The 492,547-nt window shown below is 41.1% G+C and overlaps 5 protein-coding genes, 1 non-coding gene and 1 pseudogene across 20 annotated transcripts; 3 read left to right on the forward strand and 4 right to left on the reverse strand.

The window, feature by feature from the left end:
• Positions 1–4,310: 4,310 nt before the first annotated feature.
• LOC144576602 (uncharacterized) lies at positions 4,311–10,442 on the reverse strand. Of its 2 annotated transcripts, none has more exons than XM_078326897.1 (3): positions 5,440–7,674; positions 5,014–5,164; positions 4,311–4,741 (listed from the first exon to the last, which is right to left on the reverse strand). In XM_078326897.1, exon 1 carries the CDS (start codon positions 7,672–7,674, stop codon positions 7,273–7,275), a length of 402 nt encoding a protein of 133 aa, XP_078183023.1. In that variant the 3' UTR covers positions 4,311–4,741; positions 5,014–5,164; positions 5,440–7,272. The 2 variants fall into 2 exon arrangements, 1 of the variants encoding a protein (XP_078183023.1); XR_013518770.1 differs by lacking the exons at positions 4,311–4,741; positions 5,440–7,674 and adding exons at positions 9,910–10,009; positions 10,217–10,442 and having other exon boundaries at positions 5,026–5,164.
• TM6SF1 (transmembrane 6 superfamily member 1) lies at positions 7,474–38,846 on the forward strand. Of its 5 annotated transcripts, none has more exons than XM_078326894.1 (10): positions 7,474–7,716; positions 12,732–12,835; positions 16,149–16,246; positions 19,890–20,046; positions 22,397–22,479; positions 24,086–24,207; positions 25,995–26,099; positions 28,341–28,433; positions 29,415–29,534; positions 37,162–38,846. In XM_078326894.1, exons 5-10 carry the CDS (start codon positions 22,443–22,445, stop codon positions 37,351–37,353), a joined length of 669 nt encoding a protein of 222 aa, XP_078183020.1. In that variant the 5' UTR covers positions 7,474–7,716; positions 12,732–12,835; positions 16,149–16,246; positions 19,890–20,046; positions 22,397–22,442; the 3' UTR covers positions 37,354–38,846. The 5 variants fall into 5 exon arrangements, with proteins under 5 accessions (XP_078183020.1, XP_002749226.1, XP_035159844.1 ...); XM_002749180.6 differs by having other exon boundaries at positions 19,890–19,993; XM_035303953.3 differs by lacking the exon at positions 37,162–38,846 and adding an exon at positions 31,464–31,741 and having other exon boundaries at positions 19,890–19,993.
• Positions 12,673–113,584, reverse strand: HDGFL3 (HDGF like 3). Of its 2 annotated transcripts, XM_078326896.1 has the most exons (7): positions 112,859–113,584; positions 64,190–64,266; positions 58,095–58,233; positions 57,651–57,809; positions 51,871–52,017; positions 15,943–16,043; positions 12,673–13,720 (listed from the first exon to the last, which is right to left on the reverse strand). In XM_078326896.1, exons 1-6 carry the CDS (start codon positions 112,940–112,942, stop codon positions 16,011–16,013), a joined length of 639 nt encoding a protein of 212 aa, XP_078183022.1. In that variant the 5' UTR covers positions 112,943–113,584; the 3' UTR covers positions 12,673–13,720; positions 15,943–16,010. The 2 variants fall into 2 exon arrangements, with proteins under 2 accessions (XP_078183022.1, XP_002749229.1); XM_002749183.8 differs by lacking the exons at positions 12,673–13,720; positions 15,943–16,043 and adding an exon at positions 34,805–39,912.
• Positions 113,585–158,657: 45,073 nt separating this feature from the next.
• Positions 158,658–158,764, forward strand: LOC118154876 (U6 spliceosomal RNA). The gene has a single exon (XR_004745127.1). It is a non-coding gene; the product is annotated as a U6 spliceosomal RNA (small nuclear RNA).
• Positions 158,765–161,850: 3,086 nt separating this feature from the next.
• BNC1 (basonuclin zinc finger protein 1) lies at positions 161,851–190,816 on the reverse strand. Of its 3 annotated transcripts, XM_035303959.3 has the most exons (5): positions 190,734–190,816; positions 174,363–174,462; positions 173,038–173,273; positions 168,845–170,706; positions 161,851–164,101 (listed from the first exon to the last, which is right to left on the reverse strand). In XM_035303959.3, the coding sequence occupies exons 1-5, from the start codon at positions 190,740–190,742 to the stop codon at positions 163,417–163,419; spliced, it is 2,892 nt and encodes a 963-aa protein (XP_035159850.1). In that variant the 5' UTR covers positions 190,743–190,816; the 3' UTR covers positions 161,851–163,416. The 3 variants fall into 3 exon arrangements, with proteins under 3 accessions (XP_035159850.1, XP_035159851.1, XP_054114265.1); XM_035303960.3 differs by lacking the exon at positions 174,363–174,462; XM_054258290.2 differs by lacking the exons at positions 173,038–173,273; positions 174,363–174,462; positions 190,734–190,816 and adding an exon at positions 171,787–171,921.
• SH3GL3 (SH3 domain containing GRB2 like 3, endophilin A3) lies at positions 190,275–483,888 on the forward strand. 7 transcript variants are annotated; one of them, XM_054258298.2, is made up of 10 exons: positions 190,275–190,339; positions 300,374–300,486; positions 431,480–431,548; positions 437,174–437,246; positions 439,132–439,275; positions 443,782–443,915; positions 446,853–447,011; positions 457,182–457,285; positions 458,816–458,925; positions 483,233–483,888. In XM_054258298.2, the coding sequence occupies exons 3-10, from the start codon at positions 431,540–431,542 to the stop codon at positions 483,436–483,438; spliced, it is 939 nt and encodes a 312-aa protein (XP_054114273.1). In that variant the 5' UTR covers positions 190,275–190,339; positions 300,374–300,486; positions 431,480–431,539; the 3' UTR covers positions 483,439–483,888. The 7 variants fall into 7 exon arrangements, 6 of the variants coding, with proteins under 6 accessions (XP_054114273.1, XP_002749231.1, XP_008996739.1 ...); XR_013518773.1 differs by lacking the exons at positions 190,275–190,339; positions 300,374–300,486 and adding exons at positions 332,964–333,201; positions 475,074–475,270; XM_002749185.6 differs by lacking the exons at positions 190,275–190,339; positions 300,374–300,486 and adding an exon at positions 332,964–333,201.
• Positions 483,889–485,397: 1,509 nt separating this feature from the next.
• Positions 485,398–487,178, reverse strand: LOC103793673 (high affinity 3',5'-cyclic-AMP phosphodiesterase 7A pseudogene; annotated as a pseudogene).
• Positions 487,179–492,547: the final 5,369 nt, after the last annotated feature.

The raw sequence follows: 492,547 nt of genomic DNA on the forward strand, positions 1-492,547 counted from the left end.
TCCAGGAGGCTTGGAGTCAAATTTGATGCTTCGTCACAGCTGCCATATTAGCCTTCATGGCTTTCAAGATCCATGCTCCTTAAAAAGCAGAAAGCAAAAATAAAAAACATCTTTATTGTCTGAATGCCTTTTTTCCTTGTTTTTTGAAATAAAGTCTTGCTCTGTCACCCAGTCTGGTGTGCAGTGGTGCAATCTTGGCTCACTGCAACCTGTGCTTCCAGGGTTCAAGCAATTCTTGTGCCTCAGCCTCCCAAGTAGCTGGGATTACAGGTGTGCACCACCACACCCAGCTAATTTTTGTATTTTTAGTAGAGAAGGGGTTTCACCATGTTGGCCAGGCTGCTCTCAAACTCCTGACCTCAAATGATCTGCCTGCCTCAGCTCCCAAAGTGCTGGGACTACAGGTGTAAGCCACCACACCCAGCCTGAATGCCTTTTTTTCCCCTGCAAGACAGAGTTTCGCTCTAGTTTTCCCCAGCTACCAGACAGAGCTTTAAAGATGCTACTTGTTCAAGTCCATCCCTCCTCCCACTTATACAGTTTATTTTTTCTTTTTCAGGTTTTTCAGCTTGCCCAGGCTAGAATGCAATGGTGCAATCTCAGCTCACTGCAACTTCCACCTCCAGGGTTCAAGCGATTCTCCTGCCTCAGCCTCCCGAGTAGCTGCAATTACAGGCATGCGTCACCACGCCCACCTAATTTTGTATTTTAGTAGAGACAGGGTTTCTCTATGTTGGTCAGGCTGGTCTCGAACTCCCGACCTCAGGTGATCTCCCTGCCTCGGCCTCCCAAAGCGCTGGGATTACAGGAGTTAGCCACTGCACCTGGCCCTGAATGCCTTTTCAAAAAGCCATATACCACCCTTTTCAAACAATAATTTTGAAATTGACCTACACTGAGCAAAACTTCAGACCTTAGTCTCCTGGGCAATGAGTCAAATGATAAAATCAAGGTGTGTCCAAACACCATTGTCTAAGGTGCTGGGCAAGGAGCTTTGCTGAGGGTCAGCTGTGGGATCATGAGTCTAGCTACTTTAAGTCAGAAGACGTGAACTCAAGTTTGCCCTTTGTCTTCTTAGCCATTTGAATTGGGCAAGTCATCTAACTTCTTTCAGCTCCAGTTTCTTCATCCATAAATGGCTCTATGTTCTTCAGACAGCCATTGTGAGGATTACGGGAGACAGAATTGATGACATTACAGTTTACTCTACAGAGTACTATATTGTCACAAAATAGGATTATATTTGTTGGGTTTATGACTCACCCCCAAACCCAGGGAAGGTTTCTGTGAAAACTTCTTCCCAACTAAAGCATTCTGACCATTCATATTTTCAGCATTAAGAGAAACTGTTGTCAACAAAAATCATGTAATCTTCAATATCACAATACCTCAAAGCACTGCCGTGTCACTTGGGTCCCTTGTAGGCTCTGAGGGAGCAGCTGTTTGATATGTTATTGAGTTCAGACGCGCATGGTGCTGTGCTGGTGGCAAGGGTCACCGGCCCCTCTGAAGTGGCTTCTGTTCATCATTTTCTTTGGCTCTCTTTTCTTCTTGGGACATTGAATTCATTTCCTTCATTTTAAGCACCACCTGTATGCTAATGACGCCAAAATTCTCTGTAGCTTGTGCCTCTCTTGGTGCCACAGATGAGTATCCAAACAGTTGACAGCTCTTCTTGGGAGCCTCTGGGTACTGAAAACCCAACATGCTCACAACCATAATCATCTCTAGTGCCCTCCTCCCAGCCGTCTCTAGTGCCCTCCTCCCAGCCGTCTCTAGTGCCCTCCTCCCAGCCGTCGCTAGCGCTCTCCTCCCAGCTGTCTCCAATTCCTACCTAGATCCTTCACACCTGTGTCCTCCTTGTCTCCTCTCCCCTTCTCACTGCCATTGCCTTAGTTCAGGGCCTATCCTCTCTTGCCAGGACAATTGCGGGAGCCTCCTAATTGTTCTTTCTGCCTCCTATCCCTCTTCCTTGTAAACCATGGTCCATACCAGCTACCAGACAGAGCTTTAAATATGCTACTCTGATCAAGTCCATCCCTCCTCCCACTTATACAGTTTATTTTTCCTTTTTCAGAGATGGGGTCTCATTTTGTTGCCCAAGCTGGAATGCAGTAGTAGCACAATCATGGCTCACTGCAGCCTCCACCTCCTGGGATCAAATAATCCTCCCACCTCAGCCTCCAGAGTAACTGGGACTACAGATGTGCACTAATTTTTTGGGGGGTTAGAGGTGGGGGTCTCATTATGTTGCCCTGGCTGGTCTCAAACTCCTGGCCTCAAGCAATCCTCCCACCTTGGCCTCCCAAAATGCTGGGATTACAGGCATGAGCCACCACGCCTGGACTCATATACAAATCATTTAAGACATATAATCCTCTGAGACTGAGCCCCTGATCCCTCTCCATCTTCACCTCCTGCCAGCACCCCCTCACACACGACATCCCAGTATTTCCAACCAGAGCAAATTACTTGCTCTTTATAAAGTGGCAGCTCTCTCATACATTTCTTTCTGCCTTTAACATGTTTTGTTTCTGTTGCCTGGAAAGCCCCACCTCTTCCGTGTCTGCTTGGCCAGCTTCTACTTGTGCTTCAAGGCTGGTCTAAAGCCTCACTTCCCTTTGAGGCTTTTCTTGGATCCTCCAGACCAAATTTACATTTCCTATAGCAATTGGCAGTTGTTTACATGTCTTTCTCTCATACTAGACTGTCGTCATCTTGGGCAATTTGCAATTCATTTTTGTATGTTCACTTCTTTTTTTCTTTTTGAGATGAAGTCTCAGTCTGTCACTCAGGCTGGAGTGCAGTGGGGAATCTCAACTCACTGCAACCTCCGCCCCCTGGGTTCAAGAGATTCTCCTGCCTCAGCCTCCCGAGTAGCTGGGACTACAGGCACACACCATCATGCTCAGCTAATTTTTGTATTTTTAGTAGAGACGGGGTTTCACCATGTTGACCAGGATGGTCTCGAACTCATGACCTTTTGATCCACCCATTTTGGCCTCCCAGAGTGCTGGGATCACAGGTGTGAGCCACCACACTGGGCCACTCACTTCTTTTTGTATGGAAACGTGGCAGACTCTCTGAGGATGTTTGTTGATAAAATGAATTCATTAGTGATGTAATTATCATATCTATTCTTACAATAGTAGAGAGCACAACTGAAGCCAGGTCAGTATGACAGGAGGGATAAGTCTAGAGCTGTCATGTCCAGTACAGAAACCAATAGCCACATGTGGTTGTTGAGCACTTGAAATGTGACTAGTTTAAGATGTGCTATGTCAAACACATGGGATTTTGAAGACTCAGAATGAAAAAAGATTATAAAATATCTAATTAATATATTTCATGTTGATGACTTGTTGAAATGATAATCTTTTGGATATATTAGGCTAAATAAAATATATTATAAATTAATTTCACTGTTTCTTTAAACCTTTTTGATGGCTACAAGAAAATTTAACATTATACATGTGGCTGGACACAGTGGCTCACGACTGTAATCCAAGCACATTGGGAGGCCAAGTTGGGCAGATTACTTGAGATCAGGAGTTCAAGACCAGCCTGGGCAACATGGTAAGACCTTGTCTCTACTAAAAATAGAAAAAATCAGCTGGGCATGGTAGTGCACACCTGTAATCCTAGCTACTTAGGAGGCTGAGGCATGAGAATTGCTTGAACCAGGGAGGTGGAGGCTGCAGTGAGCTGAGATCATGCCACTGCACTCTAGCCTGGGCAACAGAGTGAGACTAGGTCTGGAAAAAAATTAATAAATAAATAAAAATAAAATAAAATTATGCATGTGGCTCGCATTTGTGGCTCACAGTGTATTTCTGTTGAGCAATAATGATCTGGAGCATTCATTCATTGAACAATTTTTTTTTTTGAGCTGGAGTCTTACTCTATCACCCAGGCTGGAGTGCAGTGGCATAATCTCTGCTCATTGTAACCTCCGCCTCCCAGGTTCAGGTGATTCTCGTGTCTTAGCCTCCTGAGTAGCTTAGACTACAGGCCTGCGCCACCATGCCTGGCTAATTTTTGTATTTTTAATAGAGATGGGGTTTTACCATGTTGCCTAGGCTGGCCTCAAACTCTTGACCTCAAGTGATCTGTTTGTCTTGGCCTCTCAAAGTGCTGGGATTATAGACTGAACCACTGCACCTGGACTGCAAATATTTCTTGAGCACCTCCTAAGTACCAGGCATTAATCTAGATGATGGGAATAGAAGAACGAACGAGCCAGAGAAGGTTCCCAACCTGAAGGAGCTTCCATTATCATGGAGGAGAGACCCAGACCAGTAAACAAAGACGTAAGCCAGATAATTTTATATAGTAAATGTACTCTGAGTCAAATAAAGCAGGGCACTTGATACAGAGGTGAAAGTGCAGGAGGGCAGTTAGGTAAGGCCTTCTACAGCAGCTGAGTTAGCTGAGATCAGAGGCAGGAATTGGAGGGAGAAGACTAGAACATGTTTAGATGACAGGCAGTATAGACCAAAATTAAGAGGAGGGGCAGAAGGGGAGGAGCAAACAGACTTCATATGTGGAAAGTAACATTGGTAGAACTGTGTAACCAAAAGAATTCCGGAGCGGTGGGAACTGATGGCTCCCAGGCTTCTGGCTTGGGTGAGTGGGTGAATCGCGGTGCCACCAGATGAGATAAAGTAGGAATGTGTCTTGAGGAATCGAGAAATTCCATTTTGACAGTGTGAGGGGCCACTGGGATGCCCAGGCAGCCACGCTAAGGGAATAAACGGTCAGGGCCTGTTATTTGGATCTAGCAGCATAGATGTAGCCATTAAAACTGAGTGTATCTGAGAAATAAAAGAAGATGGTAGGCAGAAGAGGACACTCAGGGCTTGGTGTGGTGGCTCATGCCTGTAATCCCAGCAGTTTGGAAGGTGGAGGCAGGTAGATCACCTGAGGTCAGGAGGTTGAGAGCAGCCTGGCTAACATGGTGAAACCCCATCTCTACTAAAAAGACAAAAATTAGCTGGGTGTGGTGGCACGCACCTGTAATGCCAGCTCCTCGGGAGGCTGAGGCAGGAGAATTGCTTGAACCCTGGTTGGCAGGGGGGTGGGGTGGGGGAGAGCAGAGGTTGCAGTGCAGTGAGTTGAGACCGTGCCACTTCACTCCAGCCTGAGTGAAAGAGCGAGACTTTGCCTAAAAAAAAAAAGAGAGAAGAAAAGAAAAAGAAAATGAGACACTCAGGACCAGGGAGCACATTTCTAAATTGGAAGATACTTGAGCATGTGTCTAGGTTGAGGGGAAGGATCCAGGGCAGCCGGAGGGGTTCACTTATCCCAAAAGCCTGGGAAAGTTCCTGTGAAAAAGTCTTCCCAACTACAAGCATTCTGACTGCTCACATTTTCAGCATTAAGAGAGAAATTATTGTCAACAGAAAAATCATGTAATCCCCAATATGTATATCACAATACCTTGACACTTTGCCATGTAACTTGGGTCCCTTGTGGGTTCTGAGGGAGCAGTTCTGAGAAGGCGAGACTGATGCAACAAGGTTGGGTGGTGATGGTAGGGATGGGCCAGCTTGAGAGCCTGGCTGGGAGGAGATCAGAGGTGTAGGAAGAGGTATCTCTTGTCAGGGAGGCAGCAGGAATTTAAGGAGAGTGGTCACAGTTAGGGTGGAAGAGGGTGATATCCAGGTAACAGGTGAGGACAACTCTTGAAGAAACTATGAATATGTCACAATGTGGGCCAAGACTGCACTCAGAGTTGGAGAAGGCTTCAAGAAGAACTAGGACAAGGGATTAGGAAAACTGACTTTTGAAAAGTGAAGTGGCCCTGGAGCAGGCCATAGCCTCCTTGTGGCTCATTTTCCTCATGTCCAAAATGAGCCAAATGGTCTTTTAGAGGCTGGATGTGGTGGCTCACTTTGGGAGGCCAGAACTTTCGGAGGCCAAGGAGGGAAGATCACTTGAGCCCAGGAGTTTGAGGCCAGCCTGGGCAACACAGTGAGACCCTGCCTCTACAAAGAAGATGTGGTACTAGACTGTAGTCCCAGAGCTAGGAAGGCTGAGCTGGGAGGATGGCTTGAGCTGGGGAAGTGGGGCTGCAGTGAGCCCTGATATCTCCACTGCCTCCAGCCTGGTTTGCAGAGTGAGACTCTGTCTTAAAAAATTAAAAAATAGCCCGGCATAGTGGCTCATGCCTGTAATCCTGGCACTTTGGGAGGCTGAGGCGGTGAATCACCTAAGGTGAGGAGTTCAAGACCAGCCTGGCTAACATGGTGACACCTCATCTCTACTAAAAATACAAAAAATTAGCCAGGCATGGTAGCGTGCGCCTGTAATCCCAGTTACTCTGGAGGCTGAAGCAGGAAAATTGCTTGAATCCAGGAGGCAGAGGTTGTGGTGAGACGAGATCGCACCACTGCACTCCAGCCTGAGTGACAGAGTGAGACTCCGTCTCAAAATAAATATAAAATAAAATAAAATAAAAATAAATCCCTCAAACAACAATAACAAAAACACGTAAATGGTCTCTTAAATTCCCTGGAAGTTGTAAGGACAGTAAGTACATGCCAGTACCTCCCTCTGTTGCTTGAGCTGTTCTCTGCCTGGAACTCACAGCCCTTCAGAAAGCCAGCTCCAGCGGTCAGCACAACACTTGGCACACTATATTTTCCATACCACTAAGCATCTATCATTTGGAGGGAGATGCTTGTCTTCCAGTCTTTGTACCCTGTAGGGCCCAGTGCAGGCTGGCTGGTGGCAACCTGGCCTCCAGGAATACTTCCTGGAATAGCAATGAATGGCGCTCTAGTCTCTTAGAAAGTCTTGGCATTCATGTCCATTTCAATTAAAAAAAAAAAAAAAAGAATTGCAGGAGATAGTCTAGTGAGCAGTGCAGGATAACGCGGTTCCTAGGTATGAACTCAGTTAACCCCACAGTCACATTATGAAGTGGATTATCCCCATTTCCTAGATAAGGAAAAAGGCAGAGATGTTAAGTAACTTGACCAAGGTCAACAGCTGGTGAGTGGGGAGCCAGGGTTTAGAAACCGGATTCCGGCTCTGTGCCTGGGCTGTGCCTGCTGCCCGCGGATGGCTGCTGGGGCGGAGAGGTTCGGAGGTTTCAGGGGCATTTTGTCCTTTCCCACTTCTGGGGCGTGGGCTCCCTCTGGACGATCCCGTCGGTCCTTCCTGCTCTGACACCCCCGGGTCTGGCTCCACTTCCACCAGCCCGCAGCTCAGCCGCGCGCCTCTCCAGCTCGTCGATGACCGGCTCCCAGCCGTGACCCAGGCCCTCCCTCAGAGCGCGCGCCGCCTGGGGTATCTGTCCCCTCGCGGGGGTGTCGCCGCCCCTCGGCGCCGCCAAACGCTAGCCGCTGAGCCCTGGCGCCCCTGGCAGGAGCACGGCGAGGACGCCTCCCTGGACTGCACCGCGGCCCTGCGCACCCGGGGCGGCGCTGCGGGGCGCGGGGGGCGGCGGGCCGGGCGGGCGCGCTGAGCAGACAGCTGAGGGACGCCGCTGAGGGCGCGGCGCGCGGGGCGCGGCCGGAGCGCCTTGAAGGGCCAGTGGCGAGGGGGCGCGGGCACTGCCGGAAGCTGGGGCGGGGCGCCCGGTGGGATGCGGTGAAGGGCGAGCGGCGAGGCGGCGGCGATGAGTGCCTCTGCGGCCACCGGGGTCTTCGTGCTGTCCCTCTCGGCCATCCCGGTCACCTATGTCTTCAACCACCTGGCAGCCCAGCAAGAGTGAGTGAGCGGGCGCGGCAGGGGTCGCGCCGAGGGGCGGCGGGAATTGGCTCCGCGCGGCGGGAGCCTAGTAACTTTTCCGAGGGGGTTGGGGCCGCCCGCCGCCGGGCAGAGGTTCGCGGTTGCAGGGGCTCCCCGCGCCCGGCCAGACGAGGGGCGCCCCAGGGGTCACACGAGCCGGGTCCTGGAGCCAGGCCCTGACGTGCCCAGGCTGGCGCAGTTCGGGATGTGGTGCCAGCACCGCGCCAGGTGCCCGAGGTCACGGGTCAATACGGCCATGCCCCTGCCCTGGAGGGGCACAGGGGCCGGTGGGGAGCGGAACGCACATGGACACTACGAGCCTGGCCGCCTCAGCTAGTGTGTGCCTTGTTCTTTTTGCATTCACGGGAACGTTTCCATGTATGGACTTTCGCATACTTATCATTTCTCATTAATTTTAGAAACTGTTGTGAATGACTAGCAGAAATAGCCCGAAACCAACAAGCAGAGACGTGGGTTCCAGGCCTGGCTTTGGCACTGACGTTGTGGTCTGGCCTCAGTTTTCCGGTCTGTCAAGTGGACTTTGTGTGCCTCCTATTGTAAGGCTCCACGGAGACCTGCTTGTGAAGGGGCCTTGTGAATGAAGAAATGCTTCCCCAGTGCCTACGCTGGGGTAGGATGGGGACAGGCAGCAGAGGGAGAGCACTTCAATGCAAAGGAAATGGGTGGGGCTGAGGGAGGGGGACAGGGCTTGGGTTCGAAGCCCTGCCTCCCTCTACTCTGCAGGGATCACTGACCAACCTGCAGTGGGCAGCTGGAGGCCTGAGGGTCGGGGGTCGTTGGGACAGGCGCCAGCCTCTGTGCCTGCTGATGCTGGCTGGTGTCTGGAGGGAGGAGGAAGTAACCTGCTATGTTTCTCAGCCGTTGGTGCTAAGGAAATTGCATCAGTTTGTAGGCTGCAAACCCCCTTCGGCTGGTCAGGCCACAGAGTGTCTGTATATAGGGTGGTAACTTCCTCCTCTCTAGCTGCCAGGCCACCTGATCCAGGCAGCACCCACTGAGTGCTCACCAGGAACTGGCAGTGTCTGCCCTTGGTCTGACCCAGTCTCTGGAGGCATCTCCTGGAGGTAGCTGCTCTGGGCCACCGAATATTACATGCCTATCAATATAGTGTATGGGGACCCTATGCTCCTAAAAATAGCATTATGGACAGATCAGTGAATATATACTGAGTGCCTACTGTGTGCTTGGTATTGTTCCAAGTGTTGGTGACAGCTATGAACAAGCCAGAAGAGGTTGTGGAGTTAGGTATTGAGACAGACATCAACAAATATTAATACATAGATAGTAACATGCTATGAAGATAATAAAATAGGGTGACTGGGGAGGCAGCTGGTAGCCAGGGAAGGCTTCTAGGAGGAGGTGACACTTGAGCTTTGGGAAGACTGGGAATGGAGCTTGTCAGGCAGGGAAACGGAGTGGTGCAGGGGAAGGAAGTGGATGGGCGTAGTAGGTATTTTGGAGGGTGAACAGATGGGGCTTACTGAAGGGGGTTGCATGGCAGCAAAGAGAGGATTTGAGGATGAGCCCTAGGTTTTGGCCTCAGCCACTGGGAAGATGGTGATGACATTTACTGAATGCAGACTGAATTATGTATTGCTGTGCACGATGGTGGGCATTGCCAAGCACTACAGCGTTTTGAATCATTAGTGTCAGCCATTCTTCCTGTCTTCTTGCAGGTTAAAACCCCAGTGACCTTTGATTCCTCTCTCTTCTTTCTCCACAAGTCCTGGGGCTCTAGTGTCTATTCCCCACTTTCTGTTCTCCCTGGCATTGGCCCTCTCTGACCTGGACTGTGGTAAAGGCTCCCGTGCGAGTCCCCTCCCCCAGTCCCCTGAGTGTTTCTTGTCCTTGGCCCCTGGCCCCCGGCCCCAGCCCACACACTAGTGCTCCCGCCACACCAGCCTGCCTTTGCTCCATGACCACTCCTCCTCCTCTCCGGCCTCTAGCCCGGACTACTGCTGCTCCCTAACTGGGATGCAGCCTTCCTCCTATCACAGACTACTGAAGCCACACCTGGACTTTATGGCCCACTTGCACCTTTTGCAGACCCTCCCTCTTTGTTGTTCGAGCTCCCTCAGTGCCTTGTTTGTACCTTTCTCCTGAGAGTTACTTCCTTGTGGTCAGAACTTACCTGCCCTGGCTATTACTCACCTCTGTACTATCCTGCCCAGGCCCACGCCGTGTACATCGTAGGTACTCAGGTATGTTTGACGTTGTTGAGTTTCCTTCCCATCAAACCTTTTATGCCACTCTGAAAACCAGAAAAAGCAAATTAGATTGAGAGGTAAGGAAAGGATTGAGCATGTTCTGTCTCCCTGTTTCACTGAGAGACACACACTGCTCACACTAATCCATGCAGGTCCCCTCTCAGTAGGTGTCTGTTCACAGAAGGGTGTCAGCATTCTCTCCCACCCAAGGCTAGCAACTTTCTCATCCTGGGGTTAATGGCAGCCTGTACCTGTCCCCGAGTCCCCGCAGGACCTCTTTCTCCCTGTGGTTAGCAGGTCCTGCCCTTGGCTATTGTAGGAGGGTCTCTGGGGATGGTGCCAAGAGTCAGAGACGATCTGCTGCCCCAGTTTCCTTTCATTCTTCCCTCCCCCCTGGAGCTGAGAGCATGAAAGGATGCTGTGAACCAGATTACACTGCTCTCTCCTGCTCCAGAAGAACATCAGCCACGCAGTCCTGCTGGCAGTGGGTGAGTGCAGGAGTGAGGACAGGAGTTGTCACCTGACCACCATCTGCTTCAGGCTGTTCACCATTAAAATGTCTGTCACCTGACCCAGCATAATCACCTCACGGGATTCTGCAGCCCAGCATCACACTCTTGACTCATAATGGCTTCCTCCTTCTTCAGCTCATCTCCATAGGAGGAGCCTGGAGCATGCACTGATGTACAATCACCAGAAACCTCTTATTTTTCAATTTCTTACCTGGACAATGAAATAGCCACCCTCATTCTTTTTTTTTTATTAAATTAATTTTTTTTTTTTTTTTGAGACAGTCTTGCTCTGTCGCCCAGGCTGGAAGTGGTGCGATCTCGGCTCACTGCAACCATTGATCCCTGGGTTCAAGTGATTCTTCTGCCTCAGCCTCCTGAGTAGCTGGGATTGCAGGCATCTGCCACCTCACCCAACTTATATTTTTAGTAGAAATGGGGCTTGCCATGTTGGCCAGGCTGGTCTCGAACTCCTGACCTCAGGTGATCCGCCCGCCTCAACCTCTCAAAGTGTTGGGATTACAGGTGTGAGCCACTACGCCTGGCCTTCTCATTCTTATCATAGAATGAATCCACCTATCATTTATCCATCCATTCACCCATCATCCATCCAGTCATCCCTGATCCATCTAGTCATGCACTATCTATCCATTCACCCCTTATCCATCCATCCATTCATCTGTCATCCTCCATCATCCATTAGTTCATCTATCACCTATCCATCTATTCACCCATCATCTACCCATTCACTCATCATCCATCCATCCATCCATCATCTATCCATTCATCCATCATTGATCCATCCATTCATCCATCCATCCATCCATCATCCACCCATCCATCCATCATTTATCCATTCATCTGTCCATCATCCATTCATCCACCTTTATCCATTTATCTGTCCATCATCTATCCATTCATCCTTCCATCATCCATCCATACATTTATCCATCATAATCCATCCATCTATCCATCCATTCGTCATCTATTTGTTCCCCATTCCTTCCCTTCTTCTATTCTTCTCTTTCTCTCTCCCAGAGGATGGTGATAGTTATCCAAAGGTCCCAGTATTGGGCTATGGTGATGTTCAGGGGTCTCAGCTGAGGAGTGGTACTTGTAGCTACTTCAAGCTGAAGAGGTCCTGGTGTAGCAGGCCTTCGGAGTGGGCCAGGCAGTGTTTTTTCTAGAATTGGAAGCCCTGTCAGTCCTGGAGGGGTGAGAGCGAGAATATCTCTGCTGGACTGCAGGAGAACTCCTAGGTGGTAGAGCTGAGTCCGTTGAGATAGGTTCCTCCATGGAGGCAGGGACTTCTCTTGTTTCTCCAGTCTCCTAGGGCCTGAAACTGGCTGCCACATAGGGGTGCACAATACATTTTTTCCTTGATATGTTTTTGAATTAATTATTAAACAGATAGATGCAATGCTGTGCCTTTCCTAGGGTGACACAGTTACTCAGCAACAAATTGGGTACCAGGATCCTGGTTTCCTCACTGATAACTCTACCAAGCCTCATGCCCTAGTGCTGCCCCACTGGGTAGTGACCTTGGCCCCTGCTGTCCTTGGTGCCATTCCCTTTTCCTGTAGAACGTCCAGGGGATGTGCAAGCTTCACTTTGGTTCCTGTGGTTTGGGGTTGGATGCTGGTCTGTTGGCCCTGGTTATGGGGTGTTGGGCTGTCTTCATTCTGGCCTCAGCTCTAGCCCAGACTCTTCTCATCCATGGATTTCCTGGCCTCATTCTCTGGCCATTTGATTATACACATAACATAAGGTCACTTCTTTCTTGTCCCTTGGAAGGCATGTTTAGGTGTATGCCTGTATGTTCCTTGGAGCTCAGTTTGAGGGTTTCTGACTGGCCCTGAGAGGGAGGTAGCAGAGTCTGTGGTGCGGCTTGTCAGCTGCTGGGGACCAGGGGTTAGAGGAACGGGTAGGTGGAGGTAGTGGGGCAGCGGCCATCTGTGCAGCAGGGTGGGGTGAGGCAGAAGGAGCTCCAGACACGTCATCTATGCACATGAGACAGGATAAGAGGAAAATGAGGGCCTGATGGCTCTGGTCCCTGAAAGTCATGGGCTGTGACCCAGACAAGCCAAAGAGCTGCAGAGAAGCTTCACTAACTCTCCAGTGCTAGGAGCTGCAGGCGGCGGCAGAATTATGGATGAATTATGCAGCACTAGGAGTGAATGCATTCAACAGTCAGGAAATTCCAGGCACCAATGTGTTTATTTTGTTAGTGACCACCTCCCTGTTCTGGTTGTTGCAGTTCCTGGACTATTGTAGGGGTTGCTGCCCTCATCCTGTTCCTGGTAGCCTTGTTGGCTCGTGTCCTCGTCAAAAGAAAACCACCCCGGGACCCGCTGTTCTATGGTATGTCTCCACAAAGGGAAATCTTTTGTGTCTGATTAATAACACAATACTTTTGGCCCCCAGTCACAAACTCCTCCTTGGTTGTGAATACTCAGAGCCCTTTGATAATGGTGGCTGCAAGTGTAGGGGAGTTTCAGGACAATGTGGCCCTTGACTCTGGCTATTGCTCCTCAGGCTGTGGACCCCACCCTCTTCTGGGTGGCATCCTGGTGGAGGGTTACTGCCAGGCCAGGCAGGGCACCCTGCCAACCCCAGCATGCTTTGACCTCTGATCTCTGACCTCAACTCTCATGCCAGCTCCTTCCTGGACTTCCTGTCTTAAGCCTGTTACTTGCAGTCTGCCCCCTCCCCCAACTTAGTGCAGAACTTAACTGTGTGGTACCTGTGCCTGCACATATGCATGAGGAAAATAACAGAATCTGCCATGGAGACAAGCACCTATAGTGCACCCTGTATGTCCCTGAACACTTTAGCAGCAGGCTTTTACCCCATCCTCACCATCCCTCCACTTGAAAGTGAAGAAGCTGGCTTGGAGATGCTAAGAAATGTGGCAAAGGTCGCATGGCTGTTGACCCCCAAAGCCTATGCCCTTCCATCCTGCATGCTGCTCCAGCCAAGCTGCTATGGGCCTTTGAATGCTTCCTGTGCCAGGCACTTTGCTGGGCATTTTGTTCTGTGGTTTCTCCTTCAGCAATGCCACATATCAAATGCCCCCCAAATCCTACAGCAACAAACATTTATTTTTCTTGCTCACAGGTCTGTGGGTTGGGGCCACTCTGCATCAGGCTGTGGGTTGGTTTCAGGGCTGTTCTCTGTCTCCTTGCTCCTGGACCAGCAGCTCCCAGGGCATGCCCTTCTCATGACAGACACAGAGGCACAGAGGGGCTAATGGGAAGAAAGCGGTGGCTCTTAAGGCCTTGGCTTGGAGCCACCCACTCTTATTCCCACCCATATTCCACTGGCTGAGACAAGGCATAGGGCCAAGCTGGTCATCAAGAGCCTAGGGAGCATTCTTTGCCCACAGTGGGCCTTGGCAAAGGTGGGGTGGGAAAGAAGAATTGTAACTAGTTTCTTCCAATCCACATATAAGAAACTCTGAAGTGGCCGGGCACGGTGGCTCGTGCCTGTAATCTCAGCACTTTGGGAGGCCAAGGCAGGTGGGTCACAAGGTCAAGAGATTGAGACCATCCTGGCCAACATGGTGAGACCCTGTCTTTACTAAAAATACAAAAGTTAGCTGGGCATGATGGCATGCACCTATAGTTCTAGCTACTTGGGAAGCTGAGGCAGGTGAATCACTTGAACCCGGGAGTCAGCGGTTGCAGTGAGCCAAGATCATGCCACTGCACTCCAGCCTGGCAACAGAGCGAGACTCCATCTCAAAAAAAGAAACTCTGAAGCTTATAGAAATGTTGTCACTTGCCTAAATTTTTGTAGGCAGGCAGTAGATGAGCTCGGTCCATCTGATTTGAAGGCCCACACCCCTTTTCCTGGCCCTCTCCACTGGTCTGTGCTCTGGCCCCTATGTACCTTCCCAGACGAGTCTCCTGCTGCTATCTGTCCCTCCTGTTCCTCCCGACTCCATGGAGCCTATACTAACTGTACTGATGTCTCTCCCTATTCTTCAAGGCTGGGCACCCTCAGCCCTCTGTCCTGGTCTGTTACAGCTTTGAGCACACTTCAGCCTCAGGGTCAGGCCCAAGGCCATACTCCTCACCCACTAGAAGGCAGAGACCATGTCCTTGTCATCGCTAACACAGTGTCTGACACTTGTGCTGGCATCAGCAATCATTGGGAGATTATGTGCCAAACACTTCCTTTCATGGGAGACGTACTAGTGAGGCTTCTGAAAAATGAGTATCAGGAAGTGGCACTGTCAGTGACAACTGAGCCAAAGCCCCCCAGTGGAGGCGTGGGGAAGCCACATCTGCAAGAGAGGGCAAATACAGCCTTTTGTTCCTTCTGGGGAGAATGTGAGTGCTGGCCTCCTGGCTGCCAACTCCAGGCAAGGCTGGCTTCCCTTCTCTGTGAATTACCCACCCCCACACTCCTCTCCATTTTTTTTCCACAGCTTTTTCTATATTCACCATCAGATTTTTCTACTGTCCATACCCACCTCATAGTCTAAGGCACCAATTTGTTACAACTTGAAAATGCAGCTTTGACAAACTAACATGCACTACATTTGATCATCTGCTGTTTAAAAAGTACTATTTCTTAGTTACTTATTGCTAGTAGTTTTAAGCCCATTTAGGAGACACTTACAACCTTAGTGAGATTCTCTGACAGGTACAGCTTTCCTTCTGTCACATTCAATTGTACCCTCTTGTATTCGTTTTTAACGTCACTAGTCTTTTTTGTGAAAGTCATTGTCACCTGCACATCAGCCACCTGTCTTTAGGATATGCCGTGTGGAATAGGGTAACCACACTGGACATGCTGAGAGTTAGCCTGCTTGGGAATCATTGAGATGAATCATTCCATATAAGTCATTGTCCTTTTTTTTTTTGAGACAGTGTCTCGTTCTGAATTGCGGTGGCACAACCTTGGCTCACTGCAACCTCCATCTCCTGGGTAGCTGGGACTACAGGTGCGTGCCACCCATGCCCGGCTAATTTTTTGTATTTTTCAGTAGAGATGGGGTTTCACTGTGTTAGCCAGGATGGTCTCCGTTTCCTGACCTCGTGATCCACCTGCCTCGGCCTCCCAAAGTACTGGGATTACAGCCGTGAGCCACGGCTGTAATTAGGCTGTGCCTGGCCTAATTTTTGTATTTTTAGAAGAGACAGGGTTTCACTATGTTGGCCAGGCTGGTCTCAAACTCCTAACCTCAGGTGATCCACCTGCTTCAGCTTCCCAAGTGCTGGGATTACAGGCTTAAGCCCCCGTGCCTGGCCAGAGTCATTGTCTTAAACTTGGTGGTCACTTCTATGCCTCCTTACTGGCTTTGCTCCCATTGCCCAGGTGGGATGTGGGTTTGGCTCTGGGCAGCCACTTGTAGGGGAGTGAAGGATGGGTGGAGCTGGCCTGCCAGAATCTTCTGTGACTGAGTTGGCAGTGACCATTGTTCTCCACTCCCATGATGAGCGTTCCCTTGATGAGAGTACCTAGGCAGGGATGGGAGAGCTGCAAACACAGGTGGAGGTCCAGCTGGGTGTGTAGAAGGGATATTCTGTTAGTCTATCTCGATAACTGTCCACAGCATCTTCTGGAAAACATAAAATTAACATTCCATTATTATTAGCTGATGCTAAGCTTGTAGTCATTGTCTCCTGAGCTATTACTTTTTAAACGGCTGCTTTCTTTGCTCTAGTGTATGCAGTTTTTGGATTTACCAGCGTGGTGAACCTCATCATAGGACTGGAGCAAGATGGAATCATTGACGGGTTCATGACACACTACTTGAGAGAGGTATGGGGGTCACGTAGCAATTATGAGGCTTAAACCAAAGGCCACACCCAGATTACATGACTCAGAGACTGAAGTCCTCTCATTTAGTGTGAACAGGTACGATATGCAGGCTTTCATTTCCTGTAATAGCCGTAGGTCGCTTATTCACATGGAAAGTGGAGCAGAAAGGATGGTTAGATCATGGGAGGCAATTCTCTCCAACCTTCAGCTCTCACGGCTTCTCTCACTCATGACTCCACACATGACCTACTTTTCCTCTTTATTTGTATTTAATATAAATAAGGTACCTTAAATGAATTTAGTATTTGTGTGTCTGTTAATACACGACTATCTCAGAAACCCCAAATCGGTCTTAAATTTGTAAAGTTCCAAACACACAGGCACTTAATGAAGTCATTTGATTGTGATGGTTGGCACTCCCCACCACACTGCTCAAATTGCAGCTTTAGATAGCTGCCTGGGTACTCGAGAGAGCTAATCCTATTTTCTTATTTTATGGTAGGCTGAACCCAGCCCCAGAGAGGTTAAGTGACTTACTCAAGGTCATATAGGAAATGAGGAGCAGGGCTCAAAGCAGATTTTTCCTCTATGTTCAAATAATGGGGAACTTGGTACGCTGTGGGAGTTTGGGTTTTATTCTGTGAGAGAAGATTTTGTCAATGAATAATACAGGCAGCTCTGGGAAGGATGGGCTTGCAGGGAAAGGTCCGTGTGATGAGCTGGGGCACCAGTCAGGAGGCTTCCTCGGGACCAGCAGGGGCATAAACGTGGCCAAGCAGAGGCAGCGCATGGGAAGTAGAGAGAAGGATGAACTTTAGAGAATCGGAGTGGCTAGAATGAGTAAGACTTGGGGACAAGTTGGGGATGATGATAAGGGTGAGGCCTAAGACAATGTCCTGATTCCTACTTTGGAGTTTGGAAGACTGCAGCTGTTTATACACCAGAGAGAGATGAGAGGAGGAATTTAGTTCTGCAGACATTTGTTGAAGGGGACTCTAGGGTCAGAAGACCTGCTCCCAGCAAGCCACAAGATCAGCATGAATTATTAAGACCAGCCACTGGCTCTGGAAAGCAGGATCGCCCCTGGCCACCTCTTTGGTCATTGCCAAGGATCTTTTGTCAAAGATTTGGCTTGGTCTCCATGAGTTTACTGTACAGCCAGGATGCCATCCAGGAGCTCCCTGCTTGATATGGTAGGGAGATGGTATTGTCCCAGTGCAGTGACAGAGACTCACTCCAGGCACAGAAGTACACGGAGGAGAAATTAAGTACACAGAGGAGGCATTCTGGAGAGAAGGGACAGTTTGGGCAAAGGCTTGGAGAGGAGAAAGAGCATGTGCCTCCCCTGGGGCACCAATCTGCAGGGATGAGGCTGAGTTTCTATGGGGAGGTGGAGTTTCAGATGCTGGCAGGGCTTTGCAGGTCTTGAGCTCTAAGTAGCAGTCCTGGCAGACAGAGGAGCCATCTGAGCACAGTTGGTACCTGAAGGTCTGAGAGGAGAGGGGCTTGCCTATGGGAAGGTAGAGAGAGAATAGGGTTGAGGTTGGGACTTTAGAGACCATGGCCAGAAGAAGAAAAGCCTCTGAAGTGGACTATGGGGGACAGGCAAAGAGGCAGAAGGAAAACCTGGAGAGTGGGGGCCACGGAGCCCAGAGGAGGGAGGTTTCAGGAAGGAAGTGATTGACGAGAGGGCTGGAGGCTGAGTTGGCAAGGGTGGTAACCATTGGGACAGATGGGGTACCAGAAGGGGAACTGGTCTGTCACTCTGGTGGCAAGGTCTGCAGGGTCAGGCTCTGGGGACCCAGCTGTAATAAGAGAGGAGATGGGACTTTGTTCAGCAGGCTGTGAGAAGTTTTGGGAGTTTTAGAGTAGGGGAGCGACATGCCAAGAGCCAGGCCTTGAGAATCTTCAGCTGGCAGCAGGAGTGTCATGGGCTGGAAGGAAGGAAGAGAGGTGGGGGGCCATTTGGGAATGTAGCCATGGTCCTCTGAGGGCTAGATCTAATGCTGTGAAGAATAGGGAGAACTGCCAGGGTGACATTGTAGCAATAAAATTGATAGATTTGCTGAAAGACTTGATAGGAGAATGAGGAATGAAAAAACGACCCCGTGGTTTTGACCTTGGTAAGTTGAATGGCATCACCATTAATACAGAGAGACCATGGCTGGCATGGTGGCTCATGCCTGTAATCTCAGTGCTTTGGGAGACAAAAGTGGGAGGATCACTTGAGGCTAGGAGTTTGAGACTGCAGTGAGCAATGATTGCACCACTGCACTCTAGACTAGGTGACAGAGCGAGACCCTGTACACACATACACACACGCAGAGAGAGAGAGAGACAGAGAGACAGAGACAGAGAGAGAGAGAGACAGAGAGAGAGAAAGAGACAGAGAGAGTGGGGGGGGCAAGGTGGACAGCTGGTGAGGGGAGAAGCTGATGAATTAAGAGTTCAGGCAAGTTGAAAGGGCCTGTGGACCATGCAGTTAAAGATGCCCATCAAGCCACCAGGAGAGGATGGCACTGGCTCTGAGAGCCAGGTGTGTTAGCAATGGAAGACTGAAACCATAAATCAGATGTATTCTTCAGTCAGAGCAAGTCTGAGAGAAAGGACGGGGGATGGACATGGGTATAGAAGCAGAACCTTGACTCTGTTTCCTGCTCCTTTGTGATTTTAATTTGATTTGATCTGGGAGAGGTGACGGAGCAGTCCCTGCCCCAGGGGAGCATGAAACTTGAGAGGAAGCCCTGCTTGCTTGGCTGATTGATGGGCTGGTTGACCTGCAGTCTTCCTTGTAGAAAGGACTTAAGGCATCCTACGGCATGAAAAAGCCAGGACAGCATGAGCGTGGGAGAAAAAAGGAAGGAAAACAAGGTGGGGCCAGAACAACAGTAAAAATGCACGGAAAATTGACAGAGACTTTTTAGGAGCCACCTGAAAATGTAACCACCTAGAAAAGGGAAATGTAGTTCATCATATAAGCTTGTGTTCATAACATTAACATTTTCCCAGGAGAAGTATGGCTCTTCTTGGTCTGTTAGATATACTAGATACGTGACCTTAGGCAAGTCTTATAATCCCTCAGGGCCTGTTTCCTCAACCATAAAATGAATTGTTGGGAAGGTGGAATGAGGGGTTGGGTGTGAAGCTCTGAGTGCAGTGCCTGCCTGCCTATGTGTTGGTATGTGGGGAATGAGTGCTGTGCCATGCCTAGCCCAGCAAGCCACAGGATCAGCATGGATTATGAAGGCCAGCCACTGGCTCTGGAAAGCAGGGTCATCCCTGGCCACCCATCTGGTCATTGCCAAGGATATTTTGTCAAAGATTTGGCTTGGTTTTCATGAGTTTGCTATATAGCCAGAATTGCCTATCATCTGCCTTCACATCACAGTACAAACCTATGTTGATGCATCATAGGCCAACTGGCCAGGTGTTCACTAATTCCATCCTCTGTGGCCACCCCTGGTTTTGGTAGCTCCAGTGTAAAGTTGTATTTTCACATTCCTACCAATTCTGTAGAAGTAGTTTCCTCTTAGCAGATGAACACAAGTTAGTTCTGCTGTTTTATTTTACTTGCAATACAGGTCTGATGTTCTGCATTTACATGTCTTATTTAAAGTGGACTTCTTTTTAATACTTTCTTCAGGGTGAACCGTATCTGAACACTGCATATGGGCACATGATCTGCTACTGGGATGGCTCTGCTCATTATCTGATGTACCTGGTGATGGTGGCAGCCATAGCATGGGAGTAAGTCAGTTCACCTGGTGTGTGCCTTTGCCACCTTAGCAACCGATAAGCGGGTATGTAAGGAAACGTTATGCATAGAGGCAAATACACAAGCAGGTATACTGGACATGAATGTAGGTTCCATGGGTACACATCAGACGTGGCTTTATCCTCCTTGTACCACTGCCTTTTGAATATGTCCCTTTGAATTGCTCCCCAACATGGTGACAGTTCAGACAGACCCTTTAAGTTTTCTGATTGCCTTACAAGAATAATTTTATTTTCAGCAATTAAAGCCAAGCACATCTTAACTTCTAAAATGTCAAAATTTCCAAACTGCAATCTCATTTGGGTTCACAGCTTCTGTCCTTCCCCCAGTTCAGGCAGAGCTCTGCGGCTTGGCCTGCACTAAGGCTGGGCTACATGGCCTGTCCTTTCACTCCTCTCAGCTAAGTGCACCTGGTCCCTTGGGAGTGCACATGTATGTACTTGGGATTAAAGGAACAGGGCAGTCTTATGTGAAGGTGCTGGTTTTGGGTATTGGTACCTCCATCATGGTATGCTAGCTTGGTCTTGGGAGGCACACGTGTGGGTTCCTTAGAGACCCAACCACAGGAGTTTTTGCATTGCACTAATCCCTGAAGTGAACATGCTCCTGGGCTGAATTTCTGCCCATGGTGGCACAGCCACAGCTTTTTTCTGCTGGGGTCCTGAAACCCAGAAGGTACACCCTTTGGGGAGGGATCCTTTCAAAACGTTTCAAGTCCAGCTCCATGTTCCAGAAAGTTATGCATTCTTGCCCCATACAAGGTTGAAATGCAGTGTAACCAACTGTCTCCCTCACTCCCACCATGCACTCAAGTTCAGCTCCAGCTCGTTTTTTTTGAGAGTTTCACTCTTGTCTCCCAGGAGGGAGTGCAATAGCACAATCTCAGCTCACTGCAACCTCTGCCTCCCAGGTTCAAGTGATTCTCATGCCTCAGCTGGGACTACATTTTGTATTTTTATACCCGCTAATCTTGTATTTTTAGTAGAAACAGGGTTTTACCATGTTGGCCAGGCTGGTCTCGAACTCCTGACCTTGGGTGATCTGCCCGCGGGTGGACTCCCTGCTGGGATTACAGGCATGAACCACTGCACCCTGGTTCCAACTCATTCTTGTCTGTCTTCCTACAGTCCCAGTCATTGTGAATGGGCCTCTTGGGGTCCCCTTACATTTGGCTTGAAGGCTGGGGTGGGGAAGGAAGCATATAGTATTGTTTTCCTTCAGATAATCTCCTTTTAAATTTCCCCTAGCCTGTTACATAGTGTGGAGTTGGGCTATTGGGGTTGGGGTTATTAATTTAAGTAACTTTTTTTTTTTGAGACGGAGTCTCACTCTGTTGCCCAGGCTGAATCTTGGCTCACTGCAACCTCTGCCTCTGGGATCAAGCATTTCTCTTGCCTCAGCTTGCCGAGTAACTGGGATTACAGGTGCATGCCACCATGCCCAGCTAATTTTTTTTTTTTTGAGACAGAGTTTCGCTCTTGTTACCCAGGCTGGAGTGCAATGGCGTGATCTCGGCTCACCGCAACATCCGCCTCCGGGGTTCAAGCAATTCTCCTGCCTCAGCCTCCTGAGTAGCTGGGATTACAGGCACGCACCACCGTGCCCAGCTAATTTTTTGTATTTTTAGTAGAGACGGGGTTTCACCATGTTGACCAGGATGGTCTCGATCTCTTGACCTTGTGATCCACCCGCCTCGGCCTCCCAAAGTGCTGGGATTACAGGCTTGAGCCACAGCGCCTGGCTTTTTTTCGGTATTTTTAGTAGAGATGGAGTTTCATCAAATTGGTCAGGCTGGTCTTGAACTCTTGACCTCAAGTGATCCGCTTGCCTTGGCTTCTCAAAGTGCTGGGATTACAGGTGTAAGCCACCATGCCCAGCCTGAAGGAACTTTCTGCCAGCATTGAAGATTAGGGGTATATGTCTAGCAGTCACCTTTGGGGCTTTGGCCAAAATTCTGTGATCCCAGGAAAAGTCCATTTAACATCATCATTGTAAGTATGACTGATACTTACAATGATTTAAGATATGGATCCAATTTCCTTTCTTCTTTCAACTTTCTTTTTCCTTTCATGCTGTTTCACACAGAATAGAGAAATGCAGGAGTCCTGTGGCAGGGATGATCATGCTGTAGTTTAACAGAAGACATAGCAGGCACAATTTCCTATTTAAAAGGACACGAAGAAGGTTCTATAATATATCACATGGCAATGAAGTTAGATAACCAGGGTTCCTTGTGTTTGATTTATTCCTCTCGATTCAGCAAGTTTTGATTCATGTACTTTACTAGTTTGAATAAAAAATAATATTGAGGATAATTTTTTTGCTTAATATTCTAAGACAAGCATACCAAGATTTTTTTGTTGTTGTTGTTATAGGGAAAGTTACAGAACCATTGGCCTATATTGGGTTGGATCTATTATTATGAGTGTGGTTGTTTTTGTGCCAGGAAACATTGTAGGTAAGAAACTTTATCTTAAAGTTCACTTTTCTTTTTCTAAAACAATGGGGCTTATTTTTAAATGGAGAAGCTCTCTTGGTTATAGTAGAATCAAGTGATTCCAAGCTTACCAAAAACCAGTTTTGCAGAATAATTCCTTTTTCTCACCTTTTAAAAAATGCCTTTTAAGAAGTGCTTTTCAGCAATTTTCAGAAGCGTGCATTGAACAATTTGGCAGTCAAGTATCAGGGATTCCTGTTTTTAGAACGATCTTCAGGGAGTGAATATGGTGTTTATGGCTATATTTAGCATGCTAGTATGTAACTCCTGACACATTGTGAGAACTCCAAAAATGTACTTGGATATTACCTTTTTTTTTTTTTTTTGAGACGGAGTTTCGATCTTGTTACCCAGGCTGGAGTGCAATGGCACCATCCTGGCTCACCGCAACCTCCGCCATCTGGGTTCAGGCAATTCTCCTGCCTCAGCCTCCTGAGTAGCTGGGATTACAGGCACGCGCCACCATGCCCAGCTAATTTTGTGTATTTTTTAGTAGAGATGGGGTTTCACCATGTTGACCAGGATGGTCTCGATCTCTTGACCTTGTGATCCACCCACCTCGGCCTCCCAAAGTGCTGGGATTACAGGCTTGAGCCACCGTGCCCGGCCAGATATTACATTATTAATGTATGCAGGAAATCAGGATATTATATAGATATATACAAGCATATATAGATACCTATCTAGATGTATTTATTTTTTCTCTGTTGCCCAGACTGGAGTGCAGTAGCATGATCTTGGCTCACTGCAACTTCCACCCCCCCGGGTTCAAACAATTCTGCCTCATCCTCCCAAGCAGCTGGGACTACAGGCACCCACGATCATGCCTGGATACTTTTTTGCATTTTTTTTTAATAGAGATGGGGTTTCACTATATTGGCCAGGCTGGTCTCAAACTCCTGAAATTGTGATTCATTCGCCTTGGCTTCCCAAAGTGCTAGGATTACAGATGTAATTTTTTTTTTTTTTTTTGAGACGGAGTTTCTCTGTTGCCACCCAGACTGGAGTGCAATGGCACGATCTCGGCTCACTGCAACCTCCGCCTCCTGGGTTCAAGCAATTCTCCTACCTCAGCCTCCTGAGTAGCTGGGACTACAGGCGCACACCACCATGCCCAGCTAATTTTTGTATTTTTAGTAGAGACAGCGTTTCACCCTGCTGACCAGGATGGTCTCGATCTCTTGACCTCATGATCCACCTGCCTCAGCCTCCCAAAGTGCTGGGATTACAGGTGTGAGCCACCGCGCCCGCCTTAGATGTATTTTTTGAGACAGGATCTCACTCTGTTGCCCAGACTGGGTTGCAATGGTACAGCCATAGCTCACTGAAGCCTTGACCTCCTGGGCTCAAGCAGAATATTATATTAAATATGCTTTTAAAATACTGTAGATAGGACATGCCTATTAATATATAGTATTTTAAATTAACCTTTTAAATTTGGCCTCATTAAAAATATTGTCTGGCCCATAGCAAAATTTTACATGACTTGAGAAGGGGAGGTATCTTAAATATTACTTGTGTTAGATATGCTTTTGGTAACTTCTTTCTCTTTCTCTCTTTTAAATAGGGAAGTATGGAACACGAATTTGCCCTGCTTTTTTCTTAAGCATACCATATACTTGTCTTCCTGTCTGGGCTGGTTTCAGAATTTATAATCAGCCATCAGAAAATTATAATTACCCCTCAAAGGTGATTTTATTTTTGATGTACCCTGTTTTCAAACTCATAGGGTTTACTCATATCCACTGGCCCATGAACTGTGCCTCTGTGGATTGTAGCATCTGGGGCATCCAAACAGTGTGACTGTTTTGATTATGTAGCATTAATTTACTTACATTTTAGTTAATGTGGGCGAGAAGATCTGTTTCTGTCTGAATATATGTGCTTCTGTTGGCAAGGCCATACTTTGGGGAGCTTCCTGTGCCAGTGCTCACACTGGCTCTAACCATCACATTCTGCATTAGTGTGTTGAGTGAAGTCCATAGCGTGTGGTTTGTCTAGGATTGCTAATGGCCTGGATTTTGAGCACGTGGGGTCCTTTGTGATACCTATTCATTTACTGCCCCAAGAGGACACTGGAGGGACACTGCTCCTCAAGGCAGTCCACATAGCCATACAATCTTGACTCCAGGGATCCAGGCCCACGGAAACTGGCTACAGGACATTGAGACACCTCCCTTCCATTCACGGCCAAGGTGGTCAAGGTGAAACAATACTGGCCTGGCAGATACTCTGTTTAGGTCTTCGTTTCTAAGTTAGTTTCTCTATGTTTCTTTTCCTTTTCTAGGTATTAGGTCATTTAGCAAGATCTTTTAAGCAAAACTGATATATGAAGATACGAATTACTGGAGATACTCAGAATACGACTATTCATTTTACAAAAGATTTTCAATAGAATTCATTGAAATACATTTTAATTGACAAATACTTCATCTGTAAACATTTATACACCTGCTATGTTAACTCAGGCTGACACACCGACAGCTGGTACTGTCTTACATTCTGCTGAGGAAAGAGGTGGCTGTTAAAAAGAAAGCAAACAGTCCATCCTTAGTCCTGGCTCTACCACTTCTGAAGGCTCCATATCAGTGTGTCAACAGAGTAGGTATGCCATGAGGCATGCAGAACTGCTTATCATTATTTTTAATGTGAAAACACAGTGACAGCCAGGGCCAAGCAGGGCACTGTCATACAGTACTGACAGGAAAATAAATTCAGAATTGCTCTGCAAAGCAATTTGACAATGTTATCAACCTTAACAAATTTAACCCTGGAACCCAATAATTCTGCTTCTAGAGCCCTATCCTCAGGAAATCCTCACACAGATACCACCAAAGATTTACATACAAAGTTGTTCATCATTACATTAAGTCTAACAGTAAAAAAATGCCTAAATATCCAACAGTGGGAGAATAGCTAAAGTGTGTTGTTTTCATATGGTATTCAGTTTTAGAAAATTTTTAATCATGTAGGAGAGTTTATAATATAGGTAGATATAGAGGGCAAAAAAGAACAAATACAGATTTGTTTATATACTAAGTCCTGCTTTTGTGAAAAACATGTATGTGTGTATATATGTATGTATGTAGAGAGAGAGTGTGTGTGTGTGTGTGTGTGTATGTATCTACATGTATTACCGGAAAAGTATACCCAACGGTTAATAGTGGTGTGGCAGGTTTATGGTTTATTTTTAAAATTTCTTATCATTAAAATGTCATTTTAAGAAAAAATGTGGACTCATAGAGCTACAGGGGCCCTTCGAGAGATCATTTGGCCCAAACTTTTCATTTCACAGATAAGGAAACTGAGACTTGAGGAGGGAAATGATTTTCCTAAAGTTCCATGGCCAGTAATTTATGATATAAATTGTGAACCTTTAAAATTCTCTTATCCATCATCATGACATTTAATGTTTCAGATTTCAGATTCTTCTTTGACACTTTGGGCCTGCTCTTTAGGTATCAACTCTATTTTAGGTTATTCAAGAAGCCCAAACAAAAGACCTGCTGAGAAGACCATCTGATTTAGTGTTTGTCGTGTGTCTCCTCCTTGCAACTGGATTTTGCCTGTTCAGAGGTTTGGTAAGCATAACAGATCATGATAATGTAACACTGTGAAACTATTCATATTTCCAAATGGAAAAAACTTAGAAATATGTTTTTGTTTTTCCATCAGACTTCTTAGCAAACTGACAAACCATTCCTCTCATCAAAGCCTGAAGCCCCGCACTTGCTTCCTGCTGCTCCCGACCCCAGCCTCCTGCTGTCACCTCCGCCCATCCTTAGATCAAGCTCTACTCAGAAGCATCTTCCTCTAGGTTTTAGGGCATTTAAAAAATCAGCCATCAGAGTTCCCTTCTTTTTTATTCCTTTGATGTTTCTGACCCCAGCCTCCTGCTGTCACCTCCTCCCATCCTTATATCAAGCTCTACTCAGAAGCATCTTCCACCTGGTTTTAGGGCATCTAAAAAATCAGCCATCAGAGTCCCCTTCTTTTTTATCCTTTGATGTTTCTGATCCCAGCCTCCTGCTGTCACCTCCTCCCATCCTTATATCAAGCTCTACTCAGAAGCATCTTCCTCCTGGTTTTAGGGCATCTAAAAAATCAACCATCAGTCTCTCTCTTTTTTTTTTTATTCCTTTGATGTTTCTGATTTAAATGTAAATATCTTTGGTTAACGATGGCACCCTAGGACTGCAGTACAACTGTGGCACAGAGCATCCCTGGGCTCTCAGGAGTAGGGGCGATGGGACTGAGGAAGGCATACCAGATCAACAATTCACATGTATGTAGGGTCGTGAGAATGTCTCAGTGTTAAGAATAGTGTTGAGTAAATTCAGCTCAGGCCTGGAGTCTGCATTGATGTGACTGAAATACATTAAAGGCATGTGAGCATTTCATGTTTTCTATTTTCTCTTTATTAATATTTTACTGCAGAGATTGGGAAAAAGACCCACAGGCTTTGGAGTTAGAATTCTGGCCATTTACTAGCTGTGTGGCCTTGGAAAAACTACTTAATCTCTTTGACTCTGTCTTCCTCTCTGTAAAATAACATTACCTACTACATTATTGTTTTGGAGATTAAATAATGTATATCAAACACTTGGTAGAGGGTCTTATACATAGTAAATGATTACTGTTAGCTATTTTTATTCATTAGTGATCCTTCACAATACCCCAGTTTGATGATTTCTTCTTAGTAGAAATAAATTTAGGAAGTTTAGAATTATATTGTTAATTATATTAAGCTTCAGTGACAATTACTATTCTAAGCCTTTTGGTGTTACATAACAGTTGGGGAGTGGCAAGTGTAAGCCCATGTGGGTGACTTATTATTTCAGGGTCCTTGGGCTATCAGGGGCCTGTGCAGCTGGTTGGGTTCAGGGACAATAAGCTGTTTTAAGAGTTATTTTTATCTGTGGAATGTCAGAAACTTTCTGGAGGAGAGCTGGCTCACAGGAGGAGTACAGGGAAGAGAAGTACAGAAGGCAAGGCCATAGCTTTGCTGAGACCATAGGGCCACTGAAATTGTTCTTTGGTTAGTTTGTTGTAATTCTTAAAGTTCGACAACAAAAAATAGTGGGCCCCACTCATATTCTTGCACAGCCATATCCCCTTCCCTGTGCACATGAGAAAATGTGTGCATGTGTGGGTGTGCATGCATGGTGGGCAGGGCTTTTGCAGATGGGCTTTTGGATTGGGGCTATTTTTACCAACTCTGCCACTGTCCTGTGTTCATATATGCTAACATTTATGGCCAAAGACATGAGGAATGGTGCCTGAGGGGAGGAAGGTGACTCAGAGGGGACATAGTAAGGTGCCAAAGAGACTTCCGGGCAAGAGGACCCTGCTTTCAAATCATTAGCTTTTACTGCCTCCAAAGGCCATAAACTCTATGAGGCTTTGGAGAGAGGAAGGTGCTATTTTCAAATCTTGCAAAGCAGAGTAAGATGAATTTGGTGTAGAAATATAATTTTCTTTCTATAGGGAATAGTGAGCTAGTTATTTCCAGGAAAAGTGAAACTCATAATTTAAAGCAAGCTGTGCTTTGGCTGGCCAAACCTAGATACTTAAACTCTGAAAGGTACCCAAGAATAGAGCATCACTTTCCATTTCCCGCACCATAATGAACCTCAGCTTAACTTCCTTAAGAGTAAATCTGCAAAATATTCCCTTCATTGATGGACCTCTACAATGCATACATTTTGTTAAACAGCAAAGCAACTTGTGACTAAACCTGGCACATTTAGTCTTATCAGCAAACATAAGAACCAGATGTGATTGTATTTTTATAATTTTTTTTTTTTTTTTTTTGTTCTTAGATTGCTTTGGATTGCCCATCTGAGCTCTGCCGATTATATACGCAATTTCAAGAGCCCTATCTAAAGGATCCTGCTGCTTATCCTAAAATTCAGGTCAAGTACTTATGAAGCCTGAGATTTTTCTAAAATTAGTTTTCTTTTAAAAAATGAGTCCCATATAGGACATAGGAATTAATATTTTCAAAGACAAAAATGTAGAGAAATGCAAATCAAAACCACATTGAGATACCATCTCACGCCAGTTAGAGTGGCGTCCATTAAAAAATCTGGAGAAAACATGCTGGAGAGGATGTGGAGAAATAGGAACACTTTTACACTGTTGGTGGGAGTGCAAAGTAGTTCCACCATTGTGGAAGACAGTGTGGTGCTTCCTCAAAGACCTAGAAATAGAAACTCCATTTAACCCAGTAATCCCATTACTGGGTATATACCCAAAGGATTATAAATTGTTCTATTATAAAGACACATGCACACATGTTTACTGCGGCACTGTTTACAATAGCAAAGACCTGGAAACAACCCAAATGCCCATTGATGACAGACTGGACAAGAAAAATGTGGCACATCTACACCATGAAATACTATGCAGCCATAAAAAACGATGAGTTCGTGTCCTTTTTAGGGACATGGATCAATCTAGAAACCATCATTCTCAGCAAACGGACACAAGAACAGAAAATCAAACACCACATGTTCTCACTCATAGGCGGGTATTGAACAATGAGAAAACATGGACACAGGGAGGGGAGCATCACACACTGGGATCTGTTGGGGGGAACAGGGGAAAGACAGCGGTGGGTGGGGAGGTTGGGGAGGGATAACATGGGGAGAAATGCCAGATATAGGTGACGGGGGGATGGAGGCAGCAAACCACATTGCCATGTATGTACCTATGCAACAATCCTGCATGATCTGCACATGTACCCCAGAACCTAAAGCACAATAAAAAATAGGTTTAAAAAGATAATAAGATAAAATAAAATAATCGATGCAAAAAAATGTTTATTTTTTTGTATTTCTTAGGCCAAGTCAACTGCTAATTTGCTGATGATGTTATTTCTCTGTTCAATACAGATGCTGGCATATATGTTCTATTCTGTTCCCTACTTTGTGACTGCACTGTATGGCTTAGTAGTTCCTGGATGTTCCTGGATGCCTGACATCACACTGATACATGCTGGAGGTCTGGCTCAGGTACTAAGACTATTCTGTTGAGATTTACTTGTGGTCTAGCTGTCATTGCTGAATATATGAAAAACTTCTCTGCTCAGTGTTTCAGAGTAGGAAGTAGCTATTAGACATGTCACCTTTTGATCTGCAGTTCTTTGGAAGACATTTCTCCAAGTACATTTTATTTATTTATTTATTTATTTATTTATTTTTTTTTTTTGAGACAGAGTTTTGCTCTTGTTACCCAGGCTGGAGTGCAATAGCGCAATCTCGGCTCACCACAACCTCCACCTCCTGGGTTCAGGCAATTCTCCTGCCTCAGTCTCCTGAGTAGCTGGGATTACAGGCACGTACCACCATGCCCAGCTAATTTTTTGTATTTTTAGTAGAGATGGGGTTTCACCATGTTGACCAGGATGGTCTCGATCTCTTGACCTTGTGATCCACCCGCCTCGGCCTCCCAAAGTGCTGGGATTACAGGCTTGAGCCACCGCGCCTGGCCGTACATTTTATTTAAATCTTACAGTAACTATATGGTAGATGTGCCATCCAGTTGCACAGATGAGGAAACTGAGGTCCAGTGAAGTGTCCAAAGTTTAATGCCCAGCACACGACATTGTTGTTTTATAGGACTATTTCACAATCTCTGAATACCATGGTTACTAAAAAAGTATTGAGAGCTGTCATCTTCAAAATATCCATCCAAATTTAAGACATCAGAATTCCACTATACTATGCTATATAGAACTAGGAAAACTGGTTTAAAAAATATTCTGGGCCTGTCATTCGATTCATTTCCCACTGGCACCTAGCCAAATACTTGGCCCAGAGTAGGTGCTCAGTAAATGTTTACTGCATTGAACTGAAAATGAAATTATCTATGGAGAACTTCACATATAACATAAAGCACATTTTTAAACAAGAGAACTAGGAAAACAAATCAATCTTCTGAACAACGAAGAAAAGTAAGTAATTTCATCATTTTTTCCTACTAGAGATAAAACAAATAAACTTATCATTTAAAAACATTAGCTTCATCTTGGTCTTTTCAAACAGTTTTAAGAATGAGGTTCATCCAGACACTGTAAGCTTGTACAGTCAATTATATGCATGGTATAATAACCACGATCACAAGACATAATAGGATTCACAGGGTTGAAAAATATAGTATTTAAGGGGTCAATGCATAAATCCTTTCAGTTTGAGGTAATTATTTATAAAATTAGAATATTAGTATCAAAAAAGTTGATGTAGCATCCAGAAGTAATCGTTCCTGTTCTTTCCTTGAGGGGCTTAAGGAGGAAGAGAACTAACATTTACTGCCCTTTGCTGGTTGCTTTTCCTTTGCAGCCCTCTGAATACCAGATTTCTCAGTCTTTGGGCTTTATTTCTGTATTTTAGGTCTTTATTTTTGTATCTTTCAATACCAACTATAAGCTGATGACTTCCAATTTTCTACCTTCAGCCCAAACTGCTCCCAGACTCCTGTATTTAATTCCAAACTCAGTGTTTTTACTTGCATGTCTCACTAGCATCTCAGATTTAATGTATAAAGTAGGACCTGATCTCCCCACAAATTCTCTTCCATTTTTTCTTTAGCTGTATAAATAGCCCAATTGCATCTAGCAACTCAAGCCAGAAACTTGGAGTAATCCCGAGTAGCTGGGATTACAGGCATGTGCCACCACGCCCAGCTAATTTCTGTATTTTAAGGGATGGGGTTTCACCATGTTGGTCAGGATGGTCTCGATCTCTTGACCTTGTGATCCGCCCACCTCGGCCTCCCAAAGTGCTGGAATTACAGGCGTGAGCCACTGCGCCAGGCAAAACCAACCAACCAGCCAACCAATCAAAAACTACCTAGAGTACAGGCTAAGGAAAAGAAGTCATGCTGCAACTAAACAATGCATAAGATCTGAATACTGAATTAGTTATGTGATGTTTTGTACTTAGCAAATACTTGCTTATGAAATGGAGTCTCCTCTTAGGGGAGTATCTGACACATTCATCACAGAAAGCACTTTCCAGCCAAGTGTGGTGGCTCATGCCTATAATCCCAGCACTTTAGGAGTCCAAAGTGGGTGGATTGTTTGAGGTCAGGAATTTGAGACCAGCCTGGGCAACATGGTAAAACCCCAGCTCTACAAATACAAAAATTAGGCTGCATGATGGCACGTGCCTGTAGTCCCAACTACTAGGGAGGCTGAGGTGGGAGGATCACTTGAATTCCGGAGGCTGAGGTTGCAGTGAGCCAAGATTGTGTCACTGTACTCTCCGGCCTGGGAGAGACCCTGTCTCTCTCCCCACCCCCAGAAAAAAGGCACTTTCTGTCAACTTCCATCAGCATCTTTGCTTGCTAAAATTGCCATTCTTATTTAGAAGCCTTATGCATTCATGATCCCACTAACTGTACTAAAACGTACTTTTATTGAAACATCTAGTGAACTCTCAAGAGTCTACTTAACTTAGTAAGAAAAAAAACTTTGAAAAGTTCTTCATCAGTATAGGCCAATGGAAGAAATACTGAATAGTGGCCGGGCTCGGTGGCTCATGCCTGTAATCCCTGCATTTTGGGAGGACAAGGTAGGTGGATCACCTGAGATCAGGAGTTTGAGACCAGCCTGGCCAACATGGTGAAACCCTGTTTCCATTAAAATGCAAAAAAATTAGCCAGGTGTGGTGGTAGGCATCTGTAATCTCAGCTACTTGGGAGGTTGAGGCAGAAGAATCGCTTCAACTGAGGAGGTGGAGGTTGCTGCGAGCTGAGATCGCGCCATTGTACTCCAGCCTGGGTAACAAAGCGAGGCTGTCTTAAAAAAAAAAAAAAGAAATAGTGAGTAGTTATTGGGTTCCTGATTTCAGACCATGTAATGCAGGAGTCTGCCAAATCTGCTGCCTTCAGAATCAAAAGATCAAGGAAAGAGTAAAAGACTGAATAAAATGAAACCAGGACACATTTTAGACCAGAGTTCCACTGGGGATTTACTAATAACCCGGCTATCTCTTCATACAAAATGTTAACCATAGGATTAAAGCTGCAAGCGTAATTTGAAAGGCATTATAGGCTGCTTAGATCCACTTATTAGCATTTCCTATCAATTGAAGCATTTTCTCTGCTAAAATATCACTGAAAAAGAAAAAAAAAGTTAGAGCCAGTAGAGTTCATATGGTTAGGAGCATAAGTTCTGGAGGTGGACTGGTTCATATTCTAGCCTGTTTTTGATGAGGATAATGACCAGGGCTACTTTACTTCTCTGATCCTCAGTTTCCTCTTCTGTAAAGCGAGGATAACAACAGTAGCTTTCTCATGGAGCTTCTGTGATGGTTGGATGAGGTAATATATGTAAAGGGCTTAGAACAGTCTGGCACATAACAGCTATGTGCTAACAGCTATCTTTGTTGCTATTACTACTGGTAGAAGACTCCCTGTAAGATTTTGGAGGAGAGATGCCTTATGTTACTCAGAAGATTAATCTGTAGACAAACTAATTAAATTACATGTATTGTATATAATTACCAAGAAAACAAAGAAACTGGGAGAAAGCTTTGGGACAGACTCACCAAGGGCCTGGTAAGGAGCCTGCCATCACACAGCCAGTGAAGCAGGTTCAGTTCCACTTCAGTCAGGTGCTGCCCTCAGGCTCTCTAACTCCCTGGCTATGTAGGTGCCATGCCGTGTCTTTTTCTCACAAAGAGATATGGATGCTTATGTGTGAATAATTTGATTGTGAGGAGTTGACTCTACTGGAAGTAAATTTATTTTTTTTATAATGTTTTAAAAAATTCAGACAGGGTCTTGCTATGTTACCCAGGCTGGTCTTGAACTCCTGGACTCAAGTGACCCTCCTGCCTTGGCCTCCCAAAGTGCTGGGATTACAGGAAGGAGCCATCACGCTTAGCCTGGAAGTAAATTTCATATGGTTTTTCCTTCATGGAGATGTTAAGAAAAATCTCAAAGTAAAGGTTCAGGAAGGACATGGATAGTTGGGATACTAATGCAAATCTCATTTTATTCATTTGTTTCTGGTGTGATTCACTGCTAAACATCTTTATTTAGTATTAAATCATACTGGATTTAACATCTTTATGCGCTTATTATCTTTTCATGGAGAAACTCATAGTAAAAAAGTCAAAAACAAAGAGCCCAGGTTTTCAACAAAGTGGAGCACCAGATCATGAATAGGTATTTTAGTTTTGCATTTGTGCAAGTACTTGGCACTGTCTAAGCATGTCACAAACATCAACTCATTGAACGCTCATAACAACCTATGAGGTGAGTTCCATACCTCATCCAAGGCTATACTGCTGGTTTGTGGTGGAGCTGTGATTTGACTCTGGATGTCCAGTTCCAAAGTCAATGTTCTGAAACCACTAAACTATGTTGCTCAGAAAACGCTAAGAAAAGGTAACAGTTCTGGATTAGCTATTTATACTATATTAGCCAAAGGGCCTAGCTATCGTCCCAGTGGGGGTCATCTTAGAGAATTATTCTGCCTATAACATTCACATGGACATAAAACACTCTTTCAGTTCTTCCTTCTGGAACGAGAATTGACTTTTTTAGTTATCCTTTACAGATTGTCTCTATACATTTAAGAAAACAGCTATTAAAATTTAACCTTCGTTCACCTCATGTCTCATCTGCCATTCCAATCATCTATTCTTAAATAAAAATCAGAGTATATCTCTTAATTATTTCTGTAATGTGAAAATGATTTAGAATGAAGTGGAAGAAAAATTATTAGGGACTCAATCTCACACTACTAAATTCTGGAGAAATATCTAGGATCAACAACTCATACCTATAATACTGGGCCTCCTGTTACTTCAGCAGCACTGAGTTCACTGAGCCTCCTGACCTCAGGCTGAGCCCTTCAGGTCCTGCCATGAGAGGTGCTGCTGGGAACATCACCCAGGAGACAACCTGCAGCCCCTTATTAGCTATGTGCTTGGGAAGGGAAGGAAACCTCCTCAGGTGAGACTGAGGTTTTTCTGAACTTCAGAACCCTGAACACTTAACATCTTATGCCTTAGGAGAAAGCTATGGTCAGGTGCTCGCTCAGCTGGAGGTGTGGCCACCATAAATATACCCATTAGAACTATGAGCAGCACTGGAAGCTGCACACAACTGGCCTCAGAGTTTTTCTCTCACATATAAACGCCTCTTTTGATTAAGAATGTTAAAATCTTTGTGTCTTGTTAAATAATTGTGAATAAAGAGGCCTACTAAAATACATACAAAAATAGAGAAATGCTTTGTAGATCCTTTTTGTATTTTGACAGTCACAAGTCCATTGTTGTTGAATGTTTATTGAGCTCTAACAATGTGATAGGTGCCACACAAAACATTAGACACAGTACCTGCCCAGTGGGCTTACAATCTAATCTAAGGACATGAATCTTTCTTTTTTTTTTTCTTTTTTAGACAGAGTCTCGCTCTGTCACCCAGGCTGCAGTGCAATGGTGTGATCTTGGCTCACTGCAACCTCCACCTCCCGGGTTCAATCAATTCTCCTGCCTCAGCCTCCCAAGTAGATGAGATTACAGGTCCCTGCCACCACGCCTGGCTAATTTTTTGCATTTTTAGTAGAGATGGGGTTTCACTATGTTGGCCAGGCTGGTCTTAAACTCCTGACCTCAGGTGATCCACCCACCTTGACCTCCCAAAGTGCTGGGATTATAGGTGTAAGCCACTGCACCCAGCCATGAATAATTTTTTAATTTTGCCATAAGTTTGCTGTTCACAAAAATGAGGTATTAACTGCACTGCTTAGTGCAGGAAAAGAGTCTATGGAATCACTGACTTTTTATGCAGGCTTCCCTATGCAAGTAGGCACAACTGTTCATGTTGTATTTATTCTCTCAAAGTATGGTTGGCATTTCCCCAAATTTGGTGATTTTGTGATGTGTACAAGCATCTATACAGACAGAACCACCAAACCCACATTTTTGTAAATCAGGGTTCAAATTTGGCCTCTAGTCCAGAAGAAAATGTTTGGTTATATATTCAGAAAAACACTACTATTCAAAATAGGCCCTAAGGAAAAATAGTATGGGAGCTATGCTCCTGCTCAGAGTTCCTAACATGTCCAGAAAGCGCCTCCTCACAGCAGCCCTGGAAGTGCTCTTTACTCTCAAGGTCTTTTGCCTTCAGAGCCTAGAGATGCAAATATATTTGCTGGGTTCTGCCTGGGCATCTACCCAGGGGAGGTGTATCTGAGGGCCAAGTCCTTTCAGTGCCTCATGGATCACAGTGCAGATAATCCACGTGTTGGTCCTTGGCAATACATCATGCTAATTTAATTTCTATCTCAAGTAGCAAAAATGCACCAGAGGTCTCCAGAATATATCAGGAATTTGTAAAAATGCAGCACATTAAAATATGACACTGATAAAAATTCATAAAGATGCTGCTTAAAAAAATTTGTCCTTTTCTTGTCACAGTGAAGTCAAGTGGTAACACCTTTATCTGTGAATCACTCAGCAGAATAAATTGGTTTCATATGGAAGGAAATGTAAACTAACTTACATGTATTTAAAGCAAATTATTTAGTTCTTCATTTTTGTTACTTCTATGCCTTCTTTACAGTACAGTCTTTTGTCTTTCATCCTGATGAACTGATAATTTACTACTTATTACATTTAGATTCCCAATCCTTCATTCATGTATATCTTGAATTTCAACAAGATATAAAAATGCAGACTCCAGAGCTGCATTTTATAATGATACAAGCCTTCTGAGGAAATTCTCTGACAGGAGCTTTTAATCCTGCTGTGGTCTATACTACCCTTTCCAATACAATTTTCCTCCGAGCTTATGAAAAATACAAAAAAAGACCAACTGGCACATTCTGAATGTGTTTTCTGAACAAGTATATAAGTAGAGAGGGAGGCCATTTTGCAAATGCAGATAATGCTGGCAAGTCATACTTCTAAATAAATTATAATTTGATTTGAAAAGGTTGCCTGCATGTACATTTACCATTTAACAAAGAGAAACCGAACTCCTACCTCCACTCAAGTTGGTAACAACCTTATCTTACAAACAATGCTTACTATTTTAAAAGCTGCAGAAAAAATACATGAAAAAATGAATAAACAAAAAATACATAGTGAAAGGGCTATGAACTCTTGCTCCAAGGAGTAGATGAAAGACTGATAAAAGAAGCTGAGGTCCCCAGTGCTTCCCTTTCAATAGTTTGTTAGGCTAAAAATATTTCAGTTTTTAAAAATTCTGTACTTTCTTCATTTTTATTGCAACACAATTTGTGAACCACAACTGAGTCTCTATGTAGGATCCTCAGGATGCAAATAAGAAAAAAACTTGACATTTTATTCAGATTTTTCTATTAGACTGAGCCACTAATGTTTGGTTAGGGGCACTTGGTGGTTATAAAACACAACTGGCATGAAAAAACCACACTAAATAATGTCTACTTTATTTGAACAGTTATATCAAGAATGGCCCTAAATTTAATCAATGACTAAATTTAATGAAAGACTCTGTACTGTTTGAAGGTATTTTGCCTGCAGGTGAGACTGGTTTTGAGGCACAGAAACGTAGCCTGAATGAACCATTCAGAACTCATCGTGCATCCAACTGAACATGTTTCATGCTTACCCGATTTTATTTTATTTTTTAATGCAACAGGCCCAGTTTTCTCACATTGGTGCTTCTCTTCATGCTAGAACTGCTTATGTCTACAGAGTCCCTGAAGAAGCAAAAATCCTTTTTTTAACATTAAACATAGCATATGGAGTTTTTCCTCAGCTCTTGGCCTATCGTTGTATCTACAAACCAGAGTTCTTCATAAAAACAAAGGCAGAAGAAAAAGTGGAATAAAAATATTACTTCATGTTCTTCCTTTCTAAATTACTGACTTTTGTTATACTGGTACTGATATTTTGTCCCATTTCACTCTCTTCCCATATATGAATGCTTAAGAATATGTACATTCTTGCTCTGCACTGTATATGTGAGCTATATGGTATTGTATGAGTACATTTTTTTTGAAGGAAAACTGCAATTCTTGAGAAACAGTTTGTATAAAGAAACAGAATCATTTGTGAATAAACCTGACCATCCATCTCAATATTCTGTTTGACATATGAAATAATTATAAGTGTAAAACATTACAATTTAGTGCCTACAACAGTGAGCATGAAATAAAACTATATTCAAGAGAATATGGCCTGTGCATATTAAAAAATTCAAAAGTTAGTGTAGATTGGAGAAATAACTTTTGCAATATGTATATGTTTCATTATGAACCTCAATATAAAAGGCAAATCAGAATATTTTTAAATGTTGTTTGAAAAATGTTTTCCAAAGGAAGGTTTATTATTTGCTGCTGTTTTAAGAAAATTACTTTTACTAATTTTTTATGTGAATTTAAATAGCTAAATAGCGATCAATAACTTTATCACTACCCTTAATGAACATTTGTTTTATTGGTGGCTGGAAATATTTCTATTGTATTTCAGGTATATTTTTAATAAAATTATTTTTGGCTTCTTATGAAGACAAATCTTACTAAAATTTGAAACATTTCATATATACACATAAAATTGCTTTTTAAAGAAAATCTGTGAGTTGTATATTCCAATTCAAAATGCCAACTACATTCCCCTTATGTTTCAGTGTGGGCAATGAAGAGGCTTTTTGAAGAATTAATTAAATTTCATTAATTTAAAGGTACATTTAAATATTCAAAATTAAAAAGTACCTTTTAAGGAAAAAGTATTAGTTTGACATTCCTACTATCTTTTTATGAACTTTTCACGTTTGGGATTGTATATTGAGTATATTAAAGAAAATCAGTACTTACACAATGAAAGAAACGCACCAAAAGTACAGCCACCTCCTCAGTGTGTCCTGGAATGATAAATGGATTGGTGCTTTCATACCCTTAGCTGCCATCATCATTATTAACGGCCCTAGGCTTTTAGATCTGCTCACATTTTCTCATGTTTTTATTAGCTCTCATCAAGAAAACCAAAAGAAAATGGGATATGGAAGTTACAAAATCTAGGGTCTACTGGGCTGGTAAATATGCATGTGTAAGCAAATCATGTAGTCATTTCCCCATCATCCCCCTCAGTGTTTTCAAATAATCTAAAACCCAGAGAGTGCTTAAAAAAAAGAAAGAAAAAGAAAACCCTCACCTGCACTTGATTCTATTGTCAGCTTGCTGTGAACAACTTTTGCTTTAATATATGAATTACATTAATACCTCACATTACATATATGAAGCCAAATTACACTAACTTAGTTTGCTTACAACCTCAAATCTTACTCCCAGTACACATTCCAATAAATTTATTCTGTAAAAACAATACATTTTTTTGTTTTTGATTTTTTTTTTTACAGTAAACTTTTCAACTACAAACCTTGAATACGCGAAAGATGTTCCAAGGACAAGCATTAACAAGATTGATAAAACTCAAACTGACTAAATGTGTTCTCACAATATAAGCTGGCATAAAAATAAATAAAATTCTCTATTATCACAATAGCAACAATAATGTACACATAATAATGGTTTGTGGATGAATATTAACTATTCTAATTGTGGTTTCAAAAGAACAGTTTATTTTAAAAGTCTACATTTAAAAGTCAATGCTTTGTCTGGTTTCCCATAGGGCTGTTGCGGTTTCTAGCTTTAAAATGTAAAATACCCACCTTGAGTGCTTAGCTCAAAATTGTATTGGCACTGGGAAAAAATAAATCATTGCCTTTATTTTGGAGTAACACAAAAAGACTCACTAACTTCACATATAGAAACTCAGTTTGTGTACATAACAATATGAATTTTGAGAAGTATAAGCTGTCAACTAGCTATTTCTAATACAGAATAGATATTTTACAATATGGTTAAACTTTACACATGGCCTCAAAACTGAAGGACAATTTTAATTTCGTCTTCAATATACCAACATTATGTATTTAGGATTTAGTTCCTGGGTTCTGTCACAGAGAGGAAATTCCATTTTTAAGCATTATCTTGAGTGGTCATCTAAAAATGTTAATTTATATTTAACTGAGTGTTTGGTGATAGTGGGGTAAAGGCAGGAAAATGATGATCATAACTGCCTTGATAAAAGGATCCTAGACATGTATAAGTCTGCGCAAAAATCTTGATAATCCTTAGTGGTTAAGGGCAACTTCATGCAACCAAATAACATGAAATTAAATCAGTAACTTTTAAAAAAGGCTAAAATGTCTTTTCCCCCCGAAACACAACAGAGAGGAATATGAATAATGTACATACAAACTGGGGTTCTGTCAATGACAACAAGGACTATGTGTTGGTTCTTATCAAATCCAAGAATATTAGACAACCAAACATATAACCTTCTTGTGGTTTCTCTTAATATGCAGCATTCATTATGGTAGTTAGGTCTGTAAAAAAAAAAAAAGAAAGAAAACAAGCCTTTAGATGATTTAGGATACTACCAATGAGAGCTATCCATACCTAGATAGTATATAATTGGGTTTTCTGAAATTTTAATATGCACTGCAGCATTAACAATACTTACTGAGCAAGAGCAGCTTCTGTGGCTTTGCTTTAGACCTGTCAGTGCAAAAAGTTAAAGGAAATACTAGGGTATTTTTAGTGCCCATAGAAAAAAAGAATAAACCCTGTCTACTGTCTGCTGGGGCAGAGTGCAGCAGTGTACATTCTGCAATTCTAGGATTATATTTATTGCTGGAATACATCATCAATGGAGAAATTGATATAATCTATCTTTGTGAGGACTGTGCTGTCAGAAAGAAAGGTAAGCTGTGTAAAATTTAAAAAGCACTTAGAGTGTGCATAAATTAGTCCTCAGAATATTTACAACTTAATTACTTATGACAGATGGCTCAAACAAATATAAGATTTAATTAAGATGTACAAAATTTTTGACTTCATGCGTTTGAAAAAAAAACATAAAGGATAAGAGGAAGCCTAGGTTTCTTTTTAAAATTAAGATGGCATCCATGTGACAAAGAGAAAAATAAAATATTTGTTTCATAAAATAATTATATTTCTATTTGGGTCCCACTTTAAATTGTGACTGGTTCTATTTCCCCAAAAGGATGCTATTTTTTTTTCCTCATCATTAACCCAAATATATTAAACTCCCTAGTAACACCCTCATGGGATGAAGGAAAGAGGGAACTCAGGCCTCAAATATTTTTTTCTAAAAACAGCCAACTTCCACTCTTCATTTCACTAAACGAATGAACATGTTTGTAAGCACATGTGCCCACTCATGGGTATGTTCTCATTTAGACAGCCAAAATGTATACTAAATGGTATATATTATAATAAATGATTCCAGTACCTTCAAAGGAGAAGAAGTTTCCAAACCTTTCATCCCCTTAAGATGGCAGAAATACACTTTTTAGCCTTCTGTCCCTACCAAAATTGGGAAGTGAATCTTGAAAAAAAAATTTTTTTTTAATTTATGAACTTGAAAAGTGGAATGCCTGGTGACTCCTAATTATTTCTTAACAAAAACACCAGTTAGAAGATTGTATTCACAGATACTTTGGAGGATCTTCCTCTCTTGTGAAGGAGGAAGACACCCATTAGAACAATGAAACATTGTCAGTCAACCAAAAAACCTTTTTTTTAAAATACAGAGTCTCGCTCTGTTGCTTAGTCTGGAGTGCAATGGCCCAATCTTGGCTCACTGCAACCTCTGCCTCCCGGGTTCAAGTGATTCTCCTGCCTCAGCCTCCTGAGTAGCTGGGATCACAGATGTGCACCACCATGCCCAGCTAATTTTTGTAGTTTTAGTGGAGACAGGGTTTCACCATGTTGGTCAGGCTGAACTCCTGATCTCATGATCTCCCTGCTTCGGCCTCCCAAAGTGCTGGGATTACAGGCATGACCCACCATGTCTGGCCAGAACCTTCTTTAACAATATTTTCTTATGATTACTGTGAAAGGCAATAAACTCTTATGTTTACCTTGGTAGAACACTCATAGTAAAAACTACTCAATTCACATTAAAGAATATTTTTGGGACAGGTGGTCCCATGGCAGCCTCAGAGTAGAATTAATATCCCAAACAAAGTGAAGGGAGCCCCAAGAATGTGACTACAATTTTAAAGACATGCTTTTTTTGGGTCTTTAAACAAGGTGCCGTCAAATGGGTTTGTAAAAGCAAATTACAAAATTTGAGATTAAAAAAATTCTCAAACCATAATCACTCTTTGCATACATGTATTGAAAACTGTATCTTGCTAATTCATCATGGTATATATTCTGGACATGGTACTCTGTCTCCTAGGTCTGAAGTCTCCTCTGAGTAAATTGTCACAAGTGGTTCCTTATGCACTGGTTGCCATTCACCCCTATAGCAGGTAACAGCTGGAGAATCCAATCAGATTTTCTCTGGAGGTATCTAAATGTGAGGCACACTGAGAGGCTGTAGGGTGGCAGCGAAGCTGAAGGATACCCAGAACACTATAAGCAGAAGCTATGAAGCAATAGAAGCCATAAGGATCTTTTCAAGAAGTACCATTTTGACATGAAGGAATGTCAATATGGCTATTCAGATGTGGCAATTTGGCATATTGTAAAAAATAAGTAACTTATTACTTCTAGAAAAACAATTAATTTGAGCATTTAGTGAAAATTAGAATTTTGAATCCTCCATGACTGACAGTTTTCCAATACTTAAAGACTTTATTTTTTTAATAGACAGGGTCTTGCTCTGGTGCCCATGCTGGAGTGTAGCAGTGTGATCACAGCTCACTGTAGTCTTGAACTCCTGGCCTCAAGCTATCCTCCTGCCTCAGTCTACCAAAGTGCTAGAGTTACATGTGTTAGTCACTGCACTTGGCCCAATACTTAAAGACTTTTCTGATGAGAAAGGTAGTGATATTAAAAATGTGATTAAAAATATTTTATACTGAAATGGGTTAATATTTGGAAGACCCAAGTAATTCAGAAAACCTATATTTTCTAAACAGTGGTAAGCTATTCAAAGTACCAGACAGATCAACAAGCGTATGGAGAAAAGCACAGTATCACTGGTCATCAGAGAAATGCAAATCAAAACTGTAATGACATACCAGCTCACACAACTCAATGGCTAGTACTAAAAAGTCAAAAAACAACATGCTGGCAAGGTTGCAGAGAAAAGGGAATGCTTATATGCTGTTGGTAAGTGTAAATTAGTTCAACCGTTGTGGAAATCAATATGGCAATTCCGCAAAGAGCTAAAAACAGAAATACCATTCAACCCAGCAATCCCATTACTAATTATATACCCAAAGGAATATAAATCATTCTACCATAAAGACACATGCATGCAAATGTTCACTGCAGCACTATACAGAATAGCGAAGATAAGGAATCAACCTAAATGCCCATCAATGACAGACTGGATAAAGAAAATGTGGTACATATATACCGTGGAATACTATGTAGCTATAAAAAAGAGTGAGAGCATGTGGGAACACGGATAGAGCTAGGGGCCATTATCCTTAACTAACACAGGAACAGCAAACCAGATACTGCATGTTCTAACTTATAAGTGGAAGCTAGATGATGAGAACTCATGGACACAAAGAGGGGAAGAATGGACACTAGGGCCTACTTGAGGGTAGAGGGGAGGAGGGAGAGGATCAGAAAAAATAACTATGGCATACTAGGCTTAGAATCTGGGGTAATGAAATAATCTGTACAACAAACACCTGTGACATGAGTTTACCTTTATAACAAACCTGTACATGTACCCAAGCCTAAAATAGAAATTTAAAAAAGGCAAGACTATTAAGATACTCATACCTCTATTTTTGAATTACATATCTGTATAATACCAGATTTTCTTCATATACCGTCAACCAAAATTACACATTACAACAAAGAGAATACAGAAACAGATATGAGGATCTAGCTGTCTTCTATCAAATCAGATATTAAAAAGATTTGCAAAAATGTAAAAATGTCATTCTGCAAACTTTTTAATGAAATGTGCTATTTAAGTAATTATTATTATACTAAGTGAATTAAGTATTTTAAAAATTTGTTATTTCTAATTAAATAAATATCATTAGTGATATAACACATATTAACAAAGCTTGTTGAGGCCCTCAATAACTTTTCTTTTTTTTTTTCTGAGACCGAGTCTTGCTTTGTCGCCCAGGCTGGAGTGCAGTGGTGCAATTTCGGCTCACTGAAACCTCCACCTCCCAGGTTCAAGCGATTTTCCTGCCTCAGCCTCCCGAGTAGCTGGGATCATAGGTGTACACCACCATGCCTGGCTAATTTTGTACTTTTAGTAGAGACAGGGGTTTCACCATGGTGGCCAGGCTGGTGTTGAACTCCTGATATCATCTGATCTGCCCGCCTCAGCCTCCCAAAGTGTTGAGATTACATACAGGCCACTAAAAGGGGGCCAGGTGCGGTGGCTCACACCTGTTATTCAAGCACTTTGGGAGGCTGAGGCGGGTGGAACACTTGAGGTCAGGAGTTTAAGACCAGCCTGGCCAACATGGTGAAACCCTATCTCTACTAAAAATACAAAATTAGCCGGGTGTAGTGGCATGTACCTGTAAACCCAGCTACTTGGGAGGCTGAGGCAGAATTGCTTGAACCCAGGAGGTGGAGGTTGTAGTGAGTAAAGATCAAGCCACTGCACTCCAGCCTGGGCGACAGAGTGAGACTTCATCTCAAACAAACAAGTAAACAAGCAAGCAAACAAACAAACTTTTAAGGGTATTAAAGAGGTCATGAGACCGAGAATAAATGATAGTAAATGGAGAGAGGTAAGACTGCAAAGATAAACTGGGGTCCAGGTGTGAAAGGCATTATATAATGGAATAAGAAACTTAGACTTAATCTCGTGGGGCACTGGGGAGACATAAAGAGGCAGCCACTATATTGTAGAAAGAACAGGTTAGGGGTCAGAAGAATGGCCACTGGTAAACAGTTACACTACACATTGTAGCTATCATCCCAATATTCTATCCTCTGTCCTTCCCTCCAATTGTGTGGTAGCTTTTTTTTTTTTAAATGATTTAGTGATTTAAGACTTTATTGTCAATTGAGGGTATGTATTCCAAATAATCCCTAGTAAATATAATGGAATAATTACAAATTATAAGTCCAAATTCACCGATACTGCACAGTTCTCAGATTTTCCCCTCCACTGACTACCAGGCAATCATCAGCACCAGACAAGGCTGCCCACTGCTAGTATCTTTCACTGCAGTCTTCCCAGGCTCAGGCAATTCTCCCACCTCAGCCCTGCAAGTAGTTGGGACTATAGGCGGATGTCACAGTTGTGTGGTACCCTTGTGATTTAGGGACTTGAATCCAGCTACACAGGTGTGGAGAACCTGAATGGTGTGAGCCAGTTCTAATCCCCTTGTATCAGAGGTTGGTTTAGGGATGGGTAGGCTTCTGATATAGTCTCCAACGATTCCTGCCTCCAGAATCTCTACATCACATTCTTGTGTAATTCCTGCCCCTTGAGTATAGGCTGGACCTAGTGACTTGCTTATAATAAACAGAATCAAGCAAAAGTGATGGGATGTCACTTCTGAGATTAGGTTACAAAATACTGACTTTTCTGTTTGCCAGCACTCTCTTTTGCTGACACTTTACTGCTTACTCTGATGAAGCCAGCTGCCATGTTGTGAGCTGCCTCATAGAGAGATCTGTGGGGCAAGGCATCAAGGGAGGCCTCTGGGTAACAACTCATGAGGATCTGAGGCCAACGGTCCAACAACTGTGAAGAGCTGAATCCTGCCAAGAACAATCTGAGTGATCTTAGAGGAGGATCCATTCCCAGTTAAGCCTTACGATGATTTTAGTCCCTGCAAACACCTGGACTGAATTTTGGTATCTCAGTTCCTTTTGGAAGAGATCCAGAGAGAGGATTCAGCAAGTTGCACCTGAATGGACTCTTAATACACAGAGATGAGACAATAAGTGCCACTTCTAAGTCACCAGATTTCAGTTACATGGCAATAGGTAATTAATAAAGCAGGTGTAAGCCAATTAGTGTGCAGTGTCCTCCTGGCCACAGATGAGTAACTTCCACCTTCTAGCCACATCAATCAAAGAAACTCCAAGTATTCTGGATAAGGATGCCTCCTTCTTTCTGTTCCTGCTACTAGTGGCAGGTGGGAGGAAGTACTCAGAGAGCATCTGGGAGCAAAAAGGGACCCCTTGTAAGAATCTCTTCTTTCTTTACCTTAACAATATGCATAACATCAATCCATCACCTACTTTGAGGCCATCAGGCTTTTTATCATTATGCTCTTTATCCCCACTTACTTTGGATACTACAAGATGGGCTCCAGGGCACTCACCACTTCCTGGACTGATATCCCCAGTCAGCTTTGCACAGGTCCTTTTATGGCCTTGTTTCTTAATAGACTCCCCCTCCCCATTCTTTATTCTCGTCTACTGGGCCCCCTGAAAACCACAATTAGCCATTAGCAAAACTCCTATATTCCCAATTTGAATTTCCAAGATACTCCACTCACCAACTTGTTCTAACTAAAACCTGTTTTCTTCTAAGGACAGTGCTGCCTCTTTCCCTGTAACTGTCTGAAATGGTAACTCTGTTCTCTCCCACAGCTCTTGTACTATTACTTGCCCTGGAGATGGGGAAGGTGTCCTCCTTGCTCCTCACTACTATCTATAAGCTATTTGTTCTTTCCCCTGTGCCCTACATTCCCTGAAAATAAAATCCTCCTAATTTTGAATCTCAGTGTAAGCTACTCCCCGCCTTGCTGCAGTCATCTACAGACTCCCTAATTGTCTCCTTACTTTTTAAAGATTTCACTTCTGACCTCTGTTATTTACTGTAATTCCTGTGATTTCAATATTCATGTAGATTATCTTTGTAACATTCTGGTATCTCAGTTCCTTGGTGTCCTCTCTGCCAAAGATCCTGTCTTCGAAGACTCTACCTTTTTCACTCACTCCCATGGTTATTTCTTTTTTCCTTTTCTTTTCCCCTCCGTCCTTCCCTCCTTTCCTTTCTCTCTCTCTCTCTCTCTCTCTCTCTCTCTCTCTCTCTCGTTTTTGAGATGAAGTCTTATGCTGTCGCCCAGGTTGGAATGCAGTGGTGCGATCTTGGCTCACTGCAACCTCTGCCTCCCGGGTTTATGTGATTCTCGTGCCTCAGCCTCCAGAGTAGCTGAGACTACAGGCATGCACCACTGTGCCCTGCTAATTTTTGCATTTTTAGTAGAGATGGGGTTTTGCTATATTGGCTAGGCTGGTCTCGAACTTCTGACCACAGGTGATCCACCTGCCTTGGCCTCCCAAAGTCCATGGTTCTTTCTTAAGACAAGTGATTCACAACCACTGGGAGTAACTGTATATACTGTCTTAAGCCGCTGTTTTGAAAGCAAAATTATCTAGGCATTTTAGGTTATTATTCTGCTGGTATTTAATGCATGGGGGCCACTGTCTTGTGATGTAGACAGTGCTTGTACAATGAAGAATTAACTGTCCCACTCGAAATACTAGTAGCACCTGCACTGTCTCATTAACTACTGCAAACTTTCCACAATTCTATTCAAATATCTCACTCTTCTATCACCATTTATATTTCCAGCTCACTCCTTCTACTTGGTACTTCAACTCCAATAATTCTTTGATACTCAAACTCTGTTGACTCTATCCCTTCCTCCTTTACATCTTTCCTCTTAACATATGTTGGATTCCATGGTTCACTGTTATAATCCTTGTACACATCCTTGATTTCCTGGCCTCTAATCTCCTTTACTTTACTCTCTAGGAAGACCCCAATTCTAGTTAAATTGAATTCTCTGTCCTCTCTGTGACTGCATTATTGAATATGCCTGGAGAAAAACACACAAGTATTATGACTGCTCCCACTTAAAATTCAAGACCACTGGCCTCAAGCAAGCCTTCATTCATTCATTCATTCATTCATGTATTTGACAGAGTCTTGCTCTGTCACCCAGGCTGGAGTGCAGTGGTGGGATCTTGGCTCACTGCAATCTCCACCTCCCAGGTTCAAGTGCTTCTCCTGCCTCAGCCCTCCAAGCAGCTGGTACTACAGGTGCGTGCCACCATGCCCAGCTAATTTTTTGTATTTTTAGTAGAGACGGGGTTTCACCAAATTGGCCAGGCTGGTCTTGAACTCCTGACTTCATGATCTGCCCGCCTCAGCCTCCCAAAGTGCTGGGATTACAGGTGTGCGCCACCATGCCCAGTCAAGCAAGCCTTTATTATTGCCTGGCAATTCAACTTCATTTTCCAAGTTCATTTATTTTCTTATTCTTCTAAATGACTATTTTGTACCTTTCTTCTCTCTTGAATCTTCCAATATTTTTCCTATTCTTACTTTTAAATGCGAACCTTGTTCCCTAAGAAAACAGAAGCAATCAGGTAAGAATTTCTACAAACTCAAGTATCTACTTACCTGTATCTGTGCCCCAATACTCTGCCTTTCCTTCTGATTCAATGGATGAACCATCCATCATTCAATGGATGAACCAACCCCTCCAAATGTGCACTAGATCTTACACTTTCTTGCTTTTTTTTTTTTCAAATGGAGTCTCACCAGGCTGGAGTGCAATGGCCCCTTCTCAGTTCACTGCAACCTTCACCTCCTGGGTTCAAGCGATTCTCCTGCCTCAAACTTCTAAGTAGCTGGAACTATAGGCGTACACCACCATGCCAAGCTAATTTTTATATTTTTAGTAGAGACGGGTTTCACCATGTTGGCCAGGATGGTCTCGAACTCTTGACCTCATGGTCTGCCTGCCTCAGCCTCCCAAAGTGCTGGGATTACAGACGTGAGCCACCATGCCCAGCCCTACCTTCTTGCTTTCTAAAGGACACTGCTTCGGCAATTCTTTCTTACATTAGCATTTTGTGATCATTTCCAACTTGGATCATTCTTACCAGCATATGCAAATTCTCCCATCAAGAAAAAAAGCCCTTCCTTGACCTTCTATCCTAGACTATGACTATTAAATATTTGAAAATTAAAATTAGGCAACTAGCCCTACATGATGTCAGGACTCATTAGAAAGCTACTATAATTAAGAGCGTGTAGTATTGCCCAAAGGAACAGTATTAGAGAACCCAGAGAGAGACCTATGAATATATGACACATGCACTGCAGATCAGAGAGAAAAGGAAGGACTATTCAATAAATTGTGCTGGTTCAAGTGGTTATGCTTAAACAAGACAGAAAAATGCTAGCCATAAAGAGGAAAGTTTGATAACATTGACTACAATACAATAAAGTTTAAAAAGCCTGTTCACTAAAAATGTCAGAAAGAAATTGAATAGACAAGCCATAAACTTGGAGAGGATATCTGCAAGGCATGTGACAATCCATGTGAATTAGAATCCAGAATATGTAAAGAAGTCCTACAAATCAGTAAGAAATAAAATTCAATAGGAAAATGGGCAAAACCCAAAACAAGTACTGTATAGAGAAGGAAACATGGGTGGTCAATAAACATGAAAGAAAGCTCAACCTTATCATTCATCAGAGAATTGTAAATTAACACTATAATGACCATTTTGTACTCATTATATTGGCAAAAATTAAAAAGCCTGACTATGCCAAGTTAATCACAGAGAACTCTTCTACACCACTAGTGAGAATGTCCAACTACTAAGGAAAATAATTTGGCATTATCTTGTAAACTTGAAATCCATCAACTCATGACTCAGTATTTTCAGTTCTAGTTATATATCCTAAATAAATTCTTGTACATGTATACTAGGAGACAGGCATGAGAATGTTCACAACCACACAGTTCATAATAATTGCAAAAAGCTGGAAACAACCCAATTGCCCATCCATAGGAGACTGGATAAATAAGTTGTGGTATACCTATGAAACTGAATATTATACAGTAGTTAAAATAAATAGACCACTGCTACCATAACCACATGACTCTTGGAAAAATAGTGCTGAGTGAGTATCCTAAGTTTTTAAAAAGCTAAAAATAAGCAAAATTAAATAATATACTGTTTAACTATATACCTATATGTTATAGGCTAAAATTTTAAAAAGAAAAGGAAATAATAAATACAACATTAGTGCTCATCTCTGGGTAGGAAGATGGGACTGGAGAGAATATGTAAATAGATACAAGTTAATTGTTATGTTCTAGTTTTTAGGTTCAGTATTAGGGTCACTTTATAACCTTATATTTATATATATTATTTTATATATAACAAATATATCATTAAAAATAGGTTGAAAATAAAAGAATCTCAGGCTCTTGCTTCCCACTTGAGCTCTTACAAGCTGTGTGATCCTAGGCCAATTCTTCCTGCCTCAGTTTCCCCAACTAAAAAGCAGAAGCAATACCTGCACCTATCTCGTGAAGTCTGTGGGAGGATTAAATGAGATAATGCATGCAGAGCATGCACAATATGTGGCATATAGGCTACTGGTGCTAGATAGTAGCAGCTATTATGTTCTAAGGTGCTTTTAAGAAGAAATGGTTTTATTAGTGGCTGGAACAATGAATCTACAAAGCACAGGATATATAGAATGAAAAAAGTCATCAGTAAAGTTGAAATCATGTGAATGGATAAGATGAACACAAGAAGTTTTCAGAGTAGAAGTGTGCCAAGTCAGACTGAAGAAAGGAGCTCTAGAAAGAGACTGAGAAGGAAAAGGGAGAGGAAACAGAAGAGATTGGTAACCTGGAGAAGTCAGGAGAAGAAGTGTCTAATAGAATTAAATTTTGCAGAGGTAAAAATGAAGACTAAAAGAGACACTGGATTGGGCAAGGAGAGGATCACTAGGAACCTTTTCAAGAGTTATTTCAATGAAGTAGTCAAAGAAGAAATAAGAATGCAATGGGTTAAGTCATGAGTTGGAGGTGAGGAAATGGAAACTGGGGGAAAAGATCATTCTTTTTAAGAAGTTTAGAGATAGAAAAGTGAAAAGGGTAGAATATAAGATTAAAGGGAGATATCATCTAGATTAATGGAGACCTTAGGCTGTTTATAGGCAGAGGGGAAGGAGCCAATGGAAAAGATTTGGTATAGAAGAAGGCGACAAATGATTGGGTGTGCTTTGAAGAAAACAGAAGGAGATATTCTAAACCCTGACAATAGAAAGATGTAAATTAGTGCTTCTCAGACTTTCATGTGCATATGCTTTACTTGGAATTGAATTAAAATGCAGATTCTGATTCAGTATCTGGAGTTTGGGGCAGGCCTGAGATTCTGCATTTCTAACAAGCTCCCACATAACGTTGATGCTACTGGTTCACCAACCACATTTTGAGTATTAAGGGGGTAGGACAACTCTTTGTTACAAGAAGTGCATCTAGAAATAAGTTTGATAGTAAAGGGAAGATAAATTATTGGAGTTGTTGTTATTTGCATATTGAAGCTGCCTGACATACAGGTAGCAGGTGGAATTAAAAGAAAATCAAGTGAGCCAGGTGTTCGAGTTCTCAGTGACTGTTTGTTAGCAGGTATATGTCCCTGGGATGGCTGCTGGCAAAAGTAGTAACAGAGGACTACTTATTAGAGAAAAGTCAAGAGGATGAAGATAAGCAGAAGACAGAGCAAGGCTGAGCTGGGTGAGAGGAATAAGAGAACAATCAGAAGCATAATACTTTGTATAGATGACTGGGATGAAGGAGGAAAAGAGTTTAGAGGTAAACAATACTGACGTGAACAGGTAAGAACTCAGGTGAAACCAGATAAATTTCTTAGGTCATTATTTTTAAATGATTTGACATTGTCTAACTAGTCTTCACGCAAAGACTAATGGAAAATGCCTAGGGGCAAAATTTGCCTTCACCATCACTTTTTTACAAAGGTGGACTTACCTGTACTCTGAAGTTTACAAAGGTTAACAAAAGTTATGGAGTCAAAGTAGACAAACTTGTCCCTAGGGGTACTTTTAAATATCAATACTCAAACATAGCTTGCATATTTCAAGTCCTCATGGGTACACTGAATTACATACTGCTTCTGGGAAAGCAGCAGCAGTATGCAATACCCTATTTTGAACATACCATCGATTTTGTAATAAAAGAAATACAACTGTTGAATTTTGAGGTGGCATTTCATAATTTCAGCATTTCACACCGTACTTTAAAAAGACTCTGAAGTTACAGAAGTTAGTATAAAGAAGAATAAACCTGTTCCTAGAGTTTCAAATTGACAGGCAGGTGTAATTCTCACTTGGCTCTTTTGTTCTCAGACTCTAAGAACTTAATAGATTATATTAAAGAGCTGAGTGGATACATATAATAAGGCTGAAACTACTTCTCCATTTATTATCACAATGTTTACTGATGCTTACATATGGATGTTGAATCTGAAGCAAAATGTCTTCTAATACAAGGTAAGAGAAATTATAAGCACATCCTTACCCCTTCACTGGTTTTCTGCAAGTCTGAAGTTGTGTTTCTTGTGTCATTGCCCGCATCTCCACCCTCAGAGCTGCTTTTGTTTTCCTCTTCTTTGCAGTCTTTGTCATCTTCATCTCCTGGAGATTTCCGGGACTGTTTAGAGGATTTCTAAATGTTTAGACAAGTTAAATATTATAGTCAAATGCAGAAATCCAAATGTACAAATAAGAGATGCAGCAGTAGCTGACTTGTGTCTAGTCTTTGTGGTTGATAGAGGATATACTGATGCAACATGTAGTATGCGAAGGCTGTGGTAGGTGACATTGGACAAATCATTTTACCTCATTGGGCCTCAGTTTGATTAGCTGGAAAGAAAGCAGAAGTGGGCTAGGAGGCCTCTTAGTTCTTTCCAGCAATGTGATATTAAAAGCAGAAAATGAAGATTCATGTAGCCAGAACACTGTCAATGAATAATACAGTTGGATGGACAGCACCTCAAGAAGGCTACAGAACTGGAAGGTACCCTAAAGGTCATCCTGTCCTTCCCCATCATTTTATAATAGTGGAAATCAAAAGCAGTGAGAATATATCCTAGAGAATATATAGATATTCATGCTGGAATACCTCTTGAAGCTGTTTGGCTAATGGGATACCCAGAATCATCTTGATAAAACTGTTAGATATAAACTAATCTTTTCAATTATGGAGAATTATTTAAGAATGCAAAGCCATACTGATGAACCAGTCCTTTTTCCTTGTCATCTTGCATTGAAAAACAAGATGAACTCTAGAGGAAGACAAAAATACAATTAGTTTGCCTTAAGAATTGCTTGGGAGTATATTATTAAAATAACAAAAAGCTGGCCCCAGTTGTGCACCTTAAGAAAGTAAAATATAGCCTTTTTTTACACTTCCTCTGAAATATTTAAAAAATCTTCAAGCACATTGTAAATAAGAGGTAAGGCAAAACTGATTTAGCCAAGTTACTTCTGGTATTCCAGAAATGAATGAGCAAACTGAGGCTTCTTCAGATAATCAATTTTTATTTTATTTTATTTCTTATTATTTTTTTGAGACGGAGTTTCGTTCTTGTTACCCAGGCTGGAGTGCAATGGCATGATCTCGGCTCACCGCAACCTCCGCCTCCTGGGTTCAAGTGATTCTCCTGCCTCAGCTTCCCGAGGAGCTGGGACTACAGGCATGCACCACCATTCCCAGCTAAAGATAATCAATTTTTAAAAATGCAACTTTCAAACAGAAAACATAGGCCTGGTGTGGTGGCACACGCCTGTAATCCCAGCACTTTGGGAGGCCGAGGCAGGTGGATCACCTGAGGTCAGGAGTTCAAGATCAGCCAGGCCAACATGGCAAAACCCCATCTCTCTACTAAAAATACAAAAATTAGCTGGGGCTGGGTGCAGTGGCTCAAGCCTGTAATCCCAGCACTTTGTGAGGCTGAGGCAGGCAGATCATCTGAGGTCAGGGGTTCAAGGTCAGCCTAACATGGTGAAACCCTCTCTACTAAAAATACATTAGCTGGGCATGGTGTTGGGCGCCTGTAATCCCAGCTACTTGGGAGGCTGAGCAGGAGAATCGCTTCAACCTGGGAGGTGGAGGCTGCAGTGAGCAGGATTGTGTCACTCACTCCAGCCTGGGCAACAGAGTGAGACTCTGTCTTGAAAAAACAAACAAACAAACAAACAAAAAAATAGAAAACATCATCTAGCTGTGTGACAGAATACATAATTAAACTGTTTCTATTTTACTTAACTGAAACTACCAACCAAGCCCAAAATGTCAGTTTAAAATGTGGTGATTTTTACTTTTTACATGACGGAAAACAGGGATTTAATAACACACATGTGGAGTGTTTCAAGTGAAGATTAAAAATAACAATAATAAAAGTGAAACACTTTTTGTTCTCCTTATAGTACAATTATTAAAATGTAGCAACTACTTCATGTAATCTTCAAATAACAGTTCTCAATCTGCAGTTCTTATAGATAATAATGAACTCCCTGAAATTTATAATTCTTATAAAAGATCTTTATGAATAATCTTATAAACGAGTTTATAACAATTTGGCATATATTTGGGATATACAGAATAGAATGAGGGTATAATAAAGTTTTATAATGAGTTACAAAATTCAGTATTCAATGAAGAAATCTGGCTGCCAAGCTCTGTTTGGTAACCTTGTAAAGTTCTTCAGATTACTGAAATTCCTGTAGTTCTGGAGAAGGACTCTATCTTATAAGTGTGGTCTTAAATTGGTTGTCTGTTTGATTTTTGCTATCTTTGTTTTTTTAACTAAAATTACTGGTGGTTTATCAACATGAGTTTAGTTTGTTTTGAGGCTCTTGTTAGTCCTACTGTATACAGTAAATAATTTGTATGCAAAATATTTTAGACCTATAATTCTCCAGTATCTGTTATGACTCAAATATGAATAATCCATACCCTTACTGCTAAAGAGAGAGATATATAATCTCCCTCAAATCTGCTATAGTATAACTTTTTATTGTGATTATTGAGTCTTTTCCTTAGAAAACTGAAATTAGATTAGGTAAAAGAAACAAATTTGGGGCCTTTCTCTCTACCCAACTGGAATATAGTAAAAAAAAGTTTGTGAGCCACTAGTTTTCCATGCAAAGGCAGACTATTCACCTTTAAGAAACAGACATAAGGCCAGGCGCGATGGCTCACGCCTATAATCCGAGATCATGCCATTGCACTCCAGCCTGGGTAACAAGAGCGAAACTCTCTCTCAAAAAAAAAAAAAAAAAAAAAAATGGCTAGCTCAATGACTCACACCTGTAATCCCAGGACTCTGGGAGGTTGAGGCTGGTGGATTGCTCAAACTCAGGAGTTTGAGACCAGTGTGGGCAAGATGATAAGTGCCTGTCTCTACTAAACAAAACAAAACAAAAGCTGTGTGTGGTGGTGCACGCCCGTGGTCCCAACTACTGGGAAGGCTGAGGTGGGAGGATTGCTTGAGCCCAGGGGGCAGAGGTTACAGTGAGCTGAGATTGCACTGCTCTCCAGCCAGACCCTGTCAAAAAAAAAAAAAAGAAAAAGAAAAAGAAAAAAAAAAGATCATCATAAATTATCATATATATGAAGCATTTGGGAAGCCAAAGAGAACAATGAAGTTATGCTAGGTAGGCGAGTGGTTCTCTAATCAGCAGGATCAGCCTTACCTGGAAATTTGATTCCTAGATCCCACCCTAGACCTTCTGACCTTCTGAGAAATTCCGGGAACGGGGTTCAACAATGTTTCTATTTTACTTAACTGAAACTACCAACCAAGCCTAAAATGTCATGTTAAAATGTAGTGTTTTAACTTTTTATATGAAGGGAAAACAGGGATTTAATGATACAAATGTGCAGTGTTTCCAGTTAAGATCAAGAATGAGAGCAGTAAATGTGAAACACTTTTTGTTCTGCTAATAAATATAGTATAACTATTAAATGTGGCAAGCTTGTCAAAAAAATGTAAGCTTGTCTTCACAAGCCTTCCATGTAATTGTAAGGCATGTAACAGTTTGAGAACCATTATGCTAGGTTACTTCATTAATATTAAAAATAAAAAGTCATTCTTTCTTTGTTTTTTGCCTTTTGAGATAAGGTCTCACTGTGTTTCCCAGGCTGGAGGGCAGTGGCATAATCATAGCTCACTCACCTGGACCTTTTGGGCTCGTGTGATCCTTCTAACTCTGCCTCCTAAGTAGCTGGACTACAGCCAAGAGCAACCATGCCTGGCTAATTTTGTTTATCATTTGCAGAGATGAGGTCTTACTATATTGCCCAGGATGGTCTTAAACTCCTGGGCTCAAGCGATCCACTTGCCTCAGCCACTCTAAGTGTTGGGATTACAGGTATGAGCCACTGAGCCCAGCCAAAAAGCCACTAAGTGATCAAGAAGTTGCAATATTGAAGGAATGCAAAGGAAATGATCCCTTAATTTAAAATAAACATTACTAAACTAAGTGTGTCTTTACCCCTTCTCTGCTTTAAATTTTAAGTCCACCCAGGTGGAGCCTCATTACTTCTGGTCTTTGTAACAGGCAATAAAATAACAGCATTTAAAAGCCACATATCCACACTCTTAAATGCCTAGGCAACATTGAGTAGTTTAAATAATTTAGGGTTACATAACACATTATGTAGAAGCTCAGCAGGCAATCATAAATTAAGTAAAATCAATTCAAGTGGGTGTTTAAATAAAGTCCAAAATGCTAAAAGAAATTCAGCTTAAAAAAATAATTGTAATAGAAGATATAGTCTGACAAGGAGAATCTAATTCTTTGTTGTCATTTTGCAAACTTTATCCCCATCCAAGGCATTACATGTTTTTCATTAGGTACACAGGAAATAATGCTTCATTCACGAAATTCTGCCTGTATGCCAGTTGGGTAAGATTTTAACACTGCCAAAATAAAATTATGATAATCTAATACACTCTTAGTACTTGTTTTCAGAATTTCCTAAGTATATCCAGCCACTAAATACCAGACTTTAAATAGAAGTAATTTATCCAGGTATTCAATCATGTAACAGACCAAATACAGTAAAACCTGTACTAATCTTTGGTCTTCAAGGATCCATTTATCTTGCTTTCAGTTTCTAAAAGGTGAATAATTTTCATAATCTCAGAGTTCTTTCAATTATATTTCTGAATTACCATATGAAGAAACCTAGACTTTCAATTTATAAATCTAGGATCATGTCATTCCTCTGTTTAAAACCTTCAAGTTCTGTTAGATTTAGAATGAAATCCAAATTCCTCATTACCGCCTACAAGGCTGCCTTTGCTAGCCTCTTCCTCTTGGTCATGATTCTCCAGCCACACCTTCTTTCAATACAGGAACATGCTAAACTCCTTGCCTCAGAGTTTTGCTGCTATATTCCTTTCCCTCTGCCATATATGGCTTCTCTTCCCACTCTCTTCTTTTAGGTCTCAGCATAAACTACACGTTTTCAGAAAGTCCTGGCCACTCTATCTAAAACTGGTCCCCCTGCTCCCATTCAATTCCTTCACAGACATTTCATAATTTATTATTTATGTGATTACTGTGTGCTACCTCCGACTCTCTACTGTACTAAAATTTATGTGAAGATAGGAATGGAGTTGCTCATCACTGTATACCTGGTCTAGTGTCTGGAATAGACTAGGTGATTAGGAAATAAAAGAACTGAATAAATAAAGAGCCAAAGTGCATTCTTTGAAGCAGAATGACAAGTAAAAATACATCTTTTTACAGTCATGTCACATAGTAATATTTTGGTTAGTAACAGACTACATATAAAAAGCCCAGATGTGTGGGATGCTGTACCACCTAGATTTGTGTAAGTACACTCTACAATGTTTACACAATGACAAAATTGCCTAATGATGCATTTCTCAAAAGAACCTCATGGTTAAGTGACATGTGTGCATTTACACATATAGTACATAGACACAGTCTTGAATTGTGTCTCCTACATATCTCAATTCTTCAGAGCTCGTCTGGGGGTTACTGTAGGAAGCATACAAATATATCCTTAACTAAAGAACAGTCCTCCTCCAACTAAAAAGGTGGTTATTTTCAGGACCAAATCAGCCCTGAAGAGGCAACAGTCAGACTGCCCTAGTATCTAAGGTTACCTGACTTCCCTCTGCTGTTCTGTTGTCTCTAAAGGCAGAGGCTCCACAGAATATGGTAAATTTCTATGTACCCAATAAACACATGGAAAATAATCTAAAAATGTTTAATGAATATGCACATAACATTAATAACAATGGGAAGTTTCTTAGTAACCTTTGAAGTATATGACTTTTTCCGTTTTGAGCCTGCTTTTTCATTCTTTCTTTTGCCTTTTCCATCTTCTTCTACTCTATCACCTTCTTCCTCACTGCTTGCATCTGCAGTATTTCCACCTTCTCCCTCAGTTTCTGAAGAGCTCTGTTGCTGAATTGCCTAAGAAATAATATTAGCTGATTACATTTTTGAACAAATAGCAAAAAACAAACACTGAAAAGAACTACTGCTTTAATTTGAAAGGGTTCTGCTTACTCTGAAATATTTCAAAAACAAAGGGCTGTCAAACTCAATTTTCCAATGGACACTTGATTTGAACCCTTCTGAGTAAAAATTATATTTAATCGAAAATGCAACTGAAGAAAAGACATATAAGAAAGATCTGAAAAAAAGTTAAAACCAAAGAAATGAGATATAGTAAGTGACAAGGAAGTAAACCATTACCTGGTATCCAGTAAACTTTACTCCTGGGTTATTTTCTATTTCCCACAATCCTTCGTTAAATCCTTTCCGTTTATTTGACTTTCCAAACTTGTCTTTGTACTCTTTATATGGAAAAAGGTCTTTGGGACCTAGAAATGCACTGCAGAGATATATTAGAAAGAGACTTGACACACTGATCTTCAAAGGTAAGATATTTAAAATATCAGTATCAATGAAGGTGTCAGAGCATATTATAGCAAACAAATTTAAAGTACATATAAGCCCTTTGAGTTAGGCACATATTATAAGATGTTTTAGACACATATTTTAAGACAGAAAAAAATGGATAGCTGAGAATACAAGCCAGCCACCTGGATTGTGCTACTTTAATTTTATTTTAAATTAGCAATATCTTCATTTAAAACCAATTTTTAGTTACATAAGTAGAATTAAAGATGTCTACTTTGGCCACTTAAATTGTCATCTCAAACTAAGATTTACCTGTGTTAATCTTACTACAGGTAAGGGTTTTGTGAAATTCATAGTAAAAATATAAATACTAGAATTAAAAAAAAAGGTTTTAATTCTCTATATAGTACTTCCCCACTTGCCTGTGGTTTTGCCTTCTGTGGTTTTAGTTACCCATGGTCAACTGTGGTCCAAATATATTAAATGGAAAAATAAACAATTTATATGTTTTAAATATCACACCCCTCCGAGTAGTGTGATAAGAGCTCATGCCCACTCCATTCCGCCTGGAACATGCATCACCCCTTTGTCCAGTATATCCATGATGTTTGCACTACCTGCCCACTAGTTACTTAGTAGCTCTCTGTTATCAGATTGAAAAATCACAGTATATACGGGGTTCATACTATCCACGGTTTCAGGCATCCACTGGAGGTCTTGAAACATATCCCCTACAGATAAGAGTGGCATTACTGTACCACATTAGTATATTTATTCACTATTCTTTCTTCTTTCTTTCTTTTTTTTTGAGGTAGAGTTTTACTCTTGTTGCCCAGGCTGGAATGAAATGGTGTGATCTTGGCTCACTGCAACCTCTGCCTCCCTGGTTCAAATGATTCTCCTGCCTCAGTCTCCAGAGTAGCTGGGATTACAGGCATGGACTACCACACCCATTTCTTTTTTTTTTTTTTTTTTTAGACGGAGTCTCACTCTATTGCCCAGGCTAGAGTGCCCTGGCTTGATCTCGGCTCACTGCAAACTCTGCCGCCTGGATTCAAGTGATTTTCCTGCCTTAGCCTCCTAAGTAGCCTGCTACCGTGCATGGCTAATTGTATTTTTAGTAGAGATGGGGTTTCACCATCTTAGCCAGGCTAGCCTTGAACTTCTGACATCATATTCCACCTGCCTCAGCCTCCCAAAGTGCTGGGATTATGGGCGTGAGCCACCATGCCCGGCCCCAATTTTGAATTTTTAGTAGAGACGGAGTTTCGCCATATTGGTCAGACTGGTGTTGAACTCCTGACTTCAGGTGATCCGCCCGCCCTGGCCTCCCAAAGTGCTAGGATTACAGGCATGAGCCACTGTGCCCGGCCTATTCTTTCTATACATTAAAAAATCATGTTAGATGAAGCACTAAGCAAGAAAAAAATTTGAAGTGACAAAGCAGGTAGATGCTCATCCAATTTAAACCACATCCTAAATTAATCATAACCAAGGAAAAAAAAGACGTTAGAACAAATTCTGAGCCTAGTTAATAGATCTAAGCATTCAAACAAGAGTCTTTAGCATTAGGCCCCAGTTCTGGCTGACACTCCTAGAGCTTACATTTCAAACTGAGATTCACATATTCCTTCATTCAACAAACATTAAATGAACATTTGTTAATATCATGTGTCAGGCACTATTCCAGAGGAGCTACAGGGAACAAAGAGAAACATCTCTGTTTTCTTGGAGCATATGTTCTAGTGGCATAGGTGGGGGTTTGGATAACAAAAAAATAAATAAAGTATCTAGTGTGTGTGCTAAAAAAAAAGCAGAGAAGGATGAGAAGAATAGGTGGTAGATTTTATAATTACAGATATACAGATCAAGGAAGGCAAAGGGAATAGTTAAGAACAAAGTAAAAAAGGAATGACTCATGCAGTTACCTGGGGAAGAAAAGAACAGGTTGAAGAAAGAGCAAGTACAAAGGCCCTGAAGTGGGAGAGGAAGAGTGCCTCATATGTTTGAGAAAGAGAAGAGGCCAGTTTGGCTAGAGTGAAATTAGTGAAGGAACACCAGTATGAGAGAGGTTAACAGAATGGGATCACAGATTATTTAGGGCCTTGAAGGCCACTGTAAAGGCTTTGAGTGAGATGGGAAGCCTCTAAAGGTTTTGAGAAGAGAAGTGGCAATTTATGTTTTAATTGCCACTTCTCTTCAGGAAAACAGACTGAAGATTTAGTTGCTATAGCGGAAGAAAGGAGACTAATTAGATGGCTTCTGAAGTATTCATGATGACTTGAACCAGGGTGTAAGTAGTACAGTTGGTAAGAAGTGGTCACATCCTGAATTCATTCTCAAGAAAGAGCCTCAAGATTTGTTGATGGGCTAGACATGGCATGTGCAAGAAAGGGTGGAGTTGGGGATATCTCCAAGGTTTTAGACTGAAAAATAAGAATGGAGTTGATATTTACTGAAATTGACATATTTTTTTGTGGGGACAATGTTTGGGGGCAAAAACCTCAGTTTTGAATGTTAAATTTAAAATTCTGTTAAGACATCCAAGTGAAGATGTCAGGCAGGTGGAGAGAGAACTCTAACGCAGAGGGGAAAGGTGTAAGCTGAAGATGTAAATTTGGAAATTATCAGTAAAGAGAAGATACTGAAAACTTTCAAACAAGAGGTTAACAGTTTACTACTGATCTCTGTAAATTACATTTTCTGACTGGGTTTCAGTGTTCAGCTAACCAAAAACTTCAAGTTTATAAAAACGCCTGGGTAAGCCTTCTGACCCCAGAGTTGTTTAAGAAGCACCAAACCTTTCCTTACTGTTCACCTTAACTGCTTAGTCAGCATGATTCCACCTCAATGAACTCAGAAATAATTTGTTAATAGACATTTTAATTTAAAAAAGTCAAAGTCTTGCTTGATAAACTGAATACAATAAATGGACTTTATGTATGGCAACTTCACTTTTGGAGGAATTTGTCATGAATTATTAAACTCTAGCTTTTGACCTTCCTCAGTCTTTGACTCTATGCTTAAGAAATAACTGTGGGCTAAGCTGCCTGGTATTCACATCAGCTACTGATGCTAACCAGAGCCTGCCTATACTTATTTTTTTGGGCAGAGGAGAAAGGATCTCTCACTGCAGCTTTGGCTTCTAGGCTAAAGTGATCTTCGCACTTTAGCCTCCTGAGTAGCTAGAAATACAGCCATCCTGCCCGGCTAATTTTATTTTTTGTAGAGACAGGGTCTCACTATGTTGCCCAGGCTAGTATCAAGCTCCTGAGCTAATGTGATCCTCCCGCTTTGGCCTCCCAAAGTGCTGGTATTATGGGCATGATCCACTGCTCTCAGCTGCCTATACTGTATTAATGCCACAAGAGTAAGGGCTAATGGTCATTATTTTTTGATGAAAGAGTTAATAAGTTTTGCCTTCTTTATCTTGTTCCACTTTTGGATGTATGAGATGGACATCTTTCTGCTACAGAGAATGGAAAGCATTCTTTTATAAATAAATGATACATTTTCACTAGCATACCACAGGAATATTAACTAACAACTGGCCATGTTAGCTACTGCAGGCAAGAGACAGTCTGAATCAACTATTCTAAAACAAGCTGTAAGTTTTTGATAGGCCTGTTTTTTTCTGGATTACAGATAACTATATAACTCAAATCCCCTCTCAATTTATTAACTGCTGTATATATTTTTAAATTTTTTAAGTGTAGAAAAGAAAATGAATTTTTTTCAAAGCTAAATACACTGAGGATGATATATTTTTCCTTGTTAAGGATTCCTTGAAAATTGTCTAAACTGAAACTCCTGGGGTTATGTTATATGAAGCAGAAGAACTAGGGACTCCAGTCACCTATCAGAAAATTAGAACAGATTCAAAGTCAGGTTCTGAGGAAAATTCTGTTCCTGCCTAGGGTACTCCTTTAGCTGAACCAAACACAGACTTTTTGTTAAGCTCACCTCACTTTTCACATACCTCCCCTGCATCATTTAATTAATTTTAATTTAATCAATAATTATGTTTTAAACACCACCATGGGCCAGGCACTGTGTTAAGCACTGTGTATGTAAGAGTAAACAACACTGACATCATTTCTGCCTTCAGAGAGGGTGAATATTCATACTTGCCAGGGCAAGTATAATCTCAGGTCCAGGGACATCCAATACTTAGTAAAAGTTGAGCAGAACCAATGTTATGACAGGTTATTTGAAGTTCATTCTCCCCCAGGTGTTTTAAAATCTGCCTCTGGATGATCAAACCAGCAAAAAAAATCACATATGGATTATAGTACAACCAGATCACTTGGAGATGGGTTCTAAAAAAAGCAAACCAATGATAAAAAAAAAAAAAGAGGGGAAAGAATAAGGAAAATGCAAAAATATACATCACAAAGCCCTATGCACTTATTATAGGTAAAACTTATTTTCTCCTTCATGTTTTTCTAGAGGTTACTAGAAAGCAACCTCTCAAAGGAGAAAAACATGATCAGTTGCATAGTCTACAGTGTCTTTTACATAAAAATAATACAAAATAAAATAAAACTAACTTCCTGAAATAAATTATAATTATTCTCACAAGAAAAAAAATCTGTCTTGAGAGGCTTCCCCTGTCTCTTTTTCAAGACAAGAATGAGAAAGATGTCAGGTGGCAAAGGCAACAAGCTAATAAAGTTCATGCTAGGCTCTACTAACATTCAATTAATATAAGTGATGACCCTGAATTTGAAGACTTTTAAAGATTTTTGTGATAGTTGTTAGCTTTTCTCCACATTTCCAATTTGTTCCATTTGTTTTCTTGAAAATAACCATATATGTTTCTAGTGTGTCAAAGATTGCCAACAATTCCACAGTATTCATGCTCTACTTTTTTCCTATAATGGATATTTCTCCCAATTTTTAAAGCAGGGTACAGAGTTGCCTAACTAGAGACTGTTTCTCAGCTTCCCTTGTAGCTAGATGTGGCCACACGACCAAGTTCTTGTCACTGGAATGAATGGAAGTATAAATGATATACAGTAAGTCCGCATTTAATGTCGATAGGTTTTTGGAAACTGTGACAATGCTGAGCAAAAGATGTTATTTGACAGCCTGCTGTCTGATGTTTCCTTTAAAGTCACAGTTTCCAGGAACCTATCAACTTAAGTGAAGACCTAATGTATGTAACTTCCTTGTCACTTCCTTACAAGGAACACTTGTTCTTTACCTCTTCTCTTTCCTCCTTCTACTGCCTGCAGGATGCACATGTGCTGCTGAGCCAGTTTTTTTGTTTTAGTATTGAATGTCAGGACAACAGAAGCAGCTTGGGTCCCTAGAGCAGAGTAGTCACTCCAATCTACCTCCCTACCTCTGAATTATTTCAAAAGAAAGAAGTAAACTTCTATATTTTTGAGACACTGTATTTTTAGAATCCTTTATTACATCAAGCATAGTCTGTACACCAACAAATACAGCTATAAAACCTAAAAAAGGTCGTATGCTTCCTTCAGGGCCCAACAAGGTGAAAGAGCCTAAGAGAACATAACTTTGTTCTGTGAAATATGAATGGAAAAAAATTTCCCTGGAAGGGAAATATATAAATAAAAGAAATTTTAAAAAAGAAATTATAAATAAAAGCAATAAAAGAAACTACTGGGAGTGGTAAAGAAACCACTTTAGGACTTAAAAGTGTCCTAGAGGACACTTCTAGGTGACCAATATTTACACAGAAACACAAATGACATTCAAAAGCAAAGATATGCTTTTAGTCGTAAAGGCTTCTATCATAAAAAGTATTTACATTAAGAAAAATACATTATTAAGTTTGGCAATTTTATATAATTGATTATAATGATTTTAACAAGATATAAGATGTCACAGATCATCCAAAAACAATGTAGCATAGCAGAATCAAGTTAGAGCTGTTGAAACTATTTTTGCTAACTTACGTTTCATGGGTGCCAAAAAAGAAGATAGGATACTTGTTTGCTGGAGGCTTCACAGCTCCCTCTGGGAGTTCATCAATCTATGAAAGATAAATTTAGTTACTGAGTGAGTGGTTACCATAAATACAATGTAAGCATTATTTCAATAATTTACTGCTAATTTCAAAATAAAATCAATCAAAATCCAAATTGTTGCTCTTTTTAGAACTTTACAAAATGATTCTAAAATTCCTATTTGGCCCACCACATGGAAGTTAACTCTAGGAATGGATTACAACCATTATAACAATTTATAAGCAGGAGCCAAAACTACTCATTTCCATTGACTCAGTAGAATTACTCCTGGGAATCTGTCCTAGTGAAAAATTAGAACAAAAGAAACAAAAAGATGTACTTTTTTTGAGTAACAGTGAATACATATACATCCCTAGAAACATAAATAATATATAAACAATTAACTCGATGAACTATTATGCAGTCATTAAAAGACATCATCTCTTGTCTGGACTACTGCAAGTCTCTTTTCCCACCTATTTAAAAAGTAGAATTCCCTTTGAAAATGCACATCTGATTATGTTGCTTCCTTACTTCAAATCTGTCTACAGCTTCTCATTGCTTACAGCATTCCTAGCTGTGCATCTGACTCATTTAGGAAGCTTTAAAAAAATAAAAATATTTCAGCCCTTCCTCAGATCTACCAATTCTTATTTATAGCTGAGGCTGAGAATCTCTGATAGGATAAAGTCAAAATTCCTTAGAATACTATATAATTACACAAACATTATTTCTTAGGTTTCAATAAAGGGTCTAAACTCCCGTCACTTTTCTCTCCTCATGCCATGGTTTGGCAGTGTGAAACTACATGGAGTTATTAATAAGCATGCTATTTTCTTTCATGTAGCCTTCTCTGATGGTTGCACTTCTCCATCTTTCAGACATATAATGTTCAATTACAAAAGTGAGTATTTACAAAAAGAAAATAAACCACAAGAAAACCGCCAGATGTTTTCTTCTGAGATGTCGTCAGACAAGTTCCCAGAAATGCTTACATAGAAATGCTTTCTGGTTATAACGCAGCTTTCCCTCTCTACCTCAAACATGACAACTCCCAGCATTCATAGGTGTCCAGCAAGTGAAGAACCCTGAAATTTAAGTTTCATTAGCTTCATGGTAAATCCACCTCTATATGTGACTCTCTCGAAGCGAGATCTAGGTACAAGTCTTGGGTTCAACATTGTCACTTATTGGCTATGTGATCTTAGGCCAGTAACTCAACTGCAGTTTCTTTCTCTCCTCACATGTAACTACTGAAACTCATCATGTAGGGTTGCTGTGAGCAAATGAATGGTGGTTTAGAATCTCTGGCACATGCCAGCTGCTTAATAAATGACGAGTAGTTGTTAACTGTTATTATTAACTATCAGAGCCCCTAGAGAAAGAGCAGCTCTCCCCATGTGGCTTACAAAACCCTTCACTGACCACCTCTTATTGACTGACTTCTCTGACTTTCCCCCATTGTTCCTGTCTGCCCTGTAAAGCCACATGACATGGTTGTGTGCAGACACATTTTAAAAATCATTTCTTTTGGAAAGCCTTACCAGACTGCCCATTGCAGAACTTAACGTTTCCCTGCTGTTAACTGCTGAATTCTGTATATGCTTCTATTGCTGAACTTTTTACCTTTACGACTGTATTTTCAATTTATTCTCCTTCATTAGACTATGCAATTCTTGAATGCGGGAGCCATGTCTTATTAAAAATTGTATCCCTGCTAGCGAGCACAGTATCTGGCACATAGTGATTCTTAATAATCTTTGTTTTCATAATGATAAAAGTCACTCTGGGTGAGTCAGTGCATGCGTAGTAAGTGGATGTGAATGCCTAGAACAGTATCGTATACCACTGTAGACTTATAAGAACTTCGTACTTAGGCTACACTAAATTTATAAAAATTTTTCCTGCTTGAATAAAAAAATAACCTTGTCTTACTGATTTTTTATAATACCATACACACATACATGCTTGTTGACTTGGAAATAATCTATGTGTGCCACTGCTGGGTCCCCCGCCCTGTTCCCCTGAGATCTTGGTGCAGCAGGACTCTCTCTGTTCCACGCTCAGGCAGATCTCTAGGCAATCAGAGAATCAGCTTGCCTGGATCAGCAACCTGAGTCACTCTATCCCTCCTGTGCAGAGATCTTGGTGCAGGAGGGCCCTCTACTCTACACCCAGGCTGATCTCCAGGTATCTGGAGCACCCATTCACCTGGATCAGCAGTCTGACCCATTCTTCCATTCCTGAGAAGAGATCCTGGTGCAGGGAGGCTTTGTTCTACGCCCAGGCAGATCTCTAGGCACTCGAAGCAGCAGCTCACCTGGATTAGCAGCCTGAGTTGCCCCATTCCCCCAGTACAGTTTGTGGTGCACGGGGACACCTCTCTGCTTCAAACCCAGGCAGATCTCCAGGAATCTGGAGTACCTATTCTACTGGATTAGGAGTTTAGGCCACCCTCAATTCCTGGGCAGAGAACATGGGACTGAAGAGGTTCCCTAGCTCCATACCTAGGTACACCTCCGGGTGCTTTGTGGCTGCGCACTGGATTCTCCCTCTGCACTGGTGCTTGTGCTGGCAATTAGGGGACCCATCTGGTCCAGCCCACCCTTCATGCACCTCCCCAAGCCAGGCTCAGAACAATGTGCAGTCCACAACTCAGTTGATTGCCTGAGGCAATAGAAAGCTTCCACCAGCAAACAAGGATCAAGTATATACCCAGGCACATTGACTGCAGTCGACTCTTACTTATAAGTGCCATCTACAGGCTTGTAAGTCAAACTGCATAGCCCAATGTAAAACCCACCAAAAGAAGTGCATACGGCTATAAAAACAAAGCCAAAAAAACCCGACCCAGCATTCTCTACAGTCATACTCCCTAGAGAGGGGATAAAAAATGGTAACGGAAAAAAATAGTAACATCATCAAGAAAGAAAGAAATAGAAAAAAATCCTACTCACACAAAAATAATTACAAAAACTAGAAGTGCCAGTATCCCCAGATGAGAAAGAGCCAGTGCAAGAATTCTGGCAGCAGGAGAAAGCTGAATGTAATGAGACTACCACAGGATTACACTAGATCTCCAGCAATGGTCTCTAACCAAAATGGAAACTCAGGAATGACAGATAAAGAATTCAAAGCATGGATTGTAAAGAAGCTCAAGGAGATCCAAGACAAGGCTGAAAATTAACATAAAGAAACTTCTAAAACAATCCAGGAAATGAAGGAAGAGATAACTTTGAAATCAGAGCTTCCGGAATTAGAAAAAAACTCAAGGAATTTCAAAATACAATTGAAAGCTTTAGAAATAGACTGGACCAAGCAGAAGAAAGAATTTCAGAGCTTGAAGACTGGTTTTTTGAACTAGCTTAGCCAGACAGAAATAAGGAAAAAAGATTTATAAAAAATGAACAATGTTTGAGAAATATTGAATTATATAAAATGACAAAACCTGTGAATTACGGACATTCCTAAGAGAGAAGAAAAAGAACAAAGAGGAAAATATCTTTGAGGGAGTAATTCAAGAAAATTTCCCAAATATTAGTAAAGAAGTAGATTCTTCAACACTGGCAAGAAAAAACACTGGTGAGATATTATACAAAATGAACATCACCAAGGCATACAGTCACTAGACTGTCCAATGTCAACTCTAAAGAAAACAATATTGGCTAGGGCTCACGCCAATAATCCCAGCACTTTGGGAGGCTGAGGCAGGTGGGTCATTCGAAACCAGCCTGGCCAAGATGGTGAAACCCCATCTCTACTAAAAATACAAAAATTAGCTGGGTACAGTGGCACACACCTGTAATGCCAGCTACTCAGGAGGCTGAGGCAGGAGAATCTCTTGAACCTGGGAGGCGGAGGTTGCAGTGAGTCAAGACTGCGCCGTTGCATTCCAGCCTGGGCGACAGAGTGTGACTCCGTCTCAAAAAAAAAAAAAAAAAAAAAAGAAAAGAAAAGAACAGAAAAAAATATTGAAGGCAGCTACAGAAAAAGGGCAGATTACATAAAAAGGGAACCCCATCAGGCTAACAGCAGATGTCTCAGCAGAAACCTTACATGACAGGAGAGACTGGTGGCCTATTTCCAGCATTCTTAAAGAAATGCCAACCAAGAATTTCATATCCTGCCAAATTAAGTTTCATGGGCAGAAATAAAGGAGAAAGAAAATCTTTCCCAGACTAGCGAATGCTAAAGGAATTCGTTACTACTAGACCAGTCTTAGAAGAGTTTTTAAGGAAGTTCTTAACATGGAAACAAAGAATAACACGTGTTACCAGAAAAACACACTTGGGTACAAAGCCTGCAGACCCTATAAAGTAACCATACAATAGAAAGTACAAAACAACTATATTCGTCTGTTCCCGCATTGCTATCAAGAACCACCTGAGATATGGTAATTTATAAAGAAAAGAGGTTTAATTGGCTCATGGTTCTGCAGGCTGTACAGGTAGCATGGCTAGGGAGGTCTCAGGAAACTTATAATCATGGTGGAAGGTGAAGAGGAAGAAGGCACATCATACATGGTCAGAGCAGGAGAAAGAGAGAAAACGGGGGGAGGTGCTACACACTTTTAAACAAGATCTCATGAGAACTCACTATCACAAGAACAGCAAGGAGGAAATCTGTCCCTGTGATCCAGTTACCTCCCACCAGGCCTCTCCTTCAACACTGGGATTACAATTTGACATGAGATATGAGCAGAGACACAAATCAAACCATATCAGCAACCAATAACTTCATGATAGAATAAAAACCTTGCATATCAATATTAACCTTGACTGTAAATGGTCTAAATGCACCACTTAAAAGGCACAGAGTCGCAAACTGGATAAGAAAACAAGACTTATCTGTCACCTGTCTTCAAGAGACCCATCTTGGATATAATGACACTCATAAGCTCAAAGTAAAGGTTTGGAAAAAGATCTACCATGTAAATGGAAAACATAAAAGAATAGGAGTTGCTATACTTAGATAAAACAGATTTTACATCAAAAACAGTAAAAAAAAAAACAAAGAAGGCTGAATGTGGTGGCTCACGCCTGTAATCCCAGCATTTTGGGAGGCTGAGGCAGGCGGATCACTTAGGTCAGGAGTTCAAGACAAGCCTGGCAAACATGGTGAAAACCCATCTCTACTAAAAATACAAAAAAATTAGCTGAGCATAGTGGCAGATGCCTGTAATCCCAGATACCTGCGAGGCTGAGGCAGGAGAATTGCTTGAGGCCAGGAGGCGGAGCTTGCAGTGAGCCGAGATCACGCCACTGAACCTCCAGCCTGGGTGGCAAAGTGAGACTCCATCTCAAGGAAAAAGGAAAAAAAAGGACAAAGAAGGGCAGTACATCATCATGAAGAGTTCAATTCAACAAGAAGGTTTAATCACTCTAAATATATACACATTCAACACTGGGGCACCCAGATTCATAAAATCAGTACTTCTAGACCAATGAAAGACTTAGCCACACAACAATAGTGAGGGACTTTAGCACCCCACTGACAGCATGCCAGCATTAGACAGATCATCAAAGTAGAAAACAAAAAAATTCTGGATTTAAACTCAACACTTGGATCTAATAACAACCACAGAATGCTCCACCCAACAACCACAGAGTATTCATTCTTCTCATCTGCACACAGAACATACTCCAAGACAGACCACAAGCTTGGCCATAAAGCAAATCTCAGTAAACTAAAAGATAAAAAATCATACCAATCATACTCTTAGGCCACGGTGGAATAAAAACAGAAATGAACACCAAGAAGATCTCTCAAAACCACACAATCACATGGAAATTAAACAACTTGCTCCTGAATGACTTCTAGGTAAACAATGAAATCAAGGCAGAAATAAAAGAATTCTTTTAAATAAATAAAAACAGAGATGTAACATACCAAAATCTCAGGGATGCAGCAAAAGCAGTGTTAAGAGGAAAGTTCATAGTGCTAAACACCAACCTCAAAATACTAGAAATATCTCAACATAATGATCTAACATTTTCCCCAGAGGAACTAGAAAAACAAGAACAATGAGCCACAAAGCTAAAAAAGATATAATAAAATCAGAATGGAATTGAACGAAATGGGACCCAAAATTCCATGCAAGGATCAATGAAACCAAAAGTTGGTTCTTTGGATAAACAAGATTGATAGACCATTAACAAGATTAACAAAGAAAAGAAAAGATCCACATAAGCACAATCAGAAGTGACAAAGGTGATATTACAACCAATTCCACAGAAATGCAAAAGATCCTAAGACTATTATGAATACCTGTATGCACACAAACAAGAAAATCTAGAAACAGGTACATTCCTGGAAAGGTTCAATCAGAAAGAAATCAAAACACTGAACAGATCAATATTGAATCCTTAAGGTGAATCAGTAATAAAAAATCTACTCCAAAAAAGTCTCAGACCAGATGGATTCGCAGTCAAATTCTACCAGATGTACAAAGAAGAATGGTACCAATTCTATTGAAACTATTCACAGAAATTGAGGAGGGATGCCTTCCCAATTCATTGTACAAAGCCAACATCATCCTAATACCAAAACCTGGCAAAGACACAACAAAAGGAAAAAGGTATGAAAACTGATGCAAAAATCCTTAACAAAATACTAGCAAACTGAATTCAAAAGCACACCAAAAAGTTAATTCACTATGATCAAGCGTGTTTCATTTCTGGAATGCAAGGTTGGTTCAACATATAGAAATCAATAAATGTGATTCACCATATAAACAAAATGAAAAACAAAAGCCACATGATCGTCTCAACAGACTCAGAAAAGGCTTTTGATAAAATTCCTTCATGATCAAAACCATTAAAAAACTAGGTATTGAAGGAACATACCTCAAAATAATAAGAGCCATATATGATAAACCCACAGGTAATATCATACCAAACATGCAAAAACTGGAAGCATGCCCCTCGAGAACTGGAACAAGACAAGGATGCCCACCCTCATCACTCCTATTCAACATAGTACTGGAATGCCAGCCAGAGCAATCAGGCAAGAGAAAGAAATTAAATAAATAATATAAATAAAAAAAAGAAGTCAAAACTATCTCTCTCTGCTGATGATATGATTCCAGATCTTAAAAACCCTAGGCCAGGCATGGTGGCTCATACCTGTAATCCCAGTACTCTGGGAGCTTGAGGAGGGCAGATAACTTGAGGTCAGGAATTCAAGACCAGTGCAGCCAACATGCTGAAACCCCATCTGTGCTAAAAATACCAAAATTAGCCAGGTGTGGTGGCATGCACCTGCAATCCCAGCTACTTGAGAGACCGAGACACGAAAATCGCTTGAACGTGGGAGGCGAGGTTGCAGTCAGCTGAGACTGTGCCACTGCACTCTAGCCTGGGCAGCAGAACAAGAGTCCATCTCAAAACAAACAAACAAACATCCCTAAACACTGTGTCAAAAGCCTCCTGGTAACTGATAAATGACTTCAGTAAAGTTTCTGGATACACAATCAATGTACAAAATCAGTAGCATTTCTATACACCAGTAACATTCAAGCTGAGAGCCAAATCAGGAATGCAATCCTGTTTAAAATAGCAGCACAAAAAACAAAACACCTAGGAATACATCTAACCGAGGAGGTGAAAGATCTCTACAAGGAGAACTACAAAGCACTGCTAAAAGAAATCACAGATGACACAAACAAATGGAAAAACATTCCATGTTCCTGCATTAGAATAATCAATATTGTTCAAATGGCCAGACTGCCCAAAGCAATCTAAAGAGTCAATGCTGTTCCTATCAAACTACCAAGGTCATTTTTCACAGAACTAGAAAAAACTATTCTAAAATTCACATGGAACCAAAAAAGAACCTGAATAGCCAAAGCAACGCTAAGCAAAAAGAACGAAGCTGCAGACATCACATTACCTGACTTTAAACTATACTATAAGACCACATTAACCAAAACAGCATGGTACTGGTATAAAAACACACACAGAGACCAATAGAACATAATAGAGAACCCAGAAATAAAGCCACATATCTAGAGCCATCTGATTTTTGACAAAGTGGACAAAAATAAGTAACGGAGAAAGAACACCCTATTTGATAAGTGGTGCTGGGATAGCTGGCTAGCCAAATGCAGAAGAATGAAACTGGACTTGTAACTTTCACCATATAAAAAACCATAACTCGGCTGGCCATGGTGGCTCAAGCCTGTAATCCCAGCACTTTGGGAGGCCAAGGTGGGCAGATCATGAGGTCAAGAGATCGAGACCATGCTGGCCAACATGGTGAAACCCCGTCTCTACTAAAAATACAAAAAAATTAGCTAGGCATAGTGGTGTGTGCCTGTAGTCCTAGCTACTTGGGAGGCTGAGGCAGAATTGCTTGAACCCGGGAGGCGGAGGTTGCAGTGAGCTGAGATCTCACCTCTACACACTCCAGCCTGGCGCCTGGCACCAGAGTGAGACGAGACTCTGTCTCAAAAAAAAAAAAAACAAAACAAAAAACACTGTAACTCAAGATGGATTAAAGTTCTAAATGTAAGACCTCAAACTAGAAGAAAACCTAAGAAGCGCCATTTTGGACATATGCCTTGGGAAAGAATTTATGACTAAGTCCTTAAAAGCAATGCAACTCAAACAAAAACTGACTAGTTGGACCTAACGAATCTAAGCAAATTAATGTAGGAACAGAAAACAAAGTACTGCATGTTCTTACTGATAAGTGGGAGCTATATAACATGCATGGATGCAAAAATGAGAACAGAAGACACTGGGGCAAAAGGGGATGGCAGGGAGGGGGACAAGGGTTGAAAAACTAACTGTTAAGTACCTGGGTGATGGCATCATTCATACCTAATACCTCAGTATCATGCAATACACCCAGATAACAAATCTGCACGTTTCCCTGAACCTAAAATAAAAGTTGAAAACACATTTAAAATAAAAAAAGAACATGGTATGAACATGGTTTCCTCTTTTTACCTCCCCTTTTCTTTCTTTCTGTCTTTGTTTTTGAGATGGAGTCTTGCTCTGTTACCAGGCTGGAGTGCAGCGGCACGATCTCAGCTCACTGCATCCTCTGTCTCCTGGGTTCAAGCAATTCCCTTGCCTCAGCTTCCTGAGTAGTTGGGACTACAGGTGCAAGCCACCACGCCCAGCTAATTTTTTGTATTTTAGCAGAGATGGGGATTCACTACGTTGGGTAGGATGGTCTCAATCTCCTGACCTCATGATCTGCCTGCTTCGGGCTCCCAAAATGCTGGGATTACAGGCGTGAGCCATCCAGCCTTATCTCCTTTTTTCCCTCACCCTTGCAATTTATCACCAAAATACTGAAGTAATTCTCTCAAAGGTCACCATCAACATTCCCCTTCCCAATCTATATCTTCTTGTCCTCTCTAAGGCTCTGCTATAGCTTAAAGGGCTCCCCTCCATTGTTAAGGTAGTAGTATTAAGAGGTGGGACTTTTCAGAGGTGATTAGGTCTTGAGGGCCCCTCTGTCATGAATGGAATTTAATGCTTATAAATAAAGGAGCTAAGAGAAGTTGGTTCTCTTTTGCCCTTCTGCCTTTGGCCATGTAAAAATACACCAAGAAGGCCCTCACAAGATGCCGGTGCCTTCCTCTTGGACTTCTCAGCCTCCAGCACTGTGAAGAATAAATTTCACAATTCACCCTTGAAAAACAGGGATTGGGGCACTGACCTCCTGCAGAGCTGAAAATCCATATATAATTTTTGACTCCCCGAAACTTAAATTACTAATAGTCTACGAAGCCTTACCAATAACATAAACAGTAGTAGATTAACACATATTTTGTATATGTATTATATACTGTATTATTAAAGTAAGCTAGAGAATGAATGTTATTAAGAAAATCATAGGCCAGGTTCAGTGGCTCATGCCTATAATCCCAGCACCTTGGGAGGCCGAGGTGGGTGGATCACCTGAGCTCAGGAGTTCAACACCAGCCTGGTCAACACAGTGAAACTCCGTCACTACTAAAAATACAAAAATTAGCCAGGTGCAGTGGTGCATGCCTATAATCCCAGCTACTCAGAAGGCTGAGGCAGGAGAATCACTTGAACCTGGGTGGTGGAGGTTACAGAGAGCTGAGATTGTGCCACTGCACACCAGCCTGGATGACGGAGCAAGAGACTCCATCTCAGAAAAAGAAAAAGAAAAAAAAAAAAAAACAAAGAAAAAGAAACTATATTTACTATTCATCAGCTGGCAGTGGATCACCATAAAGGTACTCAACTCTGTAGTCTTCACAATGAGTATACTGAGGAGGAATAAAAGGGGTTGGTCTTGCTGTCTTAGAAGTGACAGAGGTGGAAGAAAATTCACGTAGAAGTAGACTCACAAACTTCAATCCCATGTTGCTCAAGGGTCAACTGCATTCAGTTTCATGTATTTTTTTGTAGTAAAACAAAACAGACTAAAACAAACCCTTATCATTCTTGACAACCTTCTCCTCTATTGGTTTCCACAATACTACAGATGGTTTCTGACTTACAATGGTTGGACTTAAAAATTTTCAACTTTATAATGTTGCTAAATTCATACAAATTCAGTAGAAACCACACTTCTAGTACTCATACAACCATTCTATTTCTTGCTTTCAGCACAGTATGCAATAAATTAGATGAGATACTCAACACTGTTATAAAATAGGCTTTGTGTTAGAGAATTTTGCCCAGTTGTATGTAGGCTAAGGTTAAGTGTTCTCAGCATGTTTAAGGCAGGCTAGGATAAGCTATGAAGTTTGGTAGTTTAGGTGTATTAAAAGCATTTTTGACTTAAAATATTTTCAACTTAAGATGGGTTTATTGGGACACACTGCCTTGAAAGTTGTGTATTCGTCTGGTTCTCTTACTTTCTAACTACTTTACCAATATGTTTCTCTGGTTTTTCTCCTTCTAATCTAGTGATTTTAGATGTTTCTCTAAGTTTCATTCCAGGATCTCATCTACTTTGAAATTATGTTCTCTTTCCAAGCAACCCCATTCACTTAAATGATTTTAATTTTTGTCTTTATTTTTTATGGGCTCCCAAATTTCCACCTCTAGCCTCAAATTTTCCTTTGAACTCCAGGGATGAAATTACAAACATCTACAAACCATTTCCTTTATAGGTCCTATAAGTAGCTTAAACTCAAGAAAAGACTACAAATAGGAAAAAAGCATACTCACAGTTTAAAGAATAAGAAAAAGGCTCTGGTATCCATTCTCTTGAAGTCTGCAGGCCTTCTTAACTAACATATGGCAACAGCCTTAGGATTACTATACCATCCCAAATTCATCTTTGAACTGCATGAACCATCTGTCACAGAGCAAAGATGCTCTGATGTACAAAGAAAAGATCGACTCTGAGTCTAGAAACTTTCATTAACATTTAAGTAAGCCTGCTTTTGATTTAAATTGTGATACGGAAGGTATCACTCAATCTCTTGAGGCCTTGACTTTCAAATCTATAAAATGAGATGGCTGGGTTAGGGAACCTCTAGATTTCCTTCAAGTCCTGAAATTCCATGGCTTGTCTACAACTGAATTAATGTCCTCTGAATCTATTTTCCTTCCTACTTTAATTATTGTCATACTCTGATCTTTTGAGTGTTTTCTTAAGCACCACATTCAGCCGCTCACTGAATCCTGTCACAGTTTAACCCCTGAAATATCTCTCAAAGTGAGCTCCATTTCCATTACTAAATTTAGTTATCTAAATCAAGTTCTTATCTTTTGGCAAGGCCATTATAGCAGTTTTTCAAAATATCTCCTTGTTCCCAGGATTTCCCATTACCTACTGTAAAACTTCTGTAAAAACCCTGTACATGTTACACTGAGTATCACCCCCCCAAAAAAAACCTCAAAATGAATCTTAATATATATAACATATAGTAAAAAAACACGACATAAAATGTATCAACTTAACCATTTTTAAATATATAGTTTAGTAGTCTCTTAAGTATATTCACATTACTGTGTTCTTCAGAAAATGAATAATTATGTTCTAAATGGCCAGAATACAATTTAAAATGCAAATGTATATGGTTATGTATGTGATAGGCACTGAATTACTAGGTGATAAAACATTATCACATCATATACTTTTTTTACTTTTGTGAGAAACAAAGGGAAAGGTTTAAAAAAATCTTTTAAAACTTCTTTCAAACAAAAACGACTTTTTGTTAAGTTCTTCCTTTGCTATAAAGTAGTTATCTAATAATATCTACTGCAGAGGTTGCAAACTGGTGGCCCTTAAGCCATTTATGGCCTGAAGATGTTTTGTTTGGCTCATACAGTGTTTTCAAAATTTGAGTTAGTTATAAACACTTAAAAACTAGAAGACTCACATTAAAATCCAGATTCATGACTTCTGTGAAAAAAATATGAAAATTAAGAAATCTAGCAACACTAAGCTTGCATTCCCTCATGGAAACAATTAGCTGAAGATGGTCAACCAGAGTTGCCCACTTTAGACAACGTATGTTCTCTAAGTCTGTCACACTTTCTACCACTCTCTCTATAACATTGTCAATGCCTTCTTTCCTTATTGACATGGCTTGCTTAGCCCCTTTGCGTATTTGAGTTTGGACTCCCTGGAACCAATACTGAAAAAAACAGAAGTGGTGGGTAGACCACAAGAGACCAACTTGGCCAATATGGTGAAACCCCGTCTACTAAAAATACAAAAAAATTAGCTGGGCTTGGTAGCACATGCCTATAATCCTAGTTACTCAGGAGGCTGAGGCAGGAGAACTGCTTGAACCTGAAAGGCGGAGGCTGCAGTGAGCAGAGATTGAGCCACTGCATTCTAGCCTGGGCAACAGCGCGAGACTGTCTCAAAAAATAAAAATAAATTAAAACTCTGTTTTAAATTGGTTTACAGACATCAGTAAGACTTAAGAAATCTAACATAAAAGGAATATAAGAATTCTTAAGAAATAAAAAGCTGAATTTTGAAATCTTAAAATGTGGCAGCATTTTTGTTGTTTGCTTGCTTTGCTCACTGCAGAGACATTAAGGGGATATATAGATTAGGAACTTAGGTTCTTCCTTTAAAGCCTGCTAATCTGCAGCCCCATGGACTGGGGCCCAGCAGGAGATAGCCTCATTTTCCGTAGAAAATTTATTTTCACAGTTTCATCCCTGGACCAAACATCAGTGTCACTGGGACTCATTAGAAATGCTTATTCTCAGTCCCAAACAAAGGCTTATAGACTCCGGGGAAATCAGTGTTTTTAGGCGCCTCCAGGTGACTTTGATGCATATTGTAAGACATTTCACCCTCTTTCTTTAGTTCCTGTGCACAGGTTGCTTTCCTTTCTTATAATTAACATGCATCTCCTCTAACTCGGCAGGATTTTTGCACTTAGATTGCAAAAATGCACTGGTGCAAGTTGGTTTCCCCAATTCTTTGAAAAAAGTACAAAATGTTAAATTTCCTATTTTTTATTAAAGGAGAACTATACTATATTAACTGTGGTATCTTTTTAAGAAAAAGCCCTTCTCACAAAAAATACTAGCTTAGAAACTTTTTTTTTTGAGACAGAGTCTCACTCTGTTGCCCAGGCTTGAATGCAGTGGCGCGATCTCAGCTCACTGCAACCTCTGCCTCCTGGGTCCAAGAGATTCTCCTGCCTCAGCCTCCTATGTAGCTGGGATTATAGGCACGTGCCACTATGCTCAGCTAATTTTTTGTATTTTTAGTAGAGAGAGGGTTTCACCATGTTGGCCAGGCTGATCTTGAACTCCTGACCTGAAGTGATCCGTCTGCCTCAGCCTCCCAAAGTGCTGGGATTACAGATGTGAGCCATTTTGCATTTTAATATAAGAATCGAAATTCAAATAATCAAAGTGAATCCTTGAACAAATCAGACTGGTTTGATCATTTTGGTTGTAAAACACGTATTCATCCTTGTCTGAATTTAATTGCCACAGAGTACATAATATAAGCAAATGTTTTATTTTTTAAAATAAGATTTGGGTTGTTTGCTCATAAAGACAAAAATAACATTTTTGAACTCATATAAGGTCCACTGTTAAGCTAGTATTACTCCATATAATGATTTAAAAATATATAAACTTGAATTATAAAATAAAAATTTTGAATTCTGACACACTTAAAAAAATTTCAACAGTATGTTCTGTAGTTTGCTAGATTAAAAATAATTTCTAATATTCCTGGCAAACTTCAAGACCCTATACTAACATTAAGTCATGTTAATTTATGGATAATCTTTGCATATTTGAATTTTTGGGACAGAAATATAAAAACACTGGTCACCAAGTCGAGTGTATGTGTGTGTGAATGTGTGTGTGTATGTATCTGTTTTTCATTTTTATATGTTAAGCAGTATTTTTACACTTTAGGAAGATATAGAAAAAATGTGTAACATGTATATTATGTGTGTCCATGAACTTTACTGGTTTGCTACAAAAATTTCATATGACATAATTTCTCAATTGCTTAACTCTGTGAAACAGAAACTAGTTGCTTTGGCTGTTATAATTAACGTGAAGATTGAGATGATATTAAAAACAATAGTGGTACAGAAGTACAACTGCATATGCAAGATGGATGGTATTTTTGTTTATTAATGGGAAAAGATTGGTTTTGTTCATAAAGTATAAGGGCTTCTTTCAAAATGCGCCACGAGAATAATGAAGGACAAAACCTGGATGAATACTGAAAGCTGTGAAGGTTTGTAGAAAGGGAAATGTATTTGCTTTGAACTGTAATAACTCCAAATAACAGTCCAAAAACATAAAATGAAACACTAAAATTGCTGAAGTTGGTTCAGTTTTAATGAATTCCTTCAGAAGATTAAAAAAGGAAAGCTTCTGAATCCATTAATGTCAAATATTTGTTAATACGAACCTAAAATCTTGTTTTGTATTAAAACAACAAACTGGTCTTGGATAATTCTGTCTGATCTTAAAAAGATATAAGAGTTATTCTTCACCCTCTAAATAATCTAAATAGCAGAGATGATATATTTCACTAGAATAATCTACTGAACTTCGTGTTGACTCTTGTCATACTCTTAAGTTTATTTTTAAATAAACAAAAGTTCCTCACTTCTAACCTGGGCAACATAGGCAGACCCTATTCTCTACAACAACAATAAAATTAGCCAGGTGTGGTGGTGCATGCCTGCAGTCCCAGATACACAGGAGGCTTTAGAGAGAGGACTGCTTAAGCCCAGGAGGTTGAGGCTGCAGTGAGCCATGACTCCATTCCAGCCTGGGTGACAGAGTGAGACCCTGTCTCAAAAAATAAAAAATAATTAAAAAGTAAAAAATAAGTTCCTCACTTCTGATAGAGCTAAGATTATTTCAGAAAAACTGGGTTACCATTTTCTATGTCTATTTAAAACATTATATTGTTGTTTTGATTAATTCATTATTATTCCTCAGATGGCTAGGCTCCTATCTTAAATCAGTGATCAAATCTTCCACTGTCACTGAGTTCACAGCAATCAATGGGAAATTGATCAGGCTTAGACTGTGATGTAAGACCTAAAGCTTGATATTAGTGTTGCCTTCCTTGTCTGTAGAGCCTATCTGCAAATTCTCCTCCTTACTCTTATCTACCTCCCATAGATAAAGACTCCTAGCCAAAAACCTTCCTTATCAAAGAGAACAGGCACAGGCACTTATCCCCAAGTAGCAGGCTTCAGTTTTCTGCTAGTCTATAGAATTATTCAAATAAGCCAATCACATCCTCCTGTAGGAACCAGGTGGTACCTTACCCTCTTGATACTACAAAACCTGCCTCCCACTGGCCCTGGTAAGGCATTCTGTAATCCCAGCTACTTGAGAGTTTGAGGTGGGAGAATTGTTGGAACCCGGGAGGTGGAGGTCGCAGTGAGCCGTGATCGCGCCATTGCACTCCAGCCTGGGCAAAAAGAGCAAAACTCTACCTTAAAATAAAAAAAGTATCAAGGACAAGTAACAAGAGCCAACAGCAGAATAAAAAATGATAAATCCATGGCTCACGCCTGTAATCCCAGCACTTTGGGAGGCCGAGGCAAGCGGATCATGAGGTCAAGAGATCAAGATCATCCTGGCCAACATAATGAAACCCCGTCTATATTAAAATTTTTAAAAAAAATTAGCTACGTGTGGTGGCGTGCACCTGTAGTTCCAGCTACTTGGGAGGCTGAGGCAGGAGAACTGCTTAAAACCGGGAGGTGGAGGTTGCAGTGAGCCGAGATTGTGCCCCTGCACTCCACTCCAGCCTGGCGACCGAGACTCAGCCTAAAAAAAAAAGTTTCCATAAAACCATGTAAATATGTGTGTTTATACAAGCATAGAAAAACATCAGGAAAGGTACACACCAGGTTATCCATATCAGTTACCTCAGTGGAGAGGAATGGTAGTGTTATAAAACCACATTTTCTTCTGAAAATTAAAAAAAAAATCATAAAAAAAACCCAGATAATAATATACATGTACAGGGCCTGCCCCAGAGAACGTGTGATTAAAAAAAAAAAAACAAAAAAAAACTGTAGAGTGAAATTCTTGCTAAGTAATTGGACAGTTACATTTATTGTGCCCTGCTATCTACAACTTTTCCTTTAAACAGGACCTCAGGCTGGGCAAGGTGGTTCATGGCTGTAATCCCAGCACTTTGGGAGGCCAAGGTGGGCGGATCACGAGGTCAGGAGTTTGAGACCAGCCTGGCCAGTATGGTGAACCCCATCTCTACTAGAAATACAAAAATTAGCTGGGCATGGTGGCACATGCGCCTGTAGTCCCAGTTACTTGGGAGGCTGAGGCAGGAGAATTGCTTGAACCTGGGAGCAGAGGTTGCAGTGAGCCGAGATCACACCACTGCACTCTAGCCTGGGCAATGGAGCGAAACTCTAAAAACAGTAACAACAACAACAAAAACAAAAAAACAGGCCCTCAAAAACTGAACTAATGAGAACCTTGTCTGACTAAATATAAAGAGCACCTCTGCAAGGCATGGTGGCTCATGCCTGTAACCTCAGCACTTTGGCAGGCCAAGGCAGGCTGATCACTAGAGGTCAGGAGTTCAATATCAGCCTGGCCAACATAATGAAACCTCACCTCCACTAAAAATACAAAAATCAGTTGGCCGTGGAGGCACACACCTATGATCAGAAGCTGAGGCAGGAGAATTGCTTGAACCTAGGAGGTGCAGGCGGAGGCAGAGGTGGAGGTTGCAGTAAGCAGAGATCACAGCAGTGCACTCAAGCCTGAGCAACAGAGTGAGACTCCATTTCAAAAAAAAAAGTAGCTTTTCCCACTGTAAAGGGAGTTTGGTAGGGGTTTCCAGTTCTAAACCTGGTTTAAATTTCTTGGAACCTTTATTTGCAGAACTTTAACCTTACCTTTGCCATCTCCCCAATAAAATGACTCTTAGCTGGCCCTCCTCCAGCAAAATTTCCTGAGTTATTTGCAAGATTTTGTATGTTTCATTTTACTGGGAAAAGAATTCACTGATTTACTCAGACCTTCCAAGCCTTGCCTTTCTCACCAACAAATTTAAAGCAAGATAATCATGTACAGAGAGCTAAATTCAGATACTTGTGAACCCAGTTCATAAGAGTTGTGCCAATTTGGGCACATCTTTTATTTCTGGTGTCAATTTCAGAGGGCTTTGAGTTGTTAACATAAAAATGATATGTAATATCGACTTTATCTCCTTGAATTCTGTTTTCTCTTACATAAATACTGCCAGCTCTTTGTTTTATTCAAGTCTGATAAATAGGGCTTTACAATTTGGGGGTAATTTTTGCCTTCTACTATCTGTATTAAGTCAGTCTTTTATAAGCATCATATTGTTGGATTTATCAGTCCAAATGGAAACCATTTATGCTTGTGCTATGATGTCTGACATTTTACGCTTGTTTTCTCTCTTCATGTTTACCTTTATTCTATGAATAAGGTATTCGGACACCTCATTCTTAATTCTATAATCAGATATTTCAAGAATACTATTAAAGCAATATTTATGCAATATAACCAACAATAATAAATATTATACAATGTTTTATCTGTTCTAATCTGAAATAAGATATTTAGTATTTTCCTCTCTCTCTTCCTTTCCCTTTCCCATTCTTTATGAATCTTTCCTCTATCTTTTCTATTAGGTTCCACTATTTGGTTTAATAAATTAGGTAGTACTATTATCGCTACGATGACTTCAGGAAACTACCCAGGGCAGAGCAGGAAGAAGGCAAATGGCAGATGAAATGGGATGTCAATATGGAACTACTCGAGCATAAGTTGCAGGTGAAGATCCAAGACAACAGATAATACATTTCCAAAAAGAGGTAGGTAACCATTGCCAGACTTGCAAAGAATGTGGTCAAGATCCTTGTAAACTTTTGCTCTCAAACAACAACAACAACAAGAACAAAGGGTTTTGGAGAAGGCAAGAGGAGAGTTGAGAGTTGGAGGTTATTAGGAGATAATTTTTAGAAAAAGCTATGTTATGCTGTGGGTCTCAGCATCCCTTTTCCCCAAGGGCCTTGACCTATGGAGAGAAGCTCTTTTTTTTTGAAATGGAGTCTTGCTCTGTCACCCAGGCTGGTGTGCAGTGGCACCATCTCAGGTCTCTGCAACCTCTGCCCCCCAGGTTCAAACGATTCTACTGCCTCAGCTTCCAAAGTAGCTGGGATTACAGGTGCCCGCCACCACGCCTGGCTAATTTTTGTACTTTTAGTAGAGATAGGTTTTCACTGTGTGAAATTCCTGACCTCAGGTGATCTGCCCACCTTGGCCTCCCAAAGGGCTGGTATTACAGGCGTGAGCCACCACACCAGGCCTAAAAGCTTTAAGAAGGCTGCTTGGAGAGCTTAAGGTATGTCTTGTCTTCAAGAGCCTAGAAGTCATAGAATGCTGGTGTTTGACTCAAGCTTGAGAAATCTGGAGAAAGAGTACAGAAATTGCTGGTTAATTGGTTGGATGGCAGTGTAAAATGGATAACTACATTGGGATTGGCTTGCACTTTCAGAGTTTCTTGTGGTAAAGGATTTAAGTTTTTCACAGACCATCAGCTAGAGATGGTGTGAGGTTGTCTTAAATCCTGTCAAAGAGGCTGCCTGGAGGTGAGGGGACAATAGCAGAAAAAAGCTGAAAATATCCCAGATGTCCTGGGAAGAGGGAGTTGATAAGTGACCACTTCCAAGAGAGATGCATTTTTCTGTATTAAGAAGTAAAGATGAGATAATCCCAGGAACACTGGTGATGGAGGTGGCAGGTTGTTTCTGAAATGGCTCCCAGTGATTCCCCACTCTTGATATTCATGGTTTTGCATAAAATCCCTTCTTCCTGACTATGTAGATCCCTCCTGGATCTAGTTACTTACTTATTATGAATGGAACGTGGCAAAGGGGATTGGATGCCAATTCTAAGATTAAGTTACAAAAAAATTATGACTTCTATCTTGCTGACTCTTGCCCTCTTGCCTGTTTGCTCTGGGGAAGCTGGCTGCCATGTTGTGAATTATTCTATGAAGTCTACACAGCAAGGAGTCTAAGGTAGGCTCTGGCCAACATCTCATGAAGAAATGAGGGCCGTAAGCCAACAACCCATGAGGAACTGAATCCCATCAACAACTACTTAAGTGAGCTTAAAGGTGGATTTACCCCCTTGTCAAGCCTTAAGATGACTGCCCTTGTGGGAGACCCAGAACCAGAGTATCCAGGTCAGCCATGCCTGGATTCCAGAACCAGATAAATCATGAAAAAATGTATATTGTTTTAAGCCATTAAGTTATAGAGCAACTTGTTACACAGCAAATTATAATTAATACGGTGTGGCTCTGAAGAAACTATAAAAAGAGTTAATGAAAAAAGCAGTAGTTATTAGACAAGTGTGTTCATAATTCAGATACTTAGGCTTATCACTCAACTGAACACTACTAGCTGCTTATGGATTTGATATTAACCTACTCTAATTTCCATTCTAAGTCTCAGTTAGTTTATACTCAAACTACTGGTTAAAGATGGAAAGCTAAGACAGCAAAAGAACATGGACATTCAAATAGTAGTTAATGAAGAGCATAAAATAGTAACCCTGCAAATTTATTTCAAAATTTTTCTGTATTTTGAAATGATGTCTTCTACAGCAACCTGGATGAAATTGAAGGCCATTGTTTTAAGTAACTCAAGAATCAAAAACCAGGGGAATGATACAAGATGGCCGATCGCTAACATCCCGGGATTGCAGCTCTCAGTGAAGGCGCAGAGAACTAGAGGACGCCACACTTTCAGACAAATTCTGGTCGCTCACGGAGCAGAAGATCCCCAGTGGAGGAAACACACGGGTCGCCAGCACGACTCTCCTGGCCAGCACAGCGGTTCCGCTGGCACCCCGGCGCCGCAGCTCTTGGAGCAGAGTAAACAGGTTTGGAGGACCCACACGGGCCCCCAGCACAACACCAGAGCCCGGGCGCAGCGGCTGTGACGGCACCTCCGCCCGGCAGCGCTTGGCGCAGAGTAAACGCGACCAGTTCCGCTTCTGACTGAGGTTTGGAGCCCCGGGAAGGCAGGGTCGCCTACTACGGACACAAGAAAGAAGCCCGACAGGAGAATCCTGGGAAGAAAAGCACCATCAGTTTTAACGCTGCTGCTCTGACCCTGGGAACTAACAACTCAAGAGACCTAATCTGAAAGTTGGTAAATTCAAAGACGACAGGAGGATAAATTTACAATGACGGGAAGAAACCAGCGTAAAAAAGCAGAGAATACTCAAAGTCAGAACGCCTCTCCCTCTAAAGATGATCACAGTTCCACATCGACAATGGAACAAGGCTTGATGGAGAAAGAGTGCATCCCAATGACAGAAGTACTCTTCAAGGAATGGATAATAACAAACTTCAGTGAGTTAAAAGAACATGTTGTAGCCCAACGTAAAGAAACTAGGAACTTTGAAAAAAGGTTTGATGAAATCCTATTGAGAATAGACAACTTAGAGAGGAGTATGAGTGAATTAATGGAACAGAAGAATACAATACAGGAACTCCGAGAAGTATGCACAGGTTTAAACACTTTAATTGTTCAAGCAGAAGAAGGGATATCAGAGGTCAAAGTCCAACTTAAGGAAATAAGACATGAAGAAAAGATTAGAGAAAAAAGGATAAAAAGGAATGAGCAAAGTCTCCAAGAAATGTGGGACTACGTGAAAAGACCAAATTTACGTTTGATAGGTGTACCTAAATACGACGGAGAGAATGAATCCAAGCTGGAAAATACCCTTCAGGATATTATTCAGGAAAATTTTCCTAAACTAGCAAAGCAGGTCAATATTCAACCCCAGGTAATACAGAGAACACCACAAAGATATTCCTCAAGAAGAGCAACCCCAAGGCACATAATCGTTAGATTCACCAGGGTTGAAACAAAGGAGAAAATACTAAGAGCAACCAGAGAGAAAGGTCAGGTTACCCACAAAGGCAAGCCTATCAGACTTACAGCAGATCTCTCAGCAGAAACTCTACAAGCCAGAAGAGAGTAGGGGCCAATATTCAACATCCTCAAAGAACAGAACCTTCAGCCCAGAATTTCATATCCAGCCAAACTAAACTTCACAACTGAAGGAAAAATAGAATCTTTTATGAACAAGCAAGAACTCAGAGATTTTATTACCACCAGGCCTGCTTTACAAGAGCTTCTGAAAGAAGCATTACACACAGAAAGAAACAACCAGTATTAGCCTTTCTAAAAATACACCAAAAAGTAAAGAGCACCAACATAAAGAAGAATTTACACCAATGAATGGATAAAACAGCCAGTTAACATCAAATGGCAGTAACCCTAAATTTAAATCGACTAAATCCCCCAATCAAAAGACACAGCCAAAACCCAAGGGCATGTTACATCCAGACCTGTTTCACATGCAAGGATACACAAAGACTGAAAACAAAGGGATGGAGAAATATTTACCAACCAAATGGAGAGCAAAAATTAATAAATAAATAAAAAGCAGGAGTTGCAAATCTCGTTTCAGATAAAATAGATTTTAAAGCAACAAAGATATAGTGGTAAAAGGATCAATGCAACAACAAGAGCTAACGATCCTAACACCCAGATACATAAAGACTTAGACTCAATGAGACAGAAAATTAATAAGGATATCAAGGACTCCAACTCAGATCCGGAACAAGTAAACTTAATAAATATTTATAGAGCTCCCCACTTCAAATACACAAAATATACATTCTTGTCAATACCACATCACACCTACTCATAAGTTTAAATGAAACATTGATTGGCCATTATTAATACCCAATTATTTTCAGAATAAAGCAATATTTCCGTTTACTCTCTCTCTTTCTCTTCCTCTTTCTTCCTTTCCTTTACTTATTATTATTTTTTTTTCTTTCCTTCTCTCAAAAAAAAGAAATCAACTTGTAAACCTCTAGATCCAGGTCGGCAACGTCTCTCTCATTGCTTGATTTCCTTCCTTTCCTTCCCTTCCCTCCCTCCCTCCCTCCTTCCCTTCCTTCCTTCCTTCCTTCGTCCCTTCCTTCCTCCCTACCGTCCTCCTTCCCTCCCTTCCTCCTGCCTTCCTCCCTAAAAAAAAATAATAATAATAATACTTAAAAAAAAAAAGAATCAAAAACCAAATACCACATGTTCTTACTTATGAGTGAGAGCTAAACTCTGGGTACACAAAGGCATACAGAGTAGTATAATGGACACTGGAGATTCAGACGGGAAAAGGGTGGGAGAGGGTAAGGGATGAAAAACTACCTACTGGGCACAATGTACACTACTCAGGTGATAGGGCACTAAAATCCTAGACTTTACCACAATATAATGCATCCATGTAACCAACAACCAATTGTACCCCATAAAGCTATTGAAAAATAAATAAATACAATATTTTAATAAACAAAATTATCTTTATTCTATCTGTAAATTGGATTTATCTGATCAATGTTAGCATTCTCCATCTGAACCAGCACTGAAAGGAGAAATGGTGATGAGTACATCCCAATTTAGCATTTTATTTTAAAAAATTAATTATACTTTAGGATTCTCATTTTGGTGGTTCTCTTTTCATGTCATATATAAACACATATATTTTACACAAATGGGATATATGTCACAGAAGCTATTTACCTTGGAAATTCTTTATCTTTTTAAACATTGTTTGTTTGTTAATTAAGTGGAGGCTTACCTCTCTATCTTCCCCCCAGACTTAATAGTCCCCAGGTAATCACTACTTATAAAGAAGTATGCTTTTCACCATGTTCACGTACATAATCATATGCAAATGTTTTACACACTGGCAGAGTTTTTTTTTTTTGGTGGGGGAGGAGGACTACTCTGTGTGTGTCTCTCTCACATACTCATTACCACAAATACACACACAGTTACCGTATTTTATAAAATTCTCTGTATCGTGAAAAGTCCTTGAAATCAACTGCCATAAATCTAATTAATTTGTTTTTAATGGCTACATAACAATGCACTGATTGGATAACCTATAATTTATTTAACCTTTCCTTAGGGATGGGCATTTACCTCATTTTCAATGCTTTTCCCCTTAGAAAAAGACTGCAGTAAACAGACTTACATTTTTATGCATTCATGCTTCTATTTACATGGGATAGACTTTTAGGAGATTGTTGGATCATACATTAGAGGTACTTTTCATTTTAACAGATATTACCAAACTACATTTTTTGAAGGCTATAATAATTTACATTTCACCCAAAGTATGAAACTGACTTCCCTCCCAACCTTTGACAGCATTAGACATTACTGCTCTTTGAAATTTGCATTTCCTTAATTAATGATGAGGTCAAGCATCTTTTCATAAGTTTACTGGCCATTAGGATTTGCCTTTCAGTGAAGTGCCTATTAATATCATTTTTGCATTTCTCTACAGGTTAATTTATTTTTATTAATTTATTTTTTTGAGATAGGGTCTCACTCTGTCGCCCAGGTTGGAGGGCAGTGGTAATCTCAGCTCACTGCAATCTCTATCTCCCGGTTCAAGCATTCTTGTGTCTCAGCCTCCTGAGTAGCTGTGACTACAGGTATGTGCCATTATGCCCAGCTAATTTTCATATTTTTTGGTAGAGATAGGGTTTCACCATCGTTGGCCAGGCTGGTCTCAAACTCCTGACCTCAGATATCTGCTTGCCTTGGCCTCCCAAAATGCTGGGATTACAGCATTAAAAAAATAAAAATAAAAACTATTAATTCATAATATACTCATCTGATACGTACAATTTACACTGCATACATACTTCTTCACTATGTAATGTATCCATTGAAACATTTTAGGATGCCATACTCTCCTAATATATATTTTTCCCTATCCTACCATCCACTTCTATGAGTCTCTTTTCATAGCCGCTTTTCTCTTCTCCACTTACCTACCTACACTTATTCCTTTGGTGATTTCATCCAGTTCTATCCAGTTTTAAATGCCACTTGTATGTTGACGAGTCTCATATATCTATCTTTAAACTCCAGACCTCTCATATAAGCTTCAGACTCATATATTGGGTGTCTCATCAGCATTTCTGAAATGAACTCATAATATTTTGTGGCCTAATCTACTTATTTTTCAAGATTCTCCATGTGAGTAATGGGCATCACCAGCCATCGAGTTGCCCCTACCAGAACCTGGAAGTCACTACTGATTTATTCCTCACCCTCACAGACGTATCTCATCCATAACTAAGTCCTTCAATTATACCCTGAAACATGTCACCAACCTAACCACTTCTTTCTATATCCACTGCTACTTTCCCCCATCCCTGTCTATTCCACTATCATCCAAACCTCTTTAAAAGCCTCCCAACTGGGCCCTTTGAATCTATCTTCTCCTGCCCCACCTGTCCCTTTGCCCCTAACAATCAATTCCTCAGTCCCTGAATATAAATCAGAGCATGTAATTCCCATGCTTAAAACTCTCCTATGACTTTCTATTATATTATAAAAATTCTAAATTTATTACTAAACTATAAGGCCTTACGTGATACTGCTTTGCCTACCTCCCTGAATTCATCTTCTGTCCTTCTCCCCCAGGTCCTAGCTCACTCTCTATGAACCTCATTTGCTTCTTGCTCTTCCTTGATTATGCTGAGTTCATTCCTACTTTTCCCTCAGAACATCCAACTCTGCGAAGTGTCACATTTTCACAAAAGTCATCCTTTGTTATCGAGAAACACAAATACTACTTTGCTTCATCTTTTTGTATACCTGTCATGGCTACATTAAATTACATATTACTCTGCTTGCTTATGTATTCTGAATATCTCCCCCTCTAAACTAAAATGTAAGCTTCATAATGACAGAACATGTGTCCATCTTGTTCACTATTAAATCCCTGGCACTCAGAACAGTATCTGGCATACAGCAGGAATTCAATACTTTTTTTTTTAAGGGTAAATATTGCTTTATTTTTTTTTTACACTGATCATTGCAAAAGTACTCTGATTAACTACACTGAAAGCAACTAATGTATAGCTGTAGCTCATTCATATTTAATGCAGTATAATATCCTGTTATGTCAATATACTACAATTTAACTTTTCATCCTCCATCAACAAGCTTGGTTCTATGATTCCACAACTTTGGGAGGCCAATGTGGAATGACTGCTCGAGCCCAGGAGTTTGAGACTAGCCTGAACAACGTAGTAAGACCTCATCTCTACAAAACATAATAAAAAAAATTAGCTGGATGTGGTGGTATGTGCCTATAGTCCCAGCTACTCAGGCAGAGGAGTCTGAGGTAAGAGAACTGTTTGAGCTTGGGAGTTTAAGGCTGCAGTGAGCCATCATTGTGCTACTATACTCCAGCCTGGACAACAGAGCTATACTCTGTCTCAAAAAAATAAAAATAAAAAAAAGCTTGCATCATTTCCAAAATTTTGTTCACCATTATGAATCCTGTTGGTGTAAATTTCTTGTACATATTTTCTGTTATATGTATTTCCCTAGCATGTAAAACTAGGATTAGAAATGCTAAGTCAGAAGGTATGCAAAATTTGACTTTACAACATGAAGTGAAATTGTTTTCCAAAGGGGTTGGACCACTATATTCTCCTTCAGTACTGTGTAAGAGTTCCTGCTCACCCATGTCCTCTTCAACATATGATATGGCAAACCTCTTAATTTTTGGCAGTCTCATATTGATCTTAACTTGCATTTCCTGATTACTTATGAGGCTGAGCATCTTTTCATATACTTATAGGCCTTATGTATTTTTTCTATGAAATGGCTATTCATGTCTTTTGCCCATTTTCCTACTGAGCTTTTGTCTTCTTCTCACTGATTCATTCTGTATACTAAAGCTTTATTGGTTCTATGTATGGTAAGCATCTTCTCCCACTTTGGGGCTTACCTTTTCGATTTTATTATAGTTTCTCAATGAACAAAAGCACTTGATTTTAATGTACACAATTTAATAATCTTTCCTTTTATGGCTAGTTTTTTCTATGTCTTGTCAGAAAATTCTTCCTTACTTCCTATATTAGCGACACTGATATTTTCCCACAGGCCCTAAAAGCTTTCCACACTTTTATCTATGTAGAAAATGATTTTTGCGCATGGTGTGAAATAGGGATCTAATTTCATTAAGATACTATGAAAGTTAAATTGTATGGATACTACGAAAGTTACCCATATGGATAACTAATCATATCAGTGTTTTTAGGAAACAGAGTCCATTAAGAGTCCTTTCCTCTGCTTGATCCGTAATGTCACCTATGTCATATATCATGGATTCCATCTATCTGTGAGCCGATTTCTGAATTCACTTTCTATTCTGCTGGTTAATACATCTCTCCCTGATGTATTAATCAATATTAAGAGCCAAAAGTAGTCTTAATTTACTGTTAATCAGTATTTGAACAATTCGGTGTTTTGATAACTGATAGAACAAGTCTCCCCACCTTATTCTTGTTCAGAAATATCCTGTTTTGGCTGTCTGTCTTTTTATATGCATTTGAAAGAACAGAAAACAAAAAGAAAACATAATCAAACACACATTTACAAAATCAGCAAAAACTAAGATACCTAAGAATACATCTAAAACAGATGTATAGAAAATTACAAAACAGTTTTAAAACATTTAAGAAGGCCTAAATAAATATAAAAATAAGCCAAAGTCATGGATTGGAAGCCTCAATACTGTAAGATGTCAATTCTTCTTATACTAATCCAAAGATATAATTCAAATTCCAACAATTAATTGTGAATCTCAACAAGCTAATTCTGTTTGTCCCAATTTTTGATTGGAAACATATAAAATTATAAGTTTAAAGACTTTCACCAAAATATGTTTTGGAATCTAATGTTATAAGCCTTGTCTATTTCCAACCATGTCTGTTGTTATTAAGGTGAGGGAAACTTTCTTTTATTATACTCTGGATATGTTCCTCAAAGTCTGTCATTTATTTAGCTAATTTATTTTCAGTAACATTGATTCTGCTTGTTATTCTTGGATGTATGCCCTAGACTGATACCTGACAAAAGGCAGAAATCAGTGAATAAAAGCAAAAGTATGGTAATTCATCAAATGCCTCAAAAATTTAACCTATGGTAGCATTAATAACATTGTAAAGATTTAGAACCATCTGTTAAATCCATCCTACTGTTATTTATCTTCTCTTTCTTTTGCCTTTTTTTTTTGAGACAGAATTTTACTCTTGTCGTCCAGGCTGGAGTGCAGTGGTGTGATCCCGGCTCACGACAACCTCCACCTCCCAGGTTCAAGTGACTCTCCTGCTTCAGCCTCCCAAGTAGCTGGGGTTAGAGGCACCTGCCACCATGCCCGGCTAATTTTTTTATTTTTGTAGAAATGGGGTTTCACCATGTTGGCCAGGCTTGTGTTGAACTCCTGACCTCAGGTGATGATACACCCACCTGGGCCTCCCAAAATGCTGGGATTACAGGCGGAACCACAGCACCCGGCCTGTAACTTATCTCTTTCTAAGGATAGAGATATGAAGATAGTTTTGTCTTTCTGCCAAAAGTTCCAATCTAAAACTAAGCAATAAAACAAAACAAATTTTGATAGACATGCACTCCTAGTAGGAAGAAAATACTAATATATGCCACAGTTAAGAGGGCAGACGTGGTAAGTACTCTGATTAGGAAGCTAATGTTAATTTTTGATGAGTCAATGTAGTTTCCAATAAAATATGAAAAAAGGCACAATGAATGAGCTAATTTTAATACTTCCATAACTATTACAGGTTAAGACTTGGTTTTGGAAACAAAAATGTCAAGAAAAGACAGCTTTTTTTTTTTTTTTTCCCCAGAAATAGTCTCCTTCAGTTTATGTCTTAGGAACAAAATTAATCACAGGCAAATTGGAAAAATTCTACGCATAAAACACAATCTTAAATTTTGGGTCTTTTGAGTCTTAAGATATGCCTGTTTTAAACAAATAAAACTGTCAGCTCAACCAATCCATCTTGACCACCTTATATGTGCACCTTATACGTATAACAACTGATTCAATCACTTAAATAATCAACACGGGCATTTTCTGAACACCATCTTACTTTCCTTGTTCTCAATCCTACCCAATTGCCTCATTAAGGACAGGCCTGCGCAAACTTCTGAGGTTTGTTTTCAGTTAAACTCTTTAACTTCCTCTGTTGTTTTATTCCACGTATCACAATGTCCCTACAGGACCTTAATTCATTGCTCCTGCCTTTACCACATATGGACTGAGATAAAGACTCATTGTCCTGGGACATCTCTTCTGGAGTCCCGTTCTTTGCTTATTTAAATAAATTACAGTAAGCACCAAAATCAAGAGTGAAAAGGCAATCCATGCAATGGGAGAAGATTTGCAAATCATGTATCTGATAAGAGGTTAACATCCAGAACATATAAATAACTCCTACAACTCAACAACAACTACCATTTTTTTGCTGATTAAAAAATGGGCAAAGGACAACAGACATCATTCCAAAGAAGATATACAAATGGCCAATAAGCACATGAAAAGATGCCCAACATTACTGCTCATTAAGGAAACATAAGTAAAAACCATGAGATACCACTTCACACCCATTAGGATTCCTACTATTGAAAAAAAAGAAAATAAGCATTGGCAAAAAAGAAACTGAAACCCTTGTCACTGATGGTGAGAATGTAAAACGGTACAGTCCCTATGGAAAACAGTATGGTGTTTCCTCAAAATATTAAAAATATAATTACCATATTGAAGTAGAAGGCAGGGATTGGACCCTGGACCAGACTGAAGACTAGCAGAAATAGGAAAAATATGAAAGCAACTCTCCGTAGGACACACCCACCAGTGCCATGTCAATTTACCATTGCCAGCACAACATGTGGAAGTTACTGCCCCCTTCCATGGCAATGACCCAATGACCCAGAAGTTACAATTTACGTATAATCTGTCCCTTATTTTGCACGTAATTAAAAGTGGATATAAATATGACTGCAGAATTGCCCGTGAGCTGCTACTCTGGGTATACTGCCTATAGGGTAGGCCCACTCTGCAAGGGGCAGTAACTCTGTTGCTGTTGCTATACACTGCAACATTAATGTAAGCTGCTGACTAACACCACCACCATACCACCCATGAATTCTTTCCTGGGCAAAGCCAAGAACCCTTCCAAACTAAGCCCCAATTTTGGGCCTCACCTGTCTTGTATCAATATGAACCAGCAATTCCACTTCTGGCTATACTCCAAAGAACAGAAGGTAGGGTCTGAAGAGGTATTTGTACATTCATGTTCATAACAGCATCGTGTCACAATAACCAAAAGGTGAAAAAAACTCAGGTGTCTATCAATGAATGAATAAACAAATGTTTTATATATACACAATGGGATATTATTCAGTCTCAAAAAGGAAGAAAATTTGACATACATTATGACATGAATGAATGATATTATGCTAAGCGAAATAAGCCAGTCACAAAAAAACACATACTATATAATTCCATTAAATGAGAGGAGTCCATTCATAGAAACAAAAAGTGGAGTGGTGATTGCCAGGGACTAGGAGGCAGGGAATGGAGAGTTATTTTGTTAATGGGTATAGAGTTTGTTTTGCAAGATTAAAAGAGTTCTGAAAATAGAGAGTGGTGATGGTTACAAAACAATGTACTTAATATTACTATACACTTAAAATGATTAAGATAGTAAAAATTCCATTCTATGTATTTTACCACATTATACATTTTTTAAAAAATTACAATAAGCACACGAAAAGCTTATTCCAAGTCTTGTTTCCACACTTTCTTTACCTAAAATAAAATCAGGGTTTCTGTCTAATCGTCAAAGTGTTTAGTGTGAATTCCATATTTCCTTTCACTTCCTCCTGTCATCCTATGGAGGTGGGTGCAGACGGTAATGAATTTTAGTACAGCTCCCTTCCACTTACTTGCTCTGTAACTGAGCAAGTCAGTTGGTAAGAAAGATTAATGCATTTTAGCTTTCTCAGCCCCTCCAAAATAACAACACTGAAAATCATCTTAAATCTCATGTTTCAGAAGGTACTAACATTTAACTTTTCATTAACGACTGAAATTGTCTGCAGGGAAGGAAAAGGCAATAGAATAAAATGTAAAGGAGGGTTCTTTCAGTATGCACTGTTAGCTCTTTCTAATAGTAAGACTATATAGTTGTATTACAAATAACGTAGACAGTTCTAAAAACTACATTTCAATGTCTTATGACGTAAAAAGCTGAAATCCAATCTTTTTGTAATAAATTGCCAATTAAAAATATCTCCATGTATTCTCTTTTCCATGTTCTTTCCGAGTTAGTCAGTTTTGGTTCATTCTTGTTTATTTAGTCTAATTGCTTTATTGATAGAAAAATTTTGTCATCATGTTTTAGAACAGTACTGGGCAAAAAACTTGAGGGCTGTATTTGTGACTAATTGTATAACAGGTTATTTTAGTTTCTGTTCTGTGGAAAGTATAAAACATTCCAACAACGGTTTTTAATATAGATTTTTTTTTTGCACCCATTGTTGTTGATTGCTAAATGTAATAGTCTGATCATGATGCTGAATAAAAGTGTCTTTTTAAAAAAAAAAAGAAAAATATTGTCATAGAGATTTACATATATTGCACTTTTCCCTCTATGTACATGTTTCTGTTCCTTAATCTATCCCAAGCTCTTTAGAGGTAAATCATGCCGTATTCATTTTTATAATCCTAAATCTATCACAGTGACTAACCCAGAAGAGATACTCAATAAATAACTAATGAGATTATAATGGTAGAACATTAATGTTACCCAATTCACACAGCCCTACCTTCGCATGGAAATAATTGAAACATTTAAAAGTAAAAGTTTAAATGACAGAAATTAAGAATGTTATATAAGAACCTGCTTAAAACCAGGTTCTTAAAAAATCTAGCAAAGAATGGGAAAAGGAAAAAAATCTCCTAGGAAGAGTTAAAAAAAAACAAAGTAACATATACCTGTATCTTAAAACAAAAGAGAAAAGTTATGAGTAAAAGGCTGGATAAAAATGTATCAGTGAAATATAAACAAAAATCAAAACAGGTTACAAGACTAATCTCCAACAAAGTGCTATAACTTATGTGCTAGAAAGTATGAAATAGCAGATCACTATATTTTGACTCTATCCTAAAGTTACAAGTTATAAATGTTTATGTGCCAAATAGTCTCAAAATTTATTAAACAGTCAAAATAGGGTAAAGATATGTAGATATTCATCTTGGAGAGTGCAGCTGACAAAAAAAAATTAAAAAATTTAAAAAATATATTAGTAAATATCGATATATTTATATTTGTCCATATTTATTGACTTACCAAGTCAATATGCTTATTGACTCCTAAAGCAGCTTTCTTTTCAGGAATACAAAAAACATTTTTTAAAAGTTGATCACATATGAAACGAAAACTAAATGAATTAAAAAATAGTTTAAAAGAATACATATTCTGATTACAAGGTAGCCATATTAAAAAACAATAAAGCATTACATAAAAATTCTGTAGCCAGTTATAATTTATAAAATTCTCTCCTAAATATCTCTTGGGCCAAATTAGAAATGAAAATCAGAAAACCTATTTTGAAAATGACGACAGAACACCAATTATTCAAATCTACATCATGAAGCCAAATCTGACCTGAGGAAAACTAGCTTTAAAAGTTTTCATTTTCAAAAAGATTTCAAAGAAATTAAGTAAGACTTTATTTCATTAAGTTTTAAATAGAAGAAAAAATATACTTGGGGAAAGGTAGTGAAGACGAGATCAGAAATTAATGATTTAGAGAAAAAAATAGAATTGATTAACAAAAAAAGGGGGAAACAATTCAAGAGCTAAAATTTTGGAGAAAAAAATACCATTAAAGTTGCCAAACATTTGGCAAATCAAATTAAATAGAAAAACAGAAATATATAACCTTGAGCTAGACTGATCCCCTCCTCCAAAAAATAGAGAGAGAGAAGACAGGAATGAGAGTGGGAAACATTATTACCAACCTTTTCGAAATAAAGGTTACAAAGGAATACTATGAACAACTGGATGCCAAAATATTAGGTAATCTAAATGAAATAAACAAATTCCTAGAAAGGCACACACTACTAAAACTGACTGAAGAAAGAGAAAATACAAAGAACTACGAGTACAGAAACTGAATGCATAATCAAAAAACTACCTCAAGTAATCAAAAAACTACCCACGAAGAAAAGCCCAGGACCAGATGGCTTCTTTGGTGAATTATACCAAATATTTAAAGAAGAATTAAAACCAGTCTTTCACAAACTCTTTCAAAAAATAGAAGAGGAGGGAACAATTCCCAACTCATTTTTTCAAGTCAGTATTACCTTATTGCTAAAATCAGATACTAAGACATCATAATAAAAATAAAGACCATAATAAAAATAAATTTATTATGATTATAGATGTAAAATCTCCAAAAAAACTACAAGCAAATCAAATCTAGCAACATAGAAAAAGGATTACACACCATGACCAAGAGGCTTTAACCCAAGAATATAAGGTTAGTTTAACACATGAAAATCAATCAATGCAATATACCATATTAACAGAATAAGGACAAAAAGTATATAATCATCTCAATAGATGTAGGAAAACATTTAATAATATCTAATATCCTTTTGTGATTTAAAAACAACTAAACAAACTAGGAATAAAAGAAAACATCCTCAAACTGATAAAGGACGTCTATGTAAAACTGATAGCTAACTTACTATTTAGTGGTGAAAATATATTTAAGGGTGAAAACTGAAAGTTTTTTCTTAAGATCAGGAACAAGACAAGGATGTCTACTCTTATCACTTGTATTCAACATTGTACTGGCAGTTCCAGCCGGGGCAATTAGGCTGTTGGAAACATAAAACGGTGTAGCCACTTTGGAAAAGAGTCTGGCAAGTCCTTTAACAGTTAAACACAGTTACCACATAACCCAGCAATTCTATTCGTAGGTATATACCCAAAAGAACTGAAAATCTGAGTCTACATAAAGAGTTGTACACAAATGTTCAATGTAGCATTATTCAGCCAAATAATGACAAAGTAGAAACAAGTCAAATACCTAACAGCTGATGAAAGGATAAACAAAATGTATGTGATATATACAGGTTCCATAATGTTTGGAAATGTGCACAAATATTAAGAAAGGAGTAAACTTCTTATGTCATAGTGCAATTCTAACCTAATACTATAACCTCACACTATAAAACCAAGACAAAATCTAAATTAAATAGAAACAAAATTATAACACCAATAAAATTCAAATTAATACTATTAATGTAATTTTGTTCTTCTGAAATTATATTGTTTAAAACACAAATATGCTTCAGGTTCTTTTTGAGTTTAGCATCCTTACACTGTCCTGAGCTATACAGTAAATCAAATCTCATACCACTTTTCTCCATCAGAATTACTACCAGACCTCCAATGGAATGGGAATCATGATATCATTAGGTAGTCAATACAACATGGGAGGTATAGTAAAAGAAACATCTAGGATGATTTGAGCTCTGTTTTTTTAGAGTGACTGGTTAGTTATCTTTTAAAACAGGAATACTTGGGTGGGAAAGGGCAGCTAGATGAGTTTTGACAACAAATTCGTGCTACCTGAAGGACAGCTAGATGGAGCTGTCTGGCAAGTAAAAGAATTAAGAGATACAAAGCTCAAAAATCTCAAAAAGTCTAGGCCTGAAACACAGATCTGGAAGATATCATCCTGAAGAGTGGTGGCAGAAGCCAAAGAACCTGCAAAAGCACCATCAGAGAAATGGAAGAATCTTTCGTAGAAAAAGAAACACAGGGTGGGTGCGGTGGCTCACGCCTGTAATCCCAGTACTTTGGGAGGCCGAGGCAGGTGGATCACGAGGTCAAGAGATTGAGACCACCCTGGTCAACATGGTGAAACCCCGTCTCTACTAAAAATACAAAAATTAGCTGGGCATGGTGGTGCGCACCTGTAGTCCCAGCTACTCGGGAGGCTGAGGCAGGAGAATTGCTTGAACCCAGGAGGCGGAGGCTGCGGTGAGCCGAGATCGCGCCATTGCACTCTAGTCTGGGTAACAAGAGTGAAACTCCATCTCAAAAAAAAAAAGAAAGAAACACATGAGGGAAGTCAAAGGAAGAGAAATTTTTAAACGGGGTATTAAATTACACACAGGCAAAAATGAGTGAAATGAGTTCTTTGGCTTGGCAGGTCATGGTGACCTCAGAAAGGGATGAGAAAGAGATGGTAAGGCCAGCCCTTTATGAAGCTTTGCTATCAAGAAAAGCAGAAGAAAGAGCAGTGCCTAAAAGATGAGGGAGATCTGAAGAGAAAGGGCTAGTAGAGGGGAAGAGGCTTAAATTTTATGAAAACAGACTTCGTTTGAGTCACTTATCTACCCCTAACACCTATCAGAGTGCCTGGAACATATCAAACATTCAAAAAATATTTATTAAATGTGGAATAAAAGAAGGAAAAGGGTGGTGACAAGAGAAATAAGGTTTCACTAAGGAGGACAGGAAGGGTGTAAAGGAAAGGAAAACTAACATCTAATCAATTGTTAAACTCCAGGCTCTTTGTCTCCATTATTTTTGAAAAGATCCTGAAAGGAAGGCATTGTCTCCATTTTACAGGTGAGGCCACAGAGGCTAAGAGATTAGGTAATCTGACCAAGGTCACTCATTTGCTGAGGGGTAGAGGCAATATGTAGAAATGACTTCATCTGCCCAGAAAGCTTTTGCTGGCCTACCTTACTGTCATCCAGAAAGGGGGTACAAATGTGATCTATAGCCAGAGAAAAGAAAAGAAGCAGAGAGACAAAGTGGGGAGGAGAAGGAGGATGAGAGAAAGAAAGAGAGACAGACAGAGACAGAGAGAGAGAGGATTTTCATTTATAAGCAAAGGATAGGAATGTGTAGTTCAAGCCTATTGGCATCTATTTTCTCTGTGAAGTATGAAGGTGAAATAATTTGCTGAAAATAAGGGGGAAAAGCTAGAAGAGAATGGTAAAAGTATCTACCAACATCTGAGTAAGATATACAAGGATCTGACCCAGGGCAAGCAAAGGGACTGAAGAGCAGCATTAAGGACCTAGATAAAACGAATCCTGGAGCAGCCCTAGTCTGCATGTCTATGCTAGAACTGAGAAGGCAGACTGCAAGAATGACCAAGGAAGGAGTCTGTAGGGTGAATGTACCAAAATAAAAAGGAAACTTGGTGAGAACTGTTTGAGTTATAATTTGGGGTCTAATTTGGATAAGATAGGAATGAAGCCAGGAGGGGGCTGGAATACCAAGAGAATGAAGAAGTTAAGGGCAGAGTTTATGATCATAATGAATGAAAAGCAATTTTAGTGGGGTAAGGGAAGAGTCCATTTTACTTCAACAAACCTCTCTAACTGCCCACTCTTGTTAACCTGCTCTACTTTCATCATTTGCTTTTACAATATAAAAATAAGGGACACATTTGTTCTGGGTTACCTGCTCCTTTGTAGTTAGATAAATCTTTGTCCCAGGAGTTTACTCAAAACGAAGAATGGAGACCATGATATTTTGTAACTCTACCATGGGCGTTGTCCCTCCCAAGACACCACACATAGCATAATATAGGGCCAGTGCTGGGCTTAGACAACAGCCAGAATTCTTGAACACCTGGCATATAATAAAAATTAATCTAACCTTATTTCTTTTACTTCAAAATATTTCCATTTACAATAGTATAGTGGGTCTGTCTCCCAATAAAATTTTACTTATTTTATGTGAGTCAGTGAGCCAGATATGATATAAAACTGTGCTTACTATAACTTTTCAGAAATGCATCTTTTAAAATTTGAAGAATGCCTTCCTATCATCAACACTAGGTTCTCTACTCAGATTGTTGTATCTCATAATAGCAAGGAAATCTCTTTTTGATGGGATGAAATAATTAAAAAGAAAATGCAAAACCATTAGAAATGTAATTGAAAAGACTTTACATCCACTTTAAAGGGTACCACAAACCTGCCCTAGCTTCATGTTTCTGAACTTCACAAAAGCTCACCATCTTCAGTCATAGATAGCTTGATACCTCCACAGTCTAGTCCCACAAACCAAGAATACCCCACAGCCTCAATATCATCAGCCATGGAACACTAGGTCATCAAACACTGTATATAACCGGGTAGTCAGCAAATGTGTGGAACTTATTACCCTTAAGAAGCCAATTTTATTTATATATATATAATATATATATAGTTGTTGACACATTTGTAGTTCAAATATTAAAAAGAAGATGTGAATCAAAATCTATATATCTAACCTCTTGGGATTAGGGGAAATACTGGCCTGGATAGTTAGATAACCTAATACACTATTGCTTTAATTTATGTTCATGTGACCTTCATGTACAACTGTGGCTACAGCGGAATAAAAGGCTCAGGACTGTTACCAAGTCATTATCTCAAAAATCCAACTTCTGTTCAATATAAATGCATACAACTCAAATAGATTACTTTCCCTTTGGCCTACAAACAGACCAGTGCTTTTTAAACTGTAGGTAATAAAACTAATTTAGTAGGTTGCAACCTGACTTTACACAAAATGAAATATAAAAATATGAGAATGTATGGCATATAGTAAGTTCAACTTAAAAATTTTTTTTGTTATAGGTGCCTCTTAGTCCATTTTGGGTTGCTACAGTAGAATAACTGAGGCTGGGTAATTTATAAAGAAAAGAGGTCTATTTAGCTTATGATTCTGCAGGATGGAAAGTCTAAGCATGGCGCCAGCATCTGCTCAGCTTCTTCTGAGGGCCACATGCTAAGTCAAAACATGGCAAAGAAGGTCAAAGGGAAAGTGTACACGTGAAGAGCAACCAAACAGGAGGAATAAACCTGCTTTATAACTCACTCTTGCAGAACTAACTTACTCCCAGAGAACTAATCTAGTCTCCAGGAAGGGAGAACTCTACCACGGGATCAGCATCAGTACCCAAACATCTCTTGCTGGGTCCCACCTCCCAATACTGCCACAGTGGGGATAAAATTTCAACATGAGTTTTGGTGGGGACAAACAGACCATACACAAACCTCAGAAGAGTGGACACATTGGGATGGGAATTAATATTTCTCACTGTAGGTTATAATAAAAAAATTCTGAAAGCTATTAGACTGCAATCAATCAGCAATAACTCATTTCCAAAGTCTATTTTTTTCAAAATTACTGACTTCATCATCATGTAGTAGTCCAGTGAAGGAGATAAAAAGTTATACCTTGTTTTAAAATAGTTGGTTTCATTTTGAACATCAAAAATAGTGGTCTAGGGGGAATTCATCTTCAATCCATTCAACATATGATAACTCTAAAAAGATTAACTGAGAACTTATACTACTACTCCCTCTGAACAAGCATTTACTCCAAAATCAAAGATGTCATTAATACTAAAGTACTACTTCAGTGTCAAAGGAAAAGAAAATAGAGATCTGAAGCTATGAGTTTATTTTCTGACACATGTGTCTACATAAAAAACCCTTAATCTTCTGTGAAATTCATTTTTATATGTGGGTAACCATTACTGAAACTATCACTTAAAACCACTCTCATCTCACATTTTGCAACAGAAACTGAGAAGTTACTACTATATGATCAGAAATTTTCCAGTCCCTATACAGGCAACCTGGCAGCTACCGCTGACTCCCCTACAATAACACCTCTACTTCTGAGTAGTTGCACAGATTGTATATACAGACTGAGAGAATCTGCTCAGGATATGAGTTTCAATGACCAAATGAGACTTTTTGTATGTTAATGTGGTCCAGTTTATCTTGTCCCCAAATCCTGAAGCTCTGTGGAACTTCTAGAACTGGCCAATCACACTTAGGAATCTAAAGGAGGGTAACAATGGGAAGTCCCCAAATTCCCAGTGTCAAAAGCTAACTCATTATTATAAAGCCACAAAGAAACTGCTGAAAAACATACGAACCAAGCCACAGAAGCATTTACTAGGACTTTACTAAGTTCCCTACATTGTATAAATAAGAAGCTTTGTGTTCTTGGGAGATAATTATTTGGCAACTTAATTGGAACTCTATTAGAAAACAGTCCTTTCATATACATTTTAACATTTGATCCTTAGGAAAAAGAAGGGAAAGAGTAAGAATTATCCTTCCTATTTTACAAAGAGGTTCATAATAAAAAAGATGCCCAACCTAACAAACCAAGATAGTGGTGGAATGAAGTACTTGTCTTTTAACCCCTTGTCTGATTCTTTCCCTTCACTGGAGGGCTTCTCAGAAATCTGGAGGATGTCATTCTGAAGGCTTGCGCTCACCAATCATTAGATTATTCTTTTTTTTTACTTGTGTGTGGCTCTGTGTGACCATACAGATGGTTATTTACAAGACTAATTACAGTAAATCTTATCTAGGTAAAAAGAAGGCAGTAAAAAATAATTTAGAATCTCTATCCTCTATTTTTATGAGGACATTTTTATGCAGAAGAAATTAATATTTAAAACACGAAGGTCAATCCATTCCCCCTTTTACATAGTTGCCAGTAGTTTAAATACACCATATGAGCAAATTGTTTTAGGTACTAGGACCACTATTGACCTTTAAAGATCCTTTACAGTCAGTACTTCTACTTTACCTGTAGTGAATAACTAGTCATTTTTTTAAAAGTTCTAATTAGTTGCAAGCTGACATGTTTATAAAATTATGAGAAAAATAAAAAATACAAAATGAAAGCCTCAATTCTTAGATTCACAAACATAAAGCTACTCCATCAAATTGCTCTAAAAAATTTGTCAAAAAGAAAAAACTAAAAAAAGAAGAAAAAATAAAAACAAAGATAAAAGAAAAAACTAAAATGAAAGAAAAAAGAAAAAAATAAAGACAAAGACAAATTGCTCTAAAAAATTTCTAAACTCTTATTTTCAATTTCTGTACCTATTTTGTTACTGACAAGTAACATTCACAGGCCATGCTTCCAAGCTTTTAGCAGCACTGCTTAAAGTGATTAGGACACATTTTTGCAGTGGACTAATAACTGTATCAAATGGGTTGGATTCTGATCTAACATCTGAGACTTTTGAAACAGAAAACTTTCTCCAATAAATAAAGATATCTGGGCTAGTCTCCTATTATATTTATTATACTTACTAGCCTATAATGCTTTTCTAATGTGAACAGGCTTTTCAATAAAGTTGTACATAATTTTAAGCCATCAGTCATTTTCCAAAAGAATCAAACACAATCTCTAATAGTAGAAAACTTACTTCAGACAATATTATTTTCCAAATCATGGGGGAACAGTAATCATTAGAGCATTCCAAAGGGGATGTGCCAAGAATAGAGACTCACCTGGTTGCAATGAGAGCACTGGAAGAGGTATAAATTGGTATCAAGAGTTTAAAGTTCCTATTAGCTCCCAGATTAAGCAGGAGAAAATGAGACAATCTGCCAATTCCTTGGCAATGTGAAAGCAGTCCCTGGGAAAAACTGAGTGAGCTTGCACCATTCTACCCGAGGACTGAACCACTATAAGGCCAAAGTAACGAAGATTATAAACACCTCACTTTATGCTCAGATTTAAAAGAACTTAAGTCCTAAGTGATTCTCTGTAAATAATGTGGCCTGGTCTCCAGAAATAAATTTATCACCTTCTAGTAGCTCATTGTCAAATGCAAAAAAACCTGAAAGTGCTATGGATCAAAAACCGAAGATTTCCAACAAATACATTAACAAAGGGTATGGAAACACTTCATTATCATGTTTTAGAATTGCTGCAAAATTTAATCCATTGCTAGAGATATGAATAAACTATACCCCTGTGCCTTACATAGAGTAGGTGCTCAACAAAAGTTCAGTAAGAGTTCAGCTCTTGAAGCTGTATAAATAGGAAGGTCAAATGCTTTATTCTTAAGTTTTACAAAGTGAGAGGTTGAAAGCTAGATCAAAAAAAAAAAAAAAAAGAAAGCTAGATCAAAAACATGATAAGCAGTGATTTAGTATTAAAGGAAGAGAAAGACACTGATACAGGTAAACAAATTGAACACGCTGAAACCAGAACTCAAAAACATTCTAAAGAGTACCCTCTAAAATAGTAAATGAAGTTTCTAAAACAAGTCAAAATGGAATAGGAAGATGCAACTTGGTAGGAGTGAGGACTCGAAGGAAAAAACTCACTGAAAGCTAAATAGTGAAATTTAGTCTATGTAGATGCATTAGTTCTTCTTTCTTCCTAACTCATATAAAATGTGTTTAAATTGAGGTATAACTTTCATACAGTACAATGCACAAATCTTAAATGTACAGCTTGAACATTTTTACATATGTATACATCCAGGTAACACCAACTAGATCAAGATAAGGAACATTTCCGGTGCCTTCTCCTATTCAATAACCCCTTTCTACCCACTGCAAACCAGCAACCACCGATTGGTTTTATTTTGGAATGTTATGAAAATAGAATAATAAAGACTCTCAGGTCTGGCTTTTTTCACTCAACCTTACATTTTTGCAATTCATCCATGTTTTTGTGGATACCAGTAATTTATTCCTTTTTATTGTCAAATAGTACTCCACTGTGTGACTATACTACAAATTTGTTTACTCATTCTCCTGTTAACGGACATTTGGGTTGTTTCCTGTTCTATTATGAAGAAAGTTGCTCTGTATGAGCATTCTTGTACAAAGTATTTTGGTGAATATAAACACTCATTTCTCCTGGGTATATGCCTAAAACAGATTGCTAGGTTACAAGGTAGGCATATATAGATCAAATCAGTTTTCTAAAGTAACTGTATCAATATACACTACTAGCAACTTTGATAATTCTCATATAAAGTTTTTAAATGTAAAAAAGCTCTTTAGTTGAAGCACAAGAATTTTGAGGCTTTTTGTTCATATTGTTTTTTCACCTTTTAGAGTAGAAGGTAACATAAGCAGAGTGCTGACATCTCGGGGGATATACAAGATGGTTTAGGCGGGGTATGGGAATAAAATAGAATTTCGATTTCAGTTTCTAAACTCTTTTAGCTAAAAAGTATTACCAATAATTTTATATGTAAATTGACACTATTAATAGTATTCTTATTCAGATCGTTATGTTTATTCACGTTGGGTATACTGTGATTTACTGCCATTTGGTGTGTGCCCGGTTGAGCAGAATTATGGAATATCTACTTCTAACTGAACTAGCTCTCGCCAAGTGAACAGGGGGCTAAAAAAGAATCCTACACAAAAATATTAATAATGTAGATGCAAGCAAACAACAAGGAAATGTCTAAGCTGACACTTCTAGAAAATCTCTTCAGAAGTTAAGAACTATGACCATCCAAATAGTCAAATCTCATAAGTAGCAGGCAGAAAATGTTGCAAAAATTAAGACTTAAAAAAATCTGAACTTGAGAGAGATCCAAGATGGCCTCTAGCAGCAGCTCAGGGTTGCAGCTCCCAGTGAAGGCGCAGGCAAAGAGTGGACGCCAGACTTCCAGATGAATTTTTGTTGCTTACAGACCAGGAGATTCCCAGCGGAGGAGCCCCATGGGTCACCAGCGTGACTCTTTTGGCCCTCGGCTGTTTTGCCGGCATCCTGGCGCAGCAGTTCTCAGTGAGGAGTATGCAGGACTGGGTGCCCTTTTAGTTGGAGTTTGGAGCTCTGAGAAGGCAGAGTCACCCATTCAGCTGATTGGGAGGGAGACTGAGGCCGGGAGCCAGACTGAGAGATTTCCGGGCAGAAAAGTGCCATGAATCTCAGCGCTGATGTTTCAGCCAGCACAGTCACTGCATGGGAAATTGCATAGATCCCGGCGCCTTTTCGGCGGGTGACTGGGGCACCTGGGAGAGAATGGACCGTTCAATTAGGAAAAGAAAAAAAGGGGGCTCTGAGGCGGGGAGTCAGGAGATCGTGCTAGGCTGGTCCCACCCCCACAAAAAAACAGCAATTGGAAACACTGATGGTTTAGAGTTTCACAGCAAGCACAGCTGAACCAGGGAAGGTCTAGCTCTGTCGGGGAGGGGCATCCACGGAAGGAAAACAAAGAAACAGATATAGGTGGCGCATGCCTGTAGTTCCAGCTACTTAGGAGGCTGAGGCAGGAGAATTGCCTGAACCCAGGAGGCAGAGGTTGCAGTGAGCCGATCGTGCCATTGTACTTCAGCCTGGGTAACAAGAGCAAGACTCTGTCTCATTAAAAAAAATAAATAAATAACCTCATCACCAACAAACTGGACGTCCACTCAGAGACCCAATCTGAAAGTCAGCAATTACAAAGATGACAGGTGGATGAAACCACAAAGATGGAAAGAAACCAGCGCAAAAAGGCTGAAAACATCCAAAATTAGAATGTCTCTCCTCCTTCAGGGGATCGTAGCTCCTCATCAGCAAGGGAACAAGGCCTGATGGAGAATGAGTGTGATGAATTGTCAGAATCAGGCTTCAGAAGGTGGATACTAAGAAACTTCTGTGAGCTAAAAGAACATGTTCTAACCCAATGCAAAGAAACTAAGAACCTTGAAAAAAGGTTTGACAAATGCTAACGAGAATAGACAATTTAGAGGGGAGTCTAAGTGAATTAATGGAGCTGAAAAACACAAAAGAGAACTTCATGAAGTATGCACAAGTTTTAACAGTTGAATTGATCAAGCAGAAGAAAGGATATCAGAGGTCGAAGACCAACTCAATGAAATAAAACGAGAAGACAAGATTAGAGAAAAAAGGATAAAAAGGAATGAGCAAAGTCTCCAAGAAATATGGGACTATGTGAAAAGACCTAATCTACATGTGATAGGTGTACCTGAATATGACGAAGAGAATGAATCCAAGCTGGAAAAATACTCTTCAGGATATTATTCAGGAAAACTTTCCCAACGTAGTAAGGCAAGACAACATTCAACTCCAGGTAATACAGAGAACACCACAAAAATATTCAAGAAGAGCAACCCCAAAGCACATAACCGTCAGATTCACCAGGGTTGAAATGAAGGAGAAAATGCTAAGGGCAGCCAGAGAGAAAGGTGGTCGGGTTACCCACAAAGGGAAGCCTATCAGACTCACAGAAGATCTCTCAGCAGAAACCCTACAAGCCAGAAGAGAGTGGGGGACCAATATTCAACATCCTTAAAGAAAAGAACTTTCAACCCAGAATTTCATATCCACCCAAACTAAGCTTCACAAGCGAAGGAAAAATAAAATCTTTTGTGAACAGGCAAGTACTTAGAGATTTCATCACCACCAGGCCCGCTTTACAAGAGCTTCTGAAAGAAGCACTACACATAGAAAGGAACAACCAGTATCAGACTTTACAAAAATATACCAAAAAGTAAAGAGCATCAACATAATGAAGAATTAACATCAACTAATGGGCAAAACAGCCAGCTAGCATCAAATCGCAGTATTAAACTCACATATATTATCATTAATCCTAAATTTAAATCAACTAAATCCCCCAATCAAAAGACACAAACAGGCAAATTGGATAAAAAGCCAAAACCCCTCGGTATCCTGCATCCAGACCCATATCACATGCAAGGATACACAAAGACTCAAAACAAAGGGATGGAGGAAGATTTACCAACCAAATGGAGAGCAAAAATAAATAAATAAATAAAAAGCAGGAGTTGCAATTCTTGCCTCTGATAAAAAGAGGCTTTAGGCCGGGCGCGGTGGCTCAAGCCTGTAATCCCAGCACTTTTGGGAGGCCGAGGCAGGTGGATCACGAGGTCAAGAGATCGAGACCATCCTGGTCAACATGGTGAAACCCCGTCTCTACTAAAAAAAAAAAAAAAAAAAAAAAATTAGCTGGGCATGGTGGTGTGTGCCTGTAATCCCAGCTACTCGGGAGGCTGAGGCAGGAGAATTGCCTGAACCCAGGAGGCGGCAGTTGCAGTGAGCCGAGATTGCGCCATTGCACTCCAGCCTGGGTAACAAGAGTGAAACTCCATCTAAAAAAAAAAGAGACTTTAAAGCAACAAAGATCAAAAGAGGCAAAGAAGGACATTACATAATGGTAAAAGGATCGATGCAACAAGAAGAGCTAATGATCCTAAATATATATGCACCCAATACAGGAGCACCCAGATACATAAGACAAGTTCTTAATGACTTATAAAAAGACTTAGACTCCCACACAATAATAGTGGGAGACTTTAACATCACATTATCAATATTAGATCAACGAGACAGAAAATTAATAAGGATATCCAGGACTTGAACTCAGACCCAGAACAAGTAAACTTAATAAATATTTATAAAACTCTTCACCCCAAATACACAAAACATACATTCTTATCAGTACCACATTACACCTACTCTAAAAGTGACTACATAATTGGAAGTAAATCACTCCTCAGTAATTGCATACCATTTCACAGGTTTAAATGAAATATTGGTTGGCTGCTTGTTTGTTATTTTCCTCCCTTATTCCTTCCTGTCTCTATTGTTAAGCACAATTATTGGCAAAAAAAGGTTTTCAATACCCATTTTTAGACTGCATTCTAGCCTGGGCAATAAAGCAACACTCCCGTTCTCTCTCCCTCTTCCTCTTCCTCTTTCTTCCTCTCTTTCATTTTTTTTTTCTTTCTCTTTTTCTTTTTTTCTCAAAAAGAAAAAATGAACTTAACCTATAAGTAGTATTATTGCTGTTAATGATATTTTACAATAAAAAATGTAAAACATACTGTTTCCATCAACTGTCATCCCTATTAGTTCCTTTTTGTGTTTATTTTATGCTGTATATAGTAGTAGCACAAAGTACACATATATATATAAAGAAAATTTACATATATTAGGGATATATGCTCAAATTATTTTACCAACAGAGTACACAAACAAAAGACTTCAAACTCTTGTTTTACTCTATTTTTTAGTATTAAGCTAGCTAATTCATAACACAGATGAACTTGTAATTTTTAAAACCACACAAAATTAGGCATACTACATGAGAAATAGCCAGCTGCTATATAATGTTAGAATAACACATCTGAACAGCAGGGGAGAAGGAAGGAGGAGGACAGGAATCTACTAGAAAGAGGCCTGAGAGTACGTTCATAGGTACTCTTCTATAATGTATAGCTGTATGTATTTATGTTATATATGATGTATCACATATACTTATATCTAGCGTGTGTCACATATAATTATATATACCATATATTATATATAGAAGTATATTTATATTATATCAATGTTTACATTTGTCAAACTCACTGAATGTTTCAGTTAAGGTAAGTCCGTTCCATTCTATGTAAATTTTATCCAAAAGAGAAAACGATCCATTTAAAGTATTAACCACTAGGTTAATGGCAAGCATGTGTCTAGGAGTAAATTATAGTGATGTCTGCAACTTACTTTGAAATGCATTAAAATAAGAGGAATTATTATGTGGATAGAAGGAGGGCTATATGAACAGATGCATGATAGAGCAAGTAGAATAAAATTTAACTGTAGAATCTAGGTAGTAAATTAATGGGTCTTCACAGTATAATTTTTCAACTTATCCATATGTTTTAAATTTTTCAGGATAAAATATTGGGAAAAATAAATCTGAGATGAAAGTTGACAAATATTAATAATTTAAAATAATGTAGTGATACAAGGGAAAGCTAGAAATTCAAAAAGGAAAAAGGTAGGAACCATCACTTGGTGCTTTTAGATCCTCTGTATTTGTGAAGTGCGAATTATCCTTATTTTACAGAGAAGTAAACTGAAACTTAGATTACAGATCATGCACAAGGTCACAGTGTGAAGCCCAGCCAAGAGCTGAATCCAACCTGTAGGAATGAATCCTCTTGACTTACATTTCTTACAAAGGGCTGCCTAGGACCAAACATCTTCCCTAGATCAGAGAATTTGCTTCTCCATTCCTGCATGAACCAGCTCTGACTAATAGAAAGTTCCTTCCTACAACATGCATTCTGAAATCTGTCTCCTCCTGGTTTTCTTCCTAGGTTTGAGTCCTTGGGGCCATATAGTATCTAATCCCCACATGACTGGCCTTCATATCAAGTGATAGTATTTGAAATTTCAATAAGCAAAGCTTTTTATTTCCAGTTAGTATTTTATAACATTATCATATACAAAGCTATAATCAGGTAAAATGGAAATAATGTCTTACAGAACTAGGATGAAAAAAAATGAAAACATATGTGAAGTATATGCACTGTAGAAAAAGAGCAGGGACTCAAATCTTTTTCTAACCTTTACCTTTCCTTGGAAATCACAGCATGCCACTCACGATAAAACAATACTTTTTAAGAGTCTTAGCTTCTTTCTTTGAGGAGCTCATTAAATGTGAATAGATACAGATTTCTCTTGCTTGTACTTATTTTATCTAAAAACCTAATTTTGTTTCCTCATTTTATTTTCCATTTTGCGTTGATTTGGAATTATCACTTCCAGGAATTTTATGTACCATTAGACAACTAAGACAATTTCTGTAGGACTTTTCTGTTTTACAAATTACTACAGGTGGCCAACCTGTACAAGCAACATGTTAATGAAATGTTAAGTCTATTTTCTTTTTGACTATTAGAAGTTATTTTTAAAAGTTAAGATTTTAAAAGCCATTAAGTTACTAGGAAATGACCAACTAGTAAATGGTAACCTTTAATTGACTTTTGACTGTGTATATATACACATACCCTAAAGCTGTACATTTCTTATTTGGCAAATAGATTCATGGATTTTCTGAAGTCACAAACATATTCAGGGACTCCTAAAATCACAAATCTTGCCTCTCTAAGCAATACTGTATTATAGCATAAAAAATAACCAGTTATTCTACCTTGAAAACTTTGCCTTATTTAAGGACAACTTACAGTTCAGATGTAAAGTTATTTTCAGAGTCTACTGGAACCTGAATAAGACTGTTTTTCCCTCTTGATATCTGAGGTTGTTAGTGTTGGAAAGGATCCTAGAGATGATTTTAGAGTTGCAGAAATGGATATGCAGACAGTTGAAATGATTAGTCCAAAATAGAGCCTGAACCAGACACCAGGTCCCCCAATTCTTGGCCTAGTGTTCTTTCCATTTGACAATCGTGCCAAACCAAACATTAAAAAAGTGATTATGTCCATCCATTACTTCAACTTCACTAAATTTCAGTCTGGACACTCATGATGTCACTTCCTTTTGTGAATGGGTGCATTTTTTTTTTCTTGGTCTTGCTATCTTTACTTAACTACAACACAACATCATAGAGCTCACTCTATATTTATGCCAATTTTCTCCATGACTGTTTCGGTTCCTCAAGGATACCAATATAATCTCTAAGATGGCTTGACCCTCCTTTTCACAAGATTTCTTATTTCAGGCAATCAACTGCCAACCACATGAAAAAAAATTAAAGGGATTTCTTCTACAACACAAAGCATACATGGCAGTGTTGTGTATCTTCCTCAAAGGGCTTAATAAAAATTCTGAATGCTATGTATTACCTGCAGATGCTTTCTAGAAAAAGAGCTCAACGACAATCTTGCTATGGCAGGAAGAGAGCTATTGTGGATTGTAGTGGGAGGCCAAGAATAAGGTTTGAGATTCTACCTAAAACAAATATGGAGGTGGAAAGGCACAAGGAGCTTGCTGGACCCACCAGTCAGAGCTAGCCTTGCAAGCTCTCGGCTATTTGGGGTCGGCTTAAAAGAACGATAGGCACCAGAGAGGCACGTACCCCGGGACAATGATAGGGCAGGCGGGGCACAGGGAATCGCGCTCAGGGAAAACTCAACAAGTCTGGAAGGCGAAGAGATGGATGAATGACTGCCAAGAGGCTCCCGCTGGCCTCTGGATGACCACTACTCCTTTCCAGGATTTACTGCCGCCGGCGCTCGCCAGCTCGCGGACAGCGGTTTGCTCCCCGCTGCCCTACCTGCCCCGACGTTCGCCCAGGACCCAGGGTATCCACCAACGACCCTGCCCGGCGGCGTGGCTTCCTGGTCCGCACCGGCTTTCCAGGAGGAAGGCAGCGTCGGGCCTGCGGGGGCCGGACCCGCCTTCGAAAGTGGGCGGAAGGATGGCCGCCCTGGAGGAGTGCGGGCGCGGCCGGGAGCCCTCTGCCTCAGCTCCGGCCGGGTCTTCTCTGCGCCGCGCTGCGCCGCCCTCAGCCTCGACCGCCGCCGGAGGCGAGCTGCGGGCTCCGGGCTGAGGCGATAGGGAAAAGGGGCGGGCGCGCCATCATGAAGGGGAAAATGGTGGGCGGGCGGGCCCGCGCGCGGCCGCGGTACTCACCCGGGCGGGCCAGTGCGGGTAGCCCTTCATCTTGGCGAAGACCAGGTCGCCCGCTTTGTACTCGCGAGGCCGCGGACGCGCCATCCCAGCCGCTCCCCTTCCTGGTAGTCCTTGGTCGCCGCGAAGATGCCGGGAGGCCGCCCCCCCGCGGGCGGACGGACTGCGCCGCGTTCCTCGCGGGCCTCGAGCCGGGCGGACGAGCGGCCGCTCCGACGAGGGGAAGCGGCGAGGCGGCGGCTGAGAAGAGGGGTGGGCGGGGGGCGCAGCAGGCCCGGCAAATCACGGCCCGGCAGCGGGGGAGGGGAGCCCGCGGCCGCTCGGCGCTCGCCCGCGTCCGGCCGCGCCAAGGTCCCCGCCGCCGCCGCGCGCGCTGCTCACAAGCACCGCGTCGCCTGCCTCATGTCGCCGCCGCCGGCCTCCCTCCCGGGCTCCCGGGCGCGGCGCGAGCGCCGGGCCTCGCGTTTGCTCCGAATTCTTCCTCGGGCAGCGACCGCAAACACGATCTTATTATTGTTCTCGCGCGCGCTCAGCATCCCCCCCCCCACCCCGCTTCCCGCTCCCCTCCCCTCCCGCGCCGGCCGGTTAATTCCTAGGTACACGGCCGGCTTTCGCGTAGAAACCGAGCGCGCCACCCCGGGCTGCTCCGCGGGCGGGCGGGCGGGCAGGCGGTGGGCGCGTCCTCCCCAGCACTGAAGCCCGTGCCGGGCGGGCGGGAGCGCCTACTCCGGAGGACGCCCGCCGCCCGCTCTCTTTTGTTCCTGGCCCAGAGCTGCCTGCCGCAGCCCAGCCAATCACCACCGCTGCCTCCTTCCCCGCCTGTCCGCGCCACTCTGGGGGCTCTCCCTACTCGTGCCCCCCGGTCCCACGCCCACCTGCCACTCGACCCCCGCCAGGCTGCCCCCAGCCGACCACTTACGCGGGTGCTTTCTGGTGAGTCGGGGACAAAGGCGCTCTGGGCTCAGGGGTCACCGGCGCGAGGGGACTCTCTGCCCTGGGCACCAGGCTGCGGGAAAGAGCACCGCTCCGGAGTCAGCGGCCTTGTTGGGTTCTTGCTCTAGGTCTGCCCTTAACAGTGCAGTGGGACCCACCTAAGGCAAGCTATTTAACCGGAGTCATGGGAGGTTTTCTCATTTGCCGAATGGCACAGACAGGATTCGAACCTGGATCCACATGAGTCCAAAGTCCACAAGCGACTATGCTCTCTGTGTGCGTTTCATAGGCCTGCAGTGTTTGTGAAAAGTACTTGCTCTGGCCGGTGACTTGTTTCCAATCCTGGCAACCTTTTGGACAACATTTTGAAATTAGCATCCCGCTCTGGAGATTTATGTACGTATACACTTCATTAGGTCTAGAACAACGTGTTCGTTTACCACTATTTTACTCTAAATTCCCTAGCTGGCTGCTTTCAAAGACATTTTTAGAGTAAGAATCTTCCTAACACCTCTTTTGTGAGGAGTAAGTAGAATAAATAATTCAAGGAGTCGTTTGGGGTCTGCCCAATGAATGAATGCTGCTTCTTTCATCATGCTGTATGTTGCCCGCCTTCCTTAAGGGGTCAGCTGGCACAGCTCCTGAGTGCTGCTGACTCTGTGGCCTTCACCTTGTCACAAGGACAGTTCTCATTTGTGTCAGTATTCTCTACTAGTCGTCTCTGTCCTCTCCCTTTTACAGAAGCTATAGTTTTCCCCACCATCGGGCTGTCTCGCTTGCCCGTAGAATGGTGGTGTATGTTTAAACCCCTGCTCTTGTTCTGTGGTGCTGTGCTTCCTATAATGGGGCTTTAAAGTCTCTAGATTTCTTTTGGATTGTTTACTTTGTTTAGTGCTTTTACATTACTATGCATTTCCTTATTACTTGCATCTCATGATTTCACCCCCCCCTTTTTTTTGGTATTGACTGTACTCACCTATCCTACAGGTTCATTTTTTCCCTCTTTTCTCACTGTGAAAGATAGTCTAGGTCATTTTTGCCTCAGTTGTAATAACCTGAACCTTCTAGAACCTATTATATGCAGCTTCACACACTGCTCATGAAGCTGTAAATGATTTCTGTATCCTTATATGTCAGACTCAGATTCCTCTGACCAGCTTCCAGAGCCCTAGCTATTGCCTGCTTGCCCCTACAATCTAGCCTCCCTGTGGGAATGGGGTGGATATAGGGGAGAGGAGAGAAATGAGAGGGGAAACGTTGTCAGTTGGAAGCCAACCAGGGGAGAGCAATAAGCAGCGGAGGGACATGATCACAGTTTGGGTTTAGACAGATTACTTTGGTGGCCGGCGTAAGACTAGACTTGAGGGTGAGAGGCTGGGGGCAGGACTTCTGTTGATAGGCTCTCACCAGGAGAGAGAAGACAAGGGTTGAGATAACGCTTGCTGATTTTTTGGGTGGCAGATGGGTAGGAAGGAGGAAGAGTAGAAACTGATTCCCTGGTTTCTGGCTGGAGCAACAGGATGATTACTTTTGATACTCACCAAGGTGCAGAAATCCATGAAGAATGAGGAAGTTTGGGAGATGAGATCTTGAGTAGTTTGGGATGTGTTGAGATTTCCATGGGCCATCCAGAGAGATATTTAGTGGGCAGCTAAATATACAGCTTAGAGAAAGTGGTCAAGACAGAATGTAGACTTTTGAGTGATATCAATTATAAATGGTCATTGAAACCATAACGGAGGATGCCCAGGAAAACTGTAGAATGAGAAAAGCAGTGGCCAATTTTGGAGCCACGTAACACCAACATCTAAGGGTCAGGTAGAAGAAGAGTTTAGTGTCATAGAAGCCAAGGAGTAAAAGAATTTCCAGAAGGAAGGAAATGTCCAGGTAGATGCCACAAGGAAGTCAAGTAACATATGGAAGGAGATGAGTCTATTGAACCTGGTGATTGAGAAGTCACTGATGACCTTGTTGGGAACTGTTTCACTGAATGATAGTGAGAAGACACCAGAGAGTGGTGACTTGAGGTGTAAGAGGTGAAAATGTGGAGGCAGGAAGTGTAGATAACTCATTGCTCATTGCTGGCAGTGGAGAAGGAGTAGCAAGAAAGGATGAAGGAGCCAAGCATGGTGGTGTGTGCTTGTAGGATTGCTTGAGCCTGGGAATTCGAAGCTGCTGTGAGCTGTGATCACTCCACTGCACTCCAGCCTGGGCAACAGAGACCTCATCTCTTAAAAAAAAATGAAAAGAGAGTTATTCTATTGTGATTTCTGTCTGGGTTTTAAAGCTAGGAGAAATTTTAGTTTGTAATGAGGAAAAGCAGCCAGTAGAGTACATAATTGATGGAGTTTGATAATTTTGAGAAGGTGAAAATTTCTCCCAGTCTAGGCTTTGATTTCAGGTTTGCTCAGCACATGTCATCTGCCTCTCAATCTCTTATCAAACCAAATCAGACATAATAATATACCCACATGGGCTCCCCCTGGCTGGTCATCAGGAATCTCCTAATGCTCTTGGCTATGAGCCCATCCGTCTCTGCAGCCAGAATGGATGCAGACCACCTTGTCAACACATTGCTACTGGGGATGAAGCATTGCCCTGTGGCTTTCACTGCAGACAGAGCTTTCAGACTGGTTCTTCCACTTTATGCAAAGGACTAAGCTGTGGCTATTCCAGAACAATGCTCTATTCAAATATTTAACAGATAATATGTAACCCTTTAGAGATATCGTTAGGACCATTAAAACAGTCTGATGTATTTTATTTTAGTCAGTGTGGCCCCAGAAGCTGGTCTATTTGCTGTATCAAAATAGCGTATATTAATTTTACTTCTGAAACTTAGAAGGAAATTCATTCACAAATGGTGATAATATCAACTTTCTTTGATCACTTTTGATTTCAGCATTCTCAAATCCCTGTGGGCTAGTACTTCTCCCTGCCTTTGGCTTCTTGATCTATTTTTACCATCCTCTTCTCAATCCCACACACACATATATATACATATTGTTAACATGATCCTGTTATTACCTTCTTCTTTCATATCTTGACTTAGCTTCCTAATAAAACTCTGAACAATTCCTTCAAATCTTGCCCCCAAATTCACCCATTCCATAATGCTTCAATTGCCTAAAATCTATTCCTCTGTCCAAGTTATGTATGAGGTGATACATATAAGACACTTAGAACAGTGCCTGGCATACAGTAAGTGCTCATTAAATGTTAGTTGATATTGTTATCTTTGTTGTTGTTTACATGGTGTGGTGAAAAGAAGTGGAAAGGGATTCAGGAAAAGTTGGTGAATACACACACACACACACTCAGCATGAGCTCCTTGGGCCTTGCATCAGAGTCTATTTCCATTACTTTTGCCACTAGAGGTATTTCTCAAATGTCTTTCAACCCAATCCCAGGGGACTGGTCTCACCTTCCTTGAAAGAGAAGGTGGGTAAGATACTGACACCCTCCTGAGAGTCAAATTAAAAAAAAACTATAATATACTACTTGTAGTGAGAGAGACAACTCCCATCTTGGTGTGAGCATCAGGGGCAGTTCTAGGTTGTAAAGGCACTGTAGAGTCAACATGGGCCATGAAGGGAGGTCCAGGGTTAAATGTTGGCATCAGCCAGTATTGCCTGAGTAGGGATGGGTAACAGCAGCAACTGTACTTACGCTGCCAAGTAGAGACGCAGATAGCATCTCAGTCATAACCCCAGAAATGTTAATGGTCTTGGAAGACACTGCTCAAACTACCTAGGACCTTATTTGGGGATGGAAAGAGGGATTGCTTTAGGTCCTAGGAATTCTCCTGAGACTCTGAGCCCAAAGACTGTTTCCACTTAGGTGGTTTTCATTCTCACCTCTTCACTGCCGTGTTGCAGGATGAGGAGCAAAGTGGGTGATTTCACTGTATTGCTAGCTAATTGGAGAGATGGGGTTTAAGATGTAGAATATATTAAAAGTTTGAAGAGTTTTGCAAGTTTGCCTACTATTTGTGCTAGTATTGTTTCAATGGTAGTGCATATGCTGCAGAAGGGAGTATTAGCTCACAATTATATTATTAGTTAGCATTCATTCATTTATTGAATAAATATTTGTTGAGTGCTGTTCTAGATCTAGGACCCATGGAGGATACTGAAGGAATCAAAACTATGCCAGATGAAGTAGTGTTACAGGAGTCCCAGGAGGCTGGGGTATCTGTATCTAACCATCTGAAGGGCTACTATGTAGAGTGAAGAATGTGGGAGAAATGATGTTTTGATAGTTTGAAGCCTAGACATGAAGAGGCCTAGTAGCTTTTATTTCACCCTCTTGAAGTGCTGAGCTACCGTGTAAAGAATCATAACTACCTTGCTAGTATGGAGAAGTGGGGCACATGGAGAGAGATGGGTCCTGGAGAAAGAGAAGAGAGAGAGGCCCAGCCAGTCCCCAACTCTTCCAGTCCCTCTTGTTGAGGTGCCAGATATATAAGCAAAATGCTCTTGGATCCTCCAACCTCAGTTAAACTATCCTAGCCAACACCATGTGGCAGAGACAAACTATCCCTGCTGAGCCTTACCCAGATCACAGACCATGAGCAAGTAAATAATGGCAGTTGTTTTAAGCCACAAAATTTTGGACTTTTTTTAAATGTGGAAACAAATAACAGAAGCAGGGTTTAATAGCAGATTATATACAGCTGAGATAAGCTAGTGACCTCGAAGATAGATCAAAAGGAAAAGTATTCAGACAGAAGCTCAGAGGGGGAAAAAAAGGAGGAAAAAACAGAAAAGAATGTAGTATACTTACACTAACTTTCTATTAGCTAGTATTTGTAATATTACTAATATTACAATTACTAACAAGTAATATTACTTGTTAGCATTTGTAATACTAACAAATACTAGCTAATAGAATATTAGCTCATCTTCTATGAGATATGGTGAAAAATCTAATATGAAGTCCCAAATGATGTTGAGAGGGAGAGAATGGAATATAAGTAATATTTGAAGCAGTGATGGTCAAGAATTTGCCAAAACTGATCAGCAATACAGCTATGGATTGAATGTTCATGTCCTTCCACCCCCAATTCATATGTTGAAACTCTGATCCCCAATGTGATGGTATTTGGAGGTTGGGCCTTGGGGTGGTAATTAGGTCATGAAAATACAGTTCTCATGATGAGGTTAGTACCTTTATGAGAAGAGATACAAAAAAGCTTGCTTCTTTTCTTTTTCTTCTTCTTCTTTTTCTTTTTTTGAGACAGAGTTTTGCTCTTTTGCCCAGGCTGGAGTGCAATGTGCGATCTCAGCTCACCACAATGTCTGCCTCCTGGGTTCAAGTGATTCTTGAACCTGCCTCAGCCACCCGAGTAGCTGGGATTACAGGCGTGCACCACCATGCCTGGCTAACTTTGTATTTTTAGTAGAGACGGGGTTTCACCATGTTGGCCAGGCTGGTCTCGAACTCCTGACCTCAGGTGATCCTCCCACCTCAGCCTCCCAAAGTGCTGGGATTACAGGCATGAGTCACCACGTGGTGGCTCAGCCAAGAGCCTGCTTCTTTTCTCTGCCTCTACCATATGAGGATACAGTGAGAAGATGGTGATCTGCAAATCAGGAAATGTGCCCTCACCAGATACCAGCTCTGCTAGTGCATTGATCTTGGATTTCCCATCTTCCAGAACTGTTAGAAATAAATGCCTGTATAAACCACCGAGTCTATGATATTTTTGTTATAGCAGCCCAAATTAAATGAGACATATAAAGCCATAGATTAAATGGTATTTTGAACATCAATCATGATATATTTTTAAAAACCACTCCTAAGAACATAATAGTAGGCTGGATGTGGTGGCTCATGATTGTAATCCCAGGATTTTGACAGGCCAAGGCAGGAGGATCACTTGAGCCCAGGAGTTTGAGACCATCCTGGGCACCATAATGAACCCCTATCTCTAACAAGAACAACAACAAAAAATCAAGAGTGGTGGCATGCACCTCCCAGCTACTTGGGAGGCTAAGTCTGGAGGATCACTTTAGCTTGGGAGGTTTTGGCTTACAGTGAGCTGTGATTGTGCTATTGCACTTCAGCTTAGGTGACAGAGTGAGATGGTGTCTCAAAAAAAAAAAAAACAGTAACCCAAAATCAAAACCCAAAACCTGTAACCATAATGAAAAAATTGTTGAAACTCATAGACAATGAGAATATATAAAAAGAAGACAAAGACAAAAACATATTATCTTCAAAGGTGCAGCAAAAAGAATGATAACTGATTAATCAGCAGAAAGAAAACTAGTAACCTAAAATTCAAAGCAAACTACCTTCCAAATAAAACAGAAAGAATTTTTAGACAAATATAAACCTAGAGAATTTATCAGCAGCAGAATTGCACTAACTGAAATACTAAGGTGAGCTCGTCAGGTGGAAAGAAAATGATCTCAGACAAATAGCAAGATGAAGAACAAAATGAACAATAGAATAAATATTTGAGTAAATCTAAAGAAAAATAAACCATAAAATTTCATAATGATCACTTACTTGGGTTATGTATATGGGGAATTAAAAATTTACAATTAGTGAATTGTTATTGTTGTTGTTATTTTTTGAGATGGAGTCTCACTCTGTTGCCCAGGCTGGAGTGCAGTGGCTCTATCTTTACTCCCTGCAACCTCCACCTCCCAGGTTCAAGCAATTCTCCTGCCTTAGCCTCCTGAGTAGCTGGGATTACAGATGCACATCACCACACCTAGCTAATGTGTGTGTGTGTGTGTGTGTGTGTGTGTGTTTGCTTGTTTGAGACAGAGTCTCACTCTGTAGCCCAGGCTGGAGTGCAGTGGTGTGATCAGCTCACTTGAACCTCTGCCTCTCTGGTTCAAGCTATTCTCCTGCCTCAGCCTCCTGAATAGCTGGGATTACAGTCATGTGCCACCATGCTAATTTTTGTATTTTTACTAGAGGCAGGGTTTCACCATGTTGGTCAGGCTGGTCTTGAACTCCTGACCTTGTGATCCACCCACCTCAGCCTCCTAAAGTGTTGGGATTACAGGCATGAGCCACCATGCCTTACCTAATTTTTATATTTTCAGTAGAGATGGGATTTTGCCATGTTGGCCAGGCTGGTCTCGAATTCCTGACCTCAGGTGATCTGCCCACCTGGGCCTCCCAAAGTGCTGGGATTACAGGCTGTCCCGGCTCAAGTAGTAAAATTGAGGTAAGTGATATAAAAAGGTCTAAGGTCCAAAAATAATACAGAAAGTGACAAAAATACAAACATATTACATTTTATTTATTATTATTTTCAACTTTTCTTTTAGGTTCAGGTTTTTGTTACAGGTTTGTTCACATGGGTAAATTGTGTGCTACTAAAGTTTGGTGTATGAATGAGCCACTGCACTTATTCATGTAATAGCTGTTTTGGTTACTGCATATTGCATTTTAATAAATTAAAGATCTATGTTGTGATCTATGTTGTGATCTCTAGGATAACCAGTAAAAGAATAATAAAAGAATGCTCAACTAATGGGGTCTTAACAAAATAAGAAAAAAACACTAAAGTGGCATGAAAGGGGAGAAGAAAGAACATGAAATAATTAATTAAATGTGAAATAAATAGTCACATGATAGGGTTAAACCCAAATAAATCAGTGGCTACATTATAGATAAAAGGAACATATAATCCAATTACAATTAAAAGATTGTCAGACTGATTAAAAAGATAATTAAGTTTATGCCGTTTACAAGAGACACCTTGAGTAACAATATTGAAAAGTTGATAGTAAAATGATAGAAAAAATCTTTGGAAATACTGATAGAAAGTGGATCTGTTAAATAAGATAAAGTAGACTTTATGGTATAAAGCATTACTATAAATCAGTGATTCTGAACCGTGAGCGATTTTGCCCCCCAATGGACATTTGCCAATGTCTAGAGCTATTTTTGATTGTCATGACTTGGGGTGAGGATGCTATTGTCATCTAATGGGTAGAGGACAAGGATGCTGCTAAACATTCTGCAGTGCACAGGACAGACATCCCACCCAACAAAGAATTATCTTGCCCATGTCTCAAATGTTAGTAGTGCACAGTTGCTATAGATGAAGAAAAAAAATTACATAAAAATAAAAGTGTCAATTCACCAGAAAAAAAATACTTAATTTACATATACTAATAACATTACCTCAAAATATATAAAGCAAAAAACTGACAGAACTAAAAGAGGAATAGAAAATTTCACAATTAATGGTGCGAGGTTTCAATACACTTCTCTCAGCAACTGGTAGAACAAGTAGATAAAAAATCAGTAAGAATGTAGATGATTCAATACAAATTATAAATATAATCTTATAGATACATTTAGAATAAAGTACTGAACATCTATAGAATACACATTATTTTCAAATAAACATGGAACATTTGCCAAAATTGACCATATGCTGGGCCATAGGGTAAGTCTTAGTAGCTTTCAATTTATTAAAATTAGGTGTGGTATATTCTGTGACCATGGTGGAATCAAGCTAGAAATTAGTAACAGAACGAAACCAGGGCCGGGTGGGGTGGCTCATGCCTGCAATCCCAGCATTTTGGGAGGCCAAAGCGAGTGGATCACTTGAGGTTACGTTCGTGACCAGCTGGCCAACATGATGAAACCCCATTTCTACTAAAACTATAAAAATTAGCCAGCCATGGTGGCATGTGCTTATAATCCCAGCTACCCAGGAGGCTGAGGCAGGAGAATCACTTGAACCCAGGAGTGAGAGGTTGCAGTGAGCTGAGATCATGCCACTGCACTCCATCTTGGGCAACAGAGGAAGACTCCATCTCAAAAAAAAAAATAGCTAGGAAATACCCAAATATTTGGAAACTAAACAATATATTTATTGCCTACTTAAGATAAACTATGAGTCAAGGAAGAAATCACAATGGAAATTAAAATATATTTTGAATTGAGTAATATTGCAGACAAAGCAATCCTGAGGAAAAAAAGAGCAAAGCCAGAGGCATCACATTATCTGAATTCAAACAATACTACAAGTGACCAAAGCAGCATGGCGCTAGTACAAAAATAGACACATACACCAATGGAACAGAACATAGAACACAGAAATAAGGCCACACACCTACAACTAACTGATCTTTGACAAAGTCAACAAAAATAAACAATGGGGGAAGGACACCCTATTCAATAAATGGTGCTGGGGAAACTGGCTAACCATATGCAGAAGAATGACACTTGACTCCTATTTCTCATTATATACAAAAGTTAATTGAAGATGGATTAAAGACTTAAATGTAAGACCTAAAACTGTAAAAAACCTAGGAGAAAACCTAGGAACTACCTTTCTGGACATTGGCCCAGCAAATAATTTATACCTAAGTCCTCAAAAGCAATGCAATAAAAACAAAGATTGACAAGTGGGACCTAATTAAACTAAACAGCTTCTGCATAGGAAAAGAAACTATCAACAGACTAAACAGACACCTACAAAATGAAAAAGATATTCATAAACTATGCATCTGACAAAGGTCTAATATCCAGAATCTATAAGGAACTTAAGAAAAAAAAACAACCCCATTAAAACATGGGTAAAGGACATGTCTCAAAAAAAGGCATGTGGCCAGAAACGTACGAAACAATGCTTATCACCACTAATCATCAGAGAAATGCAAACCAAAACCACAATGAGACACCATATCATACCACTCAAAATGGCTATTATTAAAAAGTCAAGGCTGGGTCCACACCTGTAATCCAAGCACTTTGAGAGGCTGAGACAGGCGGATCACAAGGTCAGGAGTTTGAGACCAGCATGACCAACATGGTGAAACTCCACCTCTACTAAAAAATACAAAAATTAGCTGGGTGTGGTGGTGTGCGGCCTGTGATCCCAGCTACTCAGGAGGCTGAGGTAGGAGAATTGCTTGAACCTGGGAGGCAGAGGTGGCAGTGAGCTGATATTGCACCACTGCATTCCAGCCTGGGCAACAGAGCAAAACTCCATCTCAAAAAAAAGTAATAATGATAAACTGGACAAGTCTCTGTCAAGTCTGATCAAAAGAAGTACAGAAAACACACATAACAAATATGAAGGGTGAAAAAGGGCATGTCGTTTAAAATCCTACAGATATTTAAAATCACAAAAAGGCCATTGTGGATAATTTTTTTTTCTTATTTTTTTTTAATTGCATTTTAGGTTTTGGGGTACATGTGCAGAGCATGCAATACAGTTGCATAGGTACACACATGGCAGTGTGTTCTGTTTGCTTTCACCCCTTCACCCACATTTGGCGTTTCTCCCCAGGCTATCCCTCCCCACCTCCCCCTTCCACTGGCCCTCCCCTTTTCCCCCCAATAGACCCCAGTGTTTAGTACTCCCCTCTCTGTGTCCATGTGTTCTCATTTTTCATCACCCGCCTATGAGTGAGAATATGCGGTGTTTCATTTTCTGTTCTTGTGTCAGTTTGCTGAGAATGATGTTCTCCAGATTCATCCATGTCCCTACAAACGATACGAACTCATCATTTCTGATTGCTGCATAATATTCCATGGTGTATATGTGCCATATTTTCCCAATCCAGTCTATCATCAATGGGCATTTGGGTTGATTCCAGGTGTTTGCTATTGTAAACAGTGCTGCAATAAACATTCGTGTGCATGTGTCCTTATAGTAGAATGATTTATAGTCCTTTGGGTATATACCCAGTAATGGGATTGCTGGGTCAAACATTGTGGATAATTTTAAGTTTCATTTGAAAATTTACATGAAATGGATGATATCCTAAGAAAACACATCTTAAATAAATTGACATAAGAAGAAAGATAAATGTGAATAGTCCTAAAGCTACTAAAGAAATAGATTTCGGTTGGGTGCAGTGGCTCACACCTGTAATCTCAGCACCCTGGGAGGCCAAGGTAGGAGGATCGCTTGAGCCTAGGAGTTTGAGACCATTTTGGGCAACATAGTGAGACCCTGTCTCTACTAAAAAATAAGAAAAATTTAACCAGGTGTGGTGGTGTACGCCTGTGTTCCCAGCTACTTGGGAAGCTAAGGCAGAAGGATCACTTGAGCTCAGGAAGGAATTTGAGGTTGCAGTGAGTGAGATCCATTCTCAAAAAAAAAGAAAAAAAAAAAGGAACTTCATCTATAATAAAAAAAATTCTCCCAAAGAAAATTCCAGGCCCACATGGCCTCACTAGTAAGTCATGACATTTTAGGAAGAAATAATGCCAATATGACAAAAACTCGTAGAATAGTAAAAGAGACTTGTTTTATGAGGCTAGCACAATCAATAGTAAAACATCATAAGTAAAACACAAGAAGGGAAAATACCAATCTCTCTCATAACATAGATTTAAAAAATCTCAACCAAAATATAAGCAAACCAAATTCTGGTACACATAAAAAAGATAACACGTATGGAAAAATTGAGTATAATCTAGAAGTTAACATTTAGGAAACAATCTGTCTTTTACCACATTAATAGATTAAGGGAAAAAAATCTCACAGTTAGAGATGCAGGAAAAGTGATAAAATTAAGCATACATTAGAAAGAAGACCATTAAATTAGGAATAAATGGGAATTTTCTTAATAAAATAAAGGATATCTACAAAAACATCATACTTAATGGTGAAATGCTGAAATATTTCTTTAGGATTGTGAACAAGACAAGGATATCTGCAATCACCTCTTCTACTCAAGATTGTATTAGAGTTCTTAGCCTGGAAAATAAGATAAGAAAAAGTACTTGGATTGGAAAATAATAAGTACACCATTATTTTCAGATGATATAATTATGTACATAAGACTAAAAGACTCTATAGATAAGCTATTAGAATCAACAGGTAAATTTAGCAAGTTCACAGGACAAAAGGTCAGTATTAAAAAATCAACTGTATTTCTGTATACCAACAACAAACAATTAGAAAGTGAAATTTTAGAAATGGTACCATTTGCAATAGCATCAAAAAACATCAACTATCTAGAAATAAATCTAATGAAAAATTGTAGGAACTTAACACAGAAAACAAAATATTATTTAGAGAAACTAAAGATGACATAAACAGATAAGTGATATATCGTTTTCATAGATTGGAAGATTCAATATTATAAGTATGTTATGCCTTCCCAAGCTGATCTATGGATTCCAGTTAAACCAAATTCAAGTCCCAACAACTTTTTTTTTTTGGTGTGGAAATTGACAAGCTGATTCTAAAATTTATGAAATGCAAAGGGCCAAGAATAGCCAAGATACAATTAAAGAGAACAAAGTTGAAGGATTCATTCTATAAGATGTCAATATTTGTCAAGGTACAATGATGAAAACAATGAAGATTTAACATAAAAACAGACAAATAAACAGTAAGACAGAATTGTAAGATCAGAAACCAACTCACACATATAAGGATACTTGACTTATTGCAAAGATAGCACTTTGGGAAAAGTCTTGTCTCTTTTTTTTGAGACAGAGTCTCACTCTGTCACCAAAGCTGGAGTGTAGTGGCACGATCTTGGCTCACTGCATTCTCTGCCTCCTGGGTTCAAGCAATTCTCCCTGCATTAGCATGCCAAGCTGCTGGGATTACAGGCAACTGCCACCACGCCCAGCTAATTTTTGTATTATTTAGTAGAGATGGGGTTTCACCATGTTGGTCAGGCTGGTCTTGAACTCGTGTCCTCAGGTGATCTGCCCAAAGTGGTTTCCCAAAGTGCTGGGATTATAGGAGTGAGCCACTGCACCTGGCCCAGTCCCGTCTCTTAAATAAATTGGCCTGAGTCAGTAAGATACTCATACCTACCCTCCTGGTGTGTGTGTGTGTGTGTGACACAGTCTTGCTCTGTTGCCGAGGCTGGAGTGTAGTGGTGCAATCTGGGCTCACTGCAACCTCCCCCGCCCAGGTTCAAGTGATTCTCCTGCTTTGGCCACCCAGGTGGCTGGGACTGCAGGCATAAGATGGAGATAATTGAGAAAGGGCACAGGGGAATTTTGGGTGCTGGCAATGCTCTATTTCTCCATCTGGGGAGTGTTTTACAAAGGTGTGTTTAATTCATCAAGCTGCATACAAGATTTTCTTCTTTATAATTATTATACTTGAGTAAAGTATATGAAGTGGTTAGGGTTAGGTTTATTTCAAAATAAAAGTATGTTTTGGGCCATGGCTTAAAAATTCTGAAATCAACACCATTTAAGTGCTTTTATGTCTAATGTTTCTTTCCTTGAAAAAAATTCCTAAAGGAGATTTCTGGCTTTCAAAGTGACTTCAGCAATGGGAGATAATTCTTAGAAGATGTATAGATTCTCATCCACATCATTAAAAGCCACTTACCAGTAAATTTGAAAGTCTCAAGAGGAGAGGCTATTTCATTCACTCATGTGCCTAACACCTATCACAAAACCTGACCCTGCTTTGGACCAGGAATGGCAAATAGGTTTCATTAATCATGCCAACTCCAGACTATTAGTAACGGTGATCTGGAACCCTGTAGAGGAAAAGAATGCATTCTGAAACTGCATCCAGGAATCAGTGGGAAAGATTCTGTGGTCAGTTAGTAATGTATGCCATGGGTACCAAAGACAAAACGGTGGCACATGCAACACATACTCGCCATCTCAGGCCTAAAGATTTCACAATGATGGGACCTTGGCTGATGATGTGAGGACTGATAAGAGCATTGCTTGCCTAGGAACTCATCATAGGACCAAAAGGATTTTAAGATAATAATGGATTACAGAAAAGCCAATGAATCAGTCTGTTAATTACTGTAAAGGAAGTCAGGTTTGATGGAAAGAAAACTAACAGTCAAGAGTGTTTGTAGGAAGTCAATGTGAAATGGGAAGAGAATCCAAAACAATACTTTGACCTCCAGTGTCTAGGTAGCATCTTTTCCCAAACAAATGTTCCATGGGAAGCTGCTCTTCTGGACATTTATAAACAGGCCTGCCCCCAATATTTTTGAGACTTGGGTCAGGAGTATAAATTGAAGCTGCATATTATATGAAAACATTGAAAAGTTTATAAACTGAGCTAACATACTGTTAGACAAAATGTCTTCTAGAACCTACTTTGACAAAAATATCTTCAAAATGATAAAATTGAAAAATTTGTAAATAGCTATCTATAGTCTTTATGTGATTGTAAGATGGCAAAAATCAGCCAGGTGCGGTGGCACACACCTGTGATTCCAGCGCATTGGGAGACCAAGGCAGGTGGATCACGAGATCAGGAGTTCAAGACCAGCCTGACCAATATGGTGAAACCCTGTATCTACTAAAAATACAAAAATCAGCCAGGCATGGTGGTGTGTGCCTGTAACCCCAGCTACTCAGGAAGCCGAAGCAGGAGAAATTGCTTGAACCCAAGAGGCAGAGGTTGCGGTGACCCAAGATCCCACTACTGCACTTTAGCCTGGGCAACAGAACAAGACTGTCAAGAAAGAAAGAAAAGAAAGAAAGAAAGAGAGAGAGAGAGAGAGAGAAAGAAAGAAAGAAAGAGAAAGAAAAGAAAGAATCAAGGATGATTGTTTAATTATTTCATATTTATTCCATAGCATTTACTCCCTTGCCTTCATTTCATCAAAATCAAGATTTATATAAGATGCATTTTACTGACAATAATGCTAATTAGATATAACAAATGTCTGTAATATATAACTGTAGTTCCTGAATGGCTTAAACCATTGTTTCCATTTGGAGAAATGTTGCTCTGCTGGGACACTGGCAACTGTAATTGCCAATAATATTCTCAAAGCAAAACCTCAGCTCATTGCAACCTCCATCTCCCAGGTTCAAACAATTCTCATGCCTCAGCCTCCAGAGTAGCTGGGACTACAGGTGTATATGCCACAACACCCGACTAATTTTTGTATTTTTAGTAGAGATGGAGTTTGACTGTGTTGGCCAGGCTGGTCTTGATCTCCTGACCTCAAGCAATCTACCCACCTCAGCCTCCCAAAGAGCTGGGATTATAGGCCTGAGCCACTGCTCCTGGCCTGAGGGTAACATTTTATCTCTAATTCTTGTGAAGATGTGACCAAGTCTTCTGACTGCACCAGTGCTGGCCCCTCACCAACTGAGCTGGTTGAAGCCACCATTGTTCACACCAAGCCAACAGACAAGGAGCTAAGAGAAGCTTGTAACATGGAAGCCTCTGTTTTTCTATCCCTTCTGCCCTGGAGAGAGGAGACATTACCAGGAAGATGAGGACATGGAGCAGATGTGTCCTGCTGTTCCCATTCTGTGACTCTGTACTCTAGTCATGGCAGGTGTGGAAGAGAGGGATATTTAAATCACATTTGCAACTGTTGCATTTAAAGTGAACTGGACTGAATCTTTTTTTTTTCTCTTGAAACAGAGTCTTGCTCTGTCACCCAGGCTGGAGTGCAGTGGCCTGATCTTGGCTCACTGCAAACTCCACCTGCTGGGCTCAAGCAATTCTCCCACCTCAACCTCCAGAGTAACTGGGACTACAGGCGCCTGCCACCACACCTGGCTAATTTTTTGCATTACAGTAGAGATGAGGTTTCACTGTGTTGCCAGGCTGGTCTCGGACTTGTGAGCTCAGGCAGTCTGCCCACTTTGGCTTCCTCAAGTGCAGGATTATGGGTGTGAGTCATAGCGCCCCCCTGGACTGAATCTTAAATAAAAAGGTGATGGAATTTAGGAAGGTAGTCTGAGAAGTTAAGAGAACCTTCTACTCTGTAGTAAAGGGGTTTTTCTAGAGAAGAAGAAATAAAACTATTTCATAGTGGTGGTTAAAAGCATAGATATTTGAGGTGGAGTACATGCACAGATATGTTGATTTCTCCTCTTACTAGCCGAGTGACCTTTGGTATGTTACTTATTTTTTCTGGGTCTCAGTTACTTGATCTATAAAATGAAAATAGCAAGAGTGTCAATTCTATGTTATTTTGAGGGTTGAATGAGTGACTGTAAATTACTTAGAAACATGCCTGGCAGTTTGTGTCCTTGGAGCCAGTTCTGGACTACCTTGCAGCTCTGCGTCTGGAGGGGTGGGCTTGGTGGGCACCACCCTCGAGGGGCTGAACCCGTAGGGGTGGAGATGAAGATCCCAAGGTTTCTGAGCAAGATGCTTGCATGGAAGATTCACTCTAAGGCCAATGCAAAAATATTGTGAAAGCAGGATCAGCTAGCCTTCCAGTTGGGACATGTTCAAACTCGCTTTTGAGGCTGATAGAAAATAGTTACTGTATGTACCCAGCATTGAGAAATTTTCACTTTCAATTTCTGTGATCAAGTGTAAGGCCTTGCATTCATTAAAAAAATTTGTCCCGAGGAGAGAGGAGAAGATGGCGCTATAGGAGCAACTCAGGATTGCAGCTCCCAGTGAAAATGCAGAGGGTGATTGGATGCCGCATTTCCAGAAAGATCTTTATTGCCCCACAGACCAGGAGATTCCCAGGTGTAGGAACCCCATGGGCCACCAGCGCAGCTGTTTCAGCTGGCGCGGCCGTTTTGGCCGCCTGCAGCGCAGCAGCACTCCATACAAAATACACTGGGCTGGTTGCCCTGTTAAACCGGCAATTTGAGATTTGGGAAGGCAGATTAGCACATTCATCTGATTAAATGGGACTTAAACAGTAAGCCAGACCAGGAGATTCCCGGGCAGCAACGTCGTTTCAGCTGGCGCAGTGGGTCGTGGCATGGGAAATCACAGAGATCCCGGTGCCCTTTCAGCAGGCGAATGAAACACCTGGGAGAGAGTCAACTGTTCAACTTAAAAAAAAAAGGGGCTCTAAGGCAGGGAGCCAGGTGATCAGGCTCGGCAGGTCCCACCCCCACAAAAACAAAGAAAACAACAATTGGAAACTCTCGGGGTTGAGCGTTTCATGGCAAGCACAGCTGAACCCAGGATGGTGCAGCTTGGTGGGGGAGGGGCATCTGCCATTACTGAGGCACTCCACCCCTATGGCGGTACTCTGCCATTGCTGATGCAGCCTGCCATTGCCGAGGCAACCCACCATAACAGAGAAAGTCCGCCATTACAGAGGTGGGCCACCATCACCACGGCAGTTCTAACCACACCCATATAAACAGGACTACAGGGAATTACACACGGCAGCAAGGTGGAGCCCACGGCAGCAGGGTGGAGCCCACGGCAGCAGGGTGGAGCCCACAGCAGCAGGGCGGAGTGCAGAGCTGTTCAGCATAGCCTTCGCAGGCAGGCAGTGACAAGACTGCCTCCTCGCTGGGCAGGACAGTGCAACGGATACTCATAAATAAAGCCCTAACTCCCCGGGACAGAGCACCTGAGGAAAAAAAGGGGCTTTATGAGTTCTGCTGAAGCAGACTTAAACGTACCTGCCTAGCAGCCCTGAATGAACAACAGAGCTCACAGCTCAGTACTTAAGCTCCTATAAGGTACAGACTGTCTCCTCAAGCAGCTCCCTGACCCCTGTATATCCAAAGAGTCTCCTCAAAAAGGACTGATCAGACTGACATTTGGTGGGCATCATTCTGGGGCAAAGATAGCAGAAGAAGAAAGTGGTAGCAACCCTCACTGTTCCGCAGCTGCTACAGGTGTTTCCCAGGCAAGCAGGGCCTGGAGTGGACCTCAGCAGTCCTACAGCAGAGGGGCTAGACTGTTAGAAGGAAAACTAAGAAACAGAAATACTTCATCATCAACAACCTGGACATCCACTCAGAGACCCAATCAGAAAGTCAGCAACTACCCAGACGACAGGTGGATAAATCCATAAAGATGGGAAGAAACCAGCACGAAAAGGAGGAAAACACCTGAAACCAGAACACCTTGCCTCCTACAAGGGACCACAATCTTTCACCAGCAAGGGAACAAAGCTGGATGGAGAATGAGTGTGAAGAAATGACAGAATCAGACTTCAGAAGGTGGGTAATGAGAAACTTTTGTGAGCTAAAAGAACATGTGCTAACTCAATGCAAAGAAACTAAGAACTTTGAAAAAAGATTTCAGGAAATGATAGCAAGAATGGACAACTTAGAGAGGAATATGAGTGAAATGATGGAGCTGAAAAACACAACACGAGAACTGCGCAAAGCATGCACAAGTTTCAACAGCTGAATTGACCAAGCAGAAGAAAGGATATCGATGATCAACTCAATGAAATAAAACGAGAAGGCAAGATTAGAGAGCACAAAAAGGAAGAAAGGAGAGGTCGACGATCAACTCAATGAAATAAAACTAGAAGGCAAGATTAGAGAAAAAAGCACAAAAAGGAAAGAACAAAGTCTCCAAGAAATGTGGGACTATGTGAAGAGACCTAATCTACATTTGAGAGGTGTACCTGAATGTGACGAAGAGAATGAATCCAAGCTGGAAAATACTCTTCAGGATATTATCCAGGAAGATTTCCCCAACCTAGCAAGTCAAACACAGAACACCACTAAGATACTCTGCAAGAAGAGCAACCCCAAGGCACATAATCATCAGATTCACCAGGGTTGAAATGAAGGATAAAATGCTAAGGGCAGCCAGAGAGGAAGGTCGGGTCACCCACAAAGGGAAGCCCATCAGTCTCACAGCAGATCTCTCGGCAGAAACTCTACAAGCCAGAAGAGAGTGGGGGCGAATATTCAACATCCTTAAAGAAAAGAACTTTCAACCCAGAATTTCATATCCAGACAAACTGAGCTTCATAAGTGAAGGAAAAATAAAATCCTTTGCCAACAAGCAAGTACTCAGAGATTTTGTCACCACCAGGCCTGCTTTACAAGAGCTCCTAAAAGAGGCACTATACATAGAAAGGAACAATCAGTACCAGCCATTCCAAAAAACACAGCAAATGCTAAAGAGCATCAACATAATGAAGAATCTACAACAACTAACGGGCAAAACAGCCACCTAGCATCAAAATGGCAGTATCAAATTCACACATAACAATATTAACCCTAAATGTAAATGGACTAAATGCACCAATCAAAAGACACAGACTGGCAAATTGGATAAAAATCCAAAACCCATCAGTGTGCTGTATCCAGGAAACCCATCTCACATGCAAGGATACACAAAGGCTCAAAATAAAGGGATGGAAGAAGATTTACCAAGCAAATGGAGAGCAAAAAAAAGCAGGAGTTGCAATTCTCATCTCTGATAAAATAGACTTTAAAGCAACAAAGATCAAAAGAGACAAAGAAGGCCATTACATAATGGTAAAAGGATCGATACAACAAGAAGAGCTAACGATCCTAAACATATATGGACCCAATACAGGAGCACCCAGATACATAAGGCAAGTTCTTAACCACTTACAAAGAGACTTAGACTCCCACACAATAATAGTGGGAGACTTTAACACTCCACTGTCAATATTAGACAGATCAACCAGACAGAAAATCAACAAGGATATCCAGGGCTTGAACTCAGACCTGGAACAAGCAAACCTGATAGACATTTACAGAACTCTCCACCCCAAATCCACAGAATATACATTCTTCTCAGCACCACATCACACCTACTCTAAAATTGACCACATAATTGGAAGTAAAGCACTGCTCAGCAAATGCAAAACAACTGAAATCATAACAAACAGCCTCTCAGACCATAGTGCAATCAAGTTAGAACTCAGAATTCAGAAACCAACCCAGAACTGCACAGCTTCATGGAAACTGAACAACTGGCTCTTGAATGTTGACTGGATAATGAAATGAAGGCAGAAATAAAGAAGTTCTTCGAAACCAATGAGAACGAAGACACAACGTGCCAGAATCTCTGGGACACATTTAAAGCAGTCTCTAGAGGAAAGTATATAGCAATAAGTGCCCATATGAGAAGAATGGAGAGATCCAAAATTGACACCCTATCGTCAAAATTGAAAGAGCTAGAGGAGCAAGATCAAAAAAACTCAAAACCCAGCAGAAGACAAGAAATAACTAAGATCAAAGCTGAACTGAAGGAGATTGAGACAGGAAACCCCTCCAAAAAATCAATAAACCCAAGAGCTGGTTTTTTTGAAAAGATCAACAAAATAGACAGACCACTAGCCAGATTGATTAAAAATAAAAGAGAGAACAACCAAATAGATGCAATAAAAAATGATAAAGGGGAAATCACCACAGATTCCACAGAAATTCAAACCATCATCAGAGAATATTACAAACAACTCTATGTACATCAACTAGTAAACCTGGAAGAAATGGATAAATTCCTGGACTCCTGTGTCCTCCCAAGCCTAAACCAGGAGGAAGCTGAAACTATGAATAGACCAATAACAAGGGCAGAAGTCAAGGCAGCAATTAAGAGCCTACCACACAAAAAAAGCCCAGGTCCAGATGGGTTCACAGCCAAATTCTACCAGACACACAAAGAGGAGCTGGTACCATTTCTTCTGAAACTTTTCCAAATAATCCAAAAAGAAGGAATCCTTCCCAAATCGTTCTATGAGACCAATATCATCCTGATACCAAAACCCGGCAGAGACCCAACAAGAAAAGAAAACTTCAGGCCAATATCCATGATGAACATAGATGCAAAAATCTTCAATAAAATATTGGCAAGCCGATTGCAACAGCAAATCAAAAAACTTATTCATCATGATCAAGTAGGATTCATCCCGGGGATGCAAGTCTGGTTCAACATACGCAAGTCTATAAACGTAATTCACCACATAAACAGAACCAAAAACAAAAACCACATGATTATCTCAATTGACGCAGAGAAGGCATTTGACAAAATTCAACAGCACTTTATGCTAAAAACCCTCAATAAACTTGGTATCGATGGAACGTATCTCAAAGTAATAAAAGCTATTTATGACAAACCAACAGCCAATATCATACTGAATGGGCAAAAACTGGAAGCATTCCCTTTGAAATCTGGCACTAGACAAGGATGCCCTCTGTCACCACTCCTATTCAATATAGTTCTGGAAGTTCTAGCCACAGCAATCAGGCAAGAAAAAGAAATAAAGGGTATTCAAATAGGAAAGGTGGAAGCCAAATTGTCTCTATTTGCAGACGACATGATAGTATACCTAGAAGACCCCATCGCCTCAGCCCAAAAACTCCTGAAACTGATAAGCAACTTCAGCAAAGTCTCAGGATATAAAATCAATGTGCAAAAGTCACAAGCCTTCCTCTACACCAATAACAGACTTAAAGAAAGCCAAATCAAGAACGAACTGCCATTCACAATTGCTACAAAAAGAATAAAATACCTTGGAATACAACTCACAAGGAACGTAAGGGACCTCTTCAAGGAAGACTATAAACCACTGCTCAACGAAATCAGACAGGATACAAACAGATGGAGAAACATTCCATGTTCATGGTTAGGAAGAATTAATATCGTAAAAATGGCTATACTGCCCAAAGTAATTTACAGAATCAATGCTATACCCATCAAGCTGCCATTGACTTTCTTCACAGAACTGGAAAAAACCACCATGAACTTCATATGGAACCAAAAGAGAGCCCGCATAGCCAAGTCAATTCTAAGCAAAAAGAACACAGCAGGGGGCATCACACTACCGGATTTCAAATTATACTACAAGGCTACAGTAATCAAAACAGCATGGTACTGGTACCAAAACAGAGATAATGGAACAGAACGGAGGCATCAGAGGCAACACAACATATCTACAACCATACAATCTTTGATAAACCTGACAAAAACAAGCAATGGGGAAAGGATTCACTGTTCAACAAATGGTGCTGGGAAAACTGGCTAGCCATGTGCAGAAAGCAGAAACTGGACCCCTTCCTGACACCTTACACTAAAATTAACTCCAGATGGATTAAAGACTTAAACATAAGACCTGGCACCATAAAAACCCTAGAAGGAAATCTAGGCAAAACCATCCAGGACATAGGAGTAGGCAAGGACTTCATGAACAAAACACCAAAAGCATTGGCAACAAAAGCCAAAATAGACAAATGGGACCTAATCAAACTCCAAAGCTTCTGCACAGCAAAAGAAGCAGTCTCTAGAGTGAATCGGCAACCAACAGAATGGGAAATAATTTTTGCAGTTTACCCATCTGACAAAGGGCTGATATCCAGAATTTACAAAGAACTAAAACAGATTTACAGGAAAAAAACAAACAAGCCCATTCAAAATTGGACAAAGGATATGAACAGACACTTTAGAAAAGAAGACATATATGAGGCCAACAATCATATGAAAAAATGCTCATCATCACTGGTCATCAGAGAGATGCAAATCAAAACCACATTGAGATACCATCTCACGCCAGTTAGAATGGTGATCATTAAAAAATCTGGAGACAACAGATGCTGGAGAGGATGTGGAGAAAAAGGAACACTTTTACACTGTTGGTGGGAGTGTAAATTAGTTCAACCATTGTGGAAGACAGTGTGGCGATTCCTCAAGGCCTTAAAAATAGAAATTCCATTTGACCCAGCAATCCCATTACTGGGTATATATCCAAAGGACTATAAATCGTTCTACTATAAGGACACATGCACACGAATGTTCATTGCAGCACTGTTTACAATAGCAAACACCTGGAATCAACCCAAATGCCCATTGATGATAGACTGGATTGGGAAAATGTGGCACATATACACCATGGAATATTATGCAGCAATCAGAAATGATGAGTTTGTGTCGTTTGTAGGGACATGGATGAATCTGGAGAACATCATTCTCAGCAAACTGACACAAGAACAGAAAATGAAACACTGCATATTCTCACTCATAGGCGGGTGTTGAAAAATGAGAACACATGGACACAGAGAGGGGAGTACTAAACACTGGGGTCTATTGGGGGGAAAAGGGGAGGGCCAGTGGGAGGGGGAGGTGGGGAAGGATAGCCTGGGGAGAAACGCCAAATGTGGGTGAAGGGGAGAAAGCAAACAAAACACACTGCCATGTGTGTACCTATACAACTGTATTGCATGCTCTGCACATGTACCCCAAAACCTAAAATGCAATAAAAAATAAAAATAAAATAAAGTAAAGTAAAGTAAAAGGTTGATGAAATTAAAAAAAAAATTACAAAGAGACAAGGAAAGACATTATATAATAATAGAGGGGTCAATTCATCAACAGGATATAACAATTATAAATGTATATGCAGCCAACGTCAGAGTACCTAAATATATTTTTAAAAATTAAAGCAAGCTTGGCCATGCATGGTGGCTCAGCCTGTAATCCTAGCACTTTAGGAGGCCAAAATTGGTGGATAATTTGAGTTCAGGAGTTCAAAACCAGGCTGGTTAACATGGTGAAACCCTGTCTCTACTAAAAATAAAAAATAAATAATAATGTTAAAAAGCCAGGTGTGGTAGCCAGTGCCTGTAATACCAGCTACTCAGGAGGCTGAGGCGAAAGAATTGCTTGAACCTGGTAGGGGACACGGGGCTACAGTGAGCCAAGATTGCACCACTGCACTCCAGCCTGGGTGACAGAGAGAAATTCTGTAAAAGAAAAAAAAAGCATACTTGTCTAACCCACAGCCTGTAGGTCACATGTGCCCAGGACAGCTTTGAATGCTGCCCAATGCAAATTTGTAAATTTTCTTGAAACATTATGAGATCTCTTTGTGATTTTTTTTCCAGTTCATCAGCTAGCATTAGTGTTAGTGTATTTTATGTGGCCTAAGACAATTCTTCCAATATGGCCCAGGAAAGCCAAAAGATTGGATACCCTAAAGGATCTGAAGGGAGAGATAGATTGCAATACAATAATGGTAGGATACTTTAATAGCCCACCTTCAACAATGGACAGTTCATCCAGACAGAAAATATTGAATTTGACACCACTTTAGACCAAATGAACCTAACAGACATAACAGAACGCTCCATCCAATAGCAACAGAATATACATTCTTCTCAAGCACACATGGAACATTTTCTAGGATAGAAATGTTAGGGCACAAAACAAGCCTTAGGAAATTTAAGAAGATTGAAATCATATGAAGTATCTTTTCTGACCACAATCATATGAAACTAGAAATCAATAACAGGAGAAATTTCAGAAAATTCACAAATACATGGAAATTAAACATGCTCCTGAAAAACTAATGGGTCAATAAAGAAATTACAAGAGAAAATGTAAAATATCTTGAGATAGCAATAAAAGCACATCATACCAAAGACTTATAGGATATAGCAAAAGCAGTTCCAAGAGGAAAGTTAATAGCAATAAATGCCCACATCAAAAAATTCAAATAAACAATTTAATGTTACTTCTCAGGGAACTAGAAAAAGAACAAACTAAGCCCAAAGATAGCAGAAGGAAAGAAATACATCCTATGTTCATTCTCAATGAACACAGATGCAAAAATTCTCAGCAAAACACTAGCAAACTGAATTCAATAACACACTAAAAGGATCATCCACCATGATCAAATGGAATTTATTCCTGGGATGCAAGATTGGTTCAATATATGCAAATTAATAAATGCGGTACATCACATTAACAGAATGAAGAACAAAAACTATGTGATCATCTCTTAGATGTAGAAAAAGGCTTCGACAAAATTCAACATCTTTTCATCGATAAAAACTCTCATTAATTAGATATGGAGGAATGTACTAAAAGCCATATACAAGAAACCCACAAACATTATACTCAATGGGGAAAAATTGAAAGTCTTTCCTCTAAAACATGGAATAAGACAAGGATGTCCACTCTTGCCTTTTCTATTTAACATAGTATTAGAAATCCTCGCCAGAGCTATTAGGCAAAAGAAAGAAATGAAAGGCATCCAAATAGCAATGGAGGAAGTGAAATTGTCAGGCTGGGCATGGTGGCTCATGCCTGTAATCTCAGCACTTTGAGAGGCTGAGGCAGGCAGATCACGAGGTCAAGGATTGAGACCACCCTGGCCAACATGGTGAAACCCTGTCTCTACTAAAATATAAAAATTAGCTGGGTGTGGTGTTTGCCTGTAATCCCAGCTACTTGGGAGGCTTAGTCAGGAGAAGTGCTTGAACCTGGGTGGGCAGAGGTTGCAGTGAGCTGAGATTGTGCCACTACACTCCAGCCTGGTGACAGAGTGAGACTCTGCCTCACAAAAAAAATAAAAAATAAAAAAACGGAGTGAAATTGTCACTGCTGACAACATGATCTTATATACAAGAATCCCTAAAAACACCACCAAAAACTGTCAGAACTAATAAACAAATACAATAGTTTCAGGACACAAAATCAACTTATGAGAATCAGTAGCATTTTGGCCAAGCATGGTGGCTCACACCTGTAATCCCAGCACTTTAAGAGGCTGAGTTGAGCAAATCACCTGAGGTCAGGAGTTCAAGACCAGCCTGGCCAACATGGTGAAACCCTGTCTCTACTAACAATACAAAAATTAGCCAGGTGTGGTGGCAGGTACCTGTAACCCCAGCTACTTGAGAGGCTGAGGCAGGAAAATTGCTTGAACTGGGACTCGGGCAGCGGAGGTTGCTGTGGGCTGAGATCGTGCCACTTCACTCCAGCCTCAGCAACAGAGCAAGACTCTGTCTAAAAAAAAAAAAAAAAAAAAAAAAAAGAATTAGTAGCATTTCTATATACTAATAATGAACTATTCAAAAAAAAAATAGAATGATTTCACTTAAATAGTTATAAAAATAAATAAATAAAATACTTAAGAATAAATTTACCAAGAAGGTGAAAAACCTATATACAAAAACACTATAAAATAAACTGAAGAGGAGGAGGACTCAAGATGGCACTGTGAGAACAACCCAGGATTGGAGTTCTCGTTGTGTCTGCGGAGAGGTGAGTCTGAGCTGCATTTCCAGACTGATCTTTGTTGCCCACGGAACGGGGAAATTCCCAAGTGAAGAGGAGACGCGGGACGCCAGGCAGATATTCCGCCTGGCGAAGCCGGCAGCCGGGGTAGCGGCGGCCAGCCCTACCCAGCGCTCCCCACAGGGTGCGCTTGTCCAGGTGCCCTGTTGAACCGGCAACTGGAGACTTGAGAGGGCTGGACTTGAGACTGAGCTAGACTTGGACAGTGGGCCAGCCCAGGGGATTGCAGGAACAGAGCGTTAGGGTTGGCCCAGTGGGACGAACAAAACCGCGATTTCAAACAAGCCCCGTGCAGATGGCCCGAGACGCTCTGAGGGGGAGGGGCGGCCACCATTACCGAGGCAACCCGCCCCAACTGAGATACACGCCCATTGCTGACGCAGCCAGACGTTGCCGAGGTAACCCGTCCCTACTGAGATACACGCCCACTGCTGGCAGCCGGCCATTGCCAAGGCAACCCGCTACAACAGACAGACTCTGCCGCAGGGCGTGGCGGAGGACACAGTAGAACAGCGGAGCCAGGGTGAGCCTCACAACAGCAGGGCGGAGCCTCGGCAGGCAAACAGTGGCTAGTCTGCGTCCTAGCTGAGCAGGACCTCAACGGACATCCAAAAACAAAGCCCAAACCCCTCAACACAGAGCATTAGAGAAAAAAAAGGGTTTTTTTAATGAGCTCTGTTGCAGCAGAATCAAACATAGCAGCCTAACAGCCCTGAATGAACAACGGAGCTCACAGCTCAGCAATTAAGCCCCTATAAAGTACAAACTGTCTCCTCAAGCAGCTCCCTGACCCCTCTATATCCAAAAGACTGACATTAGGCAGGCACCATCCTGGGACAAAGATAGCAGAAAAAGAAACTGGTAGCATCCCTCACTGTGCCACAGCTGCTAGAGGTGCACCCCAGACAAGCAGGGTCTGGAGCGGACCTCAGTAGTCGTACAGCGAAGGGGCTAGACTGGTAGAAGGAAAACCAAGCAACAGAAATACTTCATCATCAACATTCCGGGTGTCCACTCAGAGACCCAATCGAAAAGTCAGCAACTACGCAGACGACCAGCGGACAAATCCACAAATATGGGAAGAAACCAGCGCAAAAAGGAGGAAAACACCCAAAACCAGAACACCTCGCCTCCTAGAAAGGACCAAAACTCCTCACCAGCAAGGGAACAAAGCTGGACGGAGAATGACTGCGACGAAATGACAGAATTCGACTTCAGAAGATGGATAATGAGAAACTTTTGTGAGCTAAAAGATCATGTATTAAATCAATGCAAAGAAACTAAGAACCTTGAAAAAAGATTTGAAAAAAGATTCGAAGAAATGATAACAAGAATGGATAACTTAGAGAGGAATATGAATGAATTAAAGGAGCTGAAAAACACAATACGAGAACTTCGCGAAGCATGCACAAGTTTCAATAGCCGAATTGACCAAGCAGAAGAAAGAATATCTGAAGTCGAAGACCAACTCAATGAAATAAAACGAGAAACCAAGATTAGAGAAAAAAGCACAAAAAGGAATGAACAAAGTCTCCAAGAAATGTGGGACTATGTGAAAAGACCTAACCTACGTTTGATAGGTGTACCAGAAGGGGACGAAGAGAATGAATCCAAGCTGGAAAATACTCTTCAGGACATCATCCAGGAAAATTTCCCCCACCTAGCAAGGCAGGCCAACACTCAAATGCAGGAAATACAGAGAACACCACAAAGATATTCCGAAAGAAGAGCAACCCCAAGGCACATAATTGTCAGATTCAATAGGGTTGAAATAAAGGAGAGAATACTAAGGGCAGCCAGAGAGAAAGGTCGGGTCACCCACAAAGGGAAGCCCATCAGACTCACAGCAGATCTCTCGGCAGAAACACTACAAGCCAGAAGAGAGTGGGGGCCAATATTCAACATTCTTAAAGAAAAGAACTTTCAACCCAGAATTTCATATCCAGCCAAACTGAGCTTCAGAAGTGAAGGAAAAATAAAATCCATTGTGAACAAGCAAGTACTCAGAGATTTTGTCACCACCAGGCCTGCTTTACAAGAGCTCCTCAAAGAGGCACTACACATAGAAAGGATCAACCACTACCAGCCATTCCAAAATCGCACTGAATGCTAAAGAGCATCAACATAATGAAGAATCTACAACAACTAACAGGCAAAACAGCCACTTAGAATCAAAATGGCAGTATCAAATTCACACATAACAATATTAACCCTAAATGTAAATGGACTAAATGCACCAATCAAAAGACACAGACTGGCAAATTGGATAAAAATCCAAAACCCATCAGTGTGCTGTATCCAGGAAACCCATCTCACATGCAAGGATACACAAAGGCTCAAAATAAAGGGATGGAGGAAGATTTACCAAGCAAATGGAGAGCAAAAAAAAGCAGGAGTTGCAATTCTCATCTCTGATAAAATAGACTTTAAAGCAACAAAGATCAAAAGAGACAAAGAAGGCCATTACATAATGGTAAAAGGATCGATACAACAAGAAGAGCTAACGATCCTAAACATATATGGACCCAATGCAGGAGCACCCAGATACATAAGGCAAGTTCTTAAGGACTTACAAAAGGACTTAGACTCCCACACAATAATAGTGGGAGACTTTAACACTCCATTGTCAATACTAGACAGATCAACCAGACAAAAAATCAACAGAGATATCCAGGGCTTGAACTCAGACCTGGAACAAGCAAACCTGATAGACATTTACAGAACTCTCCACCCCAAATCCACAGAATACACATTCTTCTCAGCACCACATCACACCTACTCTAAAATTGACCACATAATTGGAAGTAAAGCACTGCTCAACAAATGCAAAACAACTGAAATTATAACAAACAGCCTCTCAGACCATAGTGCAATCAAGTTAGAACTCAGAATTCAGAAACAGACCCAGAACTGCACAGCTTCATGGAAACTGAACAACTGGCTCTTGAATGTTGACTGGGTAAACAAGGAAATGAAGGCAGAAATAAAGAAGTTCTTCGAAACCAATGAGAACGAAGACACAACGTGCCAGAACCTCTGGGACACATTTAAAGCAGTCTCTAGAGGAAAGTATATAGCAATAAGTGCCCATATGAGGAGGATGGAGAGATCCAAAATTGACACCCTATCGTCAAAATTGAAAGAGCTAGAGGAGCAAGATCAAAAAAACTCAAAACCCAGCAGAAGACAAGAAATAACTAAGATCAGAGCTGAGCTGAAGGAGATTGAGACACGAAAAACCCTTCAAAAAATTAATAAATCCAAGAGCTGGTTATTTGAAAAGATCAACAAAATAGACCACTAGCCAGATTGATTAAAAAGAAAAGAGAGAACAACCAAATAGATGCAATAAAAAATGATAAAGGGGAAATCACCACAGATGCCACAGAAATTCAAACCATCATCAGAGAATATTACAAACAACTCTATGTGCATAAACTAGTAAACCTGGAAGAAATGGATAAATTCCTGGATTCCTGTGTCCTCCCAAGCCTAAACCAGGAGGAAGCTGAAACTATGAATAGACCAATAACAAGGTCTGAAGTTGAGGCAGCAATTAAGAGCCTACCACACAAAAAAAGCCTGGTCCAGACGGGTTCACAGCCGAATTCTACCAGACACACAAGGAAGAGCTGGTACCATTTCTTCTAAAACTATTTCAAACAATCCAAAAAGAGGGAATCCTTCCCAAATCATTTTATGAGACCAACATCATTCTGATACCAAAACCCGGCAGAGACCCAACAAGAAAAGAAAACTTCAGGCCAATATCCATGATGAACATAGATGCAAAAATCTTCAATAAAATATTGGCAAGCCGATTGCAACAGCAAATCAAAAAACTTATTCATCATGATCAAGTAGGATTCATCCCGGGGATGCAAGTCTGGTTCAACATACGCAAGTCTATAAACGTAATTCACCACATAAACAGAACCAAAAACAAAAACCACATGATTATCTCAATTGACGCAGAGGAGGCATTTGACAAAATTCAACAGCACTTTATGCTAAAAACCCTCAATAAACTTGGTATCGATGGAACGTATCTCAAAGTAATAAAAGCTATTTATGACAAACCAACAGCCAATATCATACTGAATGGGCAAAAACTGGAAGCATTCCCTTTGATATCTGGCACTAGACAAGGATGCCCTCTTTCACCACTCCTATTCAATATAGTTCTGGAAGTTCTAGCCACAGCAATCAGGCAAGAAAAAGAAATAAAGGGTATTCAAATAGGAAAGGTGGAAGCCAAATTGTCTCTATTTGCAGACGGCATGATAGTATACCTAGAAGACCCCATTGCCTCAGCCCAAAAACTCCTGAAACTGATAAGCAACTTCAGCAAAGTCTCAGGATATAAAATCAATGTGCAAAAATCACAAGCATTCGTCCACACCAATAACAGACTTAAAGAAAGCCAAATCAAGAGCGAACTGCCATTCACAATTGCTACAAAAAGAATAAAATACCTTGGAATACAACTCACAAGGAACGTAAGAGACCTCTTCAAGGAGAACTACAAACCACTGCTCAACGAAATCGGAGAGGACACAAACAGATGGAGAAACATTCCATGTTCATGGTTAGGAAGAATTAATATCGTGAAAATGGCTATACTGCCCAAAGTAATTTACAGAATCAACGCTATCGCCATCAAGCTACCATTGACTTTCTTCACAGAACTGGAAAAAACCACCATGAACTTCATATGGAACCAAAAGAGAGCCCGCATAGCCAAGTCAATTCTAAGCAAAAAGAACACAGCGGGGGGCATCACACTACCGGATTTCAAACTATACTACAAGGCTACAGTAATCAAAACAGCATGGTACTGGTACCAAAACAGAGATATAGACCAATGGAACAAAACAGAGGCACCAGAGGCAACACAACATACATACAACTATACAATCTTTGATAAACCTGACAAAAACAAGCAATGGGGAAAGAATTCCATGTTTAACAAATGGTGTTGGGAAAACTGGCTAGCCATGTGCAGAAAGCAGAAACTGGACCCCTTCCTGACACCTTACACTAAAATTAACTCCAGATGGATTAAAGACTTAAACATAAGACCTGGCACCATAAAAACCCTAGAAGAAAATCTAGGCAAAACTATCCAGGACATAGGAGTAGGCAAGGACTTCATGAACAAAACACCAAAAGCATTGGCAACAAAAGCCAAAATAGACAAATGGGACCTAATCAAACTCCAAAGCTTCTGCACAGCAAAAGAAACAGTCACTAGAGTGGAATGGCAACCAACAGAATGGGAAAAAATTTTTGCAGTCTACCCATCTGACAAAGGGCTGATATCCAGAATTTACAAAGAACTCAAACGGATTTACAGGAAAAAAACAAACAAGCCCATTCAAAAGTGGGCAAAGGATATGAACAGATACTTTACGAAAGAAGACATATATGAGGCCAACAATCATATGAAAAAATGCTCATCATCACTGGTCATCCGAGAGATGCAAATCAAAGCCACATTGAGATACCATCTCACGCCAGTTAGAATGGCGATCATTAAAAAATCTGGAGACAACAGATGCTGGAGAGGATGTGGAGAAAAAGGAACACTTTTACACTGTTGGTGGGAGTGTAAATTAGTTCAACCATTGTGGAAGACAGTGTGGCGATACCTCAAGGCCTTAGAAATAGAAATTCCATTTGACCCAGCAATCCCATTACTGGGTATATATCCAAAACACTATAAATCGTCCTACTATAAGGACACATGTACACGAATGTTCATTGCAGCACTGTTTACAATAGCAAAGACCTGGAATCAACCCAAATGCCCATTGATAATAGACTGGATTGGAAAAATGTGGCACATATACACCATGGAATATTATGCAGCAATCAGAAATGATGAGTTTGTGTCATTTGTAGGGACATGGATGAATCTGGAGAACGTCATCCTCAGCAAACTGACACAAGAACAGAAAATGAAACACCGCATATTCTCACTCATAGGTGGGTGATGAAAAATGAGAACACATGGACACAGAAAGGGGAGTACTAAACACTGGGGTCTATTGGGGGGAAAAGGGGAGGGCCAGTGGGAGGGGGAGGTGGGGAGGGATAGCCTGGGGAGAAATGCCAAGTGTGGGTGAAGTGGAGAAGAAAAGCAAAGCACACTGCCATGTGTGTACCTACGCAACTGTCTTGCATGCTCTGCTCATGTACCCCAAAACCTATAATCCAATAAAAAATTTAAAAAATAAATAAATAAAATAAAATAAAATAAACTGAAGAATACATAAATAGAAAGATATCCTGTGTTCATTGAGTAGAAGAATTAATATTGTTCAAATATCCATGCTACCCAAAGTAATCTACAGATTCAATTTAATCCCTATCAACGTTCCAATGTCACTTTTTATAGAAACAGAAAAAGCAATCCTAAAATTCATATTGGACCACAAACCCCCCTGAATAGCCAAGAAAATCATGTACTAAAAGAACAATGCTGGAGAGGTATCACACTACCCACCTGAAAATTATACTACAGAGCCATAGCAATTTAAACAGTATTATATTGGCAAAAAGTATGCATTCATTATCAACCAATGCAATAGAATAAACAGCCCAGAAATGAACTCATGCATGTACAGTCAATTGATTTTGAATAAAGTTGCCAAGAATGCACAATTGGAAAAGGATATTCTCTTCAAGAAATGGTGTTTAGAAAACTTGAAATCCATATGCAGAAGAATGAAATTGTATCATTATCTCATACCATATGTGAAAAGTGACTCAAAATGGACTAAAGATTGAAACATAAGATCAGAAATTGTAAAACCACTGGAAGAAAACATAGAGGGAAAACTATACAACATTCGTCTGGCCAATGATTTTTTTGAATTTGGCCTCAAAAGGGCAGGCAACAAAAGTGAAAATAGACAAAGGGATTATATAAAATCGAGAACCTTCTGCATAGCAAAGGAAACAACAGTGTAAAGAGACAACCTACACAGTAGAAGAAAATATTTTCAAGTCATATATCTGATATGGGGTTAATATACAAAATATATAAGGAACTCAAACAACTCAATAGCAAGAAAACAAACAAAATAACTTTAAAATGGGCAAGGGACCTGAACAGGCATTTCTCAAAAGAAGACATACAAATGCCTAACAGAATATGAAAAAATGCTTGATATTGCCAATCACTAGGGAAATGCAAATTAAAACTGCAATGTGATATCTCACACCTGTCAGAATGACTATTATAAAAAAAAAAAAGATAACAAGTGATGGTGAGGATGTGGAGAAAAGGGACTCTTGTATATTGTTGATGGGGATGTAAATTAGTATAGTCATTATGGAAATATGTATATTCTTCAAAAAAACCTGAAAATGGAATTAATATATGATCCAGCAATCTCACTTATGGATATTTACTTAAAAGACTTGAAATCAGTTAGTTGAAGAGATGTCTGCACTTCCATAGTCATTGCAGCCCTGTCCACAATAGCCAAGCTATGAAATCAAGCGTAACTCTAAGTAATGGGGAAAGGGGAAAATATAGAAATGATGGTCAAAGGGTACAAAATCTCAATTAAACAGGAGGAATTATTTTTTTTTGTGATCTATTGCATAGCATGGACCATATAATTAATAACTGTATTGTACATTTCAAAATTATTAGGAGAGTAAATTTCAAATGATTTCACTATAAAACATTATAAGTATTTTGGATGATGAATATGTTAATCAGCCTTATTTAATTATTACACTTTGTATTCATAAATCATAACATCACTTTTTCCCCTATAAATGTATACAAATATAAACTTAATATATACTGAGGTAGGGAGGCAGTGGGGGTCAGGAAATTCTAATTATTGTAAAAGCTTTTTGGTGCCAGTTGACTTTTAAAATTATGTGCATCTATTTATTACTTAGATAAAAATGAAAAGTAGATGATTAAACAAACACTTTTAACAAGAAAAGGAAGAAGATGGAAGGATGCGGCAGGGTGGTAGCATCAGAATGATCTTGATTTTTTTTTTCTTATCTTTGCCTTTTACTGTTTCCATGCACCTCCCCCTGCCCTACCTCCAATTAGTTTGTATTACTTTTGTATTCAGGAAAAACCTCCCCAAATTTAGCAAAAGCTAACACCTCTTCATATCCTTAGATCTCTACTCTGGTGGCTTGGATATTGGGTCAGAGAAGCTCCTTCCTTCTTTAACAGAAGTCATGCTGTCCTATGTATTTATTTTTTTACCCAAGCATCGTGCAATAGTTTTTTTCTTCCTTTCCTTCAAGAAGCTGTTCTGCGTACATCCTACTGCATATCCTTACCACAGGTTGTCCCTGTCAGTGGCCTTCAGAGCCCTAACTTGACTACCTTTGGAAGAACTGATGAGTCTGAGCTGTGGGCAATGAACGTGGAGCTGAGTAAGAGCACCTGGATGGGTTGAATGCCTATGACCCACCAGCCAAGAACTGCTCACCCAGAAACTGAGGCAAGCCTCAATATTTTGGTCCATTGACCAAGCTCAGGAAGAGGGAGAGTGGAGCGTGAAGGAGAAAAGAACCCTAGGGACTGATTCTAAGAGCTGAGAGAGCAGACAGCTGAGGGCTCTCACTTCCTGTGTGTTCTTCTTTCTGAGCCCAGAGAACATGTAGTATATCGGGAGAAATACTGAGCCTGGGAACTGTCCAAATTATGTTCCTTCCTCACCTGTAAAACGGAGCTGCGCTTGCAGGGCTGATGTGAAAATTAACTATGTTAAGTGAACTGCATATAAACTATATGTTGCTTTTCAAGAATACAAAGACTTATTAATCTATAGAGTTTATTATTAATAATGAAACAGTGGGGTTGGCTCAGTTTATCCCTGAACTTTTTGCTTGGAAGCCTCTCAGGTATTTAACATTGAGGTTTGGGTCTTTCATGACTAAGACAATTGGATTTTTCCCAGCAGCTACTATTGATTCAATTAAAGAATTTCAATAGGTATAGAGATAGCTTTCTAAAAAGTTATTGTTTATAAACCCAGCAGACTTAAATTCTCACTTTTTAAAGTAGGAAGAAAAAGATGATGTCTAGAATGGAAGATTAAGGAACAAAAAGTATAGTTGACCCTTAAACAACACAGGGGTTAGAGGCACTGACCCCTCCTACACTGTTGAAAATTCACGTGTAACTTTTGATTCTGAACTTAACTACTAACGGCCTACAATTGACCAGAGGACTTACAGATAACATAAACAGTCGATGAATACATATTTTGCATGTTACATGTATTAGACACTCTATTCTTAAAGTTAGCTAGAGGTACTAAACCTAGTACCCAATAGTTATTTTTTCTGATTCTCTTTCTCCTCCCAACCTCCACCAGCAGATAGGACCAATGTCTGTTATTTTTCCCCTTTGTGTCCACATATTCTCATCATTTAGCTTCCACTTACGAGTGAGAACATGTGGCATTTGATTTTCTGTTTCTGTGTTAGTTTGCCTCCAGCCTCCACGAAAATGGCCTCTAGCTCCATCCATGTTGCTGAAAAGGACATGATCTCATTCTTTTTTATGGCTGATAGTATTATATGGTGTAGAGGTACCATAGTTTCTTTATCCAGTCTACCATTGATGGGCGTTTAGGTTGATTCCATGTCTTTGCTGTTGTGACTAGTGCTGCAATGGGTGCATGTGACTTTATGATAGAACGATTTATATTCCTTTGAGTATATACCCAGTAATAGGATTGTTGGGTCAAATGCTAGTTCTGTTTTTAGCTCTTTGAGGAATCGCCACACTACTTTTTACAATGGTTGAACTAATTCACACTCTTGCCAACAGTGTATAAGTATTCCCTTTTCTCTGCAACTTTGCCAGCATCTGTTATTGTTTGATTTTTAAAAAATAGCCATTCTGACTGGTGTGAGATAGTATCTCATTGTGGTTTTGATTTGCATTTCTCTAATGATCAGTGATGTTTTGCTTTTTTTCATATGCTTGTCAGCCGCATGTATGTCTTCTTTTGAGAAGTGCCTGTTCATGTCCTTTGCCCACTTTTTAATGGGATTGTGTTTTTCTTGCAAATTTGTTTAAATTCCTTATAGAGCTGGATATTAGACCTTTGTCAGAGGCATAGTTTGCAAATACGTTCTCCCATTCTGTAGGTTGTCTGCTTACTCTGTTGATAGTTTCTTTTCTGTGCAGAAATTCCTTAGCTTAATTAGACCCCGTTTGTCAATTTTTGCTTTTGTTGCAACTTGTTTTAGCATCTTTGTCATGAAATCTTTGCCAGTTTCTATGTCCAGAATGGTATTGCTTAGGTTATCTTCCAGGGTTCTTATAGTTTTAGGTTTTACATTTAAGTCTTTAATCCATCTTGAGTTGATTTTGTATATGGTATAAGGAAGGGGTCCAGTTTCAATCTTTTGCTTATGGCTAGGAGTTCTCCCAGCACCATTTGTTCAATAAGGAATCTTCTGTATTGCTTGTTTTTATCAGTTTTGTTGAAGATGAGATGACTGTAGGTATGTGGTCTTATTTTTGAGCTCTCTATTCTGTTCCATTGGTCCTATGTGTCTGGTTTTGTACCAATACCATGCTGGTTACTGTAGCCCTGTAACATAGTTTGAAGTTGGGTAGCATGATGCCTACAGCTTTGTTCTTTTTGCTTAGGATTGCATTGGCTATTCAGGATCTTTTTTAGTTTCATATGAATTTTAAAATAGTTTTTTTCTGGTTGTGTGAATAATGTGATTGGTAGTTTGATAGGGATAGCACCAAATCTGTAAATTGCATTGGACAGCATACTAATTTTAATGATGTTGATTCTTCCTGTCCATGAGCATGGGGTTTATTTCCATTTGTTTGTGTCATTTGTGTTATCTTTGAGCAATGTTTTAGAATTCTCATTGTAGAGATCTTTCATTTCCCTGGTTAGCTGTATTCCCAGGTATTTTATTATTTTAGTGGCAATTGTGAATGGGATTGCATACCTGATTTGGCTCTCAGCTTGACTGTTAGTGTATAGGAATGCTGGTGATTTTTGCACATTGATTTTGTATCCTGAGACTTTGCTGAAGTTGTTTATCAGCTCAAGGAGCTTTTGGGCTGAGTGGAGTTTTCTAGATTTAGAATCATGTTGTGTGCAAATAGGGATAGTTTGACATCCTTTCTTCCTATCTGATGCCCTTTATTTCTTTCTCTTACTGGACTGCTCTGGCCAGGAATTTCAATACTATGTTGAATAGGAATGCAGACAGAAGACATCTTTGTTTTGAGCTGGTTTTCAAGCGGAATGCTTCCAGGTTTTGCCTATTTAGTGTGATGCTGGTTGTGGGTTTGTCATAGATTTATTATTTTGAGGTATGTTTCTTCAATTTCTAATTTGTTGAGAGTTTTTAACATGAAGGGATGTTGAATTTTATCGAGGATTTTCTGCATTAATTGAGACAATCATGTGGTTCTTGTCTATGGTTCTGTTTATGTGATGAATCATATTTATTGATTTGCATATTTTGAACTAAACTTGCATACCAGGGATAAGGCCTACTTGATTGTGGTGGATTAGTTTTTGATGTGCTGCTGGATTCGGTTTGCTAGTATTTTGTTGTTGATTTTTGCATCAACGTTCTTCAAGGATATTGGCCTGAAGTTTCCTTTTTGTTGGGTCTTTACAAGGTTTTGGTATCAGGATGATTCTGGCCTCACAGAATGAGTTAGGAAGGAGTCCTTCCTCCTCAATTTTTTTCAATAGTTTCAACAGGAATGGTTCTAGCTCTTTTTTGTACATCTGGTAGAATTCAGCTGTGAATCTGTCTGGTCCTGGGTTTTTTTTGGTTGGTGGGCTAATTCAACCAAAAATTAGTGATTCAATTTTGGAGCTTATTATTGGTCTATTCAGGGATTCAATTTTTTCCTGGCTCAGCTATGAAGGGTGTATGTGTCCAGGAATTTATCCATTTCTTCTAGATTTTCTAGTTTGTTTGCATTGAAGTGTTCATAGTAGTCTCTGATGGTTATTTGCCCTTCTGTAAATGACCAAGTTTAACTTCGTTCTTCTTTCTTTTTCTTTTTTCTTATTCTAGCTAGCAGTCTGCCATATTAAGTTTTTCAAAAAAACAGCTCCTGGATTCATTGATCTTTTGAATGGTTTTTCATGCCTCAATCTTCAGTCTAGCTCTGTTGGTTATTTCTTGTCTTCTGCTGGCTCTGAGGTTGGTTTGCTCTCACTTCTCTAGTTCTTTCAGTTTTGATGTCAGATTGTTAATTTGAGATTTTTCTAACTTTTTGATGTGGGCATTTAGGGCTATAAATTTGAAGGAGCCATTTTTATCACACATACTGAACATTTACTTTGGGCTGGATGCCCTTCAGGGAGGAGAACACAGAGAACGCCCTTAGCCCTTACCATTCTTAATTTGGCTCAAAAAGCAGGGCGGGGTGGTGCAGATTAGAGCAATTTAACACACAGACACACCTCCTCACTCACCTCCTCACAGATACATGCAGGTTAGGAATCAGAGAAAGTGCTGGAAGAACTTTAGAGGTCACCTACTGCATGGTTTTCAAAAGGAAAGTTCTTTCCTTTCTTTTCTTTTTCTTTCTTTCTTTCTTAGCAGCAGAACACAAAACAAAATATTAAATGTACATAAAACCAGATAGAAGTGGAATGCGCTCCTGTAGTGGTTGAGAGCTGTCCACTCAGCTACTTCTCATCTCCTGTTAAGCTCTCCCTCCAGAACGGTTCTGCCAGGCACCTGTGAGGTTCCCTAGAACCCCTCGAAGTACAGTCTGAAACCATAATTTTACAGATGGAGAAACGAGGGCTCCAGCATTAGAGATGTTTAAGGCCCCACAGCTAGGGGTGTGCAGAGGTGGAAGCTGAAGCCAGGACCCTGGGGTCCCCAGATGTGTTCATTCCACCGCATCAGTCCTCTGCGTGGGTTGGTTGGTGACCCAGAGGGGCTCTGGATTCAGCTTCTTTTCTGGGAAGGCAAACGCTAAACTCGGGAGTTGCAGGGGAAACCCATGGGAAACCTACTCCAAACCAACGTACTAGGCTGAGGCACTCAATTCCTGGAAGCAGGATTAAGAGCATTCAGAAAATGTATCCTCTTTTCATCTAGCCTTTGAACTGGAAGACATACATCGGGTCACCAGGGGACTTTCCATTTCCATGGGACTATACATTTCAGACGTCTGATGGGACTCAGGAGCAGCACACAATGCCCGTTGCAATAACCAGGTAGTTCCAGCAGAGGGCACTACTGTCCAACAATCTGAAATGCTAACCAGACTCAAAAGATTGGAAAGCCAACTATCTTGCATGTTCTGCACATGTACCCCAAAACCTAAAATGCAATAAAAAAAATAATTTTTTTTCAGTAGTCCTAGCTCACTGAAAGGAACATAAGTATAGCAATTCAGACTAATTAAAATTCCCAATCACACAGATTTCTAGGGTGTAGCTTTAAAAGAATCAGGTGACCAATAGGCATTCTTTTCTTGAAACAGTTTGCCTGTGGCTGCTGTTAAAGTTTCTTGACTGATCTGGCTTTAATGATCAGCCAGAGCATATCTTGCAGAATAAAGAGCAAAAGACGTTGAAACACACTGAGTCAACCACACATTTCAATAAATGTGAAGATTTTGAGACACTGAACCAACATGCACACATTTCAGTAGGTAGATAGAACCTTAGGGATGGTGCACCAACCCACATATTTCAATAGATAAACGTGGGGGCACTGTGAACCAACAAATACGTTTAAAAAAGAGTTGTGGGTGAGAGAGGGGGTAGACAGGCTGTGCTACCTGCTCAGGAATGCACAGCTGGTGTCCAGAGACTCGGTCAGACACTTCTAGCCCCACGATTGCCAGGGACCTAGGAACAGGCTCTCATTTCCCCAGATCAGGAAATTCTGGTCCACAGGGGTTTTCCCTCAGGGGCTCAAGCTCCTCTGTAGATGCCCCAGGATCTGAGGGGGTGAAAGGAGAGTCTGAGAGAGGCTGCCCAAGCCAGGGACTGACTGAGTCTATTCTCCCCATGAATTGAATGAGCGGCAGGCCTTTTCTCTTTTAGGAATAGTCTAGACCAGTGATTCTCAACTGGGGGCTTTTTTGTCACCCACTTACATCAGGGAATATTTGACAATGCATGGAGACATTTTTGGTTGTCATGATTTTGGGGGTGTTACGGCATTTAATGGGTAGAGGCCAGGGAAGCAGCTGAACATCCTACAAAACACAGGATAATTCCCTACAAGAAAGAATGATCTGGCCCAAAATGTCAATAGTGCCGAGTTTGAGAAACTGGTCTAGACCAGGGACCAGAAATTCTCAAAGTGTAGTCCCCAGTGTGGCACATCATCAGTGGGGACTTACTACAGATGGAAATTCTTGGTTCCTACCGAAGACCTACTAAATCAGCAGCTCTGGGAGTAACTTGTGTTTTAATAAGCCTTTTGGAGAATCTAAGGCATGCTCAAGTATGAGAACCATTTATGTGGGGACTATACTGCTTGAGATTGGTAGTCTAACACTGTACTTCTAAATTATTAATGTGCTTACAGTCACTGCAGAATTGTTAAAATGCAGATTCTGATTTAGGAGTTGTTAGAATTTGCATTGCTTACAAGTTCCAGATGACACTGATAATACTAATCAGGCCCACATTTTAAGAAGTGAGGAGGATCTAAGATACCGCTTTGAAATTTGCCAGATCATAAAATACATCTGGAGTGTATGTTGAGCCTTCAGATTCTCAGTCCCTTTCTGAGACCCTCGAGGTAGGATATTTCCAGAGGAAGGGGCTAGATTTTTCTTTTTTTGAGACAGGGTCTCACTCTGTTGCCCAGGCTGGTGTGCAGTGGTGTGATCATGGCTCACTGCAGCCTCAACTTCCCAGGCTCAAGTGATTCTCCTGCATCAGCATCCTGAGCAGCTGGGACTACAGGCATTTGCTACCATGCCAAGCTAATTTTGTTTATTATTTGTAGAGATGAGGTCTCACTATGTTGCCCAGGCTGGTCTCAAACTCCTTGGTTCAAGCAGTCCTCCAGCCTTGGCCTCCCAAATTTCTGGGATTACAAGCATGAGCCACTGCACCTGCCCAGAATTTGTATTTTTATTAAGTGTCCTAGAAAATTCTCACAATCAAGCAGATCTAAAAAACGCTGACTTCAGATGGCAGATTCAAGAGTTATTGATGAATACAACATCTCTGAGTCCACTTCATTTATATCAGAAATTCTCAACCCAGGCTGGGGAAAATCACCTGGAGAACTTTGAAACTTCCCCTGCACAGGCCACAGAGTAGACCAATTATATCAGAACCTCTGAGGGTGGAACTTAGGAAACAGCTCTTTCTAAAAGTTGCCCAGGTGATTCCAATGTGCAGCTATGTTTAAGAAATCAGTGATCTTAGAAAAACAGTCTGGCAGTTGCTCAAAAAGTCAAACACACAGTTACCATATGACCCAGCAATTCCACTCCTAGGTATATACCAAAGTGGATTGAAAACATATGTGCACACAAAAACTTGTACATGAATGTTTATAGCAGCATTTTTCATAATAGCCAAAAAAATGGAAGCAATCCAATATCCATTGGCTGATGAATGGGTAAACAAATAAAAATGGATATGTCATATCCACACGATGAAATACTATTTAGCAATAAGAAGGAATGATATATGTTACAACTGGAATGAAGCTTGAAAACATTATACTAGTAAAAGAAGCCAGTTACAAAAGGCCACGTACTGTATGGTTCCACTTACAGGAAATATCAAGAATAAGCAAATCCATAGAAACAGAAAGTAGATTAGTGGTTGCTAGAGGCTGCTGCAAGGGAAAACTGCTTAATGGGTACAGGGTTTTATTTTGGGGTAATGGAATGTTTTTGAAGTAGATAGAAGTGATGGTTGCACAACGTTGTGAATGGACTAAATGCCACTGAACTGTACACCTTAAAATGGTTAAAATAGTAAATTTTATGTTATGCAAATTTTATCACAAAGGAAAAAAAAAGAATCAGTGGCCTATAAAGTTTCCTAATAGAGGTAGATTTCAAGAAATCAGGCAAAATCGGGATGAGTGAATTAGGTAACTCAGGAAAAAGATAACCTAAAATAGACAATCTGCCATATATTTGCTCATATATTCTTGGACCTTTGGTAGGGTAGAGAGTAAATACATTTTCAGAATCTACTTGGAGTAGCAGATAATGAGCAGGTTCCTGTGATTAAGGGAAAATAAGGTATTTCCATCTGCCAGTTGAAATTCTATTGATTGGAAAGTTTGCCCCCACAATTTGGGAGGTTTGCACTTTTTTTTAATGTTCAGAGACTGAGATTGCTGAGATCAATTTCTTAATTTTGTGGGCAGAGGCTAGGGTTATTTAATTTGAATATAAATGGAATCATGACCCCACAGGCTGGAGGTTTAGGGTCATGCAGGCAATTGACATTTAAGTAACACGTAGGTAGCCACATGCCTGGGAGGGGAAACTGAGTGTGCCCAACTTTGAAGAGGGAAGGTCTTAGGGAGGTAATGACCCTATGCCCTCAGTCATTTGCAAATGGGCCTAGCAGAGAGAGACCCTATCAAGAGAAGCTGAAATTAGATATATCTTCCAGAAATTTAGCTTGTATAATTTTAAAATCTTTTCTTCTATTTAATATCTACCTCTCTTGCTAGACTCTATATTCCACAAGGGCAGGGACAGTGTATATTATACTTACCACCATATATTCAGCAGTGCTAGGCACATAGTAGGTGGGTTCTCAATAGATCTGTTGATTGACAACTGGAGGCCATGGGTAAAGCCCCTTGTTGACAGGGGAGTGCTAACAGTAGGACTGCCAGATGAGATTAGGGGGCAGTGGGAAAGTGAGTCTGTAAGGAAACCTCGACCACATGGTGCCATGGGCTTGCCCAGCACTGTGGGGGAAGGAGGGGGAGTGAAAAGAGGCTTCCTGGAAATGATGATACCTGAGCTGAGGCTCAAGGGGAGGCCCAAGGATTATGGGATCAAAGACTGGAAAGGCAGTTCCCGCAGAGCCAGCAATATGTGCATGACCATAGGCAGTTGACCAGCCCTGAGACTGTGGAGCAAGGGTTGGAGTCAGCCTGGCTGAAGCCAGGCATGGTCATGAAGGACAGGCCTGGCCTTGTTGGCAGTTCTACCCTGACGGCAGTGAGAAGCAACTGGAGGAGTGGAGATACAGCCAGGTCTGTGTTACTGTAGAACCCCCTGGGGCTGCCATCCGAAAGATGGATTTGAGAGTAAGTCAGAAGGCTGCTGAGATAGTGTTAGAGAAGGAAGAGAATGGAGAGGATCATCTTGTTGAACTAACATTGATTATGCGCATGAATGGGGGGAATTTTAGAGCATTTTTTGGTAGGTAGATATGTTGGGATTTGGCAACTGATTGCTGGCTATTGGAAATGAAATAAAAGAAGCCTAGGAAGTGATGATGATGATGATGATGATGATGAAGATGCTTGTAGCTAACATCTGTTGAGTGCTTATGTTATGTTATAGGCATTAAGTACTTCATATACACCATGTCTTTTGAGCTTCATCATGAACCACTAGAGACTATTTTGTTATTATTATAAGGGTGTTTTAATTCTGATCAGTACTTTTTCTTTTTGAAAACAGGTGAGACTGTTTTCATTTGTTTGTTTTTTGAGACAGAATCTCACTCTGTTATCCAGGCTGGAGTGCAGTGGTGTGATCTCAGCTCACTGCAGCCTTTGCCTCTGGGGTTCAAGTGATTCTTGCGCCTCAGCCTCCTGAGTAGCTTGGACTACAGGCATGCGCCATCACTCCTGACTAATTTTTGTATTTTTAGTAGAGAAAAGGTTTCATTATGTTGGCCAGGCTGGTCTCCAACTTTTGGCCTCAAGCATTCTACCTGCCTCAGCATCTGAGAGTTCTGGGATTACAGGCATTGCTTTTATCCTTATTACACAGATGAAGAAACTGACACCCAAAAGCTGTGACGTGGACAAGGTCACCCAATGAGTATGTGGAGTAGCCAAGGTTTGACCCTGGCGGGGGGGAGGGTTGGACCTGAAGAGCCTGCTCTTAATCGTACCTGGTATTGACCCCAGGTTTTTAGTTTGGATTGGCTGGGTGGGTGGTGGCACCATTCTTCAATCCAAGGAAACAGGAGAAGGAAAATGGTTGATTGATGGTGAAATGACGTAACGAGTTTGGGACAAGTTGGGCTGGAGATGCAGTGGATTATACTGTGATATTCAGTAGGTATTTGCTAGTCAGGAGTGCGGCTCTGGGTAAAGTCATGGGAATGAATGAGAAAGCATGAGAGTGAGGAGAGGAAAAGGTCAAGAACAAGACTAGGGGACACCAAAGAACCAAATGTGTCCTTTCGGAGGTGGCCATCAGGAAGTCACTGGAAACCTTGGTTCCCTAAATGGTAAGGAGCCCTAAAGGGTAAGGGGAAGAAACAAGAATGCAGTGATTAGGGGAGAGGCAAAACCTGCTATTCTAAGGTCATTGGCTGTAGAAGGAGGAGGAAAGAATATCACTAGAAGGGATCAGTGATCAGGGTCCAGAAGGCTATCTTTTTCTATTAAACATTAAGATGAGAGAGATCTGCAAATACATAGGCTAGACAGATGGAACCAGTGGAAAGGATGAGTTTGATAACGAATGGGACAGAAGGGCTGGCACCACACCCTTGAGTCAGCTAAAGGGGTGAAGTGAGGGCATCAGGCTTCAGAAAGAATAGGGACACTTCTTTTGAGTCCAGTTAAAAGTTAAATATAGGTTTGAATGCACCTTGAACAGCACATAGGGCCTTTTAGAAAGGTAAGATTTTGCCTAGGGCTTCCCCTACTCTACTCTGAAATCCACTGTTACATTTGCTCTGAGGCACCCTTCCCATGGGCTGTTCAAAGCCAATGACTGAGCATGACAGGAATATAATTCCCAGGGAACCCATTCCCCAGAGATACAGGACTGTTCTGATGGTTGACCTTGACTCAAGGGATTCTGATGGCCTTGCTAAACTTACTTAGACTGTGCATCAACTTTGGATACTTTCACCTGACCTTCCCTCCCTCTCCCCTTCACTGAGAGTCAGAACTGTGTTGCATGAACTGGCTCTCTCAGCTCTTCCTGGCTTTCTATTTTATCTCAAAGTAATTTATCTTAATAAAATCCACGCTGTGCCTCCTTCAGCAGCACATATACTAAAATTGGAATGATACAGAGAAGATTAGCATGGCCCCTATGCAAGGATGACATGCAAATTCGTGAAGCATTCCATATTTTTCCAAAAGAGAGCCTGCATAGCCAAGTCAATTCTAAGCAAAAAGAACAAAGCTGGAGGCATCACACTACCTGACTTCAAACTATATTACAAGGCTACAGTAATCAAAACAGCATGGTACTGGTACCAAAACAGAGATATAGACCAATGGAACAGAACAGAGAACTCAGAGGCAACACCACACATCTACAACCATCTGATCTTTGACAAACCTGACAAAAACAAGCAACGAGAAGAGGATTCCCTGTTTAACAAATGGTGTTGGGAAAACTGGCTAGCCATGTGAAGAAAGCAGAAACTGGACCCCTTCCTGACACATTACACTAAAATTAACTCCAGATGGATTAAAGACTTAAACATTAGACCTAACACCATAAAAACCCTAGAAGAAAATCTAGGCAAAACCATTCAGGATATAGGCATAGGCAAGGACTTCATGACTAAAACACCAAAAGCATTGGCAACAAAAGCCAAAACAGACAAATGGGACCTAATCAAACTCCACAGCTTCTGCACAGCAAAAGAAACAGTCATTAGAGCGAATTGGTAACCAACAGAATGGGAAAAAATTTTTGCAATCTACTCATCTGACAAAGGGCTAATATCCAGAATCTACAAAGAACTAAAACAGATTTACAAGAAAAAAACAAACAAGCCCAATCAAAAGTGGGCAAAGGATATGAACAGACACTTTGCTAAAGAAGCCAACAAACATGAAAAAATGCTCATCATCACTGGTCATTAGAGAAATGGAAATCAAAACTACATTGAGATATCATCTCACACCAGTTAGAATGGCGATCATTAAAAAATCTGGAGATAACAGATGCTGGAGAGGATGTGGAGAAATAGGAACACTTTTACACTGTTGGTGGGGGTGTAAATTAGTTCAACCATTGTGAAAGAAAGTGTGGCGATTCCTCAAGAACCTAGAAATAGAAATTCCACTTGACCCAGCAATCCTATTACTGGGTATATATCCAAAGGACTATAAATCATTCTACTATAAGGACACATGCACACAAATGTTCATTGCAGCACTGTTTACAATAGCAAAGACTTGGAACCAACCCAAACGCCCATCAATGATAGACTGGACAGGGAAAATGTGGCACATATACACCATGGAATACTATGCAGCCGTAAAAAACAATGAGTTAATGTTCTTTGTAGGGACATAGATGAACCTGATAACCATCATTCTCAGCAAACTGACACAAGAACAGAAAATCAAACACCGCATGTTCTCACTCATAGGCGGGTGTTGAAAAATGAGAACACGTGGACACAGGGAGGGGAGCATCACACACTGGGGTCTGTAGAGGGGAAGTAGGGGAGGAACAGTGGGAGGTGGGGAGTTGGGGAGGGATAACATGGGGAGAAATGCCAGATATAGGTGATGGGGAGGAAGGCAGCAAACCACACTGCCATGTGTTTACTTATGCAACAATCCTCCATGTTCTTCACATGTACCCCAAAACCTAAAATGCAACAAAATAATAAAAAATTCAAAAATAGAAAATCCTCACATATTTAGCCCTGTTGGTGTCAGCATCATGGAGGACCCAAACATAGCTCACCATAGGCACGAGTGGATAATACTAGAAAGACTGAGCCAGGGAAATTCAGATCCCTCAGTGACAGGTGTTGAGCCTAGGGAGATCATGACGATTCTAAATGTGACAGCAAAATGGGTGGTGGTGGAATCCTGGTAACTTTCTCAAAGAGGTGTCTGCAGTTTACTGTGAGGGCCCACCAGGCATGAGGTGGATTTCAAAAGGCCCTGGCAGATGTGACCACATGAGGATGAATGTGACTATACAGAAACTGAAAAGGAGGTGGTGGGCAATGCAGAAGGTCTCTCCCAATTATCTGAGAGTAGGAAGTGAGGGCAGCTACTGTGAATATGGAGAGTTGGTGGGATAGGATCTCGCTAAGTGGTTTTGGAAGAACTACTGTGGGAGAAGGAAGAGAAACCTGACAACAGATCAAATGTAAAGAGATTAGTGGGAAAAGGGGATGGAGAAGAGAAGTAGCAGGGGTGAGAAGCTTCCAAATGACAAAGCTGCAGGACTTGTAGGCCTTGGGAGACTGGATTTTATACTCATTGTTAAGGGAAACCACTGGATGGTTTTGAGTTGAAGCACACATAATCTGATGTACATCTTAGAAAGACCATTTTGGCCATTGCAGAATGTAAGAAAGAAAACAGATCAGTTAAGAGGCGACTGCAATCATAAAGATGATAGGCCTTAGAATAGGGGGAGAACAGTACAGATGATGGCAGAAGTGTTCAGTTTCTCTCTGATAACTTTTCTCTCGGTTAAGTATAAAGAAAGATGAACTGAGAGTAGGGCTGGATGGGTAGATAGAATCATACTCTTACTATATTGGAAGGGTAGGAAAAAAGGTGAAAAAACTACAAGTTAAAAAATTCATTTTTTTTTTAAAACAACGTGCATTTTTAAGAAGAAGTTTAAATCTTCTCACTGCATTCTATTTGGAGCATTGGCTATACGACTTCTCATTGAAAGCACTGTATTTTTTTTTAAATAACTTTTTTTTTGAGATGGAGTCTTGCTCTGTCACCAGGCTAAAGTGCAGTGAAATGATCTTGGCTCACAGCAACCTCTGCCTCTCAGGTTCAAGTGATTCTCATGCCTCAGCCTCCTAAGCAGCTGGGATTATAGCTACTGTGCCCGGCTTTTTGTAATTTTAGTAGAGTCCAGGTTGGCCAGGGTGATCTTGGACTCCTGACCTCAGGTGATCTGCCTGCCTCGGCCTCCCAAAGTGCTGGGATTACGGGCGTGAGCCACTGTGCCTGGCCTGTATTTTTCTTGGTAAAAGATCAGCACACCCAGATCCTCCTGCCAATGAAGTAACCACTTCGTTTCTTTTTGAATTCATTAATTTCTGCAATTTTTGTTTGAGATGTGGCAGTAGTTGCTACTCCCTGTCCACTAGACCCCCGCCCCCAACCTTTAGGGTTTTCAGCTCTGTCAAATTCATAATGCATCTCTGTGTGTGTGCATAAGCATATGCACTTGTACAAAACACAGCCCATAAGACAAAACCATTTTTACAAATGCTTGCCTTTTTAAACAAAAGGTGTGCCATATATTTTTATTAAATCATAGAAAACATTTGTATACAAATTTTTTCACTTTGGGAAAACTGGAATATTAAACAGTTGGGTAACAAAACAGTTGAAAGATACATCTCACTTTAAATAGAAACAAGTTTTAAGTTGTCACATTTATTAAAACAAAAAAAAAGTTGAAATAATTGGTACAGGTTGTTGGCTTTTCTTCAGCCTTCAGAGGAATAATATCTCTTTTAACCCTCAATTTTCTTTAAGAATGTTTTTTATTACTTACATCAACCACAAGTTTAAAAGGTAGTTAACTTGAATTCTGAATACAAAATCAATGTCCTTGTATCTAAACAGGCTTTTAGAATACTGTAAATGATGAATTTCAGGAGATGGTTTCATTCCACAGGGCTGATTAAACTTCCTTTCTACAATGGAAAATGTGTATAACAGTGTGGAATATACTTCACAATAAGTTAAATATTAAGACATACAATATGGCATAATGTCCTACTTTTTTTTTTCTACCAAGTAAATTCAAAAGTTCATCCTAATCTTATAAATTTATAAAAGGGTGAAGACTGAGAGATCCAGTGATACTGAAAATACACAGCAACCATCAGAACCACATTCTCTATGGCAGAATATGTACAAATGGTCCTGCCAAAATCATGCCTGCATTCATTCCTCAGGTGACCAAAAAGAACAGACTCTGAAGTTCACCACATGAAATGAACGGTGACTCTGACATTTAGGTCATCACTTATTCTGCTTCTGAGCAGAGATTCAGAGGTGATACAGTGCAAAATCTGCACTCACACTAAATACCACATAAGCACAAATTAAATATTATCAAAATATTTTTAAATTAAATTGAAGACTGTTATTTAAGTGCATGAGACATTTTCCCCCAGCTTCTTGAATGCATGTTACAGAACAAGAATTAATAAGGAAAATATCAGAGGCCAACCCAATCCTCTGAACTACCTGGGGTAACATATGAGACCTTTGGCACAGGGCTGAGGGGAGGCACAATTATCCACTGGAAATACATGGATGGTCTCAAAAAGTCAGTCAGTCTTCTAAAGTCAGGTCTGGATCTCAAACTCATTGAAGAAGGAAATGAAAATGCTATCGTTGGGACTGGTATCTTGTCCATGGTGAGTCTTCTTCCCCAGGACACTTCTTATCCAAGACCCTTAACACTGCAAGCCTCATTTAAAGCCACCCCCAGGTCCTGGCCCACTGCTGTTGATCTGCAGACCTGGACCTTTCCCAGGAAATATGTAAACAAATCTGGGAAAAACTGCAATTCTGCAAGTTTTCCTTCTAACAGTGAAAGACCTCTTGGGCTAAGAAAAATAATAGGAAAGGCTTCCCCAGTGTCATCTTCCCACAAGGTTTGTCTTTTGCTCATTCTGCTGTGGAAAACTATAAAGTCAAATCAAATAGTTTTGCCTGACTTGCCCCAAAGGATATTAAACAGTAAGAACCATTTCTTTGGATTACCTTATTCCTGAATTATGACTAAAGCTTATCTGAGCATACTTGGTTTGCCAACTTGTTACTGGAGGTGACTTGGAGACGAGGCCAGGCTTTTGTGCAGGTTGGGATTCTGGCTATGTCTGTTTCGACTGCGAACAGATGAAAACATGGTGTTGCAGCCTGGTACTTTGCATTTGTGGAGCTGGCGAAGGTGCACAGTTTTGTAGTGGGCTCTAAAAGTCCCTTTGTTACTGTATGTCTTTTGGCAGAGATGACAGGTTATGGGCAACCCAGAGGGCAGGCTGGCAAGGCTCTGGTCAGCCTTCTCCATCAGGACACAGATGGGGTACTCATCTTCCCCGGGAACAAGGCTCGGCCCTTCACAGTTCCCATCACTGTCCTCCATAAGCACAATGCCTTCCTCACTCACCCCGTCAGAGTCCCAGGAGGAATGGCTGCTACTCTCTGACTTCATGCTTGAGGTAGTACTCAAATCCAGGATGGTGCCCTCGCTGAAGGGGCCGGAGTTGTAGCTCTCCAGGCTGGCATTGTGGACTTGGGTTATTGGGTAAACCAAACTGCCCATTCGACTTGTTCCTTTGAAAATGACAGATGTCTGGGAGGCTTGCTGTGTAAAAGCCACATCCTGATAGGCTTCCTTAGCCATATCTTTCAGAAAGTAAGCTGCACGGAAGTGGTCTTCACTGCTCTCCAGTGCTTCTTGGCTCAATGCTTTCTGGTGAAGGTTTAGGTTTGAGCTGTGTCTACAAGAGTGAAAAGATGATTAGTAATGTGTTGGTCTATTTTAGAAATAGTCATCATTCTGAGTGGAGAGACTTGGTAGATACAAGGAAAAACGTGTGGTATGGGAGCACTGATGATAAGGGGGTAGGCCTCCATGAGATGTAACACCTGTTTAATGGATACAGGCCCACTGTTGTTCATTGCTTGTCAGAAGTTAGTGTTCACCAGGAAAGCCGACAGTCTGGAAACTGAAAATATGCAGTTCTCTTTGATTTCCACTGTCTGTCTGATGTACTTTTGTATCTCACTGTTTCAGAGCTCATATCTGCTTCTGCATATGAAGAAGCAGACTGGTTTAGACATACCCCTTCTTCCAGGAATCTTTCCTTAATTTCTCACGGTGCCCTCCCATGTGCCCATAGCAACATTCCCCCATTGTAGAAGTCATCACATTCAACTGTAATTGTCTGTTTCTGGTCTGTCTCCCAGAATGGCTAGACTACATCACTAGACCAGTTTAACTGGGATGCTGGAACCAGGAGATCCCAGGAGAAAACTGGTCACAAACTACAAGGAGCTAAGAAGAGGACTTTATTTCAATGAAATCAGGAATTATTACCTTCTGGAGTGCACTGTCCAATATAATAGCCACTAGCCATACATGGGTACTGAGCATCTGAAATATGACTAGTGTCATATGTTGAAAGGATATTTTGGATATACTAAATTAAATGTTATTAAATTTTAATGCATCTGCTTTTTATTTTTTTTACTTTTTTCCAGTGGCTATCAGACTATTTAAAATTTCCTGTGAAGCTTGCATCGTATTTCTATTGGATAGCATTGGTCTAGAGCACTGACATACACTTCATCCTAAAAGTTCTACAAGTTCTACAAGAATCTGATTGGCTAGAATTGTGCATGTAGTTTAGTTCATATTTGTAATGTTTCACTATCCTATACCAGACAGAAGTTTTGCAAATGCAGCAGAATAAGCATACCACCAATCTTCTACCCAATGATTACTCTTGAAGGGCAGATAATGACTATCTATTATGACACATGCCTTTTAGTCATATGTTATCATTTAGAAGTAACCTGTAAATCAATGTTGCTCTTCTTTAGAAATCCTCTGCTAACTTTTGACAAGAAAAAACAATCCTTACGAAGGGGGTTACAATCTTATATGTGATAGGACAATTATTCCAAATAGAGAAAATACTCTCCCAATACATATCAGAATGTATGGCAGGGTCAAGTTGGGGAAAACATCTTCACCAAAATAAGTAAGAATTGAATTTTCTAAATCCCCAAAGACGTGTGTGTGGGAAGCTAATCAAGTTTTATAAAATGTATAAAATTTACTGTTCAATTTTTGTCTTCTATTCCCTTACACGTATTTTCTGGACATAATCAGAATTTTACTCCCAGATAACATACTTTGCAAGCAGCCCTTAACTCCAACTCTGCCCTGTGATTATGTCAGCCTTCTGGGTTGAAGGGGCTGGTATGTGCCAGCAGAAAACCAGACACTGGGTTGACATACAGGTGATTAAAAAGAAAGACAAGCACATTTATTGGAACCTAGTACAGAAAGGTCCCTACTGCAACAAAGCAAACCTCTGGGCCTCATACCCAACTCCTGAGTATTCCATGCATACCAATAGCTAACTTGTGGGTTCTCTCCCCCTTCTCAAGCCTTAGAAGTGCCATGTCCCCTAAGACCAGTAACTACTACAACTCTAAAAACCCTGTGAATCATGTACCAGGCTTTCAGTCTCTAGGGCTTTGCTAATCCTGTACTCACTGCCCACGTCTGCGTCTCTTCCCTTCAACCTCTACCTCTCTCTCTCCAACTCTTCCTCTTGGCTTCTATTTTGGTTAGTTGAGACCAGTGGTTCTCAGAGTGTGATCTGAGCACCCCTAGTGGTTCCTGAGGCCCTTTTGGGGATTTCTGGAAGTCAAAGCCTCATAATTCTAAGATATTGTTTGCCTTTTTCATTTTCATTGTCTCATGAGTGCACAGTGGAGTTTTTCAGAGGCGATGTGACATGATTTTGCAACAGAGCATATGCAGAAGCAGATAGGAGAATCTAGTTGTCTTTACAAAGTCAGACATTAATGAGATTTTACATTTTTATGTAAAACAAAGCCACTCATCTTACTAAATTTTTGCTTTTGGAAAATGTAGTTTTTAAATAAACATATGTTAATATATAAAGTTGAATAACTTTTTAATTTCTAAAATAAATTTTGATAGATATAACCCAAATGGAGAGCAGCTCTTCAGTAACCTTACGTTTAAGTATTTGTAAAGGGGTTATAAAATGAAAATGTTTCAGAGTTACTGCTGTAGACATACCCTTTCTTCCGGGAAGCTTTCCTTAACTTCTCAAGGTGCCCTCTCATGTACCCACAACAGCCTACATTTCCTCCATTGTAGAAGTCATCAAATTCAACTGTAATTGTCTGTTTCTGGTCTGTCTCCCCCACTACAGAAGGCCTCTGTGGGCAGGAGTTATGTCCCCAGCACCTAACATAGAAAGTTCTTAATATTCATGGGGTAAATAAGCATCCAGGGTGCTGTCCTAGTCCCTTCCTGATGGGTCTTGCTAACTGTTGCTGGCAGTAGCAGTGGCTCAAAAAGAAGTTAGCTGTCCCTACAGCAATGTAGTTCTCAATCTCTGACTGAGGGAAATGGTGTTAGGTCTGGGCATGCCCACAAAGTCCTATTTAAAATACTGTCACTTAAATCATAAATTCTAAGTAAAATGCATTTCAAGTTCTAGACTACTGGAATTAGCGGTTTTAATTTAGAATGCAAAATGCTTTCCTGTTGTGGCGATTGGGAAGGGCTCATCTATTAATGCAAATAGGTCAGAACATAAGGAAATATTAAATCTATGAAAAATAAGTATCAAATAAAAAAGTATCTGAATCCAATGTGCCTTCTAATTTAGTAGATACTGTAGGCTAGAACAGTATCATAAATATCAAAGATAATATGACCAATGTAACTGTCTCTTTATAACAGCTTATTCACAAACACTCCTCCTCTTGGAGGCAAAAGGAGAAGGACTGGTTCACTAATTAGGGTACCTTGGTGGTTTGGTTCAATATCCTATCAGTAGAAACACTGATTTAATATAAACATTTAACTAATATCTCCTGTGCTCTATCCTCTTTGCTAAAGACAATGAGTATGTTCTCATGAGCCATGTCCAGGAATGCATGTGGGAGTCTGTACCTTTTCACCGTCTTAACAAATTAGGTAACTATTACAAACTTGGACTAAATGTTCATGTTGAACTGCTTCAAGTCAAGCTTGTTTCTGCAAATGTAGCATTTTAATATTCAGTGCACCATTTAGTATTTATCATATTGCATTTCATAAGGCAGCTGATCTTTTCCATAAGCCTCCTGGGGCCATCTTCTGGTATGCTTGCTCTTCTATTTACAGGCTGGAAGGAAGGTGACCTGAAGAGTGGTTAAGTGACTCAAGTTCATAAAGAAAAGCACAGGCAAGATGGTAACAGCAGTGCTATCCCCACAGTGATGAGATATGCTCTATGGCGAGGCACTTTGTCACCAGAGTTTGCCTCTACGTTTTTGTCATGAAAACTCAGGATCTTTCAACAAGAAATCACAATCCCTAAAACCACCTGCCAATCACCTTTATTCTTTTATATCTTAATATTTAAAAAACCTTCAATAAAGCAGTGATTCTTCCTTTTAAATGTAGCTGAGTAACTAGAAATAAACTGAAATATTTTATTCTATGGATTTCATATTATCAAATGAAACTGGGTTAAGTTTTGGTAAGCTATAATAGTAATTTTAAAAGTTCCCTTCTCACTCTATTCAATTATTTATGCTTTACTCTACCTGCTAATATGACCAGTAGTTCATGATTTCTTTTTTCTCTTTTTTTTTTTTTTGAGACAGAGTCTCACTCATTTGCCAGGCTGGAGTGCAGTAGCGTGATCTCCGCTCACTGCAATGTCCACCTCCCAGGTTCAAACAGTTCTCCTGCCTCAGCGGCTGGGACTACAAGCATGCAAAATCATGCCCAGCTAAGTTTTGTGCTTTTATTAGAGACAGGGTTTTACCATGTTGGCCAGGATGGTCTCGATTTCTTGACCTTGTGATCCCACCCGCCTTGGCCTCCCAAAGTGCTGGGATTACAGGTGTGAGCCACCGCACCAGGCCGAATTTCATGATTTCTTATCCCATTCCCTTGGGGCTGGATGTGTTTCTGAATTCAGAATTTCTCAGACTCCCTATTTACTGGAAACCACTAATTCCAGTAGTCTACTACTAAATGATGCATATAATGAAACATTGTTAATGTCCTATAATAAATCCATTACTATCTGTACTACATATGTATTTATAAATCCACACAAAAGGGAATTACAGAAGATTACAAATAACCTCACATCACTTTAGGTCAGGTTTTGCAGCCAAATTAGGTTAGGTTTTTGGAAGTAAAAATTTATGAATTTTTACTTCCAACATATGGAAATATGAAAATTCATAGAACAGTGTTTCTCAAACTGTGGCCCCCAGAATAGTAACATCAGCATCAACTGGTAGCTTGTTAAAAATGCCAACTCTTGGGCCTCACCCCAGACCTAATGAAATGTAAATTCTAGGGTGGGGCCCAGAAGTCTGTGTTTTAACAACTCTCCAGGTGATTCTGATGCATGTTAAAGTTTAAGAGCCACTGCCTTAGAAAAAATGATTGCCAGCAGATGCCTTACCTGTCTCTGCTCCTGCGGGAGGGAAAGGTAGCATTACAGCCCTCCACTGTGCATGTGTGTGTTTCTTTAACATGCATATTCTTGTAATGCATTTTCACACTGCAAGCATTTTTAAAGGTCTTCTTGCAGATGTCACACTGGAAGCGATTTTCTTCCATCTGCTTTGCTAATGCATGCTGACCCATGTGCTCCAGTTCTTTAGAATCTTCAAGACAAGGAAAAGCCATTCCCCTGTTGGACAAAGCATTGAAGAGTCCCCCAGCCAGCAGGCGCTGCTGCAGTTCCATGTATTCAGAAAAAGGAACTTGGGGCTCCATTCCAGGTGTGAAGTAGTGTTCATGGCCACCATCCTCAACCTCCCTTGGCACCATGATCAACGCTGGTGTCTGCTCAGTCTCCCTCTCTGAGTTGTGTGTGGCCTGCTCAGGGGGTTGGCTGATGGCTCCACTGGACTCAATCACTGATTCACGATGGCAGGGCCTCTCTCCTTCAAGGAGAGGCTTCCCTAAGCTTCCTGACTGTGTGTGCTGCTCCTCAGATACTCTGTGTGACAGAGGACTGAAGGCCTCCTGCTCATCTTCACTGACCACCTGCAGGGGCATGTCTTCATCTGAGCTGAGGTTGTGTCTTTTCTCATTAGCTATTTCCACAGCTTCTTTCTCTATTTTGATAGGCATACTGGACTTCCTAGATTTCTTCTTGGGAAGGGCATCAAATGGCATTTCATTTGAAACCAGCTGTTCTGGGATTGAAGAGGACAACAGTGGGAGGGAAGGCAGCATCCCAGGCGTGTTTGCTACCTCGGCAGGTGTGGCTGGACTGCGGTAAAAAGGAAGGACTGGCTGGACTGTCTTTAGGTTGGGAAAAAGTACACCATTTTGCCCAATGTTTGGGAAAGCTGGTTGGCCTTTGGAATCCTCTCCTGAACCAGGGTAGCTGGGAGGCGGCCTATAGTCTGGGGATGTCACTGTGAAACCTGGGCACTTGTAGTTCTCAGAGCTGGCCAGGTTCAGGCTATTCCTGAGGTCTTTATCCCGGTTATTTCTGTTCATTGGCATGTGCAGCCGAGGGTTGGGGTTGGCGCTATGGCGATTCCGGCTCCTTAGGGAACTGAACACCATGTTACACCCTTCGATGGTGCATTTATGCTTGATCTTCAGGTGGACGGCATTGTAGTGGATTTTGAGGGTGCCTTTGTCATAGAAGGTCTTCTCACATGCAGTGCAGAATACCCGGCCCTTCTTTGTACCAAGGCTATTCCTCTCCGGCTTCACTTTAGCCTCAGGGGATAACTGTGTCCTTTCAAGCTTAGTGACAATGTTATATGAGCTGGAGTCACTTAAATGGGTGCTGTCTTTTTTAGTGATAGCATCTGGACAGTTTAAACACTGATCTTTTTCAACCTGAAATGGTGTGGAACTGGAAGTTAAGAAGCTGCTGTTAGGGAAGGGCCCATGGACTTCCTGTTTGGGGTCCTGACTTTGGTCATGACCCTGCTCCAACATATATTGTTCAGGCAGTGACCCTATCAGTGCAGGAGGCAGAGGGTTGAAGAACTGGAAAGGCAGCATGAAAGTCATGTTGCTTATGAGGTTCTCAAAGGGGTGTATACTGCTGGGGTTTCCTTTGTCCACAGGCGTGGGAAGGCTAGAACTCCTGTGGCTGCAGCTCTCGATGAAAGCCCTGATATCTACATTTGCTGTGGAAGGTGGTATGATGATGGACTGCTCTTCTTTCTCCTGAATTGCCATGAGTTCAACTATGGATTTGGTCTCTCCAAAACGAAGGAACTGCTGCAAGGTGGCCACTTCTTCCTCACTGGTCATGATGCTCCAGTGATCCAACACCTTTCCTGATGCATCCTAAACCCAAACCAGATTTTATTAGTGTGATCAATTTACAACTCTTTATCCTTTTCTCTAAAAATGTAGTACACTAGACTATAGAATACCTTTGTATATATGAGGAAAAGATGAACGCAGGGCTTTGGAGAGTTTAGTCTCTGTACACCCTACTCTCCCAGGCCAGAAGCTTTGTGCAGAACATAAGCTGCACATATATAAGCAGTAGTGTTACAATTAGTGTAAAAGAGAGAAATAAAATATTACTTAAGCTGAAGTAAGGGAAATGTGGTAATTATTTTTCACCTCATTTCAGACCAATTGGTTGTCTTGCATTAGACATAATAATTTTCCCTATTAAATTAAAATATGTATCATTTGAACAATAGCAGCTTCCTTATCTAAAGAGGATAGATGAAACAATCAGGCCTAGATATATTTCAAGTATTCATTTGTTGCAAGTTTAATAATCTTCCTAAGCAACTAACATCAGAAAACAAATGAACCTGTATTGATCTATTGCCCATGTTCACAAAGCAGAGCTGTAATTACACTCGAGTGTTGGAGATCTTTCAAACTGTAGCAAGGCCTAACTTTTCCCAAAACTACAATAAATATTTTATCATAGAACATGTATTTGATGGCCTACTGAGATTTTTCACAGTGCATGTAAGAGTTTTGAACAATGTAACATCATAAATTTTTCATGCACTAGAGGTTCAAGGTAATTGATTCCATATTTTTAATCCTAACACTAGAAAGCAAGATTATTAGGATCATTAAATATTGATCTATGTCATAATGTAAGATCATAATGCTACTCTACATAAATCGTCGTTTCTAGTCTGCTGGGGGTCCTGCACTAGAGGTGAGCAAACATTTTTACAGGGAAAGATTATCGGCTTTTGAGTTAAAAATAAGTGAGTACAAATTCTGGGTTTGCCACATACTAGTGAAATGACTTTCAGCATGATTTTGAGGCACTCTGAGTCTCTGGTTTTTCTGATTGAAAATGGGGATAATATACCTAACTCTTAAGATTATTAGAAGAGGATCTAGGTCTATATTGTTATTAGTGTTCATTTTAATTACATTGCCTACCTCAGTAGACTGACATCTATGATGGTCTTGGAAATATGTCGGCCTCCCATTTCATTGAAATTTTTACCAAAATTTGACACTTTCTAGTGTAATGGCAAGAAAATACAATGCTGTAGCTGTTTCATATCTTAAAGGAATGATGTTTCATTTCAGGAAACATGTTATTTGCTTCTAAAAACACTTTGATGGCCTCTTTGGAAATGAAACATGAGGCCTACACACTCATAGCATGATCTGGGAACAGAGGTAAAATAATCTGCAAAATAAAGAGGACAGAGAGGATTAAGGGCTTGGAATACTCGAGTAAAGAAGAGAATGTATGAAGAGGCCAAAAGAAAACTGGGGTATAGGGAGGGAGGGAGGGAAGGAGGGAGAAGCATATATATACAAATATACATATACAGAGAGAGAGAGAGAGAATAAGCAAATGCATACATGAACACAGAAATATCATAAAAAATAGAGCCTAGGAAGGAAAAACATCAGTGAGATGGCAGAAGGCTTTAAAGAACAGGAAGGTGTGCCATGAAATGATACATTATTTGCTGAGTGGTTCTGTAAGTTCCCTTTCTCACTCCCAAACTCTCAGTAAAATCTAATACAGACATCATCTTTTTTTTTTTTTTTTTTGAGATGGAATTTCACTTTGTCACCAGGCTGGAGTGCAGTGGCATGATCTCGGCTCACTGCAACCTCCGCCTCCTGGGTTCAAGCAATTCTCCTGCCTCGGCTTCCCAAGGAGCTGGGTCTATAGGTATATGCCACCACACCCAGCTAATTTTTGTATTTTTAGTAGAGATGGGGTTTCACTATGTTGGCCAGGATGGTCTCCATTTCTTGACCTTGTGACCCACCCACCTTGGCCTCCCAAAGGGCTGGGATTACAGGCATGAGCCACTACACATGGCCGACAAACAGCATCTTGTGTCAGTAAGTAGTTTGGGACTAATGAAAGACGTGGAGGCAGCACTTGAAATGGGGCAACTGGTTTATAGTGGAAGAGGTAGTTTAGTTAAAGCCAAATCAGAGAATATATAATACTCCCATATTCTAAAGCTTCATAGATATTTTGAGGGAAAGCCTTGGACTCCCCCCAAGAACATGAGGTAGGGGCTTAGGCCATTAGAAAAAGTATTAAAGGGAAAGATGGCCGCCAAGGGCAGTAGTATTGGGAGGTAACAGGGTTATTTCAGATATATGGGCAAAAATTTCAGAAACACCCTAGGAGGACAGTGGTCATGGTTACTGTACCTGCAGCACATAGCCACGGATGTAATCCTGAAGGGTCCAGTCCAAGGCATGGAGGATCTGGAGAACCTCATCTTGCTTCAACACACTGAAGAGCCGGTCCAGTAGGATTTTTAGGCGAACGGGGATGGCCTGGGTCCCATAGAGCATGAGGCTGCTAATATCAAACACCACATTGGACTGGACAATCTCCACTTGGCTTGTTGGATACATGGGGGGAATCCTTAGCTTACTTAGAGCTGAAAAATCAAATTGAGAAAATGACATTTTGAAAAGTTCTAATTGTAAGAGAAGCACTGCAAAAAAAGTAGTTTAGGACTAATTCTTGGTTATTTGTTCCACAGAAAATACATGAATATACAAATGATTAAATACCTTATAGCTACGAAACTTCAAATTATTTATAGGAACTTCTAAGATAAATGAACTGGCCTGAGACTTTAATCCCTTTCTTGTGGCCTTGCTAAGGAGAGAAATAGTCACAAACAAAGAAACAAGGAAAGGGGGAAAAAACTGAGGTGGCACATGCATAATCAAGAGGATGGATAATCAGGAAGCATAGAGTCTTGGGATGAAGAATCTGGGCTTGGGAATCTCAAGAGATCTGGGTTTGAGCATTAGTTGTGGGGCTTGACATTTGCTAGTTTTGGGGCTTGACAAATTAACCCCCCCTAAGGCCATGCTATCCAATGTAATAGCCACTAGTCACATATGGCTATTTAGATTAAAATGAATTAAAATTAAATAAAATTAAAAACTCCATTCCTCAATTACACTAGTTGCATTTCAAGTACTCAGTAGTGGCTACTGCAGAGTTGTCAGATTTGGCAAATAAAAAAATAGGATACCCAGTTAAATCCAAATATAAATTTCAGATAAACAATGAATGGGTAGGATATATGTATACTAAAAATATTCATTGGGACATATCTAGGCTAAAACATTTTCTGTTGTTTATCTGAAATTCAAATTTGACTGAGCATTCCGTATTTTATCTGGCAACCCTAGGCTAGAGGCAGTATTAGACAGAACAGAACATTTCCATCATTACAGAATGATACCACTGAAGCACCAGTTTCTACATCTTTACTTTTTATTTATTTATTTATTTATTTATTTATTTTGGAGGTTAATAAGACACTGACCATATAGAGTAGTTAAGACTCAAGACTCTTTGAATCTTAGCCTATTACCTGGAACATACTAGTAACTTACTAGTTAGTTTACTAGTGAGTTTGTCATTCTTAGATTTTAAATCAGTTCCTGAATAACTGTAAGTTACTTAGAGGTAACACTACAGGCCAAGAGAGGGTGAAAAATAAAGTTACCATGGGCCACCCATCCATGTTTGCATTGCTCACACTGACGGTGGTTTATTTTCCCGGGTTTGAAACTTTGGCAACTACAGTTCAGAGTACAGCTGATAGCCTGAAAAAGAGGAGAACACAGGTATGTGCAGCATGTAAGTGATGTGTGAAACATTCACTGTATTTCAAACAAAACATATGCCTCCATTTGGCAGCATTTATTGAGCAATACGTGCCCACCGTGTGCCAAGCCCAGAGGTGTATATTGTACTCTTGAAAGATGAGCAGCCAGCCCTGCACCTGGAGACCATGAACACATTACACAGATATTCCACATTCAAGAATGAGCTTAAACATCAGAACTTTTTATAAGATTATCAGAAGGAAATATCCTGCACTGTTATTAAGGTCATAGAAAGGGTAAACAGTTATATTTTCACCAAATTTCTAAGTTGACCAAAGCAGCAACACTGAAAGTATACAGAAGCTGTCCTGGAACAGGTAAAAGGGAGAATTATCTGAACTGAGAGTAATCCACATGTGAAATTTGTTTCCCCCTCGCCCACAGATAAGGTAGGAACTGAAAATATAAATAGATTTGAGAACGTGTAATAGCTGACTACACTGAGGAGGATTCCCTGTCTCTACTCACTGAACTACGTGACTGTCAGAGACAGACACGGGCTGAACAAGCCTTGCTTCAATGCTCCTTGCATGTTATGGTGCCATGTTTTATGAGGGGGTGTAGAGTGTACAAAAATATAGCTGAAATTGAAAACAGAGATGTACATGTCCAGCAAAGTCCTAGTATTAAAAACAAAGCTTTGGCCAGGCACAGTGGCTCATGCCTGTAATCCCACTTTGGGAGGCCAAGGTGGGCAGATCATGAGGTCAGAAGTTAAGAGACCAGCCTGGCCAATGTCGTTAAACCCCATCTCTACTAAAAATACAAAAATTAGCTGGTGGTATGTGCCTGTAGTCTCAGCTACTTTGGAGGCTGAGGCAGAGAATTGCTTGACCCTGGGAGGTGGAGGCTGCAGTGAGCCGAGGTCAAGCCACTGAATTCCAGCCTGGGTGACAGAGCAAGACTCTGTATATTAAATAATAACAAAAAGGCTACACACACACACACATATTTTTTGAGACGGAGTTTCGCTCTTGTTACCCAGGCTGGAGTGCAATGGCGCGATCTCGGCTCGCCGCAAGCTCCGCCTCCTGGGTTCAGCCAATTCTCCTGCCTCAGCCTCCTGAGTAGCTGGTATTACAGGCACGCACCACCATGCCCAGTTAATTTTTTGTATTTTTAGTAGAGATGGGGTTTCACCATGTTGACCAGGATGGTCTCAATCTCTTGATCTCGTGATCCACCCGCCTCGGCCTCCCAAAGTGCTGGGATTACAGGCTTGAGCCACCGTGCCTGGCCACATATATTTTTAAAGATGAGTTTCTCAAAGGAGACACAGTCCTGAAGAATATAATCTATTATTACACAGAAAAAGTCCTCAAAGGAGCTTTGTCAGTGAGGTGAGGTTCCTGGGAAGAGCTACTGGGTGGAATTTGATGATTCATGGGAATTTTGAAACTGGGGAGGGAGCGGGGCAGGGGGGGAGGGAGGGAGGGAGGGGGAGGGGGAGGGAGGGAAGGGGGGGGGGAGAGAGAGAGAGAGAGAGCGGTAGCACACGTGCTTGTGCATCTGGAAGGATAACAAAGCCTTACAATTAAGGGTTTAAACCTCTAATCTGCCAATTGAGGGACTATGTGGCCCTGCATGGGGGAGGGGGAAGGGAGAATCTGGCTGAAGAAATTCATTTTAAGGAGTGTATGATCAATCTTCACTTAAAAATTGGTTGCTGGTGGGGACTGTAATGGCACAGCCACTTTGGAAAACATTCTGGCAGTTCCTCAAAAAGTTAAACATAGAGTTACTATATGACCCAGAAATTCCACTCCTAGGTATATATCCAAAATAACCAAAAACATATGCCTACAAAAACTTGCATATGAAAATTCATAACAGCATTATTCACAATAGCCAAAAAGCAGAAACAACCCCAACATCCATTAACTGATGAACAAACAAAATGTGCCATATCCATTCAATGGAATACTACTAAACAATAAAAAGTAATAAAATACTGATATATGCTACAACATGGATGAACTTTGAAAATATTATGTACTGAGAGAAGCCAGGCACAAAAGTCTCAGATTGTATGATTCCATTTACATGAAATGTCAAGAACAGGCCAATTGATAAAGACAGAAAGCAGATTAATAGTGACCTTGGGCTATGGAGAGGGGTATGGATTGAAGTGACTGCTAGTGGGCAGTAGTTGGAGGGAGTGTTCCTTTTGGTTTGTTTTCATCTTTGAAAAAAACAACTTTATTGAGATACCATTCACATATCATATAACTCACCCATTTAAAGTGTACAATTCAGTGATTTTTAGCATATTCACAGAGTTATGCAACCTTCATCACAATCTAATTTTGGAACATTTTCATCTTCCCCAAAAGGAAGAGGTACAAATTTATGGTAGACACATGTTTTCATTTCTTGTGGGTATAGTCCTAGGTGTAGAACTACTGGATTGCATAGTAATTCTTGTTTAACATTTTAAGAAACTGCCAAACTTTCCCAAAGCAGCTGCATTGTTTTACATTCTCACCAGCAATGTATGAGGGTTCCAATTTCTCCACATCCTCGTCAACATTCGTTATTATCTATCTTTTTTATTATAACCATCCTAGTGATTGTGAGTGGGATCTCATTATGGTTTTGATTTGCATTCTCCTGATGGCTAATGGCTCAGCATCTTTTCATGTGCTTACTGGCCATTTGTATGTCTTTGGAGACATGTCTATTCAGATCTTTTGCCTATTTTTAAATTGGGTTGTTTGCCTTTTTAGTATTGAGTTATACAAGACCCTTACATATTTTAGGTACATGTGTATTATCAGACATATGATTTGCATACACTTTCTCCCGTCCTTGGGTTATCTTTGCTTTCTTGATGGTATACTTTGAAGCACAGAAGTTTCAAATTTTGACTATGGTTCTTTTTGAAGTGATGAAAATGTTCTAAAATTAGATAGTAGTGATAGTTGCAGAACCCTATGAATATACTAAAAGTCACTTGACTGTATACTCTATAAGAGTGAATTTTATGGTATGCCAATTACATCTCAATAAAAATGTTATTAAAAAACTGGCCGGGCGCAGTTGCTCATGCCTGTAATCTCAGCATTCTGGGAGGCTGAGGTGTGAGGATCACTTGAGGTCAGGAGTTCAAGACCAGCCTAGCCAACATATTGAAATCCCGTCTCTACTAAAAATATAAATATTAGCCAGGTGTGGTGGCACGCACCTGTAGTCCCAGCTACTCAGGAGGCTGAGGCAGGAGAATTGCTTGAACCTCAGAGGTAGAGGTTGCAACCTGGGCAGCAGAGTGAGACTCTGTCTCAAAAAACAAAACAAAAACCAATGACCCTGCTTAAATACCAGTTAAATTTTTCATGAGTTGTCTTCTACAATTTCTTTTGGACTAGAATGGGTTTGAACACAGCTGCAGCTAGGCATTTTCAAGTGAAGTAATAGGGCGGGCATAGGGCTGTTCATAACTGAGGTGTGCAGTAGATAGCAACAGGATTGCCTAATCCATTCAAGAGGCTACCAAAACACAGGAGATGTGGGAGAAAAGGTGTTGCTCTTGTAAATTATACAGTACAATATGAACAACTCCATGCAATTACACTGCCTTACTTTAATAATGCATGCATTCTTAAGGGTGATTCTATCATCCCTAAAGGAATAAAAATTGGTCTTGGGGAGTGAAAGAATTACTTTATGTATAAACACAACGTATAAACATACATAAACCTGTATCACAATGGTGTGATACTAAAATTTCATTGGAGAGGTACAATTAGGAAAACATCTCTAAAATCTCCTTAGGTGTGGAGGTTAATGACAAGAAGATTGAGAAACACTGTTCTAATGCCAGAAATTATTTTACATTTTGGTTAAAGAGTTTCTACTTGTATATACATATATAAACATATTAAATACATGAACAGTATACATCTATATAAGTATGCCTATACACATAATGATATTGTTAGCTTGAATGTAAGTTAAAGGATAAAAGTGAGTGATAGTTAAATTTACATTACACATTGTGAAAACAAAAATCCCAAAAGGCACCATTAAGTTAGTTTGCAGTACACCTAAAATGTTGTCCAGCATCTCAGACTCAGATGCAACCTTCTGAACATCAGCTCACAGATGAACCAGTTACTGCTACATTCTCAACAGTACCAGTATACCTAGTACTAAACCTCTGAAATTTTTCATAATCTAGATTATATAAATATGGCCATTTAAAAAAATTTTTTTTAAAGAGAGTAAAGTTCTTATTTTGGATTATATCCCTCAAAATGCCATTATTTATTTCTTTATTTATAGAGATGGAGTCTTGCTCTGTTGCCAGACTGAAGTGCAGTGGTGTGATCTTGGCTCACTGCAACCTCCGCCTCCTGGGTTCAAGCAATTCTCCCACCTCAGCCTCCCAAGTAGCTTGCATTACAGGTGTGCACCACCACACCCAGCTAATTTTTTTTTTTTTTGTATTTTAGTAAAGATGGGGTTTCACCATGTCGGCCAGAATGGTCTTGATCTCCTGACCTTGTGATCTGCCCATCTCAGTCTCCAAAAGTGATGGGATTACAGGCGTCAGCCACCGTGCCTGGCCTATTTTTTTGTTTTTATTAATTAATTAATTTATTTATTTTGAGATGGAGTCTCACTCTATTGCCCAGGTTGGAGTGCAGTGGCACAATCTTGGCTCACTGCAACCTCTGCCTCCCAGGTTCAAGTGATTCTTGTGCCTCAGCCTCCCAGTAGTTGGTATTACAGACGTGCACCTCCACACCTGGCTTTTGTTTTTTATATTTTTAGTAGAGACAGGTTTCACCATATAGGCCAGGCTGGTCTCGAACTCCTGACGTCAGGTGATCCACCTGCCTCGGCCTCCCAAAGTGCCGGAATTACAGGTGTAAGCCACCACACCAGGCCCCATTCACTCTTTAAAAACAAGATATTAGAACTATATGAGTAAATTCACATTTTGCTTATCTGGAAAATAAGACCTGCTTTAACCAGAAGTAGAGACGTCCTTAAGCACATGCTTCTTTCGCTCCTTGAAGACTCTGCTCAAAAGGCTCATGAAACCCAGAAAACTAGGTGACTGTCTGAGGTTCAGCACAGCAAAACCACAGAGGGAACAATTCCAAGCACATTTCATAGATTGACTCAAACTTATTTTTTGCCTCTCGTCACCTGACTCAGGTTTTCAACTTTGGCACTACTGACATTTTGACTGGATAATGCTTTGTGGTGGGGGGCTGTTCTGTGCAATGTATGATGTCTGGTCAGCATTCCTGACTGCTACAAACCAGATATCAGTTACACCCTACCCTCCAGTTGTGACCAAAAATGTCTCCAGATACTGCCAAATGCCCCTGGTGGGGGCCTATAGTTTTAGTTTGGGGACAATTTTAACTTTAGTTTCGGGACAATTTTAAATAATTTTGTTTATAATTCAATGAACGAATGCAGCTTTGTAAGAAATATACTTGTGGTTCTCCATGAACCCAATTGAATAAGGCTTAATAAAGCTCATTAAACATCTATGGAAATAAATCTCAGAGGAGTTATTTATGAACTAAAAAAGCTAATTACTGTGTCTAAGAAAACTTCCAATATCAAGGCTCTTGGGTTTTTCCACCCATCTTAGAATTCCACGACATAATAAAATTACAGCACCATTATCTAAAGATAAATAAAAACTTCTAAAGTGAAATCAAACCAAAATATTCTAATTACAGGACAAAAAGTACTCATGTAAATCAAAATGGGAAACTCTTAAAATTATATCCTTTGGAATCCATTCTTGTTCCATTCTTCAGAAACATAAAGCAGATGTTTACAACATTCTGAACTCATCAAGACGTGATTATTTCTTTTCGATGCACTCATCTTAATCAGACTATTTCCAGAATTGTTATTAGTTACTTTGATTTGCTACAAATCAACATTCAAAATTCTGGTTTGCTTTTTTGTAACTATTGTTTGCTCATTCATCTAAAAACCACTGACATACCTAGTATGTAATGGAAGATTAGGTTTTGCAGTCTTGGGATAAAAAGTTATGACCTAGTTTTTAGGCAGGCTGTGGGGACTAAGTTTCTCTTTCAAACATCCTATTCTACCTTCAGCTTGAAGACATGCTACCACAGGTCTCCTGTCAGGAGATGTTGAATTGAATTCCTGGCAATGGTCAGGCTAGGCATATAGTTAGGTTTATATACAGATATTCAGTGCTGGACAGAGTATATCTCTTATAGGATTTGAATAATGAGCTCAGAATAAAAACTATTTAGTTCAAAGCTGTTTTCATCTCTAGCACATGCATATACTTTCATTTCACTGAAGATAAATTGGGGGGATATTCTTGGGGGACTTACTGGAAAGAGAGAGAGGGAAAACAGATCTCTGGGGTTCCTAGACTCACAGCACTGGCTCTTTGAGTGGAGTCATTTGTGTTGATTAAAATCAAATAAAATGTAAAATTCAGTTCCTTGGTCACACTAGCCACATTTCAGGTGCATAGCAGCAACATGTAGGTAGTGGCTACTCTATTGGACAGTGGAGATATGGAACATTTCCATTATCACAGAAAGTTATATTAGACAGGGCTGAGTTTAATGGTGGGTAGATTAGACCCAGCATCTGCTTTTTGACATGGTAAAGTTCATTTTTAATATGTGATCTATTTTTATCCTTACTACAATGCTGTGAAAGGAGAATTATTCTCAGGAAACTTAAATTTGTGAAAGATTTATAACATGCCCAAAGTCACACAGTTGGTGAGCCTTATTGGGCATTTATTACATGTGAGACACTGTATTAATCAGTGTACATGTATTATTTCATTTCTTTCTCACAACTACTCAGGGAGGTTAGGTATTACTATCCCCATTTTATAGATTAGGAAGGTGAAGAACTTACAGGCTACTGGGATGGTATCAAATTTGGATACCAGGGGAGGATTATGCCTGGAAATATCAGTATTTGGAGCTAACTACAGTTATATTTATGGTTCATTTAATCCCTATGACCACTTTTGGAGTTAGGTATTATCATACACATTATGCAGATAAGGACTTTAAAGTTCCACACAATAAGGAAATTTCATTCATTGAATAAGTATTTACTGAGCATTTATGAGCCAGGCATTGTGCTAAATTCTACAGGTTAAAATGTTGAACAAGACTGATGAGGTCCTTACCTTCAAGGAGCTTATGTTCTAGAGGGCAGAGATAGGAAATGAACAACAGTATCATTTCAGAATAAGGCAAGTGTTATGCAAGAACTAAGAAGAGGGTAAATGCAGTGGCTCATGCCTGTAATCCCAGCACTTTGGGAGGCCAAGGCAGGCGGATCACGAGGTCAGGAGTTCCAAGACCAGCCTGGCCAACATAGTGAAACCTTGTCTCTACTAAAAATACATAAACTAGCCAGGCATGGTGGCACATGCCTGTAATCCCATCTGGGAGACTTAGGCAGGAGAATCGTTTCAACCTGGGAGGCAAAGGTTGTAGTGAGCCGAGATTGCGCCATGGCACTCCAGCCTGGGCAACACAGACTACATCTCAAAAAATATAAATAATAATAATAAAAAGAACTAAGAAGAAAGCTATGCTTGTGATTTAACTAGGTAGCATGGAGGGACAGGAACAGGAGCAAGAATCTTTTAGATTGAGTAATCACCAAAAGCCTTTGAGGAGATAACATCTGAATTGAGTCCCAAGGGATACCAAAGAGTTGATCATGTGCAGACTGGAGATGGAGGAGTATTTAAGGCAGAAGGAACAGCAAGTGCAAAGCCTATGAGGCACAAAAGAGACTGGGGTATTTAGGGAACAGTTAAGGGGCCAAGTAGCTGGAGTGAAGATGGTGAGGTTAATAGCAGAAAATGGGAATGAGAGAGGTGACAGAGACCACTCTGCAAAGGACCTTGCAGGGGAGGTGAAAGACTCTGGATTTTGTTTTAACAGAAAACCTCTTTTTTTTTTAAGGTATGAAATAAATATAATCTCCCTGTTAAAAAGATATCTCTGGTTGCAGGGCTTGGGGAGCCTGAGCTCCTTCCCCTTTACCTCACCGGGCACCTTTCACTGAGAGGTAGTAAAACCAAGGATTGGCCTCAACTTATGTCTTACTTGCAGTTAAGCCATGTAAACTTCAGCTCCATGCCTTAGCATCTTTGGCTATAACATGGGCTGGAAACCTGCTCCTGCCTACTTCAGAGGCCTGTTAGGATACCACAGATGGGGAGCTGAAGTGATCAATCAAAAAGTGAGACTGTTACTGCTGTCAGACCCACAACAAGTAAGTTCTTAGGTCTTCTGGGCTCCGGTGGTCCAACTCTGCACCGAGCTACCAAAAATATCTAAGGTAAAAAAGCCACTATAAAAAGCTGCTTCACAATGAATCATTCCTGAAAGAGGCAATGGAAAAACTAAAACTGCAAACCAACATCTAGCACTGTGCCTGATACTTGGTAAGACCTCCATTGGTATTATTTGAGAAAGTATATGTTTACTAATTATTAATCTTTTCCCCCAGTATCTTTTTTTCCAATATGCCTTGGTAAAAGAATCTTAATTTCCAAGTCTCAGTTGGTGGTCAGGTGACTTAAGTACTGACCAATGATATACAATATAAATTATTGGGTGAAGTGATCAATCAAAAAGTGAGACTGTTACTGCTGTCAGACCCACAACAAGTAAGTTCTTAGGTCTTCTGGGCTCCTCATAAATGGCAGCTGATTCTATTGTAAGACCTGTCTACCTTTTCCTCTTCCTCTTTCTTGGAATAAGAACCTGATGGCAGGAGCTCAGATACCATTTTGTGACTATGAGGCAATGCTGAGGTCATACCTGACTATCATTTAGGAATTCTTTTAATTTACAGCTAAATGCAGTTCCTAGTTTACACACTGATCTTCCTGTTTACTGTGGAGAAGGCCATGTAAAAACCATGTGAAAAATGACTCACTAGCAGAGATTACTGAAGTTTAGAGACTATGGTCTTCTCTTATGTGTGAGATTCTAAGGCTATGCCAGATTCTCAGTGGAAAAAATCGTAACTCTTCAACCTGAAATTAAAGAACCCAGTCTGGCAAACCACAAATCACTTTTTAAGAGCCACCAAGCTTTATAACAAACATTCTTCAGGATTTCTTTTTCTGAAACAGGGTCTTGTTCTGTCACCAGGCTGAAGGACAATGATGCAATCACTGCTCACATCAGTCTCCACCTCCTGGGCTCAAGGGGTCCTCCCACCTTAGCCACCCTCCCAAATCCCACAGAGGTATAAGCCACCATAACCAACTAATTTAAAAAAGTGTTTTTCATAGAGACAGGGTCTCACTAATGTTGCTTAGGCTGGTCTCAAACTCCTGATTCAGCTTTTTCTTAGTATTTTTGAAATGTTAAATATAAATAATTGTTGCTAACATGCATATCAAAACCTGTCAATCAGGACACATAAAACAAGAACCACTTAAAGCCACCGTCGGTATCTAGGTAGAGAGCCTAGCTTCTCTTAACCTGCTGTGAAACTGTCATTCTTACTCTTTCTGTGGCTGCAGAGCTAGCCCTCCTAGTTTACGATACTGCATCATTCAAGGGTGGGAGTTAGTTCTCGACCCCACTGCTCTTTGGAGTTGCTCTCCTTCTGTACTTCTCACTTTTCTTATTAGAACTAGATTTGTATTTATTTATTTTTGCTCCCTACCTTCCGGCCTCTGACTTTTCACTCCTTTCACTTTTTAAGTTTCCCATTGTTTTTTTCTTAATATGCATACCCACAAATGTACAACTAGGATTCTGAAAAATAGGTAATAAGGACAACCGAGAAGAAGGGAGGCGAAAACCCATCAAGTCCTTTAATGTGGGGCAGCTTATCTGCAGCTGAGAGCATCAGACTTTAGCTGAACTTGAGAAACACACATGGGGCAGACGCTCAACACATCATGCCATCATCTTCCATTAGTAGTTTAACAAAATAATCATTTACTTAATAAGGTTTTTATTTGTTTGTTTGCTTCAAAAGCATCTACCATGTACTTGGTAACCATGGGGCGCTTCATGGAGATGCAAAGATGAGTAATTCCCAGTGTCTGAGAATAGGGGAGCACATGTTTTCGTCTGCAAGAAAAGTCATACAACTGGGTTGGTCAAGAACAGCAGAGTAGAGAATATGATTTGCCAAATATTAGCATGAGTCATTCACTGTGTTAAAATCTAGGAATTCTAAATATACTCAAAACAAACAAAACTCACTGGCCACCTTTAGAAAATGCTAGGAAACGAACTAACTATTCTCAAAGCTGGTCAACAAAGGAAAAGAATCAAGTATGTATCCTTTTCTATATAACCTATATTTCAAAGTAAAAAAATCATTTATGAGACAAAGATTCTCTTTGAATGTGGATCAAATAAACGAAGAACTAGAATACCACCATTCCATAACTCCTAATGAAAAATATGAAAACTAGGCCATTTGCCTCTGTACTGAAGGATAAATACCACCACACATCTGGTGTTGTTGCCAAAAAGTTCAAACCTGAACTGGATCAAGCCTTTTGCTCAACTCCAATGAAGGAATATACAAGAGACAGAGGAATGTTTAAAGGATAACACAAGGAAATCATCACTGAAATTCAGACCAGGGAACACTCTATAGAACAAATGATTCAGCTTCTTCAACAAATAAATTGCAAGGAAAAAGTACCTATATATTAAAAAAGACAATGTATGGACCTTACTTGAGTCCTGATTTGAAGAAACCATCTGTAATATAAAGTTTATCAGGTAATCAAGGAAATTTAAACACCAATTGTAAGTTTAATGACATTACAGTTATTGATAAGTTTTTAGGTGCTCCATGGTATATTGCTCTGGTTTTTTTAAAAAGAGGCTTTGTATTTCAGAGCTTCATATTATAATGTATGTGACTGAAATTATATAAAGCCTAGGATTTGCTTTAAAGTAATCCAGTGTTGGTTATGATGGGGAGAATGGGTAGGAAATATAGATGAAATGAAATTAGTCCAAAGTTGATAACTGTTGAATTCCCCAAGCACATATTACCAAATTTCATTAAGCAGTTCTAATTTTGATTGTTTGAAATCTTCTGTAACAAAAAGTGAAAAAAATAAGTCAAACTCCTACTGTCCCCCAAATTTAATAGTTTGAGTGAGATAGGAGAAATGGAGAAGTCAAGGTTGTAGAGAGAGGCCAGAGAGACCTTCCTCCAGGTAGAAAGCATGCTCTCATCTGTGCATGCAGGAAATACAACAAGCCTAGGTACAAAGTAAAGCTCACCATGTGCACGTGTGTCAGGACAAGGAGCCTGGGCCACAGATCTCTGTTATGGGCAGTGAGACCTACCTTGAAAGACAACATAAGGTGGGCCTGGGGTGTTCAGATGGGCAGCCAAGAGTCTCTTTATTGGGTTCATAGGATCATTAGCTTTCTAAACAATGGGGAGGCACTGTTTACCACAAACATGGCTAAAAGGGGATGTGGGGAGCCTCAGAAATCAGGTAGTCAGTATTTGCAATATAAATACAACACTAAAGGAGAATGGACAAAATCTGGTTTCTCACTGCAAGTATGAGGATGAAACGAGAGACCAAAGAAGACTGAGGGCATGGAGAAGGGTCTGGCAGAGAAAGGGGAGGTGGGGGGTAGACCTCCTTCAAGTGGCAGATATTGGACTGAGTCTACCTGTGAGTTTAAGGTATGTGCGACACATTTGTAGTGTTTTCTTGCTGCTTAGTTCAAAGACAGTGATGGGGAAAATACTTGTTCTTTTGATGTCTATGAATCAAAGTATAAACCCTGTGCCAAAATAATTTAATGTCTGTGCTTTTTTTTCTTAAAATTATTAGTTTCAAAAACTGAAAATACATAAAATAGCTGAAAAATCTGCAAAGATTACCTTAAAAGCCAAGTCAAACATTTCTTCTTTAAAAAAATTTAAGAACTGTGCAGAAATATAAATTATATGGATATATTTTTTTCCTTTATAACCTAAACTTGGGAAACCTCAGAGGTAATCTTTAGAAACCTTTGATAACAAAAAAGCCAAAAGATGTTACTTGCATGTAAAGGGAACTTTCTGAATGTAGCTTAATTAACCCGAGGAGAAAACAAAATACAATACAAAACACTTACACTTTAGCATAATTTTACCTAAATTACATAAGCAATGCAACTTCACTACTGCTGCTGATATAAAATAAAGACAAAATTGTGAACATTTCTATGTAAAATTTTGTAAAATATTTCTTTTGGGGACTTAGTGGAAACCAGGTTTTCAAAACTAAGTTTTTAAAAAGAAAAGATCAAACTTAGTTAATTATGCCATTATGCCATCCTGATCATGTTCTTCAAATTCAGCATGAAGTAGCATGAAATGTTAGAGTTGACAGTATAAAAATTTTACTTTCATAATGAATAATACAAGAAGCAATTAGAGGACTACAGAACATGGACAACACTTCCGGAAGCTGACGTACAACCAGAAAAAAATTTTGAGGTTTGAGTATTTGGTAGGATCACACAAATAATCTGTAAGTGGAGACAATCAAACTAATCTAACTACATGAAAAAAAAGTTAGAACCCTGAATTAGGGTTTACCTGAAGCAACTATTTCCCTATGGACAGGACTGTTTGGACCTGGTCCTCACATTTTATTTCTACATCTCTCTTTTATTTCATATTAGCTGAATGAAATTATCATTTCCCCAAGGCAGAGTTCTCCTGTGATTTGTTAGCCTGGTTTATAATAATGAGTTCATGTGTGGACGGCAACAGTGACAGTCTGTTTGCCCATAATGATGTGAGGTTTGAGAAGGCCCCAAATTGGACCCCGGAGAAGCAAGTCTGTTCTCTGTTTACACCTACCCTCTTTAGCTAAAATAGGCATGTGTCTGTGTGGAGAAATGGTGCCACACTGGAATCTTGGAATTTCCAGAATTAGGAAAAGGACTTCAAAGAATGACAAGATATGCAGAAATAAGGTTTTCAGGTGGAAACCAGTTTAAAAGGAAAAAGAAACGCTTTCCAGATGCTCCTTTTGAGCAGAATACAGTTATCTTTAACATCTCTCAGAGAAGTCATGAAAGATAAAGAAATAAAACCTCTGCAGTAGAATACTTGGAATTAGGTAATTAAAAAAAAGTACTCACTCCCTAAATCTTGATTTTAGATACCAAAAAGATGGGTGGCTTATCACTGAGATTTCACCTTAGCTAGAGTATTTTCGGTTCTTTCTAAAAAAGGACAGTTTCTGACAAAAGTAACGCACTCTAAATGACATCTGTAGAGGAGAAAATTCACCCTGGGGTGAAACATACTCCTGTAAATAATTTACCCTGTGGAAACTTCAGGACATCCCTTTTAATGGCCACATCAAAATAACTTCTGAAGCCATATACAGAAGCTAAAAGACACTTCTGCCCCCTACCCCATAAGCTGCAGTTCAATTTTAGTGACAAACTGAACTTTTAAAATGTTCCTGTTTATACTTATCCACAGACATTCATAAATGACAAGTGTGTGCTTAGGGACAATTATTTTGTTCCACAAGGAAACCTGTATGGCTTTTCATTCTCATGGGGTTGGATGGTCTTTCCAACCTGATGATCCTGAGGTATAAAAAGTGGGCATGGGCCTGGAATGCAGGCCTAACTGCTATATAGGGAAGATGCAATGAAAAATAAAATGGCCTTCTAGTAAACCTCATGCTTCCAAGGCAATTACTTTATGTTGGTCAATATTTCTAATGTGAATTATAACCATAGCAAATAGATCACTGTTTTACATCCTAGTGGATATCAAAAGCCAAATAAGAACTTTAACCACTTTCTGAAGGAGGAGAATGTCCCTAAATCCTTACTAGTCTGAAGGGACTCTATAGGTACAGATGACATTTAAATTAAATTAAGCAGCCGCCTGAACACAATTATGAGTACCCAAAGTGTGAGCAGCAAGTGTACTAGGTGAAAATTTCACCACATCTTCTCAGCATTTAACTACAAGAACATGTTCAACCAACAGTTGACTTGAAATAGTAAGTTTCTTGGTGAAATTAAAGTTAGCAAACTTATTAGATGAGAAATCAAATGATGACTCATATCTCATTCGTTTTAACCATCTGAAAGTATGCCAAAAAGAATAAAGTTATTTCTCAAAATTCATCATCACAAAAGGGGCAGTTATCTTTTCGCACCTCTTTAAAGCACAAATCAAATCTAGTACAATTTGTAACATCTGAAGTCATGTTCTTTTATATGATGTACAAAATTTTATTTTGACATAAACTATTTTAACAAGGTTTTAATAAGGTGTATAAACGAATTTGGGAAGGGATCATTGAAAAGAGTAATCTATCACGGAACAAAAGTTTTAATACATAAACATCTATTTGCAAACTAAGAGTCTAAGAAGATTCTTAGAATCTTATCAAGCGATCTCATAAAATCAAATAGCAAATTAAAACAATAAACAGCGAATGAAAGGACGCCAGAAAAAAAAATCCGCCAAATGGTGTTTTTCAATTCACTTACTGTCAAGTCAAAGTCTAGTCGCTTTGATGAAAAGAATATATATTTTTAAAACTTGTTGCTACATCTGCTCTGTGGCCCCTTGCAGTAACACATGTTCTCTCTCTCTCTCACACACACACTCTGACAGGGATTCCCAGGACACCGGTGGGGCCCCTTTTAGGCCCCTTAAGTGTTAACAGCAGAGGCCTGGCTGAGACCAGGCGTCTGGGCAGATTTAAATGCCCTGGCCTTCGGAGGAAGCGGCGAGCACGGCCAGAAAACCAGGGGACGTTACTGCACCCCGAGTGTCGGATCCCCCCGAACGCACACCACTTCACTCACACAATTAAGGCTGGGAGATGGCACTGCATTTAACTGTCAGACTCGGAGCGGTGGCAGCCCCGCAGCCACAAAGAGAAGCCTTAAATGAGAACATGTTTCTACACCGCGTTTGAGGAAGTTTGGCTCGGAGCTACGCGCTGATTAGTATCAGATCTCCTTCACTCGCCTCGCCACAATCTTGTCACATCTGGCTGACAAATCCTCAGGAGCGCAGGCAAAGCCAGGCGGCGGCGCGGCTCCGGGTCTGGGCGGCGGCTCCCGGGGAGCAGTGGGGACCCCGCAGTGGCCGCTGCCTCCTCCTCGTCCGCCGCCGCCCGCGGCCCCCAGCCTCCAGCCTCCAGCCCCGCCGCCGCCGCCGCCGCCCGGCTCCCAGCGCTCGACCGACGGGGCGCTCCCGAGACCGGCGAGCGCGGCGCTGGCGGGTCCTGAAGCCGGGCCGGGCCGTGAAGGGGGCTCGAAGTCGGGGGCCGGGGGCTTCCCGTCCGGGCGCTTCCCGGCAAACCCCTGAAGGAAGCGCCGGGCGCAGCCGCGGGTTCCGCAGCCCGGGCCCACTTCCTGTCACTCCAGGGAAACCTCGGAGCGGCGGACGCGGCTCGGCCCGGCTTCCACCCTGGACCCCGAGCGCCCTAGCCCCGTCCCAGCGCCTTCTGAAGGGCGCGCCGCCTGGTGCGGAGCCGGGCGAGGACTCCAAGTCGGCCGCGACGCTGGCCCAATCTGCCCGCCACACGGCCCGCGCTCGCTCTATGTCCCGGACCTGTCTAGCGATTTTTCAGTCGTGGGTTTTATGTTTTTGTTTTGGTGTACAAAAAACTTGTCCCGCAGTGGACGGGAAAGCCCCCTCACGGCCACCCGCCGGTCTCCGCAATTCTCCTGAGTGACCCGAGGCTGCCGCGCGCCCCGCTCTCCAGAGCAACAATCCCCCGGGAGAAGGACGGCCAGCGTGAAGTGTCAGCTCTTTCACAAATTCTGAGGTAAAAGAAAAAAAGACAGAAGGGGTCGACTCCCACAGGTGGGAACAGCAAGTCCCAACGCCCTGGGCGAAGTCTGGGGTGTGGGCGGCGGGGAGGGCGTGTAGGGCACCCGCCGATTCCCACAGCCTCGCCCGCCCGCACCTCCGACGCGCCCGCTGCCGGGGCGCCGAGACCGTTTACCCGCTCCGGGACGCCGGGCGGGGACGGGTCCCAGCGCCCCGCCTGCCCTCCCGGTCCGAGACCGCGCTCCCTCCCGCCGCGCCTCGGGGCCGCGCAGGTGGCCAGCCGGCCCTCTGGAGGTGGCCCTCGGGGGGCGGCCCTCAGGTACTCACGGGAGCCGGAGCCCAGAGGCGTCCAGGCCGCGGCACCGCGCGCAGAGGGTTCCCGCGCTTACCTCAGCCATCCTGCGACCGCTGTGGTACTGGGGCTCCCGGCGCGTCCGCCCCGGCTCGGCGGGCGCCGCCGCATCCGCTCTCTGGCCGTCGGGGCCAGACCCGGCGAAGTGGGCGGCTCCCCCGGCGCCCGGGCTGCGTAGCGCAATGGCCGCCCCCGCCGCGCACCGCGTGTGCCCGCACGCCCGCCCCCTGCGCCCCTCCGCCCCTCCCCCACCGCCCCGTCGCCTCACGCTGCGGGCGCTACTGCGCCGCCGGGGAGGCAGCCTCGCGTCCCGGGGCCCGCTAACGCCCTAAATCAGCGCAGCTGAGATGAGGCCGTGGCCCCCGCAGACCGCGGAGACCTCGCCGGCGGCCGGCGCGGAGGTGTCTGCCCCCGCCGGGCTTGAAGGCACTTGTTGGTAAAAGACACAGACGTGTTGGTGTTTGCCTCTCGCGGGGAAGGGCGAAACGCTCTGAAGTTCTCTGGCGCTTTTCTCAGGAGATGATTCGGTCTCCCCTCCTACCCCGGGGCGCCCTCGGGGTCTCACCGCCGCGGACGAAGAAGGCAGCGCCGCCCTCGCCTGCAGAAACCTCATTCCCGAGAAAGTGCGGGACGAGCGTCCCGGGATGTGGAAAAACGGGGTCTCCAGGAGGTTTTCCTAATAACTTAAGCCCCCATCCCCCACCTTCGCTTGGGTGGTCTAAAGAGTTTAAGTCCCAGCTTAACCACTTTCCCAGGACAGACGGCTTTGCTCTCTGGGCCTCAGTGGCTTCAGTTGTAAAATGGGATTAAGTTTTTCGCGTTTTATTGGATGGTAGGGATGGAATGAAATGAAGTGCCCTGGAGAAGCCCACGGGAGATGCCCCCGAGAGCAGACGCGGCGGGGCTGAAGGCCGCAGGATCCTGGAGCCCAGGAACTGAGGGAGATCGCCCACAGCTGCTGCAGCGGCGCCCGGGATTCTGTTGCCCCGGGGCAGGGCAGGCCCCTCCCAGCCTTTTCAGCTCCTTAAAAGGAGTCTCTAAAGGCTAGACTGGGGGTGGGGGGCGCGGGGGTCCTGCTTCCTCTTCCCTCTGTTTCTTCCACCTGCCTTGCTGCTGGTGAGGATCCTTGAGAAGGAAACAAAGCTCTTTCTTCCCTCTCTGGGAAGAAAGAAGATGAAGTGAGTTGCCCTCAGCCACCCAGAGTGTGCCTGGCTGTGGCTGTGGACGGCAGAGGCAGGTGGAAGGCCTCTGAGGGTAAGGGGAGGGAAAGGAGGGAACAGGGTGCTTGAGGAAGAAAGGTGGGTGTCTGGGCTTCCTGGGATCCAGCGGGTCCTGCTGCCTCTCCCAAAGTGGACACACAGGTGAGTGTCCTGAGTTTGAGGTGCGGTGCCTTTCCTTGCAGGCATGAAGTCTCCTTGTCTCAGGTCATGGACCTTGCCCTGGGGGGAGATTCATTTTTTTTTCCTGTGGCTTCTTGATGTAGCTTTGCTTCATTCATTTTACATCTAAACTGCTTACCTCTCATTCCTTTGTGGCCTAGTATTTAGGCCTTTCTTCTAGTGCCTCCTTCTCTGCTTTTAACACAATGGATCTTTCAAGGACTTTCTGGAATGTCACATCTCAAAAACCTACCCTGATCCACCAAGCCTCCACTCCATATGCTCTTGCCCTGTTGTGACCCCCAAGCACTTTTTTCTGCCTCTTTCATCGTACCTGTTGCATTCTGTAGCCTAGTTGTGATGTGTGCTTGTCTTAACTCCTTTGGTCATTACTCATCTTAGTGGCTTCTGTGCTATGAGATACGGTAGCAGACAAACCTTTGGTTTTGAAGTCAGAGTGACCTAGGGATAGCTCATTCCCAGCAGCTGGAAACTGGCTGAGGAAGTCAGCTTTCTTGGCTCCACTTTCCTCATATATAAAAGCCGATATGAAAGCCTGTCTCAGGCTAGATTGGTAAAACTAAATAAAACAGTCTCTGTTCTGCAAATGCTGCTCTCCTCCTTTCCTTTCTGCTGCACCTAAAACCAATTTTTGGATTAACTTAAATTTGTTACCTACAATTATTTTGTAACCAAGAGGGATCCTTGGTTACAACATTACTGAATGCCACCTATGCTTATTATAAATACACCACAATGTCTATGTTTCAGGCAGTGGCCCACTTAAATAACTTTAATCTGTCCAATTGAAGGTTTTGGTCATTATCTTTCTATTAATTGCAACTGAATTATATTTGTTTTACTAAAACTTTCTGCCAGCAGCAAATATAAGGATCAACTGTGTAACTCTGTTCGTAGCTATAAACACAAGAAGGATTTTGGGAGTACGTAATTTTAAAACATGAAAACAAGCTACCTCTTCTAACATGCTGCGTTGAGATTGATATACATTTTTTTCACATATGACAGTTTGCACCCCCATATAAGGAATCAGTAGTCGAGATAAAAATTACTAATTAATCTTTACAGGTTCATTTAAAATCACGTACCTGATAGTACCAAGTGACCTCTGGAATCAGTCCTCAGATTTATTTCTCAGGTCTGATGGGCTTCTCTGCCATTCCTTGGAAACATGTAAGTGGAAACAAGAACAGAGAAACTACCGGTGCCTGTACACAGAAGTGTGTTACTGGCTGGGTAAAGACTACCCAGACCATTTTCCTATTTTCCTACTGGTTACCAGTAGTAGGGTCTGGCATGGCCTTTCCTTCCTATAGGCCTCAGCTTTTTCATCTGGCAAATGAGAGCATTTCTGAGAGCCCATCCTGCTCTTGCAAAGTCCTCACGTTTTGCTTCTATGTTTCAACCTTTCCATTTCTTTTTGTGGCAATTTCCTTGTCTTGGCAGTGATAAAAACAGATTGTCTTCCCTAACTTTACATTACCATGGACTAAAAGAAACTTTGTTAAAAATTGGAAAGATTGAGAAGATAAAAAATAATGAAATCTTTGTGACTTGATGGCAAGGAGGTAAGAATCAGCTCTTCTGAGAGGCAGGGCTTGGTTGGGTTGCTCTGTCTCTGACTGAGGCATTTCCCAGGGTATGTTGTCACTCCCCATCCTGAGAATCAATAGCAAATGCTGAGGGGCTGGGCAGGTGCGTCGGGGAAGTGGGGGGCCATGTGAACCCAGAGCCAGTGCCTGTCTGAAGTGGCCAGTAGTTACTCTGCTTGTCATCAGCTGGGAATGTCTCGGCTCAGTATTGCCAGATTTCTTGAGTTTTCAAGAGAAGCTGTAAATGTTATGATGTTTAAAAGTTGGCAACTAATTCAAATTTTTTATAAATACAGTATGACTCAAAATGTTTGCACACTGAATCTGGCCAATGTGCTGTTCATTTGCACACTGCTATATAGTGATGTTTTCTTGAGGCCTGGGATTGTAGCGCATAATAGATGTGCAATAAATATTTGTAGCGTGAACATCACTGCTGATGGAGAACAGCTCATAACCCCCCTAAGTTTTGAATGGAATTCGTGAAAAACACACAGAGATTAGATACAACCTTTTGTGTTGGATCCAAAGTCCACAAATGGGCAGGTAAAACTTTCTAACATTTACACACTAGAAGACCCCTGCAGGTTGTTAATAAATAATTCTGTTAAATAGAGAATAGCCTCTTCTTAGGAAACTATTTCTCACAAGAAGTTTTTCCTCAGTGGGGACAGATGAGCTTGGAAAAACTTTTAATTAAAGAATATTTTAAATCATGGGAATCTTTTCTATTAGAAAAAAACAACAAAAACACCTTTTAGCTATGGAGGTTTGGGCACTAACAATGGGAACATCATACTACAGCAGGTCAGGCAAGCAGGTAATCTGCCTGAGGAGGTAGCCGCCTCTCACCTGAGCCCACCAGTGACCTGGAGGAGGAGCCAGCCCTAGGGCCGTTGGCAGAAGGACAGGGCGAGGGCCAAAGGGGCAGGGCAGGCAAAGCCTTTTGACATAGTAGGGTGGGCAGAGAGCAGTGGTCCTGTCGGTGGCCTTCTGTGGTGTTTTCTCCTGAGTCCTCTGCATTCCTCTGAGGTGTCAGGAAACAGCAGGAGGCAAGAATCACATTTGTGCTGTCAGCTCCCTGTCCCAGAGACAGACACCTGGTGGTGGCAGGTCTGGGCACATCTGCAGCTTGGCGAGGTGTTAGAGCCTGACTAAGCAGCACTTGGGCCAAACTGGCCCCCCCACGCAGCTGCCTGCTGGGGGGCAGGCTGGCCTGCCGCAAACCTGGCACAGGTGTCACAATTTCTCCTCTTCAGCTCCAGGGCTGCTCCCTTTTGAGGGAGAGGAGATGAAGCCATTCCAAAGGTAGTCCAGGGTTTTGGTGGCAAAGAATTGTTCCTGTTCCTCAATCTCTCCTACAAGGGAGCAAAATACCCTGCAGTCCTTCTACACAGAGGTGAATGCACTGTGCCTGGCATTTTGGGTTTTGCCAAAGATTGCCAAATCTCAATGGGGTGGTGGGAGGGGGATGTCAGTGAGGAAGTGATAAATACAATAGTAAATTCCAAAGTGAAGACAAACCCAGGCCTGATTCTAACGGCCTGCCTGAATGTGTCTGCCATTGATGCAACTTGTGAGCCTCAGTGGCATCTTCTGCAGCCAGAAAAATACTCATTTCTGAAACAGACGACTTGAAGGCTTACAATTATTTTTTCAAGTGCAATGCTTATTGAAAGTTTGGCTACCATTGTTTTGGTATGTCTGGGTTGTATGAGGTTAGCTTCTCATTTAGGCTGTTCTCCATGGCCTTTAAACAGTCAGCCACAGTCACAAGAAGGCGGTGGTTTGACTTCCAGACAACTCATTCTTTCATCACCAAGGCAGTGGGAAGAAAATACCACAGGTGGACTTATTCCTGGACACTTTATTTAGTAACAAGCTTGTCCAACCTAAGGTCCGTGGGTGACATGTGGTCCAGGACAGCGCTGAATGCAGCCCAAAACAAATTTGTAAACTTTCTTAAAACATTACGAGATTTTTTTTTTTTTTTTTTTTTGGCTCATGATCGATCGTTAGTGTATTTGATGTTTGGACCAAGACAATTCTTCTAATGTGGCCCAGGGAAGCCAAAAGATTGGACATCCCTGGTTTAGTATTACTCATGTGGAAGAAATACTTAGTTGTTGAAAATCCCTTAGACTAGGCACTTTACAGATGGAGTTGGTGAATCTAGGGCGTGTTTCATGAGGACCGGACAGGTCCTGCTTGGATGGGTTTTGGAAGGCTGGTGAACATGTATCAGAAAACTTTTAAATTTCATTATGCCTTGGAACATGGTGTCTTCTGCAAATTTAATGATCCATTATCCAAGATGAAGGAGAATATATTTGGGTTACCATACCTGAGAATTCCAAATTAGGTCATATTGCTTTGGAAATTGGTGATAAAAGGGTTAGGAAAGATGGGCTATAGGGCAAATTTTAAATCATTCTCACTGATATCAAATGGTAAAAACATTTTTAGGGGGAGAATTTTATGTATTCTTAAGGAAAGAGAGAACTATGCAAAAAAACAAAATTTCAGTTACCCGTTTTGTTATGTTTTTGAAAAAGTAAAACCATCTTTAAATGTCTGACTTAGAAAATTTATAGAAAACAGATTCCTCTCTAGGGTTTATGTCTGATATTGAATAAAAATTAACTAGCAATCCAGGCTGTTCATGAAAAAAGTTTATAGCAGGCACTATGATGTGAGATGGGCTGTTCACCTTTCCTTTCATGCCTCCTCCACTGTGTAGCAGCCAGGTACTCTGGGTAGTTAATCATCCCCAGTCCCATAGGTGATTGGCTCAGGTGTCCCATGCCTAAGCCAATCAGCACCAAGGTATTTTCCTGGCCACAGGAATTGGTTCCAGGTGGTCAAATCAGCTTAAAGCACAGAACTTTTGTTTGATGGGCATGAAATGCCAAGTTCCTTTTTTCCCATAGGTGTGAAGAAAGAGAACATGTAATCCCTGTTGTTCCTTGTATCTTGTGAATAATAAAGGGAAATCAGGCTGGGAATAGAGATGACATATGGAGATGAGAGCTGTAGAGAAATTCAGCCGAAGCTCTGATTCATGCCTGAAGCCTTTGGCTTTTATTGATCTTTGAAAAATTAAATCACTTTTATCATTTAAGCCAGTTTGAGATGGTTTTTTCTTATTTTTAAGAGAAAGCTTCTCAACTGATATGGAAACTTACATTCAGTTTTACTGGAAGATTATTGTGGATGAAGGATAAGTGAAATACCAACTGTTCTCTGTCATAACAGTCTTTGTTCATTATTTGCACTTTTAGATGACATTGGTGATAAAGGATTAGGAGAGAACCTCCTGACATAGGCCTTCAATCCACAAACCCTGGATCAAGTGAAGAGAGTTTCCCAGGGAAAGTACATTGATGCTGTAATCATTACTTTTTCCTTAATACTAAGATATTTTCCAGAAATTTGCTGACCACATACTTTGATTTTTAAAATGGCATTTTCTTCATTGGATTATAAGATTTTTAGGGACTTTTTTTTTTTTTTTTTTTTGAGCTGGAGTCTTAGTCTGTTGCCCAGTCTGGAGTGCAATGGCATGATCTTGGCTCACTGCAACCTCAGCCCCCCAGGTTCAAGGGATTCTCTTGCCTCAGCCTCCCAAGTAGCTGGGATTACAGGTGCCTGCCACCACACCTGGCTAATTTTTTTGTATTTTTAGTAGAGACGGGGTCTCACCATTTTAGGCTGGTCATGAACTCCTGACTTCAGGTGATCCACCTGCCTCTGGCTCCCAAAATGCCTGTTTTTTTTTTGTTGTTGTTGTTTGTTTGTTTTTTTTGAGACAGAGTCTTGCTCTGTCACCTAGGCTGAAGTACAGTGAAGTGAAGATCACTGCAACCTCCGCCTCCTGGGTTCAAGTGATTCTCATACCTCAACCTCCTAAGTAGCTGGGATTACAGGCATGTGCCACCACACTCGGCTAATTTTTGTGTTTTTAGTAGAGATGGTGTTTCGCCATGTTGCCCAGGCTGGCCTTTAAACTCCTGGTCTCAAGTGATCTGCCCACCTCAGCTTCCCAAAGTGCTGGGATTACAGGTAGGAGCCACTGCACCCGGTCCAGGAGTGTTGATTTTTGCTGTATCTAGCATAGTGCTTGCTCTTCTATACATAGTAGGTGCTTCTTAAATATGGGCTTTATCTATGCATGTATAAATGAAGAGATTTAAACACATATTCCTGACATGTAGCTCCTTAAAAATGCCTTCTTGTAAATGGTGTAACAGAAGATTTTCTAAAGATGTAATTGCTAACTGTGCTTGGAAATCTACTTTGTCAAACTGTGGCTTCTACACCTTGTCTCCAACACCAAATCAGTTTTGATACTGATATTTCCCAGAGGTGTGGCTTTTAATCCTCAAATTACAGCACAAGTTTTAACAGGCCAGTTTTGTCTGTCACCAGGAGTTTAGTAATTAACAAAATGCTGCAGCTCTAATGGTTTATCAAAAAGTCAGTAAGCAAGTAAGAGACTTTATACAGGAGACAGACTTGGTATGCTCATTGGGAGAATTCATTTACAGAGCACTCCGATTACATGTTATGTTTAATTAGAGCCCAGTTGCTAAAGCTCAATATAAGACTTCCAAAGGGAGGTCCAAAGCAAGCCCTGGCCATGGATCCTCTATATGAACAAAATTGAGTGTCCTGCTGAATGTCCATTCTAGGACTCACATACCTTGGAGTCATTTTCACAGCCATGGGTGTTTTGCAAGAGTCTTTGCTACAAACACATTAATAAAAGTTAGTGGTTTTCTTGCAAGACAGACATATACTAACCATTAAGTAACCTGCAAGTAATGCTTGTTGTGACAATTCTGCTTTGTTCTGTGGGAGAGTTAGTAACTGAATCAGGACACGGATTGCTCTCCATGAGTGTTGGAAAAGTAAGGTCCGCACACTCAAAGCAGGGAGTGTTCTCTTTATCTGAGGTGGCTGCCAAGTTTTAAATACTAAAATATGTAGGTGTACTTGAGTAAAGAGAAGGTACTGACGTTTCAAAGATAACTTGATAGAAGGCAAGAAAGAAGGGAAACTGGGTTTTTTGGCAGAAATGTAAGTTTTCCCCGGAAAGTAACCTTTTTTAGAACCTTGGCGTCCTGAGATTCTGACAGAGGGTTGGCACATCCTCAGGCTGGTGTTTGTGCAGAGCAGGCTTTCTGCCTAAACCTCGCCTCTCACTTTCCTTCATCAGAACACCCCTAATAGATTGCAGATGTCGTATTTGGTTAAAAGCACGTTTTAGATACATCTGTCCTTCTTGCTTTTATGTAAAAAACACCTGCAAATCTTTATCTTTGGTTAGATTTACCACACATTTGAAGCTTTGAAATTTTGGTCCAGTGGGAAAAAGGAGCATGTCACCACCCTCTTTCTTAAGTTGAATTCCATAACTGACAATGGCCTTTGGGGGAAATGTTTCCATTTTTCTTTAAGGATAGTAGTTGGTAAGGTTTTAAAAGCCTCAGTCCTATTCAGCTGAAAGTTCATTAATTTCTTTAATCCTAGGGAGTCTGTGGAAAAAACCATAGTGACTATGAGTAGATAGCTTGTGTGTGTGTGTGTGTGTGGGGGTGTGTGTATTTCTTCCCAGTTTTCTAAGTCTTAAGAAAGAAAATGAGACCACAGTACCAGAAGAGGAGAGAACAATGAGATGTTGGCACACTGGCTGGGATAAGGTTATAGGACCAGATTCCTTGCATGTGCCTTGAAAAGACGTGGTGTATTTCCAATAAGTAAATCCCTCTAGGCCTCAAGGAAGATTTTAACCACTCTCTTTATTCATTCAACTGTATTCATTCAAAGATATTTCATCCCATCAACCAATTCCATTTAAATGGTTGTGAGATAATAAAATAATAAGCCGCCTCTGGGAATGTTGAGAAGGACTTCCACATTGGGTATGGGTTTGTAAGGAAGCAGGAAGCCTTGGCTAGGTGTACACTAGCTTTGTGATTTTGAGCAATATATTTACCCTTTTGGGGCCTCAGTTTTCTCATCTGTAAAATGAGGGAATTAAAGTTATTTGTTTATTCCACAAATTATTACTCGTGTGTGTGTGTGTGTGTGTGTGTGTGTGTATATATATATATTTTAACCAGAGTCTTGCTCTGTCACCCAGGGTGGAGTGCCATGGCACAATCAAAGCTCACTGCAGCCTCTACCTTCCATATTCAAATGATTCTTGTGCCTCAGCCTCCCGAGTAGCTGGGACTACAGGTATGCACCACCATGCCGGCTGATTTTTTTATTTTTGTTTTTATTTTATTTTGAGATGGAGTCTCCCTCTGTCACCCAGGCTGGAGTGCAGTGGTGTAATCTCGGCTCACTGCAGCCACTGCCTTCCGGGTTCAAGCAGTTCTGCCCCAGACTCCCGTGTAGCTGGGACTACAGGTGTGTGCCACCACACCTGGCTAATTCTTTTGTATTTTTAGTAGAGACAGGTTTTCACCATGTTGGCCAGTCTGGTCTCAAACTCCTGACCTCAAATTATTCATCCACCTCCGCCTTTCAAAGTGCTGGTATTACAGACATGAACCACTGTGCCTGGTCCCTAATTTTTGTATTTTTAGTAGAGACGGGGTTTCACCGTGTTGGCCAGGCTGGTCTGGAACTCCTGACCTCAAGTGATCCACCCACCTTAGCCTACCAAAGTGCTGGGATTATAGGTGTGAGCCACCACACCTGGCCTAATATTGAGCATCTTCTATGTGCACTATACTGGCACCTGGAGATATAATAGACCCAGACTTTGAACTCATGAGCAGCCCTTCAGCAGCACTGTCACTTCCTGGTTACTTTCTATCATTCACTGCAGTCATTGAGAATTGGGTTAGAACACTCCATCCCCTTCAACCTTTATTAATTCCTGAATTTTATTTTATTTTTTAACAACATTAGTTTTTGTTTGTTTTTAACAACATTCATTTTTGTTTTGTTTTTAACAACATTCATTCCTCTTAATGGCCTGCACTCAATGCCTAGAGGGATTTACTTACTGAAAATATACCACATGTCTTTTTAAGGCACATCCAAGGAAGCTGGTCCTGTAACCATATCCTAGCCAATTTGCTGACATCTAATTGTTCTCTCCTCTTAGGGTGCTGTGGTCTCATCTTCCTGCCCCTCAGCCTAAGTATCCAGGACTACAGGCACATGCCACTGTGCCCAATTCCTGGATTTTCTATCATTCAAATTACCCTCTACGGTAACCCATGATTCCTGGCACCATTATCCTTCTGCAGCACCCACCAACCAAGTTCTAAACCTGGATCAAAGCTGTAATCAGCCTCTTCAGCCTTAACATGCACACTGAGTGTTGATGGAGAGGCAAAATGATGGCAGAATTGATGTTACCACAAATTCCAAGTCTTTACCCCAGGGCCACATTTCCACGGACAACTCCCTTTTCTGTTCCCCTCAGTAATTGAACCAAAATATATGCATAACCCATTTTAAGTCTCCCTTCCTCCAGGCTCAGAGGATGGCATTTATCCCCCTCCACTCTTCCATCAACCATACCTTTTGGGACCCTTTTAGTAATGACCTCTCTTTATTGTACCTTCAGTATCTCCCTTTCAATTTGTTCCTTAGCCTATAAACATTTTAAATTATCTTCCATATTAAGGAAAAAAAAACACCCTTATATAGTGGACTATTATAAGGATAAACACCCCCCCCCCACAATTTATCCCTTGTGTTCCTTCCTGTGTAGACTCTAGCCATGACCATGTAATTTGCTTTGGCTAAATGGTCATTAGCAAGTGTGCTACACGTAGAGGCTTAGTAATTGCTTGCACACTGAGTTTATCTCTCTTGGATTATTCCCTTTGGAGCCCAGCCACCATATTGTAAGAGGTCCAGGCTGTTGTATTGGAGAGAATGGCCATGTAGAAATAGGCTCCAGAGCATGAGAGACCACTTTGAGAGGAAGATTCTGAGAGCCCATGGAGAGAAACCTCAAGTCCCAACTAGCCCAAACAGTTGGCCTACTAGCTAAAGGTAGCCCAAATAGTGACTAAAGGAGAGACCAGGAGAAAAATTACTTAGTTGATTGGATTCTGAGAAATAATAAATCTTTATTTTAAAAAGTCATATGTTTCAGGGTGGTTTGTTAGGCAGAAGCAGATAACTGAAGCAATCCTAAAAATAAGAAACAGAACATTCCTTTAACCTCAATCCCTCTGTATCTCTTCTTGTCCAAGCTTCTGGAAGTAGTCTCTCTCTCTCTCTTTTTTTTTTCTTTTTTTTTTTTAAGTAGAGTCTTGCTCTGTCACCCAAGCTGGAGTGCAGTGGCGTGATGACTCACTGCAACGTACACCTCCCAGGTTCAAGCAATTTTCCTGCCTCAGCCTCCCGAGTAGCTTGGACTACAGGCACACTCCACCATGCCTGGCTAATTTTTGTATTTTTAGTAGAGACAGGGTCTCACCATGTTGCCCAGACTGGTCCCAAACTCTTGACTTCAAGTGATCCACCCACCTTGGTCTCCCAAAGTGCTGGGATTACAGGTGTTAGCCACCACACCCAACCTGGGTAGTCTATCCTTGACGCCTGAATCCCTCAGTTTCTAATCTAACAGGCCCTCCTCCGTTGTTTGCGCTGCCTCTCTTCACTGTACTAGCCTCTAGGGACTTCTTCCCTAATTTCCATGACTCCTAGGCTCCTGGTTCTCCTTATTCCTCTCTCAACAGACATTTTCCATTTTCTTAATGGCCTCCTCATCCTCCACTTGCCCTTTTCGTGTTCCTTAGGCTCAGGTTCTGTCTTCAGATACCTGCTTTTTCTTTTCTTTTTTTAGAAAAATACTTCATGCTCTGCCTGGGTGATCTCATTTGTTGTATGATTTCAACCATAACTGATGATCCTTAAATCTAGGTGCTGGGTGTTTGGTTTAGATCTTACAAACACAATATGAAAAACAGGCACAGTCCTAGGCCTGTAGTCAGTGAACACATAATAGCTTTCTGTGAGCACTAAACAATTTCTTGCCTCCATGTTTTTACTTCTATCTCCTTTACTGGCAGTAGCCTCACCTGCTGAGGTGGAGCAATGCTCCTTATACCTCCCTTTTAGGTAATTCCTGTTCCTCCTTTAAAGTTAGTTCAAACACACTGTCCTCCAAGAAATCTTTGCTAATAGACCCCTGTTTTGTCATGGACTACATGACTCCAGTCCATGACTGTACTCTGAATAAATTTTATTTGCATTTAACTATTTTAATTTTTCTTTTATGTGTCCCCTCCCCATTAGAATCTGAACTCCTTGAGGGCAAGGACCATATCTTACTAATTTGTTACTTCCCAGGGTTTAACATATTGCTCAGTGTATCATCTGTGCCCAATAATAAGTGTTCAAGAAAAGATTGTTCAAAGACTGAATTGTAAACGTTCCTTCTAATGTCATATGGAATTCTATCCTATTTGAGGTTTACGTATCTGTATTTGTAAGTGAAATTGGTCTATAATCCAGTGTGTATGTAAGTCAAAGAAGTCTGGAGTCCACTGACATACTTAATTTGTAAAATCAGTTGGTATCTCCCATTTTCCCAATGCTATGGCAAAGCATAATATCATACATGGATATTATCTTTCTGTAAGATTTTACACTCACCTGGATTCCTGGTGGTGGGGATAGAGGGTTTTTAACTTTTTTTTTTAATCTTTTTTATTTCTATTGTTTTTCTCCATTACACTTTTCCAAATTTTCTGTTTTTGTACTTTCAATTTTTTTTTTTTTTTTAGGGAGAAATGAACACCTAATTGCTATTTTTAAATTCAAAGCTCAAAATTTATAACTATATAACAACTTAAAAAGACATTGTAGCTACAGTTATATCAATTTTATCAATTCTAGTTTTGCTTCCTTCTTTTCTCTTAATTAGATGGGCCACTATATTGCTTGGTTTATTTGTTCTTTCAACAAGTCTGCTTCTTTTATGTTTATTATTTCCCTGCTTTTATTTTCTTAGAATTTCTTTTGTGTTTTATTTCTAGAAGTTTAAATTGAATGCAAAGTTATTTTAAAAAATCACTTCATAAATTCAACTTTGAGTATATCTTTAACCATATATCCTATATTTGCTTATGTAATGTTCCCATAATCAGTTTTTTCTAAATTATCCTTATTATTATTTTTCTTTGAACCAAATGTCATATAAGGCTTTTCAATCTTTTGATGACTTTTTTTTGTCTTAAACCTTATAATTTCCCACTTTATTACATATGATCAGAAATTATGACTAATATAATTCCTACTTGTTTGAATTTAGTGAGAGGGTCTTATTTAAAAATATAAGTTATTATTCATAAAGTAATAAAGTATAATTTATTGTATCTTAAAATTATTTTGTACATATCCTCTAATTTTTTTTGGTACCTACTCTATTTAATTTGACACAGCCCTATAACAATGAATTAAAATCTTTCACTGCAGTTTTCTGTGTATGTATGTGTGTGCGTGTGTTTTATAGTTAGAACTTAGGAGTCTTAGAAGGCTTCCTGGAAGTGGGGTACTGATACAGACATAATCTAAAACAGGGGTGTCCAATCTTTTGGCTTCCCTGAGCCACATTGGAAGAATTGTCTTGGGCAGCACATAAAACACACTTACATAACGATAGCTGATACACTAAAAACAAAATGGCAAAAATGTCTCATAATGTTTCAGGAAAGTTTATGAATTTGTGTTGGGCCACATTCAAAGCCATCCTGGCCACATGTGAAACAAGCTTGGTCTAAAACAAAAGGAGTTAAAAATACTAAGATAGAAAAAGTTACATTGATCAACTTTTCTTTTGTTCTGTATTTCCCTCTTGTTGCATTTACTATTCTGTGTTACAATTCCTTGTTTGTATTTTCCATCAGATTGAATCAGAATTGTTTATTACAGTTATCTCAGTATCACTCAATAGTTATTTGCTCATCAACTAAGTAAATATCATTGGATCCTCTTTTTAAAACTAACTTGAGATTTCTTGGTACCTGCCCTAATTGTTTCATTTGCTCTGACTTCAGAGATTTTATTATATGTTCTCTCAGTGTTTCTTTTTCTATTTTCATGCTGACATATGCAATATATTCTGTTTAGTTTTAGCTGTTTGGAAGCCAATCACCATATTGGTAACCTAGTAATACTTTTCTTAAAACATCTTAGACATTTTTTGTTCTATGCTTAATCAAAACTGGTATCTTTTGACTCACTTTCATGGAAAAAAGAAATATTGTGCCCTTCAGACCTTCCATCTTCCTTTTCTCCCTTTCCCCATTCTCCTAAAATTTAAAATATAATCAGATAATAGGTATATTAGTTATATGTTGCTATATAACAAATTATCCTAAAACTGAGTGGCTTAAAACAACCATTCATTATCTCTCGGGATGTGGCTTTGCTGGGTCCTCTGGCCCAGGGTTTCTAATAAGTCTGTAATCAAGGTGTTGGCTGGGGCTGAAGTCATGTCAAGGCTCAACAAGGAGAGGATTTGCTTCCAAGCTCACTCATGTGGCTGTTGGCAGCCTCAGAAGATCCACTCACAAGCTCGCTCACATGGCTGTTGGCAGGCATCAGGTTCTGGCTGGCTGTTTGCCAGAGAGATCAGTTTCTTACTACATGGGTCTATCCATGGGGCAGCTCACAACATGGCAGTGCTTAGAGTAAGCAAGAGAGAAAGCAGGAAGAGAGAGAGAGAGAGAGACAGACAGAGCAAGTAAGAGCCCAAGCAAGAGAGTGCAAGAGATGGCGAGCAAGATGGAAACCAGAATATTTTGTAACCAAATCTCAGAAGTGACATTCCATCACTTTTGCTGTATTTTATTGGTTAGAAGAGAGTATAGGTCCAGCCTACCCTGCAGGGGAGATTTCACAAAAGCTGAATATCAAGAGGAAGGAATCATTGGGAGCCTCAGATGCTGCATACCACAATAGGAAACTTCCTGTCTCTGTTCTTTCAAAGTCTTTTTCCTTTTATTCCAGTATTTGTGTTATTTAGACATAAATTATACTCTTTCCTGGTTGCTTGTAAAAACATTATGTAGCATTTTATACTTATTTCCATAACTTAATAACAGTGACAATTACTATTTCTTATCAGTCATAACTTCCCAACTAATAGTTTAACAGTTTCAGAAAAGATATACAGGCCGCAAGACTGATCTTAAATCCTTGCTTACCCTTCCCAAACTCTTATCAACTTATGGGTGTATTTTTATCTCTTGTGCTTAAGAATTCACCAGAATTTATATTAATATTGTTCCCTTTTTATTGCTCTTATCTGGGATAAAGTGAGTCCTCTTGATTTCCAATATCAGGGTTCCCCCTCCAGACCCCTAATTCTGGGAACTTTGATAATCAAGTTTTAACCATTTGTTTTCTCTTTATCAGGAATGTTTTATCCACAGGTTGGCTATCAGATCAGTGTCCTGTTATTCATATCTACTATCATTTTTTTGTTCCCTTTAAAATGTTTTATTGACTTATTTTGTGTTTGGTATAACATTCTTGACACTATAATTTATTTGGATGGAAAGATTTTCCATAGTTTTTATTCTGCTTTTAATGGAGATCCAATTCCAGCTATTATGAATCCTTTTATGCTGGCCAGTTCATTGATTGATGTGATGAATTCCTGCATTTCATTGAAATATAAAGCACATTTATCTTCAAGTTAACCTACTTTAGGAGGAAAATTTTCCTTCGGGGAAGTCTTACATGTTCTTTAATGCTGCAAAATTTTGTCATATATCCCATGCTCCTTTTTCCTTTGCAGATGATTTTTTTCCCTAAAGATCTTTATTTTGTTTGTTTTTTGTTTTTTTGGGACGGAGTTTCGCTCTTGTTACCCAGGCTGGAGTGCAATGGCGCAATCTCGGCTCACCGCAACCTCCGCCCCCTGGGTTCAGGCAATTCTCCTGCCTCAGCCTCCCAAGTACCTGGGATTACAGGCACGCGCCACCATGCCCAGCTAATTTTTTGTAATTTTTAGTAGAGACGGGGTTTCACCATGTTGACCAGGATGGTCTCGATCTCTTGACCTCGTGATCCACCCGCCTCGGCCTCCCAAAGTGCTGGGATTACAGGCTTGAGCCACCGCGCCCGGCCAAGATCTTTAATATGTTTTTCTGGAAGACTTGAGGGACTGAATTGTTTAAAAAAAGAAAAAAAGAACCCAATCCCATGATTCATTTGAACATGGAGCGCTCTCCCTGGGACTAGTGCCAAAGGTTCAATCAAAAGCTGCCAATGACTCCCTTAGGAAGCACTTGGATCTGAAAATGAAGGATAGACCAGGAATAGTTGCAGGTTAGCTAACCTAAATATTTCTGGGAATGAGACTGGGGTATATCAATCAATAAACGCAGGTCACTCATCTCTCTGCTGCACAGCTGAGCAAAGAGAATCAAAAGTGTATCAAGTTCTTTCTTACTAAAGAAATAATGCTGATGAATTATTTCTTTGTTTTGGCTCATGTTTTAATTTTTTATCTTGTTTTCAGGTAACTTCAGGTCCAAATGTAGTCAATAGTTAATATATTTTTTCTTGTTTGGGGCTTTCTGTCTTTCCTTGCATCCTATTCCATTCCTCTGGGCTTATTTTTCTTCTTGTTGAAGTAAATCCTTTAGTAGTCTTTCCAGTGAGGATCTGTGAATGACAAATGCCCTTAGATTTTGTAAATATGAGTAGATTTTTATTTTGTTCTCACACATGAATGACAGTTTAGCTGTGTGAAGAAATCTGAACTGACGGTGTTTTTTCTTCAGCATGCTGATGAATAAAATTCTTTCAGTAAAATTCTTCTGGTTTCTGATATTGTTGATGAGCGCTCTGCTCTTGGTCTAACCATTGTTCTGTTGCCAGTAGTCTGTCTTGACTCTTACATCGCCTTATTGTTTTTCTCTCTATCCTTGGTTTTCTGAGTTTTTATAATGATATGTTTAGGAATGGTTTATTTTTAGTTATTCTGCTTGGCAATTGGTGTGTTCATTTGATATTAGGAAAAATTCTCAGTCAACACTTCTTTAACTATTACTCTCCCTTATTATCTCTATGCTCTTACTCCGGACTATTTTTGACATACGCTGGAACCTCTTTACCCATCACCTGGGTTTCTGAACTGCTCCTAGTTATTTTTTTTATCCTTATCTTTCTGTGCACAATTCTGAACAAATTTCTGGTACTGTCTCCCAATCTGCTACTTTTCTTTTTGTGTTCAGTAGACAGGATTATTTTTTACATCAAGGTATATATTTTTATTTCTAATATTTATAAATTATTTTTCGTATTTCTCTTATATAATTTCTGCCTGTTTTCATAACTTTTTATTTTTTTATAAATGTTACTTATTATGTTGAAGACCTTAAAATGGTATTTTAATATCTTTTTTTTTTTTTTCTTGAGATGGAGTTTCCCTCTTGTTGCCCAGGTTGGAGTGCAATGGCACAATCTTGGCTCACTGCAACCTCTGCCTCCCATGTTCAAGTGATTCTCCTGCCTCAGCCTCCCATGTAGCTGGGATTACAGACATACGCCACCATGCCTGACTTAATTTTGTATTTTTAGTAGAGATGGGGGGTTTCTCCATGTTGGTCAGGCTGATCTCAAACTCCCAACCTCAGGTGATCTGCCTGCCTTGGCCTCCCAAAGTGCTGGGATTACAGGCTTGAGCCATTGCGCCCAGCCTAATGTTATTTTTAGAGAGCTGTATTATTGTCAATTCACTGGAATGAATTCATCTACTTATTATTGATTTAGAACTTCATGCAAGAGTGGGGACCAGACCTAAGATCACCGCATAAAACTGAAATTAAGGTAGGACATTCTTACCCACTAATTAAGCCTGAAAAAAAAAATGCTAAGAGTGCCACTGGAACCTATGGTTTCTTAAAAAGTCTTATACCTAGGGAGATGGGGAAAAGTCTACCTTATATCCAGACCTGAGAAAAATCATCTCATTGCTCAGTGTTTGAATCTGTGCAGTTCTGCAATAATCTTGGCTTCAATTCTCCATCTCTCATGCAGTAATTTTCAACCTACAACACTGCTTACCACTTATAAGCTTGCATTTCTCACAAGTTTCTAGTCAACGGAGGTGCTTATTTTCTTTTGAGCATGGCTATAAATTTTTAGTATTCTATTTTTCCATTTTATCTATCACTGTCATGTGTTTAGAGATGGAGAGGGGCTCAGAGTAGAAATTTAACTCAGTTTTGACTAAGTCCTGCTTCCAAATGCATAATTTATATTAAAATTTCAGTATAAATTCCATATCTTCCGTGTCTCTACATTTCAATAGGATGTTCTGATTTCCAATGACAATTTGAACATTTACTTACAGTAAGCATTAGATACAAGTCTTGAATTTTCACTTTTATTCCATTATCTATATTGAAAATGAGCATAATCATATGACATACTATCCTCCTAACCACTGCTTAGATATAAACTTAAATGCCTTATAAATCTTTGAACTGTGGCTATATGTCCAGGGTTGTGACCATTATATTAAACAACTACCATTGTAAGTTATTTTCAGCTCACAGTTCTTCTTGTTTATACAGAATTGGTTGAGTCTATCAGGCAGAGATGTTTATTGATGATTGCTCCTGGCCCAGTGCAGTACCAGGGCCTGGGGCCAATCAAGTGTGCTAGAAATAGGTTAGCAGGAAGGCTCTGGACCTCAGCGCACATTTATGTTATTCTGTGTCCACTATAATATCTGTGGAACAACTAGAACAAGATGGTAGCATAGGAGTGGGTAGGTAAGAACGATGTCCCTGCTGATGACTAGAAGAAAGATTTGAGGCAATGGTCACTCCTATCTCTTTTTCCCTCCCACAGTCACCAAGGAATAGTTGCGACATCTCCTCTTTGCTTCACAGGCCCCAGGCTATATGTATGTCTGCCTCTGTGTGTGTGTGTGTGTGTGTGTGTGTACACGAATGTGTGTGTCCTCCCTCATGCTTGTATGTTAAATACTTGTAGCTGCAAGGTAAAAACTTTTCAGAGATTTGTCTTAGACCCCTTCCTCTAATGGAAAGATGCCAGTCCCTTGGACACCTTGAACATAAGGGGGCACAGATCAGAAGGTCATTGGAATAGAAAGAACTTTGGGGCTCATATTAGAACTTAAGTCCAGACTTCAGTGGTCAATAAAGCTGAGTAACAGAGAACTACATTCTGGTTCAGAGAGCCTCTAGAGTGATACAGCTAAGAGGACTGGGCCTATCTAGCCAGCCTACACATATTCTGAGATAATGTGACAAAATGAAAAATGCTTGGGAAAACGTGGCCAGGAGAAATAGTACTTTTCACTCCTGAATTCACTTCCATTTTCTACTATGGTCATTTAAGGTGAGAACAGTTAGATATGTAAGTTCATCAATATCTGCTTTGATGCTCACACTAGATACAGGATAGAAAAGGGAATTGGTTTGTGTTCCTAAATTGTGGGTACATGATATAAAATTTGTTTACTATTTTGCAAATCTTATTATATTGGAGTTCTGACAAGTGACTCTCCCTCTCAATATTTATCCCTATTACAAGAAGGTACTCCGATATTTTTATTCTGTTCTGTTCTGTCCTATCCTATCAGTTTGTTAAGAAAAAGTCTGCAGGCTGGGTGTGGTGGCTCCTACCTGTAATTCCAGCACTTTGAGAGGCCAAGGCGGGCAGATCATGAGGTCAAGAGATCAAGACTGTCCTGGGCAACATGGTGAAACCCCGTCTCTACTAAAAATACAAAAATTAGGTGGGCATGGTAGTGTGCACCTGTAGTCACTGCTACTTGGGAGGCTGAGGCAGGAGAATCACTTGAACCTGGGAGGCAGAGGTTGCAGTGAGCTGCGATCGAGCCGCTGCACTCCAGCCTGACGATAGAGTGAAACTCTGTCTCAAAAAAAAAAAAAGTCTGCAAATGTCCAATGACAGATGAATGGATAAAGAAAGTGTATTTTATACCACAAAATAACCTTAAGAAGGAAGGAAATCCTGTCATATGCTAGACATGAATGCACCTTGAGGACATTGAACTATGTGAAATAAGTCACCCACAAAAAAAACAAATGCTCTATGAATCCCTAGAGTAATCAAATTCATATTGAGAGAAAGTAGAATGATGGCTGCCAGAAGCTTAGAGGGAGGGGGAAATGAGATGTTGTGCTTTAATGGGTGTAGATGAAGGAGCTCTGGAGACTGGTTGCACAAAAATGTGAATACTGTTAACACTACTGAACTACACTTAGAAATGTTTAAGATGGTAAGTTTTAGATTGTAATTTTTGTAAACAACAATTAAAACACAAGACAACACAATGGGGCATTATGACAAAGCAAGTGGGCTTCTGTAGGAACATATCTGGGGTCAGTCAGAGAGGGCTTACCTGAGGAAGTGGCATTTCAGCCAAGAGCTAAGGGATGAATGAAGTTAGCCACAGAAGAGTGTAGAGGGCAGGTGGTGAAGGACACACTAGACAGCAAGGGGGACCATGAACAAGTTCAGCAGCCACCGCCCAGCCCTTATCAATTCCTGTGTGGGTTACCACAGTCAGACAGCTTCCTGCTTTCAGTCTCTACCTAATGCCAGATTAATTTTTCTAGAACACCACCTGGATCATGTCACCCTCCCACCTTACTGGCTGGTTCTTCTAGAACTTTTTTTTTTTTGCCTGCTGAATAACCTCTCTGCCTGGCACTTGAGGCCCTTTCACGTGGCCCCACCCTGGCTCCAGAGTTACTCTTCCATTACTCCCCCGTATGAACTCTTGCACCAGCCATATCCCTCTGTTGTTGTTCCCTGAGCACAGCATATTAGTTCCTGCCTCAGCACCTTTGCTTATGTAATTTCTCCTGTCAGGAACACCCCCATTTTCCCCAGGCCTTGATTCCTTTTGTTCCTTCAGTTAGCCCCCTACTCCTCAGGGATCATCCTTTCTGAATTCCACAACACATCATTTCCCATTTGCTACCTTGCCCTTTCACTTCACCACCTCCTCCCCCACCTCCACACACATTACCTGAGAACCGTGTCTTACTCATGTCTGAGTTTCTAGGGCTTAGCGCCACATCCGAGGGGCTAGCTTAACATGTAAGAGTCATCCACTAATCATGATTCCTTGTGGTCAGCAGCTTATCGCTGGTGAAGGGGAGCTGGCAGACCCAAGGCTGATGTCCAGCAGGGAAGCAGCCTGTTTACCCTCAGCACTGCCCCTGGAGCCCACCTCCAGCACCATTCTATCTACTTCTGACATTCTTGAGCTGAACATCTCCTGACCAGGCCTTCCAGATGCTTAACAGGATTATCTGCCTAGCAGCACAGCCCTCCCAGGCGAGTGACTTCATCCAGGGAAATGTAGGAACAGTAACAAGCACCAGGACACATTTTCCTAAAGCTCAGAGGACACACTTCAGGGTGGGGATGGGGATAAGGGGATCAGGTGGAGGCTCTATGCAAGTGGTTTAACTCAGGAGAAAAGCCACTTTCACAGATGGGAGTTTTGCACAGCAACTCACTGCCTAACTATTCTATTGGCAAATGCAGCCGTGGTCTTGGGCTGGAGAGGAGAAGTGGGGGCGGAGAATGAGGAGGGACGGGGGTTGGGAAATCCACCTGGATGCCATCAGTCTTGCCAGAGTAAACAGAGCTGACAGGAGTGCTTGCCGGCAGCCTGGTACAGGTTAGGGGGGGTCACCGAAGCGGCCCGGTGACCTGCCTGCCTTAAGGTAGAGACGCTCTGGAATCTGTCACAAAGGACAGAGCTGAAAGCTCATTCCTCGCAGAATGAACTCGTTTCCTGGCATTCCACACAATTGGGAGTGCATGCACTTTTAGAATGTTTAAATGTAAAGCTGAGCTGGGATCAAATACACACATTTAAAGCAAAACAAACAAAAATTTCCCTCCCCCACCTCAAAGTAGGATCATATTATAGATGTCACCAGCAATAAAAAATATTTTTTAAAAAGCTCCTCAGTTTTCTTGAAGCTTGAGGGATTAGAAAGAAGAGCCATATTTATAAGGTGAAACCTACCACTTAATTATTTAGAACTTTGCAACACAATAGCAGAATAGAACTTAAGCAAAAGTCTTTTATTACAATCCTCTAATAATGTGGGAGATGAAAATCACTCTTCTTAAGAACAAGCATTCCCAAACACTCCATTCTTCTTAGAGAGCCAAATGTGAAAGTGACAGCAGTGGCATACTTAGCATATTTCACAAGAGTCTTCCACAAGCCATACGTAGTAGGAGAGAAATTGCAAATAAAAGAGTTTGAGTAACTAATAAAGATTTTTTTTTTTTTTTTACTTGGAAGCACCAGAAGACTATGGTTTATTCCTCCCTTTGGCAGGCACTGAGGGCCTATTAAGTGCATTGAGGATGGATGAAGGTCATCCAAACCTTGAAAGTCATAGTAGTGGTTCTCTAGCTCAAAAGACACATGAATAGTATCTTGTAAGGGTAAAGAAAAGCAGTCACCACCTAAACCTACCTGTGCCCTCCAAGATGTCCTTTTGATAGGTTATGTGACCTTGGACAAGTCACTTCATCAGCCACTCTTGTTTCTTCACCTATAAAATGAAGATAGTAAAACCCTGGTGCCTTCAGGGTATTCTTGGCACTAATGAAGACTCATAAAGCACTTTGAGATCCTTAGGATGAAAGTCTCTTCAGAACAGTAAAGCTTGATTATTATGCTGCAAACATGACATTCCCATGAAAGTTCCTGGTCAGGCTCTTACCCCACCTCTCAGGAAAGATTTAATAGTGGAGAATTGTAATATGTTCTTAAAGAACGGAGACTTCCATTACTGATAAAAAATATGCCACAGCAAACTAGTATATTAAGGGCTATTATCATGAATAATTTAAGGCCAAGTTTGACTTATAGATTAATGAACCAAGTATATGTTATGATGCAGTAGATTTTCATTGTGGCTTCTCCCAATAGACTAATGTCACAAAAAATTATTTATTCTCAGTGGATCCTTCAGTTTGCATAGATTAGCAGGTTGACTTCACATAATGGGCCATCACTAAACTTCTGAGGGATACCTTTATATATGCTCTAAGAAATAAACCCAATTAGAGGTCTCTTCTTAGTACAGAAGAAGAGGTTCATTAATGATAATGAGAGACTGGGTTACACTTGGCCCTAAGTTTGTAATTAATCTTGTACAGACCTTCCCGCTTGAAAATATTGAAGAATATCAAAGTCATGTACATCGCTCTAGGCTAAAACACATGCACGTGAAAATGGGAGAGCAGACTCCTGCACAGACGTCTTGGCTGATCTTGGACAATGCTACTTCTGATGATATATTCACTTTGGAAGATATAACCATAATTAGATCAAATGAAAGCTTTTAGATTACTCACTAAGTCTGAATATTAAAAAGCCACAATTTCGGCCAGGTGTGGTGGTTTACGCCTATAATCCCAGCACTATGGGAGGCCGAGGCGGGCAGATCACGAGGTCAAAAGATCGAGACCATCCTGGCCGACATGGTAAAACCCTGTCTCTACTACAAATACAAAAATTAGCTGGGCATGGTAGTGCGTGCCTAGTCCCAGCTACTCAGGGGACTGAGGCAGGAGAATTGCCTGAACCCAGGAGGTGGAGGTTGCAGTGAGCTGAGATCATGCCATTGCACTCCAGCCTGGGTAACAAGAATGAAACTCCCATCTCAAAAAAAAAAAAAAAAAGGAAAAAAACCCCCCCACAATTTCTGTATTCCATAACATTAAAAAGATGTCCACAGTAAGGACAAAGGGTGGATTTTAAAAGACATGGTAAGAGGAATTGCAGAGACTAATGTGTCTTTGTTAGTGGAATGACAGATTATAGCTGTCTCAAGATAATTTGAAGGAAATATCCAGGCCAGGTGTGGTGGCTCACGCCCATAATCATAGCACTTTGGGAGGTTGAGACGGGTGGATCATGAGGTCAGGAGTTTGAGACCAGCTTGACAAACATGGTGAAACCCTGTTTCTACTAAAAATACAAAAATTAGCCAGGCATTGTGGGATTACGCTTGTAATCCCAGCTACTCGGGAGGCTGAGGCAGGAGAATTGCTTAAACCCAGGAGGTGGAGGTTGCAGTGAGCCAAGATTGCGCCATTGCACTCCAGTGCAGGTGACAGAGAGAGACTGTGTCTCAAAAAATAAAGAAAAGAAAGAAAAAGAAATATCAAAAGTATTAGTGTTACATTGTGTGTTCCTTTTCTGAGATTTCTATCTCTTGCTGTGATTAAAAAAATAATAATGCTGCCACCATCGGCATCAACTGATATAAGATAATTGGCAATGCTATTGTACTCTTGACTATAGTGAGAGAGAAAAAGAGATTATTTTCTGCTAGAGATAAGGGACACTTTCAGATTTCTGGAATGTTATTTGAAAGGGGAAAGGTGCTGGGTAAAAGACTGGGGATGTTGCCACAGTACTTAGCTCTATCTCTACAGCTGGGAAACTCATCTACAACTGACCTGATGCTCCAAATACTGAAAATATAATTAAGGCCATTCAGAAACATTAGGTTCATAGATAAGAAGGATAAACTAACCTTCAAGGGAATCTGCAGTTCTTTCCTTGACTCCAAGCCAAGTTTCCTAACATGCTGTGCATTGGTGTACCTCCATGCCTTTGCTCAGCAAGTACCTTCACTTACCTACTCACTTCTCTGCCTGAGAAACTCCTACTCATCCTTCAAGATGTAGGTCTAAATATCTCTTCTTTGTGGAGCCTTCTTTGGTGTTGCAGAGGTAGAGGTAGATGCTTCTCCCTTAATGCTCTGATAACACTCAGTTTCCATCTTTCTCTATGGTACATTACATACTATTGCAAGGTTTTCAGTGTCTATTTCCCATTTGATGCTTGTGCCTTGAAGCTCTGGGACCACATCTTATCACTTCAGTTGTAAAAGGCATGATATAGAAACTGCCTGGTGCCTAATACAAGTCCAGTGACTATAAGTTCAAATATTTACTGTCCAGGGTGGCATAGGAACTGACCAGAGCACACGCTGGCTATAAACAATTGTCAGGGCTGTCCTGGGATATAGCTCTCCACAGGCTTCATAACAGGCACCAAATGTTTATTGAAATAAATTCAACCATAGCCTGACTTATTGAGTGTACAATAAAGTTTTTATAGCTCCAGAGCTAAGTGTCACCATTTTCCCATCTATAAAATGGGACAGTAATACCTTCTTCATGACGTTGCTATAAATCTAGTATGAATCAAATGAAAAGGCCTAATACAAGATGATTGACTCTGTGCTTGTGGCCAAATCACCTGTCGACTATTGAAAGCTCTAGAAAATGGCCCTAACCCATCATTTCAAAAGGGATCATTATCTCCCAAATCACTGTGGATGGTTTGGGGAGTTTGGCCTGGAGTTCATCAGGGTAGCTTGAAGGTGAGGTCTTGGTGAGGTAGGTAGCCCTTCCATTGTCTGTGTAGCCTAGTGGCAGGTAAAGGGAAACAGCTAATTTGGAGAAAACTGTACCTTGTGGAACACACCCTGGGGGGTCATAGATTTTCAGCTAGTTTGCTTTCGGACAGTGATTTTCATTCACATTTTGCTGCACGTTAGAATCACCTGGGGGCCAGGCATGGTGGCTCACGCCTGTAATCCCAGGCCAAGGCAGGTGGATCAAAAGTTGGAGACCAGCCTGACCAACATGATGAAACCCCATCTCTACTAAAAATACAAAAATTAGTCAGGCATGGTGGCATGTGCTTGTAATCCCAGCTACTCGGGAGGCTGAGACAGGAGAATCCCTTTGAACCAAGAGGTGGAAGTTGCAGTGAGCTGAAATCACACCACTGCATTCCAGCCTGAGTAACAGAGCGAGACTCTGTCTCAAAAAAAAAAAAAAAAAAAAATCACCTGGGGAGCTTTAAAAATTCCTGCTGCCCCAGGCTGCACTCCTGGTGAGTTATATCAGATTCTCAGGGTTGAGACCCAGACATGGGTATTTCCCACAGGTCCTGTGGATGATTATGGTGGGCAGTCAAGTTTGAGAACCAGAGTCTAGGGCATGGAGGGGTCACAGTCGTTGATGCCCACAGAGGTCTGGCACGTCATGTGGATGAGTTAGTTTCAGACAATTGGGAGCAGGGAGGACTGTGGTAAACTGGAAAGCTCATGTGCTGTTTAAAGATTTTCAGCTTAAAAAAAGTGAATTCACTATATGTACCTCCAAAATATGTAAAATGATTATATCTCAATTAAAAACATTTTTATAAAAAAATGAATTAACTGTTCCAGCCAAATGAAACACAGCTGTGAGCTGGATTTTGCCCATGAGCCATTGGTTTGCAAATGCTGCCTGTGGTAATACTGCCTGAGAGGCCCCGGAAGGTTCTCAGAATAGGTCAAAGCCAAAGCTAAGGAAGTGCTGCTGAAGCTATCAGCTGTGTGCTTCCCAAGGATTTCCCCTACATTCCACTCTCTTTCCCCCAGATGCTATTGTTAATTGGCTTTTGTGTGCTTATTTTACATGCTTTTACATTTCTTTTCAGATACCTAGAAAAAATATTTTTGAATGCTACCACAGCACATGCCTATGAAGGTTCGAATTTTGTCTTGGCAAAAAGTTTTTCACAGTGATTATTGATGACATGGCTCTTGTTGAAGCTATTGTACAAGTTCTTCTGTTTAAAGGAAAGGAAGTAGATCAGGTTAGCTGCTCATTCTTTAAGCAAAACCATCAGATGTTCTTTAGGACAGCCTCTCTTTTCAAGACCATCTTTGCAGCAGCACGGATGTTTCTTACTTGGTAAAGAGGATTACATTTATTCCTCTGCAGGAGCAGGGTGATATTTTTATTTTTAAGCCTCTCGTTTGACTACTTGCCACTTGTCCAAAGTACAGCCTCCATTGTGTTCCTTTAATGTCTTTAGGGTTCAGAAGTCGTTGACTACACTGGGTGTGGCCTGGACAAGGCTGAACGAGTCCTGTCACATTTTCCTCCCAGCTCATCCCCACCCGTTATTAGTAAGTAATTCTCTTAATGCACTGAGGGCTTAACAAAGTCCTTATCACAGGGTCCCAACAGTTCCCATCAGATTTTGCCTCTGGATGAGGATGACCCAAACTCCATTTTCTCCGCAGGTTTCCATAGTTCTTACAGAGTGAATTATTATCATCAACTTCACTTCTGTAATGTCTGAATTTATTTCCAGAAACTTCCTCATTTTGTATTGAATTGCTATTTCTCTATCAGTTTGCAACTTACTATCTTTAACAAATTAAATCACTCAGATCAATAAGAGTAAAAAACAATTTATCATAATGATAGTTACATAAGAAGAAACAAGTATAAGTGGAATACATGAATGAATGAATGAATAAATGATGACTCACTCTGGACCATATTTATGAGCTGATAGCAGGCAGGGTTTCATGGGGAACAATGTATATGATTGCATTTTCTATCCAACTGAACATTTTTGAGCATCTGCTCTGTGTCAGAACCAGGGAACAAAGACGAACAAGTAAGTTCCTGCCCTCAGGGAGCTCCCCGGAGACTGGGGTGATCTAAGAGTGCTCAGTGTGCCCAGTGCTCCAACAAAGGGGTATATGTACAAAGTACTGTGGGAGCAGGAGAAGGAAGTGACTAACTCTGCCTTGGGGCACAGGGAAAGTTTTTAAAAAGCTGGGACATCAGGGCTGGGCCTCAGAGACACTCCCTTTCCCAGCATGAGCCTGACTCCAAGTTTGGGGACAATGTCTGCCCTCAGGGGAAAGGCTGGAGTTGGGCCCCATGCCTGTTTTCCCGGCTCCTCTTTCCCAGACACCTCTGTGGGGAGAAGAGAGGGCAGACATGGGCTTTAAAGATCAATCCTCTTTCTTCCTCCCAAATAAAGACTCGTGTTCTCTTCATTCATCACTTCAGATACCAAGAACCCCAGTGAAGAGTGAGGGTATTGGGGGTTGATGGTCAGACTAACAAAATGGTAGGACAAAAGAAAAGCTAGAAATGAAAGTCATGGTGTACCAAGATGGGAAGGGGGGTCAGTTGAAGTAGCCTAATCTGCATGTTGGAGTCTGTTTTTTTGTTTGTTTGTTTGTTTGTTTGTTTGTTTTTGAGACGGAGTTTCGCTCTTGTTACCCAGGTTGGAGTGCAATGGTGTGATCTCGGCTCACCGCAACCTCTGCCTCCTGGGTTCAGGCAATTCTCCTGCCTCAGCCTCCTGAGTAGCTGGGATTACAGGCATGCGCCACCATGCCCAGCTAATTTTTTATATTTTTAGTAGAGACAGGGTTTCACCATGTTGACCAGGATGGTCTCAATCTCTTGACCTTGTGATCCACCTGCCTCGGCTTCCCAAAGTGCTGGGATTACAGGCATGAGCCACTGCACCCAGTCATGTTGGAGTCTTTTATTGCCAACATTATTCAGAATTGGTGCATGGAGATAATAAGAAGCAGAGAGACTTTTAGTTCTTTTATTGTTTTTAAATTCTCTACGAACAATACAGCCTCTTACTCCCTGCACCCCAGGTGGGCTGCTCCCATGCTTCCCCAGCAGTGTCATGGAATGAATTTACTTTCTGAAACTTCAGACAAAACTAAAAATTTAAGATGAGCTTGGGGTTTATAACGGATTCTTGTTCTGTGTCCAGCATATTGCAAGTGATGAGAGAGACTGGGGACTTTATCTGCAAATTTTGACACCCCCACACTCCCTGTCAGATACCATCCTATGAAGGTTCATCACCCTAAAAGCCCAGTGGTTCCTCAACCCTGTCTTGCTCCTCAGATGTGAACCCATGGAGCAATGGGATTGGGAGACAGTGAAGAAGACAGGGATCCAAGGAATCCCATATTTCCAGGATCAGGAGCAGATAGATTGAAGACGATGCAGGGTATTTCTCTAGGCAATCAGGAAGAGTAATCATAGTCCTTAAAGAAGCAAAGAAGCTTGTTCAAATGATGCTGGCAAGATGTTTGTTTGAACCCAGAAGTCTAGAGTTGTGGTTAAAGAGATCTAAAAAGACTACAGCCAGAATGCTTAGATTTGAATCTTGTGAGCTTGGGCAAGTTACTTAATCTCTTTTGTGTCTCAGTTTCTCATTCTAAGACAGGGATAGTAACAGTACCTAGCTTATAGGTTGTGGTTAATATATGTGAAATATGAATATGTAAATATGAGTTAATATATGTGAAATACTTGGCAAGTAGTAAGTCATGAATAAATGTTAGCTGCTATTGTTAATGGAAATTGAGTCTCATTAAACTGTTCAAATTTGATATTGTTATCCACCCTTTTGCTCAGTGATTTTGGTCTCTAAATTCTATCCAAAGAAACAGAAGTCTCTGTAAGAACACATGGTAACTCTTTAGCATCTTTTCCTTAAAGTTGACAAGCTTCCTCAGGAGCAGAGCATGGAATGAATTTACTTTCTGAAACCTCAGACAAAACTGAAAATTCAAGACCAGCTTGGAGTTTAAAACAGATTCTGATTCTCAGTGTCCAGCATGTTGCAGGTGATGAGAGAGACTGGGGATTTTATGTGCAAATTCTGACATCTCCCCTCCCCCTGCGAGAATAATGATAGTGGCAGAATCGTGGGCTATTACTGTAGGTATAAAGCAGAAGAAATGGGACTCCTAAGGCCATCCCTATTTTCTTGTGTGGTTTGCAGCATTGCTCCTGGTCTCCATTATCTGTGCATCAGTGTCATCTCACAAAATGGAGTATTCACCTCAATTTTATATTCCATTCCTTTAAAAAGTGAAGGTAATTGTTTCTGTATTACAAAAACACTATGTAGTACTTGCAGAAAAAAACAGGTAGCTTAAAAGAAGAAAAACTCATCCTAGTCACCTTATCCAGAGACACCCTCTGTGATGCCTAAACATACTGCCCTCTGGATCTTTTATATCACATTTACAGTTTTTAAGACAAAAGTTGGCTCACACTGAGTTTACTATTTTCTTACCTCTATTTCCACTTAACAGTATATTAATCAACAACATCATTTTTAATGACTAAATAATATTTTATTTACTAGATGGACCATCTTTTAACACACTCTTATTGTTTAACACACAGCTCCTTTCTGATTTTTGAAATCTTAAATGGGGTTGTCCATAAACCCCCTGAAGGATGATTATTGGGACATATCCTTAACAATTTCCTTAGTACAAATTCATGTTAAGTGATATTGCAGAGTTAAAGGCTATATGAACACTATAGGTTTGGGATGCATGTTGCCAGATTGTCTTCCTGGAAGTCTGGATCATTGAACCGCTCATCAATGAAATATATATATATTTTTAATTCTTTGCCAACTTATTAGGCAAAACAGTATCTTAGTTTAACATATTATTTTTTGAGGAAGGGTCTTGCTTTGTTATCCAGGCTAGAGTGCAGTGACTTGCTGCAGCCTCAAACTCATGGACCCACGAGATCCTCATGACTCAGCCCTTCCTAGTAGCTGGGGCTACAGGTACAGGTCATCATGCTTGGCTAATTTGTTTAAAATTTTCTGTAGAGATGGGGTCTTGCTATGTTGCCCAGGCAGATCTCAAACTCCTGGTCTCCAGCAATCCTTCTGCCTCAGTTTCCTAAAGTGCTAGGATTATAGGTAGGAACCACTGCGCCCGGCCCAGTTTAATTTATATTTTGATAGCTATTTAGATTGAATATTTAAAATATGGAGTAGTATAATAGACATTGGAGACTCAGAAGCAGAGATGGTGGGAAGGGAGTGAGGGATGAAAAATTACCTATTGGGTACCAGTGTACACTGTTCAAGTGAAGGATACACTGAAAGCCCAGACTTCACTACTATACACTTTATCCATATAACCAAAAACCACTTGTATCCCTAAAGCTATTGAATTTTTAAAAAATAAAATGCAATATGTTTTCTAGCCATGTATATTTCAGCTTTTAAGAACTACCATTCATAGTTCAGGCTTGATGGCTCATGCCTCTAATCCCAGCACTTTGGGAGGCTGAGGCAGGTGGATCACAAGGAGTTCGAGACTAGCATGACCAACATAGCGAAACCCCATCTCTACTAAAAATACAAAAATTAGCCAGCGTGGTGCTGGGCACCTGTAATCCTGGCTACTCAGGAGGCTGAGGCAGGCGAATGGCTTAAACCTGGGAGGTGGAAGTTGTAGCGAACCGTTATTGCACCACTGCACTCCAGCCTGGGTGACAGAGTGAGACTTTGTCTCAAAAAGAAAAAAAATAAAAGAACTACCATTCATGCCCTTAGTTTGTTTTTTTAGTGTTTTTCTTCTGTACCTATTTGTAAACTCTGAAAGAGTATGGTTATTAATGCTGCCATATTTGTTGCAAATATTGTTTTGTTTACAATTTACATTTTAATTTTGTTCTAAGTTGATTTAAACACATGAAGTCTAATCTATATTATTTTCCTTTTTATTTTATATCTTTAGTTGCACCAAGAATATATAGCAAGCTACCTTACATTTTTTTCTGGAACATTTATTGGTATATTTTAAAATGAGATCTAATTCCTATATCATAAAATTATCCATTTTAGAGTGTAGAATTCAGTAGTTTTTAGTATATTCACAATGTTGTAAAACCATTACAACTATCTAATTCCAAAACATTTTAGTTGCCCCCACAAATAAACCCCATGCCCATTAGTATCACTCCTCATTTCTCCCACCCCCAGCTCTTGAAAACCACAAATCTGCTTTCTGGGATTTGCCTAATCTGGATATTTTGTGTAACCGAAATCATACAATGTGTGGCCTTTTGTGTCTGGCTTCTTTCATTTAATTTTGTTCCTTTTATAGTTTCCATTGTATGAATATATTTTGTTTATCCATTCATCAATTATTAATAGTTTTATAATATATTTTCTTTCTTTTTTTTTTTTTTTGAGATGGAATTTTGCTCTTGTTACCCAGGCTGGAAATGGCGCGATCTTGGCTCACCACAACCTCCGCCTCCTGGGTTCAGGCAATTCTCCTGCCTCAGCCTCCTGAGTAGCTGGGATTACAGGCACGTGCCACCATGCCCAGCTAACTTTTTGTATTTTTAGTAGAGACGGGGTTTCACCATGTTCAACAGGATGGTCTCAATCTCTTGATCTCGTGATCCACCTGCCTCGGCCTCCCAAAGTGCTGGGATTACAGGCGTGAGCCACGGCGCCCTGCCCTATAATACATTTTCAAGTGGGGCGTAGTGTATCTCAGTGATTCTTAAAGTGTGATCTGACCTTTAGCACCACCTAGGAACTTGTTACAACTACAGATTTCAGGTCTCACTCCAGACCTACCGAATTATGACCTGTGGGCCTGGGCTTAGCCATCTGTTTTAATCAGGCTTCTAGGTGACTCTGATGCACAACTTTTTGAGAACCACTGGTATACCTAATTGTACTTCTTTAACATTGTCCTGTTTTTTTCCTAGGTTTATTAATTCTTCTGGCTGAATCCTGGTGTTTTGGGACATATATCCAGGTTCTAATTATATAATTGGTTACAGTCTTCTTTTACCCACACTTTTTTTTTCTTGTTAGGGTCAGTAGCTATTTGATATTTTAAAGTGTCCTTGCCTCTATCTCTCTCATTTACAAACTCAGTGTGGAGTTTTAGATCTAGATTATTATTTTTTAAGACATAAATTCTCTGCTATTTTATTTTATTTGTAAGTTTCTTTATTTTAGCTGGTTTTAGGGCTTATCATAATTTCCCTGTTCTTAGACTCTTAATTTTCTTTCAAACTCTGAATTACTGTAGAGTAAAAAATCTACAATTCGCAGGATGCACTGCTACCAGAGTACTTTTGTCTCCATTGCCTCACTTGTTGAAATCACATCTCCAAACTTAACAGTATGTCATCCTGTGCCTGCACCCTTACTGCCAGGGTTACCCTTATCTGTATGAGTGTGCAGAGATAGTTGTATTGGATAGGGTGTGTGTGTGTGTGTGCACGTGCATGCAGAGGCAGAAGAACCCTTACTGGGCAGTGCCCAATATAGGTGGAGGGCTAGCTTCCTGGTTTTCTGGTGATGATAAAGAAGGTACAGGCTGGGTGGCTCACGCCTGTTATCCCAGCACTTTGGGAGGCTGAGGCGGGCAGATCACGAGGTCAGGAGATAAGACCATCCTGTCTCTACTAAAAATACAAAAACTGGCTGGGTGTGGTGGTGCATGCCAGTAATCCTAGCTACTCAAGAGGCTGAGGCAGGAGAATCACTTGAACCTGGGAAGGGGGGATTGCAGTGATCTGAAACTGCACCACTGCACTCCAGCACTCCAGCCTTGACAGAGCAGCCTCCTCTCAAAAAAAAAAAAAAAAAAGGAAGGTACAAAAATATATCTTCCTTCTCTTTCTGTTAGACTCTGTTTTGAGAAGCAAAGCCAGATCATTCCATGAGTTGAAAACTAAAGTAAGGTTATACAATTTCTTCTCTGCCCATGTCTAATATCTTATCTTCCAAGGTTCTGTCTTTTTTATTATCTTTGTTTTCAACATTGTGAATTTTTTGAAAAAGGTTTTCCTCATGTTTCATGGGCATGTTAGTGACAAGCTGAGAAAGGGTGCATTGCGGTGTGGTGATCAGATGCCATTTTGAAATAGAGTGGCACATTCACATCAGAGGCCGGTGTCTTAGGAGAGAGGCTGCTCCAGCTCAGATTCAGGAGCCATGACATCACCTCTACTGGATTTTGGTTTAAAAATCACACTTGGACTGAAAGGGCAAGAGACAGTATAAAATAAAAAAGAGGATTTAGACTCCAGTAATTCTGTTGGTGAGAAGCAGGCTGAGATAACTATGCAGCTGCAAACATAGGTTACTTTTTATGAAAAAGGAAGGAAAACCAGAGGGTGGGACCCAGAGTCCTGAGGGTGGGGCCAAAAGTAACAAAAATCCCCACTGAGCAGCAATAGAACTGAATCCTAATCAAGGAATTTCTAACATTTGCCCAGCTGGATTTTAGAACTGCTGCAGACCGGTAACTTCTAAATGCCCCCTGTTTTACCCACTTTTGAACAGGAGCATCTCTAGTGGATTTTCATGCTTGTCCCACCATCATATGTTGGGTGTGTGTGGAAGGGGGTGCAGATGGCTGTATCTGTAGTTCACAGGTCTTTGGATTGAGAGGATCTGTACCTAAATAGCTGTACTTAAAGAACTACAACTAAGGACCTTCATCTGCATCTGGACTTGAGGTAGATGATGGGATTTGGATTTCCAGCTGATGCTTGAATGGGATGAGCCTTTTGGTGGCCTTGGAAGATAGTGAATATCTTTTACATATGGGAAGAATGTAAATAATTTGTGGTCAGAGGGTAGATTTGGTGATTTTAAAAAATATGTCCACAAATTCTTTGATATTTTTTCCCCTTCAATAGTTAGACTTTAATTACCTTCCCTTGAGGGTAGGCTAGACTTAGTGACCTGTTTCTAATGAATAGAATATGGCATTAAAGATGGTGTGTAGCTTCTGAGACTAACTCAGAGACAAAGACATTGTGGCTTCTTCCTTGTGCTCCTTCTCACTTGCTCTGAGGAGAGCTGGCTGCCAAGTTGTGAAAGCACTGAAGCAGCCGTATGGAGAGATCCATAGGGCAAACAACTGAGGCCTCCTGCCAATGACCATGTGAATAAGTCCTGTGGGAAGTGGATTCCACAGGCCCTGTTAAGTCTTCAGATGACTGTAGACCTCGTCAATGCCTTGACTGCAAACTCATAAGCGATTCTGAGCCAGAGGTACACAGCTAAGTCACTCCCAAATTCCTGACAGAAACTATGAGATAATAAATGTTTGCTATTTTAAAACACTATGTTTGAGTAATTTGTTAAACAGCAATAGATAACACATGGATACAGTGCCATTTTGGCAGAATTTGAGTCCTGACACCTTTTGATTCTTCAAATCAATCTGGAAAGAAGGACCCAGGCCAAGATCTCTCCAGAGACAGTGCATGTGGCAGAGATCTTCTCAGAGAGATGTATCCGTATCATAAGTGTAACACACAACAAATCTTCAGAAACTGAAAAGTTGTGTAGCCAGCACACAAATCAAGAAAAAATTCACTATCACACCCAGAAACTTCCCACAGACCCCCTTCCAGTCTTTACTCCTTCAAGGGGTATCTTGACCTCTAGCAGCAAAGAGTTTTACCTGTTTTATTCCTTAATGGAATAACTGGAATCATAATCTTTTGAACCTGGCTTCTTTTACTCAACATTTCATTTATGAGATGTATCCAAATTGTTGCATGTAATTGTAGATTGCTCATTATAATTGCCCTGTAGTATTCTATTGTGTGAAATCCCACAATTTACTTATTATCCATTCTACTAGTGATGGGCATTTGAATGGTTTCCAGTTTTGGGCTATTACAAATAGCTCAACTATGAACACATAAAAATAAGTTTTATGATACATATATCCAAAGACTGGCAAAATTATGCAGATTATCTTCTACGGTTTACTTTTCTGACATGGAAAAGAGGAAACAGAAGTTTGTAAAAATAATTTAAATGAATATTACCCGTAGTTAATCTGAATTACTTCTACTAAAAGGCAGCATGAAATGGTTCCCATTGGAGCCACTCATTCTTGCTTGTTCACTGACTGCCCATGGTGTGCAAAGCTCTGAACCTTGCCCTTTTTTCCAGGATCTTTTTCATAGCATAGCAAGTGGATAGGGCAAAGACCCCTGAGGGCTGGGATGTAGGGCAGAATGCCATAAAAGTCAAGGAGATACCTTGATGAGGGGTGTTCAGGGAGATGAAGAAGGATTTCCTGGAGGATGGGTCCTGGATAATAGACAAGTCACAGAGTTTGGCATTATTTATAGACAGCCCTCTTCATTAAAATGATTTGATGAATAGTAGAGGAATTAAAAACAAGTCTTCATTCAGCAGTCTTCCCACCAACATCCCAGTTGTTAAAGAGCATGGCAACTTTTTTCTACAGTAAATAAACCTCACTTCAAATGCAGCTTTATTTTTCACTAACACTGTCTGAAATTGAGACTTGATTTAAGTTAAAAGATGCTAAGTTCATTCATTCATCCATTGAATATCAATTCTATGTATAAGTCACTGTCCCACACCACTGAGGATGAAAGTAAATGAAGGATGGTCCGAATCAAACCAATTCCAAATGATCTTGCATAGTACTGCAGCCCACATAGGGTGGTTGTGAAATGGTTAAGCAATGAATTCCTGGGAATGCTTGCCACAGGAAACTTGGTAAAGCTGATGATATCTGCACGGTGGGGGAGACATTTTCAAGTTGTTCTCAGCCTGGAAATAGTTCCCTTCAGCAAAAAAACAGATGCTGTAAAACCTCCTTCATGATCACAGTGGTGATCAGAGATGTAGACTGCTGAATGAAGAAAGTGTTTATGGGCAAGAAGTGAATGGCACAAACACAAACTACTGATGGAGCCATGTAGTGGATATTTTGCCTTGTGCATACCAGAATTCGTGGCATGTGCACAGTGGCCATTAGATATGGGTCTACCCAGAGCTATATGAATTGTGTTGATGAAGATGTGTTTAGAGTGTAAACTCTGAGAATTGCAGATAGAGAGATAGAGCCCCTTGCTATTGATGTGAAAGCAGTGAACAATCAGGAGGGGGACTTTTTCTTATAATCCATGTGGAATGTGGCATGGCATAGAGCCAGAAGAGGACATGGGGATGATATAAACTCAAGGGGCAAACGGCATGTGAGAGATTTCTCCTTCCATATACAGCTGAGAGCCTCAGTGAGGGCAAAAGTGGATGTGAACATCAGAATCTCCTATGTTGTTAGCATTTGCATTACAGCACACATAAATAAACAGGATTAATCATGCTGGAAGTTGCATGTGGCACATTTTACAAGATGAATTTAATTCTCAGTAATATGAGGTGCTTAGATAAGACTAGCCTGATAGATAAAAAGACCAAATGGAGTAATTCTTTATGCTGCCTTTAAAATTCTGACAAAGTTCTGTCTCAGTAGATTTCTGAACAAGATAGCCCCTGTTCAGTGACCAGAGACCATTATATAGACTGAAGTGCCTGCAAAGGGCCTGGTCTGAGAATAGAAGTCCCATGATACAGCAACAAGGAGTGTCCCCGAATGTTCTCTGTCTGGGATGTTCTTGTCCTACCAAAAAATCAGCCCCTGAAATACTACAAGGCTCTAGAAAGTCATTCTGCTAGCAATTGGTGTGAGTGGACAGTGACTAGCAAGAAGGAAAAGTCTACCCTTCTCACACATGGCAAAGCATGTCCTCTCCCTCCTATTTGTAGGAATTTTCAGTTATGTATGGAGTCCTATGTTGCCCACGTCCTCCTGGAAGTGCTAAGCATGCAGTGGAAGTACAAAGCCTCATACTCCTTACTCTAAGCCAAACAGCTCTGCATTTAGTCTTTTTAGACAACAGCCTGGTCTCACTTCAGTACTGCATTTTACAGACAGAGAACTGGGGGTGGAAAAACTGTGGCCTATCCAAGGTCCAATTGAGCTCAGTGCTGTACTTGAGCAGAACCAGCCCTGGTTCCATGGAGATTCCTTCTTAAGGTCTCTTCCATCAGCACTGCCTCCTTCCTGTGGGTAAGGCCCACTACCCCTGGCCCCCAAAACTCAACCCAAATCCTTCACAGTGGTTGCTTTCACACCTAAAAATAAGAGTGGCATAGAGTCTAATCTTCTAGAAAAGGTGTATCCATGTTGCTGAGGTAGGTATACCTCAAGTCAGTTCCTTACAACAATGGGGATTTCTGAGAGAGAGCAGCTGGTCAGCAAAGTGGGAAGCTGTGCCCACTCAATGTAATGACAACAGCTGCTGAAGTTAGATGTACAGTATCTGAACACTTAGAAGGGTTTAATCCTCTCTCCTGCAGCCTTTTCTCTTGGTATTTCCTGAGGACTGAATGGGGCCTGCAGCAACTAGCTTGGGTCTGACTAAGCGTTTTTTTTTTTTTTTTTAAACTGGAGAGGAGCATGCTGTAACGATGGCCTCAAACCTGGTTGGGTGTAAGACCTGGGAAGAGGCTGAGCAAGGCTGAGAGCTCGGGTTCTTGTACTGGGGCCTGGGTGTCCTTCAACAAGGGGAGATCTAAAGGCATGTGGCTGTACATTTACAAATGCGTGAACACAGCTACAAGATACTTACTGATGGGCTTCAGAAACAAGAACAAATCCAAAATTCTCCCTCATAGCTAAAGACAAAAAAACTTTTCCTCCAGGAGTTCTTCCTCAATTGTGAAATATTGGACATAGGAAGAAAAGATCCCCACATGCTGGAGCATAGGGTGTTACAAAACCTTTTTATCTGAAACTTGACTTTAAAGTCCTTAATGCAAGTGCATGGACATTTACAGAATGTTATGATGAGATATTTGTTAAACCAGTAAGACCCCAAAATAAAAATGCCTCTATGGTGATAGAGACCAGAACAATGGGAACCTTCATGGGTGGGCTGTCCATCATGAAGCAGGGGGAACAAGGGAGTCTCTGGAAAGCTGGAAATGTCCTAAACCTTGGTCTGGGTGGTGGCTCCTTGGGTACATGCACGTGTAAAAATTAAAAAGTCATCAAGGGATACACTTGAGATTTGTGCATTTTATTCTATGTAAGTTATGCCTCAATAAAAAAATAAAAATAAAAATTTTAAATGCTGTTTTCACTGCTTTGCTAAACCAGCAGTGTGGGAAGATGCTTTATTTCCAAAAGTGAAATCAAGTTAAACCATCATTTAAAGCCATATCTGGGTTCTCTCCTATAATAGCTTTTGTGCCCAAGCTCTTACCTCATAAAACGTGACCGACTTTTAAGGGTCAAGGATGATTTTTCTCCATCTGTCATTCTTGTCCGTGGCAAATGTGGACATGTCATTTGGAATGTAGCAAAGAGGCCCTGATGAAATTGGAAAAGCATGTGGAGATAAAATTCACTCTGGGATGAATCCATACACTTCCTGCCACTGACCAGATGTCACAGAGCTGGAAGCCACCCTCCCAGGGGAAACGATTCAATCAGCCTAAGCCAGATGTGTAGGAAGCTGCCTCAGACCCACATGCTAACACTGTCCTGATTGTATAGAGCATATGCTTTCAGTCAAGAGTGAAAAATGTAGGCAGGGGCACATGCCAGGAGTCTTTCAAGCATGGCCCACCAGTCAGCCTACAGCGCGATGCACTGATGCGTCCAGTCAGCAGATGTGTGTCACCACGACGCAGGCTGAGGCTGGTTAAATGGTAACAGAGCTCAGTGACCTAATGCACAGACTCAGCCCTTCCTGAGAACCTCACGCCGCAGTTGTCATGTTATGGGATACGTGTCAGCTTGATTCTGAGGCTGCCTGAAACATCTGTGCTTAAACTACATGGAGTGGCAGAAACACCCCTTTCTGTACCCAGCAGTGTGTCAGAGACCTCAGTGAGCTGCCAGGGACCATGGGTGCAGTGCATTTTTGCTCCGTGTTATTTTGCATAATCTTAAATGCAACTGCATGGCAGGCTGTTTGGGGAAAACTGTTTACTGACTGAGTTTTGTGTCCTGGTGTGGCTTTCTAGGAACCCACACTGCCTGCAGGGATACCCCTCTGTGCCCCTCGGTAAGCCTCCAAGGCCTTCACCTGCCCCTCCCCTTTACAGAAAGCTCTGAGTGTAGAATTTGTCCAAATGTTCTAAACTCACTGAGACAGACTTTGCAATAATCCTGCCTGATCTGATGAAAGAGAAGGTAATGTGTATGCCTACTTGCTCACAAGTGCATGCTCACACATGCACGCATGCACACACACACACACTCCTGTGTATTTGAGAGGAAGTAGGCAACCACACACAATGTCATTGAGAGACACACAGATGCAGAGACAAGGACAGAGACACCCCAGGGCAGCCTATATGTGCACAGAACCCCTTGGTTGGCCAATAGGCAGAAGTCCTGGTACATAGTTTTCATGGGCAAATATGGTTAAGCAGATGTGGAAACATTTCTTAGTATTTGTTTCCACTAATTGCTCAGAAACCAGGCCATGGAGGTCTCTGCTCCACAGTGCTTTCATCTGCAGACCTCCCATCCTCTGGGGAATTCACTGATGCTGCATGAGGACACCCTCGATAGATAGACTGGTCAGGCTGTCATTTTTGGCAGACACACACCTGTTCTCCTACCTAGACTCCAGGAAAGTAGAATCGACTTCAGTCATCACTTCACCTCATCAAAAACTGGTCTTCCTGTCTACCCAAAGATCTTCCTTTATATAATCACAGCTCTGGTTACTTAAAAGCTGATCCTGGCTGGGTGTAGTGGCTCACACCTGTAATCCCAGCACTTTGGAGGCCAAGGCAAGTGGATCATGAGGTCAGGAGATCAAGTCCATCCTGGTTAACACGGACAAACCTTGTCTATATTAAAAATACAAAAAAATTAGCCAGGCATGGTGGCCCGGGTGTGTAATACCAGCTAGACCGGAGGCTGAGGCAGGAGAATTACTTGAACTTGGGAGGCGAAGGTTGCAGTGAGCCGAGCGTGTGCCACTGCACTCCAGTCTGGGCGACAGAGCTTGACTCAGTATCAGAAACAAAACAAAACAAAACAAAACTGATCCTTAAAACAGCAAGTACCAGAGAAACTGTCATCCATAACATCTCCCTTTCCTTTAGGTCATTAGCAGTACGTGTGTTCAAACTGTGTGCATTGAACTATCTGCCAGTCACCATTTCAGTACCAAGCACTAAAAACAGTTACCAAAAAGTTGTTTAAACCTTATATTTATGGGGTGGATTCCCCTCCCTTCACAGAGAAAAATTCACAGGGAAAAGCGATGGTCACGATAATACATACCTGTGGCTCATCACCAGTCATTTACTTGGCTTTAGAATTTGTTTTTATGCTTACACTGGAGTATGAGTCTGCCTAAGGCTGTGGGAATTCACAGCACTTTAGATAAACTAAATGATCTTTCCCTTAAAGACCTGACTCAGGCAGAACCAAAGGTGGTTTAGTCTCCTGTTCTGCCTCCCCACTCAAAACCAGGCTCTGCACACTGGATTCAGACACGTTGGAGCTAGCTGGCAAGATGCCAGCCTAGGAGGCGCTTCCCTGATCAGCTAGGTGCAATAGACTGAACAAAACCTTTTAGAGTTTCAGCTAACCTGCAAAGTGAGGAGCTTATAGTTAACCTTTTCTGATACTCCCCACCTACAAGTTTCTGTTTTTTCACTGTCATCATCCCAAGGCTCCTTTTCATGCTTTTAATACCGATAGGACTTCACTTAATTTTTACACGTGATGATTTAATTTTATGTGTCAACATGGCTAGGCTATGGTGCCCACTTGTTTGGTCAAACACTAGCCTAGATGTTGCTGTGAAGGGAGTTTGTGGATGTGCTTCACATCTACAATTAGTTGACTTTAAGTAGAGGAGATTGCCTTCAATAATCTGGGTATCCTCATTCAATCAGTTGAAAGTCTTGAGTAAAGACTGAGATTTCTCAGAGTTGAAGGAATTCTGCTTCAACACTGTAACATAGAAATCTTACTAGAGTTGCCAGCCTGCCAGCCTACCCTGCAGATTTCAGATTTGCCAGCCCTCACAATCACGTGAGATGATTCCTTAAAAGAAATATCTTAATGTACCCATACAGCCCCAACACACTATCACTGTTTCTCTGGAGAACCCTATTAGAACACAGTTTCTATTCCTGTTTTCTCAAATTGTCTGTTTCCTCCATCTCCACTGCCAGGTCTTCTTTCTGTTCTCCTCCCTAGGCAATACACACAGCCTGTCTTCCCCCTTTCTGTGTGCATATGCATTTTAAGATCTCAGAGTAGTCTTCAAGAAGGTCTGGGTTTTACTTTTAGGAAACTTTCTTCTTTCAGCTCGACCTCACTGCCTGGCTGAACTATGAGTGGCCTCTCAGAGGTCAGCTTCCATCTAGACTGCAGTGAGAGCCCCCTGTCTCCACAGTCCAGGGAGCACAAATTGAGATGTCCAGGCTCTGGAAGCCTGAGCCCTGAAGGACATGGGATGAGGGTGGTGCCTCATTTTTCCTTGGGTGGCTGAAACCATCTTTGTCTGCCACTGTGTCTAATAAGGCGATCAGGGAAGGTCTCACTCACTGTCCTACTGTCCGCTCTTCCTGTACTTCGAGGTTGCTGCCTTCTTCTGACACCCGGTCTCCTGAAAAGCTCCTTGGTTAACAGCATGGATTTTGAAGGGTACTGAAAGGGCAAAAAGGGGAGCCTACTATTTTATATATGTATTTATTTTATAGTTGTACCTTGGTTATTTTTGTTTATTTGGTGGAAACCGGTTAGGTGGTTTGTTGTCTTCAGGAAAAAGGGCTAGAGAGGTAAATATAAGGTAGGAAACTATGGAGGAATGTCAGTACCTGAGAAAGAATACCACCACTAGTATGTTAGCACCCCAAGGGCAGGTTTTTGTCTGTTTTGCTTCCCCAGCACCTAAGACAGTGCCTGGTACATCACAGTAGGTAGAAAAAAATTCACCTAATAAATGAGATGAATGATTTGTTTTAAAACACCCTGCCTATCTCCAGAAATCCTGAGATGTCGTTTTCTTAAAAGCAACAAACAAGCAAAAAAAAAAAAAAAAAATCCCTTGGAGTATTAACTCTTGATTTTTGAGGAAATGGTAAAGAAGGACCATTTGGATTTATTAGTGCATTCAACATACATTTCTTTCTTTTCTTTTTTTTGAGATAGAGTTTCGCTCTTATTACCTAGGCTGGAGTGCAATGGCACGATCTCGGCTCACTGCCACCTCCGCCTCCTGGGTTCAGGCAATTCTCCTGCCTCAGCCTCCTGAGTAGCTGGGATTACAGACGTGCGCCACCATGCTCAGCTAATTTTTTATATTTTTAGTAGAGACGGGGTTTCACCATGTTGACCAGGATGGTCTCCATCTCTTGACCTCGTGATCCACCTGCCTCGGCCTCCCAAAGTGCTGGGATTACAGGCTTGAGCCACCACGCCCGGCCTCAACGTACATTTCTTACACTCCAGTCATGTGCCAAGCACTGGGCCCAGAATCTCTGGGACTTAAGCTGATGAAAGAATGCAGCTCCAGCCTTGAGGAGCTCCCATCCAATGTCAGACAGATGAGGGCCCTGATAATTCCTGCACAATGTGATGAGTGTTCTCAAGTCCTGGAGAGGGTCTCCAGGAGTCAGGGAAGGAGTGACTAACTTCTGACTGCTTGAGGGCCTGAGAGAAGGCTGGGAAGCTGTAACAGGAGTTCACCTGCTTAGGAAGGGGCAAGGTGAGGGAAAGAGTCCAAATTCTACCTTGGACCATGGTTCCATCAGATTATATACTTACTAGAGTTGCCAGATGGACAAGCCAATGTTGGCTCTCCTTTTCTTTTTCTCCTCTACTCCTGGGAGAGATGCTAATGAACAACAGTGGCCAAGTGGCAGGTGAGAGTAAGAAAGAAACTGGATTGGGCCAGTTGGATAGCCATCCCCTCAGAATCATGTGGCTGTGGCTGTACTTGAAGTTACCAATGTGGAGCGAGGCTGATAACCCCATGACTACCCCATGAGGGTGGGCCCTTGGAGGAAGAGGTCCCATTTGTGACATCCACTTGGTTTACCACCTTGCAGAGAGCCAGCCACTGGGGTCTGCTTAATCAGGGCAACTTGATAATATGATAGACAGGAATTCTTAAGACAAAAGGTAGCTGCTCTGAAGAGAGTGGGTGCTGCTAAAAACCTGTTGCCTGTTAATTGCTGTGGAGTAGAATATGCCAAGGTATCTTAATTCAAATCTTACCTCACCATCCTGGGGACCTTTCGTTGCTGTAAGTAAAGTTGGTCGTCGGTTCCAAGAAGAAAATTAAAGGCTGCTCCTGAGATGAGCACAGTCATTTGGATGAAAGAAAACACATGGTTGCATTTAGAGATCAGATCTCAACAAGACAGGGCACCACCTCTTGCCCAGAGAGGAACAGGCCACAGGATGCAAAGCTGGAATTTATATGAGAATAGTTAGCCCTTATTATAGCACCTCTAGCAGAGAATCTTGACACATGTTTCAGGCACTAATTAGTTCTTACATCTATTGCCATGGGTGCACATTGTATTAATATGTGTCCATTTTCCTGATGGAAGAACTTACAAGGAGGAGATGGGCAGAAAAAAATGTTCTTGAAGGATGTGATGCTCTGTCTACTTAAGTGTGTTCATCCAGAGAGAACTATGCCCTATTTCTTTTGCCTAAGGGCATTGTTTTCTGTTGAGCTCAGAGTCTCTGCCCTCCAGGGTTTGGCTTCGTAATCTGCCCCTGAATACGGAATAAAAATGGCAAAGCCCTACCTTGGAAGCTAAATGTTCACTGGGTAACTGCTTCTGAATAGTAGTGTAGCCATTAAGGGCATGATCTCTGAAGCCAGCCTTCCTGGATTTGCACTCACGCTCTGGCACTTACCAGTTGTGTGGCCTTGGCGAGTTTCTTTACTGCTCTTTTCTTTTCTTTCTTTGCTGTTTAAGATTTTATTTAAGATTTTTTGGAAAGAAGGGAATGAGGTTTTTATAAGTAATTTTAAAAGTATAACATGTGGCTGGGCATGCTGACTCATGTCTGTAATCCCAGCGCTTTAGGCAGATCATGAGGTCAGGAGATCAAGACCATCCTGGCCAACATTGTGCAATCTCATCTCTACTAAAAATACATAAAATTAGCTGGGCGTGGTGGCATGCGCCCATAGTCCCAGATACTCAGGAGGCTGAGGCAGGAGAATCATTTGAACCCACAAGATGGAGTTTGCAGTGAGCTGAGATTGTACCACTGCACTCCAGCTTGGGCGACAGAGTGAGACTCAGTCTCAAAAAAAGCAAAAGAAGAAAGTAAAAACTCACTTGGAATCTTAGCTGTCAGAAATAATCACTGTATTACTACTGTATTTTGGTGAATATCCTTTTAATGGTGTGTATGTGAGTATGTGTGTTTTTTTAACTTGAATTTAAAAAATTTGAGAATATGTTCTAGTCTCTTTTTATGTCAGTGGATTTAAGAATATATCATTTTTGATGTAATATTCAAATATATCATAATTTATTTAACCATTCCCCTGTTAGCAAATATTTAATTTTTACAAATAATTTTACAATGTGGTTATGAAACATTCTTTTTTTTGTTTGTTTTTTTTGAGATAGAGTCTTGGTCTGTTGCCCAGGCTGGAGCACAATGGTGTGATCTTGGCTCACTGTAACCTCCCGCTCCTGGGTTCAAGCCATTCTCCTGCCTCAGTCTCCTGAGTAGCTGGGATTACAGGTGTTTGCCACCATGCCCAGCTAATTTTTGTATTTTTAGTAGAGATGAGGTTTCACCATGTTGGTCAGGCTGGTCTTGAACTCTTGACCTCAGGTGATCCACCTGCCTCTGCCTCCCAAAGTGTTGAGATTACAGGGGTGAGCCATTGTTTCTGGCCAACAGTCTTTTATATCTATATTTGTCTACTTATCCAACTATTTCTTCTTGATAAATTCCTAGAAATGAAGTTACAGAAAATGTTTCTTTTGGTGAATGGATACACACATATGTATGTATACACATGTATATACATACATTGACACATACACTCATACATTCATGTGTATATGTACTATATATAGTCATAAAATATATTTTAAATTTTAATGTAACCATTATGTCTTGAGAAGGTATTTGTCTTGGGGATGTAGTCAAAGAGGAATTAGACTAAATTTGTAATGTTGTAGTTTTTTCACAGGGATAAAATAATGTGTAACTTAAAATTAGTTAAAATTAAAGATAACAATAACAAAAAAGGACAAAGTAAGTAGTTATCAACTGACAGCCTCTTATCATTGGACATAAAACTATTTGCTTCTTTGTTGAAAACAAGGTAACTACTGGAAGAATAGAAAGAGGATATATCATTGTTAAACTGCCAAAAGAGAATAAAACAATCAGAATTAATCCAGCAAAAGTAAGGAATGGAAGAAAAGACTAAGAATGCACAGTAAATAAAAAGTACAAGTATATGAACAAAATAAGCCCAAATATACCATATTTAGAATCAATATAATTTGGTTAATATTTTGATTAAAAGATAGCAACTCTCTGGGTAACAAAATAAAATGCAGTTGTATGTTGTTTAAAAGGGACACACATTTTTAAAAAGTGACAGAAAGTTGCAGAATAAAGGAGTGGAAAATACATGTATTGGCCAGGTGTGGTGGCTCATGCCAGTAATCCCAGCACTTTGGGAGGCTAATGCAGGTGGATCACCTGAGGTCAGGAGTTCAAGACAAGCCTGGCCAACTGGCCAACATGGTGAAACCCTGTCTCTACTAAAAGTACAAAAATTAGCCGGGCTTTGTGGTTGGTTCCTGTAATCCCAGCTACTCGGGAGGCTGAGGCAGGAGAATGGCTTGAACCCAGGAGGTGGAGGTTGCAGTGAGCCCAAATCAAGCCACTGCATTCCAACCTGGGCGACAGAGTCAGACTGTGTCAACAACAGCAACAACAACAAAAAATCAGCTAAAAAACCAAACAAACAAACCAAAAGAGAGAGAGAGAGAGAAGAAAAAAAATATATATTAACTCAGGAAATGCTAACACCAAGAAACAATTGTGCCAATATTGATATGAGATAAAATGAATTCAAAGCCAAAAGAATTAATGGTCAAAGAAGAATTTTTTTTGTTTTTTTCTTGTTCATCCATGAACTTTTGTATATAGCTTCAAAATGTAAAAAGAAAAATTATAGCACAAATAGAAAAAAAAAATGAAGGATTTAGAGGTGGACTGTCTAATATAGTAGTCACTAGCCATACAGTAACTAGGTTATTGACCATTCAGATATAGCTAGTTTGAATTGAAATGTGCTCTTAAGTGGAAAACATACTTTGGATTTCAAAGACTTGGTATGAAAAAATTAAGTAAAATATCTCATTAATATTTAAAAATATTGATTACATGTTGAAAACATACTTTCGATATCAGCTAAATCTATTAAAATTAATCTTACCCGTTTCTTTTTATGTATCTTAAAGTATCTACTGGAAAATTCAAAATAACATCTGGTTCTCATATTTTTACTGGACAGCACTGAAGAGGATTAAAATTAATATAAATAAAATATAGACTGATAATTATGTTTTAAAATTGGACTTATCAGAAATTTTTTATTATTTTTTTTTTTTTTGAGAAGGATTTTCGCTCTTGTTAACCAGGCTGGAGTGCAATGGCGCAATCTCGGCTCACCGCAACCTTTACCTCCTGGGTTCAGGCAATTCTCCTTCCTCAGCCTCCTGAGTAGCTGGGATTACAGGCACGCGCCACCATGCCCAGCTAATTTTTTGTATTTTTAGTAGAGACGGGGTTTCACCATATTGACCAAGATGGTCTCGATCTCTTGACCTTATGATCCACCCGCCTCGGCCTCCCAAAGTTCTGGGATTACAGGCGTGAGCCACCGCGCCCGGCCAGAAATTTTTTATTCTTTTCCGTCATGCTACATTTATAAATTCATCAATTCCCTGACTAGAGGAAGATCTCAAAAATGTTTAAAAACTAGCTATTGCAGAAGCTGTGATACTTTTTTTTAAAATTTATTTTTTATTTCAATAGGTATTTGGGGAACCGGTGGTGTTTGGCTACATGAATAAGTTCTTTAATCATGATTTCTGACATTTTGGTGCACCCATCGCCTTAGCAGTGTACACTGTGCCCAATGTGTAGTCTTTTATCCCTCACCCCCTCCCACCCTTTCCCTTGAGTCCCCAAAGTCCATTGTATCATTCTTATCTTGGCGAGTTTCTATTTTTAAAAATTGTGCTTCTGTTTCTTCAGCTGTTACATGGACTTGATAATAATAATTCCTCTCTCAAAGGATAACCATGAAAATTAGCTGAGTATTTATAAAGATTTTGAAATAGTACCGGACCCAAAGTAATAGTTAAGCATTAGGTTGATCCATATGAAATTACCAACATCTGACTGCTTTTGACTTACAGCCAGAAAGTTCATATGGCTCATTCTAATATTCATTTAATAATAAAGGAAAGGGCTTTATTTATTATTTATACAATGATCATATTTGTAATATTTTAGTTCATTATTGTTGTCACTTAATTGATGACTTTATTATTATTATTATATGAGTTTATGATATGCCTGGTTTTCATTCATTTACTCATTCAAATATGCTATGGAAACAATTTGGTGCTGTATGTCATGTACCTAAATTGGTAACCAAAGCCTGCAGCTAAGACCTAAGAAAGGGATCAAGGACTCTTCTTTCTTTTTTGTGTTTTTGAGACAGAATCTCGCTCTGTCGCCCAGGCTGGAGTGCAGTGGCGCGATCTCGGCTCACTGCAACCTCTGCCTCCTGGGTTTAAGGGATTCTCCTGCCTCCGCCTCCCAGAGGAGCTGGGATTACAGGTGTGCCCCACCACGGCCGGGGTATTTTTGTATTTTTAATAGAGATGGGGTTTCACCTTGTTGGTCAGGCTGGTTTTGACACCTGAACTCCTGACCTTGTGATTTGCCCACCTTGGCCTTCCGAAGTGCTGGGATTACATGCATGAGCCGCCGTGCCCAGCCATTTTTTTTTTTTTTTTTTGAGATGGAGTTTCACTCTTGTCGCCCAGACTAGAGTGCAATGGTGGAATCTCAGCTCACTGCAACCTGCTTTTTCTGGATTCAAGCGATTCTCCTGCCTCAGCCTCCCAAGTAGCTGGGATTACAGGCATGCGCCACCACCCCTGGCTGATTTTTGTATTATGAATAGAGATGGGATTTCACCACGTTGGCCAGGCTGGTCTGGAACTCCTGACCTCAGGTGATCCACCCACCTCCACCTCCCAAAGTGCTGGGATTACAGACGTGAGTGACTGCACCAGCCAAGGATCCTACTTTCTAGGGTCAGGGAACTGTGACATGGGGCTACTGGGGGAACCACTTTTTTTAGAATGCGTCACCCCCCCAGTCCCAACCCCACCAGCCCCAACCCCTCAATGCTGGCTATAAGGAAAGGTCTGGAGGAAGACGGATCTGGCTTGTTGGGGGAACCGAGAGAGCTGCTTCCCTTTTTTAAGCCAAGGGAGGCAGGCCTCTGGGAAACTGGGCCCTATATACTCCTGGCTCATTTAAGAACCAGTCTGATGCAGTAGTGTCCAGAGTGTGAGTGAGCAGCCCTGGGGTGAGCTGCATGGTGAGGGCTGTGGGTAGAGAGAGGGCAAAACCCATCTTCCTATCCCCTGGCCTGGAGTTTCAGTCCTAGCTGGGACATAAAATTGATTCTGTATATGCCAGTGGGCCTAATAGTTGGTTACCAAGGATAGGTGAGTTTGGGAGCCCATGACCACTACTAGTGGAACATCTGAGGCATGTAGCAGGATGCTGTGAACTGGGGCAGGAAGATACAAGCCAAGAGTCTAAAGGGACCATCAATGGCTGTGGGAGGTACACAGGAGGGTGCTCTCCTTAGAGGGCCTATTGGAACGACCACTGGTTCATTACTGCTGGCTAGGAGAGAATGTTGCCTTGTTGGGTCCAATGGGACAATAGCTAGCTGTCTTTTACTTCTTTCTCCAAGGCCCCAATACTGGCTTCATTCTGGTAACATTGAGGGAGAAGAAAGGATGATGGGAGAGAACACCAAAACTATAAGCAGACAAAGTCCATGTCTAATCTTGCCTGGGGAAGAGGAGGAGGACTTTGAATTTGGTATAATAATGGCAGCACTTTCATAGTATTTACTTCCTGTGCCTGGCACTCTTCTAAGCACCTTAATCATATCAACTCATTTAACCCTGGGAATCTTCCTATGAGGTAGCTACTATCCTCACCCCATTTTACAGATGAGGAAACTGGGGCACAGAGGTTAAGTAACTTGCCCAAAGCTGTAAGCTAGTAAGTGGTAGAGCTAGGGTTCCAATCCAGGTAGCCAGCTTTTAGAATCTGTAGGTTTTCATTGAATAAGAATTAATCCAAAGAATTAAAATAAGGCTACTCAAAGCAACAACAACAACAATAAAAATGAGAAAACAAAACATGGCCGAGAAGTTATAGAACCATAATAAAATATCATTAAGGGTGCAACTATCTAACAGGAAAGGGGGTTTGATGGAACATAATTAGTGGCAGATTGTAAATAATGATACATGGTTTGGCTGTGTCCCCACCCAAATCTCGAACTGTAGCTCCCATAATTCCCACATGTCGTGGGAGGGACTCTGTGGGAGGTAATTGAATTATGAAGGTGAGTCTTTCCCTGTTGTTCTCATGATAGTGAATAAGTCTCATGAGATCTGATGGTTTTATAAAGGGGAGTTCCCCTGCACATGCTCTCTCTTGGTTGCCTGCTGCCATTCAAGATGTAACTTTGCTCCTCTGCCTTCCACCAAGACTGTGAGGCCTCCCCAGTCATGTGGAACTGAGTCAAGGAAGCCTTTTTCCTTTATGGATTGCCCAGTCTTGGGTATATCTTTATTAGCAGTGTGGAGCAGACTAATTAACACAAATAAAACAATATTCATCCCCAGTGAGTTGAGACTCCTTGGTAAGCCACTTTCTCACAGCATTCTCTGTTTCTTACTATGGCCCTGTGAGGTAAGCACTGTTATTTTCATTTTACAGACAAGGAAACCAAGTTTTAGAGTTTAAATGATATGTCCAAGGTCACCCACCTACAAGTGGTAAAGTTGGGTGTTTGAAGGGAGTTCTTTTGACTTTAGAACCTGAGCTTTTGAATCTCTTCCTCATGGAGGATGTCAATATGAAGCTCACATACGTGTTACCATTTTTGGTCTAGTTGGCCTATGGAAGAATACACAGTGTAGAGCTATGGAAAGAGGGAAAAAGGTAAGAAGATTCATGAAACAGAGGTGCATGTGACATTTTGAGTGGGTGGAGGATAGACAGACTCAAAGTTACAACTCTTCAAAATAATTAAAAAGGACAGGACTAAGGACATTACTAACACACTGCAAGGTGATAATGGTGATGACACCATTTTGAGCCTTTATACAGTACCAGATTCAAAGGAAGCTAGTTAACCTAAGCTTCATGGTAACTTCAGGAGATAGGTGATACTTTCCATTTTGTGGATGAAAACCCAAGGCTCAGAGATGTTAATTGACTTACCCAAGGATGCACAGCTCATAAAGAGATAAGTACAGATTAAAATCGGGTTTGGCTGGTTCTAAGCCTAAACCCTTTCCTCCAACATATGGCTATTTTCAGGGCACCACTATCCTCTTCCCCCATTTGATTCTCAGGGGGATCTGATGCAGAGGAGGCACTGTTATTCCCACTCTACACAGGGCATAGCACTGCAAAGGTGCCCAGAACTTCTCTCCAGAGCTCAGACCTGCAGATACAAAGGTCTCATGAACATTTCTCCACACAGATATCCCACAGATTCCTTAAGCCCACCACATCCAAAACTGAACACATCATCTCTTCTCCATTGAAAATGATTGTCCTTATTTTTCCATTTGTTCATTGATTCATTTAATAAATAGTTCTCAAGGGATGGTTATCGATCTAAAGGGCTTTATTGTCCCATCAAGGTAAACACTTTGATTAACAGTGTAATTGTAAATTGTAATTCCTAATGTCACGAGGTGGTTAACAAAAATTTGAAACATAATTAGTGACAAGTACTCTTACAATGGTTATAAATCAAAACATTGTGCTCTATTTTGTGTTTTAATTGCAGAGGTGCTCAAAATTAGTCACATAGCACAGCAAAGCTTTAATGCTATTTAGGCTATCACCAGAAATATGTATGAAAAATTACAAGGTTATACTGACAGTTTAATTGGTGATTGAGGAAATTTGGGGTGCTACAGTCTCTTCTCAAATATTTTCAGGTATAGTCAACCTTACACGTGAGGTCCAGGTAAGACACTCTCAAGGTTCTGGGGCTTCTATACTGTATAATTTTTGGGATTTGTAATCTTTTCTGAAGTCGAACTGCTGATGTCCCTAGTTTACCAGATATTATATGCTGTGAGAAGTATATTGAGTACCTTATTAAGTCAGGGTTAGTGAAGTATAATTAAAATGTATATATCTAGGCTCCTATCTTAAAATAGAAAAAAAAGCTGTTGAGGTCTTCAAATAATTCTGCCATTTTTATTTCTATTTAAAATGTTTTCGAATTTAGCATCATTATTTTATATCATTAGATTGAGATATTCCCTTTTTGAGAATTTTCATGCCTGTGGTGACTATAGTGATATATCCTTTTTAATTCCTGATATTGATATTGGTTTATTTGTGCCTTCTTTCCTCTTGATCAATGTTGCCACAGATTTATGAATTTTATTGTTCTTTGCATAGATTTAACTTTTGGTTCTATTGCTGTCTCAACTGTCCTTTGTTTCTTTATTTCATTAATTTCTGCTCTTATCTTCATTATTTCCTTCCTTCTACTTTTTTGGGGTTTTACTTTTTCTGACCTTCCAAGATAAACACTTAGATGATTGACCACCTGTTTTTCTAATATATGCATTTAAAGTCATAAATTTCCTTCTAAGCCTAGCTTTAGCTGGATCCCACACATTGTGATGTCATATATTTATTATCGTTTAATTCAAAATATTTTACAATTTCCACTGTGGTTCTTCTTTGACCTATAGGTTATTTAGATGTATATTACTTAATATCCAAACATTTGGGAATTTTTAAAAGTTGTGTTTTTGATACTAATATATAGGTAGTTTTTACTTTGATCTTTGAACATATCCTGTATAATTTCAAAACTCTGGGTAGGGTGTGGTGGCTCATGCCTGTAATCTGAGTACTTTGGGAGGCCCAGGTAGGAGGATCACTTGAGCCCAGGAGCTTGAAACCAACCTAGGCAACATAGGGAGACCCCTGTCTCTACAAAAAATAAAAACAAATTAGCTAGGTGTAGGGTGTAGTGGCATTCACCTGTAGTCCCAACTACTCAGGAGGCTGAGTTAGGAATATTGCTTGAACCTGGGAGGTCAAGGCTGCAGTGAGCCATGACTGTACCATTGTACTCCAACCTGAGTGACAGAGTAAGATCCTAAGATCCTATCTCAAACACACACACACACACACACACACACACACACACCCGAACCCCAAAACTCTGAAATTTGTTGAGACTTAATTTTTGAACCTGCTGGGTGTGGTGGCTCATGTCTGTGATCGAGATGGGGAGATCACTTGAGGTCAGGAGTTCGAGACCAGCCTGGCCAACATGGTGAAACTCTGTCTCTACTAAAAATACAAAACTTAGCCAGGCATGGTAACACACACCTGTAATCCCAGCTACTTGGGAGGCTGAGGCAGGAGAATCACTTGAACCCAGGAGGTGGAGGCTGCAGTGAGCCAAGATTGCACCACTGCACTCCAGCCTGGGTAACAGAGTGAGACTCCATCTCAAAAAGATTGTTGTTTTTTTTAACCAGCATAATATGGTCAATTTTGGAAAAGTGTTCCCATGTACACTTGAAAATAATGTGGATTTTGCTATACACAATAGCAAAGACATGAAATCAACCTAGGTGCTCATTAACAGTGGATTGGATAAAGAGAATGTGGTACATATACATCATGGAATACTAAGCAGCCACCAAAAAGAATGAGATTATGTGCTTTGCAGCAGCATGGATGCAGCTAGAGGTCGTTATCCTAAGCAAATTAACATAGATACTGAAGACCAAATATCACATGCTTTCACTTTTATGTGGGAGGTAAACATTGGGTAAACAGGAACATGAAGATGGAAACAATAGACACTGGAGACTCCAAAAAAGCGGAAGTAGGCAAGTAGGGCAAAGGTTGAAGAACTTTCTATCAGGTACTATGTTCACTATATCGGTGATGAAATCAGTACAGCATAAGTATATACCCTTGTAACACACCTGCGCATGAACTCCCTGAATCTAAAATAAAAATTTTAAAAAGAATGTACATTCTGCATTTATTAAAGTGTGTGTGTAATCAGATCAAGTTTGTTAAAATCTTCCCACATTTTACTTACCTTTTATCTACCTATTCTATCAGTTACTACTACAAGAAGTGTGTTAGATCTCTTATGAGGCAAGGCTGGGCTCTTCGTGAGTGCTAGCCTATTTCCAAGTCTCCTTTATTCCTAGTCTCAGTTCTTCAGGGGCTTCAAATGAAATCCTGAGTGTTTACTATGCATGGCCCTTTCTCCCTGGTGGTCCTGAATATTTATTCCTCCCAGCTGTATGAGACTGCAGTAAGCTCTACCCAGCTTCTCAGCTGTTCCTTCACAGCTTTCTGTGCAGTGTCGAGTGCCCAGTCTCTCAGCCGTTGCCTTAGAGTTGACAAGAGCAAGAGTGGTGTCTCCATTAGGCTCGTTAATCTGTGTCTCCCTCGTCTCTGGGATCTTGGCCCCTCTTAGGTTCACTGCCTGCATGGCTCTTGCATGACTTCAAACAGGTTTTATTTTCCTTACTATTACCCAGTTTTATTTTCCTTACTATTACCCAGTTTTTAGGAGGTCCCCTTGCTGGAAGTGAAAATCCTTTTTGAGAGAATTTTTATCTCTTTTAAAAATATGCAAGAATTTAAAATTCAAAAAAGTAAGAGGAAGTTGACCCCTGGTGGAAAGAAGTACCTTCTTAACAAGGTTCAGTTAAGAGCCCAAACCACAGATATGATTAACTGATAATACGTTTAGTGAGATTTTTCACTTTATGTTCCTTCTCCCATTTTTATTTATTGTACAACCCACAGTAATAAAGAAGCAGTTAACCCATGATCTCATTCTTCTAAATGAAAACGCACCTCTGTTTTTATTTTTATTTTGGGGTATGTACTTTTATAATATGTGCTTTGTTTATGCATAAATTCTATCTATAGTGCCATAATTGATGCATTTTTCCCTTAATTTCACTTCATAAAAATATTCTATTAGGCCAGGCACAGTGTCTCACACCTGTAAGCCCAGCACTTTGGGAGGTAGAGGCAGGCAGATCACTTGAGGTCGGGAGTTTGAGACGAGCTTGTCCAACATGGTGAATCCCTATCTCTACAAAAAATACAAAAAATAGCCAGGCGTGGCAGTGCATGCCTGTAGTCCCAGCTACTCGGGAGGCTGAGGCAGGAAAATTGCTTGAAACTGAAGGTGGAGGTTGCAGTGAGCCAAGCTGAGATCACACCACTGCACTCCTGCCCTGGGTGACAGAGCAAGCCTTTGTCTCAAAAAAAATTATATATATATATATATATATATATATATATATATATATATATATAATGTTCTATCAGTCTATGTAATCCTAATTTTAATAGCTATATTACATAGCCTGAGACATCTTATATACTTGTCTTGAAACTTCTATTTACTCTGTAAATTGCCTGTGTATCTACTTATTTGACCAGTCTTTATTTTTAAAATAGAGTCTATCATAAATACTTAAAAATGACTTTCCTTTTAAATCTATGCTATGTTATTTCTCAAAGCTTTTCCCCCATACAGTTAAATCTGTCATTCTTTTTCCCCTTGTAATTTCTTATATTACAGAAAAACCAAACCATAGCTGGCTCTTTGTATTTGCTGAGAATATATTTTAGAGTGCCCACACAGCAAGAGAGTCTATGATTATTTCACTAAACCACACCAAGCCTCATAAGGAAATGAGGATGAAGATGTGCTCTTGCTGTCAAGTGGCTTGCGTGCTCAAGTGAGTGATGTGTCCCTTGCACATAAGCTACCTGTGTTATTCCAACTGTCATGAGGAGGTAACAGGCATCAAGAAAGGACCCGGGAAACAATGTGGAAAGTCTTTAGGAGAAAAAAAAGTAAGTATTCTCCTTCTTAACTGTCCTTCCTATTTGGGGAAATCAGGCAAGACTTTGCTGAGAAGTGAATAGAAATTGCTAGTAGAGAAGACAGTTCTAGGCAGAAGAAAACACATGTGTCATGATGTGGAAGCTTGTGAGAGCATCAAGTGTCAAGGGACAAAGCCTGCTTAGTATGTAGGGAAATGGAGAGGAATGGAGAACAGTGGCAGCAAAGGTGACCAAGTGATAAGTTGAAGCCTTTCTAACTTCTTTGCCCAGTCAAAATTCCTCTTCTCTAAGTGCTGATATCAGCAAACAACTGCCTGGAATGAGGTTTGACTCTCTCTGAGGGCTTTTGAATTTTCATCTGGATTAATCTAACTGGTGTAGAGCATATGGAAAATCTTTTTTAAGTAGGGGACTTCTGTGCCTATTCCAGACCATCAGCCCCTCCTCTCTGGGGTTCTATTCCTATCCTTTCCTTTCTTTTGCAATTTGGACTTGGTAAAAATGAATATTTATTGCTTAAAATGGCACAGAGAACCATGAACATTTCATCAGGCTGTTAATGAGAACTTCTGAATACCTCTTTATTAAGAGAACTGAAATTAAATATGAACTCAGATCAGCATTCTCAAGTTGCATGTGGCTGTTTCAAGAACTCAAATCTCAGCATTACACCATTATGCTAGATATGGAGCACATAGATGTCATTTGATTACTGTCAATTACAGTTCTCAACTCTTGAGTTATGATAGCAGAATATAATTTATTTGTTCTTTATGGAACAAAATTTAAAAAGAATCAGGCTGGGCATGGTGGCTCATGCCTGTAATCCTAGCACTTTGGGAGGCTGAGGTGGGCAGATCGCCTGAGGTCAGCAGTTCAAGACCAGACTGGCCAACGTGGTGAGACCTTGTCTTTAGTAAAAATACAAAAATTAGCCAGGTGTGGTGGTGCACACCTGTAACCCCAGCTACTTGGGAGGCTGAGGCAGGAGAATGGCTTGAACCTGGGAGGCAAAAGCTGCAGTGAGCCAATATTGCACCATTGCTTTCCAGCCTGGGTGACAGAGTAAGACTCTATCTCAAAAAACAAAAATAAAAATAAAAAATAAATAAAAGGAATCAGGACTGCATATTTCACCCTAAAGATAAACTTTCATCATTCTTAATTCTTGCTTTTTTCCTACGAGTACTGTACTATGTTTGTCATCTCCATTTTTCCTTCCTGTGTCCATGGCAGCAACTACCAGTTGATCTTGGGGACTTTACAGTTGAGCCACAATATGGCCTTTAAGGCTTCCCAACCTGAGTCCCAGGCATCACAATTCACAGATTGTGTTTGTGAGATGAAACCTATTTACTTCCCCAGCATCATTTGTGCATTCTCCTTATTTTTTTCTGACAGAAACCTTATGCTTTGAATGTAAGTCTCCAGCTCTGTGGCAGTCATATATTTCCTCCCAGTTGATGACACATTTACAGTCTTATTTTCCTCCTCAATCTTTAGCAATGGAGGACTCTCTTCACATCTCATAACAAACATTAATGGGAAAATATCCAGGTTGGGAATTCCTATACCATGAACAAATCACCTGTACAGCAGTTTTTTCCAAACCTGAGGAGAATTCTAAAAAGGAACGTAGTGAAAACAACACCTTTCCAAAAATTTGCTTATCTGTGAGATGCCCTGAAAGATTTTTGTGTTGTTAAGTGTAAATGATGGTAAAGAGATGGCCCTGAAATGGCCTCAACCTTCTGGCACAGAAAGCTTTTCTTTGTAGAGGTTCCGTTTGAGCTCACAGCAGACTATTTATCTTACAAAAATAGCATATGCTTGTTTATTGTAAAAACAGTCACAAAATACAAAGCAAAATGTGAAAGTCCCGACTTTCCTTTCCAGCTCCCTAAAGGTAATTACTGTTAAATGATTTTTAAGACAGTCTTTTATGATTATATAAGTCTATCTGTCTCTCCACATATAATGAGAGCATTTTTTAAACAAGAATGAGATTAACTGGGCTTAGTGGCATGTGCCTGTAGTCCCAGCTACTCAGGAGGCTGAAGCAGAGGATTGTTGAGCCCAAGAGTTCGAGTTTAGCCTGGGCAACATAGTGAGACCCCCATCTCTAAAAAAAATATATATATACCAGACTTTATTCTGTGATTTGCTTTATTCCTCATATGACACGTGTGTATAGATATATATCTTTGCATGTTAATACATATAATCATACTCCCTTCTATCAGTTGCTGAATAATTTTTCATTATGTGGATATTACTGAACAATTATGGAACTTTCTACAATTATCTAGGCTTTTGCATTATTAAAATGGCACAGTATATTTAAAAAATATATATATATTTAATATTGCATTTCCCTGATCACTATTGAGGTTAAACATTAACATTTTCCCACACATTTATTAACCATTTGCATTTCTTCTATAAATTGCTTATTTATATGCTTTGCTTATTTTTAATTTTTAATTAATTTTTATTTTTTGAAACAGGGTCTTGCTCTGTTGCCCAGACTGGAGTGCACTGGTGAGATCACAGCTCACTGCAGCCTTGTTCTCCCAGGCTCAGGTGATCCTCTCACTTCAGCCTCACTTGGCTGAGTGTAGTCAGCTGGGACTACAGGTGCACACCACCACACTTGGCTAAGTTTTGTACTTTTTGTAGAGATACGTTCCACTGTGTTGCCCAGGGTGGTCTCAAACTTCTGAGCTCAAGTGATTCTCCTGCCTCAGCCTACCAAAGTGCTGGGGTTACAGCTCTGAGTCACCGCCGCAGCCTCTTTGCCTAATTTTCCATAAGGTTTTCATTTTATTGATTTGAACTTGCTTGAGTGTGTTTGCAATGGTTTTCAATTATGACCACACACTAGAATCACCCAGGGAACTTTTAAACAACAGGCCCCACCCTGTGAAATATTGTGATTCCAATGGGCTGTGGTGAAGTCCAGGTGCTGAGTTTTAGACTTTCTGACTGAGGGATTAAGAGTCCCTGGTCCAGGTGATTTAGATCGCAGTGGGTGATCAGGTAGGATAGAACACAGGGTCCTAGGGAATAAATAAGTCAAGGAGCTAAGAGGCCAGGGTGTTGGAAGAATTGTGTATATGGTTGTATCAGTCTCCTTGTGCTGCCATAAGAAAATACCACAGGTGGAGAGGCTTAAACAACAAAATTAATACCCTACGGTGTTGAAAGCTAGAAAGTCCAAGATCAAAGTCTGGTCGTTTTCCTAGCTTGTAGCCAGACACTTCTGACTGTTTTTTCAAATGGCAGAGAAAGAGGGTGCTCTGTCCTCTCTTCGTTTTCTTCTAAGGACACTAATTCCATCTTTGGGGTCCTACCCTCATGACCTCATCTAAACCTCATTACCTCCCCACAGTCCCACCTGCAAATACACATTGGTGATTAGGGCTTTAGCATAATACATTTTAAGGGGACACACACTTTCAGTCCATAACAGTGGGATCCATTATTTCATTACTCATGTTGTACTATCTTTTTGTCTTGAGACTTGTTGGTTTTGCTATGTTAATCTTTCTGCGATTGTGCTTGGTTCTGACCTCTCTTCTGTATATTCTCCCCATTTTCATTTGCTCCTTTTCACAGTCACATCAAAGTCACAGATTCAGAGGGTAGCCCATTTGTAGGATCTCATTCATCAGTGTTTACCCCCAAATTTGGGGTAGAAAGCCACATCTGGTCATTGGGGAGTAATGGATAAAATGCTTTTATATTGTTTATTTGCAGGCACCATCATTAGACCTGTACTGCACCCAATGTTTTGGAGAATTTTTAGGAGGCTGAGTCAGGTAGGAGCAACTAATTTTGAAATGGAGGTAGGTGTGCATGCCCTGGAAGGACAGGAAATCCTCAAATCTGACAAATATGATCCAAAGTGCCATAGGCTGAAGGCAAGGAGGACAAGTGCAGTGAAAATCAAAGGAAGAAGCAACATGGGGATGTGGTATTTGCTCTACAGGGAAAAGCAGAGGATGGTCCTCGCCCAGCCTTGCCACCAACTTGTCAAGGGGACCTGGGCCAGCACTGCCCCACCCTGAACTCACTTTACCCTATAGTAATAGAAGGGTCTGGAGGAATTTCTGAGGTCTCTTCCAGCCCAACATGCCTTTAACCAGGAGAATAACATCAAACCCCAAACTCTGCGTTTAGAATTTAATTGTCCATGGATACAGTAATGTCTCCATGGGTATCTTCTCTCTGGTTCACAAATTATTTTTTTAATAATTAAATCCTTAAGTCAGGAGAAAAGAATTGAGACAATTGGGTCTAAAGTGTGTAGCTTCCACATCTTTACATTTGCCTGTGGTCCTAGCAGTGGAATATTTGCCAAACAGTAACCACTTTGTTGAAGGACACTTTATCAAGTAATGGTGTTTAAAGTGCAGCATAGTGGCTTTGAAATATGAATATTAAAACATTTATAATATGCACACATGACATATAGTTCTAGAAAATTTCAAGGAAAGGGGGGTTCTATGGTACCAAAACTTTTTCATGAATTTCTTGCCTTCCTTCCTTCCGTCCTTTCCTTTCACAAATATATCAGCATCTTCCATGTGCCAAGCATCTTCCATGTGCCAACCATCTTAGTTTGCCCAGGATTTTCCCAGTTTTAACACTGAAAGTCCCTGGTACTGGGTACCCCTTAGTTCTCAAATAAATGAGGACAGTTTTCAGGCACTGTACAAAGTACTGAATATCTAGGGGTAAACAAACAAAAACCAAATAATTATAATAGCTCATCTGTCCCAGGCATTATTTTAAAGACAAAATTTATGAGGAACATAATAAATCATTCTTTATCATATACTTTTCCACAAAGAGCTCCTAAATTTGACTTCAAATACAAGTTCCCAGATTATCAAAAGGTAGTTCTATTGTATTTGAATAGGGTCAAATTAAAACATTGAGAATTAGGAAGTAATAATTAACAAAATGTGGAGTTGCCTCAGTTCAGTGAAATGGCTAGTTCCCATATAAACTCAATGTCTATTCAAGGCTGTATTAATGACTTAAAGCTAACTTTAAATAATTCTTTCACCTTTTACTTCAGCAATCAGTTTAATAACCACACAATTGGAAATGTCTGTAAAAGTGCTATAAATATAAGTAGTGTACTAAAATATGATACATATCTACATCTTAACTGTACAGCTCAGTGATTTTTATACAATGAAAACATTGCACCATTTGAAAGTACTTGTGTATACACCATCTCACTTAACTTTCACAGCCATTCTGGAGATAGGCAAGACAGATGGCATTATTTACAGTTCAAAAACTGAAGCTCAGGAAAATCAAATGGCATGTGCAGGATCACTCAGCTAGTAAAGGGGATAGCTGGGATTTGATCACTCAGCTACTAAGGGGGATAGCTGGCCTCTGGGCTCTTACTGTCAACTCCTGGTCTCCATTTTCTATGCCGAAATAATATGTAAGTAGCAGAAAGAATGAGGAAGGAGGGAGGGAAGACAGAAAAACATTACCAAGTCTCATTTTCTGGGCTATAGAGCACTAAACAGAATCGTTCTGCTTGTTTGCTTCCAGTAAAGGAAAATGTTTAGATATTCAACACAATCAGACTTAACATTAAGACCTCTTTCACTAAATTTCATCATGTTCTATAAACAGTAATTTGTCCTCAAATATTCTCAGAGTGATATAGACAGAACAAACAAGACCGAGTCCTTCTTCAGTGTTAAGACAAGAGAGAACCAAGAAGATGAAGAATATGCAATCTTTCTCCTGAGGACTTTGCAATATGTAGGTGAGACAGTGCGCAAATGGCTGCATTTCATGAGTTGATGTAGTGCCAGAAAGGAGAAAGAAATAAATTCTACAGAATTACTTCTACTTCTGCTTCTACATTACTTCTACCATAGAGGCAACCCTCATGGAGGTGAGGTAGCATGTGAGCTAGGCTTGAGAGGCATTTCATCCGAGAAGGTAGGGATTGTAGGTTCAGGTGACAGGCCCTGAGTGGGTAAAGGCATGGTAATGGGAGTGAGGATGGGGGAAGAAAGTGAAGGACATTTGTTACAGAACAGTGACTTGTCAATTTAGCTGGGAAGTTGGGCTAAGGAAGACCATGCTTTGGTTGTTTTAGCACATCAAATGCTTTGCCTAGTGCTCCAACTGGAGTTGTCGCTATACACACCTTTGTTTATGCAATCTGCTTTCTCCCAAGAAGCTACCTGAGGGAACCATGGAATTATATACCTGGCAGTTTGAGAACAAAGGTAAACAAAGGGCAGACACAGCCTGAGGTCATAGAGTGAGCTGGTAATAACATCACAAATTCCTAAAGGAAAGGGTAGTCTGGTTGCAGCTGCAAACACCTACAGGAAGGAGGTAGGCACCTACTCCGGTTCCAGCATGCTCCATTTAATATGCTTTTTCTGACTATAGCAGCATATCTGGGTACCCAGTTGGGTCCTTCCATGCATCTAGGTTTGAGTTCTCAGTAAAAATCAAATTTCCTGCAAGGAGATTCCTCTCAGGGACCCAAGGGTACCTACAAATGGTCAAAGTCATGAGCAAATAGGCTTCCTCCTGTTCCTTATCTGTCATTAAACAGTTGCTAATTCTGTCTTCCTTTAGTAGATAACCTTTTTGGGCTAAATTTGAGGGCATCTGTATAGATACAAATTTAAATAGCCACACATGTGAGAGAAATAATGATGATGTACGTGTATGTCAGGCAGTGCGCATTTAGTTAAAAAACAGAAACTAATATAGAACTCAGAGTTCAGTATTGCAGCCCATGATAAAATATTAACAAGTGTAAGTTTTTTATTAGAATCCATAAATAAGGTTTTATTCAGACACAGCCATACTTACTTATTTATATTTTGCCTATGGCTGCTTTTATTTATATATTTTTTATTTTTTTTTAACTTTTAAGTTCAGGGGTACATGTGCAGGTTTGTTACATAGGTAAACTTGTGTCATGGGGGTTTGTTGTACAGTTATTCAACACCCAGGTATTAAACCCAGTACCCATTAGTTATTTTTCCTGATCCTCTCCCTCCCTCCACCCTCTGCTAGGCCCCAGTGTGTCTTGTTCCCCTCTATGTGTCCTTATGTTCTCATCATTTAGCTCTCACTTATAAGGGAGAACATGCTATCGCATAGTTTTCTATTCCTGGGTTAGTTTGCTAAGGGTAATGGTCTCCAGCTCCATCCATGTCCCTGCAAAGGACATGATCTCATTCTTTTTAATGGCTGCATAGTGTTCCATGGCGTATATGTATTATGGCTGCTTTTATGCTGTAACAGTGAAGTTGAATCGTTGAAGCAGGCCTACCAAGTCTAACATATTGACTGTGTGGCCCTTTGCAGGAAAACTGTGGTAACCTTGGTCTAAGTAAACAGTCAGTTACAGTTAGGATCCTGTTTAATCCTCATGATTCGACAGTTAAGTAGTATTAAGAACATTTTGCCAAAGAACAGGATAAATAAATTGTCCATGGTCACATAGCTAGTAAGGGGAAGAGCCAGCCTATCCCCACAGCCTGTTCCCTTTCCAATATATCCCATTATCTAGCATTTATTGGGTTTTGAGGGTGTTACCTTTAAAAAAATTTTAGATTTGGGGGTACATGTGCCTAAGTTTTAATAGAATAGGAAACCAGATGATGAAGGCGTATGTCTGTGTTCATAATAACTCCAAGCTTCATGGGGACATTCCCTGCTGTATTTCCAAAGCTTAATGAATGGTTGAATTACTGAATAATTCTAAGTAGTGGAAATGATTCTAAGTAGTAGAAACACAGGGCTCTAGTCCTTTCCTGACTCTTGAGGCTGGTGAGAACTTTTTTGTTAGATTGGAACACATTCCATTGTTCCTTTCACTCCTGTTTTCACTCAATGGTTCACAGGCTTTTCCATGAGAAAACTAGTGTTTTTGGAATATAATAAAGCATGTGCTGGGTGGGTGGAGTGGCTTATGCTTGTAAGCTCAGCATGTTGGAAGGCCAGGGTGGGAGAATTGCTTAAGCTTAGGAGTTCAAGGCCAGCTTGGGCAATGTAGCAAGACCTTGTCTCTACAAAAAATTTGAAAATTAGTCGGGCATGGTGGCGTGTGCCTGTGGTCCCAGTTATTCAGGAGGCTGAGGTGAACAGATTGCTTCAGCCTGGGAGGTTGAGGCTGTAATAAGCCATAATTCTGCCACTACACTCCAGCCTGGGGGACAGAGTGAGATTCTGTCTCAATTAAAAAAAAAAAAAGCGTGTACACCACAGAGGCATTCAAACACTCTGTCCCAGAAGTGCTTCCAAGACTGGAGATGTTGGAGTCACTACTTAGTGGTTTACATAAGATTCTTGACTGCCCAGCAGGGATGTCTTATTGGGGATTCCTGAGCAAACTAGCTACAGTCAGAGAGCCTGACCTGCATGTTGACAAAGGCTGACTGCTCATTTTCGAGAGCCAGCAGCTCTTCTGTGTTCCACTCAGGGGCATATAGGACCAAGGCTCTAACTCATGCCCCATGGGAGCCGATTCCTCACATTAGTCTCTCCAGACCCAAGAAGATGCCCCCCTGCCCCCAAACTCAATTTAAAAATAGTCTAAAAATGCACTTCTCATTAGATTTATTTTTCTTTCACATAATCCTGCAATTTTAGTTCGTGCACACAGCACAGGATAATTAAAACCAAATTCAGGCCTTGCCTGAAAGTCAGCCCTGTTGCTCTGAGTCATCATCCCCCAGCTCAGCTAATAGACCTTCATCTGATGAGGGTCCACCAGGGAGGGTTGAGGCAGGAAGGCAGGAGGAAGCGTGGATCTGACTGGAGCCTCACAATCAAAGCCTCTGTTCAGTTGTACCTTCCCCTCTTCCCTCCTCCACCATCCTCTTCTCTGGTTGGGACTCTTTTAAAGCAATCATGTCTTCTATGAAAGGCTAGGCCTGTTGGGACATGAAGCAGCCACGGAAGGTCCTCCAGGCAAGACTTCCCATAGATACTTTGGCCAAATTCATAAATTAAGTTGAAAATTCGATCCTGTTTGCTGCCAAATGGGGCTAATTAATTTCTGTAGAGACTGATGAACAGGAAGCACACTATGCACATTATTTCATCAACAATTAATTCACTAAGCTCAGATTCATTAGTTTCCTGGCATTCGCCTTCCTAAACAGTGTTGGGAAGGCATTTGTGGAGGGAGCCTGGCTATTTTAAGCCTCCTGGAGAACACCTTCGGCTCAGCTGCCTCCTTGCAGGTGACTTCACCCTGCCCTGGAGAGGACTCATTAGGGTTTGTTTTGCAGCCCCGGGAGGCAGGCCTGGGTGGTGCCCCATTCCTCCCTGGGACGTTCTGGAACTTTGTGGCCTCCCTGGCAGTAAGAAGCCATGCTTTGGGCCCCACATTAATTGCTACTTTACTAATGAGCTTCATAAATGCCCCAGGGCACTCCCAAGGACAGGAAACTGGAAGGAATGGAGCTCTAGCCAGGTCTCCCCCAGCCCCTCCTACCCTCAGATTTCCTTCAGACCAGAGGCCCTACATTCTAGGGCACAAAGTCCCCAGGTGAGAGCTGTTCATTGGTCAGTCAGCAGGCACCTTATACAATTATGGTGCAGTCAGAGAAGGCTTCCTGGAGGAAGAACAATATAAATGTTTCACAAAGCAGGGACTCTCTTTTGTTACAGTTGTATACCCAGCTCCTAGCACAGGTCCTGGCACAGAGTAGGTGGTCAATAAATGTGAGAGATAGGAAGAAAGAGAGGGAGAGAAGGAAGAAAGGAAGATGGTCAGATGGAAAGGAAAGATAATGACTAAGCTGAAAACTAAGATGAGTATGAGCTACACCCAGATAGGAGAGATGGGGTGGAGGTGGCAGTTGGAGCCATGCTGTGGAGTTGTACAAGTTGTACACTGCACATCTCTGAGGGCACCATATACATTTATGTAAATAGATATAGAATTATGCAGCATGAAACTTGCACAGCTGCATACAGCAGTCCTAGTAACGGGAACAAAGAGAGCATTTCAGGCTGAGGCCACAGCATGTGCAAAGCTTAGAAGTAAACAAGAAAAAGGAGAGCATTGAGTAACTAGAAGAAGCTCAGATTAACTAGAAATCCTGAGGGTGGAGACTGTATTTTCTATATCTCTGTGTCCTCCATGTGGTACCTTCCACACAGTGACAGGTTAGGGGTAGTCCCTGGATCCAAGCGAGCCTCGGATGTTTTGCCAGTACAAGGGGAGCCTAAGGCCTCCATGCTGATGTGCAGTCCCATGCCATGCCCAGCCCCATCGGGGAGGCACTCACTCTATCCTGGGAGACAGATGTCTAGCATTGTGCAGTGGCCCTAGGGGAAGAAAGAGAACCTCCAACGGTGCCATGTTTTCCCATTTCCTCTTAGAATGGTGATTTAGGTAACTGTGACCTGAGTTTTTATGTACTGTCCTTTCTTAGCATGTCAGAATTATACAAGGCCATGAAAATCATCTTGACCATTACCTATTTTACTGTCGAAGAGAATGTGGCCCATAGAGAGAAAGAAAGTCACCCAATGCCACCCATCTAGTTAGCAGAGGATTCAGGGCCCCAAGCTTGTCCTTTGGGTGTTCCTGCATGGCTTCAGCAAACATTTCTTTATTTCAGTGACTGCCTCCCTGTGTTGGTTCATGGTCTGCCTGAAAGTGGGCAAGGTATGATAAGGGATCAGCCTCAGCCAAATTCATAAATTAAGTTGAATTTGGCACAAAAGGAAAAAAAGATGCTCAACTTCCTGAGAAAGTAGCGAAGACCTTCTATTCCATTAGTTTCTCTTCTGTCATATCATGTAAATGGATTCTATCAAGTCTAAGCCCAGAGGTGCTGTTTTTGAGCTTTAAGTGACACCATGTGGCTCCAGCCTCATTATGTGGCCCCTTAGTATCTTCTCCAGCAAGCCTCTTTTCTTGAAAGAGCAGACTGGCTGGAGGGGCATCACAGGAAGAAATAAGGTAAAACAGTTTGGAGAAGGCCATGTCCAGCCTCCATACCCTCCAAGGAAGGCATATGTATCTTCTGCTGTAAACCTGGATGGGCAGGCAGACTCACAGCATCCACACAGCTCTGTGACAATGGGCATCCTCATTCAGGCTGAGGACCCATAAGCAGCCCTTGCAAGTACTCACTTTCCCAAGCCAGCCACAGGCTTGTATACAGAGAGGTGCTCAGGTTGGTTCACCTGGCCAGGCTCCACCCTCGTGAAAGTGGAAAGCCCAAGGAGAAGCCCGACCGGGAGATTCTGGCTCTGTTTCTTGGCAGTGGCCATACCCTTGACATGCTCTCTGTTCATGAATTTCCTTTTTTGTCTGGGCATAGTAAACTACTGTGGCCAAGGCAAGCCTTGGCCCACAGGGCAGGCAAGTCAGAGCCCTTGGCAGCAGCCTCCCTCAGAAGCCCTGACTTGCTTGGACCCTGCATCACCTAGGAGAAACCACTCACACTTCATCTCCTGTGCTCTTTTCCCCAGGAGGGTTTTGCTCATTACTGCTTCCTCCTTTCCCCTAGTGTTGCCAGAAATGAGATTCTACTGAGTCTCCAGTATTTGAAACATTTTGCAAAAAATGTTACATTTCTTGCTGCCTTACAACTGTAAACAGGAAGACAAGCTGCCTTTCGAAGTTGAAGTATTCCAGGTTGAATGAGTGAAAATGGTAGACTCAGTTTTTAGGGTGACATGGCCCTTTCTCCCACTCTAAATGTAATGATAGAAGATACATTAAAAAATTTGGGATTGGTACTGGGAGCTGGGTAATGGTGCCCAGCAAATATCAGAACATCAAGGGAATTCTGTTATGTTGAAAATAAATGGTACAAAATGAAAGGAGGATGCCCACATTCAACTTGTAACTCAGCTTCCTAAGAAAGTAACAACGGCCTATTTGTGAATTTCTCTTCTATCAAGTAATATAAATGGATCCTATCAAAAGTTAGGTTTGAGGTATAGTGATTTTTTTTAGGGGGCAGAACTCTTAGACCTATTTACCTTTCTTCTAAAAAAGCAAAGTTCAATACCTTGCATTTTCTGCAGGGCCCATGCTCCCCCACCCTCAGTTACATGCTCTGGGTGGATCTCCTTCCATCCTTTACCTCCCGGCTCCCAGGGTGGGCACTGGTTCTCTTCAGCTCCCTTTTCACTATGGGATTTAAAGCTGAGCTGCAGCAGCTGCCTTCTGACCCCTAGGGAAGATACTGTCTGAGAACAAAGTCAACACATGGGAAGAACAGAGCTGTGCTGAGTACTAATGATATTGTTTGATCCCCACATTAAGCTGTGCCTGACACTTAACCCTAGCCCAGGACTATCCAGTCACATGAGCCAATAAATTCCCTCTTTGCTTAATCCAACTTGAGTTGGGTTTTCTGTCACTTGTAACCAAAAGAGTTCCAACTGATTTGGTTGGGCAGAGTGCATCAATAATATAGTCTAAAGGTAATCTTACTTAATCTGAGAATCTTCGGTTGTTGGTTACTGATACGGTTTAGCTTTGTGTCCCATCCAAATCTCATCTTGAATTCTAATCCCATAATCCTCAGATGTCATAGGAGGGACTGAGTGGGAGGTATTTGAATCATGGGGGCAGTTTTTATGATAGTAAGCAAGTTCTCATGAGATTCGATGGTTTTATAAGGGGCTTTCCCCTTCACTTGGCTCTCATTCTCTCTCCTGCTGCCCTGTGAAGAGGTGCCTTCTGCCATGACTGCAAGTTTTCTGAGGCCTCCTTAGCCATGCAGTACTGTGAGTCAATTAAACCCCTTTTCTTTATAAATTACCCAGGTTTGTCTCAGGCATGTCCTTTAGCAGCATTAGAACCAACTAATACAAATATAACATTAATATTAACATCTGTGCTCACAATAACATTCTATCTTCACAAGATACTTTTTAAGAACAACCAACAGAAGGGAAATCAATGAGCTGTACATAAATGGCACCTACATAAACAGAACTTCTTCATTCATGTGTGCTTTTAGTATTTTAATTTTCCTGAGAGCTACCTTCATAACCAGGTTACTGACCCTCAGGGCCTCAAAGACCAAAGGAAATAGGAGGCTGAAGGGATTGAAGGTGACATGAAGTGTTCCCCTGCCCCACTGCCAAGCCCAGCCAGTCTGAAGATGAACCTTTTGGTTTCCAAATAGGCAGAAATACTCCATCTCCTACAAGACATTCTATGGCTGTGTTAAGGAGAAAGAAAACAAAAATGAGAAAACTTCTGCTTATTTGACAACATTCTCCTGCTCTCTCATTGTGCACAGCCACTGCCCCCTTCCAGTTCCTTAGATTTGCTATGCTTTTTCCTTCACATCTGTTACCTTCATAGCACCGCCTACCACCATAGGTCATAAAATGCTTGCTGATATGTTTATTTGTGGAATGTCAGACTCTTTTCTCAGCTGTAGGGTTCACAAGGCAGCAGCCAGGTTGATTTTGGCCCCTACTTTATACTCAAGAGGGTGGCCTAACACCAAATAAGTGTTTGTTGAATAAACAAATGAAGGGATGAATGAATGCTCATAACTTTCCTGGGTTAAGAGGGATGCAACAGTGTGTTTCTTCGTAAGTGATTTTTGTCTGCGATGATTCTTTCTTCTTTGATAAAAGGTTGATATTTTGTCAACTGATTCTGATCCTAGTACTTTTTGGAGTGGGAGGCATAGGGGGAGACCAGTGGAGGATGGAAGAAGGGACTTGGTACTACCTAGAAACTGGTTTTGTGCATTTATCTTTCTTTGGATGCAGGAATGGGCTGCCTAGAGGAAGAAATGAAAGCTGTGTTGATTCTACTTCTGGAAGGGAATTTAACAGCTGCTGCCAGGAGTCATGAGGCAGCGGATTCTGGTTGATGGTCCAAATTCTGATATGGGGTAAAAGAGCATGAATATAGCTATCTTGCTTAGAATTTTCCAGTTTTGCCATTACCTGGGGACTATGGAGAACTATAAGGGGAGTGGAATGTAAAGCAAACAAGCTTATGCTATGGTGTTAAGCACAGAATCTAAAACAAAATAAAACCAGAAAGAGTCAGGACCCAAAGTTGTTGCTACACAATATTAATAACTGGGTTGATAAGCTCCCTTCCTGGGGCCTGGGTTACCTCTGAAGCACCACCTTTTATCACCTCTCCTACTGGAGACCCCTGTCCTCTGCCCTCCAGTCACCCCAAAGCCATGTTTCACTCACGCCTTCCCCACATTGCCACCCTTCCCATCTCCTAGACAACTTCCCTTTAGGTTTCAACTTAAATGTCTCTCTCTCTAGAAACGCTTCCCTAAACCCAGAGTCCATGGAAGTGCCCCGAGGTCAAGTCCCTCCAACTTACTTCTTGTACTTCCAGGTCATCACCCTTAACACAAGGTCTGTAGGCTGTAAACTCTGACAGGAGGATGCAGTCATTCATTGCAGTGCCACTAGCACAGTGCCTGGCAAAGTCTCAGTAAGTAAGAATACAGACCTGAAGGAAATAGGCCAGAATGTTACCAATAGTTGCTTGTAAGTGGGGCAACTCATGCAGATTTTTATTCCCTTTTTTCAAGTTTTCCATATTTTCAAGATTTCCACAATAAGCATGTATTACATCATATTGCTATGATAGCAAATAACAATAACCCTTTAATTACAAAATATCTGGAGAAGGGGTGAACATCAAATGTTTTCTATTTAACACAACAGTGGGATTTCACTTGCACCTTTTAGGTGTTTATCTGGGGCAAAATATACAAATGCATCTGAATTACAAACCCACCAAACCCATGAGAGAATGTGGTAAGACCACTGCTATGCAGGGCTGTGTCATGACATTATGCCAGTGAGCTGGATATACTAGGGTACCTCACCCTGTTAGGGACCAGGCTTTTCATCTCTGTGTTTCCAGCAACTCTCCCAGGGCTGGAGCAGAGAAGGTACCTACTTAGTAAATATTTGCTGAATTCCCTGATAGCAGTTTTAGAAAAGAAGCTAACTTAAATTGATGCACAGAAAAATGGTATTTTTGCCATTGTTCTGGAAATTTAGAGATGCACAGTAGGAAAAATTTTCCTGTGCCTCGGAATAGCACAATTGGAAGGTGTATACGTGTACAGTTATATTCCACTAATCTAAAGTTTAAAGTGACCTCAATTTTCCAGACTATGATGAAAGCAAAAACAAGCTAAATAAATAAATAAGAGAGAGAGAGAGAGAGAGAGAGAGAGAGAGAGAGAGAAAGAGAGACAACAACAAAAAAGAAGGCTTCGAGCATCCTAACAAGTTCACAGAGGCTGTCAAGTTCATGACCTGGAAACCTCCAAGAGCTTCGCACAGCCTCCCTCAGAACCTGTTTACAGGTACCTAGACACAATTTTAACAAGCACAGCCTTATCCCGATAGGGTCCCAAGTTGTCACATACTTGGGGTGTTTTCCAAAGGGGCACACTACCTTCCACGTTGTAAAGGCATTGGGACTTTACTGATGGCACAACACAAGCAACACAACATCAAAACCAGAACAGGCCTTTAAGGAACTTCTGGTGAAGTCCATTCCCTCCTTTTACAGATGAAGAAGCACAATTAGTGAGGTTAATGGCCCGAAATCACACAGCAGTATGGATGAAACTGTGACATACAATAAACACACAAGTAAATAAAAACCTCCCAGGCCTTTGACTCTCTGTATCAAAGCAACTGTAGTCAAGGGTCATCAGGACTAAATGAAAGAAAGGCAGAGGAGTAAGTGCTATATTTTAGAGTGATTCCAGCAAACATTCTTTTACAATTTTTTAATTGGTTCTTAAGAATGATTATCCTCAGTTATCTGAAATACTGACTTCTGGCAAAGTTCCACCGTCCGATATTGCTGGACAGAAAAAGAACTCCTTTATATATATTTCTGCCTATTGTTGCAAAATGGACTGAGTACTCTAGCTGGCTACCGTGCGCGCACACACACACACACACTCTCTCTCTCTCTCTCTCTCTTAGTATCATCCCATTGAGCAGATAGCGTGCTTTGTGAAGGCAGGCAGACTTGTTCGTTTCTGTACAGTGCCTGGGGCAGTAGTTTTTCTGGGTGAATGAATAAGTGAACAAATGAATGAACCTCAAGATTCAGTAGTCAAGCTGTCCTATTTAACTTTCAACACAGCACGCCCATGTCTTCAGGCCAATTCTTAAAATCCATATGGTAGATGCATTTGGAATGACAGGAAGTAATTAAAACAAACCTTAAGCATTGAGGGAACGGTTGTCAATGCTTATTTTGATAACCAACAAACAATGTGGAAACTGCATTTTTTCCTGTAAATAGGGGCATGCTGAAAGGTGGAAATGCAAAAAAAAAAAAAAAAAAAAAAAAAAGGCAAAGAAACTTCATCACACTATGTAAATCCTAGGAGGGAAGAAAGAAGTCGCACAAAGCATTGATCTTTTACTTTTTTTGATACAAGATTTACACACATGTAGTTTTGTGTTTCTTTTGCTAGCTCACCTTTTCCTCCATGGATAACTGTTAAAATCATTCTCCCACTCAGTTCTCTTTAGTACCTCCTTAAAATTCAAGCTCTTATTTCTTTTAAGGAGCAAAATTTGTGGATATTATCCTACTCATCTGCATCTTCTCTGAGACTACAAATTATCAGGATGCACCTCATGTCTAGACACCCGCAGGTGTCATTTGAATCCCTGATTTAAGCTGTTTACACCCCAAGTTGTTTTATTTATCCTTCAACATTAGGTCTCTGTTTAATTAAAATTTACTTTGGTCCTCCTGGCTCACTCCCGCACTATTCCCATAGCAGCACAGAAGTGGTTTTGCTCTTATTAATTCCACCTTTGCCTCTGTCTGCTCTAACCCAAGAACCCTCTGCCCGCCCAGATCCCTAGCTTGAGAGTTGGAGTCGAAAACCACAGGCGAGGGCCAAGGATGCCTCCCGTTTACAAGCTGTTCTGCAGGCTAACGCTGATCTTCCCCAGACGCTAAATCATAATCTTCGTGTTTTTCGTATTTCACATTCTAGCCACAATTTCAACATCCCATCCCCGTGACATTAGGGAATGATAAATCAGCAGGCGGGACAGCTCCCCTGTACAGACTGGTACGGGCGGACCGGGCTCTGCCAACGCCCTCGCTTCTGCCAGATGTCGGCGCCCGCGGGGTTAACCCTTTCCGGCAGCGCTGCCTTCCTCTGCGTCCGGAGGCTTCCCCAGGCAGCTGCTTTTAAAAACGTCCGAGGGCTTTTATTTCTTTTCAAACTTTCCTCCTTCCCCACCCTCAGCCCCCTCCCTCCGCTTCTCCCTCCTTTACTTGAAAGCAAATAAAAATGGTATCAAACCACCGGCAATGGGAATATATATACTTTTCTTAAGTGAGTCTGCCTTAAAACCATTTTGCTCCTTCCTCTTCACGGATATTACTAGAAGAGGACGAGGGTGAAAAAACTTATTTTAAGGTGGAGAAATATTTAGTGCTACATTTTTTATTTGCTATTTTTAAGTAGCTTTATTGAGATATAATTTACATTATCAATGAATGCATCTATTTTACCACTACAATTCGATGGTTTTGAATATATTTATAGAATTGTGCCACAATAGGAATAATCTAATTTTAGAACATTTCTATCCTCTTCCCGCACCAAAACCCCTCAGTGTCCATTTGCAGTTATTTCTCTCTCCCACCCCAGGTAACCGCTAATTTACCTTCTGTCTCTATAGATATGCCTTTTCTGGGCATTTTATACAAATGGAATCATACAATAGGTGATCTTTTGTGTCTGGCTTCTTTCACTTAGCCTGATGTCTTTGAAGTTCAGTGCTAATGGCTTTTATTATATGGCAAAGCCTCTCAGAATGGCCAGACTGTCCCAGAAGACTACATAATCTAACTGCACTAAGTGTGCTCTCATAGTACTCATTGTATGGACATGTGCCCTAAAATAGGGTGAGAACTTCGGTTAGGGTCAAATTCTGAGGTGTATGTCTGGGGATGGGGGGGTCTGTTGAGGGCCTCATGCAAATACAAAGCACCTCAATTAGTAGTGGTATTGGTTTTGTTTTAGAGACAGAAATCCAAAATATTCAATTTAACTTGTTATTAAAACGACACATCAAAGTCACACAGCTTTCAGAATACAAGGGCTTTTAGACTCTCTCCTTTTCATATTATCTAATAGGATTCCATATGTTAAAACTAAATACAGTTGACCCTTGAGCAACCTGTGGGTTAGGGACATCTACTCCATGCAGTTGAAAATTCGGGTTTAATCTTTGACTCACCCAAAACTTAACTACTGTTGACCTGAAGCCTGATAACAGAAACAGTTGATTAATACATATGATGTATTTATATTTAATATATACCATATTCTTACAGTAAAGTAAGCTAGAGAAAATGAAATGTTATTAAGAAAATCAAGAAAATATATTTACTGTTCATTAAGTGGAAGTGGATTATCGTAAAGGCCTCCATCCTCATCATCTTCATACTGAACAGGCTAAGGAGGAGGAAGAAGAGGAGGGGTTGGTCTTGCTGTTTCAGGGGTGGCAGAGGCAGAAGAAAATCTGCATCTAAGTGGACATGTTGTTCAAGGGTTGACTGTATACATTTCAGTGTTTTATATACTAAAATGATATGCTCATGTGGAAAATATTTTTATATTTACTATATAACTAATCTATAGTTATATGACAATAACCAATTTTTAAAATAACTAGTATTTTTATATTAACTAATATTATATGTCATTAAGGGAAAGTGAACGAGAAACTAAAAGAATAGGAGGTCAAAGGCAAGCAAAAGGAAGAGAGATTTGTGAGGTGAGAGGGGAGAAGCATGAAAGAGAGTAATCTGCCTGCCCCAGCCCCAGTTCTGCTCTCAGCAGGTAGTGATGGCTTTGCAGCTTTTGGCAGCACTTTCAAACTTCCGTCACCGAATGTTCAAAACAGTGCCCTGATGGAGAACTCTTCTCCTAACTGAGGGTGATACTATAGCAGTGGTTCTCAGCCCTGGCTGCACATTACAATCACCTGGGGAGCTTTGAAACCATACCCATGCCCTGGCTCAATCCTAAATCAATTGCATTACAGTGGGACCTGGGCAGAAGCACTTTTGAAAAGCCTCTCCAGGGGATTCTAATGAGCAGGCCTGGACTGGGACCCAGTGGGCTAGATAGAGCAGGGCTTATCAAACCTTTACACACATAAGGATCACCGGGAGATCTTGTTAAACTGTAGATCTTGAGTCAACAGGTCTGGGGCGGGGGCCTGAGAGTCTGCTTTTATAATAAGCTTCTGGAAATGCTGATGCTGCTGGTCCCTGGAACACATTTTAAAAGGTGAGGAGTTAGAGGAAATCCAAGGGGATTTTTTTTTTGTCATGGTAACATCTACTTCTGTTGGTTCTTAAAGCGGGGTCCCCAAATGAGCAGCATTAGTATCACCTCAGAACTTGTTAGAAATGCAAATCCTCAGGCCCTACCCCAGTTTATTAAATCAGAAACTCTGAGGGTGGGGTCCAGCAATTTGTGTTTTAACAAACCCTGCAGGTGATGTTGATGACTATTTAAGTTTGAGAGCCACTGATCTACTTTTGTTTCTAAGCATGCTATGCCTCTATATATGTATTACTTTTAGCTGGCATCCCTTCTTCTTGCTGCCTACTCCTCCCTCCAATGCTCTCATCAAACTCCTATCCATTCAGCAAAACTCACCTTTTCTCTGACGCCTTCTATTCAGCAGTATGCTGGTGTTTCATAACTGGCTTTCCTAGAGCCCTGATGCATAGCATTTGCTGATTTCTGTGGTGAAAATACTGCCACCATAGCCACATTCAAGCTATGAATGTGAAGATGCTGAAAGCAGAGTTGGGAAGAGATGGACACTGGCTACAGAGATGGGCTCTGGCTAGCTGGTTCCAGCAGACAACTGTTCTGCTAGAGTTATCCCCCTCTTTTACATATTTGGCTGTATGTCTGTCTCCTGGCTAGATGGTGCATTCCTTAAGGTTATTTCCGTGTCACTTCTCCCTCCCTTCCACCATCTCTAGAAGGGGACCAACACATAGGTCTTTCATATCTCTTTATTGAATTGAACGCAATCTCCATTATGATGTCATGAACTCACAACCACATACACAACTGAACTTTTCAAAATGAAAATTGTTCAATCATGAGGCAACTATTTTAGCTTTAAAAAGTAAAAATTTTGATTCAGCATTATAAAATTTACCACCTATATTTTATTTCTAGGATTTGGGAACATGTTAAAGTTAATTCTGATGGTGTCCATTGAAGATCTTAAGAGTGAGAAGCACTGCTTTTGTTCAGTTTAAAAGTGTGCCTGGAGTCCGGGCAGTGGCTAGCGCCTGTAATTCTAAAAGTTTGGGAGGCCAAGGCAGGCAGATTGCCTGAGCTCAGGAGTTCAACAGCAGCCTGACCAACATGGTGAAACCATGTCTCTACTAAAAATAAAAAATTAGCCAGGCATGGTGGCACATGCCTGTAATCCCAGCTACTCAGGAGACTGAGGCAGGAGAATCGCTTGAACCCTGGAGGTGGAGATTGCAGTGAGCCGAGATCGCACCATTGCACTCCATCCTGGGCAACAAGAGCAAAACTCTGTCTCAAAAAAAAAAAAAAAAAAAATTAACTGGGTATGGCGGTACATGCCTGTAATCCCAGTTTCTCAGGAGGCTGAGGTAGAAGAATTGCTTGAACCTGAGAGGTGGAGGTTACAGTGAGCCAAGATCATGCCACTGCACTCCAGCCTGGGCAACAGAGCAAGACTCTGTCTCTAAAAATAAAAAAATGTATGTGTGGAAGTAGAAGGCTCCAGATGATAGCCTCATGTTGGGGAGGCCGCTGGGACCCCAGGGAGGTGCTCCTAGCTCTGCTACAGACCTGGGCTCACTGTTCCCCTATCCCATACTCTTATCTGTAAAGGAAGACCCTGCAATTGATTGCTAGCTCTAATAATCTATCCTATCTCTGGTTATTAAACTGGAATTTAGAACCTCAAATTCTCCTTAAACTGAGAAGAAATTGTGAATTCAGAAATGTTCTTTCCATTTAAAAAAAGTGTTTATATTTTATGATAAAGAGTTGAGTACCCACTTATGCCCTAAAGAGTGAAGGCTTGTCTTGGCTTCTTGTCCTCCTTCTTCCTAATGAATTGCTTGACACTTCCCTGATCCTGCAGCTCTTTTCTTTAGAAAATAACATTTGGTTCTGGTAATGGAGAAGCTTGGGCTTTGCTGATTTAAGGCCATAAGGAATATAACAGCAAATTTAAATCTATAAATTTCATATCTATAAAAGCACGAGTCTTGAAATAACAAATGTTAGTATAAAACACTCAGTGTTGGGTCTTTATAATAGAGTTTTCTTTGATTGTCAGTGGTTCAGTTGCTATTTATTTCTAATTATCTTTTGTAACTTTAAACCTTGTATTGAGTTATAATTTTCTATATTGCTAGACTGTGTTAAGACTGAACTATAATTTTAGGGTTCAGATTTCAAGGGATTAACTTTATAGTATAAGCAATTAGGAAATACACCTTCTCTCTAATCTTGCATTTCAGTGACCATGGCATTGATTCTGTAGAGGTAGACTCTATCAATACATTGTTGTCTTATTTTAAAATACAAACAAACATCTGTGCCAGTACAAGAGATCGTTTTCAAGAGACTCTCCAAGAAGACTTCAATTTTTTTGGCAAGTGGCAGAGAGTTCAGGGGTACCTATTCCTTTTGCAATTCAAAGACATAAATTAGGATAATTGTTTTAGAAATTACTTAGAGAAAGAGATGTGCTGATAAGTTTGAGCTCTAATTAAGCAGCTTCTTTTTCAGCGTATGCTTTTATTTAATTCCAGGTATTCTCCCATTTTGCTAGTCAACACTGACACAGATCTGTCTTCTTCAAGATCATTTGTATTAACCCTTTATTTGGGTTTACAACTTGGGTTTTAAAATTAGATCAAAGAAAGCAATAAAAGATAGTTTTGAATTTACACAGTAATTTCAGAAAGGACCTTGGCACTGTTTATCATTCATTTTCTACTCAGGTCTCTTTAGTGTGGCAAACTGAAGGTAAGACAACCGAATTTAATGTTTTACCCACAAAAAATCATTTCAGGGCTGCTGTAGTTCACTTACTGGTATGTCATTCTCCCAGCCTCAAATTCCAGAGGGCTTCTCTTTCTTCCCTCTCCCTCACATTCTGTATCTAGACAATTGTTAAATCTTGCCCACTGGTGCTTGTAATTCATCTAGAATATATTGTCTCTTTTTTTTCTCTTCTCAACTTGAAAGGGCATTGTCATTACCTGGGGAGCTTCATAAAAATGTACAAACAGGGTCTTCCCTCTCAAAATTTGAAAAGATGTCCGTGGGCCCCCAAGAAATGTTCATTTCTAACAAGGCAACCTGGTAATTTTGAGGGCCTTCACAAGGAGGCCCAAGAGGATGGAAAATAGGAACCAGTTTAAGAGGGAGGAAGCCTGTTCCAGACAGCAGGGGCAGCAGGTGAGGGTCTGGGAGGCTGTGGAGCAGAGAGCAGGAGATAGCCCTGGCATCTCCCAGGCCTTAGGAAAACACCTCTGCTTTGGACAAATGGAATCTGAGGTGCCCTGGGTGTCAGTTGAAAATATCCCTTGGAAGCAGGAAATGAGGGTCAACAGCTGAGAAGAGATATCTGGGCTGGATTTGATGGTGAACTTTTTGGAAAGAGTCTCTCAATTAGGATGAGAAGGGAGTCAAGATGGAAGTCCACTTAAACAGTGACTGGGCAAGATGAACCCGCAGAAGAGATGAGAGGAAGAAAGGAAAGTGTTGTAAAAGTCAAGAGCCAAGGGAATTTTAAGAATGAGGAAGTGGGTAAGGCGCAGTGGCTCACACCTGTAATCCCAGCCCTTTGGGAGGCCGAGGCGGGTGGATCACCTGAGGTTAGGAGTTCAAGACTAGGCTGGCCAACATGGTGAAACCCCGTCTCTACAAAAAAATACAAAAATTAGATGGGCATGATGGCGGGTACCTGTAATCCCAGCTACTCAGGAAGTGTAGGCAGGAGAATTGCTTGAACCTGGGAGGCAGAGGTTGCAATGAGCTAAGGTTGCAATGAGCAGGGATTGTACCACTGCACTCCAGTCTGGGCGACAGAGTGAGACTCCATCTCAAAAAAAAAAAAAAAAAAAAAGGAAAAGAAAAAGAAAGAGGAAGTGATCATTCACATGAGCATTTCCTGTGTCCTGAACAGGGCAGGTATATAATAAATTCTTTCTGAACTGCACAGAAAAACGCCCCAGGTCAGGGAAGGTAAGCAGGATGTATGGAGAGGCTGTGAGTCCCTGTGTGACCTTGGCAAGGGCAGCTTTAGAGTGGGCAGATTGGTTGAGGAGGGACTAAGTGGCAGGTGAGTGTAGACAAAGCATAGATACTGAATAAACATAACTGAAAAGGTAAGGGAAGCGGTGGGAGGGTAGTTAGCTGAGGAAGCAGGGTAGGGGGCAGGTTGGAAGATGGGAGGGTGGCAAAGAAGAAGAAATGTGACGTCCTTCCATCTGTGGGACATGGGCTTTTAATACCTGAGCTGAGAAAATTTCCCACACGACTTTCCTGACTTTGTGCTAATTTGCATTATTCAAAATGTTACTTCCAGGATTTCCTTTTTCAAGAAATATTTTCCCTTAGGTAAATTCACGATTAAGCCTGTGTTTTCTCCAAAGTGTTTGGCGTTCTGCTTTCCTGACCTGAGGGATTTCTGACCTACTGTTGCCGGAGAGTGATAGGTGCTACTGAGCAAGGTGCCTTGTCTGTACAATCTCATCACAGTCCCCAGGGTGGTGTTATTATTCTCCTCCAATGAGGCAACTGAACCCTCACCATCCCTCAAACTGGTCAAGCTGGGATTCAGTCCTAATTATGCTTCACTCAGAAACCTCCTCGACCCAACCCAGGCTGCACTTGCTTCAACTATAAATTCCAAAATGATTCGACTACTTTCTCCCAAAGTTCCTGACCTTTCTACATTCCAGACAGTTCTTTCTAATTGAGGTGTCATTTCTTTAGTTGCTGAAGGCAAAGCCCTTGCAGTTCTGCCCTAGCCTCCCCCTCCTGCCTCAGCCCCTTCACAAACCACATAGAGATCCAAGATTCAGTGAGAGGAGCTGCCTGCTACTCACCCACTAGAACCACGTGTCTGCCCTGCCTTGCCCTGCGCTGTGCCATCTGCCGTCTCTGCCTCACAAATGCAAAAGCATGCCCGAGCCAGCCTCGTGTGTGGTCCAGCACTCCTACAGAACCCCTTCCAGCTTAGAGAGAAATCAATCTACTTAGCACCCTTGTTGACAGCTAGGCACTGTGGTGGGTGTGTAGTGGATTGTGTCTGATTTATCCAGTATTCATCCAGTATTGCAAGCTGGATGCTGTCCTTTTCATCGCACTGTGCCACAGAGCAGGTGGGTAACTTCCAGGGACTCCTACCTGTGGATGTTGAAGCTTGGACTCAGCCAAGGTTAACCTGCCCTTTAAGACCACTTTATGACACTATCTCCCTGCACAAGGGTGAAGTCACAGCAGCAGACCTTTTCAGGCTTAGAGCCAGGCTGTTCCAGAAAGGATCAGGAAAAGTAACTGGTTAACAGAATCTATTGCTGCTTTGCATGTTTTGGTGAGACTTTAATGATTTAATGGTGAATGTATTAAATTCCATATTCCCAGTAGGAAAGGTCCCACTTAGCAGAGTGTCTCTGTGTCTCTCCATATTGGTATTAAATCATTAGGGGATTTAAAAATATACATTTCTAATTCACGATGTTACAGGTAGCTTTTAATGCCAAAAGCATTTATACAGAAGCCTCCAAAAAGCTAACCAAAGACCCAAAAACTTTAGTTTGAAGAGGAGACAGAAGAAAAACAGCTGAGTTCCTGGGCTACCCTCAGCCCAGCTCATGCTAGAATTAGAGCAGAAGTACATGGCCCAAAGCCTTTGCAGGTGCATAGACTCAGTGAAGGTGCAGCTTAGAGAGACTGAAGGTATGCTCATGTCCCCTTCTCCTGGGGGTGCCAGTATAGTTGGTCCTAGGACCCCTGCCTAATGCTGAGTCTGCACCTAGTAGGCATGCGGCTGCCCCAGGACCAGAGCCCTTGTTCCTGGCTTCACTGCCAGCTTAACAGCCTCCTCTCAGCCAGTGGAGCAGACACTATTGAGAGCTGGGGGTCTGGACGGAATCCTCCATCATCTCTACTCATGTTTTGGGGAGATGGGGTGGGGCTGAGCCTAGTCATACCAGTGCCTGATTGAGAACCAGTTCCCAAACTTTTCCCTCCCCTAGGGAGTCCTTATGGATTTAACAATGGAAACAGAGTAAGTTTGTGAATTTGATAAAGCTTCCTTCCATGGGCTTTCTTTGAGCTATGAAGGAGTTTCTTAGGAATCTCCCAGACAATGCGTATTTAAGGCATTCTCTTTATTGCAGTAGTTTGAGAGTCATGATTCCTAGCCCTGAGGTTGGGGATTTGTGTCTGAACTTTCTTTGATAGATGTAATATTCTGTGTATCTGCATATTATAGACAGTTTCCTTTCCATAGCTACCATCAGGTTCTCAAGGGGTCCTTCATATAAAGTATGTGTCTTCATATAAAGTATGATGTTTTGCTATGCTGCCTTCCCTCTATTGGGAGGTCAGATGGGGAGAGGAGGATGGCCCAGGGGGATATTTCTGGGTGCATTTTGATAAACTGACTTCCCTTCTGTTGTTTCAGATGCCAGGTAGGGGAGGGAATGGAAGAGAAGGGCATTAGAAAAATGCCAGATGCCCTGAGAAATCCTGCTCCCTTTCTCCCTTTACAATGAAACTTCTTCAGAGACTTGTCTGTCTGGAGTTCTCTACACTTCTGGTTCCCCATTTGTCTCCCAACCCACAGAGATCTGATCTCCCATCTCAACAGTCCTCCTGAAACTGCCCCCTCCCAGATCAACAGTGACCTCCATCTGAAATATCCTTAAGATGCCTTTCAACTCCTGCCCTACTTGATTGTAGTTCTTTATATGGACTTAAATAATTAATTTCTATTTATCTTAGGCAAAGCATGTTCTAGCTACAACACTATTAGCTATCATTAATATGCTCTCTAGGAAAAGCAAGGGATTTTAACCACAGATTCTGACACTGCTGAATGAGCTTGATGTCAACGTATATACTCCTTAAATATTTATTGAGAACCTACTGGGTGCCAATCACTGTGCTGGGTCCTGATGATGGCCTGTGCCAACAAGGTAGCTTCCTCTTTCTTTTCTTTTCTATTCTTTCCTTTTTTCTTTTCCCTTTTCATTTTTTCCTTTTTTTTTCAGACAGTCGTACTCTGTTGCCCAGGCTGGAGTGCAGTGTTGTGATCCTGGCTCACTGCAATCTTCACCTCCCAAGTTGAAGCCATCCTCCTGCCTCAGCCTCCCAAGTAGCTGGGACTACAGGCATGCACCACCATGCCCAGCTAATTTTTTTGTATTTTTAGTAGAGAAGGGGGTTCACCATGTTGTCCAGGCTGGTCTCAAACTCCTGACCTCAGGTGATTCACCTGCTTTGGCCTCCCAAAGTGCTGGGATTATAGGGTAAGCCACTGCACCAGGCCCACAAGGTAGCTTTCTACATGCTACAGGAAAGGCACAAGTGAGGTCCAGGAGCTCTTAGGAAAATTACTTTGTGGTTAGGATTTCAGATGCTCCCACTAGAACTACATTATTCATCTGGGCTGGTCTAGGGTCCCTGGAGATTTTAGTCCTTCACAAAATTAAGACAGTCCAAAAGTACTTTCCCATTACACACACACACACACACATGCAGTCCACAGCCATTCCAAAGTTAGACTAAAATGATCAGCAGGACAGTAATTTTCTAAAGTGGAGTTAGGAGACCCATAGACATCTATGGAAGAGAAATCTGGCCCCAAAGTACCAAAATGGTCAGAAAGCATTGTATAGTTGTACCTCCAACTTGCAAGTTTTCTATTCTATCAGGGAGAGAAGGCTGAACATGTAGCCAGTGTGATGCTGAATATGTAATCACAGGTACAAAAGATAACTAATCAAGGCAATAAGATGATGAGAGACAGGGATTTTCCTGTTGTCTTGGAATTGCAGTTAATAAGCAGCTCAATCTGAGTGAATCCAGGGAGCTAGTAGAAAGGGTGGCCATTAATCTTAAGATGTGCAAGAACCAATCTACCTCCTCCTTCACCCCTCAGCAGAAGAAGACATGAGAAGGTTGCTGACCACAAGGGGAGTGTGGTCTGCATGAGCTCTGCCTGCTTTTCTCCATGTGGAAGGGGAGGGGTACCTCCCCAAAGTAAATGATGGAGACCCTAGAGAGCTGCTAGTGAAGACTGCAGGTTCTAGGTAAAGGGAGATGATTGACTTCCTGATTCCTTGGCTGAACTGTAGAAACTGTAGGTGGCGAGTGGGCAAGGGAGGGCCCAGGAGTTGAGGTGGTAAAAATCCCCAGGAGAGCATCCTGGGAACCTTGGAGCTTCAGGTGTTGTCTTCTGTGTTCTCAAAAACACACTTTTCAAAGTCCTTAAAACCTTAAGGTCCTATTCCCAGGCTATCAGCCATCACCAGTTGACAAGACGGCATTCTACATGACTCTTAGGGTACTTCCACATAGACTACCACAGGAATTATATAACACGGTGGCCCTGCCCATTGTGCCAGTTAGCATGTTTTCATCTGGAAGTAATAGTTAACTCACCAATGGCTTAATCAGAAATGACATTTATCATTTACTTAACAGAAGTCTAAACCTAGGCGGTGCCAGGACTGGTGCAGCTCAGACATGCCATCGAGGGCTCTTGCTCTTTCTGTTTCTATACTTTCGCATCCCAAGCACATTGGATTTTTGTCTGTTGCTTGTCTCTCTGGGGCTGCAACAAGGCTGCTGAAGCTTCAGATATCATATTTTGACCCTAATGGACCAAGGTGGAAGGAGAGAGCAGACACACACACACACACACACACACACACACACACACCCCTATGTCTTTTGACTGAAGGGCTGGGCTCCGGAATTCCTTTATGTTTCATTAAAACCAAAACAAAGGAGAACAGCATTACTCTAAATGGTTTAGGTCCTGAGGTGGAGGCACTGGGGTCCTTCTACTCAAATACATTGAGTAGACAATGATCAGAGTCCCTTACATCTATCTTCAATGGTTTTCTATACCAAGCTAGAGGACAGAGTGTCTCCTGTATTCCTTCATGCATGCATCAGTAAATATTTATGGGATCACTACTGCATGTGAGGCTTGGTGCCAAGTCCTTGAATTGGTGGTCAATCTCTTTAATAACACACTGAAGACTCTTTCTCTTAGGCCTGTCTCCTCTTCCAGCACCTCCTGATCACCTCCACTTTAGACTAGCCTCATGATTTGCCTTCTTAGCTCTCACTCCTAACTAGAACATTGTTGAGTGGCTCATTAAATATTAAATTTTCAGCTCAATAACTGGGCTCTGGACAGATCCCATTAATTCTTACTCTTTCCCTGGTAGGTTCCTCTCCATCTCACCCCATGAAACCCCAGCCTACTCTTCTCATCAGACATTTTCTGTTTCCCTCCTAGGGCAAAGAGAGGCAATGAATGCAGTTCTCTTAGCTTTTCTCCTTTGACAGGCATGCTTAGTTACCATAACCTCACTTAGAGTCACCAAGTTACTCTCTTTTTGCTCCTTGTCCTCCTTCAAGCTATGTCACCTTCTCCTTAATACCTTAACAAGAATATTCAGTATCTGGCCCTGGCTGAGCATTTAACATGAATTATATCTATTTCATCTCACACTAGATTATGAAGAGGGCATCAGGTCCATTTGGTAGACAAGAAATGAAGTGTAGCTTAAGTAACTGGCCCAGTGTTATACCAGGGTGGAGCTGGCATTCAAGCCTGGATCTGCCTGGAACTCACAAAGTCCTGTTCCTAACCACTGGGTGAGGTCTCCTTGGGCTCACACAGCTCCTGTCACTTGTATTCATCCCCCTGTGCACGAATGCACATCCTCTGCCCACACAATTCACCCCACTGATGACATCTGTCTCTTGTCTGTTTTCCCCACTGGACTGGGAGTGCCCAGAGGGCAGAGATTCTGTCTGACAGTATCTGCCCCACTACCTGCCATTCCTGCTGCATGGCAGCCATCAGTGGAGTTTTATTTATATTTATTTATTTATTTTTGAGATGGAGTCTTGCTCTATTGCCCAGGCTGGAGTGCAGTGGTGCTCACTGCCACCTCCTATTAATGGCCAAGGGGATGAGAAGTCGTGACACCTGATAGAGAACTAGGTTGAGACAAGGACTGGCTCACAGAAAGATGGTGACTTTGCTGAGAGATGAAAACACGTGGATCTGGTGGTTCTCCTCCCTCCCTGATTCATTCATTCATTCATTCAACAAATAGCTATTGGGAGTCTTTTATGTGCCAGGCACGATTCTAGTTACTGAAGATGCAGCGGTGAACAAAGCCTCGGGAAGAGGCAGGCAAGTGCTGGGCCTGTTTGCTTTCTCCAGGCGCTTTGCTCAGATCTCAGTCACTGTTTCCTTCCCTATTTTTCCTCAGTGCTTTTACACACATCACTCAGGTTAAGCATCTGAAGAACCATAAATAAAAGCAAGTATGAAACAGACAAAGTCTGAAGGCTTAAAAGTCACCTCCCACTAACGCCTCTGCCCAAGCATCAACCTCCCCAGGGTTCCTTCTCTAGTCTGAGACACTCCATGCTCCATTTCCCATTTTTCTGTAACTGTAAGTTCTGAGCTGCCTTCCTGTGAGAGCAAAAGTGCTCTCACTCTCTCTGCCAGGTCAGGTCACCTCTGACTTCACCTCCGCCCCTTCTACATACTGCTGCGGGAGTCAGAATTTGCTCCTGGCTCCTCTACCCTTCCAGGACTCCAAGAGATGGGGAGGCTGCTTCACAACCTCCCCAGACCTGGACTGGAGGCAGTGAGGACAATCAGGTCATCAGTCTATCCGTCCATCCTTCGGCCCATCTATCTATTGTTGCATTCATGCCACACACAAGTAGAGATTACAAACACGTAATAGAAGCCCACACCAACTGTAGCTCCCTCTAAGTCCAACTTGAGAAAGGAAGGCTCTTGTTTTGCGCCCTGCCCCGCAATGCACCTCTGATGCTTAGTGCCCAGTGGCTTCTCTCATCTCCCTGGGAAGGGAGGAAGGAGGACTGGGGAACTGGGTGGGGGTGGGGAGGAGGGAGATGCTGTCCTGGACAGGTCTGGGCTAGTATGCACAGAGGCACACAACACACACCACCTGCACCTGGGAGTTGTCGAGTGGGGGTGGTGGGGGGCGAGCCTGAGATGTGACCGCCTCTTCCAGGAGGCTCCCCTACCCCGTGTCGTCCCCACCCCTACCCCCACCCCTTCGCTTACCACTCCGAGGCGATTACAGGAGTACCTGACAACGCCACAGACTGCGCGGCCCAGGCCAAACCAGGCGTGGAGACCGCGCAACCCCGCCCTTCACTCTGGCCCAAGTGTCCAGGCCGCAGCCCCCAGTCTTTCAGACGTTCCCGCGCTGAGCAAGTCCTGATCGCGGACTCCTGAGTTACAGGGAACCGCCTGGTCCAAGGCTAGCACATCAAGCACCGACACGTGCCTAGAGTCCCGGTGGTGTCACCATCCAGACGCCTGTCCCGCCCTCCGGCTCTCCCAGCAGAGGGAGCCCACCCTGTCTCCAAGCCCTGCGCTTGGGCTCCACGGGAAGGAGCTAGTTATACAGCCACGTAGGGTGCGGGATGCGAGTTTCCCTAGACACCGGCAGGATAGCCCAAAAACCTAATACGAGGGCTTGAAAGAAGGGGTTGAATGAGCGGTGGCCTGACTGAACGGGATCTGTACTCTGGAGTCTGCAAGTAATTTAAGCTTCCAGGCCTCCAAAGATTCTCCCTGCACCCTCCTCTGAGGAATCCGCAGGTGGTGGCCTTGGCCCTGTCCTGGGAGAAGGCACTGAGTCTCTGAGATTAACTCTGGTCGGGCACACCCTAGCACTGTCAGCATGAGATCATCCTGCCAATAGGAATTTCCTGTCCCTTCAGCACCGACAGGAGACAGGGCCCCACCCTATGCCCAGTCCTCAGGCTCTGGGCTCCAGAGATTCACCAAATACCTGGGACACTCATTGCCAGGCAGGGCCAGGCTCTACCCTCCAGGCCTCATCGCTGCCACAGATGAGGGACAGGCTTCCTCATCAGTGGCTGAAAGGGAACCTAGGTCAGAGGGCATTCTCTGCCCCAGAGGAGCCTGCTTTCCTGAGCACTGGCCCCACCATGTCCCATCTTGGTTTCACCCTTCCAGTGCTTGGTGGAGTTAGTGTAGGAACCGAGGTCTCTAGGGAAACAGGTCTGTTGGCAACAAGGTGCCCTGAGGGCTCCCTAAGGAGGGCACAGCTTCCTTGGAATGAGGAGGTGCCACCTAGCAAAGCTTGGACAACATTAGAAGATGCAATTAGCAAGTGAATCTTAGGCTAAGAATGTGGGTATTCACCACAAACTGTCTCTCCCTAGTCAGATGATGAATGTGACACAAACCCCTCCCTGCTGGGGTGCGAACTGGGTGGAAGTTCCCGAGGGTGTGCTCATCTTATGTCCAATGTCCTTTGCACACAGTAGGAGTACAATAAACCTTTGTCCCAGTTAAACTGAGAAGAGACTCATCACATGATTTTTTTCTAGCATTGGTGCCCTGTCTTTTCTGGCTACAGGGGAGAGGAGTCTTGAGCCAGTGTAGTAGGAGGTAGGGCTTGTGGGCAAGAGGGAGGATAAGATGGTCTCAGAAACAGCATGCCCTGATGGGGCTGGACTTTAGCACCCTTGTGTGAGGTTCACAAGAAAAGGGCTGAAGACAGGAGTGGGAGGAATGTTTGGGGAGGTGGTAGGGATTCTGGGGAATAGTGGGGTCCAAGTGTCAAAGTGTGACTAGCATGGGACAGAGAGACATCTCCTCACTTCTGGCAAAGGCTTGGCAGGTGAGGACACCAGGTGCCCTTGGCTTTCTATTTGGAGCTCCAGGAGTTAGTGTCCCCAGGCATAAATCCTATCTGGGCAGGTCCCTTTGGTCACAGTGTCAACAGTCACAGTGGGGAAGCACCCTCAAGTGGCTTCACAGCAGCAGACCTGGAGGGGGATGGGGATCAAGAATATGAGTCCCCGTGATACCCTAACTCTCCTCTCAGAAGTAACTCGATGAGGAGGTTTTGAGGGAACCAGGAAGAGTAGCTCAGCAAATAGGTCCAGAGACATTGAAACAGGAATGATGACTGATAATGTGTCTCCATTTATACCCACAAGTTGGAGAGAGCTTAGAGAACTGGAATATTTAAGAATACGACATTTTATTTCTAAAATATTTGATATTTCCAAACAATCATAATTTTTAAAATAGTAGCCAGGTGTGGTGGCTCATACCTATAATCCCAGCACTTTGGGAGGCCAACGTGGGTGGATCACCTGAGGTCAGGAGTTCATGACCAGCCTGGCCAACATGGTGAAACCACGTCTCTACTGAAAATGCAAAAATTAGCTGGGCACAGTGGCATATGTCTGTAATCCCAGCTACTTGGGAGGCTGAAGCAGGAAAATTGCTTGAACCTGGGAGGCGGAGGTTGCAGTGAGCTGAGATCGGGCCATTGCACTCTAGCCAGAACAAGAGTCCATCTCAAAAAAAAAAAAAAGAGCATTTTTTACGTATCTTTTGATGACAAATCAGTGTTTGTTTAGTAAAAAATGGACCATGTAAAGAAAATGCAAAAAGAAGGTAAAAATGACTGGCTCCCCAGAGGTAATCATGCTTACATTTCATGTTACACATATTGTTTTATAATTTACTTTATCCATATAAGAATATATCATGAATCTTTTCACATGGTAGTAAATTTCCTTTTACATTGTTTTTTAGTGGTAATTTAGTATTTCTTCCTGTAGGCCTGTCAAAAATCATTTAACCAATCCTGCTATTGGACATTAAGCTTGCTTGCAACTGTTTTCCATAAACAAATCTACACATGCATACATAATGAATTTCCTAGGATAAGTTCCTAGGAAGATAATTGCTGGTCACAAGTCAAATGGTATGCACATTTTCAAAGTTTTTAAAATATGTTGGCAAATTTCCCTCCGGGAAGATTGTTTAAATCTCTACCTTCATTTACAAATCATGAGAATGCCTATTTCTCTACACCCTCACCCAAATTTGGTATTCTAAATCTTTTTAACTTTTTGTCGATTTGAAAGTAGAAAATGATAATGTTTAATTGTTTTAATTCCTACTTATTTGATTATTGGTAAGGGTAAGCAAAATATCTTTTCACTATTTTCATTTCTTTTTTTTTTTTTGAGAGAGAGTCTCGCTCTGTTTCGAGGCCCCAGGCTGGAATGCAGTGGGGCGATCTCGGCTCACGGCAACCTCCTCCTCCCGGGTTCAAGCAGTTCTCCTGCCTCAGCCTCCCAAGTAGCTGGGACTCAGGCACATGCTACCACACCCAGCTAATTTTTGTATTTTTTTAGTAGAGACGGGGTTTCACCATGTTGGCCAGGATGGTCTCGATCTCTTGACCTCATGATCTGCCCACCTTGGCCTCCCAAAGTGCTGGGATTACAGGCTTGAGCCACCGCGCCTGGCCAAGTCTACCATCTTAATCATTTTTAAGTGTATAGACAGTGATGTTGGGTTCATTCATAATGTTGTGCAACCATCTTTATAATTCTTTTCGTCTTGTAGAACCAAAACTCTATACCCATTAAACAGTAATTCCCCATTCCTCTCTGACCCTAGTTATTGGCAACTACTGTTCTACTTTTTGTCTCTATGATTTTGACTACTCTATGTACCTCATAGAAGTGGAACCCTATAGTTTTTCTCTTTTTTTTGTGTGTGTGACTGGCTTATTTCACTTAGCATAATGTCCTCAGGGTTTATATCCCCCCCTCAGTTTTATAATTTTCTCATTTACATTTAAACTTTTCTTTTTTCTTCTTTTTTTTTTTGAGCCCGAGTCTTGCTCTGTTGCCCAGGCTGGAGTGCAGTGGCACAATCTCAGCTCACTGCAACCTTTGCCTCCCAGGTTCAAGTGATTCTCATGACTCAGCCTCCTGAGTAGCTGGGATTACAGGCACACACCACCACACCCGGCTAATTTTTTGTATTTTTGGTAAAGATGAGGTTTCACCATGTTGGCTAGGCTAGTCTTGCACTCTTGGGCTCAAGTAATCTGTCTGCCTTGGCCTCCCACTGGGCAGAGAGGACACACTATAGAGCAGAGGCTGCATCCTCAGCCAAAACAAGTTTGGGAACTCGGAGACCAACGTGAATTCTCAAACATCTGCCATAGGTATCAACTCTCTTTTATCTGCACTGAGGAAGGGCTGCAGAGGCACAGATGATCCAAAATCGTGGCTAACGAATAGAACTTCTGTGTGGTGATAATATATGTTTGCCCTATGTTGAAATCGTATGTGCCCTGGAAATTCACTTCAGATATAATGTTGGAGCATGGAACCGAGGTCTCCACGTTTTCTATTCAGCCTCCCCATTGCATTCCAAGCAAAGGGACAGAGAAAGGGGATGCTCATTGATCCTTGTGTTCTAAGATGTCTCCACCTGCACTCAAGTTAGAGAAGTTGATTTAGCATCCAAAGTATGTGTCCTACAGGTTTTAGGAGGATTCATAAATCATCTGTCTTATATTTATCAGCTGTGAGAGGAAAATAGGCTCCTCTCACAGCTGAAACAGGTGGATAGAGATTTAACCCATCAGCTTTATTATTAACAGACGAATTGGAGAATGTGTCTTTAGATTCATGGCTGGAAAGGCTTAACAGCACTCCCCATATATACCCCATCCATGTGGCCCCTGTCCAGACTTTGGGATGACCCATGCAGGGAAAGTTCAGGTCAGGAACAGACACCTCATCCAGCATGGCAATCTAGTACCTGTCTTAGGTGAGAAGGAAGGAGACAGGTAACAAACTTTTGATAGATTAGTTCCGCCCCATTGAGAAATGTGGACCAATGAATGTCAGCCTCCAATCAGATAACTCACTGCACCCTCAAGGACAGAGTAGAGGGTGGGGCTAGAGGCTGAGAGTGTCCCTCTATGGCAAGTCCCTGCACCTGAAAACATGGGGCAGGGGAAAGGAGGGCCCTCACCAAACACATGAAAGCCATGTTTCCCTTACGAACTGACAGAGAATCTTAATGATTCTTCTAACAAGAGCTGTTAACATTTAGAAACTCAGAGGAGTCTGTGGTCAAATGCTGTTATTCTGCTATCATATATGGGCAGAGCAGGTCATGGGGCAGAAGAGCTGAGTTACCCCTGGCACTACTGGATACAAAGTTCACCTTTTCCTTGGCATACCTTTCAGCTCCAAGGTCATTACTCAGCCAGGGCTGCTATAACCTAGGTGGGGAGCACAGAGAGGTCTTATCTCTATGAGCACCTGCCTAGGCACCCTCCCAACTCTTCACTAACTGTGCTTGGAGCCCTTAGGCAAGCACTGCCTTTGCCTAATAAACTCGTCCTCTTCCTTTGGTCTCAGCTCATTAGCTCATTGGTTACTTTCTCAGGGAGGCTGTCTCCTGACACCCTTCCCCCACCTTCTCAAGCCTTTGCTGTCCATCCAAAGAACTATGTTCCTCTCCTTTAGAACATTTATTTGGGATGTGGTTTTTTGTTTGCTGGTGTGATTCTTTGGTCAATTTCTGTCAGCTCCAGTAGACTATCAGCTTTGGGAGGACACAAACCATGCTTGGTTTTACATTCTGTTTTATCTCTATCAGAGTTCTTGGCACACACAATAGGCTCAAATATTTGTGGAACAGTTGAAAGTGAAGAAGAGAATGATTTTACTACCATGCCAGAGCATAGAAATTAAAACCAGTCTGTTAAAACACTGCAAGACTGGAAAGAATGACACAGAAGAATGGTCAAGAGTATAGGCTCTCAAGGCACTATCAGGATTCAAATCTGTTTTCAGCCATGATAAGGAGCTTAGGGGAATTCCATAACATGGCCTCAGTTTCCTTTCCTGGTATCTGAGGATAATCACAGGGCCCACTTTATAGGGTTGTGGTGAGGGTGAGGGTTAAAACAGTGCCCGACACAGAGTTAACAGTAAACACTGGTGATTATTGTTCTTCAAGGAGGGAAGCATGATTGTGGGCAGGTGGAAGTTGAGAAATTTCCAATAGAACTTCTGCCTCTGCAGCCCTTCCTCAGTGCAGATAAAAGAGAGTTGATACCTATGGCAGATGTTTGAGAATTCACGTTGGTCTCCAAGTTCCCAAACTTGTTTTGGCTGAGGATGCAGCCTCTGCTCTATAGTGTGTCCTCTCTGCCCAGTGGACCACAGGCATTAGATGGTGGCTCTCTGGAGGGACTGAAGGTGTAAAATGGTTCTTTCCTGGCCACAGGCAGATTCCTATCCCGTCCTGCCTTAGCATTTGGCAGCAGAGCCCCTGAGTTCCTACAGCAGCAGAGTGGTGGCTAGCACTAGAGGCAGCTACTTCCCTGGCATAGCAGCTGCCAGGGAGGAGAACAAGACATGGTCCCTGAAAAAAAGTCTTCTGAGAAGGGAATGAATAGGCACAGGACCCGGGCTTGCAGGGACAAACTGCAGTTCCCTTCCAACAGAGGCACCAGCTCAAGGCAGGGGGGCCTGCTGGCTAGGGGTGGTCAGAGACCTTGGAAAGGGCTTGCTCACATCGTTATCTTTGCATCCTTTTGCAAGTCTGCATTTTGATGATTTGTTGTCTATGGCAGTGAATGTGAAGGGAGTGACACCTGTGACAGATATCAAGGCTGCATGCTTGGGAAAAAACATCAGTGTGGAAGTAGATCCTTGGTGACCTTCAATGTTTTGTGTTGGTACAGCTGGCAAGGACATGTACACAACAGCAACAGTGGCTGGCATTTCTGAGCCCTTCAAAGTGTGCTAAGCATCATTAGATTCCAGATAACTTTGGTTGTAGAACAGGGGAGGAAGATGGGGATGAGGCTGAAGTTTGGCTGAAACGTACTTTCAGGAGGAATAATCCCAGCCTCTGCCAACTTGTCACCATTCTGTATCTATATTCAGATGCCCACCAGTCTGAGGCTATATGAAGAAAGGGGGTCTGGGGGTTGTCAGGCAGGGATGTGTGATTGGAGGCCACAGAGGGGACAGTAAATGCCTTCTCTTGAAGCCTGCCAGCTCTGTGCTGCATCGTTCTTGATGATCTGAGATTCTCCCTCTTTCATCTTCCCAGACAGAACCAAGGGGCCTACAGCTGTGGTTAATGCAGGCTTGTCAGCTCTTTTATTTGGCTTGCTACAGAAACACTCCCATCTCAGAGGAACCTTCTGGAGGCTTCAAGGACCCTCTCCTTGGGTTCCAGTGTGCAAGTATGGATTTAGAAAGTGGAGTTTGCTGAAGTTGTGTTGATAACTTCCCTACTGTTTCTGCTGAAGCCTTCTGTTAATCCCAGGATTCACATAGGACCCCCTGAATTCTTTCTGGTAAGAAAAAATTTGGTCAGGTGTGGTGGCTCATGCCTATAATCCTAGCACTTCGGAAGGCTGAGGCATGAGGATCATTTGAGGCCAGGAGTTCAAGACAGCCTGGACAATATAGTGAGACCTCATCTTTCTCTAAAAAACAAAGAAAGAAAGAAAAAAAGAACAACAACAAGAAGAAAAAGCCTGACATGGTGGTGCACACCTGTAGTCCCAGCTACTCAGGAGCCTGAGGAGGGAGTATTGCTTGAACGCAGGAGGTCAAGGCTGCAGTGAGCCATGATTGTGCCACTGCACTCTAGCCTGGCAACAGAGCACGACCCTGTCTCAAAAAAAAAAGAAAGAAAGAGAGAGAGAGAGAGAAAGAAAGAAGAAAGGAAAGAAGAAAGAATGAAAAAGAAAGAAAAGAGCAGGGAGGGGAAAGGAGGGGAGTGAGGAAGGAAGGAAGGGAGGGAGGGAGAAAAATTCCCCTCCACCTCCATGCTCTGGAAGAAATAGGACCTGGCACCCGCATTTGGGATCTGTAACGAGCATACTTATGTTCAAATTCAGGTTCAGGATTCAGCTTACTCTCTTAGTGAGACAAGATAAAAGAACCAAGATGGAGGGAAAAAATTCATGTGGGCAGTCACATCTTCACTTATCTTTATGTATTTTAAAAATAGGCTGGGCATGGTGGCTCACACTTGTAATCGCAGCACTTTGGGAGGCCAAGGCAGGTGATCAGGATGTCAGAAGATTGAGACCATCCTGGCCAACATGGTGAAACCCTGCCTCACTAAAAATACAAAAAATTAGCCGGGCATGGTGGTGCACTCCTATAGTCCTAGCTACTTGAGAAGCTGAGGCAGGGGAATCGCTTGAACCTGGGAGGCGGAGATTGCAGTGAGCCGAGATTGCGTCACTGCACTCTAGCTTAATGACACAGCAAGACTTTGTCTCAAAAAAAAGGAAAAAGGAAAAAAATAGTTATCTTTGTTTCCAGAACTTACATTCTTTTAGTCTGCTGTAGGGCTCTCGCATGAATCCTGTGTGCAAAATATACATGATGGGGAGACTGCCTACAGCACTAGGAAGTCACCTTAAGAGATTTAAAGGAAAGGTAGACCCTAGGCTTTCTGAGACCTTAATCATCACTTATGGCAGGGGTACTGATGTGTTTGAGAAACAGCAGGCTGCTACTGCCAAACAAGATGAAATTTATAAGCAAATGGGGCATTTCTATGACAGTGTCAAACACTGGGCATATTAAGTGTATTGTTAACCATAGAATCTCAGAGGCCTTAGTCAAGCCTCTTCTTCCTTCTGTCTGCTCCCCAGACTGCACTTAGTCCTTTATGCAATATGTATTTATTTGAGGAGAAAGCACTCCAAAAGCCCACAGAGTCTGGGTATCCATTTTAGCTTCTTGAATTTAGCGTTAAATATGTAATTTGTTTGTTCAGGCATGATCTTTGATGGGGGTATTTACCTTGCCTGTGAAATGTTTGGAGGTAGGAGGTGCCGTCACAGGTCAATTAGCCCCTGTCTCTTTTCCAGTAAAGGAATCCCCTGTGTATAAGGTTTGTTCAAGGTCAAGAAACAAAAAACCTAACTAAACGTAGCCCAAACAATAAAGGGATTATTTGACTTTTGTAACTTGAAGAGCAGTAGTAGTGTGGTGGGCTTCAGGGCTGGTTTGATCCAGTGGCTTGGTGAAGAAAAGAAGAACGGCGTTTCTTGCTATCCTTGTGTTCTGACTCCACCCTCTCTGAAAGCTTTGTCTTAAATCTGGTCTCCCAGGTTTAATTCTTATTGCATTAGAAGAAACTTCCTAAATGGATGACAGTGGTAACTGGTAGACAGCAAACTCCTTGGGAGCAGGCAACATTTTTATATGACTTTGTATCCGAGCACTTAGCATCTGGGAGCTAGCAGATGCTCAATAACTGTTGAAGTGAAGAAGAAAAGAATGAAGAAAGGAAACTGAGAATCTCTGTTTGTTCCTTTGCCTAGAGGGACTATTTCTAGCTTTTTTTTTTTTTTGCCATTTAACATAATGTTGGCTTTTGTTTTAAAGTGGACACTCTTTAAAGTGTTAAAAAAGTGCTATCAATATTTATTTATTTTTCTTTAAAGGCAGTCCCTTGATTTTGTAAGAATGGATGGAGTAAAGTAAAAACACCTGGATTCTCTCTCCCATATTTCTATTAAATATCCATCAAGGTTTATAAATAGAACAAAATCTCTCTCAGCTTCAGGAACTCAGGATAAGAATTAAGCATGTGTCAGAACCTGGGAGGAGTTGGTACTGAATACAACTCCAATGAGGCTGGATTAACAGTGAATTCTTCTGTGCCTTTTAGTGTAAAAAAAAAACCCTGACTAAGTGAGAAACAGCCTTGGCTGGTCCCGCATCAACGGCCCCTAGCTCACTGTTTTGCCAGCAGGACTAACCATTTCTTTCCTAGTGACTTCTTGCCTCTGGCTTCCCTGCAGCACATAAATGGCTGCCCCTGCCAAAGAAAGGGGAGGTGGGAGGATAAGACTCCACTCTTCAGTGGAGGATGCCACAGCTAAGATACAGGACACACCTAAAATCTACCCGTGGAGCTTCCTTGCTGCTTCATGCACAAGCAGGTCTTCGACCCCAGAAGAGCTTTCTGCTTTTTCTCCCCTTATATCTTGAAACAATATTCATACTTGCAAGGGAACATTTCTCCCCAGCCATGCTGGGTTGAGGCTCTTTGAGTTGCTAGGAGAATTGAGATGGGGGTCTGCAGAGAACAAAGAACAGGAAACTTGCCTTCAGTCTCAGGTGTGAAAGGGAGCTGCCGCAGCCAGCACCCATGGGGCATGAAGGAGCTCTCCCCATGGGCCAAGGACAGACAGCTATGCACCCCAGCCACTCTCCACTCTGTGGCACTGTTTGTTAAAAGATGGCCCACCAGGAAACAGAGAGGACACAGAAGCATTAGAAGAGATATGTGACCCTGAAGTCTCAGAGGTTAAAAAAAAAGGCTTTCTCTAAAATACATCAATTATAGTAGAATTGAAGTTCCCCGGGGCAAATTCTTTTACAGTCATTGTTTCATCCCAGCCTCTAGTCCTGGGTTTGACACATATTAGTCATTTTCTAAATATGTTTTGAAAAAAGAATGCCACACAAAAAACAGTTCACAAAATACCTGATTTATATTTATTTTATGTTTTTTAGAGATAGAGTGTCACTCTGTTACCCAGGTTGGGGTGCAATAGTGCCATCGTGGCTCACTGAAGCCTTGACCTTCTGGGCTTAAGAGATCCTCCCACCTTGGCCTCCTAAGTAGCTAGAATTACAGGTGCATACCACCACACCAGCTATTTTTTTTTTTTTTTTTTTGATGTGGTCTTGCTATGTTGCCCAGGCTGATCTTAAACTCCTGGCCTCAAATGATCCTTCTGCTTCTGCCTCCCAAAGTGCTGGGATTGCAGATGGGAGTCACCACATATGGCCATTAGTCACTCTCTAAACATGTTTTGAAAAAAGAGTGGCACACATAAACAGTTCCCAAAGAATTGCTTTGTATTTTTAATAAATGGCAGAAAATCACTTCATCTAATAAAAAAGATCAGGCCATGAAAAGTAAAGAATGTCTGAAAAGGTCCAATCTTGGGACCTACAAAGCTGACCCTTTGTTAAAATGTGGGTTTTGATTCAGTCAGTCTAGGGTGAGGCCCAAGATTCTGCATTTCTAACAAGTTGCCACAGGAAACTTACAACCTCACACTTTGAGTAGAGAGAATTTAGCAGTCCCAAAAGTAGCTCTGTGCAGGAAGCATTATTTCTCTTTTTTGTTTTTTTAGGCGTAGTTTAACTCTTGTAGTCAAGGCTGGAGTGGGGCAGTGGTGTGATCTCAGCTCACTACAACCTCCACCTCCCGGGTTCAAGCAATTCTCCTGCCTCAGCCTCCTGAGTAGCTAGGATTACAGGTGCCTACCACCATGCCTGGCTAATTTTTATATTTTCAGTAGAGACGGGGTTTCAGCTTGTTGGCCAGGCTGGTCTGGAACTCCTGACCTCAGGTGATCTGCCTACCTCGGCCTCTCAAAGTGATGGGATTACCCGTGTGAGCCACTGTGCCCAGCCAGGGAGCATTATTTCTGATCTCATTTCTCAGCACCAAGGTGGACAGCCAACATCCCATGAGATACAGAAAGTGAGAGTGATGGGCCAGTGTGGAAGCCAATTAACTCTAGAAATTAAAAAAAATCGAGAAAATGTATATTTTCTTTAGAATACAAAGGAAATGATGTTCTTGGGCAGCCTTGCTGTTCAGAAACAAAGCTTTTCATCATGCTTTGATTAAAGGTAAGACACTTTCTTAATCTAGATCAATCCGCCAAACAGCTGGACAAACCTCAGTTTGGAAAATTATTGCCAAATGTTGTGGAATCTCCCTTGCCATGCTGGTTCTAGTTTGGTTGGATTTCTGTACCTGGGCCAGATGGATGTTTGGGAAATTGCTTTACTTCACTGAACACTGCAGACCCTGAGACTTGTGGGTGATTATTACCAAAACCATCACTAATAAACATTTTTCCAAATTATGACTCATTCCCCTGAGCTGGCTCTTCACAGCGTCTGCTTAGCCGTACCCATCCTGATCACTCCTTTTGTCATCTGACTTGCAGACGGGTGCCTGATCTCCTTTGATATACTGTACATGACATCCTAACAAACCCTTCTCTTTAATCAAAGGAATCAGACATATGCCACCGTCAGAAGTTGGGGTGGGGTGAACACAGAGCAGATGTGTTCCTGCAGGTCAGATGGAATGAGGGGATTTGGAACATACACTTGGCATAATCTTTAAATTAACCAGAGGATCTAATTTTAAAATAAAATCCCACATTTTTTGTGGGGCAGAGACATCATAGCCAGCAGCTTTTAGCAACAGCAAGAAAGCAAAAGTTCTGAGGCTTTTCATAAATCCGCTTAGAAGTGTAGCATTATGTGTGGAAATTTTTGGGCCACAGGGTCTTAACTTTTTAGATGTCTACAGAAGAAAGAAAACACTTCCACTTTCAAAAACCAAAGGAGATATAGATCTCTGTTTTTTTTTTTTTTTAGGAGTCTTTCTGTCGCCCTGGCTGGAGTGCAGTGGCATGATCTCAGCTTACTGAAACTTCTGCCTCCTGGGTTCAAGTGATTCTTCTGCCTGGTCTCCCGAGTAGCTGGGACTACAGGCACATGCCACCGTGCCCAGGTAACTTTTGTATCTTTAGTAGAGACAGGGTTTCACCATATTGGCCAGGCTGGTCTCAAACTCCTGACCTTGTGATCCACCCGCCTTGGCCTCCCAAAGCGCTGAGATTACAGGTATGAGCCATTGCACCCAGCTGATCTCTTGATTTTAAAGCAGCCTTTGAATAAAGGTAGTATACTACTTGGCTATACATACTCATTTTAAAAAATTATATTGCCAGGTGTACATTCACAGCAGAGTAAAAATAAGTTAGTCTTCTCTGTGTGTGTTTTATTTTTCACAATTCTGGAGGGCTGCTTTCTTTCCAAGGGAGAAAACATGCTCAACAAAGGGCCTGTAATGATGGACATGCTCAAGAAGTGCTGGGATAAGCTGCAGGTGTTGAGCCAGAGGTTGGACTAATTATCTAGGACAGACCTTGTAAGCCTGAGAGTCTGTGTCTGACACATCCAGCTGTCTTCTCCACTCTGACTCAAGGTGCTGCAGGTGGCTGGGGCGAGGCCATGCTGGATGTGGTTCCCTGGGGCCACTGCCCTCCCACACAACCTGCCTGCTCTGGACCCCAGGTGCTGCCTGCCAAGACTGTGCCCAGTAGACTCCCGTCCTGCCCTGTACTGGCTCTTCACCCAACTACCCTTCCTGGCAAACAACATCTGCTTCCTCCCAGTTCTTCCCTTTTGCCTGTCAGTAGCAGTTCTGGGAAGGAAGAGACCAATTGAACTGGTCTCCCAGAATTTCTCTCCTTTATCTGCAAATACATGCCTTATTTTCATTATTTTCATCTCTAGGAGATGGAGTAGGAAAACAGACTATCTTTGTTTATACAGATTTCAATCCTAGTTCTGCCACTTTCTGTCCAGTGACTTGGAGCAGGTCAGGCAGTTTCTCCGTGCCTTTTGGTTAGCCCCATTCTTTATGCATCTGTGCAATGTGTATTGAACTTTCACAGCATGTCAAACACTGTGCTGACTTGAAGGATGTGACGATGAAGAAGATGTCATCCCTGCCCCCAAGGAACTTATAATCTAGTCGGAGAGATTTAAATAAACAGAAGATACCAATGCAGGGTATAGGTGACACAGCACAAAGGAGGGGTACCTGTCCAGCCTCATCTTCCCTGAGGAGGCAGCTTCGGGTGAGGATGAAGGATCACTAAGTGTTAATTGGATCAAAGTTGAGGTGCAATGAACAGAGAGAGCATGGAGAGTCCAGGGACCTGCACAGTGTTCACTGTAGCTGCAGCTTGGATTAGGGTAGCGTGTGTGGAAGGGGAGCAAGGGAAGAGGTGAGAAATGAGGCTTTCTAGGCAATCAGGAGCTGGAAGCTGAAGGCCCACGCAGGGTTTGACATAAAGAGTTTGGACTGAAGGATCTGGAGGGGGAAATAAAAGGTCTTAATTCCTCCCCTTTTCCCTTCCTGCCTCTGTTCCACTTTCAAAATACATGCCAGTTCCTCCAACTTCTCCATAGTCACTGCCCTCTTCCTCTAGTTGATTATAATCCAAACAAGCCAAAGCGTGGCTTCTGTGGCACAAGTGAGAGAAGATTCTGGTCTGAGCTAAAGCAGTGACAGTGGTGTAAGGAAAAGTGGATCTATTTGAGTGCTAAGAAGATACAATCTTCCCATACTGAGTGAGGCACTTGGGATACAGAGAGGAGTAAAAACCGACAGTCTCTGCTGTTACAGAAGTTATCATCCTCTTGGGAGATGGAGATTAACAAAATGATCACAAAAATAAACATAAAGTTGCAACAGGAACAAGTGTTATGAAGGTCTTGCCATGGTACCTGGCATCTGGTCCAATCAGTCTTTAACGGGAAGAGAGATCCTAGTGAAGGTGATAGAAGAATGCTTTCCTGGGACGGTTGTGCTTGAGCTGAAGCCTAAGAATGAGGAATGACTAGCAGTTAATTAAGCAGTGAGCTTAGGTGGGAAGGGGTGCCATTTCTGGTTAGGAGCACCAGGCAGTGAAGAGCACACTGGGCATGGGGTACGAGGAGAGGGGCAGAGAGAGCCAGGAGAGGAGGGATCACTTGGTGCAAGACGAGGCTGGAGAGAAGGGCAAGGGGAGACTGTCAGGCTTCACAGGTCACAGGAGAGAGCTTCATCTTCCCCGCAAGGAGCAACTGGAAGTCCCAAAGGAGGTTCAAGTAGGCAATTTGTTGGAGGTTGGTTTGTATTTTGATAGGCACACTTTGCTCCTGTGTGGAGACTAGGTTAAGTTACTTGAATGAATGACAGAGAAAATGACATAGGAGCTAAAAAATTTCCCAGAGACAGAGGGATAATGCTCACAGCTATGGCCTGGTTGTGAAGACTGGAACACACGGTACATATCATAGAGTTTTAGTAGAAAAACTGGACAGAGAAGTAGTTGGCTCAGAAGGGAAGCCTTTGTAAAATCCACTTAGTGCAATAGGCAAATCAGCTACAAGTATATATTCTTTTTACCTCTCTACGAAAAACCAAGGGGACTCACTTCTATCATATGGCAGCATTTCCAGATTACAAAAATGATTTCAAGAAAACAAAAAATGTTTTTTTGCTAATGGATTAAAATGCAATGTAGACTGCTAGAATCACAAAGTCTATTTGAAATGAAGACAGATCCTAACAATCTAAAAAACAAAACCCGTTTGGAATGGATATGAGAAGGCAGAGAAAGGGTAATAATTTTTTCCTGTTACCTTCAATCCAGAAATCACCTTGCTGCTGCTGTTTCTGTCCTGGAGCTGCAGCATGAGGAGCCATCTGCCCAGCACCTCCATGAGACTAAAATTGCAAATAAGTGAATATAAACTCTCAATGCCCAATTACTTTGTTTGTAGAAAAGATGACACCTGAAACTTTGGAATGGAGTGGGGGACCCAACCATACTCTTGCAAAAGCAACATACGTTTTCCAGAACACCATAGTCAATAGTGGGAAATGCCTGCTGGCAGGAAGCTTTTAAATTACTGAGACCATTAGACACAGAAGACATGATTTGAGCAAACATCTCTTAGAGTCGAAATATGAATGGATAATGGAATCCATGAAAGGAAGGATCAATGAGCATTGTAATTTGCAAATACAGAGAGATGGGTAGATGCCTAGGGAGCCAGTTGAACACTGGGATTACACTTCACCCCCAAGTTTTTACAAAAGCTTTGACTTGGGAGTAAATAGCCTGGCTGTAGAGTGTGTAACAGTTACAAAATACTTAAAATGTTTTGTAAGATTTCAGTTTCAGATGGTGATTCTCAACCAGAGCCAGTTTTGCCCTGAGGGCATATCTGGCACTATCTAGAGATATTTTTGGTTGTCAAAACGAATGGGGTTTGAGGTGCTTCTGGTGTCTAGCGGGTACAACCAGGGATGCTGCTAAAAATCCTGTGATGGACAGAACCTGTTTCACTCCCAGCGACAAAAGATTATCCAGCCCAAGATGTCATTAGTGTCAGGATTAAGAAGCCCTGGCATAAGAAGAAAACTGTATGAAAGATTTTAAAAGGCACCGAAATCCACAACTCCTTGAGATAGGATGTGTACCCCACAGCATAAAGGAGGGCCCTGTTAAAGAAGAGGGAGGAAAGCTGTGTATCAAGCGGGAAGAGAAGCTGGAACCCTGGAACCCTCAGGCAGTCCCTGAGGCTGAATTATGTTACCCTCGGCCCCACTTTTTCTTGCTAGCTGGCTCTGATAAAATCAATTAGTTCTGAGAATCTTGAATGTACAATGAAGTAATAGAGAAAAATGTATTAATAAAACATAAAGAATGTGGTTGTCAGTCTAAACGGGCTACTGCCAATCCCTCGGATTCAGGTTCAAAGGCAGACCGGAAAGTGACAAGAGCTGAGCTACTACATTGTCCTGATTCCAAGACAAGTTGCTTGCTGGGCTGTGATGTTGGAGAGGCTCACTGCTCTACATGGGGTTTGGGAGCCCAGCCAGGACTTGTGACAAGCCCACTCTCCGCCAACAAGTGTCAGGGCCTCACTCCACACCACCTCTGGCATGTCTAGCTCCTTACTGTGTCTTCTGTAGCATGTGAAAGAAACTCACCTATGTTCATAAGTCACAAAATGAACTAGGATTTGGAAAGGCAGAGAATTTTGTCTCAATTCAAACATTTTAAAGTTTTTAGATGTCCATAAGTCCACTGTCTGATTTCCTTGCCTGCTATTTAAAAGTTCTTTATCTTCACTTTCCACTTAGCTTGGAAATGTATCTGCATCTACCTAAGTCTATTCTCACACCTGTTTCTGAGTTGGGTCTCTCTTGAGGATTTATTATAACAATGATTCTGTTTTCTGTAACTTCCCTTGTTCCTTCTCCTGCCTTGGCTTGTTCTTTTCTGTTTACCAACAAACCTAAAACCTCAATCCTAAAATCAAACAGGACAAACAGCTCCCTCTGTCTGGATTAAGGGTATCCACTAGAGTCGTGCAAGATGGCGGTACTGGATCTACCTTACGGAGTTAACGTAAAGAGTAAATGACGTAGTATCCATAGAGCTCAAAACAATGCTTAGCACATCAGTGGTCGATAAACATTAATTAGTTACTATTATGTAAACGATTTCGATGCTCAACATTAATCCTCTCAATGTATTTTTCTATTCTGGGTTGCTTCTTTTGATTCATCTCCTGGGCGTTATAATTCCTAAGTTTTTGCTTGCCTGCTTGAGAATATTGCTCTGTTACTTTTTATTTAGAGGACATTTTGGCTGGTTATAAATTTCATTACTAACTTTTCTTTTTTCTTTTTCTTTTCTTTTTTTTTTTTTTTTTGAGACGGAGTTTTGTTCTTGTTGCCCAGGCTGGAGTGCAATGGCGGATCTCAGCTCACAGCAACCTCCGCCTCCGGGTTCAAGCGATTCTCCTACCTCAGCCTCCCAAGTAGTTGGGATTACAGGCATGTGCCACCACGCCTGGCTAGTTTTTTCTTTTTCTTTTTGAGACAGAGTTTTGCTCTTGTTATTCAGGCTGGAGTGCAATGGCGCCATCTAGGCTCACCGCAACCTCCGCCTCCTGGGTTCAGGCAATTCTCCTGCCTCAGCCTCCTGAGTCTCTGGGATTACAGGCGCGTGCCACCATGCCCAGCTGATTTTTGTATTTTTAGTAGAGACGGGGTTTCACCTTGTTGACCAGGATGGTCTCGATCTCTTGACCTCGTGATCCACCCACCTCAGCCTCCCAAAGTGCTGGGATTACAGGCGTGAGCCACAGCGCCAGCCAACATTTTCTTTTATCTACACTTTTGTAAACATTTCTCAAAAAGTGTTTCTTGGGAAAATAACTTTACAGAAAAAAATGTTGGTAGACACCTTCTTAACAAAGTGATCAAAGTTAACATGATCAATACCGGCAGCCTGATTTCCTATACCCATCCATGTTTACGATTGGCTTTTGCCATCTGGATACCCATAAATTCTTTCTTTATAATTCAAGTTTATTCTCTTCACCAGCGTATGTCTTGGTATTAGTCATTCTGTATCATTTCCTTCCCTTAAACTTATCCACATAAACTCGACCACATTTCAGCCAAAATTACATGGCCCTGTAATTTTTTTTCATTTATTTCCCAAGGTCTGTGGCTCATTTTTCATCTCCTTGGGTTGTCTTATCATCTCTACCTTGAACTCTTCTGTCTGTTGCATCTCCTTTCTTCAGTTTCTTTCTTTTCGGAGAAATCGTGTTGTTCCATACATTTATTGAGCTACTGGAAGACTCTTTGTAGAAAATCTTTTCCTATGTCTTTCGATAATTTCTATTGTGCTTTACTTTGCATTTTTATGCAAATATTGTGTTTATGTTTCATCTTTTTCTTTGAATGTGGTTACCTAACTACAAAAATATAGTAGAAAGCTTTAGGGTCTCCAATTTTCTCTCATTTAATTCTTTATTGCCCTTGGGGCAATACTCCCCTCAGCTATCATCATTCGGGAGTCTGTGGTTGTTAATGGACAGTCCTTTAAGTCCCAGTTTCCCTCTGATGTGATCCGACCATCACTGTCCCGATCTCCCTTCACCCTACTTTCCTCTATTATTCTCCTCTTTCTGTTGGCCATGTCATCAACTTAGGATATAGAAATAGTCCATGGCATTGAACTAGGACCCTCTGGACCTCCACCTCTATCCCAAAGAACCTTTTTACAATGATGACACTTACTTTTGGGAGAATATATACTCTGCTCATTCAGTGGTTCTAAAAAACACATTGTAATGGACATGCCATCCAGATCCCTGCTCAGGACTAAAGGATTTACTTGTCCAGTGGCTAGAAATGCTGCTGGCAAGCAGCCCTCAGCTGTCCCCTTTCTTTGGAATTGCCTTGTCTGGAGAGAGTTGTGATGTCCACGGTCATGCCTTCTTCCTAGGGAAGCTTGTATCCAATGAGTGGTTGATGCAGGGATATAAAAGTCCAGCCTTAGCTGGGCCCAGTGGCTTACACCTGTAATCCCAACACTTTGGGAGGCAGTGGCAGGAGGATCACCTGAGGCCAGGAGTTCAAGATCAGTCTCAGCAATATGGTAAGCACTCCCTAATCCCAGCTTTACAAAAAATAATAATTAAAAAAAACCAAATTGGTCAAGTATGGTGGCATGCACCTGTAGTCTCAGCTACTGGGGAGGCTGAGGTGGGAGAATCCCTTGAACCCAGGAATTTGAGGCTACAGTGAGCTATGATCACCACTGCACTCCAGCCTGGGCGACAGAAAAAGACCCTGTCTCTTAAATAAATAAACAAACAAATAAAAAGTCCAGCCCCCTCACCTGAACTCAGGACATCTCTGACGGGCCATCCCACCTCCAGAGATCCCTATGGAAGGACTGAGGCCTTTGTCAAGAAGGCATTACATTTCAGTTCCCTTCTCTGCCCCATCCTGCTTCCTTTCCTCCCCTTCCCCAGGTGATAATTCCTACAAAACACTTCCCAATACAGGTCCTGTATTTTCAGCCCTGTCTCAGATTCTGCTTCCTGGGAGACCCAGCTGGAGATTCTCATGTGTTGAGATACATGGTGGCTCTCTGCAGAATCTCTTATCTCTATCTAGATTTCACAGAGTTGGACAGCTTGGACTCATCAAAGATAACCTCTTTTCTCTCTTTTTTCCCCCCATGTGTTTGGAGATGGGAATGGAATAAAAAATTCTTTCATTCTTGCTATATGTAGAAGAATCCAGATTTAAATAACTTTTTAAATATTTTCATTTTTATATAATTTAAATAACTTTTCATTTTTATATAATTTCAAATTTTCAGAAAAGTTGCAAAAATAGTACAAAGAACTTCTGTATGCACTTTAGCTTCACCAATTGTACATTGCACCCATTTGCTTAATCACTCTCTCTCATATACGTATTATCCTATATGCTCGTTACTATTATTTGAACCACTTGAGGGTAAGTAGCAGGCACACTGGCTTCTTTATTCCTAAATGCTTCAGTGTGTATTTCCTAAGAACCAGGACATTTTCTTACATGATCATAATATCATGATCACAATAGGGAAGTTTAACAGTGATGCAGAATTATCTGTCAATCCACAGTCCACCTTCACTTCCATCAGTTGTCCCAACTATGTCCTTTGTAGCTATTCTTTTCTGGTCCTGAATCTAATCCAGAATCATTCTTTGCACTTAGTTGTCATGAGTCTTCAGTTTCTGTAATCTGTCACAGTCCCTCTGTCTTTTCCGCCTTTTGTGACTTCGACATTTGTGAAAGGTAGAGGTCAGTTATTTTGCAGAATGTTCCTCCATTGAAGTTTGTTTGCTGTTTCCTCATGATTGGATCTAGGTTTTTATTTTAGGCAGTCACGCCCTAGTGATGCTGTGTTACTGTGTGTCATAGTAGGAGAGACACGATGTTAGTTTGTCCCAGTATTCATGATGTTAACTTTGACCCCTTTGTTAAGAAGGTGTCTGCCAACTTTTTTTCCTGTAAAGTTATTATTTTCCTTTTGTAATTAATAAGTAACTTAGGGGAGATATTTTGAGATTATGTAAATATCCTGTTACTTATCAAACTTACACCCACTAATTCCGGCATCCATTGATAATTTTAAAACTGTTCTTTCTTCCAGGTTTATTATTTCCTCTATGTGTAAGGAAACACTGTCTGTATTTATTTAAATCAGAGTGAATTTGTGGGTTCTTATTTTATTCAGTGGACAATAATTCATTCAATTTGATGCTCAAATTGTTCTCTCATAATTACTTAGTTTGATTCCCAAGTGATTCAAGATTTGGCCAGTGGGAGCCTCTTCGGGCAGGCTCCTGTGTCCTTTAGACATGTTCCCATCATATTTAGAACATATCAGTGTTTTCTGATGCAGCAAGATATTTCAGGTTCATATTGCATTTTCCCTGCCCCATCCCTGGAATCAGCCCTTTCTTCAAGGAGCCATTCTCTCTCTCGTCTCTCTCTCTCTCTCTGTCTCCCTCTCTCTCTCTCTCTCTCTGTCTCCCTCTCTCTCTCTCGTCTACCTGTCTCTAGCTCTATATTTATATCTATAAATTAAAAGGCATATAATATAGATCATTCATACTGATGCCTCTATTCCAGTCCAACACTGTAAGATTTGTTCTAGGATTTCCCTATCCATATTTGTAACTCTCTTCAGCAGTGAGACATTTGGCTTCCATTTTTTTCAATACATTTACTCATTTTCTCCAGCCTAGAATTCAGAAAGTAGCTTCTGAATTGCTAACATATCCCACTGTGAAAAAGCCAGCCTACTAATTAGAATTAAGTATGAGTTCAAGCAACCCTTCTGCCTCAGCCTTCCAAGTAGCTGGGATTGCAGGTGCCCGCCACCACGCCTGGCTAACTTTTGTATTTTTAGTAAAGATGGGTTTTCGCCATGTTGGCCAGGCTGGTCTTGATCAATGGTGTCTTTTGATAAGCAGATTCGTTTGATTTCAATGCTGTCCAGTTTATTAAAATTTCCTTCTGCAATCTCTGCCTCCCAGGTTCAAGCGATTCTCTTGCCTCACCCTCCCGAGTAGCTGGGATTACAGGCCTGCACTACCACGCTGGCTAATTTTTTGTATTTTTAGTAGAAACAGGGTTTCTCCATGTTAGCCAGGCTGGTTTCGAACTCCTGACCTCAGATGATCCACCTGCCTCGTCCTCCCAAAGTGCTGGGATTACAGGCGTGAGCCACTATGCCGGGCCCAAAATTTCCTTTTATGTTTAGTGCTTTCTGTGTCCTTATAAAATCTTTACCTATTTTTTTTAATCCTAAAAGCTTAGTAGCCTTAGCTTTTATATTTAGAGCTATAATCAATCTCAACTTAATTTTGTGTGTGGTATACAATAGGGGTCAAGGCTTATATTCTTTTCTGTACATTTGTCCAAGTATATCAGCTCCATTTATTGAAAGACCTTCTTTGCCCCCCCCCCATTGAATTACCTTGGTGCCTTGGTTGAAAATCAATTGTCTTTATATTTGTGGGCCTATTTATGGACTCTATTCTCTTCCATTAACTTACTTCTCTGTTATTACACAATTACCACATTATCTTGACTCCTGTAGCTTTATAGTAAAATTCGAAATCAGGTAGTGTATATCCTAAAGCTTTGTTCTTTTTTTTTTTTAAGACAGAGTCTTGTGTTGTCCAGGCTGGAGGGCAGTGGTGTAATCTTGGCCCACTGCAACCTCTGTCTCCTGGGTTCAGACCTTTGTTCTTCTTTTTCAAGATTGGTTTGACTACTCTAGATTTTTGCATTTCCACATATGTTTTATAATTAGCCCATCTGTTTCCACAAAAAATGGCCTTTGGGATTTTGATAGATATTAATCTATAGATTAATTTGGGGAGGAATTAAAATCTTAATAATAATGTGTCTTCTATTGTATAAACTTGATGTAAGCTTGAGTTACATCAAGCTTACAGACTGACTTTGATGCTTTGACTTTCTCTCTTGCAGTACATATACACATGTATGTATGTATATGTATATCTCTATATGTTGGACAGCTGTAGTCAGTAGACAGCTCTAGTCAGTAGAAAGTTCTTTGCTCTACTTTCATTGAGCTGAAAATACTCCAACCTCCAGCAGCTGGATAAGAGCAGAGGATCAGAATCAGGGATATTATGTGTCTAAGCTGATTCTGGGAAAAGTTGGCAATAAGGATGATGAGGAGAGAGGCATGGGTTCCTCTGTATTTGGAGGCAGCACAGGACCTGGCTCTCCTAGCTGTTAGTTCAGTGTGGCTCATTGTACTGGTGGGAAAGGGATGGTTAGAAATGGAAAGAAGCCTCCAGAGCTAATATTATGGAATGCTTGGGTGAGGGATCAATGGCCTAAGTTCTGGCTGAAGAGGTTGGTTATTTCAGGAAGCTGATGAGAAAAGTGGCCATCGTAAACAGACCCGTCCCATGGGAACATGTCTTCTCCAGAGTAGCATATGTCCCATTCAGGACTAGGCCAAGTCTTTGGGTCTGAATGCTAAACAGGTCTTCACTTCTCAGGGCTGGCCAATTGTGTGAATATTTCACTACAGTAGAACATATTAACAACAACATAATCTAAAAATAACCCCCATTGATTGGGTAGTCATTCTGTGCCAGACCCAATACTACCATTTTACATATATTTCATTTTCACAACAACCTTTTGAGTTAGGTAACATCAGCTATATGTTACAGATGAAGAAACTAAGGATTTGAATAGTGACATGGACCAGGACCACATGGCTAGCAACCAGGAAAGCCCTTATTCTAACCCCCACGCCTCCCAGTCTCTCTGCATAGCATTGATCTATCGTCACTTTAAATCTCACATTCTTAATGGCCCTGAGACCTTGTCATCCTGGGGGAAGCCCCACTGGTATCTGATTTACCCTCTTGGCAACTTCTCTTCCCCATAAATCTAGACCAAGACCAGGGTGAGCCTCTCTATCAGATTCTGTCTCCACCGGGCCCTAATTAGCCCAATGGAGATGGAACACCATGCCATCAGGGCTGGAAATTGGACTTGGGAAATCCCTGGTGGTGTTTAGGCCATTATTACTCAGCCTGGGCTTGCTTCTGGGCTTTTAAGTGCATTAGAGCACTCTGCATTGACTTGACTGGCTGCTCTGTGCTGGCTGACTTGTCAAATTACCTCTCATTTGTACAGCTCACCTGATGTTGAAGCACTTTCCTGGCATTGGGAGCTGCTGGTTCATCCTGAGGAGTCTGGGGACTGGGCCTAGTTTTACAGATGGAGAAGCTGAGACCTAGCTCTATTGAGTAAGTGTGTGGTTGGTTTCCTTCAAATGCTTAATATTTGCAACTGCAGTGATTTTTTTTTTCATGTAGAAAATCCAAAGTTTCAATTTGGCTACATAATGAGCCTCAGAATAAGGCCATGTTTCAAGGTATCAAAGTGAAGCAGAGAGGGGACCAATTTGTTATTGAATATGGGCCCTGTAAACCACCCCAAAAAATAGCCTGGATCTGGGGGTTGATAGCCATTATCTCCATCATCTGGAGTCACAGGCTGGTGGTCTAAAGTTACACAGCTGTTCATGTTGCCCTAGTGGAAGTGCTTTACCAGAGGCTGCCCAAGAATGACAGCAGAACCAATACAGAGCTGTGGTCTTGTGACTTTACCTTAGATCAATGCCATCTCCCCACTTGGTGGCAAAGGGGCTAGTTAGAAGGGAAAGGGCAACATATCCATCAGTTCATCCATTTATCTGTGCATCTACCCATTCCCGCACCCATCCTTCCCACACATTTTGATTGAGCAACTACTAAGTACTAGGTTTAACACTTGATAGGTGCTTAGGATGAGGCTGGTTGGATAGAGTCTCAAGCAAATATTCATCCAGGCAAAGAATAATCTCCAGACATGGTTCAGGTGAAAAGAATTCCAAAAGGCAGCCATCAAGGCCAGGGCCTCAGTTCCTCTGCACCAGCAGAGATACACACAGAATGGGAGTGAAAATAACTCACTCAACAAGCTGGAGAAAATAGCCAAGGATTGGCCTGGGAATACCTCATCCTGGGCCAGTCTTCCAGGAAGAGTGACCTTGCTCTAAGTCCCTATGTAGTTGTGGGAGGAGGATCTGAGGACTTTCTACCTCATGTCTGGAATGCAGGAGTCAAGCTGAGCCCTGGGTAGGGATACCAGGAGACCAGGAATGGGGAGCTTGGAAGGGCTACGTTTGGGGCATGAGACAGGGGTTCATGGGCAAGATTTTCCCCAGCTCTGCTAAGTTGGAAAAGTATTTCTCTTGATTGCTGTTTTGATATTAAGACGACCCCTCTACCTAGGTACATCTATTTACTTTCTCTGAAGGTACAAACCTCTACTTCAGTAAAGTTCTAAAAATTCACATAAATAAAAATCATTGTAGGGGTGCTGTGACAATGCTTTTTCTTGAGCCCTGACCCTACAGATTTGGATTCAGTGAGTCTGGCTGGGGAAGGTGGCTCTGGATAAGGGATAGCTCAGGAATCTATATTTTAATAGGCCAACCAGGAGAATGAGAAGCCAACAGGGGATCCACGGAGACATTTTTAGAAGCACTGCCAAATCCCATCGGCACTCAACTTTTGCCAGGGCCAGGTGCAGAAGGGAGTCCCTGCCATACCAGCCTAATTTTCTCAAATTCTTAGCCCTGGTTCCTTTGACCTCCTCCCTTGTCCACTTCGTTACCCCCTTTACTATCATTTGCCCTAGTTGCTCTCCTGGGACTTGACCACCATTTAGGTTTAGGTCCATTCTTGGTCTGCTTCCCACAGCTCCATCCTAGTGGATGACCAGGCCACATGAAGTTGGCTGCCACTTATTACAAGTGAAATCTTGAAATCGAGAAACTTCTAAAAGCTGGTGATCGGGGAAAGATAGGGCTTTTGTACCCATCTTTAAATTGGTGATAGGAGATAGAAGCTGTATCTCATGATATTTCTTTGGCTTTTTCTTTTGGGGAACATAGTTAAATTACAGTACCAAGAGAGGCACATTGGAGGTAGTCCAATGAAAGTTTTAAGTTTGTAAAACTCTTGTACTTTACTTCCCTTTTGCTTGGACTTTCCCCATAGTCTCTAGGACTCTCTGATTCTTCTACAAAGGAAAAGGAAGGCAACCAAGAAATTAATAACATAGCAACAATTAGTTCCACCTGTGACCACTACCAGGCATGTGTGTTTTTTAAAAGAAGGTGCATAGCAGGAGATGTTCTAAAAAGCAACATGCCAAGAGTATATTTGAGACAATGCTCAAGAAAAAGCATTGTCACACAGCATTGAGACATAGTGAATGGTTGCGGTCAAGAAGGACATTTTGGTACCTTGTATGTCTTCCTTTATTTCCAGAGTCACTGGTCATTGACTGTTCACATAAGTGGCTCTGCTCAGGGTGACACTTTGGAAGGCCAGAGAGTAGTAAATGTCAGGTGGGAACTCCGGCTTGTTTTAAAGCAGCAAGTTGAGTGTCAGTAGCACCTTTGATTGGTAGATAGTGGGCTTTTTAATCCCATCTGAGTCAATCATTCTACACCACCCTTCAAGTGATTGGTCAATCAATGGAGACTTGACCTACGTTGGACCTATCAGAACCCTTCTTTTGGGACATAAAAGCTGCCAATGCCATGTTTCTAGGAAAGCCAACAATTGGGAGACATGAAGATAGAAGGTGAGAGAGTCTTGTGTGATTCTTTAGGTTAAACAGGGCTGCTTCAGGGCTCTATTTGTGTACCTGGACTGCCATCACAAAGTGCCACAGTGGCCTAAAAACAATGGAAATTTATTTTCTCACAGTTCTTCAGGCTGAGGTCTGCGCTGCACGTGTTGGTAGCGCTGCTTTCTCCTGAGGCCTGTCTCCATGGCTTCCAGAGGGCTGCCTTCTCTCTGTATCTTCACATGGTCTTCCCTCTGTAAATGTGGATGTCCAAATTTATTCGTCTCAGAAGGGCATCAGTCATATTGCATTAGGACACATCCTAGTGACCTCATTTAAACTTAGTTAACTCCTTAAGGACACTATCTCAAATACAGTCATGTTCCGAGGTCCTGAAGGTTAGAACTTCAATATATGAATTTGAGGAGGTGGGCACAGTTCAGCTCAGGACACAGGCCCAGTGATAAAGCATAGTGCACGAATTCTCCCATCTCCATCCATTCCCCAGACTTTCTCTGGTGCGCCAAGGCACCAGTGGCTGCTGCAAGCAGTATTTTTTTCTTAGTATATTACTATTTAGATATTGTCAGTATGTCAAATATTTAGGGTTTTGATATATTAGGTATAGAAACCCATTGTCTGTGATATAAATTGCAAATATTTTTCTAGTTTGTCTTTTTTAAAAACATCATACAATTAAAAAAAGTAATTTTAAAATTGTAGTTAAGTTAAAAATTGTATCTGGATTTTGAGTAATAATTGAGTTCTCTCTTGCGGTAGAAAAAAATTATAAATATAAATAAGATGTCAGAGAGTGTAGGGAGATTGGCATAGCTGGAGCTGAGAATACCAGGTGGCTGGAGGAGACTTGGCTGAAACAAGTAAGCGTCTCTGGGCCTTGTTTCCCTTCCCGCATGATAGAGGCTCTCCACATTCCCTGTCCCCAAGCCCATACTGAGAGTAACCTTTTAAAAAAGCCCTAAACTTTCAGCACCCATAAGTGCTGTTTTCTACCCAGGAACATATAGGAAAGCTGGTGGGTGTGGCTGGTGGGTTATTCATGATGGACCATGAATAACAACGTAGTTAACAACATGTCAAACTTCTCCAGTTTTCCATCCAAGTAAGAGTAGCCCAGAATGCAGATCCTGTAATGGGGAATGGGTTGGAGTGAGGGTGGGAACCAAGCCTGGAAAATCATTTGTTGCCCTCCTGCTTGCTGTCTGGGATTGTCAGATATGAGCAGAACCTGCCAATATGCACTGTTCTCTGAAGTAGGCTCAGCTCGAGGAGAAATATTGATTATGACCACAGTCATCCTTGTTTCAAAAGTTATTTTATGTTTGAAAGAAGCAATACGGTTGATGAAAGAAGACGAAAATATCTCTACGTGATATGACTTTGTGTTCATGAAACTGTGCCCTTAAAAAAATTAACCAGCTGGAGTAGTGGTGACTGCTGTTGCCTCTCAGATAGTCCCTTAGGAGGGGGGTCTAGATGTTTATCCCAAGAGGCCACCTCATTTCTCAAACTGCTCCTTGAGAATGTGTTCACTCTGATGTTAGTTTCTTTTGCTGTACAGAAGCTTTAGTTTAATTAGATCCCATTTGTCATTTTTAGCTTTCGTTGCAATTGCTTTTGGTGTTTTTGTCATGAAGTCTTTGCCCATGCCTGTGTCCTGAATGGTATTGCCTGATTTTCTTCTAGGATTTTTATGGTTTGGGGTTTTACATTTAAGTCTTTAATCCATCATGAGTTAATTTTTGTATAAAGCATAAGGAAGGGGTCTAGTTTCAGTTTTTGGCATATGGCTAGCCAGTTTTCCCAGCACCATTTATTAAATAAGGAATCCTTTCCCCATGGCTTGTTTTTGTCAGGTTTGTCGAAGATAAGATGGTTGTAGATGTGTGATGTTATTTCTGAGGTCTCTGTTATCTTCCATTGGTTTACATGTCTGTTTTGGTACCAGTGCCATACTGTTTTGGTCAACATGTCACCAAGTATTATCAACCTTGTTGCTGACTCTCAACAACCACTGTAGGCCCCTTTCTCTTCTTACTCTGCACCCTCACCCAACCTTGCTCCAAGACACACACACTCTTCTATATAATCTGTGAGTTTATGTGAGTTTCTTGGTACCACAGAAGAGTTTTTAAAGTCTCTTGTGCCTGTACAAACAAATGAAGCTCAGAGACCAATGAGGTACTTGATCAGGGATGGTGCTGGTGCCCTCATAAGGAGGAAGAGTGAGGGGAATTTACCTGAACAAAGAAAAATGTCTCTGAACCTATAGAATGGGAGAAATTTTTTGCAATCTATCCATCTGACAAAGGTCTATTATCCAGAATCTATAAAGAACGTAAACGCATTTACAAGAAAAAACCAAACAAGTTCATCAAAAAGTGGGCAAAGGATGTGAACCGACACTTCTCAAAAGACGACATTAATGCAGCCAACAAACATATGAAAAAAACCTCATTATCACTGATCATTAGAGAAATGGGAATCAAACAACAATGAGATACTCAGAATGGTGATTATTAAAAAGTCAGGAAACAATAAGATGCTGGAGAGGATGTGGAGAAATAGGAACCCTTTTATACTGTTGGTGGGAATGTAAATTAGTTCAACAATTGTGGAAGACAGTGTGGCAATTCCTCAAGGATCTAGAACCAGAAATACCATTTGACCCAGCAATCCCATTACCCAGTAATGGGATATTATGTATATACATTAAAAAAAAATATATATATATATAAAATCTATAATTAGATTATATTCCCAAAGGAATATAGATCATTCTACTATAAAGACACATGTATACATATGTTTATTGGAGCACTATTTACAATAGCAAAGATATGGAACCAACCCAAATGCCCATCAGTGATAGATTATATAAAGAAAACATGGTACATATACTCCACAAAATACTATGCAGCCATAAAAAAGAATGAGATTCATGTCCTTTGCAGGGATATGGATGAAGCTGGAAGCCATAATTCTCAGCAAACTTATACAGAAACAGAAAACCAAACACCACAAGTTCTCACTCATAGTGGGAGTTGAACAATAAGAACACATGGACAAAGGGAGGGGAGCAGCATACATTGGGGCCAGTTGGGCCAGCAAACCACCATGGCACATGTATACCTATGTAACAGACCTGCACATTCTGCACATGTATCCTGGAACTTAAAGTTAAATAAATAAGTAAATAAATCAAGAACACAATATTTAAAAAAAAAGTAATGTGCTTTGAATAATGTCTGCATCCTTTGAGGCTGAAGCAAAATTTTAGAAATTGTCAAAAGGGCTCTGGAGACAAGTGGAAAATCAGTTCTTCTTTTCTGTAGAGGCAGAAGTGAGTTGGTGAAGTTAATGAGGCTTCAGCCTCAAGGCCCCTCACTTGCCAGGGCCCCTTCCCAGGATCAATGTGCTCTCCTCCAGGACAGAGGGGAGAAGGCTGGGCTTGGTGCAGTGCCTGAGCCGGGCTTGCTGTCCACATGTGCCTCATCCCCAGTGACAGCCTGCTTCCCTGCTAGGACAGCATTCCCTTGTCCACACCTCACACACAGTGATAACCCAGGCCTTCACTCCAAGATATTGAAGAGGCTGGGGGTGCAGTTGCAGAAGTGGCAGTGACAGGAGGCTGTGAAGGTGAAAGAAACCATTAATAAAGTCCATAAAAAAATCATTTCCATCAAGATGCTAGACGAGGGACTGAATTACCTTCCTCTTGATGGAAAACAATAGCACAAAATCACTGTCATAAAGAGAAGCATCTGAAGTCAAAGTGTTTGAAGCCAAAAAAAAAAAAAAGGTAGGATAAATGTACAAGAAGGTAGTTAATGAAAGTAATGATGCTGATGATGATGTGATAAGCAATTGTTTTTCCCCCCAGCTTTATTCTGGTATGGTTGACAAATAAAAGTGTAACTCTGAGGTGTAAAATGTAATGTTTTGGCCAGGCGCAGTGGCTCACGCCTGTAATCCCAACACTTTGGGAGGCCGAGGCGGGTGGATCATGAAGTTAAGAGATGGAGACCATCTTGGCCAACATGGTGAAACTCCATCTCTACTAAAAATACAAAAATTAGCTGGATGTGGTAGCAGGCACCTGTAATCCCAGCTACTCAGGAGGCTGAGGCAGGAGAATTGCTTGAACCTAGGAGGCGGAGGTTGCAGTGAGCTGAGATCATGCCATTGCACTCCAGCCCAGTGACAGAGCAAGACTTTGTCTCAAAAAAAAAAGATGTTTTGATATACATATATTATTGTGAAATGATTACCACAGTCAAGCTAATTAACATATCAAGCACCCCACATAGTTACCTTTTTGAGCATGTGGTGAGAACACTTGAGGGTATCCCCTTAGCAAATTTCTTTCTTTTGTTTTCTTTTTCTTTCTTTTTTTTTTTTTGAGATGAGTCTTGTTCTGTCACCAGGATGGAGTGCAGGGATGCGATTTTTGGCTCTCTCTAACCTCTGCCTCCCAGGTTCAACTGATTCTCCTACCTCAGCCTCCTGAGTAGCTGGGATTACAGGTGCCCGCCACAATGCCTGGTTAATTTTTGTATATTTAGTAGAGATGGGGTCTTGCCATGTTGGCCGGGCTGGTCGCAAACTCCTGACCCCAAGTGATCCGCCTGTCTCGGCCTCCCAATTTCTTTATCTGTTCCTCCACTGAGGTACACGTAGGTTGATTCCACATCTTGGGTATTGTGCATAGGGCTGCAATGGACTGGGAAGTGCAGGTATTTTTCAAGATCATGACTTTATTTCCTTTGGATTTATACCTAAAAGTGGGATTGCTGGGTCATATGGTAGCTCCATTTTTAATTTTTGGAGGAGCCTCAATACTGTTTTTCATAATGGCTGTACTCGTTTACATTTCCACTGACAGTGTGCAAGGGTTCCGTTTTCTCCACATCCTCACCAACCACTTGCTGTCTTTATTTTTCTATTTTTTGATAGTAGCCATCCCAACAGGATTGAGGCTATCTCATTGTGGTTTTGGTTTGCATTTGTTTCAATTGTCAGTTTATTGCCTCTCAGCTGTCACCCACCCTTCTTTGTTCTGCCTTATGATGCTGGAATCAGACCCTGTAAACATGGCTCCCTTACCAGCTGGCATAATGTGGAGTTGTGCCAGAGAAGGAAGCTGGAGGGACAGTGGAGGACAAAGGAGCTTCTCTTCCTGTTTCTGGTGCATTTTCTTATTTCTGGGGCTTTTGGCCGTACCCTGTGGTGCTTACCCCAGAAAGTTTCAGGGACACCCCAGTAGTACACTCAGTGAATTCTGACAGGGTTGACAAGGGGTGAACTTAAGATGGTTAATATTGAGTCAATATGGTCACCGTGACTGGATTGAAGGATGCAAGGTATGGCTGTGAGGGTTGGTACTCTGGTACCTGATAGGCAGCCTCCCAGTATCCACTGTGGGTGGCTTCCCAGCAAGTCTAGTCCACACTTTAGCAGGTGGTTTTACTGCTTGCCAGACTGGGCCTGTGACACCTCAGCACACCTTATCAGCAATCCTTGGGCCATACCCACAGCCCTCTCTATTGAGGGGTTCTTCCAAATTTGTGTTTTCCATGAGTACTCTCAGCTCTGGAGGTCATGGCTGTGCCTTTTATCCACGATCCTTGAATTCTTTAGCATTCTCTTTACCCCTTAATCGTTAATCCTGTTACCAGGTAACCACTCTTTATATTAAACTTTACCTGTCCAAATCCCTTTGTGATTGTGCCTTCTGTCTGAACTAGATTAATCCAGATATGTATGAACTCCTGAATTTGAATTGTTGACATTTCTTTTTCCTTTCTAGCTGTTCACTTTTATACCTGATTTTGTATTTGTTCAGTAGTATTCTTTTTCTTAAAGAGAGCCTCTCAAGTTATATAAGCTTTGTGTCCACGAAACTTGGATCTGCCACTGTGAGGCTGGCAGGGGCTCTGGGAACATCAGACTGTATGGAGTGGCTGCCTCAGAGTTTCCACAGAGCCTGATCGGCTTTGGTATCTGGGGTCAGAGCTGGTGGCAGAGACTACAGAACATGGCTCACACAGGGGTCTGACAGATCGTAGGTCACATCACCCCAAACAAACATCACAGTGTACTTGCATCCCACCTCACAACACGAGGCATTGGAAGGAGGTATCACGTGGGGAAACAGGCTCACAGCCAGAGGGGATGCACATGCTCAGGATCATGGGGAAGGTCGGGGAAGGTGAGGGGTAGGGTCTGGGCAAGAATTTGTGTCTCCTGACTCCCAGAGCTCAGTAATTTCTGTAAGGGAGCAGAAGGAGTGGGGGAGATAGAAGTCTCTGAGCTGGACATAGACTGCCTAGAGCATCTTCCATTTCAGGTAAGGACGGGTCAGGCTACTTGGGCCAGGCTACTTAGGCCAAGCCTCCCTCAGAGAACAACTAGAAAAACTGGAATAAGTATAAACTTTTCTTGAGACATCGGAGACCCCCCAAAAAGCAGTGAAAAATGACAGTGCCGAGATCTTGAAGGCAAAGGAACGCCTGAAATATGAGCTTAGCATCTGGGGCTACTTTTCCCTTTGGAGGATCTGTCTGTTCCAGAAAAGGCAGCTGAAAAGGAGAAAAGCTGAGCTAAGCTCTTGGCAGCCTCAGGGGTGAGGCATCATGGCTGACACCCCCTTCCCTTCAGTCAATCCATCACCAAATCCTGTCACTTTCACCTGAGACTGTCTCTGGAATCCGTCCACTTCTCTCTGCCTCCCAGACTGCTCTGGCTCAACTCACCCTCCCCTAATGTCTAAAGCGTTGCCTCCATACCAGCACCCCTCCAATCTGTTCTCCATCCCGGAGTTCCTCCACAGAGGCTGCCAGTAGGATCAGGCCACTCCTCTGCTTACTGCTTTACAATTTTTCAATGATTTCCCTTTATACTTTACGTCCAGACCCAGATCTTTAACAGGACCTACATTGTTTGGCTCCATCTACTGCTCCAGCCTCATTTCACGTCATGCTTCCTCTGATTTTGCAGCCCAGCACACTGACTTTCTCTCAGCCCTGTGCCCTTTCCCACCACAGGGCCTTCATACATGCTCTACTTCTGCCTGCAATGCTTTCCAATCTCCATCTTTCAGATCATTTCATAGCTCTACTGGGAGGCAGGGGCCAGCATACTTGATGGGAAAAATGAATATTCTCACTCATCTAGTCTGCTTCCCATGGATGTGTGAACCATGAAGACAAAACTAGAATACCACCATCCACCTGATGCAGGGGATCTTAAGGGCCCTTAAAGGAGGATTACTCAGAATTGCAGCAAATCTTAATCGGGTACCACAATGAGAGAGTGAATATTTGAAATGGTCCTCTCTTTCCTGAGAGACATCTGGTATTTCCTCTGGAAGCCAATGGTTGTTCACAGAGTGGTTTTCTCTGCCCAAATAATCAGGTTGATCTGCATTGTCCTCATCCCAGCTGCATTAATCAGGCCCCTATCAGGTTGTAGGGTTGCAGGTAGAGCAAAATGTTGCAGAGAAGCCTGATGAGTACATCTGCCATGGAATGTTAAGGAAGAAAATTAGGCAAATCAAACACTCCTGGTTCTTTGTTTGGCTCATGGGATTTGGTTCATTGTTAAGGGATTTGGGACATGTACGACATTGGGAGGAGACTTCATATTGGGCAAAAGTTTATCTAATAAAGTTTTTGTCAATGTTTCCCTTTTTGAGGACTAGCATTTGTGCTGGGACATTGCTCCCTTCTTTAGGAAGAGGCAGCACACTGGCTGGGCATGATGGTTCGTGCCTGTAATCCCAGCACTTTGGGAGCCTAAGCCGGGCAGATCATGAGATCAAGAGATCAGGACCATCCTGGCCGACATAGTGAAACTCTGTCTCTATTAAAAATACAAAAATTGGCTGGGTGTGGTGGTGCATGCCTGTAGCCTCAGTTACTCAGGAGGCTGAGGCAGAAGAATTGCTTGAACCTGGGAGGTGAAGGTTGCAGGGAGCTGAGGTTGCACCACTGCACTCCAGCCTGGTGACAGACAGAGTGAGACTAGGTCTCAAAAAAAAAAAAAAAAGAGGCAGCACACTATGGCCAACAAAATGGACACAATGTAGGGAAAGAACAGTGCCAACTCAGAAAATTAATGTTTCAAGGTGTCAGATTTTTCTATTTCATTCTAAAAATTTTAGTGTCCTCATCATTTTTTCTGAGTCTACTGAGAACTGTTACACATCTGAACGGGAGCATTAAACCAGTGTCTGGCCTTCATACACTCTTCATTTGGGACATCACAGTCAACCTGTTCCTGAACTTTTGATTCAGCTCTCTCCCTCTAGACAACTTCCCATTTCCTAAACATGCCTCTTCCCAATGTTCTAATATCATTTCCACCATCTGAGGCCCCTCACCCAATTTATATGTATGAAAAGCTTCCTACTGTTTATACACATTTACACATGTGTGCATAGGTACGTTGTGTGCACACACACAAAAGCGTAAAAAGTAGGGCAGACCCACTGTAGTTATGGATTTTTATTTGTGGCAGTCATGGCGAAAACCATGATTCTGATTTGGGCAGCCAGGCAGTGACATTTACTGAAATAGAATCAAGTTTGGGGGAGAAGATGATGAGGTCATTAACAGACATGTTGGGTTTGAGGTGCTTCTGAAACATCCAATTAGTGATATGCAGCATTCTCGCACACATAAATTACAGCTCAGGAGACCGCTCAGAGCTACGACAACAACAACATCAGTCATGCCTAACACTATGTAGTACTTATTAAAAGCTAGGTATGGATTTAAATATTTTGTTAATTCTCTTAATTCTTACTATGTCCCCATGAGATAGTACCTCCAATTTACAGACAAACCGGGAACAAGGATTTAAGTAACTTGCCTATTATTACAATCAGACATACAGATTTTGGAGTGAACAGTATATAAATAATAATTAAGGTCCAAGAAATAGATGAGATGTTTCCAAATAATAAAAATATAGAGTGAAAAGAGCCAAGGAAGCACCCTGAGAAATCCCAATATTTTAGGAATGGATAGAGAAAGAGGAGCTTGTGAATGAGATGAAGAAGGAGCAAGCAGAGAAGGAAGAAAAACATGGAACTTCAGAGAAATGAGCACTTCAAGAAACAATGAGGAAGCTTAGCAGGTAAAAAGCAGAGAACAAGATAAGAAAAGTAGTCCGGATGCAGTGGCTCACAACTGTAATCCCAGCACTTTGGGAGGCCAAGGCAGTTCGATCACTTGAAGTCAGGAGTTCGAGACCAGCCTGGCCAACATGATGAAACCCTGCCTCTAATAAAAATACAAAAATTAGCTGGGCGAGGTGGTGGACACCTGTAATCCCAGCTACTTGGGAGGTTGAGTCAGGAGAATTGCTTGAACCCAGGAAATGAAGCTTGCAGTGAGCAGATATCGTGCCATTGCACCCCAGCCTGGACAACAGAGAAAGACTCCATCTCAAATAAATAAATAAAATAAAAGATGATAAAATTGGACCCAGATATGCCAGTTGCAGTAAGTTTAAATGTATAATTAAATGTTAAACTCCTTTATCAAACTATTGATTCAATATATAAAATCCAATTTTGTCCTATGACAAGAGACAATGTAAGGTATAATATATTATGAAACAGTTAATAAAAGGATAGGAGAATATATTAGGCATTAAAAAAAAAAGAATCAGGGCCTATGGTTTCCAGCTACTTGGGAGGCTGAGGTGGGAGGATTGCTGGAGCTTGGGAGGTTGAGGCTGCAGTGACCTGTGATTGCATCACTGCACTCCAGCCTTGGCAACAGAGCAAGATCCTGTCTCCCTCTCTCTCCCTCTCTCGTGTGTGTGTGTGTGTGTGTGTGTGTGTAAAAAAATAATCAGGAAGGTGAATATCAGACAAAATGGCATTAAATGCAAAAAAATTTAAGGAACAAAGGACATAATTGTACATAAGTAAGCAGTGTAATTGCAATGAAGAGGTAAATTATAGAAGTCCGTGCATTAAATAATCATTGGATAGAATAAATTTAAAAACTAATCAGAAATGCAAGGTCGTAACTTACTTTTTCTTTTCTTTTTCTTTTTTTTTTTTTGAGAAGGAGTCTCACTCTGTTACCCAGGCTGAGGTGCAGTGGCAGATTCTCGGCTTACTGCAACCTCCGCCTTCCAGGTTTAAGTGATTCTTTTGCCTCAGCCTCGGAGTAGTTGGAACTACAGGCATGTGCCACCATGCCCAGCTAATTTTTGTATTTTTTTTTAGAGATGGAGTTTTGCCATGTTGGACAGACTGGTCTCAAACTCTTGACCTCAAGTGACCTAACTGCCTTGGCCTCCCAAAGTGCTGGGGTTACTAAAGGCATGAGCCACTGTGCCTGGCTGCAAGATGATAACTTATGGTTCAAAATAAATGTCTGGTCAGCATTTCCCAATGCAGCCTCTCCTGGCTGCTTATGAAAATATTTTGAAAAGGCCAGGCACAGTGGCTTATGCCTATAATCCCAGCACTTTGGGAGTTGCCCTTCAGCCTGGGTGTCAGAGTGGGACTCTGTCTCAAAAAAAAAAAATTGGAAAAAAAAAAAATGGGGAAGGAAAACTCACCACAATATTGAAAAAAAAATAGTGCAGAAAACTCAGTAAACAATTCCAAGAAAAAAATCACTCTAGCTAGAAGACAGACAGAACTGCATTGAGAAGAAGCCTGTGAGAATTGTGTAATAGGAGTTTTGGAAAGGAAGACAGCAAAAAAAAAAAAAAAAAAAAAAAAAAAAAAAAAAGATTTGAAGAAATAATGTCCCTAGTTTTACAAATTTATTTAAAAATATAAACATATACATTCAAGATGTTCCGTTATGCGCCGAACGTGTTACCCTCAAATTTCTATACTGAAGCCCGAACCCCTAATATGATAGGATTTGGAGGTGGAGACCTTTGGGAGATAATTAGGTTTAGATGAGTTCATGAGGGTGGGGCCCTCATGATGGGATTAGTGTCCTTATAAGAAGAGAGATCAGAGTGGGCTTGCTTTCTCTCATGTGTAGTCTCTCTTTCATTCTCTCTCTCTGTCTCTCTCTCTCTTCAATGTGAGAACACAGCAACAAGTTGGCTGTCTGCAAACAAGGGAGAGATTCCTCACCAGGAACCAAATCTACCAGCACCTTCATCTTGAACATCCCAGCCTCCAGAGCAGGGAGAAATAAATGTCTTTTGTTTAAGCCATCAGTCTATGGTATATTGTTGAGCTAATACACTCAGCAAACCCCAAACAGGAAAAAGAAAACTACAGTAAGGAACATAAAAGTAAAATTGCTGAAAACAAGGGATTAAAAAATGTCAAAAGACTGCCAGAAATTAAAGGAACACTAAAAACAAGGGAATGAAGCTAGGAGAAGAAAGATTGCCAACTACTGGTTATAAAATATGCAAGCCAGAAGAAAATGGAATGGCTTGTTTCAAGTGCTGAAAGAAATCTGTCAACCTAGAATTTTATACCTACTGAAGATACCTTTCAAAAATAAGTGTGGAATAAAATTTTTTCCCCACATGAAAAAAGCTGAGATAATTCATTGCCAGTAGACCTGCACCACAAAAGATATAACAGGAAGTTTTTTAGACAGAAGGAAAATGACACCAGATGGAAATTAAGACTTGAATAAAAGAAAAAGAAAAAAGAGCACTGGAAATGGTAAACATGGGTAAATGCAAGATACATTTTTTGTATTAAAAATTTATTTTGAATATAATTGACTGTTTAAAGCAAATACAATGAAGTATATTATGGGGTTATGATATATAGAGACATAAAAACTAAGATAATAATATGAAGGATGGGAGGGAAAAATAGAAGTACACTGTTGTAAGTTTCATACATAGTATGTGAAGTGGTAGAATATTATTCGTAGGTAGACTGCGATGTTGTTAAAATGAATATTGTAAACCTAAAGCAGCTACTAAAACAAAGCACAATAAAAAGCTATAGTTGATAAGCCTATTGTTAAAATAAAATGGAATCCTAAAAAGTAGTAATTAAAGATAGAAAAAGAGGAAAAAGGAATGCAAAACAAATGGGAGAAACAGAAAAAAGATGGAAAGATGGTAGATTTAAACCCAATCATATTAATGATTACATTAAATGTAAATGGCCTTAGCACTCCAACTAAAAGATATTGTCAGATTGAATTTTAAAAAGGAAGAACCAATTATATGTTATCTATAAGAAACTCACTTTAAAACAAAGATACATGGGTTAAAATTAAGGATGAACAAAATACCATGTAAACACTGATTAATCACCCAAGAAGCCCACTAAGTCACTACATCAGCAAATGTGGAAGGCCAGCTCAATTTTGTTTATAGATTTGCCACCCCTCTAGAAGTTGACTCAACTTTTAAAAAAGTGGGTACATCTTCTTTAAAAAGAAGTTTCTATGGGCTACTTTCTCTTGCATGTGTTCTGGAAGGCCTGTGTGGGGAGCACCTTCTATGTTGCAACATAAGGTATGATCCTAGTCCTCAGTTGACACATCCATTTTCAAACCAAGTGCCCTTTCGGTAGCTCTAGCACAGACACCACTGCTGTCTCTAAATAATCTTTTCTCCCTCCATGCAACATTACCACCTGTCCTGGGCTGTTTTCATCCCTGAGAACCAATCTGTTTAGCTTCCAAGGCAGGTACTTCTTAGCTCAGTTCGATGGAATTCAGACGAATGTAGCTAGATCCTGCATCATGGCTCTAGAAATCTAGGCAGCTATGCACTTTAAGTTAGAGGAAAGGATGGAGCAGCTGGCAGACCAAATCAGTCTTACTAGTCTGCTGCTAGGCTGGTCACATGCTGTGGTCTCTTCCAATCCCCATCTTATGTCATGAAGAACTCCGCACATCTGCTGGTGATTAGAGCAGCAAAGTGGTAGTCTAATTCCTTCTCAACCAAAAACACACACGCATGTGCACACACACTCAATTCAAAAAAATGTCTAACAAATTCCCTTTTAAAATGTAATTTAATTCTGACCAGAGCAATATATGTGCATAATTTTAAAAGGCAAATGATACTGCGTGACTCATAGGAAAGTAGGCAGTCCTCCGCTCTAGTCTCCTGGAACCTCAGTTTCTGCTTCCCATCTTTACCACTCAGAAGAAATGCTTTAAACTCTTTTAAGTTTTTATTTTCTCTTTTTAAAATATTATTGATATTTCTATACAACATGTTTTTACTACTGCTTATATTTTTGAAATTTTAGAAATCATCACACATTCCCTCTCCCCATCCTCCCAGCATGGTTATATCACATTTTTTTTTTTTCAGAGATGGAGTCTCACTCTGTTGCTCAGGCTGGAGTGCAGTGGCACTATCTTGGCTCACTGAAACCTCCACCTCCTGAGTTCAAGTGATTTTCCTGCCTCAACCTCCCGAGTAGCTGGGGCTACAGGCACCCACGACCACGCCTGGCTAATTTTTTGTATCTTTAGTAGAGATGGGGTTTCACCGTGTTGGCCAGGCTGGTCTGAAACTCATGACCTCAGGTGATCCACCTGCCTTGACTTCCCAAAGAGCTGGGATTACAGGCATGAGCCACCGTGCCTGGCCTATATCACATTTTTGATTTGTCAAGTGAAGATTTTGTATTATTTTGTATTATCATTATGATTATGAAAATACTGCACAGCTAGAACATGTATTATGATTTTATTCAACTTATACCATTTAAAATAATTGTCTTACTTTTTATTTACTTAGTTTTGTAGACATTAATTATCACTGATTCAGCCTCAAACATTCTGAGAAAACTCTTCCACATTTCTGATGCTGTCAAACACACTCAAGTAACATCTGAGCTTCCTGGTTTTCCTGGAGTGAGTCCTGCTTTTAGGGACTCACTTGCACTGCTTAACCTGTCCTGTCCTCTCACTTTGCAAGCACTTGTGTCTCAATTCCTGAAACTTCCCAGGCTTCTGGGCTGGGGATCAGTTTCTTTTTACTGGTTTCTCTTCCCCTACAGGCCGTCAGATTTCTGCTTTCACAGCTAAGTCAGTATCATTCATACAACTGCTTTATATTTTCCCCAGTTTGATTGACACATCTAGTCTGTCATTTCTCTCTCCTTCTGACTCCTTTGGCGTCCTTCTATGAGGTTTTGGGAAGAGGTGGAGCTAAACATGTGTGTTCCATCTGCCTTGGTTAAGTGAAAACCTCCTTCAATCAATTCTTAACTTCATTGTTTAAGTGATAGAATTGGTCTAAAATCATGCTTAATTAACAGTGGGGATAGGTTCTGAGAAATGCATCATTAGGTGATTTCATCATTATGCAGATTCATAGGGTGTATGTGCACAAACCTAAACAGTCTATCTACTATACACCTAGCCTGTATAGTGTGGCCTATTGTTCCTAGGCTACAGACCTGTACAGCATGTCACTGTACTGAATATTGTAGACAATTATAACACAATGGTAAGTATTCATGTATCTAAACATAGAAGAGGTATAGTAAAAATACAATATTAGGCCTGGTACAGTGACTCATGTATCTAAACATAGATAAGGTACAGTAAAAATACAGTATTAGGCCTGGTGCAGTGACCTATAATCCCAGTGCTTTGGGAGGCCAAGGCAGGAGGATCATTTAAGGCCAGGAGTTTGAGACCAGCCTGGGCAACATACAAAACCCCATCTCTGCAAAAGAAAAGAAAAAAATATATATATATACATACATATATATATTTTTTGAGAATATACACACACACACACACACACACACACACACACACACACACACATATATATATATTTTTTTTTTGAGATGGAATTTTGCTCTTGTCTCCCAGGCTGGAGTGCAGTGATCTGATCTCTGCTTACTGCAACCTCAGCCTCCAGGGTTCAAGTGATTTTCCTGCCTCAGCCTCTCCAGTAGCTGGGATTACAAGCACCTGCAACCATACCCAGATAATTTTTTGGATTTTTAGTAGAGGTGGGCATGTTTTCGCCATGTTGGTCATGCTGGTCTCAAACTCCTGACTTCAGGTGATCCACCCACCTTGGCCTCACAAAGTGCTGGGATTACAGGCATGAGCCACCGCTCCCGGCCTGCAAAAATATTTTTAAAAGTCAGCTGAGTGTGGCGGCATATACTTGTAATCCTAGCTACGTGGGAGGTAAGGCAAGCACGTCGCTGGAGCCCAGGAGTTCGGAGGCTGCAGCGAGCTATGATCACATCACTGCATTCCAGCCTGAGTATCAGCGTGAGATCTTACCTCTAAAAACAAACAAACAAAGAAACAAAACAGGATTAAAATCTTATGGGACCACCGTTGCATAGGTGGTCTGTTGTTAACCAAAATGTTGTTTTGCCATGATTGTATTTGGAGTAAAAGGAGTGGTTAAGGATTAGTCTACTCAGCTCATCCCCATGTACCATTTCTGAGTAGTAGGCCTTATTCCAAGTTTGGGGGCACCCTTTGTAGTCAATCCTGTTTCTCTGTCTTCTCAGTATCTCTTCCACATGTGCCTGCAGTCCATAATGACTCTGTCAGTGCAGAAGCGGAAAGGGAAGCTGTTGGATCTCTCCCGTGCCATCTCTTGCTCCCAGCCCTTTTACCCCTCATCTTTCCCTGGGCCCTGGCCCTGGCCGTGCATTGTCAATCTGTGGATTAGCCCTTTGGAGTGGGTTTTCCTGTTCCACCTAGACCCATTGCTGGAGACAGGGTAGGGGGAGCCTCAGCTCCTGCTGGTGGGGTAGAAAAAGGCCATTATGGTCATCTGGTCTCCAGGTGGATTACCTAAAATATATCAGATATCTGGTGCTGTTGGCATATCTCCTGCATTTTATTATCCTGAAGAGTGTCTGTCTTCTTCCAAGGCTTGGGTTATATTATGAGCATCTTTTTCAATTATCTTAGCCTGAAGGAACTGGGCTCTAGGAAGAAAATAGAGGAGAGAAAAAATATTTTAAAATTTAAGCAAATAATGTTGGATGTATCAATTAGAATTTTGTGATACCTAATTCTTTGTTTTTAAAGCTACACAAATAAATAAAAGTGCAAGGGAGCTGAATGAACTTACGTTATAGTTCTTGCCTCTTTTCATTCTATCAGAGCAGCCCTCATTAATTTGGTATCAACCCTCTATATGCCAAAATTTGCTTAATAGTTCCCTATGGCATACCAAGTTCTGTAAAATCAATTTTTTTTTGAGACGGAGTTTCGCTCTTGTTACCCAGGCTGGAGTGCAATGGCGCGACCTCAGCTCACCACAACCTCCGCCTCCTGGGTTCAGGCAATTCTCTTGCCTCAGCCTCCTGAGTAGCTGGGATTACAGGCACGCGCCACCATGCCCAGCTAATTTTTTGTATTTTTAGTAGAGATGGGGTTTCACCATGTTGACCAGGATGGTCTTGATGTCTTGACCTTGTGATCCACCCGCCTCGGCCTCCCAAAGTGCTGGGATTACAGGCGTGAGCCACCGCGCCCGGCCCTGAAAAATCAATTTTTAGGCAGCAAAGTGTAAATAAGACATTTCAAAGATAAATATGATATATTGGATGTAAATTCTAGGAATTTGTTAAATATGTACTAGAGACATGAAAATAAAGTTGAAGTACCCTTAGAAGGATTGGTTAAAAAATAGTTATTGATATGATCAAAAGTAGAGGAATCAGCAAGACGTTAAAAGTTACCCAAAATCTCCAAAAGAGTGTACAGGGGTACCATGAACAGTTGCACAGGTTGTGCACTGAACAAGGTGCCTACTCAAGGAAGGAAACTTACACTTCATTTCCTAGGTTAAGTGCCTGTGGGAATCTCATGTCATATGTAAGCTAGAATAGATCATGCAACTGTACATTTTACAAAAATGTGTCATTGAGGGACTTGATGCTTTGGCTTTTAGGCAAACTGGGCTTCTCCAGGGCCCTCCAGCAAGTTGGGACCCAGATCAGGTGGCACCTAGTACTTCTCTGCTATGCACTTTATCTGGGTCTTGTGAAGAACAGAAAGACAAGAACTGAACCTTAGACTCTAAGACTGCATAGCCAAATAACCCAGTTTAGAAAGTTAGGAAGTTTCTAGGTATTCAGAGAAACTCGAGTGTTTCACTCCATTCAATCAAATTATTTGCAAGAGCCCGAACATCCAAATATCCAGAGTCACTTAAAATTAGACCCCATATTGGGAAATCAAGAAAATGTAAGACAAAAGTCCAAGGGTCAAGATTGTATAAAAGATGAGGCTGGGCGTGGTGGCTCATGCCTATAATCCCAGCACTTTGGGAGGCCGAGGCGGGTGGATCACGAGGTCAAGAGATCGAGACCATCCTGATCAACAAGGTGAAACCTCGTCTCTACTAAAAATACAAAAATTAGCTGGGCACGGTGGTGTGTGCCTGTAATCCCAGCTACTCAAGAGGCTGAGGCAGGAGAATTGCCTGAACCCAGGAGGCAGAGGTTGCAGTGAGCCAAGATGGTGCCATTGCACCCCAGTCTAGGTAACAAGAGTGAAACTTCGTCTCAAAAAAAAAAAAAAAAAAAAAAAAGATGAACTCACAGATCCCAGGAGAGAATCCTACCAATGTTCTCCAAAGGAAGAGAAGAGGCTCAAATTATTTTCCTGAAATTGAAGAACTTGGGAAATTAGTTGGGACCAGGTCTGGAACCTTCAGCATTTGCTGCCTCAGGGCGGGCATGCTCCCCTCCTGGGGGATGTGTGAGGGTCAAACTCTCCTGGAAGTTAGCTGCAGAGAGAAGAGGAGATGGGGGTCCTTTTCCTCACACTCAGAAGGAAGTCTGAGAGGAAAACTCGGATTCCCAGGATCACATTCAAGTGGAGATGACGGGGCTGGAGGGAACTAACACCAGCTGGACACAATTTTCTATATAGAAATCAGGTGAGGTAATCCAACAAGTGTCAGTGGGGGAAGGGCAAAAGCAGAATGGAACGGGTTGTTTTTGAAGTTTTGAGCCTTAAATGTATTGCACGGGGCCAGGACTAGGTGATTGGTGATTTGTTTTGTTTTTAAACAGAAGTGACGGACCTGCAAAGGAGAAAATTCAGGATATTTGTGCATTGTCATTGATTGAAGCATTATGATTTAATTCCTCTTTTAAAAATTGCTGCTATATATAGTCAAAAGTTATGAACTTAATGTAGTTTCTTTTGCATATAAAAAAGTGCACATATTTTAAGAACAGGACTCAATGGATTTTCACAAAATTAACCCTTGTGTGCATGCAGACTGAGAACTCAAATATTAGTGGCGCCCACGGCTTCATCATGACCCATTCTTGTCATGCCTGCCTTTCCCAAGGATAAACATCTAACGGCTTTCCTCAGTTTTGCCTAAAACTAAATGAACTTCAAAGTCAGTCTGCTCTTGCTCTGCAAACCCATGGGTAAACTTTTTAAGCCATTCAGTGGCTTCTCAAAAATGGTTTTGTGTGTGGGCAGAGTTTGTCAGGTTCTGTACTAGCTGTGGAGCGGGGGTGTGTACAGAGGGGGGCAAGGTAAACTTCATCTTGCAGAAGCTTGATCAAAGGGAGCTTGGCAGCGCACGAGGAGGCTGGGTGCAGGGTATGTGCGTCGGCACCCTGAAAGTCCTCCATCACTTCAGCTGCACTGGCTCTCCTTCCCCAGTGGGAGTGGGCGGGAAAGCGTCAGGGGTCAGGCAAAGTCACAAGGATGGGATGGTGCCAGTGGGTCTAACACAGGGTTACTAAGCCAATTTTTCCAGCTCAGGATCTGGTAGGGAGGAGAATAAAGCCACTCATCACTGCGGTGAAATGAAGATCACATTAAGGCACAAAGTAATCCAGTCTCCATACACACACCATGTAATACCAAAGGAGTAGTCTTGCTTTTTTCTGGTCAGTTGAAAAAGCACCTGAAGGAGTCACAGGCAGGGACTCACAAGACTCCAGCTACTTCTCTAAACTCCTGCTTTTCCTAAGACCACATGGGACACTTTATGAAGACCTGCCATGTGTTTCAAATGTGAGCTTCTATAGAATAAAACCCTTCATCTCTACTGGCCCCCAGCACAAGGCCCCAGCACAAGGCCCCAGCACAAGTCCAGACACTTTTATTTTTACTTTTTTGAAAAAAAATTTTTTTTTATTGTACGTTAGGTTCTGGGGTACATGTGCAGATCATGCAGGATTGTTGCATAGGTACACACGTGGCAATGTGGTTTGCTGCCTCCACCCCCCCATCACCTACATCTGGCTTTTCTCCTCATGTTATCCCTCCCTGACCTCTCCACCCCCCTGCTGTCCCCTCACTCCAGTTATAATGGTGATCATTAAAAAATCTGGAGACAACAGATACTGGAGAGGATGTGGAGAAATAGGAACACTTTTACACTGTTGGTGGGAGTGTAGATTAGTTCAACCATTGTGGAACACAGTGTTCCTCAAGGACCTAGAAATAGAAATTCCATTTGACCCAAAAGGATTATAAATCATTCTATTATAAAGACACATACACATGTATGTTCATAGAGGCACTGTTTACAATAGCAAAGACTTGGAACCAACCCAAATGCCCATTGATGATAGACTGGACAAGGAAAATGTGGCACATATGCGCCACGGAATACTATGCAGCCATGAAAAATGATGGGTTCATGTCCTTTGTTGGGACATGGATGAATCTGGAAACCATCATTCTCGCAAACTGACACAAAAACAGAAAATCAAACACTGCATGTTCTCACTCATAGGCAGGTGTCAAACAATGAGAACACATGGACACAGGGAGGGGAGCATCACACACCGGGGTCTGCTGGTGGGGGGCAAGGGAGGGCCAGACTAGGTGCTCAGTAAATGAATCAGTGAATGAAACCTAGTGTGCTTTAGACAAGGAGTAGTCAAGTGCACCCAGGTCCTGGCTCTCACCAGGCCGATGTTCAGCCTTCTGTCGCCAGAGCCTGTGAGATGGGTCAGTCACATTTTGCTGCGGAATATTTCATCTTTCTGATCTCTGTCTCCTCACCCCTGACTTGCTCATGAACATCTCAAATAGTGGCCACGAGGGTGCACTGTGGGCCTGGCATGTTCTGTGCACACTGAATTCTTTCCCCTCCCATAGCCAGGCTTCCTATGGCTGGGGCCCTGGAAGGTGGCTGCAGGCCACTAGTTCCGTGCTTCATGGGTTGGGGCATATTCTAATCCTTGGGCAGAATCTGGCAAAATCAGGCTCAGAATTGTATACTCACCAGGGCCAGAGTGATGATGATGTTAGCCTCTGAAGTTTACCAGCAAAGATGCTAAGCCAGAAGGAAGAAAAGGCCACCCACACGGCCAAGGGAAAGACATATCTAGAACTCAGCTGTTTTCTGTCCAGTCAATATCTCAAACTCAAGAGCTGTTTGCTGTGCATGTTCACTATTCACATAACGAAGGTATGTTAAGTAGAAAAGCTGCATCCTGGGTCTCTGCGATACTCATAGGGCTTTGTCACGTACAGCCTTGCTACCAGCAGTGGTTCCGGACCAGCAGTATCGTCAGGCCTTGGGCCCTCCTGCAGACCCAGGGAATCAGAACCTGTGTTCTAACCAGTGCCCCAGGGGATCTACGTGCACATTAAAGATGATAAAGCACTGCTTTAGAGAGCGATGGCATCACCCTGGGCGGTGTGCATTTTAAAAGTGCTGTTGTTTCACTTTCAGGTCCCGCACTGCCCCCTATAGACCATAATCCTAACAGCAATAAATTAACTACAAATCAGCCCAGGGATAGACTGTCTAAACTTTTCTTGTATGATTAGAGGCACATATAACACAAGTGGGAGATTCTTAAAATACTGGATGCTAAGTGCATTGGTGCTACCTTTGCAAATGCGGCAGCATCTTACACTAAAAGGGAACCACAATTTATTTCCACAAGGGAAGTTGAAAAGAGAAATATAACGTCAATCTGGGGATTTATTTTTTCTATGACTCAAAGACTCAGTGATAATTGGTGTCTTCAATGCATTCATTTAGCATAGTTTATAAAAAAGAATTTGACATTTTTTTTTCTCAAACGGGAATAGGGACAATGGGCACAGTTAAAGCCTTAGTCCCTGTTGGTGCCTGAAGTAGAGACAGGTAGAGGAGCTTAAGCAAGCTTGGACTGATGGGATCTAGGGCAAGAATCTCCCAAGCCAATGAAAGCCACAGACTTCTATGCAACCCTGACCAGTGACCAGAAAAGGAATCAAGCCATATGTAATAATGCTACTAATTAAATGTCTCGTGCTTTTAACAGAGCTTCCTTGGGTCCTACAACACCTGTGAGGACACTGCTATCAACCTCATGGTGCTCTGAAGGGGCCAGGGCTACCATAAGATCAGGGACAAGGCCACATTGGATGGGAATTTCCTGTGTTCTGTGACAGCTGCTGTGGAAACCTGGCCAGATGTCCCCACGAAAAAATCCTATTTCCTGTGCTCCTTGCCCTCCTGACCATCACAGCTGGATTCCTAGCCATTACTGCAACCTCTGGCTGCAGAGCAAACACACTGTTCCATGGAGGTCAGTGCTAGCAGGGCCACTGCTCCTATCCCCCTGAATGCACAACATGGCAACGACACGCATGTTAACTTGGCCCTTCAGCACCACCTACTTTCACCACCACTCCCCTTTAATCATCACCCCCAACTTCATGTTACATCTGATACATTACTTTAGGCCCTTATCTGCTCTAGTCATGGTTATTTATTTATTCATTAAATGAATATTTATGTTTATTGAGCAGCTCTAGGACTCTAGCTACTCTCTGGTATTTGAAGGCTGCAGTAAAGACAGCAGATTAATTCTCTTGCCCTTCTAAAGCTGCATTGTCCAACACAGCTTTAGCACTAGCCACGTGTAGCTATTTAAATTTTAATTAATTAAAATTAAATTAAAAATGAAAAGCCTCCGTTGTTAACTTTTCAGTGACTGATAGTCACAGTTGGATCTTGGTTGCCAGCGTTGGACAGCACAGATAGAGAACACTTCCATCATCACAGAAAGTTCTCTTGGGCAGCGCTTCCTTAGAACTTTTACTCACTCTGGTAGTGGGAGATAAATGACAATCTATAGATGTACTAAAATATCAGGTAGATAAAGTGCTATGGAAGGGAATAAAGTGAGTAGAGGGGCTAGATAGAAAATGATGGCATTGTGTGCTTTTTGTAGATTTTTAGAGACAGAGTCTCTTGCCGTTGCCCAGGCTGGAGTGCGATGGTGCCATCATAGCTCACGGCTGCCTTGAACTCCTGGGCTCAAGGGATCCTCCTGCCTTGGCCTCCCAAAGTGCTGGGATTATATGTGTGAACCACCTTGCCCAGCCACGGCTGCTATTGTAACCATTGACTCTAGTGGTCACTTCTTTTTTCTCAGAATGCCTCATCTGGTAGCATGACACCGTTCTCTATGTGTTCTTTCTACCCATACGGCTAAATGCCGTAGGGATGGGACAGCCCTTCTTGAGATTCTTCCAGTAAGAACTGAAAATTTCTGTGGCAACATTTTTTGCACGCCACACCACATCTGAAAATGAGCTGTTGTGTCAAGACTCAAGATGCTAGTGTGCTTTTTTAAAAGTTAGAAGTAAATGATATGACACTAACCCACTGTCTTAATATGCTCATGGTTCAGAAAGGCTTACCTCTGTCGCTTCTCGGCACCACCGCAAGGTGGCAGCAGGGGTTTATGAAAGCCATCTGCGTCACTCGGCTAATTCCTCATCCCCAACATAAACTTTATGCATCTCTTTATTAGAAGCGAAAAATAAATCCTCTGTGGTAAAATATGGAAATGTAAAATGGAATCTATGTAATTAACAAAGGCTAGTTGAAATTACAGCATGGCCCATTCCTTTTTAGGCTATGGAATAGCAGAGTCAAATATTGTAGATAAGTATGATATGTATTAGTTCCTTTTTGCCTTTGCTATCGAGATGTTGCCCTTTACCTCATTTTTTTTTTTTCGAGACAGACTTTCACTCTGTCACTCACGCTGGAGTGCAGTGGTGCGATCTTGGCTCACTGCACCCTCTGCCTTCCGGGTTCAAGCGATTCACCTGCCTCAGCCTCCCAAGAAGCTAGGATTACAGGCAAGTGTCACCACGCCCAACTAGTTGTATTTTTAGTAGAGACAGGGTTTTGCTATGTTGGCCAGGGTAGTCTCAAACTCCTAGCCTCAAGTGCTTGGCCCGCCTTGGCCTCCCAAAGCGCTGAGATAACAGGCGTGAGCCAGTGCGCCTGGCCCATCTTCATTTTTAAACAAATAAAAATACTTCAAAAATTTCCTCTACATTTAAAACTGAAAAGTTTTTCTGGCATTTTCCTAACTGTCAATTGATTTTCCCTCAGATTCATGTAAAACAATGAGCAAAGAAAATCTATACATTTGCTCCCAGTTGTGATCTTGTGAGTTCAAGGCAAATTGCCGTGTTCAACATCTGGGATTCATCATGTCTGCTGTGACCTCATCGGTGGGCACACATCTTTCCCAGATGCGGGAAAAACAAAAAACAAAAACCAAAACACCTATGAAGTTACTAGGAAAGCAAAAACAATATCTCTGCTTTCAGGTTTCTGCTGTAGCCAGGCGTGTGAGGGAATTCGATCCAGAGAAATAGTGCTTCTAGATCTGGTTTATGTAAATACTTAGCACACTGCATGCACCATTGCTATGTAATTAGTGGGCCGAAGCCCCACTCTTTCATGCACAAGTAACCCAGGAGGCCTTCCGAGAAGAAAGTCTGGGATTCTTCTTTTTTTTTTTTTTAAAAAAAAAAAAAAAGAAAAGAAAAAAGAGACAGAGAAAGCTAGAAGCAGAGAGGTCATGGTTAAGCTGACATTTTGGGGTTAATTAAAGGCATCAGTATTTGAACTTGGTTCCCCAAGGGCTGCCAGTGCTGCAACCTGGAGTTTGTAATAGGCTTCAGGAAGATGAGGTTTTGTTTGTTTGAGACATATATATAATTTGTATTTCGAATTGTTCAAATCCTTTGATGCAGCAATTTTACATCTCGAAGTGGAGCCCATCCTAAGGAAAGTACATTCCTAAATACAGAAAGACAACCTTAATGGAAAAGATGTTTAATGTAGCATTATTGAAATCATGAAAAATATGGGGGATGGGAACTTTTAAATGTGTATTAATAGAAAATGATCAAATATAATTATCTACATTGGTTTAAGTTGTCATGAAAATGTTGTGTGTGAAGACCAGACAATATAGAAAATGCTCGGTTAACTAAGAGAATAAGGAAGAAAATATAGTACACATAGTCACGACATTGTTGTGCTTAAATTTTGCAAAGGAAGAATACTCTACAAGAAAACTATAGCAAAATATCAAGAATGATTATTTCAAATGTGATTCCAAAGGTAGTTTTTCTTTTTGATAGTTTCTAAATTTTCCTTAAATGTCGTTGTATAATAGAAAATATATACTTATGAAAATATTTTGAATTTAAAACAATTTCACAATTCTTTAACTCAAAACTTCTTTTTAAATTGTCTTCACTCTATCTTTGCCCCCGTGTCTTAAAACCAACACCCTGTACCCTAGTTTCAAACTGGTTCATATGTTGTTTCAGACAAAAGGAACTGGGCCCATTCTGGTCTCTGCGTGAGGGTTCTCATAGGGAGCAGGAGGTAGTCTGAATAGAAGGAGGTGATGATGTGGCCCTAGTGTATGTGCCCTGACCACAGCTCATTCTCATTATGCCATGGCTTCCATAAAGTGTTTAATTATTGATGCTGATAGAGAATATAAATTCAAATATATCCTCTATATATTTGAGAGAATATATATAATCACTCATTGAGTAAAAATTTATTTTTATTTTTTAAAAAAATTTCATTTATTTATTTTTTATTGTTTTTTTTTTTTTTTAAAGACGGGGTTTCACCATGTTGGTCAGGCTGGTCTTGAACTCCTGACCTCAGGTGATCTGCCTGCCTTGGCCTCCAAAGTGCTTGGATTACAGGCGTAGGCCACAGCGCCCAACCATTGTGTAAAAATTATGTGAATAATTTCTAAAAGCAAAGGGGAAGAAAAAGCAAAGAAAATCCGAGTGATAGATAGATAGTAATGATAGAAGAAAGAACTATGGCTGGATATGATGGCTTATGCCTATAATCCCAACATTTTGGGAGGCCAAGGCAGGAGGATTACTTGAGCCCAGGAGTTCGAGACCAGCCTGAGCAACATAGTGAGACCCCATTGTACAAAAAATTAGCTGGGTGTGGTGGCATGTGCCTGTAGTCCCAGCAACTTGGGAGGGAGAGACAGGAGGATTATGTGAGCCCAGATTGAGGCTGCAGTGAACCATGATTGTACCATTGCACTCCACTCCAAAGCCTAGGTGACAGAGAAAGACCCAGTCTCAAAACAAAAACAAAAACAAAGAAGGAACTATGTAGAAGAAAAATAATAACATACTATACAATGACAGTATTTTTCTTTTTGTAATAAATATAAATGCTTAAATCTCTCTAGGAAAAGGCAAAGACATATTTTGGTTCAGAAACAAAATACAATTTTATTCTGTTTATAAGAGCATGTGTCTACAACAAAATGAAGGGCCAAAAATAAAGCACCAATGAAGACATAAGAAGCGCATATACACAAATGGTAAGGATACAAATATGGGTTTGTGGCAGAGTAAAACACAAGTCAAAAAGCTGTAGGTAGGACAAAATATGTTATTTTCTACAGATAAAAGAAAAAATAAACAAGGAAGATATGACAATCATAAATTCCCAGAAGCAGAACACCATAGCACTGAAATATTTAAAGCAAAAGTCTCAAATATAAGATGCAAAAGACATGATCACAATTGTAGCAAGAGACTGTAGAGAAGAATACGGTACCTCTCTATCTTTGACCAATTAAGTCGAAAAATATTGGAACACAGCATTTGAACGTGCTCAGACTTGATTTGTGAGATATACGATGGGATAATATTTTGAACATTAACAAGCATGCTTCCCTCCACTTCTAACTCCTACCCAGAATTCTTCTACCCCCCCGACCCTGCCCCCCAAGAGAGATGTGAGTCACTTACTACAGAGCCACATACAAGGAATGCAAATACTCCTTAGATTCAAAAGCTGACCTAAGCATAAGACAGACAAGTATCAATATATACTAGCATAGCACTCTGTGGACCAGAGAAGAGAAAGGAGATGAGAGTCAAGGGCTACAAGAAAAAGAACATAGGTCAGATGTGGTGACTTACACCTGTAATCTTAGCACTTTGGGAGGCTGAGGCGAGCAGATTGCCTGAGTTCAGGAGTTTGAGACCAGCCTGGGCAACACTGTGAAACCCTGTCTCTACTAAAAATACAAAAATTAGCCAGGCGTGGTGGCGTGCACCTGTTATCCTAGCTATTCGGGAGGCTGAGGCAGGAGAATCACCTGAACCAAGGACACAAATGTTTCGGTGAGCTGAAATCATGCCACTACGCTCCAGTCTGGGCAACAGAGTGAGACTCTGTCTCAGAAAAAACAAAACAAAATGAAACAAAACAACTTTTCTAGATGGTTTGATTTTTAAAAATTTATTCTATATTAAATTCTAGACTTGTGGTACTATTGTCAAATAACATGTCTTGAAAGGTGTTTTTTTTTTTTAAAAAATAGCCTATTATGCTAAATTGTATACACATATCATAGAGGTCTGAAATACTGTGCATTTTCTGTTTCTAGTGTACAGTTTTTTAGTTCATCTGTAACAAGAGTGTATATTCTTTTTTTTTGTTTTTTGAGACGGAGTTTTGCTCTTGTTACCCAGGCTGAAGTGCAATGGCGCAATCTCGGCTCACTGCAACCTCCGCCTCCTGGGTTCAGGCAATTCTCCTGCCTCAGCCTCCTGAGTAGCTGGGATTACAGGCACACACCACCATGCCCAGCTAATTTTTGTATTTTTAGTAGAGATGGAGTTTCACCATGTTGACCAGGATGGTCTCGATCTCTTGACCTTGTGATCCACCCGCCTCGGCCTCCCAAAGTGCTGGGATTACAGGCGTGAGCCACCGCACCCGGCCCACAAGAGTGTATATTCTACATAGCTCAACTATGTCTCAAACGCCTAACCTCAGGGATCCACCTGCCTCGGCTTCTTAAAGTGCTGGGATTACAGGTGTGAGCTACCATGCCTAGCCTAGAAAAGCTTTTTAAAAATTGTCCTGAATAACATTTGGATCAAAGAGGAACTCAAAACTGTAGTGACAAGTTTTATTTAGAAAATAGAAGATCCATATTATTCATGAAAACAAGGTATGAAACCAAAGCCATACTTAGTAGGAAAATTTACAGTTTTATAAAAATAAATAAGAGACATATTCAACTAAAGAGATTAAGGAGACCCAAATACACTTTAGTGGGCATTTGTTGTTGCTGATATATAATATATATTATATACATTTAAAAATATATATTATATATTTTCTAACATATAACATTTATTGAATATACATATGATATATTACACACACACACACACACACACACACACACACATATGTATACAAAATTTGGCTGCTTAACCTCTGAAGCTTCTTCTTATAGAAGAGAAATCTGCCAGGGAGTGAATCCAGCAATCAGATGCTGCCCCTGCTACTTTGCAGCTGAAGTGACTGCTTGAAAGGACAGCCTTTATTCTGGTAGCCACGGCCAGTGTTCAGTGGCAGAGCCAGCATATCCCAATCAGGCTGTTCCTGGATACCCTGTGGATCTCAGCGCTCAGATTCCTAATTCCTGCTCATCCCCTCCACCTAGTTCCCTACACCCCTCTTGTGAATCTCCGGGCTGCCTTACATCCTTCTCCAATACATTATTTTCCAGCTTACATTAGCTAGAGTCAGTTTCTATTATTAAAACCCTCAGGCCGGGTGCAGTGGCTCATGCCTGTGATCCCAGCACTTTGGGAGGCCGAGGTGGGTGGATCACGAGGTCAGGAGTTCGAGACCAGCTTGGCCACTATGGTGAAACCCTATATTTACTAAAAATACAAAAAGTTAGCCGGGTGTGGTGGCATGTGCCTGTAATCCCAGGTACTCTAGAGGCTGAGGCAGGAGAATTGCTTGAACCCAGGAGGCAGAGGTTGCAGTGAGCCGCGGTCATGCCACTGCACTCCAGCTTGGGCCACAGTTAGTCTAAAACAAAACAAAAAACCTCTCAAACTCTCACTATTCTTCTTAATAAAACTGAAGGAAGAAATGTGTAAGAATAAAGAAAGAAAAATCAATGAGAGAAAAATCTATAGCAATGGTAAGTACAATCAAAAATATTTTGAAAGATCAATAAAATCAGCAAACCTCCAATGAATCTATTCACTGAAAAAATTAAGTCACAAAAACTTTTATGGAGGAGAAAATGTACATGAAATATTCTGAAGTTTAAAAATGATGATCTACAGTTCTATACTTGATTAATGAAGGAGATAAATCATCAAGATTAACTGAAGTGGGAAACTTGAATGTACTAACTATTGTGGAGGAAATGCCAATAAGCTGTTTTTTAAAAAAAGCACCCTCCTCCCAAAGGGCATAGAGCCAGACTGGTCTAGGGGGAGTTACCATAGAACCTGTGCTATTTAAACCCCTCTGGAGCATGGAGAAAGAGGCAGCTGAGCAGCTCTGAATAGCCCAGGACAAGAGAGACCTGCCAGTCCTGGACCCCAACTGGCTCTCTGCCTTACATAGTGGTTGGGCTGCGGTGGCGCCTACTGTTGAGAGGCATTTGGACTGTTGTGTGGACAGGTCATCTTGCTATGCCATTCTGACCCAGCTGTCACCACCCTTTTAGTTATCTGTCCGTGGCTGGTGTCAGCCAGGCAAGCCCACGGCACTCACCCAAGTCATACTCATTAACCCTCCAACTAGCTGCCCTTATCCCAGGATTGCCACTAAGTTCAAGCATGTTTTCCCCAGTATCAGAGGAGGAGCACTGCTTATTCCAGTCTGCATGATCCAAGTGGAAGTGAGGAAACCAAGGCTCGGAGAGGTGTGTAGTTACTTGTCCAGTCCTCAAAAGGATAAAGTCAGGGTAAGGACTAGCTCCGACTGGGCGCTGGGAGCTAATGGCTAGGTTAGGAACTGCATGACTTTTGTCCTGGAGAAATGTTATGGCAGGTGGACACCAGGGCACAGGCATACACCCGAAGTATCCAGGGTAGCCAGGGACTACTGGTCACTCCAGATGGAACCTGTTAAGGGCCCAAAAAGAGACTGAAGCTGGGAAATGTTTTTGTTTTCAGTGTGAAGCGTTGTCAAAAGTTTGTTCTAGGTCTTGGGGGAATCCTCAGGACCTTCACAAGTCAGATTCAGCGAAGATGCTGTACCTCTTGAGGACAGCTCTGACACGAGGTCAATACAATGCTTCATGTCCCTGGCTGGGCTTGGCTGTGAGTGCGTAGAACTCTGGACCCCGTGCAAATGGACACTCTAACTGACACCGCTGGTAGGGGTTCCCGAGGGAGCAGGGTCCCTGGTCTGGTGGACTCCCCCGGCTAGGCAACGAGCTGTTTATGACCCCTTGGAGATGGTTGCTTTTAGTGCAGTTGACAGTGGGCTCAGAACACCAAGTAGGCTAGCACCGTATTTATTAGTAAATTGCTCCATAACTCTAGGGCTCCCAGAGGACCAAAATCTTTTGAGCAGATTGCACCCAGAGCACCGCGTGGAGAGAGGAGAAAGCCCGCCACCCACAGACCACTTCCTCCTCCTACAGGTCCCCCATCCAGTTGCATTTCTCTCTCCCTAGGCGCGTTTAAGAGCTTTCCTTTCTTAAACTTACACCTACCGAAAATGCGCCGGAGGGAGGCGATGTTGCCTGTGAACTAAAGCCGGTTTCGCACCAAGACCCAGAAACAGAGAGAACTGAGCTCTCCCCGGGTACCCAGGACAATCTCAGGGCCAGATCGATATCGTCCTGCGCCCAGCAAGAAGCGCTGTGCGCCTGTGCTCCCCAACCCCCGGGACATCCCCACGCCCAGCTTCCCAGGCCGGTCTTCTGCGCGGCTCAAGTCTCCACGCAACAATGCAGCGTGGGCGGCCCCAGCGGCCTCATTTGCATATCGCCGCGGCTCGGCCAATGGGCTGCGCAGGGGCTCTGGAACGCAGTGTTGCCATCGGCGTGCGCGCGTGTGTGCGAGTGTGACAGCGGCAGTGGCTGTGGCCGTGGCCGTGGGAGGCGGGCCCGGCGGAGCCCAGCCGTGCGGGGACCGGCCCGGGCTCCCGCTGCCCAAGCGCGTCGCGGCCGCGTGGCCCGGCAGAGCCCTGAGACCACCCGGCCCCAGCCGGTTGCAGTCGCGATGTCGGTGGCCGGGCTGAAGAAGCAGTTCCACAAAGCCAGCCAGGTAGGGACGGCGCAGAGGAGGGAAGAAGGGAGGGGGACGAGGAAGCTGTGCGCCCCCGCCCCCCGCCCCGAGGCTCCCGGGCCTTTGGGACTCGGGCTCCCTGAAGGGCCTCCCTCGGGGCTTAATTTCTTCCCGCCTAGGAGGGCGCGAGGGTGGGGTGAGGGGCCGCCTGCTCCCTCCTCGGGGTCTTGGCGCCTCCTCCTTCCCATTCCCCAGCCCCCGGCTCTGCCCTGGGCCGCTGTAAATCGGAGAGGTTCTGCGGAGCGGAGGGCTGAGGTGGCGGTCGCGGGGATTCGGGCGCCAGAGACAGAGTGGGCGTGGGGAGGCCCCAACGCGCGTGGGGAGGACGACCCACCGGGAGTACGGTGCCGGCAGGGCCTCCCCCGAGTCCCCAGCCTTTTGGTTGGGAGCGTCTCTTGGGGGGCCCATCCTCCGCCGGCCACCGGCGCCTCCAGAGATGCTGTGTACTTGGCGCTTGGCTGGGCCCCGCCGAGCTCCCCGCGCGCGCCTCGAAATGGCCCCGGCTGGACTGTGCCCGGCTCCCGGACTGGGGCTCTCCACCGCGGTCCTTCCCCTCCCCGCCGTCTTCCCGGTGTCGGCCTGGGGTTGTGCATCACGTTTCTGTTCTCAAAGAGCTGACAGCCTGCTAGGGAGGCACGGAGACAGACACGTAAACAAACAGTGCTAGACACACTTCCACGCACCGAGGTTGGCAAATAACACAGTGCTGGCGTCAGGGAGAGCTTCCCGGAGGAGGAGACATACCATTTGAGAATTAAGTATGAGGAAGAATTATGGTTGAGGGTGAGGGAGGATAGGAGGAAGGGCGTTCTGAGCAGAGAAAACAGGCAGGGAGACATGAAATTGATGTGCGTGTGCGTGTGTGTGTGTGTGCGCGCGCGCGCGTGTGTTTACACGCAAATTTGCTTTTCAACACCAACATTGCAGGCTCTTCCAGCTGTGGCAGAGCTCACGTTGTAAAACCTGCTCCCCACCAGCACCGCCGAATCTGTTGCTTCTCCCACCTCTCTCACCAACGCCAGCCCCAATGCTAGAGCCAGGGTAGACAGATTTCATTCAACGTCCACTAGGTTGGGGTGCATATCCTGACCTGGAAGCTCAGGGGGTGAGGCCGGTACCGGAGCTACAAATTTTTGGTGATTTCCATCCTAAACAGAGATTTAAAAATGTACGTGTAGACAAAAGTGAGAAAATGCACAGTGAGTTAAAGACCGACTCTAGAGAGCATCCACATTTAAGGACAATGTTTAGCCCAGTGTGGGATGAGCAATGACCACTCAGTAAATATTTATTGAATAGATGAAATTTTGGGGTGGCACAACTCAGGAAAGAAAGAACTCGTAGATTACAGGAGAAAGAAGAGCATCATGGAAGGAGGACATTTAAAGGCAGGAGCAATCAGCAAGTGCTTCTGCGAGCTAGGTATTGTGCAGTGCTCTCAGATGGTACAGTGAGGAGGCCGAGTGCCGCTGTGGGCAGGGCAGTGCCAGAGTAATCGCTGACTGTGCTTGTTACACTGGGTCCCTTAGCACTGGCAGGAAATGAGCCTCCTCTTTTGAAAACTTTTCCTTTATTGGGTATGGACTTCATAGGAGCAAATCTCAGAGATAACCAAAACGTGAACCCTTGGGTGATTTAAGCTGGTTTCTGACCAGTAATCAGAATGAATGGTTGAAATCCTTGCAAGTTATTGGCGTTGGAGAAATATTTTGCCGGTGATGGGTAGTTTGGTTTAACTACCTGTAATCAGTCCATTAAAAATAAAATGAGCAGAAGGTCTAATTTAGTCTTTTTTTTTTGCATGAGCTTAAATAATTTATGACTTTATCTGGAAGAAAAGGCATCACAGATTCTCTCTGGGCTTCCTAGCAGTATTCTGTGGTGAAAGTACTCAGTAGATATGTTTTATTAGGTTCTAGAAATCTTTCTAAGAAATCTTGCAGTGCAGCAATTTGGTGGAGAAATCAGACCGGTTTAATATAATATGAGGGGGCACAATAATAAAAAATGCCAGATGTTTTTCTCAGACAACATTTTAGCAGCAGGTTTTAATTCACTAGAACTTTCCTGGGGCCGGGGAAGGGAGCCCCAGATGGTGTCAATGGCTAAAATAATTCCCAGGGATCTAGATCTGGCGCAGCCACTGAGCTGCTCTGTAATCTTGGGAACATAACTTAACCCATCTGGACCTTGGTTTCTGTCTGTATGGTGACTAAGAGAATTTAGAAGCTCTGTTATAAAATTAATTGTGGCAATGGTTGCACAATCTGTGAATATACTTAAAACCATAGGATTGTACACTTTGAGAGAATTGTATGGTATGTGAAATATATCTTGATAAAGTGATACGCCTCTCTCTCTGTGTCTGAGGGTGTGTGTGTGTATACACCTCAGTGCTGAAATTCTTGAGTACATTTACTTTAAGCATTTCAGAGTAAGACAAAGATGACAAAGTGGACCTTTTACAGATAAGGGATCCAGGATCATGGCAAACTGAGATTATTTTTCTGAAAGATAGGTGAGGTAAAATTAACTATAACCTGATTAACTACCATTCCTTTTTTCCTGATACCTTTCCTGTCTCTGGGGAAAAAAACCCTACTTTACAGAGAATGAAGAACCGTAAACCCTGGTGATTATGCATCATTTTGGCAGCATATGGAGACCAACAGGAAAGAGGAAGAAATATGCTAAAATGAGAAGAATATAAGTTAATAACTTATAAGAAGAATATAAGAAATATAACTTATAAGAATATAAGAAATATAACTTATATTATAAGAAGAATATAAGAAATATGCTAAAATGAGAAGAATATAAGTTAAAATTTAATTAATTCTAAGCTTCAACATTTGAGACTAGAACCCAAATTTTTCAAGTGCATAGTTAAATATTTTTTCTCTTGACAAGATTTTTTAATAGAAGCTCTTTACTCTTCTGGTGGAGGTGTAGCTTGAGTTATTATAAGTAAATACAAGTAGCATAGATAGCACATTGTGGTTTCTTGTAAAACATGGTGCCGAACAAATACAAATATAGCTTACAATAATTACATTTGTGTTACTACTCACTGATGTGTATTTGTATGCTTATTTCACAGTAATTTTTCTTGATAGCATTTATTGTTGAAGAAGGAAGTTCAGGCCACACCTGTGTGTTGTCTGACCTGGAAAGTAGTAATAGCCATGTTTTTTCCATTTCTGGACCTTCTTGTCTTCCAGGGGCCTTGCTCTGCATCCCATAAAAGTCCAGGGACCAGTTTCATCTCTTCTCCTCTCCTCGTCTCCCAAGCCTACCACTACTGATGACACTTGTAGACTCCATGTTAAGTTTACTTCTTTATGCCTTTTTACCTCTGCCATGTGACCCAGCAACACATGCCAGAGGTTAAAGGGGACTCCTTACAGGCCAAAAAGAAGGGGAGCCTCTAACACAGTGCTTTTTTGCAACGTTTCCCCCTTCCTCTTTTAATGTGTTAGCCAGAAAGATGATAAGGGGTCATGAGGGGCCTGTATATATTTCCTGTAATCACTGGCTGTACAGGCTGGCCATTTATGGGCAAATGCTTCAGAGAAGGATATTCTTTGTAAATCATGAGATTCCCTAGGGAGGCAATGAATGTCTCTTGTTTCTCTATCTCATTAGAGAGAAAGATAAAAATGCACTTTGCAAAATCCATAATGATTTATTTTTTTCTCTTAAGTGTATCAGAAAATATATTAAAGCTAAAACATTCTTGCTCCTTTCCAAATAGATTGATAAATTAATTGATAAATCTTTTTCTTTTAAAGTCAGGATGTGAAGATAGATGTTTAAAATGAATAATTGATTTTGATTTTTAAAAATATCTTAAGGATACAATATAATCCAAACATTTCTTACCACTGGTGACTTTTTGTTCTATAAAGTAAATGTGACTCATGATATCACTTGGAATTTGATTTAAAAATGCATTTGAAGGCAGAGATGTTTTTTCCTATTGCTTTAGTTAAATTTTTCAGCTTTATTAACAAATTGAATGTAAATTAATTTCCCGAAGTTAAGTGTATGTGGGGGTATCTCATGTGTATTTCAGGAAGCTATTATTGGCATGCTTTATCCAGAAAAGATAACTGTCAATGAACAACTGACACACTGTTTGGCTAAACAATGAATATATTTAGAGAATCTATATCAGTGAAACATGGATAGTTAAATTTTGCTTTTCAATAAAAACCTGGGAAAGTGTTGAGCTGGGGGGAGAGTCTGGGAGAAGTACTATGGATGAGATCAGGGAGGCGTTGTTTCTAGTTCTAACTATTCCAGTTCTTTGAAATGCCTTCCTCATGTGAATTCCATCCCCATTTCCAGGGTCATCCCACTGTTTTTACCACACACAGCACCAGTAGCCAGTGACCTTCCTGAGCCAAGTGTTGTTCCTTCTTACTTCTGAATCCCGTGGATAATGCTGTCTTTTCCCCGTCCCTGGCTACATCTTTCTCAAACAATAATGCTACTAAGTACTTTGCCTGTTCAAATCATCTATCAGTGGTAGAGGCTGCTGCTATTTCAGGCTGGATGACTTGAGTCCTCCCTAGTGAATCTGATACCAGAGTCACATCTTCTCATCCTTGTCCACCTTTCTTTCTTCTGGGCCACATACCAAAATTCTGGAGGGTCTTGTGAGCTCATGTGTAGTGCTTTGCTTGAGCGCTTCTCCAGTGCAACAGTGGCAGACACACCTGGCTAGTTACTCCACTGTGCTTCCAACCCATCTCTTCTCATTTTCTCAGGGACTTTGCTCTTGTTTCGTCTCTTCTCTGCCCTATTGTTTCTTCTCTCCTGGATATTTTCCACTGTAAGACAAAGAAGGGTGTATTGGTCAGGGTTCTCTAGAGGGATAGGACTAATAGGATAGATGTATATATGAAAGACAGTTTATTCAGGAGTATTGACTCACACGATCACAAGATGAAGTCCCACAATAGGCCATCTGCAAGCTGAGGAGCAAGGAAGCCAGTCTGAGTCCCCAAACCTCAAAAGTAGGGAAACTAACAGTGCAGCCTTCAGTCCGTGGCTGAAGGCCTGAGAGCCCCTGGCAAACCACTGGTGTAAGTCCAAGAGTCCAAACTTGGAGTCCAAAGTTCAAGGGCAGGAAATATCAGCATGGGAGAAAGATGAAGGCTGGAAGACTCAGCCAGTCCAGTCTTTCCACATTCTTCTGCCTGTTTTATTCTAGTTGCTCTGTCAACTGATTAGATGGTACCCACCAAGATTGAGGGTAGGTCTGCCTCTCCCAGTCCAGTGGCTCAAATGTTAATCTCCTTTAGCAACACCCTCATGGAGACCCCCAGGAACAATACTTTGCCTCCTTCAATCCGATCAAGTTGACACTCAGTATTAGCCGTCACACTGGGGTTTAAGAAAATGCTGGCAGGTCTAAGCAAAGTCATGGAGAGTTTATGAACTATGAGACTTGTAAAGGAAGTTTAGTGTATAATCAGGTTGGTTGGGATTGGAAGGCAATTTAAGAATTAGCCTTGGCCAGGCACGGTAGCTCAAGCCTGTAATCCCAGCACTTTGGGAGGCTGAGGCGGGTGGATCACGAGGTTGAGAGATCGAGACCAACCTGGTCAACATGGTGAAACCCCGTCTCTACTAAAAATACAAAAAAATTAGCCGGGCATGGTGGTGCGTGCCTGTAATCCCAGCTACTCGGGAGGCTGAGGCAGGAGAATTGCCTGAACCCAGGAGGCAGAGGTTGCAGTGAGCCGAGATTGCGCCATTGCACTCCAACCTGGGTAACAACAGTGAAACTCTGTCTCAAAAAAAAAAAAAAAAAATAAGAATTAGCCTTGGTGTCAGGGATGCTCTGATGCAGGACCAGAGCAACAGGATTTTCTCAGAATGTTGATCTACTCCTAGTAAAAACTTGCAAGAGGGTTTGATTTTAATTCTGAAATTGATTTCTTTACATTTTCAACCTTCTTCTGAGCTACAGCTTTTTCATGTTTTACAGTTTCTGCCTAATTTCAAATTGAAAGTGCTGCCTTCTTCATTTGAAATGATAATTTCATTTCTTGAGGTAGAGTTTTGCTCTTAAAGCTTTTCAGAGTCATATCTCAAGAGTTCGGCTTTTTACTACATCTCACGACGTACAATTTGCAGGTCATGCATTGTTGCTTTCTGCTCTTCTTCCTTCTCTCCTTGAAAAGGTATATGTTCTTGTTTAACTAGAGTGATGACTCTCAACTTTTTCATCAGTTCCTGTGGCTGTTTCCCCCCAGTTCTCACTCTGTCACTCTGTTATTATGGCTCTTCTCCCATCCCCTCTCCTCTCGCCCCCTTCTCCTCCCCTTCTCTCCCCTATCCTCCCTTCTCCCTCCCTTCCCTCTCCCCCTTCCCCTCACCCTCCCTCTTTCTTCCTTTTTTTTTTTTTTTTTGTTGGGGTCTCACTCTGTTGCCCAGGCTGGAGTGCAGTCATGTGTTCATAGTTCACTGCATCCCTGACCTCCTGGGCTTAAATGAACCTCCCACTTTAGTGTCCAAAGTAACTGGGACTAAAGGCGCATGCCACCACGCCTGGCTTTGGCTTTTCTTGATGTGTCTAAATTGTTCCATGTAACCAGGCAATTTCATGTGCTCTTTAATTTTTCTAAAAGCCATGCATTCCACTGGTCAAGGTACTGGTTTCCTTGTTTACATTATTCTTCTATAATATGGTATGTACTCATAACCTTGGACACATACTTTTCCAGGGTCTAATTGAATCCAGATACCATTTCATCAGGTTCTACCTACAGGTTATCTAAATGGGATTCCCAAGGAAGAAGTACTCATATTGCTGGAGGTTTTTCTTTGCCTTTGCCTTTTCATTAAATGGCCTGGGAAACAGCTTTCATGTTTTAGTAGGAGTTTGTTGTGCTTTATGCTGTCTTTATTAGCTTTTTGATTATTTAGAAAAACTGCATTATCTCTAATAAGTGATGTTCATCTTTAAAAAATGATGTGTGTGGATGGGTTATGAATATTCTAAAAATTATGTAAACTGTATAAGGGTCTCATGGTCTTGGTATGACACTGTTAGTCATGATTCTGGTTGTTATCTTAAAATACTGTACACAATAGAAGTAACTAAATTTCCTTGTTGTTACAATAAATTCTCATCAAATTTTAACCACGGCTATTCTAAATTTTTATCATCTACAGTTTTGATTCTTCTCATAAAGTCATCTTCAGTCAAACTTATGGAAAAGACTCTAATAAGTAGTCTTGAATACATGTTTCTGATAACTTAAAAATCAATGGATAAAGTACAAATTTCCAAAACTCTAAAATAACTGACATATTCATGAAACTGCAAACCAAGATCAAACAGAGCAACAATTAATTACATGGGGCTAAACTGATAATGGATTGTGATTTTATGACTTTTATTTGAAATATTCTAATTTATTTAATATTTTATTTTTCAGATTTAAGGAAACTTTTTTTTTGAGGTACCTATAGCAATTTGGTAACATATACTCATGTGAGTAATATTAAAATGTTTGCTTTTGTCTGGGTGCAGTGGCTCACGCCTGTAATCCCAGCACTTTAGGAGGCTGAGGTGGGCAGATCATGAGATCAGGAGTTCGAGACCAGCCTGACCAACAGGAGAACTGATTGAACCCAGGAGGTGGAGGTTGCAGTGAGCCGAGATTGCACCATTGCACTCCAGCCTGGGTGACAGAGCAAGACTCCATCTCAAAAAAAAAAAAAAGTTTGCTTTTTTTTCCATATCTTAAAATTAAAAAGAAAACTATTCATGAGTGTTTTAAATTTTATAACAATGTATGACAATATGCAATGTAAATTGTTAATTATACTAGCAAGGTTTGGCTTAGACATATTCAAAAATCCTTATAGGTACTTCGGATAAAATCTGAAGCCCATCTTGATTTAACCTTCTTGCTTCAAAAGTTAAAAAAAAAAGTTCAATCTGAGATTCAATCACCGTTCTCACTGTACTTATGTAAATACTCAGGACAAATCTGACAAAACTAATTTATTTTACATACAAATTAGTCTTGCTCTGAGTACTTTGGTAAAATTAGTATGACAATGATATACCCGTTATTAGACTGTAGTTCTGTGAGTTTTTCAAGTTTTATTACATACTTGTAGAAGGGACTGGATCTTAAATTCTTCTGGATTCCTCTAATCCAGTTTTCTTCTATGGTATTTTAAAATAGAATTACTAGCAACGGAAACTGCTCTTTTCTAAAGCTCTGTAAGCTAAAACTAAACAACTTAATATAAATTACAAGGGACAAGTCTTGTGCTTGATATGTGGGTCACACAGAAAGTTCACGAAATCTCCTGATGCCATAGCCAGAGGCATTCAGACTGCAAAGTTGCTGACTTCACACTGTGGACAGTGTTTCCCAAGACTGTTGGAACAAGACATCGTAATGAGATTCTCACCCCTTGTAATGCCTACCTTTTTCACTTGACAGCATAATGCCATAATTAAAAATTTCACAATGAGTAACAATTACGGGCAACTTAACAAGACCTGATCTAAGAAATCCTTTACCCCACCTACTGGGTAGCTTTGGCAATATCCCTAACTACTTTTTGTTCATAGTGGTCCCTTTTACAGAGTTAGCACTCTCTGCTTTAATTTAACCCAGTCATGGAATACTACTCAATGGCTATGGCAAGTCTTACACAGTTCTCCATCGTCTTTTGATTTGTTTAGTTTGTTGCCCTTAGGCTTGACAGAACCATTGCATAAACTAGATTTGTCATACTCCTGTTGTTTTTACTTTGTAAAACAACTGGTCTCAAACATGTGTTTGAGGAACAAAATGTGCACCTATTGTCCATCAAATCTCTGCAGAAATGCAACTTCTAATAGAGTGATGTTTGTCCAGTGTTTTAAAATGATCTGTGGAACAGACGAAATCAAACTTGATGACATCCAGAACAGACTAAACCTGAGAGCGTCTCCTTATGGCCTTCTTGTTGCTCAAATATGGCTAAAATGGCTTGATACTGACTTGCAGCTGATAATCACCTCCCTCGATGTTGTCTAAGAATATCTATTCAGGACCAGTCCATCCCAGCACCCAGCACATTCAAAACCTGACTACAGGCTGATTGATCTTTCTCCAAAGAAAGATCTTGATCAAAACAGGGAAATGTGAAAGTTGCAGATACGAAGATAAAATTTTGTCAAACTCAAACAAATTTGAGTCAGGGAAGCATGAAAGAGAAGGGGTCATGCTTGCATACCCCAGATAAGGCTATCTCAAGGACTTTCTAAAATAACTCCACAAGAAATTCCTTCACATCTTTCACATATCTCATTCTTTTCATGACTTAACATTCTGCACATATGCAAACATTTCTATTACCAGATTTACTATTAGACATTCTTTAGAACTGTAGCAATTCAGATAAGATGCTCTTGAAAGAACCCTTGCCTGGTAATGGCATCTCCACCAATGAATTGACGCCAACTCTGGCTTTGAGCTTCTGGAAAAAATGAACTCTTTCCAAGCAGCTTATATGAGCTTATCCTTTTTTGCCAATAAAATCTTCCCCTTACCATTCCCTCTTTACATCTGTGGCTTACTATGGCTGTGCTATAGGAAGATTACATTATAGTAAGGTTATAGTATAGTCTGAGCAGATTGTAATATACTATAATTGGTGCCCAGTTTATAATTCTTTTTTACCTACTTTTGGACAAATACATTAAATTAGGAGATAATTTTCTCTGATGTCTTTTTTAGCTTGATGCCATCAGCATGCAGACATCCTCTCTAATATCTCCTGTCTTGAAAAAAGAAAGGAGGAAACCCTCCCTTGATCTTAGTCCCCTTTTTGCCCCTGTCCTATTTACCTTCTCCCTTTCCCAGAAAGATAATTGAGAAAGTTATTTGTCGTCCCATATCTGCTTTCTTTCTTTTTTTTTTTCGAGACTGAGTCTTGCTCTGGTGCCCAGGCTGGAGTGCAGTGGCACAATCTTGGCTCACTGCAACCTCTGCCTCCCAGGTTCAAGCAATTCTCCAGCCTCAGCCTTTCTAGTAGCTGGGACTACAGGCACGTGCCACCATGTCCAGCTAATTTTTGCATTTTTAGTAGAGATGGGATTTCACCATGTCAGCCAGGCTGGTCTCAAACTCCTGACCCCAGGTGATCCGCCTGCCTGGGCCTCCCAAAGTGCTGGGATTGCAGGCGTCAACCAACACTGCTAGCTTTCTGCTTTCTTACCTGTTGTCTTCTCAACCTATTCAAATTGGCTTTCTTTTTCTGTGCTTTGAGACCATGCTGGCCTAGGTCTTGAGTGAAATTGTCTAATCTCATGATCATTTCTCCATCTGAGCTCTCAACAGCATTTGACCCAGTGGACTAGTCTCTGCTTACAACACCTTCTATACTTGCTCAGATTTCTGGGCTCAGGGGCTATTCTTTCAGGTGTCTGTTAATGGCTCCTTCTCATGCCCTTGCCTCTAAATCCCGTAATACGCCAGGCCCTGACTTGGGTACCTCCTCTTTTCTAACTTTGCACGCTTTCAAGGTAGCTTCCTTAGCTGCACAGATTTACATACAATCCATACATTGATTTCTCTCTAAATTTTCTAGCCCAGATGCTTCTCCTGGATACAGACTGATAAATCTAAGTGCCTGCATCACCTCTCTTCTTGGATATTTTTAAAAATCGCAAATTTAAGATATTCAAATGCCAACTCTTAATTATCTCTACCCCAACCTGTTTTTCTACTTGTGATTGCTCAAGTAAAACAAAACAAAGCAAGGTAAAACAAAAACCAGCACTCAACCTTGACATTTCTTTCTCTTATTCCCAATTCATTAGCAAGTCTTTCCTCTTGGTTCCACTTTCAAAATACAACCATTTGCTTTTCTCCATCTCTGCTACTATCATCCTGGTCCTGACCATCATTTCTTGCCCCCAGGACTGTAGTGGCCTCTTAACCAATTTCCTCACCAGCTACAATTTATTTGCCCATAATGGCCAGGATATTCTTTTTAAAAGTGTACCTCAGGCCGGACGTGGTGGCTCACACTTGTAATCCCAGCACTTTTGGAGGCTGAGGTGGGTGGATCACCTGAGGTCAGGAGTTTGAGACCAGCCTGACCAACATGGCGAAAACCCATCTCTACTAAACATGCAAAAATTATTGGGGCATGGTGGTGCACACCTGTAATCCCAGCTACTTGGGAGGCTGACGTAGGAGTATTGCTTGAAGCCGGGAGGTGGAGGTTGCAGTGAGCCAAGATTGTGCCACTACACTCCAGCCTGGGCAACTCTCAAAAAAAAAAAAAAACAACCATATCTTGGTATATGCTACATTAAAACAATGTGTATCTGCTGTTGTTGAGTGGAGTGTCCCAGATAAATCCTCTAAATATTGATTTGCTCTTGTTGGGTGATAGTGTTACTGCGTTCTTCTATAACCTTACTGACTTTCTGTCTAGTTCTATTAATTGTTTAGGTAAGTCTCTAGCTTTAATTATGGATCTGTTTCTTCTTTCATTGCTATCAGTATTGCTTTATATAATTTGTAGCTCTGCTGTTTGCTGCATACACATTTAGGATTGCTATGTCTACTTAGTGCACTCACTCTTTTATTATCATATAATGTTCCTCCCTGTCTCTGATAATTTTCTTTTCTCTGAAGTCTATTTGATATTAACATAGGCAATCCTACTTCTTTTTCTTTTGTTCTGCTTTCCTTGGATTAATGTTTGCATAACATACATATTTTTCGACTTTCAACTGCCTATATTGTGATATTTGATTTTTTTTTTTTTGAGGCAGAGTCTCACTCTGTCACCCAGGCTGGAGCACAGTGGTGCAATCTCAGCTCACTGCAACCTCCGCCTCCTGGGTTCAAGTGATTATCCTGCCTCAGCCCCCCAAGTAGCTGGGATTAGCCCAGCTAATTTTTGTATTTTAGTAGAGATGGGGTTTTGCCACATTGCCCAGGTTGGTCTTGAAATCCTGACCTCAAGTGATCTGCCCACCTTGGCCTCCCAAAGCGCTGGGATTACAAGCATGAGCCACTGAGCCTGGCCTGAAGTTTGTGTTTTATAGACAACCTATAGTTAGGTTATGCTTTTTAATCTACTGTGCCTGTCTTCCTTTTACTTGGGGTATGTAGAACACTTACATTTAATGTACTTATTTATATATTAGGGCTAAAGGCTGCCATTTTATTTTGTGGGTATTTATTTGCTTGTTTGTTTGTTGGCTCTGTTTTTAATTTCTTTTCTTTTCCTTCCTGTATTGCTGTGTGTTAGGTGAAAGTTTTTAGTCTTCCATTTTGTTTTATATAGTGTTTTTTGAGTATACCTCTTTGTATTACATTTGTTGTGGCTGTTCACGTGTGTGTGTATACGTATGCACACATGTTATCAAAGTCTACTGATGTTATCATTTTACCAGTTCAAGTGAAGTGTAGAAAACTAACCTCCCTTTGTCTTCCATTGCCCTTCCCTATTTATGATATAATTTCATTAAATATTTCTTCTATGTACATTTAGAAACACATTAGGCAGTATTATAATTGGGCTTTAACCATCAAATATAATTTAGAATGCTTATGGAAAGGAGTCTATTATGTTTACCCATACTTTTGCTTATCATGTTCTTCTTTTCTGATGTTCCATGATTCTGTTTTTTATTGTTTCCTTTATTTTAGAGAACCTTCTTTAGCCCTTCTTTCAGGGCAGGTCTGCTGGTAACAGATTCTCTTAGTTTTCCCTCTTCTGAGGCTATGTTGATTTCTCCTTCATTTCTGAGGATATTTACTTAGGATATAAGATTCTGGGTTGATGGTTCTCTTCTTTAAGCAATTGAAAAATATTGTGCCACTTTCTCCTGGTTTTTGTAAAGTTAAATTTTTAAATAAGCAGGAGGCCATTAACTTGAGACTGTTTTCATTGCTAATGAACCACAGCCTAACAGTATGTAAACAAACTAAAAGCTAACTTAGAAGTATAACAAACAGCCAAGTTTCAGCCAATCACAGGCAGCTAGCTGATCAGACTATGCTCAAATAAGGCAAATATCTCATTACACCATACTCAAATAAAGCAGATGCCCAGTTGTTGCCAATCAAGTGATTTCACGACTTTGCTTCTGTGTCTGGCCTATAAAAATTTACTACTCATACTACTGGGCAGAGGTCTCTGAACCTCTCCTGGTTCTGAGTGCTGCCTGATTCATGAATTGCCCTTTGCTGAAATAAACACAATTAAATTTGTCTACAGTGTTTCATTTATCAGTGATTTCTGATGAGAAGCCTGCTGTAATTCCAACTGTTTTTCTCTGTAGGTTAGGTATTATTCTCTCAGTGCTTTCAAGATATTTTTTTGTTTGTCTTTAGATTTTAGAAGTTTGACTATGAGGTGTGTTGGTGTGGATTTCTTTTGCTTTATCCTGTTTGGGATTTACTTAGTTATTTGAATTTGTAGGCTGTCTTTTGCCAGATTTGGAAAATTTTTAGCCACTGTTTCTTTGAGTGCTTTACCAGTCTGGCTTTTTTTCCCCTTCTCTTTTTGGAATGCTAATGACATGAATGTTAGATCTTTTGTTATGGTCCCTCATGTCCCTGCAGCTCTGTTCTTTTTCTTCTTTTTTCCCCCCCGTTTGTTTTCTCTCTGTTGTTCAGATTGGGTAATTGTTATTGTTCTGTCTTCTAGTTCACATTTTTTTTTCTCTGTTTCTGCATTCTGTGGGTGAGATATAGGCTATTTTAAAAAAAATTTGGTTATTATATTTTTCAGTTCTAGAATGTCCATTTAGCTCTTCTTCATATGTTCCACTTATTTGCTAAGACTTTCTGTTTTTCACTGCTTCTAGCATCTTCACAGTTGCTTGTTGGCTTCTTTAGAATCTTCATCAGATAATTTTAATGATTCTGTGATGTTGGTGTTGGCATCTACTGATTTATCTTTTCTCATTCAACTAGAAATCTTCTTGGGTCTTGACATGATGACTTTTTAAATTAAAATCTGGGCATTTGGGGCTATATTATGAGACTCTGGATCTTATTTAAATTGTCTGGTTTTGCTTGTTTTCTTTGACATTGCTCTGGTAGGGGACATGGGGGACACTGCCTTGTTACTTCCAGGTGGGGGAAGTCTCCTCTCAGACTCTGCTGACACTCAAGGTGGCTTATTGTTGCTGAAGGGGGTGAGAGTTTTGGCGATTAAGCCACCACTGATAACAAGGCGCTCCTACCCTTCTCTGGCTGGGAGGAGTAGGAGAGTCTTGTTACTGCTCTGCACTTGGCCTCAACTGACACCATGGGACGGGCAGTCTCAGTGCCACCAGGTAGTTCTGACTCTCCACTAGGCATCCTCTGACATCACCCCAGTGGGGAGGAGGAAGGGCACCTCATTACTGCTGGTGGAGGTGAAAGTTCAGGCTCCCTATATGCTCTCTACTACCACCAAAGTTGGGGGTGGGTGGGCATTGTTACTGCCTTGTGGGGTCTACTTGGCCTTCTCTGACACTACCCAGGGGTGAGGAGGGGGGTGGGTTGTTGGTTACCTCATTTCAGTTAGGCAAGGGTAGAAGTCTAGGCCCCCATTCATCCTTTGCTGGTGGGGATAGGGGTATGGCCACGTTTTGTTTTTCTGTGGTGTGTGGCTGGAGGAGAGCAGTTATTGTCTAAATGTTTTCTGTCTTGCTAGGCTGCCCCTTGCTCAGTCCCTTGGCTGTAGAGAGCAGACCTTTGTTGGGGCTTTTCTTGTACCCATGGCATTTCCATGTTGCTGGCTTCTTTAGCTCCAAATCTTGGACATGTGAGGGAAAAAGAAAACTGAGGGAACCCATGACCATGTCCTTTCTTGGGTCCCAGAGTCCCAAGCTGGTGTGTCTTCTTCTCTCCACCTTGCAGAGTCTTCTTATGTTCGTGTTCTATGTAATGCCCAGGGTTTTTCATTATAGTTAGTGTGAGGAACAGAGAAAAGTATATCTACTCCATCTTCCCTGAAGCAGAAGTCCTCTGTGCTACCCAGTTTTAAATCCCTTCTTAGCAGATGTTACTGTCTGATAATCTCTTGTCCTGTTTATCCCTTTGGTATCCCGAGTCCCTCAAGCACTGCCTAGCACATAGTAGCTATGCAGTAATTACATGCTAAATGTCGAATGGACATTCAGTAGGTGGTGATGATGGTGAACTGGGCCTGGAGGTCCTGCTTCTGTTTACCTGCAGCCTGTTGTTTGCCTAGGTCCTCTTGATTTTTTCTGGAGGGGGGAATGCTCAAAATCAAGATTTCATATGAAATGTTCTAGTTTTGAAATATTGGCCGTTAATTTCAATTTTTAAAAAGCTGTGCAGACCAAAGAAACGTGTGCAATTAATTATTATGATCCACTGCCAAATGGTTGGCAGCTTTTTTTCTCATGGTCTTAGGTAAGCATATATTGCTTGGGTAGTTCGTCTGCAGGTTGCCTTTTTCTCAGTTTTGAATAGTGGAAGGATGTTACCTGCTCACCCATAACATGGCCGGTATTTACTCAGGAGCTGCATGTGGTCTCTGTAGAGACAACTCCTGGCTTTTTGTCTAAGGATGTATCTGGAAACCTTATTGGAAGGCAGATTGGATAGTAATGAACTGAGCACTTGCCCATGTGCTGTCGTGTTTGGCCCTTGAAGGAGCCTGGCTGGCAGAATGTGAGAACTGTGGCATGATTGGGGATAAGTGCAGATAGCTGTCAAGTCATGATACAGATTTGACGATGCTGAATGGGCAGAACTGCAGAAGGCAGGCTTTGAAATGAGTGGGCAGGCAGCCTCACAAGTGGGCTGAGCAAAGGCTGCCGAGAAATGAAGTGGAGGGAGTGCTTTGCTTGTAGTGACCTATTTAGGAATCTTTTCAGAACAGGATGCAAGCATGGATGTTCTCTAGAATGTTATAAGGCAGATATAATCCCCTCCTTAGGTCCCATTGAACCTTACCTCAGTGTAAAAGTGATGCATCTTAAAACCTATTTTAATAAATTTTATATAATTATAATATAACTGCATATATAAAACCATAATTTTATGTATACTTTTATATAAAAATTTGTTTTAAAAAAAGTTAACTAGGCTGGGCATGGTGGCTCATGCCTGTGATCCAGGCACTTTGGGAGGCTGAGGCAGGCAGATCACATGAGGCCAAGAGTTCTAGATCAGCAGGGCCAATGTGGTAAAACCCCATCTGTACTAAATATACAAAAATTAACCAGGCATGGTGTCACAGGCCTGTAATCCCAGCTACTCAGGAGGCTGAGGCAGGAAAATCGCTTCAACCTGGGAGACAGAGGTTTCAATGAGCAGAGATTGCGCCACTGCACTCCAGCCTGGGTGACAGAGAGCTTCTGTCTCAAAATAAAAAGAAAAAAGTTAACCAGCATTCTTGAATTTTACCCCTCCTGGATCTCTGCTATTCACATTGGTGTCTTAAAATCAAGTGCATTTTCCAAGAAAAGACAGTCATTGCCTAAAACAAATGGTCACATGTTGTACTGAAATTATTTCGGTTACTTACTGTGCCTGTCTACCAGGTATTACATGTAGAAGTCTTGAGAAATGCTTGCTGAGTAAATGAATGTTTGCACTCTTTTCTCATGACTTACACTCACGGTGCACAGAAGTCTGAGGTTTGTAGACCACTGATTGCTAAAGAACTGGGATGTTGCACCAAAATTAAAATTTTCTTTATTATATTAGTTTTTGTATTTAACTCGGGCATCTACTTTGTTTGGAGCTTTTGTAATGTTGGGATTCAGGGGCTCAGGGGAGCCCTCAGTTCCTCTGAGAGGATGTTTCTCCAGGTTCTTGGTCTATCACTCCCCAAGAATGGGAGAGGAGACCACAGTGCAGTGCGCAGTAAATGCCGGACTCAAAAGTGTTTGTAGAAAGTGACTTATTTAGGTAGAGAGGGAAAAGGGGGAAGGAGAGAGAAAGAAACAGCTAGCTCCGACACTGAATGAGAGAAAGAAAAGCCGCTCTCACCCTGAGTGAGAAGGGTTCCCAGAGGGAGAAAACCAGAGAAGGCAAACTCCCCTCACACTGAGTGAGAGAATCCGGAAAGATGGAATCCAGGAGAGGAAAGCAGCTTCCACACTGAGTGGAAGGGAATAGAGACAGAGATGGAGTTTAGGAGGGGAAGACAGGCTTTCACGAGAGCGTGGAAGGGGACTCCAGAGGGGAAATCCAGGAGAAAGACTGCTTATGAGAAGGGAGTGTTTGTGGAAGGGGACCCAAACATGGAGTCTAAAGGGGTGTGGAAGAAGGGGACTTTTAATCTGGGAGGAACCCCCACCTTCCCCAAAACCTTTGGCCAATGAAAGGAGTTCCTTGGAACTTCCGCTGGAGTGATTGACTTTTGATTCTAACCGCATCCACGAAATTTAAAACAGAAACTGATAAATCTCCCAGATGGAGAGGGATGGAGAGAGATGGGATGGGGGCTTGGCGCTGGGAAGTTCTTACCCTTAAACCTCCGTCCCTTGTGGACCCGGAAAGAGACCACATTCCCTCTCTTTGTCTTTTATAAATAAGTAATTAGGAGTCAGTGTTTCTAAACATTTTATCTTCATCTCCAGGAAAAATGTTTTGCAATCAGTTAACCAGCCACTATGTGAGTATTGATCATGATACTAATTAGCTTTATTTTGCAGATGTGGTGGATGCTATACAAAGTATTTTAGTGGAAGAGTCTCATTTAATCCTCATAACTATCAAAAATATAATATTTTTATCCTCCTACAAAAGAGGGAATTGAGGCTTGGCAAGGTGCAGTAAAACATGCTCAAGGCTATACTGGTCTTTCCAGGACTCAAGAGCAGGCTTGTGTGATTCCAAGGCAAGTACTGTACAGTGTTTGCTACCATCACGTGAGATAAATATTTATGTTTGTATTTGTCACCATTGCATGAAATAAATCTGTTGCTATTCTCTAGCCTCTTCCCTATGATTCTGAATCCTTGTATAAATTTAAGTTGTTTTCATCATTCATTAGAGCCAGATGTCATCTATTTACACTCTGTATTACAGAGAACACTCTAAAACAAGAGTTGGCAAAACATTTGGCCTGTGGGCCAAATATGACCCACTGCCTTTTTTATTGTACAGCTTGTGAGCTAAGAATGGTTTTTATAGTTTCTGTTAATGGTTGAAAAAAATTGAAAGAATAAAAATATTTTGAGACATAGGATAATTACATGAAAGTCAAATTTTAGTGTTCATACATAAAATTTTATTGGGACACAGCCATGCTCATTTACCTACGTGTTATCTGCGGCTGCTTTTGTGTTACAGAAAAAGTTTGCCAACATTGTTCTAAACTCTTCAGTCTGGGGAATTGAAGTATGGTGGTATGCATGTTTCTGAAGCCCTGGGTAGAACGCTAGCAGTGTTTTGTCTGAATATGCTGTTTGATTGTGCATTTTTGGAGGATCCTCAAAGCTTAACAATTCTTTTTCATCCTGGTGACCTCAGAAGGGCCTCACTCTGGAATGCATTCTTACTTTGTAGTTCAGGAGATACAAGTACCAAAAAGTCACTTCTGCTAATGCCTCACCCGGCTGTCACACACCAAACTCTTCTATCCAGATATTACGGTACTGGGGAAGAATGACCGTGATACGTTTGCTTGGATGGGGGACTCTCATTTACTTGGATGGAAGTTGCAGGTTGTTCGGGACCTTGCTGTGCATTTCATTGTAATTTCTCACCAGGGAAACACTGCTTGCTCTCCTGGCTGGGTTTACTTCATTTCTATCATCTTTCCTTTCTTGTTTTAATAATTCCAACTTTATCTTGCCTTCTCCTTTGCTTCATTTTGAAAGAGTCCCAATTTGCATTTTTTGCCAATTCTCTACTTTCTTTTCCCAGGGCTCAAAAACGATGCTGGGGGGTGATGTCATTTTCATGTTTGTCTTTCTTCTCTTGCATGACTTAATCAAATAAATACATATATTATAATTTGTGAGCTGTGTTCTGAGGGAACTAATTGTTCATCATATTCTTTTAAAAGGACCGTGGCCAGTTTTAGTCTCGGCTAGCTTCAGTCAGTTTGTAAAATAGCAGTGGGATGTTTTGGTGTCTATTGGAGCAGGTGTGGACCATATATATTCTATAGACTTCTTAGAAATTCTATGCAGAAATTATGTGAACCAGATGGTACCCTTTTGATTTGCCAGACATGCATACTTAAAGAAATATGGCGCATTTATTCTCCTTAGGAGACTTAGAGGGGGTTCTTTGGGGATGTAAATCAGCCAAAATTGTCCTAATTGAAAAATTCTTTGGAGTTTGTCATCAATAAAATAAGCAGCGTACTGTCAGAAGACCAGTGTAGACTTTTTGGGAACAGATATTACTGGATTCATTTCATTTACTTCTCTGAGAATGAAAGGCCCCATAGACTTAGGTAAAAGAAGATAAAATACATGATACCCTTTTACTTTGATAGGATTATGGATTTGTTCACTTAGGCCTCTTTGGGGACAGTTTCAACAGTGAGAGTATGTGGATGTGAGGTAGGTGAAGGAGACGGCATGGGTCCCAGCGAATGAACAGAGGGCGAAGTCCAATTCATTAAACCGAAAGCTGAAGGTATTCTGAGAAGATGAGACTTTAGGGGAACTTGGAGATCATGGAAGGGGCTGAACCTATGGGAGGGGAGCTCTTGGGTTTCCTCTGAGCAAGGAGAAGGTGTACATGAGTCGTAATTAAGTCTAGGCACAGAGATTTGGGATTAAGCAAGGATTGCAGAAGAGGAGATAGTATCTTTCTGCAGATAATATGAAGAGCACAGTGGAACTGGGAGCCCCAGCCAGGTGGGGAGAGCTGAGTCTGGTTGGCTGTCTGTACTGGCACTTGCGGGGGATTTTGGGGAAATGTCTTTCAGTTTTCTTCCCTGAAAATTGGGGTAAATAACTCAAAGGGCTAATGGATTTGTGCAGCTTACAGAGTATTTGGCTCCGTTCTAACTTGTAACGTTGTGGTGAGGCTTAGAAGCACTTATGTATCTGAAGTGCTTTATACATGACATATAGTTTAATTAATGGAAGTTTTGGTACAGTAATCATTTAGCATATTGGTTAAGAGTTTGGGTTTAGAATCAGAGATCTGCCTGGAGTCCCAGCTCAGCCATTTTGGTGGCTGTGTGATGGTGAATATGTCACATATCCTATGTAAGCCTCACTCTCCTCTTCTGTATAGTAGGGTAAAGAGCAGCTCCAACATGGTGAACTCAACTTTGGGGATTAAATGAGCTAATGCACGTGAGGTGCTTAGCACAGAGCTTGGCACATAATAAACCTGTAATAAATGCTAGCTGGTAACTTTCTCCACTGACCTCCCTGCCTGGAACAGAAAATGAAATTCTGCTTCTTAAAACCAAATTTTGCCAAGCTTCATCTGTACAAACCAACTGCCTTTAGAAATGTCCTCTTTCTACTCTTCTCTGCTCCCTGGGGAGCAGAATGCTGGAGTGATGACTTATGTCCCTCAAATCCTCTCTACCCTTCCATGATATCACACATTTTCATACTGCATGTACTAAGGTCTGCACTTAATTTATGATGTAAGGGCCAGGTGCATATTTTCAGGACCCTTCAAAGGCTGATTATATTTGGGATTGACTCTGAAGTGGGAATCTCCTGTTGTTTCCTTCCTACAATAGATATAGCCTGATGGTTAGAGTGTGGGGTAGTATAACTGGACTGCATAGTTTGTTTTCTTGGTTTGCACTCCACTGTAAGCAGACCTCATAGTGTGTGTGTGAGTGCGCGCGTGTGTGCATGCATGCGTGTGTGTGTGTGTTAGGTGTTGATGTTGTTGTTCTTGCAGTGATCCCAGGAAAACTAGCAGGGGAGTAGGGAGAGAGACTGGGAGGAGAAGGAAGCCAATAAAGGTGCACTATCAATCAAGTTACTTACCGCTGAGGGTAACTGGAGCTCATTCTTGCTAGGAAACTCTCAGAGACAGCATAGAAGCCACCTGAGAGTTATCCCAGCAAAGGCAGGAGGCTGGGGCATTTATCCACTGCGCTGCCCTGCCCATCATTGGCTGAGGACTGCTTCTGGGACGGTAACTCTCTGGCTCTTCCAATTAGCCTGGCACAGGGGCTAGTCTTGTTCCTTTGGTTAGGGGTAAAAAGCCCTCCAGGCTGAAAGTTGCAGGTATTTGTTTTGATCTTGTAGAAGTGAGTCCTGGGGGCTGTTGGTGGGGCACTTGACAGCATCTGCCCTTCTGTCTAAGGTGGAAGCCTGTCTTTGCCATCTGTCAGCTCTGTGATCTTGGGCACACTACTTATTGTGCCTTAGTTTCCTCATCTGTAAAATGAAGACAATAATAATAACTCCTTCCCAGACTTGTGATGGGAATGAATTGAATTGATACGTGTAAGATACTTAGTAGAATGCTTGCCATGTCATAATTGCTAAATAAATGCTTTTATTATTTTGTGATTATTCATTTGAGTTTTATTCAGGTTCTTTGTCAGTGCAATAAAATTCATCATGTTTGTTGTGATATAAGATGAAGATTCTTTGGATGGAAATTAATTAGCTGTTTCTTTGGGCATCAAATCATTTCCCCAATTTTTATTTATTTGAAAACTATTATGACAAAAATACAGTTTATTTTAAGGTAAAAAAATCTGCTTTAATTCTATCACCCTTTAATTATTACTTTTATCTTTCTGTTCTTTTGGGGTCTGTCGATATAAATTCCTGTTTCTACACTGTAATAATAAATAATGGCAAAACTCCATTTTTATTACTGTTTGTTCTAAAAATAAAACAGCAACCCTGTACCCAGCATAATTTACAGGTTTTATAAAGTTCTCACATTTTATGAAGAAGATGCTGCCACCCCCATTTTATAGATGAGAAAACTGAGGCACACAGAAGTTATGCAATTCTTTTCAAATCACACAGTGTTACCTTGTAGGGCCAGCATGAGCCTGGGAGAACTGCAAGGCTCGGGCCTTGCCTCTGCTCTGTGCTCTCACGGTGGCTGGGATGGAATGCAACTTGGAAGTACAGCCAGCCCTCAGTATCCATGGGTTCCACATTTGTGGAGTCAACCAAAAGCAGGTCAGAAAAATTTGAGAAAAACACCAAAACATCTGAATTGAACATGTGCAGACTTTTTCTCGTCATCGTTCCCTAAACAATATAGCATAGCAACTATTTATATAGCATTTACATTATATTAGGTATTATAAGTAATCTGGAAATGATTTAAAGTGCTGCGTATGCAAAAATGTGCATAGATTATATGCAAATACGACTCCATTTTATATCAGAGGCTTGCCCATTCAAGGATTTGGGTATCCCACAGGAGTCCTGGAACCAATCCCTCACGGATACCAAGAGGCAGCTGCGCATTTATTGGTGTGTGCCTTCCTCCTTGGTGCCTGTTTGTTCTTTGTGGAGTAAGAGAAATAATTCCTGGCTGGGTGTGGTGGCTCATGCCTGTAATCCCAGTAGTTTGGGAGGCTAAGGCAGGTGGATCACCTCAGGACAGGAGTTCGAGACCAGCCTGACCGACATGGTGAAACTCTGTCTCTACTGAAAATATAAAAATTAGCCGGGTGTGGTGGCAGCCACCTGTAATCCTAGCTATTTGGGAGGCCGAGGCAGGAGAACTGCTTGAACCTGGGAGGTGGAGATTGCAGTGAGCCGAGATCCTGCCACTGCACCACTGTACTGGGGAATAGAGAGAGATTCTGTCTCAAGAGAGACAGAGAGATAGAGAGAGAGAGAGAGAGAGAAAGAGAGAGAGAGAGATAGAGAGAGAAATAATTCCTATCCCTATCACAGGGAGTGGAAACATGCTGAAATAATTATTTGCTGAAATTGTTTTTCAACAGATGACTTCGGGAATCAGGAGATTTGACACTAGGACATTCGGTGTGCAATGGATTTCTAGTAATTTGTCAGTTTTGTTTTATTGAAGTGGAGCTGCATTTAAACTGCTACTTCTCCCTGTTGCTTTGGTTTAGTTCTCTTCAGAAATAGCTACTTTTACTGGTATTTGACTTGAGTTACAATAAACCAGGCAAAAATATTTCTTAAGAGCTGAAATTTCAGGTTGGCAAAAGGAACCAACGCAATCTTTAATCATGTATCTGAAAGAGCACAGTGGTGCATTATGATGGCAGAACTTCATTCCCTAACCCTGTACAAAGGTTTTTAGAGACTAAGGATTGATCTTTTGTTTTTTTCTTTGACAAAACACCTCTTTTGACGTGTGCAGAAAACTATGTAATTTGGGTTGCATTGAAAGAAAGCTACTCTTGTTATTTCTCTCTCCAAGAAGCTGTGTTCTTCTTGGATCTAATATTTTCTACAGGAGACAGTTCTATTTGAGAGATAAATATTACAAAAAAACCACTAGAGAGGCATTGAAATCTGTTGTGGGAAGGAGTCATTTTAAATTTTCTTATTAAAAGAAAGAGGGGCACTAAAGAGGGGCCATCATTTCCAATTTATTAGTTAACGGAAAGATAAGCAATTTGTCCTCTTATGCATAGTGTTTCTGTCAGAGTACCTGTTTGTCATTTCCTTGCCAGCACTGGGTCTTGTCATTCTTTTGAAATGTTTGCTCTTGTGATCTATTTTAAAATGTGCGTATATTGATTTTACATATGTGCTGATCATTTGCATTTCTTTTGTGAATTGCCTTTTGATATTTTCCATTTTTAAATTGTCATTTTCAAATTTACCTTTATATATTAAATATATTAATCCATCAGCATATATCTTGTAATGATTTATTTAGCTGATCCTTTGTGGTTGTTGCAAGCTTTTTTGTGTATTGTTTTCTAGTTTGCAGTTTTTATCACAAATTAAATCAATTGTTTTGGATATAAAGTAGGCTTTACTTTTTATATACTGTTATTAATGTATACTGCCTCCCCCAGGGGTTGGTTTCCAAATCTCTCTTCCTTCTACAGACAAATTAATCTGTTGAGCCCTCTTAAGTTTTGAGAGAATTTTTCTCAAGTTTGTCTTCTAAGTCTCTCATTTGGTTTCCTTTGATAGGCAAGCTACTTTTTCTTTGTATGCTATACCATTTTTAATGTGAACAATTCTGTTCTAGGAATAGAAATCTTGATCTCCGTTTGTACTTCTTCCAGGGGACAATGTCATCAAGAATCCAACCTGGAAATGGGAATCAGTGCACTGTTTTGACTTTTCCTTCCCTTGCTTTCTGTGAGTTTGTTTCTTATGGTCATACTTACTTTGATTTCTCCGATTGGTTCTCTTATTTTAAATGACTGAGTTTCTTCATATGTTGGGTTATTTTATCCCATGCTCTTCAAAGAAGGTAGCTTCAGTGTGTCTAGTTTCAGTAGGTGAGATATAGTCTGTTGTCAGCCCAGACAGGGTGAGAAGGGAGAGCTTCAGATTGATATTTGGCAAGGGAGGGCCTTGCTCTAGACCAATTCAGCCCAGTACAGACTTTCTGTGCTGATGGAAATGTTCTTGGATCTGAGCTGCCTGGTATGATAGCCACTCACCACACATGACTACTGAGCATTTGAAATGTGCTTAGTGCAAGTGAGATGGATTTTTAAACTTTTATTTACTTTTAATTAAAGTGTAAATTTAAGCGACCATATGTGGCTAGTGGCTATGTATTAGGTAGCATGGTCATCACGAGGGCAGGCTTCATGTGTGCTTTGTTGACTGTTGTGTTCCCAGCCCCAGTACTTGTCACCCAGTAGGCACTCAATATTCATAAAAATCAATGGATGCAGCCAGAGGAAATCTCTGGTAGGGCTTCTTTCCTTGCTATGCCAGGAGTTCCTATTCTTTTTAATGGGTCTGCCCAAAGTTAGAGAAGTCACGCTACCCTCATCAGTAACTACCACAAGTGCTATTGGTAGGGGCATCTGTAGGATTTCCACTCCTATGGCCCTTTTTATGTCCCACCGTGTGTGCAGTCTGACCAGTGAGATCAATCCATCCTTGCCTTAGGAATTCCTGCCTGCTTTCTGTCTTTCAGAAACTTCTCAAAGCTGCTGCCAGGTAGTTGGGAGTTGCCCTAGATATTTCCCAGTTTTATAGTCCTATAGTCATTGCAGGGAGAATGTTGGTGCTAGAGGGAAAAGAACTGAGATCTCTGTTTTTAATCAAGAGCCTATTGTAATGTTTCTGTGTTTTAATGGCTTACTGTATCTTGATGCAAAAGCTTCAGTGTTCACAAGGCTCCACTACTGATTGTATCTTTCAGCTCTCAAATGACTCCCTTTAATCCCATTTTCTGCCTTCTTTTTATACTCAGAATGATATAAATATTGCTCCCTAGTTTAATTTTTTTCTCACATTTGGCCTCATCTTCTAGTGTAACACTATGGTGTTACTTTAAAGGCTTTTTTGTTGTCATTGTTGTTTTTGTTTTGTTTTGTTTTTAAGACAGAGCCTTACTCTGTTGCCCAGGCTGTAGTGTAGTGGCATGATCTTGACCAAGTGCAACCTCTGCCTCCCGGGTTCAAGCGATTCTCCTGCCTCAGCCTCCTGAGTAGCCAGGATTACAGTCATGCACCACCATGACCACACCTGGCTAATTTTTGTATTTTTAGTAGACATGGGGTTTCACCATATTGGTCAGGCTCCTCTCAAATTCCTGACCTCATGATCCACCCGCCTTGGCCTCCCAACGTGCTGGGATTATAGGCATGAGCCTCTGTGCCTGGCACTTTAAAGGGTTTCTAAAGAACAGGTAATTTATGTTTGAACCAGTTTTGATTGTCTTTGCCTATTATTTAATGAGAAAATCTAAACCATATGTACTGTTGACACAGTGGTATGTCTGGTCATCTCCCATTTTGGTTTCCTTGTTCTTTGCTTTTAGTTCTGTCTTTACATTATCATTACATTTACTTTATCTTGTACTTTTGTCTGTATCATAGTTATGCCATTTCTAATTCTAATAGTGGATCCTATTAACTTTTTAAAAAATCCTTAATAAATCTATATTTATGAAATTGCTGATATCAATAAAAAATGTTTTTTTCACTCTCCCTGATAGACAATCCCACATTTTTTTGTTTTGATTGTTTTTCTGTATCTCTTTTCTTTTCTTCCATTTCCTGAGACTTTTGGCAATCTAATCTAGTACTGTTCAAGTCAGCATTTCGCAAATAACCTCAGTGATTTTCTTTTGTATTTCTCTTCATAATCTTGTTATAAATTATGCATGCATTTATATTAAACTTAGTTGATGTTCACTTTGCCATTTTGAGTTTTTAGGTTTTCCAAACTCTGTCTGACATGAAGCACATTTTCAAGTAAATTCTTCAAGAAGGGTGCACCATATGTTTTCTGAGACTTCACATATTTAGAACATTTTTTTTTGGTTGCCTTCTGTTGTGAACAACAATGTGTCTTAATATAGTAGTTTTAAAGTGAAGAGTGTTTAAATATTAAAATGTAGATATTGCTGAATTATCTTCTAAAACCTCCTGTTGGGGGTAAATATTGAGGCCATCCTGATTTGTATTCCCTTGCAGATAATCTCTCTACCTCCTATTTTCTCACCTTTGAATTCTGATGACTCATTATTTGTCCTTGAGACTAAAAAATGTCACCAGAACATGTGTAACAGTGAATCTCTTTCCATTAATTTTGCTTGATATATGATGGGCCATGCAAACTGACATCTGTTTTCAACTGAAGAAAGTTTTTTTTTCCTGGTAAGTGCTTATTTATTGTTTGGACACTATTTGTGTGGGTTTTATTTTGGGAGGAAATAGTTATACATGGGTTGGATGTTTCTTTGTTCCTTTATCTGTTAATATAGTTGCCTTAACTAATCTGGGGAATAATAATAAAGCGTTGTCTTATTTGTGATAATTTTAGCTTCTAGGTATTTTTTTTGCTCCATTTTTGAAGTATTTCTCCTTTTTCTATTAATTGCAGTTTTTTTTTTAGCATTGTAAAGTATATGAAGTTTATCTATATATTTATTTATTTTTTGAGATGGGGTCTTGCTCTGTTGCCCAGGCTGAAGTACGGTGGCACAATCATGGCTCACTGTAGCCTCCACCTTCTAGGCTCAAGTGATCTTCCTGCGTTAGCCTCCCTAGTAGCTGAAACTACAGGCATGTGCTACCACACCTGACTAGGTTTTTTTTTTTTTTCTTTTTGCATTTTTTTTTTTTTTTTTGTAAAGTTAGTGTCTCCCTACGTTGTCCAGGCTGGTCTTGAACTCCTGGGCTCAAGCCTTTCTCTTGCTTTGGCCTCTCAAAGTGCTGTGATTACAGGTGTGAGCCACCGTGCCAGGCCTGAAGTTTACTGTTTAATGTCTACCCTGTGAATTTATTTTTCACCTTCTATTTTGAGAAATTTTATACATACAGGAAACTAAAGAGAAAAATATGATGAACACCTGTACCCAATCACATAGATTAACAGGTGTTAACATTTTGCCATCTTTGCTTTATCTCGTTTTCTTTTTTCTGAAGCGTTTTAACAGACCGCATAACATTTCATCCCCAAGTACTTCAGTGTGCACATCTGAAAAATAAGGGCCTTTTTCCACTCAACCATGCTACCATTATCACACCTAACAATGATTCTTTATGTCCTCTTAATGCCCAGCCTATATTCAAATTTCCCTAATCTCGCCCAAATGCTTTTTATGGCCAGCCTGTGCGAACCTGGATCTAACCAAAGATCATACCTTGCATTCAGTTGTTCTGGTTCTTAAACTGCCTTTTTTCTTTTGGATTGAAATTTATGTAACATAAAGTTAGCCATTTTAAGATGAATAATTCAGTGGCATTTAGTACAGTCACAGTGTTGTACAATTATCATCTCTATCTAGTTCCAAAACATTTTCATTGCCCCAAAGTAAAATCTCATACCCTTTAAGCAGTTACTCCCCATTTCCCTCTCTACCCAGCTCCTGGCAATCACTAATCTATCCTCTGCCTCTGTGGATTTACTTATTGAATGGAATTGTACAATATGTGACCTTTTGTGTTTTGCTTCTTTTACTTAGCACCTCTGCCTCCTGGGTTCAAGTGATTCTCCTGCCTCAGCCTCCCAAGTAGTTGGGATTACAATGTTTTTGATAGTCATCCATATCGTAACATGTTATCAGTACTTTATCCCTTTTCATGGCTGAATAATATTCCATTGTATAAATATACCATAATTTGTCTATTCATTTATCCATTGTGAACATTTGGGTTTTTATCCCTTTTGGTTTTAGGACTAGTGCTGCAATGAATATTTACCCTAGTCAGCTCAGCTTGCTATAATAAAATACTAGAAACTGGGTGGCTTAAATAATAGATATTTATTTTTCAGTTATGGAGGCTGGGAAGTCCAAGATCAAGGCATTGGCAAATTTGGCTCTTGGTAGGTAGGGGCCCTCTTCCTGGCTTACAGATGACTACCTTCTCCCTGTGTCTTCACATGGCAGAGTGAGAGAGAGTGAGCACTTTGGCCTCTCTCTTCTTTATATGCACACCAGTCCCATCATGGGGTCCCTACCCTTGTTCCTCTTCTAAGCCTAATAACCTCCCCAAAGCCCTGCTTCCAAATACAACCATATTGGGAGTTAAGGCTTCCACAAATGAATTTGGGAGGACATAAACATTCAGTCCATAAAATACTGATTGTATTCGCATCCCGTTTTCAATTATTTGGGGTATACACCCTGAGTGGAATTGCTGGGTTATTCTTCAATATTTTAATCTTGAAGAATTTTTAACCTGTTTGCCTGTTCTTTTTTGTTTCTTTTTCCTTCTTGTTCTTTTCCCACAATGACATCAATTTAATAACATGACTAGTTAAGTCATCTCATCTTTTTGCTTGGCCTGATAGGTTCCTCTTGTTCTTCTTCAGTATGTTCCTCTGTGCCTTGCATGTCTTATAATTTGGGTACCATGTTTTTATTTTCTCTGAGGTCTCTTTTCCCCCCTCAGTTTACTGTTTGACACATTTGCCTCTTCTTTTTGGTATATGGACTATTTTGGGGGAATGTGCCCTCATTTTCTATTGGGAACCCAAAGGAGTTTCTGTACTTTGCTGCAATAAATCTATGTACAAGGATGTTTTTGCTCTTTTTTTTTTTTTTTTTTTTGAGAAACTGCTTTTGTTCTCTTATGCTTCAAATTCTGGTCATAGGCATCAGAATGTTTGTTGTGTTTCTCCTTCCTTATCCATGAATAGACCTAGTGTTGGCACGTAGACGTGATACCCTGGCCATTTGCAGTATACCACTGACGCTGGCACAGTGCCTTCTCATATCTGAGGCCAGAGGCTGAGCTGGCGGCACCACCAATGGGACATTCCTGGTCTGTGGCCCATGTCAGGAAACTCTTTTTGGCTGATGTAGTTTTTCTCTTCTATCACTATCCATTTCTTTCTTTTTTTTTTTGAGACCGAGTCTTACTCTGTCACTCAGGTTGGAGTGCAGTGGTGCAAGCTCGCTGCAACCTCTGCCTCCTGGGTTCAAGTGATTCTCCTGCTTCAGCCTCCCAAGTAGTTGGGATTACAAGCGTGCACCACCATGCCTGGCTAATTTTTATATTTTTAGTAGAGATGGGGTTTCACCATGTTTGTCAGGCTGGTCTCGAACTCCTGACCTCAGGTTATCTGTCTTCTTTGGCCTCCCAAAGTGCTGGGATAACAGGCGTGAGCCACCACGCCTGGCCTCTTCTCTGTCTATCCATTTTTGACAAGTGAAAAAAAAATGGATGTGGGTCTTATGGGACCTGAGGCTGGCTCTGAACAGTCTTTCGTGGATGCACACACCTGCCTGCAGACGCTGCTCCCAGGTGAGGAGGTTGCATGCCTCAGAATGCAGTTAGCCTGGGCATCTGTGCATCAGGCTGAGTTCCTGCCAAGGAGCTGCAGATTTGTGATGAATGTGGAACTAAAGTTATTGAGGAGACCAAGAGACTTGACCTGGGAGTGCTTATGTGGTTTGGATGGGATTCCTTGAGGCTTTTGTGGACGAGCAGTCCATGGGGTCAGGTTGTCCGTGGGTCACTTTAGCCCATATGATGTTCTTTGCATGAGTTAGAAAAAGATGCCTCTTCCTCAACACACTTTACTTCCATGCGTGGGAAAACTCTCCTACCCTGAGTTGGTGATTTGACAGCCACCTGCTGGAAAAGTGTATGATAAGTACACAAGTCTGCTGCAGGAGTGATGTGCTCCCTTCCATGTGGCACAGTTGTCACCCCCTGCTTAGCTACCTCTGGAGCCACTTTGGGTTTTGTGGCTGATGTTCACTAGCCACTGACTATGCATCTGAATTCCTTCCTATCATAGAAGATCCTTCTGGTTTGGGCATATGGTCAACTCTTTATTTGTAAGAGCTGTTGCTACCCCTTCTCTCCACTTTTATTAGTTTTCATGGGGACTTAAGTGAGCATCCAGGCACTGTTGTTGATCTGCATCTCTGATCCAGAAGATCATGTTAACTTTTGGACAAAGTTCCTGGATAGTTCTCAAGCTATGATGCTGTGCACCAGGGTGGAATGGGGGTCCTAAGAGTCCAGCATTGTTTGTCCTAGCAGCTTGTGGCAGCTCAGCTTGAGTAGCAGAATGAGTACCTTGTAATAGATATAGCTGTCTGCCTTTCAGATTATGGAAGGCTTCATTTCTTCTGAGTGCATTCTCATAGGCAGGTGTTACATCTTTTGTGACTCCAGGATCATGAGGCTCATTCTTGGGTTTGACTCTGGGAATCCTGCTCATTGGTCTGCTTTTCCTAATTATGTCAATGAATACCTACCTATGTGTGCAGTAGAGCTAAAGGAAGAAGGTGAAAACCACCTCAGATTTCCATGATCCAGGAGTAACTGCTGTGAACCTCCACTTCTCCATCCTGCTCCCATTTCCTGTTTCCACCCTCATCCAGTTTGCTTTTCCAGGATCTTTACTGCTTCCTTTGATGGGGGTGAGGACTCTCCCTAACCACCCCATCTCCTGAAGGAACTGTTGCCCCATCATAGCCAGCATTTGATAGCCCAAGGGCAAGTTTATGTATTTGAGAACCATGTTTTTCTTCTATAACTAAAAACCTGAAAATCCTTCAGTATTACATAGCCCAGTGTCTGTAGAGCACAATCGTTTTGAATTTCAGTCTGCTTCTGCTGTGTGATCTTGGGAAAGTCATTAACCCTTTTGGGCCACTATCACTATTTGAAATGAAGAGGCTGAACCAAAATGCCCTTTCCAGGGGAAAGCAAGTGGTGAAATTAGGCCTATTTAGGGAATAGAGAATAGCCTGTGGGACAGGTTTGTGCCTGTTTTTTGGTAGAGTTGAGTAAGAATTGTCAGAAGCTGATAGACAGAGGATAGATATATAGATAGGTGATTGATAGGTAAATGACAGCTAGATGATAGGTGATTGATAGATTAGATGATAGATGACAGATGATTGATAGATTAGATGCTAGATAGATAGATAGATAGATGATAGATAAAAGGGAACCAAATACTGTCTCTGTGCCCTGGGCATTTTTGCCAGGCAGGGGAAATTGCATCATTGGGGTCAGAGTTGTATGGCCCACAGAGGTCAGCTCAGAGGTTGGGAGGAGGTTGATGACCTTGTGTGGGAACCAACCTCAGGGGAATGAATGATGTTGGGGCCTCTTAGGGGCCTCCACTCTTGGAGTTTGGACTCCCCTTTCTCTGTGGGTCTAAGCTGGCTTCCTTCCACTGTGGAATTGTGCTAACACTGACCCTTTAGTGATTTTGCCTTTGTTGTTTTTTGTTTTCCGCTATCCTCATTAGCAGAGGTTTTGCTCTTATACACTTCATTGTCCCAGTGACTTCTTATATGCCAGTCACTGGCGGGTAAATGCCAGAGGGACACTGAGGACTCATCAGGAGGGCTCAGCCTTCTCTCAGAGAGGAAGCCAAGGTGGCCAGATTACGATCTGTTTTTTCTGGTAAATGTCCTGGGTAGGAAATGTTATTTGTGAGTTTGAAATATCCACCAAGGGCAGAGGGTGCCCTGAAGACAAACAGGAATCAAGTGGTCATTTTCTTGGCCCTGAAGTGATGCTCTGCCTCTGTGATGTCACAGTTGGCTCCTCACAACCTAGTTCAGCCTAGCACAGTACATGACAGTGGTCACTGGGTTTCTATCTGGGCAGGATAGCACCTGTGCATCAGGGAAAATAGACCAAGCTCTCACAAGGGCAGTATCATCCTTTGGAATTTGTTCATTTTAGTTACATACTCGTCAGGAGCTTTTAAGGGAATATGACCATTTTCCCAGTGAGCAGTGGCATAAACATTGAGGACTCTCTTAAATCAAAAGATGAATGAATGGATGGAATCTTTGCTGGGATAATATGCAAACCAGGTAATATGTGCCTGACCTGGATCTCCCAACAGGTAAGAAATGGGAAAATGTTAAGGGGGAGATGTTGGGGAAGAAGAGTAAACTTTGAAAAGCCATTCTCTTCAGCACAGAAGCACTGAAAGAAGTTGGAGATCTTCATGGTAAAAAGTGGGAAGCCCTATATTAGCAGGGAATGATGATTGACAGGGACCTAATGTGTGCTGGGTGGAGTCTGAGAATCCTGTGGGTAGAGAGGAAAGTGAGACATTAGAAGTCCTCCTGTATGTTTTGGAGACAGAGTCCCTTAGCTCACCCGGTCAGTAAGTTTCTCTTTCTTTCTCTCTCTCTCCCCTTTCCTTTTTTTTATTTTTTTGAGACAGAGTCATGCTCTGTTACCCAGGCTGGAGTGCAGTGGTGCGATCTTGGCTCACTGCAAGTTCTCCCTCCTGGGTTCAAGCGATTTTCCTGCCTCAACCTCGCAAGTAGCTGGCACTACAGGCCTGTGCCACCACACCAGGCTAATTTTTTGTATTTTTAGTAGAGATGGGCTTTCACCGTGTTAGCCAGGATGGTCTTGATCTCCCAACTTTGTGATCTGCCCACCTTGGCCTCCCAAAGTGCTGGGATACAGCTGCGAGCCACTGCTCTGGCCCAGTGTTTCTTGAATAAGTGAATTGGACTCTGTGGACGCCTTTCTGGAGAAAGCTTGATGGAGGGAAGTGGAAAGGACCTTGGAAAATTACCCAAATTCAATGAAGCTTTTTCCTAAATACCGATGGCTAAAGAACTTCAACTTGTCAGTTTCGTATAAAACACTGCATTGGACTCAATCTTCCTCTGAATTTAATGCTAGCGTTCCTTCAAAAGTCTTGACTTACTTTCTTTCTTTCTTCTTTTCTTTCTTTTTGCCTGCACTGTCTGTGCATTACAGTGCTGTAAGGGAAAGTTTTCTTGTGAAGTGATGTAGATAAGATTTAGAGGATCTGAACACCTCTCTGCTTTGGAACTCATGGGAGCTAAAGTGTAAATAGATTCACACATCTGACATTCAAAGTCAAAAATTCATGTGGTCTTGTCCTTTTCTGGTGTGTGAGTTGGTTTCAGAAGGGGCTTGGTGTTTGAAAGGTGCTGTAAGGAGTGGAAGAATCAATGCCATCTTCAGATGTTTGTTTTGAGTCACAGGCAAACCCTGCTTGAAGTCTGCCGGCAAGGCCTTTGAGTGACACAGAGCCTGACTTGTTCACTTCATGTTTGTCCAGCTTCCACGGCATGTGGAAGGAGTTTGTCTGCTTGGGAATATGCTGAATTAAGCAACATAACGAACCAATGAGAGGGGCCTAAAGCTTCTTTCAAGCTGGGCAAACCTTTAGTTGTTAGAAGCCCATACTTCCTATGTGGTGGTGTAGGAAGGACACTGACTTACCTGTAGGTTTCTTGCTAGAAAGTAGAATTGCGATCTGATCAATCTTTCAACTATTTAATTTATAGAAAGTATGGAAGATAGGGGGGCATATCAAATAACACTATGGGAATGTAATCCACTGGATGTGGAAATTCTAAAATACACCACATTTCTTTAGTAAATACATGGAAAGGAAAAAGATGGGGGGAAGTGGTGTTAATGAAAGAAACTTCTAAGGGACTGTGACAGATGCATTTGATGCTCTGCCCACATTCACTCCACTTCGACCTCTACAGCTTGCTGGAGGCTGCGCGCTGGGGACACCTGTGACCCTTTGCCCAAGGGCATTTATTCTGTCCCCAAGATTACACATGGTAAGCAGAGCAGAGTGTCAGAGAATTAATGGCTTAGAGAGTTAATGTCTCAAAGCAGTCCTCAGACAAAGATGGGTGGAGAGCTGGTGTACAAATACCCCAGCTTCCTTTCCTCTACCTCCCAGGGTTGGGGAAACTCTCAGGGGTGTCCTACACTGTTTTCTGGAGTTGCCTAGAAAGACTGAGCTTCCTTTGCCCCCAGCAGCAACACGCCCTTGTTGGTGCTCCTCCCCCACTGGCTCACTTTCCTACTCCCCTACCAGTTTCTATAGGGTCACCTCCCAAATAAACCATTTGCACTGAAATCATTGCCCCAGGGTCTGTTTCTGGGGAAACCAAAGTAGGACAGGGACAAATCAATCCAGTGCAACATGTGAACCTTATTCAAACGAACCATCTGTAAAAAGGCATTTATGAGTCTAATGTGGAAACATGATGGTAGATGGGATAATAGACTATTTTAAAGAATTATTCTTTAATTTCTTTCTTTCTTTTTTTTTTTTTGAGACAGAGTTCTCAGGGAGAGAGGGTTGGAGTGCAATGACATGATCTCAGCTTACTGCAACCTCCACCTCCTAGGTTCAAGTGATTCTCTTGCCTCAACCTCCTGAGTAGCTGAGATAAAAGGCATTTGCCACCACATCCAGCTTATTTTGTATTTTTAGTAGAGACGGGGTTTCTCCCTGTTGGTCAGGCTGGTCTCGAACTCCCAACCGTGGGTGATCTGCCTGCCTTGGCCTCCCAAAGTGCTGGGATTACAGATATTCTTTAATTTCTTTAGGTGTGATGTTGTTTCTTGTTTTTTTTTAAAAGAGTGCTTCTCTGCTGGAGAGCCACGTTGCAGTATTTACGATGAAATGATAGGATGTCTAGGATTTGCTTTAAAATAATCCAGTGGTGGTGGTGGAGGGGCACGGTGTGGGAGGAACCAGGGGATATAAGGTGGGCAAAACTTTAATAACTGTTGAAGCTGGGTGCTGGGGACATGGCAGTTCATTACACAGGTTTTGTAGTATATTTAAAATCCTTCATAGTAAAATGTTAAAGAAAACAAAAAATCACATATATACCTTTCTGGTCTCCCTCCTCTTAGGCAAGATTAAATGATCTTTTCCTGGCTATGTCATTGTGACACACCAGGTCTGTCTTAGGGTATCAGTGGCTCAGCAAGTGAATCCTTAGTGTCTCAGCTCATGGCCCTCGTCCATGCTGCTAGCCCTCACTTCTTCCGTCCCATCCACCCATCCCATAGCCAGACTGGAGCCTTTGGCATCACCCAGACCTGCTTTACCCTGAGATCTTAAATTCCATCCTGTAAGCTCCTGCCTTGAGCAATTCCTCTGGTTCTGCTGCAGCAACTTTCCAATCTGTAACCCCCCATACAATCATAACCCATGTGGTCTTGACTGTTAAGTACCAGAATTGCTGGGGAGGGTGAGCCTGGAAACCAGAGGTCAGGCCAGGTTGTGGGGCTTCTCCTGCACAGAGTCTTCAGCAATTCTAGTGGGATATACAAGAGGATGTTGTGACTTTGGCCTTGGCCAAACACCCCAGGGGTGTTGTAACTGGGGGGCCTCTGGGAGAGGAAGTGCCACCATGGCTCTAAGAGGAAGAATAGAAACTTCAGTCCAGAGGGATCCAATAAGGGAAGAGTTCAGTTCTCAGGGATAGAGTGTTGGAGAGAGCTTGAGTTGTTAGGGCATTAGCCAAATGGCCAGGGCTTTTCCAGAGGGAAGCTGGGATATCATCAGGAAATTAAGGCAGAAGCCTAATCCTGCGTACTGGATGCATGGGCCAGGTTTGGGTGGGTCTTCTGCCCAAGGCTTGCCACAGGTATTCCAGGCTTTGGGTAGCAGGAGGAATGGCAGAGCTCAGCCACTGGAAGGAATGGGCCTGTGCCCCCTGGGGCTGGTTTGTGATGAGCTTGGTCACTGGAACCGGTTGGGTGAGGGTGGTAATGGACAACCTGCAGGTTGAAGATCTTTTATATTTGGCTTATTTATTGAGAGGTCTCAGCTTTGCACATACATAGGAATCGGTTTTATTTTTGCTAATCACTGCTTTCCGCTGTGCTGAAGCAAATTCTTCTCTCCCTCTGGGCAGTAGGACTCTTGAGGATCCTTTGACTAGGGCCATATCTTTCCTGCCATGTTTAATAAAAACCTTTTTATTTCTGTATGACTTACTCTTTTTTTTTTTTTTGAGACGAGTCTTGCTTTGTTGCCCAGGATGGAGTACAATGGCACCATCTCAGCTCACTGCAACCTCTGCCTCCCGGGTTCAAGCTATTTTCCTGCTTCAGCCTCCCAAGTAGCTGGGACTACAGGTGTGTACCACCTTGTCTGGCTAATTTTTTTACTTTTTAGTAGAGACAGGGTTTTGCCATGTTGGCCAGGCTGGTCTCGAACTCCTGGCCTCAAGTGATTCGCCTGCCTCAGCCTCCCAAAGTGCTGGGATTACGGCTGTGAGCCATTGCACCTGGCCCCTTTTTGTTTTTAAAACATCAGTTTCCTCTCTCATTGACAGTTTGTCCTCAACAGCATTTGCAGAGATGGGATCCTGGCTGCTGGTAGAGGAAGAGGGTGCTGTGGTCAGGCTCTGCACACCTCCTCCCTCTCCCTCTTCTAGATGCTCCTTCCTTTGGTGCTGAGCACAGGAAGGACAGCTGGGGAGGCGAGTTCTATGTGTCTCCCACTTGTGGAGGGTGTGTGGGGATTCCTGGTCTTGCTCTGGTCCCCCCAGTTCTGTCTGACGCTGGTGTGGCATCTGTGTCTTCCTGTGTCCCGTCTGTGTCTTCCTGTGTCCCGTCTGTAATCCATCCTCTTTTCCCGATGCTGTTTCCCTTACCTGTGAAGCTGGCTGAACAGGCCATGGCTCCTTTCCTGCCTCTCTCCCAACCTGCACCTTCTTGTTGAATCAGGGAAACCGCTGGAGTCTTCTTTCATACCCTCTGAGGGCCATGGAGAATGGTATTCTTTCCCTGAAGGCAACTCTAGTTTTTGCAAGTGGTTTTCTTGGAGTCCTCTGAATTGGCTTTGGGGAAGGGAAAACATCCTCATCAGTTTCCCATGAGAATGGGAGGAAATAAGAACAGTAGCTAATTGGCGGGGCGCAGTAACTCACGCCTATAATCTCAGCACTTTGGGAGGCCAAAGCAGGTGGATCACTTGAGGTCAGGAGTTCAAAACCAGGCTGGCCAAAATGGTAAAACCCCATCTCTACTAAAAATACAAAGAAATTAGCTGGGTATGGTGGTGTGCACCTGTAGTCCCAGCAACTTGGGAGGCTGAGGCAGGAGAATCACTTGAACCCAGGAGGTGGAGGTTACAGTGAGCCAAGATTGTGCCACTGCACTCCAACCTGGGTGACAGACTGAGATTGGGTCTCAGAAAAAAAAGTTGCGTTAAACACATCTTTTTCCAAATTAAGGTTGTCTTTCTGTATTTAGGAATGGACTTTCCTCAGGATAGACTATATTCTGAGATGTAAAATTAGTGCTTCAAAGGATTTGAACAATTCTAAGTGCGAATTTTTTTTTTTTGTGTGTGTGTGTGTGTGTTGGGGGAGGGGTACAGTTTTCTTTGCTTCCATGATACATAGTCATTAGAGAAAAGCTTTGTAAAAAAAAAAAAAAAAAAAGAGGAGGGAGGAGAAAGGAAGTAAAGAAACATGAGTATGGATTTGTGTCTTCCATTTGCCTTGAATTGAATTTAATGTCATTAAAAAACTCATTGGCCAGCACAGCAGCTCATACCTATAGTCCTAGCACTTTGGGAGGCCAGGGAGCATGGACCACCTGAAGCCAGGAGTTGGAGACCAGCTTGGCCAACATCACAAAACCCTGTCTCTACTAAAAATACAAAAATTAGCTGGGTGTGGTAGTGGTGTGTGCCTGTAGTCTCAGCAGCTCAGGAGGCTGAGGCAGGAGAATTGTTTGAACCTGGGAAGTGGGGGTTGCAAGGAGCTGAGATTGTGCCACTGCACTCAGCCTGGGCAACAGAGCAATATTATATCTCAAGAAAAAAAAAATAAAAAGAAAAATAACTAATACAAACATAGCACAGTTCTAAGCATGTTAAATATTTTAATTGATTTAATCCTTGTGATAACCATTTGGAGTAGGCATTATCCTCATTTTATAAATGAGGAGTCTGAGGACCAGAGTGGATATATATGCCCTACATCACACAGTTTATGAGTTGGCAGATATGGGACTTGAACCTTGTCTTTTTGGCTTCGGTGTTACATGTCACTCCTGTCATCCTGAAGGGCCCTTCTTTTCCTCTCTTTATATTGATTTCCTCTCTTTATATTGATTGAGTGGGAGGCAGAGGAGTGGAAAGGGCAGGGGACCAGTTCTGACACCTTTTGGAAAGTGGTGCTATAGTAGCAGGCATCATGGCTGGAAACTTTTTGGTGACTCTGACTGTGGACTATTGTGACCTTTCAGTCATTAGCTTTGGACCTTAGCTGTGATTCCAGGTCAGGAGGAAAGTTCCATTCAACTTGCTATTTCTCATCTAGCTCAGCAGTGTTGATAGGCCTGGCTCTTTTCCTGAAGCTCTTTTCGCCAAGCTGTTTATCTTAGGACTTCTCTTTCTTTTCTGCCTGCCCAGATCCCATGCAGGGCAGCTCCCTTTCTCACAGACCCTGGCAAACCCCTCCCCTCCACTGTCTTTTCTGTGTCTTCTGCCAACCTCAGCCCTGAACCCCTCTGACAGTTGTCTTCTATCCAGGGACTGCCAGGAACTACCGGAGAAAATCTTATAATTGTGCTGTTATATATTTATGGCTTCAGCTTTAAGATAAGTGACTAATCACGTTAAGATAAGTGACTAAGAGAAGTACTGGAATGGCTTCTTCTTCTGCTCTTTGTTATGACTCTTGCAGACCCATTACAGCCCCAAGACTCCATGGTATTAGTCCTATCTTCTTGCCCCTCATCTTCATGCTCTCTTTTACTGACACTAATTTATGCAAGTTGGCCTCTTGTTTAAATCCTCCCCTTGACTCTGTCTCCTTTTAGGCCTCCCCTATCTCACTCTTTTCTTCACTGCTGGACTTTTATATCTCTACCCATTGCTTTTACTTCCTGATCACGTATCACTGTCAACCAATGTAATCTACTGTCCCCTCCATCACACTGTGGATCTACTTAGTTAAGTTACAAATGTCTTCCTAAAAGATGAATCCAATAGGCATTTGTGTCTTTATTTTTGACAACTCGGCTCTGTTGTGCATTTGACCACCTCCTTCTTAAAACATCTACTGTGATTCCTACCACACCACTGCTGGTTAAACTCTTAACTCTCTGTTCACTGTATTGTATTTTCTGGCCTCTCTTTCTCTGTCCACCTTTCTAAAATCAGTGATCACGATGAGTTTGCTTCTAGTCATCTTGTCTTTTCACTTAGTCCATGTTTCATGTATGATACCATGACTCTCATGACAACCCATGTGATCACCTCTTGATAATTCCTGTTCTGACATTTCTCTTGAGCTTTAGACAGCCTATCTGGACACCTCTACTTGGACACCCCCACACACCTCAAATTAGTTTTCAAAAAAAAATTTTTTTAATCCATCCAAACATTTTCATCACTCCAATTTGCTAGAAACTGTAAAACCAACCTTCATCTTTGGGCATGATGGCACTCTGGAGCGGATTACCTCAGCTTCAATCCTGACTCCTCTCTTCAGTAGCTGGGTGAGCTTGGGCAAGTAAGCCAACTTCCCTGTATTTTAGTTTCTGGAAATTAAGCATATCCTTCTTAAAGGATGGACATGAAGATGAAATTAGATAATAAAATCAAAGCTCTTGACAAAGGACTCAATATGTGGTAACTTCCACCAAATGCTGTGTTTTGTTATTGTTGCCATTATTCTATTCATCATTCATTCAACAGTGATTCACTTGGCATTATGTTAGGGACTCACTCCACACGCATCTTTCTACCTTCTGTAGATTTTTACTTCCTAAGTGCTCTAAGATCTGTCAGTCTCTCTGCACCACCGTCACTCCTCAGGGTGGGGCCATATTACTTAACATCTACATTGCCATCTCTCCCACCTATTTTCTCTCCCACTCCAGGCCATCTTCCTCACTGTGGCCAGAGGGATCTTCTTAAAACAAGGATGGTCACCCCCTGCTGAAAATCCTTCAATGGCCCTTCAATATGAACTTGCACTGCTTCCCATGGTCCATCTGTGTCTGCTGTCCTAGCTCTAGCCATCTGGAGCTGCTTGACAGTATCCACATCATGCCCTGTTGGATTATCCCTTTGGACCAGGCCCATGTTCTTCCCTCTGCTGAAATAAGCTTCTCCTCCACCTCCCTCTGTTGTCCTCCTGGTGTTTTGCTTTCTCCTGCTTTAAGATACTGTTGAAGTATCACCTGCTGCTTTAGAAATTTTAGGAATTTTTACCTCTGTTTCATTCCTTTTCTCCCCACCTGCTCAGGGTGGGGGATTGGTTGCTTCACTCTCCATGTTTTTATAGCATTTTGTACATGTCTTGTCTCTCATGATCTATCTTTCTTATTTCTAGGTTTTTTAATATCTAAGGCCCAGAAAGGGAGATTTACAGTTAGCAGTATTTAATTCACTGCTTAACTTGTTAAAGTCATAAATGTAAAACCTGATTCTACCTTAAACTTTAAAAAATAACTTATGACTCTTATAAATTAATTGGTAAATCTGATATTTATGTTAAAATGAAAAACACTTATCTTTGAATGATGTTTAATTTATAAATTTAACCAATTAAATCCCTCAGTTAATAATATTTATAAATTCTGTTAATTTCCTTTAAACATTTTAAAGTGTAGTCATACATGTAATCATATGTTCAATTAGTCATCCAGTTCTCACAAAGATCTAAATCCAATCAAGGAAACAAATGTCATTCACTAAATAAATGTTTACTCAGTGCCTAGCATGTGTGCTAACTGCCCCAGACTTGGAGACTTAGTGATTAATAGTCAATGAAATGGCTACCAAATGGTAAATACCAAGAATCATGCCAACCGTAAACCTTAGTAAATAATTATTAGTGTTTTAACTAATGTCACTGCAACCTGAGTAAAAGCATATAAAATCCTGTCAGTACATAGGATCTTAGAACAAACAAATACACAACAATTACATAGCAGGGCCTGGCCACAGTATGAGGAGATCTGAATAAAATCCTAGAAGATGACACTAGAACCCAAGAGCCTTGCAACTCCCTGATATTTAAAAGCTGCATTATTTCAGGGAAAGGTACCAGTCTACTGAAAAATGGACACAGATCATCTGAAAGGGTCTGCTGATGTTGCAGCGACTTGCCAGCTGAGATGAACTTATTCTGGAAGGTGCACCCACAGGCTGAGTCCAGGCCATAATCTCCAGTCAGTAACATGGAGCTTGACTTTACTGTGGTTCCCAATATTTCGTCGGGTAACCACAGCTGGCCTGAGGTGTCATTGTGCTGTCCTTGATTGGGCGAGTTACTTGGAAATGTGAGATAAGGAAATAAGTCCCTGGTGTCAATGCTTCTGTACTGGATATAATGATAGTAATAAGGATATATTGATAGTAATAAGCTTTGCAGGCATTTTTAGGTGTTTTGTGCTGCCTCCTTTTGAGTGCTTCCTCCCTGATCACACTTTTGCTGGAGTTTACAGAGCAAGCTAGCGTTCATAGATGAAAACCAGGACCAACGTGGCCTTCAGGCCCCATGTGCTGAGCCCTGTCAAATACCACATCTCTCTCCACTATTGGTCTTGGATGAAATGCCGCACCAGGGGCCTAGAACCTTGCTTCTCGAGTGGCTGTCCAAGGACTGGAGGTTGAAATCTGGAAGTGTTCGGTCTTTGGCTTCTATGGTGAGCCTTAACCAATGGGAGAGGATAGGATGGCACTGGGCGGATCAATTTCCCTTCCTTTCTCCCTTCCAAGGACTAGTGTGAAGTGCAGTTTCTTCAGCTTTTTCTGAGAAAGTCCCATGTCCTGATGGACACACTTGCCTAGTGGCCTGGCTTGTTTTGAAGGTGGCTAGTGCAAGTCACACCCTTTATCACACAATCCTTGCACTCTTCCCTGGCCTTGCACTCTCTTTCTTCACTCTTACCGTCCTGGGCTAGTAGCTCACACAATAAATTGTCGTCACCTTAATCCTTGTCTTGGGCTCTGCTTTCTAGAAGACGGGGACTAAGAAAGGCCCTTTGAAGAGAGTTATACTCATGGATTTTGGAATATTTTTCCTTGTCCTCTGTGTATCCCTGAAACTTAGTACTTTTTGGAATTGGCTTATGCTGTTAATGACCTTTAGACCAGAAAATATTACATTTTAAAATTGCTTTTACCTTTTTTAAGTGTTCCAAAGTTGTATGCTTATCAAATAAACAAGAACTCTGCAATTCTTTGAAGGGCAACAGTTTTGTAACACCGTTTTTAGCAAAATTAACAACTTTATGACATTTATAAAAGTAAATGGATTAAATTTGTAATTATTGTCTGGAAAAACTGTTTTTACATTTTATGAAACTTAAGCAACTCAAGTTATGCAATATTTCATACATAAGCTGAACTTTAATTTTAGATTTGTAAAGCATTAATACATCATAAAAGTACTTTCTGTGCTAACATTTTATTCTCTTCCTGACTTACATATTTTTTTAAAAAATTCACTTTGCTAATCATGATCCTGTTTAATATTCTTGGGAAGGTTAGAGGTGGAATTCAGAGTGGGATTATTGGTATCACAAGATGAACAGACATTGAAATGTCAATTTATTCAATTTCACGTTTGGGTGCAAGATCTTAGTTACTCATCCTACACATGAGAAAACCCGTCTTGTATTTAAGACTTATTAGGGCTCTGGCTGGGTGCAGTGGCTCATGTGTATAATCCCAGCACTTTGGGAGGCCCAGGTGGGCAGATCACCTAAGGTTGAGGAGTTCATGACCAGCCTGGCCAACATGGTAAAACCCCATCTCTCCTGAAAATACAAAAATTAGCTGGTGTAGTGGCTCATGCCTGTAATCCCATCTACTCAGGGGCTGTGGCAGGAGAATCTCTTGAACCCGGGAAGCTGAGGTTGCAGTGGAGTACTGTGCCACTGTACTCCAGCCTGGGCAACACAATGAGACTCTGTCTCAGCGCTCCCCTCAAAAAAGAAAAAAGACTCACTGGCTTCTTTTTAGGCACAGTTTGTAGGAAAGGAAGGAAACCTAATAACCCATTAGAAAAATAGATGTTTTATAAATAATGTTAATTGCAGCTATTTCACATTTAGATGGATATAACCAAGACTAAGTAAGCTTCACTCTAGGAATAATATAAGCTGTTAATCTGAACAATAATTTCAAGTTGCTGGAAGATGCGGTATGATCAAGTGACAACTTTGTGTCAAAATTATAGCCTTTTCCCAAGGGTCTAATGACTTTTTAGGAATGACCTTCACCTGGGTGGGATGCATTCCCCTCATCAGTGTGTGGAGCTGGACAGTAGATCAGCATCCCAGAGCTTAAGGGTTTGCAGAGTTGGTGATCACAATCAGCAGCACCTTCCTTGGGTGCCCCAGGGAAAGCGAGTAACCACTGCCATGTTTGGTGTAGTGGTGAGTGAAGGCATCCCACACACAGTAGGAGACACGAGAGGCTGGGGCCTCCACCTCCAAGTGTGCATGCTTCCTGGATTCAGCACGTGTCTCCCACATTACCCAGGACTAGGACTTAATGCCTTACTTATGTCTGTGACTTTTGGAGCATGAGGCTGTGCACATTTGGAGGTGCCTTATATATGCCTGTGTGAATGAATGAATGGATGGATGTGAATAAATGAATGGACCTGAGGTTTTTGTTTTGTTTTGCGACAAAGCCTCACTCTATCACCCAGGCTTGAGTGCAGTGGTGCCATCATGGCTCACTCTGGTGTCAACCTTCTAGGGCTCAAGGGATCCTCCTACCTCAGCCTCTCAAGTAGCTAGGACTGCAGGCATGCTCTATCTTGCCTGGCTAAAAAATAGATATATTTTGTTGAGAGGTGGTTTCACTATGTTGTCCAGGCTTTATTTTCAAGTTAAGACTTCATATGTCAAATCCATTTTTGTTGGTATATATTTTGTTTGACATATCAAGTTAAGACTTCATATGTCAAAACCAGATAAATGCTGGTTTCTGTTAAATTTAACAGGTTGGCCAGTGCTGGTTCCTGATGTAAGAACCATATTTACCCTTTTAAGAACACGATTTAAACTTCTGGAGAAAGGAGGAGGGCAAAGATCTTTAAAGAGGAGGCTGCTTTTATGATGTCTCCCTGGGGATTTAACTCTAGAATAAGTATAAATTATCAGTTGCTGCCTTAAAGGAGTTTACAGTCACTTTGAAGAGATTCCTCCCCTCACCCCAGTCAGTTTCACTAAAGCTATTTTAAATTATACCCTTGGAAAAATTAAGCCAAAACACTGCACGGATATGTTTGGTGTGGAGTTCATTTCTTTCATTTGGTCCTTTCACTTTGGGCCCACACACTTTGGCCGTCCTGTAGGGAGCATGCCTGGATTCGAAGTGAATATATTAATATATGTGTTCACCCATCAATGCCTTGTGTTGAGGAAAAAACAGAAGAGAGTGTCATGGAAGGCTTAAGGATTCTTTTTTCCTTTTTGCTGATACAAAGTGCTTTTTGTTATTCAATGCATGTGCCATCATCAGACAACTTCATCCAGAATGCACAGCAATTCTGTAATATAGCTCTGCCTGGTGCAAAATACCTCATTTTGTATAGAAATGCAGAATTGCTTCATGTAGATAGAATAGAAAGAATCTTTGCTTTATTCATGTATGAATAAAACGTCTTTGTTCATGGAAGAGAAAAGTGCCTCTTATTGTTTGGAAGCTGTGTGAATTTTAAATTAAGCTGATGGCCCACTATATTATATCTTTCAGTGGAAAAAAATTAGCTTTGCTTATTTAAGTTTGGAATCTACTGTTCAACCTAGTGGCCTAAATTATTTTTGCTTTGGATTTTGGTTATTATGTAAAGACATTGTATTTGCCACAACCATTGCCTATTATTGAATTGCTTTAGCAAAATTTTATAGTCCTAATTTTAAAAATTGCTTATTTATTTCCTTGTCCCACATAAGATTTGAAGTAGCTTGCAAAAAAATTAAAAGTACAATGTAAATAAGAGTCATAAATCATGATCAGGGAAAATGTAAATATTTTATGGAAAAGTCAAAGCTTGTAGAGGTATGTGCAAGTATATTTATGTGTAAATATATATGTAAAGCATCCATGAAGTTGCTGTGTGGATCCTCAAATGTGATGTTGAGCTTCCTGGCAGCCAAAGTGAAAAACAGAAGGCCATCAGTTAATCTTTTCTCTGGGTTTGCAAAGGACTACGTAGAGCAGATCCACCATCAAGCAGGGGTACGGCATTCCTGCTTTCCCAAAAGAAAGCTGGCCAATCAGAAGAGCAGACTAAATAAGGGGATGCTGTAGATCCTGGGACCCCAGGGACAGTGCCTTAGGCTTTTATCTTTATAGAAGGTCCCACCTCTGGCAAGTGACCTGTAGGATTACAGGCAGAAATAGGGCTGGCAGAGTGCCCAGTGTCCAGTCACAGAACCCTCCAGCTCCAGATGTAAACTTTTGGCTTTCTTAAATTGTTCACTGGTTCTTAACAAAATGAGAAAATAAGAACAAATAAGCAAAAAAAGTAAATTTCCTTCAAATCTGAATTTATGCGATATCAGATATTATGTTCTTCCTATTCTTTTAGTATTAAAAGTTCGTCTTTAAAATGAAAACAGCAGCAATAGTTTTTTTTTTAAGGTTGTGTTCTTTCCTGGAAAAATGAAAAAAGTTGGAAACACTTTGTATATAGTAATAATAATAATCACTATTACTACTACTATGGGTATTTACTGCTTATAAAATCTAAAAGTCTAGACATACCTATTTCTTTTGGGCTCCAGAGCATCTCTATCAGCTGCTTCATCTCCAGGATCCCAATGTTTCCAGCATTCTCTCTCCCAGGGTGCTGCGCACCTGCTGGTTCCCTCACCCAACACCTCTTGGGACCCAGGAAGCCACACCCTTGACCTTTACCATGCTTCCTGGGCATTTCCTCCTACCACCCCCATCCTGGACAGGGCTGGTGTGCCATCAGGCCTTTGTGTTGCACAAGCTTTCAGGATCCACTGTAAGAGGGGAATTTGACACTTGGAACAATACTGAACCTAAAAGGAGCCAGGCCTTGGATGGACACTCACTCCCCATGAGTTTTTGCACCATGTCAGCACTATAAACTCACTGCAGTGGGAGTTTCACATGGACATGGGTCTTAGGGGAGCCTTGACAGGTCTTCTCAAGGGGGATAAATGCCACCCACTATTTAAGGGGACTTGATCCCATCCATGCTTCTGTCCATTAATGGGTGATTTTTTAATTCTTCTGGAACTCATTGAGAAATGTTAAGTTGTTGAGAAATGTTAAGTTTATGAATATTGATGAATGCTGAGTATGATAGAATATATTAAGTAGAAATATATTAAGTTTTCTTTTTTTTATTGCATTTTAGGTTTTGGGGTACATGTGCAGAGCATGCAATACAGTTGCATAGGTACACACATGGCAGTGTGTTTTGTTTGCTTTCTCCCCTTCACCCACATTTGGCATTTCTCCCCAGGCTATCCCTCCCCACCTCCCCCTCCCACTGGCCCTCCCCTTTTCCCCCCAATAGACCCCAGTGTTTAGTACTCCCCTCCCTGTGTCCATGTGTTCTCATTTTTCATCACCCTCCTATGAGTGAGAATATGCAGTGTTTCATTTTCTGTTCTTGTGTCAGTTTGCTGAGAATGATGTTCTCCAGATTCATCCATGTCCCTACAAACGACACAAACTCATCATTTCTGATTGCTGCATAATATTCCATGGTGTATATGTGCCACATTTTCCCAATCCAGTCTATCATCGATGGGCATTTGGGTTGATTCCAGGTCTTTGCCATTGTAAACAGTGCTGCAAAGAACATTCGTGTGCATGTGTCCTTATAGTAGAACGATTTATAGTCCTTTGGATATATACCCAGTAATGGGATTGCTGGTTCAAATGGAATTTCTATTTCTAAGGCCTTGAGGAATCGCCACACTGTCTTCCACAATGGTTGAACTAATTTACACTCCCACCAACAGTGTAAAAGTGTTCCTTTTTCTCCACATCCTCTCCAGCATCTGTTGTCTCCAGATTTTTTAATGATCGCCATTCTAACTGGCGTGAGATGGTATCTCAATGTGGTTTTGATTTGCATCTCTCTGATGACCAGTGACGATGAGCATTTTTTCATATGATTGTTGGCCTCATATATGTCTTCTTTCGTAAAGTGTCTGTTCATATCCTTTGCCCAATTTTGAATGGGCTTGTTTGTTTTTTTTCCTGTAAATCTGTTTGAGTTCTTTGTAAATTCTGGATATCAGCCCTTTGTCAGATGGGTAAACTGCAAAAATTTTTTCCCATTCTGTTGGTTGCCGATTCACACTAGAGACTGTTTCTTTTGCTGTGCAGAAGCTGTGGAGTTTCATTAGGTCCCATTTGCCTATTTTGGCTTTTGTTGCCAGTGCTTTTGGTGTTTTGTTCATGAAGTCCTGGCCTACTCCTATGTCCTGGATGGTTTTGCCTAGATTTCCTTCTAGGGTTTTTATGGTGTTAAGTTTTCTATAAGTAGAAAACTACTTGGGGCATTCCAAAGTGGCAGGACAATGTGTAAATATCACACACTGGTTAAAACAATTCTATAAGCTATCTGACCCTGCTCCCGTGGCTCCCTTGTGGAGAATACTTTTTAGGTTGTTTGTGATCAGTGGTAAGGGGGACCAGATGCGTACTTGACGTTTTTTGTGTATTTTCTGAGAAAATACCGAACACCTGTTTGTTAACAATGATCACCTATTCAGAGAGAATAAATGCATGGGTCAGCGTCTACTTTGGGCCTTCAACCCCGAATGCTGTCAGCTCCTGAGGCTCTCGGTTTGGAAGGCTGCTGGAACCCCGAATAGACCCACTTTCTTCTTCTATCTGGTTGTGTCTGCTTTTCATTTCGTTCAGGGCTGCCTGGGTGGGGGTCTCTGCGGCCGAGCTGAATTGATTTTCTGTAACCCAGATGCATTGCTATTAGCTCCTTGATAGTGTAAGATAAAGATGTTTAAGTCAATTAAGAAAAAATGTGCTTAATACTCTTTTCATTTACCTTAACTCCACAATTATTAAATATCAGTCTAATTCTTGGCTGCTGCAGGGTCTGGGCAGTTTTCATTACGAAACTACTCCTAGGGTGAGAGGTCTCCTAAGTGCCTGTGTTCCCAAAGAATTTGCTTTTGTGCGGCAGTCACAGCCTGGAAGCGTGCTGCTTTCCTTGCTCCTGGTGTCAGAAAAGCTACTTACTCCTGGTGCTGATGGTAGCTGTTCAGATTGGGCTTTCCTGCAGAGTAGAATTAGAAAGGTCCTCTCTGTTCCTGCCTGTGTAAGGGAGCCAAACAAAAGGCACCAGACAGAGTAGTGGTAGGGCAGCATCATTTCTCCCTGACCTTTACCATCCTTCTTCTCCCTTCCTCCCCGTCCCTGTCTCCCTGGCCTCCCTACTCCAGCTCCTCCAACACTCTCAGTGTAGTCAGCGATCTGTTTTCCTACCTTTGCCTGGCTGCCACCTCCCTCCCTCCCTCTTCCCTACCAGTGCCTCCAGATGAGGTGCTATTCTACGTGGACCCCTTACAGTACTCTAACTGGCAGATGAATAAACCACCAGCAATATTGTTCCTGCTTCCCACATTTAACAAAGTTTCTATCTTTTTTTTCCTAAACTTTAGAGCCATTTGAAAATAATCTTTTGGAAATATATTGGCTTGTGATTCGACTTGAATGGGGGTTTAAACGGTGAATTGTGGTTGGGTAAAAGCCTAGCATATTGGAGAAGTTAAATGTTTTGACTGGGGTACTTAATTTGAGATTGTTAAGAATAAAGTTGCTTTGCTTTTCTATAAAGAAATACCTGAGACTGGGTAATTTGTAAGAAAAGAGATTTAATGAGCAGAAAATCATAAATGAATAAGGACAGTAAATGGATGATCATCGTAAATGACTAATCATCATAAATGAATGATTATGGGATGCACAGAAATTGCAGAACACGGCTAGCTATGGCATAGCTCTTATCCTAGAGGGAGTTTCAGTTCACTTAGGTTAGGACATAGGAAAGACAAGGAGAAACAACCAGTCCATGAGGATTATTTTTCATGCTTTGTTCCTTCCATCTGCACTGTTCAGTAGCCAGCTTCACTGTGCTTTCCTGTAGTGGGTGGGTAGAGATCGCGTATAACAAGTACCTGCGCATCAGTGGCTCAAGGGCAAAAATCTCAGTGCCTAGAGTTTGGGATAATATTATGTGAAAAACAATTTTTGCAATATAATGAGATGTGACACTCCTCACTTTCCATAACAAGGACTCCTCACTTTCTAGAACAAATCCTTTGGATTTCCAGACCTAAGGTAGAATATCTCCCTTGAAAAACTTTTCTCACCAGCAATTCAGCCCTCTTTTTTCCAGAAGTGCTTAGAAGCTAAGTTGCACTGAAAATACACAATGAAGTGTTTAGGAGTAAAGGGGGCATCATAGCTGCAATTTATTCTCAAAATGATTTAATGGAAAGAGTGGAAAGGGAGGGTTGGAGGGAGAAAAGAAAGAGAAAATTGATAAAATAAATGAGATAAAATTGAGGGAATCTGGTGAAGTCTATTGGAGCATGCTTTGTGGCATTGGGGAATTCTTTGTTACATGCTTTCAACTTCTCTGTAAACCAGACGTTATTTCAGAATAAAAAGTTTTTTCAAAGGCAAAAGCAAATTGTTTGAATTCTTACTCAGTTTAAAATGATGAGATGATTGCAAAAAAGGTTGTGTTTCTCTATCTATAGGGGTAAATGGTGGTGCTTTGCAGTTTAGGGTCCATTCCTATGGAAACTGCATTTGAGGCAGGTGTTTGTGAGTACCTTTTGACCCCTTGACATTTAAGCAAAGGAGAAGTGAGTTCCTCTTATTTGCAGCTGTTAGAGGTCAGACTTCTGCTTGTTGGATGTGTCAGGCTGGGAAATTCCCCTCACTCCTCACCCCTCACCCCTGAGATGTCCGTGTCCTAATTCCTAGGACCTGTGAGTGATAACGTATATTAGAATGATGGTATGAGGATGGCAGCAAGAGATTGAAGTTATGTGAGGAGAGGTCAGGGTCCAAGGAATGCACGTGACCTCTAGACGCTAGAAAAGGGACGGACACAGATTCTCTTGTTAGCCTCCAGAAGGAACCAGCTCTGCCAGCACCTTGGTTTTTGCCCTGGAAGACTGGTGTAAGACTTCTCACCTCTAGAGCTGTAAGAAAATAAGTCTGATTGTTTTGCCACTGAGTTTTTGATAATTTCTTATAGCAGCCAGAAGAAAAAAATCTACTAGGTGAGTGGATTCTATGCCCAAGATCATAAGTGAAAGTGAGGCCAAGCCATGAGCTCTGGATCACTGCATTAGCATATCAAAGAATTGTCCTCTGGCTGAAATTGGAGGCTTTCACACTTTGCTTAATTGTCTGTGCCTTATTTTGTTCTCCAGCTTTGATCACATGTATGACAAATGGAATCGGAATGAATTCCAGAACTAGCAGGTCAAGTGCTTGACATGACTTCACAGAGATGTCACAGATGCTTGGGGAAGTGCTTTGCTTGACAGTGCCTGTCTTTAGGTAGCAAGATATTATTTTGTCCTGGGGTAAAGGGAGCCCACGCAGGTGGGACGGGGAGGGGAAAGGAATGATAGCTGATGCCTAGGCAGGTTTCTCACGACCTGTGTGAATTAAGGACCCCTTTCCATAAGGGACTTTTTTGGTGTATTGACTTAAATTTAGTTTTATTATATTGGTACTTAAATATGTATAAACATAAAACTGAGTGTTAACTTATAGCTTTAAGACAACTATAAACTTCAAACATTTCAAATTAAATGCAAATAAAATTACAAACCTGATAAAATTCAAATTAACATCACAGAGTTAATGTCATGGATAATGTTTTGCTGACTCTAAATTGGTGTTCTCAATGTGTTTTCACACACACTTGAGAAGTTATGACACATTATCTTTGTTTCTGCTGAACTATGTTTAATTCACTATAAAAATATCATTATGTTGAAAGAAACATAAACATCACAGTAATTAATTGATTTACCAAGAACAGTTTTCAGACTCTAATGCAAATATCTAGTTGGTTTCATCTCTGGAAAAATAAAAAACAGACCAAGATAAATCATAGTGTTTAGTGATGTATATACTTCGGGGATTAAAGTAAGCCTAGGAATAGGCTACCAGAGGAGGGAGGAAGTTGTGTTAGAAAGGGATACCTGGCGGGGCTTCTGAATTACTGGCAAGGCTCAATTTTGTGATGAGCATGCATTTCTTGAGTCTCTTTTTTTCTGTGATAGTTTTAAGGGCATAAAACATAAGTGTACACACTGTTGGATTATTATAAAATAAACACTAATGTTACCCATCAAGGGCAAGAACTAGGACATTGCTAGCATCTCAGAAGTTGCCATTGTAGCCTTTTATAGTTATATCCTCCTCTTTCCCCAGCAAAAAACTACTATAGTATCTTTTGTGGCAATCACTTACTGCTTTTATCTGTAGTTTTACAACCTAAGAAGGTGTATTAGGCCATTCTTGCATTGCTATAGAGAAATACCTGAGACTGGGTAATTTATAAGAAAAGAGATTTAATGAGCTCATGATTCATGAGGCTGTACAGGAAGCATGGCAGGGAGGCGTTAGGAAGATTGCAATCGCAGCAGAAGGTGAAGGGGCAGCAGGCATGTCACATGGAGAGGCAGAACAAGGGTGGGGGAAGGTGTCATACACTTTTAAATGACAAGATCTCACAAAAAGTTACCATGACCAAGATAGCACCAAGCCATGAGGGGTCTGCCCCATCATCCAAACACCTCCCACCAGGCCCCACTTGCAGCATTGGGGATTACTATTTAACGTGAGATTTGGGTGGGGACAAATATTCAAACTGTAGCAGGAGGCATTCCTAAATACTGTGAATTGTATTTTGCCTATTTTTGAACTTCTTTAAACAGGGCCATATTGTATCTTTTGTGTTTAACTCTTCGCTCAACATTTTATGTTTAAAGATTCACCTGTGTTGTTCACCTGTATAACTGTAATTCATTTTTATGGTGGTATAGAATACCATTGTATAACTATGCCGTACTTTAATGAGCTATTCTCTGTGGTTAGACTTCTGGGGTCTTTTCAGCTTTTGGCTATTACAAGTAATGCTGCTATGAATATACTCATACTTATCTCCTTGAGATCTTATATCTAAAAATATAATTGATGGGTCATCTGCTGTTTATTGCTAGATGATGACACCTTGTTTTATGTATTTCCCTGATTTTGAATGAGGTTGAGGATCTTTTCATGTATTTATTGGTCATTTAGATTTCCCCTGTTGTGAAGGGTCTGCCCAACTATTTTGTTCATTTTTCTCTTTAATTTTCTGTCTTACTGATTTGTAGGATATATGTTCATTCTGAATATAAGCCCTTGTCAATCGTATGTCAAAATTATTTATTTTGCAGATCTCTCTCTCTCTCTCTTCTTTTAAAAATAATTTTAACCTTTATTTTAGATTCGGGGGTACATGTGCAGGTTTTTTTAATATGTGTATATTGCATGATACTGAGGTTTGGGGTACAGTTAATTCTGTCACCCAGGTACTGAGTATGTTACTCAAAAGTTAGTTTTTCAACCCTCACCCCCAATTCTCCCTCCCCATTCTGGTAGTTCCCAGTTGTTGCCATCTTTGTGTCCATGAGTACCCAGTGTTTATCTCCCACTTACAAGTAAGAACATGCAGTATTTGGTTTTCTCTTCCTGTGTTAACTTGCTTAGGATAATGGCCTCTAGCTGCATTTTTTGTTGCTGCAAATTACATTATTTCATTCTTTTTATGGCCACATAGTATTCCATGGGATGTAATACCACATCTTCTTTATCCAGTCCATTGTTGATGTGAATCTATCTTTGCTATTGTGTGACTAGTGCTACGATGAACATACGTGCGCATGTGTTCTTTTGGTAGAAATGATTTATTTTCCTTTGCGTATATGCCCAGTAATGGGATTGCTGGGTTGAATGGTAGTTTCATTTTAAGTTCTTTGAGACATCTTCAAACTGCTTTCCACAGCAGCCAAACTAATTTGCATTCTCACTAACAGTATAAAAGTGTTCTCTTTTCTCCACAGCCTCATCATTATTTGTTGTTTTTTGACTTTTTAATAATAGCCTTTCTGACTGGTGTGAGATGGTATCTCATTGTGGTTTTGATTTGCATTTCTCTGATGATAACAGATACGGAGCATTTTTGCATGCTTGTTGGTTGCTGGTATGTCTTCTTTTGAAAAGTGTCTATTCATGTATTTTGCTCATTTTTCAATGAGGTTATTTTTTTTTGCTTGTTCAATTGTTTAAGTTCCTTATAGATTCTGGATATTAGACCTTTGATGGATGCATAGTTTGCAAATATTTTCTCCCATTCTGTGGAATGTCTGTTTACTCTGTTGATCATTTCCTTTGCTGTGCAAAAGCTCTTTAGTTTAATTAGGTCCCACTGGTCAAGTTTTTGTTTTCATTGCAATTGCTTTTGAGGACTTAATCATAAATTCTTTCCTAAGGCTAATGTCCAGAATGGTGTTTCTTGGGTTTTCTTCTAGAATTCTTATAGTTTGAGGTTTTATATTTAAATCTTTAATCTATCTTGAGTTAATTTTTGTGTATGGTGAAAGGTCGTGGTCTGATTTCATTCTTCTGCATGTGGTTAGTCAGCTATCCCAGTACCATTTATTGAATAGAGAGTACTTTCTCCATTGCTTGTTTTTGTGAACTTTGTTAAAGATTTTAAGTGGCTGTAGGTGTGCAGCTTTATTTCTCAGTTGTCCATTCTGTTCTATTGGTCTACATATCTGTTTTCGTACCAGCACCATGATGTTTTGGTTACTGTATCCTTATAGTACAGTTTGAAGTAGGGTAATATGATGCCTTGAGCTTTGTTCTTTTTGCTTGTGATTGCTTTGGCTATTTGGACACTTTTTGGGTTCTGTGTGAATTTTAGAATAGTTTTCTCTGGATCTGTGAAAAATGATATGCTAGTTTGGTAGAGATAGTGTTTAATCTTTAGATTGTTTTGGGCAGTTTGACATTTGAATGATACTGATTCTTCCAATTCATGAGCATGCAATGTTTTTCCATTTGTTTGTATCATCTATGATTTCTTCCAGCAGTGTTTTGTAGTTCTCATTGTAGGCATGTTTCACCTCCCTGGTTAGATGCATTCTTAGATAATTTTTTTGTGTGGCTGTTGTAAATAGGATTGCATTCTTGATTTGGCTCTCAGCTTGAATGTTTTTGGAGTATAGAAATGCTACTGATTTTTGTGCATTGATTTTGTATTCTGAAACTTTACTGAAGTTTATCTGTTCTAGGAGCCTTTTGGTGGAGTCTTCAGGGTTTTCTAGGTATAGAATCATATCATCAGTGAAGAGAAATATTTTCACTTCTTTTCCTATTTGGATTCCTTTTCTTTCTTTCTCTTGCCTAATTGCTCTGGCTAGGACTTCCTCTTCTACTCTCTTAGTGGTATCTGTTGGTCAGTGGAAGTCCTTAATTCTAGTGTAGTCAAATTTATCCTTCTTTTCCCTATATGGTGTCTATACATATCTCTTTTAGATATCTTTTTCAATTCCAGATTATGAAGCTACTCTTTATTTCATCTTCTAAAGCTTTATAATTTTGTTTTTCACATTTAGCATTGTAAGTCAAGAACTGTGGAGTGTCCGAAATTTTGCCTTACTTGCAAGCTAACAAGTTAGCCTGACTCAGTGTCACTAATGTTGGCAAAAGACACAAGACTCCAACATCAGAGACAAATGACTTTATTACTCGCAGCGACAGCAGTGCTAGAGTATCAGCATCTTCTTGTGCCAGTTCCCAGAGCCCAAATTCCCATAGATCAAATGTGTAGAGCGCGTTAGGTGACTTGTACATCTGGAGTAAACTGTGGTAGAGATGAGGAACCCTGAGCCTAGGGTACCTGAATCTTTTATAATGGGCTGTAAGGTTGCCCAGCCTTTGCCCAGAGGGAGAAATTGTCTTTACATACTGGACAGTAAAGAAGTCTGTCATTTTCCTTGGGGAGAGACACTATATCTTCTAAGACTGTTTGCCATACAAATATCCTTGAAGAGACAGCAAAGAACAAAAAAAGTAGAGCTTCTGCCTTCAAGACTTGCAGAAACGTGAGAGATTTGGGGAAAACTATCTCCCCTAAGGTGTAATTCACCTGTTAGTAATTTGTGTGTGTTGAGAGGTAAGTTTCATCACTTTCTATGCTGATACTCCATTATCCCAGCATCATGACTTGGAAAAGTGGGAGAAAGCTGTCTTGCAAGACACAGGTGCTGGTGAATTAGACTGAGGTTGCTGCATTGGAGGTGAGGAGTGGGTACGGACTGAGCCACATGCTTCTGAGATGGAATCAGGGCTCCATGGGCTGTGGGGATGTTGAGGAAGGGGCTGAAGGAAGGACAGGTGTCAGGAGTAAGAGTTTTCTTTGTTGAACCTTAAAATGTATTGTGTCCATAGAGAGGAAAAACAAACATTTAAAATAGGGCTATGCTGTATTGAATACTGGAAATTTGCTAAGATGGTAGATTTTAGATACTCTTACCTCTCCCCTCCCCCCACACAGATAACTATGTGAGATGACAGATACATTAATTGGCTAAAGGGTAGTAATCACTTCACTGTATGTATATTAAAACATCATGTTGTATATCTTAAACATATGCAATAAAAAATTAAGCCCAAAATGAAGAGGCCTGTATTTCTCTTAACTTGTTAAATATTCAGTATACAGTTGACTTTAGAATCTGAAGTGGATCATGCACCCAGAATTCCTGTATGTCCAGCTGGCCTCTTTCTGAGGTGTATTTCCTTGCCGCCCTCCCCCCTCCCCGCCCCGCTGCCCCGAGGTGGAGTCTTGCTCTGTCACCCAGGCTGGAGTGCAGTGGTGCAATCTCAGCTCACTGCAACTTCTGCCTCCAGGGTTCAAGCAATTCTCCTACCTCGGCCTCCTGAGTAGCTGGGATTACAGGTGCCTGCCACTGTGCCTGGCTGATTTTTGTATGTTTAGTAGAGAAGGGGTTTCACATGTTGTTCAGGCTGGTCTTGGACTCCTGACCTGGTGATCCGCCAACCTTGGCCTCCCCAAGTGCTGGGATTACAGGCGTGAGCCACCACACTTGGCCCCAAACCTCAACTTTTTAACAAAAGAAAACAAATCATAGAGCAAAGGAGATTTTCTTTCATTAACCAGGGTCCAGTTAGGATACAAGAACTATGCTAAGTATTTCACATGGAAGGGATTTCATACAGGGATCTGGCTATACAGGGTCTGGAAGGATGGAAAAAAAAAATGGATGCTGAAGCCATCCAGAGATTAGCAACCACTACCTCTAGGTGCTGGGTGAGGAAAGGGAAGAGGTGGGGATGCAAAACCTAGATGCTCGGAGGAGGAGCTACCTTGGGTGGTGCTGATGAGAGGGAGGGGAGAGCTAGCGCTCCTGCTAGAAGTGCCAAAAATCTTTTAGCTAGTACGTTTTCCACTGCTAGCAGGATGACCATCAAGGCTAAAAGCACGAACCAAGTCCTTTCTTCCCAGCTTCGTTCTACTGTCACAGTATAACCAGAAGCAGCAGCAAGGAAGCCTGAGAAATGTAGATTGCAGAGGATAAAATTACTGAGTAGTGTCAGAAGAGTAGGGTTGGGGCTGAGAGACAATAGGTAAATAACTAGCACAAAGTCTAAGCAGCAAACTGTTGAGATCAGATCCTCCTACAACAGTGTGAAAATTGGAATGCTCATTTCATTGCTACTCCTAGGAACTGTGGCCCATGGGTCAGTTTGGAATTAATGTCAAGTAAGGGAGATTCTGGGGCAGTGTTTGCCTATGTTGTATGTCTGATTAATTTCCAAAGTCAAGTTGAATTAATTTTGGATTTATATGCATTTTTGAGGTCAAGGCTACAGGTCATAATATCTGAGGTTTCATTCTAGCCACATTTCCTATCACCTGAGTAGTTGTTGCTGTGTTGGGGAGAGGACACAGAGAGGAACAGGCACTGAGGAAGAGAGGGAAATAATGGATTCAGAGTTGGGACATCCAGGAAGCAGCTGGAAATGTGCATCTGGAACTCTGGGGGGAGATTTGGGGCTAAAGGTAACAATTTGGGTGCTTCATGTTAAGCACATCCTTTGAGAGTGTATGCAGTTTCCCAGGAGAGAATCGGGGAGAGTGAGAAGAGACGAGGGAAAGGTTGAAAACTTTGGAGGACACCATTTTCAAAGTTAGAGGAGCCAGCCAGAGCGAGGTCATCCTAATGGAGAGCTCTTCATTCAAGCAGATTATTTGCTTGAAACTTCCATTTTTGATATTATTTGCACTGTGGCAGAATGAACAACCATAATGTAAGTTTAAAGCCCAGATACCAAAATATTGTGTGTTTCTAGTCTCCTTCAAACTCTGTCTTCCACAAATGTTGTTATGGGCAATATGCACCTCTTCACCTCCCTTCTCTGCAGGGCTGGTAAAGGAAGAGGCATGCTTTGCTGACCTCATTTTGGCAAGTCTGTTGACTCTTTCTTGGACATTTCCCATGCTCATGGTCACAGTACTGTTACTATCTTAATTTAACTCTAGAATTGAGTTTAAACCCCTGATCAGAATTTCTTTTTCTTTGTCATTATAGCTGCTTTTGAAAAGCAAATTACTAAATTTCTTAAGTAATTTTAATTTCAGTTTGACAAAGAGGCAACATACATGCAGGCTTTAAAACATGCTCTGAGACCACAGAAAGGTCTTTTTCTGATCCAAATATCCTATTAAAACTGTGTGACTGTTGGAAAAAGTCTGTAGGCTAGAGCAAGTACCTGTTTTTAAAAACCTGTTTTTAAAAACACTTTAACAATTACCTTTCATCCTAAATTATAGACATGTTCAGCATTTAATAAAAGCTGATATACCCAAATCTGAATGTATATGACAAACAGATCCTTAACACCCTTTCGTTTTACCGAAGGAGTCTTTGATGATGCCTTTAAATAAGCAAGTTTCTAAAGTAAATTTAAAATGTTTTGAATTATAAAAAATAGATTTACATGTGATGTTTCAAGGACACATCTTGTAAAGGAAGTACAGTTGTAAAATGTTGAGCAAGGTCATGAAATTTTTCACAATAAGGAAAAGAATAACATTTATTTCTACCTTTTCTTGTTTCTTATCAGCATCTCAAAATAGACCAACAGTATATTCCATTGTTACTATTTATTTGCTGCAATACAAATGTCATCTCATTTGATTTTAGTCCTTTAACCTTGAGCTAAGATGACCCTGTGGAAACAAATGAGCACTGTAGAGACACCTGCCCCTCCGAAGGGTTTGGAAGGACAGAGTTCTGTGGGAGAATTTGCCTAGGAAGTGGTGCAGGGTGAGTTGCCAGGGAGGGGAGCGTGGAGTAGAAATCAAGAAGGTGCTGAATTCCATCTCCCAGGAACCCATCCAAGACTGACTTTTCTTATATGAGGCCCCCAGGCAGAGGTGGGGAAATCCCCAAACCTTCCCAGACGGCAGTGAGGCTTTCTAACCTTAACTTTTGAGTTAGGAATTAGTTCACATTAGCAGTTTTTGGCTTCCTGAGGCTGAGGTTGGGGAGCTTTTATGAAATCATAGAAATGTCTGGCCCTTATCTCTTGATGGAGATCCAACCTTAATTTATCCATCAAACAGCTTAAACTGTTGCCCTCTTTCTCTCTCTCTGTCCTCCTCCTTCCCTGCCTCCTTCCTTCTCTCTCTTTCTTTCTTTCCTTCCTCTCATTTCCCAGTGGCCTGGTCTCCAAAAACAAATGAATGTGAAATCAGCAAGGATTCTTCTCCCCGAAAACAACGTGTTGTTGGCAAAAGCAACAACTTCCCCTGCAAACACTGAAACCTTCCAACAGAGTGAATGGGGAAGATCATATTTGGTGTTCAGCAATCTTAAAAAAATGAACCAGATAGCAGAAACCCAGAGGAAGTGAAGGAAGTTAGTGCAAACTGGTCATATTATACAGATGATTTCTTCTCCATCTGTATCTCCTGTCTTTTCTGGCCTCAGGTGTTTCCTGTCACTTCTCTGCTAAATTCCACTGTTTTCTCTTAGATGTTCTATTTGAAATGTGCGTTTCTATTTCCTATTTTGGTTCTTCTTTGGGGAGGTGGCGAGTGCCAGGTACCTCTAGTCAGTTATTTTGAACCTCCCCAGGTCAATTTTTTTTTTTTTTTAATAAATGGATTTTTTCCCTTTAATTTTCTGGGATTGCGTCCCATATAATTCTTATAAAGCAATGTAGACAAAATTTTAAGTCATTAATTTTATGCTTTTTTCTTGTGTTGAAGCTACTAAAACAACAGGGTGGCTTTTCTTCAGTTAATCATCCTGCTTCCTCCTTTCCATTATTTATTAATTTGCCATCTAGCAATTGTACGATGAGAAATTCTTTTTTACCTTTTAAACTTTACTGAAGGTACCTGGGCCAGGAGATCACATGGTTAGAGACATTACACTTATTTCCTTCCAACACAAAGACAGCAAGTAGTAGCAAACCCCACCCACATCTATACCTGAGCAAAACACTATTATCATGTTTGCTGTCCTACAAGACCTAATTTCCCTTGACTTTTACTGGAGGAAAGTGTCAGTACTAGAAATTCAAACAGAATCCTTAACATGCCCACCGATTATTTTGAGGATCCTTCAGTTCGTTTTCTAGAGCAGTAGCAGCTGATCAGGGGACCTACTGTTTGGTGTGCAGCATTCTACTGCTGAGGATAGCATAATGAGTAAGACTCACAATGAGTAAGATCCTGTCCCCAGGCATCTCATAGGCCACGGTGAGAAACACATCAGTAAACTTTAGTGCAGAATGGTAAGTGCTGTATAAGCCCTTAATGTTTTAAGGAGATCTGCAGAGGGGGCACCCAACTAGGTCTCAGAAGTCCTAATGACCTTTGAAGGCTGTGCAGGAGTTAGCTATATGGAAAAACTTCCAGGCAATGGCAACAGCATGTAAAAAGTTAGAAAGGAACAGAGTGACTCTGAGTGACCAAGAGCTTAGGAGTGGAGAAGCGTGAGGTGTTTATGAGGAGGGCAATGAATGAGCCTGGAGAGAGGTAAGTGCCAGGCAGATCATGGAAGGCATAGGCGTGGTACACTGTGTTGAGTAGGGATTTTATTTCAAAGGTGATGGAATCACTGAATCACTTTGGGGAATGGCATTATTCAATGGGTGTTTTGGATAACTCATTGGCAGTGGTCTGGAGGAAGAATTTGAGGACTCAGGAGGCTGTTAAGAGTAGTTCAGAGATGTGATGATGGTAGCCTGGACTGAGGATATGTTCATGGGAATGGAGAAAATAAAATGGAATCAAGAGACGTTTGGGATGTAGAATGGATAGCACTTGGGGTGGGGTGTGTGTGGGTGTGAGAGAGAGAGAGAGAGAGAGAGAGGCGGGCAAGGAGAGAGAGATGGCAGACGTGTGCTGGGGAGCTCTGTGCGGCATTTGTGGCCCTGAAGATTTTTTATTTGGAAGGTATTGATTGAATCTATCTTATTTCCTGAAAACTTCAGCACGTACAAGTTGCTGACTTACTGGCTGTTTTTAAAAACATCTAAATTCTGTAGATATATTTCTGAGAGTCCCTTAAATTTTTCTTAAGTCTAGGACAGCTTTTAGTTTTTAGACATTATCAACTGTATGGGTGGCGATGATTTCACTAATTGAGAGAAGGGAAGATAGGCAATCAAGTGGAATTATGAGTTTGTAATTGTGTGTTTGAGGGATCTTTGGAATATCCAAATAAAATTTCCAGAAGGCAATTGAATGTGAAAAAAACTGAAGTTTGTGAAGTTTGGGTTGGAGTTATGGATTTTTGTGTCAGTAGCAAATAGGCAATTAACGAATTCATGGTAACAGACAAAATCACCCAGGGAGATGATTTTGGGCAAGTGTGATAGAAGGCCAAGGTTGTAACACTGGTTGAGAAAAAGAAATTAAGGTAATTGAGAAGTGTCTAGGAGGAAGGGGATGTTATTTAGGGCACAGAGGTCAAGGGAAGGGGTGGTTTCAAGAAAGGAGTGGATAATAGATTTAGAATGTCTCAGATCATCTAAGCTAGGAGCCTAAATTTATCCTGGCTATGAAGGAATTGGATGGTCATTGATGAGAGCAGTTTTAATGGAGCCAGAGCCAGACTATAGGGTGTATCAGTTAGGAATGAGTTTGGCTGCAAGTTAAAGAAAACCTAAACACAATGGCTTACAGATCTAGGCTTATTTTTCTCATCTAGCATGAAGTTCAGAGATGGGATGCTGCTAGTGTTTGTTCAAGAACATAGTGATCATCAGGGTTTTCTTGCAATTCTCGAAGATTTTTCCTTATGATCTCAAGTTGATTGATGCAGCCTCAGACATGTTCCTGTTCAAGATAGGAAGAAGGCAGAAAGAGTGGCATCTTCAAATCAGGAAACCAGAAACTTCCAAGAAATCCCCACCTACAGCTAACTACTTAGGTCTCATTGGCTGTAATGAGACATATGACTACCTGTAGTTGCAAAGAATGCTGGGAAAGCAGGGAATGTTCTGGCATAGCGATCCACTGTCAGGGTTGGGCACATTGACACTGTAAGAAACATTTGGGTTCTGTTAGTAAGGAAGAGGAGGGTGTTTATCGAGTGGCCAGCTACCAGTGTTGGACTTACATAGGTTGAGAAATGAATAGGAGGTGAGAAAATGGGGACAGTCCATGTCTATGACTCCTTAAGAGGCAGTTCTAAGGAGTATGGACTAGAGAAGATGGTAGTCAGAGTAGAATATGGCAAAATAATGGAAGGTTACATTCTAGAATATGAAAGGCTTGAGTAAGTGAGTGGGAAAGTTGAAGATACATAGGAGTTTTCACACCCCAGGACAATACCTAGAGACTTGGGATGGGCGAGGGCTGTGCTTTTATGTAAAATGGCAGAAGGGGTTCGTACAGGAGCTTCTGCAGACAAATTGGTTAATAGGAAGGAGCATATATAGAGGTTAAGGATCTGGAAATTCACTCACTTAAAACTATTCATGTTCAGTATTCATGTGTTTCCAGTTTAAAGACTACTGCTTTAAATCATATAACAGTTTCAGTTCAGCCATTAGCATTCAGTTCTATGTGATAATAACAAGTTGAGTGCTGACTTGAAGTGAATTTTCTCCCCTTCCCCAGCTAGGCTTGGCCTCAGGTAGGGCATTGCCACAGGGAGGGTGTGTGCTCCCTTTGAGTCTCCTACCCAGAATTTCTTGCCCTCTGGGTTTGGAGTGTAGGATGAAAGGAGGAGAAAGTGGGGCAGGTAAGTTTCTACTTCTTTGGTGATTGCAGTGTGGCTTTGATCTCTCTGGTCCCTGGCAGGGGTTCAGAGCTGACTTCTTCACAGGTGTCCCATTTCTTTGCTGGGCCAATTTGCCATCCCTCTGGTTAGTATTTACTTGACTCATGTAATGCACTTTTTTATTTCTGGTAGCACTACCCTTTTTAAGGATCCTCTTGGGAAGTATCTCCTTAACTTGGGACCCACTTCTGGTCCCAGGGTTACCAGCCTTTGATCTGCTTTGATGTTAGGGGTGTTGTGTTTCAATATGTCCCCAAAGATTGTGTTGGAAACTCAATTGCTACTATAATAGTATTAAAAGGTGGGGCCTTTAGGAGGTGATTAAGCCACGAGGTCTTGCTCCCGTGAATGGAGAGTTTGGCCCCTATTTTCTCTCTATCTCATGCATTCCCTCCCGCCTTCTGTTTTCTGCCATGGGATTTACCTTTGCCAGATGCTGGTGCCATGCCGTTAGACTTACTGGCCTCCAAAACTGTGAGCCAAATAAATATCTTTTATCTACAAATTACCCAATTGATGGTATTCTCTTACAGCTGAAGAAAATGGATCAAAACAGGAGTGGAGTTACTTCTAGTACAGCAGTCTCTTTCTGTCTTTCCCTCTCTCCCTCCCTCTTAGTGGCTTAGGTTAAAAGCTTCTAAACCTTTGTATGTATTTTTTAAAATTCACAGATCCATTGAACTGATTCTGATATTCATAGGGGCTCCCTACAGACCAAACACATTTAATGGGAAAGGAACACTTGACTTTAAAAGAAGAAATTTAAAATGTATTTTGTGAGAAAAATGAATAAAATTTAAGAAAATAAAAATTAACTCCAGGTCCTAAAAATAAAAATATTCAGAAAAAGGGTTAGCTACAAAATTTTCCCTCAGACTTGTTCTCAGCAACATTAAATGCCAGAAAGGAGCAGAAATTGCAACATTTCCAGAGTATTGAGGAAGAAATAGAATGACCCTCAAATACAATACTTAGCTTGATGCATAGAAGGCACTAATTTTTTTTTTTATTAAACAAATACCAGAATGCAAAGATCTTTTTTCTGGGGATGGTGGCAGAAAAGTATGTTGAACTCATTGTACTTTTGTAAAAGACAAACATATGTTTGTATATATAAATTTAGAAAAAAGGTAGAAAGATTGTCTTAGACTGATTAAACTCAGGAATGGAGGGAACTTTGCCTCTTAATTCTTACAATTAAGTCAAAGTTTTAATAACATTTGGCAATATTTTATGTTTTATATTTTTTAGTTTTTTAAAAATACCATCTATTTTTTAAAAGAAATTTTATCATAGACCAAAGCCTAATTATACAATTTTTAAAATTTAAAGCAAGCTGTTCTTGCTTATTCATTTTTTAAAAAAACTCAGGTATATGATTTGTGCCAGAACTTTCTTTAGACTGATATTGATTGGTGAACTTTAAGAATAAAACATTCTCAGCTTCAAACTTCTACCTCTTACTGAAGGTGATTACATTTTCCTAGGTTGGACAGGATGGCTTGAGGAGAATGACATACATTTTTCTAGCCAAATTATTTTGTGTAGCTAAAACCCATCCAGTCATTCCATTATACAAACTGATCTTTTAAATGAATCTAAAGAGCTACTCGACATTGTCCTGATCAGATCTAGGTCAATGAAAAGAGTACATAACAGAATAAGTCTACCCAAAGGAAGAAAGGAAAAGATAAACTGTCTCCCAAATCCCCAAGAAACTTTGGGTTCCTACATGAACCTGTTTGTGGTCTGGCCCCCAGACACAATTGAGAACTGGGAGCACAGGGTCCCAGAAAGAAAACAGCCTTCCTGATTAATTACAGTTTCAAAGGCTCTGCCTTAACCATTCAGGGTGTTCTAAAAACAATCTTCTGAAAGACCACATTTTGCTATGAAATGAATCAAACACAAAATACCAGTTAGAATCAAACTTTGTGAAAGGTCAGACTCATAGAGGCCGCCAACTAATGATCATTGGGAACATGTTGACAAGCTTTTTAAGAAACATAAAGAGATTTATGGGGAACATATCAATCTCATCTGTCAACCATAATTAAAAATGAAAAATATAAATGTGTAGAAACTGGTGTCAGTACTGGGAACTAGAGACGGGCATTGCCCAACTTGGAGAAGTTCTGTCCAGTATGATGCAAACTGTAGGAAGCCATATTGGCCAAATTGTAGACATTGTTTCTGAAAAAAATGATAGGATATGCAAAAAGTTAGTATAAGAGATGGTACCAGACCAGGCTGTTACTGAACAAGCTACTCTCATTTCTAGGTGTGAGAGCTGAGAGGGGTCAGCCCCTGTATGGATTGGGAATATTTATTCTTGTTGGAACCCATTTCCCTAAAGTGGGTCCACACTTAGAATCAGCTCCTGCAGGAAGCCCAAAGCTGAGCCTGAGGACAGCAGGCCCTTTTCTGGATATGGTGGGCAGGGCATCCAGAAAATGGGGGGTCCTGAGCACCCTCAGCTAAGAGTAGGTAGAGCCAAACCTTTTTCTATTCCTGTCTCATGTTCTTGTGCTGGGACATTTCCTTGACTCTGCCTTTTTAATAAGCAATTCTGATTTCAGTGTTGTCCATTCTGTGTTCTTTTTTATTGAGTTTTCCTCCCTTCATTTTTCATAGTAGCCTTTTGTTGTTTTATGCATAGAAATCTTCTCAAATTTTTCTATTAGATATTAATGTAAACTTTAAGAAAGTTCTCCTCTATACTTTGATTATTTCTGTTTCCTTTGGATCCTTCTAAAGTTTCCTCCTTAACATATCCTCTCATGCTCCTGGTTTTCCTAAAATTTCTGATACAACTGTCATTGTATCAGAATGAAGGACTAGGCCCATCACTGTAGGTAGTTGGGGTAGGTTTTTGTCTGTTTACCTAACAGTCTTCCCTTCTTACTGGAAGGACCAAGTATAGGGGTGAGTGTGAGGATCAGTTTTATGCTAGGATCAGTGGCCAAGGGGGACCGAGACAGAAAGGCTGGAAAGAAGGGTTTTACCCTGGAATGCAGGGCTTTGCTCTTGGGCAGGGCTGCCTCTTCATGTTGCCCCTTCTATCTGTTGGAATGTTTGGAAGGATCTCTAGCTTCTGTTAGATGTTCACATCCACTTTGGGGCCATCAGTGTCGTCCACTCTCTTTAGAGTGTGGGTACAGACTTCAGTCTGGGGACAGATACCCTAGCTGCCTGTTGCTTAGCTGATAATATTAATGGCTAATATTAATGTGACTTAACAGTCACATTTTCTAAATGCTTTCCATAGAGTAATCCTTACAAGGCAGACACTGTTATAATCCATGTTTTGTAGATAAGGAATTGGAGGCACAGAGAGGTTCACAGTTGCAGATGAGCAGAAATTTGAACCAAGATGCTGTAACTGAAGATTTTGCTTTTGGGTATAGAGATGGTGTGTGGGGATGGAGGTAGAGGGGTTCTGTTGATTCTTACTGCTTTCCACCATACAGTTATTTTATTAAGTCCCCTGATGATTCTCCAGGCTCACTCTGTTCTTTTTGTGTTTACATTGTTTAGACTTAGAATTTCTCTGTATCAACTTTTATCTTAGGAGCAGTTTTCTACCATGCATATATTGGTTGGCTTTATCCTCAGCTCTCTAATCCCATCTGCTCTCTATCTTCTAGGAATTTCTCACCATTTATGATCTGTTGCTGGCACCCTTTCTTCTTTTTCAGCCTTGTTATGGATGTGTCACATGCCCCTCCCTTCCCCTTCTCTCTCTCTCTCTATATATATATGATGTTTGTATTTGGTCTACCATCTTGATTCAATTTCTGTAATATTTATTATATGTGTTTTATCTATTTACTTCCTGGAAGTGCGATTAATTAACTTTTTATTGTGCTACTATAATGATTAATTTTTGAAGTCGCATTTAGCATACAAACAATACAGTCACATGGAATAGCCCCTGGAATTTTTGTTCTTTTGAGTATACTTATTAGACTCTGTATGGCTTTGCTGTGATTCTGCTGAACAGAGATTTCCCGATGTGGATTGTCATTATTTCTACTATTCAGAGAGGGACAAAGTGGTCCAGAATTGCTTGTTAAACTTCCTTCTTGAAAAATAAATTGGGAGAGGGACTCAAGATGGTGCAGTGAGAACAACCCAGGATTGAAGCCCTCGGTGAACACTCAGAGGGTGAGTCAGGGTCGCATTTCCAGACGGATCTTTGTTGCCCACAGAATGGGGAAATTACCAGGTATAAAAGAGATGTGGGACGCCAGGCAGAGGTTTTGGCTGGTGCAGCCGGCAGCCAGTGCAGCTGGTGGCTGGTGCTGTAGCGCAGCAGCGCTCCACAGCACTCCACACAAAGCACACTGGTCCGGGTGCCCTGTTGAACCGGCAATATGAGACTTGAGAGGGCAGATTGGCATATCTATCTGACTGAATGGGACTTGGACAGTGAGCCAGGCCAGGAGATTCCAGGGAAACAGCATTTGGGCCAGCGCAGTGGGACAAACAAAACGGCGATTCCAAACACTCTGGGTGGAGAGTTTCACTGTGGGCACAGCTTAACCCAGGACGGTGCAGCTCAGTGGGGGAGGGGCGTCTGTCATTACCGAGGCAATTCGCCCCTACTGAGGTACACACCCATTGCTGACGCAGCCTGCCGTTGCTGAGGCAACCCGCCACAACAGAGAGACTCCACCACAGGCATAGCCCATGGCAGCAGGGCAGAGACCACAGCAGCAGGGCAGAGCCTGCAGCAACAGGGCGAACCTCACACCAGCAGGCCGGAGCCTCGGGAGGCAAATAGTGACTAGACTGCCTCCTAGCTGGGCAGGACAGCGCAATGGACACTCACAAAGAAAGCCCCAACCCCCCGAGACAGAGCATCTGAGAAAAAAAGGGTTTTTTTTTTTTATGAGTTCTGCTGCAGCAGAATTAAATGTAGCAGCCTAACAGCCCTGAACGAACAACAGAGCTCACAGCTCAGCACTTGAGCTCCTATAAAGTACAGACTGTCTCCTCAAGCAGCTCCCTGACCCCTCTATATCCAAAAGACTGACATTTGGCAGGCATCATTCTGGGACAAAGATAGCAGAAAAAGAAACTGGTAGCATCCCTCACTGTTCCGCAGCCGATATAGGTGCACCCCAGAGAAGCAGGGCCTGGAGTGGACCTCAGCAGTCGTACAGTGGAGGGGCTATACTGGTAGAAGGAAAACCAAGTAACAGAAATACTTCATCATCAACAATCTGGGCGTCCACTCAGAGACCCAATAGAAAAGTCAGCAACTACTCAGATGACAGGTGGATAAATCCACAAAGATGGGAAGAAACCAGCGCAAAAAGGGGGAAACACCTCGCCGCCTAGAAAGGACCAAAACTCCTCAGCAGCAAGGGAACAAAGCTGGATGGAGAATGACTGTGACGAAATGACGGAATTAGACTTCAGAAGGTGGATAATGAGAAACTTTTGTGAGCTAAAAAAACATGTTTTAAATCAATGCAAAGAAACTAAGAACCTTGAAAAAAGATTCGAGGAAATGATAACACGAATGGATACCTTAGAGAGGAATATGAATGAATTAAAGGAGCTGAAAAACACAATACCAGAACTTTGCAAAGCATGCACAAGTTTCAACAGCCAAATTGACCAAGCAGAAGAAGGAATATCAGAAGTCGAAGATCAACTCAATGAAATAAAACGAGAAACCAAGATCAGAGAAAGAAGCGCAAAAAGGAATGAACAAAGTCTCCAAGAAATGTGGGACTATGTGAAGAGACCTAACTTACGTTTGATAGGTGTACCAGAATGTGATGAAGAGAATGAATCCAAGCTGGAAAATACTCTTCAGGACATCATCCAGGAAAATTTCCCCCACCTAGCAAGACAGGCCAACACTCAAATGCAGGAAATACAGAGAACACCACAAAGATATTCCGCAAGAAGAGCAACCCCAAGGCACATAATCGTCAGATTCAACAAGGTTGAAATGAAGGAGAAAATACTAAGGGCAGCCAGAGAGAAAGGTCGGGTCACCCACAAAGGGAAGCCCATCAGACTCACAACACATCTCTCGGCAGAAACACTACAAGCCAGAAGAGAGTGGGGGCCAATATTCAACACCTTAAAGAAAAGAATTTTCAACCCAGAATTTCATATCCAGCCACACTGAGCTTCAGAAGTAAAGGAAAAATAAAATCCTTTGTGAACAAGCAAGTACTCAGAGAGTTTGTCACCACCAGGCCTGCTTTACAAGAGCTCCTGAAAGAGGCACTACACATAGAAAGGAACAACCAGTACCGGCCATTCCAGAATCACACTAAATGCTAAAGAGCATCAACATAATGAAGAATCTACAACAGCTAAGGGGCAAAACAGCCAGCTAGCATCAAAATGGCCGTATCAAATTTACACATAACAATATTAACCCTAAATGTAAATGGACTAAATGAACCAATCAAAAGACACAGACTGGCAAATTGGATAAAAAACCAAAACCCATCAGTATGCTGTATCCAGGAAACCCATCTCACATGCAAGGATACACAAAGGCTCAAAATAAAGGGATGGAAGAAGATTTACCAAGCAAATGGAGAGCAAAAAAAAAGCAGGAGTTGCAATTCACTTCTCTGATAAAATAGACTTTAAAGCAACAAAGATCAAAAGAGACAAAGAAGGACATTACATAATGGTAAAAGGATCGATACAACAAGAAGAGCTAACGATCCTAAACATATATGGACCCAATACAGGAGCACCCAGATACATAAGGCAAGTTCTTAATGACTTACAAAGGGACTTAGACTCCCACACAATAATAGTGGGAGACTTTAACACTCCACTGTCAATATTAGACAGATCAACCAGACAGAAAATCAATGAGGATATCCAGGACTTGAACTCAGACCTGGAAGAAGCAGACCTGATAGACATCTACAGAACTCTCCACCCCAAATCCACAGAATATACATTTTTTCTCAGCACCACATCACACCTACTCTAAAATTGACCACATAATTGGAAGTAAAGCACTCCTCAGCAAATGCAAAACAACTGAAATCATAACAAACAGTCTCTCAGACCATAGTGCAATCAAGTTAGAACTCAGAATTCAGAAACCAACCCAGAACCACACAGCTTCATGGAAACTGAACAACTGGCTCTTGAATGTTGACTGGATAAACAATGAAATGAAGGCAGAAATAAAGAAGTTATTCGAAACCAATGAGAACGAAGACACAACATGCCAGAATCTCTGGGACACATTTAAAGCAGTCTCTAGAGGAAAATATATAGCAATAAGTGCCCATATGAGGAGAATGGCGAGATCCAAAATTGACACCCTATTGTCAAAATTGAAACAGCTAGAGGAGCAAGATCAAAAAAACTCAAAACCCAGCAGAAGACAAGAAATAACTAACATCAGAGCTGAACTGAAGGAGATTGAGACACGAAAATCCCTCCAAAAAATCAATAAATCCAAGAGCTGGTTTTTTGAAAAGATCAACAAAATAGACAGACCACTAGCCAGATTCATTAAAAAGAAGAGAGAGAACAACCAAATAGATGCAAAAAAAAAAAGGGGAAATCACAGATTCCACAGAAATTCAAACCATCATCAGAGAATATTACAAACAACTCTATGCACATAAACTAGTAAACCTAAAAGAAATGGATAAATTCCTGGACTCCTGTGTCCTCCCAAGCCTAAACCAGGAGGAAGCTGAAACAGTGAATAGACCAATAACAAGGTCAGAAGTCGAGGCAGCAATTAAGAGCCTACCATACAAAAAAAGCCCAGGTCCAGTCGAGGCAGCAATTAAGAGCCTACCACTCAAAAAAAGCCCAGGTCCAGACGGGTTCACAGCCGAATTCTATCAGACACACAAAGAGGAGCTGGTACCATTCCTTCTAAAACTATTTCAAACAATCCAAAAAGAGGGAATCCTTCCCAAATCATTTTACGAGACCAACATCATCCTGATACCAAAACCCGGCAGAGACCCAACAAGAAAAGAAAACTCCAGGCCAATATCCATGATGAACATAGATGCAAAAATCTTCAATAAAATATTGGCAAGCCGATTGCAACAGCAAATCAAAAAACTTATTCATCATGATCAAGTAGGATTCATCCTGGGGATGCAAGGCTGGTTCAACATACGCAAGTCTATCAACGTAATTCACCACATAAACAGAACCAAAAACAAAAACCACATGATTATCTCAATCAACGCAGAGAAGGCATTCGACAAAATTCAACAGCCCTTTATGCTAAAAACCCTCAATAAACTCGGTATCGATGGAACGTATCTCAAAGTAATAAAAGCTATTTATGACAAACCAACAGCCAATATCATACTGAATGGGCAAAACCTGGAAGCATTCCCTTTGAAATCCGGCACTAGACAAGGATACCCTCTTTCACCACTCCTATTCAATATAGTACTGGAAGTTCTAGCCAGAGCAATCAGGCAAGAAAAAGAAATAAAGGGCATTCAAATAGGAAAGGTGGAAGCCAAATTGTCTCTATTTGCAGACGACATGATAGTATACCTAGAAGACCCCATCGCCTCAGCCCAAAAACTCCTGAAACTGATAAGCAACTTCAGCAAAGTCTCAGGATATAAAATCAATGTGCAAAAATCACAAGCATTCGTCTACACCAATAACAGACTTAAAGAAAGCCAAGTCAAGAACGAACTGCCATCCACAATTGCTACAAACAGAATAAAATACCTAGGAATACAACTCACAAAGAACGTACGGGGACCTCTTCAAGGAAAACTACAAGCCACTGCGCAATGAAATAAGAGAGGACACAAACAGATGGAGAAACATTCCATGTTCATGGTTGTGAAGAATTAATATCATGAAAATGGCTATACTGCCCAAAGTAATTTACAGAATCAACGCTATCCCCATCAAGCTACCATTGACTTTCTTCACAGAACTGGAAAAAACCACCATGAACTTCATATGGAACCAAAAGAGAGCCCGCATAGCCAAGTCAATTCTAAGCAAAAAGAACACAGCGGGGGGCATCACACTACTGGATTTCAAACTATACTACAAGGCTACAGTAATCAAAACAGCATGGTACTGGTACCAAAACAGAGATAGAGACCAATGGAACAAAACAGAGGCATCGGAGGCAACACAACTTATCTACAACCATACAATCTTTGATAAACCTGACAAAAACAAGCAATGGGGAAAGGATTTCCTGTTTAATAAATGGTGTTGGGAAAACTGGCTAGCCATGTGCAGAAAGCAGAAACTGGACCCCTTCCTGACACCTTATACTAAAATTAACTCCAGATGGATTAAAGACTTAAACATAAGACCTGGCACCATAAAAACCCTAGAAGAAAATCTAGGCAAAACCATCCAGGACATAGGAGTAGGCAAGGACTTCATGAACAAAACACCAAAAGCATTGGCAACAAAAGCCAAAATAGACAAATGGGACCTAATGAAACTCCACAGCTTCTGCACGGCAAAAGAAACAGTCACTAGAGTGAATCGGCAACCAACAGAATGGGAAAAAATTTTTGCAGTTTACCCATCTGACAAAGGGCTGATATCCAGAATTTACAAAGAACTCAAACAGATTTACAGGAAGAAAAAACAAGCCCATTCAAAAATGGGTAAAGGATATGAACAGACACTTTACAAAAGAAGACATATATGAGGCCAACAATCATATGAAAAAAATGCTCATCATCACTGGTCCTCAGAGAGATTTAAATCAAAACCACATTGAGATACCATCTCACGCCAGTTAGAATGGTGATCATTAAAAAATCTGGAGACAACAGATGCTGGAGAGGATGTGGAGAAAAAGGAACACTTTTACACTGTTGGTGGGAGTGTAAATTAGTCCAACCATTGTGGAAGACAGTGTGGCGATTCCTCAAGGCCTTAGAAATAGAAATTCCATTTGACCCCAGCAATCCCATTACTGTGTATATATCCAAAGGACTATAAATCGTTCTACTATAAGGACACATGCACACGAATGTTCATTGCAGCACGGTTTACAATAGCAAAGACCTGGAATCAACCCAAATGCCCATTGATGATAGACTGGATTGGAAAAATGTGGCACATATACACCATGGAATATTATGCAGCAATCAGAAATGATGAGTTTGTGTCGTTTGTAGGGACATGGATGAATCTGGAGAACATCATTCTCAGCAAACTGACACAAGAACAGAAAATGAAATACCGCATATTCTCACTCATAGGTGGGTGATGAAAAATGAGAACACATGGACACAGGGAGGGGAGTACTAAACACTGGGGTCTATTGGGGGGCAAAAGGGGAGGGCCAGCGGGGTGGGGGGAGCTGGGGAAGGATAGCCTGGGGAGAAATGCCAAATGTGGGTGAATGGGAGAAAGGAAGCAAAACACACTGCCATGTGTGTACCTATGCAACTGTCTTGCATGTTCTGCACATGTACCCCAAAACCTAAAATGCTATAAAAAATAAAAAAAAAAGAAAAATAAATCAGGATAAATAAAATGAATGTAAATATTAAAAACATTAAATGCAGAGTTCATGGAAGGAGTAGTTTAATATTTTAAAAATTGAAATAAAATGTTCATGCAGGAAAGTGATCAGTTCAAGATAATAGAACATTAATGGCACCCAAGAGGATCCCTTATAACCTGAATTTACAAGTAACTACCACACCAACTTCTATCACCATGGATTAGTTTTTCCTGTTTTGAATATTATATGATTGGAATAATGCAATATGTTCTCTTTTATTTTTGAACTTTATGTCGTTAGACTCTTGAGCTTCTTTCATTTGATGTTATGTCTGAAGTTTTCCCATGTTATTACATATTATAGGAGCAGTTAATTATTTTTCATTATGATACTATATAGTGTTGTATTGTAGAAATAGCCATAATTTAATTATTAATATGTGCATTTTTTTATGTCTAGTTTATGGTTATTATGAATGATGGTATTTTTACATGGATTTTGGTGCACGTATGTAGGAATTTCTGCTGGGTATATTCCAGCAGAATTGCCGAGTCATAGGGTATGGTTATTTATGTGTTCAGCTTTAGTAGATTCTGCCAAACTGTTTTACAAAATAGTTGCACAATGTATACTCCTACCAATAGTGTATGAGTGTTCCAATTCCACCCTTAATCATTGCAAACACTTGTTGTTGTTGTTTTAAATTAATTTTGGCCATTCTGGTAGTAATATAATAGCTAATTTCATTGTGGTTAATTTGCATTTTCACGATTACAATTAGGTGAAAACATTTTCATATGCTTATTGGCCATTTGGATTACTGTCTTGGTCCCTACAGGCTGCCACAACAAAAATACCATAGACTGGATGGCTTAAATAACAAATATTTCTCATAGTTCTGGAGGCTGGTAAGTCCATGATCACTGTACTGGCAGATTTGGTATCTGATGAGGGCCTTCCTGGTTCATAGATGGCAATCTTCTTACTGGTCCCTATATAGTGGAAGAGTAGGAGAGCTCTGAAGTGTTTTATATGGTCACTAATTCCGTTAATAAGGGATCTATAATACCTTCATGGCCTATCATCTTCCAAAGACTCTACTTCCTAATACTATCATTGGGCAGTTAGAATTTCACTTTATGGATTTTGAGGGGATACACACATTTAAGCCATAGCAGAATTTTCTTTTTGTGAAATTGCCTATTCAAGTCTCTTTGACTGTTTTTAAAAATATTGAATCTATTTTCCTTTTTCTTCATGACTCATCATAGTTCTTTTTAATATTTGAATGTGATTCTTTGTCAGATAGATGTGTGGAAAATATCTTCTACTCTGGCTTGATTTTTCACTCTCACAGTCTTCTCTTAGGCTTAATGAAGTACACCATATGAATTCTTTACTTGAGAGTTAGTATTTTGGGGTCTGGTTGAACTATCTCCTATTCCAGGGTTATGTTTTTTTATAGATATCATAAGATTCTAGAATCTTTAAATTTTTACCGTAAACATTATTTTAAGGTCAATGAGGAATTATTTTTGATGTATGGTAAAGTAGGTATTGATTTCTATATTAATTTTTGTGGACAGAGAACCAACTCTGAATGATTTTGGGTTTTGATTGTTAGAAATGTGCTTTATGATTTAGCATATGGTCTATTTTGGTAAATGTTCCATGTCTACCTGAAAATAATCTTTATTTTGTAGTTATTTGCTGTAGTGTTCTACATATGATGGCTCAAGTCATGTTAATCTACTGATTGTTTTTGTCTGCTTGTTTTATAAGTTGCTGAAAGAGGTGTGTTAAAAATTTAAAAATATTTGAAATTGTTTCTAGTTTTAGTTTTATAAGATTATGCTTTATACTTTGTGAGGATATGTTATTAAGTGCTTAAAGATTTAGGATTGTTATGTCTCTTTTAAATTGACTTTTTACAATTGTTTAAATGTTCTTTATTTTAGTAATAATGTTTTCTATATAAGTCTATTTTGAAGGCTATTAGTATAGATTGTAAAGGTTTTTTATCGTTGCTGTTACTGTTTTCTTTTTTAAATTTAAAATTTTTATGGGTACATAGAGGTGTAAGTATGGCATACATGAGCTATTTTGATACAGGTATACAATAAGTATGGATTATTACAATGTGTAATGATTGTCAGGGTAAATGGTGTATTCATCACCTCAAGCACTTGTTTCTTTGTGTTACAAACATTCTAATTGTACTTTCTCAGGTACTCTAAAATGTACAACAAATTATTGCTGACTGTAGCCATTGTTGTGCTATCAAATACTAGATCTTATTGATTATATGTGACTATATTTTTGTACCCATTAACTATCCCAATTTATGCTTCTCCCCTACTACCCTTCCCAGCCTCTGGTGACCATCCTTCTACTCTCTGTCTCCTTGAGTTCAATTGTTTAAATTTTTAGTTCCCACAAATGAGTGAGCACATGTGATGTTTGTCTTTCTGTGCCTGGCTTATTTCACTTAACATAATGTCCTCCAGTTCCATCTGTGTGGTTGCAAATGACAGGATCTCATTCTTTTTTCATGGCTGAGTATGTACCACATTTTCTCTGTCCATTCATCTGTTGATGGACACTTAGATTGATTCCAAATCTTGGCTATTGTGAATAGTGCTGTAATAAATATTGGCATGCAGGTATCTCTTTAGTATACTGATTTCCTTTCTTTCCTAGCTGTGGGATTGCTGGATCATATGGTAAATCTATTTTTGTTTTTTTGAGGAACTTCCAAACTGTTCTCCAACATGGTTGTACATTCCTACCAAGAGCGTATGAGGGTTCTCCTTTCTCTTGCCAGCATTTGTTACTGCCTATCTTTTGGATAAAAGTCATTTTAAGTGGGGTGAGATGATATCTCATTGTAATTTTGATTTGCATTTCTCTGGTGATCAGTGATGTTGAGCATCTTTTCATATATATGTTAGCCATTTTATGTCTTCTTTTGAGAAATGTCTATTCAGATCTTTTGCTCATTTAAAAATTTTGTTTTTAGATTCTTTTTCCTATAGAGTTGTTTGACCTCCTTATATTCTGGTTATTGATCCCTTGTCAGGTGGAAAGTTCGTAAATATTTTCTCCCATTCTGTGGATTATCTCTTTACTTTGTTGATGTTAAAAAGCCTTTGGTACTTTGGGAGGCTGAGGCGGGTGGATCACAAGGTAAAGAGATGAGACCATCCTGGTCAACATGGTGAAACCCTGTCTCTACTAAAATTACAAAAAAAATTAGCTGGGCATGGTGGCGCGTGCCTGTAATCCCAGCTACTCTGGAGGCTGAGGCAGGAGAATTGCCTGAACCCAGGGGGCGAAGGTTGCGGTGAGCCTAGATCGCGCCATTGCACTCCAGCCTGGGTAACAAGAGCGAAACTCCGTCTCAAAAAAAAAAAAGCCTTTGTTCTGCAGAAGCTTTTTAACTTGATGTGATCCCATCTGTCCATTTTTGCTTGGGTTTCCTGTGCTTTTACAGTATTACTCAAGAACTCTTTGCCAAAACCAGTGTCCTGGAGAGTTCCCAAATGTTTTCTTATAGTAATTTTGTAGTTTGAGGGCTTAGATTTAAGACTTTAATCTACTTTGATTTGGTCTTTGTATGTGGTGAGAGATAGGGATCTAGTTTCACTCTTCTGCATATAGATACCCAGTTTTCCCAGCATAATTTATTGGAAAGACTGTCCTTTCCCCAATATATGTTCTTGGCATCTTTGTTGAAAAGGAGTTCACTAGATGTATGGATTTATCTCTGGGTTCTCTGTTCTGTTCCATAGGTCTGTGTGTCTGTTTTTTATGTCAGTACCATGCTGTTTGGTTGTTACAGCTCTGTGGTATAATTTGAAGTCAGGTAATGTCATTACTCCAGTTTTACTCTTTTTGCTCAGGATGGCTTTGGCTATTCTGGGTCTTTTGTGATTCCATATAAGTTTTAGTATTGTTTTCTCTATTTCTGTAAAGAATGTCATTGGTATTTTGATAAGAAGTTGCATTGAGTTTGTAGGTTGCTTGGTAGGTATGAAATTTTAACAATATTTATTCTTCCAATCCATGAACATGGACTATCTTTTCATTTCTGGAGTCCTCTTCAATTTCTTGCATCAATGCTTTATAGAATCAATGCTTTATAGCATCAATGCTTTATAGTTTTAATTGCAGAGATATTTAACTTCTTGAGTTAATTCTTAGGTATTTTATTTAATTTGTAGCTCTTATAAATGGGATTACTTTACTGATTTCCTTTTTTCAGATTGTTTTCTGTTGACTTATAGAAATTCTACTGATTTTTGTATGTTTATTTTGTATCCTACAACTTTATTGAATTTGTTTATTGGTTCTAATAGCTTTTTGGTGGAGTCTTTAGATTTTTCCAAATATAAGATCATGTTATTTGTAAACAAGGATAATTTGACTTTTTCCTTTCCAGTGTAGATGCCTTTTTTTCTTTCCTTATGATTACTCTAGCTAGGACTTCCAGTACTATATTGAATAACAGTGGTGAATGTGGGCATCCTTGTCTTGTCCTTATCTTACAGGACAGGCTTGCATTTTTTCCTCATTCAGTATGATACCAGCCGTGGGTCTGTTGTACATGCCTTTTATTTGTGGAGGTATGTTCCTTCTATATCCAGGTTTTTTTAGGGTTTTTATAATGAAGGGATATTGAATTTTATCAAGTGCTTTTTCAGCATCAATTGAAATGATTGTATGGTTTTTGTCCTTCATTCTGTTGATATGATGTATCACATTGAGTTGCATATATTGAATAATTCTTGCATTCCTGGGGTGAATGCCACTTGGTCATGATGAATAATCTTTTTCATGTATTGTCAAATTCAGTTTGCCAGTAGCTTGTTGGGGATTTTTACATTGATGTCCATCAGAGATACTGGTCTGCAGTTTTGTTGTTGTTGTTTTGTTTGTTTGTTTTTTGATGTGTCTTTGACTCATTTTGGTATCAGGGTATTAACTGGTCTCATAGAATGAGTTTGGAAGTCTTCCCTCCACCTCTATTTTTTAGTATAATTTGAGTAGGATTGTTTATGTCATGTCCCAGGATTGTCTTGCCAGAAGACTTTGTATTTCAAATGAGATAAAATGAGAGGTTTGATCTTGTCACTTGTCATTGGTCTATTCAGACTTTGGATTTTTCATGGGTCAATATTGGTAGGTTGTACATGTCTAGGAATTTATCTATTTCTTCCAGGTTTTCCAATTTATTGACATATTTTTGCTCACAGTAGTCTCTCATGATCCTTTGAATTTCTGTGATACTGTTTTTAATGTCTCCTTTTTCATCTCTGATTTTATTTATTTGAGTATTCTCTCTTTTTCTTAGTCTGGCTAAAGGTTTGTCAATTTGTTCATCTTTTCAAAAACCAACTTTTTGTTTTGTTGACCTTTTATATTGCCTTTGCTGTTTCAATTTTATTTATTACTGCTATTATTATTATTATTATTATTTCTTTACTAATTTTAGGTTTGGTTTGCTCTTGCTTTTCTAGTTCTTTAGATCTATCATTAGGTTATTTGAAGTTTTTCTACTTTTTTGATGTAGGAGCTTATTACTATAAATTTTCCTGTTAATACTGCTTTCGCTCTATCTCATAGGTTTTCATATGTTGTGTTTCCACTTTCATTTGTTTCAAGGAATTTAAAAATTTCCTTCTTAATTTCTTCATTGACCCACTTGTCCTTCAATAGCATATTGTTTAATTTTCATGTGTTTGTATAGTTTCTAAAGTTTGTATTATTGATTTCTAGTTTTATACCATTGTGGTCAGAGAAAATAGTTGATATGGTTTATTCTTGAGAATGACATGCTGAGGAGAAGAATGTGCATTCTGCAGCTGTTGGATGAAATGTTCTGTAAATATTAGGTCCATTTGGTCTATAGTGCAGATTAGGACTGATGTTTCTTTATTTGAAATGCTAATGAGTAGTTTACACACCACAATCACAGTGTTATAATATTCTGATTTGTCTGTGTACTTACTGTTATCGGTGAATTTTGTTCCATCAGGTAATTTTTAATTGTTCATTAATGTTCTTTTCTTTCAGATTAAAACAACTCCCATTAGCATGTTGAGTGTTAGGGAGTGAAAAATACCCACTAGCATAGGTCTGGTGTTGATGAAATGCTTCAGCTTTGGTTTGTCTGGAAAAGTCTTCATTTCTCCTTCATGCTTGAAGGATATTTTTGGAGGATATAATATTCCAGGATGAACTCTTTTTCCTTCAGCACTTTAAATATATCATGCCACTCTCTTCCAGTCTGAAAGGTTTCTACTGAGAAGTCTGCTGCCAGACATAATGGAGATTTTTTTTTTGTATGCTATTTTTTTTTCTTTTATCATGCTGCTTTTGGGATCCTTTTTGTATTCTTTACCTTTGGGAGTTTGATTATTAAATGTCTTGGATAGTCTTATTTGGTTAAATCTGCTTGCGGTTCTATCCCCTTTTTGTTCTTGAATATTGACATCTTTCTCTAGGTTTGGAAAGTTCTCTGTTATTATCTCTGTGAATAACCTTTCTACCCTGATCTCACTCGCTACTCCTCTTTAAGATCAATAACTCTTAGATATGCCATTTTGAAGCTATTTTCTAGATCTTGTTAGGTTTGCTTTATTCTTTTTCCTTTTGTCTCCTCTGTGTATTTTCTTTTCTTTTCTTTTTTTGTCAAAGGATTTCTGGAGATATATATTAGGTATTTTTTCCTCTCCAGTTATCCCTCTCCAGTCTCCCCACCCCCTACTATCCCTCCCCTAGCCCCCTACCCCACAACAGACCCCAGTGTGATGTTCCCTGCCCTTTGTCCATATATTCTTATTGTTCAACACCCACTTATGAGTGAAAACATGCAGTGTTTGGTTTTCTGTTCTTGTATAAATTTGTTGAGAATGATGGTTTTCAGATTTATCCATGTCCCTGCAAAGGACATGAATTCATCTTTTTTATGGCTGCATAGTATTGCATGGTGTATATGTGTTATATTTTCTTTATCCAGTCTATCATTGATGGGCATTTGGGTTGGTTCCAAGTCTTTGCTGTTATAAACAGTGCTGCAATGAACATACATGTGCATGTGTCTTTATAATAGAACTATTTATAATCCTTTTGGCTGACCATGTATTTTCAAATAGGCTGGCTAATTCATTCCTCTGCTTGATCAGTTCTGCTGTTGAGAGACTGATGCATTCAGTTTGTCAGTTGAATTTTTCAGCTCCAGAATTTATGCTTGATTCTTCTTAATTATTTTAATCTGTTTGTTACATTTATCTGATAGGAGCCTGAATTCTTTCTCTGTGTTATCTTGGATTTCATTGAGCTTCTTCAAAACAGTTATTTAGAATTCTTAAAGGTCACATATCCCCATCACTCTAGAATCGGTCACTGGTACCTTGTTTAGTTTGTTTGGTGGGGTCTTGTTTTTCTGGATGTTCTCAATACTCGTGGATTGTCACTGTGGTCTGGGCATTGAAGAGTTAGGTATTCATTCCAATCTTTACAATCTAGGCTTTTTTATACCTATCCTTCTTCAGAAGGCTTTCCAAGTATTCAAAGGGAATTGAGCATTGTGATCTAAGTCTTTGGTCACTGTAGCTATATGTGCATTAGGGAGCACCCTAAGCCCAGTAACTCTGTGAGTCTTGAAGTCTCGTAGAGGTACTGCCTCAGTGGTCTTGGGTAAGATCTGGGATAATTTCTTGGATTACCAGGGAGAATCTCTTGTTCTCTTCCCTTATTTGCCCTCGAACAAATACAATCTCTTTCCCTGCTGAGCTTCTTGGAGTTAGGGGAAGGGTGTAATACAGGCACTCCTGTGACCACCACTGGTGAGACTGTGCTGTCCCACCTGAAGCCAGAACAGTACTCGGTTTTGCCCAAGTTCTATTACAACTATTTCCTGAATTCTGCTGATGTTTATTCAAGTGCCAAGGACTCTTTAGTCAGCAGATGTTGATTCCTGCCAGAACTGGGTCTTTCCTTTCAGGGCAGTGGATTTCCTTCCGGCCCAGGATGCATCTAGAAATGCAGTTCAGGAGGTAGGGCCTGGAATCAGGGGCTGTAGGAGTCTGCTTCGTGCTTTACTTTACTGTGGCTGAGCTGCTGCCCAAGTTGCAAGACAAAATCCTCTTTTTCCCTCTCCTTTCCCCAAGCAGAAGGAGTCTCTGCCCAGACAATCCCTGCCCCAGTCTCATGGCAACTATAGCTTGGCTATTGCTGATGTTTATTCAAAGACCAAGGGGTCTTTATTCGGCAGGTGGTGAGTCGGGCCAGGTTTGGGTCTCTTCTTTCAATGCAGTGGGTTCCCTTCTGGCCTAGGGTGGGTTAAGAAATGCCCTCCAGGAGCTAAGGCCTGGAATTGAGGAAATGAGAAGTACTCTTGGTGCTTTATTTTACTGTGGCTCTGCTGTATCCAAGTCACAAGATAAAATCCTTTTTATACTTCCTTTTTCTTCAAGCAAAAAGAGCCTTTCCCTGTAGCCACTAGAGCTGGGAATGTGCTGGGTCACACATGAAACCAGCACAGTACTGGGTCTTGCCAAGGCCTATGATGACTGCTGCCTGGCTATGGATGGTGGTTATTCAAGGCGCAGGGGCTTGTAGGTCAGCAGGTAGTGAACTCTGTGACACTGGGTCCTTCTCTTCAGGGTAGTGAGTTCTTTTCTGGCCCAGGATGGGTCTAGAAATGTTGTCTGTAAGCTATGGCCTGAAATGGGGACTTTAGGACTTTGCTTGGTGCTTTATTTTACTGTGACTGAGCTAGTATCCAAGTTGCAAGACAAAGTCCTCTTTACTCTTCCCTCTCCTCACAGAGCTGGAGCTGCATTGCCTGGAGATGGGGAAGGGGTGATGCATGCTCTCCCTTGGCCACTCCAGCTGGTGTCTCTCTGGAAAGTTCTCTATTAATAAAGTTTCCTGGGTTGCATGCACCCAGTTGCACTGGCTCTAGGCCCAGCATGGCACCAGTCTTGGTCCAGGAATTGCAGTCCTTTTGGCCTAGACTGCCTTTCGAGTTTATTTAGGACCACAGAACACTTTTTCCCACAGTGCTGGGGCTAGCCAAAACTCAGTTGACTGCTGGGATGGAAGATTGCCCTTGGCTAGGGCTGGTCTAAGTGCTCCCTCTATGGGCACTAGCCAAAGCCAGTGGAAACACTGGGAAAGGCCTGTGTTACTTTCCATTGTGACAGTGCAGCATAGTGTTCCAATGCAAATTCCCACAATTACTTTGCCCTTCCTCCCCCAAGTGCACAGATTCTCTCTCCATGCCACAATGCAATGCTGGGGGATGGGGAGGTAGTGTCCCCAATTTAGCAATTCGAAACAGTCTTTCCTACCCTCTCTAGTGCTTCTTTCTTTGACACAGTGCTGCTGTGATTGCCCACCTGATTTTTGGTTCTTACGAAGGTGCTTTCTTGTGTGGATAGCTGTTCTATTTAGTGTTCCTGCAGGGTGGACGATTGCTGGAGGATTCTGTTGAGCCATCTTGCTCTGCCTTTTCCAGAAATCAATGTTAGTATTTTTCTGATGTATCTTTTCCCATCTGTTTATTTTCCTTTCATGGTATTACCTTTAGCATACATCTCTTATCAGCAGAATATATTGTAGCTGTTTTTGTTTATAATAATCTTGGCTGGAGCTTCTTGCCTTTTAATTGCAATATTTAGTTTATTTACATTTGATGTAATTGTTGATATTTTTACATTTAAATCTGCTATGTTGTTATTTGTTTTCCATTTGTCTCATTCACTCTTTGCTTCTTTCTCCTTTCTTGCCTTCTTTTAAATTAATCACTTAAAAGGATTATTCCATTTTATTATTCTAATAGCTTGCAAGTTACATATTATTTTATAACCTTATTTAAAATTATCCATATTCCAAGCAATAGAAGAGACCCTAAAACAACAGTCTCACTTACTCTCTTAGTGGTGGCTTTTGTGCTATCATTTTTATGTTTTTGAAATTCTATATACATTTAAAATCTCATAAGACATTACTTTTGTTTTAAGCTGTGAATATTCATTTAGATATAGCTTTCTGGAGCTCTTCATTTCTTTCCCTATTATCTTATTTCCATCTGTTTCCATTTACATATATATGTGTATATATAATAAAAAATTATATATATGTGTGTTTCCATTTATGTATAAATCTACATATATATTACATATATTTGTATGTATATAATAGACACACAGATACATAATTTTTTAAAGAACTTCCTTTAGTGTTTCTTTTGGTGTATGTCTGTTGTGAGGAATTCTCTCAAGGTTTTTTTCTGAGGATTCCATTGATTTTGCCTGTTTATAAGGGATATATTCATTGACAGGGAATAGAACTTTAGATTGGAAGATATTTTCTGCCAGCATTTTAAAGATGTGATCTCACTGTCTTGTAGCTCCTTGATTTCTCTAGCAACATCAACTTACAATCTTATTGTTGCTTCTTTGAATGCAATGCATATCTTTCTCTTTGATTGCTTTAAAATTTCTTGTTCTCTTTGGTCTTCAGCAGTTTGACTATGATGTGCCTAGGTATGTTTATCTTCATATTTATTCTGCTTGGTATTCATAGAGAAGTCTCAATCTGTAGCTTGCTGTCTTTTTCTATTTTGAATAATTATTGTCCATCTCCTTTTCAAATATTGCTTCTTTCTCATTTTTCTGAACTCTTAAATACACTTGTGTTAGGATTTATCAGCATGTCTGATGTACTTATAATACTCTTTTTTTAGTTTTTCATCTTCTTTCCCTTTATGCTTTAATTTAGGTACTTTCTACTGACTGAACTTCCAGTTCACAGATTTTCTCAGATGCAGTGTCTAATTGTTGTTAAACACTTCTGTTGGCTTCTTAATTTTAGCTATTGAATCTTCATCTGTAATTTTAATTTGCTTTCTTTTTATGTTTTCCAATTTTTGATTAAAAAAAATTTTTTTTAATAGAGTCAGGATTTCTCCATGTTGGCCAGACTGGTCTTGATAAAAAATTTTACAATATCATTTTATGCAACATAATCATTAAAAATCATCTATGATGTCAATATGGGGGTTACCTGTTGGATTATCTATTCTTTTCTTAGTTTTCCATTGTTTGGTTCAGTATCTTGTTATGCCAAATGATTTTTATTTGAATGGCCCATATGGTGTGTGAAGAATTGTAGTAGGTATGAGTAATGTATCTTCCTTCAGAGATTATCTAGTTTTATTCTGGCAGATAATGAGGGTAAAGGCTGATAACCTTGCTACAAATGGATTGAAATGATTCAAGTTTGCATATCAGGCTTTGTGAGGGTATGTCTCTTTGCTTACTTTTACTACTAGGGTTTAGATGTTAAGAGATAAACTAAAGGCAGGGCACAGTGGCTCACGCCTGTAATCCCAGCACTTTGGGAGGCTGAGGCGGGTGGATCACAAGGTCAAGAGATTGAGACCATCCTGGTCAACGTGGTGAAACCCTGTCTCTACTAAAAATACAAAAAATTAGCTGGGCATGGTGGTGTGTGCCTGTAATCCCAGCTACTCAGGAGGCTGAGGCAGGAGAATTGCCTGAACCCAGGAGGTGGAGGTTGCGGTGAGCCGAGATCGCGCCATTGCACTCCAGCCTGGGTAACAAGAGTGAAACTCCATCTCAAAAAAAACAAGAGATGAACTAAAATCCCAGGATATTTCTCCTATTGGGCAGTCCTGAACTCCACTTTTTATTTCTTGATCACTGTGATACTGAAGTTATATCTGCTCAGGTATTTAGCTTTCTAACAGCCTCTTTGTGCTGGTTTCTTATCATTCTGCCTTGGGTATACTCAGTTTAGGAATTGTCAAAAACCTCAAGAGGAAATTGAATTTAGCTTGTCAGGTTTGCTTCTTTCTGTTTTCCTTTTTCCCAGAAATTTGGCCTCTTTTATCCTGGTTTCCTTGGTTACAGTGCATTCCAATTTTCCTCTTACACAGTGTAGTGAGACTGCTGCAAGTTCTAGGCTGGTGCTTTCTGCTCAGACTTTATGTCCTATGTTGCAAGACAGAACGTTTCCCAAAGAGAACAGTCAGCTGTAGCTGTATCACTTCCCTCAGTGCATTTCTCTTCCTCCTGATTTTGGCCCCTCAGATCCTGGCTGCCTTAGTTGCTCTGATGACCTCAGAGATCTCTTTAAACGTTGAAATTTGAAAAAAATTTAGACCTACAGAAAGGGAAGTTGCAAAATTAGTACAGAGAGTTCACATATACCCTTCACTCGTCTTTCCCTAATAATAACAACTTAGGTATTACCTTTACTATTTATACTTAAAATGATGTTACCATATTCTCCAAGCTGGTAAGAACAGCCTGTGACTGCCAACTGGTTGGAAGGAGAAAAAGGAACCTTTCAAAAGGTTGACATTTTTGGCACAGGACTTCTCAAAGTGTGTTCCTTAGAGCACCAGCCCTTGGAGATTTTCCTATTAGACATCTTCCACAGCCCAATAATTGTGGGAAATACCACATCTTACATATATGTGCCCCTTTGGAAATCCACAGTGCCCATTACCATTTTTTTAAATTTATTTTTTTGAGATGGAGTCTTGCTCTGTCACCCAGGCTGGAGTGCAGTGGCATGATCTCAGCTCATATCAACCTCCATCTCGCCAGTTCAGGCGATTCTCGTGCCTCAGCCTTTTGGGTAGCTGGGATTACAGGTGTGTATCACTGTGACTGGCTAATTTTTTACTAGAGATGGGGTTTCACCATGTTGGCCAGGCTGGTCTTAAACTCCCAACTTCAGGTGATCTACCCAGTTCGGCCTTCCAAAGTGGTGAGATTACAGACATGAGCCACCATGCTCGGCCCTTCATTACCATATTAAAGCCTGCTTAATTTTGTTTTCACTGTGTTTCCAAATATATGTAGTCAAGAGCTGTTTTTGGTTGGTTGGTTTGTTTTACTTTGCCTGGCCCTTAGGTACATCCCATGGAACTACTGTTTTGTGGCAGACATACTGGAAAATACTATTCTGGAGCATTTTCTAAAATCCTAAGTATTAAATTTTGCTTGATTAAATTTTCTCCTAGGTTCTGGCTTTCTTGCTATTTAATTTCTTCCTTCATGAAAGGGAAGAAGGTGGAGATGCCAAGGTTTCTTTGAAAACAGATATTTGCACAAGAAGGTGGCTGAGGCTGTGTTAGCATTTATGATTAAAAACCCAACACATCTAGATGAAACACCAATCCAAAAGCTTCATGTTTCCCAAATAAATTTCTTTTATGATTTGTCACTGCTCGATTGTAGTCTTTGAAAATAGTTTTCATTTTCCTATTATTGAGAAAATTAAAGCTGCCAAGAAGTAGATGATGAACCAGGATTTTACCTCTGACTGTAGTACCAAGGCAACCTGAGCTAGGTCTCATTTGCAGCATTAAGCTTCTTTCCCAGTGGGGGAAGAGCACACGAGCCATGTTGACTAGCCACCCATCTGTACTTTTGATTTGCAACTTCTGTCTAGTGAGCCAAGGTCAGGTGCAATATTTGTGATGAAACTGAATAGGTGAGTGAGGGTAGCCTGTGTTTGAAGCTGAAGAAGGTAATTAAGAGGGTTTTAGAATGAAATTTTGGCATTTTCCCCTAGTCCACCTCTTCAAACTGTGTGTCCCTTGTCGTCTCCTAACCGATCTGCCTGTCTACCTTTTGGTTCCTCTCCAGTTCATTCTCTTGTGGACCACTTGACTAATCTTTCTAAAATTCATATCTGTTCTTATCACTCACCTTCCTAAAAGTCTCCATTGCCCCCAGAATTAAGTTCAGCCCCATGGTGTGGCCCTGCATGTCTGCCTATCTGTTCCTTTTCATTTATACTCCCACCAACAGTGTAAAAGTTTACACTCCCACCAACAGTGTAAAAGTGTTCCTTTTTAAGCTGAGTCTTTCATATCCATTACCCTTGCTGCATTGTTAGGCTATTTCCTGTTATGCTATATGCATCTCTTAGAAGCTGTATATAGCTGGATTTTTAAAATCCACTCTAGTATTATCTAACCTGTTGAATGTAATCCAATTATATAGATAATCATTACTGATCTATTTGGACTCTTCATTTTTTAATCAGTCATTTCTTCAGTTATGCTATTTCTGATAGAAATGCCACTTTTCTTATCTCCCTGGTGAACTCCAGATATCCTTCTAGGCTTTGTTCTGGAAATTTCTTGGCACATTCTCATTTATATAATTGCTTCCTTACATGTGGGTTTCAATGGCAAGTTCTACATCTCTATTACAGAACAGTTTTGATCTCATAGTGGATGTGCTGTTTGTGTTTCTGCTTTCCAATGGGCCTGTGAAAGTGAATGCTTCCAGTTTTTGCCCATTCAATATGATACTGGCCGTAGGTTTGTCCTAAGTAGCTTTTCTTGTTTTGAGATATGTTGCTTTGATATCTAGTTTATTGAGAGTTTTTAGCATAAAGTGCTGTTGAATTTTGTCGAAGGCCTTCGGATTCCATTTCTAGACTTGTGTATGTTGAACCAGCTTTGTGTCCCTGGAATGAAGCCTACTTGATTGTGATAGATAAGCTTTTTGATGTGCTGTTGCAATCAGTTTGCCAGTATTTTATTGAAGGTGTTTACATCTATGTTCATCATGGATATTGGCCTGAAATTTTCTTTTTTTTTGGTTGAGTTTCTGCCGGGTTTTGGTATCAGGATGATGTTGGTCTCATAAAATGATTTGGGAAGGATTCCCTCTTTTTGGATTGTTTGGAATAGTTTTAGAAGGAAGGGTACCAGCTCCTCTTTGTATGTCTGGTAGAATTTGGCTGTGAACCCATCTGGACCTGGGCTTTTTTTGGTTGGGAGGCTATTAATTTCTGCCTCAACTTCAGCCCTTGTTATTGGTCTGTTCAAGGTTTCCACTTTTTCCTGGTTTAGGCTTGGGAGGATGCAAGTGTCCAGGAATTTACCCATTTCTTCCAGGTTTACTGGTTTTTGTGCATAGAGTTGTTTATAGTAATATCTGATTGTAGTTTGTATTTCTGTGGAATCAGTGGTGATTTCCCCTTTATCACTTTTTATTGCATCTATTTGATTCTTCTCCCTTTTCTTTTTTTATTAATCTGGCTAACAGTCTATCTTGTTGGTCTTTTCAAAAAGTCATCTCCTGAATTTATTGATTTTTTTTGAAGGGTTTTTCATGTCTCACTCTCCTTCAGTGCTGCTCTGATCTTAGTTATTTCTTGTCTTCCTCTAGCTTTTGAGTTTTTTTGATCTTGCCCCTCTAGCTCTTTCAATTTTGACGATAGAGTGTCAATTTTAGATCTCTCCTTGCTTCTCTGGTGGGCAATTTATTGCTATAAATTTCCCTCTAGATGCTGTTTTAAATGTGTCCCAGAGATTCTGGTATGTTGTGTCTTTCTTTGTTCTCCTTGGTTTCAAAGAACATCTTTATTACTGCCTTCAGTTCATTGTTTATCCAGTTGACATTCAGGAGCAGGTTGTTCAGTTTCCATGAAGCTGTATGGTTCTGAGTTAGTTTCTTAATTCTGAGTTCTAATTTGATTGCCCTGTGGTCTGAGAGATTGTTTGTTATGATTTCCATTCTTCTGCATTTGCAGAGGAGTAATTTACTTCCAGTTATGTGGTCAGTATTAGAGTAGGTGCCATGCGGTGCTGAGAAGAATTGTATATTCTGTGGACTTCAGGTGGAGATGCCTGTAGATGTCTATTAGGTCCACCTGATTCAGATCTGAGTTTAAGTCCTGGATATCCTTGTTAATTTTCTGTCTCGTTGATCTGTCTAATATTGACAGTGGAGTGTTAAAGTTTCCCACTGATATTGTGTGCGAGTCTAAGTCTCTTTGTAGGTCTTTAAGAACTTGCTTTATGTACCTGGATGCTCCTGTATTGGGTGTGTATATATGTAGGATTGTTAGTTCTTCTTGATGCATTGATAGTTTTACCATTATGTAAATGCCCTTCTTTGTCTCTTTTGATCTTTGTTGGTTTAAAGTCCATTTTATCAGAGACTAGGATTGCAACTCCAGCTTTTTTTTGCTTTCCATTTGCTTGACGAATCTTTCTCCATCCCTTTATTTTGAGCCTATGTGTGTCCTTGCACGTGAGATGGGTTTCCTGAATACAGCAAACCAATGGGTCTTGACTTTTTATCCAATTTGCCAGTCTGTGTCTTTTGATTGGGGCATTTAGCCCATTTACATTTAACGTTAATATTGCTATGTGTGAATTTGATCCTGCCATTTTGATGCTAGCTAGATGTATTGCCCGTTAGTTTGCATTTTCTTCATTGTGTCGATGTTCTTTACCATTTGGTATGTTTTTGGAATGGCTGGTACTGGTTGTTTCTTTCCTTGTTTAGTGCTTCTTTCAGGAGCTCGTGTAAGGCAGGCCTGGTGGTGACAAAATCTCTCAGCAATTGCTTGTCCATAAAGGATTTTCTTTCTCCTTCACTTATGAAGCTTAGTTTGGCTGGATATGAAATTTTAGCTTGAAAGTTCTTTTCTTTAAGGATGTTGAATATTGGCCCCCACTGTCTTGTAGGGTTTCTGCTGAATGATCCTCTGTGAGTCTGATGGGCTTCCCTTTGTGGGTAACCTGACCTTTCTCTCTTGCTGACCTTAGCGTTTTTTCCTTCGTTTCAACCCTGGCGAATCTGACGATTATGTGCCTTGGGGTTGCTCTTCTTGAGGACTATCTTTGTAGTGTTCTCTGTATTTCCTGTACTTGAATGGTGGCCTGCTTTGCTAGGTTGGGGAAGTTCTCCTGGATAATATCCTGAAGAGTGTTTTCCATCTTGGATTCATTCTCTCTGTCACATTCAGGTACACCTATCAAATGTAGATTAGGTCTCTTCACATAATCCTATATTTCTTGGAGCCTTTGTTCATTTCATTTCACTTTTTTTTCTCTATTCTTGCCTTCTTGTTTTATTTCATTGAGTTGATCTTCAGTCTCTGATATTCTTTCTTCTGCTTGGTCGATTTGGCTATTGAAACTTGTGTATGCTTCAACTTGCTTCGTGAAGTTCTTGTGCTGTGTTTTTCAGCTCCATCAAGTTGTTTATATTATTCTCTAAGCTGTTTATTCTAGTTAGCATCTCAGCTAACCTTTTTTTCTAGGTTCTTAGTTTCTTTGCATTGGGTTAGCACATGTTCTTTTAGCTCTGAGAAGTGTGTATTCACCTTGTGAAACCTCTTTCTGTCAATTCATCAGATTCATTCTTCATCCATCTTTGATCCCTAGCTAGTGAGGAGTTGTGATCCTTTGGAGGAGGCATTCTGGTTTTTGGTGTTTTCATCCTTTTTGTGCTAGTTTCTTCCCATCTTAGTGGCTTTATCTACCTACGGTCTTTGTAATTGGTGACTTTCGGATGGGGTCTCTGAGTGGATGTCGTTTTTGTTGATGATGAAAGTATTTCTTTCTTAGTTTTCCTTGTTACAGTCAGGCTCCTTTGCTGCAGGACTGCTGGAGGTCCAGTCCAGATCCTGCTTGCCTGGGGATCACCTGTGGGGGCTGCAGAACAGGAAGGGTTGCCACTGGGTTTTTCCTCTACTACCATCATGTTGGCCTGAGCTCTCCTTTATGAGGTGTCTCTTTGGGTATATGGGGTCGGGGAGCTGCCTGAGGAGATAATCTGCCCATTATAGGAGCTCAGGTGCTGTGCTGGGAGCTCCGTTGTTCCGTGCAGAGCTGCTGGGAAGGTACTTTTAAGTCTGCTGCAGCGAAACTCATAATCGCCTCTTTTCTTAGGTGCTCTGTCCTAGGAAGGTCGGCTTTATTTATAAGTTCCTGTCGTGCTGCTGCCTTTTTTCATAGGTGCCCTGCCCTGCATGGAGTAGTCTAGTCACAGTCTGCCAGCAGAGGCATTGCTGAGCTGTCACAGACTCTGCCCAGCTGCTGTGTGAACTGCCTCAGCAGTGGTAGTCGCCTTCCCCTCACTGAGCTGGACCGTCCTGGGTCCAGCTGCACTTGCTGCGAAACTCTCAATCCAGAGTGTTTCCTATTGCTTGTTTTGTGGGAGTGGTACCTGCTGAGTTAGATTGCCTGGCTCCCTGTCTCTGCTCCCTCCCTTTCAGTTTAATGGGCAGCACTGTCTTACAGGCGTTACAGGCGCCAGTTGAAACAGCTGCCCATATTTGTGTGAGTTTCTATGCGCCAGCCTGGCACCAGCTGAAGCTGCCATGCTGAAAACTCATGGCACTTTTCGGCCTGGGAATCTCCTGGTCTGTGGACAGTGAAAATTTGTTTGGAAATGCAGTGGTCACTCACCCTCTGCATTGTTCTTTCTGGGAACTGCACTCCAGAGCTGTTCCTATTTGGCCATCTTGGATCCTCTCCTTCTTTTTAATCTGTTATTTAGGACAGAATTTAAAAATTTTATGCTGACATATTTATTTTTATTGTTGGTTCCTAATTTAATTGCATTATATTAAAAAAAACCCAAAACATAATAAACATGCTTTATATGGTGTTGATTGACTTTGTGACCTACTATTGGGTTGTTACAAAAGTAATTGCGGTTTTTGCCACTACTTTTAATATAATATTTTGCAACAACACAATATATGGTCAGTTTTTATAATGTTCTATCTGTACTTTCAAGGAATATATATATATATTCAAATGCATTGGCTGGGGAATATATGTATATGTGCATAATATTTGACCAAGGTTGTTGTTTTGGTCATTCTGATAATCAGTATCTTTTTCAATTTTTATCATGTATGATATGTCAGTTTTCTGATGGAGTTGTATTAAATCTCCTGCTACAATTGCAGGTTTATCAGTTTCACTATTTCAGTTTTGCTTCATATTTTTTGGAAGTTATGCTATTAGTGGAAACAATATCATTATTATAAAATTTTTGGTGGATTGCTCCTTTTATTATTGCATTGAGTCTCTATTTCTATTAATGCTTTGCCTTAGGAAGGTATTTCTTAGGTCAGGCACAGTGAGTCACAGCTGAAATCCCAGCACTTTGGGAGGTGGAAGTGGGAGGATCTCTTGAGCCTGGGAGCTCAAGACCAGCCTGGGCAACATAGAAAAACCCCATCTCTACAAAAATATAAAAATTAGCCAGATGTGCTGGTGTGCAACTGTCGTGCCAGCTAATCCTGAGATCACACCACTGCACTCTAGCCTGGGCAACAAAGTGAAACCCTGTCTAAAAAAAAAAAAAGTTACCTCTTGTCTGATACTATTATTACAGGCTTTATTTTGATTAGCATTTTCCTAGTATGTACATTTTGCCTTTTCAATCTTTCTATGTGTTGTGTTTTAGTTGTGACTCTTAGAAGATGTATATAGCTGGATTGTTAAAATTCACTCTATTATTATTTAGTATGTTGAATCTAATCCAATTATATAATCATTACTGATCTATTTATACTTATTACTATCTTATTTTGTGGTTTCTATTTGCCATTCCTTCTTCCTCCCTCTCCTTTTATTTTCCCTTGTTTTCTTTTGGGTTGAAAAATACTGGTTTTCTACCACTGTGCTAGTATGGATACTGCATTACAGCATGCATAGTACTATATGCGTTTCATAGTTTTGTGTTTTTAGGAGTTACCATTAGTTATATAACACAGATACCTGCTGTGCATTATTTTAATGATGTCTAAAGCTATGCCCGTTTCTCACCTCCTCCTGAACACACATGAATCTCAGTAGTATGCTTGAAGTATCCACTCAACACCCTTCCCCATTTTTGTCTTATTATTGCTTAAGGTTTTAATTTTACCCTTGTGTAAACTCAGACACATTGATTTTTGCTTGTTTGTTTGCCTTTACTCAATGGTAAATTTACCGCCACCGTTTCTCAATTTCTATTCTCACTGTTAAGAAATATTCTCTCATTGTTTCCTGTGGTCCATACTTTCCCTCTTCATTTAATTTCCTTGATGTGGTACTTTAGCATCATTCTTATTTGAGTCTATGAAGTCTGGATACGTCTTTATTTTGTTCTTTCTTCTCTCTCTCTTTTTTTGAAATGGAGTCTCACTTTGTCACCCAGGCTGGAGTGCAGCTCACTGTAACCTCTGTGTCCTGGATCAAGCGATTCTCCCACCTTGGCCTTCTGAGTGGCAGGGATTACAGGCACATGGCACTATGTCAGGCTGATTTTTTTTTTTTTAGACAGAGTTTCACTCTTGTTGCCCAGGCTGGAGTGCAATGATGCAATCTTGACTCACCGCAACCTCCACCTCCCAGGTCCAAGCAATTCTCCTGCCTCAGCCTCCTGAGTAGCTGGGATTACAGGCATGTGCCACCATGCCCAGCTAATTTTGTATTTTTAGTAGAGATGGGGTTTCTCCATGTTGGCCAGGCTGGGCTCAAACTCCTGACCTCAGGTGATCTGCCTGCATCAGCCTCCCAAACTGTTAGGAGCCTTGACACCTGGCATTGCTCTTAAACAGCAGTTTAAGGAAACAAGAAAATTCTAGGTTTTCATTGTGCCACCACACACGACTAATTTTTGAATTTTAGTAGAGACAGGGTTTCACCATGTTGGCCAGGCTGGTCTCGAACTCCTGACCTCAAGGTGATCCACCCACCTTGGCCTCCCAAAATGCTGGGATTACAGGCATAAACCACCACACTCAGCCGATTTATTCTTAGCACTTTGAAGCCATTCCTTTGTTGTTCTCTGGCATCTGCTGTTGTAGAAGAGAAATCTGCTGTCAATCTTATTATCAATTTGGATGTTTTTTTCACCTGTGATAGTTTTAGGATTGTTTATTCTTAAGATTTTGCTGTATCTAGGTGTGAGTTAATACTCATCTTGCATGGTACTTGAGTGTACTTCCAAACTGTAGACTCCTATCTTCCTTCAATGACAGGAGAGAAAAGAGCCATTTTACTCTTAAATATTGATTCTGCTGTATTCTGTCCTTTTTTCTGGAGTGCCTGTTGGCTATATCTTGGAATCTCTCACTTTTCCTTCTTATTGATTAACTGATATTTTATTAAAAAATACGATTTGTCTCTGTTTATTTTATGTTCTTTGAGTAAGTTCCTTAATATTTTCTGGCTTATCAGTTCTCTCCTGATTGTGCCCAGGCTGGAGTTTGTCCCATCTATTGGGTTTTTCATTTTTATGACTATATAATATTTTTTGTTTCTAATGTTTTATATCTGTCTTTAACATTTTTGTTCTTTTGAATAATTGCTTGCTCTTCATTAATAGAAGTTATTTCTTTATCATTTTAAAAATATATTAAACACACATTAGAAAGTCTTTATTATATTGTTTCATAAAAATATTTTCACTAGAAGTGAATTCATGTTATGTAATTTTGTTGACTGTCTTTCTTGGTATTATATTTTATTCACGTGCCTTAGAATTGAGATCTAGGATGAAGTTTAATTTTGTGGGGAGTGTCTTTTTGTCACTTTTAATTTCTCTTTTAACCTCTTTGGTGCTCACATCTGTCTAGTGATTGTGGCTTCTTCCACTCAGCTTCCCAAGGCCCCAGTACAGAACTGTGGTTTCTGTTCTATGGTGATATTGGGGATATCTGGATCCAGCCACAGATCTGGGGCTCGGGGGAGGGGGTATAATTTGACTGATTCTTTGTTCTTCAGTCTCCTTGGGCCTGCAGATTGCCACATGTGGTAGCATCAGACAGGGGTTTGCATCTGAATATGTTTTTCCAGCCTCATTTGCTTTTCCACCCCCAGCTGTAAGCAGAACTTGAACACAGACTCTGGTCTCACGGAGCGCTTTTAGATCCCTCTGTACTCAGCAGGAACCAGACTGCTGGCTCAAGAAGCCCAGCAGGCCCGAGGCTTCAACCTTGTTCATCACCTTGTGTTTCTGTTCATTTTCAGGTTCACAAAAATGTTTATTCTGTTTTTGAGCATTGCTTATCTTTCTGGTTTTCTTTTTTTGGTATTTAATCTATCCTTGCTATGTGTTCAGAGCATGGGGAGTGCATCAGAGTTGAATTTAAATAGTCATTTTCACCAGAAGTAGAAGCTTGAATATTTGTATTTAGCTTCCAGCACCTAAATAACCCTGTAACCCTGGAATGAGGCCAGGTGCCCTGTAGGAATCACGTCTATCTTTTTTATCTTTCTATCAAAAGTACCTGTCATGTCCCTGCACATAGTAGATGCTCAACAAACAATATTTGTTCATTGACCTCTGAAGTATAACTGAGTGGCTTAAACAGCTAATGCTTTATCTGTATTTATACTTATGGTATCAAACAGCTAAACGTCACTGGGAAATTCAAGAACAACAGAAAGGGATGATCATGACTTACCCGTGACTCCTGTTGAAAATGATCCCTTATGTTGTCTTTTCAAACAAGATATATTCATGTCACTAGTTTCTGTTCTTGAAAGTAGAAACATTACTCCTTCTATTAGACATTTTGCTTTTTGAAAATAGAATAAGTAAAACCTGAACAAGTGAGAACTGGTTCGAATTAAAGAGATTTCAGGTCCACCTCTCCAAGCCAAAGGGACTTTCAAATGGTTATTTTAAAATGTGAAGCTACATGTGGGTTTCTGTGGTTTCAGCAGTTATAGGAAATGGCAGGCCACTGTATTAGTCAACTCTTGCTATATAACACACCATCCCAAAACACAGCGACTTAAGACAAAAAAATGTTCATTTAGTTTATGATCCTGTGGGTCAGCAATTTGGGCTGGGGGCACTGAGTGGATGGGCTGGTGTGGCTGATCTCTGCTGGGCTCACTCACCTGTTGCCAGTCAGCTGCCAGGTGAGCTGAGGACTTGATGGTCCAGGGTTGCTCAGGTGGGATGGCTGATCTCTGATCCACATGGTCTTTCATTCTCCAACAAGGCAGCCCAGACTTAGTCAGGTGGAAGTGGTGACAGTGGACCCCAGAGAGTGAGCAGAAGTATCTGTAGAGCCTCTTGGTAAGTACTGATTTGGACTTTACACAGTGTGGTTTACACTCTTCTATCCACTCAAGCAAGTTGAAGCGTGGAAAAATAGAGTAGCTTCTTAATAGGAGGAGCTGCAAAACCTGTGGCCACTTTTGCAATCTACCATGGCAACAAAATGTGGAGGCCCCACTCCCTACCCCAGGAGAGATTGTGTAACTTTCTTTAGATTCTCAGACTATTATCTTCAAAGTTGAGAATCAGTATGTTCAATGATTTCACTACTGAACAACAACGAAAATGTTTAGGAGAGCTAACTGATGGATACATCTGTTACAACACTGCTTGGTGTGTGGAAATGAGATTTTTTATTTTTCCTGTTGAAAGTTATGCCTTGTATCAAGGCATTAGGATAATTCTGACTTTTGTACTCAGCCTGAAAAGAATTCTTGTCTAGTGTACCAGATAACTTCTGTTATGTGGCAAACCACCCCAAGACTCAGTGGTTTAAAGCAACACTGTTTATTGGACTCCTGTTTCCATGCCTCAACAGGTGGGGCTGGTCTCAGCTGGGTGGCTCTGATTCTGGGGATGGACTGGTTGTCTCCTTGCTGGGTGTCTGGGCCACTTGTTTCTCTCCATTCGGTAAATTAGTCTGCGCTTATTCACAGGGTAGCAATGGTGATTCAAGAGAGTGGGTGGAAGCACACAAGGTCTATTATTGCCTAGCAACGCTTGTTTCTGTGGGGTCAAAACAAGTCACAAGCCCAACCCAGATTCACTGGGTAGAGAGATAAACTCCAGCTCTAGCTGGGTGGAACTGCAGAGACTCAGGACAGGGAGGATGTAGAACCCTGGCCATTTCATAGTCTTCTGTATCTGTTCTCTTCAAGAAATTCCTTCTTACACTTCAGATTTAAGTTAAATACTGTCTCCACTTAGATTCTTCCTATTAAATTGTAATACTGCATGTGTAATAGCAGTAGTTACTACACTTGCGTTTAAAACAACCTGCAGTCTTTTCACCATTAATTGATGGTACCTCCCTTACTGTGGATTTGCATATTCATATTACTATTTTAAAGGCATAAACAAATGTTAATGTATTTTGCTAAAGAAAATGACTGAACATATTTTCTTCTTCCAGTTTGTCTTCCTCGTTGTTTAATCCAACCGAACTGGTGCCAGACTTGCTTTTCTAAAGGGTTTCTCTAACTGATGAAGTCTCTTTAGGGATCTCTCACTCATACCCTTTAGCTTGGCATTTGAGAATCTGTGTGCTCTGGGCGTTGCCTGACTTTCAGATTTTATTTTCCTCCATTCTCCCTTGCACTAGTTTTCACAGTTAAACACAATTTATTGCTGTCTTTTGAACACATTGGCCATATACAAATTGTCCTCAGCTCTTGGGCAACATTTTTGGTTGTTATAACTGTGGGGTGTGTGTGTGTGTGTGTGTGTGTGTGTCCATGCATGCAGTACTAGCCTTTAGCAAGTAGAGACTGGGGGTGCTGCTAAACATCTTGCAGTGCACAGGACAGCCCCCACAACAGAGAATTATCAGCTATAAATATCAGTAGAGCTGAGGCTGAGAAAACCTGTCCTATCCATTCCTGCCTCTGGCTCTTTTTGTTCATGGTGCCTCATCCCAGAAGTCCTTGCCTTCAGTGCTGCCCGATGAAATGTTCCCTGTCCTTAAAAAGCCAGCTCAAATGCCACATCTTCTAGAAAACAGATCCTGCATAAACCCACTCCCAGTGCTGTGGGCTCTCAGAGTTCACTCTGTGCATCACTGAAATGCCTACCACTTAGTGCATTTACAATAATTTGTATCTAGTACTGTTAGTTTTTAATGGTTCTTACTGTACCTTCCTTGTTTTTTAGTTGAATGTTTGGTGTTGACTCTGGCTGAACTTTGTTCCTTGATGACAAGTATCTCTCTTGTCTTTGTCTTACAGCACTTACCATGTGGTTTACCTGTAGGAGGTGCATAATAAACATCTGTTGACTGCATAAGAAATGTCTGTCTTCCTATGTCTTTAGATATGGTCACCCCGGGGGTTCAACAGTTTTCTTAAAGGACTTAGTTCAGAAAAATCCAACAAGTTGAATCCAAGTTTTTTTGTTTGTTTTTGTTTTTAATAATTTATGTCAAAAACTGTGATAAATCATTGTACAGTGCAATTATTTATGTTTATTTCTGCAGCTGTTTAGTGAAAAAATAAGTGGTGCTGAAGGAACTAAACTAGACGACGAATTTCTTGACATGGAAAGGGTAAGAAAGCATTTTAATATGTAAATTGATTAGAAACTGACTTTCATTGTGATATGAGATATACTGCTATTGTAAAGAATATTTGAGTGGAAATCTAGGGTGTTTAAATTATAGGTGTGGATTATGCAGTCCACAAGGCTGTGCTTTCCGACATCCCAGCCAAATCAGATCCTCCCTGCTGTAGCCACATCCAGACTGGGCAAGTGGAGTAATGAGATCGATGTAGCTAACTGGTTCCCTCTAGTGGCCAGAAGTCAGAATGTGCAAAAGATGGGCAATCTTGGCAGTAATGGCAAGGCCAAAGTAATTGGTAGTGCATGTTTTGGATAATCAAAATGTATTTCTGGAACAAGATTTTTCAAATACATAATGATTTATTCACCATATGGAAGACTCAGGCTCCATTCCTATGTGTTGCAGGAGCTGCATAATAAACTTTTCTCCTGGTTCTGCCACTAGAACTAGCAGTGTGATAGGATAAGTTAATTTATCTTTTTGAACTGATACAGGGATGATAAGTGTGCCCTGCTTGCCTCACATGGATGTTGTGAGAATAACGCAAACATTAACGTATTTGAAATAACTTAGAGAAAAAATATGACTTGCTTGGAACAGAAATAATTGTAACGTGCTCCAAAGAAAAATGGTATCATCTCTGTCTCTTAACATGTTTCCCAGTCAGTTGTGTGGAGTTGCTTATGTGGAGGTAGAACTAGAACCACCAGCATTAACAAGATACTGTTTCTTTCCTCATTGTCTGGGCCTTTTAAACATAGCCTTGTTTTAACAATTAGACCCTCCCAGAGGAGAGAGGGAGGAAATGAAGCAAGGCATCCACCCTCAGGTGCAACATCAAGGCTGCAGATGCAGCAGGTAGCAGAGATGTCAGCAGGTGCTGGGGAAGGAAGTCCAGCCCCAGGCTGTGTACAGCCTGGGAGAGTATCTCATCAGGATACCTTGGCTCTGGCCAGCTCATCTTCCAGGGAGTTCTCTGTTTTCTGGAGGAGAGCTATTAAGTGTCTAGAAATGTTAATGCCTTGAGGAGGAAAAGCTGATTTTGTTTTTGCTTTTGAAAAACAATTTCTGAATCTTAAATCCATAGAAACATGTTCACACCATTAACATGCTTTAAATTACTTAAAAAACTCAACATACAAAGATGTGACCTGTAGCTGTGTTACTAACAAAATGATCCAGTTGAAATGTTAAATTTGAAAGCATTTTTCAAGAGCTTTAGTGTCAGTTGATGGATTGAGATCCTTCTCGCTTACCTCTTTTTCCCTCCAAAAACCCCAGTGAGTTACAGAAAAATATATAAAGTCTGTTATGTGTTTTATTACAGCATTGAAAAGCATGGAAACATATAATATATGACCAGAAGTTTTAACAACCTTCCAGAAGAGATGCATTAGATAGTATTAGACCCACCTAAAACATGACACAGAAATGAGAAAGTAATAGGAAAATATACTCTATAATAAATGTTAGCCATATAAAAATAGAGGAACAATAGTAAAATCAAAATAAAATTTGATACAAGAGAAGCACTAAATGAAAAAAGCTTTTTAATTATAAAAAGATACAGTCAATGTAGTCTATCAGGAAATTATAATAGTTAGTATCTGAATTTGTAAGGTAGGAGCTGTGAGAAATACATGGATAGTTGATAAAAATAGAAGTAGACTTCACATACCTCTCTCATAAAATAGATTAAACTGACAATAATCAATAGGCTCATGGAGGATTTGCACTGAATACGATTCATAACTTTGATTATAAATAAATATAAATATCTGCACCCTCCAAATGGATAATGTGCATTTTTTTCAAATTCCTTTGGAACAAATAAAGTAATTATATACTAGGTTACAGAAAAAAAACTCGATAAATTTTCCAAAGTGATACTATATAACACAAGAATTATAAGGGAAGGTACAGCTTTGGAAATTTAAAAATATGTAAAAATAATTCTTAAAGAGCAAATAGAAAGTAAAATGACATTATTTAGGCACAAGTGGCAATTCTGCATGTCAAAACCTGTGATATGTGGCTAAATTTTAAATGTATTTAAAGAAAATAAATGTTGGGAGAAAAAGAATAAATCATGCAATCCAAGAAGCTAGGAAAATAACAGCAAATTAAATCACTCTAGGTAGAAGGCAGAAATCAATATAAATTAAAGCCAGATTAATAAAATAGAAAAAAACCACAAAAAGATAGAAACAATAAAACCAAGAGCTTTTGAAAACCTGAAAAACAACAAACCTCTACCAAGTTTGACCAAGAGGGAGAAAAAGGAAAAACACCAATTACATAAGGAAGAAGAAAGAGGATGTTCCCACTGATAGCATTTTTTTAAAGAGAGTACCATAAATAGGCATCAGAAATGAGAGGTGCTAGCAGGTCTCCCACTCAGGGGCTAGGCTTAAGGGAGTCAGTGGCACAGGCTTTGGACGCCTCATGGGCAGGGTGCCAGCATTAAACAGAAATTCCAGACTTAACTAACCAGGATGCCTTCGTACCAGGTTGACTTCAAAAAATAATTTTCACCACTCTGCTTTTCTATGTTTTTCTTAATGGTTTGGCAAGATAGTTGCATAGCATTTTGTTGACTTGAAAACACACACACACACACACAGACACACACACACACACACACACACTAGTGTCCCTGGTTATTCTAGGAGGGAGATTTTGTTTGTTAAGCTACATGAATTTTTATTTGTTTTGTTGTTGTTGTTTTTGATGCTCATCTTGACTGTCCACATTAGCCAACATGTTTACTCTTCAATTTGTAAAGGGTTTACTTCTAGCTTTGATGCTTGGGCTAGTGGGTGGCAGCCCCAGTATGTGCATGCCAGGGCCTATGAGGACTTGCAAGCTTTTGGTCATTTGTTTCTTGGGCTTTTTTTGTTTCAAAAGTTATAAAAACATCTGAAGTAGAAAATGCCCCCACTCTAATTCCTCTCATCATCATCATCATTCCAAGGTGACCCTTAGCTTTCTGGTGACTTCATGTCCAAAAGGGTTGTGTATATCAAAGGGAACACTCTAAGTTGTGTTTTAATTAATATCTAATTTGTTACATTGTAAATCTAAAAATCCTCATTCTTCTTAAGCTTTGAGCTGAACTTAGGAATCTTATTTCCAAATTTAGTACTTTTGCTATAAGATGATAATCTTATAGTTAATTTTCATTTGAGGTTGCATTAATTAACCCATAAGCTTAACAGATTCGATCCTTAAATATTTACCACCAGTTATATAATTAAGCAAATTCTCCTAGACGTTTCAAACTATAATCACAAAGGCAATGTGTAGGATTCCCTCCAACTTCACATCAAATCTATAACAGCATTTTCCTAAGCCCTTATGTTTCTTGTAACTCTAATTCAGACATAAACATTTAGGTTATTGGATTCTCTTAAATATTTCAAAGATCTTGGCAAACAGCTGAATATACCGAAGACAGCTCAAAGTCACAAAACTTGTTTCTAGGCCAAATGCACACACACATGCCCACTTGCACACACAGCACACGAGTATCAGTAATAGGTTTGATTCCTTTTTAAAAAAAAATCATTTCTGTATTGTCTTTTAAAACTTTCCTGGGGCTCCAAATTAATATATTTAGCCAAAATTAATGTATTTAGCTAAGGGGAACAAATGCCATTTCAGGGTGGACAAGACGCTTTGTTGCAAACTTGTGAACCTGGCCAGATCATAGTTTTCTAAATTATAAAAATGGTGTCTTTATTATAAATCGCTCTGCAGCTTGCTTTCTTCCTTAGCAATGTACTTTGAATATCGATCTTCCTTATTTTTTTTCCTTATGATTAAAGAGTATTCCTTTACTTGGATGTTTCATAATTTATCCAATCAGTCTCCTATTGATTTCCATTTTCAATATTACATAAAATGGCCTAATGAACATGTTTTCCCCTTCACTGCAATTTGCTGGTGTGTTTCTAAAAGGATAAATCCTTAGAAATATAATAGCTGGCTCATTAATATGCCTGTTAATAAGAACTTCTGCCTTGATCTCCAAAGACGTATCCTTTTGCATTCCTGTTGTGTATGAAATGACCCATTATGCCACACCCATATAATAACCTGATATTGGGTATAATTGATTTAAAAAATGTTTTAACAATATGGAGAGTGTAAAGTATCTCCTTTTTATTTACAGTTGTGAATATTTTTTCAAATCTTTGTAGGCAGCTTGTGTTTTTCCTCTTTTCCTTCTTTCTTTTTAAGACATGGAGTCTTGCTCTGTTGCCCAGGCTGGAGTGCAGTGGCACAATCTCGGCTCACTACAACCTCTGCCTCCTGGGTTCAAGCAGACCCACCCACCTCAGTCTCCCAAAGTGCTGGGATTAAAGGTGTGTGCCATCTTGCCCAGCCTTTTCCTTCTTTCTTGTTTGTTTAAATGGGAATTTTGAGTATTATAGATACGAACCCTTTGTCTTTATATATTTTTGTTGGTCACTTTTGTCAAACTTCACATACTGTGTCTTTTCCTGTTCAGTTTCTAAGCTTTTATGGAGTCAGAATTTTGGTCTTTTTATTTATAACATTTGAGTTTCAGGTCCTGGTTAGAAGTTTATTCTCACTCCAGTATTTCAAAATACTGTCCTTAATATCTTAGTCATTTTATATTTTTTTTTAGATTGATATTTTTAATCATGTATATAGTATGAAAAATCACTTTACTATTAATTTGCCAAATTGTAACCAAAAAAAGTTGAAATTATGATGGGATTTGAATGAATTTTGCATCTTAATTTGGGGAGAATGCATATCTTTCCAAAATTGAGTTTTCCCATCTAAGAATGTGGTTTTCCAAATAGGTGTTGTAAATGTGACATAATAGTTATTCCTTGTTATTGCATTTTATTGCTTTTAGGAATAAGATCTTTTTCTTTACATTTTCTCCTGGACTACTGATGGTATAAATAAAGCTATTGCAACTTGCATTTTAATTTTATTGTCTATTCCCATATTAGCTCTCTGGTTAACTAACAACCAGAAAGTCCAGGAATGGTTTTGCACAAGGAAAGATTCAGTCTTAACCAGGAAGGGTTAACTTTCAGGGAAAGTTTGGGGAAAACTTTGCTGTTAACATCTTCTGACCATAGCACAAATGAATATGTTTATTGTATTATATTAATGATTATGATTCTTTTTTGGTGATTACTGAGCTAGTTGCCAATATGAATCATTATTATGACATCCTTATATAAGTATAGAAATTCAGGTTCACCTATTGGATAAGGAGAGTTTGATTCATGTCTAGTGTTAGCTTTGAGAGACTTCCAAGTATATCTAATAATCTAATGGAGCATAATAACTTTTGCATATTTTCTAAGTATTACCTTAATATTCATTTTAATGTTAAAAGGAAAAGTAAATTAATGTTCTCCAGCAGCACTGGAAGGAGGTGATGTTCCAAAATCAAAACCAAAGAATGTTGCCTCTCCCAAAAATATTGAAAACGTTCATTTGGATAAAATCATCATACTGGTGTTATAAGAATTAAATTAATGAAAATTACTCCTCTATTTGTTATTCTGTGAATTTATTGTGTTTGTCATTTATTAATGTTTTAAAAATTTTGCTTTTAAGAAAATAGATGTTACCAATAAAGCTGTTGCAGAAATTCTTTCAAAAACCACTGAATATCTTCAGCCAAATCCAGGTAAAGTTGAAATATTCTCATCTATTTGCTGTCATAGACCCTAATAACCCATGTTTACTTGGTCTTTAGTTGACGTAATCTAGTAACAGTGTCCTCTGTGTCCCATTAATGAAATTTAATTTTTAAAGCTGAGTCTCTGGTGACCAAAGGTAGTTGCATTCAGTCCTACTGATGAGAAACAGAACAACTATTTCTGTGAACTTCAGTTGACATCATCCGAATGGAGTTCTGGCCATAGCAACGAGGCAGCGCTGGGTAAAGGTTTTTTTATGAGTTACTTCAGAAAGCCACTAAACATTTGGCAAATATTTTCTTATTCCCTTATTTCCTCTTTATAATTTTTTAAATTCTGCTTTTGTGTATACCATATACATAGAAGTATATGTTAATTTGAAAGGGCTTTCTCTTCATGGCTCAAATGCTGTAGAAAGAAGGTGTGGTGAATATGAAAGACAATGTACGTCCAATGTCACATCAGCTTCTCCACAGAAGGTCTGGGTTTCTAGGTCCCCAAGCAGCTTCTTGGGGACTTAGATGTTTTCCCAAGTTGTAGATTATAGGAACCAGTAGAGGGCGCCTAAGCCTTGAGTTCTGTAGATTTCTGAAGCCGACTTTCCTTTTTAGAAATTTATTATTTGCATGGAGTTCCTGTGATTCCCTCGGCTGTAGGAATCAGCACAAACCTAACCATTTGAAAATTGAGAAAGTAAATTTAAGAATATAAATTTTATCAGCTGTATCCAGGCAGGTTCGTTACAATTGCATTGATGATAATAGCTTTGAAAACCATAAGAATGTATCTTCCCCCTGGCTGCATCAGTGATTGAAATGAGCCATGTCAATTTATTTTCCTGATAGTCAGTCAAATATTTAATAAGTGCTTTCTCTGCACTAGAGGATTTTGGGGTGCTGGAATACACTATGAAGTCAGACAGATACTCCACCCTCAACCAGCTGACCCTTGAATGGGATAAGGAGGTGTTGGCCAACAATAAAAGTGTCTACTGGCCAGGGGTCTCTAGTTATTCCTAGAGAAGAGGCAGCCCTAGCAACCTCTTACCCAGTTCAATAGCTCTCACCTACATTCCTGCTGCATCTCACATCCCCCTCCGACAGTGGGAAGTAGACTGTGAGCTCCTTGAGGGCAAAGGCTGTCTCTGGAGTCCCAGTAATAAGCAAGTGTGTTGTTGCACAGGGCCCAATGCAGCAATGAGTATTTATTCATTGCCTGAGTCAGAGGAAGTAAAGGAAGATAAGACAGTGATGCCCATCACCTCCTTAGGGAGCAGGGGCTGAGGTGCACCTGGGACCAGCCACACAAGCCTAGTGTTCACTGAGGTGGGGGGGGGGGTTCTGTCTCTTCCTATGGGTCTGCCTCCTAAACAGCAGCACCTGCCTCCCATAATTCTGAATATGATTAGGCCGAATCAGTCCTTGGGAAGAGTGAGAGAGCGATCAGTTGGTTATTTGAAACATCCTCCCTGGCAATTCTGTTTTTGCTTACATTTAAAGAAAAAGCATGTTGGCCTCACACAGGGTCAGTGTCTGACTTCATGTGTTAGCAATTGCAAGCTTTCCAAAGGGTCTCACTTGAGGGGTGGTGCTCAAAAAAGCCTGGGTCACTATTATTTGAAGTCAGCAATGTGCGCCATCATTTCTGTGGTTCATGATGGCTGTGCAACAGGGCATTTAGCACCCACCTTGGTAAAGAACCTAGAAAATTATGTGGGAAAATTAAATAGTTCACACACATTCGTTTCAGACCTCGGGTTGCTGGCATTTTGTTTAAGGTGATCTCAGTTTTGGCAGCTGCGTTTATTAAATGCTATGTACCTGTCATTCCATCTTGTAACTTTAAAGAATTACAAATGACAATGTTTTTAAGCATACAGAGCTAAGCTAGGAATGCTGAACACTGTGTCGAAGATCCGAGGGCAGGTGAAGACCACGGGATACCCGCAGACAGAAGGCTTGCTGGGGGACTGTATGCTGAAATATGGGAAGGAGCTCGGGGAAGACTCCACCTTTGGTGAGTTATTCAGAGATCACCTGGGGGGGCTGAGAACTCCTCTAGTATGCTATTAGGTTATGCACAAACCCTTTTGTTTAACAACCTTTGTTATTTTTCCACATTACCAAAGTAATACATGTTAAATGGCAGGAGGTTTAGAAAAGATAGGTAAGTAAAATAAAGAAAAATGCTAACGTCACTTGTAATCCCATAGCCACTGATTGGCCTAATTAAACTCTGTTGTGTATCTTATTTTTTTTTTTGAGACCTGGTCTTTTCCCATGCTGGAGTACAGTGGCATTATCTTGGCTGACTACAACCTCCGCCTCCCAGGTTCAACCAATTCTTGTGCCTCAGCCTTCTGAGTAGCTGAGATTACAGGCTCAAGCCACCATGCCTGGCTATTTTTTTGTGTTTTTAATAGAGACAGGGTTTCGCCATGATGGCCAGGCTGGTTTTGAACTCCTGACCTCAAGCAGTTCGCCCACTTTGGCCTCCTAAAGTGCTGGGATTATGGGAGTGAGCCACAGCACTCGGCCTGTTGAGTATCTTTTATGCCTTGTTTATTTTTATTATATGTATTCATATGTACTTTTAAAAACGACAATAAGGTCGGGCACGGTGGCTCACACCTGTAATCCCAGCACTTTGGGAGGCCGATGCGGGTGAATCACGAGGTCAAGAGATCGAGACCATCCTGGCCAACATGGTGAAACCCCATCTCTAGTCAAATACAAAAATTAGCTGGGAATGTTGGCATGCACTTGTAGTTCCAGCTACTTGGGAGGCTGGGCAGGAGAATTGCTTGAACCCAGAAGGTGGAGGTTGCAGTGAGCCAAGATCACACCACTGCACTCCAGCCTGGCACCTGGTGACAGAGCAGGACTCTGTCTCAAAAAAAAAAAAAAAAAAAGCAGTAAGACCATAGTACATATACTCTTTGGTAACACTGACTATATCATGATCCATATCATAAAATAATCTTCTATGATATTGTTTTTAGTGGCTACATAATATTCCGTGTCATAGTTTGTTCAGTCAATCTCATTTACTAAATAAATTTTTCTTTATGTAAAAACATTTTACATAGCATTTACAATAACCATTTCCATAGGTAGATCTTTGGGGATATCCAAAATTATATTCTTTGACAGAATTTAGACAAAATGCCTAGTATAAAATTCCTGAGTCAAGAGTATGCTCATTTTTCAGGTTTTGAAAGCATATTCCCAGCTCACCCTTCAGAAGGGTTCCATCCATTTGACACTGTTGCCAGGAGTGAGTGAGGGTATGTTTCTCAACACAGTTCCTGACCCCAGGGATTATCTTTGTAGTTTACTTTTAAATAACTGATCATTCGATATGTAGTGTATAAAAATGATATCTCATTGCCGTTTTGGATCACATGTGAGGTAGAATTTTTTTGTGTGTTTGTCATTGGTTTTGTGAATTGTGTGTTTGTGTCTTTAGCCTGCTTTTGCATTAGGAGGTCAATTTTTTCCCCCTCCTGTCTCATGAGGTCTTTAAATGGTCAGGATACTTGCTCATTGACTGTCTTGCATGTTGACGAAGTTTTGTCCCAGGTAAGCATTTACCTCTGGACCTTGTTTATGAAGGTCATTTCAATGGAGACAGATTTTTATTTTTTATTTAATGAAGCCCTTTAGCCTTCCTTTATTTGTGGTTTCTAGCTTTTTGGAATCATGTTTAGAAAATCTTTTTCATTCCACTCCCTGGCAAAGGATATAAATATTTATTTATGCTTGTTTTTGAATCCTGTATTTTCTTTTCTTAACTTTAGATTTCCAAGCTCCTGCATTTATTGGAGCTATAGTGCAATCAGGTTTCAATTGTGTTTTCTGACAAATAAATAGCTCGTTCCAGTACTTTATGGAAAAGTCCAGCTTTCTCCTGATGTTTTGAAATGATCCTTTTATTATAGACTAAATTTTTATACATTAAGCTTGTTTAGGGTCTTTCTCTTTTGTTTCTTGATCTATATCCTGTTTTGATTCAGCATCATGTTGTTTTAAGCATTGAAGTTTTAAAACATACTTTAATATATTTTACTAAAAATTTAGGTATTTTATTGTGAAAAGTTCACAGACACATTTACTGGTTTTATTTTTCCAGGTGAAACTTAAGTCCCTGCTATTTAAAAAAGTCATTAAATTTTGATTGAGACCCATTTAAATTAATACATTAAATTGAGGATGAATTGGATTTAATGTATTAGGTATTCCAAAAGAATTTGGCATATTTGCTATTCATGTAGTAGTAAAAAGGCAGGAGATGAAAGCTGAGAAATCAAATATTTGGCCACAGTAATCATTCTAGGAAATTGAAGAAAATATCTTTTGAAAAAAATTTTAAAATGCAAGCATCCAAACATTAATTAGTGACAAAGGGTAACATTAACCCTTAGAGCAGTATAATGTGAATTTTATTTTCATTCCAAGGGCCAATGGGGCCAAGATGGCCTATTTCTTACTCTGAAGGCACATCAGTGAAGGGAACAGGTGAGACTGCCAGGCAGGCCCTGAAATCCAAGGACGCCCCTACTGTGCACCTGGCCTTGGTGACAGCCAGGCAGTTTGGTAGCTTCCCAGGTGCCCAGCAACCTAAAGAAACTCGGGTTAAGAAAGAGAACTGATGTCAGCAGGGCATCAGGAACAGAAGGGCTTCTGCTGTTCCAAGGAAGAGGCTGTGCCTTTGGATGTTTTCTTTTGAGGGGGCCACATGCTGGGACCTCCTACAGTGCAGAAACCTCAGTGGGTGAAAGCTGAGCCCCAGACCCGGGTGGAATTTGACAGCACCAGTCTCGGACAAGGAGAGGGAATGTCAGATTTAGGGAGGTGGTGGCCCCTGTTCAGAGTGTCATCTTTGGAGTCTCCAACGTATGAAAATATTTCTGTCATTGACATATTGAGGCACTGGCACTGGTGGCAGAGGGGCTGGGTTGGGGGGTCAGGCAATACCATTTCTCACCATTTGGGCAGGAAAAGGGTCCACAGGCTAGGAAGGGACATTTCTTCTTCATTTAGGAATGATTTAGAAACACACTTTGGAGAATTGAGCTAAGGAAATTTAGCTTCCAAGGAGCAGTGAAGCTACCACTGGGTCCAGATGGAGTCCTGGGAAAGCCCTAGTTTAGAATAACGGTTCCTACTTCTGTTTTGCAAGGTCCTATCTATCTAGTATGTTTCTGGTTTTTTATTTTTATTTTTATTTTTATTTTTTTTTACTGACTGTCGCTCTGTCGCCCAGGCTAGAGTGCAGTGGTGCGATCTCAGCTCACTGCAACCTCTGCCTCCCAGGATCAAGCGATTCTCCTGCCTCAGCCTCCCCAGTAGCTGGGATTACAGGCGCACACCACCACACCTGGCTAAGTTCTGTATTTTTAGTAGAAATGGGGTTTCAGCATGTTAGTCAGGCTGAGCTCAAACTCCTGACTTCATGACCTGCCCACCTCGGCCTCCCAAAATGGTGGGATTACAGGTGTGAGCCATTGCACCCAGCCGCCATCTGTGTTTTACAGGGGAATACGTTATCCATGCCCTTGACTGATGGGGGAAACAACTCAAAGGTCAGACTTAGGCTGGGCTTTAAGATCTTCTTCAAGCCTAGAAATTGAGCAACTCAATCTCCATCTTTTTACAAGATCAATTTGGAAAACCCCAAATATAGGAAAAATAGTTCATTCTAGGGCAGCGTTTGCCAGGCATGTTTTCCAGAGACCCTGCAACCCTCATTGTACAGAGAACTAGAGGGCACCTGGTTTGCAATAGTCTTGCAAATTACTACAGATTGACTGGACTGAGATACCACGGGCACCTGGTTTGCAATAGTCTTGCAAATTACTACAGATTGACTGGACTGAGATACCACGCTGTAATCCAGGAAAAACTGCCTGTCACTACCCAAGCCAGAAAGGCTGGCCTGGGCCCCAGTGCACAACCAGACCCCCACCCCACCCTGCTTACAGGATGTGCCATGTGACATCAGCAGGCTTTCTTTGACATCAAGAGAGGGCAGGGAGCCTTAGAACCTTCTAGAAGGATACAGGGAGTAGCCTTGAGAAGATTCCACAGCTAGAAGCTGGGATGTTTTATTTGTTTATTTCTATTGTAATCTTTATTGGTTAAAACATGAGTGAATCCTTTCATTGTTTACAAAGAGATTTTATTCTCAAGCTTCCAAGGAACCCTCTGTGCCAGTTTCCAAAAGTACCAGGTTTTTAAAAAGGATCTTTATCCCCATCTAGGGGCCCAAATGTTAAGTACTTCGGTCTGCCCGCCTCAGCTGTATTTGCTGTGGTGGTGAAGTGCAGAACATAGAGAGGAAAACACGGAAAATAGGAAGCCTTGCTTTTCCTTTTTCATTCTGATCCAGAATTCAGAGGCCCTGGAGCAAGGACCTTGCTACACCATCATCCACAGACTTTGGTAAAGAATGAAATAAATAGCACTGTTAACCTGGAGTAGTCTCCCAAAGAACCTTTTGTATTTGTGTTTTCTATTCAAGGCAATGCATTGATGGAAGTTGGTGAATCCATGAAGCTAATGGCTGAGGTGAAAGACTCTCTTGATATTAATGTAAAGCAAACTTTTATTGATCCACTTCAGTTACTACAAGATAAAGATTTAAAAGAGATTGGGGTAAGTCTTCCAGGATATAAATATATCTATTGCAAAATGATGTTTATATTTAAAATCATTAGAACGTTTTGACAGAGACTCACTGAGGGAATCATGAGACTTGTAGGTAGGGTAAAAATAACTCAGTTTTATTTTCCTGGGTTCACTGGAAAGGAGTGCCAGGATCCATTAGCCCTGTCTACCCTAGAGATAGGGCAGGATAATGGCACGGGATGTAAGCCATATTCCTCCAGCTGGAAATTCTGTATCTAGTTGAAGCCAGCTCAAAGCCAGGCTAAAAATCCATATTTCTGTACCATTTATCACATAAAGTAATTGCATAACTTTGTAGTTGATTTTTTTATTATCAAAATCACACCATAGTTGCAAGTTTTGATGTGTTGCCCTGGTGGTCATTATTTTCCATTAGTTCTCAAGAAAATCAGTACCTAGAAATTGAATGTTTCATTTGGAAAACTGTTAAAAATGGCTTGCATGGGAACTTTCAGGTACCTGGAAGTAACTGCATACCACTTGCATGGTGGCATTTTTGTAGATGTACAAAAACAGCCCCGAGACTTCTGCACCACCAGGGACTTCTACTCTGGAGGTACAAGCACTCTCTTATGGATATACACAGATGTTCCTCCAGGTGCCCTCTGAGGGCAGCCTGGGCCAGCTTGGAGGCCATTTGGGCCTTGGGCATATCGTGTTTTCCCTTCTTCAGACCTATTGATTCTCAAAGTATGGTCCCTGGACCAGCAACATCAGCATCACTTGTGAGAAATGCAGATTCTTGGGCCCCATCCGTTACCTCCTTAATCAGAAATCTTGGGGGTGAAGCCCCGCAAGTATGTGTTTTATAAAGTCCTCCAGGTGATTCGGAGCCATGTTAATGTTCAAAAACCACTGTTCCAGCTCATTCTTTCCAGACTGGGGGTCTGGGGTGTGCAAATAGGGAGAAAGCACAAAGCAAAGCGTCACCAGGGAGCTGGAAATAATTCAGTGAGGCTGGGTGGAGTTCATGTGCTGAAGGGGTGTCAATAAGGCCACGGAGGAAAGGAGGGGCCAGGCCGTGAAGGGCTGAGGGGCTGCATCTTCACTCCACTGTCTGTGGGCAGCCAGGACAGTTTGCAGATCAGGAAGGGCGCCCTAGCTGTGGGCTGGAGAATGGACAGGAGGGAGTGCAATGTGATGCCAGGGATCAAGAGCGGTCTTTGTCCTTTTACCCCTTCTCCTGGCCAAGTCACCTCACTCCTCAGCCCAGATATGCTTTCCTTTGGGAAGCTGTTTGTTCTTTTGTTAGACTCCATGGGGTGCCCCTTCTGTGCCCCCTGCGTCATGAGCACTCTTGCTTACTTTTTGCTCATGTTGGGCAGCCCACTCCTCGGGGTGAGGCATCGTGGTTTGTTCCTTGGTGCAACCACAAGCCTGCCACATGGTTTGTGCTCACACATTATTTTAAATTTTAAATTTTAATTTTTGTGGGTGTGTAGTAGGTGTATATATGTTGATGGGGTATAGGAGATGTTTTTATAAATTATTTTTGAATGGCTGATCCTAGAGAAGTGATAGTCTGGGTTCTGGGGATGCCAAAACATCTCCCCTAAATGCCTCCTTTGCTGACATCTAGCAAGTTTCATTTCTTGTGCTGTCATCATGGAGGAAGGTCATGTGAAAAGTCAGCCCTGCTCCTTCACCTGGCCAGCCATAGACACATATGTGGTCCTGAGTAGTAAGTGGGTGAAATGTGTATAATACACTTACTCTGAAATGTTGCAGTTCCCTATGGAACAAAATAATTTTCTAAATGCCATCTTGTTACTCAGCTGCTGTTTGATGTAGAACTGTACATCTAAACTTAAATTATGTGGATGATGGAAAGTGAAGAGTCCAAGGTTTAGGAAGCCTTTTACAGTCTCAGCTCTGCTCTGTGTCCCTCAGAAATCAGGGGTCGGGAGCCTGTTTGTTTGACACATGGCTTACTTTCAGGTGTCTGTGTAGCGGTACAGAGGGATTAGGGACCAGCCCAAAGTTTCAGAGCATAGGAGAGAGATGCTTCTTACTCCTTGGGTCCAGTGTGCTCTTTTCACTGAGTCATGGAAATTAGAATCAGTGCTTCCTGCTAAAATGAATAGTGCAAGTTATCTCTGTGCTTCAGTGGGATGATCAGTTTCCACATACACTTTAGATGTCAAGATTTACGAGGATTACAGCCATAACCTCTCCCTCCCTTGTCCTATATAGCTATACCCCTCTACACTGTTTCTGACATGGGGTCTCTCTGCTTGGACACAAACTGTGATGGGAAACCTACTGCTACACAAGGCAGCCTGTTCCACGTGTGGACAGTTCGATTATATTTTGTTAAAGGGGTTATTATATTGTTTAGAAATTTTATCACTTCAGAGGTCGTCTGTGAGTAATAGCTCTCCTTTGTATTCATTAACAGCATTTTATGCAACTTATGATTATTTTGGAACTTTATGGAGATCCATTAATATTCTAAGGGACAGTAGAAATTTGTGTTTTTATAGTCTACTTACTACTTAGTCAGGAGTTGACAATAGTGCCAAAATAAATGTTCCTATTTTGTTTTGCTTGGTTAACCTGGTTAGAAATTACCTGGACATTAAGAAGGCTGAAGTGAGGGATCGTATAAAGAACGCTTGAAAATAATATCTGAGCATGGATCTGAGCATCTTTATGTGCTATACAGACACTCATTCTATCACTGATCTGTCCATTCATTCCTTCATTCCACAAATATTCTTTGAGCACCTGAAGTGAGGGGAGCCTCCATCAGGTGCTGGGGTGCTCCCAACAGCAGTGCAGGGTGGGTTCCTGCCCTCTGGAATCTAGGCCGAGAAAAAGCAATGACCACTTTCATAGAAGTAATTTTTCGTGCCGGTTTTTGAATGTAGTGCCTCTCTGAGGGACTCCTTTCTCTTTCTTTAGCACCACCTGAAAAAGCTGGAAGGCCGCCGCCTGGATTATGATTATAAAAAGAAAAGAGTAGGTAAGATACCAGACGAAGAAGTCAGACAAGCGGTAGAAAAATTTGAAGAGTCAAAGGAGTTGGCTGAAAGAAGCATGTTTAATTTTTTAGAAAATGATGTAAGTATTTAAATCAAACAGGAGACCTTAATGTAAATGAAGAAAACATTGAATATATGACTATGATCTGCACATGTTGAAAAGCTCTAAAGCAGGGGTGTCCAATCTTTTCATTTCCCTGGGCCATATTGGAAGAAGAATTGTCTTGGGCCAGACATAAAATACACTAACACTAACAATAGCTAATGAGCTTTAAAAAAATTGCAAAAACCTCTCATACTGTTTTTAAGAAAGTTTACAAATTTGTGTTGGGCAATATTCAAAGCCATCCTGGGCCACATGTGGCCTGTGGGCCACAGGTTGGACAAACTTGCTCTAAAGCCTTGGTTGTTATGCAGGTTTCCAGAATTTTCTCCTATCTCCTACCAGAGATTGTTTCAGACATCCAGCAAGCCTTGCTCACATCTTTTCTTGGAGGCGGAGTCTCACTCTGTTGCTCAGACTGGAGTGCAGTGGTGTGATTGTGACTCACTGCAGCCTTGACCTCACAGGCTTAAGTGATCCTCCCACCTCAGCCTCCTGAGTAGCTAGGACCACAGGCATGCCACCAAACCAGGATAATTTTTTGTCAAGATGGGGGTTTCATCCTGTTGCCCAGGCTGGTCGTGAACTCTTGGGTTCAAACCATCTACCTACCTCAGCCTCGAAAGTGCTGGGATTAGAGGCGTGAGCCACTCTGACTCATATCTTAAATCTTGAGGAGTCCTATTTATCCCAGGATTGCTCTCTGATCTTCAGAGGTTGTCTCTGAAGGTGGTGAAGTAGACTGGCTTTTGAATGTGAGGCCATGGCGTTTGTGGTTTCATAGGAGAATGAAAAGTCCAGATCATGTGGACTCTTAGCAAAATTTGCCATTTTGCTAAGACTGAAAAGCAGTTGCAAGGGAGAGCAGCTGTCATCCCCAGCTCTCTGACGCCTTTACCTGTCATAGCACACATTCAAGACACAGAAGCAGGACCTAAATTTTTCAGCTGTTCCATAGTGGTGCTTGTGGGCCTGGGAATTGTGAAGGTCTCAGGTCTTATCCCTCAGAGATGCCAGTCTTCTATTGTATTGTGGTTACTGCCACTTGCTTTGATTTGATTTAAGTAAAGTCAAATGAAATGGAATTAAGGAGGCCTGGTGATTCTTGACCAGCAACACACAGGTGGGGGCGGCCTCCCTGCTTGGCCTTGGGTTGAAGGGGCCATTGGCACTGTGACTGCCTGAGTGAAAGGGGTCGGCCACCTGCCTCCCTCCTTGGCCTCTGCCTCAGCCTGGGCTCAGCGATTCCAGGAGCCGTCTCAGCCCCAGCATTAGCTTGGGTCCTAATTGTTAAGCTTTTAAACCTGTGGGAACACATCAGGAGGTTTATTTATCCTCAATACCATGTTGTACTTATAACAGTTGATTCAAAGGTACACTGAGGTCTTACATCTTTTGAGTCAAGTCAAACAAAATGCATTGACCACCATTTACTTACCGTGGTGATGTGTGGATGCATGAAGGGATTGTGTCCAATACTGACAAGACATTCATCCCAGAGAATTTGTTCTCCCGACTGGAAATGCCAATTTGAAATTTCCCATGCTCATTAAACCACTGAGGCCTGAAAAGTACACTCTACTATGTTATTCCTTTTAATTTTTTTTTTTTAGAAATAGGAGGAGGCGTGGCAGTTTGGTATCTCTGTTTTTCTTTAAATATATAAATTTTCTCTTGAAATTGTCCCTAAGCAATAGCCATTTTGTTTTGTTTCAGATGGCCGTGTTGTTTTGAAGTTTTTAGAAAATGTATTTGAAGTGTGACATGTATCAGATACTCCCTGTGGGGCCACAGGGAATGTTGCCCTGCTGGCTCTGTGCCCATTTGTGGTTTAAACTCTGAGATTGTGTCTTGTGTGTCAGATGTGCCATCTGACCCATTTGTTCCATTCATTACCTTCATGTGGGAACCACGATGATGAGTTTTTGCAAAGTCCTCGTGAGGGAAGCCTGTCTCAGCCATGCCAGTCTTGCAGTTGACCCAAGAGACCTCAGCTTTCCCCTTAGTATCAGTCAAAAGTCAAAAAGGATCCCTTCATTATAAAAGCTCAGTCATTTGTCCACGTTTTGACAGTGAAATGTATTCTGCCTGTCACAAATGAGCTAAGCCCTCCCACCCCGTACTGGCAAATGTAAGAGCTGGTTCCTAGCCCAAGCTCCTCAGGGACCCTGGTGTTGGCATTGCCCCACCTGGTTGCAGTGTTTCCTCCAAGGCTTTCTGTGGGAAGTGGCCTGTGGGTGAGTGGAGGTTTCCCCTGTTCAGCTCTGGGGAGTTGAGGCTGCTTCCTCTGCCTGGATCCTGGGGTCTTCCCCTTCATAGGGAGGGGTTCTCTGGCTTCTACTTCTGCTATTGAGGTGGGAGGAGACCAATGTTATGAAACAGAGTGGGGCTGCCCAGACTGCCTGGGAACTAGGTTCTTCCCTTCCTCCCTCCCCCGCTCTCCTGCTATGTGTAGCTGCAGTGGCTACTAGGTGTGCCGTGACTGCTGGTTTTTGCAGTAATGGTGGTGATGATGGCAGTGACAAGAGCTACCATTCACTGCCTCCCCATGATAATGAGGCTAAGGGGGTGCTGTTGATGGTCCCTATCATGGCGCACTTGCATCTGCTTTTTCTCCTACCCAGGTTAATAGCTGAGGAGACTCAGAAATAATTCTGTAGGCTTCAGAAGCCCATCTTCACTCTGCTCGGGATCAACAACAGTTAGATCAGAGAGCAGCACCTCATCCTTTTCCGTGTCAGTGTGTCTGTGCCATAGCCAGGTGGTCTGAACGTCCTCTCCTGTTGACCAGGCAAGGTAGAGAAAAATCTCCTCCGGGTCACTTCTTGGACCTGACATGCTAATGCTGATACTGCGTGGTGCTTGGGGACAAACAGAGAATGTGACTTGTTTGGAGAAAGAAAAAATGCCAGTACATGGTGGATGGGGCATACCTTGAACCCTTGGCCCTGTGTTTGGCCCATCTCCAACAACCAAGCCGAGCTGGTGGTTTTGCATCCCATGGGACTCTGGTTCCTGCTCCCTTTGAGTCGCCACCTGCATGTCCAACCTTGGTCACTCAACCTCTTGTTGTCACGTTGCTTCCTTTCCTGATGGGGAAGCCCTGCATGACAAGCTGTGCTTCAGGATAGCTGGGGAGGGCTGGATTTCCTGGCAGAAACTAAAGCTGGCTGGGACCTGTTCTAATTGCCATGTCAAACACAGTGGGTCTTAGGCTGCTGCCGCCTGATGGATTGGACGGTGCTTCCACCTGATCTGGTACCCGCTGGAGACAAGGTACACAAACTGTCAAATGAGTGGCTGCAAGGAAAGCCTGGTAGCAAGCAGTGGAGGCCCTGATGCTTCCTCCAGACACAAGTGGGGCATGCTTCTGTTACTGTGTTTGGAAGTTTGGGGATGTCAGTCACAACCATTCACCCTTTGGGTTCTGACCAATGGAGGAAGTGACACAAAAGCCAGATTGGAATCAAGGGACAGCTCCTTAACTGATGAGAACTCCTGGAAATTGTAAAATACAGACCTTCTGGTCCACTGTGCTGAAGGATGTGGCCTGGGCCTAAAGTCCTGATGGTACTTTCTCCTCCTTGCTCCCTTGGTGGATGACAGCCAGTTCTAGTGGAGAGCCAGCCTGCCTCAGCACCCAGACACAGCCTGAGATGCTGAAACTGGGTGAGGGGGAGCCTTGCCAGCCCCAACCCTGCAGAGCCAGTGACTGCAGCAGAGCAACCCATCCTACTAACTTGGGAGCACCCCTAGCCTCATCTTCAGGAGGAAAATGAGGAGGGGCTGGAGAGAGGACTTAGAAGCATTCTCTCCAAAGAGAAAGCGAATAAGCAGAGAAAGGTGAATGAAGGGAAACCCTCTGCGATGGGTGTGCTTGGTGCTCTGGTGCTACCTGCCCATTTCTGTCTGGCACTGACAATTCAGAGACCAAAATCTCACTCTGGGGGAAGAGCTGGTGCCTCCTCCAGCCCTCATGTCTTGTTGTCCTGCCTAAGACACAATAAAAGCTTCACCAGGGAATGCCTCAGAAGAAATTGTTTGCCAAAGCTCTGACTGATGTGAGAACCCTGACTGGATTCACAGACTTGGTCTCTCCTGGGTCTCCAGACACAATACATCCCAAGGTTTTCTGGCCAATAGGCCATTTGCAGGGGTTTCCAGGGTGTGATCATTCATCTGGCCTCACCTCTGCATTCTCCCAGCAGAGAAACAAACCAGGGGAGCCACACAGGATCATACACCAGCCCCTTGCCCAGAGAGCAGGGCTCTCTAGGAAGCCATGTTGGAAGGGGCAGCTTGGGCCTGGGCCCACGTTAGAAGTGCAATGATCTATTCCTGGCCTCAAGTCTAGACCTTGGATCTTTGCAGTTGGCCCACAAGGCCTGAGCTCCTACAGGGAGAGTGGGTGCAGGACCACGAAGCCATATGAAACACAATCTTGTGGCCACTTCACAAACCCACTCTCTTGAGAAATCCAGAGCCCAGAGCCAGGTCCCTACTGCCTTTCATCGCAGTGTCCAGACACCCTGGTTATTAGGGCCAAGTGGGTCCCAGCCCTGCAATCTCACCAGTTAGATAGATCAGCATAGGAAGGGGAGGTAGAGAGACATGATGCGCTCACTCTAACATTCCTGGGTAGAAGTTGTATCTATTTTCTCATCTATTTTTGGCAGAACTGGGAATGGGAGAATAAAGAAGAGTCTGCTTTGGCCCCGCACTGTAGCCTTTGGTTGTCTTGTGAGTAGGAGCTGGAATGGAGACATTAAGCATCTCTTCACATCTTGTCTGAGGCTGAGCAGCATCGTTATTCTATAGACAGTGATACAAGCCAGGAGGTCTTTTGGTTCTCCAACTTTCCAGTGATCCAAGAGGGGCAGCCCTGTGACTGATTTCTTGCCAGGCCAGGCTGGGCCTGGCAGGGTTCTGAGAAGTACCCAGGGCAGCCCTCCTCTTGGAGAAAAGTGTGGGAGTCAGCAGACTGGTTACCAGCCTTCATTGTCGTTTCTCAGGAACAGTATATCACCCATAGGTTTGTTAACGCACTGTCCCCTTTTCTGTCTTTGCAGAGTTTATTCCTCATAACTTACCATTAGCAAATGTAGGTCTTTGACATTAGCAGAAATCAGAGATATTCCATAGAAGACACCTATTTCAGTCCAGTGAGCCCAGGTACCTGCAGTACTGGCTCTCTTGGTATACATTCCCCAGCTATGGGGTCTTCCCTCCATCCATGGGTTCCCAGTGGAATTACTAGATTCCAGATTCCTGGGGTCTTTCCCTTGGTCTGGAGTAACATTTTCCAAAATTCATTCCATGGGATGTTAGTGTGTTTTGCATTAATAATGTCTCTGTGGTCAAATAAGTTTGGGACACCCTGGGTTAAATAAAATGAAACAGTTTTCTTTATCACAAGACTTTTCAGAGTCTTTATTTGATAGTATGAAAGATTAATCTCTAAGCAGTTCCTAAGAGAAAATACAGTTGGCAGTTTACCAAATGTATTTGACCACAGAATTCCGTCACATTATTATATTATTACTAATGTTTCAGGGGCTGTAATATGTGGAATAAGACACATTTGGAAATACTAACTCGTGGAAAGCATACCCAGCACAGAGTGAAATACCTGAATTCTGTTTCTGGTTTTGCTTCTGCTAAGCTTCTGGGAAAATCATGTCACCTGACTGGCATCAGGCAAATTAGCAACTGCATTTGAGAAATTCTTTAGAAGGATGAAGTAGAGAATAAAAATATAAGGGATTATTTTCCATGTTATTAATTTAATTGCCTTACTCAAACTTTCTCAGAAACTCTGAATAAAGGCTTTTGCCCCATTGGAAAAGGCATATGTTTATGACCAGACTGCAAAATTCATGAGAAATTTTCCATAGCTTCTCTGAGGAATCCAAAAAGAGTGGAGGTCTTTGATATGACAGAGCAAGAAATCACTGGTATTATCACAATGTCAATCGAAGATGACCTCTATTGGAAATGCACCTTTTCAGTTGTGAAAGAGAATGGCTTGCCATCTTTCGAAGATGTACTTTTCTTTATTCATGCATGTGAAACACACTTGCAAACCCCAGGTCTGGACAGGCGTCAGCTGCTCACATCCCAGTTCTCTCCCTGTCCTTGCCATGGGCTTCAGGGTGTGCCACTCTCTGCTTACTCACCCGGCTGCTCACCGAGTCCCCTGGTAAGTAATTGCTAAAGAGTCAGAGGAGGAAGGTTTCCAGCCCTGCTTCTCAGCTACCCCAGTTTCCACAGTCCTCTTGGAGAGTTGACCTAAGATAGCCTTTGTTACAATATGCAGTCCTTTGAGCCATTCTTCTTTGGGTACAGCCTGAGTCCTTTGCAGTTGGCCCACAAGGCTGGGCTAATGGCTCATATCTTATGCAAGAGTCCATGGGGTTTTCACAACTCTTAGAAACTTCTAGTATCCTTAGTCCACTATAGCTGGGGGCATCTATTCTCTGTTTCCATCCCCAGGATCAAGGTACTCCCAGTGGCCTCATATGCTGCTAATCCTCCGTTAGTTTTCAGCCAAAGAGAGGTTTGGAATGAAATGCGTCTACAGGTGACACACGTGTGTCACTTGTGGATTGTGCATTGTGCACAGTCTGTCATGGGAGAGAAATTGAGTTCATTTCCTGTTTTGGTGTTACCCCTCAGAAAAGAGTGAGGCACCCTGGGGTACGGCCAAGTCAGCAATGAAGTCCCCAGGCCCAGCCACATGGGCCCATTGCCCCATGAGCTTGGTTCCTATGTGTCTCCAGGCAACAGCTCCTGTCACCATGAAAGGGGGACCCAGGTCAGCACTAATCTCATTGTTAGGTTTTTGCATAGTTAGAGGATGGGCTAAAGCAGCTCTGTATCAGTTTCCTATTGGAGCCATAACAAATGACCACAAACAGTGTAGCTTAAAGCAACACACATCTATTGTCTTCCAGCCTAGAGTCCTAAAATGAAGGTATGGGCAGGGCCACGTTCATTCTGGAGGCTCCAGAGGAAGAAGCTGCTTTTTTGCCTTTTCCAGTTTCTACAGGCCACCTGCATTTCTTGGCTCATTCTTTGATTCCTCCCTCTTCACAGTCAGCGGCATAGCATCTTCACATATTCTGACCTCTGTTTCCATTGTCACATCTTGTCTGATGTTGGCACTCCTGTCTCCCTCTTTTTTTTTTTTTTTTTTTTTTTTTGAGACAGAGTTTCGCTCTTGTTACCCAGGCTGGAGTGCAATGGCGCGATCTCGGCTCACCGCAACCTCCGCCTCCTGGGTTCAGGCAATTCTCCTGCCTCAGCCTCCTGAGTAGCTGGGATTACAGGCACGCGCCACCGTGCCTAGCTAATTTTTTGTATTTTTAGTGGAGACGGGGTTTTACCATGTTGACCAGGATGGTCTCGATCTCTCGTGATCCACCCGCCTCGGCCTCCCAAAGTGCTGGGATTACAGGCTTGAGCCACTGTGCCCGGCCTCCTGTCTCCCTCTTAAAGGACCTTGTGATTATGTTGAGCCATTCAGATATTCCAAAATAATCTCATTTTAAGATACTTAATCATAACTGCAAAGTCTCTTTTGCTATGTAAAATAATGTATTTGCAGGTTTGGGGAATTAAGACTTGGACATCTTTGCAGGCTCTGTGATTCTGTCTACCTCAGGCCCCCTCTGGTTATGATTCCCTGACTCTCCCAGGTAGCTACACAGCCCTCACTCCATGCATTTGTCATCCACCAAGGCCTGTGCCTCCTTGACCTCTAACCTACATGGAAGTCTGCTTGCATGATGAGTTTCTCACTTCAAGCATCAGCTGAGTGTGAACCCATCTGTAGTAGCTAGTGTGCTTCACTTTCAGAAAAGGGAGTGGATTCTCTGGAAATCCAGTTCCTTGGCATATATCATATGGACATTTTCATGGGTGAGGTCACACTTTGCTCTCAAGATGGCACCAGCAAAGTGGCAGCCCAGGTCTCAACCCAGAAGTGGAATTATGCCTTTCTCTCTATCCCAGGTGACGTTCTCTGATTTAACAGATGGACTGTTAAAATTCCAACAATGGAAGAAATGTTTACCTTCTGGTCAGGTTTTGGCTCTTGCTAGGCCTAAGTTTGTTGCTTTATCTTGGTTCTGCCTGTCTAGGTATTTATTTCTAGTTGTGGTTTGGGAGGCTGAGTCAAACTGTGTTGGTCCCCATGGTCCCCACCACACAGCTCAATGCTCAGGACCTGGGGGACAGCTGGAAGCTTACATTTTCTGGAATCAGTAGGAAAATGATCTGCTTGTGGCCTGGTCTCCACTGTCAACAAGAGAGACTTACAGCCTAGTAGCCACCCCTTCAGGACTTGTCCTGAACACCTATTAGGTGCAGGCATTGGGCAGTGCTGCCGTTGTCTACCAAGCTTTAAGGGTTTTGAGGATTCATTTCCTTCCCAAAGTCAGCCACTCAATGAGCAGTTACAAATGCATCTCTAGATTACATCGGCTTGTGTTTTAGCCACAGCAGAGAGGATAGCTTGTAATCCCCCTCAGCCCCTTGCTGTTCCCCAATCTGGAATATGTTTCAAGAAATACTCATTTAGCTTTCACTATTTCTTTAAAAATTATAAAACGTAGACATTTTAAAAAAGTGAGTTATAAGGTAGGACAAATAAATTTTACTAAAGGCAGAGAGGCGTGACATAGATTTTGCCAAGCACACCACTCTAGCGCTGTAAGGAAGAAAAATGATTTCTATAGCAAATTCTACTATGATTGTGCTAAGCCATGGTGCTGAACTTCCTTAAAAGTATGTGTGAAAGCCAAAGGTGAAATTTAAGAAGTCCTTAGGATTTGGTAGGGGCCAGGCTGTCTTTGTTTTGTTTATTGGGTTTTTGGAAATTTAAGGCTAGGCTTGTTGCTTTTCCAGCCTCAGAGCTTGGTAAAGTAAATGAAACCCGACAGGATTTCATTGTTCAGATGCTGATCACAGCTTGGCACACATGGAATTCCATGTATATCTTACATGCATATTGAGCTGTGTTTAAAATAGTATAAGTGGATAAGAAAAATTTAAGTACAGACAACTAAGGAATGATTTGCAACTACAAATGAAAGTAGCTTGGATCTTTGAAGGCTGACGTGGTTGGTCAGGCAGGGTGAGATTGTATAAATGAATAAGCAAGCAGACTTTGCTCTAAAGCTGAGTAAAAATGAAGTGTGGAAATGACGCATAGGCGTTGGGGAAGCCTGGGAAGGGCAGGATTGATTTTGTGTCTCAGTCCAGCTCTAGAGTTGATTGGATTCATGCTAGGGGAGACCTGTCACTTCAGCCCCCTGAGGCTTGCCTCTGGGGCTTCCAGAAATAAGCTTAATCTCTTTCCTGTAGCAGCCCCTCGGTTATGTGGGGGCTCAGGAAAGTTCTCAGGCTTTCATTGGTTTGCTCTTCCTCAAATTATACAGCCCCATATAGTACAGGTTTTTCTAAGACACAGCTTAAAAAAATTCATTGTAAATTGGTCACTAATTTCATGAATCTCTTGATTTGTGGGAAGCAGAGATGCCAGTGTCTTTCTAGTTCATTCCCTTTAGTTCTGTGTTTCAGAGAAATTATGTTGAGTGATAGCAACAAAAAGCATATAGGGAACCGGAAAGTCTTGGCCCAGGAGCCCATGTTGCTCCCCGCCCCCTTTCTTATCTGTTTAATTTACTGTTCTTAACTGTTTAATTTACTTAATATCTTGATTTGGCTTAGCTAGAAAGTGCAGGTAGAGACACTTCACTAAGTAGGCAGTTCCTTTGCTAAATGTTGGCTTCAGTTATAACTGGAAGAACTTTATATCTCTGTTTTCAGATCCATGAACTTTATAGCACAGAAAATCTCCTGAGAAAAGTCATCTTCTAATTGGAAAAACAGGCATTTTTATTGAGTTAAATCAAATTCAAAATCACAAATAATTTGAACATGTTTTTCCAGTATGTATAGCTCCATACCATGACCTGTGTGATTACTATACAGAGCTCCTAGATGAAATTAAATGAAATGGACCAGAGCTGAGGCAGATGCTGGCCTTCCCTGCCAAGCTGGGTCTTTGTTGCTGGTCTCCTCTCTCTCTGGACGTTATACAGGCTCTGGCCTCCATGGAGTAATTTTCCACTTCTGCTGCAGGTAGAACAAGTCAGCCAGTTGGCCGTGTTCATAGAGGCAGCATTAGACTATCACAAACAGTCCACAGAGATTCTGCAGGAGCTGCAGAGCAAGCTACAGATGCGGTAAGTGCCTCCATGTTTCTTACCAGCCAAGGGCTATGGAGGTAACATCTACTGAAATCCATCCATCTGTCTCTGTCTGTGTGTCTGTCTCTCCATCTCTCCATCTTCCCCTTCCCCTGCCTCATTCTGTTTTGAATTTTCTTTCACTGGCTTTCATGGTTGGGTGTGGATGGGACTGAGATAATAAGTACTGGCTTTGGCCAATAGGATAGAACTGGGAAGAAGGATCTGGCAGCTTTTCTCTTTTTTATTTTCGTTAAGTACCTTTTATTGTAACCTGTGTTTAGGGCAACTAACCAAGTTGCTCCCCAACCTTGGACATCAACCCCTCCAAAACTATCCTGGCTTCACTGCTAATTTGATGAGAGTTTAGCTCCCCATTCACAAAGGGATGGAAAACATCTAGAGCTATGGAAAAAAGTGAGATGATGTATGGAAAATATGTAAATATCTGTTAAAAAAGATATATTTTCACTTCACCGGTATGAATTTCAGGCTATGTTCATATTATTGACAGGTATTGAAAGAGTCAGAAGTATTTTCTGAACAATTAAAGAAAGATTTCTGTGTTCCTTGTGACTTTAATCATAGATGTAGTCTGTACTTTTCTGAAAATTAGTAATATCATATATAGTATGCATGGCAACTCTATTTATTAAAATATTGGGTTAAAAATACCCTATTTTTTTAACCAGGTTTGATAACAGAAAATTGTTTTATACATGATTATGGTAATGCATAAATTTGGAGGAATTTTTACTTAAATCAATGATATAGTTACATAGGGAAGACAAAGGTGTGTTCAGATCCTGAAGCGTCCACTTCTGCAGGCAGACAGTTCACCTGTTACTCACAGGAGTGTATTTTCATCATTCTATCGTAATCTATAAGAGCAGAGTGAGGGAAAAGGCAGCTCTCATCCATCACTGGTTGGTGACCATATCCCAGGCACTTGCCAGATGCCTCAGAGACTTGATGAAGACAGTCATTTTTTTTTTTTTTTTTTTTTTTTAGATGGAGTCTCACTCTGTTGATCAGGCTGGAGTGCAGTAGTGTAATCTCGGCTCACTGCAACCTCCATCTCCCAGGTTCAAGTGATTCTCCTGCCTCAGCCTCCCAAGTAGCTGGGGTTACAGGCGCCTGCCACCATACCCAGCTAATTTTTGTATTTTTAGTAGAGATGAAGTTTCACCATGTTGGCCAGGTTGGTGTCAAAACTCCTGACCTCAGGTGATCTGCTCACCTTAGCTTCCTGGAGTGCTGGGATTACAGGAATGAGCCACCATGCCTGGCTCAATTAGTCTTCTTCAAGATGAATTTCACTCACAAGCTCAAATAGAGAGTTGACAAATTATATTTGTGATAACACCTCCATAACTTTGGGCTACTCAAGAGTCAGTGCATAAAAATTGTCCCCTTCATGACCACTAGCTGTAACCTAAGTTCCTATGCTCATCAAGACAGAGAGAAGGTGTATTTGGAAAGCTTTCAAGATTAGATGTCTGGCTCATCTTATGATGTGTGTTACAGAATATCAGCTGCATCCAGTGTCCCCAGACGAGAATACAAGCCAAGGCCCGTGAAAAGGAGTTCTAGTGAGTTCAACGGTGTTTCTACCACCTCTGTAGCAAAGACGACAGGTAAGTTACTAAGTGTGCCTTTAGTAAAGCACTTCTAGAAACACTAATTTACTGCTTGTTCCTGGGTCAGTGAATACACACACACCCTGGATATCTTTCTTTGGTAGTTTGGTAAATCCCCTTTCCCCCTAAAAGTACCCCCTTTTTCTGTTCCCTGGGGAATTCTATCACTTGTATAATGTGGCATTTAGAACCAGGCCATAGAAGTATTATTGCTACATCATCCTTTATATTTAATTTTTACTTTGAAAATATTTTCTTTAAGTTGAAGTTAGCATTTTTGAGCAATTGCTTTATACTAGATACTGTATTAAGTGCTACATCATTTTTTTAATTAAACAAGTGACACAAATATGTTTTTTAGTAAAATAAACAAAAAAATTTAATGGTATAAGTCATTCTATAATCTCTTGTGATCACCCACTCCATCCCAGTTCCCTTCCTAGATGTAGCCACTGTTAAAAATTTGGCATAACTATTATCATATCTATTAATATACATAGATATACATATAAACACAGCATTTTAGATTTTTTTCTGCTTTTTCTTTTTTTTCTTTTTTGAGACAAGGCCTTGCTCTGTCACCCAGGCTGTAGTGCAATGGCACGAACATGGCTCAGTGCAGCCTTGACCTCCTGGGCTCAAGCAGTCCTCCTGCCTCAGCCTCCCCTGTAGCTGGAACTACAGGTGTATGTGACCATGCCAGGCTAATTTTTTCATTATTTGTAGGGACAAGCTGTCACTTTGTTGCCCAAGCTTCTCTGCAACTCCTGGGCTCAAGCAATCCTTCCACATCGGCCTTCTGAAGTGCTGGGATTACAGGCATGAGCCACTGTATCTAGCCTTTTTTCTGTTTTTTAAATGCAAGATCATACTAGGCATATTGTTTTGCAGTTTGTTTTTTAAAAATGTATCAATTTCTTGGAGTTATTTCCATATCATGCATATAGATCTATCCCACTGTTTTTAATAGCTTTATAGTTTTCCATTATACCATTTCCCTCTTGGTGGACATTAAAGTTGTTTCCAGTTAGTTGCTACAGTAACTGTCCTTTATCCACTGTGCTGGCTACATTATTATTAAAGTAAGAACACCTGCTTACCCACACCCGTGCCAGTAGACTTCCATTTCTGCCAAGCACTCATGAGAAAAAATGGTATCCAGTCTTAATTTGCATTTCCATGATTCTTAGTAAGGGTGAACTTTCTTTTCTTTATTTTAATTTGTATTTCCTTGTGTCAGACTTGTCTGTTTATGTCATTTATTTGTGGTTTTTTGGGGGGTAGTTTGCTTTGTCTTATTGTTTTCTAGGAGTTCTTTCCATATGAGAATATTAATAATTTTTTTCCTAGTTGGTCAGTTATCTTTAAACTTTGCTTATGGAGTGCGTTGTTTCTTTGTTGCTTTTGCTATTGTTTGTTTTGTTTAGTTTTGCTTTGAGTATACAGAAGCTTTTATTTTGATATGGTCAAATGTATCTATCTTTTGCTTACAACTTTTACATTTTGTGCCCTGTTGTGAAAAGTCTCCCTATCCCCAAAGTTATTTTTTTACAGTTTTCTACTTTGAATAATCCTTTCTTAATATTTAGATCTTTATCATAAGGATTTATTTTTGTAAATGGAAAGAAACTCCCAAACTATCTTTCAGAGTTGTGCTACTGTTTCACATTCCCACCAGCATGTACTAGTGATTCAGGTTCTGCACATCCCTGCCAGCATTTGGTGGTGTCACTATTTTTTATTTTAGCCACTTTGATAGGTGTGTAGTGAATCTTACCGTGGGTTTAATTTGCATTTCCTTACTGACTAATGCTGTTGAATATCTTTTCATGTGTTTATTTGCCATCTGTGTATCCTCTTTGGTGAAATGTTTCTTCATGTCTTTTGTCCATTTTCTAATTGGATTGTTTAGGTTTTTACCATTGAGTCTTAAGAATTCTTGATTTATTATAAATACAAGTTCTTTCACATATATGTGATTTGTAAATATATTCTCTCTGTAGCTTACCTTTTTATCCTCTTAACAAGGTCTTTCACAGATCAAAATTTTTAATTCTTAAGGAGTCCAATGTATTCATTTTTACTTTAATAGATTGTGTGAGGTCTAGGAATTCTTTGCCTAGCCCTAAATCCTAAAGATTTTCATTCATTCATTCACTTATGACAGACTCTCTTTCTATAGCCCAGGCTGGAGTAGAGTGGTACAATCTTGGCTCACTGCAACCTTCGCCTCCTGGGTTCAAGTGATTCTTCTGCTTCAGTCTCCTGAGTAGCTGGGACTATAGGTGCATACCACAACACCTGGCTAATTTTTGTATTTTTAATAGAGATAGTTTCTCCATTTTGGCCAGGCTGGTCTCGAACTCCTGACCTCAAATGATCTGACTGCCTTGGCCTCCCAAAGTGCTGGGATTACAGGCATGAGCTACTGTGCCTGGCCTCTCCTGTGTTTTTTCTTAAGTTCATGATCCACTTTGAGTTAATTTTTGTATAAATGTGAGACTTAAGTTGAGATTAATTTATTTTGCCTATGGATGTCCAGTTGCTCTTTCAAACAGACATTGCTCATATAAGCTGCACAGTCTGAAGTTTCTTCCAACCCTATTGCTATCCTTAAAGGTTTTTTTTTTTTCATTTAAAAACAAAAATTGTCAGAGTAATAAGTGTATGTAGTTTAAAAAGAAAATAGTAATATGTGTATGTGGTTTTTAAAAGGCAAATGTAGTTACCTCTATCTCTGTATGATAACATGGGCAGGACCCATGAATTTTTTTGTTATTAAAACTAAGAAATATTAGAGTATATGTGTATATAGTTTAAAATATAAGCTTTTTTTGGTGAGAAATGGCAGTTTCCCCCTCAGCTCCTCTCCCAGTGCTTAGTTTCTGCTCTCAGAGGAAACACTTTCAACTCTTCTATATATTTATTTGGTACTTAACTTCATGATGCTTGTTTTTTACTATTTCTTGATTTTTCAGTTTTGGATAAATGTATTGATTTCCTGATATGGAAAGTAAGGGCTTAGCTTCCTAATCCTTGGTCTTCCATATACTTCTCCCTCCCTTCACCCTTCCAATTTACTTATAATCAATATTTTTGTTAAATATTCATTGTGTAACCACTTCCACCATATGCGACTCTTATAATGCCCTCCTCCCCTTTTTTCCCTGCTGTTATTTTAAATTGCCTACTTACGGATGAAAATATTAGCAGGCTCCATGACTTTTCTGACTACTCTTGGGTCACATAGTTCTCCAGTCACTTGAGTGTGTAAGTGCAGGCTTGTGCAGTAGTCAGAATGCTAAGACCCAGGTCATAGTCTAAGCTATAATCTTGATTTAATGCTTGGCTTTCACTCCTCCCCAAGCTCTGGCCTGTTGCAATGGGAACACTGGTGTCAGGGAAGAGGTTGTATTTGGCTTTTTCTCTTTCCCTATCTACCCTTTCTGTTCTTAAGTCCCCAGAGAATGTATCTTAAGCTCGCTGAGGACTCATTTAAAAGGCTTTCTCTCTTGATTTGGCATGAAATGGAAAGATCACAACACATCCTGCCCCTTCACACTCTCTCCAAACATTTTTCTAAAAATCCTTTTTAATCTCCATCTTCTGACCTATTTATGCCATAGATGTAGGCTGGGATTAAAAGTCATAAAACTAGTTTCCCTCATCTCTTCTGTTTTAATTTGTTTTCAAATCCTGCATAAATTGTCTTCTGCACATCTGTTAAAAAAAACAAAACAACAAAACAAAACAAAACAGTCTGGAACCTCATCCAAAACTTCCATTTTTACATCCTCTAACACTTACTTACAATATCATGAGCACAGAAATAATATTCACAGCACTGTCACATAGTGTACTATTGCTGCATTTCTATGCTTGTACAGTTGTCTTGATGACTGTAGCTTTATAGGTTTTGAGGTTAGGTCCTGTTAGTCCTCTAACTTTGGTCTTCATTTTAAAAGTTGTTTGGCTATTCTAGTTCCTTTGCATTTTCATGTGAGTTTTAGAGATCAAATTTTCAATGTTTCAAAAAAAAAATCCTGCTCAGATTTTTATTTGGATTGGGTTGAATCTATAAATCAATTTAAGGGGAATTGATAGCTTAACAAAATTGAGTGTTCCAGTCTTGAACACAATCTATTTTTTTCCCATTTTTTTAGGTCTTCTTGAGTTTCTCTCAGCAGTGTTTCACTGTTTTTAGAATATATACAGATCTTTAAAAAGTTTTTCATCAATCTCTATTTTATCTGTATGCAATTATAAACAGCACTTTAATAAAATTTCCCTTTCTAAATTTTTGTTTCTAGCATTCATAATATTCCATTGATTTTTGTATATTGATCTTATATCCTGCCACATTGCTAAATTTACATCTTAGTTCTGGTAGTTTTTTAATAGACTCCTTAGTTTCTTTACATAGATACTCATGTCATCTATGAATGAAGACAGTTTTACTGGATATCTGGATGTGTTTGTTTTTCTTGTGTTTTTTTTTCACTTGCTAGAATATGTTGAATACAAAGGATTAGAGTGGACATCCTTGCTTTGTCTCTGATTTTAGGGGAGAAGCATTCAGTACTTCATAATTAAGGATGATCTTAGTGGTAGGTTTTTTATAGTTTTTTTTCTTGAGCCAGGGTCTTGCCCTGTCACCCAGGCTGGAGTGCAGTGGCACAGTCGTGGCTTGTAGCAGCCTCACCCTGTCAGGGTCAAAAGATCCTCCCACATTAGCCTCCTGAGTAGCTGGCTACAGGCACACACTACCAAACCTGGCTAATTTTTGTATTTTTTGTACAGATGGGGTTTTACCCTGTTGTCTAGGCTGGTCACGAATTGCTGGGCTCAAGCAATCCACCTGCCTTGGCCTTCCAAAGTGTTGGGATTACAGGTGTGGAGCCACTAAACCTGGCCTTCATAGATTTAAAAAATCAGATTGAGGGAGTTTCCTTCTAGTCATACATAATTCGCAGAGAGTTTTAATGAAAAACAGTCTTTGAATTTTGTCAGATGCCTTTTTGTTGGTCTCTGTTGAGATGATCATTTATTTTTTAGTTTTAGTTTGTAATATGGTGAATTATATAGTTAAGTTAATCATGCATCCCTAGGATAAGCTCTTTGTGGGAAAGTTTTTCAAAACAAATTTTAAAGTTTAGAATAGTTTAGACTTACAGAAAAATTGTGACTATAGCACAGGGCATTCCCATATACTCCTCCACTCTTCTATTTTATTAGTGTGGTATATTTACTGTAAATAATGAACATATATTCATATCAACTAAACTCTATACTTCATTCACATTTCTTTAGATTTTACCTATTTCCTTTTTCTGCTCTGGGATTCTATTCAGAATAGCACATTGCATTTAGTCATCACCTCTCCTTAGGCCCCTCTTGCTGTGACAGCTTCTAAGATTGTAAAAGGGGTTGTGTTCTTGATCTGATTGTCAGTTTGGTCTCTGCTGGTACATAGCAGAGTTACTGACTTATGTACATTAATTTTGTATTCTGAAACTTTGCTGAATTCATTTATCAGTTCTAGGAGCTTTTCAGAGGCATCTTTAGGATCCTAGGGTTTTCTAGGTATACAATCATATCATCAGCAAGCAGTGACAGTTTGGCTTCCTCTTTCCGGATCTGGGTGCCCTTTATTTCTTTCTCTTGTCTGATTGCTCTGGCTAGGACTTCCAGTACTATGTTGAAGAGGAGTGATGAGAGTGGGCATCCTTGTCTTGTTCCAGTTCTCAGTGGGAATGCTTTCAGCTTTTTCCCATTCAGTGTTATGTGGGCTGTGGGTTTGTCATAGTTGGCTTTTATTACATTGAGGTATGTCCCTTGTATGGTGATTCTGCTGAAGGTTTTAATCATGAAGGGATGCTGGATTTTGCAAATGCTTTTTCTGTGTCTATTGAGATGATCATGTGATTTTTGTTTTTAATTCTGTTTATGTGGTGTGTCACATTTATTAACCTGCATATGTTAAACCAGCCCTGCATACCTGGTATAAAATCTTCTTGGTCCTGGTGGATTATCTTTTTGATATTCAATTGGATTTAGTTAGGATTTTTACATCTACATTTATCAGGGATACTGATCTATAGTTTTCTTTTTTTGCTATGTCCTTTCCTGGTTTTGGTATTAGGGTGATACTGACTTCATAGAATGATTTAGGGAGGATTACCTTTCTCTAGCTTGTGGAATAGTGTCAATAGGATTCGTGCCAATTCTTCTTGGAATGTCTGATAGAATTCAGCTATGAATCTGTCTGGTCCTGGACTTTTATTTTGGCAATTTTTTATTACCATTTCAGTCATGCTGCTTGTTATTGGTCTGTTCAGGGTTTCTCTAAGACTTTTTGTATTGTATTATGCTAACACTGGTTTCTGTTTTTTGTTGTTTTTTTTTTTTAAAAAAAAAACACAAAACCCAAAATGCAGTAAAAGAGTATTTTCTCACTCCTGCCACAGTCCAGGGAGAATATTCCAAGAAGATGGGTGGTTCTAATGCATAGAGTCTCTCAGGGGTCTAGGCTGATGGCAGCTCTGCCATCTTCATCATATGGTTTTCTAGTTGTTGCCACTCCAGCCAGCAGGAAGGGGAGAAAGAACAGACATTTAGGCTAGATATTTCCTCTTATACCTGCAAGGTGGAAATGACACACATATTCCAGGGATGAGTGTTCAAACAGCCATACCTAGTGGCAAAGCAACTTGGGAAGTACAACCTCTAGCTAAGCAGCTGCTACCCAGTTGCAATGGCATTTTAGTTTGTTTGGGCTTCTGTAACAAAAACCTAGGACTGGGTAGCTTATTACTTACAGTCTGGAGGCTGACGTCTAAAATCAAGGTGCCAGCAGAACTGGTGCCTGGTGGAGACCATTCCTCATACATGATACCTTCTAGTTGTGTCCTCACATGTAAGAAGGGGCAAACAATCTCCCTTAGGTACTCATGACCTAATCACCTCCTAAGTCAGTAATTCTCATGACCTAATCACCTCCTAAAGGTCCTAGCTCTTAATATTATTGCATTGGGGATTAAGTTTCAACAGATGAATTTTGGGGGAACACACACATTCAGGCCATAGCTAATGGGAAATACACTGCAGGAACCAGTCCATAACAATGATGGACTCCTGTGGGACAGAACTTTCTAGGACCGCCTACCCTGGCAATGAAGGAAGTGTCTTGATTAGACCCTGGTTCTGCTCTCTGGATTCTGGATCAGGGAGACTCTTTTGTCCTTTATTCTGTGGGATCCTAGATTTGCTCTCTGAGAAATATGTCTTCCAAGGCTACATTGTAAGTGGGCGTTGAAGGGCTGCCTTCTTTGACGTATGTGCTTACTGCTGCTCAGGGACTTTGTGGGTTCCTTACAGTTCAGTAGATACAGATGTCTTCAGGTTGGGCTTACACTTCTTATCACAACTTGATTTCTTTTCTTTTTTTTTTTTTTTTGAGATAGTCTTGTTCTGTTGCCCAGTTTGGAGTGCAGTTGTGGAATCTCAGCTCACTGCAACCTCCGCTTTCTGGGTTCAAGCAATTCTTGTGCCTCAGCCTCCTGAGTAGCTGGAATTATAGGCATGTACCACCACACCTGGTCAATTTTTGTATTTTTAGTAGAGATGTGTCTTCACCATGTTGGCCGGTCTGGTCTTGAACTCCTGACCTTGAGTGATCCACCTGCCTTGGCCTCCCAAAGTACTGGGATAACAGGTGAGTCACCACACTGGCCACAACTTGATTTCTTAAGAAACATAATGAGCTTCTGATCTATATGCTTCCAGACAGTTCCATGTGCCTGTAAACACATTCAAGGTTTTTTCTTAGATATAGCTCTTAATGCTTTTATTTCTTTCCTTCCTTGTCTCACCCATGCTTCCCTTTCTTAACTTAACAGAGGCTACCTTGAGACCATCTGAAACAGCAGACTTGAGTAGGAAGGCAATACCTTTCATTGCACCTTCGTTGCACAGCTGAGTTCCTTTGGTTTAGACAGATCTCTGAGAATGATTTGGAAGAGCAATCTGCTTATCTTGTTTTCTTTGGAATACAGAAACAGTTTGCTTTTCTAATGCATTAGGAGCCAACCTCTGATCTTTCTCTCTTTTACCTTTGCTTGCAGACTGGGAAACTTTCGTCTTTCTTATAACAACTTGCTACACACAAGAAGATTTAGCTAATATACCAACCTTATGGCTTTATTTACCTTCTTTCTTTAGAGCTATTGGTATGTGGTCTGCTTTCAGAGTTATCATAGGCAAAAAAGTTTTTCAAATGTTTTTTTATAATCTAACAGGTCACTGGGTTTCATTTTTGTTATGTTTGTTTTCTCTTAATTGCTGTCTGCCTGCTGATTCAGTGCCACTAATTTTAGGTTTTATTATGTCAACACCCCACTTCTGGTACCAGTTTCTGTATTAGTTAGTGTCATAGTAGCTACCATTCCAGAGACACTCACGAAGGCAGTAGTTCAAGCAAGATAGAAATTAAAAACGGAAGTCCAGGCCCAGAGATTTCCTCTTAAGGACATGAGCTAGAAGTAGCTCACATTACTTTCATTTCCATCCCTCTGGCACGTGCTTAATCATGTGACCACATCTAGCTACAAAGGTTTGGGGGAGGTGAGCTGGAGACCACATCCTATCTGTAATTACATTTCTGTGGAAGAAAGGAATAGTTTGTTTTGGTGGCCAGCTCAAAGTCTTTACCACCTAAATTTACTACATATTTTTTGTGGAAGAAAATGTCTCCTCTGTCACTGATTTCCCTCTCTATAGTGTTCCACAGAATCGATTTTTGTTAGAATGTGGTACCAACTACATTCCCACAAGCATAACCTAGGGGTTGGCAAACTCTTCTCTGTAGATGGCCAGGGAGTAAATATTTTAGGCTTTATGGTCTCTACTGGCTACTCAATTTGGTTGTTATAGCACGTAAAAGTACACATAGGTAATATATAAATGAATGGGCATGAGTGTGTTTCAATAAAATATTATTTGGCTCACAGGCCATAGTTTGCCAACCCCTGGCATGACTCACTGGGACATCAACACAGAAATATCTATCAAAATGGATAAAAATATTTATACACTCAGTGGCTTCATTCCTGAAAATGTATTCTAAAGGAATAATTTGAGCAAAACATATCCATGTATCTGTTATAGCTCTATCTAGAGAAACAAAAAGTTGTAAGTGGGAAAAACCTAATGAACAATATTTATTTATTTTTTTAAATTTTTAAATTTTTTATTGGATTTTAGGTTTTGGGGTACATGAGCAGAGCATGCAAGACAGTTGCATAGGTACACACATGGCAGTGTGCTTTGCTTTCCTTCTCCCCTTCACGCACATTTGGCATTTCTCCCCAGGCTATCCCTCCCCACCTCCCCCTCCCACTGGCCCTCCCCTTTTCCCCCCAATAGACCCCAGTGTTTAGTACTCCCCTTTCTGTGTCCATGTGTTCTCATTTTTCATCACCCGCCTATGAGTGAGAATATGCGGTGTTTCATTTTCTGTTCTCGTGTCAGTTTGCTGAGGATGATGTTCTCCAGATTCATCCATGTCCCTACAAACGACACAAACTCATCATTTCTGATTGCTGCATAATATTCCATGGTGTATATGTGCCACATTTTTCCAATCCAGTCTATCATCAGTGGGCATTTGGGTTGATTCCAGGTCTTTGCTATTGTAAACAGTGCTGCAATGAACATTCATGTACATGTGTCCTTATAGTAGAACGATTTATAGTCTTTTGTATATATACCCAGTAATGGGATTGCTGGGTCAAATGGAATTTCTATTTCTAAGGCCTTGAGGAATCGCCACACTGTCTTCCACAATGGTTGAACTAATTTACACTCCCACCAACAGTGTAAAAGTGTTCCTTTTTCTCCACATCCTCTCCAGCATCTGTTGTCTCCAGATTTTTTAATGATCGCCATTCTAACTGGCGTGAGATGGTATCTCAATGTGGTTTTGATTTGCATCTCTCTGATGACCAGTGACGATGAGCATTTTTTCATATGATTGTTGGCCTCATATATGTCTTCTTTCGTAAAGTGTCTGTTCATATCCTTTGCCCACTTTTGAATGGGCTTGTTTGTTTTTTTCCTGTAAATCTGTTTGAGTTCTTTGTAAATTCTGGATATCAGCCCTTTGTCAGATGGGTAAACTGCAAAAATTTTTTCCCTTTCTGTTGGTTGCTGATCCACTCTAGTGACTGTTTCTTTTGCCGTGCAGAAGCTGTGGAGTTTGATTAGGTCCCATTTGTCTATTTTGGCTTTTGTTGCCAATGCTTTTGGTGTTTTGTTCATGAAGTCCTTGCCTACTCCTATGTCCTGGATAGTTTTGCCTAGATTTCCTTCTAGAGTTTTTATCGTGCCAGGTCTTATGTTTAAGTCTTTAATCCATGAACAATATTTATTTTTATATATTTGACAATAGTAGGATAATGATTATGGTATATCAAATGGGATATTCTGCAGCTATTTAAATGTATTAATATGAAAATTGTATAGAAACATAAAAATGTTTATGGTATGATATTAAATGGAAAAGGAAGACACAAAGTTCTAAGTATGATATACCTTTGTAAACATATATCTGCATATGTAGACCAGACTAAATGGTAGGATTATGGGCAATATTTTTCTTTTTTCAAGATATTCTTGTAATTGTATTTTAATAAGAACATTTGAATATGCCAAAAACTGTATTCGATAATGGGAAAAGTGGATGTACTTGAAAGTAGGTGTACTTCCTTCTTTAAAGAAATTATGTAGCCCATTATATTCTCCGTATTTGTCCTGGTAACCAGGAAGCTCAGTATCAAATGTGAAGTTTAAGCACAGCAGCATTTAAATGACTGCAGTAGAATATGTGTTCCTCCTACCCTTTGATGAGGGCAGCCAAGCATCTTACACTTCTTGAGACAGCTCCGGTGTGATTTTTAGTAGCATCCCCGTTTTAATTTCAAAAGTTCTGTTATTTGAATGAAAATTATATATTTTTCCTACTCCTTAAGGTGTTATCTTTCTACCTCTGGCCTGAAAAAGCTTTATTCTGAATATGCATTTATTGTAAGCCACTTCAAAATTTCTGTTTAGAAAGAAGCTAGGTATAAGCAAATTAATTAAAAATTTTGACAGTGAGTTCAACCTCAGCCTCCCTCCTTCAATGCCAGTATATTATATTTGAGGAAGGGAGGACCCAGGACCCCAGGGCTCAGTCCTTACCCCACTCTCTCTACCTTTCCAGCTTGCATCCAAGTAGTTCTTAGAGACAGGACCTCAGGTCAAGCTCCCAAGACAACATTCTCTCATTTGCCACCAGAGAGAACTCAACTTTCCTTTAATTTGAGCTCACAGACTGGCAGTGTGGAGAGTGTTAAGCCTTATAAAAATTAAAAGGTATTTGACTTAAAGTATCCCTTAAGGTCATAGGGACCTAGCATTTGAGTGCCAACAGTATGCCAGGTGCTTTATAGGCATAACTCATTTCATTCTCATAACAGTACTGCAAGGAAATGATAATAAAAAAACAGTAAGAAATAATAAGATAATGATAATAGCAACAACACTATTGACTATTTACTATGGGTTACATATTGTGTAAATACTTGATATACATGTCTACTACTATTTTTAGTCCCCATTTTACAAATGAGTAAGCAAGGCTCAGAGAGGTTAAGTGAGATCTTCTCAAGATCACAGAGCCAGTAAATAGAGCTGGGCACTTTACCTGATAGATATTTCATGTTATATCATTCAGAAGGAATACTAGGGAATGTTACAAAATGGCCAAGAGCATTGGGAATGCTTTATTTCCAAGATTCATGATTACATGGAATCTGTGGTCAGCAAGTGGTTGCAAAGGGAGTCCGCTGAATGCATCTGACTTGGAAGGGAAAAACAGGACAGTGAGTTCTTTCACTTCCCCATTGAGGCCGTGCATGTCAGTGCTTTGTCCCCTCCTTCTTGGCCAGTAGCTGGGTCTCTAGACAGATTAAGTTCTTAGAAGGGCGATGTTTAGACAGAGATCACAGATGTGCAGAAGTTGGCTTTTAAGAAGGCTCAGTGTCCCATATTCTCCACTACAGCAAACTCTGTGTGTGCCCCTGTGTGTCTTTTGCCTGTGCCTGTTCCAGGCTGCCTCTTCTAAGTTTCCCTTGGTGGTAGCTTTAAGTTCCCATCTCACACACCCAGCATTGGGCTTCCTTGATTTGTGGGTGGAATTTGCAAGTGTAAAGGGGGTCCTGTACTGTTTGTTTCTGAGGCACAGTTTCAAAAGAAAATGACATTTATAGCCTGCATTAATGGGAAATTACTTTCCATTAGGATTCTGAATGATTTGCACATAATGTTTATAAAATGAAGGAAAAATGTCAAGCATTTCACTAACAAATGAAAGCAAAGCTCACAAGACTCTGCCAGAAATGAATTCCAAGAACATTTTCTTCATCATTTCTTCTTTCTAAAGAAAAAGAGAGAGAGATGAAAGAACATAAGTCAATTAAGCAGAATGCATCATGGGACTGAGATGGAATCTTTGATAATATCTTTGCTAGGTAGTTAAGAGAATGAATAAAGTGAGCCAAAATAGAGAAAGGGGAGAATCACATCTTGAAATGATGGATTGCAGACAAAATCCAACTCTAGGCCCTGGCTGGGAGAAATGACTGCCTGTCCAAGTCCGTGAGTGTGGGGTCATGCTGCGTCATCAGTGTAAGCTGTCCCTCTGTCCCCAAAGAGAAAAGGAGGCCAAGAAACGTCCTTGAGCTGAATCGTGTGCCTGCATAGCTCCCAGAAAACCACTGATTTTGAAGAAAATAATGTAGGAACTTATGAACTGTAAGCAAGTATCTTCCTCACCCATGGGGAATTTTTATCAGGCCCCAGGTTGAAGTATACAACCTCTTGAAGTATATATTTAAAGACTAGAGGACAAAATGTATTTTATATTTTATCAACTCACTTTTTTATGAACTTTTTTTTTTGCTCAAACTCTTAAAAGGGATACCACTTGATGTAATGAAAACTAAGGGTTAATAAGCCCCAAACTGGGACCTCCTTTAAACATATAGGAGACTGAAATGAGTTAACAAATATGTATTCCAAATGTGTGCCACAGGCACATCAGAGTGAGGTGAAATAAATCTCCCAAATGGCTTGTATTAAGACGTTCTCTCTTTAGGTATAAAAGAGACTTTTATAAATTTCTTAACACTTCTAAAGCAGCTTTGGAAATAATTTCTAGAGCCTAAGTCAGTCCCCTCATAGGCGCAAAATGTCTAGGATTACATTAGAAAATAAACATTTATTCAAAAGTGAAATGTGAAGTTTGAAAAGTAAAGACGGTGAATACTTTTCAAATAGAAATATATGCAATTTTTTTAAACCTACATTTCTGAAGAGGAAATTAAAATCTTACAGAGCAGTGACGGTGGTGATTGTTTGGTTAGCAGGTTGTTTCTTACACTTCTCTTCTTTCCTTCCTCCTCTTTTCTTCTATTCCTCTTCCCCTACCAATAGCCTTCCCCCCAGATCCATTTCAGTATATTATCAGTCATGCTTCAGAGTCAGAGTTATTGATGAGAGAACTAAATCAGGAAACAGGAGTCCCATGTTATAGTTCAGATTCTGGAACTTCTTAGTTGTATGAATTGGGGTGAGATTCTTAACACTTCTAGACTGATTTGAATTTGTTCCTAGAGGAAGTCATTGGGCTTAGTGCATTCCAAGGTACTTCCTACCTCTAAATTCTGTGGCTGCAGTATTTATCTTTTGTGACTACTTAGCATTCTTCATAATTTGAAACATGGACAGGTTGAACATTTAATATTTTCTACATTTAAAAAATATTTTAAAACTTAAAGTGTGAACTATGATGATTATTGTCAATCCATAGCCATTGGTGCAGTGAGTGGGAAGTCTCTTATTTTCCGATCTGAAGGAAGATTTAGAGAGGGAAGTTTTTCTCACTACAGGGAATAGTTTTCTGTAATTATTCTAAAGAGTCTGTAAAAAGAGTTTTGCAAAGCCATAAGATATAAATTCTAACGTAGTTGTGGGAATTTTGACTTAGCTGAAATGATCTCAAATGCTGCATGTTTTAAAATCTTAACATACTCTATAATGATAAATTTGATCTGTAAGCTAAAATGTAAAGGACCATCCTCTAAATATTAATTTATGTACTTGTTTTAAAAAATACGGTAGAAGTCAGTTGTTTCCCTGGTATTACGAACCAGGCAACAGTGATGTTGCACCATCTGGGGACTCTGAGTCCATATGAATGACACCCCCTAGAGTTGTCCAGTGGATGTGGCTGCAAGTGCAGACTCAAATGCCAGATTATAAGAATGAGAGACATAGGAAAAGTGTAAGAAAATAGTGCAAGGCTGGTGATAAATGGCTGACTCTAAGCTTCCAAGTCAGGAGCATGAGAGAGGTGTGTCCATAAACAACTAGAAAACACTTGTTTCTGAAGCAGTCGCCAGCAGTCTATGGCAAGTGCCCCTTGCCTGAGAATGTAGGTCCATCAGAGCTAGCCTTTCTGATTTTTTTCAAGAGAAGCCAGAAACCCTGTGTTTATGTGACATCTCCTGACTTTTAGATTTTGGCAACTAATCCACATTGTGAAAAAGCAAGGAGCAGGCCAGACAAGATATCATCTGCAAGCTGGTCACTATGCCAGTGGCCAGAAAGCCACCTCTAATTAAGGCTGCTGTTTGCAATTCTATTTTCCAGAACTCGGAGTCACACACACACACACACATACACACAAAAAGCCAGCCTACACACATTCAAACATTGGACCTGGTTGCAATAGAGGGATCACCTCCCAGAAAGTTTATTTTGATAAATGAATGGGCCACAGGTTTTGAGGTATATGCAAAAGTCATCTCTGTAGACATGTCATGCTTTTAGAAGGTGAGTGAGGGCACAACTTTACTAGTTGAACCCATCTAATATAACCCAAGTAATAAATAGAGGAGGATTGGCATTAAGGTTAACATAAATCACACATGCTTATTTTTACAGACTTTAATGATTTTGCTTGAGTGCCATTGACAAGTAATTTCAATAAATCACATCTCCTGTGGATAAAGGGCCATTATTTCTAGAAAGACAGTTCATATACTTTTACTAGATTTTACTTGGTAGTTCGCAACTTAACCCACATAGACCAACACTTAAAATTTCCAGATGAGGAAATCAGAACCCAAAGATGACCTCATCCGCAGCAGAGATGTAGGGATCCTAAGCTTCTGTCCAGTGCGCTCTTACCCATGGACAAAAACAATATGGTAGAGATGCTGAACCAGATAGTGTCTGTGGGTCTATCAGCATTAGACACCAGTGTTGTGTCTGGATCAGACAGAGGGAAAGTATGCTCTCCAAACAAATTCTGCGATAAGAATTTGAGATTATAGATGCGAAAAAAGAAACTTTTGAGGGGAGTTTGAACCAGATATGCTTATGTGAACTCAGAGGAGATGGTATCTCACAGGTTGAGCATGGTACCTGGCTCCATGCTCCTGACTCCAAGCTTTCAAACTCTCAGTGAGAGTTTGAAAATGAATTGGAACCAGAAATAAACCTGAAGGTTCCAAATCAGGTTTCTATGCCACCATGGTAGGAGATGAACTCTCTAGTTGGATGGTGCAGGTCCAGTCAAACCTCAAGGTGACCTGGGTTCTGGAACCAAAGCTCCCAGAAGGAGACTTGGGGTCCCATTCCTGACTGGGCCGTGGACTCCCCCCATCAATGGGTACCTTCCTCTCTGTTCCTCAGCTGCTCTACAAGTGGTGTAAGTAATAAGGTAACACCTTTGGACTTCCTGACTTCAGGCCAGGAAGTGAGAAGAATATGAGCCCACCCAACCCCAAGGGGTGTTACCTGCCTTACTGCAAAGTGGGATTTGGTGTCAGAGGGAAGCCCAAATCTCAGCTCAGTTCCTACCTCTGGGTCTCAATTTCATCATCTGATGAATAAGGATTCTCATTGCTGCCACACAGGATTATTCTAAGGATTAAATTAGATCATGTGAATTAGGGGTGCTGGGCAAGGGAGTCGGTACAGGGTAAGAGCCCACAATTCAGTGCTGTTAATGTTATATAATTGGTTATCTGATTTCCCAGCCTACAGCAGACTGGAACCAGCAGATTAGGAAGGCCCAAGGGACTGCTTCGGGAAGGCCATTGATGGCAGGAAAAAGTGACAGGTCGCAGCCAGACTACAAGGGAGGCAAGAGAAAAAGTATAAAAAGCAGGAACAAAAACACTCAAAAGACACAGCAGTCTGGGGCATTTACTAAAAGACAAAGAGCCCTACTCAGGTCAGTAGCTTCTGGGAGACTCCATACCTTCTACTCCAACAAAGGCTTCTGTTGACAGCCATTGTGTTAATTACTTTTCTCTCCATCCTCTTTGCCCCTCAAAATAGGTGTGGGTGTGGGGTCACAGTTTGCCTTTCAGTGGGGATGCTCTGACCAAATGCTTCCAGGTCATGAAGTCCCCAAAGTCAAGGCCAGCAAAGGAGTGAGCACAGTGGGCTCCTTCGGTGGTCTGAAAAGAACCCAAGGTCAACAAAAGAGCTGTGATTTTTAGTACAACAGAGAGAAGGATGCCCCTTGCGCCACTAACCACTCCTTCCACCTTCACCTCCCTTCAGGTCAGGGTTAGAAATGGAGCCCTGGAGAACAGTCTTCCAGATCCTGGCATATGGGAGAGAGAGAGAGAGAGAATGAGCAGGCCAGGCTGCAGACATGCCAGTCCCTTCTGATGCCATTTCTACTCTGGTATCTAACCTACCACCTGGAGTGGGCACTGTTTTTAACTGAAGCCTGAGCTGCTCATGTTGAAGCCAGAACTCAGGCTGAAGAAGGCAGGACAGAGACTAAGTGCTTGGAGGTTATCCTCGAGTGCTACAGGCAAGGCTAGGTGGGACCTGGACAGACCTTCCTGGGGATCTGGGTAGGATTTAGATAAGAGAATGCTCTTAGAGAGCCTTCCAAGGTCTGAGGTATGCCAAGCTGAGGACCCAAAGGCTCATTCCAAGCCCAGGTGATGGGCCACCCCATTGGCTGGGGTTGGCTCAGAAATGGAGTGGGAGAAGGCTGGGCATGGTAGCTCATGCCTGTAATCCTAGCACTTTGGAAGGCCAGAGCAGGAGGATCACTTAAGCCCTGGAGTTTGAGACCAGCCTGGACAACATAGTAAGACCTCACCTCTGCAGAAAATACCAAAATTAGCCGGGCATTATGGTGCGTGCCCGTAGTCCCAGGTACTCTGGAGGCTAAGGCAGAAGGATTGCTTGAGTCCAGGAGGTCAAGGCTGCAGGCCAAGAGCAGGCCACTGTACTGTAGCTTGAGCAACAGAGGGCAGACTCAAAAAAAGAAACGAAAAGAAAAGAAAACATGGTGAAACCCCGTCTCTACTAAAAATACAAAAAATTAGCTGGGCATGGTGGCACGTGCCTGTAATCCCAGCTACTCAGGAGGCTGAGGCAGGAGAATTGCCTGAACCCAGGAGGCGGAGGTTGCAGTGAGCCGAGATTGCGCCATTGCACTCCAGCCTGGGTAACAAGAGTGAAACTCCATCTCAAAAAAAAAAAAAAAAAGATAGAGGGGGGATAAAACTACAAACTAACAATTTTCAGAGGGGTACACAGCATAAGGATCAAGAGCACAGACTGTGGACCTGGCCTAAGGTCTAGTCTCACTGCCGTGGCTTGATTGTGTTCGATTTGTATGTCTGTATTTCTCCATCCCTCACATGGGGGGAAACAGTGCTACTTAGAGGATTTCTCTGGGAATCAAATCCATAAATCCACTAATATCTCTGAGGCACTTAGAATATTGTCCTGGCCCATGGTAAACACTAACACCTGAGAGTTATTATTTCGTCCCTGTAGCTGAGTGGGGCTGAGAAATAGTAGGATTGGACTGCCTCTACCTTAATAAAATGTGCTCGGCATTTCTGAATATGCAAGTAACACTCTGCAGCAGCAGAGACTCAGCAAATACATACATATACGTGTGTGTGTGTGTGTGTGTGTGTGTGTGTGTAAAGTGGAGTTGGGGGAAGGGCACTGCAAATAATTTTCCTTCTGTTAAAATAAGAGGGACTGGACCATATTAATGCCAAGAGGGAAGTTTTGTTTATTTCAGGGGGAACGTGGTTTTCCTGCCTCCTCCTATGTGTTACTGATAATAGTACTCACTGACCAGCCATCTTAAACTCTTGTGGTAGGGTCTCTCTCACTCTCCCTCTCTTTTTTCTAATGGTGTGGAACAGAGTTTGAATAATAAATATTTAACAGGGACACTCCCTTTTCTCTGTTAAAATAATCTTTGTTTCAGTACTTTCACAAGGAAGACCGTGTTTTCCCACCTCTGCTCTCACGTTTCATTGAAGCCAGGTCTCGGGAGTAAGAGAAAATAAACAGAGGGCCACTTGGGGAGGGCAGCGCTGGCTGAAGCCATCTCACTAGGCAGCCCAGGGTCAGGGGTTTCCGCCGCCTGTTCAAGGGCACCCAGATCCACAGAAGCCAGCTGGGAGCTCCTGTGCAACTACGCCCAGCGATTCCAGGTGCCAGCTACTGAAGGCGAGAGAGCAAGGAGGTGGAGGTGGATGAGGAACAGCCAGCTGCAGAATCACAGGGGAAAGAGGAGGGGGCTGTCAACAGAGATGGGATGCCAGGTAGGACCAGTCCTCTTATGGGACGTGTTCAGCTGAGGTGCTGGCTTCTGATGGTGGGAAAGCAGCCATTCAGGCCTCTTGGAGAGGCTCTATCTAACAGAGTTGGAAGCCTCCAGTGAAGAAATCCAGCCCATTCTGCCTGGACTTTGGGGCTCTATCCATGGTGACTTTTGTGTCAAGGGAAAATTCACACACTGTCACTCAGGCGGGCAGCAGCTTAATTTCTCTTTAGCTGAACTGAACTTGCTTGTGAGCCTCTATGTAGATCAGTGGTGGAAACAACTTAATCTTTTTTCCATTTCTGCTGTTGACCAAAAAAAAAAAAAAAGTTTTAAAATACTTTTTCCATTTCTTCTAATGGTGGAAAAAAGCAAAATCTTGCCATTTCAAGGTAGCTCAGTCTCTTCCAATAGAAAGCATAGACTATCCATTTATGACTTAGGCAATTCGGGATTTAAACATAGTCAATTCAGAGTAGAATTCCCTACCAGGGCTGTTGGTTTTTCTTGAAGGTTCTCTTCTCCCCCTGGTCCAGTCCTAAGATGTTGCCTGGATGTGAGGGGAGTTTACAGAACATCATGATAGCAGGTAGGGAGGCTCGCTTTCACAGCTGAGGTGACTTGTCACAAGAGGCCTGGGGCCTGAGCCAGGACCTGCTGGCATCTGTGGCTCAGGCCTTCCTCTCTTGGTTGCTGAATATCTGCATTTGGAGCCCTGTGTCACCACCCCCAGGCTGCCTGTGGCCTCTGTGACCCCTCAGCACTTCCTGCTGGGGACTTGAGGGAAGAGCCACCAGCCCTCAGGCCCCACCTCCGCTTAGTGACCCCACCCACCCAGTTTCCACAGGGCTCCAGCCCCCATGTCAGTCCAGAGAACTTTGAGAGCTGCCTTCTCCCAGAATTTCTGTGGGAAGTGGAGTCTAAGACCCTCTTCCCCAGGGTGGCATCCAAGGAGCATTGCAATCTTCTTGCCCATCCTTTGTCACTCCAGGCCCCTTCTTTGCCTCCAGGAAGAGCTTGTATCTCTTCTCTGGGTGGCAGGAAACAGCCCCTCCCTCTCCATAGCTTGTAATCAAAATGCTAGGCTCTGAGTTCTTTAAGCTCTAGTTCCTTGGAACCCAGGAGTTTCTCTCTCTCTCTCTCTCTCACTTGTAAAAGCCTACCTGGCTCTAGCATGAACGCCTAAAAGCCTTGGCTTTCACAACATTTCACAACTGAAATGGCATTATTTGGGAACTTAAAAGCTAAATATTGACTGCTTTGTTCCTGTCTGGGTTCCCCCTGCCCCCTCAAGTAAGGGAGGCAGGCCCCAGCTCCTTGGGTTGGGGGCCCCAGGCAACAGAAATGACCCATAATGAAAAATGCATTGATACTTCAGAATATCGTCCGGCTGTCTGTATAATTCAGGGCAGCCAGTCTGAGCTCTGGTCGGGGTGGATTTACCAAGTGCTGGGATTACAGGTGTTGTAGGCAGCCCCATGGTGGCTGGAGGGCCAGGGGCACATGCAGTGCCTGAGTCAGGGAGCTCTCAACAGGGTCTTTCTTCTCAGTGGTCTCTGGAGAGATGCCTGTCTTGGGTTTAGGTGCTGATGGAGTGTGAGATGAGTGCTGGTCTCTTTCCAACTCTCAGAATATCAAAGTGGGCAATGTGGCGGGGGTTCCTTGCCAAGCATGAATGACGAGATGTGAGTAATGCAGCTTTTCCATGATGTGTTCTGTGTGTGCACTGTGCAGCGAGTATGCAGGTTTACACCTGGAGGTGATGGCCTTGGACAAATGTATGCCTGCCATTAAGTATCTTGGTCATTACAGGTGGCTTATAGAGTAAATGAGAGGGAAATATATAAATGTATCTATCTGCCTCTATGTATCTGCCTGTCTCTAGCAGTAACATTCTGTGTTCAAGGAAATGCTTCCAGAGACTGCCATGTGGTTTGGCACCTGACCCCTTCCCTGTTAAAAACTAGTAGTGGGAGAAATGCTAAAAGAATAAGAATCATTTTAATAATCCACATTAAAACAGTTATACATTAATAATGTAGACCTTGACTCATAGCTCAGGTTGCCCTCATTTCAGTGCTCAGCCCCCTCCTGCCTACCCATATTTGTACTCCATGACCCAAGAAAAATGAAAAGTTCTGTATTATAAGCCCTATATTCCCCTATGCTTTGTTTGAAATCATTGAATGTTCTGTTCAAATTGAAAATAGTGAACTAAGCCCCAATATCTACAGCCTTCTACCCCCCAGCTTTCATCATTATGACAAGAGGAATACACAGACTTAGGCAGGGGTGCAGTCTGTCATGGAAGCAGCCGTCCAGAGGCCAGAAAAATTGCATAGATCATAGAGGTTATATTGCAGGTGGGCCAGACTTTCAAAGTTACCACCCGGGACAGGAGCTGACTCCCTAAAGAGGAAGAGCTCCCCTGCTATTACCCGCTTCTCTTTCCTCACCAGCTGAGTCTCTTTGACCTTAATACTTCCTTGAGGGAAAGGGAGGGGATGGTCATTTCTCTGGTGGTTCTCAAAGTCACCTGGACATTGGAAGGACCTGAGAAACAAAAAGGACTGATGCCAGAACTTCTGATTTCATTGGTTTGGGGTTCAACCTGGACAGTGGGCTGTCTACTGTGCCACCAAGTTGAGAGGCCCCCACTGCCATAGGAAGGCAACAGGAACCACCTCGGTACAACCTAAGGAACCTCGCTGCTGAAGGCTCCTCAGAGTGCCCTGTTCTCAGAGAAACAGGTGCTACTCCATGAATTTCAGGCTGTCTAAACAAACATAATAAAATCCTTCTCACAGCAGGAAACTCCACTGCCCCAACCCTTCCCTTCCTCCTCCCACAATGCTGTCACCTCTCTACCCCTCCCAGCGACTAAGGGGCATCTCAGTGGGTCAGCCACAGAAATACTCAAATTTACCTTCTTTCTTTACTTGGACCTAAAAGACTTGGTAGGGAAAGAACATAATCGCCTGCAGAACTTGTTTTAATTCTCACTTGAAGTCTAGAGGAAGGAAAATGTCTTATAATAGGAAAAATGGAAAGCATTAAATAGGATGCCAGAAGTCACTTATTTAAAAAAAAAACTCCTAAAATTATTCTTATTAATACTCAAAAAAAGTATGAACCAGTCAAAATTGAAGTGAGATTTTTGTGAGATAAACATGTCACATTAATACTGAAATATACCTAGTTTAAATGACTTCAAGAGAATAGGAAATTTTGAAATAGAAGAGTAGTGACTGTGAACTAGTTTTACTAGTTATTAACATTTATTTATTTATTTTTGAGATGGAGTCTTGCTCTGTCACCCAGGCTGGAGTGTAGTGGTGTGATCTTGGCTCACTGAAATTTCTGCCTCCCAGGTTCAAGTGATCCTTCCTCCTCAGCCTCCTGAGTAGCTGGGATTACAGACATGTGCTACCATGCTCGGCTAATTTTCGTATTTTTGGAGACAGAGTTTCTCCATGTTGGCCAGGCTGATCTCAAACTCCTGGCCTCAAATGAACTGCCCAGCTTGGCCTCCCAAAGTGCTAGGATTAAAGGTGTGAGCCACCGCACCCAAACTATTAACATTTATCATATAGTTAAAATATTTAAAACTATGTGATACTGTTATCAAAATGAGTCAGTGGGACAAAATAGAATATCAAAAAATAGATCTAAGTTCCATGATAATTAAATATATGATAAAGATAAAGGCAATAGTTGAAATTACTGGAGAAAACATGGATTATTTAATTACGTGGGTGTAACTGCATAAGCATTATTCAGTATAATAGATCTTTACCTCTTTTTGCCAAAATCAAAATGTATCATAAAAGTTGTAACATGAAAAAAATCAAATAAAAATACTGGAATAAAATGTAGTTGACTATATATGACTGTGGAGAATAAACCATGAATAGAAAGTCTGATTAGTTTGACTGCTTATACTCTTTTAAATGTGTGAATTCATGCCCAAACAAAATAGCCCATTCCCTGCCCCACCACCAGCACAAACTTCAAAAACAAAACAAGAACAGATGATAAGTTGGGAATAATATTGGTACCAGAAATGGCAGATAAAGGGTAAATATGTGTAGTATAAAGGGACCTCTAAAAATTTTAAGAAAAATAATGACATTAGGTTGGTGCAAAAGTAATTGCGAGTTTTGCTTTTGAAAATAATGGCAAAAATGGTGATTATTTTTGCACCAACCTAATAGAAAAATAAATTGACACTAAATATCAGATGTCTTAGAAAAAATTCATGTTCTATAACCATGAAATCCTTTTCTTAGAATTTATCCTCAGGAATTGTGCACATTTGTAGATATTTATGTATAAGCTATTTTTCAAAGAATTGTCTATAAAAGCCAAGAGGGAATAAAACAGTGAACAGAAAGCAATTAAGAAAAAGGAAGAGAAATAGAGAAAAGGAGGAAGGAAGGAAAGAAAGAAGGAAAAGAAGAGATGAAAAGAAGAGAAGGAAGAACCTTAAATGTCCAACAACAGATTAGTTGATGAAATTGTGTTACATTGTGAGAGTTGACAGCTAGTCAGTAACTAAAAGTAAAATTGGAAGTTCACCCTATTGTGCACAAGAAGAATCTTTTATGAAAACAACTATATGTAAATATATGCACAAATATATTCATGAAGACGTCTGGAATCTGAAAGCTAGCCCAGTTATCTCTGGGGTAATGGGTTATAGCTCTGAATTTTCTTTCTCCATTTTGCCTACATGTATTTTTTGTTTACAATTAGCATGATTTGGTTTTGAAAAAAAGTGTTTTTGATGTTATTCTGGGAACAGACGTCAGGCTGGTCTGTAAATATTCTTGTCTTTGTTGTTCTGGTTTCTCTCCTCCTGGCCCTTGTCCTGCCCATACTCTAGGAAGATCTTGCTGACCACCAAGATCTTCCCTGCCCCCCTCTCCCCAGAGCTCCTGAACCATGAGTGATACACACCTCTTATTTGTTCTTTAAACGTTTCTCAGCCAGGCACTGTGGATCATGCTTGTAATCCCAGCACTTTGGGAGGTCGAGGTGGGCAGTTCACTTAAGGCCAGGAATTCGAGACCAGCCTGGCTAACATGGCAAAACCCCACCTCTACTAAAAAATACAAAAATTAGCAGGTGTGGTGGCACACAACTGTAGTCCCAGCTGCTTGGGAGGCTGAGGCACGAGAATAGCTTTAACCTGGGAGGCAGGGGTTGCTGTGAGCCGGGATCGCACCACTGCCTGGGCAACAGAGCAAGACTCTGTCTCAAAAATAAATAATAAAAGTTTCTCGTGTCTTTTCCAGTCTCCACATAGAAACTGTAAGCTCCCAGAAAGGAGTTGGGAGATGGGCTAGGCATGGCTTCTCTGCCTGGGAGTACTGAAAAGATGGACACTGGGCTTGTGGGGTCAGCGCAGGCAGCTGGGAGAGCTGGGGCGGCCAGAGACCACAAACAGCACCCATGAGCTGGGTGAAGCTGGCCTTGTTGTGGGAAAAAAGCAGGGCCTGCTGTTAAGGGTCTCTCCAAGCTTTTCCACATTTCCAGTTTCCCATGGATAATTGGTCATGTTAACCTCTACTTTTTGTCTCCATATCATGTGGACAGGTTCTAACGTTCCCATGGACCAGCCTTGCTGTCGTGGTCTTTATGACTTTGAGCCAGAAAACCAAGGAGAATTAGGATTTAAAGAAGGGGACATCATTACGTTAACCAATCAAATAGATGAAAACTGGTATGAAGGAATGATACATGGGGAATCCGGATTCTTCCCCATTAATTATGTTGAAGTAATCGTGCCTTTACCTCAGTAATTGTAACACAAACTGGACATAACTTTCGTAACTGAAATGAATTCACACCAATGTGCTCTCAGTGTGGTGTTCTGTGACATCCTTTGCTCGATGACCAACTTAATGACTTTTTTACGTGTGTTCTCTGTATAATGTATTTTGTATCAATTTAATTTGTATAAATGATTTTCTTGTCCTTGCTACATGAAAATATTTTCTTTTTTGCTTCTTGTCCTAAAAGTCATTGGTTAAATGTATGTGCTTCCTGTTGCTAAATATAAGCCTCACCCATTGCAGTTATGTCAACAAATGGCCTATATTCCTCAACTGCAATGAAATGGTAACATTTGAAACTAAGAAATGCTAAATATTTTGTTTCTCGACATTCCTGATGATGTCTGGTCTTTTCTCTTCTTTGTATTTTAAGCTTACCTGTGAATAGCCCAATAAACATGACACACTGTGTTGGCAGAAGGCCTTGGTTATTTTTAATGCTGAAGTGTTGAATTTTTTTTTTAAATGTGAAAAGATAGGTTTTTATTAATCAAAAGTTAATAGCAACAGGTACATATTAAAATGAGTATGGCAAAGCCTTTTACAAATGGCTTTACACTCAAGCTTTCTCCCAAGAAAATGGCTGTTGCAACAAACTATAAACATAATTAATAAACAGTCTTTTACAGTAACAAGGGAATTACAAACGAACTAAAAGAAAGCACCGGTTTCTCTTAAAACTAGATTACAGTTGTGCTTACTATACATAAAACAATTTTAAACAAATTACAAAAGTGGGATGTTCCAAGTTTAAAATTAGTCCTTATAGTTTGTCCGAGAAAACATCTGTTCACATCAAAAGGCCCGTCAAAGGGTAACGTTTTATCAAAGGGAGGGACAAGAAAACAATGCACTTTTTTTCAAATCAAAACGAGAAGTTTGGTCACTTAGCTTTGTGTATAGTTTAAGGCAACTGGAGCAATCTGTTAGAGCTTACCTACCGACTTTCCCCTCCCCCAAGTGTGGCTGCTCATATGTCACATTCTAAAATAATAAAAGCTTACATTTCAATCTTTTCCCACATGGTGAAACATAGCATGCACAGTCACACATGCACAGTCGTGCACACAGACACACATCCATACATTCACACACAACATACCTCTCACTGCAGCGAAAGGGACTTTAGTACCCTTGATCTGAAGGACACACTTCCCCATCCCACTTTTATTTCAGATTGGCAAATACCCTGAGCTGATTATGGTGTTTTAAACATTCCACCTTTTTCTTGCATGTGCAGGTCAAGTGTACAGTAGTGAAAACAACATGCAATGTCTTCACTGCAGAATCATAATTAACAGCTAGGACATTGGTGTTATTCCCCTCCCGTCCCAAATTAAAAACATAAAAAAAAATTGCATTGCCAAACAGCACTGGAGTGAAAGCTTGGTGGTACTCTATGATAAATGCTTAGTTTCCAGTGCACAAAATAAAACTATAGCAAATGGGAGGTTTTGGTGGCATCCAAAGAAGAAAAAAGGCAAACCAGGGGGAGAGAGCTGCAGTCTAAAGTTTGATCTTTAAATTTGTTTTAGTGGTTCCTTCACAGTCATGCTCCAAGGCAATTCAGAACCAATATTTTCAGAGTTGATTTGTAAACACTGTCTTGCCAGAGGCAGCAGAGACTGGGTACTTCACATTTTTGTTTTCTCAGAGAGAACTTAGTGGAAGGTACAAGATACACACTGTTCCATCAGACTGGTTAAATTCCAAGAGATTGTTGTTGAACAATTCAAGTTTCACGTTTTGAAGATTAGATGCTTTGAAAAAGTCATGGCACACCTCAAACTTCCTTTGTTATTCCTTTTGGATTCTCTCCTGCTGGGCTTGGCATATTCAAGGTTTCACATGAAAGCCAAATTCATATTGCTGTATGTTCAGGTCTTATAATTAATAAGTGGGTTCAAATGATCCAACAGAGGAAATCTTGGAAACAAATAATGCTGGCTGGCATCACTTACTTGGAAACCTTGGCAGTCAAGAGTAAGTTTTCTCACCTCAAGACCCCATTTCACATTTCTAAAAACCTCCAGGAGGCAGTTTGTTCCACTGGTTCTGGGGGTTATGATAACCGATTTTCCTGAGGTAGTAACTGTGAGTTCAACTCAAATGCAGCATCAGTGTCCTCACTGCTGGACTGTTCTCTCTGCAGTCCCTTCCAGCTGGCTTTATTCAGCCCCACATGTCCAAGCATTGTCTGGGACAGCCTTGTATTGGAAAATCTGGCCCATTCTGTAAATAAAGGCCCCACTAAGTAAGTCATAAAACCAATTTGGATGTTGGCAATAGATTCAGTGTGACGATCGCGAAGTGGACTCACACCCAAATGATACTTTTTTCCTATATCTCCTTGATGGAAGAATTCCTGTTACTTTTTCACTCCACTGCTTTCTTAATTCCCAGGTCCAACATGGGTTACAGATATCAGCACATTTCAAAGCCATCTATAAAACCAAATGTCTATGTCTAGTGTCTTCTAGGCATAAATCACCTCTATCCAAATGGGACCTAAACAAAGATACTCATTCTGGCGACTGATGTCTGTGGCTGGTATCAGAGCACCTATCTGTGTCTCCATTTGTTGCCTGCTTTCTAATGGCAGATGTGAGAATAAACCTGATTCTCTCAACAAGCCCACTGCAGATCTCCAGTGGTGATTTTCCAGTACTGAGGTATTCTTGTATAAAGTTGCCAAGTAATGGTTAGTTTTAATAAGGAAAGGTTGATTAACACCTGGATGATCCAGAACATGAGTGGCAGCTGCAATTAAGCTCAGCAAGATATCCCAAGGAGTTACAGAATTGGCAAGCTTAGGCTCCTTTAAATAACAGTGCATGGCCTGAGTAACATCTGCAGCGTGGCCTGCGTTATGGTAAGGATTTTGACTGTGGTAATCCTCTTGAATCATAACTAAAAATCTACAAAGTTTCATCATATCTAAATGAAAGTACTCAATTAATCCATGAAGACTAAATAAATGAAAGGTTAAGCTTACTAGACTATTTCCATTTGTTAGTCTATCAAATAGAAAGATATCAAAATTCCAGTTTCCAATTTTTTCCAGCATACACTTGGCTTGTCCATTATCATCATCATCTAAAATGTTTAGAGAATTTGAAACTGCAGTACCACGAAAAAAGCGTGAAGATCTAAGAGATCGCTGGAAACTTAGTAGCCTTCTGATATTCCTTGCAGAGACAGACACTTCAGTTTCAGATTGAGCTGAGAGAGCCGCCGGGGAATTGGGGCAGCCGAAGAGCGCGGAGCTGGAGCTGAATCTGATGGCTCCTCGGCGGCTGAGGACGTGCTGGGGGACCGGCCTGTCCAGGGGCAGTACCTGCAGCTGGTAACATACTTCCATTGAATACAACCGCCCTGTCTCCGCGCGGCGCCCGCCCTGCCGCGGCCGCCGGCCCCTGCGCTGGGAGGGGGCCGCGGCTCGGGGGCTCCGGGCCGAGGCGGGGGCAAGGCGGGCGGGCGACGACCCCGGGCCGGGAAGCCGGGTTCACACCTCCCCAACCCCAGCCCTCCGCTCCGGCCGCCGATGGAAAGGCTCTGCGGTAGCCGCGGCGCCAGTTACCAAGACCAGCGCGCGCCTCGCTCCAAGCGAGGGGGACTGGGTGCAAGCGGGGCCAGCAAAGGCAAAGTCGGAAAGGGAACCCCGCTGCCCCGGGGCTCCTCGGCCGAGAGGAGCAAGTAAGGGAACTGCAGAGTTCGAGCGGAGCACGGACAGAGCAAAGCGGTGCAAGACGGTTGGAGCCAACGGCTAGACCCTGGGCGCGCGGGACTCAGGGGCCGCGTCCAGTTCGGGCCGCCGCCTCCGCCAGAGTCCTGCCCCTCCTCTCCCCCGGAGCCTGACTTTACTCCGCCGCCGGCGCGAGCCCGGCGTAATTCACACTTTGCACCGCGGACCCTGCGCCAACCAGGGCGGCCGCCCTGAAGTGTTGAATTTTAAGCACAGTCCTTCAGCTGTGCAACTCATGCCCCATGGCTGACCAAAGTGTCGCAGCTGGATGCTTAGATAACGGCTCCTGTTTCAAACATGACACTCATCCTCTTTCTAGTTGGGGATGGAAAGCCCCTCTATTTACTTTCAAGTTTATTTATAAAAGACCCCAACTCAAGCTTCTGCTGCTGCCACATTTTGGATAGGTTTTTCGAGCAAGTTGTGTTATGGATGCTTAGGAAGCAGCATGGTCAAGAGTTGGTTGAGTCCCCAATAACGTGATCACCCGGACCTTGCCTATGGTATGCACTTGTCACATGCCTTGGCCCACTGGAGGCCACAACAATCCTACTATAGGGAGGGCCAGCTATTATTTCTCATTTAAAAAGAAGGAGGCTCATTGACTGGCTTACCTAGACTCAAACAACATACAAGCACACCTCAGAGATATTGCAGGTTCCGTCCTGGCTACTTACTGCAATAAAGCGAATATTGCAATAAAACAAGTCACACAAATGTTGAGGTTTTCCCAGTGTATAGAAAAGTTGTGTTTACACATAGACACGGGGAGGGGATCAACACACACTGGGGCCTGTTGTGGGGAGAGGGGAGGAGGGAAAAATAGCTAATGCGTACCGGGCTTAACACCTAGGTGATGGTTGATAAGTGCAGCAAATCACAGTGGTACATGTTTACCTATGTAACAAACCTGCACATCCTGCACAGGTACCCTGGAACTTTAAAAAAAAAAATTGTGTTTACACTATGCTGTAGTCTATTAAATATGTAGGAGCATATGTCTTAAAAAACTGCAGTGCACATTACTACTAAAAAATGCTAATGACTGTCTGAGCCTTCAGCGAGTGGTAATCTTGCTGCTGGAAGTTCTTGATTTTGATGGCCACTGACTGATCAGGGTGGTGGTTGCTGAAGCTAGGGGTGGCTGTGGCAATTTCTTAAAATAAGACAATTTTGAAGTTTGCTCCATGGGTTGACTCTTCCTTTCAAGAAAGATTTCTCTGTCACAGGCAATGTTGCTTGATAGCATTTTACACACAGAACTTTCACAATTTGAGTCAGTCCTCTCATTTAAATTTATGTAATAATGTAAATCCTTTGTTGCCATTATAATAATGTTCACAGCATCTTCACCAAAAGTAGATTCCATCTCAAGAAATACTTTCTTTGCTCATCTGTAAGAAGCAATTCCTCATCTATTTAAGCTTTTTTATGAGATTGCAGGAATTCAGTCACATCTTCAGACTCCATTTCTAATTCCATTCCTCCTGTTATTTCCACTACATCTGCAATTTCTTCCTCCGCTGAAGTCTTAAACCCCTCAAAGTCATCCCAAGAGGGCGGAAATCAACTTCTTCTAAACTCCAGTTAATGTTGATATTTTGACCTCCTCCCATGAATTACAATTGTTCTTAAAGGCATCTAGAATAGTGAGTCCTTTCCAGAAGGTTTTCACTTTACTTTGCCCAGATCCATCAACAAAATCACCGGCCTTGGCTTCCCAGAGTTCAGGGATTACAGGCATGAGCCACTGCATCAAAATATATCCCTGACTTTTTAGATGTCAAAACAATTTCTAAAATTAAAATAGCTGTATTTTTCTAATTATAAAAGTAATACAGGCATATTGTAGAAAAAAAATTCAGAATACATGTAAAATCATAAGAAGAAAGTGAAAATCACCTTTAACCCCACAACCTCAAAATGATTACTATTATCAACATTTTCATTATATTCTTCCAGTTTTGTTCTTGCATAATTTTATCCATTTTATATATTTATATATATATTCATTCACACAAATGAGAGTTCCATATTATGATTCTATCTTTCTATGTTAACAACTGCAGACCTAAGTCTTTCAGTTTATTGGCTATGTGGTATTTTGTTATATGTCTATGTCATAACTGATCTGACTAACCTCCTATTGTTATACATTTCCAGTTTTCTTCTATTACAGACAAATAGGTAACAATCATCTCTATGTATAAATTCAATTATTTCGTTATGATACATTTCTAGAAATAGAAAAAATGGGTCAAAATGACAAACATATTGAACTTAGATATATTTGAACGTGTATATTAATTAGCTTCCTTCATATTATACTTGAACTTCCTGATGGTTACATTGGTTTATATTTCTTATATCAGTGTGTGGATATTCATTTGCTCCTATTCTTATTAATTCTGGGTAAAAATAATTATTGACATTTGTCCATCTGACAGGTAAAAACATATACCCCTATTGCTTAATTTGCATTTCTTGGCTTACTAGAGGTGTTGATCTTTTCAAATAATTATTGGCTATTGTTAGTTCTTACTATATTCATTGTCTAATTTTCTATTAGCATTTCCCTCTGATTAATGAGTTTATTACTATCTTTGAGCCCTTATCTATTATGTGTTTAAAATATATTCTCCAGTTAGCCAATTCCCTTTGTGTGTGCGTGTGCACGTGTGTGTGTTGTCTGCCTGTTATATCAATATTTTTAAAATGCATATAATCAAATTGGTCATTCTTTTCCTTCCTATTTTTTAGCATTACTCTCAACTTTCTCAACTGTAATATTATAAAATCACTGAATTTTCTACTTTTTTTCTTATTGCACATTAATCTTTAACTCATCTGGAATTTATTTTATAGAAATAAAGGAAGTTGATATGTAACATTTCCCACTAGCCAATAATTTACAGTTTTTTCATTGAATTAAAATGTCACCTTTAATACATACTTATTTTTCAGATATATTTAGATATAATTCCTTATTCTTTCTGTTTCACTATGTATTTTTTCCTACCATTCCCTTTATTATTAGTAGCATTGTTGGTTTGGTAAGAACACAGTATAAGATCTACTCTTTTAGCAGTTTTAAGTGTTCAACGCAGTATTGTTAACTATTGGCACTACACTACAGAGTAGATCTCCGAACTTCTCTTGCATAACTAAAAGTTTGCACCCTTTAACCATCACCTTTCTAGTTCTGCCTTTCAAAAGCCCCTGCCAATTACCATTCTACTCTCTGCTTTTATGAATTTGATTATTTTAGATTCTACATATAAATGAGATCATACAGTATTTGTCTTTTTGTGTCTGATTTATTTCACTTAATATAATGTTAAGTGAACATTGTTAACATCATCTATTCCTGGATTTCCTTCTTTTTATGGCTGAATACTATTCCAGTATATGCCATATACCATAATGTCCTTATCCATTCACCTGTTGATGGACAACTAGGTTGTTTCCATATCTTGGATATTGTGAATAATGTTGTGATGAACCTGGGAGTGCAGGTATCTGTTTGACATATAGATTTCATATCAAATAGAATTGCTGAATCATATGAGTTCTAGTTTTAATTTTGGAGAGAACTTCCGTACTCTTATCTATAGTGACTAGACTAATTTTCATTCCCAATAACAGTGTAAAAGAGTTCCTTTTCTCCACATCCTTGTCAACTTTTGTTATCTTCCGTCAATTTTTTTTTTTTTTTTTTTTTTTAGGGAGCTGTGGCATGGTCACTTTTTAATTGTACTGCCACTGCATAGCCATCCTAATAGGTGTGAGGTGGTACCACATTGTAGTTTTGATTTACATTCCTGATGATTACTGTTGTTGAGCACCTTTACTTGTACCTTTTGGACATTTGCATATCTTCTTTGCAAAAATGTCTGTTCATATCCTTTGCCCATTTAAAAATCAGATTTTATTTTTTTGCTTTTAAGTTGCATGAGTTTCTACATATTTTAGATGTTAACCCCTTATCCAATATATGGTTTGCAAGTATTTTCTCTCAATCTATATGTTTTTTATTTGGTTATTTTTTTTTCTCTGCAAATGCTTTTTAGTTTGATGTAATATCACTTATTTTTGCTTTCATTACTTGTACTTTTGGTATCATACCCCAAAAATTATTGCCAAGACCAATGTCAAGGAACTTTTTCTTATGTTTTATTTCATGGTTTGAGATCTTACATTTAGTTCTTTAATCTATTTTGAGTTGATTTTTGTCTACGGTGTGAGGTTAGGGTCCAATTTCATTCTTTTGCTTGTAGATGTACAGTTTTCTCAGCATCATTTGTTAAAGAGACTTTCCTTTTGTTAAAGAGACTGTGTGTTCTTGGTGTCTTTGTCAAAAATTAGTTGGCCATATATGTGTAGGTTTAATTCTGAATTATCTATTTTGTTTCAGCTTTGTTCTTCTTACTCAAGATTGTTTGGCTATTTGGGATCTTTTGTGGTTCTATATGAATTTTAGGATTCTTTTTACATTTCTATGAAAAATTTGGTTGGAATTTTGATAGAGGTTGCATTGAATTTGTAGATAACTTTGGATAATATAGACATTTTAACAATATGGATTTTCTAATCCACGAATATTTGTTATCTTTCCATTTATTTGTGTACAATTTCTTTCATCAATGTTTTATAGTTTTCAGTGTAGAGATATTTCACCTCCTTAGTTAAATCTATGCCTAAGTATTTTATTCATTTTGATAGTATTGCAAATGAAATTGTTTTCTTCATTTCTTTTTTTTTTGGATAGCTCATTGGTAATGTATGTTATGCAACTGATTTTTGTATGTTGATTTTATATTCCTCAACTTTACTGAATTCATTTTATTAGTTCTAACAGTGTGTGTAGTCTATTATAAAATTTTGTCATCAGCAAACAGAGACAAATTTACTTCTTATTTTCCAATTTAAATGCCTTTTATTTCCTTTTCTTGCCTAATTGCTCTGGCCAGGACTACCAGTACTATGTAAAATAGCAGTGGTGAGAGTGGGCGTCCTTGTCTTCCTGATCTTAGAGGAAAAGTTTGCAGCTTTTCACTGTTGAGTATAATGTTAGCTTTGGACATATCATGTATGGTTTTCATTACCATATGTAATGTAGCACATTCCTTTTATACCTAATTTATTGAGAGTCTTTATCATTAAAGAATGCTGAATTTGGTCAAAATTTTTCTGCATCTACTGAGATGATCATATGATTTTTATCCTTCATTATGTTGAAGCTGTGAGGGCTGTTAGGGTCCTCAGCTGCACCTCTGGGTCCAGTGGCCAGGGGACACTATGCTATGCTATGATGGCTGGCTGCAGGCACAT

This window comes from Callithrix jacchus, chromosome 6 (assembly GCF_049354715.1).
Source record: "Callithrix jacchus isolate 240 chromosome 6, calJac240_pri, whole genome shotgun sequence".
Classification (NCBI taxonomy): Eukaryota; Metazoa; Chordata; class Mammalia; order Primates; family Cebidae; genus Callithrix; species Callithrix jacchus.

Excerpts from the sequence above, each read along its gene's own strand:
- TM6SF1 (XM_002749180.6), top strand. The coding sequence starts at position 7,625 with ATGAGTGCCTCTGCGGCCACCGGGGTCTTCGTGCTGTCCCTCTCGGCC. Across the intron at positions 28,434-29,414 it reads CTGCTTATCCTAAAATTCAG|ATGCTGGCATATATGTTCTA; the intron begins GTCAAGTACTTA and ends TGTTCAATACAG. Across the intron at positions 29,535-37,161 it reads ATGCTGGAGGTCTGGCTCAG|GCCCAGTTTTCTCACATTGG; the intron begins GTACTAAGACTA and ends TTAATGCAACAG.
- LOC144576602 (XM_078326897.1), bottom strand. The coding sequence starts at position 7,674 with ATGGCCGAGAGGGACAGCACGAAGACCCCGGTGGCCGCAGAGGCACTC.
- HDGFL3 (XM_078326896.1), bottom strand. The coding sequence starts at position 112,942 with ATGGCGCGTCCGCGGCCTCGCGAGTACAAAGCGGGCGACCTGGTCTTC. Across the intron at positions 57,810-58,094 it reads TAAAGTTTACTGGATACCAG|GCAATTCAGCAACAGAGCTC; the intron begins GTAATGGTTTAC and ends ATTATTTCTTAG. Across the intron at positions 52,018-57,650 it reads AAAAGTCATATACTTCAAAG|AAATCCTCTAAACAGTCCCG; the intron begins GTTACTAAGAAA and ends CTAAACATTTAG.
- BNC1 (XM_035303959.3), bottom strand. Across the intron at positions 173,274-174,362 it reads ACATGGATGGGTGGCCCATG|CTCTAAGTAAGCTAAGGATT; the intron begins GTAACTTTATTT and ends TTGATTTTTCAG. Across the intron at positions 164,102-168,844 it reads TCCCGCAGGAGCAGAGACAG|ACACAGCTCAAACCTAAACC; the intron begins GTAAGGCATCTG and ends TCACTCTTGTAG.
- SH3GL3 (XM_035303963.3), top strand. The coding sequence starts at position 365,540 with ATGGATGGAATCTTTGCTGGGATAATATGCAAACCAGGTAATATGTGC. Across the intron at positions 447,012-457,181 it reads TTAATTTTTTAGAAAATGAT|GTAGAACAAGTCAGCCAGTT; the intron begins GTAAGTATTTAA and ends CTTCTGCTGCAG. Across the intron at positions 457,286-458,815 it reads CAGAGCAAGCTACAGATGCG|AATATCAGCTGCATCCAGTG; the intron begins GTAAGTGCCTCC and ends TGTGTGTTACAG.